At 40.4% G+C, this 576,716-nt stretch overlaps 4 protein-coding genes across 23 annotated transcripts; 2 read left to right on the top strand and 2 right to left on the bottom strand.

The window, feature by feature from the left end:
- Nucleotides 1-260,050: 260,050 nt before the first annotated feature.
- On the bottom strand, nucleotides 260,051-292,624 carry PDCD6IP (programmed cell death 6 interacting protein). Of its 3 annotated transcripts, XM_068405267.1 has the most exons (19): nucleotides 292,294-292,624; nucleotides 285,855-285,909; nucleotides 284,025-284,094; nucleotides 280,707-280,834; nucleotides 279,960-280,113; nucleotides 276,696-276,796; nucleotides 274,079-274,210; nucleotides 271,444-271,666; nucleotides 270,563-270,686; nucleotides 269,709-269,886; nucleotides 269,216-269,327; nucleotides 268,263-268,432; nucleotides 267,268-267,516; nucleotides 266,228-266,362; nucleotides 265,226-265,320; nucleotides 264,000-264,132; nucleotides 263,422-263,630; nucleotides 262,458-262,651; nucleotides 260,051-261,286 (listed from the first exon to the last, which is right to left on the bottom strand). In XM_068405267.1, the coding sequence occupies exons 1-18, from the start codon at nucleotides 292,497-292,499 to the stop codon at nucleotides 262,483-262,485; spliced, it is 2,643 nt and encodes an 880-aa protein (XP_068261368.1). In that variant the 5' UTR covers nucleotides 292,500-292,624; the 3' UTR covers nucleotides 260,051-261,286; nucleotides 262,458-262,482. The 3 variants fall into 3 exon arrangements, with proteins under 3 accessions (XP_068261368.1, XP_068261367.1, XP_068261369.1); XM_068405266.1 differs by lacking the exon at nucleotides 260,051-261,286 and having other exon boundaries at nucleotides 261,989-262,651; XM_068405268.1 differs by lacking the exon at nucleotides 260,051-261,286 and having other exon boundaries at nucleotides 261,989-262,651; nucleotides 274,079-274,195.
- A 23,137-nt stretch (nucleotides 292,625-315,761) lies between these two features.
- Nucleotides 315,762-461,530, top strand: CLASP2 (cytoplasmic linker associated protein 2). Of its 15 annotated transcripts, none has more exons than XM_068404619.1 (39): nucleotides 315,762-316,823; nucleotides 329,846-329,924; nucleotides 340,471-340,574; nucleotides 344,559-344,650; nucleotides 344,978-345,053; nucleotides 346,572-346,669; nucleotides 354,117-354,187; nucleotides 373,874-374,020; nucleotides 390,953-391,032; nucleotides 396,337-396,429; nucleotides 397,072-397,217; nucleotides 398,507-398,642; nucleotides 401,827-401,897; nucleotides 403,248-403,307; nucleotides 404,460-404,537; nucleotides 405,141-405,308; nucleotides 407,977-408,032; nucleotides 409,159-409,329; nucleotides 412,337-412,360; nucleotides 414,863-414,880; nucleotides 416,816-416,917; nucleotides 421,939-422,109; nucleotides 423,022-423,129; nucleotides 428,047-428,153; nucleotides 431,140-431,381; nucleotides 432,050-432,113; nucleotides 436,683-436,846; nucleotides 437,430-437,508; nucleotides 437,667-437,717; nucleotides 442,861-443,004; nucleotides 446,970-447,113; nucleotides 447,550-447,656; nucleotides 448,471-448,624; nucleotides 449,323-449,551; nucleotides 453,930-454,123; nucleotides 454,951-455,079; nucleotides 456,789-456,995; nucleotides 458,112-458,228; nucleotides 459,307-461,530. In XM_068404619.1, exons 1-39 carry the CDS (start codon nucleotides 316,629-316,631, stop codon nucleotides 459,391-459,393), a joined length of 4,563 nt encoding a protein of 1,520 aa, XP_068260720.1. In that variant the 5' UTR covers nucleotides 315,762-316,628; the 3' UTR covers nucleotides 459,394-461,530. The 15 variants fall into 15 exon arrangements, with proteins under 15 accessions (XP_068260720.1, XP_068260719.1, XP_068260722.1 ...); XM_068404618.1 differs by having other exon boundaries at nucleotides 431,137-431,381; XM_068404621.1 differs by lacking the exon at nucleotides 412,337-412,360 and having other exon boundaries at nucleotides 431,137-431,381.
- Nucleotides 461,531-477,998: 16,468 nt separating this feature from the next.
- On the top strand, nucleotides 477,999-517,408 carry UBP1 (upstream binding protein 1). Of its 4 annotated transcripts, none has more exons than XM_068404750.1 (16): nucleotides 477,999-478,573; nucleotides 488,022-488,173; nucleotides 495,557-495,633; nucleotides 497,961-498,066; nucleotides 498,680-498,786; nucleotides 500,487-500,639; nucleotides 500,793-500,903; nucleotides 501,462-501,569; nucleotides 508,160-508,263; nucleotides 509,102-509,156; nucleotides 509,332-509,422; nucleotides 511,569-511,659; nucleotides 512,354-512,463; nucleotides 513,721-513,863; nucleotides 514,421-514,472; nucleotides 515,529-517,408. In XM_068404750.1, the coding sequence occupies exons 1-16, from the start codon at nucleotides 478,461-478,463 to the stop codon at nucleotides 515,564-515,566; spliced, it is 1,611 nt and encodes a 536-aa protein (XP_068260851.1). In that variant the 5' UTR covers nucleotides 477,999-478,460; the 3' UTR covers nucleotides 515,567-517,408. The 4 variants fall into 4 exon arrangements, with proteins under 4 accessions (XP_068260851.1, XP_068260850.1, XP_068260852.1 ...); XM_068404749.1 differs by having other exon boundaries at nucleotides 509,329-509,422; XM_068404751.1 differs by lacking the exon at nucleotides 501,462-501,569 and having other exon boundaries at nucleotides 509,329-509,422.
- A 1,983-nt stretch (nucleotides 517,409-519,391) lies between these two features.
- Nucleotides 519,392-570,772, bottom strand: FBXL2 (F-box and leucine rich repeat protein 2). Its single transcript, XM_068404806.1, has 15 exons — nucleotides 570,702-570,772; nucleotides 556,538-556,599; nucleotides 541,482-541,536; nucleotides 539,933-540,007; nucleotides 536,353-536,447; nucleotides 533,124-533,192; nucleotides 532,942-533,037; nucleotides 532,512-532,638; nucleotides 532,242-532,316; nucleotides 528,889-529,019; nucleotides 526,249-526,309; nucleotides 524,835-524,879; nucleotides 524,479-524,535; nucleotides 520,480-520,692; nucleotides 519,392-519,567 (listed from the first exon to the last, which is right to left on the bottom strand). The coding sequence occupies exons 1-15, from the start codon at nucleotides 570,702-570,704 to the stop codon at nucleotides 519,460-519,462; spliced, it is 1,272 nt and encodes a 423-aa protein (XP_068260907.1). The 5' UTR covers nucleotides 570,705-570,772; the 3' UTR covers nucleotides 519,392-519,459.
- Nucleotides 570,773-576,716: the final 5,944 nt, after the last annotated feature.

Here is a 576,716-nt window from a genome sequence, read left to right as displayed (position 1 = left end):
ATAAAACAAGCGTTTTAGATCAGTTAGATGCTGTCCTGGATATCCTGCTTATCTATTACCCTCTAAATACCAAAGGCTTTGGGAAGGGGATGACGGAAGTTCACGGCAGGGGCTTATCTCCAAAGTCAGTTTCAGATGCCAGTTCAAGGTCTTGACTTTAATCTTCAAAGCAATTAACAGATGAGCCTCTGCTACACTGGAGACCAAATTGCTATCTATAAATTTCCTAAACAGTTGTGCTTCTTTGGGACAATGCTGATCACAAAGCCCACACCAAGCTGCATGAGAGCTGGGGCAAAGCATTTTCTGTCATAGGAATCTGCCTACAAAACAAGTCTCCATAGGAGAATTCAGAGCTTCGCTCTCTTTTGAACTGCTTTAAGCTTCTTCCTTAAAGAAAAAAAAAAGGAAAGAAAAAGCCTCCCACCTAAGCAGTGGCACAAGAACCAGCAGCCCTCCCCAGTCACATCAAAATATTTTCCCTATGCTATCCCCAATTTAATTAGCAAAAAAAAACCCACAGAAAGTGTTTTTATTCATAAGGGAGATGAGCAGAGAATGGTTAAGACATTCAGGAGAGTTTTATGCTGTTGTTACAAAAAAGGTACAGGCAATTCCAGCTAGTCAGGATCGTCCGTTATGCTCTAACACGAGCAATTGTCTTTGTATCAGCCTTGCAGCCGCAGTTTGGAAAGCACTGTGCCAATAACCACATTCATGTAACCAACACACTGCAACTAAATTTCCTCTTCAAAACAGAGCCAGCCTACCTCGGCAGAAGGAATACACGCTACGCTGGCACTCGATCTCCACCTCAAAAACATCTTCTGTCCTATGCAAAACCCACGTATGTCATCGAAATTATTAAACATTAAGAAATACGCCTTTAAAACATGATGTTCTGTTCCTTTTGGTGCCTAGGCCAAGGATGGAATCGCATCCCACATGGCACACGGGGAGAGTGAGACACCTGCAGTCACTGCAAAACCAGCTAAAATGGTGAACACGAACAGGTGGCAGATAACTGTAAGTGCATGAGTGAATCCCCAAAACTGAACTCCTGAACTCTCAAGCAGAAGCCCGCTGTTGCTAGCTGCAACCAGTTTGGGCTGCTTGGAAATTTGATAACACCTGAATTAAACAGAAGTGGCACATCTTGAATGCTCCAACTAACAAAGAGACATGAGATGGGCCCACCAATGAGGAGGCTGATCACCTGCTGTGCTTCCACACATGCACTATTTAGACTGGAGAAGCTGGGAGCTTGGTTCCAGAAGAAAGAGCTGGTGCCAAGAGACGGGTCGCTGAAAGGAAGAAGTGGTCTCGGAAAGAAGAATGGGAACCAGAAAGAAGGTGAAGATACCGGCCCAGGGAGAGGTCTGGTGAAATAAGGGAAGATCCTGGAGATGAGGGATACATGTAGAGACCAGTGTCAGAGGATGCCCATGGACCTTGGGCAGTGGCACCTGAGATGGGTAAATGCAAGCAGCATCACAGCAGGAACTGACACCACTTTCTGCCCAACCTTCCCAGGCCAGCAGTGACCTCCCTGCAGGGAAGGGAAGTCAGACCCCAGGAATGAAACACTAGGGCTGTAACAGCCACAGAGAATAAATACAGCATAAATTCAAAATTCCCACTGAAGTTTTTGCAGAGGTGATATTCCCTACTTTTCCAAGGACTCTGGAAGAACCTTAGAGAAAGAGCTATGGGATGGAGAAGGAAGCAGGGAGGGAGAACTGCTGCTGTTAATTTGGCATTCATTTGAAGGAGCTGAACGGGAGCCAGAGGTAGTACAGATGGCATCTCAATTCCCCCTTCTTCAGAAGAAAATGTATTTTTAATACAGTAACTTTTTGTTTCCATTAAGACATTTTTAGCTGTGAAATAAGGATGGTTAAAAGCAGTAGTCAAAGCCTCAGCTTTTAGATGACAGTTCTGAAAGCAGTTTATTTCCAAAGTGATGGCTAGCAATACACACATGCAGTTTCTTCAAAGCCATAACAAGGTGCTGGGTAGTAAGGATGTAGTAAGGTTGTTGGCAGGCATCCTAGGGAGGAACGGTGAGCAACACAAGAGACCACACTGTTGCCTTTGCATGGGGCAGAGGGGAGTGTGGAATTTATATTAAATTATATATTCTAGTTTGTTCTTTGCAATGAACATGAGCTCTAAGCCTCCCCTGCTACACAACATTCCAGGCAGCTGCCTGGTTTTCAGACACCTGATTAAAAGCCTATCTCACAGCCATCAAAGCTGCAAATCTGAAATTTTGACTGCATTTCAAACACTGACTCATCTCATGCAATATGTAGCACAAGAACCTGAACGGGACATACATGGAAAAAAAAAACCATTGTGGCAGTTTTGGAGTTTCTTACTTTGAGTAGAAATGCAGGCTGTGTGTAAGGGCAAGATTTTGTTCTGACTAGGGAAGTCAGTCGACATCACAAGCAAGGATTTGCAAGAAGGACTAGCACAAGAAACTGGGCAAGAAGCATTATCCCCAACTCTGCTGCAGTCTACAGCAGGGGCAAATCAACAGCAGCATTAACTGATGGAACCCAAAGTTCAGAACACCAGCTTGATGATACCTCCTAACACAACTGCATTAGTTATCTGCTAGCACAGAGATTTAAATTTCTAGCTGCCTTCTCCATGAGGAAGAAGCCTCCAATGAGCAATGAAGCCCTTAAAAAAAAAACCCAAAAGGCTGAAACACAAACAACTCATTGAATAGTTTGTTTTCCTGAACGCCTCATGTCCTTACACAGTTCATGTTGACAGAGTTATCATCACCCTATGGTTGTTACAATACCATAGGAAACAACCATCTCAACCCCTCTCTTACCCGCAGTGGGGTGGCAGGAGTGACAATGACAACGCATACCCATCACCAATATGATTGACACGTTGGTGGACGACAAGATCAGTAAAATATTTTGGACAGTACTCTGTCATCACAGGGTGTGCCAGATTCATCTGAGCTTTCTCACACTCATCAACTCCCCTCAGTACTTTATTTTAACGGCAAGTAGCACCTCATAAACAAGGTCTGCAATACCATAAGTTGCCATACCATAAGTTTATTATCAATATTATCAAGATCAATAACTCATATTACCAATCCATATGTGAAATTATTACAGTTGTTCATATTATGCTGGTTTTCAATACCTTTGGCTAACGATTGGGGTACAGGGCCTTGGGCTTAGGGAAGGGGGTATTTTTAAACTCCACAATGGTTCCTTTTATTTGAGCATTCAAGGTATTTTACTTGGCCAAGCTTACAGAGCTGCTGGCATCATAAATACCTGTAGTTAAAAGCCAGCCAGAACATACAAGCTAGGAGAAATGGGTACAACAGCCTCTACAGAGAATCTATAAGGTAGACAGCTAAAAAGCATGGGACCTGTGGGAGACGTGGATTGTAACATTCCTTGATTCTCTGCAGGATTTAGTAAATCCTTATCTTTATTTTATTACTTATTTATACTCCAGGTGCAGTTCCTGGATTCTCTCGGGCAGTCACACCCCAGTATCTCTCTCCTATTTTTAAACACAGTTGTGAAGAACACCCGAGTCAGCCTAAACTCTACAGACAAAAACAAAAGGGAATGAACACCCTACCATACAGTCAGGAGAATTTCCACGCTGCTTGGTAGCCATATATACAGCTGGAATAAGAGCTCCTTCAAATCCTTTATTACGTTACCTAGCCAGAAGTCTAGTATTCCAAACGTAATAATACACAATAGCTTTCCTGTTCTAGAAAAGGCTGTTTCAACTATCCGAGTATGAAAGCTGACCAAAATTCTGAATTTCTGCTTTGTGGGAAATTTCAAAACAAACAAAAAAACAGTTTTCATTCCTGTGAATGCATAAAATAGCAGTTCTGAACAGAAAACCATGCTGAACTTTCAGAAGTGCTACATCAGAACCTCCAATTATTTCTTCCACATTTGGCAGGGATTTTCATTATTTCACAACAAATAAGTAGTGCTGTATAATTATGTATTACTATTATTGATGCCAGTATATGGATATTCCATTATTTTCAATGTCCTCTAGGGCAATTTCTAATTAGTACTGTTTGGAGAATCTCAATTTTTATTTTTTTTTTTTTCTGTTAAATGGTTTGACGCAAAAGCATGTAAAATAAGATGTTTCCATATCTGTAGCAGCAAAGATGACAATATATTAAAAATAAAAAATAAAAATGAACTTGTTTCAGAAGTTTGCCAATTTTTGTTTGGGAAGTTTCACACATTTCATTTAATTTTTTTCTTTAATTCCTTATTAACACGGGTAAAATTTTGTCAGAAAAATTAGTTCCAACAAAATAAACTTTTTATGATCACATCTGCTCAGCCAAGGCTAATACATAAATAAATCTGACAGCTGTATACACCAGCCAGCAAGCAAAGCTGAGACACAAGCACGCCAAACGCACGTGAGCCAGCTCAGCAGATGCTCATCACCGCTGGGCAGAAGGAATTCTCAGGCACCTCAAGCCAAGGAGAAGGACACCAGCTCCACACATGTCTGCATGTTTCCAGACCTCCCCTCCTTCCAGCGACTGCTTGTGCAGCCAGACTCTTCTCCGATATACTAGAAGACGATAGACCCCAAACTACCTGCCACTAAATGCATTCCTAGTTATGCACAAGCTACCACCCACTAAACTTGTTTATAAACACATTTATGGGAACAGTGTAGTACACAGGACCAGGAAAATGACCAGCAGTGCTCAGGTACAGCCTCCAGGCTCATTAAAAGTTTAAGCAGTGAAGGGGAAAAAGCCCAGAACACAGTTAGCCAAAGTGTCCACTTGCTTTGTACAGCACTGGCTCAGCACGAACCAACGTCCCGCCTCTCCCTGGCCCCTGCTCAGCAAATGAGGCACAGAAAACAGAGGTGGTTAATGAATATGCTGCACTTCTTTTGCCCAGAATCAGCACAACGTTGCTTGGCACAGGTGCGCTGTAACAACGCTGAATCTGGAGAGTTCACATTGATTAATTACTCTCAGATTTTCAGGTTCACCATCTCACACACATAGAAGGCAGATCAAGCTGTTGGAAGTATTTCTCCCTCCACCTCCTTGATATTTTGTGCTGCAAAAGAAAACAAACAATAAAACCCTGTTTCTCAGCATCTATTTTTAGCCGTAACATTTTGGGGCTTAAAAGCAGAATTGGATTATCTTAAAACATAGCTCTAAGGAAGGCAAAGAAGGATTTAGGAAAGCTTCTGAAACAGTAAAGTAGCTGTTGAAAGACAGACACTTCCTTATCTATGGAGGATGCACCACCCACCCATCTTCATAATATCTAGGCATTTTCTACCTGATAGACACGATTATTGCCAACATCCTTAATACTCTTCACAGAAGTAGAGACTTTTCAGGTCTCAGGCCAATGGCATGAGTAGGAGGTGGCAGATATTCCAGCATATATGCTTTCTCAGAAGCAAAAGGCATAAAAGGAGTCCTTAAATGGCTCAGATTCAAGTGAACTCCACATCGGATCTGATCTACCACTAGTTCCCCAGACCCATTGGCTAAGGGATGTCAAACAAGTTCAAAATCGTAGCACATTCTATCAGAGTTTCCACAAAATAAGGCTCTCAGGACTTAAGCAAATAATTTTGAAACTGCTGTCATGACTTAGACCTGCAAACCCAGAGTCCACATAAAACAGATGAGTCTGAAAAATCAGACCTTTAGATTCAACTGTTACTAAATTCAAGGTCATCTATACCCAGGTCTGAGGTGACGCTGTCATCTATATAATGAAGAAACATTTCCCTCCTGCGTAGAACAAAATGTGACAACGATGGCTCCTCAGTTGCCACTCTCAAGTTCAAACCAATCCATCCACCAGAGTAAAGACAAATGTGACTTTAAATATAAATAAAAACACAGAAGGAAAGCACACTTACTTGCTTAACATTGCAAGCCTCAACTAAGTATCCTTAATTAAATAAATGTGGTTTTTCACATCCTTTGTGTCACCTAATCCAAGCCAATAGCCATTAATTCAGCCACAGGAAGCTGATGAATCTGACAGTACCATTTTCATTAGCAAAGTTACCTCGCTACCAGTATCAGAGCATCCTTGTTGTTGCATCACACCAGGTCCAACTAGACATTTTGGAGGGGGACATACTTTGATTTCAGCACCACCACTACCGAAAGGGAAATTGAGTTAGACACAACTACATGATTTCACAAAATTGCAGGAAGGAAATGAATAATACATATGAGAACACAGAGTGTTGTCCAGACTCTGTGTTCTTCACTCTAATTATCTGCTTTGGAGCAAATTGCTTTCAATAAGCTCAAGAAAATTGAGCTTGATTCGCTGAAGACAATCTGGGTTCAGCTGTTAACCTTTCAGCCTTTAAACAAGGAAGCTTCTTGAAAAGGTACAGCATTAACAAGTACACTTGTCAATAAAAATCAGGGTAGCATCAAGATATGGTATTTATTTATTTGTTTTCAAGTACCAAAACAACTCAAAAGAGGAAGACAGCGAGATATTTTGTCACTGATTGACAAAGTGAGTTAGAATCTACCTGAATGAGACTGGAGCAGAGATACCAAGTGTTAATGTGCTGCAACAGTTCCTAAACTTGCATAGAATCGACAATACTATTAAACAAGTGCAGATTTATTGCCAGGCCCCAGGGATGTTGCTGGCCAGCACTTGGTGGGGAAGGGAGGTAAGAAAGACAGGCATCCCATCCCCGTGCCAGCTGATGTGATTAGGGCTGCTCAGCCTGCCCGTTCCTGCAGAGGCTGCATCTGTCCCTGAGAGCAGTTGCATTAACACAGTCATATTCCTGCTTACCAACTCGAAGCTCCTTTCTAGTCGAGGTGAGCCAAGTCCTGATAATTCTCAAGCATCTCCTGTTGCCTCAAATGACATTAGAAATGGGGAAAATAAGCCTGTCCCAGAGGTCAGAGGACTGAGAAAATCAGGTAGAACCATATACCAATTTAATAAATTGTTCTAACAGTTTCAGAATTCTCTATTTTCCTTTTGAGTCAACTTTTCCATTATAACACAGAAAAAAAGCAAATGGTAAACCAAAAAGTTCTGCTGCCTCAGATGCAGTTAGGTGGTTTTAAATTTCCCTTTGGGAAACTCATCTTCTTCCTTAGTATCAGTTCAAAACAAAGGTATCAAAAGAATCAAAACATCTTCAAAATAAAATTTTAATCTTAATGAAGAGAAGTGTATAAAAGATAAGTTTAAGCTACATCAAGAAAACAACAAGTACCTGACGCTGCTAAGATTGATTTTGTTCTATACTTTGCAGTTTTCATCCAATACAATTAAATTGACTTGTATTTTTCTTTTCTATGCTCAGACCTTAGCCTTTTTAGTCTCCCAGGGTCCACACAGAGTATAATAGACTATTAAAATCAATGTTACAGTCATCTATTAGTTAGCTAATAACAGGCACCAGCAATTATCCAAGGTAAGGTATGTCACTCATAAAAGGGAAAGTAAAATCCTGCCTCTGATTAGATGGTAACAAGCTGCAAAAGTATTATTTTACAGATACTGAAAAAAGAGCGCGTCACTATGAAAAAAATATTGAGTATCTTAGTGTTGCTCATAGAAGAGAACCCATTATCTGGGTTACATATGGAGATGAAAGAAATCTGGAAGGAGGATGCTGCTACTACTTTTCCTATTGGACAATTATTCACAATTCTAGTGTTTTTACAACTGTGTGGTGAAATAATTCACCTCATTAATCCAGCAGGAAACTAACCCAACAAATGCAATGACCGTCTTTCTTCTAGGGTAGTGAGTTCAATTAGTTCATGGCAAGGTCATAAAAGACTTAGAGCTGATGGAAGAGGTACTGAAGACCACACAGTCCAGAGCAGGGCCCAAGGGAGGGGAAGGGTGGAAGAGGGGAACAGAAGGAACAGTCTGCCCCACTTTAGTGGCCCCAACCCACTGCATCATCTCAGCTATACTGTCTAACCACCCCTGCAATTTCATGCTCAGCAAGCACAAGGGAAAAAGGATGGTTTCATCTGCAAAAGACTTAATGCCTAGGAGAACTGAAAATATTCTGCAGTCCAACAACCAGCTCAGACACTGTAAGGACCAGAAAACAATATTTGACAAGAGAATCACTGCTGAAGGTCCCATTGTGAAGATCAAGACAGCCCTGTAATTCCTGTCAATAGTTGTCCTCTGGCTCCGATACAACTGCATGATAACTCAGGAGAAGAGAATTAAGGAAATTTTTTCAACTTGGTAGATGAGCTATTTGTCTAATGGAAATTCATACATATCCTATAATAAAGTTTCAACTGTTGCTTATGATAAGTGCCTTGTTTTCCTCATCCTTTTGGGGATTACGTGAGCCCATTCTTTAGGCATAAGGAAATAGCTCACCTTGACATATGAGTAGGAAGGTATCACACAACAGTTGAGAGAAAATGAAGGCAAGTCATTTACAAGTTATTTAAATGGATTAGGAGCACTAGACTACTACTCTCATGTAATCACCAAAACAGACCTCTCAATCAAGACCTGTGACATGAGTCACTTAATCAGCACATAATCTGAAAAGCAAGGAGAGGGGTTTGCAGCAAAACAGTCCTTCCAAGCAGCAGTCATCTAGCCAGCTCTGGAAGGGGTGCAGATGTGCAGCTTCAAGCAGCAAAGGAGAATGTAGTTAGTCTTGTTTCTATACTGGAATTCTTTTCAATCCTTTTAGTACATTATCTTGATCATTTTTCCAAATATACTGGTGAGGGGAAGGGGAGAGAAGGCTCCTGATACTTTACAGTTAGCAAGCTGTCAGTTAATAGGCAGTAACAGGTACTAAACATAAAAAATTATTTGGGAAGCAGTAGGGTGGGTTTTGGGGGGGGTTTGGTTTGGGGTTTTTCTTATTTCATTTTTTATATCCAGTTTTGATGTTTTTAAGAACGTCTGCTTCCTTCAGACAGCAGTTTGACTACTAGAAGCACCATCTCCGTATTCCAGCCTGATTTGTCAAGCAGAAAGCATCCACATTTCAATAAACATAAGAAGGTAGATCCAAAGCACAAATTAAGAAAAGAAGCCTTCAAGTCCCCTTTAAAAGCAGAAAGTTTTAGCTACACAGAAATAAGGAAATAAAAATTAAGGCCTCATTAACTCAGTCTTTGACATTAACTATTGTATTTGGCACATCTTGTGCATGCCTACATACAACAGCTGTTTTCCCAGTAATCTAGAAAAATTCCATAAGTAAGCAAATTCGTATTACAATAAGATAGTTAATTTTCTCTCCTGACTTCTACACATTTAAGGTATTAAACTTTCATTCTGCATTAATGTGAGCTTTCAGTTTAGCAATGTCCAAGAAGATTGCCGTGAATGAAATGCTATCACCTCAGAGCAGATGTCAAAGACCTTGATCCAGCCCTAGGCAGAGCACACTCTCAAACAAGTGGAGCTTTAAATACATAAAAAGTGTTTAGGTCTTTGATACACACTTGTCTACAGCAGTGAAAGATGCTAGCAACAGTCAGCTACCACCACAGGGAAAGGTTGCCACCCTGCCTGCATAGTCAGCAGGAGTGAATGTATTCTCACTTCTCCCACTTCAGTGCAAAATCTGACGGCTTGCTTTACACTTCTGACGGGTTGGAGCAAGGCTGCCAGACTCGGTGTTGAACAGCCTGAGGCTCACAGACACATTCTGTCTCTCTGACTCTCCTCCTGGGAAGGATGGACACCTGGGAGAGGTAACTTCAACTGCTGCGGCTCATCTGTCAACACCTTGGTGGAAGACACCCGCACTTATTTTACCTTGAAGTGGGGATGGGTTAAGAGGATACGACTGCAACTTTGGCTGGAAAGGAATGATTTTTTTAAACTATTCAACTTGATCATTACTATACCTAAACCAAAAATTAAATTACATAAAACAATGTTCTACTTCGAGACAGAGTCAAGAATGATTTATGGGGGGAAAAGCAGGGTTTTGAGTAGCTTACAACTAGACCACAGATTATAGAAAACATCCTGGAGCAGAATTTAGCCTGCCTTTGAAAAAAATTAATAACATTTATTTTCAAAAAATGTCCTTCCAGATTTAAGTGAGATTGTCATGTTGGGTCTACAGGCAGCTTGAGAACAATAGTGACCCAGTCCTCTTCACCCCAGGGGGCTTGTAAACTCTCAACCTTGACAAAAACTTCATTTAAACTCTGGTCTACAACAGAAAGTTACGTGGCCATCTATGCAGGCTAGCTAATGGCGAACATCATTGTATACCAATTGTGATGACTCATAAAAAAATGCACTTAGAAGATTAGCATGAAATAAGTTTGAACACAACGGAAGTGGAAATACACCTCTTTATCAAGCACGAGAATGCACATTACCAGAAATGCAAACTTCCTCCTCCTCCTAAAGGGACAACTGTTTGGCAACCCTCAGGATCCCTATGCTTACTTCCAAAACCCAGGATATCATTTTCCAGCACAGACTGACAGTTTGGAGCAGTAATCTGAAGTATCAGTAATTTCTATTGATTTATTTTTCATTTGTCACAAAAGCTACTCCTGCACGGACATTATGATGCTTTAGACCACACTTACATCCAGGAAAAGCCCATGCCTGTAGGTAACTTAACTGCAAATCAAAGTTCTCAGACTGCAGTATATAGAGTTAAACATGAAATACCTCACCAGAAGTTAACATGGGATTTTGAGCTATTCCTCCCACTCCGACAGTACTGTAGGAACCAGAGGCAGAATTTGGTGGAAAACTGATGGAACAAGGAAGGTGATTGATGGAGTGCACATGCACGCCAGGATCCCTCCTTCCAGTGGGAGTTACCATGTGGTGTGGTGACACAGGTTTACAGAGCTCTTCTCCAGCACCTGAGCACTGCTTTGGCAATAAAGCAGTGCTACTACCCTGGTATGTGATGTTGTTTCTTCAGGGAGTGGTGTGCAAGCAGAAGAAAGTCTCCTTCCCACTTTAATTTCCCCAGCAGGGATCAACTTTGGAAGTAAAGTTTTTCATTAAAATCCTGTGGCTCCATTTCCTGCAGTATCTATGTACACTTTGACCTTATTTCTAAGACAACAGTGAAAATCTGATTCAGGCTTTTCTCTTTCATTTAGACTCAAACACTAAATAAAACTAGTGAAAACCATCATTTAGGATGAGCACGATAACCAAGCGTCAGTGAACTGCCTGGCTGCCGTATGCAAGATTCAGGCTTGATCCAGGAATGGAGCAGCTATTCATTGAACCAAATGAAATTAAACATATTGTTGGGTGATGCTCCCAGTTTTTCAAGAGCAATTCATTGACCTGCTCTAATGCTGGGGGCTTCATTGCCCAACCTATTAAGGAAGATCCAGAAACAAGCTCATGATTATTGCTGACCCCGAAATTTCTGGCAGGCAGCAAGTGACAGAATATGGGGTGATTAATTCTGGCAGAAGTAGGAAGATGGAGGTTTCTGTATGTAAAAAAGTTCTGAGACAAAAAAAACCTGCTAACCCAAATATATGATCTTTCAAGATGGCATCCAAGAACTACCTGAGGACTAAAAACCTTCGCAAACTGCAGTAGATTAGATCATGCATAACACATTTAACGATGAATAAGCATCTCCTTCCAAATGCAAACAGGATTCTTTCCTTCAAGGACAAACACCAAACAGAAAATAAACATGTCTGCGTAAGAGTTGGACTCATCTTCCAAACCATCCCCTTTGACTTCTGTCATAGGAAAAAACTTCCAGTTATTTTAGTGGCAGCAATCAATACTGCCTGTTTCAATTAATCTGAAGCTAAATCAAATTGGAAACAGTGTCACTGCTGCGATGACTGACAAATGATGACTTTTGTGTTCCTCTGATGCTCCGTAGTGGAAACTAGATACAAAAAAGCCAAAGTTTCCTTTATGCTTGTGTGGTGTTTTTACCTCTATTGTACAGAAACTTTCTCTAAAATTAATTCTTTGAATAGAATTATATTAATTACCTAAGAATAATTATTTAAATGTCATTCACAAGAACCAGAATAACGTCACACAGAACTAGACAAAATGAAAGCATCATTTGAAATCCAAACACATCAGGGAAGTCATTAAGGAAAAACATTTCCTAGCAAAATCTTGATTTTTATTAAAGGCATAGAGAGGTACATGGCATTGAATATTGTATCTTCACCAGGTCATTTATCATGTAGGACTTCAAATGAGAAGATAAATGACAAATTATATTTAAGGAGCAATACCTTGAAGAAGCAGGTGTGTCCTTAAAAGTTTATCCTGTCTTGTAAGAGTATATCTCTAATGGGACGCAGGATGGTAAGAATAGAGGGTATCTCCAAAAATTTTTTGAAGCAGAAGATTTTTAAGTGCATTTTTATAATCAATATTTGTGTTCAAGCATACCTCTGTTTACTTCCTGACTTAACCAGAGAGTATTCATGCCATTCAATTAAATACAAATTATTTTGGCTCTTAAAAGGAGATCAATACTGAGCATCTGCTTCATTAACATCTGAGACTTTCTAAAAAGAAAGAAAAAACCCTAAAGAATAAGAATGACTTTATTATCTTCCCACCTTATTACTATGGGTGCAGCTCCATTTGGAGTTGAACAAAGCAAATTAAGGATGACAGTTTAAATTTATTTGGAATATCGTTAAAAATGAAATTATTTCCGTTTAATACAGTATTCATTTATCTTTTAGATAAATTTTTGGTGAAATAAGGTAAATAGTTTATACATGTTTGAGATGCATGCTGTAGAAAAAAGAAATACAACCCCTGGAAAGAGATACACACTTTTCAGTAAAGCCCCTTTAGGAATCCCTGCTGGAGTCATTTCCCCATTCCTCTCCCACCTCTCAAACAGAAAATCTATTTATTGTGACATATTGAATTTAATAAAAGAAAAAGCCATCAGGAAAACCGAAGCGATGGGTTCCTGTCCATGTGTTGGGGAAGTTGCCAATTTCAGACAAGAGGCTTCCAGGCTGGTAGCCATGGACTATGGCTGGCTTGAGGGCAGATACACATATTCAACACCAACAGAGCAGACAGCCAAGGCATTTAGCCTCCGAGACAACTGAGCCTCCATTTTTTTTCCTTGCTTTTGCCTGTTGAGAGGAAATATTGACAAGGTCATTCTCCAAACAGGCAACCAACAAACCAAAACATTTAGGGTTCTTTTGAAACTGAGTTCATGAAGCATTCAGTTTTGTCACAAAAGATTCCAGGTTTTACTTTTGACCTAGAAAAATACTGTGGAAAAAATTAGGGAAGAGTCATGAAAATTATTTTTAAAATTATTTGACCTACTGAAAAAAAAAAAAGTCTATTTAACTGAGAAGAGTAACTTCATGATGACTTCTAACTATCTGCAAAACACCACAGAAACCTACAGTGGAAGGATCTCAATCCAACAGACAAGTATATAGCAAGATCCAAAAGCCAGAAACAGAGCCAAAACAATTTCAGACAAGGAATAAAGCTCCAGTGTTAAGTGAGGATCATTTGCCATTGGGAAGGTTTTACTAAAGTTTATGAACACTTTAAACTGAAAAATCCTGGAAATTTTTAAGCCACACATTACTGCTAGCCTTTAAATCTCCCTCAGTCCATGTGGCATATAATTCCCGTGCTTTATAGGAATCACTGCTGATTATCTCATCCTTCTCTCTTGCCTGTGAAACTGTGGCATGTAGTGTGTAGACAGAGAGACTTGAGGACATCTTGAACCTAGTAGAGGCTTTTTTTTATCACAATAAATAAAGTTACACTAAACAAAGCATCATCATAAGGGCCTAACTAAATAAATCTTTGGATAAAGAATACATTTGTACGTGTATGTGTCTCTAAGTAAGTATTATTTTTGAACAAATTGTCTGTTGTAAAAGGCTACAGTGTTCCTCCAAACTCTGACTGGACATTTATACCTACACACATCATCACGATCGTTGACACAAGGGTCCACCCACACATTTCAGATTACAATAGCAGGGCTTCTGGTTTTGTCTAAGCTCACCATGACTGTACATCACTCCTCCTTTTGGCACTGGGTTACTGTGTTTTGATTGTTGTGTATTTCTATACCCACTGCTGTCTGCTACTACCTTTCCCTCCCCCTGCTTCTGGTAAAGGACTGAGACAATATACATTCACTGACAAAGAACTGAAAATTATCTGACTTCAAAACAGTATTCATGGCATTTTTCTCTGGCATAGTGCAATGCCAAAGAAAAGCACACTGTTCTGATAAATACAGAAGGAAAGGATATTTTAACAGCTGCTTTTTTTTTTTCCCAGTTTTGAATCTTCACCTCAAGCAGTGCTCTGGTATTTGGCATTTAGCATCAGGCACCAGCAATTAACCTCAATGACGATACCTTCCCTCTGGTAGCAGAGAAGGCAAGAATCCCTTCACATCAGTGGAACAAAACATTTGGTGAACAGCTTTTAATCAAGATCGATACCTATAATGAGAAAAGGGCTTAAAAACTAGCAAAGCAATAATGCACATATTAGCTTTTTGATTGAACATGCTGATAACCTCAGAAAAAACAATTACACCAGTCAACCTGTAACAAACATAATGGGACTGCCACCCTCACAGGGGGTTTGATTCAATCAGTCCCAAATCTTCACAAAGGCACACACCAAAATACTTGCATACCCCCAGCTACATCACTGCTTTTTTATCCGGTGCATTTCAGCAGAGGCTTAGTCTCAAAGACATTGCTAAAGATTTTTCCTCCTCCTATTTTAAGGTGTAATTGACTTCTCTAAACAATATACTGTTATGCTAACCATTTATTTTTGTAGGCAAGAGAATAACTACTGTGTTTTCATTTTTAATGTATAATTCCAGCCCAATAATCCTACTGGGAAGGTTTTTAATAAGACATGAAATTTCAGAGGAAGAGAAAGCAGTAGCATGAATGGCCTGTTCCTATTCCTACTACAGTACTTGTATTCACTATCTGAGGTAGAAGGCATTTAATGCCCTTTGGGTTTTATAATTTATTTTACAATTTCCTACTAATGAGTATCAAGGAATGTAGCTGTGTCAGGATATTGTGCTAATTAACAGGGCTACTTAAACAGCCAAAGTTGTTCTGGTTCTCAACTCAGTTCTCTCCCAAGACATAATTCGGGTCTCAAACTTGTGACATCTCTGTACTTTTGCAGAAGACCCCAATTTTTTCCCCTTGATTCCTTGGTCACATAAAATTTCTACAGTTTGAAATCTCTCTTGGCTCAAACTGCAGAGAAAGGAAGCTGCACAATTTTTCATGGCTAGTCTATCCTTCTGAGTTTTATGCCATGAAAACATGCAACGGGAATCATGGAATCATAGAATGGTTTGGGTTGGAAGGGACCTTAAAGATCATCCAGTTCCAACCCCTCTGCCATATGCAAGGACACCTTTCCACTAGACCAGGTTGCTCAAAGCCCCTTCCAACCAGAAACAAGGTGTTCCAACAATCTGCTGACAAAAAATTTTCCACAAAATAGTAATTTCACAGGAGATGTTTTGATTTTCTGAAGGGAAAACACTCAGCTGTAAAATCTCTAACTAGCTGTACCAAATACCATGAAAACCATTACAGTTTTGTTAATTTGTCACGGCAGTTTGCTAATCAGCACCAAAGACACATACTCTGGGTGACTCGGCGCTGACAATGAACCACAACAGTGTGAAATCAGCCATTCACATAGTGACGGAAGGATTTAAGATAGGGCGTAGATCACAACTGGGGGAGCAGATTGATTGCTGAGAAGAAAGGGGGGCTTGAATTGCATTCTTGTCTGCTTCAACTCCTCCCTCTCCCTCCCACATTTCACTTCCCCACAGCCAGCATGGAGTACTTCCATTTCTGTGTTTAAACTGGACTTTCCCCTCCATGCACATGCACTGTATATGAGCAGTTGCTTCTCAGAGCTGAACTATAACTCTCTTGGTATGTTTGTCACATGAAGCACTCGGGCTAACATTCAGATGAGCAAAAGGCATGTACAGGGAAGCCTTACACACCAATACAGTCATTATCTAGCTCAAAACCAATCTGTTTGCAGTCAAGCAAGAAGTTTTCAAGAAGTAAATGTTTCACCCTGAGCAACAACCTTGTAATACATCTCATTTTCACCATTTTCACAAGACCTTTGGAAGTTTAGTTAAGGAAGCTTAAGGATGCAATGAGGGCAGAGAAGAAATTCATCTGGGAAGCCCAGCTCAGTTGAGCTCTGTGCAGGCAGCAGATGTCCCAACAGCTCCCACATCCTCAAAACCCTCAAGACAGGCAGCAGTAGCAGCTCTACATATTCAGATTTCATGGGGAACAGCCATTAGAGGGATCTAACTCAGACTATTCAGTTCCAGAACAGAGTCATGAAAGACTGTCCTCAGCACCATGCTGGTCAGCACCGCTTGATTCAATATCTGCATAGTGATCAAGGGGTTTAAGCTGGGTTTTGATGCCGTGAAAGGTCCCTTTCCTGCCACCTTGGTCAGCAGCGTGACTGGACACTGAAATCAATGACATACAAAAGCAGTACTTTCTCGGGTTCCTTCCACTGTTCCACAGTTCTTACTCAGAAGCTGCAAAATAGATGAGTATAGCAGGAAAAGTCATGGGAGATCAATGATCTGAACAGATACCAGCATTTTCTTTTAGAAATATGCTTGTAATCATTTAGATTTTAGAGAAGTACATGCTTGCACAGGATGTTTCATGATTGTCTGGTGAACCAGCCATCTAAGGAACCTTATTAGAAGTCATGTAATACACTTAAATTAATACACAATTCAACTGGTTAGCAGTATAGCAAAACTACCTTCGGTCTTACAAGAAATACCTACCAAAAGTCAAAAATATCTAATATTCTCTAGCTCTTTTGAAGAAGTGGGGGAGTTTGCTTGCAGCCAGAGGTCTAAACAGTTTATCAAGATTATTACTATAAACTGTACAACAGCAGTTATATAACAAGTTTAATTTTTCACCTCAAGCTCCGTATGAATTTCACTGAAATGGGCAAAGAAATGGCATAAGTTCAAAAATAGAGACGCAGTTGGGTTCTGTTGACTTCTTGGTATTTATTGCATGCAGAGGTAAATATTGACAAAGATTAAAGACAGATTAGAAGAAGGTTAGCAAGTCAATATGTGCCTTGAAGGAAGAGAACAGGAAGGTATTTATTAAAGTCAGGGTAAATTATCCAGAGAAGGTTTTCCTTTGCATTTTGTGAGGCAGAGTGCTGGCTTACAAAAAGACAATTCGTTGCTATCTAGCAGCATATTTACCTTTAACCAGTGTTTTTCCATGCTTTTAAAAAAGCCAAATATTCTCCCTCCAGATGCTTATAGAACATTAGCTCCTTCTTGCCTCTGAGCCAAACAGCATGTGTTCCTGGGTCTGTATTTCTACTGGCGCTGTTGCTATCACAGATACTGAGGAATTTCTCTTAGTATTTAAGCACATATAAAGGCCCATCCGTAACTAACAAAGCATGTTGGCACACATCTACATTCGTAACGTTTTTATTCTTTGCTGAAAATGGATTTATTATTTATCATTCAAACCTAGGAGACAAATCAATAGTGAGAATGATGGTATTGTGGAAAAAACCATGTTTCTCTCCATTTCCTTCAACCAAGGTCTTCCAAGCACTAGGTTCACCTTCAGGCCTAAGTTTATTAGCAATATCAAGACTTCAGTTTGAAACCACTTTTTTCATCCTTTAACAATTAAAAGCTAGTTTTATGAAGTTAGATCAATGTGAATTACCAGTAATGACCCAAACAAGACCCAAAAGTATGGATTTTATATAAGTTTTACATTTGGTTTCCAGTTTTAACACCCCACTGCAAATATGAATAAATACTGGAAAGCAGAATTTATGAACATTTGCATATTTGAAGACAGTTTCTTTCTCTACAGTTTTAGTGATTTTCACATATATTTGAGGTAACTAAAAAGAAGGTGGCTAGTTACATAGTGGATACTCAAAGATTTCATGATGTCTTGTCATCAAGATACTGCTACATGAAGCAAATGAGTCTGATTAACAGAGATAAGGGTCAGATCAGCATGTATGAAACCTAAGTCGTACTTTAAAATTACGTCCCTGGTGTTCAAATGGAAATCAAAGGAAGATAACACCAATGTTTGACCTACCTTTTGTTTCTGCTCAACGTTGTCTATGGATTTTGGCCAAGAACAGCATTCATTGTGGGGTGAGAGCAGCAGGTCCCAGAAAGGATTCTTGAGCCATTCCCGAGGAACGTCACAGTAATAATAAAATGCTGTAAAATGGAAAGATGAGTTTCTAGTAAAGAAAAAGTTATAGCCTCAAGTTTCAACAGCTTATTATCATAAGCAAAGAGCAATAAATCTGTATCTATTTAAAAATAATATAAGCAAAATGTAACAACAAAGTCTTTCTCCAACTAGGAGAAGTTTAACTGCAAAAAAGATACAAGCAATCTTCCTGTACTGCCAAATATTGTTTTGGGCACAAAAGACAGATCTGCTGTCCCAGAATGGAATGGCTAACTTCTTGTGTCAGTGTTGGGTTTTTGTTTTGGTTTATGATAACAGATTGTTAACCTGGCCTTTAGCTTCTAACCAGGTGTCTGCTTTTCCCTAGCTCTTCTACTGTCTGGTTTGGCCTGGGTTTCTCAGTGACAGAGAACTGAAAACAAGAGTGCCCTCATCAAGCATCTGCTATACATAGATGGAATCATATGACACCCTGAAGATGCAGTAAAGCTAGCAAACACTGTAAAATACAGTTTCTTGTAAATGTGTAATTGTACACAACCCTAAGTTGCTTATTCCTTTGGGAATAATGTTTGAGCAAATACTGATACTTCCAAAACAAAACATCACACTTCTCAGACTCACAATATATCTTTTTAAGTTCCTCTCCCCAAGCTGTAGGGCCCAAGGAGGACTTCTAGGACAGCATTTCAAGTTTACATTTCAAAAGTGATTTAACTACAGGTCAACAGAACCCTGTGTTCAGGGCTATATAACAAATTATCACAAACTGTGCATATATTTTCAATACTATATTCCCAAAGTATCTTCTAGTAAGAATGTACTGTATATGTTCCTATACCTGTGATGGTTACCTAAACAATTTCAATCTGCTTTTGAGTTTCTTTGAAACTATTCATCCTGTGAAGTAACATGGCTCCTTTACTGATAAGTATATGGAAGAACTGTCACTTAAAATAGTCACTTGCCATTAAAAAAAAAGCTTTTACTGCAGTTAATCAAACTCCTAATTGTATCCTTGAAGTTGTCCACAAAATACTGCTCAAGAACAAAACGAAGAGCTCACAAGCAAGCATCCGAGATGAAAATTTCAGCATATGTTCCAAAAGCAGCAAATGAAGCAAGTGCTGCCTGAAGAAGTTTTTTTCAGAAGCATGTATTCAGACTGCTCAGTGAGTTTGCTCTTACAGTGGTCACATCACATTTGAAGTTATTAAAACAGCTCTACAAAACCATCACGCATGTTGAAACAAAACAAGAGCTCACTGAAGCTGCAGAAGTTCAGCTAATGAAGAGTGGGTATAATTCTTACAAGGTCTGCTGGAATCAGCAGACGTCTATCTGTAATAACTCACCTTGTCCATCATCCCAGCAGTGATCTGCATTTCTTTCTTCCTTTATAGACACCACGGACCCATCCACACCACCCCAACATTTTATCCTCCATGCAACAACAGTCCTCCTTGCTTGTACCGTTCTGCTTTGGCAATCTTCCTACCTACCTCAGGCAACACAACTGCCAGTTCCCAGTTTCTCTGGTCTCAGTTCAGCCACCAAACCACAGGCCAAGCTGTAAGGCCTGAGCTGCTTCCAACAGATTTCCTTTTCCTTGTTGCTCTCTGCCTGAGCCGTGCATATTGAAGAGGCAGCTAACAGCTAGCCATCAGCAATCAGCTGCACACCACCTGTTCTTCTAATCTCCTGACCATCTTCCCTGGATTAAGAAGAAATTTGATGCACCCATAACCAAGTCAGAGATGGAAAGGCTGCTGGAGACATCACACAGGCATAAAGCAGACCACCGCAGTTCATGCACGCAGACAATTAAGCCTGGTAAAACTGTCAAGCTTCCCCTTCAGATAACTGCCCACCCCATGCCAGAGACTCCCTGAAACTTCAAGCAAAATGTGCAGAATGAGCTGGGACTTCAACATCCCAGAAGGCTGTAGATTTACCAGCTGAGTTCACAGTTCGCTAAAATAGGATACAGCCATATTCAGCAACAGGGTTTAATTCCGTTAAGTAATTATTTCACCTGTGGTCTAGGGTATTAATTCTGATAGAGTCTTATAAAACCAAGTCATTACTGATGCCTTAGAGGTGAATGTCTACAAAGTGAATGGCAGCTATAAATCCATCAGTATCTAATTGTTGCAGTCTACATGCCAGGGTATTTTTTGCCCTGTCTTCTCCTTCTGTCAGGTTTACTTCTTTTCCTCAGTCAAAGATTTACTTTTTGCAATAATTAAATTAGATAAATTTGAGCCTAACTGAAACTAATTTTGTATAATATCCCAAACCATTTGCATAACGCTTCTAAAGTCTCCAAGCTATTTCTCTAGGCAGTGGGGTAGCTAATTATCTCCCTCTCCAAGCAGCCTTCAAGGCATCACAGATCATACATTCAGAAGACGGAACAATTTCATTCCTTTGCAAAAACAAGTGCCCATTACGGTCCTAATGTATCATGAAAATTCCATGTTTCCACAGAGATTAAATAATTTACCCTCCATGGAATATAGCTGATCATATAATAACAGGCAGACATGATCATTATGCCCTGAATATCATCATTTAGGAAATCAATTCCTAAACTTTTGGGATATGCAAATCCAATTGATTCTTGAACTGTGGAGCTCTCAAAATGAACTGAGACTTTTGTTAGCATACAAATAGTCACCGTCCCTTTAGGCTCGGCTGGGCCAATTTATCTAGCATCCTCTCACACGTACAACTGATTCCACCTCAACCCAGTAAAATACCTTGTTCCACTACCAGTTGGTTTACAAAAGCTAAACTCCATTACAGAAGTATTCTAATTATGACCATTGTTCAGAAAGAGCAAAGGATTAGAAACAAACAAGTTAAATATGAAATTGTTATTCACAGGTAGCGTCTCTCTGAGCATTCGTAGAATACAGAGCTAGCTGTTCAACAAAAATCAGTCCCTCACCAACACAGTGAACATCTGACTGGGGCTGACTCACAACCGGTTGTTTCAGACTGCGAGTGGGCTGAGCTCTTGTCTGACTATATATATAAGCATCCTGGTAGCACTCACCAAGATCCAAAGCATCCAGATCCCTCACGACTCTTCCACAGTGGCGAATTTCAACTCAACAACAACAGAATTCAAGTGGTGTGTTACTAAAGACAAATACACACATAACAGCAAGTCCTGTACTTGTACAGATTTTTTCCAAGCATCCAAATATAAACATATTCATACCCCAGTCTAAGACTACAGTTCTTCTTTTACTTGAAAATTAAGTTTTCTTTAACCTCCAGGTGATAATTTTGTTCCTGGAATCTACATTCAAGCAAAACTCCTTTTAAAATTAATATGTTCTTAGTACAAAGAAAGAACTTTCATTCCACAGATGGCCAAGGGTTGTGGGCTGAGGTTCATACCTGAGGAGACAACCTGGCATCTGATGTAAGGGAGACTATTACACTTTAGAATACACCAGTTGATCAGGATTAACCCAAATGCACCTGCTAACATGTTTTAAAACAATGCCCATCTTGAAGAGAAGAAAAGCATTCACCCCTAACATTAATACAAGGGAAATTTCAGAGTCATTTTCATCAGTTTTACCCTTCCCTTCAGCACCAAAGACACCCCAAGACAAAGAGCTCAGCAGAAACTTATTCATAACACAAGACACATGAGGGATTCACATCATGAAGTCACAGTGCCAATTTCTGTCCCAGCCTATCTTTAGGAAGAGCTTAAACCCATAAATGATTCACCAAGGAACATCTACCACATTACACTTACAACCAGAACAGAAACACTTTTAGTTCCCTGGAGGGCTCAGTTATAACCCCTCAATTAAGTTACAATCCCAGTCTCATGTCCCATCCGTCTAAATGACTTATTGGGGCTGGCACAAGTCAACAGCAAACTCTCCGGTGCTATACCGAACTCTCTTCCCTTGATGTTCCATTAGCCACAGCATCTGAAGTACAAATCTTAAGAGTAATGACTTACAGAGACCCAAACATAGTCTATTGCAGTGGGAAAGAACAGGATAAATTATTTTTCTGAAGTTCTGAAACCCTCAAGTGCCTTTGCACCCAAGTGCACCAAATCCTTTGCACCCTTGAGTGCATACACAGAGAAAGGAGGAACTGATGTTCCTGGAATACACCTCACCCACTTTACAGCTAGAACCTAAATCTATTATTTCTTACACAAAGAGAGGCAAAGCTCTTGCTGTTGTTTTTAAGCAAATAATCTTTATTTTTAGAGGATGGAGAAGTATTTCTTCATGTTCAGCTGCCTTCGTTACAGTACTTTCCCCTCTATTACCTGCAGACCCACCGAGGCTGTGAGTAATCTGGAATACCAGGGAAGAGAATCCCCTTCCCCATCCTGCATTTTCACGGAGCTAAAGAAAAACTACACAGCCAGCATCAGCTCCAAGAACACAGATCAGCTAAATCACATTATCAAGGTGCTGATAGGAAGAAGATAGGATGCATTTAGGATGCAGACAGTGAACAGAAAGACGAGTCAGTATAAGGCTAGAACCTGCGAGATCTGTTCTGCCAAGGAGTAAATTGAGTAAAAAAATAAGACATGAAGAAAATTATAGTAATATTATGCACCTGTGTCTTTATGAGTATAATGAAAACAATAGGCTGAAATATCAGTTTGATTGACAGAGGAAAACTGGAATATGAGAGTGATCATTAAAGATACATCTTACATCAGGAAATAAGGAAACATTTAGAATATCAGATTTCAGGTAGTAAGCTGCCAAGTAGAAAGCTTATTTAGAAACAGTAGAATAAAGGTAGTAATTAAAATAACACTTGAAAGTATATTTTCTGAACTGTTGCAGTTAAAAAAAATTGCATAATTTACTTGCACTGAATGTTTTTTGCAATGCAGATGTCAGATTCGTGCCACACTGAATTTATTCACTATCTGTTTTTTTTAACTTGGACTTATCCATTTTCCATGAAGATAAGTTATTTAAATGCCATCCCAAGATGCAAAGTTGGCTCTGTGACTGCAAAGGTTTGGGTTTTTTTTTTAAAGGAGTGTGAAATAATTCATTAACATATTCATGAGGGAGTAAAATAACTGCAGACTTCAGGTGAAACACTAGCATAAGTATCACCAGAGCCAAGCTGCAACAAAAAGTGCTAAATCCTGTGAATGTGATTGCTATAGCACCACTGAAACTTGTACCAAAACAGGCAAGTGCTCATATAAGCCCCCAGGAGATTTAAAACAAAGAGAAAAAAATCATTTTTTAGTAAGGACACTGGCCTGAAGAAGCCACCATAAGGGCAAAGAACTGAGGAAAAAAATGAGGAAAAAAAAAAAAGCAAGGGGGGAGTTTCCAGTGAGGGAATAATGTTCTGGGAAATGAGAGGAAAAAGTTTGTTTGCAAACTGCATAGAAACTTATTGATTCGCAGCTATTTCCTCCAATTCTACCTTTTAAAATAGATTATGAAATTCATGCACCATAGATACCTGTGACCAAGCACTGTAGATGCTAGCTGGAAAGACAGGGTGGGCTGTACAGCGTTTGCCACAGTGGAGACATGGCTCCCAGATTAAGTGTGGGAAAGGAGAGGGGGAGCAAGCGTTACATTAGGACCCGTCTGATCTACCCTTATTCCTTTACCTGGTTTTTCCCACATTTAGAAAACAATCATTGCAGCTACAGTCTGTCAGTCTTTCTACTGTCTAATGTCCTGGCTCGTGAGCAGAAAAACCTTGGAGTAGAGCAATTTTGTTGGTTTGGAACAGCGAATAGGATTAAGTGATTATTCTCTTTTCTTTGCAAATACTTCCTCAGTTTTGGTGTTAACGTTGCTCTCTATTCATGACTGTACATGTGCCTTGTCTTTAATGGAGTCTTGCTGGCTTGCCTGTAGTTTCTTTATGTTCTATTAAAAAGTCTATTCGCTGAAATGCAATAGTACCAACTTCATAACAGTAACACAACAATTTCACTACAATTAAATAAGAAATATTTTTTAAATAATCTGATTGCAGTTTCCAGGGAGCACAGACTAAGAGCAGCTACTTAAGAGGTGCTTCCATCATCATCCTCAGGACTGCTTTGATTCAAGACAACTGAATTTCCTGATCATTGTTTTTGTTTTGTATGTTATTTCTTTTTCTTAAGCTAACTACCTCAAAACCACATGTGCCCTGAATAAAACAGCAGCTCTGCACACACCTCATGCATCTCCCCTCCCTATGCGACATCCACTCTCTTGTACTCTGTCCATCTAAACATGGTGCAACTGAAGACAGACAGATCCACCCAAGGTAACAGCCTCCAAATCACGAGAGTCAGGCTTGCTTCCAACTCTTCCACATCAATTTGCACATCATCTGACATTTACTTGTGTTTGTTCTCGTTGGTCCTTGTCTCCCTCCAGTGGCAGGAGGATCAGACCTCCCTACACTTTAAACAAGACACACAGCCACCCTCTGACTGAAGTATACAGCTGAGCCTTCCTCAAATTTTTTTTTCCCCCAATAAATTAAGAATCCCAGGAATACTCGTTATTTTTTCCCCAAGCATGGAACTTCACACGATTTTAATACGAATTCCTTTCTATCTCCAATTCATCGCTATTCAATCGAGGTCAGTCCTGGAGGATGGTCTCCTCTTGTGTAGTTCCAACTTCAAGCCATTAGCAAATTTCATTAGCACATTCTTGTTTATAACCTACTTTTTGGCAATTAGTGAAAATAATAAATAAGATCAATGTCAAAAGCAGTCCTTGAGGAACTCCAATAATAACCTCCCTCCAGCCTTATCGCTTTTTTCAAGAGTTTCTTGTCTCCTTCAGTCACTCCCAACGAGGCATTTGTACTAACCACCCTCTCCTCCAGCTTAGATAGTACTTTTCCCACGTAGTACCATATGGAGTGCTCTGCTGAGGCTGGGGAGACTCAAGCTTTCCTTTGCTCACAAGGCGAACAACATGGCTAAGAAAGAGACAGAGGCCACATCGCAAGAGGTGTTGTCAGGGAGAAAATTAAAAAGCCATCATACTTGGCCCTGGTGGGACCTTATCTGGATGGTTATGTACAGCTTTTCCATTTAACCAAAAAAAAAAAAACCCTGAAGAACAATTTAAAAGCCACTCATGAAAACCAACTAGAAAAACTTGCTTTTATAGCTTAGCAAAACAAAGTCATCTCAACAGTAAATGCCGGAGCTTCGGGAGGGAGAAAACTGTTTTAAGCAAAAGATCAATCATGAGAAATGCCCATGGACACATTCTGTGTGGAATTCAGAAAAGCTTCAGATCATGAGAGGAATAACATTTGTGAATAGACTTGTAGATAGGAGGAGGGAATCTAGAAATATTTTGTTTTAAAGTTTCATTTATGAGATGCACAACATAGTTACCGGCACTATCTGAAAGTAGTAGGCTTGCTAACCCAGTAAGTTCCTTCCACTACTTTCATTTTTTCTTTCCAAAGATCCTCATTGCTGACTTCATCGTCTCCAGTGCAAGTCAGGAGAACAAGAGAGACATCGACCTTCATCATTTTTCAAAACCATCACTCTCAAAGCCAGGCCCTAAAGATAACGTGCGACTTGGTTCCCATTCAAGCCAACAAGGATTGACGATACCGGGGATTTTACCTGCGTAAACATTCCTAGATCATTGCTACCTTTAGCTCTTCACTTACATCTCTGTCTGTAGAGCTTCTCAGATTAGCTGAAGCGCCTCCTTGTCCAACCAGGACATGCTCAGAATTTACTTACAATAGCCTCAAAAATGTACTAAAGCTCAGGCTGATCTTGAGTTCAAATTGGTGCTGGAATAAAGAGTGCCAGAGCTACTTCGTTCATTTTATTACCTATCTGCACACAAGTCTCAAGAGGAATTTTAAGCCACAGGGGATGGCAAGACATAGCGGTTTGGTATTTTACTGCAGATAAGGCAATGAAGGAGTGGGAAAGAAGAGAGGGAGGAGGCTGAAGTGGGGTGTGAGGGGATATTTTGGGATGTCAAAGTCTGTTATATTGTCATTTGCATGAATGGTTTATTTAAAGCTAAAAGATCTCAACTACTGTGAAGAACCAGCTGGCTTAAAATCAGTATTATCTCTGGCATTTATGAGCACTCTTGACAGGTGCAGTGCTCAGCTTTTGGAGGTTTTTTTGTTTGGCTATTTTTTTGTTTTTTTTTTTTTATAATCATTTTGGGAAGATGGCTCTTTATAATACATCTCTTTAATCCCCCCCCCCCAAACTTATTCTGTTTAGTAGACTACAGTATCAATTCAATCACTCAAAAATAACATCATAAAATTATTTACTTAACCCCACTATAAATACTCTATTGTTATTGGTTCTACTGACTTTTAGCCCCTCTTCTTTGTCCCAATAATGACATATTAAAAAGGGAGAAAGGGTGAGGTTTAGTTTATGTCAGTATGCTCAGCTGTGACCCCCTTCTGCACATCAATATCTGTACTAACACGCAGGTACAGCTATCATCAGCATAACAAAGTTGGTCTGCCCTAGAATGGAAACGTGCAGCACTTCAACAAGGATACTCCTACACACACTTCACAAGCCCCTCTGCTCGAATTAAAGTGAAATAACAGACCTGGCAACAAAACAAGTTTTCCATCCTGCAGATAAAAAGTCCCATTGCTCAGGATTCAGATGTGTCTTCGTTTAGCCCACAGCCAGGGCTAAACAATAACAGCTTTTCTCTCACCCAATGTCCCTTCCCCAACCGAGGAAGGGAAGTGGGAAAAAGAGGGAGACTCCTGGGTTAAAATTGAACAGATTTAATAAAATCAAGAAACCAATATCAATGATAATATAAAACACACAAAAGTGTACTTAGCTAGAGTTGCAGCAGGTTGTTCCAGGAACTCCAGTCATTGAGAATGAGGAAAAGGGAGGCTAGAAGAGAAGAGAGCAAAACCAGCCCCACCTCTCCCCAAGCCCTCCCTTTTATAGTGAGCTTGATGATATCGAACACACCTGTGGGCCAGCCTGGGGCAGCTGCCCTGCATTTACCTGCTAATGGCCCTGATCACCATGGCTGGCCACAAGCTGAAACAAAATCCCAGTGAAACCAGGACAATATGAAATCAAGACTATCAAAAAAAAAGTTTTTTGTTAAAACAAACAAATAATAGAGGGGAAAAAAGTACAACAGCCCACTCTTCCTTTTGGAACAGCTGACTTGACCTGCTCACTGGTTAGCACACTCGGTCAGGATGTGAGCCAGCCACGCTGAAATCCCTGCTTTGCCTGGCCAGGCAGGAGCTTGGTGTTCAAGGAAGCGTCCTAACTATCAGGCAACAGGCTGATAGAGAACAACTCAGGGAATATTTAGTTCTTCACATGAAGTGTAAAGCAGACTCACAACTGAACAGCCAACAAGAGCATCCATCTCAGGTGTGGGTGATATCAGTTCAAATGGGTGCCCTAGTTAAGGCTAGAAGAGTGTGCTAAATAATTGGGCTATTGAATACATTGCCTCTTCCTTATTGTCACTTTGGCTGAAAAACAATTTCCTGGCATGAATTTCATTAGAATACCTCTAAAATCACCATTTTCCAATGGAAGTCACAATTCACACCACTGTTGCAGACCAAATCCATTCATCTACGCAGGAAAAAAAGCTACAATGCTGAAGTAAACCTGCCATTTAAATCTTGGCAACAGACTATTGTTTTAATAGTAGTGAGTGCCTAAAACTATCTTGGAGACTGCAGAAATAAGTTGGAGCACGTGGACATTACTCACAACACTTTTTAGTCTGTATATGACTGAGGACAAGACACAGTTCTGCTTTAAATTGGGAGCCCAGCCTTGAACCTGATAGCATTACTCTAAATATAACAAATTCATCACAAACCACATGAGAAAGTCCACCAGTAGCTAATTCACAGACGCAGAGACCTAAAATAAAGTAGCATTTGATAGGTGAGCCTCATTCAAGAAACCACTTGAGATTAACAGCACTTGTCAGAAAGTGAGAGACATGAAGAGTTCTGGAGTTACCTCTCACATAACATAAGCTTTCCAACACGGCCTAATTTTTCCTCAAGAAGCAAAACGAAAGCATCTAGGCAATATACATATAATTGCCATGGTATCGTTGAACACTTTCATAAGTAAACGATGGCATCTGGGTTACTGTGAAAGAGCAGCTCCCTGCCTTGGAAGCACCGAAGCAACACCACACGTGTAAGCTGCTTGGTATGAGCGAGCAACAATTCCTAGTAAAGGATCATTTATTTGTTTTCTTCTCACAAGTGAAGAATATCTGAGCACAAAACAACCACTGTCTTCTCCACAGCCAAATCAGATTATCTAGAGGGACAGAGCTACACAAATGTCAATACTTGTGTTCTCTTTAAAAACACAAAGAGACAAGCCAGGGAGCTCACTTCACTACACAAGAGGGACCACATCAGTTTAACTACTCAATCTCTATTTGTATTAACACTGGTAAAATACTTCCTCTCCTGTATTAGAAGGCTGAGTGAATTGCCCAGGATCACTATACAAAGCCCTGCTGTTCATTAATAAGGATGCTTATGAAAGAATTAAGTACGCTACTGCTGTGTGGAAGCCAAGTAGTTCAACCACATTTGTCCTTAATTTATGGCATTCTTGGAAGAGTAACAGTTTATTCCCCCCATCTTTCTAGCACAGTTAATCAGCCTTACATAAAGTCTGGAAAAAAAAAATTAGTACTTACCCTGCTTTTTCCTCTCTCTGGAAAGAAATGATTGATTGGGAAGGAACACAAACGAGAAACGCTACTGAGATGCCAGATTCTAATTTCTAACAAAATATTATTAAAAATGTTATTTTAGTCTATGCATTTGTCACTCACTGCAACATGTTCATGAGTAAAGCTTACAAAACAGAGCATAAGAAAAACTTGCAACAACTTTCATGAGAAATGGATTGATGAAGTTCTATTGGTCTCCTCTCCAAGTCAAATTTCATTGGTGGTGGTGGTGGCATGGAATAAAATGAAGTTCATGGCTGAAAAAAGCGCTCTGCTTGGGAGCAGGCTAGATGCTAGAGCAGATCTTGACTCAGTTCAAGGTCATTTCTCTTTCCACTTGTACACTTTCCGATGTATCATGCAAGAAATCAATTTGTTGGTAGTGGGGGAGCAAGGCAAAACAGAAAAGGCTTGTTGGGTCCCATGTGCCACTGTTTCATATTCCCAGAGCTTATAAAATGAGGATAATTAAATACATGAATCTCCCAAGAGCATTGTGAATATTAATTAGCCAACAAATTTGGAGTACCTCGAGAATGAAGACTACTCTGTGTCAGTATTTACTGCTACCTTCACACATACTGAAAAAAACTAAAAGATTATTTTTTTTAGATTCAGAGGAGAAAATGCATTAAGATGTTGGATTCCAAAGCAGTGAGTCTTTCTCCTAAGGCAACTTTTCAGAATTATTTCAAGAAACCAAGATTGTAGACTGTTAGTGCAGGCATTATAGAAGACAGGCAGTCTTGAGCTCAGAAATTAAGTACAGGAGCTGTTAAAAATAGTGAGAGAAGGCAAATTAATTCTGGAATAATAATTGGAAAACTTTTCTGCATTTGTGCAGAAAAGTGAGTTTATCAGTTTTCTAACCAGGATAGCACACATGATACAAGAGAAATATAATTCAGCATATTCAATTCTGAAGTGAACAAATTAAGCTATAACAAATACTGTTCACTGACTTAAGATCATTCTGTGTGTGCGGAATGGCCATGAGCAGATCAGTTCCTTCAACTGTTTCACTGTTGGTCTGCCTGCTAATTCTGACCTGTAAGCTCTTGGGTGGCTCACCATCCACACCAAGGCAGTCTCCTCACTGCCCTGGTCTGTCCTTCCTAAAGTGCCTGTATCCGTCCATGGCAACACATCAGTTGTGTGAGATATCTATCACGACCCTGTTCTTTCCCAGAACGTGACCCTTGACTTGAGAAACCTGAAGCTTCAAATTTAATGGTTAAATGGTTTCTTCAACATTTATGGGAAGTAAATTCAGGAAATCCAGGTACCTAAACAGCTGGAGAAAACTTATATATAAATACATGCAAAAGCTACATATTTTCTTTAATACACTCTGCTTTTGGACTATTCATTCCACAAAGTACCTCAGAATAAATATTCTGATGTAATATTTCAAACCCATCCCAGAGATCTGTAATTGTACTTATTTTCAGAGATGAGCTATGCAGTCTTATCGATTTTCAATAAAATTTAGACTCTTAAATAATTCTCAAAAATGGGCCTAAGATACTTTTGCAAGTCTTGTCTTTTAATATTAGAATGGGCCAAGAACTTGAGTCATTCAGCAGTCATAATTTAACTGAGAATATAGTATTAAGATAATTTCACAACAAGCAAGTTTGGACCCTGAAATTAACAGGCCAAAGCTGGACAGTGACCAAACCACCAACCTAGAATTACAATTTACCAGTCCCTTACTCCCACGGCCAAGAAAACCCCTAATTCTGTATTTCAGTGAATATCCATTTGACTCCCTTGTCTTACTTCAAGACTCTTCCTCATCACACTTGTCCCTCAACGGTATCGCACCTGCACACCAAGATCCATTTTTGCAAATGCCAAGCCAATTAATTTCTTTTTCTAGGATTGCCTTTCATAAATCAGGAGTCATTAGAATTACACACATAACAAAAGGGATGGGGGGAGGGAAGTCCCTTAGCAAGCAATTTCCCAGCCAAAGATTTAATAAGAGTTGAGTTGAACAGCCAGTCCCAATTTAAAGACACTATGCTCTTAAGCTGCTCAGCACTGAGTAAAATAGTATATAACCTGAACCAGTAACCAATTTGCCACTACCAGCATTCCTGTACAGAAATCCAGACCACTACATGCCTTTGAAAAGAAATCACTTGACAAGAATTTTATGATTCACAACATTCAAGGCCTTATTAAGGTCCATAAATAGTGCAAGTAATTTTTTTTAAAAAATCTTCCTCTCTTGCAGCAAGAAAAATATGTCATTATGAACTTTAGTAATGTCAGAAAAGTGTTGTGTGCTGAATAGAAGCCTGATTGGAGAATGTCCTAAGAAGAAAACGAGGTTGATGTAATCTTTCTATGCCAGGTGTTGGATTTTTTCAGCACAATATACACAGTGGGTAATGGACACAATGAAATCTCCAGCTTCAAGGAGTTCAATACATTTCAAGTTGACTTTGTGTCAAAGGGCTGCAGTTATACAAGCTGTGTTGGCTAGAAATTGTGAAGTCAGAATTGTATTTTGAGCCCACTGGAAATTTCTAAATGGATTTCTTTTTAATTGAATGACACTTCATTGCAATGGGATAGTCAAAGCTTCATTAAGTTGTGTGCTTTTTCCCCCTGCATCTGCTATAGTTTGCTCCTATAAATAATATTTTAACCTGTGTATCTGTCTTAAGAACGTTAATTGGGTAGGGTTGTTTGTCTGGAAATTTTTATGCATCATATAAATTTAGAGAGCCCTCTAGCTCCTACCAGCACCAATCTCCACTGCACTAAGCACCGTGCAAACCACTCAGTCCTCAAGTTGCACAGCTTACATTTCAAGCCCACAGTAATAACCATGGGTGGGAAAGAGGGAAAGGGACAGAGAAGTAAAAAAATTTGGTTTGTTTAGACAACCCGCAAGGGTCAGAACCAAAGCCATACTTCATACTTCCTAGTCAACATTCCCCTCTCCTAGACCAGGGGAGGCCAATGTCCCAAGGGCTACTTTTGCCTGCATTTCTTAGCTTAAGTGATAAAAAGAAAAATTACTAAGCCTGGTTAGTCACAGGTTTCTTCCTCCCTCCTTCACTTTTTGCTAAGAGGTACTTCACATATTGCCAGATTTATCTTGTGTCAAATAACCACAGTAGCTCTGTCATGTTACACGGGAGAGAAAAAAGCTTGAGAGTTGCAAAAACAAAGCTGTACTGTCCAACCACGCCCAAGACAAAACCAGGAAGAGATCTATGCATAGGATTTCCTGAAAATAAATAATCAAACATGCCGGATAACACACGTGCAGTGCAGTACAACGCATTAGATGTAACAGAAATCCTGCAGATGCAAATACAGATTATTTGCGCATCTGGCAATCCACCACAGACGTCCATGACGCTCAGATTATCCACCACTTCCAGTTGGAAAAGGTAGAATACCCAGAAATATGATAACCCTAAATAAGGTTATAGATCACACTATTTTTCTGACAGCTAGTCTTTAATTTTATGGGATGAATTTGCCTGAAAAATTATACCCACAGCAGAACTCTACAGAGACCTCGTAGAGTAGAAGGATACTGTAGATTACTAGTTTATTAATGCTAACAATATACTTTGGTGTTTTCCTTCTTATGGCCTTCTAAACAGATGTTCCTCAAACAACTTTTGTTGTTAAAATAGCAAAAATATTGCACAAGGAACATATACTTTCAATTCTTTCTTAACATTTAATTTCTGCTTAACAGTGCAGAAATGCTCAACATAATTAGGTGACAATTAGAAACTGTACCTTGTCTGAAGTGGCTTCAGGACAGGCTATCCATTTGTTCCACAAAACACTATCAGAAAATTGCTATGACCAAAGGCCCAAGAGCTAGTTAACTCACACCCCAATGTCTTGGAGAAAAATCATGTTTTGTGATAATTTGTTTTCAGTGAGCTTTGTCTCTGGAACTGTTTCCTAACAGTTGTGAAACTTTTCCTTCTTTCAAACAAAAGCTGAGTTTTCCAGGACGTGGCAATGATGAAACACTGAAGCCATGTGTAAAAAGCAAAATTTAGATTTTTCCATTTGTCATAGGAATGAAAACAGGACATCGGTTTGCCCATCAAAAAAAAAAAACCTGTCTCAACTAATTTTTGAAGAGGTGGACTCCATTGTTTCATCCCGCATTTTACAACTTGAAATTTAACCAGCTGGTGATTCTGATTCATTACTGAACTGTGTTCAAGGAAAAGCTTCTTTTCAGGTCCTATTGTGGTCTTTTACCTGCCCTCCTTTCCTCTTGCACAGATCATGTTCTAGCACAGCTGGAGGATGGCGTGCTTTCAACAGAAAACTCTCAGTTTGCTAAGAAAGAAAATGTCCACCTGCTTCCCTGAAAAATATAATCTGCTTTGTTGTTGGTTTTGTCAGTATGGGAGAGATGACAAATCCATGTGAGAATGGATTAGGTCATTTTCTGGGTCATAGAATAAAGTTACTTCCAGTGCTCCTCAAGACATTCAAGACATCTCAGATGGACGTTCAGAAATTGACTTCAACAGATCAGCATTAAAAAAAAATGTTTGCAAACTCAGCAAATCTGGGGGGGAAATGCCAAGAATATGCTGCTTTGGGTTTTGTTTTGCCATGAGGTGGTTTTTGGGGTTTGTTTTTGTTTTATACTCCCCTTTAAGTACACATATGCAGCAATTCCTGAAAACTTTGTATCAAGATAAAGAACAGAAGCCCAAGAGAACTTAAGTTAGAATACCCAGGGGACCCTGGAGCTATGAAAACCTTGAACAGCTATGCAAAGGTACATAACTACTGACCAAAAAAACCCCACAATTATAGTAGAATGACTTACAAAAATGTAGAGCTTTTACAGGAACCCAGCAATCTTCTCACTAAAAATTAAGCTATTTATCTTCACACAATTCCATAATACAAACATTTTTTTTTTAGCATAAAATGTGATGATAGGAAGAGACATTATTTTTGCTGCTAGTTTCGTTTTATTTTAGGGAGGACTTCCTATAAAGGAAGCTTCAGTGTGTTATGTTTTGTTTCCAGGCCACTTGTTGCAAACTAGCTGATTAAATAAGAAACCATCACTGACAGATTTAGAAAGTGTTCAAATAGAATTTAGGTATGCAGATGTAGATTACCAATGCTTTAAAGAGGCATATGAACAGTGACATTTACTTTGAAATACTCCCCTTTTAAAGAATAGAAATTAAAAGATAATATTACATTAAAAATTAATACACAACATTTTTAGCCTGTGGAGTCGGCACAGTTATGGTTACCCCTATTCCCATACATGCAGCAAGTCACAAGCATCCACACTTATGTGCACAAACACACTCAGACACACTGCTGCACAAGCACAGGGTACCACAGGTTAAGCCCAAGAGGGATGGCGTACCTTCACCGACTACGTCTGCCAGAGAACCCGCAGTAAATCACGAATAGATTTGTCTGCTTTCCAAGACAGCGAGGAGCTACATGTCTGTGGGCAATATAGCATGAAACTCAAACTAATAAGACCTAATGAGTAAAAGGTACGTTGCCATGGATTGCTTCTCAGGCAGAGATAAACTTGTAGGTTTTGCCTGTTCATCCAAAGAGCAGATTGTTCCCAAGTCAGATGCAAGCAAGATCAAAATCCAGATATGACAAATTTTCTAACTGATCTTTATTCTGTCTGCAATAAAACTGCAATTTGTCAAATGCTACCATTTCACAAAAACACTTCTCTCTGACAGAACACAGGCAAGGCTGGAAATCTGCCTGGTTGTAACCGTTTATTTACCTGGCTCCTCAGCCGTACCAAGCTGGATGCAAGGACTTGCAGGTTTCAGAGCCACCTGAGCTCCCAGCTGCCTGACTATAGCCTGCAACTCCCAGGCCAGCCTCCCACTCACCAGGGAACCCCAGGAGCCCACGAAGCTGCTGAATAAAACTGATATAATCCTTTTAGTTTCACTAGCAACCCCCACTGATTAACAGCAGCAAAACTGTCAACCCCCGTCAGCTTCACACAGCAGCAGTCAGGGATCCTGGGGAGCACACCGAGTTTCGTAGCAACAATATTGTGATATTGCAGTTGCATGTTCTGGGGGAGGGGGCCAGTTTTTTATCCCAGTTTAGTATTGGCACTGTTTTGAGATGAAAACTGGTGAATGAAAATTTGGTTTCATGGGCAGCTCTGCCAGAACCAAGTGAATCGCTCCTGTTCGGATACCTCATGATTTCTGGCACACTACAGGGCTGATTCCCTGTACTAGTCTGAATCAAGAGACTTATGCCAGCGCAGGAGCAAGCTATAATCCTTTCTCTGTGAGTGTGTCCTTCCTACCAAGAAAGAGGAACTAGCTATGAGCTATAAATCCATACCCATATTCAGGGTTTCACCAATATAAATATTTCAACCAGAGGAGGAAGCCTCATTCAGTAAACAAACTTTTCACAGATACAATGTGATAAAGTCTACAAAGTATTTATCAAACAGAATTCAGTGCCTGTGGTGCTGGATGAGCCTAGGGGACCCAGCTGTAGCTCCTTACAGAGTCATTCCCATACACTGCAGAAGAATGCATGCTCTGTGGCAGCAGGACAACATCTTACTGCATCTTTGTCCAACAGCTAACCCTACACAGCCTTGATCTTGACTGGATTTTCCAGTACAAACAGATATGATAGTCTTAAGAAAAGCCCCAAATCATAGTAATTCAGTTTACCAGACACATGCGGGAGGAAAGTTTGCATCATTTTTATAAACTTAAGGCTTTTGCAGGACTGGAAAAATATATTATGGAACCATTATGAGAGAGAAGAATTAAAATTTGATTTTTACCATAGTTGTCTCTGTGTATGAGTAACATCTCCTATGTCTTTCAAGAAACACAGCTTGATTTGAGACTTCTCTGAAGCAGCGTATTAACGTGGTGTGTTGGCCTGCTCACTGGTACATTCAGTATCTGACTTAACCCAAGAGGCACTCGGGGGAAAAACAGGAAAAAAAGAAAAGACTAGTTTAACACTGGCTATCCCACAGCTAATACAGGTGTGGCTAAGGGGCTGTTCTTTCACACGGTGCCCAGACTTGACTGTCATGGTCAAAGGCCTGGAGTGCTCTTGTATTTAACTGAGGACAAAGACAGCAAGGTCTGTTCCCTGCAGCTGGAACAAATTGCAACCTCAGCTGAGTTAATCGTGGATTAAAAGCTACTCCATCTCATGCCTGCTGTGGCTCCTCTGCAAAGTAATCTCAACTATCTCAACTCTCCAGCTCTCACTCCCCCAGCTTCCTCTGGTGGAGGAAGACCTACAAACCCCCAGGGATCATCTTCCAGAGACCTCTAAGTTGCCCAGTATGACACCTTAAGTGCATGTAAGACACTCAGTTATAGGAAACATCAGCATGAGACATCTAAGCATTGAATCTTTTCTGTTCCTGACACATGAGATCCTGAACTCTACCATCTCATGGTCACTACAACCAAGGCTGCCCTCAACCTTCACCACTTCAACCAGACCCTCGTTAGCGAGAACAAGATCCAGCAACACTCCTCTCCTAGTTGGCTCATCCACCATTTGCATCAGAAATCTTTGCCAATTTTCTTTAAACCAACTTACATTATATGCAAGTTGTCCGCAGAAAGGCACAATAGTTTGAGGTAACATGCACAAGGAGTTGCACATTTTGCTCCTCAGAACTTGGCAGTGATGCCAACAAGCTGCTGCTTTCAAGGGTCCAAGCCACAGCTGAGCCTGTTTCGGAGCAGTGTCTCCCCTATGGTGTGGCAAAGCCCAGCAGCCACTGCTAGTCCTGGCTCTGTGGTAACATGATTCCCATCCATTTTGACAACACGGAGTATCTGCTGGCATTGCCAATACTGAACATAGCATAGGCAACTTGTTTTTTCTTAAATTAACTGTAAACAAACGTAAATGTTTTGTGCCAGCTGGCTTGGGAAGCTAGCTTAGCTGCTGCAAAGGTAAAGTTCTACCTTCCCACCTTCAAAATTATCTCCTCTACAGAAAAATCATGTTTCAATGCAGTATCTCAGCAAGACACCAAAGAAACATCTTCCAGAAAGATGATTTTTCTCCACTGTTGAATGAGCTGTTATAAGTGACCCACAAAGAATTTTAATACCTTTGGTCATAACCCTTACTAGTGTCCTTTCTCAAATAAAGGATGAAAGACATACTTTAGCCACCTGTCCTTAAGGTTTAGGGCTGTGTGAGTTTCTTCCCCTCTCCCTTCTCCTTCCTTGTTTTCTCTCACTTTGAAAAAATAAAGATAACACCAACTACACCTGTTTGCTGCACTGGCAAGTCTCACAATTTAAGTAAAAAGTGATGCCTATCTATGGCAAATAGCATCTTGTAACACATTTCAACGCTAATGTTTAACAGGGTTTAACAAACACAAGTCAAAGATCAAGTGGTTAAAGGGGAAATGATAAATAATTTGTAACCTCATTTCACTCTTAGCCACTTTTACCTACCCTTTCAAGTCATGCATGGCACACTGATGGCTCCTTAAAGGAATAAAAGCATAATGCTACCCTTTCCCTTCAGTCTATTACAAGATAAACACACTTGCACAAACAGTTCTTATCCCTGAGGTTTCCAGAAAAAAACCTGACCAAAACTCCTCACAAATAAAACATGCACAACCCGGGGGGGGAACAGGAATCTAACAACTGCAAAAGTTTCCAAGGTTTTTCATCGGGGCAGGGGAGTGGGGAGATGGCTGAAAGGCTTTCCTTTTTACAGTTTTTTTTTTTAATATATATATTTTATCCCCCAAATTACATGTAGTTTAATCTATCTGCTGCCACAGGGAATTAGTCCTTTTACAGGAAAATGTAAAGAACATGTGTTTTAATTACAGGAGGGTTTCATTCCAGATTTCTCCAGAACATGGCTGTTACCATGGGAGCCTGCTCATAATATGGAATATTATGTATAACAACAATATAAACATGATAGAACACATAACAACATATAACATCATATGTTGTTACGACTGGAACTTTAGCTCTACTTAGATCCCAGGCCACTTCATACTATCAGACATGGATGGTTTTATAGTTCACACAGTTACTGAACACTAACAAAACTAGATCTTCCAGGCTACATTCAAAGGGAATTCAGGATTGCTGGCAACTTTTACAGAAAAGAAAATATTGGAATGACAAACCACCAAAGTTTTCTAACCCAACATGGAAAAAACTAACAGATACATTCAGACAGATATAATTCTGTCCAAGACATTAGAAAATAGGTGCCTACTGATACGTTTCTACATCCATATTTAGGAACCTACTTAGTAGCACCACTGTCAGAAAAATTAAATGCTCTGCAATACAGTTGAAATCAAAGCCTTTAGTGCTGCAATAGCATCCCCCCAAACTCAGGCCAGACCACTGAAAGACTCGGGTCTGGATTTAGTAGTCTAATTTTAGGCTCCCAGAACGAAGAACAGAACAGTGACAATCACTGAATGACTGCCAGCCGAAACTGCTTCACTTAATGAGTCTGTCAATTAATACTGTAGTTTTCTTCACAGATAAAAAACTAAGTCTAGTTTTTTCTCCTGGGTTGTACAAGAATCAGCAGTATTCCAAATAAAAAAAAAGTGTGTTCTGAATTTCTAGCAGCAATGAGCAATCACTGAAAGGTTCAAACTTACTGTTTTCCAAATACCATTTGCTTCTGCTTGGATTGCAAAAACACTGAGAACAAACAAAACAAGATCAAAGACAGAGTCCACATTACAAAAAAATCTTGAAATAGCAACAGAAACCTCAGAAACAAGAAACAAAACAATAGAAAGCAACAAGGACGTAACTGGGAACAAATCTACAAATGAGGCTTTTTGTATATCAGCAAACGTCTGTTTTTTCCCCCCAGTAACATTATTCCAGCCCATGCTGAAACTAGCCTGGATTCAGAGCAGCTCCCACCAGGTGTGTCAAAAAATCCAGAGGAGAGGGGAAAAAAAAAAAAGAAAATTGTTTTGATGGCATTGTCTTCGGGAGTCTTATAGCTATAAACATACCACTTTGTTCATTTTTATATGAGAAGTTAATTCAGTTGTTACCATTCAGGAGAAAACACTGAAATTAACCCCCTTCCCTTCTCCCTACCCCCGTTTTACTAGTGATCTCTGTGGGCCCACAGCACAAGCAGGTTGCCTCAAAGTTTTGCAGAGAATTAGAAAGGCAGCTCAGTTACCGTTCAGCCGGCAGGTTTCCAAAGGAGAGCCACGAAACGAGACGTGTGTTGAGGTATCAGGGCTGAGGGTGGACAACCTCCGCCTGCGCTGCGTGGAGGGAGCCCCTGCTCCCACAGACGTGGCTGGCAGGTCACTGCACCCTGGCACTCCCCCACCTCTTTCAGGCAAGAGCTTAAAGCCACCTGTTAGAATTCTAAATCAGGCCAATTAATTTAGACCCAGGTGAACAAGGGTGTATTTACACCAGCCACAGCCTGAGCATTAGAAATAGGAACTGATGGGAGATGGGAACTAACAAAGCAGCTCAGCATCAGTAAAATCCATCTCTAGCCTTGTACGTGTGGGGCAAACCTCTTACCTAGGGGAAAAAGGGCCAAAGTAGTTGTAAACCCAGGACTCAGAGAGAGGCCCTGGGCATACGTTAGTCAGTCACTAAAATTAAGTTACAGGTGACTCCAGCAAAGCAATTCCAGGTCTCTGCAGTGCTCAGTGCTGGAACACACTCGCTGAGCCCAAGCCCATTATAAGGTCCTCAGAAGGAAGGCTTTCTCTGCAGCACTTGTGAACACGAACATGCTTTGCAGTCCAAACGCTCTTCAGATCCCATAGCCCAGCATCAGAGGAGCTGGGCTGAACAAAAGAAGAGGGAGAACACACAGATTTCATTTCAGCTATGAAAGAAAATAGTGGTAGTGACTCACAGAGATCCTTTTCGCTTTGAGGGAATACTGTAAAGGATAAGCAGCAGCTCAGCAGCTAGAGCCATGGGTCTGCTGATTAAAGCTGCGAGTTTTTGTCAGTGCCCTGAAGCCTCATCAGCTCTTGTCTGTGCTGATCAGGTTACAGAAAGAGAGCGCTGGGAACCTGTACTGCACTTGTGTGGGAAATGGTTGGCAACACAGCAAGCAAAGGGTTAAACACACAGGGAAAGTGCACAGAAATTTAAATACTTTGTCCCAGGAGGCCGACACACACCCCCTAGAAACCTTCAGACTGTTCTGCAGCCAAATTTCAAATGGTCACCTTTGGCTTTCTTTTTTTAGGCAGAGATGACAGACAATTGACAGACAAAGGGATGTCTTCAAAGCTCTATTTAATTTTCTAGGTCTGAACAGTTTCATGGCCCACTTTTTAATTGCTGCATCTAATGGAGGTGGGACGGTAGATGAAAAATGCTAAGCTTTGAGACAGCGAAGTCTGTTCAGTTCCTATTGTTTTGCTATTTATTTCCACAGTGGAAGACCATAATTTGTGGCACTCCACCCTGCCATGTGCATTCAGAATAATTTTCTTTAATATAGCACTCTTAAGAGAACAGGCTCATCTTGCATTTTAAAATACTTCATTCGCTGTTGTTTCATTAGGTACCCTTAGGAAGGCTGGAAACCTGAAATGTAGCCACAGCTGGTGCCTAATCCTGCCCCACGGAACAATATGACAAACCACTGGAAATTGCTTAAATCAGGGAGAACCTGGCCACTGATCTTTTGTATGGTCTATTACAGAATACAGCTAACAATTTGATTTTGCAGGGGCCAATGCAAAGACATTACAAGCAGGAGGAAAAGAAGAAATTAATATTTTAAGAGAATGACTAACCATCGTCTTTCACAAAACAAAATGTAAATTTAGGTGCCTGAAAAAGGATGCACAGAACAAGGTTCCCCTAAGGACAGGGATGATCTAGGAACACAAATTCCACAACTCAGCTTTTAATCTAATGTGCACAGGGACTGCCAACCACGTAGACATGTTGAACTAGCTTTAAAGTAGATAACATGGTCCCCAAAGCACGTCTAGGTATGGCAGCAATTTCAGTGGCCACTTTTTCCACAGGTGATGACCACAGGCACTTTCTGCTGACTTGTGTTTTACTATTTCACAGCAGGATAAATAGTGGTCCTTTTCTTTCCCTTTTGTCTTCCCCAAGAGATGGATTTTTCCTCCAAGCTAGCTGGGTTCATCTATGTGTAGAAAATTCTGTGTAGACCTCAGCATCCCAAACTGCTTTTTCACAGCCTCCAGGAATGAGGAAGAAGTATTCTCCCCATTCAAGAGACTGAAAAGCCAGCTTTTTAATTTTTACATGTAAAACTACACGTATATGCAAGTTTCTTATCAAATGTATCTCATTCTAGTCTAGAAAAAAATATCTGGGGCCAGGCTCAGAATAGGATTTATGGTTCTAAAGCAAGACTTAGGTGGAGAACTGGTATGTTCCATTAAAATTGCAGCTCTGAATAAACAAAGGAACCTGCTCAGCTCTCCCTTGATTACCTGCACTCTACCATGAAATGTCAACCTTGCATTTTATACAGACTAATCATAAGATAAAATAGTTAATCTTTTGAGGGAGCAGAATAGCATATTTTCTAGGCAAATATCCTGTTAGGACATAGGGTACCCTCCTCCCTTTGTTCTATTTGGTCTCATGGATCTTTTCTCATTGAAATACCTCCCTAAAAAAAAAAAAAAAACAAACAAAAGAACCCCAAAGGGTTGAAAGGAAAGAACTGGAGAGTGCCATTCTCAGCAAGACAGGTAGCTTTCAGCTTTCTCAGGGAAAAAAAAACAAATTAACATCTTTCACACCCTGACAAAATACTCCAATTCTACGTACAGGCAACAACACCAGCACCTACCCCACGTTTGTCACAGTTTAAAAGAAAGAGGTGCCTCCCTACGTGCATTTTCCTACTGTCTTCCTCTCAAGCAGCTCTTCATCCAGCATACTGGTTTTATACAGGGGGGCTGAGCTGTGGTAATTTGGGTGCCATTTTGGCACACTGCAAAATAAGTCTGTACACGCCTCACGCATAGTTGTGCATCCTCTGTGCCTATTACCTACAAGGCAAACTCCGCCATAAGCAACAGCCTTTAACATCCTAATTTACCTCTCCTTTCTACAACCTTGCATTTTCAGTCTCCTCTCAGAGCTGAAGAAAGGACCCACATTCCTGTATTTCTCTTTCAAAGGTTAACTGCGAGGTAAAGTATAGCTGCGGTTCCACAGCACTGCGGGGGGAACAACAGGAATAAATGAAAATAAGAACTGGGAGTAAGAGGAAATCCCTTAATCTAGTTTAGCTTGTTTCATCTCTTCTCCTGCTGCCCATGAAGAAAGCGATCACCCTCGGGGGGAAAAAAATAATAGTTCAATAATCCCAGTTTATTCCTGGGACAGAGAATGAGTCCCTAAGCTATTTCTTGTCAACTGGATGCCAGCAGACCATTGCCAGCCAACCTGTGACTAATTTAAGGGAACACAGGTGCAGCAATCATCAGCCAGCAGGCACCAAGGCAAGATGGGCTCCCTGCTCCAGAAAAACCCCGCAGAAAAAACCATGCATCATTTCAGGCAGCAAGGTGGTGCAAAGAAACAGACTGCAAAAAGTTGAGACACCTTTCTCATACCTGGCAAGGTCCCGATCTCTAGGGGGACTGTGCTCTCCCCTTCCTGTCATCTTTATTTCAAGAGCCTGAATGTTTACTTGAACTGAAGTTATGGTATAGAGACTATACTCTGGTCATTCATCTTAATCCCTGACCCTGGGGCTTGGGGATTTTATGTGCATGTCACTCATTAAAAGCCAAGCTGAAAATAACGATTCTTAAGAGTACAAGAGCCTCTCTTTCTACAAAAGAAAGCTGTGAAATCAATCCAAGTCTTCTTTCTTGAAGTATTTAGACATACGTATACAAGCCACTGAGATCTTGCTTTAGCACTAGTGAACTATTATGATAATATAGGGAAGACTCTTGATTTACAGGTTTTAGGTAACAAGTTTCACCTACTGATGTTTGCAGTATAGTTTCTCCCAGGACCTTTAATGTTGTTGCTGTTCTCTCACACCTTGATAGATGTTGCTCACCCTGACACAACCTCTTACAAAATATCTATTGCTTACTCTGGATCAGAAGCATATCCCTGGAAAGTATTTCCAGTGCCGATTCCAGTATTAGCCTTAAGAATCATATTCTTCTACCACACAACAATAGGGTTCTTTTCATCCATCTCCTGATTCTTTAACTCATTGGCATTTGCACTATTGGAGTTTCTTCTACAGCTTTCAGGGTAGCATCTCTTTCGGTAGTGTTCTTAAAGCTGAGGTTGTCACAATTACACATCTCCAGGATCTGGGGTTTAAGAAAAATGTTACTGGGGTACGAAGAGACTCAGGATAAAAACTGCCTCCATCTTCTATGTGTTTCCTGCAGTGTCACCAATGTGGTTTTGGTATTTGTAGTTAACTCACAGCCCTGGTCTTGGACTCTCCTTTCCAACTTGAAGAAAAACAACAAAATCGTGAGGAAACAGCCACCAATGCGATGCAGAAGGTCCGATTGTCTTGACAATAACAAATTTAAGAAAGAACAAAGTTTTATGATAATCTGTACCTATTGTAACAACCTTACATTCAATTACATTATATTCCCTGGGCAGTGGTAGGGACCCCTCAGCATTATGTAAGCATCATTATTTTAGCATTTCAATTGTTTGATTTCTCAAGTACATCCACATGCAGAAAGTCTGCATGTAGAGAAAGCCATATATATATACATAGGTATGTATACACACATACATCCACACTAGTTTTTCAAACATCAATGTTAGAAAACTTCTTAAAAGCACAGCAGAAGCCTGTCAGTCAAATAGCTGAAAAAGAATTTCCCCCTCACTAACTATGAATACATTACTTTGAGACAAAAATAATAATGCCTTTCTTGGTTCATGTTTTATGCAAAAATCAGCTTTGGTAGATGAGAGAGTTTTTATCTAAGAAGTAGATTTAGTGAAATAACTAAATTCTCTTCCTAGCTTCTAGACTTAAATAACCTTGTGCAAATCACTTAACCTCTCTATATCTCCCTTAAAATACCAGAAGAGAAAAAACAGTATCCACCTTTAGAAGACATTCAGAAAGCCTCAGGTAGAAAGAGTAAATATATATTTATTTGAGGTTCAGTTTGATGTCACTGATATTAACAGGGCATAGTCATGTGTGGACTTTGGAAACAGCAGATGTGCCTATTTATTAGTTGGCTACTTCCATTACAGCTGTGCCTCAGTAATTAATCACGATTGCCCCTCATATGCCATCCAGCAATGTTTTAAATCAAGCCAGAGGACTTTGCACTGAAGTGGATTAGGAGAGGCCATGTCACACAGCAGCTCTGCTTCAGGGACAATAGCAAGTGGGCGACAATCACAACAGCCATTATTCAGGTTCTCATGGGGTTGTGCCCTTTGATCAGGTACAAAATATAATACACTAGCTAGCAAGCAAGCAAGCATTTTTCTTTTTTCAATGTCAGTGTTCATGAACACTTAGCAGGAAAGACTACACATCTCTTTTTACACCATTAAGCAAGAATTAATTTTTTTACACATATTCATTTCCACTGGGAAAAAACCCCACAAAAATTTCTCTTCCATTAACATGAGCTTTTTCAGTATGTTTTCACACCATTTGGGGATTTTTTTTTTCCAAAAGCACTCTGACTTTATAGCTGGCTTGCCTGAAATAAACCCTTGCTGTGAGCTTTTTAACATAAGAAGTCGAATATTTCTGAATTCTTTCTATCCTGTGCCCTTTACACCCACATGTGAGGAAAATGCAATTGCTACAGTACACCAGAATCCTCCCCCCTGCCACCCTGCTGTTGACCCCTGCAGATATGACCAAGCTTCTCTGCTCATTAAAAAAGAAGCTGAACCTCTGCTGCCAGTCCTCTTCCCCAGCTGACTTCTTGTCAGACCACTGATGGTACGTGCTCAGGACTGAATCTGATGATTCACTTCCATGGGAGCTCGATCCCACTCTCCATTTTGTCGAGTTACTAGTAGAAGGAGAAAATGGTGCAGTATGCAAGTAGTAGAAATATAGAAAGGTATCCAGAGCAGGGAACATCTTTTAGTTTTAAGACCGTACAGTATTTTGCAGAGTAGGGTTGGGAACACCATAAAAGTGCACCCTAGTAATATCTGAAACAAAGCAGCTTTACAGGTAACAGCAAGACAAAGAATAAGCTTTCATGTCTTTTGCTTCTCTGTCAGCATATACAAGTTACAATAGAAAACATCAGCCTGAGCTTTTAAAAGGGATAACTGGTTTAATTACACTGATATTTTTTAAATCTTTCTGAAGAACAATATACACCATTACTTCCATGACTACAAAACACAATATCACTTCTCTCCCTTACTACAATACATCAGTCAAGAACAGCGTAAGACGAAAGTTCAACTTTCCTTAACCCTCTTGTTTTAGAGCTTCTAAAACATATTGTTAACAAGTCCTGATGTTGACATTTTGGTACCAAATGAACATACAGAGAAAAAAAACATGTAAAAATTTGACTTTGGTACTCTGCTCATTTTTCTCCTTCATGGTTTCCTGTTGGAGTAAAAAGCAGTTGCTACCTCCTTCAAAAAATGGGATAATGACTTTCTGTGTCAACTCTTGTCCCTTCTCTTAATGTTTTACACTGTTAGAGTGAAAAAAAAATGCTCAACATGCCAGCCATGTGGTAGTTCTCCGAGGCAAGTGCTGCCCGGGTTCTGTACCTGGTACAGGTACCAGCCTTTTCAGGTGGCTTTCCATTCCAGATGATTCTGGTTCTAAATAACTCGGTCCTGATTTACCCTCATGGCAAACAAGTGGAAATCTACCCAAACTCAGTCACTGTGCTCACTGTCCTTGAAAAAAATCAGATAATCTCCTGCCAAGGTCACACACAACCCACAGTAGCAGAAATTAAAATGAGAGGGCATTCTCTTTGCCTTTTTTTTTTTTTTAAGAACCTCCCCACTTTTGCAAAAAGATTTCATCTAAGTATTTTTTTTAAAACTTTAGAGGCTTAAAATCTGTATTCTCTTCCCCTCTACAGTCAGACGAATAAAAACAGTATCTTCTGCTCACCAAGATTTCTCAAAACTACCTGCTAAACCTTCTTTCATGTTTAGCCTTACTTGAGAAACAGCCAGTAAAAGAGCTTGAGAGTTTTAATGCAAGAGTCCTGAATTTTCCTGCAGTGAAGGAAGAGGATGAAGTCACAGTATTCAACAGAGCTTGTGTCCTGCTAGGTAACAGTGACAGAAGGCAGCACTGCCTGAGCCAGTAGCAGGCCACTATATCCTCCACAGGAGCAGCAGCACAGTAGACATCACAGAGTATGGCTGAGCAAGAACTGATTTGGCCAAATGGAAAATGTGCAGAAAAAAATATTGTTTCAGTTTGAATTTGTATGATCTGTAGGAGTGTACAATAAGGCAGCAGAAAGGATATTGAGTGAAATGGAAAACATCCATTTGCAGTCAAAGTGAAAAGTTACAATAGATGTGAAAGGTTTGTTTTGTTTGGGGGTTACGTGACCATTTTGTTTATTGCATTTCGCCACATTTCACCTCAGTCAAGTTCTTTAAAAAGTTAAAAGCTATTTTGAAACAAAAAGTTTAAAAGGACTTTAAAAAAAACCACTAACAGGGAAATTAAGTAATTGAGCTTTACAAAATGAATAATTTTAACATTTCTACTATGTGCATCTTTTCTCATCACCAAAACCATTTGCTGTTTTTGACCTGATTTTGCACATGATGTTTGAACGTCTCCCCACAATTCCAGTACTGAGTGCATTTACCCTTTGTCAGACTAATTTTGCTTGGCCATTACCTGGAGGTGAGGATGCCTACACACCCCAAGGACCTTTATCTTAGCTTGATAAAGAGCAGTTTCTATGGAAATAGAGACAAGGTCCCAGCCCAGCCGGTCTGAGCAGCACCACAGGTCCCCAGCCCTGTCCAGACTCCAGCAGGTCCTGGTGCCAACTGGGAAGACATGCTTTCCGTGTTCCCAGGCAGCTTTCTTGGGCCAGGATTATCAATAGCTAGGGAGCTTTGCAAAGTTCAAAACTCAGACAGTGAATTTAAGGTCAAGCCTAAAAAAAGTCACCACCACACATATGCATATCTTAAACTCAAGAGCAGCAGCTGGAAAGTCTCAAAAGAACAGGCACACGCAGAGGTGACCCAGAGCATTCCTTAGTCTGCACAAATGTTCAAGAGGTATTGCTAAGCTTAGAGGAAGCACTTTGGGTTGGTTTTTTTGTTGTTGTTGTTTGACTTTTAGTGGGTTTCTGTCTGTTTGTGGATTTATTGTTTGGTTTTGTTTTTTTTTCAAAACACACTAGCACTTTATCTGCTTTTCGTCCTCCATAGGAGCTAATGGAGTCCACTCTGGCACACAACTGGGCTTTCTGCTTTGAACCAAAAGCTTTTCTTTTGCCTCTGCCATGAGTTTTTCTCAATGCCATGGTCAACCTCTGTCCAGATCCTCTGATGTATCCTTGGCAAAATGCTCAGCTCTGCAGGAGCCATGCCTGTCTGTGTGGCCTCTCCTGCACAGCAGCGGTGGGCAAACGCACTAGATCCTACTCGTTTCTGGTTTTGCCAAAGGTTTACAGAGTCCGAAGCAAGAAAGAGACTGGATCAAAGTGGAAACAGTGAAAGGTGTCATGCCAGGTGTAGCTTAAGCAATAACTGAGACAGACAGAAAACAGAGCTTCAGCCATTTGCTTCAGATGTGAAATACACCTCATCCCTAGTCTCTCTAGAGCTAAAAAACAGGGGTGAGAGGGAGAAAGGTGTTGAAAATTATGTGTCTCATCAGATCCAATTACTTTCACAAACCCAGGGCCAAAAAACCTGAGATCATTTTAATTGGCCACTAAACCCACAGAACTGTGACAGTTTGCACCCATCACAAATTTGGTCGCAGGTTGTTTCTGGTTTGCTGTACCTTTGCCTGCAGAGCAGCCTCTGCTATGGTGTGTGTGATGAATGCATATCATTGCAGGATGGGCAGAAATCCAGTCACTCGGCACTGGACAAGGCAGGGAGAAAAAGAACATTTTAATTCCTTTTATGCTTGTTGGCTTTGAAAATATTTGTATTGAAATAATTACTGTTTTATTTAATAACAGCTTCATAATTACAACTTTTTAAACAATGCATTTATTCTCCAGAGAATCAGAAAAATGTGCATGTGAATCAAACTACATTTATAGAATACCCAGACACATTTCTGAAAAGGCAAGCAGAGAGAGATATTTGTGGATTTCTTTCTTAAATGCTTTGCACAGAGGCAGCAGAAAATCACTTATGTACTTTGTGTAACAATAATAATTAGCTTTTATGTAATCCAGCATAGAAACCCTGCATGGATACTGCAAATTAATCAGAGGTCCTTGTGGTCTAGACGAGCTAAAGAAAGCTCCAGTCATGCAAAGACTGCGGCCAGCTCAGAAATCCCTCTATGACTACATCTACAAAGCGGGATTCAGCTCCCGGCGTGCAGCTGGTGGGAATGCCCTACCTTGCTCTGATCATGTACCGAGATAAAAGTCAAAAGGTTTGTGTCATTCTCCTTCCTAGCAGGTAGGAAAGGAATCCAGGCATGCGAACCTGGGGATATCTCCCATGTCATTCATCACCCCCTGGAGGGGACCAAGCCTGCAGAAGACACCACACACCCGCTGCACAAGTTTGCACCTGCTGTTGAAGGCAGACTGAGAAAGGTACAGTGGAAACCCTTTACAGCAGGACTACTTGAATGCCAACCAGCTTTTGCCTGACAGCGCAGACATCACAGCTATGTGAGGTCCCCCAGATTCCTTCCAGAAAAGGTATTTCTACCTTTACAGAGTGCTCTCTTCCTTTAAACTGAGAACGACCACTTCTCAACAGCGCTATGCAATGCCCTTACGCGATACCCAGGACAAAGATGGGCCTAAGACCACAAGCCCCTCTCATACCACAGAGCCTGTGCTAACTAACCTTGTGGGTACCACTCACTCCCACACTTCTAGAACTGAAGGAGGTCCACAAAAGACTTTGCTCCCATTCAGCTAAAATCCAGCAACATTTACAATCCAAAATGCCTCCCTCAGAGCAAGTGTCTTTGCACCTCAGTCTATATTTCTTTGGGCACATTTGACCCAGTGCTGTAACAAATGGCTAATAGCATTTTTTTCCCCCTCCAGCACTAAGCCCAAAACTTAGGGCACCAAGGAGCACCAGACAGAGGTGGCGTGAAGTTACCAGGGCCATCCCTGAATCAGAGCTAATAAGCCCAGATGGACCCAGATTGTCTCTCTATGTAAGTACACAGAGAATGCTAACATACTTGGATTGTCTCAGATTTTTCTGCTACTTAGATGATCCCAGTCCCTTGTTATTCCAGATGATGGAGCACTCTCTGCCTAGTCAAAGCCTTATATCAATTTAAGCTAGCCAAGCAATCACTAGCCCCAGAACTGGACCCAGTCTGGAGCCCTATCAATGCTGAACACTACAGAAGAACTCCTTCATGCACCTTACAGGTGATGCTCCCCTGTCCATTTCATCTTGTAACACATTTCTTTGCATGTCCTCTGTTCCCTTTCTTACAGCCACACTGTGTTTCCTGCTCATTAGTTGAAACCATATCATCCATATAACATCAGCAACGCTCCGCTTTTGGAGAAAGTGTTAACTGATTTGGTGCTTGGTTGGTAAGTCTACATAATCTTTAGATCAAAATAATTCCTATTTTAAGACAGAAAAAAATTCTTCATACACTGCAGAGAATATTGGACATTCCTTCTCTCTGATCCAGCTGAGCTCTCCTTTTGCCAGAAGCAACAAAGAGGGATCCATAGAATGCAGATATTTTTTCTCTCCTCCTTTCTTTTCCCATTTATACCTATAGAGATATTTCTCTCTTGTGCTCATTTTTAAAAATAATAAAGCATTTTTTCCATTCTCAGCCATGCTAATGCTGGCGATAAAAGCACGTACTAGTGCACCCCTGCCTGCTCCCATCCTCTTCCTGATCAAAAGGCAGTATTTACCAGAAAATTCACGAACTTTCGACAACATGCTCTTATAGAACTGGAGACTGCTGGAACCATCAGAGCATGGGGACTCTGGCTCACTGATTCGAAGTTAATCTTTGCACTTCATCAATCCCAGCTAGCTGAGCAGTGTTGGAGTGTTCAGACCAGCCTGGCTCTCTCCAAGCTCGTGGTAGAAAACAAAAGCCACACCGCTCTATTTCCATCTGTATAATAGTAGCAGAGATCTTTTCACATGCCAATTTGGATTTTATGACTCCTTAGTTCAGCACCTGTGCCTACGCATCAGCCCAAAACTCAAAAGAAAAGTGTGTCTGTGTGCCTACAGTTATTTAGTCTATCACTGAACCACCAAACAACTGCTAGCTTACTTTTGTGCATCATGGCGTGGTAAGCTTGCCATTTGAAAGCAATTTGGGTACTCAGTGAACCACAGTACACCGTCTGCCAGCTCATGCATAGCACAGGTATGTGTCAAATTATACATTACAACTACCCATGGTACCTCTCATTTGTAACATCACATCACATTATGTCAGGTTACACTGTGTCAAGCCACATCATTTTCTCTAAAGGAAACTCATGTCAGACAGAATTGCAATGATAGCTTCCATCCTTTTTTATTTCATTTAATACGAATGGCCCTTCTGTAATAATACCAGTGACCTCCTCCTTCCTCTTCCACCTCTGAGTACCTCTCAGAGATTGTTATTTCCTTTATACAAATGCTAGAATAAAATATGTAATTTCTTGTTTCAAAATGCATGCTACCAGTTTAATAAGGGCCCTGTCACCCAGTCCCTCAGGAACTGTAAGTCTAGAAGAGCAGAAATGCAAAAAGATACTTTATTACTTCAAATCAATAATATTAGTATTTCTGTTCTACAGTGCATCCACATCTCATCCACGTGGCTTACAGCACTTTGCAAACACTAGCTTTTCAAGACACCAGCCTGAAACAAAGGTTGGCTTGCAAATGTGTTGGGGCAGCTGCCCTACTTGCTTGTTCACTTCATTTGCTCTGGAGGAATGTGGAATACAGACATACTGCCTGAAGCCACTAGAAGTGGGGATTTGGTGGGAGATCTGAGAACTCGTTCACACCCCCCTGCATACTGCAGTTTTCCATGTTTAGTTGCCTGTTATTCTTTTCCCAGCACCCTTGGTTAGATTGCCAGGACATTGGATAAGGGACGAGTTTTATAGTGGGCATCTGGCACAACAAGGTGTAATCTGGGTACCTGACACACTGTAATGCACTAACTTTGTATTGCTGGAGGTACAAGACCATGAACATGTGTGTATAGACACATGTCTTGATTGAAGCAGGCATCTGCCCCAAATTAACCATGCACATAAACCACTTCTTCCTCCATCTTTGTTATAGATGGTCACACCTGCAGCCAGGCTGTAGCTATCCTTAAACTAAAGGCCTCCGAGTCGTGAAGCAGTAGAAGAGGAAGCGCGACTCCAATACAGCTTTCTCCACAAGGCCTGTCTCATCTTGAAATTCTATGATAAGCTTCTTAATATGATGCAACTGCTGACTCCAAAAAGATATGGGAGACCTGTGCAAAAAGCAGTTGTCTTCACCAGTGAAGGGGAACTCCAAAGGTGTAATGAGGGCTCAACAGCTGGCATCCCCTCTCCTCCATGTGGCACACCAGTCATGCTAGCCTGAGCACCTGGGCATTGTGCTAGCAAGTGTGTGGCAGAAATCCATGAGAAAATGAGAGTGAATGGAATCAACTATAGTTAAGCTAACTATCACCTTAATCTTCAATAAGGTCTTGCACTGAGTTCTCCTACATTAATTTCATACATAATTGCCAAAAGCATCAGACTTTATGCTCGGTATGCTTATTGTACTGTCAACTCAGTAAGTTTCCTACTTGTAATATTTTCCAGTAATACATAAATTTTATCCCTTATGAAAACATACTGTGAAGAAACAGAGGTTACCACTGTTTTTATCTAACTGTAATAGGACGCAGCATTCAAGTGAAAAATACAGTTTATTACCGCTCAGATATTAAATAGTTTTGGTGTTCAAAAGGAATATATTTTCTGTATGAATTTTATTCTACCAAAATCCATTCTTTAATTAAGGCCCTGTTGCTTGTTCATCCAGCCAATATAATGGTTTATCTTAGAATACTCAAAAAAAAAAAGAAGTATTCCTACTGAACAGGAAAAAAAGTTAGCTAAAAAAACCCAAGAAATAGGCAAGTTTTGCTCAAATAATTCAATAAGGATGTATGTGGTACCAGTTTTTACTACCTATCACTTGAGGGTAGTAGATTAAATGCCATTCTCTCTTCATAGAAATCACTTCTCATCTAAGAAAGAGTTCCAGAGCCAGAAGAAGAAGAAAAATTAAAACTTATTTTTTACAGCTCTAACCAGTGAATATTTGGGCCCAAAAGCTACATTCATGTTTTACAAAGGATGAAATATACCTTCCATTATATATATATGTGCAGTGACCCCACTGCAATCAAGTGCACAGGATATAAATCATTTGGAGAACTTCACTGTAAAGTGCAAATTTGAAATTACAGTACACCAAAACAAGAGCAATGCATCTGGATGCCTTTCAGAAAGATTAGATGTGAAAGATTAAAGTGAAGACTAGAACTGTGCCTTTCTTTATTCATCTAAAAGTTTTTTTCTCCACAACCACAGTAAGGACAGGCTTATAAACAGCATGCTTACAGAACAACAAGAGATGAATTGTTCCCCAACTTAAGAAGGCTTTAAGTAAAGAAATAAATAAGAGGACAAAAACTTTGGACAAAAGACTCTCAAAAGGAAACACGCACCCAACATTTGGAGGTGCTTGCTATACCAAGTCTCAACAGGTGTCTTTTCAGGAAACCACAGACCCATAAAAACTGAACTCACCTATCCAGAGGACTGGACGATGTTTGCGCCTGCTTTCACATGCCAAATCTTTTCTGTGTGATGCTGGGCACATTGCTCAAAGAGGTCACTAACGGTCAGTATTTGTATGAAGACTGTATTCTGGGTACCTGTTTTAAGATACATAGCACTGGATTTGCAGAACCCTTAATCACCCAGAACTGATATTATAATAATAATAAGCAGCTTAATACATTTTTATAAAGCACACTAACCAAAACCTCAAGTCTAGCGTTTCAGGCTTGATATCCCACCTTAGCACATAACTTGAAAAGACATAATTTTTTAAGTATAAAATGTTGCATTAACCTAGCCTCTGCTTTCAGGCCTCCATCCTCCAGCATTAAGGTGGAGGCACTACCTCACCTCTCTAGGCCTTCCCAAGCACTAACCAATTAATACTCAGGAGCGTTTAGACACAACCCTGAAAACCCCTGACAGGCCCCTGGGGAGAAGAAGCCATTACCCACGGGGAGCAGGGTTTGGGTGGGGTGCCCTGAACACAGGCCCACAGCCGCACAGGGGCCTGGTGGAAAGGGAATATTAAACAAGTAGCTATGCAACAAACAAAGCCTGGGGAAAAGGATTACTAGCCAAACAATTAATAGTCACAGAGGCTGAGAACAGCATCTCAAAGCTCTTGAGGGCTTAACCTTGCAGCCTTAACTTTTTTTTAACCTGTGCCTGCTTTGCTATTTAATGAAGTTTCCTTCACAGCAGCATCTTCCCGCCCCCCGCCGCCATTTCAGAGGGGGGAAGAAAACACGGCACCCACTGTTGTGACCCTCAGAGCCCATAACCCGGGGTACGCAGCCCCACCATACCTGAGCAGTACCTGGCTGGCGAGGGGCTCCCTCGGCAGCCCCAGGCACAGTGAGGGTGTGAGCCAGGCCCCGGAGCAGGAGACGAGGCTGTGGGCACAGGCCGGAGCCCCCAGCCAGCAGGCCAGGCCAAGCACAGGCCTGCCCACCACACACCCTCAGGGAGGGAAGCAACAGCCCCAGCTGAGCTGAAATGGAACCCCTGGGCCACAGGCAGGGGCGGGGAGGCCCCAGGTGGGACCACTCAGGGCTGTTTAGGCTTATTTGTCTCATCAGAGATTTTGATTTTTTTTAAATCAAAATGCTGGGGAGAAGGGGGAGGCTGTTTCATTTTCTAACAGGGGCAAACAATATGTTTCCTCCAAATTGCATTCTGAGAAATGGCTGACTCACCGTCACCTGCAGCTTTCCTCACAAAAACATTAAGCCTGAGACAGAGAGCCAGCATGGAGAATTTCAGCCTGAAGGGTTAAAATCATAAGCAGTGGACAGGAGAGTCTGAAAATAGGAAGTCTTTACCCAAGTACCACAAACAGCTTCTCCTGTGGCATTAAAAAACAAAAGGAATAGATTCATTTCTGTGAGAAGGGTTATGCAAAATATCATCTTTCACAGCATCACACTGCTAAAAGAACCTTGTTTCAATGCTGCTTACAACAGCATGGCTTTGATGTAATGTCGCTGCTCCTGATTTATTCCAGTTCAAGGGGAAAATGAATCCACCCGTGTGTGTCTGGGCCTTTTTGTTATTGAACTCTATCAGAAAATACATGAAAACATCAGGACCGTATCAGCCTGTCAGCTTTGCTACTCAAAGCCAGAGCGGTGCATAAACTCGGAAAAGAGCTTACAGCCCAACAAAACTCTTTCTTTTTCTTCAGAGCTTGGTTCTTCTCTGATCCCCTCAGCAGCGTGCGCGGCGCACCCGCTTTGTGCACGCTTGCTGTTTGTACCAATAAAACAAGCCGTAAAACTGGAGTCCCCCGGCGCCGCGTTTGGAAGACGCAGCAATGGAAACAGGCAGCAGAAATGTTTGGCTGCTGTCGCTCACATCTCCCACCGCTGCTTCCCTCAGCCAGTCCGGCAGAAATGATCGTGGGCACCTTGAAGCCCTTCTGGCAAAAGCCGGATCATTTCTCACTCAGCCAAGTCAAAAGGCAAGGGATGTGTTTATCACAAAATAGCTCTGCAACAGCTACACCCTTGCTGCTGAGCACCATCAAACCTCCAGCACAGCTCCCTTCTTTGCAGAAAGGAGATGACCTAAATATTTACTTTTTATAGCTTCCCACCTAGAATTTAAATTTTAGTTTGAGATGAGATGTCTGGAGAGAAAAGCTAGCAAGGAAAAATCTGGACTGGGTCTGGAACAGGGCAAGAACGCAGTTACGAATATATGCCTAAGAGCTTGTAGATCGATAGTATATTCTTTTTTTTTTTTTAATCCTCAGACACATTAAATTTTTATGATGTCTCTTGTAAAAGTGTAATTAAAAATAAAATTGTAATAAAAAGACATATAGCTATGTTTTCTTCCTAATAATATATTGTATTTATTCTGCAACAACATATAAATTTCTAGCTCCCCAAACACCATGTCATCTTTAAAGGTCATTTTGACTTTAATACTTGAAAATAAAGGAAAAAGTTGATATTATCTACTAATCCTTTTCTTCTGTGATCTTAAATTTCAACCTTTTCTTGCTATGATCTATAAATGGGTGCAGGTTTCTATATAATGAGATGGAATCTCAGCAAATTTTAAATAGGTGCGCTCCACTGAGTTGTACTGAGCTGTGCCAATTTATGCCTACTGAAGTTCTGGCCTGCCATTCATAACCCTTTCGATAATTTCTAACTAGCTTGATACATTCTTTCTCTGTTAATCCCCATTTCTGTAATGAGCAGCATACCAGAAAGAGTTGAAACTCCATTCAACTGTACCACACATTCCCTAAAATTCTTAGCAACATGAAATAATAGCACGAACCCAGGACATCCTCACTTTACCTTATGGTCTAATAGCTTGTGCTATGTGGTTACCTATAATGTGGCACTTACTGAAAGGCTACAGCCAACATCTGACACTATCTTTGCCTTTCAGCCTGGTCACGCTATAAGAATTTGCACAACCTGGTGGGATATTTTGTATGTAATTGGCAGGCTCGTGCTTTGCACTGGGAGAGGTAAGCTGGAGAATTGCTTCAAAGTCTTTGCTCTAAAGAACTACTTTTATGTCACTAAAACTTGATGTTTTGATATGCTTATCTCCCTGAGTCAGTATTTTACTAGCCTTACCACAAGAGTATTTGAGCCTATACTTTGTTTTATTGCTTGTTTATTTTTTGGCATGGACCAAACTTTGTAATACCCATCCATTTCAGCCTAGCCACGTGGTATCTTAAACACCATACAAAACAGAACAAGTTATCTCAGATCTGGATATACTTGCCAGAGTTGATATATTCACTCATATTGTTAGGTCAACATTTATAATAATTCTTATTATATTGCATATCTATTATTATAAGATTATGATCTAGCAGTGCCTGGAGGTCTCAGAAGAGGCTGGCTCATCATGCACATAGTGAGAGACAGTTTTATACTCCTGGAGAAACCATCCAAAATTAATCTGGGTTATTTAAGCAGCTGCAACGTACCTTCTAATTTCAGCCTCTGGACTGCACCAGACGTCATTTGGAGATGCAGAGTGTGAGATGGCAGAAGATCATTTCCCAACAGTGATATTAGCTCATGTTTCTAAAGCAATTCTTAGTGCCTCCCAGACTAAATGTCTTTAATGGCTGTCCCAGGAAAACAAATGGACCATAAGCAGAAATAAGACAGGTTTCAACTGAACAAGGAAATTGTATGTGAGTTTGAAGTCATTTGAGACCCAGATGGAACTGAGGGTTTAGGAATATGTCTCTGATCCATGTTTGTAGTTGGGTAATTGAAACTGTAATTCTGCTGAGTTTCAGCACTCTGTCATCATCTACATTTAATTTTACCCTCCAGGGTGCTCACTATAGTGCTAAAAATCCACACTAATAGGAGACTTTACAGACAATGTACTATAGCTGAATGAGAGACCCCAGAGCTGAAACCACAGAGAACTTTCGGAGAAGGAAAGAGAACAATGGAGAAGCCTGTGATACAGCTAAATCACTCACTGACTTCTGCAAAAGATGTGGTCTGCCTTAACTATGCTTTTTTTTTCCAAACTGAGCAGATGCTGCCCTGCTCTGAATATTTATTCCATGGATATTGCAATGCATCTGTCAGAATCAGACACACAACTGCAAGAGAGCAGTGTTCTAATATGTCATCTTTAACACTGCTAAACATTTGCAACAGCAACAAAAACATGAAACCCTTTCTCCTTTTGCCTCTGATGCTAGAGCATAAGAATAGTCTAATATTAGGATTATATAGGGATAAGGATAATATTAGGATTCTATATACATATCATAATTATATAAGAATAGGCTAATACTAGAGAATAAGAATAGGCTAGCACATATTTCTACATGGAAGGTCGTCCAGATTATACCAGGGGCCATTTTCATGCTACACAACAGCTGCTGTTCCTGTTGCCTACACACATAGTGCCCACCAGGGTAAATGGCTTCTTGTCCCACCCTTTCCACAATAGTTCAGGGCCACAGACATGACCAAAAAGAATGTCCCTTCTCTCCCTGACATCAGCCTGGTTTTCTGCTCAGCCCTTGACCTCTGCTGACAGCCTCCTGCCTCATTTACTGGAAAACATCCACAGCATGAGTAGCACACTGGCAAAAATAATGGTCTGTGTATGCACTCCATACTATGTATGAAAATATTTTTCCACTATGGAAGGAATAGGCAGGCCAGCCTGGAGACAGTAACATGGGAAAAAGACAACCATCCACTGAAAAAAATCCAGCAAGGGCTGATGAACTTCATGTAAGAAGTGGTTGCACTCAATAAAGGTGTTTGCATGCTGAAAGCAAGCTTTGTGCTAATGCGGGAGTGAATCTAAACAGCTGATCTTTTCTAAAGGGTCTTCCCATTAGTAATGTCTCAACAGAAATCCACAGAGGTGTTAGGAATCTGTAACATAAACCTGTACTTAAAATGAAAACTTTCATCATCTTGTGTAAGGCTTTCCTTAATTTCAGCCGTGGCAGAGAACAACACTACCTTCCACAGCTGCTGTTTCTCTCTTAGACCCTTAACAAGACCTCAATCAAATCTAATCCACATCTCACTTGCTCAAGGCACTCAAAACAGACATTCTTTGGAGTCACAAAAAAGCTTTGGCAATGATATTGCTGAGTTGAAAGCAGATTGGTAGGTTCAGTAAGTGTAAGAAATTTATGTGTGTGTCTGAAATGTTTGAAAGAAAGCTAACAGATGCCAGACCTGTTCTTACAATCTAAGTATCTCACGTGCAGGTAGAAAGCTAGCATAAGAACATGATTTTGCCCTTACAAGCTTTATATTTGCACTGCTACCTACTCAGTCATTCACATGCTCAGTGTGCACACACATTTTCAGAGTCGTTCCTCAGTCTAGTCTTAATTATGTCTTGTTTTGCATTTAAAAGCTTAAAAACATTTTAGGGGCCATTCAGCAATTCCAGGAACTGGAAGGAGAAATTAAAGCCCTGCTGAAGCCAAAGGGAGTTTGCCATGGAGTTCTGTATCTCAGCCCAGGCGCTCCCTGTGAGCTAAACTGAGGCTGCAGTGATTGCTCTGGCAATTTGTAACTACAGAAAGGGAAGTTAGTGGCTAAAATGGAGCAGCAAGTGCCAAAAGCCACAATTTCAGTTGTTCCTCAACTATGTTATAACCCTGTCTAAATACCCTTCTAAGAGACACTGCATTAGCAAGTCATTTTATTTCCATTATATCCACATTTTCGTCCAGAAATAGAGGAGAAACGTAATCAGATCTCTTGCTCACCTACACACACTGAGTGTTATTGCGGTTGTTTTTTTTTTTCCTTTGGTTGCTTTCTTAATGCTAGACAAAACACTCTGGCACTTATTAAGGGCATACTAAACCCACATCAGTTGTACATACACAGAAATACAAACCTAACCCTGTCTTATACTAAACTTCCTCCTCTGCTTTCAAAAATACATGGGGGAAAATAGAGTCGCAGTACAGATCTCTGGATCAAGTAGTCCATTTGCCTGCTTATGCTGTGTTAAGAAAACACTCTTGGCACACCAAAACAATCACCAATACTAGACCTGCTGGCCAAACTAGCTCACAGTGATGAGAAATTAGAGCGTTTACCCAAGGCCAGCTTCCGAAAGGAGAAAGTGGTTAAGTTACACAGGTTGCTGAACAAATTTGCTGTCCTGGGGCCAATGCAGCCTGGTGTCAGCTTGTGCAGTCTGCAGGGTCTACCCAGCTGCAGCTGAGACTTTAAATCAAGGGTCACTTTGCATGTACTGATAAATCAATATGACTCTTAAACAATATTTTCACATTGTTTCATTTTATTTATTCATTTTGGCATACGACTTGACTTCAGCCCCATTAACATCCTCTTGGCTACATAACGTGGCTGGCAGAATTTAAACTTAGCATCCCTCAGGGCAGAGGTATAAAGTATCTGCTGCATGAATAATTCCCTGAAAGTGCTCAGTGTCTGCTCAGTGCGTTATGAACCACCAAGTTCAAAACACAAACAAATCAGGGTGGAGCCACTCTAAGCACTGGTCACCTCAGGCATATTTTGCTCCTTCTCTTGATCAAACAGATTCAGACTGTCACAGCTCAAAGGCGGAGGTGGCTTAGCCTAATTAAAAACCTTCCTGAGTATCACATGAATGCCAAATAGAGCCTTATACATAGTAAGGTAAAAGACATGTAATTAATTAACTCAATGCTTGATTGACGGGCACTACCACACCAACACAGAGGATCACTCATATAAACACAAAGGAAACATGGATGTTCAAGAGCACAAAGGTTAGTTAAATGAGTAGCTTCATCTGATGACAGAAATTAGATACTTGTTTCTTCTTTATGCCTTCGCAAATCTCCCTTTTAAGTCCAAAACTAAGTAAATCCACAGTATCTGTGAGGTATGACCACTCACCTGAAGAAAATTCCACCAACAACTATGGAAAGCATCATTTATTGAACTTAGAGCTGCTCACACTTCAGAACTGTTCTAAAAAAGAGGATTTGGGTAGGTATTTTTTAAATGAGTACAGTTTGCTTTCTGTGGGAGCACGCTGTTGCTGAAAAACAACACAACTGGAAACACACCAGTTTGTAGGAGAAACAAGGTTCTCATCCCCAGTTCCAGTACGGGCCCTGTGGGGGACAGAGCTTGGCACCTTACGCCCCCATCCTCCTCTGTGTGCTGCACCATGAGAATGCATCTTGCTAACGAAACATGTGCCTTACAAGCTCAGACATTTCTCCTCTTCTCTACACATTTTATATAGCCTACACGTCCCTTTCTAATGGTTTCAACTATTGCTTGAGGAAGCAAGTTGCAACTGAGCTGTAGTCAAATAGAGGTTAGTGTGTTTCTGTTAGGAAGGAATACCAACAGAGAAGTATGAAAAGTCTGTCCTTAGAAGTAGACAGATCTAAGTCTGTTACTCTGTCAGGGCTCCTTTCCCAGTAGGAATGTGAATGAGGAATATGTAGTAAATCAAAAAGTCACATGGGAAGTTGCCATGATCTACTAAATGGCTCTAACAGTGTCAGCACACAAGCTAGTTAACATGGAGCAAACCAAGCTATGCATTTTTAATGTCAGCTAAAATAATAACTGCCCTATATGTGCACCTTTACAATCCACATAATAAAATGCTGCAATAAGTGATGTTATCTACACTGTGGAGCTGAGTTTCTGGCCAGATCCCAGCTTTAGAAGTCTGCCAGGGTCACTTCCAGACTAAGATGAGACCCTGTCCCTCTTTGCCTAGTTTCCATGGGGGCGAAGCTGGGCATATGGGTTGGAGCAAGTCCAGCATGCTCCAGCCTGGCCTCTGAGCTCCCTTGGTTTGGAAACCAGCAGGTCGCTGTTGGATATAGCCTGTAGAGCCAGACTCTGATACTCTTATTCTTTCCCTGCTTACGTGCACCGAGTAACTCCACTGGGTTCAGACTTTCCTCCTATGTACGAGTCTTTTCCTTTGTGTAGTAAAACCTGTCTCGAGATTATGGTAGTATCCCAGGTCCTGAGGCAGCTCCAGAGGAGCTCTTTTGCACTGTATGATTTCATTAAAATTTCCAGGATCACAGCACTAGAAATAAAAATAGATGCAAATTGTCAAAGAGATTAACCTTTAACTACTTTTTTTTACTGCTGCCTTTCATAGGAGGTTGGCTAGATTGTGTTTTCCCGATTTCCCACTAGAAACCCAGCAGGAGCCACAAGTAAGCAAGATGCTGCTGATCAGCTGATTTGTATTGTCTTGTATCAGTGTAAGGCTGGGCATCCACAAATTCCCAACAGCCAATAAGTCTTCCCCCTCAAAAAAAGCCAATTAGTGTCGCCTCTCACGGATACCTGTCTACAGATTTTGTGGACTTAGTTCCCAGCACTTCATTGGTCTTGCTGATTGTCATCAAAAATTTGTCTGCTTTCTGCCACCTTTCATGGATTGCTGACCCCACTGCAACGTGTTTGTAGGGTGCTCTGGCTCACTGTATTAGTGAACACTAACATTGCAGATTCCATCTGTAATTTTCTACCCTTGCTGCCTTCACAGTCATGGGATAGCACACGCATTTACTAACCATGCAACAGGAGGTTGTTTAATAAGACGTTCCCAAAAAGCCGGGAACTACAAGGATGAAAATCATTGCAAGCTCAGTCTGAACCAGCTGGACACCCTGGATTTGAGTCACACGTAACGTGGATACAAAACTTCTGGGACTGCTTTTGCTCTCAATCTGTCATTCTTTTAAAATCATTATTTTTTTTTAAAACTGTTCAGTGCAGAATACTCAGGGGATGCTGAATTCTAATTCATTACCAAGGCATCTAGCGTTGGACTGACAGTGATGCAGGCATACCTAAATAAAGGAGATACTTGGAAGACAGAAAAGCAGAAGACATTTTCCTCACTGCTTTTTTTACACTCCACATGCAGACCTGTTACGCTCAGTGGTACAGATAAAAGTAGAACAGTCAGTGGTTAGGCTTGCTGCAGCAGAAAAATGTTGTAAGAAGTCTTTTGGGGTAACCAGACACTGGAGTGGCCGTTTCTAACTTGTTATTAATGATCACAGCACTGACCCAAAAGACAACTACAGGCAATTGAAAGACTCTGACTGACTAATGGGATTTGGAACAGCCCGGAATACAGTCATCCACACAAAGATTTCTGTTGGGAAATCAGGGTGAGTGTAAATGGGAGTAGGCAGGCAGCTCAGAGCCACTGTGATGAGCGAAGTCCTGCAGCTAAGGAGTTACTTACACTTTTACTGAAGGACAAATTTGGAGGTAAAGATAAAATGCTAGGTTCTTTTCATTCATCTTCTGGATGGGGAATGTTTTTAATCATGCTTTTAGGCTTTTTACGCCCCCCCCACCCCCAACTTTTTTCTTTCCGATGCAATCTGAGATTCTTCTATCACAGCACCAAGAATTAGTGGAAAACAGCACATATTGTAAGATTTATGGTAAAAGGTAAGAGTTGACAGAAGTGCAGTCATCACTGAGGAATCCTTACGGACATTCTTCACCTTCCTCATTTGCATGCAGCAGTTACCAATGGCATAATATTCTTAACGTGTAAGACTTTACTGCATGTGATTCCTCTTGAATAACTTCCATTTGTCTCTTTCAGGCAGCTGGTACAACATAAATCCATGGAGTTCAAGATATTGCTCGTTCAGATTTCCTTATTTAGCAGCTCATGCCTCTGCCATTTCTTCTGGCACATCTTATTTTTGAAAGGAGTCCTAATGACTCTCAGTGGTTTAGTTTAACAGAGAATAAAGTAGACATCAAAAGTCCATACCTGAGTTACTTCTAACCCCTGTCACCGTAATTCCCTGGTCAAGCTTCTAATCTGAATTATGTACATGTTTTCTAGAGCCCTAGTTCTGCTGGGCTTTTTTGGCAGAACAAAGAAGTCACTAAACAAGTGAATATTATATTTCAGTATCATATTCAGTGCATGGTTATAAGCTTAGCTCCTTTAAAAGCATTGGCAGTTGCAAATCTTCTGTGACACTTCACAACATTATTTCTCCCCAAATTACTTTAATTCTGGATTTACAGCTGCAGGCACAAAGATGGGAACGTTTTGTGATGATTTCTTCTGTCCTCAGTTAATTAGCGTGTAGAAAGACTGTCATCCCTGGAGCATGGATGGCTGGTGTCTGGAAGGCAATCAGATTTTCTAAACAAGTCCAGCTGCAGATGGGCCAGATTAATTTTTCTCTGAGTTCAAATAGGGAAAAAAAATACTTGAGTCATGGAGCTGCTGTATTTACAGATGGTCCAAATGTGAAAGTCTACAGTGCTCCCAATAAGGTTGATACAGAACATACAGCTCATTCAGGGGTGACAGCATCTTAACGCCTTTGAACTGTGTCAATACCTACCAGCAGTGTTATTGACAGGCATTCATCCATTAATTCTGTGAAAATACTACCAGGCAAGAGCAGAGTGCAAATGTTACAGAATCACTTTTCTAGACAGAGGCAAGTCTAGAAACAATAGTGCCCAAGGAAGGTGCCTAACACCACCCCTGCTCTCAGGTTAGAAATTCCTATACTTCAGCACAAACCAGAAGGAAAGACACAACACGGCAAATCTTTCTTCCCATGAATGTCAATATCTGAAATGGAAGAAAAGTCTCCCTGGAGAAGGGCTATCTGGTAAGGGACTTCTTGCTGGAAAACCTGTCTCTGTAGACCCAGACTTCTGTAGGCCACAGAGATTGATTTCGACTTGTCCGTGATCCATTTAAGGTTCCTGCAGCGATGGCTCCTACCCCTACTACTGCCATCTCATCAACCTTAGCACTTGAGAGCCTAAAGAGCTTACAGATGGGAAACTAATGCTGCTCAGAGAAACAACAACTTACATCTTGCTGGGAGTCATGCGCCTCGTCTCTCTCCGAGGTGAATGCTTCCAATGCACCATCAGCACCGTGTCCCGGAGACTATCACGCACTCCACGCTCCCCATGTTGGAGGCCAAGAATGAGCCCAAATGAACCTATTTGAAACCATGTGTGCAGAACTGCATGTACAAACAACAAGGCCAGCCTTGGAATTTGCAGATTCCCCAACACAGCTGTTCTCAGGCACTCTGGTGTATGCACTGGAATGAGCTTTTCCAGGCAAGGGGGAAGCCACAGGACCCTGGCAGATACGTGGTGTTGATGGTGCACTTGTCCAAGCCCAGGCTCTGTACACCACCAGATCACACCCTTGCTGTGCCAGAGTTGTGTCCAAGCCAGCTCAGCCTCCTGATAGTACGGCTGGACCTAGAGGGAGTCTTGGGTCCTGAACATCTCTATCAGAACATCTCTGTCTCAGCTGCCCACTGAGGTCCCCACCTGGGCAAGCACTGGAAGTGGTTTGTTGCAGGAGGTGGCCAGAGACTTGTAGAGCTGTGGGTGCCCTGAGCAAGGGTCAAATGCCCTGTTACAAATACACACGCCTGGCATAAAAGCAGCTCAGTTTCATTTGTTTCCACTCCTTCGGCTCTCCCTTCCCACAGAGAGCCAAACTCTGATCAATTCAACACAACAGCAACAGACCACCGCTGGATGTCACAGACATATGCTGTTTATTGGGATGCCCAGTTGGATCTTTGCCTACTGACTAGATCTGACAGACACATACTGGTATAAGCAAACCGGCTAATGGAGCGCTGCCTTCTTGGCACCAGCTGCACCTCCCTTATGCTCACAGGCATTGTCCAGTAAGGTGGGAGCAGGAGAGACAGGAGATCTGCTCCTACCCTGCCTTGGATCTGCCTGTGACGCCAGACAAGTCACTTTGCTCAAATGCTTCTAGTTTCTCCTCTTACCTTTTTTTTTTCCACATTCAGACATAAACCCTGCTGCGAAGGATACATCTGTACTATGAATTTGAGCCGTGCTCAAGTCCGACACCAAAGACTTTAGCAGCAATTAACAAAAATCCTAAAAAATTGTAACAGTCCACCCAGGATTTTGAACTTGGCCACAACAGACATGCTGTGGCTTATGTGCATAATTCAATAATTTTTTCCACTTAGTTAAAAAACTACCAAAAAAAAAAAGAAAGAGCCTCTAACACTGTAGCACTGGCTCTCCTCTCAGTTACAGCAGTTCTACAATTCATTATGTTCAGCAGCGCCGTTTCTGACTTACATCATTTAAGTGAAAAAGACTCAGACCCTGTGTCTCTAGAAGCAATCCAGCAACGGTACTGGATAATCGCCTGAAATTTCTATGGCAACGAGAAGGAAATTGTTCAGCCTACTGTCTGGGTATTTTCACTCTGTGTGTATGAGAGTGTTATGTCAGAGACAGGGAGAGAGAGAATATTTAACACATAATCAATTAAATTTCACCTTTGATCCAGTCAGTTGTTTAGAAACATTATCTTGGCATCAGTGAATGATTTTTCTTATGGGCTGACAAGGTGCCTGTTTATTTTCTATAAGGAATAATTGAGTTAGACATCCCTATTCTTCCTGTGAATGAATGATGAAAAATGGATTCGGTATTGATTGGCCCATTTAGTAATGCTCCTGGATCTCTGTGTCTCTGCTCTTCATTAAACCTTAGCCCTGGAGAGCATCATCCTCATGCCTGACCTAGAAAAATCTTTCTGTCAGGTACAACATCACATTTTGCTTGGCCCCCATGTGAGCACTTAAGGAGTAGCAGGAGGGGGCACCGAGGCTTTCACAACCTTTAACAGCTTGCATGTGGGAAGAAACACACTCCCTGCTCTCCCTGCTGCAGGGGCGCCAGTCCTGTCTCATCTCGTCTCCCCTCAGCATCTCAGTAGAGTCAGCAAACCACTACAGATATGCAGCAGATAAACTATTAACCCAGATGCCACTTCTTGACACACACTGAGGAAGCAGCAAACAAATTCCTCCAAGTGTAATGTTACCAATTGCCCATTCTGAGATAACGCAGGCCCATGGCACGGTCAGACCTACGCCTTAGCCCTACGCCTTAGCCAGACCTGCGCCTTAACTGGGAAGCCCAGTTAAGCAGAGTGGATTCATACTAAGACCACTGATGTGGATCAAAAAGCTCCCACTGAATTCTGCGGGGTTTGTATCAGGCTCCCCATATCGATTAGGGATCCAACACATCATGAATTTAAGGGCTGACTGAAACCAATGTGGGCTGCTGGGTGGCTCAAGATCTAAGCTAAACCTAAGCGTGTTCTGAATTTACATACAACATACAAAACTACATCCTCCTACTGGACAAATAGGGAGTTTCACAGCATATGGAATTGAAATCAAATCTCGTCTGTGTAGACAGAAAAAAGATTTGGTAATATCCAGATCTTCTTTTCACAGTTCACTAAATGGAATGATTCAAGATCAAGCCCAGAATCTTGATGGCGCGACGGCATATTATTGCATTTCTTTAAAGGGAAAACACAGTGTTATGGTAAGAAGCAACCAATAAATATGGTTAAATATGGCTGCATTTGGCAATATTGTCTTTCAAAACTGCATACAGGTAAAAGCAAAGTCAGTAGTTTACACATAGGTGCTTTCCAAAACCATTTGTACGCAAACACAGCATGGTTTAGGCAAAACATGAGATTCAGCATCTTGTGGCATGTCACTTGCATCTTATTTTGCTGGATAGTATCATCTAGATTGTGCAGGATCACACTAATTTTAAGGCATAGTCTAGAATTCATAACCAGTCAGACCCAGAAACGTGTGTAACAAATTTCTCATTTTGTTGCCATGCAATTAACAGTGACAGAAAATGCTCTAATCCCCCTAGAATAGCATTGCAATGTAATACAATCAAGTACTTAGCACTACTAGCATCTATCCTTCCGTATATGGCTTTAGACATTCTAATTATCTGACATAAATTACCTCTGTGTAAGCTTGCAATGCTTTACAAAAGATTTTCAATAAATACTAATAATGCTGCTGAGAATATTGATAGCCTGCTGTTGAGATAGAGCAAACTTCTCCTAGCCCTAGTTTTTATCCTAATAATGATGCAGCAACATATACTTTCCCAATTATATATTACTACCTGCCAAACAAGCTCTGTTTCTGTTAGCCCAGAACGTCCACTGGTCTAAATCAGAGGATCGACTGCTATGAAATGGCACCTGCGCAAGAGCTGTAGCAATTCACCCATCCCCAGGTTCAGGATTTCTCCAAATTATAAATCTCCTGTCCACCAGCAATGCCCTGGAGTGGAGGAGCTGTGAGATGAATAAAGTGAATAAATAAAGTGAACAAGACAGCATACGTTTCACTCTAAATAATAATCAGGCAGCAGGGTCTGATGAACTGAGCTGAATATGTGCCTGGGAGTCAGAAATGCCCATGGTTTAATTGCAGTCTCCTTGGACAGCTTCATTTACCTTTCTTTGCCCAGTGTCAGCCCCTGCACAAGCACGGAAGTTGGTGCTGGCTGGCGACAGAGGAGGCAGCTTGATGTTATCGGGATTTTTCCTAGCTCATACAATGAAAACAGAGAAAGCAGAGTTCTGCTCTAAAACTCACAAATACCCTTCTTGGAGAGCCCCTGAACAATACTAGCCAGGAATGCTGAGGGAAAGAAGGCTGCTTACTGCTTGCTGCTCTTTTCCTTACCTGCTGTACAGAAACGATTAGATCTAAACAGACTCAGAGTGCAGGCTCTAACTCAGCCACTTGGTTGGCAGCCTTCACGAAGAGAACCTGCTGACTGTGAAGCTGTAACAAACACAAGATTTGGACAAGTCGAGATCTGGTGCTGAGTGGGTAGGATACACAAAAGTGTTATATACACTAACTATATTTTCTTGATTCATTCCAGGACAGATCTCGGGTCAAGATTTTCAAAATCACCCCCTGAAACAGAGTTCCCTTGGCCATACTTCAGCACCTATTTGAGCAATTTCATTTTCAAAATTGTCAAGTATTCAGTACCTCTGACTGATCTCAAGAAATAGGAAAGATATATGGATACCCAGTAGCTCTGAAAGAATCATAATATTTACTATGGATTAGACAGAATGTGAGTTTAGATAACCAATTTGCAAATATTAAACATAATTTTGCAATGTCACAGAAGCGAGCACATTTAAGGCGCTTCTATTTCAGCTAGTTATTGCTATTCCACATGAAACCCAACAGCATGATCTTTAATTGCAAAGTGATATACATTTCCTCAACCATAGGACAAGAGAAAGATCTTTGAAGAATATCGTTATTGTGCTGCACCTGGGATGCCTTTCTGAACACCTGAGCATAACAGGAGCTCAGACATAAAGGTGTACTAATAGGTAAATTTTGTAAGGCTTTGAAAAGCCTTCTGCCTTTATTTTAGTTAGTACAGATTTATTAAAATAAATGAAAGAGTGAGAGAGATCTCACCCCGTCACTTTGTTGTTGTTTAGCAGCTGAACAAACCCCATGCAAGTGAGCTTAGCATAGTCCACACTGCTTGTGTGTCTGTGTCTTCTGCTGACAACGTTCCAACTGGTTTGCTCATGCGGTTGCTTGGAATTTACTTGCATTTCAGATTGCTTTTGGACAAACAAAACCCTGGAGCAAGAAGAGATTCTCTGGTATATGGCTCCTCATTCACAGTTTGATACAACAAAAGACAGAGCGCACTGAGGCTGAGCCTGCAAAGCGCCTGACATAAAAAATGTGGTTTCCTTGGCACGTCAGAGGACTAAGGCCCATTCGCAGCCACCTTCTGTGGCAGTGCCAAGTGCTAGCTCTTACCTACTTTGCAAAAGAGCATTTTCCACGGAAACCGATGCTAGTTCCACTCCCTCCACAGGTATCAGAAGTGGGAGGTCAAGATCTATGAACAGCACAGACAGCAGCATCCCCCTGAGGGCTGAGAATTTCAAATTAGTCGTAGCCTTAATATTTGGTCTACAAGCAAAGAACCTGACCCCAGGAGCATGATCACACAAGCAGTCCTATTCACCGTAAATGAGCTTCTCCCTAATTCAGTATCACCAAGCCAGCCCTAAACCGCCAGCAGAAACACAAAGGGGTCGTACAGCTTTTCTTTCCCATTTGTGGGAAAGATTATTACAGCACCTGGTACACACTTACTTGAAGGGACAATTGTCCTCTACAGTCCAGTCCAGATTTTAATAAGTGCTGTGACTAGTTTTTTATTAGTTACTTTTTTATTATAGTCACCATCTAACAAGCCTTGTCTTCTTTATATTCAGATATATTTTCCTTTGGTTGGTAGCATGCTGTGGCCCTATACTGAGGACCAGAACATGGGGTAACTCCTCCTAAAAAGAAAGGAGCTCACAATCTGCATTTTGAACAAAACCAGTGCATTGATTTGCCATGTACCCTGCATACTAGTTTTCTAGAGTAATTTCTCAATCCTATTGTCATAAGAACAACTCCAAAAGCTTTAATCCAGCTGCCAGAAATTAAACCTAAACGACTGACTTTCAGTCCTGTATTTTTTCATCTGTGTAAAGCACGATTCTTAGGAGCCAATGCTAATACACATTCACACATTTGCATGGGTCAAGATTTCATCATCAGTATCGCTATATTTCTCACATCATAAAAAAAGCTGACTGCCCAAATTATAAAACATTCCTTTATGTCCTAGCATTAATTTGCCAATTCTACTGAGCAATGTAATTATCCAACATCAAAAACTGTTTTGCTTCCTTTGAAAACTGAGTGGGGTGAGAAGTTATTGGAAAACATTTAAGTAGTAAGGAGTAACTCAAGGCACACAGTACAGGCAAAACGAGATTGTCTACTCGCAGCATAAACAATTATTTCATAGCTCTGTTAGTATACTTGGAAATAATAAAATATCCCTGACCTGGCTTTTGCCTCTCACTGGTACAGCAGGTTATTGAAACATTAGATGTCTTGACAGCTCCCTGTGAAGTGGAGCCTTTAACCTTTAAAGTATTCTTTCTTATGTCTAGTCTTGACCTCACACAGTAAACCAGAACTAAGTCAATCTCTATTCCTTCTAAAAATATTTCATAGAATTAAATGTATAGATCTCTTGTTATCCATCCACTTCAAGAATCAATGAATAATTCCTCAAGCAGTTATTTATTTGTAGCTTCTGTACTATTTTCACAGAGCATGACTACAAAAGCCACAAATGGTAACAAACTTACCTAAGTAATAGATGAGGCACAAGAAAGTTAATGAGATTCCTGTGCTCATTCAAAACAAAAAAGTCATGGAGAATTGAAAATGCATATAGGCTGTTTGAGGGCTGTTCAAAGTCTACAAGTTCTTAATTTCTCCACATTATTTTAAGAATGGAAGGTATAAAATCTTCATTTCAGTCTGTATTGCTTATCTGAAACTATAATTGTGGAACGTAAATGTCATTCCCAGAAGCTGTAAAAGGTGGGAAAAGGCCAGACAGATTACAAGTACAAAACAACAAAATTAGTTGAATTCCTCAAAATTCTGGATTTCATTGAAGAAAAAAAAAAACTTTTTTTTTTTCTTTTTTTTTTTTTAATTTTATTTCAATTGCTTGTTGCATGTTACAGTTTTTCAAAAGTTTTCAGCCTCTGGGGAAAAAAAAAATCAACATTTAAAATGGAACACACAATTTTCCTTCTTGTCCAAACCGTCTTTGCTCTTTTTTTCCAAACCATTTAGTTAAATTATCATGAGTTCCTGTTCAAGCCAGGGTGGAGAACGGTGTCTTCCTAGTGAGCCAAACCGAATGCCCACCTGAAACATAATTCCACCACAAGCCATGGGTTTTGCTACGGCTGCTGCTAACCAGTTCTCTAGCACCCGATACCGATGTCGTGGTCGTGAACGTGGACGTGGCTGCTGCGAGCCCATGATGCTGAGCCACGTTTCAAGAATGTGCCTTTCTGCAAGACTCACTTTGTAACACAAACGCTCTGCTTCGGCTGACTCAGCCTCCTCTCAGGGGTTTAAAACCTAGTGCGTGGTCAACAGCTGGGCTCACCTGCCTGAAGCAATCAGACAAAAATCAAGGGAAAAACAGAGTAAGGTGAACCAGACAGGGCCCTTGTGGGGAGCAGAAGGGGCAGCCCCAGCGGCCCACTTTTTGTTTGATTTTCGTTAGTGCTTCATTTGCTGATCGTATTTGCAGAGAAAAAGGCACTGAATTCACAGTCCTCAGGCTCAGTCTTCTGAGATGTGCCCTTTGGCCCACGAAGAGAAACTGGGAGGATGAAATAGTTCGGGGGAAATTGTTGTGTCTTCTTAGGGAAAGGGAACCAGAACTGCTTTTATAATTAATTTAGGAGATTTTTCCCCCCCCTCCTCTTCCTCTTCTCCCCAGCAGTAGTTAGTTACTATTTTCACCACCTCCTAATTACTCAGTACTGGTTTGTGGGAGGATTCGGCTTCACATCCCACACAGGTTGTCATTTTGTCAAGAATTCCTTCATTAACAAGCTGTCAATACCCTGCCAACAGCCACCATTTGGTTTGTTAAGGGAATGGGGGCTCTGGAGTGAAGAGTTGGCTCTGTACCCTTTCCTTTTTTTTTAAAAAAGAAATAAATAAATAAGGCAAGAGGCAGATGTCTGCCAGTCTGTTCCTTTGTGACACATTGCAGCCTTTCCCTTTTTTTTCCCCTTTTTTTTTTTCCTTGCTGAAAGAGCAAGGCAGAAGGAGGGAGAGGAAAATCACACAGACTGCGTAGGTTGTAGCTCAAGCTACTCTCTCCCTACCACACTGCTTCCTCGTGAAGCCAGGTTGCCTGAGCGCTCTTTGCCCCACGCTACCTCCCAGCCCCACGTGCCCTCTGACATGCCCCAACTTCAGCATAGCAGTACGGGAAAGCTCTAAAGCAACGCAGGCACAACCTTTAAAGCAATCATGCTAATGAAATATGAAGAGAGTTTGCCCGTCACATAGGTGCTTCCAGAGGAGTTTGTCCTTTCCTGCTAATTAACTGGATTAACAAGATGCTGACAGGCTTTGCCAGGTCCTCCTATCACTGCTCTGTTGAGGTGCTGATGATTAAGAACGGCTTTGTGCATCTCCCCTCTTGAAAGCCGTATTTGCACAGTCATCTTTTTTTCTCCTATTAGCTCCCAAGATCAAATCCCAGCTTGATTTCACTGATTAGCTTTTGATTGCACTGTGCCTGCCAGGTAGGGTTTCAAGGTTAGCACAGATGCTGAGAGAATTGGGGCATTTGTCCATCGTCTGGGGCATTTCTGAGAACCTGCTGCTGCAACTGAGTTTCAGAGACGTCAAGGAGGAATTTAGCTGGGTTGGCACTGATGACTGCCACATGAAAAGGCAGGCAGTGGGACAGAGAGCAGAGAGGGACAGAAATCTATGTTGTATGCAGAAACCACAAAAAAAAAAAGGATTGTTCAGATTGACAGGGGATGAAGTGATGTCTCTGGAGGCCTCGCTGGCATGGTTTTGGTTCTTAGACACCAGTGAGGCTACCGTTATGTCCAGAAGACACTCAAAGGAACTCAGGGGAATCAAAGAAATATTTTTTTTCCTCTTTTTGTTCCTGTCTAATCATTATCACTTAAATGTCAGGCAGACCCTCCTTTCAGCTGGAAAATCATGTATGTAAGGGTCATATCTGAACACAGAACACCAATACCTATTTGCCAACACTTACGGACATGTAGCTACCCACAAACATAGCTTTACAATGAACCCAGCTACACATTTCAGCTTATGTTAAAAATTCGGTTCCAGCCTTTATTTTGAAGAAGCACAAAGGTGTTTATGCCCCTATAATTCTCAGATACAGACAAAAGGATCTCTGCTACATAATTACGAGGAGGTACCTAATTGTTATGTACTGTTATCTAATTTTTGCTCTAGCACACAGACAACTTTTGCACAAGAGCAGCTGCCTGAATCATGAAGGAGGCAGCAAAGACAACTTGAGATCCCAGTCTGAAAAGCAGGTTCCAGCTACGTCAGATGCAGCTCTGAAGTTGCTTTAAAATATTCAAGTGCGAAGTAAACTCTTCTATCTGGATGTAAAAACCTCTTCCCTTATCAGCTGCAAATATGTCCCAAACCTAATTGCCATGGCGCCCACATGAGTGGAGTCAAGGAATAAAGAGCAATAAGGAAAAATGGGCCGGATGCAGTATGTGCCAGTCATCCTCTCTGGTTATATGCTGTCTCTTATCCTTTCCTCCCATCTTCTTATCTTTCTCGTGTTCTTTGCTTATTTAAAGCTTTTCCTGTTGGTTCATGCAATGCTGGACAGCATAAAAGTAGGAGAAGCAGAACCAGCAGGGAGATGCTTTGGTAGCCAGAGAGTATGCACCTTGCAAGGCACAAGTATACACGTATGTGTGGCTTCACCTCTGCACATTTTCCATCCTCTTTGGGCTCCTTCAAGCTGCCACCACCACTTGCTCACCCCAAAGCTGGGCACTGGCGATCCCACTGCCCTCCCTGGCAGCAGCAGCCAGCCACGCTCAGCCAGGGACCTCCACGTGGGGACTGCCACACTGACCTCCCAGGGAAGGTGTTGCAGGGGCCTCCCTGAAGCTCTGCAAACCTGCCAGAAGTATTCACAATGTATTTTAACTTATCACAACCCAGGTCTTCCATTTTCCATGGGAACCTCATTTATGCTTGTTCCCACGTTAGAGATATTAGGCAGAGGAGCACCTCCTGTCATAACCATGTCTGAAGGGCCTTTGTCCTTGTCCCTCACATTAGCCTTTCTAAAAGTTGGTTAGTAATTCTGAAGGAAAAGCTTTAAATAACACGTTGTAGTCAGAGGAGCCAGGGGGAAACCAGGAGGCTTGCATTTCAGAAGACTTCTCAGCATGCAAATGAGAAAGATTCCTCTGTTGGTAAATATTTACCTGCCTCGGCTCTTCAAGGGGAGTGTAAATGAATCCAAGACATCTAACAAATAATGTTTAGAACAGAGCCAGGCTCCGTGTTGACAGTGCCCCAAATGGCACATTGTTAGAAGAACTTCTGCAGAAGACTTGTCCCCACAGTCGCTAGTGGGAAAACTAAAGCGGTGGGAAGCAGGCTGTGACCCAGAATCCAGCCTCCAGGATGACTCTTTATCTACAGCAATTTCCATGAGTTAAGTGCAGAAAAGAAAAACCTGAGAGAAGTTCAAAAAGAGGAGCACTGAGTAGCACTTTCAAAATCTTGTGCTGTTACAAAGAGAATCACCTACATTTTTTAAGTGGTACTTGGGGATCTGGCCATATGGCTCCCATATACCTTAATGGGACTCAGACAGCCAAATCCCTTATGCAGCACTTCAACAACACTGACAAGTATGCCAGGTTCTGCACCCACCATTGTTATTTGCTGCAGAGCATTGAAAAAAATCAGCCGGATTTAAAATGTTCCTATTATAAAAATATCTCCTTAAACAAAAGAGAAAAGAGGGACCGAGACAGAGACGTTATTAGCAGGAGTGACACCCTGATAGACCACAATGCTGCTGCACAGCAAATATTATCATCACCATTACTTCAACACTAATGTTATTTAAGCGTGGGCAGGACTGGAGATAACAAAGTAAAACCAGTTCTTAGCTTTCAGTATAGTATTAAGAAAGAGCAATGAGTTGATTCTTCTGATACTGGAAGATGTAGCATTATTCCTTCTCTTTTTTTAACCAGGAAAAAAAAAAAGAAAATAAAATGTTTGTCATTACATCCCGGATTATTTCAGAGCCTCAAACATAATGATTTTCATACAGGATTTCTTGAGTTGGTTGTTTGTGTCTCAGAACAGGCATGCTTCTAAAATGTCTGTGTGGACACTGAATGACAACATGTTAAAAATGTTTAGAGCATCTTCCCAAAACAGTTTCTTTGGACTGCATTGAGCATCCAGTGCCCGTTAATGCCTCTGGTTTTTGGTGAAGAAAAAATCCCCAAGCATTAGCATAGACTCCCGAATTGGGTAACTGTTTACTTCTCTTGCAGGTACTCAGGTTCACCCAGAACCAAAACTCCAGGCTTTCTGACTAGGATGTTGACCACGTTGAATCACATTCTCAAAACAAGACAAGAGCAAACTCATCTACTAAGGCAAACCTGCCCCCATGAGCTTTAATAAAGCAATGCCAGTTTACATTGATTTTAATTGTGGGCTCAAGAGTCTTATTTCATTCATATTTGTATTTGTAGAACATCAGTCTAAACAGCAATACAACCAAATCCTCATAGGAAACTTAGCCCAGGACAAAGAAACTGAATTTTCTTTGAAGTTTAAACATTTACTGCATTTAAAATGTTTTTAAAATAAATGATAGATAGGAAACATCTCAAGAGTCAGCCTAGTTTCTGGGAAGAGCAGTTAAACAATGACTCTGGTGAGGTTTGAAGCTTAAATAATTTGCATACATGAACCTGGAGTTAATTTTTATGTATCACAATGTTTCTGTAGAGGGCTTCATTTTTTATTGGTTAGCTGTGACGTTTTAGCTGCACTCTTTTCTTGTCCACACGATAATAAAACATACTGTATCTATGAAAATAAATTGATGTAAGGTTCTGTCATGGCATAGGTTCTGAAGGAGTTCTGCTGTCACAGCACCAGTTGTATTGCTCTCCAGATCCGTTCCATTTTAGCACTACTTGCTAACATAGGTATGACCATAGTCAAAGAGTATCTTGACTCAAGAACCCAAAATCTTTCCTGGATCTCTCAAGTTAGACGTAGCCTGTGTTCCTGTGTAAGCACTTGCCAAGTCACCCTCTTTCTAGGTTCCTACTATGGATTTGAAGAACCAGTTCAGGTATTCTCATATGTTTTATCCCAGGGCAAAAAAAAAACCAAACCTATAGGGACCAATAATAAAATTACAGACAAAGATTGCAGTGATATTGGTCTATGCTTGCAGTTTCCTCTTTGGCCGTCTAAAGGTTCACTGTTCTGCCTGTTGTTATGTAGAAACACAGAAAAATCCATTATGTGTATTTGAAGTCAAGATGGTAAACATAAGTCAATGTTGCTAATGATAAAATGACATTCTAGAGACTGTTACAACCCAGGCAAACCAATAACAACTGCAAAATGCTAGTGTTTTTGCTATGCAGTCTGGCCTAGAAGTGTACCAATTTAAGAATTTAATGTAAGTAAGTCTGTATTACATGTACAGTTATCAAAGCAAACATGGGCTGAGAGAAGCCATGATGGTAAGTCTTGGATGTAGTTACACATGTAGCATTTCTTAAACTAAAAGAGCACATTTTCTACAGGAACAACTCAGGCTAAAAATATTGATTTTTACCTAAATAATACTGCCAGGATATTTCCTCATGAGCTCTTGGAGTATTTCTTATAGTATCTTATAGTATCTTAAAGATAATCCACAAAGGACAGAGGAAGCTATTTGTGCTCCCTCTAGTTTTATAAAGACACCTTGAAAAGTTTTATATTTACTGCTAATAAATATTTCCCTCCATTAGTGTTCTTAATATTCAGATGAAAGTCTTGGGTACAAGCCAAACCATCCACTGTACAAACCCTCAGAGGTATGTGGGCACTCACATAGGGGTTTGAATTAGATAATCAAAACACACAAGAACTAAAATGCCTTAAGAGTCTCAGAAAGGTATTTGCAAGACCAGCTTCAGCCTGGGGAAGTGAGTCAGATACCAGGTTTCTTACACTTGAAACAATTTAAAGTGAAGTAAGAGCTTAATTAAGTTATGAATTAGAAGTTTAGGTAACTAGCTTTGCAATTCTAGAACAAATCCCACTAATGACTAATCTGTCTTTACTTACGTAAATACTTTTAAATACTGCTCCTCATCCAAAAAAAGAGCCTACAGCAAAAAAAAGTCAGTGTGTGATATTTTGACTTCAGTATGTGGAAAGCATTATCTAAAGAGGGAATCCAGAGAGAGGGGAAATACTTTTTAGCCTGTTTTAAATACAGATGTTTGTTGAATTTGGGTTTTTCATACTGGTATTTCTGCTAGCATCTATTTTAACAGCTGTAGGAAATCCAAATGCTAAAAATTCAGTCCTCAAGCAGTGCTTCACCAACTAAACTGAGGGGACAAGACCTGAGATTCCAGATTTTTCCTTAGAACTAACAGAAAGAAAAGACAACTTAAAACTGATCTGGCACCTAGGTCTTGTTGTGACATTAGCCTGCTTTTGCAACAAGAATTTCAGAGAGGAATAGAGCTTAATCACAATTTATTTTGGCTGCCTGGGCATTGGCATAAATACACCTGATATTTTATGAACACGCATGTGGATACACTTGTACACACACACGTGCACCTAGAGGCTTGCAAGCCATCAGGTAACATTTTCAGTGGTCCCTAAGGCTACAGACACACAAAGGGAAGGGGAAGAGCAGTTCACACGGTGGCAGCTACCCACAGGCAAACAGACTGCGCTGACAGGCTGAGAGAAGAGACGGTGGCAACACACAGGAGAGCAGGAGTCTGAAACGTGAGAAATTCAGCCCCAGTTCAGTGGCAGGGAAGCTCTCAGATTTCAGCGCACGGCCACCGCACTGGCAGAAGCTGCATCATTGATCTGCCACTCTCTGAAGCCAGGCAGCTTGGCTTATGAAAGAAATCCACGGCATGTGTGATTTAGATGCCTTTGGGCTCCTCAAGATGTAATGGGGAAAGACTCCCCAAACAGCAACTTTTGAATTCCCATGCTTTGTATTGGAAACCTGATCATGACTGTGGGGCTGCAAATTGCACTGAATTTAGCTGCCACATGCTGAGCCAAAGCCTGTGCTCGTAAGTCTACAGCTTAGACAGCTTTCATCTCAAGGTTAGTTTTTCTTTCACGATGAAAACATTTCCCCAGCATTAGCAAATGGATCCCATCCCCTCAGTTGCCAAATTGACAGTGCCTTCCTGTTTAGATACCATTATTGCAGATTAATTATTTAATCCAATCTGATTGTCATGCCCATTGACTGTTTACTGGCAAAGGCTGCTTTCATTTCTCGCTTTGGATGGTATAATACTGCCTGAGAAGCTGCAGTTTGCAGGTACTGATGTATGTATGTGGCAATACATGATTTTGAAACAGAACAGACTCCTCTCAGCTCCCCGTTGAATATCGTTAACTGTGAGCACAATGCTGCTGTGGGGTTTGACTGTGACCTTCTTGTACGCTGCATTGCTGTGTCACACAAATTTGTAGTCAGGTAAACTCAGCAAAAATATATGTAAATTGTTGATAATACAGAATTTTGCAACCATTTACACTGGCTGGTAGTATTTTCTACTCACCCTCCATATTTGCAAATGACTACAGAAGACTTGAGAATCAAGATATTTATCATGATGATTGTTGTCAATGAAAAAGAAATTATATTTTAGTCATCGGCTAAAAAACTGTTCACCCTCGGTAAGTAGGTGAATGTATTCTTTCAAGGCTACCCCTAGGAAAAGAACAATAGTTTAAAGCTTCCCTGCTCCAATTGTTCTGTCATTCCTACAGCTAGTAACTGTTGCGGTTGAAAACTGTCAGCTGGAATTTTTTCCTATAAAAAAAGAGATTGTGTCAAGAATAAAATTTGGCTAAAAAACGCTATTTTAGCTTCTTTTTTTTGGATGGGCTATCTTATATAAAATTAAATAAGCATTCTGGTTTCAGTGGGTTTCAAGGTTTTCAAGACTTTTCATTTTACTTTCTTCTGTTGTAACTACAAGCATTTGAGTGAAAAGAACTGATTTTTTTTTCCCATCTGAATCATCAGAGAGTTCAGTAAGAATGAAAAAACAGAGTAACAAGAGGAGAAAGAAATTCTAAAAACCCAGGCAACAATTTAAGTTATAAAAAGTTGAGTCCCATAGCTGAAAAGAGTAAACACTTAAAAAAGAAAAAAGTGATAAAACGTAAAAAAACCTTAGATGATACTCATGTTGTTAGTCTCAGTAACAGAAAACGGGGGGGGGGGGGGGGGAATTAATATAAAAATTTCCTGAATAATATGCTCTAATATAAAGTTTTTAAAAAAAGGAAGCAAGCATTCTATTTTAAAACCTGAATATAAGACACTTAATAAGCATATAATATTTATTTAAATTTAGTTTCTCCATCAACTCTAACGTTTAACTGCAGAATTAAGACTTGTCCCTACCTCCCTCACAGTCATATTGTTTAACAATATTCAGATTTGTAACACTGCAATAAAATAAGGAATTATGGTTTCCTGCCTATTATCACGGGAAACATGATGACAGTAACAGCTTTGTGTGAATTAGGACTGCAGAATATGCCTTAAAATTAGAAAAGGAATTTATTTCAACTCAGTATTCAAAAGGACTGATTATTAATATGTTTCCTCCTTAGAGAACTATTTACGCCTAGGATTTCTTCAGACAATTTGGCACATCGATACAATTCTATTGATAGCTATTTCTTCGTAAACAAGGATAGATAAACACATGCCCAAGCACCTCATTATACGCCTTGTACTCTCAATTCCCTTCACAAACTGTGACTCACCACTGTACCTTCAGTGATATTTTATGACACTAAGTAGAGCAAATTCTATTTATTTCTGTGATTATAGTCTCCAGTTCTGATAGGTATTGGCCATATCAGATGTTATCACCTTGTTCCTGGTAATGTCAATGACACAAGGAAGTGGTTTTACGTGATGGAAACAGCTCTTATCAGTAATCATTTATGAAAACGGTGCAATTCAACTATTGGCTGTATGACTGTAGGCTGTTGGAAAACAAGACTTCCTCAACGTACAACGGAAAACTCTGTCTCAGAGAATCTCCTGAGGATCTCACTGCATTTATCATGGACAGCCAATCTCATCTAGGAAGCTAAAAGTTAACGGGTTTTGGGTAAAATTTAGATTGATAAAGTTACCTTTGTGAAGAGAAGAGTGTCTGTGGCGGATTCACAGAGAAAGGCCTGATGGAGAGCAAGCAGGACGACCTCGCTGGTGGTCTGAAGAAGGCAGTCTTTGCCTCTGCCTCTTTTCCCAGAGTGAATGGTCTCAAGTAAAGAGGATCTTGGTGAAGCCTTTCTCTTGCCTTACAACTCCATTTTCTTAAATGAAGGTTTGATAAGGTTTGCTTCAGTTTAGCTAGGAAATCTGTCTTGTCACCACTGACAAACACCACTGGCTTCTCCTGGGAAGGAGGTGGGATCAGCCCCCACTGGTGAGGCTGTGACTGAAGCCAGGGTGCACTAACTGGCCTCCAGTCTGATGCTGGGAGGATATAGGAGAAGAAACGTGAGATCTGAGGGAAGAAACAATAGAACAAAAATACGGAGTAGGGATCACCCTGCCCTGCAGCCACATAGCCATGATAGCAGCAACTGCCTGAAACCAAGGGAGAAGCTTTTGCTCATCTGTGTTCTAGTCAAAACCAGAAACAAAATCAAAAAAGAAAAAAAATCCCCCATCCATCTCCTGTTAGGGGGTTGGGGGTCTTATCCCAGCTAAAATTTGAAATAAATATGCACTGGGCTACTCTAAGATTGACATGAGATATAAATGAGACATTTATTTAACAGACATAAGAGAGACACCGGCCTTAGCCTCTTGTGACCTGCAGCACTGTAAGTGCAGCCGCTGACCATTAGTACTGGTCACTTATCACCTCCTTTTCAGCAGGAATTACTGTAGATTTAAGGACAGTGAACTGTTTCTCCTTGCCTTGACATTTTTGCTATGTTAGTGTTTCATATCCGTTTTTTCCCAAGAGATAAAAACTTTTAGCTAGAAAAGCTTTTCTCTTGGATTAGATGCAGTTGGCAATGCCAAAACTAATAATAAGACTTTTAGATTAGCAATATTTTTCAAAGAGCGAATCAGATGACTGATATCTTCATTTAATAACCTCTGTTAGCTGCTCCTGCTTATGAGGGGACATAATTCCCCTCGCTTTCATTTTATTTTTGGGAAGTTGAGCAGTGCAAGGATGCTCCCTTAGGACCACAAAGCAAACTTGGAAGATAGAGACACAGAAGTATTTGTTACAAGGTATATAATTGTAAGTGCCAGTTTTTCTATAAAAAGGAAGCCGAGAAGCTTGCTATGAATGTTCATTTGCAAAGTCTCAAGCTGTGACTGCGTAGCTGCGAATCTCATTCCACTATTGTCAAAGCACCGCGCTGGTAATTGGCAGAATGGATGGCTGGCCACACGCGAAGTAACAAAAGTTACGAGATCAGCAGCAGCTAAATATACTTGCTGCTTCTACAAAGTCTATAATGGACTTCTATTCTTCCTCCTCTGAGAGCTGCGTGATAGATGCTGAAGTACGAAGCTGAGGAACAAAGTGAAAGTGCAATCCTCATGACTTAAAGCCAGGATCCGAGCCCTCCGCCGTGACCTTCTCGCTGCTCCTCAGCAGACCGAGGGGCCGCAGCAGCAGCCAGCTCGTCCCCCAGCGTGTCACTCGGCGAACCCTCCAGGGACGGCCAGGTGCTCAGATGTGTTAAATCACACAGTTCCAGCTGCAACCCATGCTCCCCAGGGGAAAAGCATCACCAGCTGGGAGAGGGAACGTGGAAGGGAGCTCTTAGTAATATCATGTGGCATGAGACAACGTAACGTGACATGACATGCAACATGATGGACTAGAACTTGGTACAACAGCAGCTGTCTAGGGGGTAGGAATTTCACCTCAGTATCAACCCAGATTGCAAAATGTCTGCTATAAATTCCTGTAATGTAGGAAAGAAGCTGCGACTAAAAAGATTATACCTTTTTTTTGCAACGGCTGTGAATCATTTGACATTTAGGCAATAGTGTAATAAAAATAATAATAATTTAGCCAGAGCCTGTTGGATCCTTTAATAGGTGCAACACTTGAGCTGTGGTGTCTCTCGAGCATTTCTGAAATGTTATCAGAAAACACAGGTAAAAGAAGATCCCAGTGGTAGCTCTGAATGTCCTCTAATGATTCCCCATTCAGATAATTTGCTTAGACTCATCACCTTTACTATCATAAATCAAACCTTGATGTGATTTTAAGTCCCTTAGCTACCCACACAGAAAAGATATTAGATTGTTTTCTGTTGCATTTTATCCCTTCCTATTCCAATAAGTTTGGTAGAAACCAAAGCAAGTTTTGAAATTACAGGGAATTTGAAAGTGGTTTTTTTTTCCAGATGTTGAAACGGTTCAGTCCAGTCCTTTATTTTGGTGGTGTCTGAAGGAAAATCTTTCTGATTTGAGGGGGGGGAGGAGGACCTGGTTTTTCAGTGTCTGAAAACTGAGGGAGTTGGGTGGACGTTCAAGATATACAAAGATGGTTTCTCTGTTACAAAATGGGAAAACTTTGAATTTAATTTGTGGTTGTTTTATGCAGAATGAACTTTCTAAGACATGGGTTGTGCCACTCCAGCTATGGCTGTGGAACAGTAAACCGGGCATGGACTGAAAAGGAGGAAACCACGGGTGGTAGCACCATGACTTGGTGAGAAGAAAGGCACCACAAAAAAGTATGAAGAAGCACACCTAGGAATCCTCCGACCTAAAAAGTGTTCTTCTAGAAGAAGTAGGAAGTAGGAGTACCCAGACTGCAAAGGAAGAGTCATTAGGCAACAAAATGTAGATACTTCAAACCTTGTTTCATTTTGAACATGCCAAAACCAAAACTGGATTAAGCCATCAATGACTGAAAATTACATATCCATGCACAAAAACCTGATTTGGGGTCAAAACTGAAAGTCTGCATCTTGATTTCAGCCCTTCTAAACTTTCTGATCTCACACACAAGTGTAGCGCGAAACCCAAAAACACTGTTTTCAACCCAGTGCTTTTCTTTCCGATGGTCCCAAACTGAAATTCCAGTGCAAATGGCTCAAGTTCTGAAGGGTTCCCATTTTAACATCACAACCGCTTCTGCCATGCCCAAGCCCTTGTGACTAGCAGTACTGGTGTGGCGATATGGAGGGTGATATGGAAGGAACGGGGACTCCTACTCAGGAAAGGGGCCAAGAGGTGTTTTAAGATGGATTGCAGGGAACGAGAAGAGACGTAGGGAGCTGTGCAAAGGACTAAGGAGGCACTGATGAAAAGGACTATCACGGGGAAAAGACTAGAAGAGATTGCTGTAGGCAGATTGGGAGGGATGTGAAAGAGAAGCAGCAGATGGAAAAACCTGGGAAAGGTGCTGGGTTTAAAGAACAAAGGTACAGCATGATCCTGACAGGGGAATATTTGCCACAAAGAGAACTGTCAAGATCAAAACAATTAATTACTAGTGAGGTCTTAAAACTCCATTTTCTCAAGTGTAGTGAATGTCAGAATATTTTGAAAGACACTCCTTTTCAAGGTGTGTGACACAACAGCCTGCATTTTGTTCATAAGGGGAATATGTTAAACTCTTGCCTGAATTTGAAAGACAAAGGGACCTGTGGAAAAGAAGGGGATATTTGCCTTCAATCATCTGATATGGAGGTAAATGACCCATCTGGAGCCAAGCAGAGGACACTGAGGAACAGCATCTTTTAAGAAAGAGTAGAAGCAACGTCCTCTCTGAGCATCGCTTTCCACCAGGGACTCCTGCCCTGGCCAGAGCAGTGAGGATGGCAGCAGTGCAGCAGAGATATGATGGGTAAGGGGGAGTGAGAGAGATGCTGATAAATGTTTTCGAGGTCTGAGAAAGAAAGCCTGAGCAGATGTGCTGTTCTCCGCTCAACAAGGATGTGGCAGGGGCAGAGACCCAGCCCAAGCGATGCGCTCGCCCAGTTGACCAAGAGATGCTGGTTTGGTTTAGAAAGACTGTCTTGCTTTGCCAAAATGGCTGCCAGCTGTCTCCACTCCCCTTGAAGAGTTAAGTCCTCATGTACTGGGGGATTTCACTGAAACTCTTTGCTTATTATTCCTGTGCATTTGTGTGTGCTGTCTAACTGCTGTTGGAGCTCCGTTTTTGGGACTGCATAGAGCAAGACAAGGCAGAGGAGGTGACAAACACGCCAGCAGGCTGGCACACTGCGCAGCAGTAACGCACCCTTTCTACCAACAGCCGGTTCCCCTGGACCAGCCGCTTTTTTCAGCGTAGCCCCACAGTGATGCTTCACTGTGCACTTCATACAGGATAATCTGGTTAGGTCGGCTTCCCTCAGATACCCACCTCCATCAAAGCCCGTGGCAAAACTACCACACATCTTCCCCCGTGTCACCCTGTGAGTGATATCAAAGTGCAAGGAGGCCAATCCATCCCTTTAACCCAATTTCCCCTTCCTTTCCCTTTAGTAAGTAAACATGCATGCTGTTAATAATGTTTCCTTGGTCATCTTTCTGTTCCTTCTCTTCATATTTTTCTACCAGGACTTTGTCTTTTTTTTTCTTTAAGGCAGGAAAAAATGATATTATTGGAGTTGATTTTATTTCCCTTTCAGAAAAGTGAAGCATACTGCAGAGAATATATGCAGTTGGACTTGTGTGGCTGCAACTCCCACACACACAGACCACTTCTCCTGGGAACTGAAACACTTTTACCATGTGTTGGGTGACAAAACACATTTGTATATCCCTTATATAGAAACGCCTTATACCACTGTGTTTTAAGCATAATTGGGAAGGAACATTGTAATACAAGCTCTAGAAAGTTGGACTCAGATGAGTGAGCGTTAATCGTTCCCAAGGAAAGGACTGAGATGAGATTTGGCTTCTACGTTATGTTCTAGTAGAGATGTAGCAGTCAGCTTTTATTTGCTTTGGGAAGTTTGGCATGTTCCATTCGATTGCAACTGACTTGATAGAAATACACACGTACCCTGCATAAACATCAAGAAATCTGTATTTAATGAAAGCAAGGCTGCATATGCACATACACAGAAAAGAAAGGATGAAAAAAGAGGCAGGGCTGCAACTGTACTTAAAATGAGGCAGCAGGTGAACCCTGAGACAGATCACCTGCTCACCAGAAGCCTTCTTCATCCCCTAAATTCACATGTCAAGATCCCCTAACCTAATGGCATAACAGAAATGTTTCCTGTCTTATAGGGCAGTGGATGCACATGCCACTTGACAAGCAGATGCCTCATGGCCCCATACATACTCCACAGAGCAACCACATTCTTCTACAGCTCAGAGGTAGAAGACTCGGAGGCAGATTTTTGTTGTTCTTTTGTTTTTTTCTTTTTTCACCTTTGGATCAGCCTTTGAAAGAATAAACAGCTTCATTCCAGGTACCTCTAATTGCAATGATAAGCTAAGAACATCAGGCCCCTGGGTCCAATCCTGCAAATGGCTCTTAGAGAGCAGCCCACCTTATCTGCAGAGAGCCTTGCTCAAAGCCAGGATAACAGCATTACCACCACGGGGAGCTGGGCTCTGAGCAGGGGAGTGGATCCAGGAAACGACTTGAGCCAGGAACCCAGCATTCATAAAGCTTGACCTGCCCCAGCACAGTGTCCTGCGTGAAATGATGCAGCTTGTGAAGGCTGTTAAATCCCTCTTCAAGGAACAGCACTAATGTCAGTCCTTCCAGCTCTGCAATAATCAGACGTGAAAGACTTAGTAGCCTAATAGCTTGCTCATGAGTCAGCCTGGGCTCCTGTGCCCCGCACACATGGCCTCAAGCTACAGTCCTGCAAGGACAAAAACCATTCTTCAGTTTTCTTTTCCTACCCATCACAGCAGCTTCTGGAGAGGAGTCAAAAAATACAGCAGCAGGAGCAACGAGCAGAACAATTTTCAGACTCGCCTTTCTAGAAATGCCTCTGCCCGCTGCCCTCACTCATGCTTTGACAGCAAAACTGCTCTGGAACCACTGAGGTATTCTTGCCTTTTGCGAGGTGTCTGGGAGACCTGGGCACAAAATCCAGGGCACGGCTGTGCATTAAGCAGTACCATTTTCACCTCTCTCTAGCTCTCTGTGGTGCAGCAGCTTCTTTCTTCTCCGTTGCTATAAGTGCAAGGAGAAACTCCTTAGCTATTTCTCTTGACATTTGGGTTTTAAAGATTTTTTTTTTAAAAACATCTATGGCTACATATGCTTCACTTTTTTGTTTTCTTCCCTTTCTCCCAATTATTTTGAAAAGAATTGCCATGGCCACATTCACTTAGAATTTCTGGTATTTTGGGATTCCAGACTTTAAAATATGTCTCAAATATCAGCATGAGCTTCAGACAATGAAATGATTAGAGAAAGAGCTCAAGCTGTCCCTCAGCAGTGATGTTTGCTACATGACAGAACGCATACACCTAGGTACACAGGAAAGAAAAGATTTTTTTTTGGAATGCAGAAAATTACCACAATGACATTTATTAAAAAGTTAAGAAAAGGAATAAAGAAACCGTACTCATTGGAGCATTCTGAGTACAGTGATGGGCCAGGGAAGTATTTTCAGTGCTCTGATCCAGAACACTGTAATGTGGTCAGGGTGTAAATGTATCCCAGCTCGGGGCATATTAGCCCAAGAAAGCATTTGGCTTGGAGATACTATTTCTGAATGACTGGTTGGTGTTATAATTGCTTCAAACTTCTAATTATTTTATATCTTTAGTGAAATTACTTCTCCAGAGGAAAATATTGATTTCTTTCACATCTACACCATGGTATAATTTAAGAACAGGTAAAATTAGGCTCCAAATAAAAGTTTAACACAATTACTCTGTATTTTGCTAAATACGTTCTCCTGAATTGAATATTTCCTGCAATGAACACTCGTAGCTCTTGCCCTCTCAATGGGACTAGAGCACTTAGGGATGGTTCAGCTTTTTTTACAACAGAATTGGACTGAATCCATGTCTCCGCTCTTCTTCCTATTACACTTTAAGGTCCTGATCCACAGCAGTATTCAAACCTAACTTTGAATATCCAAGTAATTTCATTGTCTCCATCGGCAGCGCTGTCTAGACTGGGTTCTTCATGCTACCTACAGCCACACACTGCCAGTCCACATCGAAATAGACGATTAATATCATATTATGAAAAAAAGGAAGGCGCTTTATTTTTATGCAACTAAAATATATAAATCTGAAATAATAAAAATACTCCTGACTTTTCTCTGGATATGAATCTACACACAACTGCTATGGCATATGAGAGCATCTCTGTGTTGCTACAGCAGAGAACTATAGGAGTAATTCTTGACCTTCTTGTCGAAGGCTAGAGACAACTGTCATTACCTCATCCTCCTTCATTTCACCCACCGTTATAATTCTTCTTCAGGAGAAGCAGCAGGGAGGGCTGACATACCTGTTGCTCAGCACTGACATGTCTCTGCTATTATTACAAGCTTAACCATCATTCAGTTGCTCGCAGTATGTTCCTGTGTTTTATGCTGCATCTAATGAAGCTGCAGATACATTGAAAGAAAGCAGGAAAAAATATCAACTCTGTTTTGCAGATTGGTTAGCGTCAATAAATATCCAGATTTTTTTGATATGTCTGAGCAAACTTAATTCAGGTGTTTATAAATACCAGAAGCAGAGAACATTCTGAGGGCACAGTACTGCAAGCTGGAAAAAAAGGCACCTGGTGACACGGCTGTATGGCCAGTTTCCTCACGCCGCTCGTTATTAGCCCTGTGCTCCTTGTGACCTTTCCTGGCCCTCTCCTGAGCAGAGATGAGACTACAACAGGGGGTCGGGTGCTTCCTCATCACTCTCAGCCTCCACTCGCTCGCTCATTTTCGGCTGCAGAGTGAGTCAGTTTGGGAGGGTTGTTTCTTTATGTCAGAAAGCAATCATTAAGGAAAAATTAGGTAGGTTACACAGCTGTGTAGAGTATAACGATCTGGATGAACACGGTAAGGTCTCTTGGCAGCTGAGATGGTGAAGTTGCTTTTAAGGCTTGCCTGCTGCAGATTTAAAGCTGCAGTTACAAAGGCTCTGGCATGGGGGAGCAGAGGATCCCCCCTAGGGAGCGAACGATGTTTTGAGAAACATGCCGAGGGGATGCAGCCCCCTTTAAAATACATTTTTTCAACATATGGTCACATCTCGTTTGCCACAACCCCACTATTTTGGGCACAACTGTGCAAGATAGAAACCTGTGCTGTATAGTCATACACAGAGACGTATAAACAGGGCAGGTGGGCTCTGGCTGGCTCGGAGCACTGCCCTCCTTCCTGAACAGTAACGTCTCTTACTGCCTGGTACAGCCAGCCCTGCCCACCACTGCTCTGCCGTGCCTGCAATGTGAAGCCCTCCGTGGAAGGGACTCTCTCCTTCTTGCTCTTCTGCACAGCAGCCAGCCCTTTGCCAGGGAGGAAGGTGATGCAAAGCCCTCTCCATATCCGATGGGAACGGATCCACAGCCGTGGTGCAACCACACGCAGGTCGGACTTGCTGAAATGCTGAATTATGGATGAATTGTTTCAAGTCGAGAGGAGAAGACATTGGATGGGAGGGAGGGATGAAGCCACTGGATTTGTAAACTGCACAGGGTCCACAGGCTGGAGGTTATATCCTCCTGACACTAGGCATTCATGTAGAGAGCTTGAAAACAATGCAGTAAAAGCAGTGAATGACATCATCAAATAACTCTTAAGATTTTTCTAAAGCATTTTGTCATTTTGAGAAGAAAAAGAAGAGATTTGTGCATTAATAACCAAAGTGGGTGAAACTATTGCTACAGTCCTGCCCTTCCCTTTTCTTCCTGCATTCGTCTCTTATATCTTTGTTCATCTTTTATTTAAAGAAGTCCATGACCACCTCTTCTTGTCAAATAAGATTGCAATTGCCAGTGAACTTAGGAGGCGCTTAGAAAGGACTTTGAAGCAAGAAGCAAGATTGAGATTTTGAAAAAATCTTAAACATATTTAAGCTGGCACATTACTCCAACTGTTCTCCACTGAGAAATGGTCACCTTCCCATAGTCCTTCTTGTACCATTCAAGGCAATTCAGGGGAAGGATAAATGCTAAATTCGTCTTGAACTTGTAGAGCTTAACTATGTGTCTTGGTACTACTCCTCCCTAAAAGTCTATATGATGCTTTATAGTGATTATTAAAAGTAAAAGTCACTTAAGGCAAACTGGATAGGGAGCAGCAGAATAAAATACGCGTGTATGGCTTAGCTGCATTTGTTACCATGATCATCTCTTGTTGCTATGGAGAAATAACTTTCATACACATGCCAGCACAATCTGGAAATTCAGTGCCAAGCTACCAACTACTGCAGAGATTGCAAAGATGAGCGTCAGAACTTTCTCTCCTAAATAGGGGGTTTTGAGGGACAGAGGACATTCATCTCCATTTGTCAGTTTAAGGTTTGCTCAGTCATTTGAAATCACTAGATCTTCAGCACACCTAACATCATTAACTCTGCCTGGAGTAATTATAATGAAGTCAACACAACACAGAATTCTCCAGTTTATGACATAATGCAGCTATTGTGGTGCTGATTTTTTTAATTTGATAATATATTCCAGCAGATGCCACATATTAGAGCTCTTCTCTCTCTTGGCATTGTTTAACAAAACAAGAAAAAAGGCAACACGGAAAACTGCCAGGAAAAGAAGAGAAAAGCAGTAAAAGATTACTTGAGAAAAGTCAATAATGCACTGCCACAGTAGATGCAGAGTATTCAGAAGCCCCTGATCACATGCTCTGACCTCATGAAGTTTTATGTGGTATTTCTTAAAACGGATTTTTCAGCTTTAAGGTTCATATTTTCAACTTCAAGGTTCATATTTTCAACTTCCTTCACACCTTTAGAATAGAAGAGGTCATTTCTGAAAAAAAAAAATCTTCTTCAAAGTGATACTGCAATGCAGATTATTTCTAAAAAAGAAAGACCTTAGTGCTACCAGCCCCCCACAAGTTATGGGAACTGGCAACCCTGCAACAATGGCTGTTGAAGATGAAGCACCTGGCAAGCACCATCGTGTGCAAACAAAATGTGGTGTTAATGCAGATCCAGGGTCGAGTATTCCCTGGATTTCAGGAGGCTGGCAAGAAGTGGACTGAGGTGCACAGGAGCTTGTGGAGAAAACTTTATCGATGCACTTCTGATTTGGGATCAGGGAGGAAAATGCCTTTAACAAAGGGCACAAGGAATGTCGTTCAGCATTTCAGCAAGCAGCACAGTGGTCTAATCTCCTGCCAGAGTGCTGCTCCCACAAAACCAACATGGTCATTACCTTCTGTCTTCCAACACTGCATCTTGTGATCCTGTCTGCTATCATCCTGAGCCATGCCATAGCTTGCTAAATCAATACTTATGCTGGCGAGTGAACATACCTAAAGCTGTATACAATGCAGAGGAGATCCAACCAAGAGTGTAACACTAGTGTGTTAAGCACAAGGAGTTCAGTTACCTGCATCCCACCCACTGGGGCTCCACCGAGCCCTTTGGAGGGCTGAGTGGCTGGGGCGAAGCGACTGCTGTAGCAGCAGGGCAGTTGGAATATTCACAGCAGTTACTTGCTTCTCAAAACTAAAATTCTTTTTTTTTTCCTCTATATTTTTGCCAGTGACTTAATCTCACTCCTCTGCTCATTTTCTCCGCAGCAAACACCCCTCCCAGGGAAGAACTGCATCCCTAGAAGAAAGCAGGGAGCAGCTGATAACAAAGGGCCCTGCGCTGACTCCTGCTTTCCAGGAAAGATGGCAATCACCGTTTTGGATAATACCAAGGCTGAACCAGGACATCCAAAGATAAAAGCTTGATTTGGAACAACGACAGAAATAAAACCAGACCTGGAAGTCCAATGTATGCTACTGACAGCAATCAGATTAAAGAGGTATATTTTCTTTATCAGTTTATCCAGCTGACTACTGAGTTAAACATACCTCTTGTTTTCTGACATTTGTGTGTGAGCTGTCATCTCAGGCATGTATTTCAGCAGAATTACTAGTTCAATATCCAGAGCTGCTTTACTATAGCGTGCATCTGAATGCATACTTGAATTCTAAATAGGCAAACATTTAATTAAAGAAATCTCCACTATAAGAAGCAGAATGACAGTAAACAGAAAACACGAATCAAACCCCAGAGCTGTCCTCATAAATCCCCTCCAACTATAATAACCTGGTGGGCGATCGGTGGTTACGTGACGTACGTTTGACAGCTTAATCCAGTTCCCGCTGGACCAGACTGTTCCCAGTAGATTTCCACACCCTCTGAAACTTTGGCTCCCAATCTCTGCTTACTGCAGCAGCAACTCCTGAGTTCCCAGCACTGCACTGGAGCGTCCCTCCAGCTCCCTGCATCACAGCCCAGAGGTCAGCAGTTCTCTGACCCCCGGGGAGCTGCTTCCCACCCTCAGCCCCACAGCACTATCAGATGATGTGACTCCCTGAGGGGAGGAGAAGAGGGCATTGCAGCCTCCCTTCACTGCAGGTGCATCCATAGCACACGAGACAATCCCACAGTGGGAAATAAAGCACTAATGCATGACATACAGAAAACATTGTCTAGCTCAGACAGAAGTTGCAGGCTTGATGCAGGAATTAGTGGGTGAAATCCTGTGTCTTGTGTTATGTAGGAGCTCAGACAAGATAAATGGTTCCTTCTGCCCTTTAAAACCATGAATCCATAATTAGGCACTTTGCTGGTGGTACAGCACACTCCTGTACAAAGATGTCTCACTGAAAGAAGATCTCAAGATCTTCTCTTGAGAGAACATCTCTTCTGAAGAGAAGTCCTGTGCAAGCAAGTCCAGTGTGAGAGCAAAGACATCCTAGGATTACCAGAGGATACATTTTCCTAGGTAAAGAAAAGATTCTAAATCAAGATTAGTAAAATGCTTGATGGTTCCCATGGGAATTCCTCCTTCCCATTCCTTACTCCCGCCAAGTTTATCCAAGAAATAATTCAAGGAAGTGATACATATATAATTAAATCAGTATCTCTTTGGGAACTGAATGGCTTGGGAGATCATTTCTGGTGGTGGGAAGTGGAGACTTACCTTGCTTTTATTTATCCCAGACATGCATCATAAGTTGCTTTCATGAGAGAGTCTGTGAGTGATCTCAAGCACTGATATCCAACTATTTGAATGTGCCGTTCATGTCACCTATCACCCCTCCCCTAACTCTTTTTTTCCCAGATCCCTTTGACCTTCTGCCTTATCATAAAGGATTTCTCGTGTATCACTGTAGGACTGACAGATCCTACCACATAATGAGCACGTATCTGGTCATGTGGCTGTTGGTACAAGCAGTGCCTACTCACACAAAGGGCACAAAGTGAGTAACAAAGGCATTTTAGTCACATGACAGTATTTCTTTATGTGGCAGGAGAAGAAATACAGGATCCCAGGAAAGAGAGGCAGTTGTATATAAAGGTGGCAAGACTTGCTTCCAGCCCACCAAAAAGCTATTCGCCTTGCACCCTGCCTAACAGATTTCCAGCCTTTACTTCTCAGGGCTGGATGCCCTGCTACATGGCCAGCATTTGGGTCAGAGCATGGAAGATTTTTTGGAAATCCAACCTGGTTGCTTCAAATGAGCCCCCCCGGGTTGCAAAGTACACACAACATGCTCCACCATGCCACAACAAACGCAACATGCTCAGTTAGTTTTACACCTCGCTTCTCCGACACAAAGATCTGCTGATTACTCAGGGTGAGAACAGTGGCTGTATCGCAGCCGAGGTCCTCACCTGCAGTCCTGATTACCACCTCAACAACACGTAAACCAGTTTTACTACTGCTCTGTGAGCAAGTCGGAAGCATGGCCTCATCTCTCTTGTTGGCCTTGGCTCCCTCCTGGCCACCACGTTCACAGGACACTGAGAGACGTTGCTGAAGGAAGAGAGCGGCAGCACCGTAATGAGGAAGAGGAGCCAGCTGCAATTCCCCACCATCAGGAACACAGTGCAGGTGTGGAGCTCTGGAAAGGACCTTTGATCTGCCCCACTCCCAAATACTTTTTGAGACATGACTGGGTTAAACTCCTGTGGAAGACATGTCCTGAAACCAGGCCACATAAAGAAGGAATTACAGTTATTGGGAGCATGAAAAGAAGGGGAAAGGAAGACATTGTTTGACATGTTAGAGTGTATATCTTTCTCTCAGACACACAACTACTATCATAAAATTCACTATGAATAATATTTACATACACCATGTAATCTTGACTAATGCTTTGTCAGAAAACCGAGAAATCATTTTTGCCCCTATGGAGCTCTCAAGACCTCTGATCTTACCCACGGTCAAACTGCTTGACCTTCTCTACACACGAGAAATCACAGCTTTGCAAGACTACACTGAGATCAGGACCAGCCTGGAGCTTACTGAAACAAGATCTTTATGCAAGATGTGCTTAAAAAATACTAGTTGCCGCAGGTGACAAAAAATACAGGAATATTTACGTAATTTTCTGTGATATCACTTGACTTGGGCACTTGCACTTCTATCCTCCGTGGAAGTTCAGCACGTTGCCGCTGAAGCAATGCCACTGCTCCCAAGGGTGGGTCAGGTCACCACTTAAAAAAATCACCACTCCATTGCCAGGAGTGCAGTCAGGACAAAAGCTGTGTCCGAAGTTATAACAGAAAGAGCAACTTGGCCCGGTAGAAAGCACTCAGGAACAGCTCAGAAACCTCCATTGTCATTCAGGTGCATTTCAGAGTATGAATTAATTAGCAGAAGGCTTTCAGAAAAGAACTGAATCCTTTATTGGCAGTTCTCAATGTGAAAGCCCTGTCACCAGGGCCGAGAAAGTGACTCAGAAATGACAGAGAGAAAGAGACAGAGAACTGCCACAATATCCAACTCCCCCTCCAACACCAACCCATCAAGCCAGTCAGCCAGCAAATTCTGCTTTTAAATGTTATTGGTCACATACCATTATGTAACTAATATCGTGTCATATTACTCCAAACTGCACCCTGTTGTACACCTAAGAGACAGAGCATCTCTTAATGTAATTCAGAGTGGAACAAATACTGACTTACGGATTGCATGCCTGCTACCAATTTATGGAGTGATTATCCAAACTGATTCCTATTTTTATTTTTAATACAATTATATTTCCCACTACCTTCGCCCTCCTCCACATTCTTCCCTACAGCTCAGATGCTTTTTTTTAATTCACCAAACAGATGCAAAAGCTGATATTTCTTTGCTCACATTTCTCTAGCGAAACCCCTGCAACCTTGCGCTTAATGAGGAAGAGTTTTAATAGAAGGATAGAGAGGTTACATTGGCTAAGAGGGAAAAAAAAGAACTGGGTAAGAAAAAGATCAAGTTTCCATGGAAACAGAGCCACATCCTATAATACTCTTGACTTTATGCATTTATTTATTTATTTCAGCTATATCCGTTTCTAAGCAATAGGTTAGAAAAATGTCCAGGAAATCAGAATGGAGAAAACTCTGGTTTTTAAATAGGGGTCCAGACCTTCAGCTGCTATAAATCAGCACAGCTTTGCTGAAGTCAGCATGGCTAATGACATCGTCACGATTTACACCGATTTACTTCATTTTCCATCCTAGCCCTAAAATATCTTTGAAGAAGAAGATGTTCTTATGATTTTAAAGATATGTTGATGGAACTGACATTCAGTTATCCATTAATCAGTCATACATATTTCTCCTTATGAGTGCCATGGTGTGATGTGGTGTTCCACGAGGAGCAACGTATTTCAGCTTTACCTGGCAGTCGGTGCAGCATTGCACAGGGCAGGTGCACTCAGAAGAGACTTTAGAAACTGCAGCTACAGGCCGATGAATTCAGCAGGGGTTTAAATTTCTTTCAGCAGAACTAAACTAAAAACAACATCCAGTTTTGCTAGAATCAAACATGGCCAAAATCTGACACCAAAAGTGCTTCCCACCGCCCACATTTGAGACTGCGAAATGGATCTCACACCCCATGTGGAGTTTTTGCAGCTGAACTTTATTTTCCCAATGAGCTCAAACTTAAGCCCAGATCCTCTGAGAAAGTGGATTTTTGGAGCGTTCAAAACTTCGCTCCAGATCTAAATTGTCTGGCTCTGGCCAGTCTCCTGTGTTTGTGTGAACTATTTGACCACCTAAAGGTAGAAGGGAGTGATGTAGTGTAAGGGGCACTGACCTTTAAGATGCACGATGAGCAGGAATCTTTCTCTTCACATCCACACTTGTCTTTTTTTTTCTGTGCATGCAGAGCATAACAAGATCAGGAGCCTTATTTAGTCTTTTTTCACCTCAACTCATCTCGCAGAACTTGGAGAGTTAGTTTGATCTGAAAAAAAAGAATATAAAAGACTTTTGACTTATCTCCTCACAAAGGAGGAAAAGTGATTTCTTAGAGCTCCATAAAACAGAAACACACCACCAGGGAAGGACAGATATCCCTGTGCTGTCACTTCAGGGCTGTTTTCTCAAGCACCGCGACTCACCTTACTACAGTGATGGCCGTGTGTCAAGGGCACTAGTGTCACTGCAGAAAAGACCCCAGGACAGTATTTGGTGTAAAACTGCAATCGTAAAGCAGCAGGCAGAGCTCGGCCTGTCAGTCCTGGCTGGCTGACACAGTTTGCTGAGCCCGGCGAGGACGGGAGCCCAGCAGAGCCCCCAAGGGCTGCCTGCTCCGGCTCCTCCGGCGTGACCCAGCCGCGCTCCCCTCGCTGCCCGGCAGGCCAGTTATCAGCACCCTTCCTTTAAACAAGCCCCTCTACAGATCTGGCACATTCATTTTAGTGCTTCCCTCTGACAAGAAGATGAAGCAACAACAAAGGTGGTGCCTGGGGGGGAGGCCGGAGGAGCCAGGCAGAAGGAGGCACCACGGGGAGACCCCTCACTCTGGAAATCAAAGGGCTTGTAGGAACATTGCAAACCACCACCTCAGTCAAAGCAGGGAGGACTCAACTTTTTTTCTGGCCACTTTCTCCCTGTGATCAAAGGTGACAAAGAATTCCCTTTAGCAGAAGAGGCGTGTGAAGGGTTTCCTATCCGCTGGCTGCCCCAGCTACTGTCTCCTGTTCTGCGTTTCATCACTTCAGGGGGGGGAGAGGGAGACAAAGAGAGAGAGACAATCCTGAGGAAACTCTGCCCATATCATTCTCTCATTAAAGCTTTGGATTTTCATTCTAAAACTGCATTTTCTTTTTCAAAAAACTAACAACATTTAAGAACAGGAGCGAAAAATTTGACAAAATAATAGTATTATTAAAAAAAAATAATAAAATGTTTCGTCCCAAGTCACACAAAATGATTCTGCACAAAGCAGTATTTTTTCTTTGCTCAAGTTCTTACCAAATTTCTATTTTTGTTCAACTCTAGCCAGTAATTACTTTCTACTTTACTAAAAATTTCATCCAGCTCTAAGCTATAACAGTCTACCATTAATGTCTCACAATAAGCCATGAGAACTTGCTAGATCATCCCAAGTTCTCTTCAAAGTCAAGCAACCATGGAAAGAAATATGTTATTGGTGTCACCTGAGATTTTTTTTCCTTGATTTTATTCTTCAGATCTCTCTGTCCATAGGCTCCTATTAATTATAATAATCTTTGCTCACCAGCAACTTAGCAGATGTGATTATATACTTAATAGAAGGAACCTCCTAAATTCTGACAAATATATTTTTTATTATGACATTTTTAATACGTATTATTAAACCAAGATTCCTACAGCAATTAAAGAACTAGAAGCAAAAATGATTTTTCAAATGTTAGGAAAGTAAGTACATTCTTTTCTTTAAGGAAAGCACATTAGATTTGCTGTAAGCCTCTTCAAAGAAACTACTGTTTCTAAAATTTCTAATATAATTCTCTTCAGAATCTCTGCTGCAATGATACTGTACATCATTCTCCTCCTTACAATCAATTTTTGGTTGATTCCGATTTGTTGTTTGCCTGTCTCTGGGCACTTGAGTCCACTCCTCATGCATGTGCAGTCACTGATTTGGAAGGAAACAGACATGGTGAAACTCCAGACGCCTGGACAGCTTGGCATTATGGCAACACAGACATCTATCAACTGCCCAAACTCCTCTTGGCATCAGTTATCCACCCATGACTTCATGGATCCAGAACAGGAGGAGGGAGTGCAGAGAGCAGGGTTTATCCCCAAATTTCCTCTTGACAGTTTGCACAAACATGACAGAACAAGGGGATTTCCATGGCACAAGCTGGGTGGGCTATTTCACTCCTTTTGGACTAGGATCTAAATGTTAGGGCTACTTGCTTTCAAGTGCTTCAAGTACAGCACTTCCAAGAGAACACACTACTTTATACAGTTCACTATATTACATTAACTGTGTCCTAATTAGGCCTGTGCTTCAGCTTTCTGAGATACTGAGCAAGACATGGTATTGCTGCATGTAGCAAGAGCTCAAGCATATCTGTGTGGGTTATGACTGATTTGCAGCTATCACCTGAGTCACTAAACACATGTGAAATAATACACAAATCTTCTTCCTTCTGAGATAATTTGAGTTCAGTTTCCACACAGTGATCTTTGGTCAGCATGTTGTATAGGAACTCTGGTACAGCATCAACAAGTTTTCTCTGTGATGTCCTTATTTTTCCCTTATTCTTTGTTCAAGGATCTATTTAGGCTTGACTTTGTTGACCTGCTGAAAAAAAAAAGTGTTCTTTGGTGTGGGACTTGCTGCTATGTTCTTGAAAAGACTGTTTGCCTTGGATCTACTTTGCATCTCTCAGCAGGTTTTATTGATATCTCCTGGTAAACTTTAAAAGCTACATCGGTTCTGCAGGATGTTCCTCATCTTCACACAGGCACAGTCCATAAGCTCTGAAAATGCTCTGTTACTACTATTTATCCTCTGGAGCAGGCTCATCCTAACCAGATGGCAAGAGGACATTTTCAGCAGCACCTGCAGCCTGTGCTATGCCTTATTGCCTTGTGTGGTTTTCATCTGGACTCACTGACCCACACTGGTGCCCAAAGGACAGATCTTACCGAGCACATTACTTTGCTCATGTCCATCTTCAGACAACAACTAACATGGTTACCAAAAACATTGCAATGTTCTGTGTATAAGTTCATTTCCTGAGATCTACATCACCTATTTCTGCCATCACAGTGGCCATCTGGTCATATTTCAATGGGAGAAGGTCAGTTTCAAAAGCATCACTCTGTTCTTGAAATCACCATGCATTCGCTTCCTCATCTTTGGTGCTGTCAGTAGGTCATCAGCATCACCCCCCAGGACTTGCTCGCCAGCAGACAGGTGGCTTCCATCTATTCAGCTCTTACCAGGTCTATCCAACTCTTCTCAAGCGGTTCCAATGAAAATTCAAAACCTGGTTGGTATTTCTGAATCCTAGAGAGCTACGGATTTGCTGGAATTAGAAATTATTCATTTTGCCATGTCTGTTGTGTTATACAATGCTTCACTGCTCAACAGCTAAATAGCACCTACTAAGAATACCAGTTCAAGAATAACTCCCTTTGCAGGACCTAAAAGCGTCTCTATCTGGCCTTTCACCGGTTATTAATCTTTTTTTACCAAGAACACTTCTGTTCAAACAGAATGCCTCCCATTTTTATGATGCATGTGGACATTTGGGAAGCTTTCTAGTGAAGATACGGTTTCCTTACGGTACAGAAGTTCATTTTATCACTTGTAAAAAGGACTCACAGAACAAAATTCTGTCTCATCCCTCTGCTTAAATGTCCAAAATAATTCTGTCATAACGTGGACTATAACAATGTCATAAATACAAAATTCTGGCAGGTTCCACTACCAGCGTTTTCCAGGTAACCAAGCTTTTAGGTGACAGAGATACACTCCAAGGACATTCATGATTTGTGAAAATCAGTCATTATAGAAAACTCCCTTGAAATGCACTTGGCATGTATCACCACAAGCCTTGTAGATATATTTAAGTGCTTCTCTTCCAAATGGACCACTTCCAAAACTGGAAGGCAAAAATGGCTCTGAGCAGGTTTCAGAAGGGCATTCTGCACATTCATGCTCTGCAGTGGCAGTGCATTGGCACGTGGATCTTCTGAAGTTGTGTAAATCGTTCACGTCTTCCTTGCTGATTTGGAAGAATGTCCACTGGCTCCCTCTTCTTCTCTGCTTATCTCCATAGATGTGACATTTATTCACCAAACCTCCACTAAAAACACTATCTGTATTGTAAGCTGCACCACAATTCAGCAGCTCAAGTAAATAAAAACAGTAGTAGCAGATGTACAAATGAAACGGCATCCAATTTCATTTCATCAACCATCTTGGAAAAGCAACTCATGCAGAAAGGTTATTGCACACAAAAAGACTGAGTTATATAGATAAATCTGTTTGACTCAGAATTAGCAATAGTTATGGAGCTGGCTAAGCACTACCAGATAAACACAACTGGTCAAGTGCTGGGAGCTGCCACTTTTCCCACCGTGTGCGGTGGGACCAAGCCAGAGAAGAGAAATGGAAAATCGATAGACCTTATTGCACTTACAGGGTCCTGAAAGGGGCCAGGAGTCAGGGTTGCTGCTCTCTGGCTCCATCTACAGAGTAAAACAAATGAACTAAACCCAACTACAGATTTACAGTAAGATGGGGCGAGGCTACACAGGTGGGTGTTGGGACAATTCACATCCCATCTCCTTCTCAGGCAGGTAGGACAGGAGCAAGCAGGTTCTACCCACATACCACTACTACCAGAGAGCTCACAGATTCCTATGTGGGAAACATGACACAAACACTTCCAAAAAGACATTTTTTCTCAAGCAGAGCTTACAGTCTTAGGAGACAGAGGAAGGAGAAGAAAAGCACGGGGAGTGAAGTGACCTTCCAAGGATACGCAGCAAGCCAGAGCAAACCCAGGAGAGGCAGCTCTACCCCTAAGCCATGTAGAGCCATTTTTGCTGCCTACCCTGACCAGAACCCAATCAAATACTAGAGGAATTAGGCTAATCACTTGTTCTTCTAAAAACAACACTTCAACTTGAAAAACAAAGATTTCTGTTGTTGCCACCCAAACCTCCTGTCAGTCAGCCAGAGCCAAGCTCTGCTCTCGTGCCCTGCTACACAGAAGATTGCCCAGCATGAACCAAAACCACAGACTTGGAAAATCAATGGAAGCTTTGCCTACAGCCAACAGGACTGAGGCTAGCACACCTGGTTAAGAAATACACTTATAAATATTTGAGATGTTATTTTCTTTTCGTGTTCTTTTTTATTCTTTTTCACCCCCACTCTTCTCTCATCCTCACCCCATCCTCCCCCACCCCAGTATACTTAGCAAAACACCTGTGCCAAGCAACTTTGAGCAGAGCTGTAGCAAAAATTCACAACGTGCAGGAGCCAAGAAAACATCTCTGTTCCAAGCTGTGTGCACGTGTAGGCGGACCCGAGGTGTCATATGGGGCTGTCGAATAACGTATGAGCGCACAATTGTGAATCAAAAGCTTTTAAATGGATCGTTTTGTTTTCACTCGCTGCCTGGTAGGTGCACCTGTGCTCCTTCTCAGCTCCAGATGATGTACATCTTTGTTTTCCTATTGAATATTCAGCACATGAGACACACACATAGAAAAATAAAAATGAAAAGAGGAAAAGCAGGAAGAGAAAATAGATTTTTTTTTAAGTCACTTCAGAATTAAATCTTAAGGGTAGGGTCACGCACACAGGAGCCTGGAAAGACTGGGCAATTATCAGTAAGGTTTGCATAATAAATGAAAATAGTGGGTAGGAGAGGGGAACACCGAATATTGGGGGAAAGGGGCTGCATCTCACGCACTGCCAGTGGGAGCACGGGTGTCCATAGCATGAGCAGGTGCAAAGGTGATTCTTTGAGTCTAACAGGGAAAAGGGTCTGCCTGGTGTCTCTCGTGACTATAATGCATTTCTCCCAAGGTACAGCTGAAATATATTGTACCTTCTGTTGTCCTGAAGCAGGTGAACGTGCATAAAAGACCACAAAAGTAGTCAGCTATCCCACAGGCATCTTGGTAAAACAAGATGCCATCACACAGAGCGAAAGCAATAAAAACTGGAGAGGGAAGGATTTCTGCAAGCACAGGCTCCCTCATAACCAGCGAAGCCTTTTTTTCCTGTTATTCTGCCAGCATGCAGTGTCAGGAATCAAACCGAACCGTCCTTTTGGCAGCAGCTCCTGCTAGATGCAAGCACTGAACTTGCACTGCCCTCCGAGATAAAAGTTTAAAAAACTGAAATGGAAGCTGCTCCTAAGAGCACCAGCTGTTAGAGCAAACCAAACTGGAGCTGCTGTGTTTGCTTTTCCTTTTAAGACATCGCTACAGTATTTTGCATATCCTGAGGCCCTTGAACATCGGAGGGAGGGATGCTAATTTTTTTTCTACTGACTTCAGCAAAGCCCTTCTTTGAATAAAATCTAGGAGTTAGTTGGCTTCCTGATAGGTCAGTAAACTATTTTCAGTATTGTTAGTATTTAGCTGAAAGTAAGATCCCATAAAAAGAAGAGCAAGGTTTTTAGGCTTCAATTCCCTCTAGCACCATACTGACAGCCCAAGTCTAACAGGACAAGTGTAGGTGACAATGGCACATGTGAGAAATCTGTCCTGGGACCAAGGAAAAAAATTGACTACAGTTAGAAGTCTTTGTTTTGATACACACTAAGATTCAAGTTAATTAGTCCTGACATATCCCAGTCCTATATATCACACCAAATTGCTGCTGCCAACGTGTTTTTTTTGTGGGACCCTGAATGAGTACCCACCCCCATCTCCCCCAGCATCTTATGCCTTTCCACGTGCTCCCATTTCAAGCAAAGGACCGGGTGAAAGCCACCAAACCAGCTAAACTAACTGCGGAGGGCAAAGGAAAAGTGGCTGAGCCATACTCCACGGTAACAGCAGGTACTGTTTGAGATGGTATAAAGGCACCATGATTTAGAAGGGACAGAGTTATCAGTGTTCATTGAGGGATGAACTGCACCTCAAGCTGTGCCATTCAGCAATGTGCTGTGTTGAAATGGAAATTGCTAATTATAAAGCTGCTTTATGGGCTAATAGAGTAGAAGTTACCAGCACCCTTATTGCATTCAGATGGTAAGCAGGCTGGTATCGCCCACTTGGTGATAGTTGACCCTTATGTTCTTGTCCAATAACAAAGGGAGTCTTTCGTCAGGGAAGGGCATTCAGCCTTTGGGAAGCTGTCTGCCATAGATACATCATGATCTCCCCACAAAAAGCTGGCATTAGAGCTAGTGGTGGCCCAAAAAAAGATTACAGTACAGTAACAAAATATGGGGTCAGAGATGAGAGAGTGCATAGCAAGGATTTTCTTAGTAACGAAATGAAAGCTTCAATATTTCACTTCAGAGAGCAGGGGCCAACAGAAGTACATCCTCTCTTTATCACTTCAGTAGGCAGAGGCATTATTAAGGTCACTGAGGTGTAAGGCTGGGAAGCTGGAGGCCTGAAACTGTGCCTCTGTGTACTTAAAAACATAGGCTTTTAAGGGAGTATCAGCTGTTTTAAATTATATATATAAAATATAAAAAAGGCAGGACTGAGAAGCGATTATTTAAAGAGACACATAAGATGAGCCCAAAACAGGAAAGACCCTTCCACCTTGGAGCAATATGTGAAGATGCATTTCAAGTGCCCCCAAGTCCGTTCACGCCATTACGTGATAATTTGTAAGGGAATCTGGAAATAATTGCTTTGGCTTTGGTGGTGACAGAGCATCTGGTACCGTCCAGCTGAAATTGCCTCCTTACTTTCTTCTTCCGTGCCGTCTCTGGCAATGTGGTTCACTTGTTTCCATACTTGTCCTATGATGCCTGTATTTTTGACTCTCACACTATTAACAGGAACACATGCAACACTTGATAAAAAAAAATCTTCAAATCCTGTTGAGAGGCCTTCATTAAAATTCTATTAATATCTGTTTGTCTCACACTGTGAATAAATTGTTAACACTTCCATGTTCTTCTAAACAAAGCCAAAAATAAAACAATATCTTTCTGAAAAACGCTTGACACATACAAGAACAGCCAAGATCTTGATGGAGCATGCCACATTTTCGCTAAGGGGTCTACTATTGAATATTCTGGCAGCTTAAGCTATTCATCTAAACAGTAAGTCCTGTGATAATGGATGTGACATTTCACAATCTAGTTGGGGATCTGCCCACATGAGAAGCAGATACTGAGAAAAGGAGGACAGATGGGAAAAACAAAATAGTTCTTCAGGCCCCTGACTTTGACCAGCTCCTGAGTATCTCCATAACCCTTGGAGTGAGATCATGAAGTTCCAGATAGGTTGAAAAAGAATCCAAATTTCGTAAAACTTACATGTATTTAAAAGCTTTCTCCTTTCTCCACCATCCCTCATAGGCAGCACAACATCTGCCCCTGGATTAGGGTAGAGTACAAAGGGAACCCAAGTGGAATTTTCTAGCAGCGCTGCCATGTGCCTTCACTATTTTGCAGAAGAACAGGGAAACATTCGCAAATCAAGTACACAGTAGTTTCTTTGAAAAGGCTAATCTAAGCAGGAGAAACTGAATACTGCCCAGGTGACTCAGAGGTCAGGAGTCTTCTGGTTCACATCAGACATAAAGCTCTTCACAGAAATCCATAGGTAACATAAGAGAGTCTTACTGCAGTTCTAGCAGCTCAAGAAGCAATACATCTTTCCAATGCAAAAGTCCATGCAAAAAATTTCATTATTCCAGAGAAGTGTTGCTCTGCTAGGACAAAATCAGAATTACTTGGCCTTACTAAGCAACACAGACTTCTCCAGCTGTTTTAGATCTATCTCCAATGCTTCTTCATTTGTCCTGTTATCCACTTAGGAGAAGCTCTCTTCCATATTTTTCCCCTTATCACTCTTTTCTCCCCTCTCTTACCCTGCTCTGTGGAAGTTGCTAGTTTAGCGTGTGTGGCATTGTCAGCTTAGCCTGTGGCAGAGGCGTGGTGGTCCGAGACTGCTCTAGGAGGCCTCATTTGTTTTCTCAGCAAATCTGACCGGGTCTCAAGTCTGATTATTTTTAGAGCTCAGAAGCTCTGAGTATGGACAGTTCCTGTGCAAACCATACTTCACCATGCTCCAGGCACCTGGTGCAGTGGTCTGGCAGACTTGAGATCAGCACTGCAAACTACAGAGATAAATCCAAGAAACTTTTTGCCACAGTTCAACACAAATCCTTCGAGGATACTTACTCTTGACCTTTACACTAACCTGAAGAATATACTCAGTGAAGTTCTTTCATGACATTGAGCTTTCCAATTTAGATCACCAGTAGGACCTTGCTGCCAAGCCAGCAAAAATGTTACCTAACTGCTTGCCTGATTTACATTGACCTGAAACAACTTCAAATTATATGATTTGTCGTGAGTGTGTGAATAGACTGACACGATGGAAGGAAAGCAAAAGATCTCACCATGTACGGTCTGACACACCACTGACTCAGGTGAGACTTAAATTCCTATGAATATTAGAAAGATGTAAAACCTCAGAAGATATCAAGAGGCCTGTATCATGAGTTCTATTTATTTCCAGGTGCTCTGCCCTTCATTACAAAGATGATCCTATGCCATGTTTGGCACCAGCAGGACCATTTGCCTGCTAAAATACGCTTCCCACTAGCTCTCTTGATTTATCGCCAGGCACTGCTTTGTACATGCAGTCAGGTTACAAAAGTCTGCAGAGGACTTAGTGCACTGGCCATCAACAGAGCGTTTGGTTCACACAGATGACCAAAACACATATAAAGATGTCAGCAATGTCAGCCTACCAGCCTGCATGCATGTATCAGGACTCCAGAACTTAACAAATCTAGTCTCTGTGAATTAAGTAGAGAAGAGTTGTATTTTTTTCACCTCTTTTCAGCCCACAAAATACTCCAAATCCCATTAGTACTTTCCGAGATGGTCGAATTTCTCACTGTAAAACTAGACACTGCACCTACTTCCTCAGGTCTGGCAGGATTCACTGTAAACATTTCCAGTCCATCCACACACAGTAATTTGGCCTTGGAGAAATCTTCCTCATCAACAAACATGCAGCCCAAACCCTGGCCCACACAACTGAAACATACCCCAAATCTGCTTTGAACTGTGTAAATCCATGTATGCAAGTGTCTGTGTAGCACGGGCCAGATACCTCACAGCCTGGCCCTGAGAGCTGCAGAAACAACAGGCACATAAAACCAGAAAAAAGTAAAAGTGTCATTGCACAGAGAGAGAAGAGCATTAACACTATTGCTAGGTGCATCTTTGAACGATGGAACAAATCGAACAATTCTCTCCATCTCATTAATCCTGAGCACAGAGAGAGGGATCCCGTGAATCACTCCAAGCACCTTCAGTGGTGTCTGAGGGCACACAGCACCATACAGAACTGAGCCAGAAAGCCAGCCATTAGAAGAAACCTACTCATTAAGTTTTCTTGCTCACATAATGATTTAACCCCAGAGCCTTGTAACACAAGCATTCAGCACTTTATAGTCTCACACGTCTCCAGCAGGTCCTGCACATTCCCTCTCATCATTCTTGCAATCATTAAAAGGGGAACACAACCAATATTTTATACTTTCCAGTTTGTTTATTCTTAATGTTTGTGATTCCTCTTATAAAGCTTGGAAATAGCATTTCTTCCTCAACAGATTTTGTCTTTTTCCACTTGGCCAATAATATTTCTGCTGTCACATGGTGGGAGCCAAGACAGCTTTGTTTTGTTTGCTGCTTTGTTTATGCGCTGGCATCCCTGATCTGCCTTTCTTGCAGTTACCAAATGAACTGAGAACCATTAGCACCTCTACTGCAGGACACTGAGAAGATTGACCTCAGCCTGCATTGCCTCTTCTCGGGAAAACATGAGAATTTTCTCCCTTATCCTAATGTCTTCCTTCTATTAGCAGACAAAGGAGAGGGATTCATCTCACCTAACCTTGGTACCCACACACGCACCTTAGACTTCTTATGTGAGGTTAAGTCCAGCCAAGGCATCCTGATCCCATAACAAACACAGAGCACTAGAAGAAAAACAAGGGTAACCCTGTGAAGAAAACTAGTGTTTTCAGTCTGTATCTTCTGAAACATTAGCAAGATGACAAATGTAGATGGCACTTTGTAAGCTTTACATTTCCACTCTACTTTCAACACTAGGACTCAGGTGATGAAAGAACAGAAGTAGGTGAATTTGTACAACTATATTCTTGGGCTTTCACTGTCCTCTCTTACACAGCTATTTACACCATAAAATGGTTCAAAAATTAAAACAAAAATAATCATACTGAGACAGAAAGGTAGGATTTTGCATTTCTCTATTCTGGTGTAAAATATAAGGCAGCAAGGAGCCAGGCTCTGCAGTTAAAATCTCTGCAGTTCTCCAGAATGGATCTGAACCAGGACCTGGGATTCTGTGCTGGTTTTGGCTGGAAGAGAGTTCACTTCCTTCACAGTAGCTGGTACGGGGCAATGTTCTGGATTTGTGCTGCAAACAGCGTTGATAATGCAGAGATGTTTTTGGTGTTGCTGAGCAGTGCCGAGCAGCAGCATCAAGGCCTTTTCTGCCTCGGCCCCTCGGCCCCACTCTTACAGTTGTCTGCTGCAAACTCAGCCAAGGATGGGGCAGCACAGAAGCACGTATTTCTTTTCACCTTCTTTTTTTTGTGTTATTCAGTTTGAGTCAATTCAAGGTTAGTCAATTTTCCTGTTTATTCACCTTGATTATATTCTGTTCGGTGCAGGAGGAATCACTCTGGGTTCAGATAACTCATGTAAATGCATAGCTTACATTTTTATTTTCAGCGTGGACAGCTTACATCTCTGTAAAATACCAATGACTGCCGCACGCTGGAGGATGCTGGCATTTCGTAGTAACTTGCTGCAGAGAAATAGATTCATTTCCAGTTTAGTGAATTGAAAGGATCAGGCTGTGTGGGTGCAATGCAAGGAGAGAGAAGGGGGTTGGTGACCTCATTTCAGCAGAACTGCATCTATGCTGTTCCATAAAACAGCACAAATGTAAATGAGGTGTGAACTGCTTTCACATCTCATTTAGGTAACAGATGAGGTATGAAGTGCATTTCACAGGCACACGTACCAGAGCAGTATGTTAAGGCTTGTGACAATGAAGAACTCCTTTTTTCCACACACAAGCACCCCTCCTCGGAGCACCGGATTAGCTCTGAAAGTAAGTGCAAAGAGGAGAAATATGATCAAGAAATGGCATATTGGCTGCTTTTATTAGCTCTCAAAATACTATGGATAGTTATCAAAGTTCCTGGGGTCCTCTGTCATTGCAAAGATTGATTCTTTTTTTTCTTTTCCCACAAAATAAGTCACCTCCAGATGGTACCAAACAATGAAAATAAATAAGTAAGTAAACATAAAGTCTGTGCTCCTAGAAATAACCTTCTGAGACAGAAAGCAGATTCACTTCTCCCGAAGGACAAGAATATAAAGTGTCGGGGAAAATAAGTCCTCAATCGTTTTTCCAAAAATACAGGTTGCAAGGATGTCCTTGCCAATCACACAGCAGATGTAACATCAGGGGGCTTTTTTAATTTCTAAAACACGTACAGATAAGGTACAGGACACTTAACTCAGGTTTAGGGTAGGTGAACATCGCTACAAAAGAAGTTGGAACAATGAGGAAAAAAGCCAACGTCTTCATTTAAAAAAAGTTAAAAGTAACAAGGTGTTCTAAATTAGAGAGACTCTGGGATGAACTATACAGCCCGTGGAGAGATATTCAACCCCTCGGTATCACGTGAGCATAGAAGGATATTTGCCAGCAGAGAGTCAGAGGAAAATCTGAAATGTATTTCGATGCCAGTGGCACAGTTGAAAAGTTCAGCAAAGGACACAGGCATGAAGAGAACTTCACGTGCTAAGGGCAGCAGAAATGCAGACATCCAAGAAGAAAGCAAAGCAAAGCAAAGTAAAACTTCTTTCGCATCACAATGATAAAGCAGTTCAAAAAATGTTCTTGTTTTTTTTAAACCCCTGTCAAAAGTCACTTCAGATGTCTTCAGCATTTGTACCTTTTATCACAGAAAAAGTCTGAATGTACGTGTTCACAATTTGAAGTACTTCTTTTTCAATTTTGTGTCAGCTGGGAAACTACTAAAAAAACTAAAATAAATACCATTTCACTAAATTAAGCACAATTCTGTTCACTGAAATTTCAGTACTTTTATAAACATTAGAAATTCATTTTAAATTAATCATACTTTTTTCACCACCAGAAGGTATTTCTCAGAGAGCACTGCGCATTGGCAGTGCTCAAAGCCCCACAAGAAGCAGACCTTTCTCTCCTGCTCTATAGGCTTTGGCTTACAGTTTCTTACAGAGTGTCCTTTTTTAATTCATGTAAGGCACAAGTCAGGTACAAACACAAATGGACTACTGATTAATAATGGCTTTACCATACTTGAAATAATAGCTTGAAGAACCAAATAATTTAGCCATTACTCAGGCAAAACCCCCGCTAATTTGAGACTGAACGGGAAATTTACCTGAATAAAACCTGCATGATCAAGCCATAAATTGCTAAGAAATGAAAAGGAAAAGACTGAATAAGGAAACAAGTAAAGGACGGTGCAGAAATGACCTGGAGGAACATTGCTAATGATTCAGATAAGTCATTGCAAACATTTTTCCTCTTGTGCATCTCCCTCTCATTTAGAGTGAATTTGAGCGCTTTTCCTAAATATAAACACTCCCTCCTTCGCTCTGTTCTATCTAATTGGTAAATGTCAGCCCTCCCGGCCCACCTCATTCCCTCAATTAAGTGATTATGAATCTCTTGGCTGGCTCTCATTTTCTAGGCTGCAGACAGCAGCCTTTCCTGCGGCCTGCATGCTAAGTTGGCCCTGCTCCCACCTCCCTCAACCTAAACGGACAACTCCCAGATTTCTCTTGCTCCATTCCTTCCACTCCCTGCCTGCTGTTTCTTGCCAGCTAGTCTGCATCTTCTCCTTCCATCCTTTTCCTACCCTTTCTTTAGGTTCCCCGCCTCACCCCGTCCTTCTCTCTGAACATCATTCCCCACCTTTACCTGAGGTGGGCCTGTTCTGCAGGCTCACCTGTGTCCCACAGCACCCACACGCCGCCAAGGGCTGCCTACACATGCCCACAGCCTGTTGCCCACACACTCCCGATTCATGCTGCAGCCAGGAAGATCCCCTCAAAATAGGTCTGCTGCCAATTAATCTCACTTTCAAGAGTGACTGTCATGACACGGCATGTCAGCAGTCCTCTGGCATTCACCCTCTTTTGATCTCCACATAGAAATGGATTCACAGGAACACGGTCCTTATCTGCCCTTTGCAGTCACTTTTCTCTCGATCCATTTAGTGCTTCACTCAGCACATGAGCAGCCCATGGACAGCAGGGACCCGGGGCTTTACATTAGAGCTTCAAACCACACAGCAGAAACGTCAATCTTTGTACTCTGTCTCTCCTCTTCCTGTAAATGAGTTCATCTGTCTAGATAAAGAGCAGCCATTGCCTCACTGCCTCAGAGATAAAAGGTACAGTAAATGAGTTGTTTGGAGATAACCATTGTCTCAATTCATCATTTGACTGACTCTTCGCCTACTGCCCATTAAACTTCCTTGTTAACATGCTGGAAAGACCAGAGGGTCCTTTAAGTCTTTCTGTGGAGTACTCAAGGCACTTCAAAATGTCATTTCTCTCAACAATTTTTTTTCTTTTGCCACTTTTGCTACCAGCATTGCTTTTTTTGTTGCATCTTCTGCAAAGGCATCACCTGGGAAGTGTGAATTGGCTGGCCTGTCGAGCAGAAGCAATTAAGCCAAAATCACAGGGTCTATCTGAAGGGTCAGCACCAGCCCAGACACGAGCACTGCAAAAGCAAACATCAGCTTCCAAATTCAAGAGAGTAACCACTAAAAAATGCACAAAAGACGTATCTTCTAGATTAGGGAGAACAAAACAGAGCAACACAGGCGATGGAATATGATGGAGATTCCTTGAGATTCACCCAATTTTTCTGTTACCTCTTTTGCAGTGTTTCGGAGGAGGCACCAATCAGAGGTGCAGAGAAGCAGATGATGGCAGTCCATCCCTCACGCTCCTCTCAGTAATACCTGATTACTTCTCCCTTGTATGACCTGCACGTATTGCTGACCTGATCGATTTGCCAATATTATTTCAGAGATCAGACAAAGATCAGGACTGTATTGCCGTCCTTTCTCTCTCCCTTCAGTGATCAAACCAACCCTGCTGCAATTCTCTCAGCACCTGCAACCCCTGAGCAGTTAGGCTTGTGTTTTAATCTGACACAGGGACGTCAGGATGGCATCTTGTTGCCAGTGGAATGTGGGGCTGAATGCCTTTTAATTAGATATTCAAAGCCATTCAAAGTTTCACTTTTTTTAATGGTCTAGAAATTATGCTTATTAGCATATAAGACTGCAGAATTAATGTCTGAGGACTACATTATTGTCACATCTTCGTGCACTGGCAAGATAGATCACCCTTCTGGAACACTTAACAGACAAATATCACTGCAAAAGAGAGCCACTTATCCTCTCTTACAGTAAGAGCAAAGATGCTGTGATAATGCCCTGTTATTTGTATTTTATCAAATGATAGCACAGACAATCATTCTATTTAATAAATTTATTGGTGCAGTAGAGTGCAAGTTTGTCAATGAACCGTTACTTACCTGCTGCTTTTTGGTCATTCAAGGTACATATTGTGTGAGGTGCTGATTCAGGGAGTCGATGAGCTTCAACAGCTCCTAGCATACCTCTAAGTAATGTGATCTTAGCAGGTGCCCCTGCTCTGTGTTTCAGTCAATCAGAGACCACTTTATCCATAACAAAGACAGCTGAGAAACATGAAGTATTGTACTTCTGCAAACATCTTTTCAGAAAGCCTGATTTGCATTGTAAAATATTATCTGTGAACGCCGGTCAGGAATCCTGCCATTGGATGGCTGGCTGATCTTCTCAGTATTAAAAATAAAACTAACAAACCATCAGTAAAGGCAGATTCTTTTGATCCTAAAGACTAGACAGCTCTTAATTCTTTAATTCATGATCAAACACAAAACTTAAATGAGAAACACTCATGCTAATCTTGTTTTATGATCTGTCCATGATATATAATTTTCGGGTTTGTCTTTCATCCCTTCTTCCTCCCCTGCATAACTTTTTTTTTTCTTTCCCTACTTTTCTCCCCTGAATCTCTGAGGTCCTATTTCACCTTTAAAACCAATAAAACTCCTTAATCATCAAGCTGATAATTCAAATATTTCCTTTTCACCAGTGTGGAGAATGAAGATTTTCTTCTCTTTCCTGTAACGGATTTGCAACATCCACTAATCAAGATAAACAGAAAAGAAATCACAAACTACCTGAGGCCAAGTGTTTCATACTTAGGTGCTTAATGACAAGCACATAAATCCATACAGTGAGTAACCTAATAAACAACCCAATTTAAAAAAATACAGAACTTCCAGCAATTCCTGTTGATTTCCCTAGTCACTTTGTTTTCTCCATTGCTTGTGAAAAATTGAGTACTTATACAATGCCTAACTCTAGGTATTCACAGTTTAAAATATTCACTTTAGAAACACTATTCTGAGAAACTTCTGTCCCAATATAAGAAATGAAAAATATCAAAATTGGGCCTTGGGTTGACAACTGTAACTTACAGGATTAAGAAGATAACTTCTTATATCTCGTATAATGTCAAATATACAGGTACATGGTGCCACTGAGTTATGCATGTTGACCTGAGGGACTCGCTGTAACTAGCAAATAAAATTGTTCCTAATGACTGGTAAATCAAGGCACACAATCCTGCAAAGTCTAAGATAGCCACTGCATGATTTCACGTTTACTTTTGTAGCAGGCAAACTGTTACTATATTAAAACTCTTAACTTTGTCTCAGGCTAGGGAGTCCTCAGAATGCCATCTATCCATGGGCCTGACCCGACAATCCCTATTCAACTGATCCCACACGAGGGAAATTTTTACATTCAGGCTCCCTGGATTTTTCTAGGGAGCTGGTTCGTGTTGTTTCAAATGCTAAACTCCAAGGAAAACAAAATCTGGGGATGGTCCAGGGAGTATGGTAAGACCTAGAAAGTATACGAGAGTGATGGTTTGCATTCACCCACATCCGTGCTCCTGTCTATCTGAAGTCAAGTTCACTGATACCACAGCAAAGCTGCCAGTGATTTCCATAACGTAAAAACACGCCCCGCTAGGAAAGCACTGAGAAGAATTCGTACCTCCAGAGCTTAAAAACAAAGCCTACACCTCAAAAAAAATAAAATAAAAACATACCGAAGAACGACCAGTTGCCAAGTGGTTTGGCTAATGCTAGACTGCCAGGACTTCCATTTTACTTCAGACATTTCCCAGGTGGCTACAGAATCTTCCAGCTTACACCTGTGTGCAACTGTGGCAGTACTGACACGTAGCACAAGTAATGGTACCCGACCAGGCTTTGTGGGGCTGCGAGTACAAGGCGCTGTTTCCTCAGGAGTGTTATTAGCCACAGGGTCTCTGAGCTCCAGTTGTTAGGAAACATTAATTATCAGAATCTCGTAAGAAAATAGCGAGAAGGTAGCAAATATGATGAGGCAATGTTCTCAGTTTTTATTATGCAACTGCCTCTCGGGACTTATTAGAGTTGCTTTTGTAATTCACAAGCTATAAATTCCTTCAGACGCTTTTGGAAACACTGTGTGATCTCCTCGGTGAGACTCTGCCTTGTGCTGACACAGCAAGTCAGCTAAACTTCCCAAAGCCCGGAACAATCTGTCTGATGAACCGAGAGAGGAAAGCTGCGCCGTCACTGAGTAACGGCAACCGCTTTGTTAATTTGCCGTTTCCCTTCCTCACTCACTTCAGGTTAATTGTACGTCGTGCACAAGTCTGTGCTCCATTCTCCTGCTGGACTTTTTTAATTAGCTTAATAACACCACCTTACTTAATGACTGACCATAGCTAAGAGCCGGAACTAACTACGCCTGGATTGCAAAAAGAGCAACTCAAAGCGGTAAGACGGGATATTGAAATGCAGGTTAAGATTGGACACCAAAACGCAGATGTTCTCTCCTTCTGAGGGAAGCAAAGGGAGCACAGCCACAGACTGAAGTCCCACTTGCAGGCAGGACCCACCATCAGGCACATTAATTGTGCACAGATATCTCCTGGTGATAGACACAGCAGGATCCAACCTCCTTACGGTCACCCCTAGGGGCGAGGGCAGGCCAGCAGCATGGGCACAGGCAAATGTGGTGTGTCAGTCTAGAGAACCAACAGGACTTGTCATTCTTCTCCTGGCGCGTCTCCTGCCCATAGGTTAGAGACAAAACACAAGGAAGGCAGTGGATAAGCAGACCACCAACAGAAAAAGGTGTTTTTTGCTGAGGCTGACACCGGGGAAAGGGAAGAGGACGGTAATTGTGGGAAAAGCAAGACAGGGCAGAGAGGGGGCAGCAGCAGCAGGAAGGGGGTGGTTGCTCTATCCATGGCCACCCATGGCCAAAATCCAGCTGTGGAAGTAAGGAGGAGGCTCTGAAGGAAGACGACCAGATCTAGGCGTATGTATGTAATGGAAAAGGCTGAGGGACATGAGAATCTGCACAAACAGTATCTTAGCAGACAGATATCACAAACAGATTTATTAGAGAAGACTCATACTGCTGCAAAAAACCAAGCAAGGTCTCATACATGCTGCTGCTCATTTTTTTTCCAATTATACCAGTTGACCTAATAAAAGATATTATCATTCCTTCCAAAGCATGACTCTCTCACATCCTGAGAGAATCACAAGCACAATAACTTTTTACTATCACGCAGATTTTAAAATACCATGTTTAGGCTTTTCTGTAAAAATATCTGGAATATGTGGGGAGTTTATGGCTATTAAAGTTGTGTTCTTATGCCAACAGTCTCCTTGCTAAATATTATTGAAAATAGAACTAATCAGACTGGGATTACTTTTTTTTAAATCAGCCCCTTTGGTTGTAAAGGCTTTCTATTTTGTTTAAAAAATAAAAATACAATATTGAGTAGGAAGAAGTAATATAAATGGATAATGAAAGCAAATTATTATCAAAATTATTCCCTCTTCACTGCTACAATAAAAACAAATTGTATTATGCTAACAAAGCCAAATTGTCAAATACAGAACTACAATTTGGTTTAATATACCATTGCATCCTGCATATTCAAAATGTCCCAAAGTGTCTTGTAATAGTAAAAACTCAGCCTTATTACCATGTGTGTCTGATTTTGTTACCAACCAAGCACTAAACTGAACAATTAACCATCTAATATATTTATCGAAGCTTTCTGGGTTTTCTTCCTCCTTCAGCTGTACACAGGGCTGTAATCCTGAATTTTTGGGGGGGAGGCGGGGGGGTGGTTAGACCATAATTTGGGGTACTAAAGTGCAAGACCTGATCTGACCCTCCAGTACACTAAAATACAACTTCAAGTGAAACAATAGAGAATTCAGCTGAGACTAACTGTAACGTATACATTATCTAACCAAGTTTCATCTGAATTATTTAAAACCTGTTTCACTCTGTGCAAAATGGAGTTCAGAAATCTCCCAGATAAAGGCTCTCAAGCTTGTCTCATTTCTGATGCATCTAACTTTCTTAGCTGCCTGATCACAGTCCTTGCCAAAGTGTTCTCCCAGTTCAAATTTGGGCATGAAATGGATTTTTTTTCACTTCAGTCATCAAACCAAACTCCCGGGCAAAGAAAGAAAGAAACAAATAGTTTGAGTCACACTGAATTTTTAAAAGAAAGGTTTTAGAGTGGTAAACTCTAATCCAACTGATGAAGTTAACTCCTAATCCCACTGAAACCCACATTCACGCCTTTAAACTAAATCCTGTTCTGCACCCACAGCTAACCCCACATCATATTCTCCTCTGCTTACTGTTTGAGCTCTGTCCACATCTGCAGCATGGATCTTTCAACTGCCTGCTGTATCACACCCCGCGCAGCACTTCTGTGGGTCACCAGCATCTTCCTGATCAAAATGCAGAGGCTAATACCGGTATGCTAACTTTCCTCTTCCACATAGCTACCTCTAGTACTCAGGAAGTTACTTCCAGCTGCTGGTACCTTCCATCAGTAATGTCTTTTCCAGGTATCATTTTATCTTCATTTCAACATACTGACTTCTTGGCAACACACACTACAGATGCTTGATCGCGTTCAGCTATGGAACTTTTGTTGTATTGGGCTAGCTTGGCAAGATACTCTGCTGCTTTTCTTGCCATCAGCTTGCATATGCTACTAGCCTCTGAATGGTTTCCTTCCACAGCAGTAGCATCTACTCACCAACTCTACATCAGCCACCTGCTAGCACTGCAAAGGTAGATAATCTGCTTCTGAAGTGAACTTCAGTCAAGAAAACTCCACGCAGCCGCTCATGCTTCAGCCCCTACCAAGAAATAACACAATCCAAAGCTTTCTTACCAACCGTGCTATAAAATTCATCCAGAGTTTTTACCTGAGCACACATTAGCATCTAAACAACCCTTATACAAGGGAAGTTTCAACTTGAGCACAGCTTCAGGGCCACACTCAGATTGTCATCAATCCTTTCTACGCTCTGCTGCTTTCTTTTTCCTGGGATAGTAGTAGCCACAGCTCATAAAGCTGTCCCATTTCCCACTTTATGGACTCCTGGGTGGTGGCCAAGCCTTACTCATTCCATCAATTTCCCTAGCACCCACACTCAACAGCAAGACATCTACACTCTCAGATTGTCTGTCTCTGTCTTGCTACCATTAAACTTTTATCTCAAGCCCTTGCACTTGTTTGTCGCTACTTGCTTGACTCGTTTGAACCTTTTTTCCCTGGACAGCCGAGTTCCTCTTGTTATTTGCCTGCCTTTCTCTAATGCTAAATATGGTTTTCAATAATCTCTCCTGTAAACTGATGTCAGTGGTCATACAAATGATTTTCCTTGGCTCTAATTAGTCAATCTATTGTGTTTCCAGACTTACATAACGAGGGCAGGGATCTCAGCTCGGTGACGTACACATCTATTCACTCTGGGAATGTGGGATGAGGCGAGTGAGTCTGGTCCATCAGGGACAGAACTCTAAATCTTAAACAATGTGTCAAATAATTCCTTTCATAAACATATCAAACTTCTTCTTAAAAACTTGGGGAGCGGGTTCCCCACATTGTCCTGATGGTTGAAAACCTTATTCTAATTTCTATCTTTTGCTTATTAACAGCCAGCTTAGACTTTTTGTTCACTTGCCATCATTGCTCTTTGTCTTAATGTGTTTTTTATCCCTCTGTAGTGTTTACTCTCCCCATGTGTGTGTAGACAGCAATCATCCCTGCTCAGCCTTAATACTGCTAATCTAAAGACAGCGTGCCCCTTTAATCTCTATTTATAAGATAAGGCTCTCCGTTCTCTCAGCTACTCTAGTAGCCTTTTCTGCATCTTTTCCAATTTGAATTTATCTGTCTTGAGTATGGCTGATCAGAAGAGCACACAGACTTCCACATCCCTTGCAGAGAAGCATTAATGCTTCCCCTTCTGTACTGGAAATTTCTCTCCCAGCTCAATCCAGAATCACGGTGCCCTTCTCCAGGCAGGACCCCTGGTGTCTCACTGCCATTCTGTAGGGAACAGCACACTTAGATGCTGCTTCTCCTTGGTCAAGGACTTTTTCTGTTTCTGGGTTTCTAGTATGAAGCTTGTTAGGGTCCTGTTATCTGGGGTTACTGGTGTTGAATAAGTCCTATCAGGAACGGCTGAGGGAGCTGGGGTTGTTTAGCCTGGAGAAGAGGAGGCTCAGAGGTGACCTTAGTGCAGTCTACAACTACCTGAAGGGAGGTTGTAGTGAAGTGGGAGTTGGCCTCTTCTCCCGGGCAACTAGCGACAGGACAAGAGGACACAGCCTCAAGCTTCGCCAGGGGAGGTTCAGGTTGGACATCAGGAAGAATTTTTTTTCAGAAAGGGTTATTAGACATTGGAATGGGCTGCCCAGGGAGGTGGTGGAGTCACCATCTCTGGATGTGTTTAAGAAAAGCCTGGACATGGCACTTAGTGCCATGGTCTAGTTGACAGGGTGGTGTCAGGGCAACGGTTGGACTCGATGATCCCTGAGGTCTCTTCCAACCTGGTTGATTCTGTGATTCTGTGATTCTCTTTCTCTGTTTCTCAGTGTTATTCCAAGCGAGAGTCTCAACTTGGTTTTCATCTTTTTTACCAGCAGTAAGATGAAAACAATATTCCAGCTTCCCTCTTTTCACTCCCACCTCCTTTGTCAAGTCAGTATGAACGCTTGGTCCTTGCTTCTTCCACTTCCCTATGGTTGTCAGGAAATGAAGTATCTTCACAGACCTGAAATCTTAAATGCTGCCGGATGATTTGCTTCTGTTTTGCCTACCTACTAAGTGTCCTCTCACTAGACTGGCCACTGGCAACAGGCTTCTCTTTCAGACCTCTAGCAGTGGCCCAGCGCCAAAAGATCAAGCCTTAGCTATCCTTTCCTAACTCTTAATTCTTTCATCTGTGATCCCCCCCTCCAAATCCCTTGCTCACACCTACAAAGGAAGGCCACCGTCCTGGCTCACAAAGGCACACAGCAACATGGAACAACTCATCCAAAATGTTCTGATGCACATATAAAGCCACTTTTGCTTTTCAAGCCTCAACCTGCACTTTAGGAGACCAGGGCAAGTTCCTTTACGGTAACCGTTGTTTGCAGCAGACTCTCCCCAGCACACTCCAGCCCTGAAGGACAGAATTTTTCCCCAGTATTTTCACTCCTACTGCCTTCAACAACTTCCAAACCAATCATTATGGCATACATCAAAAAGCTTTTCATCTGAAGTTCTGACAGATTTCTGCAGAAAGGTTGGGGGTTTATTCATTTAATAGACACCAGGGAAGACCAACTCCAGTTTTAAAAATCTCTGAGTGGCCTAAATGAAGTTATTTTTTCCCTGCTTTAGCCTTAAAACCAAAATAGTGTTATTTTCTTAATAGCTTACCCCAGCTTGTTTTCTTTCAGAAGCAGCAGCACTTTAAGTAGAGAGCCCACACTGTAATAATTTACTTGGGGAGAACAGATGGAAGTGGAGAGAGGATCAAGGCTGAGTTGTACGCTTTGGCTTTTTGTGTGCATTCATCTGTGCTATTTTTTTCATTTTTGACAATGCAACGCTAAGACTATGGGTATTTTTTCAGATAGGAAAGTATAAAGTTAAAAAGGTAACACAGTACTTAGCAAACAGATGGGTTGTAAACTAAATTGTTCTACACTGCGCTTTCTTCTTGGAGTTAGAGGGTCAAATTCTTAGTTACATTTAAGGACTTCAGAGAGCAATTCGTGAGGAAAAATTGGGAGAAAATAATTTACACAATTTTGCCCATGCCTCTGCTTTGAAAAGTGCCTCAGTTAGTCCTCTAGCATATATAGAGTTGTCTGAAGACTGCTCTTCTTCCAACAGCTCCGAGGAGCCACAGCACAGAAAGGGAAAGGAGAGCACAGTGGGATCCCAGCCACGCCAGCAGGTAAATAATGCAGTTCATCCAGTGATGATCCTAGTTAATATTCTCCACTGGCTTTTCAGAAGGATCATATTGAAAGGAAAGCAGGTATTTTGGTACAGAAACAACTAAGACACATTTCTTCCTCTGTTCTCGCTTCATTTCTATATTAGTTGTGGAGATGAAGAAAGGTACGTGTGTGCATAACGTTGGATGTCTCTCAAATACATGTTGAAACTGTGAATCTTTTTAAGTCTATATAAACCTGGTGTGCATCTGTGAGGGTATTTGTCTATGTTATCCAGCCTTTTGGAACAGGCTGCCCAGGGAAGTGGTGGAGTCACCATCCCTGGAGGGATTTAAAAGATGTGTAGATGTGGTGCCGAGGGACATGGTTTAGTGGTGGACTTGGCAGTGCTGGGTTAATAATTGGACTTAATGATCTTAAAGGTTCTTGCCAAATTAAATGATTCTATGATTCTAAAAGAAAGAGGAAGACTAGCATAACAGCATGGTTCTCGGATTGAAAAGGTGTACTTGGTTGTTATAGTAACTTGACTTTTGCAAAGCTCTCTTTGTGACAAAATAGAGGGCTTTTGCATTAGCAGAGAATCTTTTGAGAAAAGACATAAAATTATATGTGCAAGATATATAATTTGAGACGTTACAAAAGATCTTCCCTTTGTCTTTCTAATCAAATTAAGGCAGAAGAAACTTTCTGAGTCAGTGACAAAAGCAACAAAGCACATTAGCCTAAAACTTTTTTAAGCTCCCCATAGATACAAAAGGAGAGACTTCTGCTGGCTCCTCAGCACCAGAAGTAGTTCAGCTGGTGGGGGTGTTACAATCTCACACACATCCAGATTCGATATTCTGCCAAGTTCACTGTCATGTTGACTTTTTCTTAGTAGACAGGGAGACGGGGGGGGGATTAAGCATTGTATCAAAAAGACTGATAACAAGGTCTCTTTGGTTGACTTCCAAACGTCCTTTTTAAAGGATCACATGTTTCTTTCCCCAATCCATAATTTCTTTCTGAAAAAGGGAGATTTAATATACCTAGGGAGACATGAGCATGTGTGAAAGTCTTGTCAACTGCTAACAAAGTGTCTTGATGCAGACATTAATTTGTACAGTGTACTTGCTTTTTGGGGAAGATCAGAGTTTCACACATGTCCTGCTTATTTTTCTTTGACCTTTGAGGGCTAATTCAACATGTATACTTGATTAATTTCATTATCCTATCCAATCTGCACAAAGTGCTCTGTTTGAACATCTGTAATTAGCCATCTTTTCATTGCTCTATTCCTATAGTCTGTCCATAATGAGATACATAATGTTTTGCTAATGTGATAGAAAATTTGTGGGGTTTTTTAACTGTCAGTTTGATTTGCTGTTACCGTATGTTCTTTTTCAAATTGATCCATTCTCTGTCTCTCAACATCCAAGAAATTAAACCTTTCAAAGAAGCATCCTTCTCATCCACATCTAGCTAATAAGTAAAATTTATATCTAGCACCACCGTAGAACACATATTCACAAACACACACACAACATATGTCTAATAAACAATTTCCTCCCAGGATGCTTCCCTGATGCCATATTTGAGTGTTAAATTCAAGTAAAAATCCACAGGCCAAACATTATTCTCCAATTCAGATTTGCATACTTACAGTCAGCAGTGGGCAGTCAACACCCAGTTTCCCACCCTATCCATACAAACTTCCTTAAGCCTTTCAGAAAAAAATGACATGGATATCACCATTACTGCAGCTATATTGTGATTAAGGAATCTGCACAACAAGCCTTAAGCTCATCGTATGACAATCCCCTCACCAACATAATGAGCACTTATGCAAATAAAAGGCCAATTTATTTTTTTCAAACCTTCTCTAGCAAAAGCCTCTTCCTTCCACAGATCTGCCTCCTCACAAAAGCCAGACAGATATAACAATCTTTAGCAACATGATTTGCCCAAGACTCTACAGAGACTCTAAGACAAGACTAGGAATAAGAAATGGGACCTCCTGATTCACAGGCACATGCTCCAGTCCATAGATCATGTAAGCAAATATATTTTGCATATGCTTGGGAAGAGATATTAGTTCATGCAGAAAGTTATTGTGACCTTCTGAAAAATGTCATGATTTGTGGCAAGGACAGTAAAGAGGCTTAATGAAAGAGACTGTAAATAAATCTCCATTCCTCTGAAATAATGACCAAACAATCACAAGATTGATTTTACAGTTTAATGTTTAAACAAAATGACTCATGCTCAAAAAATAAATTCTTTGTCTAATTCTTATCAGCTCTAAGCAAGATGAACCATGCTGTACAAGCTTTCTTGCATCAAACTATTCTGCATTTACATCACAAATGCTCTAGCCTTCCTCAGGATTAAAACAGGTATTGTATCATTATCGAAGACTGCATATCTACAGCACTGACTGTCTATGGTCTCCAAGGAGTGAAAGCTTTGCTTCAGCTTAGCCACCTGTAAGATGGTCACAACGATACTGATTTATTCATATCTCTCAAAGGGCTGGGATTAGCTGCCCAGGGATACTCAATGCTGGACTGTTTCCCTACAAGGAATCCAGCAGTAAGTTTGCAAATTTTTGCTTTAGAGAAATCCACGTTTAACTACCTCTCATTTTGCTAGTAGAACTTTTCAGGAGAACTGGGTGCAATTTCTCTCTTTCTACTTTTAATGTAATAAACTTTTACAAGAAAGAGTTCCTTTAAATGAGCAGTATGGACTAATGGTTCATACACTTCTGCTGGCAGTGAGAACTTACACATAGATTACACATACATATAACCATGCATCGAGTCATAGGATCTTGTGAAGGTGCTTGGCTATTCTGATAATTCATCATATATATAAACAGCATGTTTCTCATTGATGCTGCTCAGAAACTAGATAACGCAGAGTGGTTCTTTCAGGCAAGAAAGGAAGGAAGGAACTGGGAGGAGGGAACAAAAAGACTGGACCCTGAAGGAGAAGATGTTAATCATCACAAATCACATAGATAGATAGAAACCAGGGTTTATGTTTGTAACTACCTGCCCACCATACAAATTTATTACTTACATTACAAAAATAGGCCAACCCACAGAGCCTGGAGATAAGAATTTAGGAAATGCCCATTATTTCTGTTCTGTTTTAAAATATTTTATCTGTTCTGGTTTTACTTTTTCTATATGGCATGCATCTCTCTCTGGTTTTTCCTTGTGCTTCTCTGTCTTTCTAGTCTGGTAACGTGTTCTTCACGCTCCCCAGTCTCTGCTTTAGTTTTTACTCAGTTCCTTTTCTTGCATTCTTTTCTCTCGCCCTGCACCTACGCTCCTTTTCCCATGAAGTTTCCAAAATGCAATGCAAATCTTCATCCTCAGATTGTATTTGAAAGAGGGCAAAATAAGTTGCTCATCTCTGTCACTGCTTGAGATCTTTGAGAGAGCTGAAGGCAGCGTTTCAGAAAATAGCACAGCTCCAGTTCACCCATAGCACCCTTTTGGCGAGTCTACATAAATATCTCCATCTCTAAGCAGAGATTATGCTTCACTTTCAGGTCTGAATATCCCCCTCATGTTGTTTGTCACTCCAAGGCAGCATTAGTGCTGGTTTACATTTGTGCAGGAGGAGAATCAGTGCCCCTCTGTGACATCTGGAACACCTGCTCCCACCGCGTGATGCTCTCGCTTTTCTGGTGCTGCTGTCTGCAGAGGAGGAACCTACGCCAGCTCCCATCTCGACCAGACTCTTAGCTAAGCTTAAGACCTGAATGTTCTCCTTCCCTAATCTGATCCCACTCCTTCACCAAAATGCTGTGTCTTTTGGATTTAAGCACGTTGGCTGTGTCACAGTTCCAGTCTGTTTTGTGTGTGACAGAAAATCTGCTTTCACGATTTGCTTGGTTCTCCCTTTTTTTTCCTCTGGGCTGTAAATAAGCAGTGCAACCAGCACATCTTTCTGACCTGTTTCTACGTGTCCCGTGCAAGGGACAGGAGGAAAAGGGTGGGAGGAAGTAGAGGGAATCCATCCACAAGGTAAGGCAGGACAACTGAGAAACCTGATATAGAGGATGGCACGTTTTTGTGCAGCTGGTGTCTTCAGGAACTAGATAAGGACAGATGTTTTCTTTTGTCAACCCCTGCAAATTGTGATTTCACTGTCAGAAGCGAGCTGTTCTCTTCGGCACACTAAGAACTGACAAACAGGAGAAACACCAGCAGAGGGTAGAGCACCCAGGAAGGGGGGAGGAGAACATTAGCTCAGCTCTTTGCTACACGACGTATCATTAAGACAGACCAAAGAAGAGATTGTTATTCCCATCTCACAAGTGAAACCCATTTGTGATCTTCACGTGAGAAACACATTCAGAAGTTTTTTTAAGAAGTAGTGCAACTCAGTTGTGACTGGGCATACAGTGTGACTTCCCAGAGGCTAAAATTTCTGCTACCAATCTGATACTAGAGCATACATCTCGCAAAAATACTTTTCAAACCTGTTCTTCAAGGCTGGTTTGAATACCTCTCCTTGTTGCATTACATCAGCACTGGGCAGCTGTCCTTGAATGCCTCCCTTCCCTTAAAACCAAATTCTACATTGGTTGGACACATTGCCCACCTGTTTTAAAAAAAAAATTGGAAAACAAGAAGGGACAGCCAATGTCCCTTTGGCAAATTTTGGGAATGTTCTTCTTAGCACCGAAGAAAATAATCAGCCAGACCTGGTGGTTAGAAACAACAGTGGCCAGGTCATCGTCCATGAGGAAAAGATATCTTCTTCTTAGCTGGAGGTCACCAAACATTTTTATTTGCATACGCAAGATCAGCAAGCATTAAGCCAGTTCATCTCGTATTACGCACTAGAGGTCTAAGTGTTTTGCATAGTGGCTCTGATTTTCTGTTTGTGCTGATAGCCAAGAGGCGATGAGCTGAAAAATCGATGTGCACCATGTCAGTTGTCACTGTATCCCGTAACGCAGGTGTTATGCAAGATGAGTTTCAGACACAAATTCTATAAACATTCCCTGTTGTAGCTTAGGGCACTTAGCTAACACTTAGGGAGTTAGCACTGAAGTTAGAGTAATTGTAGAAGTTGAGAGTAAAGGAGGGAGGCCCCTCCAGTAAATCCTTTCAATCTCCAGATTCTGCTAACTGATCCATGACAAGCTAGAAAGGCTTTAGAGTTATTATCATTCTCCTTCATTCATAAAAACACTGCTGAAGGTGGTATATATTACCCTAAAATGCATGAGAGTTTATGAAGTATGCCCATACTTACAACAAAGCTTCCAACTAGGAAATATATTGGTCTTTTCCTCCCTGTGGCACACCAATTTCTCAGGCCTATCAACGGCTCAGCAGTTCCGTAAGGCAAATAAATGTCTGCTGTTGGGGACTCAGGTCCGCTCATCTTTTTCATTTGTGAGCTAAGGCAGATTTGAGGCCTGAGTTTAGCTTGATTTCCCTGATGGATGATGCAATGTCCATGCCCCAAAACAATTTTCAGAAAATTCTATATTGGGCTCAGCAAATCGGTACTTCCTATATTGAAACATCAGCATTTCAAGCCGTGCAGCAAAATGAAGGTTGTATGTGGAAAAAAGAACAAAACTGCCTCCTAATATCTGTAAAATGAGGAGAAAAGCTAGTATGTCTGTAGCAGTTTTACTCATTTCTTGACGGACTGCTATTTGTTGTTAAAGAGCAATGCACAGAGGATTAGCCAGAGCAATCATGCAGGCAACCTGCATTAATAGACTGGAGTGCTGCTCTCCATTAATGGACTAGCAGAACACGAACACCAGAACCACACACCACTGACTGCTATACACAAAGCAAGACTGACTTCCACACTTAGGAGGAGTACTGATCAGAAACAGGAGGAAATGATCAACTATTATTCAGACTTTTGCTAGTTAAAGGGATGCCAAGATATTATCTCTTATCACACTAGCTAAGATAAGCCATGTTCACACAAACCGTAAGAGATTGTGCTCCAGGACATGAACTAGCTGCTGATGAGATTCAGAAAAAAATTCCTACAGAGGGGCTCATCCTTAATTGACTGTGAAAAAATTTCTTGCACCTTTCACACAAGCATCTATCTCCGTGCACCCTAAGAGGACCTTAAGTCTCTCTCAGTATAGCAAATACAAGCTACCAATAAATTATTATTTTTCTTATTCCAAGCGATTCAGCGAGATTGTAGCCTGAAAATATCAAAAGTGTCTTTGTGTGCTTTCTTGCCAATCCGTCAGTCTGACGGGTCAGTACCCATCCGTCTGTGCCCTGCGTTATTTTCTGACAGCTGAATCTTTTCTCCTGACAACTGACAGATCGTACACCGGACCACACAGAAGTGCTTGGAGAACCACGCCGGACCAAGAAAACGCCAGTCTCACGTGACATTCGTTTGCAGTTGTTAAGTCAGTTCTAAAAAGCTCTGCCAAGTTTTGCAATTAAGGTCTAGAAAAACAAGATGCCCTTGCTGAAGACATAACCCACTCACAACACGAAGGAGAGGGGTGATAGGGATGTTGAGTAAATCTCCCCGTAACAGACTTCCAAGCAGATATGCCTACCATGGCAAACCTATTTATCTGCTGAAAATAAACAATGACATTTGTCTACAAAAATTGTATGTGCTCTCCAGATAAGCAAAAGGTATTTTATTTGTCAGGCCTACAGAAGTTGACAGCGGAAAACCTGTTGCCTCCTCCTAATCCCATCTCGTGTCCTCTTTCCTCATCCTCTCTCCAGCACAAGCTTTCTCAGAACCAGTTCTCTCTTACGCTGTGTAGGAAAAAGTGAAAATCTGCCTCTGAATAACCTCCATCCCTCTTTCTTATATATCTTTTCTTCACTTCAAATTTTTCTCCTTTTCCCCTTGGTGCCCCTTCATCTCTTTCAGCCCTTACTGGTCTTACTCTTTCTTACCCCACCTCTAATCATTCCACACCTCTACATTGCTCAGACATTATTTTCCAACTCCCAAATTCCCAAACACCGGACTCTAACTCTTCTTCACTCTCCCATGAACCTCCTTCCCCATCCATCATTTTTCTGGCAAAGGAGGTTGTGTTTCCTTCTTGGGGATTTGCTGCATTTGTTCCTGTTTTCCAGTTCCTGTGCTGCATACCCATTTCTGTGGTTAATTCCAGAGTTGGGGAAACCCAAGAGGAGGAGAAGGGTGGATAACAGCCTGAGGAGAAGAGGCTGACTGCAGGCCTGTCTTCAATGCACACAATAAGCACCTAAGAAATTAGTCACTGACAGAGCAGGTATGGAGATATTTCACAAGCCAGACAAAAGGCTTAAGAGTGTTTAATCCTCAGCTGAAATGTCAGGCAGGTTTACTTCCCAGTTGTATCAAGCAGGTACCAGCCTGAAAGCTCGTGTAGCCAATGAAAACTCTCTCTTCTAAGAAGTGCAAGAAGCCTTGTTTTAGACAGGGACACCTTTGCAAAATCAAAGCAGCACTTCACATTGAAACGCCCCAAAACCTCCATAAACAAACGTGAGTTTTGTGGGACAAAAAAAGTCACCTGAAGGTTGTCTAGAAGAGAACATGGCACAAGGGAGAAATGGTTATCACAGATATCTGCAGGAAACAGGCATCACACCTGCAGCTACTTGACAGAAGCTCAGTATTAGACATATGCTCCTAGCTCCATTTCATACTAGCTGAGATCAGATGGGTTTTTAAAGGATTCAGCCTTAATACCACTAGTAGTTAAGACCATGAAACGGAGAAGCCAAACCAGGACTTTAGCCAAAGGCTCTATTTTTTTCTCTCCCTGCTATCAGATTTTTTAAATTTCCATTGGATATTCAGCTTAAGTTCTTATGCAAACAAAGAATAAACCGATCATTTGTTGTATCTTGATATTTCCCCTTAGCACAAGGTCATAGCTTTATCTATCCTGAGCACAGAAAACGCTGCAGAAAATGCAAATGCTACATTGCAAATAAATGTTACATATACAGAACTGAATGACTTTTGTCATTCATCCAGATGACACAGAGCCACATTCCAGTGCCTTTACTCTGATTTAATGACACCTTATTTCACAAGAACTCCCATTGGCTTTAACAGGATTATTCAATTATAGCCTGACTCCAAATACGCTGAAATCACAGCCAATGGTTGCGTTGACTTCACATTTTTAATCAGCCTGTAGTAAAATAGTGTCCAGTATGAGGAGGAGTATCAGAATTTGGCCAGTAATGAGGGAGTTATGGAAAGCCAGCCCCCGTACTAGCCTCACATTGTTCGCTGTGCCTGGCTGATGTACAGGATGAAACCGATACATCAGCCTCAGATGTTGGTGAAACCAATCATTAAATTAAGGACAGGAAGGGATGTTCCCTTCCTGGGTTGTATTGGCAAGAAACCAAGAGGGGGTGGAGAATTCCTTGGCTTTGCTCTGTATTATGAGCTACTGTCCACCTTTAGGGAGTACACCTAATGCCACTGCAGGGATCTGCGACACTGATGACACTCACTGCTTTGCTTCTTCCTTTCCTGTGGTACATGGCAGTTTTGAGGTCCTGTTTTAATTTTGGCCTCGAGTGAGTCTTGTGGCTAAATGGATGAATTCTGGAGGTCATCAAGTACTGTCACGTGTAGAGGGAACATTCCTGATCATTTCAGAACTGTAAAAGCGAGGAATCAGACCTAGGCACAATCAGTTTTTCTTGGTCCTGTTATACCTATGTCCACTCTACGCAACACTGCAGAACAGAGTGGAGTAGTTTGGATGCTGTAATTTTAAGTAGTTTTGAAGTCTGTGTTTTGCTGGGTTTTACCAGAAGACCCTGTTTCCCATTGTATTTGCTCTAACTGACAAAATGAAGCCATGGTTAAAAAATAAATCAGCTCCAGCCATCAGGAGCATTGTTATGCACACTCACATCTTGACAGTTTTTCACAGCTTTCCAGTGTAGGAGGAGAGTGCTTGCCACTAGAGCTGTAAATATAGCTTTTAGAGAAGGTTCCTGCTGCTTTTTGCCCTATGTGCACTTGAGAAACAAAACAGAGTATGCACATATTGAATTTATGAACAGGACACTGTACAAATATGAGACAATAAGGAAATTAGAGCTTGGGAAACAGAGAAAATTAGAACTCAATCTAAGCAAAGGAAAAAAGGGTAGAAGAGGCAGAGATATTCAATAGAGAGAGATGTTTAAAGCAAGGATAATGGCTTTGCAAGGAAGTTTTAATTCAAAAGGATAATGAAAAAGAAAACAAAGAGGTAATAATCATCCATCCCTCTGAGCACAAATAGCTGGTTTGTACTGTGTGTGAAGATTTCAGCTCTGACATCATCTGCCAAACATATTATATTCCTACTATTAATATGCATTTGCTTGAAACAAGGAATAAGACCTGAAGTATAAGTTAGAATGTAATTAAAAAAAACCCAGACAACTTCTACTTGAGTCTGCAAGACCAGCAACAAAATTCCAATGAGCTACTTACGAAACGGAGAGCAAGAGGTCACAGAAATGTCAAATGCAGCATCTTTTACGTGAGCTGCTCCAGGCTGCCAATCCAAGCCTGAGCAGAGGGGAATGATGCAAACCACATCACGCCTATTTCAGTGACACGCACCAGTGTTGTCTTGAAAGGGAACAGTCTTGGCACCCCTCAAATCCTTAACAATTTTGTTAGCAATAACAGTTAAGATGGAAGAGTGGAGGCACCTTTCGCAACGCTGGCTTCAGGAAAATAAAGATGTTGAAAATTCAATGAGATTACTGACGCGTTCTTCAACGCTCATTAAACAGCTCTTTGCTGCGGTTGGCAATATTCTCATCAGAGGCCAAATGCCCTGCAGCACACCAGTTGTACCCAACCCAATTCTGCCAAAACAAGTAAATAACCTTCACTCACATTCTGTATTACATACACGTTACCCCTCAAGAAGACTTCTGTGACCTAATGTGTATGTGTGACCTAATGTTATTCATGTTAACGTTTCGGAGGAAAAAAAAAAAACACAAAACCAAACCCCTACTGAAATCTGAGGTCCAAGTTCAACAAATCCTCAGTTCTGCTGTTAAAATGCAGCTCCTCTTTTGTGCCAGGGAAGTTCCTCACTGTAGGTTCCTCTATTAGTCTTCATTTAAATCTTGACAGCCAAGCAGTCTTAAAAAAAAAGTAATGTTGTAGACATCATGACAGTGTCATTCTCTTCAATTATGCTATATCTTCTTAACAAAATGACACTGAGAATCACGAGAGCCATGTGTGTTCTGATAGTAGTGAAAATCCCTCTCCTTGATTCTACCCCAAAAGGTATCAAAGAAAATTGTCTACTGCATATTGTGGGCAGAATCTGTTATTACTTTTACAGTGACACTGAAGTATTCTGCAGTGGAAATGTTAAACACAACAGTGTTGCTATGACAAGCTCTAGAGCTGTGGATGCTTACTGCTTATTTCTTAGGGTTCTTGAAACGTCACATAAAAATACACGGATGGCTCTTTAGGGTCACCTCAAAGGTTCACCTGATCCGTGGCCTGCTCTCAGATGGCTGCCTGAAGAATATGATTAGAGAAATAGAGCTGTAAAACGCAGTAAGCAGCAGGGTGATCCTTCTCTTGGCACATCCTCCCACCTCCTAGTTTTTCCAAGTGAAGATAGATCTTGAATGGGTGTTTAAAACAGCCAGATTTCACAGTTGTGAAATCCCACGTGTGCTGTTTTGACAACTCAGTTTGCAGCCTCCGGTCTAACCCCTGCGTGGGTAAGAAATACGACACAGTGATTTAACACTGCACATTTTCTCAGTGAATCAGCACACACATCTAGGACAGGAATTTCTTGCTCCTCAAAGCTATAATACTATGAGCAGGATATTTAGCACCCACATGTAATTCATTGCCCATTCTTGGCTCATTTATCTTTCAGTCTTCGCATAAGACAGTATCTTTTTACACTTCCATATATTAACTCTATGTTGAAAGGGCGGATTTATGGTATTTGTGTTTATCACTGAGGGAAGAAAATGAGCCAAGCAAGCCTTCCTCATTGCCTTCAGTAGGATTGCTCTCACAGATCTCTATGTGGGTCTGCTACTTACTAAGAGAAAAAAACAACATTCTCCAGATGACAGGGCCTCAAAGGCAGTGTGGGCCAGTGGGAAGTAGATGAAATCAGAGCTCAGGATACCTGTGTCTTCATCCCGGCACTGCTGTTTGCCTCCTGGGTGACCAAAGTTGAATCGTTTTTCCATATCTTAATTACCCTATCTATAACACAGGAAAAGGGGACACAGATCCTTCTTGTGAAGTCTTTAATGCTTTATGCATTCAATAGCAAAGGGTTTTGCTGTCACACTCTCCTACTTTTTATGCCAAGGCTTGTCAAGACCACTAAGATATACAGTGGGACCAGATGAGAAATGTAAGAAGACCACGAAGGGATACAGACCATCTGCCAAGTAATTATCATCTGGATTCTGATGTTGCAGAGGTGCCAATCCAGATGAGTAGTGGTGCACATGATGAAAAATTAATACGATAAGAAGAAACCTGGAAAGGCAGAGTAAGGAGATGAACTTACCACGCTCAGCATAGCTGCACCATGTTTATTGATATAAAGATCTGGGGGCCTTTTAATGAACATATCATATTTGCTCATTTGCTCATTTTAGTTGCAGTATTTTTTTATTGGTTCAAACATATAAACTGAAAAACTAATCTGGAATAAATTTAATCATTTAAACAAACCACCACGATGATTTTACGTCATTCAAAATTCCTGTCTCCAATGCCAAGACTTCAAAAGATTATTTCTTGCCTTTGGTTACAGTGCATTAATAGATGTCCAGTTAATGCAAGCAGGGGGGAAGAAGGCAATACATGCACACAAAATGATGGGAGATTAAATGTTTACACAAATTGTGCTGGACCAGCAAATTACTGTATACATTCTGTGAAAATTTGGGATATCAATGTGAACTGGAATAAACCCTAGAATTATGTATTTAGCCAGCCTGGAGAAAAGGAAGCATTTTGAAAAATAGGCTGGGAGACACTCACATCTCTTACAGTTTCACAATACGTAACTGAACCTACCATAACAGTCAAAATACGGTGGCTCCGCTAATTAGCTGCCCTTCAGTAGCGTGCTGTTTAATCAGGACCCAGCCTTAGAAGTCTCTCCCAGCCTCATAGCAAAGACGCTTCAGAAAAAGCTGTACTGAGATTTGCTATTAAATGTGCCTTTCTTCATTCATCTCGTTAAAGTTATAAATGGAAGAGATAACTAGTTCACCATCTACTCTTCCCTGTCTTATGTTCCCCTTTCTGGTCCATGCGTTCTCCGGGGAACCATTCTGGCTTAATTTAATTGTACATGGGAGGGATAAAGAACTAGGGCTTCAGTGAGACCTCAGGTGGTGACAAGTAACAGCAGCAGCTCAGGCTAAGCCTAGAGCAGAGACGTCAGGAAGAGCCACAGAGTCCGTCCATCTCAAGGAAGCTCAGCAAAGCCTGCTTAGCTTACTCCCCTCTAGTGCGAGGGACAGCAGCGTCAGGAAGACAGCAGCAAATAAACCTGAAAAACAACGTCAGGCAGGACCAGCAGAAAAGTTGCCAGGAAAGAAAGAAAAAAAGAAAAAAAGAATTCAAATCCTTCAGCTTCGGGCAGCTGCATGCTTCCTTGTGCTCTGAAAGGGCGACGCAGCCCCACAGACTGTGTCCCAGCACCGCTGCTTCAAAGCCCCACGGCAGAAACGTGAGTCAGAGCTGTCCTGAAAACGAGAGCAGGCTGGGCACTGTCCAGAGTCTGGCACCATGAAATATGTTTCTCTCTTCTCTTCTGTACTACGAGAGCCGACAGCTGCTGCGGACTGAGGCACAGCACGGCCTGACAGAGAACCGCGCTGGTTATAGTGCAACGAGGCAGGTAACACAGTAAAATTTTATACTTTTGAAGCCGGCTATATTACTGCCAGCTCTAAGTAGAGCGCAGAAGCTTTGCTAACAGGGATGTTTAGAGCTGGGTTTTTTGGAAATGACTCTGCTTTGACTCATGTTGTACACACCAGATTTGCTTTTATGCTATTCTGAATATCCCCCTCAAGTACAAAAACTCCACAGATTATCTCTTGCCCTGGGATGTGGCGTATGATTGGTGTACCAATTAACACAGGTAGTGGAAAAGAGAAGATCCAAATCCACAAAGCGGAATAATTACTAGAAAAAGATAACTGAGGATCCCAAAAGGCTTTGGGAAGAGTTGTGGGAAGCAGAAAACTTGACCACCATGCATGATGGTATGAACAGCCTGTGGGAAATAATCCCTTCAGTAAGTCAGCATTTCCAGTTCTCTCTCATTATACGGCATCTGGCGTGACTTCCTACTCCGAGTGTCTCTGAAACAGAAAACCCCAGATATGAACAAGGATTAGCTGAAATATGCTGCCAGAAACCCAACACGCTTTAGTCTGTGTCGAGCTCTGGAGAGCTGTAGCTGTTATTATACCCACACAGTGAGCAAGGCTGAGGCTTCACGCTGCGGGGAGAATGGAAAAGGAGGGAGGCAGCGAGGAAGGAAGAGGCTGACAGCAATGCCACAGCATTTGAGCAGAAGTACCTGGCAGCATTGCTCCTCCACAGGGCCTCACCGTGGGCTGCATGGACAGCAGCTCGTGGTAAGCATCCCTCTGATGATCTCTCACCTCAGGAGGATCTGAGGAGGAGGATGATGTAATCTCTGGGGAGATCCCAAAGCAGCAAAGCTCCTTTTTCTCCCCTGCAGACAGGGTCTGCAAGTTAAAGTGCTAGTGCCGGTAATTATAAGTGCTGGTAAAGCTTCTAGTTGGAGCAAAGTGAAACGTGGCTTGGAAAAAACATGCCACTTAAAGAGCTGCAGTTTCCGCCAGCTATTTGATGAAAGTCAGCACACTGTCTTAACATCTAGAGACTTAAACTCATGACCCCCTCCTCCTGAGCAGTGTTTCTCTGTTCTCTCCTTTTTAGCCTTCTCTCTGGTGAAAGGATGACACCAGCTTAGCCCAGCTCTGCCACAAGCAGGCAGCCCATCCTCTATCCTCTACCCCTCCTGACACCCTCCATCAGCCCTCTGGGATCCTTTGGTCCCCTCTGCCTCCAGTGATGCTCAGTCTCCTCGATGCCTCCTGCACGCCCAAGCCTGCGCTGCAGCAAGCCGCATGCTTCATGACACAGGAGCAACTGTGACACGAAGTAAACATAAGCAAGGAGCCACAGATTTCACAAGAAAGAACAGAAAAATAAAAAAGAGGGGCAGCTTTTGGAAGGAGTTAGTTCTAACGCCAAAATGCAGGTGTGGAGCCTGGTTTGGTAGCTGAAGGTAGGAAAGCGAGGCATTCTCAGAAGTTACCCTGCAAACTCAGGCTCCAAGCCACTAATACTTTTCACTGCACAGTCTCTCCAGCTGAAAAGGTTATTTTCCTTAGTCTAGGTGCTATTTCACTTAGCCCATCATGTGAGAGATGCTACATGCAGACGTGGAGATTATTACCAAGATAACCCCTCTGTCAGTCATTGTAGGTTGCTCCTCTGATCTAGTCCAAAAATAAGATTACCCAGAGGCTTTAATGAACTATACTTAATTGATGTCTGGTATTAACTGCACTCTCGTAAGAGAGATAATATCTTTTCCCCAGACACGTATCATTCATATCCTCACATAAATCTAGTGTTTGTTGAGTGGGCCCATTTATATAATCTTACAAAATGTCAGACAGATCAGTTCTTGCTCCAGTTTCTAATTTCCTGATATAATGGATATGTACATCCACCGTTGCCAGGCAGCAGATCTCATGCTGTAGCCTCCACGGCATTCTTCTTCACGATTTCCACATTAATTATTGACAGATTAAAATATATTCATTAGGAACAGCCAGAAACAGTGTACCTCGTTGCCAAACACTGGGATTACCTGGCATAGCAAAAGAAGGCAAATAATCTTCAGGGTGAAACCTGAAGAATTGACTGAAACAGAAATGTACAGAGGAACTTCTCAGAGGCAGGAGGTAGCAGCACCTGAAAGGACCACAGCCCTTACAGCTAAGTAAACTGCAGAGCAACCCTTGGGGCTGGTGATGAGATTCCCCCTGGGGGTCACAATTCTCAGCTCTTTGTAGAAGAAGGTGCCTGGTCAAGCACACACTGTGCTGGTAGCTACACAACCTGGACCTTTGGAAAAAGAGCATTAAAGCCAAGTAATATCAGGTCCAGCATCTGCTACTGATAAACACTTGTAACCAGTCCCGAGAACTTTACTCCATCAAAATGCAAAAAAAAAAGTATCTGATTTCTCACCCTATTTGCTGAATACAAAGTGGAAGGAGCAAAAAATTCTCCCAGTATCAATACTAAAAAGAACGACTCATAAATGTACAAAGAGCAAGAGCAGTGCATTTCTTCGCTGATACTATTTCAAAGAGCTGCCATCCAGCTGCATGAACACTCATTTGCACACACGTAAAGATCAAAGGGCTCTAGCAACAGTTGGCAATTTTTGAAACGTCTGCCTACCCCACAATCCTACTCCTGAGAGGGTGCCATAACTATTGCCATGAAAATTGCTCAGTTATCATATATTTCCAACAGGTAAGATCAAAGGGAATCATGTTAGAAAAACTGAGATGTCTCCATCTATCCGTTCACACAATGTGATTTAATACTTTGTCATCGTGCATCTGGAGGCTGGAGCACAGGCACATGCTTTCCTATTTGTGACCCCTGAAGTTAAACCTCTCCTATACAGTACTGAAAGTCATCAGTTCCCATTTATACCAGCAAGAGTCTGACGACACTGAGTGCTCAAGAGAGGTTGCTGGTACCTTCCTGGAAATGATCCTGAAAGGACAAAGACAGACACAAATTTGGCACTGGGGGATCAAATCACAGAATCAATCAGGTTGGAAGAGCCCTCTGGGATCATCGAGTCCAACCATTGCCCTGACACCACCCTGACAACTAGATCATGGCACTAAGTGCCATGTCCAGGCTTTTCTTAAACACCTCCAGAGATGGTGACTCCACCACCTCCCTGGGCAGCCCCTTCCAATGGCTAATGACCCTTGCTGAGAAGAAATGCTTCCTAATGTCCAACCTGACCCTCCCCTGGCGAAGCTTGAGGCTGTGCCCTCTTGTCCTATCACTAGTTGCCCGGGAGAAGAGGCCGACTCCCACTTCACTACAACCTCCCTTCAGGTAGTTGTAGACTGCAATAAGGTCACCTCTGAGCCTCCTCTTCTCCAGGCTAAACAACCCCAACTCCCTCAGCCGTTCCTCATAGGTCAGACCCTCCAGATCCTTCACCAGCTTGGTCGCCCTCCTCTGGACTTGCTCCAACACCTCAACATCTTTCTTGAAGTGCGGGGCCCAGAACTGGACACAGGATTCAAGGTGCGGCCTCACCAGTGCCCAGTACAGAGGGACGATCACTTCCCCAGACCGGCTGGCTACACTATTCCTAATAGAGGCCAGGATGCCATTGGCCTTCTTGGCCACCTGGGCACACTGCTGGCTCATGTGTAGCCGGCTGTCGATCAGCACCCCCAGGTCTCTTTCTAACCACTCTTCCCCCAGCCTGTAGCGCTGCAGGGGGTTGTTGTGGCCCAAGTGTAAGACCCGGCACTTGTTCTTGTTGAACCTCATGCCGTTGGTCCCGGCCCATCTATCCAGCCTGTCCAGATCCCTCTGCAGACCCTTCCTACCCTCCAGCAGATCGACACTCCCACCCAGCTTGGTGTCATCTGCCCATTCACTGAGGGTGCACTCCATCCCTACGTCTAGATCATCTACAAAGATATTGAACGCACCGGCCCCAGCACTGAGCCCTGGGGAACACCGCTAGTGACCGGCTGCCAGTTGGTCGGTTTTTCATGTGTTGCCCATTTCTCATTTCATTTCAAACCACACACAATTTTTTCCAGATTAAAGTGTCTTCATCTGCAGTCAAATAAAAACATTTTGATATTCAACACTTTTTTAGATTCATATCCTTGAAGACTGAAGAGGTCCATTCAAAAGTGTGACGTATCCTCATCATTAAACATGGCTCTACAGATGAGCATAGGTCTTCTCAGGAAAACTGCTATCATACAAGCATCATATTAGGGTAAAAAACAGATTAAAACCCTTTTAGTCAGAAGCTTATCTAGGCTTGAATTAACAACGTGCGCATCCAACTACCCGTTCGCCCTTGCTGCAAATGTTCCACATCTCACGCTGCTTCTGTAATTGTCTCGAAAAAGGCCATCAGATTCAGAGCACTGTTTCCCATATTTCTGAATTACATTTATAGACTAAGGCACTCCAGGGTACGGTGTACGCTTATCTTTCTGCACTTTAAAACATGGCAGGGGTACTGCAGTCCTGGACTAGAGATGCATTAGCAGAGTCATGCGGTGATAAATTCCGTAACACCTGCTTTCACTAGGCTTAGCTCTAGTCTGCTATTAGTCCCTCGCTTTCATGAACAATGTATTTTACATGCAAAAGAATAAAATAAAACTCGCTCAAGGTGGAGTTGTAAATAAATGCCAGCTGAAAAATCTTTAGAGAATGTCACTGTCGACAACCAGGAAGGCCAAAAAGCTGGAAAGCACAAGTTTACACACACGAGACCGGTGATACCTCAAGCCCTGGTCTCTGTCCGTTCACGCGCTGCCACGGGGCAGAGTCTTGCATCTATCACAAGCATCAAGTTGCTCATCCACAAAGTTCAAACCCCATCCGTTGGCAGCACAGTTCACACAGTCAAACCAGGCAGGGGCTCAGAGCTGAAAAAGAGCCTTAAAAAGGAGCCAAAAGTCCAAAATAAAAAATCAGGACTGATAGAAGGAAAAAGAAGAGAGGCAGAACTGGATAAAAGGAGTTAGTGAATAGGGTTTTTTTTAAAAAAAAGTGAAATAAATATAAAAAATAAAAATACTTTCTTTAAAAAAAATTGCACAGAAAAAAAAAGGACACATAGAAAGGTAGAAAAGAGAGTGGCAAGATACAAAATTTTAATTAGTGAATGGCCACTGTGGCAGTAGATGACATAAAAGACAAAGGGAAAGTCCCATGAGAAACAAACCTATTACCAGACCAAAGAGTTCCAGGGCTCATGGAAAATACACTGAATAAAGCAGCGGTGTGCGTCAAAACGGTTTTATATTATTATTAGATCTGAAGGTCTAGAGAAATACAACAGAAAGAAAATGGAAAAAAGGGGAGAGTAAGGGATAAATATTTAAATAGCAAGAGGAAAGGTAATGATGATAAGAAAGGCTGACTACAAAATAGTCCACGCTGAAGCACACATCTAGCCCCAGAGCCAGAAAGGAGGCTTGTGGTGTTGCTTGGAATTTATAACATCAAAAAAACCATCCAAATAAGCACATCTGGTTTTGTTCAGCACAGAATACAACTGATATTTTCCCTGCACAAATGTGACACGCGTAGGTATACAGTTTCCATGCTTCTGAGTCACGGGAAATAAGGCTGTACTACAAGCTGGTGTGGCGTATGTGCCAGTGCTAACAGGAGGCTGGGGCAGCTGAGTTAAGTGATATAGAGCAAGCAGGGCCATCACTGTACTCCGAGGCTTGTGCACAACAAGATACCCCAATATTGCTTAAAAATCTGCTCTCTTAAACCATCTGCAAACCTTAATTAACCACAAGATCCCTGCTGCATTGCTGCTGTTCCCTCGACACGACTGGCGAAGCGGGGTCTCCTCCAGAGGTGGTGCCGGCTCTGGCGGATGAGGTGTGGGACAATCCCAGGAAAGCAAAAGGCCGTTCCTGACTCGTACACAGACTCATTTTACAGCAATACACACACTTTCCAAGCGCTTCATCTTCCCTTTTCCCCAGCTATAAGACGTTGGTAATGGTACTGACAAACCTCCTGTACCTACCAGAAGGGCTGGGAGGCACAATTCAGGTCGGTAAAGCATCCTGGGATCTTCCAACAAAAGATGCTACAAACAGAGTTACAGATCTGAAAGCAGGGAGGACAGGCACCTCCTCCCCGCTCTGCCCTGCCCGTGGAGCTCCCCTGCACAGACCAGTTTGGGAGGTGTGCTGCTGGTTTCGGTAAGGCTATTACACAAGGAGCGAGAAATAACTTTGAGTTCAAGGCAATGGCCTGGAACCCAGAGAACTGACTTTTAGCTCTGAGTCTGCTGCAGATTTCTTACTGGCTGCGACTTAGCCGTTTAATCTTCCTGCACTTCAGTTATCCCGTTAGGAGAATCAGGAGATAACCCTTTTAACTCACACGGGTGTTGTAGGTACATTCAAGTTGCTGAAGAGCTTTGATACTAAGATGATTTACGCTATAAAAGTACATAAGAGTATTAGGAATTCTGTAGCTAGCTGATTCCTGTTTCATAACACCCACTAAAACTGGCATATGGAGTTCTTAATCCATAGATAAATTCATTTTAAACCCCAAATCTAGTCAACGGTGCTGGTTTCCTTCAAGAACAACACACACACACAAAAAATCTGTCTCAAGCCATCTGGATATTACTGGGTTAAGAGAAGGCAGAAAAGGGGGAAATGAAATAAAAACAATTAATAAATAAAACCACTTAATTTTAATCATTCATAATTCATCAGTGCTTCAGACGATGTATTTAAACTTTTCACAAGTAGATCCTTGCATAAATTGCCACGTGCAAAATGTCAGTCATGCTAATTTAGTTTTGTAATTCAGAGGCCAGGGCAGTTAGTTTCAAGCTGAACTATGAACAGAAAATATCTCTTGAATAAACTAATGGTATTGGTTTTTTTACTGTAGCAGATCACAGCTTAACCAAAGCAGCAAGGACACTGAGGAATGCATACTCCAGAGCAAAGGGGATATAAATTACAATGGCAAGAATATAACTAGTGAAAACAGAAAAGTGAAGAAACCACGTCTTGTTCAGTGTGAAGTGTCCTGTCATAGATCAAACTTCAGCCTGACTACAGTGAACTTACTGAAATAAGTGTATCACTCTGTAGTATGACTAATACAATCATCTCACTCATGTGACCCGACAAGAGCTTTCTGTACGTGAGATTTAAGGCGAGAATTTAATAACATCGTTGAGCTAGAGCTAATGTCATCTGGCACTTTAAATCTCTCAGATGAAAAGTTATCAGCAGATAAAAACCTTTTGTTGAGTTCAGTTAGTGATTCTGAGAGGTAAATTTGCTGAAATGGCACGACTGAAACGAACGGTAGCGTTAACATTCATTCTTTTGCACTAAAGAATGAATTGAGGAGCTCAGGAAGGCTGGTGCGTAGAGCCCTAGATAATGCCAAGCATAGCCTGGGCAGATGCTGTTTCAAACTTACGCTTTTACCTCCACATTTCACTTTAAACCTTATCAGGAGACAAAATAAAAATAATTAAAAACTTGGCTATTTCATAACTTGGTATCTTTTAACTAGATAATCAGCTAATGCCCTTCTAGCTGCCTGTGGCATTTTAATGCAAATATGCATGTAGAAAACAATAAAACATACTTCATCTGGAATAAATAAGCCTTAAACTTTGAAGAATGAGAGAACTGGGCTCTTCTTTCCTAAAACATTATTTCTGCTCTGAAGGGTCATGATATCTACTCCTCCTGCAACCTGGATTTGACGGCAAACCTTCATCAGACTGTAAGAGGAAAGAAATCGGCTTTTTAAAGGGGGTGAAAAGACACCACCATTAGTATTTTTAAAATTACTGCGGGATTTTTGAAATGAGTGATTGAGTTGCCTTGCCAGGAGCCATTTAGGCCTGTATATAGTGCCAACAGCAGCAGCAAACAAAGAAAATAGAGCCCATGGAACAGTTAGCGACTGGGGGCATGGTTTGAACGACAATACAAAATAAACTTACCGCTTTTCTTTGATAGGTGATTTTCTAGATGAAAGAAACACAAGGCCTTCATCGAGCTTGACATGAAAAAGCACTCGATGAAATGCCACATGGGAAAGTATTTATTAAGCAGAAGATGGGGATTAGTGCAAGGAATGTAGTGATCTGAGTTTAAAAAATAAGTTCTTGGGCAAAACGGAGCTGACTGCGGTTGTAGCTTAAAAATCAGTGGGAACCAGTCACATCTCGTATTTTCATATAACAACAACAGCTAAAACCAGGACTGAGCTACGACACCTGCTGGGGGATGTCACTGGTAAAGATGAGCACCGGGATATTTTGTAGGAAGAACCTGAGACGTTCAAGAACAGGAGCAGTGGAAATGGAATCAAATTGCATAGTACAAAAGTGGCATCACCTTGCACTTAGAGACTAGGAGCAAGAGGTTTTTCTCTAAGCTGAGAACTCATCAGTCAGTGACGACAGAAGGGGAAAAGGCCTGGGGGAATCCATGGCGGACAGGATGGCTGAGCCGTGATGGGAAGTGTAAATACAGTCCTCGGTTATTATCAGCTAAAATGTTTCTGGTAGAAACAAGGAAATATCAGTGCCATTGTATAGCTCGTAGATGCCATAGAGATGGCTTCTGCAGTACACTTCTAGGCAGTCATATTTAAACAGAGAAAAAAAAATTAGAATCTGGAGCAGGTGATTAGGATAATCAAGGAAATGAACAGTTTCATCTTCCAAAAGGATGTGAACAGAAGTGAAACAAAGGCTTCAGGAGATATGAATGCTGTCCACTCAGCAGAGAATAAACACCTACTAGAGAAAATGGTAACTTATGCTAAAGGACAGTGTGGGCACATAAAAGCATCAATTTGTCATGATCACTTATTAAGATGGAGATCAGAAAGAGGACACAGGCAGAAGAGCCATCTTCTTAAGGGAAGTGGTAACAAGAACCCCAAAAGGAACAAGAACTTTGAGTTTTAGGGTGCACTGTGATCCCCTTCCTGTAATGATTACATGACACAAGTACTTCCAAAACAGTGGACTTGCCTCAGCCCAGGTAATCCCTCCCAGTCCCATTTCTCTGCACATTGCTTGCTCTTTAAAATAAAATACTTCTTCCCTCTCCTTCCCCCATTTGCAGTCCCAACTCAAACACTGGTCGTTGGACCTAGCTGGTTTTCTGAAAGCTATGGATGTTTAAGAGCTCAAAGGGATTTTGCTTTTCCTTTGCACGTAGCTTTTTCAGCCCTTCTCTCTGAACCAGCTGAATTATAAATGCTGACACGAGTACCTGGTAAAGTCCTGGTATAAATCAAACAGTTGAAACTGAGACTTCAATCCAGCTAAACATATGCCCGTTACCAGAAAATAAAACACCACAGCAGGAATGGATGGACTTTTGCTTTCAGAGGCTTTTAAAAAAAAAAAAAAAGGCTTGTTACAATATCAAATTAATCTATCCACAAAGGAGCAACATATCAGCTGCTTCTATCAATACTACAAAGATTTATCTTACATCATCTCCTGTGATGCTACGTGCACTGAATCTTCTCATGTATTAGTATTAATCTAAGTGGATAATTGCTAAGGAGCTACTTATGAACGGCGTGGAAGATACTGTGAGAAGAGCTTTATGGTTTTGAAAACCTTTTGATGAAGGGGGATTCAGTCTCATAATATTATTGCTTTTAATGACTACATAGTTTTCTTCACCCAGCACTACTGCATAAGGCTTTATTTTCAGTCAGACTTAGGGCCAGAAAGGCATTTGATACTATGGATCGCCCTGGGAGTACTTGCTTTCATTTTCTTTTACATTTCAAGAGCAAGAAAGAATTTCTCAAATTTTTCAGTATATTTTGACATCAAGAATACTCTACCTTACAGTGGGGCCAGTGAGAGCTGGTTACATCCTGGCTGGCCACCTCTGCCATCAGTGCTCAACAAAGCTTAGACCTTTCTTCTCAAGCAAGGAACTTGCGCTGGTCATGAACCCACTAGTTCTCAGATGGGAACGGTGAACTTTAGTTTACCTTTCACTCTGGAAAATAGAAGTGGGGACTTGCAATAGCCCAGAAACATGTTCTAAGGACTCTTAACGTCTTTTCAGCATTGCTCCATCCATCTTGTCCAATTTTGATTCCTCTTTGGTTTATACCTAGCTGAATTTTTCACTCTTGGTTCATTATGATTCTGTCCAGTTAAGGTTGTTTTTTTTCCTATGCAGAAGTCACTGCAGACAATCATGGAATCATAGAACAGTTTGGGTTGGAAGGGACCTTTAAAGGTCATCTAGTCCAACCAGAGGGTTATCAGCAACAGGATATAAGGAAGCTCAAGGCCAAAGAGATGTGTTTAACTTGCACCCTCAGAGAGATGTAACAAGAAATTGTGAAATTGCATGAACAAGGAGCAAGAGGATGGTATTTTAAGGGACCTTGTGAAATCTTTCTTTCAGACTCTAGCCCTGCAGGTATAAAATACTCAGCCAATGATGCAAACCATGCATTTGCTTTGTGTTTTCATCACTTTGAATCTCCCACTTAAATGCAGAACGGCAGATTCCTGAGTTCATCCAGAACTTCAGCTAGGTCCTAGCACCCCAGGTAAGCAGAGGTTTGTACCAGACCATGTCTCTTTATAGAAGCAAGGCTTAATGACCTTTTTTAAACCTAAACCTGCCGAGCAGACTACAGTACCACCTACCACAGCTACGGTCGTGAGGAGTCCACTTCTGACATGATTCAAAGGGTGGCCTGTCCACTCCAAGAGGAACAGTGCAAAGGAACCTGGTACACCAGAAGAAACTAGTTGAAAAAAAAATAATGGTCATCTACTGCTGGATTCCTGGAGTACTAACAGAGGCTTTGCTGAGGGGCAATTAGCCTGAAACCCTTCTCCTACCTCACCAAAAAGATAAAGCCATGATGAACGCTTCCCTTAGAGCACGTTCAGTTTATGTGCCAAGCCCAGGCTCATCGGAGGAGCGCTCTGCTCATTCTAAAGCAATCTCTGCCTCTCCCCAGCCTCCCTGTTCCTCTGCACACGCATTTTGCTCCAGTTGGAATGGAAGAGCCCAAGAGGTACAGAACAAGGCAGGGAAAACAAAGACAGAAAACATTTGTCAGGTTAATTTGCTAATATACTTGATAACGTATTTCTTTTTAAAAGTAAAAATGCACACTCTATGGACGCAGCTTCCAGCAGCTGGCCTTTCTTTTGAGTTGTCAACCCACTGAGAAGGCAGGTATTTAAGTCTTTAACCACCTTTCTCTGGAACTATACTGAACCCTTAATCAATTCAACTTTTAATAGCTGTTTAATATCCCAACAGGAGTGATTTTACAGGCTAGTTTCCAACTTTCTCTGCTGACTACTGAATCAACGAATACGAGATAGGACAAGAGGGCACAGCCTCAAGCTTCGCCAGGGGAGGTTCAGGTTGGACATCAGGAAGAATTTCTTTACAGAAAGGGTTATTAGACATTGGAATGGGCTGCCCAGGGAGGTGGTGGAGTCACCATCTCTGGAGGGGTTTAAGAAAAGACTGGACATGGCACTTAGTGCCATGGTCTAGTTGACAGGGTGGTGTAGGGGCAGCGGTTGGACTCAATGATCCCAGAGGGCTCTTCCAACCTGGTTGATTCTGTGATCGTGTTTGCAGCCATGTGTGTAAAGCAACTATAAAGGAGTCCTTATTCCACAAATGCAATCCTGTAATACACTGGGTACTTCTGTTCTGATCCAGCAACGCATATATGAATGTCTTCCATTTCAAGGATGCTTCCCTCCATTGAGTAACGCTCTTTAAAAAAGGGGGATAATTAATGTGCTTAAAGTTATGTGCGTTCTTCAGCTCTCTGTCACAACAGGTGCTCTGCTCAGGTGCACTTGGACGGGATCCAGATACTTGGAGCTACTAGACTGGAAGTGCACCAGACAGTTAAAAACCTCCTTTTTCTGTGAATCATAGAAGTGTCTGATTGGGGTCCAAATCACTGCAGCTATTTAATGATCTTATCAACAGAACCCATATTTTAAAGATGCCTTTCTCATTTGTGAGGCACCCAGAACTGGAAATCAGACTCCTGTTATTTATTCTTTCCAGTGATCTTTTCATACAATCTTTACACAGAATTTTGTAAGCTCTTCTAACTAGACCAGAAGCACTTCAAGCCGTGCAATGTGTTGCTACGTTGCTGCAGTAGATGTAGAAAGAAATGGCTATCTGGGCTCAAAAGGTATGTGGCTACTGCTGTCTTAAACAGGAATGATGGTTTTGGTGAGGTCTTAAGCCAGAAATCTGATTTTCTATCTGCTTTTATAACACAGCAAAATGAGCAGTCATGAAGCAAGCCCGTGACAGGTTAGAAATGAGAAATTTTAAGGGCTATTAAACTTTCTAAAAATGTTCCCAGTGGATCAGCATAAACTTACTTAGTGCCTCGATTTCTGTAATTGTGATATAGTGGGAGCATTCGCAGCGTTCAGTGGTTTATGCACTAACTCTTAGTTTGGTAGTAACCTTGGCTGACACAAAAGCAAGGGGGGATATCACAGCAACTGCACACCTGAAACAGGGTTTCAGCTTATTTTGCACCTGTTACATTTTTCATGACTCTTATTTTGCAGAGTCTTGGTTTGCTTTCAGTTTCTTTGTTGTTCACTGTCGGTGGTTATTCTTTTTTTAAGAAAGGGCTGTTTGCATTTAAATTAATTACAAAAAAACACCCAGACTTTGAAAGAGAGGCTAGTAACTTTTTACCCAATCTATGGGTAAAAGCAGAGCCATCCTAAGCAGTGTTAATTTGCCCAACACACCACGAAGTGAATGCAGCCAGGTGAAGAAATAAAATGCAAAAGGTCAGAGTTATTGAGGGACAGTCTGCTCAAATCCAAGACAACGCATGGAAACAAGAACAGCCAGGTCATATTTTGCACTCGTAGGCGAGTTTGGGTTTGCACCACAAAATGAGAATATGAATCCAAAGGAAAGGAATGAGTCCATGCCAAAAGTTAAGAAGGTGGGAAATATCTGTACCGGGCAGTACGAGACACCTTCTAATCATCAGAGCTTTGAATCAACTTTCGGGCAGGACCTGCATCCATAACTTATGCCCTGAATGGCATGTATAATTGCTGTTGACAATATAAAATTTATTCTAGATTTATATTAGGGTTCCTAAGAGCAGAGGCCAGTCTTTTAATGTGAAATAGGTCCCCTGAGAGACATTACTGGGTAGCAGAGAGTGACAATTTGCATCATAAGAGCCGTGATGACACTGACATCAGTAAGTGTCCTGTCAGCACTCTGAGAGAAAAGCAGGCACGGAAGTATTCAGATTTTGATTTAACGTCTGAAGTACTTGGCACTGGAGAAAAAGTTTGGATCCAGGCATCAAGGAAACCATACAGGTCTTTGCCTTTCTGCCCCAGGTCCTGCCCCACCACCACCACCCAGTACAAAGATCTGTATAACTCCACATCTGACCAACACCTTTTACAAGGAACACTGATGCAAATCGTATCTGAGCACTCTAATACACCCTTCACAGATGGTCCAAGCTTCTTGAAGGAAACCTGGAGAAGTTTCTCAGCCACATACCTCTGTAGAGGGTGCAAAATGTGGAACTAACTTGACAGCCTCCTTGAGTTCAAGCAAGGATGGAAATGGGTAGAAAGAATTAGCTGTGCCCTTACAAGTAGTAGCCATCTTCTGCTTTATTTCAGCACAGAACTTGGCTCTAATGTATACCTCTGCAGTAGCACAAAGGGGCCATAAAGCCACGCTGTCTGACAAGCCAGAGATCCCCCTTGCATGGAGAATTCAGGCACCGCAAAGCCAGAAACACCAACTCCACGTCATCCTTCCTCCCTGCGGAGGTGATGTAGGCAAATATCAGCAGCAGCTCATGACCGCGATTCTGCAGCTGCTGGAGCAGCTGCTTGGGGCTAGTGTCAACCTGGAAAATATCAGAATGATCTTAAGGCTGGTTTGAATCGTTCCAAGAGCTGAACCAGCTGGTTTAATTTTGCACAGGAGACCACACTTGCCCCTCTCAGACCCACTGTCAGGATTTCCTTGTCCACAACTCAAATCCTTCCTCACACAGAAAGAAAACCATAGGTGCAGGTTATCTTCTCGAGAAGACAGAGCTACAAGGCTGCTGAGTATGTCCAATACTGGATTTGAGGGGGAGTGAGAGGGAAGACTACCCAGGTGCTGCTACCAGCATACTTTCTTGTTCCATGAGCAGATCTTTAGTAAGTGACTGACAGTGCTTCAGGCACTTTAACCAACTGCTGCCCTCATTTAATGCCAAGTCTGCCCAAATCCTTTGCTTCTGCCAATCAAAACTCAAGTGTGCCTTCCAAAGTTTGTCTTGGAGTACAATCCGTCTTTTTTGCCACACCGGCTCAGAAAGACATCCAACAGAGCTCTCCTGATCAGCAGGAGGGGAACAAGATATTTCCTGAAATAAAGCTCTTCATTAAAGGACTTTCCCTACCAGGGAAGGACAGTGTGGTTGTTACAGCATGTAATTAGAAGTCAAAGGACTAAAGCTTAAATAAAATAGCTGTGTGACTGAATTATTAACTTCCTTAGCTATTCATTTGCAATATGTACCAACTCATTTCCATCTCAGGGATGTTGAGAGGCTTAATCAGTGAATATACCTGAAGCACTATAAAATGCTGAAAAGCTGAATACTTGGTTTTGTGGAGGTGACCATTTTAGTAAACACTTATAACTCAACCAGGGAGCTGGCAGATTTTGAGCTAAAAAAAAAATAAAATGCACCTGTGGTAGGACTTAACACTTTCCTCTCTGCGGACTTGGAGTAAGTTAGCTGGGAGCACAGGCAAGAGTAAGCTGCACTCTATTACTGAACAATACTGCTGTTTGAATTAATTTTTTAATAGTCCTAATAGTGTATCTGGCTATCATCGGACAAAATTTATGAGCATTTGGGCCCAGGATTCTTCCCCTAGAGCAGAGAAAATAATTTTCAGCTTCTACTGAAAACCTTCCCTTACTTGTCAAAAAAAAAAATAAAGAGGGAAAAGACAGTCCTCAGAAAAGGGATGAAATTTACAGAAGAGACCAAAAAAGCACATTCAGGAGACTGAGCCGTTTGCTTGGTAGGGTATTACACTCATTGGAAGCAGCACAGACTTCCATTTTCCCTTTACAAAAGCCCAGTTCGACTTAATAAGCCATTTAAGGACAACTTAAAGTCAACACAAACAACAGAATCACAGCACGGTTGAGGTGCTAAGAGACCTCTGGACATGGTCTAGTCCAATCCCCCTGTTCAAGCAAGGTCAGCTAGAGCAGGATGCCCAGGACCATGTCCAGTCTGGTTTTGAACACCTCCAGAGTTGGAGACTCCACAACCTCTCTGGGCAACCTGTGCCAGTGCTCACAGAGAAAAAGTTATGCTTAGGTGGAATTTCTTGTAACTCAATCTGTGGCTGTTGCCTCTTGTCTTGACACAGGGCACCACTGAGAGCGCCTGGCTCCCCCTTCCTTACTCCCATCAGGTATTTATGCGCACTGAAGAGATCCCCCTAAGCCTTGTCTTCCAAGAATGAACAACCCCAGCTCTCTCAGCCTCTCCATGTATGAGAGATGCCCCAATTCCTTCGTCATCGCTGCGATCCTTCACTGGCCTCATTCTAGTATGTCCACGTCTCTCTCGCACTGGGGAACCCAGGAGTGGACACTCTCCTGGGTAAGGAGATTCACATGTCCGTTTAAGGCACCGATTTGATAGTGCATTTTAGGCAGACTGTGTATTTATCATTCTCCTAAACAAACAGTGAGCTTAACCATGTATTGCTGAAGTAGGAACCCAACCGATACTACAGCCCTCTGTGCCATGTGCTACACAAACATGCGTGCACACTGGCCTCAAAGAGCTTGCAAACCAAACAGAACAAAAGGAAGCAGTGTTTTGCAGGTCAGATGATTAGCTGTTTCCATCCAAACACTTCAACAAAGATTCAAATGTTCCAAAGTGCCTGAACTACTCCTGTGTCCACATACTAAAATCTATACCCCGCTGACCCTTCTTTAAGACTTGGCCTTTAAGAACTCTGGAACACCAAGATACCACAGAATGCTACACTGCAAGTAAAAAAAGAATCCAAGACTCAAGTCCTGAGAAAAATTATCATCTAATAATCATACAATGTCAAAACATCTAATGCCAAACTCATGGGTGAGAAAAGATATTTTTCTCCTGACATAACAAATTACCTTAACTCCCAATTTTGCGTCTAGAAGTTTTCCAAAGCTGTACTTCCCTCTGACATTGATCTGTTTGCCTTTACCTTTTGCTGCGATGCTTTTCAGGTCTTCCTTGCTGTTCAGAACAGATTCTAACGAGAGAGAGAATGTTTTTTGAGAAAGAAGATAGATCTGTAAGAAAGAGGGAACTATGCATGAGATGTTCATGGCTACGGGAGCAGTGCAAAATGCTAAAGGTTATGAAGAAAGAACAGAAGATCATCTTGTCATCACAAGCATGAGGAACCAGCACATTTATGATGGAATTCCTGAAAATGCTGAGCAAAATCAGAAGTAAACAATGCCAGGAGCTCGGGGACAGGGTAACAATAATGAAATTATTCATAGCGATTTATAGTGAATACCATCAGGTTACAACTCCATAACAGCACAGGAGGGACAGCATAAAACAGACACAGAACAACAAATATAGGAAAGGCTGCATCTGTCACAACATAGTTGGGGGTAGCTGATGGAGTCCCTTAGCTGTGGAAAAGCCTCTCCTATTCTGTGGCTTTGCATGGCATTGTGCACGCCCTTCAGGGCAAGAGCTGATGTAAGCACTGGAAAATAATTTGGCCTGTGGAGGGACTTAACGTGAGATAAACTGCATGGCATGGAAATGCATCTAGCATGCTTGCAAAGGAATCGGTACTTGAGGGCTTTATGGCACGTTTATAGAGACTCGGCCACTCAGACAAAGGTCATCTTGTCTTTTGGACTGTAAGACTCCTCCAGACAATATAACTTTCTCTAAACAGTAAACAAACAGTAGGACACAATGAAGTCCTGGCTTTGACTGGCTTCAAGATCCTGAAGGGAGGAGAGCAGGGGGAGAGGGGCTGAACAGGTTATTGAATAAAGTTTGAATCTTGCAGAAATAGTACAAGGTTTCAGAAGCAACCGGTGTGGACTAGAGAAAATGGCCTGCAAATCAATCAGCAAATACTTGACTTCAAAATGCATGTCACTGGCAAATGGGAATTAAGGTCTAATTATGGCACTGACATGTTTCAAAATTTAAAAAAAATACATTTTCTGCAACTGTCACAGTGTCAAAACAAATATCTGCATGTTAGAGCAGATGTCAGATATTGTAGAGGCGTGTATGTACTTGCAACTTTAAACAGAAGATTTTCTAAAATTGGAGGCATAATCTGTTGCCCTAATTACAACATACACATAAATCTTTGTTGGAGGGAAAAGTGCTGATTTCATCTTTCTCTTTTTGCACACACAGAACCTGACTTCCGAGTACAAATAAACTTAAACAAAAGAATCAGTAGCATTTTTTAATAGATCCAGGCCCATCTCTGGGTGTTATTATTTCTTCTTTTCATCCTAATACTGTTATTTGCAAACATACAAAGAGTGTTGTATAAATTATTGCATTTGTATTGCAGCTAGGGATAATAATAGTATCCTTTGCTGAGACTACATGATGTCTCACTCCTAAAGATATGGACTATTTTTCCACAGAAAAAGATTTGTGGGAAGAGCCCATCATTAACATTTATTTAAATACTCCATAGAAACTATGGCTTATTGCTGTTATGGTCAAATACATGAGGGGAAAAAAAAGATTGCTAACTGTAAAGAACTAGTGATAGGCTCTGAACTAGCTATTACCACTCCAGACAGAGATGGTGGAGTTGTAACAGGTAACACTGTGACCATGCCAGCTTGGTGCTCAGCAGTTGTCAAAAAACCAACTAGAACGTTAGGAATTATTAGGAAAGAACTAGAGAACAAAATCAAAAACCATCATTATGCCCGCATCTCGATTACTGTGTTCAGTTCAGCTCCCCTCATCTCCGAAAGAATATAAGTTGAGCTAGAAGAGACACAAAGAAACATCATAAAGATGATCAAAGGTTTGGCACAGCTTCCAAATAACTAATGCATTGCGATTCCTCAATCTGAAAAAGAAAGATATAATGGAGATGATGGAGAATAAGAGGGGTTGGCAAAATCATGAAGGGCATAGAGAGAACAGGAAACAATTGCTCATTTTCTTTTCTAGTACAAGAACTAGTAGGCATCAAACAAAGTTTTCAGAATATACCTTCAAAACAAAGGCGGCACAGCTCGACCGCAGAAGTTGTTTCCCAACTGGTGGAATGCTAAAAAACTGCAAAAACTGATTAGAAAAAATTCATAGAGGGAAAAACAAACAAACAAATAAATAGATAGATAAATAAATAAATAGATAGATAGATAAATAAATAGATAAATAAATAAATCTATCTAAGGCTTTTAAACATGAAGACAGCCTACCAGGCTGAGGACCTCAAACTACTGGAGGCTGGAAGAGTTTGCTAGCAAGGCAGACTAAACGCTTGCCCTGTACTTATGTACTTGACGTATCCTGTACGGCTGTCCCGTGTAAGATACTATGCCCCATGGACCAACACAGCCATTTCAATGCTCTGCTCAACTTCTTTCAAAAAGAGGCCACGAGAGGGAAGCGGGGATTTCTTGCAGACCCAAAGGTTCCTGAGCCAGGAGGGCGCTTAACTGCGTGCTTAATTTTAAGCTCATGCTTAAGTCTTATTAAATTTAATAGAACTAAGAGACAGGCATAAATGCTTTCTTAAGCTGAGGTGTTCTCTGGGATTGGAGGTCTTGTCACTACTATTCATATCAATGTCTTTGCACAATTGTCTTCACCGACTGTTATCATTCTCCCAGGTTAAAAAAAGCAAAATGTGCACAGCGCTGCAACAATTCATTAAGGGCAGTCTGAGCGCACACTTCTGTGATTTAATTACATCAAAGCTCTGTTGATCATTACTACTGCAGAGGAGTTTGTCAACCAAAGAGTTTTATCACCTATGAGGAACAAAATAACTTTATCCACAGTTCTTAATATTCACTAATAATATAATATTTTTATTTTGCTGTCACACTCTAATAGAGCAGATGCAAACCTCCCAAGGGATTTTCTTTAAAAAATAAATTAATTATAACTAAGTGTTAGCGAGTTTAAGGTATATTTTTATTTTAAAAGTTCACTCGTTATGTTCCATTCAGAAGATACAGAGCAAGAAAAAATAAGAACCTAAGGGAATTTGTGTATTCAGAGACGCTAATGACTAAGACTTGGGTCATGTTTTCTAGATGTAATAATATATCCTATAGCCTTTTGGACTAATCAAATGAAAGCAGGGGATTTATGTTCCAGTGTGCTTTAAGAAGAGGGCTTAGAAGACTCCCAAAGTAATTTCATTTGACATTCAAAGCTATTTGATTGCAGTTTCTGAACATTTCTACCACATTTGTATTCAGCATGTGGCAATCTGAATTTTGTGATGTTTTGAAGCTGACTAATACATGGTATTGGTCTTTTCCTCCTTTTCTTCCTGTTCTGCTGCGCTGATTTCTTTCATATCACTAAGGCAAAAACATTGTGAGTGCATTCAAAATTGCTAACATTAGAAAAATCCCGGAGTCACCGGCATATTGGGGACTATTATGTAGTATTTGGGGATCTGAAATTTAAGGGGAAGAAATGGAAGCCTTATTGTATACTAATGGTAAGCAATTTTCCACCACTGTGAATTCTGCTAGGGCAGTGCAAAAGCTGCTGCTAATATATTTTCAGAAGACAAAATGCTGATGTAAATAAATTTGTGAGATTGGATTATCCTGATGATTTTATTTTTACTAATAGGATACGGCGCGGCTGACGTAAAGGCAGCTTTAAACCTCTTCATGCTCATCTTCTTCCTGCTCTTCCACCTCACTTTTCAATCGTAACACAAGTTACATTCTGCTTTATTATTTGTCTGCAGAGAAAACTAGTATCTTCAGCACCTTCTGATGGCTGAAGGACTGGACACTTCTACAGCATGGTGACAGAGTCAGGCCACCAGCTGCTGCCTGACTCGATGACGTGACAAATCCAAGAGACAGTGCAGATATTCAAAAATCATGAACCCACCACCATGGATCACCTCAAATTTCCAGTCATCACAGCAATTTTGACAGGGCAGGGACTTTTTAGCTCTCTGGGAAAAGCACCATTTGTAGTTAAGTGGATGCTCCAGTTCACACGCCAGCTATTTTTGCACTCAGGATTTCCAGCCTACCTTTGTTCCGGCACTGCCCTAAAAGTGGTTCAGGCAATAAAAGCCGTTTTGCTCCAAATCTGTACAGATATTTCATGATAAATGCTCTCATCTTCTCACTACAACTGCTGCTAGCCCTTATCGTAACGGGAACTAAACTAGGACCTCTGCAAGTGCAGGGCACAGTGCCGGATTTGTCCTTGAATGTGTAACACAGTTCCTGCGAGTGAGAACCATCCAGCCCTGACTGACTTTGCAGACACAAAAAACTTAAGAAGTCAGTCCTCCTCATCCTGCTGGTTGGGAGGAAGGTAAGTGAAAGCTAAAAAAAAAAAAGGTAATAAATGCTGGATCCTGCCGATTCACTGGTACAGGCTCTGCAGTGGTGAGCGCTGGTGGCTCAGTGGGACGGGGGAGTGGGACCAGTGTGGCTTACTAAACCCAGCTCGCAGAGTTCAGGGAGCTGGAGATGAAGTGCCTGGTGATTCCGTGCTCTGGAGGCCTCAGAACAAACGTGTTCGTACACCTCGCAGTTTCTCTGCTGTCTGTCCCTCACCCTCCATCTAAAATCCAGCAGCACACGGGTTGCTGAGCAATGCTCCCATCAAGGTCCCCACATCCACCAGCAGAACCACTGCCTGAGGGTGCTCTGTCACGCAGTAAACCAACAAAACAGCTTTTAATAAATGGGGTAAGTCAACGCCTTTGTTGCTACTCCTGTACATAACTATTGTCCTGAACCAAAAGCAATTAAAACAGGGATTATACTTCAACAGCTGCCTTCGTGGTGATACATACGCATAGTAGAACTCAGCCACGCTTTCTGAAGCTGATCCATTTTTTAACACCTTGTTATAATTAGAACCACACGATTTACAATGAATTATTTATTTGATTAATTTCATCCTTTTTTCTTTTCTATCAATGAATTGTCCACAGACAGCATGTTGAATTCTTGAATTCATTTTTAATTTAAATAATATCTTTGATGATTAACTGCGGGTCTGTAAGTTATTCATCATTTGCTAATATTCACAACTCAAAATTTGTCCAGTGGCACGCTATTTCATGAGGCTCAGAAGACATATGGACTCTTTCCTCCTCCCTCTTCACAATAATATGCGTAGTTTAGTATTATGTATATTTTGTAAACTTTACTATTACATATACCGTCTAATATTGTCTTATAGTTAAAATCTGAATTAAAAAAAAAAAAAACAAACTCCTGATGCTAAGCTTTACAATTTGAACCAATGTGATTTTGAAAGAAACTCAAAAATAAAAAATCAGGACAGAAAAAAAATGTTTCCAGATATTTAGAAAATAAATTCTGGTAAGTTGAGACAAAATATTGTAACAGGCTAGAGAATCATTTGAAGAAGTCCAGTGCTCGATACTTTTATACAATTTTTCAACCCAGATGTTTTCAGTGATTTGTTTCCTAAGAATGCATCATCCAGTCCCATCATTTAGTTGGCACAATAGAAAATTCCTAACCTGCTTCTGGAAACACAGACAAAAGCAGCTGCCAGCACAGAAATTCATCTTAGTCATGGAGGATGTATGATGTTACAATATATGTCACCCCATGGCAAAATACCTTCTTTGTCTCATCTCGTACAACCTAAAGCGCCGCTCCACAAAAATCTGCCATCCGAAGAACGTTTATCCCGAGGTAAAAATTTATTCATAATTTGAATAATGTATTTGATGACAATTTCCTGGTCTGCAGCGACTCATTACTTGCAAATAGCAAATATTCACAAGTTGCCACGGCGCAATATGGCACACTGTGTCATGTACAGGCCCCCCAGCCTTCCCCCCCAGCTCTCACATGCAGCACGTCAGTTACGGAGCTCCGACACTCCCGTTTACATGACTGTTAGTACAAAACTCTGTTTGTCTTACCAGGTGAAGAAGTTTTTAAGCCTTAGGCTATTTTTAATCTTCTGGATGTTTTTAAGTCTTGAGGAAAGGATGCTCTGTTAACTTTCCATTTTAGTCAGCGGGAGAGAAGGCAGACGATATAATAAGCACACAGCCGACTGCACATGCGATGACTTGTAAACTTGTCTGTAAATTCTACCACAAATTATTAACAAGCAGCTGCAATGTTCTTCCTGAGAAAAAAAAACTACTTACATAATAGTTCATCACGGTAGACGCTGAGTATTCATATAGATGTATTTTTAGCCAGTTCCTATGGAAACGTGACTTATGTGATCCCACTCTATGCATGTTCCTCAGTAAGTTTTGAACCCATTGGCTAATTTCAGCTACCTCTGACAGAATGGTGAAGGGCTTGGCGTTAAGTCCTCCAGTTTGTGCAAGGCAGTTGGGTATCAAAGTTGCCCTCATTAGAAGGCGGCTGCTGGATGAGCTCAGCCTGTATCTGCCACCAGAGAGTCTACTGGTTGAGGCATGAAATAAGGTAAGGCAAGAAGATAGCTATACCCCAGCCATGGGAAAGATGTCATTCGGAGCTTATAAGCCACCACGAAACACAAACCCATGGGAAACAAGACTTCATTGGTCCAGATGCTTATAGAAGTTCTTGTCTGGAAAGAACAAGATGTTCCACTGCCCCAGAACTAGTTTAAATCCTGAAAAGGAAAGATGACCATAACACTGTGCTATCAGTTAAGGCATAAAATCAGGAAAGCTCAAGTCTGTTCTCGCCTTTGATGTATTAAACTGCTGAGCATGCCTGACCCTTGAATCTGCAAGTGCAAATGCAGAGGCTTTTCTTTAAAGCATGTAAGAATGTCCTGTTTAAGCAGGTTGCGACAGACCTGGTGCTTACAATCTCCTAAAGGACCGTTGCCTATATCACTTAGAATCTATCCTCGGCCTGGATGGTCTGTAAGTCTCCCTCACTGAGCCCATCAACTTCAGTTGCTCTTTCCCTGCACAGTCCTTATTTTTCCAATCTCATGAGGGCAAACAGCCCAGAAAGCAGTTCAAGCAGTCACACTTAGGAGAAGGTGCAGCTTGGGCAAAGTTTCCCTCATCTTCTTTTAAGGGAGAACCAAGGGACAGCAGCGGCCCAAAGGAGTCTCTCACAGTAACCCTTTCCCACCTCCTGGCCAGGCACCAGAGCCAGAAAGGTGGCCAACTCAGGAAAAACAAAAATTAAGACCCAGATGAATGCTGTCCCCTCCAGTGGGTCACTCCAAGCAAGTCCCACCAGGAAACCCACGAAGAGCAAACTTCCACTCATTCCTTTCTCCTACCCCAATTTTCCCAGCAGATCAGCAGAGAAGATATGTGATGACAACAGAGTCTTCCTTCCAACTGCTTGTTCTTCCACAGCTTCAAAGTGAATCCCAGTCACAGCCCCGAAAGGTGGCTCCCAGTACTCCCCTGCGTGAGGATGGGCCGACTCCTGAAGGGCTGGAGCAACCGCCTGGGTCCAGCTTCCCATGTGCCACGCCAGATCCAAAGCCCCTCCTCCTCCAAGGTGGCCAATATTCAATTGCACCAGGTCTTAAATCACTTTCAAAACAAAAGTCAGTCCCAGGCCCCCAGTTCCTCAGCGACATCCACACCCCAAATGAAACTGTTCCTCACCTAGTGCCGATTTTAGCTTTTCACCCTGCTTATCCTCATCGTGGCTGTGCCCATGAGCCACCGCTCTCCCCTCCATCCCACGGAAGGACACATCCTTAGCACCAGGCTGATGGTCGAGTTGCACTGCACGTCACATCTCCCAGCAACCACGCGGGGAATACACACGCCTAACTTGAGCCTTCTGGATCAGCCTCCAGACTCACCCCCTTTCCCCACCGCCTACGCAGAACACAATCAGGTGCTCTGATGGCAACCAAACGGAACGCCTGCAGCAGCCCGAGGAAGGCTGGTAACACCATCTACTTCAGCTACCACTCTCTGCTAGTCACAACCCTTTTAAACCCTGCAGGATTTTGAAACAACCTACAAGTAAGAGCAGCAACTCAGCTAAAACTGGAAACCCCTGGAAGTTTCAGCAAACTGCAAGTGACTTTCACTTTCAGCAGCTTTTATAATATATGTGTTATTATTCCAGTGCATCTCAGCAAAATCAAGTGGGTTTTTTTAATATTGTCACACTAATAAGAGAGACATTAAGATTCTACACACATGGACAGGAGCAGTAATAATGAGGGCATTTTCTCCAGCACTGCATTTAATTTAAAAGTGCCAAGATTAGTATGTAAGCTCTTCTGGACACTCTAGGAGATGATATCTTGCTCCGTGGGTGTGTACACACGTCTGTCGTCTTCCGTGTGGCTCTCACACCTGCAGCTGATAATCATATGCAGTTTCAAATGAGTTGAGAAAACGAAAATTACCTTCAAAAGGAAGGAAAATGCATTTGACATACCTCTTGTTCCAGCACTTGCGAGACTCGCTATAATTACCACCGTGAGCTCGCAGGCAGATGGCAAACGCGGCAGCACCTCGCGTTCAGTCAGCAGGACGCTGCAGAAATGCTCTCGCTAACATTTTGTTCAAGATGTTTCAACACACAAATCTAAAAACTGGCAACCCAGACAGAACCACCGCGATTATTAGTGAGCCTTAAATAACGAGCACGTTACATCTCCACCAGCCTTCCACACCTCTCTGCACCCACAGAGTGCCTTCCATGCTGTACCCTGCCCAGCTGTATGTGTTCAGCCCCAATTCATGTTATTACAGACGCCGAGAGAGAAGGAAGAATCAGCGTTAACAGAAGAGATTGAAAAGGGCCAGATTCTGCTCCGAGGGAAAAAAATAATCTTGCTCATGTCAGGTGAATAATTTTGAGGCTCAGAGGCTTGGGCAGCAGCAGCACGCAAGCAACCTGGAGGCTGCCAGCTGCCCGAGTCACACTGAGCTCTTCATATGGCACAGGGGGGAAGGGAAGGGGGAAAGGAGAGCTTTGGGAAGATAAGGCTTTTAAAAAAAAAAAAGAAATAACAGGCTAAATATCCAGCTGCCTTAAGGCAGAGGGGTTATCTCTGTTCATTTTTTTAATCCACCTGGCTCCTTGGCTAGGGCATTTGGGAGTATCTCTTTGCACAAGAAATCTCCTTCCGTGGAACTGTGGAATAATTTGAGAGGTTGTAAAGGAAAGGGTGCTTGTATGCCTGAACAGCGTTGTGAAATTGATACCAGAGTCCTACTGCAATGACAGAAGCAGACAGAAGAGGGTTAGCTATGTTCTCTTGCTCCCATTTCAAAAGAAATGTCATTTAGGTTAGTGGGGTTTTTTTGTTTGCTACACAGGATGTGTTTTTACAGACCTGGAGCCCCTCTCTGTGCAGTTACAGTGTTGGAAAAGCAAACGGTGGCTCTTCAGCTGCCGTTGCGGAGCAGCCAGCTCCCACGCTGCCCATTTACACTGCCACAGGAACGAGCATTTTACAATACTTCCACAGCCAAGTCCTATTGCTGTACGTAAGGATGAAGGGATTCGAGCAGCTGTCCCTAAGCACAATGAATTCTCCTTCCTCAAATCACTTTAGCCCATGCTATTTGCACCCCAAATTGTCTGCATAACTTAAAGAAATGGCTAGTTTATACTGCAAAGGTAAAACAATTCCTGCTGTTTGCTAGCTGGTTATGCTCATACACCATTGGGGTTTATTTTAACCCACAAAAGGAGGGATTTTTAGTGATCTAATACATAAAAGTAAGTTTACGATTAATAAAGCAGATGACACTTTCTAAAGTGTGTTTCTCTCATGCCCTTTGCTCAGAAGGACACTGGTGTGAGAGCAGAATGAGCGTCAGCATCCCTACCAGCACGATTTAAGGGTACAGACAGAACACCTATTGTTTGCCACACGGGATGTCTCCGCTGCAGCAGAAGACAGCAAACGCAGTATGTGGCAGATAAAGTGTAGATAAAAGTTCAGCTTTTAGTCTTGGTCTGAGATGCCCAGAAAATTAGAAATTGCACTTCTTGTATATTTAGCAAATAAGAGCAAACATGGAGCTTTTGATGCCAGCTCTACTATTGAGTGCTCCCACTACCTTGACCTCGTGTCTGCAAAGGCCACGGGGGATAGAGCAGCAATTCCTCTTTGACTGACAAGCCATGCCACATGACCGACCACAAAACGCCTTATCACTGCTGCCAATACTGGGTTTTGATCAATCTTGGCAACACATTTTACATGTAAATGCATCTTTTGTTGCAAATATGTGCCGTAAGTAATCAACACCTGCTTTCATGCCACCTAGATCTCAAGGCTATTGCCACTGATGTTTTATTGCAGATAAATTAGACGAGGTCCGTGCTGTCCCTTATCTCATTAAATTGATCTTAGGGTAAAACTAAGGTATCTTATGCTTTTTTCACTATCATGAAAGTGTGACACATACTTTGGGGTTAAAAACATGATTTTATTAATGTTAGCAATATTTAGCACATTAGAAAAGAGACCTGGGGCTTGGCCTCAAATAGCATGCAATGACTCGTGTGGCAATCACTTCTGCTCCTTAGAAGTGGGTTTGAATCTCCTCCAAGAAAAATTACCTTTTTCTTGGGTAAGAAAAAAAGCCAGTCACTCCCACTTGCCCAGTGACATACCTTGGCTACCTCCACTGGCATCACCTGCTTTTGAAGGAAACAATGAAGTGGTGTTTTGTAGCGAGTATGGCCCTGTGGGTGTGTATACAGGCTGCACAGATACCAGGATTAAGAACTTTGGTGTTTCAATGTGAGTGTTAAAATCTGCCAGCAGTAAGCAGCTGTTTCTAGGTTGGGTCGATCTGACTTATACTGAGGTGCTGAAAAAACAGAAAAGTAACAAAACAAAGAGGATGTATTTGCTGAAAATATCTTTTCATAACCTAGATAGCAAGTTAGAGCATCCTATCTCTGATATAAACAAGAGGAAATTAGTATATGAGGTATACAGAGGCTATGCCTCAGCCAGAGGTCACAAAAATAAAACAGGAAAAATAATCCAGGGGCAGGGGTAAGCGTCAGCATTTTAACAAGCTTTGCATAATACACTGACAAGAACTACAGCAAACAAACCACACAGATCAAGAACCCAGAGTGGCGCACACGGCGTCCGGATCAGAGCAAGGGTGTTCAGCGGGCACAGAAGCTGCTGATCAAAGCCCAACATCCTCCCCATCACGGAGCAGCATCGCTCCGTCGCTACAGCCCTTTAATACAACAGAGAGGAAACACGCCCTGCGAGCAGGAGCGAACGTCGAAGAAGGCAGACGCATAAAAAAGCACCGTGTATTGGAGCAATTAATATCGAGGAACAACTTTCATCTCCTGCTCATCCTTTCATGACGTCAAATAGGCAACCCACAGAGGAGGAAGGAAAAAATAGGATGAAGGAAAAAATACTGTGAAAGGTAAGGATTGAAAACAGCCCACAAAGCAGGAACAAACTAACATTTTTATGTAACATAGATCCAGGTCTACTGCAAATCAGTCCCAACTGCTGACACACTCCTCACCGCTCTTACATTAGAGTACGTCACTGCTGGCAACAGACGTTTTCCCTGCCTCGAGCTGGTACGAGGGTAGCCCAGAATGAAGCCATTTCCACTCCCCATGCTGCAAACACCTTCACACACAGATAACACACCTTCTCATTTCCAGTTAATGTAATATTCTTTCAGACTTCGCCAATGAATTTTTTAGCATTACCAGTTTTGAACCCTTGTTAACGACAAAAGCGACATCTATAGCACTTCAGATTTTCAGAGTGCTTTCAGTTAATTAGTTAATAAATGAATTGCTTCTTAACAATATAAGTAGGTTGCTATTCAGACAACCATTTTTTGAGTGGGTAACCCAAGGCAGGCAGAGGTTAAGGACCTTGTTTATGATAGTACAGCAGAGGAAATAACAGAGTCAAGATTAAACTAAAATTAAGTGCTGATTATTAAAAGATTCAAGTATACCAACAAATGAGGTGGAGGCTATTCCTTTTAGGGGAGCTAAACTTCCATGTGTTAGGGGGAAAAAACAACACAAAGATATCTTCATATCCAATTTACAGCAGTGAATTAAGGTCAGACTGAACTTGACTTAAATAATGTAGGCAGAAATCTTCACTGCATACCACGCCAACTCACCAAAGAAATACTGAAAAGTCGGTCAGGGTTGATTTATTCTACAACTTCTTAAAACATGATTTAAAACATCGACAGACAGTTATATTCCTTTATGAGACAGAGAGACAAGGTAAGTTTGCTTTAGCTTATTTAGAAGCTCTTAGAAAAATAAAAAACTGAAGCTTTGCAAGTCTCTGTGTTGAAATAAAACTTGCAGAAATACGTGCAAATCAGTAAATTTCCCAGAAAATTATTTTAATCTGCAGGCCACAACGATTTCGAGTAGCAGACAGTTACACTGTTATAAGATACAATGTTTCCTCCCATGGAAATAATCCCATGGCACATCAAAAGACATACAGAAAAGTATTGCTGTATCAATCCAGCAACAGATTTCCATGTGGAAACTGATTAAGACACCTCTTCCATTCCATTGCTTTCCAGTAAGAAATGGAGCAATTCCTTATTCACTCTGATGGAAATGAGGAAAAAAACCTCATTTTTTACTAAAAATAAAAAATGCAGGATCCCAGGCACAGTGGGAAACTGCATGATCAGAAACTGCAGAGCACTGCCTGCCAGGGAGCTACCAGGCGCTCCTCATCCCTGCTTACCAGCGGCTAATTCTGCCCTTGCGCAGGTTTCCTAAAGTCAACTCATTATCAGATTGTATATTTAAATCTCAAGTAAAGTGTTTTGTGGACTTATACAAGCACCTGTTTGAGTTCATCCAGAACTAATGAGAATTACTGCAGGTGAGCAATGCTGGGCTCTGGCAATGTAAACTGGGGAAGTTTCCGTGTCGTGTATTTTCACTCCGTGTGCTCCAGCAGACACCATAACTCCTGAGTCTCTGTGGTTTAGGCTCTACAGTCACTTGGATGCTTTGCATAGAGAAGCAATTAAAAGTAAAAGTTGTCATCTATTTCACCTCGCATTCCTTAGGAAAGTAATATTTTTATTTTCAGGCTCGGTTCAGTAGTTGTATGGAATATTTTCAAGGTCCGATAAGCAGGTAATTTATAGACACAAGAAAAAATGGGAAATAAAAAAATATGGAGAAAGTACTAAAAACTGAGTTGTCTTTGGAAATATGTTTTCACAAGTGACAGAACTGTAACGTTTCTGGAAAAGTGTGAGTAACAGAATAGGAGACGACCTTACCTACTGGTTGTAGCAACAGGATTAGGGCGGGTCAAGCTCCTATTCAGGCTGAGTTACCCCCCTAATGGGAAACCTCAGTAAAACCAGTTGACGTTAACCTGCCTGAACAATTAAACTATAATAAAAAGTTAAGATGAGGAACTGAATTGGAACCAAATTCTCTGCAGGAAAGCTGGTTCAAATGTTTACAAATAGAATATTATGTTTGAACAATTACTTCCATTTTGGTACCATAAATCAGGAGAACTTAACAGAGGCATTTCACTGCCTTTCCACCTTTGGATACTCCAGTTTTGAAAATTATAATTCTAGGCAGAGGAGAGACATGGTTAAGAAGATAAATCAGCACATTCTTTCATAGCATTTAAACTACAGAAGTCAAATTGCAGTGAAGTTCATGGCTTCTAAAGCAGTTGCTACGCAAAGAGGTTCCCTCTTCTTGCATGGTTTTCATAGTAAAAAGAAAAAGAAAGAAAAAAGAAAGTTCAGTAATTCTATAAAAAGCAATAGGAGTTTTACCTGTGCAGTGATAAAACTTGGTTCAGCATCTCATTTTGCTACACCTTATTTATGAATTCTCTCCAGTCAGTTGCTGTAGTGGGACATGATGGAGAGTTGGGTACCCTGCTTAGCATATTTCCCATTGCCATCTGAGGTAAGAGGTCAGTGATGCACAGGAATTTTAGATTCTAGTTAGACATTCATCTAACCACATATGAGTCATTCTTGTTACTATGCAAATGTCGTCCTTTACCTGAAGGCAAGTTCCTGCTTCTTAATATTTAAATCCCATCTAGTTTTCATCGATTTCTAAACACCACCACATCTTTGAAATTTCCTTAAGAATACATTGAGGGACAAAAAGTTTCACTCTGGAATTTTTTACTATTTGGAATTTTTTACTTATTTTACTACAGCAAAATGTTCTTCTTGATTGAGACAGTAAGGAAATCTCAGTTTAGCTGTTAGAGAAAATATAAAGTCGGTTAAAACAATTTCCCTCCTTGGGCAAAGAAGGTGACACTGAAGACAGAACTGAAGATGGCCACCACCATACCTCACCTTCAGAGACCACACCCCTCGTTACAGGTCTCTCTAGTACATGGTGCATTTGATGCATGGTAGCAAAGTCTAATGCACATTAAACTGGCGTACCAAGGGACCACCTCAAATTGGCACCCCCTGCCCTTTGCTAACTAATGTAGACACAGTAAGGACAGGGTGTTTCTTACATCTGCATTTTCCTCCAACGACTTCTTCACAGCTACAAGAGCTGCCTCCGTCTGCTTGGATTCACAGCTCAAAACCTCCTCTTTAAGACTGGCACCCGTTCTCTCTCAGAGAAATGAGACAAGCAGTTTTTATGAGGTTTTTTTTGAAGCATTGGCAAGAAATACAACTTCCATGATGACCTTCTTGGAAGAGTACCAACTCGGGAAGTTGTTTCAGTCCCTTGCCTGGGCAGTTTGCTTTTGAGTCAGGATAAGGGAGAGGGAGGAATGAGCTGAATTCCACAGAAATAATCCAGATACCTACATTTGTCCACAGCAGCTCTGTTCTTGTTCTGGCACTGTTATAAACAAACAATAACACCACCACAGAAGCCTACGAGCACAAGCACATCTGAGTAAGACTATGATCAGACCCCCTGAATCTTTCACTGCAGTCACTGAAGGCTGAAATGAGGTGATATTGCTACAGGCAGGGATGCAGCTATCAGCTGCGAAGTTAACTTTAACGTGGTCATTGTTCGTGAAACATTCTCTCTCCAAACAACGGAAGAAAAGGGAACAAAGACCCATTTCCTCCAAATCAGCAAAGTTATTGCTTATATCAAGCTTGAATCATGGTACAAATCTGCTTTCATAGCCACGCATATAGTCCATTGGCCTTTGAACCACACTGGTCCGGTTTCTAAAGCAGAGCCTAAGTTTGCAGTGGAGATGCAGTGTTTATAGCCAATCTCCAGTGTGGAAACGCAGTGAAGGTCCAAAGGCTTTTGGCCCAGAAAGCCTTTTACTCAATACTGGGTACAACAAATGAAAACCCACCCAGTGGACGTAACAACAAACCTTTGGACCCCTGTGAGATGTTTGGAGAATACTGAAACCAGGCAATGAAAAAAAAGTTTGGGCCATCTACATGCATTCCTTGCTGTCTATAGATTCACCCAGGTGCTTGAAGCAGAACAAGAAACACCAGGATGATGCACCTTTCTCCTTCGGTGATAACTGTCTGCTCATCCCCTCCCTGCCCTGGAGGATAATAGAGCAATCAATCATCCATTGAGAGAGTGTGGCAAAGAAACCACTCTAACTGTAAATGCTTTTGCAAGGCCACATCACCTGTCTCAAAAACCCTGGGCCACAATCTGCTAATTACAGGCAGGCTGAAGAGAGCTTTACAACACCTTAATGGAAATGACCCTGGCAAACCCAAGACCCAGGCCAACAGACTGACAGGAAAAAGGCAGGAACTCTGCTCCCTTCACCACAGAGGCACTGACAAGGAGAAAGGGGTTAAGATGTTTGTAGCCCAGCCATTAGCACCAGGAGTTAGCTTCTTCTCTTTCTTTTTTTCATTAGCTCCTCCTTCCCTGGGGGCTGGCCCTTGGAGCAGGCAGTGGGGCTGGCGGAGGTGCTGCAGCCTGTGCAAAGCCAGCCTGAGCTGTGTGAACCATTCCCAGGCTACTTTCCCATGTTGCTTCAAGTCCCACTCAGGAGATCATCTGAACTGGTAAATGCCTTCCAGGTCATGGTCCCAGTAGCAGCAACACAGCTATGCAGCCTTTACTTTTATGATTCAGCAGCATCCAACTCTGTCTTAATTCAATTTACAAGCCAGCTTTCCACGTAGCACCTGTGGAATTTCTGAAGTGCATTTACATATGATTATTGGCTTTAACTTCAGGCAAGAGAAGTAAATGAAAAGTGCAAGTCACTGAAATGACTCAGAGGTACAGGAAAGAAGAATTTGAGCCTTAGCTTAATCACCTGAAAGATCCAAGAATGACTAAACAAACTAATATCATAGACTCTGGGAAACATGAATCCTTCCTCCCAAAATGATTTACTAAACAGTAGACAATGATAAAGAAGAATATTTACTTTGGCATTCTACACAGTTTGTTTTATTTATGATTTTTAAAGAAAATTGCTGGCAAAACTAGCTGTGATGCACAGATAACTCTACAAACAGAATTTGTTCTCAACAGTTAGAATAAATGTCTCACCTGGATGTGAGAAAATAATGTTTGTTTTCCTGTTGCTTCTGACTAAAATGCCAAGGCAAAATACAGAAAATAAGGAAGGCTTCTTGGGTTTCTTTTTCTTCAGAGACTTCTGCATTTAGTGGTCTTATGTGCTTTGCTTAAAGACCAGGAAAAACTCATGTTGGTCAAGCGAGAACATGTAATCATTTAGCTGCTCTATTTTTTTACCAGCTGCTATGCTCCTTCTGCGTCAGAGACATCAGAGCTGCAGGGCAGCTGGAGAAAGGAACAAAACAGGGGGACAAAAACAGCTGGGTGAGAACTGGGTGCTAGAAGAAGCCAGGGACACAAATACATCGAGAAAAAAATGTGAAGTTTAAAAAGAGAGAAAATATTAACCAGGCCCCAAAAGGCTGGGAAGGAGTAGCTTATTCCTTAGTATAAGAATCAGAACAATTCACCAAGCTCTCCTGACACAGTATTATGATACTTGTGTCTCAGGTGCAAGGAAAAGAGGAATATATTTAAAATACGCCGAATAATTCACAGACATATTAAGTTAGCCCCTCTGGAAACGGGACATAGATGTCTGGGACTTGGCTCAAGATCAGATTTAGAGAAAGTATTTCATATTTTGATAGGCTGTTCAAAAGCAAACATCTTAAAGCTGACCCCAGATGCTTCATCTATTTGAACCAAGCGGTTATTAAATCTCCCCGTTCTAAATATGTTTTTGTTTTCCAAAGGCAAACACAGATGGTGCAAAGCAGCACAGTGCAAGAGATACCCAGGCAAAGTAAGGATAAGAGGCAGCGTGTAGGTAGTACAGGGCTGTCCCACGCAGAGCCATAGCTTGGGTACGGCCAGTAGTAAGACTTGTGCTCGTGCAGCACTGCATTTGCTAATAAGCTGAGTACCCTGTTGACACACTCACGTGGCTTCAAGGTACTGAGCTTGCTTGGCTTTTTTTCTCAGAGTAGGCCAATAAAGACCCAACAGTCGCAAGCTGCAGCAGGAAAAATTCTGGTGAGATATAAGGAAAAATATATATTCTTCACAGTGGACCAGCACTGAAACTGGGGCCCAGAAAGGTTGTGCAATATCCATCCTTGGAGTTTTTTAAGACTTGATTAGACAAGAAACCGAGTAACTTGGTTTAGCTTTGAAGTTGGTGCTCCTTTGAGCAGGGGTTTGGACCAGAGGACCTAGAGGTCCCTTCCAACCTACATTATTCAATAATACTAAATGGACTGATCATATCCTCACAGCACTGGGAAAAAATAGGCAAATGGGATTTGCAAAATCTGTCAATCTCTTGATATCAAGCTTACTCTTGCAGGCCAAACCACCATATATATATTAAATATATATTATATCAGCCTTCCCCACCAACAGCAATATCACAGGTATCCCACTGACTCCCTTTTCCCCAAGCACTTTGCTCCACGTCCTCCAACTCATGCATAGCATGCTCCCTATGACAGCACCCCCACAAACCTGAAACCCCTTCCCCTTTATGCTTGCCCCACTCTTTCCCCCCATACCTCCAGGAACTTTGCAAGCCTTCCTCACTGCTGAATTTCTACATTTCCACTGCATTCACCTTAGCTCCAAACACCTGACAAGAAGTGTAGAAGCATCCAGCAGTCATGACAGGTGTTAAAATCCTGCACATCATTTTTATCTGGTGTAACAGGCAACCATAAGGCATTATGCAACTGACCCAATTTGAGGCAGTTAAAATAACAGAGTTTAACAAAACGTGTCTGTGGTAATCTACTGAGGACCAATCCTGTCCCCACTGAGAATCAATAACCATATTACTGGAGGCAGAACCAGACCCTACACGTCCGCAGCACCCATCCATATTCTAAATCAGTTGTACAAGGAAACATATTAGTTTCTAATCTTGGTTCTTTGGCGCCTAAATGAGCCTCATCACCATGGCAACAGATGGCTTCACAATCTTTAATGCCTTTATTTTCACAAGTCCTCTGAGAAACAGAGGAGGACAGCTGTCCCCATTTTACAAGTGAATAACTGCGATGCGGAGAGGCAAAGCGATCTGCCCCAAATCCTGCGAGAAATCTACGGAGAGCGGGATGTCAGGGCACCAGGTCTCCCAAGCATCCTACCCGTGCCCCAACCTCCTACCGCATCCTTGCTTCTAAAAGTACCTGCGATGTCTATGGCTACATGAACACGGCCTCTAAAACCAGCCTTTCACATACAGAGGTTCAGCCCTCCCGAAAGCCTAGACTATCACTTCATAGACTGAGCTGCATTTTTTTTTTCAGAGTTCTCTGCACAGGGGGTTGAACTACAGAGGAAGTCCAAAGGGAATTGGAAAATGGATTTGGCCAATTCAGTAAACCAGAAAGTCACGATAGCACTGTGTGAATCCCACCAGTTTCTTAACATTTTAAAACATTGCAAAGGGACCTAATTCCTTTCTGTAGTATTTGACAAGAATCTGACTTTTGCACTGCTTACCGCATGCACTGCAGGGAACATAAACATTAAGGTAGTTGGCAAAACTAATACCTGTCCAGTTGGTCTTCCCTGTGAAGTAGTTACCTAAAAAAGATAAAGTTCATAACCTGGAAAGAGCAGACGTGTGCCCCACACCTGTGCTTTTGTATGTGTTTTGCTGCCCATCTCTCTGAGGGGGATGAACACAGAGGATCCCTTCCTGCTGCCCCTGGGCTGCGTCAGACGACAGCAGGTTATCCCAGGCAGGCATGAGCTATGCAAAAAGTCGTATCTGCCCTTTCTGTATAATCTAAACCTGGAATTTTTTAGGGTCTCTTCTCCTTTTCAGGCATAAAATTCCAGTTTCTGATCTGGGCTTCTGTGTTAGGCTGTTTCAGAAAAATTTCTTACCAGGTCAGGACTGGTTTCCAACTCCATTTTACATTGCTCTGTCTCCACTCAAATTTCAGGTATTAGCTCATTTCTCCTTTATTTATAATGGCTTATAGGTAAAACAACTTTAGTTCATGCAATTTCTGTCTTTATTTTATGAGTAAAAACAAATGCAAGGCAAGATTCATTTATCAATATAATCTTTTTAGTTTACAATTAGCATCAGAGTTGTATATAAAACATCTCAACCTTAAAATGTCTCTACTTATCACAGCAGTCTGCATTGTTTATATTTATGAGGCAATTTGCACAAATGCCTTTAGATTGATGCAATGATCATTTTTATTTCATTTTTCTACTTCTGGTATGTTGTGTTCCTCTTCCCTTTATTCTGGCTTTTTTGCAGGAAACTGCTTCATTCATTTCTCAGGGAGAACTGCTTTAAGAGAGGCAGATGGGAGCACCTACAAAGTGAAATATGGAAACTGTCTCTATATCCTTAAGTGTCCCCCTGGGTACTAGTGGATATACTTTTTAAAAGGCATGTTTTACTTTGGAAATAGGAGCAATTACTTTTAATTGTGGTTCTCAGCATGAAAAACTTAGAAGCAGCGTGTTTTTCTCCTCCTCAAAGTCAGACCTGTATATTAAAAACAGAAACACTCCAATACACACTAAAAAACAGGCCATAGTTGTCCTGGGAATATAGAGCAGCACTGCTAAGCATGACTGCGTAAAGAAGATACGTTAAGTATGAAGTTGCCTTAGGTTTATCTTGGCTGTCTTAACTCTGATGAGATTAGAGTTGCAGAATGAAATACAAATACAATCCCCCTTCACTGCAATAAACCTTGGCGCTTTAAACCACCAAAACATGTCAATGCTTCACTGCATCAGCTGCTTTTGAGCATTAGCACTTTTTTCCTTAGTTATACAGGAAAGGTTAAAAGCCAGGACAGATGCTTTAACCTAAAGATGAATCACAGAGCTACGCCACCAGAGAGATCTGATGCTATGCAGAGCGCTCAGCTCAGGCTACGTGATCAACCTCTTGAATCCAACTTACTTTGGTGGACCCTACGAGCCGCGTTCAGTCTGGCAACCGCTGAAAAACGAGTGTCAAGACAGCACTGAGTTGATCATATTTTTTGAGGACTGTGTAGCTGCCTCCCTTTAGAGGCAACGACAACTTCTGCGGGACGCCTGAGGTAATCCGCAGTAGCGGGGCCGGCATTGTTGGAGCCATCACCAATACGTATGACCCAGCAGAAGGCGGCAGGACCCAGAGATTCCTCAAGGATGTAAAGCAGGGGAGGACTTGTGCCCAAACCTGGTGTCCAAATGAACAAAACAAGCCTGCCATAGTGAAAACAGACACGGGAAACCAAAGGATTTAAAGAGATGTGGTGACTGCAGGCATGTATTCAACAGCCTTTGCCTGCAGTGGGACAAAACTTGGGTTTCACGTGTCAGTCAGCATTTACAAAAATGTCTCTAATGACACAAGGTGTCCACTTTCATGACTATCAGCAAGGCTTAGCTCACACAGGTAGTAACGTGCAGAGCACAGCATGGCTGGAAAGGCACATTTCCAACCTTTGCTCATCCTGCATAGAAAAATAAACTTCCCTTGGGGTGCTGCTTGCACTTCTTTGACGAAGTCTCACTAGAAAATAGCACAAGTAAACTAACAATTGCTTTTATCAAATCTATTTTTCTTGCATATTCTACCTGCCCAGAGATACGTCCAAGACTGGGCTAGAATTTAATGGACATGAATTTAAACAGTGCCTAGTGAGAAGCAACCAATAATCTTCATTATCCTTAATTTAAAGAGGTATTGGGAAATGATATAAAGTGCTTATCTGAAAGACCTTGGAATCAGCTGCCTATCCCTATTTAGTAGTATTTAATTAAGGAACAATACCGTTGAAGTCTGTGTTTTCACCCTCTGACATTTTGTTCAACAGAAAATTGAAAACCAGAATGCCTGCCTGCACTGTTAAAGCCCAACGCCAAACACAGTCGAGATTTGCAGATGTGTAACGCAACAGATGAAGATAAACAAAAATAAAGCAACACAATCTGAAGCCCTGGGAACTGCCCTACTTCATGAAAATAGCACTGTGCATCTCCGTGAAGAGAAACAATGGCTGTAAATAGCAATACTGTCTCAAGAGGTTGCCCTCAATTATAGGAGGCTGCTATTGCGGATAGATATATTTTATGAAGGAACAGGCAACAGATTCACAAAAACACCTGAAGAAGAGATACAGGGCATGAACCTGCCCTCTCTTGCCTGAAAGGGCAACCTCCCCCCTGTGAGGGTGAACACAACTCGAGCAGGTTGAGACTGTGATCAGGGCACATTCATGACAGATGGGTTTCTCATTTCCTGATAGACAAAATGCTGTTGAGCGAGGAGGTCTCACGTGGTGGAAGGAACAGTGCAGGGCATCTCATAGTTTAACCTGCTCTGGCTGTCAGAAAGTTCCTTCTCTCTGCTGCTTTCCTCGTGAAGCCAGCAATGGGGCACCTCAGCAAACGCTCAGCCACCAGAGATTTTAAGAATTCTGCAAACATCTACAAAGATTACAAGCATATCAAAGACAGGCTGGGAAGGTACTACAGAGGAGAAACTTCATTACTAGTTTAGTAGTTGGGATGAAGTAGGTAAAATATCCCTAACAATGTAACCTGCTTTCTTGGTATTGTGTAGGCACTGCCGTAACTGACTTTAGAGATGAGCTGAAAGATTCACGTACCTGAGCACACTTACAGTAAAATTAATACATATATTTCAGCCTTATTACAGCTGCTGCTTAGCAATTGGGGAGGTAAAAATCCCTGCTTCTGCAGCTCCAGAGTGACTCCATGTGCTGAACTGCCTTCAGTCCCGGCTAGCAGAATGCAGTGTTTAGTGTTTGTCAGTAAAAACAGAGTTCAAAGACAAGCAAGACAAACGAGATGAACAGACTCAGCTATAAAGAAGAATTAAAAGAGCCAAGTGTCCACAACCTGTTCAAGCCATGAGGAAAGGCAGATATCAACAGCTGGAAATGCCCAACAGATGATAACAACACACACAGAGGGGACATATTTAATGCTCCAGGGGAATGACTGGAACGAACAGTATGAAATTGTGGCTCCTGTGACAAGTTTTGGGAGCAGCCCATTTTCACCAGCGTTGATTAACTATCAGTCACTGTCCTCTGGTTAATCAGAATGTGTCACAAGTGAGGACTAATTTGCAGAAGTATTGTGCGGAATTAATTTAAGGTGAAATGAATCCAGCAGTGATGTAGTAAACTTTTCTCCTCTGGTGAGAACCTCTCTGCAAACTCCAACAGCCCAAAGCTCAGCCTGAGCTGCTCTGTGTTGAAGGATCAGCCCCAGCTCAGTGCAGAACGACTGTCCTTGCACTGCTGCAGCAGAGCTCTTGGAAACAGTACGCTCGAGATCTCAAGTATTTCTCGATAGTGATTCCTATTAGGCAATGGAACAGCCTCCTGACAAAAAGATAAGGCAGCCTAATTGTTGAGGCAACAACACTAGAGACTGTACTCCAGAGAATAAAACCTGTTAATAGCCTTGATGAGTGAATAAGGCATTGCCATCTTTAATATTTACAGGTGATGCACATGCCCTTACGAAAGCTGAAAGGATTCATATCCCAAAAACAAATCCCAATATTGTTTCATATTTTGAAAAACAATTTCTTCTTGTTATCCTGAAGGACAAAACGAGGTCTACCTGAGGTAACTCTGCTAGCACTACTCTTATGGACTGCATTCTAACCAGGTCTGCTGTACTGCTTTAATGCAAAATATGCACAGACTCACAGAATGTTGAATGTTTCTTAACTAAAACCTGCCATATTTTTCATTTCTTCATTCACATTTTTCCTTCTCTTCTTTTCCACTCTAAATACTGGACTCAAGGAAATAGTGCTATATTACCTAAATTCCCAGTCCAGTTTACAGAAGTTATTCCTCTCAAGAATTGCTGAGTTCTGAATAATAAGATCTTAGTGAGCATTCAGCAAGAAATCAGAGAACAAGTTGCCCATCTAAAGCAATATCAGAAGAGATTTCCTTACATTTGTCAGAAATGACTGGAAAGAAAGGTTTATGAAGCACAGCGCTGTCAGTCACAATCAGTCACACTCCAACATGAAAGACTGGAAGAAAGAAGTCACGGATCTAGGACCCAAGGGACTTCCTGACATTTACTTTTCACAAAAGATCCAGCTGTTCTAGAATTCAGGCTGACCAGATCTTGGAGAAAGAAACAGGCAAAGACTGTTAAAAACTGTGCCCAACCCAATATTCAGAAATAAAGAATGAACAGATGCCAAGAACCCCATCTGCCCTTCTCAGGAAATGAGCCAAACATTGTTCTCTACTTTTCTGAATTCACACTTGGATGATATCTCATTTTTTTTAAGGGTAAAGGGATAGTTTAAAGCAAGTGCACAGCAAGTGCAAGGAAGAGGTTTAAAGAAAACTACTGCTCAGAAAAATTAGGAATATTTCACTTTCTCCTGTGGAAAAACATCATGAACAATTCAAATAACTCGCAGAGCATTTACCTTCAGCTAAGATGTCCATGAAGAATAAAATAATAGAAATAAAATAAAATCATATAAACAGATGGTGGTTTTACACCGGGGCTGGGCCCTCCATCTCCATCCACCAAAGGCAGGGTTAGAAGAGACCAAAGAACGCAGATCACACCCAGATCCCTACAAATGTGAAGTAACTGTGGACTTCACCATATGGTTCCCTTTCTTTGATCATTTACCAACTTCTGACAAAAAAAAAAGGCAAGAATGTTTAAAGCATGGGAATGGATGAGCACGTTAGCTTGACCTCTCTCTTCCCAGATAAATTGACTCCTACCAGCGCAGGACATTCCCCATGAACTTAATCTGGGTTAGCCAAATTGGCATCTGAATGGCAACAGGTTTTCCTAAAGCCACAGATAAATTAGACTAGATAAAACTGGCATTAAACAGAGCCAGAATCTGTTTAACACTCCCTTGATAAGAAACTTGATGGGCAAAAGCTGATTTAGGACAAAGGCTACACCTGTTTGTCTCTTCCAGATTTGTACAAGAAAGATCTTCCCCAAGACCATCAATGGTTTGACATTAGCTCCTCATGTTCCTCTCCTTAGCTGGTTTTGGGTGTTTTTGTAAGCTCTGCCCACTCACTTATAATAATAATGAGAAATTTACTAAAAAGAAAATTAAAATAAACATGAGTCTGCCTTGATATTGGCACGTCAAATGATGTTTAACAGTTGCTTAGCACCATGGATTTCCATAGAGCGTTTCCTCATCCCCGTCAGCGTAAGTTAGAGAAGAAATAGCAACACAATGAAACATTTGGAGAACCTTCTAAGTGGCTGACTTCATCTAAATGCTACACTGCTTCACTATAATAGGAATGATTATATCTGAATTTAGCTCAATTAAGCATCACCTTGGTAATGCTCTCTCTTTTGTTATCCAAACATCATTGCAAAAGTTCATTAGGATAACTGAAGTTTACCCAGGAAACCAAGTCCATTTTCTAGCTTTATATTTATGTGAGCCAAGTTTAAAGAAATAATTTTAAAGCCTGAAACTAACTACTGTCCATTCACACCTGTTACTTCACATGTACATGGCTCAATTGCTCACATACTGGCTACAAACATATATTGGCTGTATCACTTGACAAATGCCTTCCAACTTTTTTCTGAACCTTATCCACAAAATTATATGTATTATGTTGAATATTTGAAAAATGTTACCACATCTCTACCCTGTCACCTGTCCTCTATGCTAAGAAGCTGCTGCTCATTCAGTTGTGTCTTTGAATCTCTGATCCTCCCCTTTTGCTCTTCTGTGAACTCTGTACAGTTGGCCCACATCTTCCTTGATGTACAGTACCCAAACAGGGCAAACCATTCTGGGTGAATGGATTGGCAATATCTGAGTAACAAATTACTTCGCATTTATGCATCCTAGAATCATCTTTTTCTTTTGTTTTGTGACTCTACCATGTTCCCCTTCACTCATTTTCCACAGGACTTAACCATCCTGGATTTGCATGATTTATTACTCGTATCTACCTGTAGTATCTTGTCACTATTGCGTAGATTCTTATTTTTTTCAGATAGTAGCTTCAATCTGTCCTTTAGAATTCATGTCTTCCCTTAAAATACTCCGGCAGTCCCTCCTGGACTACTGTCATCTGTGCATGTAACAAGTATGCTCTTTACCCCATCTTCTAGGTGACTGACAAAAGCATTGAGTCTAAGACATTGGGTCTAAGACAGCCCCAGTATTTTGACTACTGGTACCTTGCTGTGGCATTTCAGCAGTGCTTTAGCCTTGGATGATGTTTCTCAGGCCAGTTTTATTTAAAGATATCAAATTAGTTAAGAAGTCTCCATTTTCTTCTTCCCTGTTAAACACTGAGATCTTACCCTAAGTGTGTCTGACACTAATTCAGTGAAGGCTGACAGAGTATTAGTAATTTCTCAACATAATCTGTTGCTCAGATGTCCTGTTCCCAGAAGCAGATCAAGTCTTCCCTTGGCCACCCTATTACTGTTTTCTGTTGCTGTTTCTGTGCCTTGACAGTTTTGATATTGTCCCTTCACACGCCTGCTATAAATTTATTCCATCCTTAACGGTCAAGACTTGATGTGCTGTTTGAATGGTGGGAGACTGCTGTGACCTGACAACACAAATGATGTTTACACCACAAGCAAGGACAACCATACATTTTCCACTCCTGCAAACACCGTCTTGTACCCAGCTAGCACAACAGAGGCGTGTTTGGCTCAGTGTGAGCCCAATAGAAATACGCCCATTTTAATTCCGTTAGAACAGTATTATGCTACATCTCAATACATTATATTACATTTCAATGCATTTTCTCTTTGCTTTAAAGTAGTTTCTTGAAAACACACCATTGCTACTGGTCTCTCTTTTCCAGAATGCTCTGAAGTCCATTTGCACAGGACAGCAACTGCAAAAGCAAGCAGTTGTAATGAGGTTTTTTCCTACATTCTCTTAAAACTTTGAGACATTTGACTATAAAACTACCTGATCTTTTGAGTAATTTTGTTGTGTTCTCATTATGCACATACACTGTTTCATAACTCTTCTGTTTTCACCAGACAATATGTGGATCATTTCAGATTGTCCCACAGATTGCAGCTGACCTATCCCACTTGCAACAAAAGAACCTGCCTACATATGCATACATCCATATTTATGTGTGCACACACACGCACACTTACACATTCACATGTGAATGTGTACGCACACAAAGAGAGGGTTTTATGTATGTGCATACAGACACCCACACTTACACATTGCGCACGCATACCTATTCCATATTTTACCTCCAGGGCTAGGTGTTTGCTTACAAAACAGTGACTTAATTTAATGTCTCTCTGTACATTAATGAAGAAAAAGACCTTTCAAGTACTCACTGACAAAAAAAAGAACACAGAGGGGACCCTGTATACTTTGGGCACTTCTCTACAGCATAGGGCAAGAGATGCAGGGCTGTTCTGCCTGGCTAGGAGAGGGGGTGGATGCTTGCTCTCTCTCTAAGTATATCCTCACAGCCAGAGAGAACAAGGTCTTTTTCTTGGTTCCTCCCTGCTCCCAAAAGGAACCACAAAGCCGTTTCGGTTTTGACAAAAACAAACTGCCAAAATCTTTCAAGCAGCTCTATCTACATGTTTCCTTCAGTGACGCATGAAGGAAGACTCATCTCCTTCACTGGACTTTGAATTAGGCTCATATAAGCAGGAATAAAAGAGGAAACCACAGTCAGGTGAGATCTAAAATACTTGGCCTCTTGGTCTCTGCAACGACAGGTCCCGTCTATCAAAAGCAGCCATTTATATTACCCAGAACAAACTTGGGTCAGTGAGAATATTTGTGGGCTTGCATCCATGCAGCAACAAAGAGACTAAAATACTTCAGTGGAGTAGCTATAAGACCTTCAACAACTTTGATTTCCCTGACCTTTTCTCAGAAAGTTTCTGAGATGCAACTCTCTGAAACATAAACTCAGGAATATAAACTGCAGGTTCATACAGGCACCATCTGAATATTATCTGCAGAAGGTAGAAAGGGAAATGAGTAATCTTTAAGTGTTAAAAAACAATGTTATGGTTAATTAAACAGAAAAAAAATCCTTGCCATCCTCAATATAACTTTGACATTTAATTTTATTTTATTTTAATGTGAAATAGGCCTTCCCCACAGGAGACCAAGGATTGCCAATTATAAAGAGAAAAAGAATGTTTTAACATTTTATGTTCTCATAAATTAGAAAGTTTGGCAGCGGTGTCAAACTCCTATGAATCACCAAGGTTTCAGGCTGAGCAGAGCATTCAAGAGCCTCAGACTTACCTCAAATTAGACCATAAACCCATTCATGCACCATTTGTATGGAAAATTTCCTCACCTAAACCAAATGATCGGAATAACCCCCCATTCTGCCATCACAAGCTCGGCACTTTTAAAATGAAAATCGAACAGAGCCATTCGCAGGCAAAGCCAGGAAGCCTGGTTTCCAGAAAGCTCTGACACAAGGCTTCCCACATCTATGTGGTCTCCACAGATTTTCCAAAGCTTTTCCCATCACGGGGCATGCACAGGGCCCTCGCCTGCTCTGACCAGCCACCTACTCTCATGAAACTAATGGGAACTCATTCTTTTTGAAACTTCTACCTCTTCATCAAATGACCTTAAAATTAACCAAGTCACAAGTTAATTGGCAGGGAGAGGAAAGAAAAGCATAGTGGCAGATGCAGCACTATCACACAACTTTCAGTTAGTTTTCAGTGAGGTTTTAGGGAACCAGAAGAATAATTACAAGCACTGTCCTTATTTAACCAAACCACGGAAAACTGAGGGACTACAATCTGAGCTAACATCGTACATTCAGTTCACCAGGTTTGCTTAAGAAACCCGAGTCTCAAAGAAGTCTCCTGATCACAGTCTCACACTGCAAGCAGTAAATAGCTGAGCCCACACAATTACATTTGTTCCTCCCTTGCCTTTCAGATCAACCACAGAATATTATTTCCCATTCCCGTACCACCGGATCGGTTCTGCTTACAGCTTTGTGCAGCATCAGTAGCAGCTCTAGCAGACAAAGGAAAAGAGTCCTTGTTAGCAGCGCAGGACCAAGGCAAACCTTGGGTTTCATCTGTATAAAATCAGAGATCAATCTGGAATAAATCTGTATAAATCTGTATAAATCTGAGATCCGCTCCGCAAAGCAGAGACAGGGAAATCTCCGGGTGCTGGCAGTAGCTGCCTAGCCCCAAGCCGTTGGGGCTGTCACCAAGGTAAAACAAGCCCTTTTCCAATTCACGGGATCTGGCTAGATACCTGGAATATTTATTTACTAATATTGCTGATCCTGTACCTGCCCCTTTTACCCTTTCACCTCTACTGACTTTCAGAAAAGGATTTCAGCCTGAAAGGAAATCCACAGTTCATGAGTCTCAACATGCTCCTGAGGTAGGACCGTAGTCACAACACTCAATACAACAATTTTCCCCACTTGTCCTTGCTGCTTCTCTTACTTTTTCTTTTCCCACACTAAGTTCAATGTGTCTGCTTTAAAGGGCAGTGATTTGAAACAATTTGTGTGATGTCCTGCTTATTAGTGCCCTTCAAGTCACACAGCATGCACAGTGAACTTAATTATGAGACAATGCCGGGAAATTAAAAGTTTCTAAAAAGCAGTAAATGTTAAAAGTTAAAATGGGACGTTTAATTGGCAAATTGAATTTAAAAAATGTAAGTTATTAACTGAAGAAGTCACTCAGCTTATAATAGTCCTGAGGATAATGGCTCTATTATTTTTTAAAAATCCATATATTGTTAGCCTTGTATCAGCTAATAAATTAAAATAAACAGCAAGATTATCATAACCACTAGCAACCTTTCCTAACAAGGAAAGAGGAGCTGCAAAAATAAAATGTACAAATCAGGAATATTAACATTAGTGTAATGGAACATGCACTTGGAGCAGACAGCCACTGCTTCAAAGAAACTCTGAACTGTCTGAACATCCATGATGTTCTCGCCTCAGAAAGTCTGCCAGGCCAACATACCTCAACAGGAAAATAGACAATAAATAAGATGTGAAGAGGACCTGAGCGACAGAGCAGGATGAGAGATCCTCACGCAAAGAAGAGCAGTGTCGGTGCTCTGTGGGTCACTCACGGAGGACAAAAGAACTTCTGTATTAACCAAAAAAAGTGTTGTTGGGTTTGGGGTTTGGGGTTTTTTTCAGGAAAAATGATTGAGTAGTCTTTGTTTTCAGAGCTGCACATCTTGGCTTCCTTCCCTGAGCTCCATAAGAAAATAATTACTTATTACGAGGACGCCTTTACAGGGGCAGTCACAAACTCATTACAAGAAGCACGTAAGAAATATCTCCCTCACATCACTGTCTGTAAACTAACGGTAGAAGATGCCACTTACGTTGGAAAAAAAAAAAAAGACAAACCAAGAAAACACTGAAAGAGCTTCAAAAAGGAACAGAAATCCAGTCAGGCCTCCATGCAACAGAAATTCCTCCAAGTTTGATAAGGCACTAAAAATGTCTTTTGTGAGAACAGAACAGTCAGAAGCGTGACAAAATTTCTGATGCACCTCGCCCACTGTCAGGGTGCCTTGAGGGACGGGCAGAACTACAGCTCTGCTCATGTCAAGACACCACAGTGTACAGATCATTGATCACAATTAAAGTATATAATCTGTATTTGGTTACTGATGTCAGTCAGAATCCCTCCTTAACAAAAAGGAAATGCAGCTGGTTACAACACACCGTCATCGTGGTTTATTAAAATAAAGAGAAGAGAAAATACTCCTCACAATAATGTTATTTGTAACCTCTTCAAATAGTAATAACACAGTTCTAGGAAATATCTTCCCCTCTGATAAAACCAACATAGATCTTATTGCTTACCTTGTTCTTAATAAAGAAAAGTTGGTAAATGTCTCAGCGTCATCAAACACGTGTCAGACATGCAGTTCTGTCCAAGATTATCTAGAATTTCTCAGGGGAAAGCACTGGAAGTGTCTGCACCAATACTGGCAGAGTCTGATTTTAATAAATGAAATGTTTCTCCTTTGTGTGTGCTCACACTCTAATAAAACACATATGAAAAACGGTTAAAATATTCAAAGAAACAAAATTTCCTTTGGTGATGATTCATTGAAAGCAAAATCAAATCCGTTATTAGCCATCAGACTGTAAATGGTGTGATGAATGCCTGGGATTTACATGGCACTTTGCATCTTCAGAGTACTGTAATTAATTAGTCTTGTGCTGTGTGGCATAATTTTCACACAAGGCTCTTTTAATGTCCAACCAGACACTAATTCGAATGGCTCCCTTCCCCAGCTGGCATAACATGGCGAAACTCTGGTCATGTACCTAACATACATGAAGAACAGATTGGTACTGAATGCTGCAATGACAGCAATAATACCTGTATTTCATTTGTTTGCGTGATGCTTTTGAGTAAAACCTTCAAAAGTACTTTAAGGTTTGTTTTTTTTAATAAGATAAAGCTCCAGAGGGAGCCCACGCACAAAGAATATATATATAAAATATCTTCCAGACTAATAGTAAAACTGCATGCAGAAATTTCTTCAAATTGATGTTTCAAACCTATCGTTATTAGGGAACTATAAGTTTCAGCTATATGCAATAATCCTCCAGAGAATTATTACATAACAGGGCTTACTATGTTTTATTTAGTGTATGTATGTCAATAAATACAAAGCCTGTTGTAATGGAAGCAGTCTCTATTTGATACCAAAGATACTATAACTTTGCCTCAAATTCAGAAGAGTTCAAGATAGCCTGTGGTTACTTATTCATAGGAGACAGGAGACACCCAAAGGAAATATTAAAATAACAGTAAGATCATAGAATCATAGAATCATTTATGTTAGAAAAGATCTTTAAGATCATCCAGTCCAACCATTAACTCAGCACTGCCAAGCCCACCACTAAACCGTGTCCCTCAGCACCACATCTACAGATCTTTTAAGTACCTCCAGGGACGGTGACTCTACCACTTCCCTGGGCAGCCTGTTCCACTGCTTGACAACCCTTTCAGTAAAGGCATTTTTCCTAATACCTGATCTAAACCTCCCCAGCACAACTTGAGGCCGTCTCCTCTCATCCTATCATTTGTTGCTAATGTATTTATAGAAACATTTTTTATTGTCCTTTATGGCAGTAGCCACATTAATTTCTAGTTGGGCTTTGGCCCTTCTAATTTTCTCCCTGCATAACCTCATGACATCCTTGTAGTCCTCCTGAGTTGCCTGCCCCTTCTTCCAAAGATCATAAACTCTCTTTTTTCTCCTGAGTTCCACCCAAAGCTCTCTGTTCAGCCAGGCTGGTCTGCCCCACCAGCTCGTCTCTCAGCACATGGGCACTGCCTGCTCCTGTGCCTTTAAGATTTCTTTCTTGAAGAGTGTCCAGCCTTCCTGGACTCCTTCGCCCTTCAGGACTGCCCCCCAAGGTATTCTGTCAACCAGGCTCCTAAACAAGCCAAAGTCTGCCCTCCAGAAGTCCAAGGTGGCAGTTCTGCTGCACTCCTTACTTCTCTGAGAATAGAAACCTCCTATCATTTCATGATCGCTATGCCCAAGAGAGCCTCCAACCACCATATCACCCACAAGTCCTTCTCTGTTCACAAAGAACAGGTCCAGTGGGGCACCTTCCCTAGCTGGCTCACTCACCAGCTGTGTCAGGAACCACTCCAGGAACCTCCGAGACTGTTTCCTCTCTGCTGTATTGTGTTTCCAGCAGACATCTGGTAAGTTGAAGGCCCCCATGAGAACAAGGGCTAGAGATCGTGAGACTTCTCCCAGCTGCTTGTAGGATATTTCATCTGTCTCTTCATCCTGGTTGGGTGGTCCATAACAGACTCCCACTGTTATATCTGCCTTGTTGGCCTTCCCCATGATTCTTACCCATAAACACTTGACCCTTTCATCACCATCCTCAAGCTCTAGACAGTCAAAACACTCCCTAACATACAGGGCTACTCCATGCCTCTCCTTCCTTGCTTATCCTTTCTGAAAAGTTTATAGGCATCCATGCATAACTCCAGTTGTGCCAGTCATCCCACCATGTTTCTGTGATTGTAACTATATCATCGTTTTCCAACTGAGCAATGGCTTCCAGCTCCTCCTTTTTGTTGCCCGTGCTGTGTGCATTGGTGTAGATGCACTCCAGCTGGGCTGTTGATTCCACCACATTTTTAGGGGGAGAAGCCCTCATTCCAATGTGACCATTCTCAGGAGCTTCTGTGGTTTCTAACACATCAATAATCCTTGTGTCTTTGCTGCCATGTGGATCTCCATCTCCTAACTCCACTGAGGTAGCACACCAAAGGACCTCACTAGCACACTGTCCCAGAAACGTTGGCATGCCACCCCCAGGCTTATCTCTAGCGTCCCTGGTTTTCTCCCTTTCCCCCTTCAAATCTAGTTTAAAGCTCTTTCAATGAGCCCTGCCAACTCCTCCACAACTATCAGATGTTCCATTTCTCGTCTGTAGAGAATTTTTCCATGAAATACACTTTACATCCTGTTCTTATTGTATTTATATCTCTGTGACTCAGCTGTTTTCACTGGAGTTCCTCTTATTTCTCTTGCTCTAACACTGCAGATCAGTCCCTCTCCATAAAGCTCTTCCACTCCAGCTGTTTTCCCTCATGTGGAATTAAAGAACCAGCGCCTCTACTGGGATTTCACTTCAATCCTTCCCCTTCACAGCAGATGGAGAATTTAAACCACTTCTGTCACTTAATACAAAGGTTAACCCAAAGGGGAAAGAGCAAGAATAGTGAAACAGTGAAAGTAGCTGGAGATTTCAGGTAGACAATGCCAAAATTACATTCCCCTAAGAGGCAGAGGTCAGGAGGAGTTTGAGGTAGGCAGAGTGTACAGTGGCACACGTGATCTCCCATCGGAGCTGTATTTTCCTTCTGATTGGCACTGGGAGTTTGAGCCCTGGCAAAACAGATGTCCAGATCTCTCTTGTTGTCAGCTGCTTACCTTTTTAGGTTTATTATTTTACAACTTTTTTAATACACTATTTGCAGACCACTTTCAGAGTCCTCCAGGACAGCAAAGCCTTAGGCATGTTCTACAGCCTACGAAAGCTCCTCTCATCTTCTTTATACAGACTATTTGTCTCTTGCGTTTGGGGTTTTTTTTAATTGTGAAACATCACTGCCTTCCCTGACCCGCTCACTCACAAATTTCCATTAAAGCCCCTGGTGGGATCCCACTGCCACAAGTGTGGTTTGTTCCCACAGAGGTTAAGGTTTGGTGGTTTTCCTTCCCTGTCCAGGACAGAAGCCTGCTACTACTGTGGTCCCTGAAACCCAGGAAACTGCAGAGCATTGTGGTTATTATTTGAGAATATCCTCCACTGACACATTTCACAACCTTCTCTTCCCCACTTTATCCTTCCCCAGCATTCATCCTCTGTCCACATGAGCTCAGTTTACCTTGTTGTACACTGACAAAAGAAACAAACATACCATAAAACCTGAAGAAGCATATCAGCCCTATGGAGGGCAGGCTACTAATATAAACTCTTACATGAGTCATTTTTCAGAAAAAATGCTAAAAGATGAACCTGCTTTATATTCATTCTAAATCTGGGAGAGAAAAAAACCAACACAACACTTCCCCCACAACCAAAACAAAACACCAACACCTCACCATTTGCATTAGCATAATGTTCCTCCTCTTAATCATTGCAAGCATTATCACCTTCAGTAAAACCCAAACTAGAGACAGAGTGAATGACTTGCCCCAGACTAAAATGTACCTCAGGGAGAGGATCAAGAGGAGAATGTGAGTTGCTGCCTCCAGACCCCAACCTGAGCTCTGCTGATCCTACTGAGATTTCTGACTCTTCTGCTCAACATTACCACTGTTGTTTTGATTTGGCTAGAAACTGCAAACCTTTCCAGCAACTGGATTGAAAAAATACAATTTTCTGTACAGGTTCTGTTCTCACTATTAAATGTTCTTCCAACCTTAAACACTCCAGTGGACTTCAGTTTTACAGGCATTGGGGAATATCAGCCAGTTAGGGTAATAGTTCCCCAAAAAAACACGGATTTTTAAGCGCCATGCTTTCAGTGAAGAGCAAAGACACAAAAACATACAGATGAACTGAAATAATTCTATTGCTGTGTTTCATTTCCGAGAGCCATGGGGAAAAAGAAAAAGCCACCTGAGTGAAGAATGGAAATATTTGCTATGTTTGACAGAGGAAGCATGATTAAAATGCACTGAAGCTGAAATAACGACTAAACTCTGCCAAGAATAACTCTCACCAACTCATACCACGAGTGTTGCATTTGTAATGCAGGTAGGAGTATATAAAACCCATCTCGTCTCAAGGCACATCTTATAATGTGTGGCCATTACCATTAAAAAGATATCCCCTAGAACACCTCACAAGGCAAGAGGAGGCAGAAGAGCATATCAATGTGTCTCCAGCAACCAGAAGGCATTTAGCCCTGCCAGCAGTGCTCCAACATAACCATCATTTCTCTGCTCGCTTGCACAGAAACTCTCCCTACACCTGCTCAGAATTTTTTTCACCCACAAAAGTTTTCCATGGGAAGTTACTGGCTAAAAAATGAGCTGGTGATGGGACTGAGGCAATTGCAGATAATTCCAGGCAAATTCCTCCTTGACCTCCAGCACAGCAGCAGCGAGGGTTACTTGGGTTCCCTGGATTTTTGGCTGACCAGCAGAGTGACTGCTCTGAAATCAAGGAGTCAGATCTGTGGGCTCGTACGAAAAGCAATTCTGCCAGGGCACTGTCTCAGAGGCAGTGATCCCAGTTCCTCAGGTGCCCCGGGGACAGTGAGAAAACAACTCTATACTCCAAAGGACAAAACATCATCACACATCTGAATCGAGGGACACATCAGTCAGGAAGGATGTTTCCCTTACTCCAAGAATAGCAATCATTTAAAAAAAAAAATTAAAGTTAACATGGAAAGATAAGACAACTAAAATGAAAAAAAAACAATTTAAACATTAAATTCTTTAAAATAATATCAAACTTGAAATATTTTGTTTTGATTTGAAGTGGTTGGTTTTTTTTTTCCCCAGAACTCCTCATTTCAGAAGAAATTTTTACATCTCAATGCTTTACGTTGATTTATAATGGAATGTTATATTTTCCTGGAGAGTTTCCCGCAGGATGAGTATTCATCCAGTTGTATTTTTCCGAATCCCAAAATGCCAGCTTACTTCAGAACTCACTACATTGTTTTAAAAATGAACATGGCAATGGTAATTAGCACTGGTAATTGCAAAATGGCAGTAGTCATTAAACCAATGAACGTGTAGGCTGCATATCAGGAAATATTTTTCAACAAGGAAGTCTATTATATTTTGAAATATGTCTCCCAAGACAAGTAACGAAAGCCCCACCACTTGAATCTGTTAAGTGAGACAATCTTAACTGATTGGGGGGACAACCATGCGCCAGCCAAGCAGATGGACAAGATGATCTTTTAGGTTCTTTACATCTCTCACATCTGGGGAACAAACCAGCCCTGCCACGGGGAGCGGGGATGCCAACAGGCACACCCTGCCTTTCAGGACCCCCGTTAGCCAAGAGAGGAACCCTGCGAGCAGGACCAGGGTTACGCCCGCCGCACAGCAGCAACTGAGGCTCCTACAGATGTCCAGGGTAGCTCTCAACCAGCTCACTCGCTTGGGACCGGCTAACAGAGCAAGTGTTGCAACCCAAACCAGGCTGCAAAACGCTCCCCAAAGCTGGGAAAGATTCACCCAACAGCTACGCTGTCCCTAACGACCAGGGCAGCTACTTCAGTAATAGAGGCTGTAGTGGAAATATTCCTTAAAGAGTTCTGCAACCAGGGAGCGAGCGCATGCTGGGTCTCACCCTTGTGCCCATCCAACAGCAGACAAGAGCATCACCCCGGGATTTTAAGCTTGAAGGGGTGCAAAAGGCAGGTTTCAAAGCCTTGACCTGCAAGTCCCTGCGGCAAGTGATAGAGGAGGCAAGTTCAGGCCTCCTGGGGTGGTTTCAGCTTTCTGTATTTCAGTGCAGCACCTACCACATCATGGGAGCACCTCTCCAGGTGCCGGTGTCAACATCAAACAGATCCCACACAACTTTTGATGAAACTTTCAGGCTAGAGTCAGTTAAGCTTCTCACAGCAACAGACTGCCTTCATGAGTTTGCATAAAGGAGAAGAAATGCTCTGCAATTTTATATTCCCCCAATCAATGTCATTTACATGTCTTTATTCACAGACTACCTCTTCTTCTGATTTTTTTTTACAGCCTATACCAATATCCATAAAAACCCTAGCTCAACGCTGGGCTTCATTTGTCTTCCTTCCATTCTTCCAAAAGCTAGAGGAAATTTCTCAGTCAAAAGATAACCTGTTTCTCCTTTTTTTTAAAAAAAATTTCTACATGGTTTCTGAACACCTGCTCTTTATGCCGTACTGCAAACCACTAGGCAATTAAGAACTTGGAGAACAAGGAAAAAACAAAGCTTGTCTGCGTACGGCGAATTATACATTAGACAGTAATAGCTACACTTGCAGTCATGGGTAAGCCGTTAATTTATGTGTGTATTCAGTGTTAAACCACAAAAGCCAAAAATTACTGGGATTTTATGTTTAGACTTTAAATTCAAAAATTAAGAAATTCCAAAGCAAAGTACCCATGGCAACCTTAATTCTATTCATCTTGCCCTCTGATGCAGTGCTTGTTCAGTGATTACACGTTCCTAGTAAACCTACATCTCTCGGATGAAGTAAACCAAGGTTAAAGAATTCTTAAAATTAATAAAGTCCTTCAGTATACTTGTAAGATTTACAGCTAGAGGCACTGAAACACACATTTTGAAAAAAAATTAACTGCCTTGAATTTTGGAAGGAAATAAATGTTAACTGCCATCAAAGTATTTTCAACTCATCTATTACTTTTTTACTTTTAACATATCCCTTTCCACATTCATCTCAGTCTCTCAATGTGAGAAATGAGTAGCGTATTACTCATTTTACCTTTTGGTGTTTAGTTTCTGTTTCTCTACTCATGCTCCAACAAGTGTTGAAAAATGAAGTTTACCACAATTATTTGGGATTTTTTTCCTTATTTTACCTCTGGAAAACATTCCATTGGAATGTTTTTATACTGATTTGTAAAGACTAGTATAATATTGTATGATGACATTCAAGATAAGGAGAGTAACGCTGTAAATTTCCAGGCATTTTACCATTTGTTTGTAACCTAACCTTCTAATACTAGGATGCTTATACATTCACGCTGTTTGTCCAGTAAACGTGTAAATTTGCACGTCCTCCCTCATCTTTTGAACTCAATGGCTAATTTCACCCAAATTTGAAAGAGGACGATATAAGCATCCAATATAATGCAGCTCCTACAAGTTTAATGGAAAAATGGGCAGGCTAGAGAAGACAGGCACGAATTAACGTGGCAGTAACACCCCAGCAGAAAGGCAAGTAGAGCAGAGGCATTTCCCATTCTGCTTTACAGCAGCCAGGTGGCATTAACACACTGGCTACGCAAAGCACCAGGCGAGCCAGGGGGTTGTTGCAGTGGTGGGGAGAGGAGGGACAAATCGTGGTATACTTTTCTCACTGGCAGCGTTACTCTAATGCTCTCGACAAACAAGGTTTGCCAGCCAGATCTCAACACCGTTTCCTCCTAAAACCGCAGCACCTCTGAGGACTGAGAGCTGTGGCCTGGAAACATCCCACCTACGGGGTGTCATACATGGTAGAAAGATTAAAGTAGTCTTCTAACTAAGGGCAGCAGTAACGAGACTTTTAACAGTGGCCAGTTAATGTACTTAGAAAAGGGGCTGCAGGGGAGCGTATGGCAGAGATGCTGCGGCATTCAGCCCGGCTGACACACATGGCAATGGAAGGAGAACCGCTGCTTGGAGCACTTTCTGCTCATGCTTCTGCATGAAAGAGCTATGCTACGCAAAGAAAATGCGTTACCTTTTGTGGTGACTCTCTTCTTTACACCATAAAGAAGATGTAGCAGGACCTCGTGAATACGGTGGAGCCCAGCTGGTTTTGGTGAGCTACGTAGGGCACTGGAAACCTTCTCAGCTTTGTCCACGCTGCCCCAAAGGCACCAGGTGAGCTCCAAACCCCAGAGAGTCCAAGTCATCTCTTACAGGCAGCCTATCCCAGCACCCTTCATAGCAGCACTTGAGATACTTCTTTTGCTTCATGCTGTCACAGCAAGAGCGTTAATAGTTTCTGAGGCAAGAAGAAACAGCCATTCTTCCTCAAGCCCAGGAAAAATGAGAAGAACCTGCTCAAAATCACACCCAGAATTTCTGGAATCACAGCGCACTTCCTCTGGCTGCTCTGCACAGGCAACACGCAAGCACTGATACCAAATCCTAACATAAAATAATGGAGAATCATCACCAAATGCCATTCACTCTCTTTCTTACCCTCTCTCAAAACCAAACAAACAAAACCCCACAAAACAAAAACCATCAACAACAAAAAGCACTATCTCCTCCTACGTATCACACATTAGACTGGATGAGAAACAGAATAACAGCATTCTCCTTTCTCTCCTCTTACTGCAAAACAAAATAATACAGCGTTAACTTTGGTAACAATGAAATGAATTGAAGGTAAATAAAATACTCCTCTCGCTAACTTTAGTTACAATCTAGGAAACTGCAACTGAAAAGTATTCCTTGACCACCTGACGTTCCACAAGGCTCCATCACAGTTTGGGGTCCCTGGCAGCATTGCCCTGGAGTCTCAAGGAGCGCTTAGATGGACCAGTCCCTTGAGAAAGACCATCTGATACTGAAAAGGTTCTGGGTGAGACCTTACACAGGTAAATACATTTCAGTTCTGCTCCGTATCTAGACAGATCTCACCTGAGTTTACATTCTGCCACTTCTGTCCTCTCTGGTTTGAGCTAAAAGGCCTTTCTGTGCTGCAGAAAGGTGCTACTATGAATACACCTCACCATGTATCAGATAGTAAAGGAGACCACGGAGTACACAGAGAGAAACGCATCCCCCTTCCTTTAGCTCAATATCACCCAGTGATTCTGAGTTTATATAAAGCTGTGGCATCTTCCAAGAGGACTACAGGTAGAAAGCAATGTAAATTAAATTCTGTGTTCCCAGACACATCTCCCTCTCTTAATAGCAAATACTTGGGACCAAGAATGCCTTCCTCATCTCTCTTGGAGCGCTAGGTGATGCATAAGGAACAGCTGGTTGCTCACTTTATCCACCAGATGTTCACTCCAGTGGTCCTACGTATAGGTGACAAACAGGCTCAAGATTTAAGGCTTCCACCCCACATATGCTGCTTTTTCCCTCTACCTTGTTCTCCTCCCTGGAACATTTCCCTGTCCCACAACTTCTCTTGCACTTCAAAGGTGAAAGGATGCACGGGCTTTAAACCAGTTCTTCACAGAGGCACTTTATTCTCCTGACTAAATGCTGAGTTCAAGCCTGCAACAGCTTCATTCTGTGCTGTTCAAAGGAGGTAAGAAACCACTCCCCAACAGGGGCAGAAGGAGGTGAGAGCAGAACAGCCCTAATCCTAATGCTGGGCTCCCACCTCATGGGACCAGGCTGCACTAACCTAAGCACTGGTGCAGCCCCCTTCCACCCTAAACGGCTGGGGAAGGGGTGTCCCTCCCAACTGAGAGGGGCATTTTGTTCCCTCCTGAGTCTTCCCTCTGCTCCTACCTTTCCTTCAGCAGCTGTTAAACGCTGCTGTTTGGCCCTAGGTCAGAAAGGACCTGCTGGGGGTCTGCTGATGGGGTAGGAGACCGCTCAAGTCTCATTACTGCAATGGTGGGACGGAGGGACACTCCTGCCTTTGAAAGCCACATACAGGCTTGAGACCATGGCCTAAAAAGATAGAGGGTCATGTGGGATGTGTCACTAGAGCAATCAAAGAGACTGGAGGAGACCTGGTGCTGGATAGTAAAACAAGAAGTACAGGGACCCTGTTGAAGGTAAGAAGGGAAGCATCCACCTGAAGTCTTTCAGCTGGGCAGTCTGCTGGGACAGTGTGTGGCAGAGAAGGGTGAAAGGCAGCACCAAGGAGAAATTCAAAGGTCAAAACCAGGATAGGATGCAGAGTACTAAGCTAAACAGAGTTTCAGATTGAAACCCTCACATGCCTTTGTGGTTTCCTGAGCCATGGCCAGGGATTGTCCATCAGCTGCGCACTGTCTCAGGAAGGGGAATGTAAGAGCTCTCTGGGTATGCAAGGAAACATGCTTCTCCCACAGAAGACAGAGCCTATGGTTCTCCACCAAACGCATAACACTCAGCAGATGCCTGCTCAGCTCTGTTAGGAGATTTATTAGATTCCGCTCTCACAGCAGCAGCACCATTCACACAAGCAGCAAGTGACAATCTTCTGAGATGTTTTCGCTCCCATTTGGAAAGGGCGACGCGGCTGGCAGCTCTTACTGGAGCAAGACACAGAGCTCTGCGTGCATCGCGCCCACGTTCTCGTTGGAGAAGCGGCACTTTCCCAAAACAGTCTGAGAGGGGGAAGCTCATGCATCTTCTCCACTAACCATATAGCTGGCCCATAAAGCGGAGCCGCAGCTGTTAGTGTAGCTGCAGCCCATTCCTCTAGAGTTCCAATAAGGGAAGCATTGCTTGTGGAGAGAGATGTCCTGCAGATGAGGCAGCGCTGAAGGGGGCCGCCTTGATTAAACTAGGTTGTTCTGCTGAGAAGTCCTCAATGCACTCTCTTGGTTATGGCTGTTAGAGCTGCAGCAGGGTGACATGAATTGCCTTTTATCTAATTGGAAAACACCCACAGAGTTTAGAAGTACTCATTTAGACAGGCAAATCAATAAAGGAAATGGTAAGCATGAGAATACAGTGTGACTATAGAGCCTGTGTGGGTCCTATACGCTTTTGCTTAATAAAGATTAACTCTTGCCAGTTTGCCGCAATGCCTGAACTGGGATAACTGCAGAACTGGTACATTTTACCCTGTAATACCAAGGAGTAGCTTGCCCTTATGTGTACATCTCGAGGCAAGAGAATAAGCCTTCTGTTAAAGGGACTAGAAATTTAGAAGACTTGGAAATTTAGAAGATATTGCAGAGAAGGTAGAAGGGAGGAAAAATTCGTCTTAATTGTAATGGTTCTGAAGCTGGCAACTAGATCAAAAGTTACATTTCTATTAAAAGGAAAAAGGATCAAAAGTTGTTTTTGCAAAACAGCAAGAGCAACAGCTGTATTTCCACAGAGGTCTGCTGTTATAAGGTAAATTGCAACGAAGGAAATCAGTAGAGAAGTTATTCCAGCTTTCCCACTTTCAACTTTCCTTGTCCTTTTACCTCCACCCTCATCAGTGGCTGCGCAAATCCCCACCTACAGAGCCACTCCAAAAATTCAGGACTATTAAGAACAGTTATTTAGTTGTTAAAAAAAACCTCCAGGTTTTGAGAAAAAAAAAAACAGCAAAAACCCCACAATTCTTACAGTTGCTGAGTTTAGAATTAGTTTTGTTTTTCTTCTTTCTCTTTGGCATTCCTTCCCCTAAATCTCCAATCACTTTCACAACAGGCTTATGCGGAATAGCTTCAGGCAGCTGAGAAAAAAAATCCTGTTTAGCAGTGTAAGTATCTCTTCTCCCACTGTTGCTAATAGGAGTTCTGTGCATAAATCACAGCATGCACCGAAGGGAAAACAGATCCTGAAGTCTTTACCCACTGCTTGATTCTCTTCTCATTTACACCAATATATTGGCCTCAAGGGGAGCACTTCTGACATGCCTCAGTGTAAGTCAGAAGAGAATCAGGCCCATGGGATGAGAACAGAGAATCTGACATCTTGGTCTGCTGGCAAAAGTCAGAAAGAGGGTTCAGAGTAACACAGGTTGACTCCTGATGGCTCCTCAGAAGCCGACAGTATGGGACAGGTTGGGACTCGTGCCAAACGCAGCCATCCTGACCTCACCATCCCTTGTGTCTGCCACAGGCTAGCCAGCCATACCGTCAGCCCTTCCACATGCACTTCACAGAAGAACAGATAACCTGGTATTTCCTTGCCGGGGTGACAACTGAACAAGGTCTTGGAGGAATTAGACAGGACTGACAATTCCAAAAGAGTTCCAAAAGAGTCTCTCTGTCCCTTCTGTATGAGTGACTGCATGACAGAAGACGAGTTGGCCAACCTCTTGTTGCATCAAGGGCATCTTTTGCAGTATAGGACTACCAAACCCGAGTATCCTTCGCCTCTGTCTTGCTCCTATTCGGAAAGATCTAGAAAGTGCTCATGCAGTGTCATCTGCAAGCTAGCCCCAGTTCTAGGGAAGGGGAACACACAGAACAAAGGTAACACTGACAGAGTTTTTATTTAAATTTGTTTGATGCCTCTGGGCTGCCAATAGCAGATGGGCTTCTTTTAACATCACCTGGCCTTCACGTTGCCCTCCAAAATATCTATTGGATTCAGGGTATTCCAAAGTAGGGCAGGAGGTGGTCTCCTCTGCTAAGCACATGCAAAGGTTTGCAGAACAGGTCTCTAGGGCTGCGATTTCTTTTTCCCTGGTGTGAGTTACTGGAGGCAGAACAATTGTTAGGGTTGTTGCAAGGTTTTAAGAGAGAAATGTCATGACTAGGGGAGCCTAAGGGAGCACAGTTACAGCGGGCGTTGATCAGGAAGTTCCTAAGGGGCCTACAAACAAATGCATAAAGGTAATCTTTCCTGGAGATGGTCTGCCAAACAATCTTTCATGGTCATTGCTCTGTATAGGTCTATTGATACTAGAAAGCACTCCTCTGTTTCAAAAACAAATCACCATCAGGATTTTAAGTAAGTTTTTATATCTATTATGGCTGCAGTTCTTTATGTTTCTTTTCAAGCCAACGTTTTATTGATCAACATAAAGTAAAAAACAAACAGCTCCTTAAAATAAATACTTTTCATTTGCATTTATGCTCAGTTGGAGAAGGAAACGCATAATAAAATTAATGGTGTTTTTAACGAGTTCCTTTTCTTCTTATTGACAAAGCGTATTTTAACAAGGACTTTATCTCCTTTTGCTCGATTCCACACTAAAGTTGTGATCCCATACTTTGGACATCAGTCTGTTGCCACGGAAATGATCATACTATCACAAAAAATGCAATATTATGACTTCATTGCAGGATCAAGGAGAGAGAAAAAGACAGGCTGTAAGGGATCAAGTCCTTAAGCGGTAGTAGCCTTAGTTATTAACACAAAGAAAGGTTCTAATTATGAAAAATACATCCAAGGCAAGTTCACTTACGTTTCGCAATGTTCAAAGAGTATTTTCCCTAGAAGGCAAATGCTTTTTGAAGCATTAATTTCAAAGAGATCCTAAATGCCCAGTTTCTGTTCTTCCAATCTGCAATCCCACTCTCCATTCGAAATATGCCCTTTCTGTGAATGAATCCTGGTCATTTTTCATTCCATCCCTTCCCAAAGCCCACTCAGGACCTCCTTGGCGAGTTTGTAGTCCCGTGTTATTAGTGAAAGGATTGACACTTAATTCAAAGATATTGTTGCAAGTGTAAACAGTCATTTAGTTCAGGTGGTGTGGGTGGTGGGACAAGGTGACAGGCACCAGATCTTACCCTGAAATAGAAATAGCACACAGCTAGCACAACATGCAGATCTGACAAGCTTTCGCTAAGCCTAGAAGTATGTACTTGCAGACACTGAGTATCCCCAAGACTGTATTTTACCTATAAAGAGGTAAAGTGAACTTTCCTGTTCATTTTCACCCTCTGCTACAGCACTTCCCTATGCTGGTTGAGAACAATTTTAATTACCACCTAAGATGAAGCCAAGGACTTCAGAGATCCTGCCAGAGAAGGTTTCCTTAAGAGATGGCCAGGCCAGTTTCAAAAGTTACACACAAATTCAAAGACGCAAACTCTGAGCCCTTCATTTACATCAAGCATTTGGATAAACCTGAAACTTCATCAAGGACTCTCCACATCCCAGCATGGCTGTGTGAATGAATTAAAGCCTAGGGAAAAAAAAAAAACAACACTAATACTTTGAAAACTTAAATAGCTCAATGGGACCTGTAAGATGGTGGGTGCTACTGTATCCTGCTGATGTAATTCCTGACAGGAGCAGCAACCTTACAAGAGTAACAGCAACAGACACACTTTGAAACACTCTAGAAGAGAGCGTGACCTTAATAATTTGCTTTCAGGCCATATTTGTTCTCATGAGCTCTGTTCCAGTGACCGTTTCGGGGGGCTGCCTAAAGGTGGAGAAGAGGCACTGCTGCAGAATGCAACTTTAGACTTGGAGCTGTAACGAGCACGACTTTCTCCCCAAATCTGCCAGCCTTGGCAGCTCTCTGAGAGCTCCTTTCCACATATCCCACATCAAAGTTTCCCCCTGCAACCCTGTCTCAGGAAGAAAATAGGATTTCCAGTGGTCACAGACAATACAGTAGGTGCTGGAAGAAAGATTAGGGAAAAAGAAAAGAAAGAACAGCTGAGATAAGAGTGTTCCTTCACTGTTTCTCTCATTTTCTTTCGCATTAAAAACTCACCTTTCTTCTGAACTCCAACATGCACACACCATAAACTTGGGGTTTCTTACAAATTTACATGTACACAACTCGGGTTTCTCCGCATTACTAAATCTTCCAAGTGAGAAAGCCTGGAGCATCTGTGCTACATACCAAAAGACTATTCATTCCCATTAAGAATTCACTGATTTTTTGCCTCCAGATGTGTTTTAAGCTGCTGGGAAGCCTCAGAATTCAGCAGATTAATGCGCACTAAATGTCATTTGATAAAGGGCACTGCTGCCAATGGTTCATTCACACTGCACAGATTTAATTACCTAAATGAAGTACCCTCCAAGAAATGCATGTTGGCTTTGGCTGGGTTTTTTTTTCTTGTGATTATGGTTTTAGGTTTGGTGTTTGTTTTTTTTTAATAAAACTCCATTTCAGTTTGTACTTTTTCCTTTCTTATTGAAATTAATTTCCCTTGCTGTTTTATTTTAGAAAACACCTGGAACAGGGCTATTATATCAAAGAGGTAATTATGAAATTAGAAAGACAACTATGATACTTATTTCTTTAATTACAGATATAAATAGGGACTATAGTGCAGAAATTGCTTACAGACACCTTCCTGGATTGTGCTGGAAGAAAACTGCAGAATCTGCTGCTTGTCTAATTCCAAGGAGACACAAACCAAGATAAAATGAAGAAGTTGCTAAATTTACTACTGAGTTTGTCCGAAACTTTGACTAGGCCCTTCTCTGCCATAGCCCTATTTGTGTAACCAGAGCAAAAATTTTGAGGTATTTTTGGGGTTTGGGTTTGGTTTTTTTTAAAAAAATTCTTCCTCAGGATTTAGTACATCACTGAAATCAAGCAACAAAATCTGCAGAAAGCAGGACTTCTCTGATCCTGGAAGAAGCACAGCACGATAAAAGCACAAACGCAGCCCATATCCTTTGCCAGAAGTCTTAGCCACTTGCCTTTTTGAGCTGGAAACGTTAATCCTGTGTTGAAATGTCTACAGATAAAACAGTGGCAGCACCAGTTGCTACACAAAGGTGAGCGTATTAAAGGAAGGTGACACCGGGGGTTTTTAAGAGCAGGGAGGATAAGCCCATCTCAGGAATAAAATGGCCACAGCCGATCTCACGTGGGACTAGAGGGTCTCTCAGGGCCTCTCCCAACCCTATGGCATTAGGAAAAGACAGCCTGCAGCTTCAGGGACCCAGGCCAGCACAGCCCAGTGCAAGGCAGAGAGATGGCAGCAACACCACCAACCACCAGAATAAAATGCAGTTATTCACCATCCCTGTTCAAAGCCCTCTGTTATTTTAGCTGGCCACAATGACAGCTATAATTAGGCACTCTCAACACAGCACGATGCTTTCCAGAAGCCAAGGCACTCCCCCTCGCTACCCCCCGCCCCAAGAGTCATGCCAAGGGCCAACTTCCACAACTGCTGCCTGCTGACCCCTTTCTGACACGACTTGATCATTCTCCGTTATTGATCTCAGCCCTTTTTCCCATCCGTGACTCCCAAGCCACCTGCCAGGTAATAAAAATCTGCATCAAAATGCACAGCACACAGGGTGCTGCAAGCCAGAAGCGACATTTGTCTTACAGACCTGGAAACCTGACAGTGCCGAAAGGGGCCAGTTATCACAGCATTGTTTGATCTTTCAGCTGAGGTTGTAAATAACTTCCATGGGCAGCCGAATACGGAGAGAAGGAGAGACTCTGTCGCATTAACTATAAAAGCAAGGTGCTGCTGTGACAGGGGCAGAGGACATTGTTAAGCAACATAAGCAGCCCCTGCTGTCTACAAACCTCTAAAGACTCCCCGAGTTTCAAAGGGAAGGTTTAGGATGCTGCTTTTTTCTTGCACCATCATTAATTATGTCTTTTTCTTTTAGTGCATCGCTGTCCATCAAGATCTGTGTTCAGATGCACACCCAACACACGCATCTCAAAATGGGTTAATGGAGCCCTGTAAGAATATGTGACATTTCAAGCCCAGTCTCACTCCGATCGGAAAATTCTGCACCCCTTTGCTCTCCAAAGCACCTCCAAGAGGTGCCAGCAGAAGCAAATGTACCCACTGAGTGTGGTTAACAGTGGTTTTGGGCAGTGGAGATGCGCCTCTTTTCTCACTCCCTCCCTCCCCCACAAGATAAAGTCCAGAACATGCCTTGCGTGGCTACATAAGTTATATCCGAATTACACACTGCTTTCTAAAAGCCTGTTGTGCCAAGTTTACACTGAAAAGTCAGTGCAGTAACCTAGTACACTACTGAAATGGAAGTAATGAAGGCCTAGAACTAATGCCATGTGCTTTGCCAATGAGATGAAGCTTGCAAATCCGATTCTGGCTCGCTGCTTTTCCATTCCCATTCCAGCTCTCCAGCCCTGAATGAGGAGGAGTTAAAGCAAGCCACAAGAGCAGAAAGACTGGAGACAAGTTAGGCAAGAAAAGGAAAGGGAGCAAGGGGAATACAGACAAACTGACAACAGCTGTTCTCCAGTGTGGCACACAGACTTCAGCAGGTCTCACATGGAAATTCAAACAAAAAACAACAAAAAAATAATCCATGCTTCCAGAAGAAACTTATTCTGTTGGGCTCGTGTGGCACCAACTGGACCAAGCAGCTTCTGAGCAAAACCCGAACTCCAAACGCATTATGCTAATCCTCAAACCCTTAAAGATATTTCCTGCAATTGTACCTGCCTCATCACTTAGTGTTTATTAAACATTGTTCACTGAGCAACCTCTTTGCTGTGAGGATGACATTTTCTGGATTTACTGAAGTTTTTGGAATTTACAAAAAGTACGAACTCAGTTGCTGTTGTTATCACAGACTAGAAGATACATCGGGATATCTTTGGTCCCATTTTCCTACCTGGGAAGGTTTCAGCACCATCCGCTGATCAGCTGTAAGTTCAAAGGTAGAAGAATTTTCTTATAGTCTCTTCATTTTCAGCAAAACAAGTTGAAATAAAGCCTAGAGTATGATCCTATTTTTCCAGCAAGTATATTGGCTGTCTTGGTGAAGTGAAAATGCATATATCAGGCTTTCATTTCACCTCAAAATGACTAGTATTGATAATGATTAAAGTCTGCCATGGTGCAAGAGGTTTTTGAAGGCACATATGAAATGAATCAGTACTTTCCACTCTAGTTTTTGGATGATAGTGGTCCTTTTCCCATACCACCAAACTGAGGTATGAGGGGTGGAGGGGAAAGCAAACTCATTTCATTTCCATGGGGGATGATCCCTCAAAAATTACCATTAAAGTACCAGTAATGCTGCAGACAGGGAAATTCGCCCGAGCTATGAGCTTTTTCCTTATTAATTAATTCAAACCTACAGTATTTTTTCCTGCTGTCACAATCCAGTCCCTTCCACAAACACTACAAGCATCTGCTTTAAAATAATCCGTTTCCATACAGTTGTTCAAGGCTTTCTATCAGGAGACTTTTTATTCCTCTTCTTCTCTCAGATATGTATGTGGTGCATACATAAATAGATAGTAGTATATTTAAGGAAGATTTATATGCATTTTTCACTTTGTTTTCAATAGACAGGACAAAATGGATAGTTTTTTATTTTTTGAAAAAATGGAAGCAGACACACAGAAAAATCTAGCCTGCTGTTTCACTAGATCACAGAATAATTTGACATACGCTAAGAAATTTTTCTAACTGCTCATCTGTGTCATCCTTCAGTCTTAATGCAGTACAAAGATTGCCTTCTAAACTTGTCCTCACACGATTTAAGCTTTTCTGACTGAATTTTTCCCTTCACCTCTAAATTATTACTGTACAGGTATAAATGGATTTGCAGCACTAGAGCTAAGGACCTAGTTCTTCTCTCCTTTACACAAAAATAAACCGAGTGATAACTCCAATGAGAACACGTCTCTAAAATTGACTAAATTGTACCAAACACATTCCTAGTCTCGAGGCAACAGTTTTCTCTTGGAAAAACAATAAGAACCCCAAACTTATCTAACAATTTCAAATGGGTAGTTTACGAGATGTGGCACTTCTGGGGCCAGAGGAAATATTATTTTAATGAATTGAATTTATGGAAGCACTTAGGTTGGATCATTACTCTCAGAGCTATAATGCTTGACTTGAAATAGTGACTTGAAGCTAGATTTGCTCCTAAAAGCAGGATTTTCTGTTGAATGTAGGTGCCTCCTTGCAAAGCTACAACCCAAACCATTTTACTCAATTGCAGTCTTTCCCTGGAAGCAGTTAAACTCCTTTAAGCACTTTCCTTTCTCACTGAAAGTTTTCACATGCCTTAAGTTGTTCTTCCAAGCCTGCCCAGGACAGTCACAGGCACCCAGCTCCGGCCTGATGCAAAGCCAGGTTGGATCAAGCACAGCAATGAGAGGCTGCACCCGTGGCTTTCCTTTCTGGAGTCCCTCTTTAGAGTGAAGGGATTCAAAACTGCTTTTCCAAAATGAATGAGTGCTCTGTCCACCTATTTTGGGAGAAACCATGTACTGCTTTGACTATTGAGGCCGTGACACAATGCAGGAATGAGTTCAAGGAGGAGGAAGAAGAGAGGCAGACATCGCACAGCTCTGAAACCTAGAGGGGAGAACACTCCTCTGGTTAAGAGACCCAGAGCTGAAGCCTCTGCCTTGTCCTTGCACAGAAGCAGCTATGGGAGGTGTCTTTTCCACATCCTGTGATAACAGTTTCCAAAGCTGTGCTTGTGCTCATGAAGTGTCCTCCCTCCATCCGACAGCAGATACAGCACAGGTGGAAGCCTCTCCGTCCAGTACCAAGGATCAGCAGAAGTGAAGAACCACCCTCACCTTCTCTTCTGGACTTGTTGCTCACATATAGGAAAGGAGTTTTCTCCAGTCCATATTCTAGTGCAGCACTCAGCCGTGCAACAAGCTTCTACATTAATAAAATCCTAGGCATCAGTGAGGATTTCAGTACGTGGACTAAAATACTGTGGAAATTAACTAAAGCCGTTTGTGATTTTCATTCAATTTTTCCTCACAATCTGCCTAATACAGAAGATTACCATGATCTTCTGAAACAAGTTAAATAAAGTAGCATAGCCCAGTCCAGTATCATCCAAGAACTATAGCTTGTCTGTTGTATGAGGTCTACAAATTCTTCAAACCTAGACTGATTTCAGTAGCTGCACCTTCAAAAGCCAAGACAATACACATACTACACCCCATCGCATTACTGTTTTACCAGAAGTCCTTTAGCTTTACTATCCATTGTATTTGCAACTATTTCCTGTCATTACTAATGCCAAAGAACATAGATTTTAACTTGAAAATTTCAGGTTTCATCACCTTTTCCTTTCGAGCTGTTTTGATGGCTCATATTATCAAAGTTTATTATCAACACAGTAATATAATGCTACATTGACACTCGCATTCAAACTGGACCCCTAAAGAATTCAAAGTTATTGCTTCACATACAGCTACAGTCTAAGACAACTCCTGTACTGCAGTCGCTCCCCTAATATTGTATCACATCCAGCTGAGACACACGTCCAAGACAATATTAGCAGAGGATTCACTCACTTAGTCACTTACTTGCACACGGCCACACACACACAGAGCTCTTCCAACTTTTTTTAAAACCAACTTTTCAATTTCAGGCATTTTAGAAAACCATGAATCCCTTTTCTTTAAAGGGGTATTTCTGACACCAGCTGACAACAAGGAAGAAAAATCGAAGGATAAACCAACAGCTTTAACTTTATCTGCTGCACTGTGATTAGGATGATGCACTGGCTGGATAACTGCATCTGTAGGATTGCTGTGTGTCTTGCAGGTTTAGGCAAAAAGCAATGAGCTCTAGGCACAAGGGCTTACAAAACAGCAGTTTGGGAATATATAAGTTACTACCCTTCTCCCATCTATTTCAGAGAATTAATTTTTGTTATGTTGGTATGGTCAGAAGAAGGGCCAAAAGGTATAGCTGTGCATCACTGCCACACTCCCAGACTGATGGCCTAGTGCAGACTATGAAATTTCTTACGTTGTAACAAAGCATCCAAGTTAATGACACAAGTATTTTTTTTTGGTCTGTGTTCATTTCTCAAAGCCCATCCTAACAGTGTTTTATAATGACAACCAAGGGGACAAAGCTTTCTGTCTTTTGTATAATTTGCTTCCCTTAGATTTGCTAATTCTGCTGAATTCTTCCAGTAACTGCCTTGCTATTTACCACGCAGCAGAGGTCTGATACCTTCCCTACAGAGACAAGCAGCTTTGCCTTCTCCTTTGGTCTCCTCGTACTCCTCCAAATTATTCTGATTGATATAGACCTCGATCCATGCTAATTACGCAGAGCTTCTCTTATAAAGTGAAGTTCCCATGGCAACAGCATCGGGCGAACAGGTGCATGGAAAGCTGGGATATATTAAACGGCAGCTACCCTCTGCCTCTGCGACACAGATTGCCATTCGCAGGGTTTATTTATAGCAGGTAGTAATTAATCCGTGTGAATCTCATTTCATTGAGAAGGAAAAAAAATGAAAACGCACAGAATGATTAGCAAGAGTCTTAATTATCCCCATACCTTTGATTCTGAAAATTCTGTCACCATCAGATAACTCGAACACAGAATTGTTCAATTATCATTTGTGTGGAGATGTCATTACGAGACACGCTAAGCCGTCGCCTGACAAACCATTCGGACGCTCACCGCTGCAGCGCTCAAACTTGCGTTAGTGTTGCTGCAGCAGAGGTGGAGCAACAAAATATAGATATCGGACTGTTAAAAAAGTAGATATAGGCTTTAGTTGGCTTTTCTTGGGGGCCCATAATGCCGAGTCGAGTGGGAATCAAATGTACGGCACAGGGCTTCAAACCCTTTGACAGGAATGACAGAAATCAGATTTCAGCCCTGGTATCAGCTCCCTCTGCGGCCTGAAGCAAGTCCCTCAATCTCTCTTTCTGAGAGACGACTTCCATAATGCCTCTTTTCCTGTGAGTAAAAGCAAACGGTCTGAAAACACTTCAAAGATGAAAAATGAGTTATTACGCTGCACAGGGAGGTAGGCTTTGCATTCTAAAAAGCCACATGTAGTAGATTCATCTGGACTGCTCTCTGTCTAGCTCAGCCTTCTGTTTTGGAGCTCCTTGAGTAACACAGGGAAGCTTGGGAAGCCAAAACTAAACTACAGCATTTTTGTGGCTGGTGAGAATAGTGATTCATATTGCGATGCAATACTAGTACTAGACAGAGTTCTTGGATCCTGGCTATGTCTCGGCTTTCATTCTTTATTTTTTTTTTTTTGTGACTATGTGAATGATCCAAAAAGGATCCAAAAAGGTTCCAAAAAAAAAAAAATACAAATAGACAATGATAGAAAATGAACACACAATCAACATAGCCTTCCCCCCCCCCAAAATCAATATATGTCTTAGATGAAAGTGTATAGTTTGGAGCATAAGGTTGAGAAGGTAAAGAAAAGATCCCCAGTTGCTGTTATGGATACCACTAGAAATATTTTTACAAGCAAATGTTACAATCACAATTACTGTGAAATGTACATATTTTTCCACTGCTCTGCTTTTTTTAAAAAAGTAACTCAGAAAAGTTAAACAACCTGTAGATGTGGGCCAGATCGTTCCCAGGCAGTATAGTCTGAGCTACTTCTTAGTCTCTGGGCCTTCTGAAGACATCAGATAACCAGGACTAGAGATGACCACAATTAGCAGGTGGAAGGCACTGAAAATGCTTTCCTCAGCCCTCCAACCCTAAGTGAAAACTTCGGGAGTACAACAGCCTGGAAGGTTTGAGCCTGGAGAGTCTTCCCCTCGTAAATATGTGCTCCAGAAAGCCGATAGCCCAGGGCCAGTGACTGCACAGCCCTTGCAGCAGGACTTGCCAGTGCTGCTTCATCCTTCAGGACGGTTTGCCAGAACAGCACAGCATTACTGGGGCCACGGGGCCTGAATTTGTCAGAGTTTAGAAGACTCTTTGCTGACTTGAAAGAAGTCACCACCTCCTGTCCTTTGAAGTTAAGCAGCTGCAGCGTTGGAGACATTGCAGATTATTCCAGGAATTATGCAAAAGGATCTAAGTCAAGATTCAACTTCACCTATAGTCCAAGGCAGCGCTTTGTTCTTATTTTATCAGGTTCAGGTTAGAACTTCACAGGCAACAGCTAAACTTGTAATTCTAAGAGAAAGCAAAAACCACGACGGCATAGCAATTATTCACCTCCTGAACAGACCCAGTTAAATCAGAGTATGAAAAATGAAGGCTGCAGAGGTACGTGCCTAACCTGCTGGGAAATCCTCCCATGATAAAATTCTTCTTGGGAATATAAATATTTCTCAGAAATGGGTTACACATGGTTTGAACCCTGATATAAATCACTGTCTACTCAGACCCAGACCTAGTTCTGGGTCCAAGCACTACACAGTCCACCCTTCCAGAAGGCCCTACCAAGCTTAGTTAGGAGGTGATATTGGCTAATATGGGGCAGTAGAGAGGATATAATTTTGACTTTTGAGACACTTAATCCCTTTTTTCTGAATCTCATATTAAATCTGCCCATATTAGACCCCCATTCTAGCAGCTCTGACGTACACTTGCTGAAATTAATTAGCTACATTTCCATTTTGTTCTAGAAAATGTTGTCTCAGAACAATGCAGCTAAACAAATTATTCTTGCAAGCCAGACTAATTTTTACAGCCAGGTCTGCTTGTTATGGTTTTCCGACTGCCCAGGGACATCTGCATCATTCTCTAACAGATACCACTCCACAAGACCAGGCACAGTGCAGATACCATTTGTACATGAGTTGCACCAGTTAAAATTCTGCTAAACTGGAAAATCTCTGCTCGAAAATCCAAGCAGCCTTCAGCCCTATTTTACCATCTGAGCAGGAGAGAGAGGCTCGAGCATCTCACCAGCTAAAGTTTTATGTTAACGTCAAACCTGTGCCTCTCAGATCTTCTGGTTGTTCAAAACCCCAATTCAGACCAATTTTTTTAAGTGTTCTCTGCCTCCTTCAAGAGCCCAACCCATGTCCTACGTCTGAACTCCTAATGCTTTCCCAAACCTCCTTTTTTTGTTTTTTTTTTCTTAGATGGACTAGGAGAGGTAAAAAAAAGGAGACAAATCCTTGTATGCCTGGGAGTTTGCCTACTTTTCCCAGCTTTATCAGTTAGTTTAATAAAAGACAGTACTCGCTTTGCCTAATAATTATGTCTAATGTCAAGAGAGTTAAGGTCTCAGTTAAACTCTATTTACGCAGGATTTTAAATTAAAGCATGCAAACTTAGCACTCTTTACAGCGAGAGATCCCTTGTGTGTGTGTAAAAGAAGAGGGTGGACTGCATGGGTCACCACCAGAACTCATTTAGAAATAGCCACCGGATTTTTCTCCTCCACTAGCAAAGCTGGAAATATTAAAATGCCATGCACGGCTTCCACTAAGTCATCCTCTTTTTACATCAAGCATATCAAGTTCTCCATTTTTTAATGCCTTTCCAGGGTCTCCACTCTAAGGAAACATCAAGTTGTTCTAACCTAAGGACCCTATAACCACCCTCTTCGGCAAATTCACAGTCTGCTCATGATTCTTGTTGCCTTTTTGTAGGTATTGTCATGTTTCTTCATCCAGAGGATGACAGGAAATCTCTGTTTTCTGCTTATGCTGGTTCCAAAGGTCTGCTTGCTCTGAGAAACACTCTCTCAAAAATAATGTCGGATGAAAAATTATCACAGACTGATTAATATACTGATAGGAAAATAGATAGTACAGAAAAATAGGGAACCACTACAACAAACCAAAGTCTAGATGCCAGTGCACGGCTGTAAAAAAATTCAGCTAGAATAGAGTTCAAACTCAACTCTTGGATCTCCCTGTCTGCGGAAAATTTGTAATAACCATCCAGCAAACCTCGGGAGAGGTAAGGGAAAATTAGGAGTCTTATCAACAGCATTAACATCGCACGGGAAACTGTCCTTATGAAAAAATTCAGTCTAGCTATACGATTGCCTACACAATTCATTCTCTAGCTTACTTCATGCTAACTTTGTCATTCAGCCAAGCCTGTAAAGAGTTTCTCTCCACCTCTCCCCAGTGCATAACATTTACAAGAAAGGTTCACTTCATTTCTGTCCTTCTCCCAATCCCAGAAAGAAACTTCTCCTTTCTTCAGTGAACTTACTCCCATTTACATTGCTCTGGTAATTCCCACTTCATGGCCTTTGTCAAAACTCTCATTTTTCTTCTGAGGAAAACGGTACCAGGATGTATCTGGGGCATGGCATCAGTGATGCTTCGGTGACCGTGGAGTTTGCTGTCAAATGAGACCAGTCTGTTGACCCTCAGATTAAGTCTGGTACCACAGCAGTGCTCTGCTAGAGCTTCAAAGCAAACACCACCACAACAGAACCTTTGGTGAGGGTATCACCAAACAACACAGACTTTGAATATATGCAGAAACGACAGGAAAGCTGCCCATTTCAAATGCTTTCTAGGTTTACAGGTTTATTTCCTCATGAGCCTCATCTTTCTTCTTCCTTCCAGATCACTGCAAAGCATCGCTGCTGTTGCTCCAGGGCTCCTGGGGTGTGGAGGCAGCTCTTGTTGAAAAGGATGGATGTTCCTCACAAGTATCTTCACCCCATTTGGAAATTCTCAGCCAAATAGCATCTATGTGCCATACACCCTGAACTACCTAATCTATACTAGTTTAGACAAAGAAAGAGGAAAGAAAAGATAACTAATTCAAATTTCAACAAAATACTTGCAACCACTAAGGCCTGCTGGTCCCACGGGTACTGAGCCTGAAAGAAACAACTAGTAGAAAAACTAAGGGCACAAATATCTCAGGAGATATAATTATTACAAGGTGGAAGACTAAAGTATCCTAAAAATTTATGAAGTGAGAGACTGTATTTTTTTTTATGTTGACATACCAGATACTTCAAGAGAAGAGCTGAGAATTCTTGTGCGATTGAGGCCCATCATGTTAATTATAACTGGTCTGCCAAAGATTTAAAAATGCCTAAGTGATAGGTTTTAAAATGACATCAACAGCAGGGCACTGTTTAGTTCTGCAAAGCTGAGAAAATAGGCTCTAATAAAAGGGAACCTGTTTACTCCATGAAACCAGTTCCAGTCCCTGGAGCTCTCGCTTGACCTCAGCACTGTGTGCGAGAGTGGGAAGCAATAGGACTGACTGAACAGTATTTCCAGTTTATCCAGCATTTTCCCCACCAATTGTCAGAAAACGTAGGGGTACCTTCCCTCCAATATTCAAACAATATTTTACCAAAGAGGAGGCTTCTTTAAACATGCACACAATTTCAAGTGCATTCAAACTCCAGCACTATCTCTTCCATTCTATATTTTAGATCAAACCTATATTAATCTGGAATTATAGCAGTACAGTGAAGGCAAAAACATTATAGTAATATTGTAATTATCCCTCAAACAAGAATCGTAAAGCTAAAGAAATTCCAATTTAAGTTTAAATTGAAAAGAAAATTCAAGTAAAATGTGATGCATGGAAATGCATTATTAAGTCACACAATTCAGTTTTTTCCTCTTTGAAAGGTGTAATGATACCATTCAGAATGCTGCATAAGAATATTTATGGTCCCACTAATTTTCAAAAACACCTGAGACCTGAAGGGATTGTTTGTTGTGGAGAATTTTAGGTGGTTTGTTTCCTGTTTTTTTTATTCCTTACACTACTAGTTGAAGCTAAAGCTTCACAAATTTCCTAGCTCTGTATTTCCAGGCTTTTGAGTAGTTAGGTGTGTTTTGCATTTGCCTGCTTCTGGACTTGCTGCATTTTGAGTGCTTGGTTCTGGATGTTACAGTCTCCTAAACTCAGTTTAGGAGAACTTTAAATCATTGAAGAACTTTAAGTCATTGAATCGGCATTCAGCACCAACATTAGCTGCTGGTTTACCCGATTTATAAAATAGGCTTTCTTGTACAATTTCCCTTCCCCACCACAAATGAGAGCAGCCTGCGCTTTCCCTCCCTCTCCAGAAGAGCATGAGACGACACCTTTCTGCGCAAGAGCCGTGCTTCCCACAGCCCAGGGCAGCAATGCACAGTTAGCCAAAGTCCAGCAACAACCACACGCCCAACGGAGAGCGACAGTCCCAGCAGCGCTCAAACCGCCGCGCTCAAGCCCAGCAGACTGCAGCAGGGGACTCCTCATCCCCCTGCCACAACAGCAACTCATACAGCGTGTGTTTGTGTGTGTAAGGGCGAATAGGAGCACAGGACACCAACAAAGGAGTTTGGATCCCTTGCTTGCATTACTCCTGTTTTGCCAGCATCACCCACCACGCAGATGAGAGCCCGCAGAGCGCACAGAATCGCTGGGATCACTTGAGGTAAAGCCATCAGCTGCCGTGGGGTGCTGACTTTCCACAGGGACCCACTTGGCATTCATTTTAGCTCATGATTTATTCCTGCGCTCCCTGGAAACCCAATTCTGCGCTCAGCCAGCATTTTGGGGAGGATCTGTTGCATCTTTCATATGCAGCAAGCGGTAGTTCAAAACTCAGCCTTAACAGCAGTCACGACTAGCTGCTGCCTCTCCTCGCTGCAGAGAAAAATCCGTCCAAGCACCTTCCAAACCCAACGTTCTCTAGCTTGCATTCATGACCTGTTCCCCCTGAGTTTTGACCTCACCCAAAATAGCTCCACTTGCCCACAGCACATTCACTTTTCACTTTATCTCTTTATCCTTTTTCAGCTGGATGTACTTTACATGCTGCTGCTCCTCAGTCTCATCTTCCATCACCACCCATCACCCCTCCTCCCTCTTTTTTTCTTTAAAGTCACTGGCATGTTGCCAGCATTAAGGAAGCATTTTGGATATTAAATAAATTCATACGTTGGCCTGTGCTAACACAGACCTTTTCAAGATGAAGCTACCAGAACTGCTGTACTGGGGGGAAATCAGGTTCCTTAATCCCTATTTCTTCATCAGTTCTTCCTCAGGAAACACTCCTGCAGGGAACAGCCCCCAGTGAGGACAGGAGAATAACTGGCTCAAATATTGGCCCCAACTCCACGGGACTTTCACTCGCTAAGAAATACAGTAAACCTGAAATAACCAACAGGGGGAAACCTGTTATCATTTGCCCTTCTCTATTTTTGGGTCCTCTGTTCAAAGAGCCCAGAACCATACGTACAAATTCTTTTCAGGAGTGTGCAGATCTCCATTAAATCTACTTAGAAGCTTTTCCGGATAAATCTTCCATAGAGAATGAACTTGGAGAACAAGCATTTCCATTTCTTTCCTCACCTCATTAACTAATGTGGGAGCGTTGGCTGACTCCCACATACAGATCTGCTGCTGAGCCAGTTTCTCAGGGCCGTTCTGCATATCAAGGCTACTGTCACACATTACCAGATGCTTCCCACTTGTCTGGGTTTTCTTCTGATCACTGACAGAGGGAGAAAAGTATCCTAAATCGGCCTTTTCCCTAATTGGACACAGTCACTCACCTAAGTAGCCCACCCCTACACAGGCCAAGAAGATGCACCCCTATCACAGCGCAGCAAAAAGGAAGGTTCGCATCCTCCTCCCTCCGCATACAAATTGTTCTCCCTGAATTCAGTCCTTGAATCAACTTTTACCCCAGCCTGCCTACAATCTGTAAAGCATCACTAGTACCCTCAAACAGGAATATTTTCTAGCAGGAAAGTTGATCTCTCATATTTCTCCATCCTGGAGTCTCAGTCCTGTGTCTCAGGCACAGCAACCTTGTTTATCCAATGGCTGGATAGTAAGAAAGAAAGACTCTCTCTCCTTTCCCTAAAAACATTCCTCATCCTCCTCCTTGTCCTATGATTCCTCCTTCTCATGTTCTCACAGGTGTAGCAGACAAAAAAAATTAAGAGCCAGTAGTAAGTTTTCCTAAAAAGGCATCTTCAATTATCTCGGAATTATTTCTACATTTAAAAACTTTAATGTTTTTGTAGTACCATTCCATTTTCTCCAATAGTCAAGGCAACTGCCCAAGGTGTGGGAATCTAAGTTTGAGTCTCTCTCCTGACCTTGGGGATTTTAACCCACGTCTTTCACAGTCCCCAGCTGCACCCCGTCACAGTGCCTGATCGTGCTGGGCCAGTCGAACCCAGTAAGTGTGAGCACAAGTCACCAAGGCAGACAGCTATTCCCCTGCTCTGTCAATTGATTTTCAAGTATTCTGCATGAATAGGGTTGGTATCACCAGGGAGAAGAATCCCTCACTCCAGGGCAGCCACAGGACACACTCAAATCATGCTTCGCCCAGAAATGTGCTGTTGTATGTCGAGCTATGATGTTAAACAGGTCACTCAAATAGTCCAAGAAATAAGTTGGGGGACAAGATTCATCATTTTAACTCAAGTCTTTTCAACAGTTAACTTCCCAGCACGGACCTGCGAACTGTAGCACCAGGGAGTTGAACCCTTAGACCAGCTTCACGCCTGAGGAAACATGCTGTAGAGCCAAACTGTCAAGAAAGACCAGCTAAACTAGTCAGAGGAAAGTAGAAGAGAGACTACTCCAACAACTGACACTAGAAATCCACAAAACTTTGGGATTTCAGGATGACCAGTTATAGTTTGTTGTGTTTTTTTTTTTCTTTTTTTTTTTTTATAGGATATTTAGTGTTCTTAGAATTAAAGAGTTAAAATCATTCAGGTCACGTTAGAATGAAATTGGAACATTTTCGATGGAAACAATCCCATACTAATAAGTGTAATCCCATATTCCTAATAAGCAGAATTATCAGTTTAGGCTATTGTTCCCTCTCACACCATAACGGAGAGCATTACACCAGCAATGGACCATCTGGAACAATACACAGCCAGAGCCTTAGAGGACATCTGTTTGCAGACTTCACATAGTTTTGGGGGAGTGAGATTTTAATAACAGTGCACAAGCATCCATCTTCCCAGATACTTGATCTGATTTGAACCATGACTTTGATATTGGTACCTCCTGTTTTACTAGAGCCAAGTGAGCCTAAACAATGTCTATTCAGTTACTACTAAAGCGAAATAAGCAAATTAACAAGCCTATTTTCAATAAACTTCAGAACTGGAAAAAGAATCGGCTTATGTTACATAAATCTCCAGCTAGAAATTAAAATATCTGGACTTGGTTTAATTACATTTTGAATGTGATCCCCAATAAGACTCAGTAACCTTTCGGGTTTAATATCCTCAGCTCATTTAACGTCCTTTCATTGCATTAGTGTAACAACCCAAGAGCAAGGTTTGAAAACTAAAACTGCGTGCTTCCTCCTGGGCTTTCCCATATGTTCACCATCTTTAGCTCAGACTCCCAGGATACTCATGCCAAGTCTTATAAAACGTTCCTAGCAGAACAGAAAAATATCTTCTTCCACTCTAATTTATGTATTTATTCTTTGTAGAGGATGGGAAAAAAAATTTAGTACTGCAAAGCAATACTCTGGGTACCTACAAAGATCCAGCCTCATCTCAGGGAGAAAAGCTAATCAGACCTCCTCACCTGGCCTCAGCAGCAGGTCAGAAAATGTGACAGGGTCCACACCTGAGACCGCACGTTGTTTTGTGATCTGGATAGCTGTCTAAACACAGACTGATTCCATATCTGGTACTAAATAATCATGCAGTAGAAAGGCTTTTTGGCAGAAGAATCACAGAATAAACTACTCTGGAAGAGGCCTTTGGAGGTCACATAATCCCACCTCTGCTCAAAACAGCACTAACTTGCTCTAGGTTTACAGCAAAAGGACCATTTGACAAAAAACTCCTGCAGCACCTCCACTCCCTTCCTATACGTTATGGAAATCCAAATGTTTTAATTCTAGCATGTCACTTTTAGCACAAGTACAGCATTCTAAAACATGTGGGGACTCCACGTTCATACCGATGAACTCTGACATGAGGGTTTGCAGAAAAGCCCAGCCCTTAGAAGGGCAGAGCTGTAGCCTCATAAGTGGGAGCACCCCACTCTAGGAACCACTCTCCATTGACACAACGGGTGGGACGCACATCACCAAACTTCAGTGTCTACAGGGTTGATGACTGTAACACAGCCACCTACTCCCCCTCTAAAACCAGTGGAAAGAAATAAGCTTCTCAGGCATGGTTTATCTGACCCATTTAAGTGCTGCTTTAGAATAGCAGGAATTGCACTCCAGTATCTATTGACTGTCCTGATTTGATCTCCACCGACTGTAAATGAAACTCAGTTGTAGGCAGATAAATCCTACCCTGTGACTGCTTTTACTCACAGCACACTTTAAACTAGAAATAATGTGCATATTGAGAACAAAGCAAGGCCAGACTGTACCTTTCAAAGCAAATACTACCAAAGGGAGGTTGTAAAGGCATGGGGACAGCTATAGCATTTTTTTACAGAGAATATATAGAGGCCTGTCCAAAAGACTATCTAAAGAAGAAAATATTTCTCAGAGATTCTTCCAAGTGCAATTTCTGCATCCCCAAGCATCTGTCCCCCTTCACCCAGAAGTGTGAACACAGATTGGGATTCCACTGATTCTGCTCCCCTTGGTGGCTCCCTTTAGCCCGCACCCAGGGCTAAACAATAACCAGTTGTTCTATCATCCAGTCTCCCCTCCCCAACCAAGAAAGGGAATTGGGAAAAGGAGGGAGACTCGTGGGTTGAAATTTAAACAGATTTAATAAAATAAGAAAAACAATATCGATGCTAATACAAAAGACACAAAATTATACTTAGCTCATAGAGTGGTGGCAAGTCCCTCCGGGGATCACAGTTGTTGGGAAGAGAGGAGAAGGAGAAAGAGGGAGAAGAGAGCAGAGCAAAGCGCCCCATCCCCATCCAGTTTTACCCTTTTATAGTGCCCCTGAGTTCATGTTACAGCACACACCTGTGGGCCAGCCTGGGGCAGCTGCCCTGGCTCTCACTGCTGATGGCCTTGATCACCAGCCCACAGCTGGCCACAGACTGAAACAAAATGGAACAGAAAAGTGACTCAATAAATTTTAGCCCTGCAAAATCAGGACACTTGGGAATGAACAAATCCCTGTGCTTTTACCTTACTGGATACTTTGAGGAAAAAACGCAGAAATGAGAAGTGCTCCTTAATTGATTTCCTAAAATGTGTTAAAAGTAACTGAATTGTTAGGGACCAGAAACAGCGTGGACAGGAAGACCTCCCCTCCACAGATTAACATCACTCAGTCCAGGGCTCTAAGTCGTAGTGTGGTCATGCTCACACAGATGTGCAGCCTTTTTCTTCACATCCCACTGTGGAAGGATCATGATATCATTTCTAGACTGTACTAAATCCTGAACTGCTAGAAACGAAACAGACCAAGATTCTTCTGACTCCCATCTACCAGACACTGAAAAACACTGCAAAATTAGTGAAACAGCCCAGAAAGTTAATTTAATGCACTGAGGGCTAATGCACAGCTACTGTGGGGTGATGGTGGCTTTTTTCCTGATCTTCTTATTTGTTCCTGCAAAAGCAACCACAAGGAAATGGACCTCTTCAAAGTCCAATGCCTGAAAAAAACATTAGAGTGACCAACTTCTCCACTAGGAAATCAGAAATGCATGCAAGATATTTTTGTCCTGTTGGGAACCTCAGCGGTAAGAGGAGGTTCGCTGAGAAAGGCGCGGAGGGTATTCCCTAGGCAAAAGCTTTTGATACACAGGAGCTGTTGCTATGCCTGACAAGGCTGTGAACAAAGAAAACTCTTAAGCCCAGGTATTACCCACATACAGAGCGCTTATACTCAGCTACATAACACAGCCACTGGTGCAATCACTTTGTTTAAGACCAAAAAGGCAAGGTTACAAAAAAAGTCTAGGGCCGAACACCCCTCAAACATTAAGGATCAAAGTTAGGGTTTTTAAGACTGATCCCTACTCTTCAATAAAATGAAAGTGAAAAACTCAAGGTCCAGACACCTCTGATCTGCTATAGGTTTAATTAAGACCAGAATTTAACATCTCAGACCTATGTTTAATTTAACAAAATCATAGGCGAAACACACATATTTGTGAATCTACCAAAGGAAGTTTTGACTTGAAATTACCTTGCCCCATGCCACAGGCCAAATAAGACAAAGCTTTAATGATGGAAAGCCCCAGATGAGGAACAAACATTTTTGGATGCTATTGAAGTCATTTATGTATACAAACCTGGTCAAATACACTGCTGAATTATTACCAGATCTTGAAAGAAAGGAATTCCTCAGCTGTGCAAAAATGAACTACCACTTGGGCTAACAAATGAACATTTACATGTGCAGCAATAACATCTGATTTATGTCACTGTCAAGTTCTCTTTAATTTAGCAGAATCTGATAACCTCATCAGATATTGCTGCTGTAAGAAGAATCCTTATTCTTAATCCAAATGGCACCTCTTAGGGGGAAAAAAAGTAGAAACACCATTCCTCGAAAATGTAGTTTATATATTCCCTACCAGACATAATTTCAAGTAGTCTGAAGTTTAAAGAGGAGCTGTTTTGTGTTTCATTTAAGAAACAATTTGAGTCAAATGATCAGTAAACTTGCTCCTGAGGAATTATGTTCTCAGCACACATTTTTATGCATCGACAAACTGCATTTTGAGCACTCTGCTAGGCTGTTGTGCATCTATAGCGGGTAGCTGCATGCCAAGCTGCCCTGTGGGCAACTGCCAACACCATCTCTGTGCACCACGCTCGGGAGCAACGCACGCAGGCAAATGCCCCTACAAAGCACGTGGATGGTTATACACCAGTCTGCCATAACTCCTCATTACATCACCTCACAGTTTTTCATTCCAATCTCTTTCCCTCCCCTATTTGCTCATACTGAAAAACATAACAGTCCTTGCAATACTGTTTTAAAGTAGATAATAAAAGAATCAGTTTAGGACTCCCTACAGGTCCTTTTTTGCACCCAAGCTGTTAAGAGCAGTAAATACCCTCTCAACTTTGCTAAAAGAGCAGACTGGTACAAGGGTGAGAACAGGGATAACAGCCGAGTATGACGAGTCACACATCAAGTACATTACAACATCATTTACGCTTAGGCCTCTCTCTTAATGGCTCTGCAAGTAAACAAACAGAAGCCACATAGGATTTAAAAGTTACATCAGCCTTTAAAAAGCCTGTCTAAAACAGTTTTCTTAATTTCTGTGACATATGTAAGAGTATTTAAAATGAAAGACGCATATGACTCTACACATACGTATACAATGCCTTAATTCAATACAAGGCAGGCCAGGTAACCGTCATTACTGAGGTGGCAAGAGCAATTAACCTTATAGGACAGTGACATTTTAAGTGTCTATAAACTGATAATAAAGATGTTTCAACATCAAGTGCCCATATAAGACTTCACTAGAGTTTTATTTTCTGAAGGTACTTTATGTTTAGCCACACTCATTTCTAGCGATAACAGCACAAGTGAAAAACAGATTAAGATGCATAATTTAAGATGATGAAGAAATGTCCAAGTTTTCATTAAAAATAATTACTGTTCTGAAAAAGTGATCTTTGCTATCTGTTGTTCACCTTGCTCCTACTAAGATAAAGTCTACAACAAGCCGCTAGGGGATTCTTAATACAACAATAATACAGATTACAAGTTGTCTTAGTGCCACATGCAAGCATACAGTATTTCCTTTATTAACTTTCTCAACATTTGGATTGATTTTAATAAAAATAGACCAAGTTATCTTTATCTGTAACTGTAGCTAATAAGCACACGTGACTGCAGGTGATGTGCTGAGGAGACCCCAGCCTCAGGTTTCTTGCCTGTACAGCAAGAACAACACTTCCTTACATTTTGAAACACTCAAAAGTCCCAACAGAAGAGAAAATTAACATGAAGTACTGTGCCACAGCTCCTGAAAGAAATCTTGAGAGTGCAAAACGTCTGACCCAAAGCCCAGATGCAGCCACATGAGGCATAAAAAAACCTTTACATTCAGAAGCGAGCATAAAGAGACAGCTTCAGCTTCACAAGAATCAAATAGGCCACCATGTTCAGAAGGGGGAATGACTGCAGTGGCCTTCATGCTTGGATCTACCAAAATGTCACACAGCTGTCCAGGGAGCACAGATGGTCAAAATAATGAAGGACACAGAACTACCCAGCTCAGTACCTAGTGTCTAGCCTAGCCAGAGATTCAGCGTCACTAGTACAGAGTTATCTTCCAGGTGACCTCCGTAACTACCAACCCCAGTAAACTGAGCTGTTCTTCTACAGTGAAATTCCAAGGAAGAGCAATCATGCCAACACCTTTCAGCCTCCAGTGGGCCTTCCCCACCTTACTCTGCAAGAAGCAGGTATATCCTGAACCTGATACCAAAACATGGGTCACCTACCAGCCTTTGAGACTCTCCAGGATATCGAAAACAGCCACATGGCAGACTTGGAGCAACAGCTGGAGGTTGGGTAGGATATCTCAGGTCATTTCAAATGAGGTCACTTGTGAATGTATACGCAAGTGAATCAAGCCATAGCTCTCCGTGATGAGAATTTGGATACCTTATAGACACCCAAACATATCCAATCCCAACCCTGAATATATAAGCCTGGTCTGTACTAGCTTCCAGAAATCTTCATTCTGGTGTTTAGGGCGGACCCCAAGCATGGATTTCTTTACTACAACTGTACAAGGATCCTTACAAATCCTTCAAATCTTTCAGCCTGAAATGAATCTCTCTTAATCAAATGTTGGTGGTTCTAGGTGAAGTTTCTGTGGCTCCTATCTCCACCCCCAAAGCATCTTGCTCATGCCCATTCAGACACAAAGGGCTGGTGCAAGGAACAAGGCCACAGCACCTATACAAAGCAGATTCCTCCTCTGTTGTCCATCACCCAGACACACTGAGTCAGTTTCAAGTCCTGGCAACAGCCAGATGCTCTGTGGGGCTTACCAGGATGCCATGAATTCTGAAGACTTCATTAAAGACCAAAACATTCAAAAGGCAGCTCATAAGTGGAGAAACATGTACCTTCAAAATTTCCCAACAGCTCAGAATAGCTTTGCATGTCCTGAGCACTAAGGATCAGTATTTTCTATTTCCCGCTGACCTCCTTATCTTGCAATTTTATTAGGACAATTTAAACTGCCATCAACAAAATGAGCTAAGAGGCTTGTGGCTTTACTGGGTATCTAGAGCATCCCTCTCAGGTGACTGGGCATTTTGCTGATGTTGGTTAAATTAGACCCATGAAAAGGAGCTTAGCAGGACATACTTTGCTCTGTTATATCTATGCAGATTCACAAATCTTTTTCACTTGAGGAATTAAAAAGCCTGAGGCTAAGTGGGACTTTACACCATTTTCTTTAGATTCTGCCCATACTTCATCATAGGGAAATTACCAGGGCATTGATGAAGAGCTCTGCTGCTTTCCAGTGACGACTGCAGTGATCCAGGTCTCTCCCTACTTCCTCTCTTCACGGCAGCATTGTCAAGTTTAATTTAATTCACATTACAACTACAAGTACAGCACTTTCTTTTAGCAAAGCATAACAAGGGTGTCCCTTTCAAGAACCACATTAGGCATCATAGTTCAATCTTCAATGAGAGATTAAAAGATAAATGCTGAAGATTAACCAGAGCAAACCTTTTCATTGTAAGTGGCCACATGTAATTCTAAGCAGTTTTGGAAGCAAATTATTAACTTGTCTGGAAATACACATACAACAATTACTACTGCTTGGTCAAATGAAAGAGCCTATTAAGAACATTTATCCCGATTCCACATCAATCTCCTCTTCTCTAAAGAATTTTTCTGCATTACACTAAGGCTAATCAAGGCTGCTCCGTGGTCGACAGTACTAAGTTGTTCAGCAATAATAAGTTGTAAAGCACAAATAGCATTTTCCTCACATCATTCGCAGTTGAAGAACTGTATTTTTCGGACTGTAAAGGTTGCATCTCTTTGGATAGGTCTGAATGATAATACACTACATTCTACACAATCAGAAAAGTTCAATGAATAGGGAAGAAAAGAAAATGGAAAGAGGAAAAAAAACCCACCACTCTTCTGCAATACAGCCAAGTTAGTCACTCATAACAAATAGTCCAGACAGGAATATGGAAACTGATTTCCTGTCACCTATCCAGATCATGCATCCAAGGCAGGGAACACCTGCTGTGGGCATTGTACAGCCCAACAAACTTTTGCTTTGATGCAATCTTACTTTCTGTGGCTTCCTTTATCCTGCATCAGGACTTCCACAAATAAACACTGTCATTATCAGCTGAGCAACAAACAGAGCTGAGGAAGGTGTGTGCACACACAGAGGAGAAACGCAGTCCTTAGCCAGCTAGAAAGTTTCAAGAATTTGGCCACTAAATTTAGAACTCACGTAGTCCAGCACTGAAATTCCCTGTGCAGCACAATGACTGGGACTACAAGGGGGTTCCCTGGGGCTAGCACACCAAGAAGAGACGGGATATCTGCATCAGTCAAGAACACACTTTTAAAAGGAGAATACAGCTGAAATGTTTTAAATTTAAGTGCCTCAAAGTCATAAGTACCTAAGAAATCAACAGCCCAAAACAACAAGCAGCCCCCTCTTTCCTGAAGATGGTGGAGACCATGTAGGTAATGAAACAATACCTTTGCATTGCACACCTCCCCAGGAAGTGGTGAATCCGGCTGGATACAGTGACCTTGGTTTGCCAACACTCACAACCGCTTCTCCCATCTTCCATAATGTTTTTAAATAACGTCTGTGAGTAGCCTCCAGGGCTACCTCGGGCTAAGAGCACAGTGTAGGTCATTCTGTATTCATTGGGACTGAAACGGAGACCAACCTGTCACTCACTGCACCTTGTAAAATACTTTTCAAATTCACTTTGTGGAATTTCAGTGTGTTTCCCACCACAGAAGACTAACCTTCTTACACAAGTCCCATTTTTCACAGGCTATTAGCTTCACCATATTATACGCCTCACCCAAACAGAGGATGAGTTCTAGTTCAAGCTCTTTTTGATTCAAGTTTAATTAGCATCCTATCCCAGGAAAATCACCCTGTGTAAGTGCTGATATGTCAATATGCCACATACTTCTTGATCATCCTTTGAGAAAGAAAGAAGAAAAGCCATTTTTGTGGTATTTCAAAGGAAGAGTACCACATGCACATGGAAAAACTACACACTCAACTGTAAAATGCAAAAGATCTCCACATTTGACAATGAAGCAGCACCTGCGCATTCAGTATTTTCAGTGGCTACTAATGTTTGCTTTCCTACATAAACATAAGCTTCTACTAGTTATCTGCAAGTTTGTTTAGCATCATTTTGATTTGGAAAAAAGTTAAGATAGTTTGGTTGGGCAGTGAAATTAGATTAAATACATCATTATTTTCAAAGGAAAACTAATCACGCCCTAAGTTCATATTTGATCTTTGAAGCTATTTACCAGGAAAAATAAAGGCTTTCTCAGCATGACTCATTTTATTATCACAGAGTAAAGACTATTCCAATTCCTCTCTGTCACCCTTATACTCAAGTTTTCATAGCAACCTGAAGTACAACCAAACCTCTGCATGCAGTTTTCCTGTTTTGCCTCTTATGTGACCATTTACACTTGGTGCTTACTCGCTGCAGAGTTAGTCACAGTGTACTCCACCTGCTTTGCCCTAGTGCTAATGATTACATGGATGTTCAGGACTCATCTTTCTAATGACTGAAGTTTTAAAAGCTGGTTTGGGTTTGAGGTTTTTAGTTATAGCAACTGCCTGTCCTTTACTAACTGGCCATCTAATACTAGTGGCATGTAAGGCACCATCCAAAGCTGTGACCGTGTTATGAAGGGATTACCTAGTAAGTGTCCCTGGGCTTTACTTAGGACATTTATTGCTGTATTACCTGACTGCAAATTTGATTTGAAGATAATGCAGTAGGAAAATCTTTAATCACAAACTATCCAAGCATATCTGGGTCTTTTTGTTTTGTTTTCGCAATGGATGTATCTCTCAGCACCTGTATCACATCACCTTCTGGAAGTAAGCAAGCGAGAGTATAAAGTGAGATCAGATTTTGTCACTTATAAGTTCGACACAAACATGCACAGAGCACGCTCTTGTACAGAAACATCTACAAACAAATAAGCAAAGGGCAAAGACCACAGTTTTCAATAGCAAAGTTTATGTGACTCATGTGTCCTCTCTACGAACTCTGTGCAGCAGTGGGTGTGCATGTGTGTGTTTTCCAGAGCACGGGATGGGATGCGTCAGTCATAAAAAGGTCACAGGCCTGAACGCTGACAGCCGCATGGCATGTAGAGCATACAGCCCAAACACTGTGATTGGGACTCTCCCTCAGGCGTAAACGACCCAGCAATCTTCGTGCCAGCAAGTACCGGGGTCCTGTCAAAATGAAATTACCCAGCATAGGCACAGCCTTGAAAACAGATCAAGTATTGACATCTGTGCTCAGAACATCATCCAGAAATGTCTTTCCGTATAAAGAGCACGTTACCCACCTTCCACATGTCATCACTCTCCTTTTCAGAGGAGAACCTGGGCTATTCAAATCTCCATTCCTGTTTGTCGTTCTTCAGCACTGATTTCATTTCATTAGTTAATGAAGGCTTCCTGATGCTAAATACTTATTAAATTCACAGAATCACAGAATGTCAGGGATTGGAAGGGACCTCGAAAGATCATCTAGTCCAATCCCCCTGCCGGAGCAGGATTGCCTAGACCATATCACACAAATTCTGCCACTGTCTATCTACCTGTTGTACCAGAGTCCACAACAGATCTTCCTCAGGGCTTCAAAGGTCAGAATCTGCCTCTGAACAGAAGCAATACATCTTATGAAAAAGGAGGTGCTGTTCTTTGTACGTTACACCTCTGAACTGTATCCTCTGGGAACGGTCACGAGGCTGACCTGCTCCCTTTAGAAGCACAATCTTATTAAAAAAAACAAAACAAAACAGGAAAAGGCTGAAATTTGTAATGTTCTGTCAGCCTCTGCTTAGTGGGAAGAAAGGGGCTGCATTCAATTAGTATGGATTCCCACTGAATGGTTAAATGAACTAAGACCTACCCTCAGGGAGTCAGGAGGTCTCTGCTCATCCAAAAGCTGTGGCGTTCTCCACCTCACTAGCAAGTACCAACAGTGAGCTCTCCTCTCTCAGGTCTTTAAGTTATGTTATGCTATTACACACACACCAGCTTCAAGCCTCTTTTTGTACCTGGTAAAGCAGCAGACCCTTACAGGTCACCTTCAGCTGTTCTCCTGTAGTCTTGATTAAAGCAAGTGGGTGCTGCCTACCTGTAAAATCTTCCAGACTTGAGGCTTCTACTTCTTTTCCTATTTTAGAGATGCCGATGCACACATTTTTGTACTCCCAAACTGCCTACGCTCACCAGCAATCCTCACTCACCTGTTTAAGTTTGTACAGAGCGCAGCAGTTAGGGCTCCAACACTGCAATGACTCAGTCACACGGGGTGGCTGTGAACTGCTTGCTCAAGTTCTCCGCAGTGCCAATACACGATCTGCCTCTTCGCTAACTTTTAAGTGCTGCTGTTCATTACAGATTCCACATCTATGCCACACGCTCTGGGAGAAGGCACAAAGCTGTAGGAACTGTTGTACTGTGAAACACTGAAATGGAGCCTTGCTTGTGGACTTGCACAGAGATTTCACCCCCAGGAAAAACAAGGACGTAACTACTCTAAAGCTTTGCAAACTCCTGCTAAATGGAAGGAAGCTGCTTGATTCAAAATGTGGACAACCTCAGTTGTCCCAGTGCATAGCGAGGGCAGTCTGGTAACACAGCTCTTCCATCAGCAAACCCAAATGGGCTCGCTTTAAGGGAACTGCTTCTAGACATCTTCATGCCCAGAGTGTAGGATTAAGTGCCAGAAATTTGTCATTTCCCTCACTTTCTTTGCTTGAATGCAAATTCCCGGCTTCTGCTTTAAATATTTCTAGCTTAGATGTAACCCACTGCTGATCAGTTTATTTTTGGTTCTTATCTCCTGATTTGCTCCATAGAAGATGCAAGTCTTTCTAGTTACAGCTGAGCTTTTTCAGCTCCAGATGTACGTTTGGATGTGTTTGGCTGGGGGAAGCTCTAAATCATTCCCAGATGCCAACTAAGATAACAGGTCCTCAAGGAAAAGGTTTGTCTGTGCCCCCTGCTTTCTGACCAGAGACCACTGGATTGCTTTGGCACAGGCAGTATTTTATGGCTGAAGCAGCATAACAAATACTAGCTTTACATCCCTCTACACAGGCTTCAGTAATGCCACAGAGCAGAAATGCAAATCATCATATTCTGTATTCGGCACAGATCGGCGCCTCAGGACAGATAACTAGCAGTACTGTTAGGGGAAGGACAGACATGAAATAGCAGGACAGAAGATGCTCACTTGACAACATACCAAGATAAATCTAGTCTTTGCACCAAGCCTGTGCGCTGTATGCCTCTGAGGCATAACAATTCCAGTTTAGATTTATGTGGAAAGCATACTCTATGGTTACAGACCTTGCATTTCTACACAGACCTGGCCTTAAATATTGCTTTAACTCGTGTTGTTGGTCCTTTCTTGATTATTAAATTCATTTCTGAGTTAAAAAGTGTGAGTGAAAGGCAGCTTCTGAAAAACAGAACTTGATAACCATATGGAAAATAGGTTTCTGGCTCTTACTAATGCACCCTTCAGTCTTTAATAAAACTGATAGGTTCTCTTCCTTCTTCAGAAAAGTTAGACACAGATATCATCCACAGTCTACAAAATGGGGCTTCAAGGAATCCATTTTGCAAAATAATAGAAAAAGTGATGCTGACTGATGGATGGGAATCAGTTAAACTGATTTCTGGGACACGTTATGCATTAATAAAGCTGAGGCTGTGTTCATTGAAACAAGTGTAGGAGGCATGTTAAAAGCTTTTAAGGGAATAAGAAAAAAAAATTATATTTCAAAGCAACCTACAGGAGGATTAGCACTGAGATCTTTTTATGAACACTAATACTGAGCACTTACATGAAGATCAAGAAAATAGACATCTCCACAGGAACTCCTGCAAGTTATTTTTTGTTTTAGAAGACACTGCTGCTTTTCACTGCACTTAACAACAACCCTGTGCTATGTCTGAAGCTCTCTTGCCCAGCCCACAGCAAAGGTATTAGTTCCAACACTGATCACAAATTATAACACTACCAAAAAAAAAAATCATCCTGTTTAGCAAGAACACAGTCCCAGAAACTGAGAGAACTTCTGCACTGAAAGTGAAATCAAATACAAGGGTCTGAGAGGTGCACACTTCAACATGAGCAAAAATACAGGTTTGAAGTTCTGAGGACTCGAGCTTCCGAATCACCTCAGTGCTATCTCCACCCTCCCAAGTGGTTGGCTGGACAAATTCAGTTTAAAAAGTCAGGGGAAAAAAAGCCTCTCAACCTGAAACAAATTTGAGCCCTTGCAGCTCTCAGGAACAGGGGACTTGTGTAGGCACACGAACTTAACCGGGCTGCTCTTCCTCAGTGTCTTGACAGCAGACATAGGAATCTAGGAAAAGGCTCCCTTATTTAAAAAACTCACCACCCTTTGGGGTTTGCTGCATTCAGGCAAAACCTATTTATGCTGCAGAAGTGTTTCCTCAGACTCATTTACAGAGTGACCCTGCTGGTACTAACACATTAAAGGCACTGTTAGAGGTTAGAATGCAAAATGATTAAGACAGCCAGAGACCAGCTATATGCTGGGGAAGCAACGTTTCGGTTGATAATACAAGACTGAGCTGAAGTCTGTCAACACTTAACACGCTGTTCTGTCAATAAACCCTTACCCTCTTTCCCTTCTTTGTTCCAGCTCAATTACGAACTCTCAGAATGGATGTACCATGGCAGAGCAAGCTTACATATCAGTAAGTTAAGGTAATCAAGTTCAGGTTCAGCCATGAAAACCCCCATGATTTCAGTAAATTGGAAAAAGTATAAGTGAAGACAGAATGTGTCCTGCATTTTCTGTCGTTGTAATGTAGCTGAGTCACAAAGCAATCCTCGTTTAGGCAGCTCCAGATGCCAGGTTACTTGCAGCAGTGGACAGGTTACAGCACAAAGAAACACATATTAATTGAAAGTATTCCCATTTCAAAAGCATAACATTGCTATGGTCTATGCAGTTTGTGTTGTACATTCATCCTACAGCTCATAGAAGACGCATTTTCTAGGAAGTGAGAAGTTAGGCAGCATTCTGAAGATGAAGGGCATGCTATTATATGAATACATATTCATATAAAACCATGATCTGGGACAACTAAACAAGAAATTAAGAAATAACTTGTAAGGCTTATAAATAACTGAAAAGAGAACGTTCCAAAGTTTTGATGTGTTATAAAAGCTAAGTTTAGAAGATGAAGAAATTATTTCAATTAAACGGAATAAATGTCAGCAATGAAAGCCTAAGCATTTTAATGAATTCATCTGTAATACTGTGGTGCATGCTGAGGCACTGAGCCAGTGGGGGTACACACATACAGACAAGTTATTTGTGAATATAATTTGAACTGTACAAGAAACACCTACTCAGACTGGGGAAGAGTTCCTTGAAACAGAATCTGCAAGAGCTCCAGAAATCTCTCTAATACCAAAGCCTGATTGCAGAATTATGATACACAAAGATGAAGCAGCAAATGGGTCCAAAACCAGGGAACCAGTTTGGTCCAAGCAGCCGAAAAAATTCCTTTAACTTGATTCCCAATGGATATAAAGCAGTTGTGCAATAGAGCAGTTCTACTGACTGAAATGGCAGCACTTCCCACCCTGTAAAGGAGACAAGAACTAAGCTTCCCTCCTGCAAAATGTCATATTAGAAAAGCTCCCAGTCAGCTGAAAGACAACACTCTCTTCTATCAGGAAAGTGAAAAAGACAAAAGAGCTACACACACAACAAACACAACGGGTAAATAGAGCTGGTACTCAAATTGTTTCTTCTCCAGAAAAAGTGACTGGAAAAAAACTAGGAGGCAGTAAGTTCTAAATTAACAAAAACAAGCTGCTGCCTGTTCATAGCAGTATCTGCACTTTGAAGATTATCACTGCTAGGACCCCCAAATCACTGTCAGCACTCCAGAATACAACTGATCACCCACTGGCTGTTTTATTGTCCTTGAAGCCGTTTCTTACCCTCTCTCTTTCAACAAGCCTGATTCTCTTGACCTATCACACGATTCAATACTGGATTTATCATCATATTTGGTAAGCAGCAACCACACACGACATTACTGGTGATTAAACAACCTGCGATGGTGTCCAACTCTCCAGCACTCTAAATCCAAAGAGCCCAAGCTGTGAGCTATATCATGTGCATGCTATCAGTATGCTGCATACTGTACTGCACACTTATTGATGATCATCTATGATACATTTTCTATTTGTTTAATTATTTTCCCCATAGGAAAAGCATGCTCACAAGCTCCAGGGATTAGCAGCACCACAGACTCAGCTCACATTATGAGCTGTTACCTACAGAGGTCACACTCTTATTTTTCCCAGCTATATGTTCTCCTTGTACAGAACCATACAGGTCTTCCACAGCCCATGCTTAGTCATTTGACAGATTACTGACATCCTGCTCCTTAACCCTTTATTTCACTATCAGGCCCTCTCTAAAGATCTCCGGTACCTCAGTTGCACAGCTATAATAATTAGATTTTGTATTTTTGAAACCTTCGATTATAATCTACAAATAAAGCCTTCATCAGTGCATAGCTGTGCTGTGAAAAGCATTTCCATGGTGGTTTTAGGTCAAGATTAACAGAAAGGACAATGTAAGCACACACACTAACCATTTAGAAGTGTTAGAGATGTGATCTCCTCATGTCTCAGCACGTGAATCAAACCAGCAGTACTTCACAACCAGCTTACAGGCAACTTCGTGTTCTTGCACATAATCTTGAAGAGAGAGTCGATGAGATGGTCCATACATCTGGCAGTTTATGGCAATTCCTGAACTCCTAGGAGCATTTAGATGGATTTTGAGTTAGGACAATCAAACTGACAAAAAGATTTCTATAAGCTTGAAGCACTTAAAAATAACATTTAACTTGGCATTTAGCATCAGTATTTAGCCTTTCCCAATATTTTCCAGGCATTTTGTCAAACCAAAATTAGAGCTTCCAGATCACGAAGATAAAGCCTGACTCTCTTGCTCTACAAAGAATTAAACCAGACCATGAAGACATATTTTTTATAGAATTCACTCCTCCTGTACTCAGAAACAGACTTTTGCATGACTACTACCTGCTGTTAAACTACCTTCACAGGCTCATGAGAAAGCTCAGTTGTCTTCCTCTGTCCTTCAGACACAGCAAGAGAAATATCTGCAAATAACAGCTTTCTATTAAATTGTTTGAGCAAGTGAGCAATCTAGCCAGGTACCCCCCTCATGAAGGAGCAGGAAAAAAGTTCCCCCCTAGGAGACTGTCAGGTGAGAGGTAACTCATGAAGTCATGGAAACAGATATTCAGTAGGCAAGATCAGGCCTGTTGGAGGCTTCATATGGGACAACTGGAATATCAAAGGCTTGTAGAAGTGAGAAAACTAAACTCTGAACAGAGAGCAGACTCCAGTAACGGCAAATAGGGAATGGTGGAAGCTCCTAGGAAATCAGCACAAACAGAAAGCAAGCAAAACACCATGCAGTTATTCAGCAATTTGTAAGAAATAGCAACTTCTTACAAAAAATGTGAGCAATGCGGATAAAGAATTATTATGTATCTGACAAACTGATTTCCAAGATTCAAGCAGTGAAGAAGTCAGTCAAATCTTTGGAAAAGAAACTAGGAGAATGTTTTATCATTGCACGGATAGAGGAATAAATTGTGATACTTAAAAACATAGAGCCATGAGAAGCATAGAAAACCAAGGCCAAAGAAAGAAGAGAAACCTTTCAACAATGACAGACAAGTCCAAAGAATAAGGAAGCCAAAACAAATAAAATACTTGGAAAACAGTTATTACAGACACACAGCTAGCACAGGGCTGGCTTAAATCTTCCTTTACCTTTCATTGTAATTTACATCTACGCTGTCCTGGTTTGGACTAGGACTTTTTAGTTCAGTTTCTCCTCAGTGACTACTCTTCTGAAGCGGCCCACACGGCCTGCCGTCACAGGAGCCAGCGGCCCGGCTGGGCCTCCCTGTCCCACCGAGGAAGGGGCTGTCGAGTGCCGCACCCGCGGGGAGGGCCGGTGACCCGCGCTGACCCACGGGGGTTTCCATCCCACCCACGGCACCCTCAGTAGAAAGCTGAGGGGCAAGGAAGGTCGCGCTCTCCTCCCCTGTGGCCGCCATCTCGGGGGGGCCCTTCCCGCGCTCCTGCACCCTCTTCCCGCCCGCTGCCGCGCGTGCAGGCCGTCAGCGGGGGGAGCGCTGTAGCGGCTCTGTATGCAGTTCATTACTTACTATACGCTTTCCTTTCCTTATTATTAAAACTGTTTTAACTTTCTAACCCGTAACCCTCCCTTTTCTCTATTCCTTTCCCCCCCCCGGGGAAGGAGGAGGTTAGCCGCCCGCCCAGCCTTAGAGTGATTGGCGCCCAACATGGCGCCTGAGGGGGCAGCCCCGGCCGCTCCCTGAATAATTTACATTTCGGCTCCGGGTGCGGCCAGCTCAGCCCAGGGAGCAGCGGCCTCTGACGTCTCTGTCAGCTCTCCACCAAACGAAGATATTTGCAGGAGGAAGATGAAGATACAAGTCATATCTGGGCAATAAGATTTTCTACAGCCAAATGAAGCACTGAAGTAGAGAAAAGCCAGTTTCTTTGTCATCCTGAGCACTGGAAACGAGAGCAATTTGTAGCACATAGCGTGGAAAGACACAGCTCAAGTTGGAGTTGAGATCAACAAGTCATATTCAGCTCCTGGTTGAGGACCAGAAGGATTCGCAGTAAGCATTCCAGCAAAGACAATGTATTAGCTGAAAATAACACTGCAGGTAGCCTTTAAAAAAAAAAAATTAATTTTAATGAGCATAGAAAGATACAGGTTAGAAGGGACATCTGCAGGCCATCTAGGCCCATCCCCTGCTCAAAGCAGGGCCAGCTTCAAAGTTAGACCAGGTTGCTCAGAGATTCAGCCCATCAAGATTTGAAAGTCTTGGGGATTTAAATTTTAACAAGACAGAGGAAAGAACATCTATAAAGGACTTGACTAAGCTGAGTGACACTGTTCTAATTACAGTGGATAATCTTGAAGCAAAGAAGTTTTTCCATATCATGCCTTTAAAGGATTTTAAGAAAAAAAGGAAGCCACAAATTACCTTAATAACTGAATCACTCTGAAGATTACTGATATTTAGACAGAAAAGACTTCAAAGACACAAAGCATCCTTCCAAAATCCCATTCACCCAGCCACCCAGAAACAAGAAGGTTGGTTCTGCTGAACAACTGGCAAGCAGGATACAGATTTCTATGTTTATGGCAGTCAAACAAGAAGCTGAAGCCAAGAGATTTCCACAGCAATTCTGCAGGGCTGACTAATCCCAAGGAAACAAGTGAACTGGCATCTGAGCTCCAGAAGGAAAAACAAAGGGGTATTCTAAGGGTAATTTTTAAGAACTCTGAGTTCATACTCCTTCGCCAACATCATGCTGCAGGTCAAGGAGGTTTTTGGGGGTTTTTTTGCCTAATCCAGATCACCAGGAGGCTGCTCTTCCCCTCAGACCCCAGGAACCAACTGCTGAGCCAGCCCATGCAGCTGGGCTGAGATGCACCTGGTTGCTCTGGATCTTCTGGAGGATCGGCTCAAGATGCTGGGTCTCACAAAAGCAGTTCAATTCCCTTTTTTAAGGATGAGAAAACCCATGGGAACAGCACCAAAGCTTTGGTAGTTGTCAGTTACCTTGACACCACCCATAATACAAGCCAAGTAAAAAGCAAAGAAATAACTGACTTACAGAAATCTAAACAACTGCCCTGTTTCTAATGTTGTGAAGGATGAGGGAACAGAAACAGAAGTGTGATTTTTCTCTTTTATCCCATCATCCCAGGATCAGATCTAAGAGGCTTCTCACTCTTTGTTACACAGTTTTAGGTGAGACAACTGTGAACAAGCCTTCGATCCTCACATTTTCCTCACAGCAAGGAATATAGGCCGAGTACCACCCCATCTCTCCTGTGTGACCTCCAGCTAGATTCAGATCTTGCTCCCTTTCTTACCCTTTAGACTACTGCATTTAGCTTTACTAAGGATGCAATTTCAGTAGGCTTCCCCCACCACCACCCTTCTCCTCTCTTCTATTGACCATCCTCACTTCTTTGGAAATACTTAAAGTACAGATTGATGATGTCCCTGTGAGAAAGCTATAAAAAGGAAAACAAATAATATTATTTCCACCGGCAGGTTACAGACTGAAGAAGTTAGGGCTGGATTAAAAGTACCTTTGACTTCTTAAATCTGTTTCACAGCCCACACCGAGCATCCTGCTGCTCTGAGCCAGCCAACCAGAAGATAAATTGAGGAGGAAAGAAAAATAAAGATACAGTGTAATCACTAAACAGAAGAAAACTGTAAATACAGCCAGAGTACCTCTCCAACAATGTAGTTTCATGCAGATAAATTCATTTCCTTTGCACAATGGAGATCAATAACAATACCTCGAGATAAATACTGCAAATGATACACCACTGCGGGATTAAAACAGTAGGTTAGAAACTGAAAGGATTATTTATGTAAAAGAGCTCCATTGTTTATTATTATTTAGTTTGTACAGCAGGTTCCTGAAGGCCTCTGAGGAATGATAAACTCTGCACATTTAAGGGCTGCTCATTTCTTATACCACTGAAAGGCAGCCACCCTGGGACTGCTTCGTTGCCTCCCCTAGCAATTTTTTCAGGCATTTTTACAGTATGTGGCATTTTCCTTAAAGTTATGGATGCAGTTTTCGTATCATATGAAGAAAAGTTTCTGTCCTTCACAGAGTAAGGAAAAAACTTGAAACCATGGATGCTTTCAAAAGAAAAAAATCCAAAACCAAAAGACCTACCACACCACACACTTATTCCAGCTGCAGGAGTGCAACAGCATAGTGACATTGACAACTAGCAACCTCCTCTTCAGCGGCTCCACCAAGGACCACGCTGTACCACGTACTGACTTATAGTCTTGGTACAGGCAGGGACATCCAGAACTGGTTCGTGTAATATCGAGTATTTCCACAGGACATAAGGTATGTTCAAACTGAGTTTTAAGAAAGGCCTCTGATAGAAGAGCTACTTCAGCAGGGTCCCTAAAGCAGTTTTCCAGTAGTGGAAAACAATTTTTATTTAACAGAAACCCACCAGACTCAAAAATTAAAACCACACACACACAAAATGCCAATGTTTCTTATGAAAGGGGCTAAGGTTTTTCAACACTGTAAGGAATGCTGTTTTATAGGATCCTGGTTTTAATTCAGTTATCTCAGACTCTGCTGGATATTAGAGAAATGTTATTTTGACACAAAAGCTCTGACTTCGTGCAGTACACAAGACTAGAGATTATAATATTGGGCCTTTAGAGAGCTAAAGTTGCAAAATTCAATGAAAAATAGTACAGATCTTCCATTTTGATAGGCACAAGGATTATCTTCCGTCCCTAGAAAAAGCTATAAAGTGATATTCTGTGAGAATAACTTGAACTGATATTTCAAAGGGTTTCTTTTGAAAGAATGATTTATAGATCACAAAGACCAATGGGTCTTTTATCAAAGAAAATGGATTCCTTTTCTGAACCACAAAGAAAAGATTGATGATATCCTAGACCCTATCTCCATTTTTGAGTTTTGTAGTGACAAAAGACAACAGTTACAGTCAGTCAGTACTTACAATACCACAAATAACTCACATACTAATTACAGATTAAGTTCTCATGGTGTTTTATGGAGGCCAGAAAGCCAAATTATAGCACAGGGAAATTCATGACATGATTTATCTTCTCCCCTCAGTACGTATTAAGGACAACAAGGAGTTTTTTAAATAATAAGTCCACATGACAAAATAGCAAAATGGTTACAAATGCATCGTTGTGCTGTTTTATTTTCTTACCAGGACTAAGAAGGAGCATATATGTAAAAGTATGCTCCATGTATGAATGTTGAGATACTTCCAGCTTGATTATATCCCTTCCTCAGCTCAGTAAGGAAATTCCTACCAACTCTTTACTTGGAGCACAGCCTGCATGGACAGGCTTTCCAAAATCATTATGCAGCCAAGGGAAAAACATGCAAATTGTATTACCTTCTGGGTTTTTAGAAAAAAAAAAAAAAGATACCTTTCTTTTTAAACTGGCTCCATCATTACTGATTTTTCAAAGCAATGCTTTCCCAGACAGCCAGCACTTAATATGTTAAATGACAGATAACATTTATTCAGCCTCAACAAAATATTGAATACATGTGTTTTTACACATGCAGAGGAGAGGTAAATGCGAGAGCATGGAAGAAAGTGGGCAATCCACACTGGCATTTACTATTACAGTGGCATATGCTGTCCTCAGAAGACACAACATATCTGTGGAGACCAGAAGCAAACAGCTTCCCAACTGGATGGGACTTGCTGAGGGCTGCACATTTCTTGCCCATCTGTTAAAGCCTTACACATCATCAGAGGTGTGAGATTCCACCACTAGTTTCTTGCAGAGATTTCCTCCATCCCTCAAATCTCCAACCTTTTTCTGTCATGAGCTCCTTGTGAGCTCGTGACCAAGGCTCAGTCATAACCCTTGGTACTGAAAAGCCAAGCAAGGTTAGACTTAGCAAGCAAGAAACAATAGCACATTATAATAAAATAATGCAACCCTACCAGACAGAGGTTTTTTGTTAGCTTAATCAGCTAGACATCATAATAAAGAAGATAAAATTAAGAGTAGATCTTTTTCCAAAGTCCCTTAGATCCCCAGAAGACTCAAGGACAATGCTATTTCAGTAGTGCCTATTCCTCTAGTGCTGTGCTGCTCATTGTGCAAGGGGTAGACGTAGAGGTGATGAGAAACCTGCTTCTCTACGGTTTCTTTTTTCCTTTTTTACTGTTGTTGTTGTCATCATCTCTATGCTTTGTTCTTTCGGGTTAATGTGGCATGTCTCCAACATGGCCTAGAAAAATAACTATAATGTGATTTGGATTTAGTGCCATTAAACCAGATTAGCAAGGAGTGCTCATGAAAATCCATAATTACCTCACAAAACAAAAAAAAAGACTTTTTTTGCCAGGGAACTACAAAGAACTTTACTTCTATTTAACTATTTGGAGTACTTGAGAAAAGTTATTGTCACATTGTTTTTCCTCTGCACTTTTCTGTGCCTTGTAAATATCATAAAATATCAAGATCTGCTGAAAATATCAGTCTTCTCTCAAAGCTGATTTCTAATATGAAACCAAATATACAGTCTTTATTTAAAGAAAACAAAATAAAAAGCCCTAGAGAGCATGATGCATTTTGATGGATGTGCTAGTGCTTTGGGTACAAGGCTGGACTTTGTGACTAAATCTATAATATGAAAAAAAAGTTCCATCTGGCCAACAGCACAGTGTGGCTGACATCCACATAGCTAAACTGTTCAACCTCTCAAAACAGTGGTGTTGCAGAGAACACTGCCCAGTATTTGTGGGTCCCCTCCCACTACCCCAGCACTTCACCATTTGTCTCTCTGTGTTTGTTGTTTCTGGGGAAGGGGAGGATAAGGCTGTAAACTTTGTGAGTAGAGGCACAAGAAACTTTAGTCTAAGGCTACACCAATACACATTCTTCAAAGCCCTCATATTCATGTAACATTTAGTAGAGGACAATCTCTGCCTGTAGGTTTTTTGGTCTGTTTTCAGTTGCAAATTGAGCCAAGATCAGCCTTTGTATCAATTGCTACTCAGAAGTAGAGGAAAAAAAAGCCTTTCTCCCCCCCAGCATCAGTAAAAGGGTCTGGGGCAGCTCCACTGCTGCACTCCATGGGCAAGCATTCCCACAAACCTGTCCCCGAGCTTTGCCGAGTCCAACAGCATTCTTGTTTGATTTTTCCAGTAATACTATCCTCAGAGAACAAGCTTGCCTGTAGTTGGCATAAGCAAAACACAGCTTTCCTTTGCACTATTATTTTAAGAGGTTCCCAACCTCTGTAGTTGTGTTTAATTAGAGCCTTGCATGGCCACAGCCCTGGTTTTAAGCTAGTGGGTGTTCTTGAGCTACGAGTGCCTTAGACTTCTTCCCACACAGCTCTCACACCTGTCTCCAGGGCTGTTCACCACAGGGTAAATATTTAGAATCATAGAATTTCCCCGTCTTCTACAGCGGGACAAAACATCAATGCCTGTGCAATGGTTGCATGTCGTGTACACAACTGTTGTGCTGAACTCCATTCAGACACTTGATTAAATGTCCTCTGTACCTGAATGACAGTTGGGTCTGTAGTCTGGAAAGCTGCCCTTGAAGTGCTCTAACATGTAAATTTGGAGATGGGGGTGGAAACACTTGCTGTAAAATAATATTTGAGGAAATTTCCAGCTCTAGGCAGTGAAGGTAAAAAACATTGACAGTCTCAGTGGCAAAATGAGAAATGTAGGCAGTGGACAAAAATATCACCTTCATGGAAGAAGCAAGTAAACTCTGTGTTGCTCATGTTAGAAGCAGGTAAAATTCCACTCACACATTTGCCCTCTACATGCAGTATGATCATGATATCTAAATATAAACAAAAAACAAGCTTACTTTAGAAGGTCTCAGGCTTGCCTCTACTGCATAGATTTATGGGTACACACAAGTACAACTGATAAAATATCTAGTTAAAACTCTCTGCTCTTTCTCCTCCATTCCAGTTTTGATTAACTCAGTAGGAACTCAAATCTATATATTCCTACTCTGGCCATTTCTTTTTTCACTCCACCGTATCAGAAGCTTAAAAACTGGGAGCCAGGTTACAGCTTAGTATCTTAGAATATCCTGAGTTGGAAGGGACCCATGGGGATCATTGAGTTCAACTCCCAAGTCCACACAGGGCAGCCTAAAGTTAAACTATATATTTAAGAGCATTGTCTAAATGATTCATGAACACTGGCAGGCTTGGGGCCATGACCACTTCCCTGGGGAGCTTGTTCCTGTGCTTGACCATCCTCTCAGTAAGGAACTTCTTCCTCATATCCAGTCTGAACTCCCCCTGACACAGCTTTAAGCCATTCCCTCTCATCCTATCACCGGACACCAGAAAGGAGATGAGCACCTCCCTCTCTGCTCTCCCTCATGAGGAAGCTGTAGGCAGCAATGAGGTCATCCCTCAATCTCCTCTTTTCTAAGCTGAACAAACCTAGTATCCTCAGCCACTCCTGATAAGTCACGCCCTCTGGTCCTTCCACCATCTTCATTGCCTGCCTTTGGACACATTCTAATATTTTTATATCCTTCTTATATTGTGGAGCCCAAAACTGTACACAGTACTTGAAGTGAGGCTACACCAATGCTGAGTATAGGGGGACAATCACTTATTTCAACTGGTTAGCTATATTGTGCTTAATGAACCCAGGAAAGAGTTGGTCCTTTGGGCTACCAGGGCACATTGTTGACTCATATTGAGCTTGCCATCAACCAAAACCCCTAGATCCCTTTCTGAAGGGCTTTGCTCCAGCCTCTTGTCCCCCAGTCTAACATACATCCAGAACTACTCTGTTCCAGGTGCAGAATCCAGCATTTGTTCTTGTTAAATTTCATAGTTTGGTGATTGCCTAGCACTAATCTATTGAGATCTCTCTGTAGGGCCTCTCTACCCTTGAAGGAATCAACAGCTCCTTCTAATTTAGTATTATCAGCAAACTTACTAGGTACTCAACTCTTGTGTCCAGATCATTTATAAAAACATTAAAGAGAACTGTCCCTAAAACTGAGTCCTGGGGAACACCACTAGTGACTGGCTGCCAGCCAGATGTTACCCCATTTACTACAACTCTCTGAGTCCAACTCTTCAGCCAATTGTTCACCCATTGCACTGTGTACATGTCTAGCTGTATGCTGGACATTTTGTACAGAAAGGTATTGTGAGAGACAGTATCAAAACCTTTGCTAAAAATTAAAATTAAAAAAAAAAATCACATCCAGTGCTTTCCCTTCATCCACTAGGTGTGTAACCCTGTCATAAAAGGATATTAAGTCAGTAAAGCATGGCTTTCCCTTCATGAACCCATGCTGGCTTTGACCGATGACTCTATTGTCTTTCAAGCAGTGTTTTCAATAACTCCCAGAATAATCTTCTCCATAATTTTACCGGGCACCAAAGTGAGACTGACAGGCCTATAATTACCAGGGTATTCTTTCTTACCCTTCTTGAAAATTGGAATAACATTTGCTAGTTTCCAGTCGACTAGGACCTCTCCAGATTCCCAAGACCATTGATAAATAACAGAGAGGTCTCACAATAACGTCAGCCAGCTCTTTCAGTACCATGGGATGAATCCCATCGGGCACCGTAGATTTATGTGCATTCAGTTGCAGCAGCCAATCCTGTACAAGCTCAGAGTCAACTGGGAGCCTACCACTCCCCCAGTCACAGTCCTCCAAGCCAGGGCTCTGTGGGTCCCAGAGCCTATCATTGCTGTTAAAGACCAAGACAAAGGTGGCATTAAATGTCTCTACTTTATCTTCTATCCCTATTTGTGAGGTGAACAACCTTATCAAATAACAGACCAGTGCTTTCTTTAGTCTTTCTTTTGCTGTTAACATACTTTAAAAAGACTTTTTTGTTACCCACCATAGTACTGGCCAGCTTTAACTCCAATTAAGTTTTGGCCATACAAATTTTCTCCCTACAGTGGTGAACAGCATCTCCCTAGTTCTGTGTAGTCTCATCTTTCTTCTGAAGTCCATACATTTTTACTTTCTGCCTAAGCTCCAGAAGGAGATCCCTGTTCAGCCAAGTCTGCCTTCTGCCTTGCTTGCTTCAATTCCAGCACGTTGGAATTTATCTTAAAAGATAGCTCTTAAAAAGCAACCAACATTTAAGGACCCCAATACTCCCAAAAGCAGATTCCCAAGGGACCTTACTAACGACTTTCTTGAGCAGCCCAAAGTCTGCTCATCCAAAATCCAGGGTGGAAGCTTTGCTGACAGTTTTTCTCATATCAAAGATTTTAAACTTAACCATTTTATGATCACTGTGGCCAAGACAGCCACCAATCATTACTTCACCCATAAGACCTTCTCTATTTACAAACAACAGATGTAGGAGACTACCTTTCCTAGTTGGCTCCCTTAGTACCTCTATCAAAAATTATCCTCAACATGCTTCAGGAATTTCCTGGACTTGTTCATATCTGCTGTATGATAGTCCCAGTTAGTATCTGGGAAACTGAAGTCTCCTGTAAGGACAAGGGCAACTGATCTAGAGATTTCTCTTAATTCCGTATAGAATAATACATTGATGTCATCATTCTGGCTGGGTGATCTATAGTAGGCTCCCACAACTGCATCCACTTTATTAGCCTTTCCCCTAATCCTTACCCAGAGGCCCTTAACCATGATGCTGTGTGCATTAACGAACAAACATTTCAAATGTGCTCCAGTGTACTTAGTACATTGAGCAGCAGAGTGAAAGCCCTCACTAGCATACCGTCCCTCAAACATTGCCGTGCCATCCCATAGCTTATCACTAGGAAGCCTGATCTTAGCCCTTTCCCTCCTTCAAACCTAATTTAAAGCTCTCTCAGTCAGTCCCACTAACTTTTTCCCCACTGAGAAAGGTGAATCCGGTCAGGTCCCAGCAGGTCTGGTGTCACATACACCATCCCATGATCGAAAAACTCCAAATTCTGCCAGTGACGCCAGCCTTGGAGGCAGGTGTTGATAAGCTGGGTCTGCCTGTTTCTTTCTATGCCATTCCCTACAACTGGGAGGGAAGAGGAGAATATCAGCTATGCTCCCAATCCCTTTACCAATCTCCCCAAGGCCCTGAAGTCTCTTTTGATCTCTCTCAGACTTCTCATCACAACTTCATTGGTATCCACATGAAAAAGCAATAGCAAATAGTAATCTGAGGGACATACCAGGCTAGGAAGTTTCCTGGCAACGTCTTTAACCAGAGCCCCAGTGAGGCAGCAAACTTCCTCAAAAGGCAGGTCTGGTTGGCAGATTGGGCCCTCTGTTCCCCTCAGAAAGGAGCTACCTATGACAATAACCAGCCTTTTTTTTCCTCATGGAGGTGGTCATGAAATGAGGGATAGGCTGACCTGATCTCAGTGACTTCTCTAGTATAGAAGCATCATCATCCACTTCATCATGTCCCTGCCCTTCCAGTTCCAGACTCTTATCTGTTGTATAAGGGCACCTGGGAAAGCAAGGTAGACAAGGAGGAGGTTCTCCTATTGCCCCAAGCAGAGACTTGTATCCATGCACCTCTATCCCTCAAGTCACTACCTCTGCGTGGTAGGGAGAGGGTGCAGGATCCCCCTTGCCATGTGTTCTGCCTGGTTGATATTTCTGTTCCAGAGAGGCCAGAGTATAGTTCCACCAGTCAATCTCCTTCTTATACTCCTGGGTGCTCCTCAGCCCATCCAGTTCCTCCTGAAGCTCAGCCACCAACCTGGGCAGTTCTACCGAGCAGTTCTTCACCTCCCACAGGCATTGTCACTACTGCTCTCAGACACCAATAGAAACCCCTGTCACACCCTGCAAGCTGGAGACCTGGAAGGCTGCATGTTCCCTTGGCACCTCCGTCTGGGTAGCTGCATCGGTCCCAGTGGGTGCTAATGCCACAGGGGATGCAGAAGACATAGCTTTCTGTTGGGTGCTCACTGTTGCCTGAACTCCCTGTGGGTGGATTATGACTGGTGGCAGGGGCCTGAGGGTGGGCAGTCTGGCTGGTGAAGCTGCAGTCCCCCAGCATCTTGGTCTTCTCCAGCAGCTGGTAGTACTTGCTGCCGCCTGGTCCCTCCACAAACACAGCCCAAGGGCTTTGGGTGCACAGAAACCTCCTCAGACACCCCCTGGGTACCTCACAAGCCTTACACTCCTCTCAGCATGCAGCTGCTAGCACCAGCTTTCAGCTTCACAGAGCTGAAAACTCTACCAACAACTAACCCTGAAATTGAGCAAGCCAGGCAAAGAGTGTTTGTGTGTTTATCAACCACTGAACAGCTCCAGGCCCAGGAGAGAAGGTGTTAAAGACACATAGGAAGCTGTATGGAGCCTCCATCTACTTTCCAGTGAAACCAGTAGAAAGATTCCAAAGTGGAAGCTGAATCAGGCACTACTTTGCAATACTAAGGTGAATATTACAAACCTGTATAGCTTTATCACACAAACCGAGTTGATAGAAGCATCCTTTACACTTGCCACTTCCCTGTCATCTAATAGTATTTAAAACAAATTAAAAACCCACCTACTGGTTTAATGATGAACACAGACAAAGGACAGTTTCTTAATTTAGTAGCAATGGAAAGTTTAAAACAACCTTCAAGCATCATCAGCAAAGGCAGTGCAGAAATTCTCCCTCTTCCGTGACACAGTTCTGTCAATTAGCTGAAAACAGCAATTACCAGTCCTTTTCTTTATTATTTGTGAAGAATCCAAACTTTGTGAGGATGATAAATGGCTCCTCGGAAAATGCAACGCTCAGTTCTGCTAAATTTGCACTTTTCTGTTGGTGGTTTGTTTTGTGGGTATTTTTTTTTTAACCATTCTTTCACACAGCCTACGAAGAGAAAGTAGTAGTAGCTGCTGGGGGAAAGAGAAGAAACAGGACACACATCATGGAAGGAAAATGCCAAGGAAGGGTGTAAAGGGGAATACAGAGCTCTCCTCATTTAGCTCACTGACCAGGGCAAAGACGTGCTCCTACACGTTCATTAATTAAACAGGACAGTTAACACTGTTAGCAGCATTAGAAACAAAAACTCATTTAAATTGTTCTGAAACAAAACAGAAAAAAAAGCCAATGGATTCAGAGCATGACCTTTGAGAATTCTGGCTTCATTAATATTTCAAACAGCACAGCAAAACATTAACACAGGCAATAGACATGCAATGCTATTTGACTGCAGAAATATATATGTGGCAGGGGGGTTGGAACTAGATGATCTTTAAGCTCCCTCCCAACCGAAACCATTCTATGATATCGTTAACGTGCCCATAATTAACAGGATACCAATGTTTGTCCCATTGTCTCTGTTAGTAATGGTGTAACATGCAAATGGGATTTCTACTAGCAAAAATTGAAGGGGATATTTAAGTTTATTCCACTTCTTAAGCATACTGAGCAAAGACAAACGAGCCCCTTTTCTGCCCTTTGAAAGGGATGCCCTCCATGCCTGCCTGCCCTCCCAGGCTCACACAAAACAATTGCAGAAGGTAGATACAGGCTGCACTTAGAACAGAGTCCGGTCATCCTTTCCCATCTCACAGCAGCAAGCTAACTGGGGAGCTACCAGTGACCCACACAGGTGTTACAGAAAGCAGTTCAGATGCTCATATCACCCCTTCCACATGACACCGTGGTGGTAACTGATCCTGTTCCTCTGGAGGGGATCATTTTTCCCAAGACATGACAGCAAAACTCTGCCCACTCCTAGTTATTCGAAATGCTGAGCTCCCGTGCCTTTTCTTGGTGCCTGCCACGTGCCAGCCAGAGATGGCCACGCTGAGCACAATGCTTCTGCCACTGCCCCACTCCTATGGGGCAGGTAACTGAGCATGCTCTTTTAAGTCCTTTGGGATCTTGGAGTAGAAGGAAAAATAAGCCATCTAAAACAAGGCTTAATCGGGAAAGGCAATAGGATCCCCTCTGTCAGGGCAGACCACCACTCCGGACTTGGTTTGCTATGAGAGAACTTCATTGCAACAGACTGAAATCAGGCTGAACTGAGGTGCCACCAGCAGTGCCACAGGTGGATCAGGGTCAGCGCAAGGCCTGGCAAACCAACAGGTTACCAAATTGCTTCTTGGGTTCCCATGAACTTCAGCCTCCTCTTGGATAAGCTAGTGGTAACACTCACCTTTGTGAAATAGGCTTAGGCCCTTCCTTAGGCTGCAATCAATTAGCTAACAGGTTGCACAACTTCTCATCTCTTTTACGTCAGATCAGCTTGAAAATCTCCTAAGTGCCAGCCCTGCCTTATGATAGAGAGGTGAGATGCAGTAAGAAGTTCTTGACAGGGTCCTGTCTCTTCCCAGGGCACAACAAAGGGCTGGGCATGACAAACTCTTGAAGTGTCCCTGCCAGCCCTACAGTTCTGTGATAGTAAAGTTACACATTTTCAATCTATTCCCCTATTATCCCTTTTCTATGCAGTCCAAGAGGCTGAAGTAACAGGGAATGCAGCTTACTCTCTTGTAAGGGACTAGGGGGATTATCTAACCTCCCTCTCTTTGTATTAAGACATCATTTAGATTATGAGTTTGCTTACAAAGTCACAGCAGATTCAGACACTTAGCTGGCTGATTGTTCTGGTCATATAACAAGCATGGACAAAGAAGTCCCACAATCCAGCTGTTATACAATTACTGCTGTGCCACAGATTATGTCACCACCCTACTAAGGGTTAAGGAAATAATTATTGTGGGGCTGAGAGACTTAGTAAACAGCAGAAGTTCAAGGATGAACCAGATTTGTTGATCCCAGCAGAGAACTACTATTAAGACATAATATTTCTTCAAGTTTCCCACACACCCTGGCCCCCCTTACTGTTTATCAGTATTAAAAAGAAAATTTATACTTTGCAGTTCTCTAGATCGGCCGGTGTATTTCACAGCAGGCAGGTGAGATTAAACTGTCCATCACAAGTTGTCCTTTCCCTGTTCTTATATTATCAAAGCCTATTGAGATTAAAGCCATAGGAACTGGAGGAAATGCATTCATTTGCTTCAAGTTCACGGGTTTATGAAGTTAGATTCCTACACACCTGTGGTCATCTTTAATAGAAAAAGCAAAATCCCAGAAGTTCCCTCAATGGTAGAGAAAGAGTTTGAGAAACATTATATGCACTCATGAACATCATAAAATATCTTCCCAGGATGCCCTAAAACCAGCAGTCAGAAAAGAAACATTTCTGGGGCTGGTCTGTTTAAAGAGGAAAACTACTTACCCCACTTGGTAAGATGGGGAGAAAAAGGCTTTGAGCAGCTTCCCCTTCCACAGGACTCTTACCCAACCCCTTCCACACATACCAGTCAGCAGAGTGGTGTGAAGGCAGGGGACATTTCAAAATGCTTCACTGCTCCACACACCAGCACCCAAAACCCCCACTTTTGACTAAGAGTCAGTACTACAGGTTTACACTATCATTTATAGCATGATCAGTCATACTGATCTCAATAGTACATGTGCAAGGTACTTCTAGATTTATTATTGGTAAGCTCCTTCCTAGGTCTGAAAACCAGGAAAAGTCCCTGTATTACTCAGCCCCCTTGTGTTTGTTCTCCAGTCTAATATTCTTATTCTCCATTCACTTCATTAACACTCTTTAAACTGTACCTATCATGCCAGCTGTAAATCCTCTGGGATCAGAACACCTACTCCCGTGACATAGCACTCCTTGTCAATCTGTTGAGCTGATTTATTTGGAAAAAAGTCTTTGTGCTTTCCTTGGGGTTGAACAGAGACTATAAAGCCAGAGATGACCATACTAAAACTGGAAAAAACCAAAACAAACCAGTATTGTCAGCTAGCTCAACACAGCTATCACCTTTGCACTCCAAAGGTGGTTGTATCCGTCCAGAAAAACACACCTTTGTGACTTCGTTCCAAGTGGTGTTGAACACGTGGGGTAGATCACAAACACCTCTGCCCCAGAGCCTTCAGGTAAGTTAGTCAGCATGAGATAACTCAAGTTGCAAAACTCCCTGGGGCATCCCAACACGATGATATTGGGAACAACCTAAGGGACAAAGGAAAGAATAAGTGGCTGCGCAGAGAAAGCTGCTGCTGGGAGTTCTCCCCGGGGCTCTGTGTCGGAGCCCAGGTACACCCCACAGTTTTATTTGTAGTGTAAAGAAGATCTCTCTCTTTCTTTCTGGAACTGTGCTCAAAAGCAGAGAAGTGACCCCTCCAAGCTCAGAGCAACACAGGGAAAGGAGGTCCTCTAGGATGGCCACCTCTTTTTGTGCTGCCTCCACAGACCAAACTCTACCTGCAGATGCTCACTGACACAACGCCCTATTAACACACAACTGAAGGAATTCAGGGGAGCGTTTTTTCTTAGAAACCTTTACTAGATACACCTCATCATTCCTAGTCAAAAACACCTTTCTTCTACTCAGTAAAGCCTCCTGCTACTTAAAAAGCAGAACTGCCTCAGGACAGATGTGTCCCTGCAAAGAAACCACAGAACACAAACTTCGTGTCCATGCCTTCCCTGATGAGCCACATCCTCAGGGGTGACAGTGAAATGCAGAGAAACTAAAAGCTTTCAGAGCTCAGGGAACAGAGTGAAAAGGGAAAGAAGTGAAAGAGTGAAGGGCTGAAAATATTTGCTCCTCAAAATGACTGATTTTTAAATTCTCCGCTTCGCCCATATTAAGCAGCAGCGTGAGATCTTGTATATTCAGATGTGGGTTTCAGTCAAGAGGAACAGGCTCAATAAATCCAGGAACCAGGAAACTGCTGAGGACAAGTAGGCATAATTATTTCTCCAGCTCCAGTCTGCTAACTGATAAAGTATACGACTGCTTGTGGTTCGTTTTTCTCCCCCTTTTAACAAGGGTAACACTAGCTACACGTCCTTATGAAACTCCTCAGCAGCTTTAGACTGCAGGAGCTGGGGACTGAGGGAAGCCAAGCCTTCCAGTTTCATAAACTAATTGGAGCTGGGTGAGAATCTAATCCTGTACGCTATGGTGGCTGTTATTTTTTCAGGGTAAGGCCTCTAGACAGGATCTAAATCTAGATGCTTCTCTTTCAGAAACAGCAAAAATGCACGTCCTTTTACTGTACCCATCTCCCCTCAGCAACTTCCCTCCCACCCTTAGGGCTGGCAGTCCACGCTGTAGGCTCTGTTTGAGGACCTCTTCGGTGGGAACAAGCAGATCTTGTAGCCAGCATATTCAAGCTGGTTGCTGCTGTTGTGCTTAAGCACAACGTTGGCCTGAGGTGCCGAATGCCATGCCACCACCCTCCACACAATAAGCATTCACTGCCTTACGCAGGATTCCCAGCTCTAGATTCCACTGTCCGTGTGGCAGCGGCTTTCCTTTGAAGCTGTGCCCACTTAAACAAGAGCACATCCCACTGGTGATTCATTAGCAGCAACACAGCAGACCAAAGGTACCAAAAGGGATTCCTCGGTCCTAAGCCACATTTTCTAAAAGGAGCACTTCCAAAACATGTGTGCCCTTCTCAGGGCGAGACTAGCTTTCAGTGCTGGTACAGCAAGATGTACTGGTGAAGAACATTTCCAGCAAAGGATTCATTTCCCAGAACAGGCAAGGACTGATAACATAGAAGCCAGCTTACACTACAAATAAAAAAAAAATATTAAAAAAACCCCACACTACAACTATGAAGAATAGGAGACTTTTCTTGGCAGGATTCAGCAAATGATATGTTATGCACTGCAATACATATAAGTGCTCACGCCAAGCACAAACAGGAACAAGGAGACAAAGCCGAGAAAAGACTCTAGTATAAGTTCGTGGGGAGCTTTTACACAGCAGGGGGACATGTGTGAGATTAACAGAGAGGCTGATTAACAGTAAACCACCTCCCTAAATTCACAGCAATGTCAAATCTCATGAGCAGAGGCAATGCCATAGCAGCAATCCACATCAAATCACAATAGCCAGCGCACAGGATCCCAGGAAAGACCCCAGACCTCAAGGGACACGTGCTAAGGTACACTGAAACTTAGCACTAATCCTACCTGCCCAGCCAACATTTTTCAGCAGCAATCACCACAGTAGTCAATCTACCTGTTAAAGTACACAAACAGCAGAAGAACAAAAAAAAAAAGTTTCCTGGAAGATATATTCCTTAAAGAAACCCAGCAGTAAAAAAAAAAGAAAAAAGAAAAAAATCCCCATCAGCCCTGTAGAGAACCAGTCTCCCTGCACAGATGTTAATGGGCAATAATCAAGAATTTTAATTCCCACAGATTTCAGGTGTCCAACCCTAATCAAATATACTTACAGCAACATAAGGAATGAGAAAGAAAAACAAAACCTGTGTTGTGACAGACATCCATAGCACTTTCCTGGTCAGATTAACAGCTGGACAACCAGCAAAGAAACCAGCTGGGAGGTAGCCAGGCTTGTTATCCTGCAGGAAAGCTGCTGTAACATAGCACGCATGGAGAGAAATGAGCAAGATTTATTTGAGACACCTGAGAGACCACAGATATTTTGTGACAAAGGAGGAAAAAAAATCCTGATTTCTCAGGTGATGAATAGAAGGAGTAGGGGAGTGGTGCAAACACCTGCAGACATCAGCAGCTCTGCAGTTACCAGCCCTTCATACCTTTTGTGGGAGCCACAATTAATCCACAAGGAACCCGTATGCAGGAGCAGTGGACCCAGCCTGAGCTCTCTAGCTCTGAAATGAACTGTAAATGACTCATTAAAGGCCAAATAGTATTATAATTACTCACATTGCCCAGTACCTTACACCATGAGCGGTCCCTTTGGTTTCAGTTAGTTGCTATCCTGATGGGTGCTGATAAATGCCCAGTCTTAGCAAATTCCAAAATACTGCCTTACCAGGTGAGTTTTCCTACCCAATGCCTGGTTGCTTTGCAGCTAGTTACCACACTCGAGGTGAGCAACCCAGAGCTTTGGAAGCTCTCAGCACCACCCTTCTTGTTTGTTCTCAAAAGAAAAAGCAGATTACTTTGGAGACGAATGCTGTGAGCTGCATGAGTCCCGGCAGGACCTGGCAGAGCAGCTGGCTCAGGTGTACACTCAACAGAGGGGCTGCAAAATTCACGCAGTGCCTTCCCTCACCTCCTGACAAGGGGCATTTTTTACAAGCCCACACTGCTGACAAACAGCGGCGTTCGGACTGTGACCCGGGGGGACGCGCTGCAGAAATCATTTTTTATGTTTCAATTTTAAGAGAGGCGGGATGGATGCTGTAATGCCAATTATGCCGCAGCGCAGAGCCTGCTCAGAAGCCTCCCCAATGTTCCAAAGAGGCATTTTAGAGCTACTCATCTTATATATACCCTCTGCACTGGGCTGTGCGACCGTCAAACACAGTTCAGAACAAAAATACCTAAGATATTTATAAACCCCCAGGAAAGAAAATTCATAAGAATCAGCTGTTACTTTTAATTTCACAGCTTTTTGAGTGACTTCAGTAAAAGAGGAAAGAAATCTTATTTTTTATGGCTTCTTGTAGCACATTAAACATAGACTGGGTGCTTTGTATTTATTGTGCAGCTATTCCAGCTTGCACAGGAATAAGACATTGGTTTGCATTCAGTATTTTTCCCCAACATCTGTATTTATATGGCACTGATCTTGCTCCATAGCAAGACCAGACTGACCTGATGTTCTAGAAAACTTAATGTCTTTCAATTTCAGAAAAAAAAAGACCAATTTCTTTTTAGTTTCTCCTCCTCAATAGAGAGGTTTTTCTATGACCCCAGTGAGCACAGGCCAACAGAGGGTTATCAGGAGTGCAAGTCTGGGGGCAGCAGCATTACAGGAAAAGTTGAATTATTTGATGAGAAGTTCCCATTTTCATCTATAACTTTAAGCTATATAATTGCTCAAGCCACTTTCGTCACCTCAGGTGACTTTGCTGAGCAGGGTGGACTTCTTTGGCACCAGCATGCCCAGGATGACCCCAAAGGTCCCCATAAAGCTCCAGGCAATGCCTATAAGGCAGGAGAGGGCCAAGCACGCTCCCAGGAGCTCCACAAAGACCCCGTGGTCACATACAGCTCGTTTCCAGCTTCGCTGCTGGGCTTATTTGACAGTCGGGTAAGAGGATTTGTCTCCCCTGTGGTAAGTAGGGAAGCTACACAGGAGCTCAGCTTACAGAAGTTTTAAATACCTCATGAGCTTTTTTCCAGCTTGAGCCTTAGCTGGTTGTCAGACAAGCAGCAGGTACCTTTGCTGGCAAGATATGGGGAAAAGAGGGAAAGCACCCAAGTGAAATAAGAGGAAAACAGGCTTGGCTTACCCTCAACACCTTCCTTCCTCAGATCTTCCCTGGTTGCAGGCTCACCATCAGAGGCCAGACTGGCTATAAACTGGGGACAGCAGAAGTGCTAACTGGCCCCACCTTGAAGCCAGATTTTTTTTTTTTTTTTTTTTTAATATGACCAAGCCAGCAGCCAAGAAATGTGTCAGGGAAGATCTAGAGGTCACATTAGTGACACCACCTGGGGTAAGGGAGCACAGCTGATAGAAACGTGAAGTACGGGTAGGTACATCTGCAAGAAATCATCAGAAGCTGAGGGCATGAAGAAGGGGAAAAACACAAGTTATTCAAAGCATGAACCAGGCCCTTCCTAAGCAGTCAGTCATGGAAATAAACGGACCCAGTTCGACTTTCAGCCATTTATAATCATGGAGAAGAATGAAAGTCTTGTTACTTTTGAAGCCTGTAGCCATTTAATCACACCAAACCTCATCATTCTTCAAAAAAAAAAAACCCGAGCAAACTGGCTCCTTTCCTCAGCTAATCTCTCCCAAAACCCTGAACCTTGGTCTGTGCATGCACAGCTCAGTTCAGAGCAGTAAGAACAGCCCCAGCAACGACAGAGCATCCTCCTTATGCACAGAGGACTTTGGATGACCCAGGAAAGCTCATAAAACAAGACTAACATAGCGAAGATTTTACTAATTAAATGGAGACCATCAAAAGTAATTTAAGTTTTCAAAGAAATGTTACAGTGTTTATAAAGGGAAGCTGACGCTGTTCAAATGGCTCCTGAGAGGACCATAGGAACAGCAAGTCTGCAGCATCTAGAGTATGTTTGTCTACCAGATACTTAGTAATATATCTATGCACACTTATTAAAAGTGAAAACATAACACAAACCTTGGCAGTCTAGACACCCACCACGGATTTAACACATACTGTTCCTAAGTCTATTTATTTTCTCACATGCCTAGAGCACCCCCAGTAAAGCCCAGAAGGCTTCAAGCAAAACCTTGTAGGGTGCAATACCACTGCCACAGGCTGAGGTAGAAAATAAATGACTTCAGGTGCTTTGGGAACATTAGTGATGCTGCAGGCAGAGAAGTAGGCAGTGGAAAATAAATACAGCTAAACAGCAGGAAATAGATTACTTTTGCTCCTTCAGGCTTTCCACTGGGGAAGTGGATGGCAAATACAAGGCTGGAAAGGGCTCCCAAAGTTACCAGCACCCCTAAATGAGGAAACTATCCCCTTACCTTTTAAATTCTTCAGCTCACCCTGCTAACATTGGGAAAAACAAACAGCAAGCTACGGTGAAATCCTGCACTGCTGCCACAGCCAGCACCTGGGCTGCCTGGGAACAACCAGCTCCAGGGCCAAGACAACTTGGTCAACAAAGAAAAGTAAGGCATCAAGTTAACATTTCCTTGAATTACAAAGCAAATGCAAAGGGGACTGGAGTCTTACAGACCCTCTGTAAACAGCCAGCCCTACAGGCACTGTCATTCTGTAGGTGGCAGAGAGACAGCACCCATTCCCATCTCTCCTGCAGGGACCTCTGGACCCTTCTCAGAGAGGAATCTCATTTACCCTGTTACACTTCATCCATAGAGACCTCCTTGAGAGGGCTTGTGAACTCAGCTAGTCTTGACTGCTGGCAGCACAACGCTTGCTGTTTCAGCCTGAGCAGCAGATGGTTTTCAGAGGGGCAGGCAGCTCCTCTGTACACAGGCACACCCAGGCTAGGTGTAACAGATCGAGCAGGCTAGCACCAGCCGTGTAGTCAGAGCAGTGCAAACCCCAGCAAAAGCCTCCAATTACCACATACCTGGTCAGGTTTTGCCCCCCATGTTGGGACTAGCCCTAGCAGAGACCCAGGCACCCAGTGAGACAGCACGCACACACATACCTGCATGACCCACAGCAGCAAAAACCAGCTACTCCCAGACAGCAACCCAGGCTGGGCTGAAATGGGGCTCCTGGGCCATGCTCAGGGGTGGGGAAAGACCCCAGATGAGGCCAGCTGGGTCCACTAAGGGGCTGAGAGGCTGGTGTGGTCCTGGAGGGAGGCATTGCCTCCACCTGGCGCTTCTTGTTTGCTGCCCACAGTCTCCTGCCAGAAGGATCCCAAACAAAGTGGGCTTCATTGCTTTTTAGAGTTGGGCATCAGGAAAAAGGCCACCTCCCTGGTCTGTCCACCTGAGCCACTGGCCATGAGCCTGCCCTTGTGACATGGCTGCAGAAGGGGGTCCTGCATTTGCCATGAGTGCTGATTGGGAACCACCTTATTCAGCTGGTTGCAGCTCCGTCCCTCCAACCTGCTTTCTTCAAGGATTAAAATTCAAGTCCCCAAAACTGGCCTGGTACTTCTATCTGTTCTGGTGTTCAGGAGTGGCAAATGCTGTTTGCCAAGCCTTTTGTACTTCTCTATAATCAAACGTGTCTTAACGATACTAAGAATGTTTTCCTTTCTTCCATATGCACTTTGCCAACTAAGATTTTCCAGCTCAGCGAACATACTGCACCTAAGAACTGTTAAACAGCTCTACGTCAATGTTAGTCTGCCAAACTGCCCCATATCAAAGGCTCTATGAGTCCATGAAGTACCACTAAATGAAAACCAGCTTTTGAGCAGGGCTAGGAGTAGGAAAACTCATGAAGAGAAATCTTTGTGCACCGATAGCCATCCTACCTACCTATCTGAGCAGTCAACATCATGCCAGGGCTTGACTGTTCCCAAATATTGAGACTGCTGCCTCTTCAGGTTTTTGACTTCAGGTAATTCCATAGGAAATTTAACCACAGTTTAGAAAGAAAGAGAGAAAACATCCAGCCTCCCAGGCCCTGGAAAATATTCCCACATAAACCTCGAAACTCAAAGCAGAGGATGAGAGGTTTAAACCTCATGCTAGGAGAGCATTTGGAGATGGCAGCACACTCACAAGCCATGGGCAGAGAAGCCCCACTGAGTGTTGCAGTGTGTTGTAGTGGTGTCACAAGCAACAGGAAGACAAAAGGAAATATGTGACCTTTCCTCGATTTCTTCCCATGCTTCTAAGGTCTTTGGGTGAATCATTGACCCAATGCACACCAGCAGCTTCTCCATTAAAATCATAAGCAACTTTAAAAGTTATGAGATGTATTTGATTTTTAACCTTCTTCATGGAGAGATTTTTGAAATAGCACCGTAAAAACACAGCAAGGAATTTTATAAAGTAGCAGTTTGCATTATTAACATGAATGAATTTTAAAAATCCAGATTTACTTTTAACTTCTTTGCTTTTCCATTATTAACTTTACTGTGTGCTGTACTCGGCGTAGCCCCACGTAGAAATATGCCGAAGTAATTTAATATGCAGATGGAAAAGGCTTGGATAGTTAGGGCAAGTTCACATCCATCTGTAGTAAAAATGGTCTTGCAGTCTTTTTGACAACTAGAAATGAAAGAATGTCCCTACATCTATTCTTATCTGGAGATTTCGGAGCAACTGAGTATCTAGCAAGGTTCAGGAGGGGCTGTCAGCTAGGGCAGAGGAGTGCAGAGCAGTACAGTCCTTCCTCCCAGGAGCAGCCAGACCCACCTTTACTCAGAGTAAGGTACATCACCCTGTGCAGCAGGATGGCCTTGAAAAATGGGTGTCTGCAAAGGAAAAATGTTAGATACGAAAAGCACTGTGTCTGGGGTTACTGCTCCTCTGGGAGCACTCAGCGGTCGCCTGTCCTCGCTCCCAAACTGGCTCTGACTCCAGCTGCCCCAGGCTGGCATCCTCCAAAGCCTGAAGGGTCATGACAGTGTGGTGGCACAAGCCATGGGGCGAATCAACCTGGGCATCGCGCTACTGGCACCTACCGCTTCCAGTTCAAAAGCTGCCCCCAGCTCTGGAGCAAGGTCAGCTGCGGGAAGGTTGGGGCTTCCCACATGCAGCATCACAGCACGGAGCAGGCAGGCGTGGAGAGAGAGCGGGTGGACACCCAGCAGGGTGCAAGTTGAGAAGACCTTCTGTAACTCAGAAAAATAAGGTTTCGTTGCACCACGCTGCTAATGCTCAGTAGCAGTGAGGCTGGAATGAGCTGTATGTGTTCAGGGATGAAAGGGGGGTTTATTTTGTTATGAAAAATGGAGGAAATACTCAATTCATTAAAATTTTACTTCTAAAACTGCCTCTCATCTAGAAGTGGAATATTTAGCAAGCCAAGAGGTAGCTGTATTGAAACAACGTGGCCCAGAGCAAGCTGAATTCCTCTGCAGCAGCCAGAAATTGCTAATTTTCTGGATAAGAGAAGGTTAAAAAAACCTTCCTGTGGAAGTGGGAAGACTTTATGGCGTTTACAGAACGAGCACAGAGGAGAAATCTATAGTTCAGGGTATTTCCAGGATGGACTGCAGCAGAACTGCAGGGGAAAAGAAAAAAAAGAAAAAACAAAAGCATTAAAAATGTATATAGTTAAGCTACCTTAACAATGAAACACCAAAACTTGGATGGTGTAAAACTCTCCACACTGCAACGGTTTAAATAAAAACAATTAAAAAGAAATTTTATACTGGGTACTATGCCAAAATGGAGCAAACATTAATTAGCGGCTATTCAAGAAGGGTACTCTGAAAATGTTAATTAAAAAGGGCTTTCCATTAACAGAACACAATTTGTAGGGAGATGCCTAGGAAAAAGGTTAAACCTTTGCTTTTGAGTTTATCAAGACAGTCACGAGGTCTAGTCTGGAAGCTGCAATCAGACCATACTGCTCACCCTGACCTGCTGGAGCTCCTTGGGGGAAAAGGCAATCCAAGCCTTCCAACACTGGAGAGCTGCTGAAGATCCCTGTTACCAGGAATAAGACACTACTGAGCTGAACTTGCAGCCCCAGGTGAGTCACAGAAGGGGGAGATCAGCATTTTCTGGTCTGAGCATTTGATCTGAAGCAGAAGTGTCATTTGCTTCACAAGGGGCTGACTCCGATCCGAAATACACCCCTGCCATCCTGCAAAACACATTCAGTCCTGACCCGGCTACAACCTGGTCACATTCAGGTACCACGAGACTTCATTTAAAGCGAGTCCATTTGCAGAGGAGATGTCATTTGAGAAGCTGCGTTCTGCTCTCTGCAACGCGTTAGAGAAAAATACGTGTCAGAGCTAAGTTCAGGCACTGTGAGCAGGTTGTAGCTCTAATATGAGGGAAAACAGGGCAGAGGAAGACAGCATCTCCTCTGGAGGGAAGAGCAGTCTCACTGATGAATAAGACGATTAATAGCTAAAGGAGAGCAGATCAAAGGCTGAAAACTAAAATCAAAGTATAAATACAAGCTGTCCGGGCAGGTGCCAAAAGCACAGAGCATGGTACACAGAAAGAAGCTTGAAGACTTCTGTGGAAGGGCAGAAAGTTAGATTTCAAAGCTGTCAACAGAACTTGCATCAGAGGGCTTGAAGCACAAATATCCTTTAAACAATAATGCTGACATGCACTGGACTGTTAATAACAAATAGATACCAGAAATAGAAAACACACGTCTCCTCAATGCTGCTGGGGGAAAAGGCTCTATGAATGCCATCAGATGCAATGACGCAGGTTACAATGATGTGTGCACCTCAGCAAAGACAAAGTACAGCAGTATCTTCAAAGGAGAAAAAAAATCACGTGTGAAGCATAAAACTCACACAGGTCTTGGTACTGTAGTGTAACAGTTCTGTTTGAGCCAGGAGCAGCTGCTCGTTGGCCTTGAGTTTTGTACACAAGAGGCACAAAAGCTAGAGAATTGTCTTGCCAGGTAAGCAGCCCTGCTAAGTAACCCTGATTAATCCATCAAATTATGACAGTGTTCTGAAAGGATGAGCAATGCTGTGAACTTCACGGTTCAAGGCTTCGCAGTTGAAAGAAATCATCTCTTGTCAGCTTTCCGCAGGCTCAGTCAGCTCCACAGATACTGTATCACATCGGTTGAAATCCCCTTTCGGTTAACAAATGCCCTTGTTGTCTGGGTCTAGAAGAGCGCCTGGGAAGATTTATGAATGAGGCATTGCGTGCTGAATGATGCCCTCATGCATGGCAGTGCCTTTGAGGGATGCACAGAGAAGGCAAGAAAAATATTCTAACCTTTGGAGAAACAGGAGGTGAAGCTGAAAGGTCTTAAATGTGGTCTAAGTCAGAAGGGTGCGACATGGGAAGCAAAATTGTCTGCCCAAGGGGATTAGAGAACACAACAACATGGCACGTGGGATGTGCTCGCAGAGAAACCACTGAGTGTCACCGCAGTCTTTCCTGGTTGCTGGATTTCTCAACACCGCCAGTACAGCCCCAAGCAGCAGATCTGCCACGTGAGTTGGTGACTTGGGGCTGGGACTGGATACCCACTGCTGGATACCCAGAGCAGATCTAGAAAAAGAAGAAAGCCAGCAGGGAAAGTTCATTTTAAAAACTATTAAAAAAATCTTACAAAAACAGATGAGGGATCTGAAAAGTTACAGTACTGTACCAAGATGTCTATGAAAAAAATGGGATATCAAGGAACAGAGTATGTAAGCTCACTGAAGGTTTGTTTTCTTATCACACATGAGCTTCGCATGTTTTGACAGCAGAGCCTGTACCCACATCCAAGCACAAAGCAAACCCTCCCAAATCATCTGCAGTGCCACTAGGTAACTTCATCACCTGAGCTTGGGTTAGAAGATGCAGGGTGTCTTTTGATCTGTGTGTCCTCCTTTGTGTCCGTTCACAGTGGGCTGTAAGGAGACACGCAGCGTGGAGCAAACCAACTAGCTCACCCTCGGACTGGAAGGAGACGGGGATTCAGACTCCAGAGACCGACACAGCATGAGTAAAAGGTGCCTTGGCCTTTAGCTGCTGGCACCCTGATGCTCTCTGTAGCACAAAAACTTTGAACCAAAAAGCATTTTTATCTGCATTTCAAGACTGCCTGTGCTATTGATCTGCCCAGCTTGCAAAGCGCCAAGTAGACTCCATCAGGTATCCATGCCAGCTCCTGAAAGGCACGTTTGCCAAAACGATAAGGCAGAATCTAAAACTGGTGATGCTTCAGAGGAGAGAGAACAGCAACAACCCACCGACACTAAAAGGCCATCTGGAGAGAGGAAGAGGTGCTCCAAACCCACCAACCCTCAGCTGTCACAGGGTACTTACACAATGGTCACACCCAATGACTGCATCAGGCTCAGAAACCTCTTCCTTTCTTCTTCTCATATTTTTTCCTTTTTTCTTTCTTTTTTCCTTTCTTCCATCTTTTTTCTTTTTTTTCCCCCCCCTTTTCCCCTTCTTTCCTCCCCTTTATTTCCCCCCTCTTCCCCCCCCCCTTTTTTTTTCTTTTTTAAATCTGGGACAGTAACAAGCATATGAAAGTAATTTCCAACTATGCTGCACAGCCTAACTTCACCTGCCTAACCTTCGCCAACTTGTCAGCCCCACCGGGCCGCACAGGCAGTGGTAACCAAACCATCACCCTCCACTCTCCATCAGCAACCTGTTTCCTGGACTTGTGTGCACCTGGACGGTCTTCCTGGGAGACATGTTGCTTGTGAGCTACAACCAACAAACCACACGACCACCTCTGTCCTGAACCCAAACTCCTGCCTGACACGCTGTTGGCTGAAATATGTAGTACTGGTTAGTACAGATAGCAACTGTTATCACGTATTTGGGAAGGATGAGGAAAATCAGAAATTAAGATTCTTGTACAGAAGGGTCATTTTGCCTCTGAGGCCGGGTGGTAAACAGTCCCAGTTAGCAGAACTTAAAAGACCTTCGAAAATATGCAGGTGACTGAAAAAAATCCAATTATCTCCTTGTGCAAGCGAGCTGCTGTACAGGCGATGCGACAGGTAACTCGGCAGCAGACCGAGCACTGCCTGAACCTGCTCTGCTGAGGAGAGAGTTTCAGCTGCTTGTCTGCATATTAACTCTGCCTTCAGCTTTCCGCAAAACGATGCCCTAAATCCTGGTAAAGCTGCTCTAACTAAGCGAAGAAGAAACTTCAGGTTTTTTTTGCTCACCCCCTAATTCTCCAAACTGGCCGCAGAAGAAAAGCTGCAGTGGGGCTCCCAGAGGAGGAGGGCTGGCTGCGGCGTTCACCGGGCACCCCATGCCACCCAAGCCCCACCGGGCACCCCTAAAAGCCTCCTCCCTTTGGTTAGATCTCTTACAACAGTGCTGTAGAGGAAAGAAAGACCTTGTCCAAAATGAACTTTTTTTTTTAAGACTAAGCTAACCGCTTCCATCAAGAAATATCGAACATTTTTGATAGTCAATAACAAAGGCATTTGAAATCTCATTGCTGCTTCAAGTTTTTTTAGCGCCTTGAAGGTTAGCTCAGATGTATTCCTCCAAAGGTTTGCTGGTGAGGAATTAACCAGAACATGCATCATTTCTTTTCCGGGCAGCATCGTTTCTGATACCTTCAGAGATAACCGCACGGATCAGGAGGATTATTGTGGCATTAACTGCTCTGATTACATTCCCTACAGTTTAATAACAAGAGCACTGAGACTGTAGGTGTCTCAACAGAGTTTTGGATTTGTGAGCAAAGAAAGTTGGGGGTTATTAGCAGAATGTGAGAAAAGAAAAGGTCACACACTCAAATGTGCCTCTCAGGATACGGCTGACATATTCTGTGGGGCAAGAAAAGTGATTTCTCAATATAGCATTATGAGTTTTCTGATAAGAAGCAATAGAGACTTTGTTAGGAAAGCTGTAGATCCATCTTGTCACATCCAGAGCGCTTTGGCTGTGAACTCAACCCATAAAAAATAAGGCAACCGCGTTTTGCAATATCTGCCTTTTAAAAATATTAGCTACGGTGTGCGCACGGTTTATGTTCCTATTTATCTGTCGGTGTCTACAGTGATAACTACACTACCTCCTGGATTTCTTTTTAATCAATAAGAAGAAACTTACTTTCATTGGAAATAAAAAGCTAGAAAATGGGGTCTCGGCAAAATGGTGGATGTCAGCTGCCTGTTGTTCCTTCTGTCTAATGTTTTCCCCAAGGAAGTATCCTGCCCTCTCCATGGAAAGTTTTTGGTTGGTGCTTCATAGAGGGAAGCAGAGAGGTAGCTGAAGAACCTTACAGCTGAAATTACAAGCTACCAATGAGATTAACCATATTTTTCCCAGGCACATTTACTGAAGATAATAGAGAACAAGTTTACAATTCTATTGTTCCAGCCCCCTGTGCCTGTTAAAGTGCAAAAGACAACCTGTAGTTGCTTATTTTGTATCTAAGCAACTGTCAGACTCTATATCTCCTAATAAGAAAGGATATAATTATATGCTGCTACTTTAATTAGCAGCAGATGCCTATGTTTACGAAATGAAACGTAAGACTTTCTGAAGCGCAGAGTCTTGCTTATATGCAAATTGCAAGAGCACTTTTGTAGGCTCCTAAAGGCTTTGCTTGGCCATGGCAGCTCGTCTGGGGCAAGGCACGGGGCACGCACAGCCACAGCCCGCTGCTGGTGCGCGTCAGACCGCGGGCTCAGAGCCCAGCTGTCCTGAACGCCCGTTTGGGAGAGCTGCAGGGCAAGGAGAGATCAGGGTCTAACGTGCCTTTTTGGCACTCCCAGTGCTGACATGAAGCAGGTTCTTGCCCCTGATTCAAAGACCGAGAGCCGCCAGTGCACGGCCTGCTTCAGGCCATCTATTTCAGTGCCCCAGGGGCTGCTTTCTGCGGGACACGGGGGAAGAATCCTTAACACTAATTTCTGATCTCATCGAAGTGCTTCAGCAGCACATAGTGATGCAATGCAGCATTTTTCTTCAGCAGGAATAACAACAGGGGCTATTGCTGCGGGTTCTTATTTGTGTATAAGAGGAAGAGAGTACCAACAAAACAAAATAAAATCCACAGTCCTTCAGAAACCCACGAAGACACATGCAGACAGAGCAAATAGATGAGAATAACCTTGTCTCGGATAGAAAATACTTGTTATTGAGTCTCTAATTTCCATTATTCAGTATTTTTAGCCTTGTTTCCATGGAAACAGCACTTGTGTGATGATGCTGTCCTGCAAGGGAGTGAGTGGATGCACACATGTGTATGTACATCTGTGTATTCTTTTCCTGGCCTCCAGCAACTTCGAACAAATTTGCCAGCAAAGTTGAGGTTCCAAGAATAATCAGATGCAAAGAGTTTTGTGAAAGCATCCACGTAAGGGAGAAGTCATCTTGTAAGCAAGTTCTCCAGCCAAAGAAATCTCATTAGACAGTAGAGAACCTGCACGAGAGGAGAACAAGAGAGGCAACCCCTGTAACTGCTGCATCTCCAGAAGGTGCTTCAGTAGGAAAGCTCATGCTTGCTTGGACAACCACTGTGATACACTGCCTGGCGCAAGGCAGAGATCCGTGGGAAACTTGTTCTTGGGTTTGGAAGTCAAGGCTCCTGTTTAGAAACTATCAAAACACAAGACATCCTGTCTGAAGGTCTGGGATGCCAACAGAATAACTCACATCTGTCTTGCCTGTTTGTCCATCTTTTGGGGTGCCTTGCCCTGCCACCTGCACTCTTCAGAAAAAGAAAATGAAGTAGTCATTAGTCATAACTAAGTTACACAAGACTGCACCCTAGTAGGCTGCAAGAGCATACAAGCGTATAACCCGTACCTTTGTCTTCTTTTACTACACTTCCTAATCTCTAATCTGCTCTCTGCAAGAACTGGCAGCCATTTCTCTGCTCACTCAGTAGAGGCTGTCAGCAGAGACACAGACCAGATGCTTTCCCACAGAGCCCGATTCTGCTCTCGCCCTTGCTTTGTGCCTCTCACTCAGAATTCAAGGTCATTCCAAGCACAAATTTCTCTTTGGATTTGGTCTTCCCCTCGCACAGCGCTAATGCACAGTATGCAAAGCCACGCTTCCACAACAGGTAGCGCTCAGAGAACGTATGGAGGCAGAAGGATCTGGTTGAACGAGGCACCTGCTAGCTGGAGCATTTGCATTTATTCAACAGCTCTAGGGGCTAGTTATCGTGTAGGATATTTGTGGCAAAGCCCCGTCAGCCTCAGCCTGAATACGCTTCAAGAAATCATCTATGCTTAAGGTTAGCTGCATAAAACCACTGTGACCTGTATTAATCGATGCTCTAGAAGAGAAAAACTCTATTTACACCTATGGTCATTTTCAGAGTGACCTGTTTGACTGTTGAGCAGTATTTCAGGATTATCCTCTTCGCAGCAGGGGCTTTGTACCTCCTGCTACACACACAGACAGTTTTCATAACCTGTGTGTAGGTAACATTCAGTAATAGGTACAAATCTACTGAGTGTGCTCCAGAGGCCAGCATGTTTTCTGTGCCATGTGTTACGGGTGTTATTGCAGCTGTGCAGGGAACAGATCTCCTCACACCACCCCAAAAGACAGCGAGCGCAGCTCCAGGGAATAGTACACCAAGGCACAAGAAGTTCATTCTTATATGACCCTGAATTTCCAGCTCACCTCCTCACTCCTCTCCACCGTGGATGAGAGGCCACATGAAATGCAGCCACCACGAAGCCATAGGAGGTAAAAAAATTAGCCCAGGTAAGTTCACCCTGGGCACATGCTCTTCCCCTGCCACAACCAGCCTGCTACAGCACACACAATATTCAGGGTCCTGCTGTCAGCTCGACATCACAGCACAAACCAGTAAGTCTTCAATAGCACAATCACCTTCAGGACACTTTGCTTCTGCTCCCCAACAGCACAAGTGGTAGCCCTTGTCCAGAGGGGAGAAACGGAGAAAGGAAAAGACTCCCATGTCCACCACTACCTCCTTTTCAGAGAGCAGGAGAAATATTTTATACTAGCAAGGTTATTAATCAATGATGTAAGTCATTGCTATCAGTATTTCACACAACCTACTGCCCTTCTGCCCCTTAATTAACAATAATGGGCATGAGGGGTTATTTCATGGAAAATTGGGGTGGGGTTGGAGGGGCTCCATTGTCAAGCCCCACTGACAACCCTGTGGTGAAATACTACATGCTTAACATAGCTAAAGGTGGGGAAAAAACCTCTAAATCCAGAAAACTCTCTTCTAGAGACTTTTCTATTTCCCCAATATCCTCACAACAGCCTCCTTTCGTAGCACAGCAAAACTTTTTCTTCCATCAGCTCGTATCATTTCATCTTGACCCTTAACAATGCTGTTCAAAATTTTCCACACAAAGCTGCTGATGCCGTTGAGATGCAGGGATTTAACAGCAGTGCAGTAGGTGTTGGATGATTTGGGTTTATGTTATGTCTTTCCATATAATGCCACCTAACGTTAAGAAACTGCCAGACACTCCTGGTTAGTTATTTCTTCTTTACATTTGGGGGTTGGAAGTGAATGGCAAAGTTTTGTTTACTTCAAAGCAACAAGTGTTTCAAGGTGGCCATATGACAACACCAGAAAACAGCAACACACCAGGCAGGTTTTTTTCACTGGCTCTACGTCTGTTTCTGTGCTAGATCACATATTCCTTTCCTGCTTATGGAAATGAATACTTGCTGGAAACCACTGACTGATGAAAAATTTACTAATAGAATATGGAATGCTCCCTCACTAATGAATTATAACTAGTGGCAGCAAGAGGCTGGACAGAGAAGAAAGTCAGCTTTCTTATTTTAAATAAAAAACTCCATTTGCTTTCAGATACTCCTATCTACCACCAGCTCTTGGACTCTTGCATCTCGACCTGCTGTCTCTCCTTTCCTTCACAGGCTGCGGGATTCACGTCGCCCCTTTTTGTCTCCAATACTGGACACTTGCATGTAAGCACCTGCCTCGATTCCTCTACTCAGACTGGTCCCTCCATGGATGATACTCCTCATTTCTAAGACCTCACTCCCTGTTACAGCCAGCCTGTGCCAATGTTGTCAAATCCACCTGATCTGCTGCATCTTCCCTCTTCCCTTCTAAAGACCCTCTTTACCCATCACCAATCCCTAGCTTTCACCCAGCTCTCCAGACCCACAGGAAATCACCTTCTTCATTAACTCCTTTCCTTACCATTACATTTCTCCCCTCACCCAAGGAGGATGAGAAAAAATTCATTTATTTCAACTTTAAATTCCTTTTCTGAACTCTCCCTCCCTGCCTGTACAGCTAAAGCTCCATCTCTTTTCCCTTCCCTTTACTACCATTGCTGTTTCTTCTGTTTCAGGTAATTCTTAAGCCCTTTCAACTCGAATTCTGTCTTCCTTACACCACCCAAAATGTTACGATTTATGACTTCGTGCTGTCGAAATCCTAGGGCCTTTCTTCCATGTCCCTCCTCTTCCTAAACTCATTTGACAAGCACCCTGTTTCCTCAACCATCAGCTATCCCTCAGCTTTCCTTCCACCTTCCCCTGGCTCTTTCTCCTCTCTGACCACTTTGACACCTTCCCTCTCTGAGTGTTTTTCATCCCCCTGGTGCAACATCTGTTATCGTTGTAGCTGCCCCACGGTGACAGAGCTGTTACTACTGACGCGCTTTTCTCCTGCCAGCAACACGTGCTCCTTTTTTCTACTCCCAGTCTCAGAATGGGTCATGGTAACACCCACCATCCACTTTGCTTCACCACAGTTTAAGCCTGATCAGGTAACTTTGCACTGCACCGAGTAAGGAGCCATCTTACGATGTCAAATGAGGGGGGTAAGTTTAAACGACACTGGGGAGATTCAGAGACTGTCCAGATATGCAGATTAAAGGTAGAAAATACCCAAAAGCTACATAACCCTTACAGAGCAATAAAGCAGTTTAGGATGACCGTGAAGCCTTACCTATCCTTTCACCTTGGCAGCACGGCGCTCCGAGTCCAGTTTGCAGCTGGTCAGGATGGCCGACGTGGGCAGCTGATGCAGTTGTCCCTGGGCTTGGCTGGTGCTACAATTCAGGCGCCAGGTCACCAACCAAGGAGTTTTCGTGATACCTACATGCACTTAAAATTGGTAATGCTTAATTAAAAGCGATTTGCCTGTCCTTCCACCAATGTTAACTCAAAATCTTTTTGCGTACCGTCACACCAAAAAGATCTGTTGACTACGTCGAGTATTTCCCAGTTCGGCGATTTCAGCCTGCCCTCTGCTGCAGGTTCAGCACACAGCACCGTCTTGCCGTTTATTTTCTGAGAACACTAACAGCACGGGCTGGCCCTACCTGGCATGAAGAAACGATTTAGAGAAGTTTAGTTTAAACCAGCAAAAATTAAGAGGCCCAACAAGGTGTGACAACGAGAAGACTAAAAAATCCTTAGTAGGAGATACAAAGCGGAGAAACAAGGATTGTGTGGGCACATCTTCACGCAGACAGCGCTGCCGTCAGCTCTCCAGTGGTAAGGACACCGCGGTATCTACGTATGCTCTCTGTCACACCTGGAAAAGCAGGCAGGCTGACAGCAAACCCCAGCTGAACGCAATAACCGGTAAACACTGTACCGGCCAAAAGAGTGGTCTTCTGTTTCAAGCCACCGCTCTGTTCCAGTGGAAGTCAGCGTCAGCAAAGCCCAGGTGACTTAACTCACACCACGAGCTCTCCTCTCCTCCGCCTTGGCCCCGGGGTTCTCTCTCCACAGAGGAACCGGCCCCCAGGCTGAAGGCAGAGGCTCCCCCACCGCCAGCAGCGTGCCCCAGGGCAGGCAGGAGACACCAGAGCTCGGCCATGGCGCAGGAAGCCATCTGCCCTGCTCATAAGACAGCCCCGCGCTCTTACCGCCCGGGTCATGCAACGCTGCTGCTCCCTAACAACCTCAGAGGCCAATTTCCAGAGCGAGACCAGTCCGGGCTGTGTCATGGGACAAAGGGGACTTGAGAGCAAAGGGGAGTTGAGGTCAGAGGTCAAAGGTTAGTCAAAGTCAGAGGTCCACAGTTACTTGAGGTGAGAGGACAGAGGTTATTCTAGCTCAAAGGTTACTTAAGGGCAGAGGTTAGTCAAGGTGAACAGTTCTTTGAGTCACAGGACCAAGGTTAATCTATGTCAAAGGTTACTCAAGGTCACAGGACAAAGGTTATTCGAGGTCAAAGGTTACCTGAGGTCACAGGACAGCAGTTCCTCAAAGTCAGAGGTTACTGGAGGTCAATGGACAGACGTTTCTCAATGTCAAAGGTTACTTGAGGTCAATGGACAGAAGTTTCTCAATGTCAAAGGTTCCTTGAGGTCAGAGGACAGAAGTTACTCTAGGATAAAGGTTACTTCGGGTCACAGGACAGAGGTTACCGTAGGTGAAAGGTTACTCTACGTCAAAGGTTACTTGAGGTCAAATCTAGTTTTGGTGCAAATCTCACCAGTGCCCACGCTGGAAGCCAGAACCAAGTCTCGAAGGTGTTTTTGACACCCAGATGCTATCAGCCATCGAAGTGCACAAACACATGCCCCCAAGCACGGGCTGAGGCCAGCTGGCTTGGAGGGCCCGTACCCCCACATGAGTTCACCACCTCAGCCTCCAACCAGGGAGGCTGCGTGCAGGCTGCCTGCTGGGAACAGCCCTTCGCCTGCCCAACCACACCCCGCACTTGGCTGGCAAAGGCACAGCTTGGAAGGGGCTACCTTCACCCCAGCGAACGCCCCAGCAGCTTACTGGCACGGAGAATGGCACTCCAGTGCCCAGGAGTTCTTTAACTTCAAAGTGCAGATGGAGTCAGACATCGCCATGCAGAACCGCTGAATGGATTTAAGGAAAAGAGGTGAAGGAACGGGTAGTAGAATTTGTGATGCAGACTTGGTGCTGATTTTGCAATGGCAGTCGTCTCTTCCCTTTCATGCTCGCTAGCATAAAGTTTTTCTTCACACCTAGTTAAAATCAGTGGGCAACTTCTCCCCAAGATTAAGAAACATCATTCCATTTTATCAAAAAAAGGAAAAAAAAAAAAAGAGAGCTACAACAGAGATACAGTTGTTACCATCAGGGACTATTACACTCAATTAAGGGAATTAGATGCAAGACTAAAGTCATCATTCAGGATTAACAATAACTGTATGCTTGCCAGTAAAAGTCACTATAGTTCCAAATTTGAGTCCAAACCAGAAAAATCTCAACCTTAGTGTTTGGATATTTGTCAGAACTTAAGAGTACTTAGAACAGTTAAAAAAAAAGTCAAAATTATTTTTTTTAATCTAGCAGTATTTAACTATCGTGACAAACAGGATGTCAACTTTTTTAAAATAATAAAGACTGACCATTTGAAATATAACTTTCAAAAGTCATAATAAATCTAAAAAGCTAGCAGGTGGCTAATGCTAGTCAAAAGTGACAACCAAAAAAAAGCCCCAAATCCTCCCCATAAACAAAAAAAAGCAATTTTGAGTGTTGCTCTGCTGTAATAGCTCATCTTTTCAAGAGCTAGAACTTTCAAAATAGTTTCTTTTAAACTAAACATAGTGAAGTATTGAAAATTCAGATAGCTTCATCCAGTAGTATCCAACCAAAACTTAAAACCACCATCATTCAGTTTAGAGTATTTTAATGTTCTGTCAGGATAAATACACATGCCAGAAAACACGTTCTGAGATGCAAGTCACTTCAGAACCGAACACGTTTTGGTAACAAACAAGTACATCTCTCAGCTAACACAAAAAAAAAATAAAATTGCTTTCCAAAGAATTTTCTTGCCATTTTCAGCTACCTGGCAACAGATAATGTCATTTCAGAACGTCAAGGTCCAAATACTGCCTCAAGGTACTTTGAAATAGCAAAAAGACTACTTCCAGTGTAATTCAGACTAGATCCCACAGACCAGCCCTAAAAGCACTCAAAATAATCCTACATCCTATTTGGGACGATAGTGAAAGAACCTTCATTAGCTGGCAATGTCAAATTAGTGGTCAGGAAAGATAACACTTTTTCATATGGGCTGAAACCACATTAAAAAGAAAAAAAAAAATTGAGGAAAGACCTACTAACCCTGCAGTAGTTTGGTATTTCACTGATGATCTGTAATTAGTTTGCTTCATAAGACTTGCTTTACTCATTAATTGCACTGAAAGCTTTTATGCAAGACAAAATAAATGCTTGACTTCAAAGTCTCCAAAAGGATGCGATTGTAAACTTCTGTCTCCACACAGCAACTGCAATAAGTATGGTATTATACAGTCGTCTTCTGAAAAAAAAAAAAAAAGGAAGATAATTTTTTAAAAAAATCAGCTTCTTGGAGTGCTGCTGGGAAAATTTAACTGCCCTTACGAGCCTTTAATCGCTTTGCCCAGCGTACCCATGCTGCTGTGAGCCACGTGAAACCCAGCCTAACGTAAGTTCATGGAAACAAACTTTGAATCAAAGTTTCTGAAGGCAGAAGGAGCTTACCATTTGCTCATATAATCAAAGGGAAATACCCTCCATCCGCTTTGGAAATAAACACACCTACCAGGATTTAAACACAGCTGTTATGAGAGCAGCAGCTGTACCATAAAGCACCTGGCCAGACACAGGCTACCATTTCACACGGTAGCTGATACACCGAGCACCTTCACCACAGCACAGGCTTACTTGGGGGCCCACAACTTATTTCCATCCTTTCCAAAACAACACTTGTCTGAAGCCAAAGAACTCAAGAGAAAAGCCACGAAATCAGGTTTTCTAACCCATTTTTTTTTTAATAAACTATAGAAGAACAAGACAACATTCCAACCAAAGTCATGACAGTTGCATGCTTAAAAGCAGATACATACACGTCTCTGGATTTTTCTGTTCTCTTTAGGAAAAGAAAAAAGGAGAAAAAAAATGGTCATGTGAAAGCTGAACGTAACACATAGATTTCTATACATATTCAAATAACAGCAGACTAAAGCAAGCAGTAACACAACTGGAAATCGTGTTGACAGCGATTCCAGATCCGCGAAACGTTAAAAAGGAAATTTCAGCTCTAGGAATCTTTACGCTGAACAAGTGACATTTTTGTACAGCATTAAAATAAAGTTTTATAAATTGAGGCACTAGAAACAAACTTAACACAATAGCTCAAACGCATCTAATGTGCGACCTGCGACATCTACAGGCCGCAGCGTACTAGAAATTTAGAACTGAAAAGGTTGCATTAGACTTGTACTTGCTCACGTTGACACAGTGAAATTAGTGGAAAACTGTTTTTCCAGTTACGAGTAAAATCAGGTTCTGATTGTTGGTTCCAAACCGTTACCTTCCTAGCTTCTTCTCATCGTCCTCACTTGCCTCTCATGTATTCTCATCAGAGGAAAAAAACTGGAGAGGTTCCTGTGCCACCCCATTCAGTAATGTTTATAAAGAAATGCAAAGCCCCTGGTCCTGGAGCACGGTTGTATCTACGGTGCTGTATTCCCTTACTTCAGCCTGTTCCCCCACACCACTGAGCTTCTACAGGGTTAATAAATTGTTTAGAAACAGATACTCATGTTCTACGAGGGATGCTTACTTTTACCTTTTGATCCGCATTTTCTGTGGGGGTCAGGGAGTATTACAGACAAGTGGTCTTCCAAAGTAATTGGAGTGATCACACAGCAAGAACTTGAGACAGAAAGAAAGGAGCTCACATGGATACGTATGCTGCTTCCTTTATGAGGAAGAGCATTCAAGATCCAGTGAGGTTTCCACCCAGATGCTACAATAACCGGCACCCTCTAAACCTCTACATTAAAATATACCTCAATATTTTAATCAGGCACTTAAATAGAAAAACAAAGCAGTAATACTTAACATAGGTATTGTGACAGCTGTTCTGTAAGGCCAGAACATTTTGTATGAAGCACTCAGGAAATTAACTGTCCCACAAAATGAAGTTACTCATGTCAAGGGCTGAAGGAATGGAGAGTCCCTCACTAGACAAGCATGCTTAAAAAAAAAAAAAAAAAAAGACTGATTAGCAAATATTTGGTAGAAGCCATTAACTACAAACTTACATTCTTAGCTATCTAATGCAAAATGTAGTGCAAGGTTATTAATCCCTTGAGAAAATGGATCCAAAAGTAAACATTCAATGTGCTTTAATTTACAAGATAATTTCCCCCCCCACCAAAAAGAAAAGCTTCTCTGCTGATAACAAGCTCCCTGAGGGAATACATTAATTTTTTCAAGGGAAAAAAGCAATCATTTAAAAACATGATCTGAAAAGCTCCAATAATCATTAGTTACCCTATTTTGAGCCATAACATATTTCTGATCAACATTTCTTTGGAAAACATGGGTTAAACCAACCAGTTACTGGTCCTGTACGAGGGACCCTGATCTCCCTTCCTATAGGTAGTATTCTGGAGACGAGAGTAACCATTCTTTTACAATGGTAGTGAACATACTTTAGTCCAATACACTTCAAAAGTTGTAGCAAAATTCTACCTGCAAGACTTAATCTACCAACATTTAAATAGTTAATTATAGATTCTGTCATAAAAATACAGAATCAAAGAAAAGGGGTGGAAATTCAGTTGTAAGGCTGAACGCTTGAGAAGTTATCTTTTTGTTATGCAAGTCAAGGGACAAATGAAAGAATCTACAGACACACAAAACACGTTTTTACGGTAACAAAAATGCCAAGTGTTTAAACCATTCTTAAGGAATTTATTTTTTTACTGATGATTTACAAGGCCTTGATTATTAGACAAAATAGCATATTTTAACTAAACTCAAAAAATACAAACCAATAGAGTATAGAAGGAAATGCTATACGATTCCGTAGAATATATCACACCCAGGGCACGCACTGCTTCATTTTCTCATCTGAACCCACTTGTTACTCACAGGATTTTTGCAAAGAAATATTTTGGTCTAGCCAACATGTAGTGTGCAGTTTCAGACCACTGAATTAGGCTCTAGTTCTGGCATTAGTCTACAGTCTAAACCACTGCAGCAGATCTTTCAGAGTGTTTAGTGTAATCAAAAACTGATCTAGACATTTTTGAGCACTTAACAATAAACAGGAGTTATAGACTGCAAACGGTTTAGTATGGTACATTAACTGAAGCTAAAAGTTTTAGTATGCTTATTGCCAATTTCTCCCAAATTTTACCAAGCAGAACTTCTTTGCAGATACATTATTGCTGAGGGTAATAAGGCTGCTGAGGAAAAGGGTATCCAGGTTGTTGAGGTGGCGGATATGGTGCTTGTCCAGGGTTTTGATACACAGGCGAGGGTGCATATGGCAGATTATACTGACCATACATGTATGGATTATAGCCCATTGGCATTGGCATCTGGCAATACCTGTGTGGTGGGGGGGAAAAGCGCATACTTTAGTTGCAAAACACTGATGATGTTAATTTGCAAATAACTCATTAATAGATACAAAAAGGCGTGCAGTCGCTGCAAATGCTTTCCTCTCATTTTCCTTTTTGTGCAGCAGGAAGTGTGGTAACTTTCAAGGATCAAACATGAAAAAAAATTATAATGCGTGGAACAGAAATGCAGACAGAAGGTGGAGTAAAGGCAACCTGCTGGAACTAGAACTGATCTAAATTGGTTCTCTTATGTTTAATATCATTGTACATATTTTAACATTTGCTGAGCCTGCTACTGAAGCAGAGAGCAGCTGCCTTCAATTCCTCGTGACGACTCCAGAAAGATGGAAAAAAGCATCAGAAGAAAGCACACTACTCCACTGGAATTTTTTTTCTGTGTTTTTCATCATCTTTAGCAAGATACCAAGATTTGAAAAATGAGATATGCCAACACTTCTGAGATAACCACCACCAACTGACTATGCAACCAACCACAGTTAAGGAACTGCAGTCCTGTCTCCCTTCTCCTTTAAAAAAGCACAACTACAAAAACCTAAAATGAACCCTCCCATTAATAGTACCAGCAAATTATTCCAACAAGAATTACATAATTAAAACTAAAAAAATCAGCTTGCCTCGAACACTAAACAAATCTTCAATTATAACAATAATTGATTTTAAAATGTCACATGCAACAAACAAGTGCTTTTGGATAACAGAATAACAAAGAACTGCTTAAGTACTCCCATAGCTTACCCTGGGTAACCTGGATAGGTTGGGTAAGGCGGTCCCTGTGCCTGTGAAGGTGCAGTGCTTGCTGCAGGTGCACTGGCTCCTGGAGTAGGAGCAGGAGCAGGAGCAGCAGGGGCTGCAGCTGTTCCAGAGGGTGCTGATGCAGAAGAGGAACTGCTTGCTGCAGAAATCACTGGTGGTGGTGGCCGTGCTGGTGGCTGTGGTTTAGTCCCCTAACAAGAGAAAGTGAATTAAGCTGAAGGTTCTTTCTGGAAGTCTTGGAATCAAAAGTTGTGGTAATATAATTGATTGATTTTTATTTTCATTTAAAGTGGACATTCTATATTTACTCTAAACAGATAATAATGTGAAGCATCTGAAAAGCAATAAGCTTTCCATTTCAAATCTACAAATTATGAACACCAAAACCACATAATACATCTCTGTGCAAAATCTTTAGACTTTGCCCTCTATTTCACTTCAACACATTTCCAAATACACCAACACGTTAAGCAGTGATACACACAAATTACAGATCAGTTTGGTGTTCCAAAGTATGGACCTTCTATTTTCAACCCACTACTTCCATAGCATATATTTACCACCATGGTCCTGGGTGCTGGAGTAGGAGTCGGTGATGCAGCAGGCTTAGTTCCTCCAGCTGACGTGGCCTGGTATGTAGGCAGAGGAATCGAGGGAGCACTGGGCTCCCTAGCAATGCTTTGCTGCAAATCTCTATTAAAAACAAAAAGCAAAGATACAGCTTAGTTTAAGAATTGTTTGTTATACACTTCAGCAAGCTAAGCTAAAAAGATGCAACAGACTAAATTAGTATTTAAAGCGTGATCACTGAGCTAGCTCAAACTGAATTTGGAGTCCAAATCACTTCCACAGAAACAATCCTCTAGCCAATCCTCTGATTAACTGTTACATTTATTTTCTAAGAATGTCTTTATGTTCCAACTCAATACCGGTATAGATCACTGAATTAGCCAAAAGCTTCAGGATCAGAAATTCTAGAATAGTCAGGACATTTAGCTCCTTGGAAGCTTTTCTGAAAACCTAAGGAAACCTCAAGGCTATGGAAAAGGATAAAAGTAAATTTCAGTAATTTTGACGTATGGAGATATGCTCAAATACTGAAGAAAGGCAATGCCATATTGCTCGTAGATTGCCCTAAATTAAATAATACTGCATGCAAATACCATACATCTAACAGAACTGTTTAAAAAAAAAAAAAAGAGTCTGCTAGATAGTCTGCAATATAATTTATGTCTGGGTAAGCATAGCTGTCAAAAACCCTGGCAAAAATCTGAATGGCTCAGCCCATGAGCTTTCAAGTTTTCTGTTCTGTTACCTCTACTGTTGGAATTAGTCTTGGTAAGATACTTTGGTAAGATACAAGAAGGCTTGAGTGTCATATTGTACGACAAGCTGCCATTAAACAGCATAATTTTACAGTCAGCTTGTTAAGAAAACTCCAAGGAAAACAGTTCTAAGTTACATATTCAGAGGAATGCAGGGCACTTCTCAATGCAAAGATTCAATATTTGTGACTCGGCAGGTTCTTCACAGAGACTTTAGGAAGCATTTAGAATTTCAGACAATTTTGCATAAAAACAATAGGTGAGCAATATGTAACAGCTAGAACTTGATACCTGGCATTCTGAAACAGAAGACAGGGGAGACTGACAAAGGTACACAGTCTAGTTAGCAATAAACTACAGGGCTCCTATTACACAGCATGCAAAGGCGAGCTCCAAAGAAGAACAAAACTTCTGATAAATACTTAACCATTTCTACAAAGCTTAAAAGATTGAAAACTTACTTGAGCAGTTCATCTCTTTCAGTCTTGCGAGCAAAGACAATGTCACTGCATTTATTTTGGAATTTCAGCAGGATTTCTGTCAGCTCATTGTAAAACTAGTGAAGAAAAAAAAACCCAACATGCTCAGTCAATACTTTCAGACTCCATGCTAGCATATTTCTACACATTGCTCCAGTTATAGGTGTTATATTATTACAGTGCCCAGAACCTACCATACCAGAAAAGTTTGCTACTGCATTTTATTCTGCTTTTCAAAAACAAATATTAGTCAGCTGTTGTCCAACCCTGTAATACCATACGATTTTGTTGTGTTTTTTTTTAATATATAATGTGTGTGTGTGTGTATAAATAGTTTAAGACAACTAGAAAATGTATTACAACCAGAACAAAACTACAACACTTCCAGTGATTAACTATTTATTTTATAAAGGATATTTTTCTTTTAATTTTACTGCCTTCAGTCAGTTCCATGCATTTCATTTCTATAGACATTTCAGAGTTTTATTTTCTTTTTTCCTCTAGTGAGCTACCAATAAACCAGCAAAAAGTAGTTAATACAGAAGCAGTAAGACACCTTCCAGAAGCTCAGATCAAAAAAAGAGCAAGCTAAATAAAGCCCTCCTCATGTATGCAGTAGCAGTATATAAAACACAAATTTGATAAGGTGATTAAACACCAGGGGAGAACAGATGAAAGAATTCCTCAGATAAAATGGCTCATCTGGGTATTTCAGCATCAGTTCAGCTGTAATTAACACCTTTTCCTATATTAATATAAAGCAATGCTCAAAAAAAGCTTATTTTTCAGATAGGAACAAAGAAACCTTTTTCACAGCTGTCAAAACAATCAAAATTTGAGCAACTTGCTGTCCTCAGTTCAGTAGTAAAATCCTAAAAAATGTACCTCTCATCTAGCATGTCTCCAAAGCTTACTATGTTTTTTGATTCATGTCTCATTGTGTAAATCAAAAAAACACTCCGTTCTTCCAATCCCTTAACATACCTTTGTGCCTTCTTTTAAATTGCCTAAAAGTTCCACGAAGTTGTCATTTGCTACAGCTAAGTTCTTCAAAACTTCTTCTCTTAAATTAGATTCATTGTTTGATTGTTTCATCTTGGAAAAATCCTGATGCGCATTCTTAAAAGAAGGGAAAAAAAATAAGCAGTGAAAACAATGCAAGCTAGTTCCATGGAAGATTCTGCATCTTTTGGGTTTTTTCCTCTTATTCATTGCTTCTACCTCCTTTTCCGATCCCAACCTTTCCTCACCTTCCATTCACACGTTGTACTACCTGATACTTGCTGTCTGCCAAGTGCAGAGGCTATTTCAGAACTATACACATATTAACTCATTGGCAGGAGGTATCAGCTAATTATCTGTTCTGTTGTGGGTTGCCTTCAGCTAACTCTCCAGTTCATACTGCAGACTGTCTTTCAGAGGCTATAGTAATTAGGCTCTCTCCTGTACTACCCCCCTCCACTGATATTCATAAAATCATACTGAAAGTTAGTATTTTTAAGAAACGTTACCTCAAATTTGGTTGACGTTGGCAAGCTATTAGAAGGACAGGGACGTGGAAAACTTGGAGAAAGAACACCTGCATCTCCTTTCTTTTTGGAAAATAAACACGTGAACTCAAAAAGACTACTTCAGCTGCCAGAAGCAGCCAAACTTGAACTCCAGGTCACTCAAACAGCAAAGTAACATCCATCAAGATTTTTAAAGTATATTACGTTAAAGAACATCTGAATATAAAATCCTTTATAAACACGGGCCATATGGTCATTTAGAAACAATTTTTTCCCTTTTAGAAAAGTCTCTTATTCTTGCAATCCAAGTTGCACTCAGAAGTTGCAAGTAATTTTGTGCACAAATAGGCCCCATCGTTACTCAAGCCACTATAGTCACTTGTCCAAGCACTAAGACTTCCTCTTTCACCAGATGCTTCAGGTACCTGTCTCTACTGCTAAAAAAGCACTGAAGAGGTAAAGGAATCATTCCTCCTTAATTTAAGAGGAAGACAGACATACAAGGTGTTGTACCTGAATGTTTTTGAGAAGTTCTTCCTGCTTTTTTAGGGAGTCTTGCACTTTCTGTGTGTAACTTCCATAAATTCTTTCCAACTCAGCCACAGAGATAGCCTCCTCATTTATAGCACCGTCCTGTGCAAGTGCAGTCAGGAATTTGCTTGTCATGTCAAAATTTACAGATTTCAGGTCATTTTCCAGTTGTTCTCTCTCCTTCTTAACTTCATCCAGATTGGTCAGCAAAGTTCTTAAGACATTAACGACCTAGGCAATAAAAAATGTCCGTAGTTAGCATGTTTAGAGGCATTATTGCAGAAGTATACTCTAGCACTTGTTTCCATCGTGCATGCCTCACTGATGCTGGCAACACTACTACTTAAGTATTTGTTTATAAATGTGTTTAAGATGACAAACCAGGACAAAAATGCAACGAAGCAAAGATCTTCAAGCATTTCTCAAGCTATATTCTCCTCTAAAGGTTTGCTTCCACTAATAACACTGAACTACTCAAAGATTTTTAAATTTATTTTTTTACAGATACCTTCTGATAGGATATTCTAAAAATGGCAGTCAAAAACTGACTTCAAATCACTCCTATGAGAAAAATAATCATATTTCTGTAGATGAGCCATGACTTTCTTGGAAAGCAAGTTGGTGTAATTGCCTAATACTTTAAAATACCAGGCCATGTCTTTCACATTGTCTAATTACCCCAAGAACCTGAGTACTACACCCCACCACCCTACATAACAAAAATATTCATCAAGGATTGTTGTTTTTATAATAATCAACCAGTCTTGCTGTCCATGGCAATTGAACTTGCCCACACCAAGTGTAACAAAAAATATTCAAGCAGATTTTAAACAAAAAGACAACTTCTTTTCCAAATGTTAGATACCTCCTGTACCAACTGTGAAAGAAACAAGCAGCTAAGGATCAGCTTCAACAATTCCTGTAAGTTCCCTTTGTTAGATGAATAGACAAAATAGAGACACATTTCAATGCTTTACCTCACTTCCTTGCAATGTTTTTGCTGGGTTGGCAGAAGGAATGGCTGCATTGAGCTCTGACTCTGGCTTACACAGCAGTGCAATCGTATCCCGGTGAGACTGATAGCGCTCTTTAACCTGGCCATCCGCTTGCACAGCTTTATTCAGAATGTTGTGGTAATTGGCTCCCTCTGATGGTGGGAGGAAAAAAGGGTGTTTATAGCATTTCTAACTTGTTTTATCAGTCTTGAACCAGAGCAGTTTTCATGCTTTTCAGTAAATCTTCATACATTTTTATGAGCCTGCACATTATGAAGTTATTAAGACTTACAAATAAAATCTAAGCTACTAAGTTATGTTTTAAACAGTGCATAAACTAAACACCTATATTAATTCTCCAGGGAAGCATAAAAAAAGTGTACAAATGAACACTGGTTTGAGCTACTCCCCAGATTTAACACCCTGTAACTCAGCCAAACTAAGGCAGTGGTCCCCGGTTAGCTTCAAAACAACACATATTAAGCGCACTGAAAACACGCCGTAGTGATGGCCCTAAGTAGTCTAACTGCTGGGGAAAAACAAAATAAAACACCAAATCAAAAAGAAAATAACACCTTGATGAGAAACACAAAACAAAGATGTTAATATACAAAGAAAAATACACTAAAGTATTTAAGAGGTAATTGCAACCAGATTCTTAGGAGGGCAGTCACTTCTCATTACATATACTTTCTGAAACTTTAGCATGCACATGCACTCCAGGGGTACAAAAGCAGCAAAATTCTCTGCTATCACATCATCTTTCAACTCCAAATAACAGTGCAGATTCCAATAAGGGTATTTTGGCATAACCTCTGCTAAAATGAAATTTGTATCTTTAAAGATAATATCAGAGCATTGAAAACTACTTTAATCTACACAGTGAGAATGGATATTTTTAGAGCATCCCCAGAATCCAAAGCATGAAACTTTACCTGCCCTTAAAGGCTTATAGAGTTCATTGGATGCCGTTCTCTGCCAGCGTTCTTTGAATTTTGTTCTCAAGTCATTGTCTGTAGTTTCTTCTTCATCTAATAATCTTAGTGACTACAAGAATAAAATGTTACATGCATTATAAGCTATTCTAAACATGAACTAGCTACAAAATACACAGCTGGTGTAGAAAGTATAAAGAATGCTTATCTTTATAAATTTAATTTGGAAAATAAAATCGGGCATGAAAGGCACAAAGCACTCAAATTTCTTTAGAATGCTTCTCCCCCCAACAATTTTAAGAACAAAATACTTGTAAGAGGACATCCACATGTAACTGCACAGTTTTTGTATGGACTAAACATTTAAATGGCATATTTTAAAAGCACTATTATTTTGGATAATTGTGCACTTTTTCTATTGTCGTCTAAGGAGAACAAGTTGAGTGGCAGTGTTTTTTAAGAATGTTTTCATGTTAGCAGTTGCTGAGCTTACTTCATCTAAAATTTCTTTGTTCCTTTGTAGCAGTTCAGGCAGATCTTTGATCAGCTGATCAACAGTCTGGATTCCTCCCTGTTCAATCACAGACTTAGACTTGTTCAAAATAGACTGAGGAACAGTATCCCCAGACACATCTTCGATAGCAGCAGGAAGATTGAGGGAAGCCAACACACTGAAAAAGTAAACATGTTAAAGAGCAACTTGTTTGTAGTATTAGATGGTTTTATCCTGTAAATAACACTGTTATGCAAACCATCACACAGACAATTATAATGGAAACAGAGTACAATGTACTCCTGGAAAGAAATTTCAAGCTGAAAACTCTAAACGAACTCATAGTGTATACCTCACCAAAAATCAGTTTCAAAGCCTAGTCTTTTAGCACTTACAAAATATGGCAAACATTTTCAATAGTAACTATCTGGTAGATAAAGAAACAACTGCCTTGAGCTACATTCCTATCTTTCAGCTTGACATAAATTTTTTATTATAATTTATTTTAAATTTAGGGGAAAAAATATCATATATTGAGTCACTGGTGCAATCATGTGAATGTGAAAATCCTCTTAGATTAATGGAACTGGAACTTTTTCCAAGTAAGTGTCAGACTCTTAAAAATGAGAAAAGATTGAAGAGAATTAAATATTATTTGTTCTTAATATGCTTTCGGTCTTAACAACTGCAGAAAAGTAGTTTTAAATCCCCCTGTTATGGCTTAAGTTTGCCAGCCTACCATATAGTAATGAAAAACTGCTGCTGTAATCTGGGTGCCTGCAGGCTGCAAGGCAACCAGTGTTCATAGGCTGTTCCATAACTCCTCTGGATAAATTTAACAAGAAGCCACTTACCCATTTGCCAGATTTGTGGCTTCTCTCATCTGGGCTATTAACCTGTTTACCATATCTGCCTTTCTCTGGTTATAAACACTCACAGATTGCTGAACTTGCAATGGAACCATCTTCTCAAACAGGTCTGCAATTAAAGTAATATACATTACTCAAGTTGCACTGTGAAGCTAAAAGGACACAGATATCTTCACGAGCTCTTTCATACAGGTTGTACTACAGAGACTGATCTAAATAGTTTAAGATACTCTCTCCCACTCCCCAAGATGCCTTAAACCAAAAAAACCTATCTATTTCTACAGGTCTTTAGATTAGATTTCAGTTTTTAAGACTGAAATTGATTTAGAAATAATTTAAAGGCATTATATTTAAAACAATTGTAGGATTATAAATTAGATTTTCCTTATGGCTTACTTTCTAATTCTGCCTTTTTAAAGGAAGAAATGAGAAAGAAGAGAGGATCATTTGTCAGAACTCCCCTGTACAGCCAACAAACTGAAATTTTTCACCTTCATGGAAGGCCAGCAACTAGGTTAGTTAAAACTGTACAATTTGATACTTTTCCCTTCTATTAGTGTTCCTTCTGAAATTGAAAAGATTAGTTTAATATAGAAAATAGAGTTGCTGAGAAAATCTGATAAAATCTTTACGAGAAGGGTGCATTGCAGATAATGACTTTCAACCTGTGGTTTATTCTTCCAGTACTTTTTATCATCAAGTAGTAGAACAAACTGGAAAAGACAAACAGCACTTTCAAAAACACTGCTGCATACTTAATAGAATTCGAAAGTAAACGTTTACTTTTTCCTGGTACAAATGAACTTTGGTGGCCACATGTCTCACAAGGTAACAATTACCTTGTGCACGCCACACACTTGGCTTACCAGTGAATTTCTGACTGAGGGGAACAACAACTGGAGTAGCCTTCACAAGACTGGCTTTTCCAATGGACTCCAAATCTTTCAGGTCAGGAACCCGGTCATGGTAAATGAAGTCATTGTCTTTTTTGGCAGCTGTAAGTGCGCGGTTGATTTTGTCAACCAGATCTTTAACGTTTATATATTCATCATAACGAGATGCCACTGTTTTCACCAAGTCTGCTGCATGCTAAAAAAAATTTAAAATACAGTTAAAGTTAAAATAATAACTTTTCTTTCTCCTTTTTATATATACTTAGGAAAACAGATGAGCTTCCCAGTTAGCCAAGTAACTACTGACAATGTATATGGTCAATATTATTATTTCCTTAAGAAAATATTCTCCCCTTTTATATATAAAAAAGGAAAAAGGAGATTTTACTTGTTAAAATAGTTCATTACAAAAAAAAACCCCAATAAACAGTAACCAAGTTAATATCTCACAACAGCTTCACTATGACTGCAAAATCCAAAAGAAGTGGTCATGAGTTAGAGGCAAACACTCATTCAAAAAGAAAAAAAAAAAACACAAAACACCCAAAAAAAGGCAAAAAGCAGCCACCATGTCATTTTCATGTTTCATGAAACCCACAGCTTGCTTTTGCAGGTACTACACATTGTTTCTCTAACCTTGCTCACATCCACAAAGGCAGAGGCCAGAGCCCTGCTTTCACACCTGCCACTAACACCCATCTAACCTTGTGCAACGATGCTGGAATCCTACTGCAAATTAAAACAACATACAAGGTCTACTGTCTCTTCACTTCCCTCTGCTCAGCCTAGATGCAGTCCTGAGGTATCTGGTTTTCCTACACCCAATTTACTGCAGGAGAGATGCAAGACAAAACCTTGTCCTTTGATTGTATCTGTTCAATCCGGATCACGTTTGTGTTGTGAATGTGTAAAAACCAAATACTAAGAAGCAATGTCAGTCGAGGTTTACACACAGCAAATTCAAAAACTCAAACTTCTTGGGATTGTGAAGTAGAACCTGAGCTACAGTAAAAGTATATTTGAAATTTGCTGAGTTTTTTGCCACTTTCGATTGGGCCATAAATCACACAACAGTAGTTTTGGTTTGATACAATACTACAGTCTAACTAGCATTTGCCAGAAACAAAATGAGAGAAGAAACAAGGGTGTGTGTACATACTTTAATTTGGAACAATTACATTAATCTTTCCCCCATCCCCCCCAATTTAATCCATCTTTCTTCCAGCTTTTATAAAGGGAAATAAAGAGAATTACTTTATAGCAACTGCGTTTTTCAAAAACTCATAAAAAAGGATACTAAACCCCTAATTTAGAATAATTATGGAAGCAGTATTTTAATAACTGTGGAGAACAGGATTTAAGTTTCATCTTACTAATTGTATACAGGATTTTAACTTCAGACTACATGCTGTTCATGAAGCAGTGACAAAGTAACAATGGAGTATTTCCCCTCAGGCTTCACAAAAAAAACCCAAAAAAACCAAAACAAACCACAAAAAAATAAACCAAAAAAACCCCCCAAAAACGCCAAAAAAACCACCACAACAAAAAAAACCCACCAAAACTTTAACTACTCAGCATGAAGGAACACTTCCTGTAACACAACATGAAGAAAAATCATGGACACGAGATAATTTACTATACAATTTAACAGTGACAGTAAATTTGATACAGCCACACCTGCCAAGGGTGAGCACTAAAACCAGACATTAATATTCTCTTACAGTAGAGTCCTAGAAAAAGCAGTCTGCTAGGCAGTTTTGAAACTCAAGAATAAACAACTGATACACCTTCATCTATCACCTAGTAATGTAGTCATGATATAACTTGCTATTAGAAGCTCATACAGGCACTTCATTGTCATTCAAGCTCCATCCTGCACCAAGCCAATAAATGCATAATGGTAACTTTCAAAATGTTAATGTGACAGTCTTACATGCAAGTCTCTCAGCTCTCCTGCCTATCAATATCTAGATACTGCACAAGGATCCTAAAAAGTCAGTCAAAGTGGCACTTCATTCCCCTCCTCAAAGGATCAGGGGACTTGAAGAAAGTAGTTATTTTTAGCCATTTTTTTCCCTACTGTACTTAAAACATGAGAAGACCTTACTCATTACAACATCTATATCTGCGTTCCTCTAGAAACCAGATAGAGGCAAAATCTACAAAGACTAAAAATACACCCGTGTGTACGTTTTTCAAAAATTATTCAGACTTACATCTGGATTGCAGGAAAGGAGTCAGGTATAGAACAGGCAGAACTGTAATGTTTTGGGGATTTTTTAACAAAATTATTTAGGAAAATTTATAAACAAATCTATTATATTAGCTATACTGAGATAAGAAGCCAATGCAAAAGTAAAGATACAGACTTAACACGGCAAGCAGTATCAAACTGCCCAAAAATCATTACAATACATCTTTATAAAAGCTACAGAGAGACCTCTCATCTCCGCAGCTGCTAATAATTTGATTCATGTGATAAACATGCTCTGCAATTTTTGAATATCTTCAATTCTTAGCTATTTGAATTGTAGAATTCTGAGCTAGCTTTTCATGGTTTAAAGTTTTTCCACATTTTTCAGAGAAGAAAAAAAAAGTTACCCACCTGTAACCTCCCAATTTCTTCACCAAATTTCTTCTGCTGTTTCGCCAGGATAGACTGATGATATTCTGCATTGGCCTGCATAATGCAGTGCTTTGCAGCCAGAACAGGAAACACCTCCTGGAAATAAAAATACTGACCAGGGGAAAGTCCAACCACATTAACCACCACAGACAACATGGGAGGCAGGAAGAAAAAGGAAGAAGAAAAGGAAATTAGAATCAATCAATTAATGGTTTAGATAGGTTAAAACATTAGAAGTAAATGTCAGAGACCACGTGACTTTGCATAGATTGAATCCAGTCTTTATCTGCTGTTGCAAAATTCTTAGTTTCCATTATTTTAGATGAGCTACAATTTAAATTCAAGCCATGAAGTCACAACATTTACTCCAAACATTAGAAATGCATGCATATATTAGAAAGGATAGTTGCAAGAACACCCCCAAATGCCCCCAAGACAAAGCCAAGACAAAGTGTTCTTAAAAGAAGAGGAGAGGGGGAAGACAGGCCTTTTTTTTTTAATTTAACAAAGCAATTACACTTAAAACAGCAGCAGACCTATCAAGAAAGTAACTCTAAAATTATGAAAGCAAAGAACAAACAAAGAGGACCAATAACTATTGACATGGAAAGCAATTTAAAAGTCATTTTTAGACTTTCATGTAAATGCACTTATCTTCACAGGAGTACCAACCAAGACGTGAATAAAACATTACGCTGCAGCCCACAGTACGGGCATGGTCTTTGATCAAGGATTTGGCTTTACTGTTTTATTTCTTAAATCAAGGAGCACTGGAAAACCAGAGTGATGTTTTAAAGACCTCAGTATATAAAGACCTGCTTCTTCACATCTGTGCAAACTTGCTGTCCCCAGAGATGAAAAAAATAAAAAAAAGAGGGTAAATTTGGAAGCAAAAGCTGTCTGGGAGGCCCTGCAACCAGAGTCTGATGCATCAACTCAACCCCTATTTCACACTCCTAAGCAGGTAACTGTTCTCAGAGCTGGTGTTAACTCATGAAACCAGCAAACCTTATTATGTTCTTTCAAAGAATCAATTGACAGATTACTGTGCAACTGCAATAAGGAGCAGATCCATGGCTTAGAAAGGTCCACAACAACAAAAGACAAAGCAATGGCTTTATTATACCTCATTGCCTCTCGCAAATCAATCATAAACATAACACCTAAGGGAGAAATTGGCCCAATCTGCAAAACGCCACAGAATGTGTGAGAGGAAATGTGCATCTATAAAAGATTCTATCAAGCTGCAACCAAAAAAGATATCAATTCAACTTTTAAAAAGATTTTTTTTCAAAAATATACATAAAAAGTCACTGACTGGCCTACAAAGGCATTTGTGTAATTTATTTCTTAAGAATAAAAATGCATACTTTTACTTCAGTACAGCAGCCCTTACCCATACAGTTCCTGTCATTATCAAGATTCTATTCCACATTAGAAACCAGGGAAGGGGGGGGGAAGGAATAACACACCTAATTTTTTTGCCCAGAGGGAATAAAAGTGCCTTTAGCAAATACTTTGCCAATGATTTGACTAAGATTGCATATTAAGTTATAGGACCAGATATCAACCACTTCCATTTATCACTGGTAAAAATATTTTTAGTAAGTTTTCTAGTGTGTTTTTAGTAAATCTAGTATATCTCACATTTTATTTGTAACAAGAGAGACCACTGCAAGCTGAAATAGTTACTTTAGAGTTTTGAAACTATTAATGAATTAAAAATACCTGCAAATTAGCAACAAGGGATGCTTCCCAGGGACATTCACAAAAAGCACTATGGAAGACAACCTCCTACTTAGCTAGATATAAATTTCAAGAGTCCAACAGTATCAGAAGTAAATCTTATCCACCTTTTACATTTGCAACACTGCACAAAACATTTCCTACTATTTTATGATTTGAACATAATTGATACGTTTGATACATTGAAAACCTGCTCATTTTTAAAGTACTTGTTATAAAGCATATAAAGTGAAAAAAAATCATTCTGCATCTTCCAAAACCAACAGCACTCAAATGAACAGTCAAGACTAAATTGAGATAATTTACAAGTATCAAGAGTCTTTTGGGGTGGAGGAAGAGGAGGAGGGGGACAAAGGACACACAGCGACTTCCCGTCATGTTTTTCATTAACAGTTAAGTGAACAGTACCACTGTATTCATGCTGTCAACACGACAGCGAATTTCACATGAGAACATCGAGACTAGAAGCCAATTAAACCCCATTAGAAAGTGTTAGTTTGAAAAACAGATTTAGTAAGGCATTAAGTACTAAGAAGGCACCCCTAAATGCTATCATAAACATTTCAAGTTCACTTTAAATTAAATTTATTGCAAGTAAACACACTTCATGTAATAAGATTTCACTTATTTTTTAAAAAAAAAAAAAATCGCACTTTTTTCTCTTAAGGTTCTCCGCTGTTTTTCAGATTACAGGTTCATTTCCCTGAAACGCAGCAATATGTCAGCTTTTCTTGAGAAGACATTTTAAGTGTATTTCATCAAGTACACTGTAAACAATAACAGCTATTCACAATAACAGCAGACCCACAATAACAGCAGATCCCAGATTATTTCCATGAGCGTTACTAACCTTGGGCAAAGTATCTTTATATTGGCATTGTTTGTAAGCATCACCATAGTAATCTGCAGCTTGATTAGCTAGTTTAGCTATGATACCATCTTTCATTTTATCTGGGGGAAAGGGGAGAAAAAACAAAGAACAATTATGATTATCATCAGTTTTTACAAGTGAACAGGTAAATTACTTCATCTTCAAACAGCAACAACTGCATTCTAAGAGTACAGCATTACATTACAGCTCAATCGTGGGATCCCAGTCTTCCCTCTTGACATTCAGCTGCAGTTTCCAGATTTTCTACTTCAATCATGATGCTGAAGGTTCAGTCAGTTGTACAAGAAATCTTTTGGCAGCTGCTGGCATTTAAGCAGGATTAAGAGTGATGCTTTTACCTCGGACCAAGGGCAACCTGCCAATAAAAGCCGCAGTCCCACTCTAACCCTGGCAGCTTGTTCCCAGCCTTTCCCTTATGCCAGCACACGCATTTGTGCAGCCACAGTCAAAGAATTTAGCTGAAATCTAGTTAGCAAAAAACCAGTTAATTTTCAGCAGGATCTGTTCTCTAAACCAACTCCATGTCGGACTCTCAAAAATTTGCAGAAGTGCAACAGCAGAGCAGGCACTGCTCCTTTCCATGGCAGTCCACACCACCGTTAGCTTACAGTGAGTATAGAAACACCATTCCTAGACATAAATAACCACAGTTCCTCCAAGTGGTAGCCACTACTTCATACCAGAGCCGCATGTGCCTAGCAGCAGCAGTATGTCCTGCCTCACGTCCTCACCCTGTTCCTGAAGCCAAAACTGTTAAAAATAGGAGCATGCTGCATCTATCTTTATCTCCTTTTATAATCACCTCTGGCCTGCACTAGCAATTCAGCCTTCTAAGACAAGGCAGGCAATCAAAGCAAACATTGGCTATCCACTCTAAATAGCTGCCCTTACAAACGAGTACCCTCTGATTCAGGTGATTTTCATGCACTGCCAGACTGATAGCATGAGTGGGGGGTACGCAGAGATTAGGAGGTCTGCAGAGTATGCTTGATTGCCAAAATTAAATCAAAAGAATTCCCAAGCAGGCTGCTCATTCTAGCATACTCACACATCCATCTACAACACTTCAAGCATGAGCTATGACATATTTACCTTCTATGAGTAAATGCATTTAAGGTATGCCAGAAAGATCTTTTCACTGTGGAACGGGATTTAGACAACAAACAGAGGGAAAGCAGCTTGAGTTCTAGCAACTTACTACTTTGACACAATGTTTCTGTCCAGTGCACTAAATATTTAATGAAACCAAAACAAGGAGTATCTAAATAGACTGTCCTCCCAGCCCCACCTAGTGTGTGATAGCTGCACCTTCCTTCATAGAGCCTCAGCTCTAAGAAAAGAAGAAAATATTGGCATATTAGCTACATTTCCATTAACAAAGGAGTGTTAAGAGGAGACTCATCTGTCCATGCAGACAGCTCAGAATAGAACTTTCACTATCAGAAGCTTTAGTTTTCACTCGCGTATCTTTAAAATACAATGCAAGCCTTGGGATGGAACAGCAAACACACACAGACTTAAAGACACTTAAAGAAAACATTAAGAAAGGCTGAGAAATTAAAGAGCTGATCTGTAGTTATGCAGTGGAGTTACATTTGGCCGAGCAATTTGGGTTTTGCAAAACACCTCCGCTTTCTTTCAACTTGTGAATAAACTCAGTTCTATTAGAAATAACATTATCAGCTGGTAACCTGCTAAATGGACTGTCTCACATGAGAGAACAACCAGAAAATTGCAAGTAAGGTAAATAGTCAATGCAGCAAGAAGCTAAATTTGAGTTTAGAGATCAAACTTTGAAGCATTTCCACTTGAAAAACAGGTTTCTGAAGTTAATCATGTTGTCAGACATGATTCTTCACAACATGCCTTTCCTGCCAGGGAAAAGAACATCTACATCTGGCAAAATCTACAGCCTCCATAGTCTGATGATGATTAACCTTACTGTCCTTCTAACATGGGCAGACTTGTGGTCTTGGGAGCAGTCACAAAAGTCTTCAGTTCACTGGGCAGACGTGGGTTTTAGATCAGCCTTGCTTTGTCTTTTTCACATTTTAGGTAAGAAATCGAGGTGACAGAAAGATCTGTTTCCCATGCAAAATGAGGTAAGCGTCTGCTCCTGCTCTGAAGAAAAGTTTCAAGCATTTGTTATAGAAATTTATTTCAAAGCAATGTCCAAATAGCCAGAGACTAAAATACTGCTACCAGCATGATAAAGAACATAAACATAATTTATCAGTTGGCTGAAGGACAGTGGTGTCTCATTGAGATTCTCCTAAAAGCAGTAAGGCTACAAGAATTTTCAGGGATCTTCCCTGTGTAGAGAAGAAACATTCCAGTTAAGATAACTCCTGTCTTCCTCCACTGTATTCCAAACAATCGGGGGAGAGAGAGCAGTTAGTGGACAGTCACATGGACCTAAGTCTTTAGTTCTACTTTTAGATGTCTGTCATTTCTAGATGCACAACTTCTTGTAAATACAGAGAGAAGAGCAGTATAGCAAACAGTAAGGGATCTTGTATTGAAGATAGTACTGCTCCGCAGGAAAATTCTTTGAAGTGTATGTACTTTAATAGTTGTATTAAAATATGCAGCCTCTGAATCAGTATTTCACAATCAGCCTTTAACAGGGACATGATTTTTTTGTTCTACCTGGAGAATTTCACTTTCCAAGATAAACTGGGCATTCTCAAAGTTAGACTTGTTCAAAGAGTTCCTCTGTTAAAATTAGGAGCAAACAAACAGAATTTGTTTCCCCTAAACTCTTGGGAAATTTCCTTTGTTTCCTAGCACAGGCATTTCTTCCTGAATTCTCACGAAATCATTCCCCAGACAGAGGAAGAGGGGAGCAGTGGCAAAACCCCTATGCACCATTTCTAGTACTCTCAGTTCTTTTAGAGAATGTCTTTTGTTCTCAAGAGGGAAAAGGAAAAAATATAAACGAACAAAATCCTTTGTAAAGAGGAATACTAATGGTTTTAGACAAAAAAAGAAAGGGAAGGCAAATGGGACAACTGCATTGTCAGGTGAACCTCGGACAAATCCTTAAGCACTAACTGTAGTTTGTGTTTAATGACCTGCAAGGGGTGGGCGGGGATTCAGCAAAGGCAAAAATAAAAGCTTCTGGAAGGTCCTTTATAAGCTCTTAATAACTGAAAACACTTGTAAGTTTTTGTGGAAGTTCTAATGACCACATAAATATACAAGCCAAAAAAGACAATATACCTCTTGTAGCTTTCAAAAAAAAGACTTCTTGGGCTTGAGCCAACATAATAAGACTGAGAGTTCCAACTGTGTCTGGAGAGATGTCCACTGTAGGTTCTCGATTCAAGGCTGACAGAACAGTGTCTTTAATGTGCTGGAAAGCACCACTTGCAAACTACGCAAAACAAAATCATATATTATCATTCATGCATCCAAACAGATTTTTTCTCTAACAAATATCATACAAACAACAATTTCAAAAAAAACCCTTGAGCTTTTTTGGTATATCGTCTCCCATTTATTGTTTAGCCACTAAAAACAATTCCTTTTGACTTGCTCTTGAAGCCACTTATACCGAGACATTTATCAAGACAGACTGTAAGTAAAGGTATATTGGCTACACCTAACGGCATAAGAACAGGGAAATTTTAATGCATTCCACAAAGAAGAAAGAAAGAGATTATTACTTGTTAAAAGTAAAATTCATACTAGCTAAAACTATTAAATCTTAAGCTGAAGGTTACTAGTTACCAACACACTTGAGGGAAAGGGTACAGGGAACTGTGTGGAATTAAATCCTTCAAAGCTGGTAAATAAATATGAGCCAAGACCAGGTACTTAGCCAACCCACCTCTGCAATCAAGAGAGGGAAAATATGTATATATATTTATGTACATATATATATAGCCTTAATACTGAAAGATACTGATTTGATGTTCTAAGATTAATAATTCTGAATTCCTAAGCATAAGCAGGGAGCCTCTGTACCTGATAATGCTTAGCTGCAGCCTTCAGTCCTTCATCGTTATCTAGATTCTGTTCTGCTGCAATCTGGCTTGCCAATGCTCCACAGTTGAACAAAACACAGGTCTTCTCATACCCCAAACTTGCCAAAGCTGCAATCAAAACAGACAGTTAGCCATACTGTTAAGAAAATAAACTTCAGTACTCTAGCATCCTACAGATGAGGCCAACGCTGCTAATACATGTATTTAAAGATACCAACAGTTTCAAGCCAAAAAAACCAACACAATCATGCTGAACTTTTAAAAGTCAAAGTCATCTTCATTCTGAAGGCTTCACATAGTCTAATTTAGTACTTCCACAAACGTTTCAACATGAGGAACTACAGAGAGTGGCATAAAGTATAAAAGCAGTAGCATGAAAATCTACACAATACACAAAATAATTTCAAAGTCTTTCTAAGTAGAGCACAGCTTTTTGGCTCCTGAAGATAAACACACGCATTACTGAAGGATAATCTGAAATATGAACATCTGTGCATTAATAATTTTGCAATAACTGCCCAATTACATGCTCTTACGGTACCTTGGATGCAAGATTAACTACCTTTCTCTCACTGAAGCCATCCTCTATCTTACTACCTATTGAAATGCAGGGAATTTTTCACCTCTCAAAGCTATTGTTTCAGACTGAAAATACTGACAAATATCTTGGTTATCCACGTACCAAAATAGCTAAGGATTTACTTAATTAAAACTTGTGCTCACTAGACAGCAGTGTGGGCCTCTCCAGACTCAACTCCTGTAGTACTTACCAGCCCCAGAGGATGGAGCCCACACTTTTAGAAACAGTAATACCCAAACAGGAACCATTTTGAATCTATTAATTGCTTTCAAAAGGTTATTGGCCACATGCAAGTGCTGGGAAATCTAAAGACAGCCGATATTAGTTTCCTACTACTGTTAAAAAGTGTCTAGACACTGCTCTTGGAGAATACAGAAAACTCAACTAGCGAATTTTCAACTTCACAATCCCAGATACAACTTCTAAGTTATCCTCAAACCATGAAGGTACTAAAGAGGCACATTTGTTTCGTTTCACTAACATCCAGCCTCCTTATACAGCTACATATTTACCCAAGATATCTCTGAAGTTTCAATGTTAGCACTTCCTGACCTGCACTAAATTTTCAGAGAAGCAGACACAAACGTGACATGCCATTTTTTCCATTTTTGCTTCCCTGAGTGAAAAGTGACAGTCACTGTATTTCATCAAGATAATAGTCATTTATCTAGATCATCTCTCTTCTGTAGTTTATTTTCCAGAATTTTTCTAAAAAGAACATCTTATACAACTTACACATCATTCAACAGACTGAAACAAACACAGGAAGGAAAGAAAATATGGCTTTAAAGTTTCTGAAGGGCAAAATTACTTTACATGCAGAATTACTTTATACTCTGGACTGCATCTCAAGTGTGGATTTACTACAGTGACAACAGCTGCTTAGCAATATAGCTCTTCCTCAGACTCATCTGTTTATAGTTCTACCTATTAGTTAAGCCAACATATTTCAGATTACATGCCGTGCTGTGAACTGGGTCACTTTTCAAGCAGCCACACTATCTGTCAGCTACCCCTGTGATATAGACGTGGGATTCAGGGCAAGATGGGAAGAAAACAGTTCGTCACCACAGTGAGAACCAGAACTCTCAAGTTACATCCCTGCATTTTGGCCCCATGGAAGTCAAAGGAGTTTTACATTGAATTTCTATCTGGAGACAGGATCACCTCCTCTTTAGAAGTCAACAGAAATTTTGCTCCCTCAGTAACTGAAACTTTGCTTTACACTGAGAAAACCCACTGCTAATTCTGATCTGAAATAGAGATACACACATGCTATAGTTAATCTGGAGAGCAGCATCTGGATAATCTGCAACACAGCACTGTAAAAATATATATTAAACGACTCCTTTTGTTAATTTCTTTCCACTAAGATCTGCTTTGAAGTTTCAAAATAAAATTTATTCCATTGCTTGTTAACTGAGCATCACTCACATCTCAGTTAAGAATTTCTTTGATATTTCACATGGACTGTTGCATAAATCTCTAGCCATCTGCCTCACAGATCATTTAGACTAGTATATAATTAACCTGCAGACAGGCAAGCTTTCTCAAGCTGCTGAAACATCACATTTATTCAGATTCTCAGGGTAATCATCACCACTATGATTACTGATTCTTTTTCTCACAATTATTATAAATCTCTGACAATTTACAGACTATGCTTAAGTCATAATCAAATATTTTGAACTTTACTATGAAACAGGTTCAATCATCATGAACCAAAGAAAACAGAACCAACCAAATTCTGAGCAAAAAAAACACAGCATCTTCAGGAAGGTCTCCAATTATCCCAAAGGACTTCTAAGAACAGTCAGAAAATAAGGCAAGGAAAGGTGTGCAACACCTGCTTACGCATAGGAACGCGGTGTATTGTTACACATATAGTTCACACAAGCACAACTTTAGCAGGTGTATTCAGAACATGGAAAACTGCAAAGACTTTCAGTAGTTGCTAACAGAGAACTATATGAAGGACACAAAAACAATAGCTCCTCGCTTAACTCAAAAGAATTGAGTCTTAGTTTCTCTACTGGCAAGTGTTCTGAATCCATTTAATGATCCTGAATTTGCAATGCAGAATTGTCCCTTTATGACTACAACAAATCATAGACTCAAACTCCTTATGTCTGCAGGAAACAAACACAATTTTTTTTATTTCCAAGTGTTCAAATCTGTATGAAAATATTTTAAAAAGAAGTGATAGGAGAATCATTTCACAGCATGGGCAGATCCTTCTATCCTCTTGAACAAAATGTGACATCAGACTAGGTTACTGAAGCCAGCGGCCATCAATCCCCTTCTGGAGGGGACTCACTCACAAGCACATCCCAAGAGGATGTTATTCATTTAGAACAGTAAGAGCTGGCTTACCAAAAACCTACTACTGAAACTTAATGTTAACTTGAACAATTTTGATTAATGTCAGTTGGGCTTGCTCCCAGAAAAGGTCTGAGGAGCAGACAGCACAACTATTATCAGACTGCACATCTGTTTGTGCCTCTGGAAAACTAATTTTAAATCTCAATTTTAGAGAAATTCTTTGCATGGTGCACATTTATTCATTACCAATGTTGAAGTGATTCATCTGTTACCAATATAGTTGAACTCATTTGAAAGCTACATTGAGAATACTAGAAAGACTACTACCAATTCAGCTATATAAAAACATTCTCAAAATTCATGATCAATAGTTGCACTTTTGGTACATTCACATACCCAATTTGGCAGATCCTCCAAAAAGTGATCCTTTATCAAAAGCATCTTTCCATGTAAATGTTACACAGACCTGGAAGTTGTGAAAAAGAAAGATCTTTATCTCTAAATTACATATGAAATCTTCAGAAAACATCCCAAATTCACATATTTATCCTTTTATATTCTAATTGCATAAAACATTTAATCTACATGTAACATTATGAACATCCTGGAAGTTTCAGGAAATCATCGAGTTATTTAAAAAAAATTTATTCTACCTTTTTTCCTTCCTGTTAGTTTGCTCAAAACATTTCAAGCAGACAAGACAGAAATTCTCAAAATAATCTTTCAACTCTGCTCGTATTCTGAGTGATAGATAAATTTATTTCCAAAACAAGATATTCCCCTCCCAAGAAATCTGACAGTTTGGTACAGTCACAGTTAAAGGAATCCACCCAACCAGACAGTTTCCACTGTTTAAATTACTAGCGTATTTGGAACTGTTTTGCAATACCAAAAATCACTCATTTTTATGAGTTAATTCAATAGCAGCATTATCAGGAAATACACTCAGGAAAGAGAGAGCAGGTAAAAACAGTGTGTTTTATATTACACTTCCAGCATGTACTTCATAGACAATGCAAATACTTCATAGAATCTGCTCTGAAGTTCCACAATTTGATTCCTTATTCAGCTGATCAAACTAGCTGTAGGCAACTGGTATCAGACCAGAAAAGAGAGCAAAATTCCTCGTTTTAAAGTTGTTGGGGACAATAACTTCAGAAAGAGTACAGTACTGTTTGATAATGTATTTTCCTCTCGCAGCAATACTAGCTCATGCAGTTCTGGTCCCCAGCTGTTTACTGCTGATTCCACTGCTTCTTCCCTTTGATGGAACAGTTTACAGATCTGCAGAACTTGCTCTTAAAGTTTTCCAGTTTTCCATGTCTCAGGGTTTGCAGATCACTATATCAAAACATTTGCACACTAAAAACCAAAGTGTAGTTCCTGGCTACAAGTGAATGCAGCTACATGCAAAACTCAAATCAGTTTGAACTGTGTTAAAACTATTCCCTTACTTGTAACTTGTAAGTCTGAAATAAGTATTTTCTTTTAATCATTACATTACCATTTAAATATGATTTGATCAGGAAAGAAATGGAAATTCTGTCCTATTTGTAAACACATCCAAAGAAAACCTACATCTTTTTCCACCAAAATACAGAAGCCTAAAGATCTATTCCAGTCTCCACCTGAGTAAGACTTCAATAAGCTGAATTTCTCCATAGAGTCAGAATTCTAAAGAAATATGGTAGAAAAAAAAACTTAATGAACACCATATCTATACAAAAATTATGAAGTTTGTAGATGCAGAAGTAGGAATAAAGTGGTAAGCTCTAAAGTAGGCTAATTCTGTTAGCTGTTGTGAATGAAACATCTGCTATATTTAAAAACCAAAGATCATATTCCATCCATTACTAAAGGTTTTCCCACAGAAATTATGCTTTTAAAAGCCTTTATAACATAGCATGAAACAGACTTCTTGGAAAAAAGCGAGTGGAAATCAGCACAGCACAACTCTTTCTGACCTAGACCACAGTGACCACTAGTCAAAGTCAAAACATTTCTGAATGTGTAAAATGAAGGCAGTTATGGCCACGAGAGGTGAAGTTTCAGTATAGGCTATATGTGAGCACCGACTAGAAAATAAACAGAGATCAGGAAAATAAGGCTCAAGGAAATTAAATGCCTTGCCTGAGAGCAGTACTGTTTAGTGGATTAGGTACAGGCTTAGAAGTCATACATCTTAGGTGCCATGATTCAGTGTAATGGTTTGCTAAGTCTTCTTACCTGATTTTCAGAGAATGGAAACTTTGGTTCAATTGAACACAGCTGATCATAGTATCTACATAAAAAAAAAGAATAAACAGCTATTAGATAAATTGAATTAAGAGTTTTGTTTCTTACATCGGCACATTAGAAAAAGGGTGCAAAAATCCCCCACACAAATAAGTTGTGAAGCTCGTTCATAACTATGGAGGATTTGCAGGAGACAGAAATTCTGCCTAAAGGGATTTTTTCAGTAGAGGAACAAGTTCAACTGGAGGTAGTCGTCCAGAGATAGTGTGGAAACCCTGTCTCAGTCAGAAGGAGAAGAGTATCACAGATGAAGCTGACCCACTTGATGGAGGGTGGATTAGAAAAGAATGTCAGGCAAAGGAGTCCCTGTACACATACAGGAAGACAAAGAGCACATTAGACATTAAGTCATGCTGCAGAAGTAAATGAAGCATTTAACATCATATTAACGAGCTACGCTGCACTCTCTTGATCTGAACATTACATCCCACTTGCCTATAATTTCTGACTCATCTGTTTAAACTTAAACTTCTTTGAAATAGATGCCATTTGCCTTGCACAGTATCAACTGGAAAGCCTAATCCTTGATAAAATTCTTTAGTTGTAAGCTTAGTTTTCATTAGAGTATACTGTAGCAGTCACAGTGAATTAAAACCAAAAGTTTCTCTGTGCCAATATTTTGTCTACTCGCAGTGGAAGATGTTTAGGAAAGAATGCCAGGAAGATAATATAGCAAGTGTAGCACAGTCCCTCACATAATCTATCCAGGTAACAGTTAGTAATTCAAAGTCTTCCTGAGTTGGACCCTGCACCTGCACCACTTGTTAAACATGACAGGCTGGATGCAGAACAGAAAACCTTTAAACTGCCAACTGCTGAGAACACTTAACATGTGAAGCCTGTTTCCTATACTCTTCCTGTAGCACTTGCCACATGGGCATACACCCAACATTATACTGGTCAAATTCTTTTTTTTTAACAATTTATATTCCCGATATACAAAACACCTTGTAGTAATGAGTTTCACAGTCTGAAATAAGGTTAACATTGTTCCTGTTTTCTTACATTACATTATTAAATATTAATCACTATTGATCTAGACATAAAGCAGATGTACAATGTCTATGTTTGTTTAAAAATTCAAGAAGCATTTTTAAAAGTCATATACAACAATAAAATGTTAGTGTTAGCATACTCTTCAGTGAATTGTATCTGCCAACGTATATAATACTACAGGTTTCTGACTTCAACTGAACCAGTGCAATTTAAGACACAATATACTAAGCTGTATAAAAAGCTATAATAATGTGCAACAGTAACCCAGCAGGACTTCCACTAATAACCGAGTTGAAAGAAATTGCTCCTAAGGAAAAAAAAAAAAAAAGTCTGCAGATGTTTACTGTGACAGCAGTTGAATCAAGATTAATTTTTACTTTTAACAACTTACCAAGTATGTGAAAGGCACAGCTAAAAAAAGAAAAACACACATACACAAAAACCAAATCTTAATGTGAGTTCTAAAGCTAATGGTAATTTTTCTCACTGTCTATGCAAATCTATGAAGCTGTATTCTACCTTGCCATACTTCAGCATTAAGGTTGCTAGTACAAGAGCAGCCATTACAAAGTCAGATTTCAAATACACCTCCACTGAGAGACTTAACTTTACAGATCAAAGGTGTTTTTCAGAAAGAACTAAAATATTGGCAATAACAAGAGTCTGATCATTTTAAGCTATGTGATAGTACAGTAATTAATTTCTTCCAACGTTTATGAAGCTGGCACATGAAAGGTACTGGCTTTAAAAGAAAGTATATTTATTTTTTGTAAAAGATTTTCATTTGTCCGTTTTCTTCATCTTTCATTAGATGGTCACACCTTGAAAGCACATACCACTTGAAACAAAGCAATAGTTTAAAAAAATTGTAACTAAATTATATTTAAGTGACCTTACATCCACGGCTTGTTCTATAAAAATCACATACAACAAGCATCCCTTTTGTAGTTAGAGAAACGCAGCTTTGCATGTTGATGCTCTCTCATCCATTTAGGTTTGGTCTGATTTATCACACCATCACACTTTTTTTTTTTCCCCACTTCCTAATCGGTTTCACTGATACAGGTTAACACAAGCAGTACAAAAATGGTTCAACACTAGCACTGAAGATCACTTCAACTGATATATTTAAATATACTTCCTTCACTGCCGTAGGCTGCTCTCAACAGAGTTGTTTTCACGTAGTATCACAAAGAAACTACGTGAATACTTCCACGCTGCCTCCTCCTGCCTCAATTTAATCCGTTAACCGAAAGCCACCAATAAAGCCGAGTTGTCTTCCCACATTCCACGATTACCCTGTCCTCATCTGCCATGAGGGCAGTCAAGAAGCACAGCTTGTTAAATGGCCTTGTGAAGTCCAGCGCTGGCTGTTTGCAAACAGACTATTCTTTGTATGTCAACAGAACCCCAAAGAAAAAAGAAAATAAGCCAAGGAGGTGTATGTTCCTCCCAGATATGCACACTGCTGCATTTAACATCAATGAATACCGACAGCACAGTTTGGTTAGTTTTAAACAAGCTCAGAACTTCTGTTACTACTTCCTTTACTATTTTAAGCGTGTAGTATCATTCACTTTTAGTAAAGAACTTGAAATTCTACTCAAGATTTAAGACCTCTTTAAAACTCTCCAGACCAAAAAAAACAACCCAAACCATGTAAAATCATTTAGGTTTTTTAGAAGTAGCTAAACAGATATTAATATAAAGGTATATATAAACTAAACATATATAAATAAAACAGTAAATGGAGATGTTAACCACAGAACAGCGTGAAACTAGCAGTACAAAGGCAGAAACTAAATATGGAAGGAATGGCCACATCTGATGTACAAGTCAGTTACACACTGAAGGATGAGGGTAATCATAAGGGTGTTATTTAAAACAAAATTTACAGTGATCCAACTATCAAGACACGAAGAACAGAAGTTGCCACGCAACACAGATGAGCGTTGCGTGTGTGTGGTGTGTTTGGCTGTGCCAGAGCGATGAACTACAGAAAATCATGCAAACATATCAACTGCCTGAGTTCTAATTACAGTAATGAAAGGGAGGGCAAATGTCAGCAACACAGATCTAGTTCTTGAAGTACAGCAATCTTTCACCAAAACAAGCATTACACGCTCCTAGATGCTAGTAAAAATGAGTTACAGCTGTCAAATGAGTTGGAAGTCAAGGTTTAAATTAGAATTTAATTAAAATATATGCATTGCATTAAGATCCTCAAATCCTGTTCCTCCTTCAAATAATCATAAAGAAAAATCTCCTTCAAAAGCACATAAAAGAGACCAAGATCTGCCTTCGCTCTTCTAGGTAAGAACTGGAGTCCTGAACTCACAGCTGGAAACCAGGACTGCAACTTTCAGCCCCCAGAGAATTTGACCATTCAAAATAAAACCATGCACCTCCCCTTTCCCCCCCTCCATTTTGCTTTTTTTTAAAAGAACTGCAAGAGTTGTTAGCAAAATTAAACTAATTAAATTTGCACCACCACCCCACCCCTCCAGAAAATGGAAATTAAGTCCAGGCTATCTTTAATATTGAGAGGAAACAAGGAACTCCTTGAAGTTATAATTATACTCAGACGGAAAAAAAAAAAAAAGAAAGAAAAGAAAAACCCAAACCACTAAATCAAATCTGCTATGACAGAATTTAAGGGGAAACATCTGTACCAAGCTCACCTACGTCACCTTCAGAGCACTCAGATTCTCACAAAACAAAGAAAGCTCAGAAGCAGGCTGAGGTCGTTCTCAGTTACACCGCGCCCCTTTTCACTGGGTACCTCAGATACTTCTCCAAGAGAAGCACTTGGGTTCATCAGTCGAACAACAGCACACCATGTACCTTCAAAGCTTTACTGGTCATGTTTGCCTAGGAAATGGGGCTGCAACTGAGTTCATTTTTTTCCATAAAAGAAAAAAATTGTGCAGCAACTGCTCAGCAAAACAATGTTTCTGAAGATTACAAAACCGTGGGCAAATCCTAGATTAATTAGCAGATGATTAAGCCCTCATTTCTTAACAGTTAAATGGTCTGCAGTGCTCTACTGGGTATTATGGCCTACAAAAAGCCGCAAAGTAGTAAATGTATGCAAAGGGTATCCACGCTGTAATTAGCGCTTCCAACCGTACTTCACTAACAAACCAGTTATAAACATCAACTTTAAGGAAAATCTTGCTGAAGTTGTTAAACAAAAGACGGAGCACAACAATACAATTTAAAATGCAGGTGTTTTATGATAGGAGCTTCTGTGTGGCTGGAACTTCTTGTTCACACATAAGGTGGCACCGATGGAGAGCCACATTCAACACCTCCCCACTACTGCAGCAGCACCCGGGCCAACTGAAGTCATCTGCTGATCACTGACCAACAGCAGAGAGAACAGATGGCTACATATGGAACTGACTGCAAAGGAAAACTGGTAATTATGCAATTGCAAGTGGTTTCCCTTCATTATTCAGAGAGAAAAACCTGAGGTGAAGTTACATACGATGGCTTGAATTAATTTAATGACCTACTGGCACTAAAAGAGGGAGGTCCCGCTCAGGCCCTTGGCTTTCAGCAACACTACTTCTATCCTCTTCTGTGCCAGCTCTGATGTTCATCTGACCTTCCACTGAACTCATTCAAGTTGCTCACCTGTCAGAAAGCCACGTACACCTTTAGCCTTCCAGAAATGGCGCAAGAGAAGCACCAGAACTGAAGAGACAGCTTTCTCCTCTTGGCAGTGTACAGCTGTTAGATAGGGTGAAGTCATATGATGTGGCTGGGCCGAACAGGGATTTCAGATAGAAACTAATCACAAACCTGATTGGCACCATCACAAAAGGAAGATCAGTTCCAGCGTTCAAGGGAAGATAATAATATGCCTTTCAATCTGGCTAGCAGGGTCCCTCTTTCAGTTCATAGCTGCTCATTACTTCCCTGACCTTCAAAAGGCACACACAGTAGTACCTTCAACAGCATACCCAGTCATAAACAGGAAACTGCAAAGATACTGTAAAACTTGATCAGTACACTCATAGCTTTTATAGCCCAAACACCCCGTGAAGGGCTGATAAGCTCAAAAAACATCAGTAACTCATTTTACAAATCTTGCCTTCTTTTTAATAAGTCACTTTTTTCTTTTCCTCTTCATTTTCTTTAAGTTCATAAATAAGATATTCTAGTGAACATCAAATGTATTTCTACTTGTTCATGATACTACAAAAATGTGTCATGTCTGCAAGTATCATTTCTCCCTACAGTAGAAAATTCCCCTATCATTTTTCCTTCTTTAAAAAAAACAATAAAGTTGCTGCCACTATGTAAAAACTCAGATTCTGGTACTGCAAATCTTTCATCCCAGCTTTGCAAACAGAAGGGTGTACTTAGTATTAAACTAGCAAATGAATCACAATGACCTCAGTGAGCAGATGAGGCTCAAAACGTTTCCAACATAGAGAAACACAACAACAGGATTACCACAGTAAGTCAATACTGCAATCCCTAAATGTTCTAGAGAGACAGGAAAGAGCGAGTGCTGTTGTAGATGATGGAGCAGTTAGTCCTGAAGCAGGCTTTATGCAGTTTATGGGGCACAGGTTAATCTTCTGCTCCTCTAACCTATGATAATTCCAGCACAACAGACGCACCACTAAACTTCCTCATAGCAAACTAAGCGTGTTAAGCAGAAAATAAGGATGTGACTGCAAATACATTAAGAAGCTGCTAAACACAGAAAACAGAAGGAAAACATGACAATAAAAAAAACAAAACTGAAGAGAAACTGTTGTCAGCTGTAACAGCAAAACATAACACTGAAACAAAAGACACACTGGCAAATACTCTGTAATTCCTACCTAGAGCCAGCCGTGACTGGCACGTTACAAACGCTCGGAAGGGGAAGTTGATCGGACAAGGCCTCTCTACGCCGGCCGGGCCCTGCCCTGCCACCACATGACACCCCACGACGCCCAGCCCCGGAGCCGCGCGGTGAGGCTGGGGGACCCCAGGATGCTGCAAGACACCCGGGCGCCTGTCCCCAACACAGGCCCGCGGCGGGGAGGCGGGCACACACAACACAGGCCGCCGGAGCCGGCCCGGCAGCCCCGGCCGCTTCCTCCCGGCGGACCGTCCGCCCCGCCCCGCGCGGGCCGCCCACACCTGCGCCCGCCCGCACCTGGTTCCGGCTGCGCCGCGCCCAGGGCCTGGGCCCGGAGCTGCCGCCGGGGCCCCTCAGTGGCGCAGGGCACCTGGGGAGCGGGAGGTGCGCGCCCGCCCCGCCGGAAGCGGAGGGAGAGAGGAGGGAGAGGGGAGGGATGGCGGGGGGGGGGGATGCCCGGCGGCGCGGGCCGCTGAGGGGCCTGGTCCGGCCCGGCCCTCCCGCCCCTACCTGAGGAGGGTCTCGAGCGCGCTCTCGTGCTTGTCGAGCGGGCGGCCGAGCGCGCTCTTGCGCAGCTTGCTGAGCTCCTCGGCGGCGCGGCAGTGCTCGGCCTGGGCGTCGCCGCCCGGGTAGCTCTGCTGAATGAACTTGCACAGCGGCTTGGCCAAGTCCACCTCCGAGGCCTTCTTCAGCTGCACCGAGATGAAGTTCGTCATGGCCGCCGCCGCCGCACCGCGCGGGACGGGGCGGGCAGCCGCCGCCGATCCCCGCAGCTCCGCGCTCCCCTTTCCCCGCCGAGCGGCCCCGGGCCGCCGCTCGCTGCCTGCCCACCCCGCGGCCCTCGCCCCGCGCTTCCGGGATCGGCGCGCGCGCTCCCAACGCGGCGCCGTCACGCGCCCCCGCCCCGCGCGGTGTTCCCGCCCTCCCGCTTCCCTCGCGCAGGCGCAGCGCGGCCGTTGCCGCCTGAGGGGAGCGCCGAGCCCCGCCGCGGCGCCCCGGGCCGGCTGCCTGAGGGGAGGCGGGCGGCGGGGCCTGCGCTGCTCGCAGAACCGCTCCCGGGTGACGGAGGGTCGGCACAGCCGGCGGGAGACGCGTGTTTTCACCGAGGGGAGCGGGCCCGGCGGCGGGGGCGCGGGGGGACACACGTTTGGAGGCCAGGGCAGGCAGAGAGCTCGAGTGCTGCCTGTGGAGAGGCGCCGTTCGGCGAGAGACGCGGCAGCGGAGCTCGGCTGCCGTGAGGGAAACTTCGCCAGCCGGTACCGTGAGCTGCGACACGCCGGTACAAGTAGTGGCTGCTGGAAAGTCAGTGAGATGTCAGGTTTGTAACGCCTTAGGGGGAGTAAAGGGTCCTGTACTCAACCCACCCTAAGAATCGGTATTTTAGGTAAAGGAAAACGTCACTTGTCTGGAGCAAACGTTGAAATGTCTCTGTTGGCCGTAAAAAGCGCATGTTCACGTGTTGCTGTAATTGCGGGGCTGTCATCCACATCACGCCTGCTTCCTGCTGACTCAGCCCGGCACAGCTCCGACAGGCAAAGGCTGGCTGCTCTGCAGAGCGAAAACAGATACTCAGCCCGTGTTCTCATTTCCCACTTTCTTCTGCCGCTTGTTCCACACAGCCAAGGCTGTCAGCCTGCTATTTTCTTATTACATAAGCCCCGAGGTGATGATACCATTAAAAGGAGTGGTAAAAGTGCTTTTAAAATTACGAAAAAGGGTTTGGTCTCATGTTGTAGCAGACCACGAGTTTTGCTGTACAGTAAAGCCCATGATCCCTTCCTACTGAAAGCGTACTATACTAGGTAGAGCTGTCTTCTTTGTCGTCTGATGAACGTGGTGGCATAAGAGGAAAAGGGTAGGGCCTGGGAAATCGGACTTAACTGCTGCTGTGGCCGCTGGGAGGGGCAGCTCCTCCAGGATTAACCGTCCCCGTGTACAACCCAGAGATGCTGTGGCAACAGCAGCCAGGCCCTCCCAGGCATATGCACAGGGAAGGAGGCGATGGAGTTGTCCTCATTCTGCTGCTTCCCGTCACCTTGGGTAGGGCCCAGGTGGTTAGCCTTCAGAGCCTTGCGGGTTTGCTTCTGTTACAAACCTTTGCTATATCCACAAAAAAGTGAATATACATGTTAACAGTTCCTAGGTGCACTCCTGCCTCCCTGCACTGAGTAAACACCCCGCTCAATTTCTCGTAGCTCATTCAAAACTAAATAGAAGTTGACTTAATTTTACATTTTTTTAAAGAAAGGATTTTTATCGTACAATGAATGCAGAAAGTAAGCTGTCTTGCCTTACTCATATCTGCATATGGGAGTTCCTCACTGCTTTTTTTTTCCCCAGGTTTTATTGCCCATGTAGACTTGTAAGCATTTGGTCTCTTAGCCTGAGTCAGCCTTGCACTGACTGCACTTCCCTGTCCCAGGGAAAACCTCCACCCTCACAAGCTTAGATTCTGATCAGCCTTAAGATACAGTCAGCTGGGCAGTTGCCTGCCTTTGTTTCCAACTTCAAGACCTTATGGGGGATAGTTAGCCTACACATTGCCAGATACATGGCTGTCTATATATGGAAGATGGAAGCCATCACTACCTTACAGCGTAACAGTCATAAACACGGAAAGGGTGTGAACAGGGAAGGGCAAAGACTGCAGCTATGAGATCATGGTTCTACTTTGGAACCATGGTGACCTTTAGGTGGCTGTTGCTTAACAAATGCAACGACTGATACTTTGCATTCCTAAACCCTCGACCGACACAGCACAGAAATTTCACTTTGTCTTAGAACAAGTTACCAGAACTTCAAAGGTAAAGGTGATTTGCTTCTTTCCCCCAGATTTCTTAATAAATCAGTGCTCCTCTGAAGGCTTTGTTCTGATTATAACAATTATAATATTATAAGCAGTAATGACTTGTCTCCTTGTTACCTCTGACTAGTTAAGTACTATTTCCCAATTTAGAGATGAGGAAGCCACATAGTCAGTAGTTATCAGTGCAGGGGGCATAATCTACGTCTTCTGACTCAGAGTCCTGTGCTTTAAACAACATACCATCCTTCCTTCTTCAACAAACTTATGATAGTATCTAAGGAAACCACTTTAAAACAGGTTTCCCCTAAAATGTTTGAAGTAATGCAGCATAAACAAGTTGTAGCCCTATTTAAGCATTACCAAGGTCACTAATATATTTTAGTATAGACAAATCATTAGATGTCCCCAGTTTTCCTCCTTCTCCTAAACAACCATTATGTATATGTAGAACACCGCAGTTTTGCAAAAACATTTCTAAAAGTCAGGTTTGCTTGCAGTATGCAAACTGGCTTTTCTGCATGCTTCATGGTTTTTGTCTACAATTTTTAGACAGAAAACTTTTCACTGAACTCTGATGTTCTGTTTTATGCTTGCTCTCCGTTCACAAATTCTACGTACAGATATTTCAGTGACGCAAGATTTTATTCTGCGTTTGCTGTATTGTATTGTGTAGATTTTGATCACGCTGCTTTATCCATAGTGTAAGAGTTGCCCTGTAGCAATAGCACTAATTAGCAAACAGACGCTATACTAAACAAATCAAAAATCAGCGAAAGGAAGTGATAAGTGACCTAATTGTTCATTTCATTAGATCTGTTGGTCCTCTTCCTTAAACTTCATTTAATCACTCAGATCCAACCCCATTTTCATACTCCTAACATAATCCTTTGGTGACATATTTGTCACCATTATCTTTTGACCATGAGTTTCAGGAGTGATTATCATAAGTTACAAAAATGAGGGGACGCAGAAAACAAGTCGTGTGTCAGAAGAAGCTCTGATGGGATCCAAATAACCCATCTAGAAGAAAATGTGAAATTCTCATGACCTATGAATGAAATTTCTCCCTAACAGCCCATAATCAAAAGTACAAGGAAGAATTCCTACCAATTCCTTCAAATTTTACGCTCCTTTACCTTTTGTTTCAAAATTTAGAGGAACTATTAATCCTATTTTCCTCAATTTTCATTTCTATTTGTTAGAGTTTTATATTTCTCATAGGTGAGGAGGGACCTGAACCAGAAGATACACTGATAGCAAACTCAGCTGGGCAGGGGTCATGCTTATCTTTGTGCTTGTAGAGCCACGTTCACAAGAATGCTCGATATACCATCCTCCCACTGTTCCAATGCTAAGTAAGAAAAACACATCTTCAGTCTAAGTTCCAGGTGTGATACAGGTCAGGATGAAGAAATGAGAGTCTGGAGAAGGGGGAAAACAGGTCTAAATCAATACAGTCGGTACACTTAGGGTAGACACGCGTATAGTGGTAGTTAGAACAAAGTTGCCTTTCAACCAGGAGCTAAATAAGAGCAGTGACTATGTCTGATTTTTGCTTGAGGAGAGGGTGCTGGCAGAATGGTCTAGAATAAGAAGGGCATCACATGCCTAGCTAGTGGCACAGAAAAGAACCTTGTAGGTGAAATAAATGGCAAGCAGGAGCAGAAGTGGAGATCAGAGGAGGCTAAAGAGAAGAGAGAGGTGAAGTAATATGAACTTAGATGAGATATGAGAGAGATTATGCAAGGCCTGGAAATTGTTGATGTAGGTAAATATTTTTACCTGCTGCATTGTAGATTGACTAGAGCAGAGCAAAGAGGGAATCCAACCTGCAATATTTTCAATAAATGCTTACAAGAATATTAGCTATTAGGCCAATTACAGTGCAGCCTAGAATTTTCCTCAAGTCCCAGCAGGCTTCAGGAATATGCCATATTGCTGAGCACATAATGATAGTGCCTGTGCTTGTTACTCAAATACACCACACAAACAGCAACAGCTCTTCACCGTCCCACATCATGGTTTGTAGAAGTGGGTCTTCATAATAAGCACCAAAAGCATTGCTAAACTTTTTTCGTATAACCTGTTAAAAATCTGTGGTAAAATTATGTCCCACTCAAAAGAATATATAAGATTTTTAAAAATTTTATTATTTTTACTGCCTATACTATTCATATCACTGTGGTTGTAGTAGAGAATATCATTGTCATTTAATCCTGAGCAGACTGTACAGCTATTAACTGAATCCAACCTTGCATATAAGTTTCTGAAAAATCCAAAGTCATGCATGAGTATTTGACTTAGATTTTGGCATGAAGACTCTGTAATCAACACATCTTGGTGCAATGTTTATGGTGTGCAGTTTGAACAAAGTTCAGAGCCTTCTTCTGAAAGTTTGTTGGAAGAAAGAAAAGGTTTGTTCTACCTTTGTTCAGTGCTGAACCATTGATGTTACTTAGTAAATCATTAACTCTACTTTACATATATAAATTATGGAGTTTTAAATAATTTTTACCCTTAGGAATGGAAAACAAAGTACCCGTCACATTGCACTAAAAGCAGATGAAAAATCAAACGTCTGCTTTTTGGGATAATGGACTAAATTTTGCCTTACACTGCACTTATTCTTGCTGTGAACATTTCCTTGAACTGTCATAGGATTTCAGAAGCCCAGCAGGAGATGAGTAGCGTTCTAATGTTATCACATCTTTAATTAAAAGGTAAAAGAAGAAAGGATTAATGACCTTGAAACACAAGTGTTTTGCAATATATCCTTTCCCTAACTATGCTGTGGTTTTACTGCTTCTGATTTTAAAATAATAAACAACTGAAACTTAAGTATGTGATTCTTTACTCGTGCTAGAAGAGAGATGATGTTTTCATTTTACAAATTGCTCTTACAAGCTTGGCTAATTAAGCTACCCCTTAAGATTTGAAAGTCAGAAAGTTTTCACTTAAATTCTATATTACTAAGTAAAGCAAATACATCAATAATGGAAAGTAACAAAATAGATGAAAGATAACTGGGTAACTTTGAATCTCTTAATTATTGCGATATGGGATATACCTAAAGAAACAGCTGTATTTTATTCACTGTAAAACATTGCTTTCTTTATTTAAAGCAGTAGTATTTCACATTTTATGAAGAATTTTGTCCAAATAGGTCATCAATTCAATCCAAATATTTTTTGCACCAAAGGACTGAGTAGCCTTCAAAGAAGCAGAAATTAATGTGTGTCCTTTGTTGGTATTTTACAATATGTAGTTAAATTTTATATTGGATTTGCCCATATATTCAATGCAAGAAAAATGCCTTTTCCTGTTTATTACATTACAATTAGAAGGCTTGACTAGAAAACTCCATGTATAATTTGAAGACTGCTAGGTTTATTACATTGAAGAGATGAAAGAAATTAAATCTGGTTAATTGAGGAAGATCCTTTACAAGTCATCATTGATTTAGCATTTATTTCAATAGTATTTTCTATTTGGAGTATTTCATATCCTGAAATATAAAATATTCAAAAAGAAATAATTTTACGTAGCTTGAAATAGGTCTGGATGGAAGGAGGGAATTAAGTAATTGGTCATTATACAGCATAATGCTTGCTAGTATAGAGAGATCACTTCTTGCTACATGGAGCAAGCAGGATGGTATATAAGATCCCGACAGAGAACCTTCACTTGGTAAAGTTCACTAAAAACACTGCTGAAATCCAGTTCTGTCCTTCTAGGGACTTTCTTGGCGAGTGAGAGGTTTACACCACGAAGCAATCCTCTCTGTTGACAGTGACGTATTTTACTTTCAGCATTTCAGGTGGAGAACAGCCTGTAGTGAAGTTGCAGTTCCAACGTCTAGAACTCCTTCACTGCACTGAGCAGTCTCATTTTTTGAGAAGACAGTAATAAACTCTGTCCCTCTTGCGGGCTGCGTACACATGCCCCAACAGACACAAGCTTGTTGCTCATGTGTGAGGCAGGAGGCGTTGTCCTTTGGCTGGGCTGGGGGCATGTGCCTCTACTCGTGTGCCTGTAGCAGTGGCTGCCCAAATGTGCGGCGCAGCTCTTCGCTCCTTGCTGGGTTATTTGCCGCCTACTCACTGATTCAGATAAACAATGAGACACTGTGCTCTACCTACTCAGTAAAGTGACGTTGAGGGGTTTTGGACCAAAATCGAAAGCCAGACATACTTTTGAGCATGCTTGTATGGGGCAACCCTCCGGATCACCATCTGTGCATCATTGCCATCTACAGTGTAGATGGAATCTATTGCATAAAAGCATCTTACAGTCAGGGGAAAGAATTTGCCATTGCATGCTGGACAGAGCAGAATCACACTGCTGGAGCAGTGTTAGGACACAGCAGCAGGGGCCAAGGCCTAATTTTAGGTCCAAGGGGAGTGACAAGCATGTAAGGAGGAAAGCAAGGACCTGATTTAAAAGCTGTAAATTCAAGGTCTCTTCTTCTAATATGGGAATTGAATGAATCGTTCCCTAGGACCGCAGAGCAGGAAGAACAGCTGTGGTCCTCATTCTCTGGAAACAACCTACTCCAATGAACGACAGTCTGAGACCTTACAAGAAATGGAAAGATCAAACGAGACAGAAGACACTGAGATCAGGGTGGTTTCATGTTCCATGCAGGGAGGGGTTTAGGACTTTTCCCAGTTCAAAATATCTCCTGAACACAGGCACTGACGGGATTACAAAGAGCCACCTCTAATAACACTATAGGGAATCCACTTCTGAAAGCAGTGAAGATCCTCATGTCCTGCTGTTAAACTTGTCCATAATGTGAGGTTTTTATCTTACACATTCCAAACATAATGACTCAGAACAAAGTTTCTCTGTTACATAATGTAACAAACACCAGTACAGGCAGCTCTTTTGCAAAGTTTGGTCTGACCACAAAAATTTGGGGGTAAAGAAATGGCAACAGGAGTGCTGACAACACTGCCAGAGAATTCCTCCTAAAAATGCTTGCTTTGCAATGTTCAAAGGAGAAATGATAGACAAACTTGCACTGGCGCAGCCTACAAAAAGTGAGATGCAAAAAATGTGGTTTAATCTCTTTCATCATACTACTGTCTCTACATGGCTGTATGTGGTGCAAGCAGACAACAAACTCCAGCATTAGCAGCGTGGTTTTGCACAAAAAAGAGAAGGGGAGGATGATTTGATCAAACGCATTGTTACAATACCTGCCTTTTTCTTTTTTTTTTTTTCATCAAAGGAGATAACTGTGGCTCAAGTTGCTTCTAATTGTGGTAGGACATCCACAGGACATCACAGAGTCTGACTCAGACATTAAAGGGGAGAGTCTGAGAGGCACTGGATGAGCCAGTTTGTGTTATGAGACTGCACTTCAGTCGACAGCTTTGCAAAAGTTACATAAATTAGGGCAGATTTCAGTGCACTATTTGTTGTATGTGATTCATCCTGGCATGAAGTATCTGGACATGGCTTGACAAATGCTAGTACCTAAAATGTTACTGTAAGGAATTTAGCATGCAAATTACGTTCTGCAAGCTCAGGACATTATCCCTAATACTTACTTCACGAATTCTCAGCTTGCTCTGCCTGACGTTCCCTCTGAAGTTCCAGGAAGTTCTTACTGTCGTATACACAGACTGAAATTTTTGTAGTGAGTCACTTTTAGGGGGAAAAAACTCAATTTTCTTAACTGATATTTTCTTCTGTGGACTCAGACATTCAGCTGATTTGTATACGCAACATTTCTTCCATTCACACTGACTGGTATCAACTGTAATGTCACGTTCCTTCCAAACTAGTGTGCCGAGCAACTTAACACTGTTTCCTCTCCTTTCAGATACAGAGATGTTGACATACACAAATAAGATATTTCAAGGAACATGAGATAGTATATTCATGTTTCAAGTATTATGTTTAAATGAATGCTTAATTACTATCCATTCTCCGTGCAAGCATTGACAGGCTTATCAGTGGTCACCTTTGCCATCAGCTGGCACTACCTACAAACTACTTCGCTAGGAGTTTGACGCTGACTAGGCATAACTGACATTAAATTGTCCTTGGAATCACTCTAGGACAGCAAGCGAATTTCACAAAATAAAAAGCAAAGACTAATTGCTTCTTTACCAATAGAATCCTTCATGCTTATGGGACTCTGATACCACCAGATGTGCATGTGTCTGTCCACCTTCAGGCTCGTGTTTTTGTGTATCCTTTCTGTACCCCTATGTGTACATTTGTTTCTAGCATCTGCTTCCTCCACTTTTCACAGGGTTCAAAGAACATGGTTTGGATTGGTGAGCTAGATGTGAGTCATCATAGCGGGTCAATTCATTTTCCCATGGCATGTTTTGTTCCACCTCATGACTGCCATTTTTTCCATTTTGATCTTACCAGTATTACCTGCTCAGCATGGCGGTTTATCAGTGACTAATGAGGAACCTATTTTCAGGGATGAAGCAGCTAAAGAATTTTTTCTTTACTATGTAGATGATTCAGTATGACTTTTCATTCAATGTGCCTAGTGTTTATATGCTAATTATTTAAATGTTCTGCTTTATTGGCCAGAAATGCATGCAGTGATTCAACGGTAACCATCTCCGTTTGTATAAAACTCATATAAGGTCTAAATGCATGCACATCAAAATACCTGCCCAAAAACCAGCTCAGTGAGAGACAGGAAATTTTACTTGTGATGTATTATTTGTTAAGAGCAAAGATAAAAATTAAAGATGAAAACTTAAGGCTTACCAGAAATCTTTTTCAGAAGTGCTATAGTTGTACCCAGTAATTTGCACTCCTGGGCTGTGACAGCATGCCGACTCCGTATCTCATCACTGACAAACAAAAAGTTTGCTCCGACACATTTTCTCCCCTGTTTTCAAACATACTCACAGAGAATAATAAACCATGTTTGAGAATGGCACATTAGCCAGATTACACATAGGGAAACAGGTGAATTAAGAATGGTGACTCTTGAGGAAATGGAAAAGGAAATGCTGTGAAGAATGGAGCACTATGTGGGCGACTATTGCAAACTGAGGTGGTAACTCAGAATACTTGTGAAAAAGCATCAAGTTCAGGGGGTCCTGATTAAGTCGAGTGCAAAATTTTAGGGCTTTTACATCTTCAATGAGGAACATAGGGAGTGTGGTTTTATTTGCCATAATAGGTAGTAAATAGGTGCATGCAGGGGTCTTTGCAAAGATTTAGGAACACTTTGTAAGTGTTAATTAAGTTAGTCGATAATTGAAGCAATTATATATTAATAGGCCCATCTTAAATATAGCAGAGAAGCTCTGTCAGAACTCCCATGCCAGGCCGAGGAGAAGATCATGGGATTTCTGTTTTAGTAGAATTCACTAACATATTGTGGCCATTAGCTGTCCCTGTCTGTCCCCTTTTACTCCTCTCCACTTTCCCAAGAACACCTGTACCAGAAGAGGTCTTCCCAAAAAATAAAGAAATTCACTAGACTGGTAATATTTGCTAAAGATCTTTCCGTGTGCGAGCCAGCATGAAAGCAGTCTGAGGTGTGGCCGAGATGTTCTTCAGGACTTGTCATGCATAGTGCTGAAAAGTCCTGTGGGAAACATAGCAATTATGGTACAAGTTAGGGCAACTCTTAGGGGAGCTGGAATTTTTCCAGGGACCAAACTGGCCTGTGGCAACTTCAGAATGGAGATAAATACGTATTTCTTGCATTTGCTTTTTGCTCTGTACTACACCTGAAAGGAACTATATACAAGGTTAGTTATCTAACGCAGGGTGCAGAGATTCCTGATGGAGCCCTACCAGAACTATTTCTCAAAGGAGAAGCCCCTAGAGTGCAGAGGGAGCTGTCACGCCATACTGTACAACCCACAACATTGTTACCATCAAGGAACAAAATGCGCTTTTCCCCTCCTATCTTAAAAATTCGCTTCTAGAAGGGAATGAAAACACTTCTCAAAACAGTTACCATGTAAATGACGTTTCCACCCTTACCTTCAGCACTGCCTAAATAAATAGGGGATACTGATAGAAGTGATAGGGAGCTCATTTTTTCTAGCCACAAGATAAAGCTAAAAGTAATAATATTCATGCCATGCTTTTGACTTATTTCCTGGGAGGAGGAGTGTATCTCTTGAATCTTCTAACAACTGCAAACGCCATGCTGACAAAATTCATCTCTCAGTGTCAAAAGATTACACTGTACAAAGCTATTATGTATTAATTTAATATTGGATTTTCTCTTTGTCGCAGGATCAGCTCTCTACTTTATGACTGCTGACATGTGAAATAAAACACAGTGACCAGAACACATTTGAAATTAAGTCAGATTTTATTGTACAATGGACTTTTATCAGAGTGGGAACAAAAGAGGGCTCATAAAACCAACTGCTAGTTAGTGGTTATGGAAAGAAAGTCAACTGCAATTAAACAAAAATGGTGGTACATTAGATAGGAGGGAGTAATGGTAGCTAAACTTAATTAAAGCTGGAAATATTTAAAATATCAGTAACAGTTTTATACTGAAACCATATGATAAGTTTTGGCTTGATTACTCAGGCGGCTGCTGCTGTACAACCCTTGAGGCAAAACACCTGCTGAGACCTATATGCTTATACAGAGATAACAGACCCATTTTAAAGCTGATAAAGACTGTCTGCATTCAGGCAATGGTTACATAGCCACTGCCCAGCTCTGTGAGATACAGTTTGCATTATCTTTTGATGGGGTGTACCTCTTTGTGGAAAAATATCGGTTGGATTAAATATTCATTTACATTGACTGCTGGACGCAATTATGGCTCAGGAAAACTTCTTGTGATAACTGTGTTCTTGGATTTTCATGTAATGATCATGTCGTGGCATGGAAGGTACAGAGTATACTTGAAACTGGATTTTGTGAGACAGGTTCTGGGATCTCAGCTGTATCGCCTTATCAGACTGTACACTGCCTGAAGCCAGAAACCCTGACTGTCCCCTGTCAATTATTCATGCACACTCTGAGGCACTGAGAGAGTAACCTAGTTAAACTAGCAGAGGATCCTCCTCACGTGTCCACCAGTACGTGCAATGCGGAGGTCTGGGCTGATCTGCTCTCGAGCACTGCTGCTGGGACAGCGTATACCCTACAGGGCCACACCACAGCCTGCACCACCAGCGCTTACCTCCACCTGGAATGTGCTTCTTCAGATATTCTACAGCACAGGTGGGATATTCAGCCATCTCATTTGCTAGGGTGACTGCACCATCACACCAACAAGGCACAAGAGAGGACATCACACTATGCTCCAGCTCCACAAGGGCTAAGTGTTTGGTGACTGTTGGAGCCAGAGTCTGCCTTGCACCTACAAATGACATGCGAAAAGCAATGTAGGTAGTAGACAAGCGCAGCCACAGCAGCTATACCTACTTTTTCACTTTGGCTTTCACCTGCAGCTTCAGACCTTCCTCCAGTGATGCCAGCTGAACAACAAACCTGGGATGCCAAGCACTGCCTAGCAACACACTCTGGAGCTGACAGTGACAGATTCTGTTTGGCTACAACTTACTCTAAAAAGGACAGCAAAAGTATTTTGTCTCGAATAATACTCCTTGAATAAAATTCCTGGCCTGGCCAGGAGTATGGTCACATAACCATACTAATACCGTGCTTCCTGAAATGGTGCCTTGGAGGCAGCTTTTGGTTTGCACAAACCCACATCTTTAATCACATAAGGTTGCACAAATATGCACTCAAAAATGCTTTCAAAGCCAAAAGGTTTGATTTCTTTTTCTGCCATAGCTATAGTGTATCCCTGTGTATGGATATCCCTGTAATAGCCTGGAAGCACCCTGCGGTCTGCAGGGTGAACGTGGATAGAGTCACCTCAAATGCAGTGTAGACATAGCCAGCATATCTGCTTCATTCTCTAAGCTCAAGTCAGCATTTCTTGAAGCAGCATCGAGATATCAATTACATTGCCTCAAAGAGGGAAAATGTTGCCGGTCTCATCTGTCCCAGTGAAACCCAGAGAGCACAGTCCTCGTGAAACTTCCAGGATCCCAGGGAAAAGAAAGTAGTGCTACACAATGCCAGGAATGTTGCAACTTCTCTAGAAATCTTCTCAGTTAGCAAAATCTGATTGATTAAGTGTTTGCTTGAAGAAATAAAATGGATGATCGGGAAGCACTTTCATTTCATCATACATACTTCGGGCAAATGAGATTGGGAGAATAATACATTCTTATCCTCTGTTGAAGTATGTCTCAATTTTTTTTTCCAAAAATATATATAACTGGATGCTAGTTTTGAAAATGTCATCATGCCCCGGGATTGCTTTCATAAATATGAGGAATTGTAGCCATTGCCAAGACATGCTTCATTCCTATTTTTGGGCATACTTCGGAAGTTCATACTTAAGCAACACTCACTGCACTCAGGCGAAGTTGTGCTTAGGTAAGGACTGACAGCCTCATCATAACAGGATTTTCTGGATTTCTGAATCGCAGCCCGAGTCTACAGCTCAAGTTTTGAAACTAGTCCTTAGACTTATAATGGTCCACAGCAAAACCACAGAGATGAATAAAAGTGAACTGTGGGTGGAAAATCAAACTCTATGTTGAAATTGTAGATGTTGTCATTCAGGTCCATCTCAAATTTAAATCTGTAGCTCAGATGGACTGGTTCTACTGCTCTTACTCCTCCTCTACCACGTCGGTTTGTCGCAGAAGTGGGATACAAGTTCTACATTCAGTACCAGATGTTTAAAGCATTTAAGACAAAAGAACACTGCCATTCTCATACACGTAAAGCAGCATGTATTTTTACACTTCAGAAAATGAGAGAGTATATATGGAGGTAAGAACTTAGTTTACTTTAATTGCAACCAACAATTCAGAGACCACAAATAACGCCATTAAATCCACAGTATGAGGACCCTGGGTGCAGTCCCCCCCCAGAGGTCCAACTGCCTGTGCTGGAGGCCAGCACTGATGTGGTGTAGCTATGTAACCTCAGATCAGATGGCTGTGGAAAACTGGTGGGTGAGAAAGAGGTGCGGGAAGCCTCGCTGGAGGCCTTCTTCCTTCGCTTGGGAGCTGCATTTAAGCTCCAGCTCTCGCCCTGGGCCCCTGCCTGAGGTCCACTGTGGCTGTGCCTGAGCCCAAGCCACGTACCTCACTGAGTCAGACACCTGGCTTGACCTGGGACCTGCCTGGTGACTGCAGACCTGTCTGGCAGCCCCCGGGCTGCTGGCTGACCCTGACACTGCTGGGGACAGCTCTGCGTGCCTTGCTCCAGCATGGGGTACAGTGAGGCCCCTGACCCGCCTTGCCTTGTCACCCTCGGCCAGTGGCTTGCCTCCCCTTACGGAGCAGCCTGCTCCGGCTGCGGTCCTCGCTGCAGTGATCCCTGTGCGGTTCATAGGACCTGATGTGAACCTAGAAGAACATCTGCTTATTACCAGGATCCTTGAATAAAAGTTACATTGTTGAGACTTAAGAATGAAGAACGCTGTTTTATTAAACAAAACAAGCTACTGGTCACTGAATTGATATTATTTTAGCTGAGGTTGTACAGTCTATTCCTTCCCAAAGGGTCAGGCTATAGAATCATAGAATTACAGAATGGTTTGGGTTGGAAGGGACCTTAAAGATCATCCAGTTCCAACCCCCCTGCCACAGGCAGGGACACCTTCCACTAGACCAGGTTGCTCCCAGCCCCATCCAACCTGGCCTTGAACACTGCCAGGGAGGGGGCAGCCACAGCTTCTCTGGGCAACCTGGGCCAGTGTCCCACCACACTCACAGTAAAGAATTTCTTCCTAATATCTAATCTCAATCTCCCCTCTTTCAGTTTAAAACCGTTCCCCCTCATCCTGTCACTCCTTGCCCTTGTAACAAGCCCCTCTCCTGCTTTCCTGTAGGCCCACTTCAGGCACTGGAAGGTGCTAGAAGGTCTCCCCAGAGCCTTCTCTTCTCCAGGCTGAACAGCCCCAGCTCTCTCAGCCTGTCCTCGTAGGAGAGGTGCTCCATATTTATACAGGTTGGCATTTAAACTAGTTTAAAATCAGCCAACATGTTTAACATAAGCAGGTACCTAAACTGAACGAACTTAAACTCTGGTCATAGATGATGTCTGGCTAACCACCCTCACTTTTATGTACTCTCAATTTCCTATGAGTGTCTGGCGTGACAGCCGTTAGAGCGAACGCAGGGGGAGGTTCAGACATCCACTGCAAAGACGGCCGCGTACCGTGCTGGGGGTAGGGCTCTGCATCTCTCGTCACTCTGAGCGCTGACCCCCTTGCTCCCTTACGCATGGGCATACGTTCTGGAAAATCCATAGCACAGGATGCGTTTGTACGCAGAAATACCCCTATGCAGAAAATTTTATTTCAATAGGGGTTTACTTCTAAATAAGCCATTTATTGTCTTTAAATGCTGGCAATGAATACGAGAATGTTTCTGCTATGAGTCATACAATATTAAAAAAAAAGGGGAATTCATAATTAAGGCATCACAGACACTATGGTTACTCAGTTAAAAACAGATTAAAAAAAACTCCACTTCTGCTGCCACAAATTTGCATGACATTACTTGGGATTTTATAGAAAAAAGTTACATTGTTGCCTATATTATGACATATTTTCTTGATTACTTTATAGTGAAATAGTCCCCCAGACCTGCAATGAGGATAAATGAGTTCTCTCAGTGGAAAGATAGAGGCTCCAACAGAGGAACAAAACCCCTATTCATAATCTGACTCTAAGAAATTTTGTCTAAGTGCCTATGTATCAAATCTGTACGTTCACTTCTCTATAAACATTTCCATTCTAGAATGTAGATATGGTGAAGTACCTCAAATTTTTATTAAAATACTGCTAAATTGGTATCTAAACGTTGTTTTATGAAACTCCTAACTGCAAATTTATAGATTAGGGTAAATGAATATCAAATTCTTTATATACATGCATCAAAAGGTGTCTGCAAACTTCGAATAAATTACTGGCCATAGAATTTGTTGGGAAGTAAACTGAAGATCTACATGGCTTCAATAAATACCAAAGAAAAGTTCATTGTTGTTCTGAATAATTATTTGAAACAGGTTGGGGTTTTAATTAAATTTGTGCATATATGTTTATATAGCAATTTATCACTTAAGGTCTGACAATTATATTACATTTTAATTACAAGAAACTTTTACTCATTTTTAGTACTTCAATTAATTATCATTTCCACATGCTTTCTTTAAAAGATCCCATCAGTACACATCACATCAGTACCTCAACCTCTTCCTGCAAATAAAAAAAAGCAAAACAGCAAGCCCAATCCCCGACACTGGTCAGAGTCATAGGATCTGAATCCAACCTTAGTTTTCAAAAATTGCCTGAATTTGAGTTGCTGGGATTCATGTGGGTTTGTTACTTGTTTCCCAGTTAGATGGTAACTATATGTGACTAAATGCTTTATTTTCGTGACAGAATGAGCTATCTGATGATCATTAAAACACGATGAATTCAGCTATATTTAATGTAAACAGGCCACTTCAGAACCCACAAGATACACATGCACAAAACCAACCTTACTGTCTTCCCCCATAATCTACCTTACTTTTCCCACTATTTTTCTTGATTTTCTTATTTTCAGAGCTGTATTTATGGCTATTATCTAATTTCAATTTTCATTCTAAAATGGTATAAGTCACTCTAGCTTGGAAGATCTGGACAGGCCATCACTTTAACCGTAGGAAAACAGAGAGAATCGGTGCACACTCTATTTTTAGAAGCAACCTTCACACTCCCTGGTATCTGCTGGTGCAGAGGTACCAAAAAGCCTGACTCAGCCTCTCCCAGGAGACGCAAAGAGCCAGCTTCAATGACTCCATCACTGCGCAAGAGGTTTGCAGCATTTGTGGCTGCTGCTTTAGTCCCTGACGCTGCAGATCCACATCTTTTCCCAGGTGAGGCACAGGAGGTCAAGGCTTGGGGCAGAGGGGGAGGAGAGTGTCTGAACCTCTTTTTCCAGACCCGTGGTACTCCTCTTGTGCAGAGTGGGCGGCAGTGCTGAACTGCAAAGCAGTTTAGTGAAAAAACACCCCTGTATGGCATAGACCTGTAACAGTATTTGGTCAAAGCTGCCCATGGCTGTAGTAAGTACAGTCTGCTTTAAACAGCACGTTCAGCAGCACCAACGCAGGTACAAGAGATTCTAAACTATTCTAGACAAGGACAGTAATTTATTCTCTTCAGGGTAAAAACTCATCCACAACTTGTTTTTTTTTTCCTAGAACGCAGATGAATACTTAACATTCTTTTCATATGCATTTTCATTTACAGAAATTCCCCCGAAATACCAATTAATATTTGCATCCATACCAAACCAGTAGGTTTCTATGTGAGAAGGGTGGACAGCCGAGCAAAAAATATGATCTGCAACAACTGCTAGCTTGGCTTCTTTCTTTTTCTGCACCGCGTTATCAGTAATAGATAGGGTAGGTAAAGTTTCAACCACATGCCTTAGGACGGGAATGCTTGCGAAGATCGTCCAGGAAAATTTACCACGAGAGGGAGCTCTCAAGCAGCCAACTTTTTTCCAAACTACAGGGGAAAAGCATGTCAGAATTAGGCAACAGCCAAAAAATTCAGTCATTTAATCCCAAAATGTAAATACATACAATTCCTTATGAAAAAAAGCGTTTTAAACTATATGTCTGTAACTTTAGGTATGCATTAAACTATATGTAGGTAAGGAAAACTTTCTCCTTTTCTTTGAGGAAGGACCCTGCAGCTGCTTCTTACCTGAGAAAACCTTTCTTGATCAATGCTGGTGACGTAGGAGTCACTCAAGTAATAACTGCCTGCTGGATCTGGTCCTGTTTATAGCAGGGTTTGCATTATAAAAAAAAAAAAAAGCAAGCCAAACCAGAGACCAAGAAATCGGATCAGACATGTTTTCCCCTTTCCCTAATTCCCACGCGGTGAGAAGCAGGTTGCTTTGTGTAAATGTGGGCAGAGCCTGCCACTGCACGAGTGTTACTAGGATGAATATCAACACACTGCCTGGTTTGGAAAGGTGTTTCTATATAACGAGATGGATACTATTCTGCATGGCTCTTCACATTCTCCAGCGCGTTCACTGCCTTGCAAGCTTCCTCCAGATAATAAAAAAGCCGTGACTTGTTTTGCAAGAACAGAGATTTTGCCAGTCCAAGGCCAAAACAACCCAGCTATTTGTCCCTTGATACTGCTGTGCAGTACACTGCGTGCTCACTAGTTTTCACTTTTCAGGTCAGATGAATCAAGTATTTTGGATCCTTTTCTAGTTCTTTCGTACTGCTATTACAAACAGTAGCATGGCAATACAAAGGTAATTGCATCTATATTGAAATAGTTCTCATAGGTGTTTTAACTAGAAGTTTAATTAATTTCTTAACGATTTAGAAAATTCTCTATTGGTGGACTATTACGTTGAGCTATTGCATCCCAAATTTTTCCAGCATGACACAAAATAATTATACAGCAACGTTATACAAAGGTTTTACACAGAACACTGGCATATCATATTCCATCACAGGAATTTAAAGACAGAAAAGCATTGTCCTGGTTTTGAGGGGATAAAATTTATAGAATCACTTTTCTGTTGCATTTTGTTTCAGTTTGTGGCCAGCTGTGGTGTGGTGATCAAGGCCATCAGCAGTGAGAGCCAGGGCAGCTGCCCCAGGCTGGCCCACAGGTGTGTGCTGTAACATTAACTCAGGGGCACTATAAATGGGAAAGCTGGATGGGGCTCTCTTCTCCTTCTTTCTCCTTCTTTCTCCTTCTTTCTCCTTCTTTCTCCTTCTTTCTCCTTCCTCTCCAACAGTTGTGATTCCCCGGAGGGACTTGCCACCACTCTATGAGCTAAGTATAATTTTCTGTCTTTTGTATTAGCATCGATATTGTTTTCCTTATTTTATTAAATCTGTTTAAATTTCAACCCACGAGTCTCCCTCCTTTTCCCAATTCCTTTTCTCAGTTGGGGAGGGGAGACTGGGTGATGGAACAACTGGTTATTGTTTAGCCCTGGGTGCAGGCTAAAGGGAGATGGGCATAATCGATCAAGGTCTAGCAAACTAACCTGCTGCACAAAACAGATGCAATCATTCTCTTGACAAACCACAGTTAAATACTTGTACCACTAGAGATAAACATTTCTGCCACGGTACAAAAATGACATAAAGGATATTAAGTCACGTAGCAGTGCTTTGAGTAATTATAGAAGACATGATAAACTAACATGATAAAAGAGAAGTGGCCACTTACATGTTAATTCTGACACTATTTTCTTGATCTGTTATTACTATTTTTTATTACCTGTAGTTTTTCATTTGTTCTTCCTTCTCTGTATCACATGTATCAAGAAAACTAGCAAAGGAATCATAAAAGGTTTATCAGGATGAATTATTTAATTGCAGTATCTATATGTTAAAGCATATTTGACAACAAGGAACAAACTAATGCCTTGTAGTAATCCAGTAATTGGGCATTGGTCTGACCCCCCTCACACCCCATTTCTGTAATCAAATGGACTTAGTATGTACGAGAAAAATACCAGACCACTAGTTTAAACTTCATACTGTTTTATAAATAAGCATATGAAAGCAATCTGTATTAAATATGTAACTTCAAGAACATCCATGGCACAAGCCAAAATGTATCAGAGTTCACTGAGTACGTGTTTAATACAGTTACATCTAATTTCATCTTTAAGGACTTGTGAGAAAAATGGGCAATACATCAACTAGCTTGGTGTGTATATTGCAACATCATCATCAGAACTTTCCTTGGTGAATTAATTGATTTATATTCAGAAGATATTTATTACTTCATTATTCTGATATTATTAATCTCAGAGGGAGGAATTCAAATGATTCTTAAAAGATATCAACAGTGATAAATTCACCTTGAAAAGATACACATCATCCTTTTACAATTATTGTTCTTAATGTAAGAATTATTAGTCTTCATCTAAGAAAACACGTAAAATAAATACCTATACAACATGGATAACAAAAAATGTCACATTTCTGCTTAAAAGAGCACAATATGACAGTATTTTACCTCCTGACAGTATTAAGAAAAACCTTGATGTACTGACCTCCAACCTGTAAACCAATAAAAGCCCATGGTTATTCCAGAATACATTAAAAGGAGGTGGTGTATGATTGAAGGACGCCCCATCCAAGCAGCAATCAGAACATTTGCTTCAAGCCACCCAGATGTAGTGGGTACATGATGCAGAAGTGCCGTCCCGGCTGCTGAGGAATCCATCAGGAATGTAAGGACAACTTTCTCATAGATTCCTTCAGTGTCAGTTCAGGCTATGTCAAGTGTAATTTACAGGAACTTTCTGAGTGACTCACGTTTAAATTTACTCTATTTTTATTATTATGGATGGCGCTTGCTATTTGTGATAGAGAGACCTTTTAATCAGAGGGGTTTTACGGGATTTTTATGGTTCTTTCAGTGATGGGATTACATCTGTATAGGAAGGATTTTTCAGAAGGGGAAGTCAGTCTGTGGAAGTAGCTTTTCTGCTGGAATGACTGACGGGCCTGCTACAGAAGATCAATAACTGGGTTGCACGAGGTCCCTGCAACACAGTATGCGCTTTCTTATCAGCCAAAGGAATGAAGAGCACTGCATTCTCCCTCCCCAGCCCGTTTCTCTGTATGATTCTCGCCTTTTTCAGAGCAGGACGTTACACACGGTAATTGTGCAGCCCATTTGTATGGGATGGGGGCGTAGAAACAGGTTTGGTGTGCAGTTCAGGTTGGAAATGTGCCTCGCTGGATTAGTGTCGTTTACCTCAGCGCCTGCTGTAATCACTCTGGTTGATAGCAAGTCGTATTGAGAAGACTGAAGGAAATCTTGATTCTGCATTCAATTATGGGGCTTAATTGCTCTACAAAATATTAGGCGTTGTACAAATACACAGGAGTAGTGGATTTAGGCTCACATGCTCGCATATCAGAAAGAAGATTGCATTCCAGAGTAAGCAATCTCCTTAACTGAGAGTAAGAGGCTTTAAAAGATCCTTGGCTTGAATGAAAACGCCTTCTTTTTGGAGCCTAGCCCACATCCCTAGGTATAAAGTCCACTAGGACTTTGTGAGAACATTTAACAAAAAACCTGTGTCCTTTGTCCGAGCTGGAGGACTGCTCTAGATTCAACGTTAGAGTGCTACTCCTGCCTTGCTAAAGAAAGAAATGAGTATCCAAAAGCTCTATTTGCTAAATCAAAATGCTATTTGTTTGCAGGGGGAGAAATGAACCGACATTTATTGATCCCACAAAACAGATAATTCTGTTCAGTGCTAGGATGTCAAAGCAAATTGCCTTGATCTTATCAGAACACCTCAGCGACAAAAAGGCTACCAATTTTCTAGTGTTTTATCAGTGTCCGTACAGTATAAAGGCACTAGTGCTGGCTGGTACTAACAGGATTAAATACAGTAGTTTAATCCTCTGATTTTACAGTGAGGTGATCACTTTCTCCTGTGTTTTCTAAGAAAACACTTATTACGTGAAATGGGGAAAAAAAAATAAAAGCCACATATCCCAGCATGGCTTTTTGCCCTTAACATAGCTTTGTGATGTTGTCCTTGGGTTGGCAAAATAGTTTCAACATTTCAAGTGTGTATCTTGGTATGCTTTACCCTTCTTCTCAGCTTCAATGCTATTCACAGCAATTAGATTACCTCATCAGTATATGTGCTTTGAATCAAGAGACATTCAGAACAGCCAGTGCCACGAGCTTTCCTCCCTCTCTTTGCTTAGGATTTTCTGTCTTAAGACATTGACATTAACTTGGACTATACTGAAAGGTGAATTTTAAATTACTTGGGTTTTTTTCAGAAAGTTTGGTGGACTGTAACTGTTTTACAGTTCTTGATATTCTAAGAGTTCAGTATCATCTACTCAGTTCTTTCCTATTTAGACAATCTTATTAGATCAACAGTTTTAAAACTTGTGCAGCAAGAAATTTACTTTTTAAAGTTACTACACCAGTAAATCAGATTCTAGTGCACTGAAAAAACATAATGATGTAGTTTTATTTTTCTGATATGAGTCCCATTAGTAGTTCCATACCAAGTTCTCATAATCTATCTTTGTAAATGGCATTGCACACACAGGACAAGAACTATTCAGCTCCATCCAAAATTATGGTTCTTTATAGGTGCACAGGGAAATCCACTCCACTGGGAAAACACGATGAGCAGTTCACAATTTTTTTTTAAAATTATAATAAGCTTGAAGTACAACACATACATTTCTGTTTTAAAGGCATCTATAATCTTTTTAATTATTTTCATTATTGTCATGCCTAGGGACCGATCAAGCATGGGATCCTGAATTTGTCACATCACACCAAAATCAACAAAAGGCTGCTTGTGGTCTTGCCTTCTGCTATGCCTGTGGATGTAGATCTCTTTTTTTTTTTTGCCAGATCAGTTCCCTGAACTAGCCCTCTGCAAGGTCACACAGATGTCCGTGCCCGAGGCAGAAAGGAAGTGCAGAATTCCTGAAAATGGGATTTGTGAGAAGCAGGCAAGTGGGACCACTGTAGCACCAATTTAGTTTGGTTTACACTGCTGTGAAACTGGAACTTGCAGGTGTGGTTCCTCAGTCAGTTTATACCTAACTCCTGCAGCCGAATGAAGAGCGTACCTCACTTTCCTGCAGTCTCACTCTTCCCCAGGGTTAGGACTAATGAGGCAAGCAATACAGCCAGGCTGTGCTGTCTTGAAACTGAGTAGAGCTTTTGTAACACAACGGCTGTCGGAAGAGGTCCCACCAGCCCTCACCTGCCCCCATCTAGCTTCTGTCTGTCTGTTCCTACTTTCCCTGAGCCAATTTTGGCACGCACTTAACCCCAGAGTGAGGGAATTTAGGAATCTGAATCAGCAAAAAGCTAATTCTGTGGAGGGAAAATAAACGGAGAATAAAAAAATTTATCTCCCTGAATTTTTTACATGAGTCAAATAAACACCAGCTCTGGTGTAAGAAAGGGAAGGATTGTATATGTGACAGCGGGGGAAGAAAAGGACTGCCTGTATCAACAGCAGCTTGCAGTTCAGTGTAATGTGAATCCTCCCAGTCTCAGAGGGACAGCAGGCCACCATCGCTGTGCACTGCCATTGATGTTACACTTCCCATCTCCTGCTTCTGCCCTTAGGACCTGAGCGCCAGCTCATTGATACCAACTCTGTCATTTAGCCTGTTAAATCGACAAGACCAGGGGGACAAGACCAGGCCCAAGCGAGCACCTTAGGTGTGAAGAGGGGGAAAGCGACCTCCTCTCCTCTCTTCTCCTTTCCTTTCCCTGCATGTGAAAACCACCATCGTACTTTCAGAGGCCTGGGAGGCCTCGCGAACACAGTGCTAGGACAAGGGTGAGGGAGGGAGTGGGACATGACCACCTTTCCCCTTTCTAACACCAAGGGGATTTGGACCAGTTTAAACTGACCCTGAAACACCTCCTCAGGTCACAGCCCCTGCACTAAAGGGTCTCTGTTTTAGAGTCAATTCCCGGCAGTCTGCGTGTGGGTTAGCTACGCTGCAGAGCTAACGCACCCTGCGTACCGAGCTGGCTCCCCGGGGGTCCCTCCACTCTAAGGCAGGGCAGAGGGCAGGGCCAGGGAGGCTGCAGGGCACCCCTGGACAAAGCCAAGGCAGCCCTGGAAAGGCGGCAGCTTCACCGCCCTCCCCGCGGCGGGGCTACCCGCGCTTCACCCTCCCACAGAGCTCCACTCTCCGCGCGCCCAGAGACCGGGAGGGCGCCCCAGCACCCTTCGCACCGCTCCCTCCCTGTTTCTCAACAGTCCTTCTTCCTCCTCCTCTTCCTCCTCGGCCGCCGCCTGCCCCCAGGGCGCGGGCTGGCACGGCGGGGACGGGCCGCGCACCGCCCTCCCCTCAGCGGTGCGGCGGCCGCCATCCCGGGGCGCGGGGCGCAGTGCGCATGCGCCTGCCTCCCACAGGGGAAGGGGCCCGTCGGGAGCGCGCCCGCCGCAGCGAGGGGCGGGGCCGCACGCGCGCGCGCCCGGCGCTGGCAGAGGCGGGAAGCTGGGGACGGGGCGGGGCCGCCGCGCGCCACGCCCGGTCTCGCTGGCGCCCGGCGGGGCGGCCCGCGGCGCGGGGGGGGGGGACGGGACTTACACGGGACGGAGGCGGGCGCGGCGCGGGCGGCTCCGTGGGGGGCTCGCCGGACCCGGCTCGCGGCGGGGCTGCCGGGGAAGGGGAGCGACCGAGCGGCGCTGAGACCCGCCGGAGCGAAGTTTGGAAGCTGACCCGCGGGCGAGCAGGAGGGACCGGAGGCCGCGGCGTCGGGAGCATGAGGGGTCCGCCCCGGCCTCGCCGCTGCTGCGTCCGTGGGAGGGCGGGCCGGTGCCCGCGGCGGTGAGAGGCGGCCCGGGGAGCGCTCCTCGGCGCCTGCGGGCGGGAGGAAAGAACGAGAGGCGGCGGCGGCGGCAGCTCCCGTGGGGACCCCATCAGCCTGCGGCCGCCCGCCCTCCGCTGAGGGGCCTGCGCGCCCCCTCCGCCCCGCAGGGCGAGTTTAACGCGTGTTCCTGCTCTCACTTTCCCTTTCCCCGGCGGGGGAAGAGGAGGGGCGGCGGCAAAGAGCCCTCCCGGGATCCCCGCCGACGACGCGGAGGCGCCTGGAAAGCCCCGAGCACGAGGAGGCGGCTCCCGCCGACCCCTCCGCCGGGCCGCCGCAGCCTCCCAGCCTGGGCGTGCGCCCGCCGGCTTCTCTTCCTACTTCGGGCTTCACCTTGCGGGCGGGCTCGGGGAGGGCGCCGGGGGAAGGCGCCCCTGCCCCTGGCGGCGGCGGCGGACGGTGCGTGCGCGCATGGAGGCGCCGGGCGCGGAGCCGGGGCGGAGAGGGCGAGGAGAGGCTTCATGAGCGCCGCGGCCCTGCCGGGGATCGCCGCCTCGCCGGGCGTTTCCCTCCCGCTGCCGCCCGCCCTGCCCTGGCCGCGCTTCCGAGCCTGAAGCCGGTCGGCTCGTCTCCGAAAAAACTTTTCCGCAGCGGGCGAGGATGGAGGCTGCCGGCATGGATTATTTCTGCGACCAGGTGCAGCAGAAGGACGTGGGCCGCAGGATGCAGGTCGGCCAGGAGCTGCTGGAGTACCTGAGCGACCCGGCCAGGTCCCCCGATGTGGAGCAGGACCAGCAACGCCTTGACAAAGTGATCGACGAATTAACAGCGTGGGTCAACTCTAGTAATTTTAAGGTAAGGCTGGTCGGCGAGGCTGGGTGCAGGAAGACCATGATTCATCATGGTAGGGAGGTACAGAGCTCCGCATTACTTTTTAATCAGATGCGGGCAGACATGAAACTACATTTATATCGGTTTTTATCCCTCCCTCCACAAAGGGAAATTCAGAAATTTTGGGAGGGATTGCTTAACATTTTCTTGTTTCTATTCCTCTGTCCTAAAAGAAGCAGCAGTGGGTTTTTTGGTTTTGCTTTTATCGTTGGTGAAACGTTTTTGCACATAATATTAAAAAATGTACGCAACTATTTTACATGCTCAGGTTGTGTTTCTTATTCTGAAATAAGATAGGTGGTGATTTTTTTTCTTTTTTTTTTTTTTTACTACCACTTCCATTCCGTGTTCTCTTTACTTGGGTGTAATATTCTGTGGGACTGCCATTATTTTCTGTAGGCCGTAGAGAGTGCTGTTTCACCGGGTTTGTATCACACCGTGTGTGTTTTACACGATTTAACGAATAATTTGCTGCTTGGGGTTCGCATTGTAAGTTTAAAGTTGTTTGTATCGTCTTTAGGTGACTTTCCTGTACGTGGGAAGTTATATAGTATCTTCATAGCAGCCCAATGATGACTCACGTCTCGCTTTTTTTTTTTCCTCATGCGTTTTAGGCTGAGCTACAGGAAAACAGTGATTACTCCTGCACACGTCTGTTGTCATATTTGTAAATTTTTCTGGCCTTGGTCAACCGATAACACCGTTGACAACGTAATTTTACTACCAAGGACAGTCGTATTCGCATTAGCGATTTTTTTAAATATTTTTTTTCACCCGCGTGCGGCTGGGCCAGCGCTGCGCTGCCGTCGGGGGGCGGCGGTGTCGGGCCGCGGTGCTGCTTCCCTCCCCGCTTACCCCTTCCTTATCTTGCTGAGTTGCCTCGCGGGTTGACTGACTTGCCCTTCGGGCCTTTGAACTTAGTGTACTGAGGTGGTTGTGATTTTTTTTCTGTTTGCTTAGACTCAGGAGGCAGATGGAGGAGTCACTTGTCAGGGCGGTATGTCGGAGGAGGCTCCGGGGAGACCTTACAGCAGCCTTGCAGTACCTGAAGGGGCTACAGGAAAGCTGGAGAGGGGCTTTTTACACGGGCATGGAGTGATAGGACGAGGGGGAACGGTTTTAAACTGAGAGAGGGGAGATTGAGATGAGATATTAGAAGAAATTCTTTACTGACAGACCCTGGCCCAGGTTGCCCAGGGCAGCTGTGGCTGCCCCCTCCCTGGCAGTGTTCAAGGCCAGGTTGGATGAGGCTTGGAGCAACCTGGTCTAGTGGAAGGTGTCCCTGCCTGTGGCAGGGGCTTGGAACTGGATGATCTTTAAGGTCCCTTCCAACCCAAACCATTCTATGATTGAATGCACTTCTATCTTTCTGAGCAGCATGCTAGTATATGAATTTAAGGGGACTGTCAGGAAAGCCTGACATTTTATTATCAAGTCAGATAAATTTCCACACTTCTATGTCTTCATAAATGTAGCTTAAGATATTTTTTGGACTCACTGACTGATTATGTAAATAGAGTCATTTTAATGGTCCTTCAAATAAGCAATAGGTAAGGGTTTATTTCTATGAGATATTTATATTCCTTCCCCAGATGCTGTTGATTTTCTACTAGTTTGCATGGAATTGATGCTCTGTTTGTGTTTGTCAGCCCCAAATAGCCAGAGAACAAGGGTTAGAGTGTATTTTTCTTAAAAGAAATACCTTTAATAAAAGCACAGATTTTCAGAAAAAAATTATGATTGTGTATGCTCGTGAGATATTTAATAAAAGAACACTGAAAACTACCTCTGAGAGATGGTTAATGCAAGCCCTAAGGCTTGTTTCTATGTGTTAAAACATAGTAATTCTATGTTCATTAAATGGGTATTTTTTTTTTCTGTTGACTTTACAGTGCTGCATACTTGCCAGTGTTTGCACATAGCACTTCTAAGTTTGAGGTCTGAAAATAATAAGGCTTAAATCTATTTGTGCGTATGATTTATATTTTTTGGAAGCATATTTGTCATTAAAGGTCAGGTTAGCTTGAGGAAATAATGTACGTTGGACAAGTATAATTTATTTGCTTTTAAATTCCTCATCTGAGGGCAGTTGTTGGTGATAATTGATTACTGTGAAACCTAGTCAAGCCTTTAAATACCCTTTTGTATTTTGACTTAACAGGGTAATGTAGAAGTTTTTTCCTGCACTTTTAAATTGACAAAATTGGGAGTTAATATTTGAAATCTGCTTTTCAAGATGTATTTTTCATAATGCAACGCATTCTGCTTGCTGTTGGTTTTAGGTGACGGAACTCCTTGGCTGTTAGGACTGTAGGACAAATGAGGAATATGCGTTACTCCAGATCACAAGCCTCAGTCATACAAGATGAGGTTAAGAGTATTACAAATTCTAAGAGTTTTAAAAATAGCTTGCATAATAATTACAATTTTTTTTAAACTCTTCTCTATGTCTACTTACTGGTGGCTCTTTATACATACAACATTCTATTTCAAAGCAAGTTATATATGTTATATTAACTGCAACAGCACAAGCTCTTGGATTTTTTTGTGCATCATCAGTTCCAGTGTCCCTGGCTGTGGTGGTGACTGCCAGCATCTGCCGCTTCAAAAGGAAAATTAAAAGTGTTCTGGAAAACTATGGTTTGCATCTTACTTGCGTATTTTGTCTTATGCAAGCATAGATGGTACATGTTTAAATGTTAGATCTGAGTTTGATATTAAACTCGGCCTGAATGATGCCATAAAATAATGAGTACCACAGGCTTACATGTATTCTCAAGAAAAATATTAATGTTTCTTTTTGATTACTGTATTTTTTATGACTTGTTGGTTAGCCTTTCCTCCGCTGAGGAATGGATATGTAGAGCGCTTAGACAATTCTGCTTATGATCTCTTTCTTCTTGTATCTTGCTAAAGATCTTGCAGGTCTTCAAAGTCCCGAAATAATTGATCCCTCCCTGTTGACGTGGCTGTTTAATTGAGCAGTGATAATGGCTGGCGACTGGCTTATTTATCAGAACTGCTGAGACAGATGAATTGGAGTGACAAGTGAGGAGTATTGGAGGAAGTTTTGAGGGGCAGCATTATTTCCATTATTTTGGCCAATTAAATAGTGCTTTAGCTTTTCTGAAGTTTCAAGGTATTTATAGTGGTTTAATAAACAATCTGGCAGTTCCAAACTAAGAAAGCAGATAGGAAAATTTCTGAGTTCGTCTAGCTCATTGAAGTGGAAAACACAATTACCAGTTTGAGTTACTGATAAATCAAAAAGGTGGGATTAAGAATGTGTTGAGTCATCTGCAAATGGTGTGGAGTTCTAGTGAAAGTTGGATGCAGAACACAGGGGAGTGACCTAGAGAGATGAGTCATCTTTAAAGGCTGACCTTAATGGTATATTATGGGGACTTCAGTGATGATGTCTATGCAGTCAGTGATAAATTAGCTTCCAAAGACTGTTGAAAACTTTGCAGCACCAGGGAGTACACAGACAATGTGTATAATTCAGTCTTTTATTTTGGATCTCATTAGAATGAAAGAGTTGCTCGCTGAACTGAAAATTGTTTGCTTGGTGTCCTGGTACCACGATCTGGTTCGTTTCATATTGGTTGGGACTGACCTCTCTCTTCCTACAATATAGAGTTTTGGTTTTGGTGGGGTTTGTTTTTTTGTTTTCCCCAAAGTGGCTGTTTTCCCAAGACTCTAAGGAATAGGAGTCTCTAAGGAATTCTCTAAGCAATTAGAGTCTTTCCCAAGACTCTAAGGAGGAAAAAAAAATAAGGGCAGTGAATGCTGAAGTCTTTTTAAGGAGCAGATAAGTTGGGTGCAAAGTATTAAGAATTGGGTGGTGGTATTGATCTGCTCATATTTGTTCTCCTCAAACTTTGAAATATTTGGCAGTCTCAGAAAATTGGAACAGTGCTAATGTTTGAGTTCAGACTCTGGAGTGAACTCAAGCAGTACATTAATTCCCCATTCTGAGGGTGTCACTACCGATAGATATTTGCTGGCTTTACTGGGTTAACCTGAATGTTCATCTATGTATACATGAGTTTTAATTAACACATCTCCTACGTCTCTCTTGTACTTGATAGTCACTTGAAATAATTACAGCATTATCTAACTGTGTACAGTCTGGTGGCTCAAACTGTTCTGTGTGTGACTCAAATAAGTAATCTGGAAATCTGCTTTGAACTTCTGCTAAAGAGATGTGGGGTGGAGAAGTACTACTTTTCAAGCAGAGCTTTGCAAGTCTACTCTTGCCTGTTAGCATGTTGTGGTTTTTTTTTAAAGCCTACCAAAACAGAATTGTTACCCTCTTAAAAGTTATGTTTTGAGCAATAAAGCCGCTTTTTGGTTCTTTATGCAAATCACACCTGATCAGGAGTAATAAAAACCTATGACTAAAATTCTAGTGGTTTCTCAAGGTAATTTCATGTGAGAAGGGTAATCAGTAACATTTGTGACTGAGTCATCTTTGCATTTCTTACCTTTGTAGTTGATATTTTAGCTTGTTCTATTCCTCAACTGCAGTAGGAAAATAATCAATAATCGCTGGTTTTATGGCAGAGCAGCAGATTGTTTGGTATGCAAAGAAAAAAATGGATTTCACACTGTTTCTGATAGTGTGGATAATCTGTTTCTTTTAGGCAAATCCTTGGAGTTATCTTGTATTCTGTGCTTCCTCTAGAGGGAGATTTTTCTTAGCTTTGTTTGTCTCAACACCAAATACTGAAAGATACTAAAATACCAGTAATGTTATTGTTGCATTTTTGCATTTCCTTGGTTTGGCAAGTATTTATTTTGGTTTGTCTTTAGTTCAACAGAAGGCCAGCAGGAGGAGCTTTCAGTTTCCAGAAAGAAGGGGAAAATTTGAACTGTAATTTTGCAAATAGTTAAGACAAGTGGTCAGGACGTTTTCTGAAGTCCTTGCAAAGGGATAGCAGCAGTTGTAACTTCGTTGACTGCATGTGAGTGTGTGAGGTTGAACCTAGAATTTAAAATTGTTTGAACAAAATGGAGATCCTGAGATCTGGGAAAAAAAAAGAGGACTTCACGTTTTTTATTTCTGAACTTCCCTTCATTTCAGTAAGAATAACTGAATGCACAAATGCAGGATGTGGGGCATGCGACTGAGTAGCAGTCCTTGGGAAGAAAACGTGTGGGTTATTTCAGATCTGAAGTTGAATGCAAGCCAACATATGCTACACAAAAGGCAAATGCTGTAGTGAGTTGTAGGACTGTAACCTGCAGGACAGAAAAATGGAATAAAAGAGGACCCACCTCAACCTTTATTTTTCAGATACTGTAGAGATCCTGGTATTTCCTTAGTCTTCGTTAGTGAATAGTGATAATTTAAATGTCTTTGTTGAAGGGGAAATGTTTGACTTTGAGCTCTGCTGAATTTCATTATTCTTCAAGTTGTTTGTTTCATCTTGGCTATGTGGGAGCTACTTCTCTTATTTCTGTGTAATAAGAATGTGGTTCCACCTGTCCATGTGTGAATCCAGTTTTAGTTTTCAAGCTCAATGATTCAATTCTTGAGTAATAATTATTACTTTTTATGTTCTGTTCATAGAATGTTAAATAAACTATTCAATGTTAACCAAATAATCAAGCAGATCTCCAGAAGTCAAGGGAAACTTGCAAGAAGTTTTAATTATTTTAAGTTTAATAAAAACTAATTTTGTCCAGCCTTTAATTAAGAATGTGGAATATATAGTCTCAAACTCTCAGGCATCTCCTCCAGAGGTGGAATTGACAGTTCCTCCAATGTTTTGCAGCTTCAGGTTGTGTAATCCAGCCTAACTGTAGTCCCCGTTGAAACAGCAGCTCTGCTTCTCCTGTGGCCAGGCATTCTCACTGTCGTTCTTGAGGCAATTAACTTTCTGTTGACGTTGAATTTATTTGCCAGTGTTTCAACAAGCTGATTTGGCTGATGCTACAGGAGATGTAAGTGCACCAGATCAAATATGCCTGCAAGTCAAGAGGGAGAACAGGGTTCTCTTTTAGCTTGCAGTTTGATCTGGGTGTGAACAGAGCCCCTTGCCAAGCTCCGTGCAGCGTGCAGGAGAGGTGCATCCTTCAGAACGGAATTCACCGCAGTCGACACGCGTGAGCCACACGTAGCTCAACGTCTGCTTTTAGCAGCGTTGCTGATCGAAGCAGTTTCTTTCCCTGGCTGCTGGATGTGGCAGTGCGTCGTGCCTTCGTCGCTCTGGTGCGAGCGCTTGGGAGGCGGCATGGTAAACACGCTCAGGGAGGAGATCTGGCGGAGAAAATGCTTTCTCTTGTTGGGCTGGTTTCCCAAAGCGGGTTACTGTTCAGCTGCAGGAATACTCATCTCCTCACAGTAGAGGAGCTGGTGCAGGAGTAGGAGTAAGCAGCAGAGAACGGGAATCACTGTGCGTTTAATACGATTTAAATAAGAGGAAATGGGAAAGAAAATAGGAGACCTTGGGCACAAAAAGAATGATATTGTTTCGGAAGTACCAAATCCTAAAATGAAGTGTTTCTTTGTTTAGCTCCACCAACGTGCTTAGAAAGGCTTTCAAGTGCAATTTTCTTGGGGGGAAAAAAGCCTTTTTTTTTTTTTTTTTTGAATTATATATTCCAAAGAGAAATACCATACATCTCATTGTCTTCCCACTGAGCCCTGCTTCTAAAGAGGTTCTGTCTTCAAACTTCTCCCACTGCAGCACATAAAGTTTAAGCCAGACAATCTCAAAAAGAAAATGGCTTAAAATGTCACGTCTTGCTGTATCTTATACTTTTGTTTTACGCTTATTGCCTTTGGAACAATGTCTATGAAAAAATTATGGCAATGGTCAAGGGAGGAACATTTAATGTCCATATGAAGCAAACTGTAGATACCCCTGTAATGGATCAAGCTGGAGGCAATGCACGGCACATTTTAGAGTACTGATCACTGTATTTTCCACAGAATACAGAACAATTTGGAGATCACACTTTCAGTCTGAACTCAAGTCAGTTTGAAGATCACGAGAGATTTTAAATAATAAAAGGTTGTAAACATTTCTCCAGTAACCATTTTGAGTGTTAGACTAATGTGTTCTTCAAAGTTGCGTAAATGTGTCTTTAATTAATGTGAGGGGGAGGAATGTTACAGTTCCCATCATGGGGAAAGGGCAGTAAAACAGATTTTTTTATTTTTTTTAAATAAGCTTTAAAATTTTTATGACAGCACTGTCCTTGCTTGTTCTGGCTGCTATACAGGAGAGGTCAAAATAACAAGGACCTCCCAGATCTATGCGTGTCGAGAAGGAGCTCTGAAGAAACCAAGCCTTTTCAGTGCTGAACTACACTCATCAGTCTCTGGATAAATACGGGTGATTCATTCAGTAATCCTCTGGTACTGTGGTTACTTGCACTGTGACGCTGAAATGATTTGTGGTTGGCCATCACAGAAGGATTATGAAAGGAAGATTATCATGAGAACTTTGGTAGTCTATACCTCTTTTTGAGACAGTGAGGGTTGCAGCTGATAAGTAGTTTTAACAGGAGCAAAGAGTTGATACTCTCAGGAGAATCTTAGCTTGTAGTCCAAATTACAGTTACACAACATTGCTTCCAAGTCAGTAAACTTACATTTTTAGGTAGAGGAGGATCTGCATTTGCGAAAGATCTTGCAACTCAAATTGTTGAGTTTGAAGACTATGTTAGATTACCAGCAACCCCTCTCTCTCCTTGCAGTGTGATGTGATAGATATTAAAAAAAAATTTACACATCTTTGGAAGTGTCATTTATACCCTTGAAGATGAAAGAAGCAAGAGAATGGAAATAATGCTTTCTTGTCAGCTAAAATATCTAAAGTATAGGTGACACGTGTGGTGGCTTCAGCAGCTGGGACTGCAGTTTTGGCTGCTGTCAGCAGAGGCAGCTGCTCAACTGATGCTGCGTGGGAGGATTGCAGCAATGTGTTTTCTTGTACAAGGGAGAAGGGAGTCTGAAGATGATCTGGCTGGAACTGAAGAGCCACCTGGGTTGAAGAAGTAACACAGGAAAATGAGAACTTCTTTCTGCCCATGAAGCCAGAGGCAGGTTTTGGTATCTGTGCAAGCTTTTGGGTTAAGGGAGAGAATGGAATATGGGTAGATCTCAGCAAAGTAGGCGATGTGGAGAGCATTGGCGTGGGAAACAGTAAAGGGAGCAAAAAGTGTTTGAGTATCCTGTGAACTAGGAGAGAAGTGGCATATTCAGGGAGATGAGTAAAGAGAAGTAGGAATAAGAAACTTCAAGAAGTGAAGCAGAAGAGACTGCACATACATACGCATTTTTGTTTCATGTTTAGCTGCTTGCAAGGTGCTTGAGATTCTTTGAGAACTGAGAAGGTACACCTTTGGGTTTGGCTGACAGGACTTACACAAGAACATCACGAGATTTTTTTTTTTTTATGTCTTGTTTCCAGTATTGCAGTGCTAGAACAATGCTTGTTCTTCCATGGCGTAGTTTGGCATGCTGCATTGTGTTTGTGAGTTGATTGTTAGTGATACTACAGCTGTCCCCGTGGTGACAGGAAGTCCAATTCCTCAATCTCATTCTCTCAGAGTTCCAGATAGTGACCTCCATAATTCCCCCATTAGATTTTCATGACTAGTTCACAGATTGAGATCTGCAGAATCTGTATTTCCATATACAGTTCAGAGATCCTATGACCAAATCCAAGGACGTTCGTATTGGAGCTGTTTGGCTATTTATGTAACTAGAGATGGTTTCCTGGCAGTGTCCTGCCCCCAGGTGTCCCCCACAGGGATGGGAAATTACAGAATCACAGAGAAAATGCTAGTAAGCATGCATGGTTAACCAGGTATGGTTTGAAGAACAGTATTTCTTTTCCTAGCAAAGGCTTAGGTGCCTGGAAGTTGCCCACAGAAGAGCAGTGGCAGGGCTGGAAAGAGTATGTAGAAGGAGAGCTGGAAAAGGAACACACTGCAGAGCAAGAAATAGGCTCAATTCCTAATCACTGGCTCAATTAATAATCACATTTTGGTTGGAACATCTTGATTTCACTAAAGAGTCTGGTCCTTTCCAGAACAGGAAAATTATTTCTCAGTTGGGTTGGCAATTTTGTTGTGATCTGAGAAGTCAAGGACGGTCCTGAACACTGGCTTATTAAAGAGGAGCTCAACAACTAACCAACTGCAGTTCAAATAAGCCTAAATTTCTTTTCCACTGTGAACCTCAAAAGCAGTGTTTAAATGCATCAAACAATAGTGAGCTGATGAATTGGTCTCAGCATACAAAGGCTCTTTCTGGGCAGCAGGCAAAAGGCTTAATGAATGCAGAGTAAGAAACAGATCCAATGATGTTAATCCCAGAAGAAATACATCCCTCATTGAAGCTTGTGGGGAAAGAGACGTGATGCTGGTGAGGGGTTTTTCTGTTGATCGTGGAGAGCCTGTGTCGGTGCATGGTCCCACACAGTGTCTGAGAGCTTGGAACCTTTTTCTTGCAGATCTGTTCTGCCTTGACTTGTGATATTTTTTTATTTTTGAATGCTGCTCATGTGACCCCATATCAATTGTTAAGGACTCCTTCCAAAGGGCTGCTTGAACACCACACAGATGCTACCTACCAGGAGATGCTGAAACTCAGAACGTTGTGTATCAAAGCAGAGAAACGTTAAGACCAATTTACAAACACAGTAAGAGGTAGTTTATTTGGTATACTCTGTAGTGGTATGCTTCAGCTGACTTGTTCTGAAATGTGGAATGAGAGCCAATTTTGTAGCTAGAGCAGTTTCCCATTACGTCCAGCCTGAGGTCACATCATACTTTCTCACTCTGCAGGTATAATGACATTTCATACCTGTTACCTTTTCAAAGTTGCAGACCACAGAGGACTTCGTATGAGCTAAAGAATGACCATTCTGTTGTAGGTAGAGGATTGCTCCTTGAAGACCGCAGTAACCTGTTCCCTTCCCTCTTATCTGTAAAGGTTCTTGTTTAGTAGCTGTTCAAAAGATGAGAATTTCACAGCAGTGTTTGCTACTTTTGCATTTCTGAAGGCCAGGGTTAGTCTCCTATCTTACTCTGACTTAGAAAGGTAACTTTTGAAGGCTTTATTTCATTCCATGCAGTCCGAACTGTGTATTTTCATACAGTAAGGACATCATGAGACAAAACTACTCATCACGATATTTAAGTTGATAGTGTTTACTGAAGTGGCTTTTGTACACTAACTATTAAAGTAGAACCCCTACTGCATTCATTAAGCAAATCTTTGATAGACAGTTACAAAGAGCCAACACCATATTGACAGCTACTTGAGTGGTTAATCAAGATAAATGTGACTTGCATCATAAAAGATGATTAAACTTTATCCATTCACAGGGAGGGACAGAAAAATACGGAATATGCAGGTATTATCTCAGTGGGTGCTCTTGATCAAAATAAAATACTCTTACACAAATGAGATGCAAGTGATCAGATTCTTTGGCAATAACAGTCATGGTAGGATGAATAGCCATTTCTGTGGTAGTTATCAAGCCTCTGACCCTTAGGTATATGGAGGTTCAAATGTTCCATATGGCCACTGGTTTTACCCAGGTGAGACTTTAAAAACAAACAATCCTGCCCCCCCACCCCCCCTAAAACAATCAACCAAAAAAAAGGCAAAAAAATCCCACAAAAAACCTCTCCAAACCCTCGAGGCTAAGCACTGGAAGAATTAATCAAGAAATACTCCCCATCTTACTCAGAACTCTTCTTTGGGATTACTAAAGAGTAGATCTGTAATAAAAACCCAGCCAGGCGTGCTTTACTTTTTTAAATCTCTGAGCTGCTGTTGTTCAGAATGGTAGAAGTCTTCAGGAGAGATTTTAGAAAGACAATCAAATGTGCAGAGAAGAGAGAGACTCTCTGTAAGTACCTTTACAGAAGGAAAGGCTGCGGTTTGTGCATTAATAGGCCCCAAAATACTTGCACGGGAAAGGTATCTTAAAAGTTGCCACTGGAAGACAAGTCTAAGGTGGGGCTTGTGGTCAGGAAACAGCAGCACAGGAAAACAATGTAGATCCAGAATGAATTTCTTATTTCTTTCGGGCATCACTTTTTAGATTAAGATTTTGTCTCAGGCCTCATATAGTTTGACAATCTGGAAAAGAACATTAAAGGAATGAGCTTTTGGGAAGCCTTGATGTTACCCTAAAAGCTGACATATTTTTTTGTCTAAGTAAGTTGTCAGTTAGAGTATTCCATTTTCTCATCCTAAGCCGTAGATGCAGTCACTTGTTGGCAATATATTAATTTAAGCCAGTGATGCCATCGACTTACATTTGTTATTCTGTTTTAGTGTGTAACAAAATTGTGTAAGTTGTACTAACTTGGAACTTACTTTTGTACCTCCCATTTAAAAGATCTATTGTACTAATACTGAATTTATTAAAATCTGCTTATTTGTGCGGTTGCTTCAGATCCTAGATTTTACAGGGACCTTATTTGTCTAGTTTTCCGTGGAAACAAGGCTCACGTGATCCTTTATGCGTGGGCCATGTGTATTCACATTGATCTCCAGTCAAATTATTTTGGCCTGTTGTCTAGTGTGGACGATTGTGACAGATAAGGATCTTAAGGAAACAGAGTTGTCCAAGAAAATGTGGTTCCAAGTTTTAGGAAAATAAATAGCTAATAGAGGGGAGTAATTCTGCTCATGTCTTCGTAGGGAAAAAAAATTGCAGTACCTGTCTTACTAGAAAATAAAGAGGAGGAAAACCTGTTATGAATGCCCAAGCTTCAGGAGGTTCTTCCTTTGGCACTTGCACCTTCGTGGGCAGCAAACTGAGTTAACTACAAGATGTGAAAATGCAGGTTCGGGTGTTCATAATGAACTATTATAGGAAATTAAGAATGAATTATTGGAACTGTGCAGGATAGTTAAGGGCGAACAAAAGTATCCTGACTTGTTAAAATAGTTTAGTTTAACTGATCGTTTTTGTTTCTATATTAGTGGGTATTGTCCTCTCATCTAGTTTCTGTTCATAGATGGGAATTTCCTCAGAATCCCAGTAGTGTTTTGAACTTCCTTTGTTTTTTTCTGATTTTTTTTTTTTTTTTTTGTTAACAAGATCAGATGAAGAAGAATAAAACTTCCCTAGCTTAACAAGCAGGTGGGCAAACGGGGTGGTCTGACTGCTGGGGAAGCCAGTATTATCTTCTTTCAGTTGTTTTCTTTTGGGAGTTTGGAAGAGGATGTAATGACCTTTGTGGATGAGCTCAGTAGCCAGACTGAAGTAAGCTTTTAGCATCTGGGAAACCGTTTAAACCATGTGGGTTTTTTTCCAGTCTGTATGTTTGGGGGCTTAGGTAGTTTTGCGTTTTGAGCTGTTTGCTTGTTCTGACTCTGGTAACTGTACACCCCCACACCCCCTGCCCTTTTTTTTGTGTGTGTTTTTTTGTTGTAGTTAAGGCATTCTGTTTTGTTTCTTTCAGCAGCTTAGAACTGATAGAGGAGGGAGGTGAGGCCTAAAGCCTTACTGGTACCTGTTTCAAAGGAATTTTGATTTTCAGTTAATATTAGGTTAGACCTCTAAAATCATCTTTTAAAGAAAGTGAAGGATGGAACTAATACATGATCCTAATACATGATCCAGAGAGAAAAAAAAGAGCTGCTTCTAACTCCTTAGTCCTCATAATTATTAATTTGAATTTTAATAATTTGTAGTTGAAAATACTAAAACATTGGGTTTCTAATATTTATTTTCTTTCTATTTTAAGACAAGTACTGAAAAATCTGAACTGCTCTGGTATATGTAAATATACTTGATCCATTCCAAACATATTCTGATAATTTTGTCTTAATGAAAGCTTTACAAGGAATTATCAGCTCTCTGTTTAGAACTGTAATTTATCTCTAGGTTAAGATACAGTCTTTCAGCATGCTTGCATATATATGTCTAATTTCTTTAAAATATATTCTAGAGAATTATTTAGTGATCTGTTTTGTATATCTAATGCTTTTGTTTCAACAGGTAGCATTACTGGGATTAGACGTTTTAGGTGCCTTTGTCGACAGACTATCAGGACGCTTTAAACCCTACATAGGAACTGGTAAGTGAAATACAACTTTCTTTTTCTTACCACCAAAAAGTAAAAGATGCTTTTCCTCCCCAGCAGCTGAAGTGGAACATGTTGAAAGCTTTCTGAGCTAATTATAATATTTTAGTAGGCATCTCGTTACTGTTGTTAGAATTTAAATAATTTTATATTAACTTGTAAATATTCACTTGTCATGCAATCATTGATTTCTAAGTGGTGGTTGGGATTTTTTTAAAGGTTCCAGGAATATCTTTTCAGTAATTAGTTTCATGCTATATAGTTGCTTACCACTCCCCAAGACAGTAATCTAAAAATTACATTGGAACATAAGTGTTACCTTTAACTTGTGTTAAAGATTGAAGGTTTTATTTGCAGATCACTTTAATTAGAGCCTTATGTCTGCTGAAGCCTGTGGTCTCAGAGGACTACGTGATCCACCTCCTGTTAGATAACTGGACTGTAGCTTTTAGTAGTCTAAACTTTTTATGGGATGAAAAAAAGTACTGTTATTCTTGTGTGAAATGTTTACTCGAATGAATTTCAAATTAATAGATCTACGCGTGCCTGAGCATGAAACAATCGTTCTGGGAGGTACGAGCAAACTACACTGCTCAACTCATTTTGCTGCTGTCCTTGAAAAGAGATAGTGATACTGGGGCATTAACAGTGGTGTTATATCACTGGCTATTTTTAACAGAAGCTTCTACCTTAACGTCCTTTTCAAAACTTTGTGTGAATTAGCTTGCATCTTGTTCCTACATCCCCAGCTATCTCAAATTGTCTGTCAAAGTGTTAAGCTTCCTCTTCTTTGCGTGTCTACTTTTGTATTTAAGAGTTAAGAAATTAGCAAAATTTGAAAGTTTAGGAATACAAAGTATATTTTATGACAAGTTACTAACTAAATTCCTTGGAAGCATATTTCAGAACTGCAGTAAAGTGGTGCAGAATTTAAATCTATTTTGTTGCAGAGGGTTTTTCTTTGGCTGGTTAGTTTTGTATTGGAGCAGTGTAAGGGAACTGGAGGCGTATTGTGCTATGCAGAATATTGATTTCTGAATAGTCTCCGTTTGTAGCTACAAGCAGTGCTAGGCGTCAGTGTTACTCTGTTTTGATTTATATCTTAGTGGTGTGTAGAACTTAAAATTACAGCAACTTTATTAAAGGCTGAAAAACCTTTTTCATTTTTTAAGTGTGAACTATTTGAGAATAGTTTGAAAACACTATTTTTTTGTCCCAGTATTTGAGTAGTTTGAGATTATGAGCAAATTAAAGATGTAAATTTCAGTACTCAGTAGCATTTATGCTTAAAAAAAAAAAGAAGAGTACTTGCACTGGGTGACCATCAAACATGTGTAACATCAAACGTGTAAAATCATCCAGTCCAACCGTTAACCTACCACTGCCAAGTCCACCAGTAAACTGTGTCCCTAAGCACCACAGATTGGATATTAGGAAAATTTTCTTCACTGAAAGTGTTGTCAAGCATTGGAACAGGCTGCCCAAGGAAATGGTTGGGTCACCAACCCTGGAGGTATTTAAAAGACATTGTTTGATATGAGCATAGTTAACGAGGTAGGTAATCATGTGTTGCAAATTCACAATTCATACAGGTGATATGAGGAGAAAATAAAGACCATGGTATCAAGCCTGAAAATGTTGCGAAATCTGGAAGGAAAATACTTCAACTAAGTAATGAGGTTGTTATAGCTGCACAGGAAGTCTTAGTAGTATTTTATATGGTAGGCATTTACTTTCTTCTGATTTGGTCAAACAAATGTGAGTATATTATTTTTTGCAGACAAGCATAATAGAACTTTTCCAGGCAATTTCATTATTACTTTGAAATATTAAAAATATAGTTAACTTTCTCATGTATTGCAGTAAGTTATTGTAGATACTTGCATTCTCACTGAAGATCAGGATTGCATCATGAATATAGCGAAGGAAGATGTATATGTAAAATACCTACCTACTCTGTTTTCTGCTTTTTTTAAAATACAATGAATCCTATTTCCTAGGTGAAGTTTCACTTTTATAGCTGTATTTTGTAATAAAATACCTGGAACCTTAAATGTATTTTTGTCTTAATAAGGAGTGTTATATTTTGGTGGCTCTGAGATATTTTTATTCATGATTCAGAACTCAGTACATGATGGAAGTATAATAGCATATTACCCAGCTATAACATGGCAAAACATTTTTTTTTCCTCTGTTTAATTTCCTGTTCAGTTATGATGGGGATAGATTTATTTAAGTGCAGAGAAAAATAAGTAATGGGACTGAATATTCACACCCATAAGCATGACAGGCTTTTTGCTAAGAAGTAAAAAACACAAATGCTTTATTACTATTTCCACCTTTACAGCCTACACATATGCCATAAATTAGATTTGGGCAAAATCAATACAATGCCTGTAGGACAGATGCTTTCCAATATTCTGAAGAGCATGTTAGTGATTTTTGTATTGAAGTATAATGCCTGATAAGAGACTTAATTCAGTTTCCTAGGCAACAATCTAATGTTGCTGTAACTTTATTCCAAGGGGTTGTCCTTTTATGATTAACCACATTGCACGCTCTCTGCAGCTGGCATCAGTGTTCTGGGAACTTGGACACTCAAATTTGGGATCTCTTTTTTAGTATTTCCTGTGAAGATGCTTGAAAATACTTTGCAAGCAAAAAATATCAGGGGTATGTGTTAGTTCATAAGACTACGTGGCTATATTCTGGGAAAAAACAAAGCAGATTAAGGAGTGTTTGAGTGTTACATCTTTCAGTATTTAAAACTACTGCTTGTTCTGTGATTAAAAGATTACATAAGAGTACATAATTACCATGTCACAGTATCTTTTCCCAGGTGATGGCATTAATTATTAAAATATATATCAGAAATAAAAGATAATATTAGAATTATGGGCAAATGTGACTGGATGATAGTGTCTCTGGGAAGAGTTTCTACTCATACATGTAGTTTCGTTTTCTAAAAGGAGTGAATGTTATTTTGCCCTCTTGTTATTGTCAAAGGAATGGGAAAAGAAAAAGTATAACAAAGGTATATGGAATCTGTTTCAGTTTTAATGTGGTCTTATATCATTACATATTTTTCTGCGTGTATTGAACTGTCCATTAGTCTATGATATAATTATATTCTCATTCACTTTTGCATACAACTTTACAACCTGTTGCAAAACGTTATGTGCAAATTAAAGATATTTGACACTTAAAAAAGGCCACAGATACACATGTTACATTTATATATGTGTATATATGTATAAGTCTGAATAAACATACACATTTTACACACAAAACCCACATATATAAATGTGTGTAATAGCGGCTTCAAATTCTTCTTACTGTAAAAAGAAGCCAGTGTGCAAAAATAATTTTGGAAGATAGTTGTAGTGGTGTATACTAAGATGTGAAACCAATTTGAAGTGTTTAAATTCTTTCCCAGGTGGCTTCTGGAAGTGATGGAAGAACCTTTAAATTAGACTCTTCAGAATAACTTAAATGCTTTTTCAAATTTGTTGTTATAATTAAGCATGCAAGTATGTTGTCTGATTTCTTTTAAAGCAGTTATAAGGACTTGCAATGTGCATTAATTTTTTGAGTGAATTTGGATTAAAAGCATTTGGTACAAGAATTAGGAAATATTTGTTTGAGTAAGACTGCATTTAGATAAGTGACACCCAAGTTCTTAATTTTTGCTTTTTCTCCTGCTTAATGATTGAAATTTTTGCATGGAAAAGACTTAAATGTGAAGTTCAATATGGGGCTCTTCAGTAAGTGGTTTTAATGATGTATGGAGAAATGCTTTCCATGCTTTTCATTTTTTTCCATGAAAGCATTTCACCATGAAAACCAAGAACTGTTTCAGCATGAGCTGCCATGATATATAGCATGTAGAAAAATATTCGATCTTCAGGTTTTAGGGACTGACTGATTTTTATTCTTATTTTTTGCTTTTATTAATCTCATTTAAATGTTGAGACTAATGGCACAATCTACTGTAGGATTTCAAATTACAAATGCTTGCAGAACACCTAAACATAAAACCTGGAATAATTTGGACGGGACCTTCAAGATCATCTGGCCTGTGTCTTTGCTTAAAGTACGGCCAACCTCAGACATTAGAGAAAACTTTGAAATGAAATCAAATAATTCAAGAAATTTAATTGCTTAGATAATGTAAAGCGAGCTTTTGTATTTTTGTGAGAGAAGTTGTGTCTCAAAGATAACCTTGTTGCATCTGAATGCAAGTCAGGTGTTTTTTCTGACATTGCCTTCATTTTACTGCTTATTGACCTCAGGAAAAGCTATGCTAGATTTCTGTTGTAGGATTTTCTTAAACGATAACATGCTGAATATTTCAGACATTTTTTTTAGTAAAGGCTTTTAGAAGAGAGTCCATTATTTGTATTTTTTTCTCCAGTATAGATGTTTTGAATTGCTTCTATATTTTAAAATTTAACAAAAATATGATCTCCCTGCAACATCTCAGAAAATTCTTAAATTTTCTTTTGTTTCCTCTATAGTTTATGATCATAGCTAATTGTCATAGCTGATATAACCTGCAACTTTTTTCATCTTGGTGACAGATTCCCTAAAGCTTTAGGAAAAAAATAAATAAAAATCTGTGCAGCCCTTTAAAGCTCCTTATGTCCTGGCTGGCTAGCACTGGAATTTATTAGTAGTGGGAATGAATGTTACCTGAAGTGATCCATGCTTGAGTGGTAGGCTGTGATTTAGAGTACCATCTGTTTGCTGTCTGTGGACACTTCACTATGACACCTAGAAATGCAGTGCCATTAAATAAGAGTAGAGAAATCCTGGCCTTCCTTGGTTTCTGTTTCGTTCTAATTAATACTAGCTCTCTAAAAACCTAGCCTAGAGCTAAAAAGTTTCAGAAGATGACGTGAACATTTGTTCTCTACCTTCTAGTTTTCTTGCTGGTCTAATAGACGTCTTGAAACTCTTTGGACTTGCAGGCTCTTTTCTCCTGTCCCTGAGACCAAGACCCTGATAGATTCATGGATGCATCATATAAAAAAAAGCGTTTGTTTTTTTCTGTCCACTACTGGTGATGAAGAGTATATCTCATTAATCCCATTAATGCTTTTCTTAATTGGCTCCTGGAGAGACCCAAAGCAGCACATTAATGTCTGATGTGGCTTTTGATTAAACTTACTGTGGACTGGACTTTATGTTGAGGAGGGAAGAGAGGAGTATCAGGAGGGGAGCAGTGAGGCCCTCTCTGAGAGCCTGCTGATGATTCTTTGCTTAGAAGTAGCCTGTGGCCATGTGGGTCTGTCACTGCAGCCCTGATTCCTTTCTCTCCCACGCATCTTACCCGAAGAACAGAGACTGCTCTAATTGCAGAGGCAGCTTTTTCCCTCCCTCCTTTCTAATGGCAGCTGTTTAATGCTGTTGCCTGAGCTGGCAAGGTTTCTGAGAGAACTAGGAAGGTATTGCTGCCTAGGTTTAATCTGCTTCTCTCCTCAAAGCCTTTTCTTTTAATGTCTAAGACAAGAAGTTAAGATTTTTAGTAATAGAATTTTTGCCAACACTGATGATATTTCTTTTTTTGAATGATGATTCTTATTTGCTTCATGCTTTTTTTGTGAGTCTTTGCAGTAGAGCAGGCACGGGCTATCTAAAGTTGGTTCACAGAAATGGGTAGGCGTGAGAGGATATATGTAAAATGGGCACTTAAAAAGAGCAGTATAAGTGGTCAAGAGAGAAGGAATAGAGAGGGAGCTGTGAGTGATAATACAAACCGAAAAGCTCCATATTTGTGTCATAACAGAAGGAACTCTTGTTAAAGTTTAACAAAAAGAAATTGTTTGTGCTCCCATGGCATTCTTTGCCGCAAGGGGTCAACAGTTAAGCTGCTCAGGATTTTTAAAAACACATTGGGTGCCATTCTAGGCACTGACTTCTGTGATTTACTTGTTTATCATCATCAGTCCCTGCAGAGGTAATAAATATTTAATTTCTCACGGCTGTAGTCTGGCGCTGCAGGCTGATTTTGGCTGCAACTCTTGCATCTACTGTCCAACTAGTGGTGGTAAAATCATGTGAATTTATATAAATGAAAATTTTTTAGGTTTACTGAGCCAAGAGAAGGAAGACAAATAATGGAAAGGAACTGATGGGATAATAAGCTCGGTTAGCGATATAATAGAAAGATAACTATTCTGCAATTGGAAAGGAAAAAGGCATAAATAGCAGCTCAGATGTAAATAGCAGGTCAGTTTGAGGTAGATCTGGTAGAATTAATGTGTGCTGTAGAATATTTTTGCTAACACTTCTAGGTTTTCATCAGTAATCAAAACGTGTAAATCATGGTATAACAGTGTAGAAATCGTAACAGGAAAAACGCAGGAGTGGCTGATAGTGATAGGAAACTTTGACAATATGCTAAAATGTGGCAAAAAGGCAAATTGAATGGGATATACAACTTCTTGGCTTTGCAAAAAATAACCAGCAACTGCAAAGGGAATCAGTGTCTCCTAAATTTAGTGTAATGCTTCTCTGCATATCAGGAGAAAAAAATAAAAGGAAGAAAGTTGTCATATGTTACTAGGTTTTCCAAAACCCCTTTGAAATAATTACAGAAACTAGGCAACAGAAGATGGATAAGGTTAATATAAAACAGTAGGAATGCATGAATCCGTACTGAATGTGACAAATTATATACTTCACTGGGTAACTTGTCAGGAGACTACCACTTTGAATACTGCCTTCATGCATGGTCCCACTGTTCCTTCCTCACCGTTCTTTTAACTCCAACATCTATTTGCGATTGTTTAGTTTGTAGACTGATGCTGCAAACGACCAAATGCGTATATTTGCACTGTAGCATAAAGAAGGATGCTAATTTGATAAGCCTGGTGAGAAAGCATATAAAAGTTAAAGGAAAAGTATCAGCCAAAATGATTGTTCAGTTGTATTTGGAGTGAAGTTGGGGGGGGAAAAAAACATTTTTCTTAGTGATGTATTTTCTGGTCCTCCATTCTTTGGGAAGTAGTACTGCTCTAATCTTCCAAAGCAGAGACTTGATTTTTGGTAAAGGCTGCCCTTGTACTGCAATTATGACTTCAGCTGTTCCTGGTGGGGATAGAAACCTGCCTAAAGCTGGCCAAGGTAAAAATCTTTTTATAAAATCTTTGTGCACAAACACCCAGGAGATACTTCCTAAGGTGCCAAGGCCTCCACAGGCTGTTCCTGTTGGCTCAGTTGCAGCACACCTCTTGGCTCATGCCTTTGAGTGACATGTGTGTATCATCTTGAATGTCTGAGTATGTCCTCAGTTCACCGTGTAAACAGATGAATACTGGTACAAGAGGTGGTATGGGCTGTGAGGGGGAAGCAGTAGTTGGCATAGTGAGTGGGCAAAGCTGCTGCTTTCTAATGACAGCACTGGCTTATCCTGATGTAGGGCAAAAGCCTGTTTTGTACCGTGATCTCTGATGCTCAGCTGTAGTTGCTGCTTTGGGCTTAGGTGAGGTTTCTTACGAGAACTCACGAAGTTTCTTGTGCTCTGTGATTTTGGCTAGGCAGGATTGGAAAGGAGCAAGGAGAGGCCAGGAGGCTTGGAGTAGGGGCGGGGGGGGAAAGGTGATCAGAAAAACAGGATGCTGGGATGGACCTGAGTGTCTCAAATGTTGTCAGAATTTTTAGGTAGGGAGATGTGTTTCCCAGTCATTCATAGAAAGGACAGCTAACCCAGTTCAGCTATTTTTCACTTATAGCTCTCCCCAGACGTATCTAACATTTGGAGAAAAAGTGATGAAAGCATTAGGAATTAAAATTGAAATATGTTTGGTGGAGATCCCCTTCTGGTTGAACGTTCTGAAACTTCAGCAATAGGCAACTAACTTCAAATAATTTCCTGTTGGAACTTATTCTGACAGAAAAGATGAACTACCAAACTGAAAACCAGCTGTTGCCAGCGTTCAACAGCCTAATTTCATTTGTCTTCTGCAAACAGAATATATCATGCATTATATGGGGTCTTAACACAGACTTGAGATTTAGGGGAATGAAAGTCAAGCCTGAAGACATTTGGGCCCTTTAACAGCTCCCACAGCAGGCTGTCCCTCTGTCAGGGCTCCGCGGGTGACAAAGGCTGGTGTGTTCAGTAGCTGAACTCTGAAGTCTGCAGGCTGTGTCATAGCTGAGTTTAACTCGATGACCTCAGCTCTGTTCAGCAGCTTCTAGTAGCTGTTCTCTGTGCTTGCCTTGGTGATTTGAGCGGAGCCCTGGTATCTGCAGCTCCGTCAACAGACTCGGCGTGCTAATTAGTCACAAAGGAGCCGTGTTCCCGCAGGACTGGCACTCGCTGTGTTTCGCTCCGCTGGAACAGCTTCTCAGTGGCTGTGTTTGTTGCCCTCCATGGAAAGCAAGAGTTGCCTTCAGCTGCCCAACAGTCAGGTTAACGTAGCAGACCTCACCAGCAACGGAAGGTCAGTTTAGAAGTGCTGAAAATAGTAATGAAAAACACTGTTGGGAAGAAAAATATAATCAGTAAGTATACGAGTGATTGGAAATTTAGGGGAGAGGTCAGCTGCATACTCCCAAAATTCACTTCTGAGTTCTGGATGTTTCTTCTGTTTTCACAAAATGGAAAAAAAAATCCACAAAACAAAAAAACCCCAACCAAAACAAAACAAAAAACCCACCCCACACCAACAAAACAACAACAAAAAAACCAAACCAGGACAAAAAAAAAAAACCCCAAACCCTTCTCTTCAAACTGTGAAATGAAGGTAGCTGTAATAATTTATTCAGAGGAGAAGGGGAAGAGAAGATAGATGAAAAAGGCAAAAACTTGATAATGATAGCTAAAGATGTCAGTGGAATATCCAGAGCCAGTAGAATTAAATTTTCAGATTAGGACAATCAGAAAGTGTTCAGATACAGCAGGAGGGGAAATTCAAACTTCAGCAGTGTGTTTGTCCAGTAATAATCACGGTACAGAAATGGCTGCTGGTTTTATTGTAGGAACAGAGGACTGAGGAAACCTCCTGAGTTACTGATCCTGTTCCCTTTCTTTTGCTGTCAACACTATTGTTTAGTTATTACTGTAAAATCATTAAGTGTTGTTAAATTTCTTTCAGATCTCCCTTTTAAAAAATAGGACGATACAGTTATTTCTTCTGTGAGTAGAATAGGGAAATTAATTTTATAGCAGTCAGCAGCTGAGAGAGATCAGGCAGCAACTGTACAATACTCTCAGGTGATCAGAGTTGTAACACCAAACACAGCAAAAGCTGATTTTAGCTGTTACTGTATCTTTTTTTTTTGTTGGAACATGAGCAAGTCTCCAGAAGACTCAAGGTAAACATCATGCTAGTTTTAGAAGTTTGGAATAAATGGCATGGTAATTGCAAACTTAGCCCCAGCTTAACTGGAGGGCAGGAGCAGAAGGATGGGCTGGGTGGGTGTGGTGGTCTGTGTTGAGTAAGTGCCACCTGGGTTACGTGACTGATACTTAGAGCTCTTAGAAAACTGTGGATTAGATCAGGAACAAAAGTTAATGCAGAAGGTTGAGCTGTTGACAGGTAGATGTTACTGTTAGCGTGTGACACTGCTTTTGCTAGGTGATGTTTTGCGTGCTTATACTAACTTTAAAAGCACTGTCCCGTGGGAGATGACATCTCCACCAATTCCATGTCAGTTGTACTTCCAAAGGAAGGTGGCATGGTCGGTGTCGTCACCCCTCGTTTTGAAGAACTGGTACCGAAAGCACTGGGGGGGAAGAGTCACAAAGCCTGTGTGTAGGCCTCAGATGGAGGCCTGGGAACCAGTAAAGCAGGGTGTCTTGCCCACTGCTGACCTAAGCATCCGTTCAGGTGACTTTCCTGAATATAGTAACGTTCATTTGTTTATCAGATGTAATTATAAACTTCTGTCTGCATAAGCAAGCAAAAAGAATTGGCAAGTCCTTTCATTTTGAGTGAGTTCTGATTTTTAGGATGTGAAATCATCAGCTATCGTGCATTTTTAGTTAAATATTATTTGAGTACGCTTGCTTTAAAATAGTAACTTTTACCAATACTTCTACTGAAGTAAGGCTGAGTTTCCAGAAGATGCACTGTGTGAATAGGAGGATTTAAAACTTCTAAAATTTTTGTAATTAAAGAGCAAAATCCCACTGATTTTAAAGTAGTCCTTTTTTTCCTATCTCCATTCTTTCCCACTGACGAGGCCTAGCATTATTTTTCAGAAAAGCCAGACATTCAGAAGCTACTGGTATACTTTTTGAAGATTAAATTGAAGTCATTCACACAGTTTTTAAGATGGGAAGCTTTCTTTCTTTTTAGCCTGTTGGCAGATATTTTCTTCAATTTCAGTTCAGTGTATTTGTTGTTAGTCTTGTAACACACTCAGAAATACATTTGAGACTGTAAAATATTTTGACCAACTGAAAATCAGCTTTTTTTTTTTTTTTTTAATGAGATGTATCTTAAATCTGTTTCAGGAAATATCCTTAGGTATTAGAAAAATCTTCATTGAGCGTTTAATCTTTTTTTTTTCTTTATTTTTCCTGTAGTTCTCCTGCCTTTGATAGATCGTATGGGAGATGCCAAAGACCAAGTTCGAGAGCAAGCACAGAATCTTATATTGAAGTTGATGGACGAAGCAGCACCACCCATGGTATGATTACTTAATGTAGATTCAAATTCAGGCCTCCAGTGAGCTTATGACTTATGCATGATCTTGACTTTGAATATGTCATAAAGTTACAGGGACTGTTAATGGTGTAAACGTTAAACATATTCTTAATGGTCTGACACTGATGCATTGTTCAGCTAAAGATAAAAATCTGGCACAGTGCAATTCTGCAGTTTTTGCATATCGTAGCTAAATTCTGAGTAGACGTTTTCATGTCATGTGGCAGGACTTTGTTAATTAAAGCATGTTTGAAACATCCTCCTGGGTTTGAGTTTGCATAATGGGAATAAATAAGTATATTTAATATAAGTATATAATATATTTAAAATAAGTATGTTTATCTCTGAATTTATTTTAAAATTAGCTTTGTACTTGAACACGTAGGAGTAGTCCTGCAGTTGAGATGGTGCGTTCTAACTTAGAAAATCTGACTTTCTAGATATATGACAAACTGAGGTGGGGATAAGTTGCCCTCTGACTTGTTGTCTTAGGTTGAAGTTCGAGTTAAGCAAACCTTTTTACAGTTCTTAGCATTACGTGTCTTCCAAGTGCTAAATCTTATATTTCTACTCTGTGAGTCTGAAAAATGTAGGATTATATATATATTATATATATTGACCCCACCTGGAGTACTGCATCCAGCCCTAGGGCCCCCAACATCAGAAGGACATGGAACTGTTGGAACGAGTCCAGAGGAGGCCACGAAGATGCTCAGAGGGCTGGAGCACCTCTCCTGTGAAGACAGGCTGAGAGAGTTGGGGCTGTTCAGCCTGGAGAAGAGAAGGCTCTGGGGAGACCTTCTAGCACCTTCCAGTACCTGAAGGGGCTACAGGAAAGCGGGAGAGGGGCTTTTTACAAGGGCAAGTAGTGATAGGACAAGGGGGAATGGTTTTAAACTGAAAGAGGGGAGATTTAGATGAGATATTAGGACGAAATTCTTGACTGTGAGGGTGGTGAGACACTGGAACAGGTTGCCCAGAGGAGCTGTGAATGCCCCCTCCCTGGCAGTGTTCAAGGCCAGGTTGGATGGGGCTTTAAGCAACGTGGTCTAGTGGAAGGTGTCCCTGCCCGTGGCACGGGGGTTGGAACTAGATGATCTTTAAGGTCCCTTCCAACCCAAACCATTCTGTGATTCTGTGATGTTGTTTGAGTAATGATATTTGGAACTCTGGGGACCCTGGTTATCAGTAGGGACTTACTATTTGAGTTTTTAATTTCTGAAGAAAATCTTTCTAAGTGCAGAAGTTAATAGGGAACATCTTATTTTTTGTGAATGAAAATGAGGTTCTTTGACATACTAATTCCTGGCTTTGTTTATTCATAGATACGGGTTTGAGTGTTAGTGCACAGGGAATAAAATTTTGCAGACTTGATCTGCAGTGAGAAAATTGTTCTCAATTGCTTTGTTTGACTGATAGGAAAAATAGGTAGCATGTTAGGCAACTCTAGCAATAGATTTATCTCCCTTCCAACATGAGGCATTTTCTCACATGATTTGGTCACAGATCTGACTGGTGTTTAGGCATCAAAGTCTAGTAGTGTCATCCACAAAGACATGCCTTTATCTTTTCATGAGATCTAGTTTTGATCGTATTCATTAACAAAGAGACATTGCAGCATTTTTTCATCCTTAAGTGCAAGTAGTTCATGAATGCCGTGTTCCTGTGCCCAAGATGCTCCCAAGTACCTGGCACGTAGACCTGAAAGTACACCTACCTCTGCAGTAATGGCATTTGGATAAGTGCACAGCAGAGCGTCTTGGAGACACCTTCATTTGAACAATTGCTGATAAAGAATATGGGGATAGTTGCTTCGTGCTAGGCCCTCATCATGAAAGAGTTTTAGATGACTGGTCCATCTTTCAGTTACTGATGAGTTGTTAGGCTGTACACTGAGGTGATGGAAGGAAGCTTCCATCTCCTTTGAAGCTTACTCGCAGTGTCAGAAAGAATGCAAGGTTCATGGGGTCCAAGGAACAGTGTGTGTAAGTAAGAGAAAGTATGGCTCTCCTGGTAACTCCTCTAGAGTGGGAGAAACCTGGCTTCAGTTGTCTGCTCTCAGAACAGCTTATGTATCATTAAAAATTTGGATGAAAAGCATCAATCATCCTTGCAGCAGGGACCAAATCAGAGAAGTCCTTCCTGTGCCTCCAACACTGAAATACAGAGTTTTAGGCTCCCTTTCCTACAGAGAAACATCCCTTTGGAAGAGCTGGGTGGAATAATTTTTTGGGGATAAGTCCTGTAAGTTTCTTTCCAATCGACTCATTTTGTTTGTTCAGTGTGTTGTTGAATAATATTTAATTTGTCCTATTGTCAATTCCCTTTTCTTGTTTTAAATGTGTTTGAGGGGTTTTTTTTGTTTTTTGTTTGTTTGTTTTTAATGAATGAGAACTAGATGTAGCTGGTTATGGGCAGGAAAGCATAAAAATAAGAACATATAAATGCATGAATGGGACAAAGGGTGGTTGACACCAACTGTTGCTAGCAAGTCACGAGAGCTGAAATTTCTAAGCAACCATTTTAATTTCTCTGTTTAGAAGAATTCAGTTCTTAAAGTAGGGTTAATTTAGTCAAAGACTAAATTTCTCTTCAGTCTGCTTTGTTTGTTTCAGTACTCTACATTTACCTTTCTACCTGTATTTTTGTGCACCTAGCAAGGAGATTTCCTTTTTTTTTTTTTCCACGTTTGTCCAGCACAATGGGTTAATTGGAAGGATGTTTCCTCCTGTAAAATCCTGTTCTTTGTTGTTAAGCTGTGCAGTTTTGGCAAGCCACATCCTGCTTGTTTAAGGTTTGTTTTTTTCTGAATGTAATGAAGTATAAAACAAACAAACAAGAAACCACAGATGGGACAAAATGATCAAGCAAGGCTCTAATTGGAAAATTTTATGTCTGCTGTGAAGCGTGCCACCTCATTAATAAAGAGGATGCAGTATTCCCTGCTCTGTTGGATCAGTAGCTGTGTGTGAGGGTAGGGTTTTTGGTTGGTTTTTTTTTTTTTTGGACACATTTTAGCTGATTTGTATGGAATCTTTATACCTTACAATTGCACTGCTTCGAGGGTGGGCATGAGGGTGGTGCCCAGGCTGCAAAATGTGCTCCTGGCAGTGTGCAGCATCACTAGGCAACGCTCCCGCGGGTGCTGGCTGGGGGGCTGTCATGGCAGCGCTGCAGCTGGGCGAGTTCCCCTTGGAGCCCGGGCATCTGCTGCGGAACACCCCGGAGGATCCCAAGGCTCGTCGGCTCCGTCTTTAGGCTTTTTACACCGTAACGTACAGCTAGAGAACGGCAAGGAGATGGAAAGGTAAAAAGATAAAGTGAGGAGGGGAAGGCTAAAGGCAGGCAATGAAAAACGAGTGCGCAAGAAGGTGAGTGAGGGTTTAGTGAGCCGGGGAATCGTACTACAGGAAGCGGCGCCAGCACAAAAGGAGAAACGAAAGCAGCACAAAAATGGAAGCAAAGGAATTAGAATGAATGGGCAAGAAATAATTGAAAAATGAAGGAATAAATTTAAAGCAAAAGCAGGAGAGAAGTGGACAGCAGGGGTATGGATAATGTCGAGCTAAAATGGGTGAGAGGAAATTTTGGCAGGGAAGCAGAATACGAAGCAAAAAGAATATAGCAACTTCTGCTTGAGTCAGTAGTTGTAATGTTAATGTTTGGTGTGTGTGCGTTAACTGTAACAATTCTGTATGTTGTTAAGAGCTGTTTCTCAATAAAAATACTCAGCTAGACTTCTGAAGGATGTTTTTTAGAAACTGTTTTTGGCATAGGAATAATATGTGTTCTGTTCCATACTGTGCATTTCATAACTTAATTTTATCAGAGAAGTGCCTTTACTTTTCCAGTGGACCTCTTGTCTGTTGTTTTTTTGCAAATGTTATGAATGTAATTATAAAACATGGATAGAATTACATTGTATTGTGCTCCTGGTAATCAAAGACAATTATTTCTCTTTTTATAGTACATTTGGGAACGCCTTGCTGTTGGTTTTAAACACAAGAATTACCGATCCCGAGAAGGAGTATGTTTGTGTCTTATTGCTACCTTAAACATGTAAGCTTTTTGTTTCTATGGAGACATAATGGTTCTGTCCTTCTTCTGAGTGTCATTTTTCTCTGAAACTAATACTTTAGGAAGTCTGATTCGATTAAATTAATAAATGGGAAAAATCAAACAACTTAACTTGTGAGCTTTCTGAAAGAAAAGACTAAAGGTATAGTATTTTTGTCTTATTTAAAAGTAGACAAAGGACTAGTAAGAGGGAGAGAGCTTGTTTGATGTAAGTTTGTATTTTATCAATGCTAAGCTAAAAGTTCACTTCTGCATAAAGTATTTTCTGTTTTTTCTGGGGAAAAAAAATAACTTTTTTTTTTTTTTTAGTTATGGTGCACAACCATTAATCCTCAGCAAGTTGGTACCACATCTGTGTACAGCATTTGGTGACTCAAATAGTCAGGTAAGGATTTAACTACTTACTGGTGCTTCAACAACTATACTTTGACAGAGGAATAAAAGCAAAATAAATGTAGGCATTTAAGAAAAGCCGACAGGCTTGCTTGTGTACAACAGATCATTATTTTCTACCATGAGAAACAATAAACCAGTTTTCTTCTGAATCAGTCCATCCATTGGAAGATGAAGTTGCAAAGGTAGCAGTGTTGTGATATACTGACCCCTTTAGTTTTGTCTTCAGAGGTTGAACCTAGTCACTACTGAACGTAGTTGTTTCTTATAGAGCACGTTGAAAGAAAAGGAAAAAAAATATATATATTGACAGGAAGAATTGCCCTCAGAAGGAGCTCCTACATGAGACCTGTAACAGTCTGCCAAATTTACTAAAGATAATGTTGTCATGTGCAGTACAGGTAATAATTTCCTAAATGGAACCCAAATGGCATTTGATCACATGCAAGGACTGTAGTTAAAATCAGTTAATTAAGCAAAAATATCTGCAGTGAAAATCAAGATGTTGTTCATAATGGCGACATCTGAACTTCAGAAAACCTTAAAATGGAAATGGGTAAGATCTCTCTTGATTTATCTAAAGATGTGTCCGAGAGAAAAGACTAAGAATACAGTAAGGAAGAAGGTAGCGTTGGTAGAAGATGGGCAAATAAACAGGATGGGTGTTTATGCTTATTTTCTGGGTGCAGCCAATTCCCTGTCTCCTCTGTATAGCGTAGCATTGTTCTATTCTAGAGAAAATCTGTGAGGAATTTGTCTTGTTTGTTGATGATTCGTAAAGATGTAGTTCATATCTTGATAGAGCAATTGTGGGTTTAGTTTGAACTGTTACAAAGAACAATACTAAAGTCATTCCAGTAATTCTTTATAGAGAATAATGGCATTTACTAATATGCATTTTTGGCAGTTTTTATTGTGATGACTATGGTTTAAATTTTTTAAAGACGCACTCCATCGCCTTCCTTCAACTGTTCTTTCCCCTTCCCCTGTCTTCTCTTACTCCCTTTCTTGTGCTTATGTGATGCCACATAATTCCTGTGGAAGGAAATAAAGAAATTGCTGATCCCGTTGGCCCGTTCTTGTGGGCAGTCAGGTCCTTAGTTTTCCAGAAGGGCCTCGCTCCATGTAGAAACAGATGAAAGCAAGATGAAGTGTCAAGACTGAGTGCAGGGACTAACTTTTGGAAGCATTGCCTACTGTGACAGAGTCCTAAATAAACCACATTTTTTCCACAAATATTATTCTTATGTCAATCCCAGAAATTCCCTCTAGAGCTGTTATTTCTAGGATTTTTCATTTACCATCTGGAGATTCTCTACCTTGGAACAAATACCATCTTGAACTAACAGTTGTATTTCCTTTCCCTTCCATCCTCACTGTTTCTTTCAACGGTTCTGTGAAATGAGCTGGCATGCAGGTCAATAGAAACGCGAAGATTAGTGGGTTGTCAGCAAACGTTGTCTTGGTTTCTGTAACCCTGAAATTAACAACTTAAACTCTGTGTTCACAGGTGAGAGATGCTGCCATACTAGCCATTGTAGAGGTTTATAGACATGTGGGAGAGAAAGTACGAATAGATCTTACGAAGAGAGGGATTCCTCCTGGAAGGTGAGTTACCTGTTTCGATTTTGTGATCCTGAGCCGTTCTGTGTTACTGTTCTTTATCAGAACTTTAAACTCGCTAAAACCTTTGTTTTAAAATTATTACAATTTTTATTTTATCTTCTAGTTAGTTTTGTTTCCATCGTGATATTACTAGTGTTCCTGACTTTCTTTTGCTGTTGTCTTTTGTGCTTGGAAGAGGCATACAGGTGTCTGATGAAAAGCAGCCTTAAATTCATGAGTTAAAATCCCCTGACTACAAGAGAAGCTGAGAGCTGGACAGTAGTAGAAAAATATTTCAAAATTAATCAAATATATACTGAGTGCAGCAGGAAAATAATTAGAAAATACTTGAATATATACATATTTTTCCTTATTCTAGAGTTGCTATTTAGCCTCAATGTAGAAGAGTCTCAACTGAAACACTTAATACTTTTCATATATTGTGCACGTGTGAGAGAGAACAAGTGTGTGTACATGTGTGTGTGTGCAATGAAAGCATGGCAAATCAACAAGCTACTACCTTCCTGAAGATAGTTATAATGGAAAAATTACTCTTCCTTGCGTCTTGCTAATTACATCAGATCAATCCTTTCCACCCTAGATGTTTGCTTATGGCCTACAGTTATATGAGAGAGAGGTGCTTTTCGAAATAAACGCTTCCCAGTTCTGAAGTTGCAGTTTTGGGGTTCAATGACAAAGGAGTGTTCATTGGTGTAACTGTTAGACATGCCATCACAGGACACTGGATATTTCTTGCAAAAGGTGCAAGGAAGTTTTGAAAATGCAGACTTAGTCAGCCTTTCTCTTTCTGAAAAGCAATTCCAATTTTTAAAAGCTGGTCTGTGTTGTACATAGATTAGTTTATACGAAATAAAACTAGCCATTGTGTTGTTGCTACCTTGGTAAGGATTTGTTTAATTAAGAAAGCTAGACAGAGCTTGAAATTGTACTTAGTGGGAAAGACTGTTTATACAATAAAATCTTTCAAATTCCTTATTAAAACAATTTACACTTTTTAAAATGTGTTAACCCCTCATCAATGAACATACCACTTTACTCTGAGTCTTCATCTCACTTCTTGATTTTGATAAAGCCAAATATATCTACTACATGGTGTCAGCGAGAATATCAGAGTGGATACTGTGCCTCATCAGATCCTTCTAAAAAACTGGGAGCCCTAGTTTTTAATGATGATTTCTAGGTATCAACATCTCATAGGAGGATGGTGTTGAATTTATTGTTTCATATTCCCCGCAGAGGTCAGCCTGTTCGGACAAAAGCTTACCCTGCCTGTGGGAAGGGAAGTTGTACACATTCTATTTAATGACTGTTCTAGTTTTAGACTATGAAGAGATTGTATGGTTACCACAGAAGTTTAAGCCGTATTATTAGTACCATTCCAAAAATTGAGTTCCATAGCAGATAATTGGAACATACCAGAGAAGATCCTTCTTGCAGTAAGGGTAGGGTCTTGGACATCTTTTTGGAACAGAGAATAAGAGCAAAAGAGTGCAGGCAACAACAGCCTTTGTTTGTACTATGAATGTTGGTCTGACCATAAGTTTAGGTTCAGCACTCACCCTGTTCCCTTTTCCATGGGATACAAACTGAGTAAATCTTGGGATCCAAATAGGATTAAACCCCACAGGAGCTTTGTATCCTCAGGGCAATCAACAGCTGCTGATTTAGTTGCTGTAGGTGCCAAATTGTTATTTCTACTGTCTGAGTCAGTTGAATACAAAATTCCTCCTGATCTGAAAGCAAGCGTAGTTGTACCATTTGCATTTACATAAAGAAGCAAGGTTCTACTTGGTGCATGTTAAATGGGTTGTTGCCACTGATTCTCAGCAATTTTGCATCTGACAGTCAAAGCTAGTGTAAAATAATACATGAACTGAGTCTCAGTGCTGTGTCCTCTGCAAATGTTTTCAGGTTGGGATGAAGTGGGGAGTTACGATTTACTTGAGTTAAGCATGAGGCTTCTTGTCTCTGTCCCATCCATCACTGACAGAAAGCAGAGTTCCTATAGTCTCTTCTTACTCCTTCACTCAAGTAGTAAGGCGGTTGACAAAGCTCAGGAAAGACAGATTAGCTCTATGGTAGCTCAGACTGTTGTTCTTTCGGAGGCAGACCTAATTTAAGACATTTCTTCCCCAGAAGAAATTCTTGCCTGTCAGAAGTTTCCCCCTCACTTAGATGCATTAAAATTTTCATGTGGTTATGCAGGAGCTATGATCTGTGGAAAAAACCCTTTGATGTAGAGTATCATACCATTGTTTTGAGCGGAATCTGTGTTCATATTTGTGTGTCTGGGTAGGTTTTAAGGGGTTTAAGTATTATGGATAATCTGTAGTTCAGACACAGCTGCTTTCAGTTGTTGAGTTGAGCCTTATAGAACTGCACTGTGACTCCTTCACTGTATGACAGTGCATTAAAAATTGTGTTGAAACATAAATATTAGCAGAAAACCCCATTACTTCAGTATTTGGCACACACGTGATTTAATAGAATGTAGGCTTGTTTAGTTTACATGACAAATTTCACATTAGAGATCTGTGTGTTGCTGCTTGAATGCACTCTGCCCTAAAGCACTGAAAATAAGAGCTCATGTCTGCTGAAAGGAAGGCAGGAAAGTTAATCAAGCATTGTTTTGAGAAATTGTTCAACCTCCTTAAATATTCAAATGGTATATACATGTTGTGTCTATATAAGGGCAAACGTAGTTAGTAATTTAATAATAGTAGGCTTAAAAGGTTTTGTAATCTGTACCTGGTAGGTTTGCCTTTGTGGAAAATACTGGATTTTCTGGAGAAGGTTATTGGACCTGTTGGAGTCTAGGTAGTCAATAAAAGAAGATGGGATCTTACTTCTGTAGTTCAGCTCTACTTGCTACTACTGTATTTTTCTTTGGTGTATTTTTATTCTTTACAGAGATTAATTTGTGAGTTTGTTTATAAATAAAATCAGTGAGCTCCTCTTTCTATTTATTATTTTCCAACTTACAAATCTTAGAATAATCTTGTGCTTTTTGCCTGAAGCGCATTCCTTTTTCAGAAAAAACAGTACCCAGTCTGTGGTTGGAAATTTGGATGTTGTTTTCCCTTTTGTTAAAGTTGCTGCCAAAGAGGTCTGATAGTCTTTGGTATCGGGCCTGTAAGTATTAGCGTTAATACATTTGTGAATACTGAAAGTGGATGTTATATTTCTTGTTCTGTGAGCCAAGAATAGTGAACAGGTTTTGTTATATATGGGCCAAATTTAATTTATTACAGTATGAAATCCATGTGGCTGATCTTCCCTGAATGGAAATAGTTCATGTGGCTCTGGGTAGCAGTTGCTTAGTCTGAGTGTTAAAAGCTTTTTAAGATCTTTCAGGAAGTCATCTGACAACTTTTCCCACTGTTACTTGAGAAACATAAATGTATAAAGCCAGTTATTTGTTTAGTTCTTATGTCTAGGGCCACAACTTAATATCCTGAAATGTTGAAGCGTTTTGCAATATGCATTTCTGAATACCACATTTGATGTGGTATGCGCATTCTACTTATCTGTCTAGTTCATGTTGTAGATGAGGTCCATCTGTGTGTCCAGATGTGGACATATGTCTGAGCAAGATCCTTTATTTGGAAGGGGGAAAGTAAGGGGAAATAAGTGCAAGGATTTATACGGGCCATTTCCTGCTTTAGACTCACTTTGGACGTGAAGAACAGACTAGTTATCACCCTTTCTTCTTCTTTATCCTCCTGCTATTGACAGGGGAGTGGTGCTTTTTTGCCGCTTCATCACAAGGTCCAAACTTCTACGTATCTCCCTCTGCTTGTCATGCAAGCAGTTGAACTCCATCAAGCGTGGTCATAAATAACGGCTTTTCAGTCTAGAAGCGTAGTGCATGTTCCTTGCTAGCATCTGCATTTCCGTGTGCGTGCATGTCAGCTCAAGCTGTGTCTTAGAAGGGTACGTATTCCTCTCGTTGAACGTAATCACTGTAATATGTTAATCCTTTGGTAGAGACCTGCCACCTGCCGTAGGAGAGGGTTTAGCAGGTTGCCAGGAGCCCCCATTTGAAGTGCTATAACCTCATACATTCATTCAGTGAGACAGCAACAATCCTCCAGCCCGTGCAGAAGTGGCTTCTTGTCCTGAACACGTGGTTTTTGTCAACGGGGATTTTTCCTTCCATGTGTGAAGTTGCAGAAGACTGTCTGTGCCTTTTCGGAGAAAGAAAATACTACTTCTGTTCACTGGTGACATGGTATTTCTATTGACTGATGACTTTACTGATTGATTATGCATGTCATATCCAGACTTGGGCTTGCAGATACGAGATAAGAGTAATAATGCTGCTCCTCTCAAAGAGTGTTCCTCATTGGTGATGATGGTGAAGCCAGTCTTCTTCCAACCCTGTAAACTTTCTCGGATTCCTCTTGGCCAGGCTCTCTTTTGCCAGGAGCTGAACTCCTGTAAACGTCCTTAAACTGATGGTGGTTGCAATAATTTTAGAGACCTTAGCCCATACTGCCTTGCTGCCTGTGGCTGTGTGAAGAACTATGAGAAGACGGTAGCATGAAGAGCTGGGTGGGAGGAGAGGGAAGAATAAACTTGTTGGGAGACTCTTTGCAAAGTAGTAGTTACAGTTGCTGTAAGCTGCTCTAAAGAGAGGGTTGGATCTGCAGTAGTGCTTGACCATTTTGTCAGCTGTGTTTTACTATTTGTTTTTTTGTTTAATTATGACAGAATATATTATAGAGTGTGCCTCTGGTCATAAAGACATGCTTTGAAACCTTCAGGAGCAGCAGTACTGTGTTGTTCTCCAGTGTGCACCACTGACTACATAGCATCCAGTGCTGACAAACACAGTTTTTAATGTTCTTAGTAATTTATCAGATATTCTGCTCAGAGCGAGAGGCAATGTGTGTATTACTATAATGTATTTATAAGGAAGCATTTTGTTTTGCTCTTCTGTTTAAAACACTCAGGAAAGCATTTTTGAAAACTAAGTTCAAAAGAGCAGGAAATATATTTTTTTTTTCTTTTGAATTGTCTAAAATATGTGTGCCAAATGCATACCATCAGCCTAACAGGATATAAGAATTAAAGTGAAATTTGAAAGGTTATCTGTTAATCTCTCTAGTCTTCATGTTCAGTTTTTCTCACGATAACACTTTCAGCCTTTCAGATGAGTAGTGTTAAGTCCTCCTCATTAACTAGGTGGACTGGTAGTGCAGTGTTTAGTACGGAATCCAGCCGTGTTGAGGGGAACTTGCAGTCACTGATAAGCAGTAAAAATGCTTCCTATGGTGCATATGAAGCAAATGCATTAACTTCGTTTTATGAAAGCGAGATGGCATAGTGCGTTACTACGTGTATTGATTCTTGGGTGAACTTTTCACTTGGCACGTTTGAATGCACATAGCATGTTAATGGTATTCCGTGTGTCATGAGTAAATGCTGGTACCCGGAACGTATTTCATGTAATAACTGTAGTTCTACTTTTTCAAGTCTAAATGCAAAAAAAAAAAATAAATTTCTATTTAAATTGCTTTTGGTCGACGAAGTGTCCTTTTCAGTAAAGGACTGAGGTGTAACGTTAAAGCAGTGTAGTCTGACACTTGTGAATTGCTGCCATTTCAGACGTTTTGCTGTGGGTGCAGTGGCTGTAAACGAGGTGGTGGCACAAAAGGGAGAGGGTAATAGGCTCCACAGAGAAGGCTGACACATACGTTAGAGGAAGATTCTGCAAACTACTGCTGAGTTAGTTACAGTTTTGAGATGAGATGGTAGAATAACTACTGGTTTGTGTGATGGGTTATTGATTTACACGATGAAGGGGGTTTTTGGGTTTGACTTTTTTAGATGCTTGCAGTAGGGTAGGCCTTTTTTTGTGGAATTCTCAGCTAAATCTGGGTAGTTCTTGTTGTGGGACCTGTTAAGTATAGGACAAATTTGCTCTGTCGCAGATTGCTTTGAAGTATTTCGACAGTAAAAATAACACATTTTGAGAGTACCGAAATATTGGAAAGTGTGGGGAAAAGCTCAAGCGTTTTTTACTGTTGTCTGGCTTCGTTTCATGATTTTATCACATTCTTCATTATTAGCTAAATGAGGTAGCAGTGACTGAAGGCGGTATGCCGTGCGTCAGAGAAGGCAGGCTGCGCACAGCGAGAGCGCCCAGCCTCTCTACACGGATCACTGAGTAAAGCTGGTGTGTGCATAAGGAAAAGCTGACGTTAAATCTTGGTGTGCCCTTGACTTTGCTCCTTTATGTATTGTGAGAATTTTCATACCCAAGCACACTGTTCTTATAACTTTTTCTTGGTTTGTCTTAAAATAGTTTGGATTGTGAGTTGTAAACGGAGCCTTTCAGTAGTTGCTCTTTTAGCAAATTTTGAGTTGGGTAATATAGTCTCTGGTACTGGTAATGCAGCTGAACTCTACCTGTTTGGAAAGTTGCAGACTTACCATGTGATCTGTAGTTCATAACTGTGCATTTAAGGGCAGGATTCAGTCCTGCTAGTCTGGTAGCTAAAAATTCACAGGCATGTTAGATATTACTGTATTCCAAGTAGTCTAAAACGCAGAAAAGTCTTTGGAGAAACGTAAGAAAATGTCCTCAATTGTTTGCGGCTGAACAGTGGATTATGTCAGTACAAAGCTATTGCCAGTGTGTGGGTCACACGTTTTCTGTGAGATATTTCCCCTGCTTTTATTGAGTTTTCTGCAGAAGTGATGAGAAATGGCTGTTTAAGTGTGTCAGCTTTCTTACTTGAACAGTGTTTTCTACCTTGTGGAACTAGATTGCAAGTCTAGAGTTTTTTGGGTTGTTTTGTTTTTTTTTTTGCTATTTACATGTAGCTAAGCACTTGCTGTGTGTTTTCTGTTGTGAGTTTAAATCAGTGGTGTGCATGCTGAACATAACTAAAGTGTTTCATGTACCTTAAGTTTAGAAAAAAGTATTTTCTTTTTTTTTTTTTCCCCTGTGGAAGTGCTAACTGCTTCAAAAGTATTTTCATAGCAAAACTGAGGAAATTTTGAGGAACAAAACCATAATTGTCTCAGAACAAATTAAACAGTAATCCCTATTTTTTTCCCCACATTTATACATGTGTATAAATATACACATTATACATGTGTATAAATAGAGTAATATCAGTAATCTAAACCCAATATATACTATTGCTGAACCTGAACTTTAGCATTTTAGTTATTTTTAATGATGCTAATAATGATGCTCAGGTTTGGTTTGTTTTTGCTAAGTTGACTTAGTTTTCTGTGCATTTGTGGGAAGATGCTCAACTAAAGAGGAGTTCTTTAGGAATTGTTTCTAGATACTGTTAATCCCTTGTACCTTCTGTATTACTACTTTATGTAGGATAACAAACTGATTTTTGTTTTTACCAGTAACCTGGGGTAGTTCAGAAATGTAAAAATATTTTGTTGTTGTTCTTTACAGGTTGCAAACAATCTTTGCAAAATTTGATGAAGTGAGAAACTCTGGAAATATGATTCTAAGTAGCATCAGTGGTGAGTATGAAAGATCATATATTTATAATCAGCTTTAGAGTAACACAAGATAAATATTTAAATACTAGCATTATCAATGTGAGATGGATGACTAGAACCATATGTAAATACTAAGAAAATGAGACAGGGAAACAAACTTATACTGTATTACTGGAAGTATTTGCTGGACTGCAGTCAGAATACAGTTGGAAAAGGTGTTGAAACTGCATGGGAAGAAGCAGTGATCTTTAACAAGTTCTGCCTGTGTTCAGTAGAGGATCCAAGAATGCTGCAAAGTATTCATGTATGGGGAAAAAGATCCGACGAACCTTTATCCTATCTTACAGTGTGTTTCTAAAACAAAATGGTAATTTAGTGATGGGTGTGTTTGATTTCTTCTCAGTTAAAATGATGAATAATGATAATGGAGTTACGGAGTTTTAAATTATAGAAATAGGTGACTGCAGCATTCAAAGACACTGAAATGTTGAAGTTAAGACTTTACTGAGTTTGAGCTCTTTATTTTTGGTGTGTTTCATGAAAGGAAAACCTGTTGTGCAGAGAATCCTTGTTGCTCCTACTGCATTCTTGAGGTAGTATTTTTTTAGTATGAAAGAGCAAAATCATAATTCTTCCTTAAAACTCACCTGTTACATAATAGCACAACAAGGGAGGTGGTGTGGCAGTGGCTTTAATATAGTTGGTTTTGAAAGCTTCATTGTCTTTTGCAAGGAATCAGTAGGTCTTGTTTTATAGGGGAGTGTTTTCTGATGTTCATTTTCCTTTCAAAGCAACCATGCTGACTGAAAAGAAGGCTCTGCTAGATCTAAAAAGTGTAACTATACAAGAGCAGAAATATTTTGAGGAATACATAGGATTTGTTAATTTACTCAACTATACCTTTTTATTTTAGATATTCTCACCCTTTTCTTGTTAGTATGAAAACGGAAGAGACTGCAGGTTCATAGGAGTGTGTTTTTACAACCTTGTCTTTGAGGTAGTATGAGTTTCTGTGCAGCATTCTGCTTTGAAATGAAACATTGCTATTCTTCAACACTTAAAAAATAGAAAAATAGATTTCTAAAGATTAATAAAAAAACCCCACAAAACCAAAAGAAAACATACTATTTGGGGAAAAATGTTTTACATAAATGTTCTGTTAGATTGTAAATTTACTCGTTGTGGAAGGGTAAACCATTATCCTTTGCATTTAAGGTTAATACTGCTGCATAGGTTTGAGAAGTTCAAAGATGCATTTTACATGTATTTTTTTTCTGTTGGTAGTTCTCAGGAGAATGGAGAAAGTTACATGAGGGAATATAAATGCATGGAAATAATTTAAATATATATGAAAATATAAATGCAACATTGCTGGACTAGCTTGCATAGCACTTCTGAGATTTTTGTCTCTATTTTGAGAGTTGATTAAGTTTCTTTTTAAGCCATTTTCATCTCATCTGTAAAATGCAGATACTAATGCTGATCTGCAGCAGTATAAACCATTTATTTTGTCTTGTAGGTTGCAATTTCTATGCAAAAGTTATTGCCATTCTGGTTTGGTACCATAGAGACAGAATCCCCCTAATACGTCGGTTTCAATATTTTTGCTTGAACATAGTTTATCTGTTGCATCCATCTAGACAATTTTTTAATGTTATTGAAAATATACTTTTTCATTGTTAGTGCTTTATCTTGGCTTTGTCCATCTTTATTCTCTTAAGGACAAGTTGTATTTACTGCTTGCACATGTAGACTGAAAGTTACTGTTGAATTCCTGTAGCCTTGTTACCAACTTTTCTTCTAGGAGCTTTACCAAACATCTCTGAATAAAGGCCAGATTTTAATGTCTAAATACATCTGTTATAGTGTTGAGGATTTTTTTTAGAGCTTTGAATATTTTGGAGTAGGATTTGGGAAGGTAGGGGGGGAATAGGGTTACATTTCCAAAGGGGGTGGGGAGGGGGCAAAAAACTGTTCAACAGGCTTTAATATGATTAGACTGGCGTGGCTCTGTAGCGGACAGAAAAATACCAGAAAAAGGGATATTTTTTTTTTCCAGATTAAGTTACTTTCCCAAATAAGTTAACCGTACTGATGAGGGTTCTCTTCAGTGTGTGATAGATGGGGAAGGGCTTGCTGATACAACTGGGGAAGATGTCTGCTTCTTCATAGTCCTGAGTGACACTGCTGTGGTAGTACATCTTTGTTGTGTTGGCTTAGTTTCTGAGAATCCAGAGATGTGACTTAGGATTCTTTTATCAAATAATACTAATGTCAGTTGTTCAGCCTCTTTATTCAGCATGTACTTAGGAGGGGGGAAAAAAAAGAATAAAAACCTCAAAACTCGCAGCTTTAAACAGTCTGAATACAAGAATGTTTTCCATAGTATTTTAATAATCAAAACGAATGTATATTTTTTTAAAAAAAGTTTGTCCTAACATGATTAAATGCATGGCAGGTTTTAAAAACGTTGTATTGGTGTGCTTAGGGATGTGGAAGGAATACAGGGAGGAGAAGATACAGTACCTGCAGTCTTACGCACAGTGGTACGTGTAATATCTTGTTATCCCTGTGACTGTGTTAGAGTGGACCTCGTGTGAGTAGTCCCTTTAGTCTCGTGTTACCATCTTCCCTTGTTAAATCTGATCCGTGATGAAGCTGTGAAGAGGAGGAGGGCAACGAATTACTGTTAGAGACTGACAGATCCTTTTGGAGGGTAGATGAGGTGAAAAGCATATTGAAACAAGTATGGACGGAATAATTGGGGCAGGATGTAGCCAGGAGTTTCAAAAGCCAGCAGATGAGAAGCCTGTGTGTCTAACAAGGGAACTGGGCAAGAGCCTTAGTGCTTTCCCGTGATAAGGGTGACTTACAGGCTTAAATAATACCACACTGCTAACTTGCCTCTCCAACTGACCTTTGACTTCTTTTCTTTTTTTTTTTTTAAATTATTTTCCCCTTTCCCCATCTTACCTTGCCCTCAGATGTGAACAGTAAAAACAGACATCATTTCTTCTATGTGAATTATGTGAATGATTTAGCTGCTATGAAAACCTCGGGGTTTGTTTACGTTCATCCTGATGTTTGCCTGTTAAGCAAAATCTTATGAGTGCTTGTAGTTTTGCCGTTTTGCTCCACCAGAAATACATGTATCCCTGCAAACTGGAGAAGGTTCTTTAAAAGCACCTCCCCGTTTTTCAGCAAATGAATGCTCATTTCTATGGAAACAGAACTGGCAGCCAATCTTAAAGCTGCAAAAGCACTTGTTTCTGCTGCCTGAGATTTGTAAATACTGTTTTCTCTAAGCGAATTTAAACAGACTCCTCTATTGGGTAGCAGTGTAAATTTTGAGACAGGGAATTAAAAGAAAAGTAGGGAAAATAATAATATTGAGCTCTCTCCTTTGCCTCATTCAGCTGACAGAATGATTTGAGCTGAATAGAAATTGTACATCTTTATTCAACCTGTGCAATTTCCCCATCTTAGTGGCACGCCTCACAGCGTTAACTTTGCAAACGTAAAATGTGACAGGTAGGATATAGTGGTGTTAGTATCACGGTTGTAGGGGAACTGTGTTACGGGTGATGAAGATGCATTTGAGGTATACGTTCTCCTGAAAAAAAAGGGGGGGGGCAAATAAAAATCCATAGCACAAATGTGTATCTGTTTTTCCACATTCCGCTCTTGTTTTTTATTTCCCTTTGCTGTTTTCTTTTTGGAAATGTAGTTACTATGGAGACAATGACGACATACTCTGACAGAGCTCACCGGTGTGGCACAGCACATAGTTTGTGAAATACGGGAACTGGTGATAGCTGCCATGATTGTTTTATAGGCTTTTGAGCTCCGTGTATTTCTTTTGCTTACTCAATGTGAATGGTCAGAATGTAGCCACATTATTTTAAATTTCAGCTGTTATTCTTGATGGTTTATAATTTAAATAGGAAAATTTACGGACCACTGAAGCCTAACGGCAGGTTTAAGCCCATTTGGATGTGAAGGGCCTCAGCAGCCTGATGCTTCCACTGGGTTTTAAGGAACTTGTGAGTTTTTGAATGATTACTACAGGGAACTGTGCCCCCGCTCCTGCAAATGCGTGGTTTACAGGCGCTGCGTGGCTCAGGGAGTGTTACCCTTGTGTGTCCATCTGCATTTTAAACTTAGGTAAGAGGAAGCAAATTGGAAGTTTAGGGGGTTTTTGGTCACTTTATGGGATTGCACTCTTTCTACCTTCACGTAGGTGTGTCACCCAAAGCATTGATTGGGAATAAACTGTAAACAGGAGTTCAGGTTTTGGGTAGGTTTTCATTATAATTTTCAGACCACTTCAAAATGCTCTCCAGCATCTGGGGTGTGCACGCCTTAAAAGGCTGTTTCTCTTAAAAGTTTTGAGGGGATTTCTGAAAAGTCTTGTCAAAGAGCACTTTTCTTCAACGAGCTGTCTTCCGCTTCCTGTGTTTTGTTTTATTTTATTTATTTTATTTTATATTTTGTTTTAATTTTATTATTTTTGATCGGTTTCTTCTCGTGGAACGCCTGCCCTCATCGAGGCAGCTGCGCAGACAGCAGTAAAGCTCCTGCGTGGTTTTCCGCGGGGGAAAAGTGTCACCGTCGGGGTGAAATGTCGCCTCAGGGGCGTTCCGGGTCGCCGGCTCCGAGACAGCGCGGCGGCCGCTGCCCAGCGGCGGGGCGGAAGGGCCGGGCAGGAGCGGGACCCCTCGGGGCACGTGACCGCGCGGGGGGGAGGAGCGCAGTAAAAGTCCCCGGTGGGACGGGGGCCGGGCCAGGCGCGGTGGCGGGGCGGCGCGGAGGGGGTTCCCGCGCGAGGCGGGACTGCTATTTTGAAGTGGGGCGGCGGCGGCTGCTGTTGCGGCCGGGAGCCGTCAGCCGCCGCACCGCCGCGGCATGATGGCTGTGGGGGACGGTGAGTGCGCGCCTCCGGCGGCCCGCGCCGCCCCGTCCGGCGGCTGAGGGGGGGCCTGGGGAGAGGGGGGTGTGCGGGGCGGGGGTTGTTGGCCACCCTGCGGGGGCGCGGGGCTGCCCGGGTAGCGGGGCCGTATCGCTAGCGAGGCGCGCAGGGCGGTCGGTGGCCGGAGGGGCCCGCCGGGGCCGGGCGATGCCCTTCGGTGCGGGGGAAGGCGGGTCGCCGGCGCTGCCGGGCCCCGCTGCTCTTCCGCCTCCCAGAGCAGGGCTTGACTGTATTAAGGGTGTGGAGTCTCCTGTCTGGCAGGGTGACATCTTGCCCTCACGCAGTCGGCTTCCGCCGGAGTCCGCCGCTCACGGGCGGTAGGTGCGGCCGGAGGGTACCCCGGGCGCTGAGCGTGGCACCTCTGGTCCTCTTCTTAAATTTTAACCACGCCTGGGTTTCTGGGACGGTCCGTGATCTTAATTATTAACGAGGCAGGCAGTTTCCACTCTGTATTTTTATGCTGGCATTCTGTTTACCCCCTCGCCTCAGCGTTCCTTGTGTTAGCCCGCTCTGCAAGAGGACACTGGATTTACTGTACCGCTTTGTAAACATGCGTATGTCAGTCTGTGCTGCTCTGTGAATAGATGTGTAGTAATTCAGTGTCGCCATAGAAGAAGTGCCTTGCTTCTAGGGCGAGGAATATATATTTACTAAAGACATGGGGTGTTGCTACGTTTCCTTCACTGCACAGTGTATTGTTACACAAACCAATGGAAAGTAGGTCAGTAAAGCAATACAGGCTGTATTGTTGTGTTTTGGTTAAAAACTGGACGTATGTTTTATCACGTCTCGGGGTTTTGTGTGACAGCTAGGTTCTTTGAGCTTAATAACTTGATAACTTTCTATATACGCATTATTATTTTCAGAGAAACTTGAGAAGTGTTCATTTAACTTGCAGCAAGTTAGTAGTAGGAGGGCTGTGCTTTTACAAATGATTATATATAGAGTCTTAAATAACATCAAGGAAGGTGGTCATATAGAGATCATGTACTTAGATTAATGTGAATCTTTCGTCTGAATTTACTAAAACATCAGTAGTAAGAGTCCTGAGAGAAACCTTTTCTTAAGGCATCCTGAAGTGTATGTTTTTCACTTAGTTCTTTGATACGTTAGGGGCTGAAAGAGATAATCAAGTGTGACCAGAGCAGTGAAATTAAGGCTGGACTGCATAGTTCAAAAAAATTTGGGCAGTTCTCTGATGTTTGTGGTTTTGTTTGTCATCTGCAAGATGCAAGGGAAGTCATGATCTTTGTAGAACTGAACATGTAGTGAGCTCTTGTTGAGATTTTTTCTAGGAATGTTTTTCTTCGTCTTTTGTTTCCTTCCTGTGAAGCAACACGGTTCTCCATGGCGTAAACATGGATTGTGGTAACTTGCAGATTAAGGATGCAGGTTGTAGCTTGTTAAGGAATAACTGTATTTCGTAGGCAAAACCGGAGGATTTTTGTGGTTCTCTAATGGTTGAGGTTTATAAAGCGAGGGTGGTTGTGGAGCTCTCTTCTGTATAATTTAATTCATCATTAACAAAGGCACTAAGAACAAAGTACTGTTCAGGCAGTCAGCTGACGTTCTGTGTAGGAGCTTTGAGCAATAATGCCAGCTACAATTAACAGTGTGTAGGATGATTATGTAGCTGTTGGTCTCTTAAAACTACTGCTTACCACATTTGCAAGGAATTCAGTCTTCTGACGCTGTGTTATGAAACTGCTAGGGAAAACAAAGCCGTAGTTACTATTAAGGAAACTTTTTGATCTTTTTTTTTTCTGAATTTAAATGTAGGTTTTGCCATGGTCTTTTGTTTTGCAAATATCTTGTATGTTCTCTTAATGTATGCAACATAGAAGAAACAATCTGTTTTAAGGTTTGTGCTTCTGTAGCCTTTGAGAAAATGTCTTGTCTTGACAAAATGGCACTTTGTTGTGGCCAGTATGTATGTTTAACTTATTATTTGTGAGGCTGTGCTGGTTTTCTGGAAGGTGGTGTGCAGGTACTTCAGAGAACATACTTTTTTATTTATTTTATTTGGTTTGCTCACTTAATCAGCCTAGATGTGTTACAAAATCTCACAGAGTATGTTTGGAAACACTATATGGAGGTGGTAACCTCAACATTTCATCCTGAACGCAAGGGGCTGGCTTATTGTAACCTGTTGGAATTTTGTTCAGTTTTCTTGAGCACAAGCAGAAGTGTAAATAAAATGTGGTGCTTAATGGTTGAATCTTCATCTGATTTCTCAAGTAAAGATTAAAGGGAAGAGCCAGATTTTCTCTTTGCCCCCAAGTTAACTGTCTCAAGCTCTGCAGTCTTTTGTTGGAAGAATGTAGAGGAAAAGAAATAGTATTGTGTTTGTGGCCCAGCAACCAGTTGTACTGTTACTTGTGCTGTGCTGAACGCGTGCCAGTGGGAAAGCATGCACTGTCTCAGTCTAAAAGGCATTTCACAGCCTTGCATGCACGTAGGTCTGTGTTTGACCTGCAAGTTGTGTTCTGAGGCTGCTGAGGAAAACCAGTCAGGAACCGTTCCTCGCTCTGCATTTCTCGTTCCTTGGAGAGGATAATGCATTTCTGCCCTTATCCGATGATAACCAGCTTAGGGTGTTGAGGAGGTCACTGACAGAGTTGCAGTGTGGCACATCGCGTTGTTCGTTCTCTCTATAGTTTGTAATTCAGCGGCTTCCATCACTGCTTTCTCACCCTGTTTGTCAGTGCGATGCTACTTCAGTATTCATAGCTAAGGGACTAGGTTGCTCCAGCTGAACAAGGTAATTAGCATACAGGCAAAATTATCCATCTGAAACTGTGAGGGGCCATGGAGGGAAGATTAGACACAGGTTTTCTTAAGATGTCCTAGACATATTGCAGTACGAGGCATACGGTATTTGAGGGCTGTCTAAAAGCGTATAATCAGCTTTGTAAGAGGACATATTCGGTGCACACATTTGTTGCACTAGTATATGCTAAGTATGCTATTTTGAAGTGTATAATGAATGAGATAAATCTGCTTTATTAGTGGATTTTTATTTAAATGGCATACAGTGTAATGGTGTTTCATAACTTCAAGCACTCGTGAGATTTCAGGTGATAAAGCATATGTAACTGGCTTATGACTAGGAATTATCCTTTTATCTTACTACATATGCATATCAAATTATGGGTTTTGTCTTCTTTCAAAATATTTCATTAACATATGCATGGTCATAGAGCACGAGAAAAATTATCTTCCGTTCCCTGATGTTCTTCTGAGGGAAGGCTGTCTTCCTAAGTCTTTAATTGATTAGTAGTGGGTGCTGTACAGCTTTAATATTTTACTTATGACTGAAAAAAAGATTGGACATGTTAAAGGTACAGAGGCTATAGTGATGTTTCAGACGTTAGCTTGGTTTAAAATATATATATATATATATATACACGCAGTTGTAGGGCATATGTGTTTCTGATGTGTATTTCTGATTTTCCTTTCCTCTGGTAGGAGGGGGGGAGACTTCTTAAACCAACAGTCTCCTGTGAATGATAGTAATAAAGCAATTACTACACTGGCCTAGGAATCGGGCAGGATGTAACTGTGGTGCTTTGTACCCTCCACAGCCATTTCCTGGGGAAAAAAAAAATACAGATAGTAGCAGAGGTTTCTTCTGGGGAATAGAAATGCATGGCTTGTTCCCTTTCGGTTCTTCTTTGGGCTTGTTTTTTTAACGCGCTGACTGTGCCCGCACTGTCTCCTTCCCCTGTAACTGCTCTGCACCCATCCTCTTCCGTTGTTAGTGGCTGGTGGGCGCCTTGGTTTGGGAAATGGCTTTACTCACTGTGCCTGAGAAAGGGAGGACAAATACTGGGAGCTGGAATTCGATTGCTGTTCTGAACCAAACCAGTGCAAAGCTGCTTTTCACGGTAAGGTCATATGCTAGTCCCAGTGATTAACATAGGTTCTGAGTAGAGTTTTGTCTATAAAGTGCACATACCGTTGCTAATAGCAGTAAAAGAACAGTGGGACAGTGAAACAACTGAGTGGGAGAGGGAGGGAATGTGTAAACAAGCCAGGGGCTATGTGAAAAGACTGTTTCTACTCAGAGAATGGATGATAAAGCGAGGTTCAACACTGATGTGAATTAAAAAAAAATAATTCAAGGAAGAAATATGCAACTTGGAGCATTTCTTACTTAGAAAACAAAGCTGCAAACAGATGACAAACACCCAGTTATTTTCTCAAAACCAGCGTGGATTCTGGAGTGATAACTGCACTTGTTTTTTTATATTCTAGAATAGTAACTACAAGTAAGTTTTGTCTAACATTTTTGAAGTGTCAAGGAATTTTTGGTGTTCGCTTCTGGGGAACTTGTGGGTGGTGGTTGTTTTCCTTAAATGGGATCAACAGTTCACTAAAACGATTTCCAGGTATGTTTAATGTGGCATCCAAAAGTGCTGGTTGCTCTTGGAGTCTGTTTCCATTTGTTTTTAAGAAAAAAAAATTTAAAAAAATCCTTCCGTGTTTCAGTTGATACCCTTATTTGTTTTGAAACATCTTTGATTATTCCAGACTATTGCTAATATTACAGGTTTTTTCTTTTTTTTTTTTAAAAAAAGGTGCATTTTGGAATAAGCATTAGAATTGCCACCAGCCCAAGGAGAAATTTAAAGTCTAGTAAGGATTTTCTTTGACAGATGTTGCAAGACTCTTTCACATGACTAATTGGATATTTACCTTGAAGGTTTAATTTTCTTCTTTGTTATCTATTAAATATGAGGAGTTTTTCCTTACTGTTATATGTTTTTTTAATAAAGTCTTGCTGTAGTAAATACTAATGAGCAAGTAAGCTATAACTGGATCATTTCAGGTGTCTGAAATACCTTCAGAAGTGCAGGTTCTGCTGTAGTATTCACCTGGATCAGAAATTCTGCTCTGTATTTATAGAAGCACCTTAGTTTTAAAGAATTGTGTTTTGGGTTTTGTGCATTCTTTCCTTTCCCAGCTCCTTCATCAAAGTAGCTTTTGTAGCAACAGCAGGAAAGAGCAGTGCTTAACTTGAAAGAGCCTTTTGAAAACCAGCTATGCCTGTAGATTCTTGGAAAACCTAACTACAATTTAAAACTCAAAGGAGTTTCACAGCTATGTGGAATGGAGGCAACAAGACTTTCATGGTTACTGGTTTAAAATTTCTCTGGTAAAGCTTCGTATGTACTTAATTGATGTGAAAATTCTTCTTTTTCAACTGAGAAACACTTAAAAGCCCTCAAAATTATGGATAGTTGAGGCATGAGGAAAGGTGAGGAGAAGGGATGAAGACGTAGAGCAAAGCTCTTAACAACCTGCAGAAGGACTGTACTTCAAATTAGGTAGTTTTGCTTTCATCAAATGTCAAGAGCTCCATGATGTTCCATAGTCACCTAAACAATTAACACAGGTAGATTTATATTTGCTGAAATATCCTTTTATTATTACAGATTTTGTGTGTTGACCTGTTAAAGTCCCTTGGTCAATCAATTTATGCAATACAAGGCTTGCTATTGAATTTAAGGTCAAAAGCATTCCTCTGTAGATTGTTTTTGTCTAAAATCTCTTTGCAGTGTTCAGTTGATTTTTGCAAACTATTTAGAAACACTGAGGAAAGCAGACAGTATGTATTATTTTGGGATTGGATAATATTCTCACAAAAGAAAAGGAGAAATGGCAGCTACTGAAACTGCCTAGCAAATATACCAGACATATTTGCCATAACTTAATCTTCACTTCTGAATATGTGAGGTAAAGAACAGGTTGGTCAGTAAGCTCAAAGACCATTAACAACCCTTTTATTCTGTGCTGTGGTGTGCACGTTTTTGTATTCAGAAATGAATACTCTCTTCGAATTCCTGAACTAGAGGGATTTAAAGTAAATTTGGAAAAATAAATATCTCTACATCTTACCTGCTGTGTGTTCCTGTTAGAGTTACACTTTCTGCTTCTAGGACCTGACCTATCTTTTATTTGTGAATCTGCCTTGCTGTTCTACATTTTCAATGTACAAATTGAGTTTAACACACAAACTGGCCACACTAAACTGTAATGCGAGCGTTTGCTAATTTCTCTGATGATAGAAGTAAATTGTCGCTGTCAGCCCCTAATAGTAAATCACAATTTAAGGTCACAGTTTGTAAACCTTCTTATTGATTTTATATGATATATATCACATGGCCCTTTGCTATCACATATGCATGTGATATATGTTGAAGGTGAATGAATGTCGTCCTTATGTCTGCCTCTCATCTTTGCTGTGATGTAATGGATAGTTTGAAAAATTAAATCATTAAACTCTTCAGTGTTTCTGTGTGAATAAATTAAGTATTGGAAATGCCACGAAAGGTTTCTTCTTCAGTGGATATCAGTCGTTTGATTGACTTAGCTGCAGATACTAAAATGATGGTCCTTTTTTCTCACGTTTCTGAACTTAAATATATCGATAATGCTAGTCATGTTATTGTAATTTATGGATAGTGGATTCTAAATGTAATATGTTTTTATATTAAATATATTGGTTTTAAAATAGGTCATTAGATTCACTGAAGAAAATACTGATACTATCGAGAGTAGATACTTGATGCACAAGCAAAGGGAATTTGTGAAGAAAGAAATAAAATTACTTCTGGAGCCTAGGTAATGAAGACAGTGAGTAATGAAACCAGGCCTACTGACCAAAACTAGCTGTTGAGTTACAGAATATTGCAAAGATAAATAGCAGGGTTTGTACTGCAAGAATGTATTTGAAGTAGTAGCTTTTTTAGAGGACAACTTAAGCAACAGTGAAGTGTTAGGCCAAAAATGAGGTCTGAATTCAGACAGGCTTCAACAGTTAAACCATAACTTTTGATACAAATGATGAGTCTCCTTTGTGGCTCACAGATTGACCAGGCATCAAGTAAAAATTCTCTTCAAGCCTTTAATTTCTTTTTTGGTTATTACTATTTTAAATGAAGTACCTAATTTCATTTTAATCACTGTCTAGATAGGGAGACTTTCTGTGGGAGTACTCACATTCATTTACCAGAGGTCTTGATTGCTTCAGAAGTTACTGCCCTTCTCAGCTTTACTCCTGACATTTTATAGGAGAGCAAAACACCTGTGCTGTGGTGGACGTATTTTACTTTGTGCTAAAACAGTGGAGTATTCCCATCAATCTGTGTTACTGCTACTGAGTCAACCTATGATGTGTTTAAACTGTCAGAAATTATCAGTCTTTAATTTCTTCTGCAAAGCGTGTCTGTGTTTGTCCTATGTGTTTTTCCTTCCCTCTGCCCAAAAGACACATTACTTGTTAACATTTTGGTGCTGGGCATAGTGCAGTGTGGCCTAAAGCAATAACGTAGTACAAATGTTGAAGAACAATAACAGTAGGTATGTACTTTTTTTTTTAATCTTTCTATTTAGTCTTGGGTCCTATTTTAGGTGTTGCTTTGGCCTGAATTCTGGAGACCCCGGTTATCTGTCTCTTCCCACCTTTACTGATCAAATTGTGTTTTGGTTACTAATAGGTTATAGACTATTAAGTGTTGATTCAGAAGGCTATTGAACATGCCTGAGGAAAGCTGTAAATAAAGTGAAATTGATGGTTTCTAAAGTACAGCAATATTGACTGTGTCTCCAGTTTTCAGTAAGTTGCTCTGAGTAGCATTTGGGAAATGTAAAACAAAGGAAAAGTCCAATTGTGAGAATTTAAAACCGACTAAAGGAAGTATTTATTTATTTTAACAAACTTAACTGGACTCTGGAAATCCTTTTACAGATGCTGCAAAGGTAAAAAATATAGCAGGATTTGCAGAAACTGTCTTCAGCAGGTAAAAATGAGAAAATAACTTCCTTAGGTTTAAAGGAGATATTCCAGAACTAGAAACTGGGATGAAGCTTTACTTGGGAGAGAAATTAGCTCAGTTGCTTATTCTGGCTTGTTGCAGCTTTGTTTGAAACCTGTATTTAAATCTTGTCTTTCAGCCAGACAATATAGTAAGATGAACTGTAAGACTAACTTTTCTTTGGGGTCAGGAAAATACTACTAGAATATGCAATATTTTTTTCAGAATTAAATCTTTTCTGAACATAGTAATTCATGAAACTGTTGAGAGAAATGGATAAATAATTAGTATTGTTAGAATAGACCTGTAAAAAGTGTGCATAATTATTGTGGCAAGTGCCATTGCCACACCTAAATATTTCAGTTCTAAATGTCTCTATCAGGTCTAGTCTCTTCTTTCCAGTTCTCCCTTCTTCTCTTTTGCCCTATTCATTTAGATTCATGTTAAAAAAAAAAAAAAGGCATATCTGGCGTGAGCCTCTTTCAGTGTGCTGGAGCTGATGGCTGTACTCAGCTCTGTGTTGAGAAGTTAGGGGAACTTTATCAGAATTTGAGATTAGATCAACAGCATAAATTTAACTGATAAATATTTGCCTCATTCCTGTTACTGACTTGCTGCCTGTGCTTGCTGCCTTTTTTATGCTTTTTTTTTAAAGACACTAGTCCACTGGAGCTGCCTGAAAAACTAGCATGTGAAGGAATATGTTTGGCTTCACAATTGGCTTTGGTTCATTGGGGTTTTTTTTGAACCAAGTTGTATTATTTAGCTACTTTTGTCTTTGGTATTTTTTATTCCCCCTGCCCTGCATGGTGATGATACAGTGGAAAAAGGCGTCTCTTTTGGTAAAGAGTTTGAGATTTTGCTGATGAGCATCAGAACGTGTTGCACAGGAGATCACAGAATCACAGAATGTCAGGGATTGGAAGGGACCTCGAAAGATCATCTAGTCCAATCCCCCTGCCGGGGCAGGATTGCCTAGACCATATCACACAGGAACGCGTCCAGGCGGGTTTTGAATGTCTCCAGAGAAGAGAATGGTTTGTCAGCACTGAATCATAGGTACAGTCGCCTCCTTCGGGAATGCAAAGAGAAACAGAGGAGGTACCATGAAGTAAAATTAAATCCATCAGTACGTGACCTCATGTTACTTCTGTCACTACGCTCTTCTGAAGAACCATACTCCATCATTGTGGGAAGCACATTTTTGGTTTTGAATGAGGATTTGTGTCCTAATGGTTCCAGATCCCTCTACCTGCTGTGGCACAGGGAGAATGCCCAGGAATTGTGTCTTTATGGTAGTTCTAAAGCATCTTAGCCGCGGTTCGGCTGCCCAGACTTAGGTTTCTGGTGCCACTTGAGACGCCTTGCAGTGTCCACACTAGCCACGTGGAGCAGACAAGTGTGATAGGAGTCCCACAAGAGATCTGTGCCCTTCTGGAATGTCAGCTGGCTGCCAGACGGGATACCCAGGACTGTCTAAACTGGTTTTAGATGACTGTGCTTAGGCAAATGAATCCTGTCCTTTGTGTCAGGACAAACAGATTCGGGCTGTGTGGAATGCCTGATGTGTAAGGGATAAAGTGCTCACTAAATGATGTGGGACATTGGCTTGAAGTGTGGATTAGAAGGATCAACGAACCTGATGCATCTGTAGTGCTTGCGGCTTCATTTTCATGCTGGACAGAAGTTGTCGTAGGCTGCACCAGTTCATCTGGAATTGAGCTAACGATCCAGTCCCAGATGTTCCAAGTCATTGATGCAGCCTGTGTTTGTGGATCACTGAAGGGAGACCGGCAGGCGGTGTCTTGGTGGGCGCAGGATGTGGGAGTGACTTGGGACATGTAAGGAGTTCATCTACTTGTCATTGTTTTGCTTGGGCATGATTTTGCAATCGTGTCATTATAAACAGTTTGTGGTGTGAAAGAGGAACTGTTTGCAGTAGTTCAAAAACATTTAGTATGTGTTAGCAATACTTGAAAACAGATATAGGGAGGGCATGGTTTTAAGCCAACGTTTAAAAGCAGTTTTATTAAAGATGCTGTGTTCTCTGGTGTGACTGTTGTCAGTCTACTGTAAAATACTGCCAGTTGGTGTTTACAACCCTAGGGGTGTTAGATATGTAAGATGTCGATACTGATGCAGTATCGAGGTTTGCCTTTATGGCCAGCTTTAGTTCAGTGTTACTGCAGGGGGTCCAGCTTTTTTCCCCCTGTGGTGTTACTTGGGGATCTGCTTTAAGATCGATTCATTTCTGACAGGCTGCTTCCCAGTAGCGTGAGTAGAATATAGATCTGTTTCTACAGCCATGTAGATTATACTATATTTCTTTCTTCTGTTATTGACTGTGACTTATAAAATGTTAGATATTAAGTGTCACATTAATGCTATGAATCTTAAGACCAGCTAAGGTAAAGGCTTGAGTTGCAGTAACAATAAATATATTTAAATGTAATTTTCTTTAAAAAATATTTTTATCTCATAAAAAGTTTTAGATTCTCCTTTCTCTCTGGATACATCTGTAATTACCCTTATTGCTCTATATTATATATATATTACATATATTGCTCTAACCAAATCACAGTATATACACAGTTGTTTAGAAGTGTTTAGCATTGGGAGTACTAGAACGTTCTTTGAGTATCAGGTTTGATTGTAAATGCTTATCCTTTGATATCTCTGAATATTTTTAAAAACAGATACTATGTATTTGTAGTCTGGCCCCCAAGAGTAATGCTACAAGGCACAAAGATGTCTTGTATCTTTTAGTTATTTTTAGTTTAAATTGCATAGTTCCTTAAGGACTGTAGTATTTAAACCTTTGCGACGGTTCAGAGTTTTGGTCTGTGTTTCTAATTGAACAGGTGTGTCTGGATTTAATCTTAGACTAACTTTGGTGCACAGTACCTGCAGAAGACTCCTCTGTGGTACAGTTCACTGTCCTCTACTGAAGAGAAAACTTCTAATGCTTGGAAGTTGAATCTTGTGTCTCTAGTGTTTTCAATACAAGAACAACCTTTTCTTCAATTTTCTTTTTTTTCCCCTGCTTTGAAGTTGTTCATCTGGACGAGAACCTGAACCAGAGTGAGAACATTTGCTACTCATCAGGTTTCTTCAGGAGCTTTTGGCAATAGTAGATTCCAAGCTCTTCTCTGTGGGGTGTGCTTACCTCCAAAACTCTTCTTGCCCATTGTGACTTAAAATGAAAATACTGGGTACAAGAGCAGTCCTGTGAGATTTAACTGAGGTTCTGTGTTTTTCATTAATTGTGTTTTTTATTTAAGATATTCTGTACACTGCTAGCAATTCATACAGCTTTTTATTCCTGTTTTTAGTAGCTTAGAGCTTTCGTGTAAAATACTGTTTGGATAATGCTTTCTCAGCTGTCAGGTGTATTTGCATATATATTTTATACGCTGAAAATTAACTTTAAAATTAACTGGAATGAAAATTATCTAGCCATTTTAGAATGAAAAAGTGTTTGCATCCTTCACATAGATTTGTTTTGCAATATCAATGATATTTAAGCTTTTATGACTTCTGTTGTAGAAATTAATTTTGTGGACCACACAAAACTAACCTGACAGTCACAGCTGGCTGCTGACAGCACCCGTGGCACGTGGGCAGGCAGGAGCTCCAGCCCTGGCCCATTGGCTGCGTGAAGGCACGTGGTAACCAAGTTTGGCTCAGGTGGTTGGAGCAGGACCGCACCTTGATTGTACCCTGTGGAGTAACGGTTCTACCTCGAGCTGGGTTCTGTGTGCTGAAGTAGATGGAAGTGCTTTTGGAAGAGAGAGACAAGCGTATTGCTGCGCATGAGTGAGAGCACGTGGGAAGCAGATCATACATCATATAACGCTTGTGTTTCATAACGGCTGTAAATACAGACTTCAGGGTTCAGATCTTCACCAATACTGTTAAGCATCTTTCTGAAAATGGAATGTCCCTGAAGATCACTTGGAGTTATGTTGTTGTTAAAGCCTAGGGAAATAAAAGTGTCAAGGCCCAAAAGGGTGTGGAAAACCTCTGGTTTCTGTAAAAAAAGACAGTACAAAATTTTCCTGCTCATGTTAATTTAAAAACAAACCCACAACAAAAGAGTCTCAGCTGTGTAGATAGAATTAATAGGATTAAACCAGATCCTGTTTACCCTTTAATTTTATACCATTATGGTACTGTGCTATAACTTTGGAACACCTTTAGTGACTGTACTTTAATTTTAAATTTATTTTAACACAAATAATGAAAAGTCCAGTTAAGAGCACCCATGTATCGCTGGTTAAGATCAGTTCTGTGTCTCAAAAATACTTACGGATTTGAAAAAAAAGAAGAATTTATTTTAGAAGCTAGGTTTTATGTAGGCTAAGAAATTATATGAAACTATTTCGTAGTGTAGGTTTTTAATCCAGTGTTAACGATGTTTTAAATGTATGAAAAAAATATTATTTACCTAGGCAAAGTAATTTGACAGTATTACCAAGACCATTGTTTGATATATCTTATAATTTACGTAACATCAGTAGCTGGGAATGTTTGCTTTGGCATTTTCCTGAAATTCTAGTTGTGCATTGGGGTTGAGCAGTAACTTCTACAATTCTCCATCTTCAAAACACCTTGGTAATGAAGAGCTTGGTAACAATAACATTAATTCTCCTGAGCCTTTGGTTCCCAAAGCACGCTGTTGTTTGGGGTTGTTTACGTTTGCTTTGATTAGGAGGTTGTGCATAAATGAGCAAGCGCTCATGTACTATTTTTAAGATTGTACTACAAATAACTTTATTTTTTCAAAGGCTTCTTGTGCAGTATTTGCATATCAGTGCTGCGTTGTGGTGCTGTTGGATGGTAACATGGAAGTCTAGCCTGTTTCGTTACCAAACTTAAAAATGCAGCAACAAACCCATTTTTACTTGAAAAGCATGTTTTCACTTTCAGTCAGTTTTTATGACAGCGTGTTCATGTGTCAGTGTTGATCTGTTCATGCTGTTTAAAAATCTACAAGATATTTCTTAACGCTATTTTAAAATTACCTGTAACGTTACAGGTATCCGAGATATTAACCATTCCTATTTACACTTCCATTGTAGCCTTTAGTTCATTGCACTGAATCGGGCATTTGGATTAGTGGTTTTCCCTGTTCAGAAAATCTTGCTGCCTGGTTCTATTTAAGATCCTGAGAGCAGAAGCAGCAGGAATCAAGATGAATTCTGCCTGAGCCCCTGCGCCGAGCCGGAGTGCTGTTTCCATGGTGACCCACAGGATAGCGGCGGGGAGGCTGATGCTTCTTCCCCAATTCGGAGAGTTTGCGTATCCAAGCACGATTATTCTTGGCCAGATTCTCTTAAAAACCAGTGTTAGTAGGTGAGGGGGAAATAACGCTTGTGAAAATTGTCCGTGTACATCGAGGTGTTGCTTCTGGTGGTTTGTTTCTTCTTTAATGGTGACGATTTGTTAGTGCAACGCGCAGCTTTTCGCTGATGCTGGAAGCACGTACCAACGATGGCAGCGGTGATCTCGGCCGTGTTAAATGCGGGCTGTTGTAACGTGTGATGGTGCTGCAAATCCTGATGGGCAAAACCTTGCTGTGCCCTTTTAATGAAAGCTGCCTTCCTTTGGGAGGCTGCGTTATTAAACATAGTGCCATTTCACTGGGAGCAGGTTCTGAATAAGCAAAGGGTAAATAGTCACCATCCCAGAGATAGCAAGGCTTTGCAATTAATTTTATTTTTATTTTTAGAAATGGCAGGTTTTAGAGCAGGTAATATGCTAAATGGGTCTTTCATTACTGTAGTGCAGCTGCGTCTCAGCCTCGCCCATTTTATTTATTATGGGAACCACAGGCTGATATATTTCCGTGCTCAAGCTTACAGATAAATCCTTCTTCCCTAACTGGACTTAGAAACCATTACGTTCTACTGCTGGAATATGTTGGAGGTTTTTTTTTTTTTGAGGGCTGAATATTTTGTATTGAGGCTTTTATTTCGTCACTAGAGATTAATTTCTTTCTTGATTAAAAATACACAAACCTGAAATTAGAGGAGAGAGGAGTGCAAACCCCGGAGTATTGTCTGCCTGTCTAATTTTTTTAACGAAGGATTGGAATAGTGGCAGATACGGTGTGTGGGAATGAATTTATTTGCATGGAGAATTTTCACCTTTTCCTCTGGCGGTGGCTCCCAGAAGATGATGTCACCTTGCAGCTCATTGGTTGTGCGGCACCTAGTGCGGGGAAGGGAGAGAAAGATGCCGGCACAAATCTCAGTGGTGGATCTGGGGTGTTTGCGAGCAGTTTTGGATAGAACCTTTGATTAGTGTTGAGAATTTACGGCGTGTGGCCATGTGAGGTGCTGGGTCTGTCCTAGGGCGAGGGGATCGAAGAGCTGTCAGAGGGATGAGGCGGCTGATCTGCAAGAGGATCTGTGATTGTGAGTTGAAAAATCTGGGTGGAAGGAAAGAGACAGGGAGTGCTGGTTAGACACATTGTGGGAGGATGTGTAGCAGAAAATGCATGCATGAGTAAAAAGAAAAGGGAGAAGCGTTTGTCTTTGCTAGACTGGAATGATAAAAATTATATTAAGGGCTTTCCTTTGGGGAAAACGTTCAGAAAAGGGCAAAAATAATCTCTGCAAAGATATTTTCCCTTTGTGGGAATGAATGTGTAGGATTCATTTTTATGTTCAGTTTTATGGTGGTTAATTACGAAGGCAAAATAATATTGTATAAAAACTTAACGTGTAGAAAATGCTGTTTATTTCTCATTGTCATTTTATTCCTAGGTCAGAGAGAGAAGACAAAGTGATAAATATTTGGTTTTATTTATATATTTTGTGAATTTCTATGAAATGTGAAGCAGAATAGTTGCTTAGGAAATAAATATACATCCATTCTAATAGTAGTATTTTTATTTAATGTATCCTTTTCTAGACAAAAGCTTTGATGATGAAGAGTCAGTGGATGGAAATAGGCCATCATCAGCTGCTTCAGCCTTCAAGGTTCCAGCACCTAAAAAGCCAGGAAATCCTTCAAACAGTTCACGAAAGCCAGGATCAGCTGGTGGGCCTAAGGTTGGAGGTAATGTAAAGCTATTCAGATTCTAACCGGTGTTCCCAGAAACCTTGCTAGAGCAGGCACAAAACAGAGAACTTTGGAAGGTGATGTTTAATTCATGACTGCAGTGTTTTTGCAGAGCTGAAAACAGCAAGGGACCCTGTTTTATGTAATTATTCATACGTAAAGGTGTGTGCATGTCTGTCTGTTTTCGTGAATGTACATTTATCTTATACAAGCCTTTCATGTTATAAACAAAATTAACATCTGGAGACAGCAATTGTGTTGGTAAAATGATTACATGGGTGCCTCTTTGATGGAATTCACACATCACTTAACGTATATATAAATATATGGTGAAATTCTGTAGTAGGTCTGTGTGGATGAAATTTTTACTGTAGGTCTGCAGTGTTTCACGTGGCTAGAAAGGACTAGCCATCAACCTGAATGACTTTTATTATTATTCCTTTCACTGCCAGAGTATTGTGAAATTGGTTGTGAAAGATAAAAAACGAGGGCCAAAACCCTTGCCAGGATTTTTTTGCATGGTGGAATTCAAAGCAGTATAACGATGATGCTTACTAATTATGATCTGTGAACATGGACATCCGCATTTTTTTAGGGCGGGGGTAATCTAATAAAAGCAACTGTTTACTGCTTAAGAAGTGACAGCTTTTTTGGTGGTTCATGCACACATTCAGAAAAACAAGTAACTAAGTGGAAATATACCATGCTTCAGGTATGGCTTTTTTATGAATAATTGATTCTTTCAGTAAGGAATTTTTGTAAGAGTAATTTTTTCATGTTGATGTAACATTCCTTCATGTGAACTGCAAAGCAAAGATAAAATTTGAAAGAAGATACACATGCCAAACAAGCTGCCTTAAGTGTTTTCATGTTAATAAGATATAGCTAATGTCTTTTATTGTTTTTCTGATGTGATCTTCAGAATTCCTAATAAATTGAAAAGATTCCCATAGGGGCGGGATCAACACTGCCATAGTGTAACTCAAAATTGATAGCAGTATGAATCAGAAAGTACCACCTGAAAGACTTCCTAAAGGAAGTTACCTCCTGAAATTAACTCTTAGTGTTTATTATTATTACACAAATAAGTAATAGTAATATCTCCTTTAATCTGAAGCGTGGTGTTTCTGGCGTGCAAGACTAACATATATAGTATCAGAACTGAATGCTCAGGATTCCTGTTTCTTTCAGTATGTGCTTCTTTTAATAATGTTTCATTAAATATAGATGTTTTTTAATGTAAAATTGTTTTTACCTGTAGACTTACACTTTACATGCTCTGCAGTAAAAGATGAAGATAGGAGAGCAGGGGACAGGAAATAAGAACAGAATAACCACTTGACTGATTTTTCAGTTTATCTAAAAATTCACTAGTAAAGGACATAAAAAAACAAAAATTATTGCATCGTTTTTCTTCCTTTCCCTATATTGCCAAACTTCAAAAAATTAAAATGAAAAAATACCTGGAATAAGGACAAAATCTAAGAATGCCAAAACCAGAGCACTTTGGTCATTACTTGGTTTATTCTGCCTCCTTTCAACTCTGGAAAATACTGAGGAATGTTCACGTGTGCCATCTGTTCCCACTCTTTTTTCTATTGTGTCAGTATGTCTGCAGTCAGAACTTTGAAAATTTAGGATTAAACGTTTGTCCTTTATAGTGTTGATTAAATTGTTCTTTGAATGCTTGTCTGTAGCTGCATCTGTGCTGTTGTTGTGCAGGCTGCTCAGGTGCTTGACCATGGAGAATTTTTGCCTTAATATTTTGTAGGAAATGTGTTATGCCTTGTATTCTTCACCAAATGGCTGGAAGGTGGAAACTTGTCTTCCAGTCTTCAGTTGTTCTTGACTACCTCTACTTCTTTATCTTGCTGTCTTCCAGGGAGAAACCTTTACAGGTCTAGTAATCTGATTGTGCACACATTTCTTTGATTACATGCAACTATATGCTTCCTAGTTTAATTCTTCTTTGGTGTTTTTTTCCCTTCAAGTTTTCCTTGAGTTGACCCTCAGTCTTTGTAGCATTTTCCATATGTCACCATTGATCAGCAAGACTATTATTGCTGTTTTAATTTTTAGCAGCTGGTATTTATCTTCATTTTACTCCTGCTCATTATTTGTATCTTTCAATGTTTTTCTCTATCTCTGTACTTTTTTTTGAGGTTACCGGTATTTAAACTAGTTCTGTCTGGTGACAAGCTTGCTAGCAGATACAAATGTTAAATGTCTGCGCTAAGAGAGCCTTACCCTTCTGCATAGTATTTACAAATCCTGCATCTCCTAGCCTAATAAGAACATTAATGTAGATGCCAAATGTATTTCTTAATCAAGTCATAGTCTGTTCCAGAAGTGAGGAGTTTCCCATAACATTATTCATATGAACAATGATACTAGGTCAGACAAGAGATCTATATAGTCCACTGTCCCATCTGACAGTAGTCAGAAATGGCTACTAGAGAAATGGAAGTGAACAGGGCAAGTGTCTAGAAGCACACTGTAATTACAGGACGAAATGCTGGGTTTAGAGAGCTTTATTCCACAGAGAGCCACGGTCTTTGGAGAGTCCAGTTAGGGCAACCTGTTCTGCTTATTCTGAGACTTCATGGATCTTTATGGCTACAAACAAACCATGATCCTCTTGCTCATCCACTTTCTGTAGGGTCTGCTTTGCAGGTGCCTAAAGGACACCTGGTATTTTTCTCCAGACTCAAAATTGCCATCTTCGTGGAGCAAATCTATGGTTCTGGAAGTTGTCTGCTCTTGCTGATTTATTAAGGGTCTGCCATATCCTGCAGTCCGAAATCCTTCTGCTCACCACTGCATTCCAAGCCTGTAACCAGTGGGAAGGTCATTTCTCACCTTTCCCTCATAAGCACTGGCTACACATATTTCAGGCTCATAACAGCTCACCTCATGGTCCTGCCACCTTTTGGTCCTTCTTGCCCTAGTTTTCCCTGACTCTTTCATATATACATGTATACATACTAAGAAGTTGCAGTTCAGCCTTGGAGGAAGAAGTGGCAGCAGCTCCATTAACTGTGTTGTTCTTTCTTTCCTTTTCACAAAAATCTTCAAAGTCGTGTCAGTGACCCACAGCTGAAGCAGCCCTTCGCTGCAGATTCTTCTCTTCAGGCTTCTATGACCAGGCAGAATTGCTAGTGCAGGTAGAAATTGTGTTGAGCATAGGCTGAGATTACTGCAAGTTCCATTCATTTAAACTGCCTTTTACATTCCAGAGATCCTTTTCCTAGGATATTGCTTTAGAAAGATGTCTTTTCCTGTCAGCTGTAGATGACAATAAAGGAGGTACAGCTTTTTCCTGGTTCCGAAAGGGAGTGGAGGCTATGCTGTCTTGAGACTAAGAAAATTAAACCTCTTAGCCATGCTGCTCGCTTTCTTTTATGCTGATATCTGATGAATTATACCTCAGATGCATATGCTTGGCTTTTCATTATGTACTCCATGGAGATGTTTCTTATTGAAGAAATGGGTAACTCTACTATTGACCAGATACTCTGTTCAAGTGAAAGGACCCATCCAATATGCAAAAAGAGATTTTTTTTATTTTTTTTTTTTCTTCTGTTGGGCACTTTCCATTTAATGTAGGAAATGCACTTTGGTGGCACTGGAAATGCAAAATCGTTGTCCAGGAAGGCAGGTGAAACAGCTATGTACATTAGAAATAGCAGTGTCCTACTCGGGCTGGAATTCTCTCTCCTTGTGCTGGGAATGACTGTGCAAGATCTTTTCCTGTCAGCTGTAGGGTTGGGAGAGCTTGTAGAACTTGTGCATTTGCTGACAGGTGTGATTAAGTCTGGAGAAGACAGCTTGACAGAGAAGTATCAGAGCAGGCAGCCTCAGCGGGGCACTGCCCTGAGAGTAAGAAATCCAGCAGTCTCTTTCTCATCTGACTTTACTGCTGGGAGGTGTTCAGACACTGACCTTCTTGCTTGTGATGAATGAGAAGTGATGGGTCTTCAACTTAATGGGGCAGTGCTTTGTTTGGCATATTTCTTATTCCATGGTCAATACACTTTCAGGAGTTAGTCCTTTGCCAGGAACTGCACAGCTGATGTACTTCTGACACAGTTGCTTGCAGCTCTTCACTCGAGGGGCAGAGCCTCTGGAAATAGCCCTTTGCTCTAAGGCCTTCTGACTGAGAATGTGCACTCTGTGTGTTCTGCCCTTCCAGAAGTGGATACTCAGGGGCTCACTCTTGGCAGTATGGCAGGCAGCTTTTCAGTTGTAAGGGACACCATAATTCAGAGTGGAAGAAGACTTCAGTCGAGTATGTTAGCCAAATGAGCTGTATTCTTGTCCCTGCGCTGTTCAGGATTTCTTACAGGGCTTTGGCAGGTTCTCTTGCAAATGTGAGCTCCCTGTTCCAAGTCTTCTAGGGAATTGTTTGCTTGTATACTATTCAGAAGCTTTATGTAGCCTGGATGTTAGTAGGAAACCTCAGTATGTACCTCAACAAGAGGACTGGCCTCTTCTTTTCCCAAGATGCCAGTTTAAGTTGGTAGTCTCTAAAATGGATTAAATGTAGGAATAGTGGTACTTCAGTAGAGCCATGTGGTGTTTGGAAGGAGAGCTTGCTGATGAAACCCAATTGTGACAAAAGTTTGTGTTAACTTTGTGTTGTACGTTTTATGAGCAGCTGTGTAGGGCTGGAACATCATTCTTAATGTTGTAATTTGAAACAAGGTGGACTTTCTACTTCTTGCAGTTGTCTTCAGTGAGAAGATACTGCATCATGGATTTTTACCTATGGTTTGTTGGCTTTTTTTCATCTCTAGTGTATTGGCCTGCTAGCATTGTCACACCTTGCTTACTGTTTAACACTGATAACGTTGTTACACTTTTTGGAACAACCTGTGTTGCTTTAGGATGAATCATCCAGTGACAGAACAGCAATGGGAATGTTATAAATTCAAATGTTCATTATTGTAACTGCTGTTTAAAAAGGTATTTTGGAGTAGGAATGTTGATGCCAAGTGTGAAGGCTATGAAGTGAAACCCCAAGGACATAGAGTTGTATTTTTTTTCTGGTAAAAAAAATACGTGTGTGTGCAAAAAGCATTTTTTTCTAACATAAAAATTGTGATGCTGCCACCTTTTCTTAAACTGTTCAAAGGATCTGATCCTCAGTGAAGACTGCAGCTGTGCCAATCTGAGGGTTGATGCTGGCATTATTTGAAATAACCTTTAGTTTTAGGATGGTCTTAATTCTTAAAAAAAAGCCGCCTCAAGTTTGGTGATTACTCAAAAAACATTAAAAATATCTTCTTTTAGGTAGAACTCAAGTAACTGGAAAACTTGGGTGAACGAGGTGAACAGTTTTGGCAAAAGAAGGCTGTGAGAACTATAATAACACCACGTGTTTTTTAACTGCAGGAACACACTCTTAACTGTAGGAAGCTGCTCCCAACTTTAGGAAATCTAAGTTTAGTTTGTGTATGTCTATGGTGTGTTCTGTCAGCATCATAGTGCTTTCTTTTTTTCCTTCTCAATAACAGCAATACAGCTCTTTGCTGAGAAGTATTAAATGATACTGATTTGCTGCTTTTGGCTCAGTTTCCTAGCAGAAGACATTTTGAAGTGTTTAGAGGCTTTAGCAGGGAACAGTTTAAATGGAAAGGCTCTGCGTAAAACAAATGTACTAAAAAATGGATATTTGTCTTCTCAAATCTTAGCCAGGGGAAGTTAACCTCATTAAAACTGCATAGTGTAGTTAAGAAACATTTTTGTTAAAAAGGCTTCAATAATTGTGGAACTGTAAATACAAATTGTTAGTGAATGGACTTGAAACAGGGTAAACTCATGCTTGCTGTATCGATTGTCTTCAGACTCATGAAGACAGTTCTGTGTTTGCTTGCACCAAAAAAAGCTTCATAGTGATCAATGCCCAAGGGGTTTTTTTAGCTTTTGAGTTCTGCACAAAATAAGTTCAGGAGTCTTTCCTCATTTATTTAGCCCTCACTAAGTGATTTCCAAAGTGTCTGTATTTGTCACGTAAAATAAACTAGGATTTTTTTTGTCATTGTTTTGTATTGGCCCTTTGTATGACACAAACTGCTCTGAGATAACCTTGGTCAGCAAAGCATCCCTGACATTCGGTGGCACTTGCTTTCCTTTTTGGTTTCCAGGTGGTTGTGAAATTCAAGGATTTTTCTGCAAGATCCCATCTGAAATCAGCCTTTTTGTCTTTCTGAGCAGCCTTTGAGGTCAGCCTTGGCTATCAGTCTGAATCAGAGGATTTCTTACAGAATGCCTTTTTGCTTCCTCGTCCCCACAGTGAATGGCAATTAACTTCCTTCCTGAGAGTTCCTTACCCTTGGGTTGTTGGGTTGCAATCCTGCAGTCATGAACTGCTGCTATTTTAACCTAACCCAGAATTCACATAAGGAGGAGGACTTCCAACTTTCCAGGTTCTCTGAGAGTTGTTGGTGGTTGTTGTTGTTGTTGTTTACTCCCCTGAACAGCACTTCAGGAGAGGGTTTCCTTGCACGTGATCAGTGATCTGTCCTCCTTGGCCATTATAAATGCTTGTCCAGTCACTGGGGTTTCCATTCCTCTTAACAGGTACTTTCCTTTGCAGCTAGCCTCAGCAAGTGGTTTGGAAAATCAACCTTAATGAGGAATCTGAATGAGAATAAATAAACATGATAAATTATAAATTTATATATGTACACACACCTATACATATACCTTCAGAGAATTTATACGTGTTCATAATTACTGTTTATTAGTCTCCATGTTTTCTATGCGCCACCCAAGGACAGGTGCCAGATAGTTCATACTACTACAGTTTATTTTGCACTAATTTCTAGAAGCTTCAATTGGATTGCAGGATTATTATGTTCGTGTAAGCATGATAGTGTATCTGATAGTCTTCTCTCAAAAGGCTCATAGCCTAGAAAGCAGATGACAAATGGATAAAATAGGAAGAGACTAACAGTGGAGCAGAAATTAAGAGATCTGGAGATACGAGCTGACCACACTATGTAACCTTCTTTTGACATCTCTACCCTGTGTTGTAGTCCCAAAAGTCCTACTAGCAATCGTGGTGGTACCAGGCAGCGATAAGAATAAGGAAGACCACCTACCCCTTGTTTAGTTTGCTAACATTGAATACTGATTTTTTTCAAGCAGTAAGAAGGGGAAGCAGTTTGTTTATATCTTCTTATGGGTGAATCCAGAAGGAAAAAGAGGAAGGAGGGAGGAGGAAGCTGGACTGCAATCAGCTGACCCTACCACTTTGAGTCCTTAGGGACGGTGGCTGTGTTACGGAGTAAGCAAAGACAACCATTCCAAAACATCCCTGCATTGCTGCTTTGCAAAGTAGCATCTCTATTTGAGAAGCAGGGAATGTAGAAGCATAAGATGCAAATTATTTTTATAATTTGAGTAGAGAATTTTCACCAAAGGTGAAAATATTACTTGCAACAAATAAATGTTCTTAAAAATATGAGTGAAAAACAATACTTTAAAATCAAATCAGTTTGACCTTCTTTCACTAGTGAACTTGTAGAAGTAAAAGATAAAAATGTGTTGTCTAAAACATGTAAAAACTGTAGTTGTGTAGATTGCAGTGACAGGCAATGTTAGTTCTGATTGTTCTTAATACAGTGTCTGTTTAAATTTTTTCAGAAAAGAATGCACAGTTGAAGAGAACTGACAACAGTAATGAAAATACTATTGTCAGTTCTGAAACTGTTACACCACAACTCCAGAAATTCACAGTATCCCAGACCAGTCTGTTTTGCCACACAAATTATGGATGATACAAATGAACTGTTTGTGTTCCTGGTTGCTCTTGGTAATTTCTGTAATGTAAAATAATTAGTGCAATTTTCCCTATTCAGGTGTAAAACTAGGAACAAATCACAGTGAAATGTAAATATTAGGTTATTAGAAAGCTATATTAAAAACTGAAAATAAGACTAATGCTTATAAAATTAGCATAACTTTAAAGCTCACCTGTTGGAACTGGCTGAATGAGCCAGGGTCTCAAATGTGCGTTATTTTAAGTATTTGTGAAAAATGAGTGCCAACAGAGAAAGGAAATACATGAGTGCTTTGAAAGATTGCTGTGTGAGCATGAGCATTGTGCATGAGCTGAAAGATGACTGTATGAGCTTCCAGTTGAGTAGAAACAGACATTAATCCATGGTGAGATAAGCCTAAAAAAAATCAGGTATCTGTATTCTTGCTGCTTATGGAACTGCTTGTTTTTTTCCACACCCAGGGTTTGGTCTTACCTAAGTATGCTGTCCAAACCTCACACTGAGTAAAACGCTATTAATGTCTTTGTTGTATAGTTGTCATATTTTCTGCGTGCTTCACAAATGCTTGTGAAGTGAATTTGATAGCGTGCCTGTGAAAATAAGAGGTGGTATTATTCATCTTTTATACCTGTGAAACTGCTACATAGGAATTGAGGCTAAAGTTGTCGAAACTGTGCATTCAGGGTTAGGAATCAGCTTCAAATACTACTGACTAAATTTTGTAGAGAATGTAATATTCAGTACACAATTCCAAAGGAGTTTTAATGCTCAAGAGCATCTCCAGATTTTAAGGTATGCATGCTGGTGCAGTGACGTTCAGTCTCTTCAGTCCACGTAAGAATTATTTTGTGCTTCCTCTTGGTACGAGTCCTGTATTTGCTCCTTACTAAGTGGCACACCTCAAGGACAGAGATGTGCTAGCCTAGTGGTTGAACACCTTGCACCGCCTTCTTCCTTGTAAGCACGTGTTTAATTGTATGGAGAGATCTGCTTGGCATCTCAGTCCTCAGAGACAGCACGCTCACTTGCTGGGTGGAAACTTCTGTTCGTGTGCAGTGTCCCTGGCACGTAGGAGGAATGTTTTAATGAAGCAGGCGTGATACAGGTGGGATCTTCAGAGAAGTTCTCTAACCCTATCCACTGGCTTTCTAATGTAGGCAGGTAAGGTAAGGAATAGAAGCCGTTATGAAGGTATTTGAAAGTATTTTGCCATTTTGTTCAGTTTGTGCAGCTGTTTCAGCTTGAAAGCCTTTCTTGGTGCTTCATGGACAATGACTTTTGGCCTTGGAGGAGCTGAGGTGGACAAGTCAGTTCAGAATGCATGTCAGTCACGGGGGCTGCACATGACAGAACTCATCTGTCAGTTCTCTTAAAGTGAGCTTTCTAGCAATGGTTTTTCTACTCTGCTAAGTCACTTGGTTATAACTGGAATTGTCTTTCAAGCTTGTTTAAAGTAATGTCAAGGCTTTGTCAGTTAAGGTTCTGCCAAAAAAAAAAGGATTGTTTGGGTTTAGTGTTGTTATCTGATGATTTAAAAATTTATTTTATTTCTGAAACTTATTTCAAAAACTCCGGTGACTTGTGTTGGAACAACTGAATAGGTTTACTGATCCTGATTGTCTGCCCAGTGTCTTTGTCAAAGGCAGTTCAGCTTAAGTCAAAAGCATTTTAGCTTCAGTTAATAAATCATGAACTGCAGGGGCTTAAGAGAGCGGTACATGTTCCTTCTGCTGTTTCTCTCCCTCCTCCTCTGTGCAGGTAATAACTACCATCGGACAGATGTGTTGAGCAACCCAATAAGGTGATTTCCCAATGGTTTCCTCAGGTTTATTTGTGAGGTTTCTCTGGTAGGCAAGGCGTGTGCTTATTTCCACATGGAGTTGTGTTTTTCTCAGAAGACAGACACAAGTCAGCTGGAATTCTGCTCATTAAAATTTTTGTCTAAACTGAGATCACTACAGCTTTTCATGGTTTGGTCTTCCCCTGAGTTTTACTGGCAGAGCTGTGGCAGTTAGGAGCGTGATCTGTTTCTTAACTTGTATAGCAAAGCCAGTAAGTGACGCTAACAGTTACACCAGAATAATTACGCGTTGATTGGTACAATTTATGCTGAGAGTAGAATTTGGTACAAGTTATTGCACTAACGTCACTTTATTTAAATTAGTCTAATTATATCCATCCTAGAGGATTTACCAGTGTAACTATCTAAAAGTAAATCTGCCTCGTTTACGACAAACCACCTTTTCTAATGTTGATCAAAGTGTTTTTGACTGGAACAAGTGCTGCTTCTTTGTTACTCTCAAATGCTTTCCTAACTTAAGCAGGGTCCCTGAAGGCATCTATACTAAGTGACTCCTAGTCACCTGATGAAAGAACACCTTTGTGCTTTATCCGGATACTTGAGACCAAAGAATGGTTCTTTGCTTGTCTTATGGGAGGTTTTTATTCAAGTTTTTCGATAAAAATCCAAAGATCAGTCTTTCAAACATGGAAATAAAAACATTTAGAACATTGATAGAATTCAAGACTGCCAGTGCTTCCTGTATTCTGTTAATATGTCAAGGTGTGTGTATGCAGTATATCAGATTGCTTTAGATGACTCACTAATTTAAAACATGAAGGGAATTTTCAGAGATTTACAATCTTCAGCTACTTTTCCAAACATTTGGTTCATGTTTTACAGAAGCAGAATTGTGAAAAGTGCATGAGAAAAGATGTTATTCTGGGCTGTTTTATTAACTGTAGCAGTAATCTTACGATACCTGGAAAGATAAAGAGGATTTCTTACCGATCTACTGAAATTCAGTCTACATACAGGGCTTTATCAAAATCATAGTCTTAAAATTCACCCTTGCCGTCTGAGAGGTGGTAATTCAGATCATGAAGACCGGTAACTTCCTTTCCCCCACCCCCAACAGATACCTCTTTAAAAGTAAGCTGTCGGTTTTATCAAATAGTAGTAAGGGCTGACCCAAGGATAAATAAGTAGATTTTGCACAGACTTATGAGAGCTACAGGAGATTCAGGAAAAATTCTGATTTCAGAGACTAACAGCAGAACGTGTGTTCAAAGAAAGAACTAAATACGACCTTTGCTACATCTGTCCACTAGGCCTGGGAACAGGATTTGACCGTTGAGCACTGTCTCTGTCCATCGCAAGTGCCGTGCTAAAGAGCGCTGTTCACAAACAGTTGGGTTTTGTGTCGTTGTGTTTGAAAGGGATTCCAAAAATTGTTTGCTGTAATCCATAAGAAGCATCATCCCATTTCTATAACTTACTTGTAGCTCATGGGAGTGCATTTGCTTTTTGTTTGTATCACTACTTCAGATTTTTTTTTTCCCCTCTTGTGTTTAGTGGGATAGGCTGTCCGTTCCACTAGGTTGCCTTTGCACTTGTACTTGCTTGAGTTCATTTTGTTTGAGTGTTGCTCTACTCCCTTCAGCCTATACTTAGGTTTTCAGCAGCTGTACTCTTTAAGCTGCCTGGAGTAACTTTCTTCTCTACCTCCACTAACTTATTTGTATCCCAAGACCTCCATTGCGTTGTGGTAGCACAGTGTTAATATGGCCCTGCGGTGAAGCAGACCAGGGAACTTGCCTCATTGAAACCATTCTTTTTGGCCAGTTTATTTTATTCTTAATTTAGCCACTCCCTGTTGTGGTTTACTATGCAGCTGTACTAGTGCTGGAATGAGGGAGGTCAGTAGATGTGAGTGGGAGTTGCTGGTCAACCTATTATATGAAAAGCTGAATAAGTACTTGAGCTTATACTGTCCCCTTACCCTATGCTGAGCTGAAGCTGCTGTTGCTTCCTAATTTACAGCTGATTGTTTATTGTACTGCAAAACCAAAAGGATAACAGTACTTATTATCTTCCCTTTTTTTTTTTTTTTTTAAAACTCTGGAATGATCTACATCTTCTACTTCTGCTTCAGTGTCTGGTAGATAAGAAGTGAAACTTCTGAGTTAGTTGAGATGTGGATATAACTTTAGGGGATTTTTCTGTTTGTTTCAGAAAAAAACTATAATCCACATCACCTTACTCTAGATGTGTTGCTCAGTAAGGTATTGTTACCTCGTGCAAATAGAGAATTCAGAGGGATAAAAGACATTTGTGTAATGGTACCATTTTCAAAGTTTACTTACCCTTAACTTGTGATGCGCATTGTATCAGAAAATAGTGTTGAGAAAAACTTTTAAGAACAAAAAGTGAAACAAAGTTTTAGCGTTTGTGTTACTCCTGAGTTTCTGTACCAGTCTTGAAATTCCTTTTTTTCACAGGGAAATTTTTGTCCTGAAATGTTCATCAAAAGACCCACAGAAGCAGAAAACACTAAATTTGACTAGTAAAGAGTGGCTACCAAATACAAGTTGAGCTATTTTTATTTTTAGACCAGTGCTTGTGTGTTTTATTAAACAGTTAAGCGTGCTTTGCTTAAACAGTTCTTTGTTTCAAAGCAAAAATGCCAGTCCAGTATCACTCTCATGACGTCTTTCTTCTCCTGTATAGTGTTGTCCCGTTGTTTTGTCATCCCATCATGCACAGCTTTGTAGATATTAGTGGGGAGAGCATGAAGGTGGTAGAGCAAGTGAGCAGTCCACAGTCGTCGTGATATGATGGAAAGATTTCAAATGTTTCTGTCAGAAGAGGGGAAGAATGCAACTGCAGGAATTAATTCCCGGGTGAGAAAACTGATTCTGCAGAAGACTGGGTAGTTGCTTGCATACAGGACTGTTTCTGGTGTTGAGCTATTCACAATGCTGAACTCAAAGCCTTGTGACTGAAAAAAACTTTCTTCGAAAAAAGACTCCTAGGGCCTCACAAAATGTTAGAAATCCTTAAATTTATCTTATGAAGATGTCATTTCTCTTAGTAGCCTGCAGGAAGTGAGGGGTTTGTTTCCGTTGCATCCATCCTCAGCCTCATTGAATTTAAGTTTTAAAAAAAACACCCCACAAAAAAAATCCCACCCACAAGTCCACCATAAAACTCAGAGGTGCTTCAGCTGCTGTAATTTACTTCTGTATCAAGTCTATTTGTTATGTTCAGTAGATTCTCACCAGCTTCCTGAATTGGAACCTGGGCTTGCGGGTCTCTTTGTGAGTCTGTCTAACCAGAGTGCTTGAAGGATAAGAATAAGTCAAGGTTATGAACGAAAACTAACAAATAATGTAGATAAGTGTTTTGTGTGGATTGTTCTCCCTGTCCTAAAGATGCTTTTCTCTTCTGGGTCTCAGCTGAGGGAGGCCCAGCTGGATTCAGTGGGCTGAGTCCAAAGGTAGGGTAATGTAAATTACAGTCATTTAAGAAAAAGCCAGTTGATGAGGCTCTGGATTTTAGTTATCTGCTGAACACTTAAAGATATTAAATGCAGTGAGGTTATAGCCCCTTAGAATTGTTTTATAGTGTTCTTGCCATTAGGAATGCAGTAGTTGAACTTGTCTGTGCTTGGTCAAAGGATTGTGTTCTGTGGGTAAGGTTAAGAACATGCAGTATTCAGTGGAAGGCATTAACACTTGAGAGAGAGATTTCTAAGAAATTTATAATCACAGCTTGGTCTGAGAAGGTAAGCAACAACAAAACAGCTTATCAAAATACGTGTGCTCTGTCAGATATGTCAGTTTTGAGTCTGTAGGCAGTACTGTCTGAAATGGGGATTTTGTAGAGCTCTGCCGTTGCTTTTGCGGAGGAGAGTCAAGCCTTACGAAAGCATGAGAAGTTCTTTGAAGGCGTCTGCATGTGACTATTATGTATCTTGTTAGCATAGTAAAAGACTTTCTCCTGAGTTGGGAAACAGTGGGTTGAGTTCTGTCATTTTTTTGGTTAGTCCCTACAGAAACAGTTACTTGGTAAACAGAGTTGTTAAACATACCTACAAAGAGATCGGGAAGGGAGAGATGGAACAATATTTTTCCATCTTGTGCAGTATCGACTTTGACTTGTATACAATATAAAAAGAAGTCAGTTACTTCACACTTTGTTTTGCTATGCATATGTGATCATGCAGTAGAGGAGGAGAAAGTTTAGTGAAATATTAGTGAATGTGCTTTTGGAGAGACCTTTTCTGAAGTGTCACCTGCCAAAAAACACATAACCTTTTCTGTTACCAGGCAAAGAGGCAAACAAACCATTTTCTGGGAATATTAGTTTTAACAGAAAAGTGATCTGTAGAAGTGAAGTAGTTGTTGAGACTATGGAAGGTGGGAGATGCCGTGTCCCTGGGCTATGTCAAATGGCTTTAAATAGTAGTCAGTCCCTCCTCTTCCTCTCTTTAAAGTCAGAAATTGTTATTCCCTAGGTAAAGGATGTTCTCTTATTGAGTGATATTAAGGTGCTAGAAAATTTCTTAGCTAGTCCATGCAATTTCCTGATTTTAAGTGTGATATTTTAAGGTAGGACTAAAGAAAACAACATCTACTTATTTAGCAAAAGCAACTTCATTCCCTTTTAATATTTATTTTTATAGTGTACAGGAGTGCACTAAGAATACTTAAAATCCAGACATTTTCTATGTTTTTATGTTCATGGCCTATATGTGTCAATTTTTGGTATTTGACTTCTGTGAGTTTATTCCGTTGGCAGAAAATTGGTGAGTGATGGATGGGAATGCAAAGTACTATTTTTCCCTGCTTTAACGGTGCTGTTTAGATATTTATGTAACTGAATAATAATACAGGACTCGTATAAACTGTTAATTGCGGGAGGGGGGTTGCCTCATGTCACAGGATCTCTTCAGTCTTAATGTTTTATCAGGTTGCAAAGAAACATGTAGTATGAGCTTTGTAGAGGTTTACTGTGTTGTGACTAACGCAGTGGGTTAGGTTTGACTAAAACAATTATGATAAGAACAGAAACCTTTTATGAACTGTTGTTTATATAATTGTAAATGTTTTAAAAATTAAGTTCTTTGACCATATGAAAACTCTGTTGTAACCTTTAAAAATTAGGTTTTCTGGTAACCTTTTGGCTACTTAAGTTTTCTTTTCCATTTGCTTTTCCTGAGTATGTGCTACATATTGACTGTGATTATTTTGGTACTATGAGGCTTTCTTAAATGTCAAAGCATTTTGGGAGGAACAAATGAGGTTATGAATTGAGCATCCAGGTGCCTGTTTGTACCACCTAGTTTAGCGTGGTACCCCTGTGCCAAATTATTTCTTTTCAAGGTTTCTCTCCACAAAATTCTGCTCTGACCAGGGCATCCCTCCTGTACACGTTTGTGTGGCAGAAGGGGGTGTCCTGGCTGTAAATGGGATCTTTCCCTCTTCCTTTTCTTGGAAGGTCAGGTACTCATTCACTTTGTGGAAGGGTTTGTTCCCTCTGCTGTCTGGCCAGAGAAGAAATAGGAAGTTACAATTTCTTCTTTCCCTTCTGGCTGCCATTGGCAGTTATGACAGATGGTGTTAAAGATACACATGTAGAAGTGCGTTACGTACAGCATCTCTTTACAACATCCTTGAGCTAAGGCTGTCAAAATCTGTTAGATGTTCCTATATCATACTACAAGCACGATGTCCAAATTTTGCTAGATATCACTTCACTGTTTTTACACCAAGCAGCCACAAAAGCATGCAAGAGGTTCTGCACAGAGAAGCTGAGATCTAAGAAGTTTGCTATCAAATTTGTAGTGGTAGTGGACCCTCATGTTTCCAAACTGCACGAGTATACGAACACAGCAGACATAATTCCCTGCACTGTAAGTAGGAGATCAGGGACTGTAAACCATGAAACGTTTTTTAAGAGTGCAGCCACCAAGATGTTGATTTGTCAAGAAGTCCTAGCTTTTTGTTTGAGTTGGCCACTCAGCCTTAACTGCTTTTTCCTTATGGTTTTTATTTGTTCTGTAGTTAGTAAAATACATGTCTTCTCTGCCTGATACCTCCATTTCAGCTGTGCTCTGCAAGTTAGGGAGGACATTCTGCCATCTGTCCTGTTGGCCTCTGTCTGAAAGAGTTGAGACAAGATCCTTGTTCGTGAATGCTCATTCGCTGTAAGAGGTTTTTTTTTTTCCCCTCTCAAGTAGGAAATGTTCTACTGGGCTGATTATCTCCATGCAGTTAACCTGTCTTGTCATATTATCTGCCCGATTCGATTCTTGAAGATACTCAAGGATTCTGCCAAGCTTCACCTTGTACTTGGAGTTTTAGGCTTGTGGCACAGCCAGGATCTGATGACCTTGTTCTTTAATTTGATAGCAAATTGAGTTCATTCCTTCAAAAAAAGGGCTTTCTTGGTAACCCTAGTATTTGCAAGAAAGTGAAATCCAGGCACTGTTTTCAAATTATTTTCTTTTTTAGAGTTGCCTTAGTTTCTACCCAAGATTTTCATGAAATTTGGCAATCATATGCCAGTGTGAAACCAGCAGTTTACCTGTTAGTATTCTTCCCTGATCCTTCTGCTTGGGATTTGGGGCATCTTTGCCTGTTGCGTGCGAATAGTTCCATCATTTACCTCACACAGAAGTAACTGCCCCACTACTTGCATGGCTGTCACGGAAGCTTTTGGAGAGAAAACATTTTTGGTGTGATAGTTTTTTAGTAACTGTCTGTAAGGTTCTTGGGAGCTTCCTCCAGGTGAGAATACTGGGAAGCATAAGGTAAATGAATCATGTAGGGCTACTATGCAAGATCTGAAAAAAAAACAAACCAAAAACCCTAAAATTCCAGGGCTGATTGCTCGTGGCACATGTGTTAAGGTGAAAATTTATCCTGAGAAGTTCCATTTAATGACAAATAACTCTTGCTTTGGTAAATAATTTGAAACTCTATGCTTTATTTAGGAACATTTCTATTATCAGGATGCAAGTCTCAGAATTCTATGCAAACAGCTACTAGAGGATTGTTATACTAAACATGTTTCCAATTAAACACAAAAATAAAAATAATAAAATGAAAACATTAACTTTGTCAAATTGGAAACAGCTCAGAATTGTTCATCTTTGGAAAAAAAATAGTTCAACTTTTTTCTTATTCATGGTGAAATCAGAGTTCAAGGTCTTACAGTTTTACACATGATGAATGTTCAGGATTCTTCTAAGTTATATTAAATGTTTGAAAATAGGTGTTGTGAAAGATGCTCGTGGCAGTTTGGAAACCCTGATGTACATTACATACTGTTTATCAGGATTTTTCATTTGTTTAGGTTCCTCTAAAGAAGGAGGAGCTGGAGCTGTGGATGAGGATGATTTTATTAAAGCATTTACAGATGTTCCTACTGTACAGGTAAGATATTGTGTATACTCGTGTTTGTTTTCAGAAATAACGCTATTTGCAATACTATGTGTCAGCCTGCTTTTAAAATTCTGTGTTTTTACAGTCTTCTAAGCAAGTGTCATTACTTTTCCTTCTTTGTGCATTTACAATCTCCATGGAAAGCTCTTTACTTTTTCCAGTTAGTTACCAAAAAAACACCTTTCCTACTGTCCTGCTAATTATTATCACATTGTGTTTCAGTTAAAATCCATTATTGCTTTTCTTAATCTTTCCCAGGGAGCTACTGAAAATAATTGTATGTTTTAATTTTAATAAGAAAGATGTCCATAATGTTTGGAAAATTTAGGACTGCATTTTCAAGGGATAATCAAGTAATAATAATAATGCAGGCAAATAACTTAAAAAGCAAGAATTGTCTTTTCAAATGTGCCTGAATTGCAATTGCATGTCTGGCATACATGTCCTCTTCTCTAGCAACACTTCAAAAAAAGGAATCTAGTGCCTTGTTTGAATACTAATGAACCTGTTGGGTTCTGAGTTCTTACTTGAAAGATCAGATTTTAATTTCTGTTCTTTAAGCGTGGGAATTGCACATATTTGGTACTTTCACACAGGTGAGTCTTTTAACATGCTTGTATCTTGCTAGACCTATTTTGAATTAAGTTTTCCTTGAGCAGCTGAGGTGTGGAAGGCAACCAAACATTCAGTAAGCCATGGTTCCCAAACACCAGAAGGATTTTGTATGACTCCCTTTTCTTGATACGTACTTTTGTTCTATTTTTATTTCCCAAGATGATAGTGTAGTTATTTTTTAGATCTCCTTCTGTAGGCAGAAGTACTGTCTGCTTCTATGAAGGAACACTCTATCTCCATGATCCTTGTCACATCAAGGAAGTCTTTGTCTTAACGCTGTAAGAGCTTTATGTTTCTTTGCCTCTCCAAACTGTGTTAAGAATTCTTTGGAGAGCAAAAGCATGGAGCTCCTAATATTATTTATTTCCATTATGTTGAACAGAGCCGTATTCCACAGCACAGAAAATGTGCTGCTTGTAGTTCAGTGCCTTAGTATTTGCAGTCCCAAGCAGAGTTCTCTAATCACTCAAGTTGGTTAATAACATTGCAAGAAGAAAAGTGGGGCAACTGTATGTCGTTGACCAGCACAAGTGATTTTCTGTCTGACTGCTGGGTGACCTAGGAAGGTAGGTCGTTCCTAAACTGCAAGAGGTGGAGGAGAAAGACACGCTTGTCTTCACTAATCGCACCCAAGTTGAGGTGAGGAGGCAGGGGAGAAATGTGTAACTGGCCCCAAAATAACCTGTTTATTTCATGGGTGAGAATGGAAGAAAGACCTGCTGACCAGGGGGAAAAAAAGGGGTTTTTTTTTAGTATCCTGCTGTCCAACTTCATACTTCTGGCTGTGAACAGTCTCTGATCTTTCCAAAAAAAGGCACCATGTTAATTACTAAGGAAGAGAGAAGTTTCTGTACTAGACCTTCTGAAGAAAGAATGTTTTTGACCTGTAACTTGCCAAGTTGTTCTAAAAGCAAAGGAAACTTGTTAGACAGAATGGGGAGGGGGAGTTGTTTGTACATTATTGGGCCCATTCCTGTGTCTTTCTATTTTCATTACATTTGTGGGTTTCAGTAGCGGCTTCGTTGAAAGGAAGGAAGGGAACTATGTTATGGAAAACCAGATCCAATTCTCAATCAAGATTAAGTACATCTGGATTAATCAAATAAATTGAGATTACTTACGGTGTGTGTATGTTTAACTCATTCCTAAAAGCCTCCAGTGGTGAATCTGCCTTGCCAGTAACCTGTTCCAATGACTGCTCATGGTTAATTTTTTTTAGGAATATCATATTGTTTACTCATCCAGTCTGTAATCCCCATATTGGAAATACTTTCCATCTGTATAGATATTACTCTTATTTGTGTTTGAGCTTTTAATTTTTCTGTCTTCGATGTTGCACTTACCTTTAATGATGTGTGTGTGTGTTGCCCTCTAATGGATAACAGCAGTTTATGAGGAAGATGGGTGATTTTGGGATGTGGTCTGATGGATCTGTGTGCCAAAAAGAGAAGGACTGTGGTGAGAGGATTGTGCTTTCATATTTAAGATTACAACCATAATGTTTTTAGACTCTGTTTATTTGCGTTTGCTTAAATTGAAGAAAATTCTGTGTTCAGGTTTTTAGGAGTAACTCCCATTAATAGCTAAAATTTGTTTCCAAACAAATGTGTTTGTTTTATAAAAGTCTGATGTGGGAACTTATGAACAAAAAAATGTGTTATGTCATTGACTGAATACAGAATTTCATCTTGGCCTTCTAAAAGCGTAATGAATCAAGGGCAGGGAGAAAAGAAATGATTAAAATATTACCTTTTATTCCTCTGAAACTAGCGTAGGTATGGATAACCTTGACAACTTGGGTCTTTTCAGTGGAATTACAGTTTTAAATTCATGAGAAGATAAAATTAAGCCATTTATTAAACTCCTCATTACAATGCTAATTCAAATAGTAGAAATTGCATAGATCCAATTCTGTTTGTGCCAGGTAATTAACGAAAAAATTGAATTCTTTGCCTAGGCATGCAAGTAGGGTGGACATAAACCCGTTGTACATGTTACGTCTGTTGTCTAGCATGTTTTAATCCTGTAGCAGTAACTGCAGCACATGGTCTCTGATAACACAGAGGCTGACAACAAAAAATGTCCTGTTTTTCAGGATCTACTCAATGAGACAGCTTATAAAAGGTATTTGTACCTTGACCAGAACATCAGACTACATTTCAAGTGTGCACTAAGCAGATCTCAGCTGCCACCAAAAGGCGTGATCCTGCTTCCCTTGTTGTTCCACGTCTTTGTGATGATAAGTTGGCATAGGCTGCTGAGTTGGCAGATCAGTTTTTGCCTTTCCTCTTGTAGGGTTAGCTTTTTGTATGTTAAAGCCCTGAACTGGGAAGGAGACAGGGCAAGGTGGGTGATGGTAAAGAGGGAGCCTCAGGAGGTTGAATCGTGTCACGAATTCTGATGGCATTAGGGTCACCGTAATATGAAATTGCATCTTTAGTTAACCAGTGACTACTCCCTTCCACATTTAGAAGGAAAGTAAGAATTTTCTTTGATAATGGAAATTTAATTTGATAAAAATGCTTGCTGAGACACACGTAATATTTGTTCTTAATACAATGGTACCTATAGAATTAGAGTACATTAGCGTGGTGTAACAAGTAGTATATGCTACAAGTATATTAAACTCACATTCAGTTTTGTGGGCAGTGGAGTAGAAAGTCTGTTATGCTTGGACCCACTGTTTTCATTAAATCATTACTCTTTTAAAATAAGTTGTGCATCAGATGCTTATTGACTCCTAATGAAGAAGAAAACAGTAATCATGAGGAATAGCTTTTTGGTTTTTATGGATGCAGTCATGTCCGCTGTGTAGAACTGCAAAGCTGCTTCCACAGCGTAGCCTGGAAAAGCTTACACAGCTCTGTGGTAATAAAAATCTCAGTTTTGTTGGTAAAGCATATTCAGAAATTGTTTTCTGCATGATAGTGAAGCTGACCTAGGTGTACTAATTTGCCTGTTTCTGGAGTGATTCCTACCCTGTTTATCCTACAAACTAGATATGCAGATGTTTTAAGATGGATGTTTTCCACCTCCTCCATATTGCAGCATGAAATATAGAGGCTTCCATAATCATGTTCTGTTAAAGCATTGGAACAAAAGTAGATTTCAATAGAGTCAAGGTCCCATATCTACTGTAAGTTAAATTCATTTTATATGCTCAGGAAATTGGGAAACTAGACTGTGTTTGGAATAACTCTTGTAGTAATTTCAAGTTGCCCAGGAAAAGAAGATATTTTGTAGAAAATATGTGGTCAGCTTAATTGTAGAACAGAAGAAAGATGTTCCTAAATCTTTTTACATAAAGTAAAAGATACATATATACATGCAGAACAGTGTGTTCAAGAGACCAGTGTCAGAGCTCTTGAGCAGTTCATGCAAAGCAAGGTGTCCTGCCCACTGGTCCTCGTTTCCTCTACATGCTCTGTGCTCTTGCACATACAACAATTATGTCTTGGACTTAAATAAATAATGAGGGAGCACCAGGCACTACTATTTAGGGGCTATGTAAGTTGTCAGTCAGCTTTCACTCTAGAAGGGTACGAGTTTCCTTGAAGTCCTGAATCATATCTGCCAGCCCCATGTGGATGTCTTGGACGTGTCTCAGATGGCACCAGGTGCCTGTGTATGGGCAACTGTGTTTTGCCCAATGTGTTCATGTAAACAAATTTTGATCCAAAAAATTGGAAATCTTAGTTAAAAATATGTGTTTGAAAAAGCTGTAGCCAGATCAAGTTTCTAGTTAGTAACTTGCTTCGTATCCTCTTCAACTTGTTCTCAGTCTGGGGGAAAAAAAAACCCCAACCTTAAATTCTGCATATGCAGTGGAAGCAGAAAGGAGCATCCTGTGGCTTACATCCAGGAGAATAGAAGGGAAGTCAGTTTATTTCTGCTGTTAATAATATATTTTCATAACTAGGGTTTTTAAATTTTCTTCTTTAGAAATCCACTGTTGTATGTGTACAGTGCATTAATTCATGTATTGCCAAATAGTGACTGATGCATGACTAGATTGATCAGGCTTCAGCTTCACTGGAGTTAGCGTGTAGCGAGAACTGTGACTGGAGGCAGCTCCTTACATTTATTGACTGACTGCATGAGTTAATAAATGATAGGCTTGTAGTAGTAATACATATAGAAGCTATTGAAGCTTTTAATTTATTTTTTCAGACAAATTTTTATGTCAGTGTTGACTAGCAGGGCAGTTAGGTCCTCACAGAACCACACACTCTTGTAATGCAGAAGAAAGTCCCTGCCCCAAAAGAGTTGAGTCAGCTTAAAATCTGTTGGTTGAGTTTCATTGTAATAGTGAGTATGAAAATGAAATTGAATTGCAATGATATTGCAGCAGATTATCCAAAACCTCTGCTCCTGTTTTATTTTTTTAAAGGAGTTAATGAAATTCTGGATATGATTAGCTGTTCACAAAGGTGAAAGGTGAAATCTTGAGGAAAATGTTGATTCTTCAGCTTTTCTTTTAATGTATATTCGCAACTCGGTGATATCCTCCAAGATTTGCCTTAAAATACTCGTTTATACCTCTCATATGGTTCTCTGGAACTTTTGGGGCAAGATTTTCAGAATTATAATTGTATTTTCAGTCTTCTCAAGCTATTTTCCTTCATCAGATTACCTGAGATATTAACAATATAAATTTTCTGGTTTTTTTTAATGCTTCAGATCTACTCTAGTCGAGAACTTGAAGAAACGTTGAACAAAATCAGGGAAATTCTCTCAGATGACAAACATGATTGGGATCAACGAACTAATGCGGTAAACTTTTTATCTGGTTTCAGTTTTGGGTGGGTGTATTTCATAAAGCACGGGCAGCTAGATATTTTGAAATGTATTTTCTTCAGGTAATTAGACTCCAGATAATGAAAGAAATTTTCATTTTAGTTTTTAAATCTTTAATTTTTGTATACCAAATAAATTTAAGCAAGTATTTTAGAAAGGGCCAAAATACATTTTTGACGACATTTAAGTGGAAGCTTTTCTAAAAGCCATCGTATATGTTTCAGTTGGCACTTACGCAAAATTACATATTTTGCAGGTAAACTGCTAGCATTAGTACCTCTTATGTGTGACTATAAGTCTCACTTGCAGGATTAAAATGTTTGTGTGTATATAGCATTTATATTTTTTTATCAGGTTTATGGCATCTTAGTGTTTGGAAACAGGTATGTGAACAGAATTCTGTATTTGTATGTTTGCAGACTGGGATCTGAGACTTTTTAGCTCTAGAATTTACGTAGTAGAGTTTTTTTTACAATTTTTTAAATTACTGCCATATATTTCAAGATGATGCTTTGCTTTAAAGACATGCCTACGTACATTTTTGCAATGAAGTTGTTACTTTTTTATTTTGAAATGCGTATTGGTAGTGTCCTAAACTAAATGCCTTAAACTTTTTAGCTGAAGAAAGTTCGGTCGTTGCTCATTGCTGGAGCTGCACAGTATGATGGATTTTTCCAGCATTTACGGCTGTTGGATGGTGCTTTCAAGCTGTCGGCCAAGGATCTCCGATCCCAGGTGGTTAGAGAAGCGTGCATTACTGTAGCGTAAGTACAGCTTCTGTGCACTTGTGTATGTTGCTAGATTTTAGTGTGAATTTGACTTAAAGATGCTTTATCAGTGTTGCAGGAAAGATGATCTTGCTGGACTGCTGTCCACTGTAACTGATAGAGAGTCAAGTCACGATATGAAGCCATAGAGAAAAAGAAACATTTGAAGGAATTTGTTCTTTTAGGTGATATATGTAGTTGATAATCCTGTGACAGATTGTATGTGAAGAAGAGGTTACCATCATTACACTGAGTACTTGGTGTAAGTTAATACAAACTGCTGTACGTACTTCTGTAGTATTGGGGGCTGGTCTTAGGAGCACTCATGCTTGGGTGATTGGCACAGGAGTTTACTGTGACTACTTGTAATAACAAAGCGAGCTGCCCTGTGGTGTTTTGAGCCCTTCTGCTTGGCTGTTGAATTGTCTGAGATGCAATTTATAAAGATAAAACTCAAGTGAAAGCTTCAGTAAAACATTTTTGTACATTTTGATGTATGGAAACAAAATCGTACATTTTGAGGTAATATCTTTCATGTCCATGATAATTTTAGAAGCTGTGACTAAACAGAAATAAGATCTCCATCCTCATCATCTTGGGGACTTTGATTAAATTCAAGGTGGAGGCAAAACCCCTTATTTTACACCAGAGCAGTCTTTCCCACTTCTATGTTTTCCATGGCTTTTTTTTTCCTCTGTAAAAGCGTTAATGTAACCACTGATTTTCAGCGGCCATGTGGAACAGATACACCCCAAGAATTCAGCCTTGCTGTTCTGCTCTCCTGATTGAACCGACCATGGGGACCTGTTGGAGCATCCAACTGTCCTTGCCAGGGAAATTCAGGCTTTCAGAAAAGAATGCTAACCTTCCCTAACGTGAAGTCGGGAGTAGTGTAAAAGTGCTGTGTAAATGTCCTCATCCTGCATTCAAAGGAAAAGTCTTGAACAATAAATCTAAAATCTCATGGAAATTATATACTCTCCAAGTGTGTTAAAAAGCAGAAATACTGTGACATTTTATGGGGATGTGAGAATTTTAGCCTTTCAAATTGTGGTATTTGTTTTTCATTATGAAATCAAGTTATTAGTGTTCAACCTCTTAATGTCTCTGCTAAGTAAATGTTCCACAAATCCTGCATTTCTAATGAGGCAAGGACTTGGAAATAATGAAATTAAGAAATTCTGTTGTTTGGAAAGATAAATCTTTAAAATGTACAATGAACTTCGTTATTTTAAGGCTAAGAAATTAATTTTTGTTAACAAGTTTTATTTCTTTTTCCTAAATAGCCATCTTTCAACTGTTTTGGGAAACAAGTTTGACCATGGCGCTGAAGCTATTGTGCCTACTCTTTTTAATCTGGTTCCCAACAGCGCCAAAGTGATGGCAACTTCTGGGTGCGCAGCCATTAGGTTCATTATTCGGGTAGGTGTTCCTCTCTTACTTTGCTTGCTAGGAATATTCAGGTAGTGGCTTTTACCACTATATTCTGAAATACAGGATTATAAATCATTCTTTCATGGAGAAGTAATTTTTCTCAGAGATGAACAAATATTATTTATCGTTGAAACCGATCAGCAGCGTTACCATCATAAAGATGGAGGAATAGGTATGAAAAGCAAGTCTGTTTTCATGATTTTTTCATAATGTGTTAATTCTAAAAAGTCAAGTGTGTTTCAAAGGTTAAGTTCATTTAACTGCCTTTTTGGAGAAGACAAAGTTAAGCTAGTATTTAAGAAGCTAGTAAGAATTTTTCAAAAACAAAACAAAACTATTTCTTTTCACACAAAAAATACATATTAAAAAAAATTGGTACTGTGGAGTTAATGGTAAAACGTTGAAGAGGCTGGACATAGGTGGATCAGTTCAGAAAGCACAAGTTCATGGGAAAAAAGTCCAATAGAGATTTTAATCCTTGGGTTTAAGAACTTTCTAAGCCAAGTCCTTAAAACTACAGTATACAGAAGAGGGGAATGCTGTATACTAGCTGTTTTTTTTATTGTCTGTTCCTTAAGCATCTGCTACTAACTAGTGTCCGAGGCAAGACACTTAGCTAGGTTTTTGGGACTTGTACTGATACTTCTGTGTTTCAAACAGAAGTGGGAGGTTGCCTGTAGTTTCTACATTAAAAGCAGCGGTGTTCTTAATGGTAGGCACTTACTGCTATTCACTGTGATCTCATCCGTGGTTTTAATTTTGTGAGTTGTTGGAAACCTAAGTGGTTTAGTCACTCACACCTTTTATTGCCATCCTCAGTTTGTTTTGGAATCTGTACTTATTCTGTCTAACCATGCATCTGAGAATGTGCTCTGAGACTCAGCACTTAGGCTAAGAACCGTTGGCATTTTTTCCCCAGACTCTTACAATGTACTGTGAGATGCCTAATGGCACAGAGTTGAGAGTGGAGGAAAGAATACACCTTACACAGGATGATTGAAGTTGTAAGAGAAGAATGCCATTTGCAGTAGTATTAGACGAGCTCAGGCATGTAAGAAACTAACCCTGTCGTGTTGTTTACAGGAGCCAAATCAAGCATCAGAAAAGCAGCGTGGAATAGAAATTCACAGATTGTATTAAGTTGGCTTTATTGGTTCAGTTCAGTTGGAGACAAGCCTACACATCGGCAATAGCTGCCCTGATTTTGTTTAAATTTCTGTTATTCTTAGCTGTAATTTAACATACTAGATTGGAGGCATGGAAAATCCTATGAGAAAATCCTATCCGTAGTGTTCAGATACCCAAACAATAAATGGCTCATGCAAGGTGTTCTGACAGAAAATTCAGGTTTCAGTGAAAAAAGAAATAAATATCAAACAAAGTGCAGCCCCACACTCCTTTGGACTTCTATCCTTTGGACTAAATGAGAGTTGGTCAGTGAGTGTGTGATCAGTTGAATATTTAGAGCCTGAGCCATTACAGCTTTTGGAGTCAGTGTTTTGCTCAAAAACTCCTGCCAGAATCCACTGACAGCCAGTTCAGATCCTGGTGCTTTAGTATCTAATTGCTGTGAGAGTAAGTCTACATAAAAAGAATAAGGCTGTATTATATCAGTGATCTTGAAGAGCTACATCTCGCCATGTCTCTTTCTTGGATTTCATATTTCTTCTCCAGGTAGTTCTTATACTGTTGTCTGATTTCCTTCTTGACTTTTAGTAAATCAGAAAATTAAAAAAAAAATGAGGAGGGTGTGTCATCATGAGATGGCATGATGGCAGAAAATCTTTTCCAGAGGGAGGCAGGATTCAGGCTGAGCAGTTGAGCTGCAAGGTGGATTGGGAGGAAGGAAACAAGTATCATTACAGCTTCAAAGGGGTAGCAGATGAAATGTGGCTCTTAAAGCCGAATGAAAACAAGCCTGAGGCTTTGATTCCTTTGCAAAGCACTTTCTCGAAATTACAATGTCAATAGCTCCAAAGACTTGGAACATACAGGTTTTTGAATCTGTAAAAACGTTTTATGCTTTCCCCTGATATTGTTTATTGTTCCCTTTCTGGCAGTCAAGTGCCACTTTTCAATTTGAAAACTATGCAAAACACAAACAAAACCCCTAAAACCCTGTTCAAAAGTATATCAGTATGAACAAATGCAACTGTAAGGCTCTTCCAGATTTTTGGATTAATTCCCTCCCAGTTCTGAAGTTGGCAGTGCTCTGAGAGCTGATAATTATCTCTCTGCTGTTTTGGTGATTTGTCTGTTTATATCCTGCAACAATAACCTAAGGATAAAGTATGACACTTGAGATACTAAGAATTGTTCAGTACTGTACTTTTGAAGCAGTTTTTTTATAGGCTACAGTTTCACACTGTGTTGGGGACTGTTTTAGAAGTTATTTGTTTAATCAAGAAAGGAATAAAGAAATGAACTGAAAATGGGTTTGTTGTAGCATATTACTCTTATTTGGAATTAAAATGTTAATACTTTGTGCCTACAATTAGTTAAGATAAGCTGAAGTGAGACTGCTTTAATTCTGAATTAAAGTATTGCACTTGGATTTAATGTAGTTTATCTTATCCAGTTTAAATGGCAGGTCAAGGGTTTTCTTCTCCCATGAGGATGTTAGGTGTTTCCATATGGATTATATACATAAGCCTGCTTATATTACATGTCATACTTTTATTATTTTATTGACATATTTTGCATTAAAAGGAATTTGATCATAGTAGCACTAATCTTATTGACTGATCCCTAAAAGAGTGCCCATAGTTTCAGATTGATCTGCTTTTTGCTTCATAACTCTGATTTTTAAGACTACTGTATCTATTGCTTTTTTTTCTGTGGCAAAGCTAAAATAACATCAGCTTACAACTCCTTTGGGGAGACACATTTGAACCTTCATATATGACTTCTGACAGCTAAATACAGCATGTCGTTTTGTGATTGTTGATGGCATTGGAAGTGCTTTTTGCTTGACATTTTGGAAAAAAATAGGTTTAATCAATTGCCATGCCAGCAGCAGTCCCTTATTTAATAGTATTCTACATTTAACTTCAGTAAGCGTTTTATATGATTGTGATTTTTATTATGTTGCTAATTCTGTTTGACTTAATTAGTACAGTACAAATTCAAGAATGCTTTTGTGATTAACTGCTTTGTCTTTTTTTTTCTTCAGCATACCCATGTGCCACGACTCATACCTTTAATAACAAGCAACTGTACCTCAAAATCAGTTGCAGTTAGAAGGTGAGTACGTTATAAACAGCAAATTATTAAAGCTGTTGCTTTTTAAAATATGATGATCATATGTTGAAAATAAAGAGATTTGAAGATTTATGGCAGGAGGACTTAGTAACTTTTGTGTAATGCAGTTTGAATGTGTGGAGCTAGGCTGTCTGATGCTGTGCCCAAAATAAGTAACCTACCACGCTGGGGGCTGTGGGATTGAGACAGTGGCTGCTGCCTTAGGACGTGGTGGATCAATGTGTTGTCGTGTTTAACAACTGAGGTGCATCTTCAGCATGTATTATCTCAACCCAGATTATACTGACTTATCACAACTTCTGGTTTGACTGCAAACCAATTCACAGGGCTTCAGTGCCTCCACGTACCACGGCTTTGCTGAGGAACATTAGACTGTAGGTGACTTTGGTACTGCAGTTTACAATCCAGTGAGCGTCAGTGAAGGTGTCCAAAATTGCATTGTTTTCATACTGACTTCATTCCTTTGGAAAGACAAAGGAAAACGAGAACAGTTATAATAGTGAAAAGCCTTTTAGGGTTTCTTGCTCTGTCTTGTAGGATTTGGGCAGAATAAAAATGAAATCTGCCCCTCCAGAACAGGTCAAAGATGCAAAATAACCAGAAAAAGTAATAGACAGTAGAGTCCACTACCTTTCTGAAGATTTATCTACACCTTCCTAGTCCGTGTCGCTTTGCTTTGTTCACCAAGATCTAGCTGCAGATATATTTTGAAGTATGGCTTTTGCTAATGGCTGTCTGCTAAATTGTCAAGAATTCTGAATTAATAATGAATAAGGTTACATAACTAACTTTGTCCAGTGCCAGCAAATCTTTAGGAGTGCTTTCTGTATGCAGAGCCCTGTACTAATGGTCTCATGTTTTCCTTTATGCTACATACTCAGCAATGACAGGTGAAAGGATGGGAGTAGTGTTTGGGACAGAAGTACTCTGCCGTAGAAACATTACGTTGTGACTTAATAGCTGAATTTTTAAATTATTGTTTGTTTTTTTAAATATTAGGTTTTTATAGTTTGTACAATTTTTAAACTTTATTGATTTTTATCTATTATTTTGGGGCTAATAAAACTAACGTAGCATATGTGTAATAACATGACATAGTTACTTGAACCACATCTATTTTTTTGAAGTTTAGGATTAGTTAGCCTGCATGTTTGCTTTCTATACAGAATAACTTAATTTTGCAATAAGGCGACCAATGTCCTTATTTGACTGATAAATGTACTTCTATTTTATGTATTTGTTTCCCTTGGGGAAAGAATAAAGCTAATGTTTATTCTGCAAGCACATTAGAGAAATGAGTATTAATTATAACTCTTTGTTCTGTCTTTTTAGGCGCTCCTTTGAATTTTTAGACCTGTTGTTACAAGAGTGGCAAACACATTCATTGGAAAGGTATGGGCCAGTGTACTTTTTCCCCAAGAATAAAATGCTAATGAATTTTAAGACAGAAACCTTTTCATTTAATCCTTTAATTGGATTATGTTGTTCAGTGTTGGCCAACCTTTCTAGCACAGCAGATCACATGGCTCATTCAAGGGCCAGGGAGAAGGAGAGCTGTATGTTCCAGCCTTGACTTCGTGTTGCCTCCTCTCCATACCCTCTGCCTCTTCTCCTATACCACATCTGAGCAATGCATACCATGCTTTCTCAGAGTTTCACTTATATCATGTATCCTGTGCAGCAAAGATGCTCAGGTGAGCGTGTCTTTTATCCTGAAGGGAGGAAATTTGTGTGTTCACCATAAAAGAGAGCAAGTGGGATTAGGCTGGAAGACTTTTTCTGGTAATGGTTAAGAGCATGCTGTAGCTTCTCCGGGTGGATAGGAAAATAGTACATGCATCAGCTCTGCAGAATGTATACTGTAAGCACAGAGTAAGAGCAAAGGGACTACAGGGTCTCCAGAGAGGGCTCTGAAAAGCTCATCCAGCTCTATAGTCACCTTTCAACCCCTCAAGGTGCTCCTGAGAAAGGGAGCAACGAGGAGATCACTTGATCTATGTCAGAGTGTGTATGTGTGTATTTAAAAATAAAAAAACAAAGCAACGCCCCAGCTGCCTCCTCAAAAAAAGAAAAACCAAACCCCCAACATACCTTGAATTAAAATCTGTTTATCATCACAATTTTTCGTTGTTCTGATGGGCACTTTGCTATTCTTCAAGCATGTGTTGAAGTTCAGAACTCGCACACCAGAAGCTTTCAGAAGTGAATTCCAGGAAAGCAAACTTACTAATCTTAACTTTTTCCTTTTTCTTACCATTAATATAGATGGGGAAATAGTTTTGCCATTTCAGGAAAGTAGGTGTCTTTAAAAAGGTATTTTTAAATAACTTTTTAAGTGTGATAGGTGGATGTATGTCTGAAAAGTAGATTATAATTCTTTTAGATAGAAGGAGGAATCTTAAGCATTTGTTTACTTCATATCTTAGAAAGAACTACTATCTCAGCTGTTTTTTACTTAGAGAAATGTTAATTAAAGTGTAAAACTTCACTACTTAAAACAGAATTTGGAGTAGCAAAATAGCATGAAGAATGTCTTTCTTCTAGGCATGCAGCTGTCTTGGTTGAAACAATCAAGAAGGGCATTCATGATGCTGATGCAGAAGCAAGAGTGGAGGCAAGAAAGTGAGTTTTGACTGCATTTTGCTCTGAAAAATTGTATGTTTTACATGAATGATAGAACGCTCTAATCGGAGGTGAGCAGCTAACTGTAGCTGAAGGAGAGGACACAAGTTAGGTTGAAAATAGATGTTTCTGTTCTTTAAGTCCTGAATTAATATCTAGTTTCTTTTGCAAAAGACATTTTGAAAGTTGAGGCAATTAATACTGTTGTGCAGCATTTGAGGATTCTACTGAAACAGGGACCACAAAGGTTGATATTGCTGCATAATCATTCTCTTTTTTCCCTGATTAAGTCACTAAACAAGTGCAGCACTTTGACTAGTGAGTAGTCCAGAAAAGAATTTCTCTTGCTTCCCCACAGAGTCGGTAAGTGAATGTGAGAATTTCAGAGGACAGACTAAGTTATTTTGAAAAGATTAATTCAGTAACGTAGCTGGTTTCTTTTACGCTTTGATGAGCAATATTGTATGCATTACATATTTTCAGTCTGAGTTCCTTTCCCTCCCATCCCTGATTCATTCTGTAATCTTTACTTCTTGACTCCACACGTTGAAGAAAATACAGAGCAATTACAAGTGGTAATGTGGTTATTCTCTTATTTTGCAGGGCTTATCTGGGTCTTAGAAATCACTTTCCTAGTGAAGCCGAGACTCTCTACAATTCTCTTGAGCCACCCTATCAAAGAAGCCTCCAGACCTACTTGAAGAATTCTGGCAGTATAACATCTCTCCCTCAGTCAGACAGGTCATCCTCCAGCTCACAGGAGAGCCTCAAGTAAGGGTCACTTAACTGTTTCTCCAAATGGGCCAGACTTCAGTGGTGTACAAAAAAGCTGCAATTAGATTTTGTCGCTTTTAATTTTTTTTTTAATAAGAAATCTTTTCTCTTGTTTTGCTATATGACAGTATTACCCTAGCAAGGTGAAAAGTCAGGACAGTCAGTAACTGGATTTTAGCTGGCTATTCTTATTCATATATTTTTTCCTTAGCAGCCCTTGTTACACCAAAATATCTTCAAGGTTCACATCTTGATGTCTAGCACTCTGGTGAATAAGTCTAGAAAAGAAATTATGGTGTTACCCCCTTTTTATCCCTTTTCACGGGGAAGTATGAGAAAGAGACATTGACAGTGAGATTCATTCAGATCAGAGATAATTATTTTTCCTGTCTTCACAGTATTGAATATGTATTAGCAGTATTTTGCAGCTATGCTAATTACTAGAGAGTGAGTCTGTGCTGCAGGCAGTGGTGTATTAAAATGTATAGACAGTCTTGAGCTGAATAGATTAAAGTTTGCTTAGGTACCAATAGCAAAAGAAATCTACTGCCTTTTTAGTAGAAATGTAAAATAGTATTAGTAGCATGTTGTGGTTTTTTCCTTTAAATTCTAGACAGCTTCCTCAAAGTATTTAAACCTGTTAAGATTTCAATTCAGATGCTTCATTTCCAAAGCCAGAGAACTTGTCTGCTCACCTCTGACTTGAAAACAAAGACTACTTCCAGCATATTGGAAGTTATTTTTTTTCTCTTTTTTTGGCTGCTGCCTTAAATACCAGAGGCTTTCCCTCTTCTATGTCAAATCTTATCTTTCCCATGATACTTTTATTTAAAAATTTTTTTTTATAATTACTTGTCTATAATGTAGCCTATTGCTAACACTTCATTTTCCACAAACATTTATTCAAAGATTAATTACTCATTTAAATTAATCTGTATTCCTTATCTGAAAATCAGAGTGCTCTTAATGCATTACTAGCAAGAAAATGTTAAAAACTAAATTACAGAGAAATTAGAATCTTAAAATACTTTTAAATGTTCAAGTAAGTGACACTTCCTCTATTGCAAGATGTGTAAGTACTACAGTACAGAAAGGGAGGAGTAAAATAAGGGAGGGATGAAGAGAAGAGATCATGATATTGGAAATTAATTAATCTTCAATTGATATTTCACTAATTTTGCATTTAGATGCATGTTGTTTTCTCTGTGTTACCCAAAATGATATTTCTGGCTTCTAATATAGATGCTGAGTTCTCCCTGTGTAGACTAACTTAGTAAATATGGGTATGGTTTTCCTAAAAGTCTGATCCTCCATGATTTTTGACCCTCTGAACGTATAGCTCTTACAGATCATTGATCAAAAATGGTTTTAAGAAGGATGGTGGAATGAGAGAACTGGGGTGACTTGTGCCTACCTATATGGAACTGTTGAAATGTCAGTCTCAATGTATAGTGCAAGTGCTGAACTTGTAATAGTTCTCTTGGCCTTCTGTTTGGAGCAACTTGTAAGGCCAGGATGCACCCAGGAGCTCTGCCTGGGCCTCCTCGACTGACTTACAGCAAAATGCCTCCAAAACACTAGTTAGTAACATCAGAAAAGTAGGTATTATTCATAATCAGCTGCAAATACATCATCTTCTGTGAGGAGTTAGGTAGCAATGTTGACCTCTAGATTGTCATTCAGCACCTGAGCTAACAACTCAGATGAATACACAATATTATGCATCTCTTTTTGCTCTGCGTTTTGGTTTAAAATTAGAAAGGGATTATTTTAACTAAAGCTGAGACTCTAGACTCAGGTTGTAATTTGACTGTTAATGAAATAGTCAACTATTTCGGCAAATACCAGCCTTCCCAGATGGATGAACATTTAGGTGGCTAGGTATGAATCAATGAATAAAGTATCATGCTGCCTTCTACTAGTCTTCTCTTTTCCCTGCTCCCTCTGGCTGCATTTTGCCCTCCTGAACCAGTCAGGAGGAAAGGCTCACAGTTAAACTTGAGTAGACAGAAAGGTTTTGCTTCAGCAACTACTCATTTTTGCAGCAAGAGCAAAGGGAAATGTAGAGAAAGCATAGAGGAAAAGACACGGGTTTTTTCTCCTTTCATAAATTGTGGGATCCTCTAACATTCGAACAGGGGAAATTCAGTATAACTGCTTGGAAGTTCCAGCATTTTCCTTTTTAATTTGTAACTCAGTTCTTGGGAGATGTAGGACTCGAGGAGGCTTATGAATTGTACACCTGTTTTCCTTGTTACTGCAGACACCATGTCATATAATTTCTTTCATAAATCAAGCTTTGTGTGTAGCTCCCACTATTATTGTTTGATGGCTGATGTACGAGATCAGCTGTGTGGTTAAAACCTTGTACTGACAACCTTAAATGTTCCTGTGCCCAAGTCTGGAGTGCCTGATCTTTGTGTGTAGCGAAGTGTGCCTGTTGGTAACCACAGGATTAATGCTTTGTGATGAAGATGTAATTTTATAAAATACAAAAGGTAAGATGATCATGTTTTCTTCACCATCCTGTATTTAATGAGTTTATCTAAAATATGCTGAGAAAGTTGCAGAGGAGAGAACAACAGATTTTTTTTTTCTCTCTTTCTGTTACTGTTGCCTTTTGGATCTGATACATGAGACTTACTGGGCTGACTTCTTTTTTCAGTCGGCCTCTGTCTTCTAAATGGTCTGCAGCCAGCCCAGCAAGCCTTGCAGGCAGAGGTAAGGTGTTTGCTATGTAGTGCAGTGCACAATAATTGTTCTTTATGTTCTTTGAATTAAAAGTTTTAAATGCAGCTTAAAAATCTTACTGTCTTAAGTATTTACCCTGTTTCTAAGTTGAATAATGGTATGTGTCACTACAGACTGCACCTGGAGCTAAGATTGCCTCATACTTGCTTCACATTTCATGTATTTTCAGTTATTGCAAGTATAAGACATAATTTGCTATGTATTGGTACTATTAATTGATCATCTGTCTTGGAGTTTTGTCATGGAACAGTCACTCTCCAAGAAGCAAAACATTATTCTAAGGTCTGTTCATTATTATTAGGCTTACGGCAATTGGAAATTAAGGACTCATACCTTTCATCTATTCCCATGTGGCTGCTGCTCTTTATAAAAAAAAAAAACCACCCACAGATTTTAATTCAAAGAGTTTAATTTTGTCTTGAGTGTTCAGAATTTAATATCTTCTGTTTTCATATAGTGTGTTTGTAACTCCTTTTTACAGTTGGACAGTAATTGAGAGTGCTTGTGTTCTGGGTATTGAAACTGAAGGGGGGTCAAGTTTTGAAGACAAAAACCAATGGCTAAAACTAACTGAAGCAAATAGTTAATAGTAAATAATAGAAGGTGAATATAAAAATACTTTACAGAAGATTAGACCCTAAAGCAATTCAACGTTTGCGTTCAGCTTGCCTGTGGCTTTATCCTAGCTTAAGTGTAGGAATATTATCTTCATTCAGGACCGCTGGGGATGCTGTGAATTTCCTTACATTTGTGAAGCATTCAGTAATGTAATAAATCACATAAAGGTTCAGAATTATCTGTAGTAGGGTGGGAGCACATAGTTTGTATTAAGAATGGTAAAATTTCATGTTGAATGAAGCTAAATACTACTGTAAAATAAAATATTCTCTATCTGAATTTGATGGCAACACCAAGCCTGGTTTGCTTCTTAACCTCAAGAATACTTTGTTTAATATTAACTGGACTTGCACTGTGTTACATCGTTCTCTGTACTTTTTGCAGGTATGCTGCAGTAGAAGAAAATGCTGACCTTTTAAATATAGTTAATTTTATTAATTACCAACTAATTTCCTAGTTTGTTTTTTTTTACCACTAGTTTCAGGCAGCAGCAAGAGTGCTCCAAGCCCAGGAACTCTGCAAAGGTCTCGCAGCGACATAGATGTGAACGCTGCCGCGGGGGCCAAGGCCCGCCACGCTGCTGGGCAGACAGCTGGAGCTGGGCGCTTGTCAGCGGCGGGTCTGCCTCCAGGGTCTTACGCCTCACTAGGTAAGGGAGACAGCTTTACAATACTGTGAAATATTGAGGTTTTTGATCAAAAAGTGACAGGAAAATACTATTACCTACTATATACATTTGAAAAATTGTCATCATTTTTAGTAGTATTGGAGTATTGCAAAAGAGCAGGTGTTCTGAAGTTACCAGCTTCGCTAGATGTTTTATTTTTCTTGTGCTGGAAGAATGCCAGTGCAAAGAATGTATACATACTATGCTCTTTAAATGTGTTATTTTGGAATGAATATTAAATATTGGAAGGAGCTGTACCTTTACTTAACAGCAGGTGGTGATTATGGCTTTTTGTTTCTAGAAGTAATAGGGAAGTGAGTGTTAGGACTCTTGATTTTTTGTTTTTCTCAGCTCTTTAGCTGACTATTTTACAACAATGCTAAAGAGACAGCGTGGCAGTAAGTGGTGGCTTCTTCATGTAATACAGAAGTGTTTTACACAATAATATACAACGTTCATTTCATAGATTTCTTCCTAAGCATGTTGATGGAACTATGTGTGTTTATCTAGATGACAGTCTTCATAGATACGAATACTTGCTGTTAGGCATAGAAAGGGCTACAAATGATAAGAGTGCAGAAAAGTATTTGATGGTGGTGGTAGATGCTAGAACCTCCACTAAGTGGGGAGGCTAAAGGAATGTGGGCATGTTTTTGTTCTTCTTAGGTTATCCGTACTGTAGAGGGTAGTAATGGGGGAAGTGAGGTCCAGTATTCACAAAACTGTTAGTTTTTTCTCCTCAGCTAGATCACCAAGGAGGCATGTCCTAATGTCAGTATTGCCAAAGATGATCACAGCAGAGGCAGAGAAACTACATAGTTGTTCTGATTTACCTTGCGTTTGGGGAGATGGTGGCGTACACTTAGGCTATGGTTTCCAAAGTTTTTGGTTGTGATTTTTTTAAATTAAAATTTAAGTTAAAAACTATTTTAAATTAGTTGATTCTTTCGTCATCAGGGCCTACTTGAAATGGTTTCAACACCACTGATTTGGGGATTAAGTTTCTGAGCATGAGCAATGCTGACTAAAAGGACTTGCTACTGGAAATGGTCATGTTGGGTGTGGGCACCCTCTAGTGCCCACAGAGGGGGGAAATCAGGGAACCTGGTGGGTGGCAGGCGGACACCAAAGTTAGGCTGCTCAGTTTGCTTGGTGGAGGAGATAGGCTTGTGGTTATGGCTTGAGGAATTCTCAGTCCCTCCTAACTTAAAAGCCTGAGATAAGTGGGATGATTATTCTCCAAGATCCAAGTATTGTGTGGTCTGTTTTGGTGTGATTCTGAATCTCAGACAAAGCCGGACTTCAGCTATTGTCAGCAATAAGTGACACAGAGCGTGGTGGTAGAAGGATAAAAATGCCACATGGAAAACAGAGAGAGAACTCTCTCTCTGTTGATCTTCTTCATGCTGCTGAAATGAAGGGGCTCCTTTGGTCTTAAGAGTTTCACAGAACATTAGCTCTTGGTTGGAGTATTGGTTTGCTTTCAGAACGTTTTAAGCCATATGTGGTTCATGCCCGGGATTTTGTAAGCAAGGGTTGAGAAGGGCACAGAGGCTTTCAGGGAAGCAAATAGTGGTGGTTTTGTGCAGGAAAATAACAGAAATAATTATAATAATATACCTATTATGGATGGTATAAGGGCAGTGATAGTCAAGGAGACCAAGGTTTGTTTACAGTCACACAAAAGCAGTACTGCTTGATTGATCTTGGCTCATTCTCCTGACAGTTTAATCGTGGTAAGGTAATTTAAATGACATATGCCTGTCCCCTCCTACATACGTAGAGTGTGACTCTTGTGTGTTTGGCTATGGATTAACCATGGAATCCACCTCAAAATATTGTTTGCTCTTAGTTTTCAAAAGGTAACCTTGTAATGAATGGAGCGTGAATCCAAGCACGTGCCATGTTTCAGAAAATGGGCTAATTTGTAAACTTCTCCCCTCTGTTCGTTTTAAGGGGATTGTTCATACTAAATCCAAATAGGGTGACTTAAATGACAGAATTATCAAGATAATGCTGACCATGGTACTGCGATACCTAGAAAATGTTACTGTATGTCCATAATGCTTTCCACATCTCAGGTGTTGCAGTCAGTATCAAAATAAATAACATTGTCTCCTGGAGCTTGAATCTATTTTCACCCTTACTTAGAGAGAAACATCCCCCTTTTGCTTAAATAGCTGCCAGATGTAGAGCCTCAGAGGACCACAAGCTCAGGAGCGTAGTAATCTATAATTGTCTCCACCCATCTCTTCCATTTTTCTTATTAATAGAAGAACTCCTGCTTGCTTATTTATGATTTTTTTAAAAGACTGTTCTAGAAGCAGGAGGACATAGCCAACATTTAGAACAACTGAAGTAGAGTATCTTTGACATTATTAAGTATTAATGTCCTTTTTCAGGAGACTTGAGCTGTAATTATATATGTCTCGTGCTAAATATTTTAATTTTGATTGTTACTGTCAGAATATGTATGCACTACCTTCAAGCTGAGCTGGTAAACCTTTAATGTTTTTAAACCAGAGTGGAACTTCTCCCGTTTGTCCTCTGTCTTTACTGTGATGTCTTGTTCCCTCCTGTCCCTTACACCAGGTGGGGCTTCATGCTCAGTAGTAAATTTCATAAGAAATAGAAATATTGTGGTTCAGTAATGATATAAATATGTACTGATGCTTCAGTAGCTGTTGACACTAAGCATGAAACAGTTTATAAATATTTTACTGTAAAGGTTTGCTCAAATCCGGGTAATACAGAGAGATTCAGCATCTCTGTGCAGGGTACTTGTACCCTGTTCTGTAACTTTGTACCTCGGACTGAGAGAAACCAGTTTTATTTAAGGTAGTTTATACTTGCATGAGTTAGATAAACATGTCTGCTGTATTTAATATTAATGTATTTTCCTTAATTAATGTTTTATGACTCTGCTGTGAACACCTTTATTCTAACACACTAAGTTTTCCATGTTTCTTTGCCTGCTTTTTCAACAAAGAGGATACTTCTGACAAGATGGATGGTAAGAACTTTAGTCTGTCCTCTAATTCTATTAAATATTTAATAAAGTCTTATGTAAAATTATTGATGTTTAATATATTTGTCTGTTCATTAACAAAATACTATGCTGTTTTCTTTAACCCCTGTGTAATCTTGATGTCTTAATATGTGTTGTGTTATTGCTGTATCTGTCAGTGTTTTTGATGATTGGTCTGTATCAGCAACAGAAACTTCATCAGAAATTGAATGTTACTCCTGTGTTTTTTACAAAAGCTGTATTAATCACAGAAATTCTGTAATCAATACATGCTTTTTTTAACTAGCTCTAGTTCCATCTTGTTTCATAGTTTTACCTATAAAGTCAAATTTTTTGACTTTGGCAGAACAGCAATGGGAGAGCAGAAGATGCTTGACCACATTATTAAGGATCTAAAAAAAAAAAAAACAATCTTCTTTTTCAAAAGTGCTCTATCAAAATCTAGTCTAGCTACATCATTTTAAGTGCCTGTAAATTCTGTAATACAATGTAATTCTATTAAAGAACAGTTTGGAAGACCTACCTGTTAAAATAGCTGACCAAGTATTCTAGCTAAGTTTTAGTGCTTACTGTTTCTTAATTAACTGTATTAAACACACGGAGGGAGCAGTCATACACTTTCATCCTAACTGCAAAGCAGTTGAGAATCGGGCTTCTCGGAGCAGTTGTTTCAGGTGTAAGTAAAGCTTCCCATATAATGAAGTGGCAGAGTCCCAGCTTGAAGCCTGGTAATTCTAGTTATAATTTATTGCTGGGGAACACTTAACAAGTCAATTATGTTTGCTACTTATTTAATAATTCTTGGCATGTGTTTTTTAACAGTACATGTTTCCAAGAATGAGTAGTTTACAGGAAGCAAAGCAGGTGATATTTTTGATAGAAATGAAAACAGTATTAAAGGTAGATCTCTAAAACCCAGAATCCTGCGTCATTTTAAAGCACAGATAATCAGTTTCACGAGAGATACTTTTTGGAAGTATTTGAGCCGTTTTTGAGTATTGCAGATTTATTAAAGACAACTTTAATAAAATGAGGGGGGTTTGTTCAGAATAGTAGTGTCTGTCTCACTTATTTCCTTATGTGGCATATAATAGGATTTATTTATAATTATCTGTGCTAAACACTTAATCTTGAGGTTTTGCACATTGTCACCAGCAGTAAAGGTTCTTAGGGCCATGCGTACAGGCTTTTTCTTTATTCAGATCAGTAGTCACAACTAATAGCATTTTGTTATTTAGCTTTTGGAGTTGACAGTGAGCCTTTAGCTGTCCAAACCAGGTGGTAGCACAAGGGTGGAGAGGAAGGAGAAGCAGAACCACCCCTTTTAGGAGCAGCTAGCTCTTAGCCTGGCTTAGGTGTTGCATAGAACCTGCCTTCCAAAATCCAGCTCTGGAAGAATGTTGGATGTAGGAGGGTAGTTTAGGGTTTGGGGTTTTTTACACGGGCTGGCAAATGTGATCGGGAAAACTCTGAGGCACTCCTACATGCATATTACTGCATTGGATTTTTGTGAAGAAGCGTTGAAATTGACACTGAATTAATTTTTAGAGGGAGTTTTTAAAAATAGTACCTTGAATATAGTATAATATGAGAAAGCCATAGCCGGATTTGTTGTGGAGGTTAAGTTCAGGCTAGCCAAAGACACTAACAGACATTTTAATCATTGTAGTTCTCGTACAAGGCAGAAATGAGATAGGGTGAAAACAAAAATGGAAGAAATACCCTTTGATTTTTTTGAGGCATTTAACATTTTTATCACTACTAATATATATTTTATTCCATAATTAGATTTGTTTCAAAGGAACTTAGAGAGAGGAAGGACTGCTGCTTAGATAGCTTCCCATGAATTCCTAGGTACTGATGTCAGTAAAAAGATTTGTCCGACTCTCCTTTGGTCATAATCAAGTCTTGTTAAGCTTGGCATACTTGTTCAAGTGTGATCTGGTTTCAGCAAGCTCATATTACTTCCACTTCTCTGAGCAAAACTTGATCTTGTGCATGTAGATCTTCGGAGTAATCATGGACTTAATTCAGATAAATCCTCCTTGCTGGCAGTTCCTATCAAATTATTACTGTCCAGCATGGGAAGCACTGTCCTTGTGTTTTTCTCTGAGACAATTTATAATAGTATGTCTTATATTTTCAGAAGAGCTTGCACTAAAATATTTTTAATGTCTGTTTTGATTTGTACATGTCATTTTGTTGGCTTATCTCATAGATTTTTTTTTTTTTCCCATTGATTATTTTTTTGGTGGTTTTGTAGCAAATTTGGAGGCACTGCTGTATATTGTGTTCTTTTAAATCGCTAACAGTGTAGTATGGATGTCTCTTGATAATTTTGCTTCAGGTCAGTAATGGAATTTCAACACAAAAGCTTTAGACCTCTTGATAAAATTTGTCAACATTCATAAGATTAATCTCAAAAAGGAATTGGAGAGACACAGTATTGTTTGGAATATCATGTATTTTATTATTTTTTCTGTTTAGGAACAGCTTCTGAAGATGGTAAGAAAATATTTTGTTAGAATAGCTAATTTTTCAGCTTCATATTTTCATTGATAGAAATTAAGCTTTAAAAGTAGAATATAGTCTATCTGGGGCTTTGTGGAGGTTCATAACTCCAGATAGCTTATGCATCTAATACTTGGTTGTCATGTAGTATTTTTTAAATTGTTTTGCTTTTATTTTAATTCTCAAATACTCATCTGCAGTAGAAGTGTCATTGCTTAACATTTCTAGCGTGCAAACACAGGAGCTTTATAATTTTGCATTTGTTTTTTAAAGCGGATCTTGTCACAGAATATTTCATCAAACGTGTTCATGCTTTGGGAAGCAGGTGCTACTATTACTCATCTCCCTGAGACTTGGGAATTCATTTTCAATACACTACTAACATTTAAATTTATCATTAGTGAATGGATGTAGAGACTCCAAGTGAGTTAACTCATTTGCCTCACAACTGCAAACTGTTTTTTTACTTTGATGAAATGGAACCAGGTTCCAAGTGATAATTTAACGTATTACTGCAATAGTGGCACTCTGTATTCCTCGGTTTTTGGGCCAAATTCTGAACGCAGTTACGTGCCTTGCAGTCTCACAGCACTCAGTGGGAAAACATTGCCATTGCACGGGGATAACTAGTAGAGTTTGTACTAGTTCATCTAACCATTCTTGCTAGCATATTGTTTTCTGATAGTTTAGTGAATAACCTCCTTTATCCTGATTCTCTTCTTATAGACTCTCATCTATGGCTATTCCCTGTACTTGGATGAATAATATTAACTTGGTTGGTCTCCAAATTCGGCTGTGGAAAGCCTAAAGGGGCTAGAACTAAATAACAGTCTGTGTACCTAATTCTTCTGGGTCAAATATTGACTCTACATGTCTAGAAAAATATTTTAATTATGCTGTTTTGAAAAGTGGATTACTCGTTGAGCTGGATCCACCCTGTACAAGCTTTTTGGGTTTTGTTCTTGCAACTTATAAGAATTATGGTTAGCATGGCTTTGTTTTTTGTTTCATTTTACTGTTGTTTGAGAGGTTGGCTTAGGAAATGCAGTACACAACTCTACTATTTTCTTTTATGAATAATCTTTCAGTTACTTATAATTCATCCAACTGGGGTCTTCCTTTCTTTGGTAATTTCATTGTATACTCTGGATGTTGTGAGGAACATGGCTAATAATGCAGAAAGGTTTAACCCAAGATGGTTTTGGCATTTGAGACAGAAGTGACTCTATTGTCTTAGTTGTAGATACTCAGTTTAATCTGTCTCTTCCTCAGTTCTATCTGAGAAGAGTAGTATTTCCTTATATCATGTTGTTACTGAGAAGTACTTAAGTGTACTTAGTCTTTGCAAAATGCTGTTAAAAGCTTGGGAAATCCTGTAGAAGACTATATAACTGTGGCTGGGAAAACAGTAGAATCTTCAGTAGTAGGAGAGCTAGTATTTGGATTTTTAAAAAGAGGAGTGAAGTTCGGAAGAAACCTCAGAACCCTGTTCAAAAAATACTCAACATAATTTTTGTACTTTTATGACAGCAAGAGTAGAATTACAACAAGTAATCATGAGAAGAGCGTACCTGATACAGCAACATTAGCATATGCATTGCCTATTATATTTAATAAACTTCCTTTTTTTAAATATAATCAACCTATTTCTGTAGGAAGCAAAAACTACCTAGCTAGTTCAGAGTGTTTAAATGATAATGTGTAAATTGTTTACTGAAACGTGTAGCATCAGAGGAAAAGTATTTTGATTCCTCAACTCAGTCCTTCAAGGTGTTCAAATTTCTACTAATTATCCCAAGCAAATTTTCACCAATTGAGTTACGTTATGCTGCTTTATCTACAGTAACTTAAAATGTTAGTAAATGCTACTGATGCTTTACTTTCTACATTACTGTGAAAAACTGATTTAAGGCCATCTTTCTGTTATAGGTCGTGTACGAACAAAGCTTTCAACACCTTCTGTTGGTATTGGAAATTCCAAAACAGATTCCAGAGGACGGAGTAGAACCAAAGTGGTGTCACAGTCTCAGCGTATGTATTTTGTGTTTGTCAGTTATACCTGATAAAGAGGCCAAATGCTTAAGCATATATTCATTCACCAATGGCTACAGTCAAAGTTAATTTTAAGAAAAAGCTGCATACTGAGTTGTTGTTCTGTGCCTTAGGTTCATCATCGCCAGACAAAAATGAAGGTATTTTTTTCAGTGTTTTGGGTCAGTGGTATTTGCATGCTTTTCTGATTCATGTTGTTTTTCTCTGGACAAAACACTAGGTTAGGTCTTAGTTTGCCAATTGAATTAGATAATGTAACAGGAGATGAAATCTACCCTTAAGTTCTGTCTTCAGTTATAACTTCTCAACATTCTTTTTCCCCCCTTTCTGACCTCCCCAACATGAAACACCAGTAAACTGTGTCAGTTATATGTGACACACGGACGAGTAATAGAGAAGAATGGGTAGGCTGAGTGGTGTCCTCACTGTTACCTGCAAAACCCAGTCTTTCATTTTTCAAAAAGTCTTCTTTTTCAGCCAGAAATACCTATTTTCATTTTAAGCTAGACAGTACTCTAGCTCTTGGATATATGCTCCTTTTTCTGTGTTACAGCTGTTACCTTTACTTAACTCTTCTTTGGAGTAAAAACACTAAACCATAACTTTATAATCAGTTACTTTTAGCTTATATTGAATCAAAAGGTTAAAACAAGCAATTTACTGTGTGTCACAGTAATTTTCTATGTGTGTTTAGAAACCAAAGCAAATACAAAATTTCCAATCTAGCTGAGCACTCTGTCATTAATTAAAAAGACCTGATTACCTCACATTCTTTGGCACTGGCTGACCTACAGCAATTTGTTCACACATCTGATGTCTCCAACAGACGTCTTCTGGCTAAGCTCTGTAGTGTTTTCAGATTCTCATCTTTGTCTAATTAAGTGAAATGCAACAAAATTAATGAAAGGAAGACAAATTAACAATAAAATTAAAATAAACTAACCAGTCCTATAGTTTGCCAGGTCTAATGTTATAAACCCAGTAAATTACACAGGTTTTGAATTTTCCAGTACAATTATTTTGCTATCAGTAACCATATCCACTTTCTTTTAATAAAAATCCTTAATTCTGTGTTTAATGGCAGAAACATTTATCTTCATAGCAATGACTGCATTTATCATAAATAGAATGATTTTAGAAGTAAAAAAGCAGGTAGAATAGTGTTGGTGTTTTTTTTTTTCCTGTTAAGAGTACTTCCCACTCAGTTTTGCATTACTTCATTTTCCAGCAAATACAGTTGGATCAAACCTGATCCAATGCTTGCAGGTTTTGTGAAATAAAAGTTTCAAAAAATCTGAACAGATAAATATGAAATAATAAAATCCAATAACAGAAGTTCTCTCTAGTAATTTTTTGCTTTGACAGTGCTCTAATCCCACAAGTGTTTGTGGGAGGCAAAAATAAAGTCTAGTTATTGGCTGTGACATAGGTTGTGCAAAACTTGGTTTATGTTTTCAGTGTTAAGATGACTACGCTGTATCATAAGCAAAGAATATTTGGATTAATAATTTAAGGGGGGGATATCAGTCCTGTCAAATCACTTTTTCCCTTCATGAAAAGCTGTAAGCAGTATCTGTAACACACTCTGCATTACTATTAGGAAGGTTCTGAAATAAGCTTTTTGAAAACACCTTTGTACTTTGAATAGACTTGGTAAATTCTTAAAAATTGTTAAGGTGTTTGATAAACTGTTTGGGGGTGGTTAAATTTAGGTAGCAATAATAAGACTTTTGGGGTGATCATTGTCATATAATATTAAGTAAACTGTATTCAGAGAAACAAACTGGAGCTTTTTCAGTTTCTTTTTACTAACAATGACCATTTTTTTTTCCAAGATAATTAATTTTTGCACAGTATTAATGTCTAAAGAGATAAGTTGAATTGATACTGAGATAACTAGATTTGTCTACATGTGATGATGTGTGAAAATTAAATGCATGAATGCATCTTTATAGCCTTTTATTACTACTTCTGTTCAGAACTGATGGCTTCAGATAGCTCCTATAACCTGTCAGTGGGGGAGAACAAGAATTCTGAGATGTTTTAAGGAAGATAAACAGGGCAAATACAAATGGGCAGGCGAAGGAGAATTGCCAGGCACTCTATGCCAGCTGTTTCAGTGATGATGCTTTACGTGACTGAAAATTTTCACAGCACTGTGGGGAGTGAGATGCTTGACGTTTCCATACAGGGGATTGTTTTAGTTCCCCAGCTTAGAGTGGGAGAACAGCTTCATATTAGATTTAAGCTTTTACTTTTTAAAAAACACTGTAGCACAGATGCTTTTGTAAATTTAGGGTTACAACTATTTAGCATTTTTGTTCGAAGATCATTTTATGAAAGACTTGCAAATTTGAATGCTTTTCCAAAAGATACTTTCTAAGGGTTTTTGAAGCCCTCTATTCTTCCTTTTGTATTTTTAAATTGTAACATAAAATAAATGCCTATGCAATCTATAGCTCATTATTTTATTCTTATCTATGGAAAAAAATAGTTCAATTTTTTTTCCTCTCCCTTCCTGTTTGGTTGTCAGGTAATTCAGCAGGGTGTGCTAAAATTACATTACAATCTTCATTCAGAGAAAATTCGATTCCTGAATGGAAACAAATTCTTACTTTTATAATTCAGATTAATTTTAAAGTGTAAAACCTGAAATTCTATGCAAGTCTTTTCAGTTATGCCATTGTGAGTTGTTTGTTTTTTTGTCATCCACCGCACCTGCAGCTCAGTTCCTTTACTGTCTGTCTCAAAAAAAAAAAAAAAAAAAAAATAATGTTTTGGCCTTGTGTGTAGTTTTTGTTCAGCTGTTGAACTTCTTGAACCTTTTTGGCAACGTAATATTCTTTTCTAGTAATGCAAAGGCAACAGTTTCATGTTTAATTGAAATGTAATTCTTCAGTATTATTCAGTTGTTGATTAGAAAGCTGAAGAATTGTAATTTGCTTGTGCAGCTTTGCTTCATCTGCTTTGTACATAGCATCTGAGTTTAATTCTTCTACTGTGGAAGCTACTTATAAGCACTGCTTTAGCATAACCCCCTGTGGCTTTTTTTCCTGTGTGAAATGACTAAAGCTTTCTTATTTCCATTTGCCATCCATTTTTTAATCTGCTCTGCTCCCTCCCTCTTCATGGATTATAAACCCCTACCCTAATCCTGCCTTTACACTTGTTCAGGATCACAGTCTGCTAATCCCATTGGTGGTAAGAGTCTACAGAATTTGTGTATACATCATTGTTTGATCACCTGTTTGACATATCTCATCGAAGGACCCTATTCAGCAGAAATTCTGGCTCGCTTTTTTCCATGTGCTGCACTTACCTAATTGGGTGTAATCCTTATTTAGAAGGCAGTAGAGATGGGAGGTTTGTGTCATTTTGGAATCCTGTTTTAGTAACCCTTCTTTCATCATTCAGTTTGCTTAGATCTACTACTGGTGGTCGTACTGACAACAGTATGCTAATGCTGTTGTTAGCATGATATTTTCAGGATATTAAGCTTCATTTGGTTTATTTACACCATAGTGGTACACTTTGCAGGTCAGACAATAGAAAGATAAATAAAGTGTTAGAATGGGAGGCTGCATTTCTTCTGTATATTCTGAGAAGAGTAAGTTTTTCAGGTTTCTGACTTAGTGAAGAAAATCTTTTAAAACTCTCTGGCACAGCTAAAACTTTGACGATATTTTAATTTTTTTAAAGAGATATAAAATACTGGAGGCTAGGAAGAAGGCATAGTAATATCAGGTCCCAGTTGAAATGCCCTGATATGAAGAAACTGCCAAACCCTTAATTTTTGCAGACCACAGCAATTTTATAGATTTTTCACTATAGAAGTTATGCTTGTTTTTTCCAGGCTGTGTAATATTTTATTTATCATTTCTGCTGAATAGGTCCATAGTTTGGAAAAGGGATTTTGCTAAATAATCATTTCAAGTTTGAATTCAAACAATGAATCTGAAAGTATATGCATGGTACATTGTTTTAGTTTTCTCCCTTTCACTCAGCGTATGTTTTATTTTGTTTGGGATTTTGTTTCTTTTCTCATACGGTTAAGCTTTAATCAACTTTTAAATGTGCTTCATAAGAAGTAACCCATGAAACTCACTTGAGATGTTGCATGTTAAGTCTATAGATCTGATAGCATAGCTGTGGTCATACGTTACCTGATTATTTTTAAAAGATTAATGAAAGGTTTGTATCTGTGTGTAATTAACCTTTGGTTGAAGTTATGTTTTGCTTTTTATTTGGTCAGACTTCTTGAATTCTGCAGCTGGAAACAATATATCAACTGGTGGTATAAATTGGTTATAACTAGAGAAGAATGGATTCATTGTTAGGGCTTAGAATTTACATTTTCTATAACTGAGATATCAAAATTAGGGATCAGTGAGGAGTTTCTAATAGCGGGTACAATGGGTTGAACAGTTATAGCACTTTGTAATGGGAAGTGCTGATCAGTAAAAATAAAGGGCGCTTAAATATGTCCTGATCAATTTTTTAGCTTGTTCAAAACTAATTGAAGATTTTCTTTGAATTTACAGGGTAGCCTCCACAGAAATGAACATGAATATTTTAGTTGTCTTCAGTGACATTTTACTTAACTTCGCAGAGAGTAGTGCTTTGAGACCCAATGCTTTTAAAAGCAAGGGAGAAGAGATTAAAAGTTAGGAAAATGATGTTATTTTATTATGACACACCGATGTTCATGTTAGGGATGCTGGAACTGTTGATGAAGACTAGAAATGTTATTTATGCTTTCTTGAGCGTATCTAGTGCTAAATACCATGCCAAGTGCTTCCTTGCATTGATAATTTTATCTACTTTGTATGTGCTATAAGAACTTGCACCAGGGTTTTCTATTTCCCATTTTTACCCTGTAAGTTTTCCCAGACCATTTCAATCTACCACCACTTTCCTGCTAACTTTAAGCATTTTTTTCTTTTTAACCATGGTTGTTTATCTCCTATGCTGTTACTTATATTCATTCATTTTGCCTTCAGCTGGCAGTAGATCTGGGTCTCCTGGAAGAGTTTTGACAACAACCACCCTTTCCACTGTGAACACAGGAGTTCAGAGAGTGTTAGTGAATCCTGCAACTGCACAGAAACGAAGCAAAATCCCACGAAGTCAGGGATGCAGTAGAGAAGCTAGTCCTTCTAGATTGTCAGTAGGTAAGAATCACTGAATAACTCTTGGTTTCTTTATAGCCCTTCTTTAAGTGCTGGATATCTACCGCTTTGTTTAGATATAAGTGGATGAAAAAATTAGAATACATATCGATAAAAATCTAAAATGTGCCTGTTTTCTGAGGCTAGTCTTTGATATATAAGACAGTTTTAAATTTAAGCTGAAACTTGAATTTTTTGCTGTCAGGATGCAGTAGTTGTTCTTTTCTTCACCTCCCTTTCTTACTTCTCTTTCACATTGAATGAAAGTGCGATACCATTTTGCAAATATTTTCTTCATTACTTTTGTGTGTCTTCTGCATATATGTGCGTGCATGTGTGTACTTCTATGATACAAAAATTAATGTCATAGCTCTTAAACCTCGTGGTATAACCTGATTACACTTTATTACAAACAATATTATTGAAAACTGTCTGTTGATTTTAATGGCATTGCTGCTGTTCTTCATTTTGTATTTTGATTTTAACCTGAGCTGTATGAGCTTTACATTTTCCTTCTTTAGAAAGCTGTGGGTGTTTTTTCGTTTGGGTTAGTGTTGATTAACTTGATCTTGAGCACAAATTCTGAATCAATACTCTCTTCATATTTTTCATTGTTTGTTTCCTCTCCATCCTTTTCAAGAGGTTTTTCACCCATTCTGAAAAGAGTTGGTAAATCCCCATTTTTAGCTGTGTGAGGAAATAATTTCGTTGAACTGGCTACACTTAGTGTAATCCAGCACAATCGAGAAAGCGTGTGGAAACGGTTATGACTTACAGTACGACATAATCGTCAGTGTCTTTTCTTAGAAATACATCTTTGATCTTACGGCAAAAAAGAATTGCATTAAAACTACGACTTTTCTTCTGTCTTCTCCCTTCTGTGCTGCTGTTTCTCTGTACCCTGAATCATACTAGCGCGAGGCAGCCGCATTCCTCGGCCTAGTGTGAGTCAGGGGTGCAGTCGGGAGGCCAGCCGTGAAAGTAGCAGGGACACAAGCCCTGTCCGCTCTTTTCCACCCCTTGGTAAGTACTCCGAGCCCCTTGTTGTGCATGGCTGTCTTTGCCCTTCATTACTCGCACCTAACGAATCCGTGCCTCCTTCATTTAGCTTGTAGCCAGCCACCGTTATTTTCTCTTCCTTTGGCTCACTCACCACTTACTTCGATGGAGAATTGACCAATGTGTGAATGGGTTGCACAGCTGAAAAATAAATGCTTTGCTAGTGTTAGTCTTATCTTAAATACCAAGTCTGGAAAGGTGTCTGATACGTGGCGCCTAGATACTTTTTTTGAAAGGGGAATTCTGCTTTTGGAAAGTTTTTTGCGATTATGCGTTTCTCTTTTTATTACAGCAGGCATTGCTGGGGGGCAGTTAGATAATCCATTTCTCACTGAGCAGCTAGAGCAAAGAATACAGTGTGGCTGTCATCTTCTGCCTTTCCCTGCATTAACAGCTAGGGTCTGCTAGTAGTCAAAATTACTCCCTAGTCAAGGAACCATTTTGGTGTATAAGAGGAAAATATACTTCATTTTATGTCTCCTTCGCTATACTGTCATCACTGTATTATGTGAAAAAATAGTAAAAATCTTTACCTTTTTGCTGTTAAAGCAAGTAAATATCATGTGGATAAGGGACCAATCTACTGAAGCAGAACTGTATTCTAAGGCTGCTTTCCATTTTCTAAAAATGAACAAGGCAAGTAGCAAAGTCCTTATCCAAGTAGGTGAACTAAAGTACAGGTCTGGAGTTTACTTTTAATCTGCATAGAACAGGTGATAAGTAGTTGTAGCAGCTGCTGTTACATAGGGAGCAAGAGAGGAATTGAAAGCTTTAACATTCACACATGCATGGCCACATTCAGTCCTCATTCCTAGAGCTGCTATAAGCAAAAGTTTTGTTTCCACTTAGTATTCCAGCTTATTGGCCTGACACCTCAAAGATTTTGCAATATTGTCAAGCTGTTGCCTGTTTTTGAAACATCAGTAAGGCCTAGGAACATTAGCTTGTAATTAACATGTTGTTGGTTAAAGATTAGGGAAGCTTCACATCTCCATGTATCCTTGTCAAGGTTACTATGAAGTTGGTACTAGATGTTGATAAAAGTCTCTTTACATGTTGGGGTTTTTTTTGATTGTTTGATAATATGAAACTGTCTCTGTAAGTTTGTACCCGAAACTGATCTCTTTTGGTGTTATCTTTGAGTTAGTCTTCAGCATGTATCCCCCTTCTTTTGTTTGTTCGAGTGTAGCTTAGAGTTAAGGACTTTGTAATGCTAGGAGTTAAACTGAAAATAGTAAATCTCGGTTAGTCTGAAAATGGTAAATCCCTGGTTTCTGTCTCAAATTGAGGCACCCAACTGCACTCCTGATGAGCACAGGAGGTCTGCTGTGGCCTGTTAAGGCAGTGTGCTTCCTGCCAGCCATGGTTTTACTGGGGAAGTACGGATTAATGGAAGGAAAGCTGTTTCAATAACTAATGCTAGTTTGCCCGGATGCTATTTAATTGGGAAAATAAATTAGGAGTAGACATTATGCAGGATCCTTTAGTAAACTTGTGTCTTTTAGTAGAACACATCTGGCAGACTGTTGTAGTACACACCCTTATTTTTAAAAGAAAAGAAGGTATTTTCCAGATGTTTTTGTGCTGCTTTTGCTACCATACAGCTTGACTTCCATTGCATGCCTGTGAGATCAAATCTACATTTTATATTTGGTCAAATGCTTGTTATCTTAAGAAATCTCTATTAAACTAATACCATAAGATGGGTCATTGGGACAGATGCTACTTGAGGTTTTATTTTTATTGATGGAGTTTAATTTTTGTATTCAGATATCAAAACAAGTACCTATGGAAATACAATAAGTTGAATTGTCTGATAGCACAGAGCATGCAAAGTAGCATGTACAGGAGTCCAGTGTTTTTTTAAAAAAAAAAAGCAGCTATACCTGGAATAAATGAGGATTCCTAGTATGACTTCTTCTTTGAATGATTTCGCATGTTACTCAGTGTTTTGTTGGACCAGCTGTATCTTATGGCATGCTATAACATCTATCAAAAATATTAAATGTCATGTTTTCAAGTGGAAGATGAAATAAGGCAAATTCAGCTCTGTGTTTGTAGCTAGAGACAGTTTTACACGGAGAAGGGAATGTAATTTGTATTGCATCCGATTCTCAGCACAGAAATTTTTGCTTAAAAATACTAAGCCCTTGGGGGCATGAAGTGACCCAAATGCTACATAATTGCTTCTCTGCATACATTGGTATGAACAGTTTATGTGATCTCACATCTCAGTGTAAGATTAAAAATTGGGAGATAAGAGCCACTCTGAGAAGCAAGTGATTTGTAACTTATATGGAAGTGCCTATTTTTCTGTTACATATGTTAATATTAAATATCAGACTAGTATAATTTCTGTATTTTAGCCAAGAAATTATGTTGAGTCCATTTAAAATAATTCTTATTTTGAGTCATCTTTTTAAAAAATGAAACCACAAAGGTAAATACTTGCACAATTTATGCAATTGGGGGCTACAGAGAATATTCTTGAAAATACGCTTTGGAATGAGGGATGTTTGATCCAATACAGAGCTTCCTTTTGCCGTCTTAAAAACTCATCCAGCATATTTCAAATGCACATGGGGACAGGATCGTCTTGAATTATCTGCCTAAAGTTTGAAGTTTTAATTGTACCTTTAATTTTAAGGACTTGTTGATGGAAAGCAATAGAAGGGTTTATCCTGTTACTACTTGTACTTAAAGCCCTACCAGCCTTGATGCCCGTGTTTTGACATCCTCTGTCCTGTCTCCTTGTCCATGCTCAGACATACTTTCTGAAGAACTAAGTATTCCACAAAGTGTTGTTTGCAAAATAAAATTCCCTAGCTAAACAACTTAATGCAGGTTTAGTCTGAAATAAAATACATTGCTGTACCTGGTGTAAGGAGTAGAGAACTTCACGTAGAAAAACCACAGTGTTGTTTCTGGGACCTTTACAGGACTTAGGATCATTTTGGACTTCACTCAGGTTGAGAGGTGTGCTTCCCCAAGTGTGATTTGGTCCATGTCAGGGTTATTTGATTCAAATCAGACTCTTAAATTGTCTGTGTTTTTCAGAGTAAAGGATGATTCATTTGATTATTGGTTTCTATTTACACTACTTTATGTATCCAAAAGGTGTAAAAATATTTGCATTTACAGTTATTTATTAAATTATAAGATTATATCTGGGGTTTATGTCACTGTGGTTGGACATTTGAATTCAAGTTAAAATTGTCAAAACCAGTTTCGTTTACGTGCCTATAAAAGTCTAACTTAAGTGAGCTGAAGAAAGAAGATGAATTGTTTAAAAACACATTGAATTTAAAATGACTTGGTTTAAGAAAGAAAATATTAGCAATGGGGAGACAACTTCTTCAGAATCTCTAAAATACTAGTTTTATGCAAGTGCCAGAAGGAGGAGGGTGCTCAGTTGTAGTCAAAAGTCCTTAAGGATCTTTGGTTCCCACTTCCCATAAATTTAAATCTTAATGAGCTATAGTAACTAACATAAATGTTTCAATTTCCCATTTTATTTATTTAAAGAAAACAATACAAATGTGAAATAGTCATTGCATTAAATTATTTTAAACTTTTCATTAAAATTGAATAATTTTAACTTTCATCTGCATAGTGTTGAGTTTTAACTGAGGTTGACTTATCTGCACAGAGGCAAGAACTCAAGTTTATACAGATTGCTGCTACCACAGTTTGTGCAGCAGTCACTTCTTGCAGGTAACGTTTGGTACGTGAGCTCTGGCTCTAGTACCAATTCTCTAGTGCGTAGAATTGAGTTGGCTACAATGGAAGACCAGTATCAGTGGAACTTGGTAGATGTTCCTGAGTATTCTGTTTGTGCGTGTGCGCATGTGTGTCTACGCATTTTTTCTTCTTTGAACTTAAACATACTTGCTTTTAATCTGCTCTTAATCTTTTAAATTAAAAATAATCATGCATGAAATGTCCAGTGTACATAAACCTATATAATTGTATTCTGTATAGTCAAAGAACTTCTTTGAAGCTTTTTCCTTCTGTGTAATACTCAGTTTCTTGTGCTAAAGCTGGATCTTTTTGATAAATATTCTCTTGTTCATCTAAGCAACTGCTGAGCACTTTGATTCCATGGTAATAGATAGGGTTTATATGATCCTGTTATTGCAGCTTCCAGACATCACTCCAGATCCACTGGTGCCCTCTACACTCCTGATGTTTATGGGGCTACAGGTGAAGGATGAGTACACTTTGCTGTCATCTGTGCAGTCATCCTGGACTTTTTTTTTTCCCCACCCACTTGATTATTCTCATAGTTGAGTTTTAAAAAGCATTATTTATATTAATTTGAGTTTTGTGGTTTTAATAATCCAAATAGATGTGTTTATGTTGCTAGATTTCGTCTCCACCCCACCTTCCAATGTTCATCCTTTTCTTCCTTAACAACATTTTATTTTTACTCGCCGAAGAACTTTTGTAGTTTTCCATTTTTCAGTATTTGTAGAGCATTCTTTATGCATGTAGTTTTCTAATCAGCACTCTTAATAGCCTTCCCATTGTATTTGCTTTCTTTTTAAACGAGAACAAAAACCCAAAATGAAGAATATTAATTTTTAAAAAAAGGAAAGGTTCTTTCATTTAAAACCGTTGTTTTGTGTTTTTTTTTTCCTGTGGTATTGGAATAGAATGTTGTATATGACTCTGCTTTTTTACTTCATTTCTTACTTTTCGCTGCACCACTAAAAACTTCAGAAGAAAATAACCAGTATTTTAGCCACTACATAATTTATTAGAAATGTTAAGCAAATGCTTTTCTTCTGCTTGGGTTTTTTAAAGTGAGTGTGGTATTAATGTCCCACGTTGGTATTCTGACTGAATTCTTTATATTCGTTTTTGTTGTTGTTATAACAGGTACCGGCTTTGGAATTAGTCAGTCGAGTAGATTGTCGTCATCAGTTAGTGCTATGAGAGTGCTGAACACAGGTTCTGACGTGGAAGAGGCAGTAGCAGATGCTTTGGTAAGAATCTTGCACTTATCTTGTGTAGGACACAGACTCTTAAAATGTTTGGTATCTATACATTAAAGCATGCAAAAAGACTTGTCATTCATTATTATATTGGCTTTTAGGTGGGGAAAAAAAGAGAAACCGAATTGCTAGAGCTGCAAAGTATTGGAATTTTTGTTCCCTACAGAAGTCTTAACTTTTGAGGAGTGTATGTTTCTCTTTCTTAACCTTTACTGTTCTTTGAAAGGGGGGGTTTGGTCATCTACCTCCCTGCCCCAGTTAGCCAAACTGAACTCATCATGTGTTTTGCTATTCTGACATTTACATCAATGCAAGCTGAAATCTTCAATTAATTTAAAATACTGATGCTATGAGTCAGATACATTTTTATCAGGTATTGTATACTAGTTGCATATCATTACGTATTTATAGGTACCTGTTATGTAGTTATCAGGATGCTTTAAGGAATTTGTTATTACTCTGTTTTAACAAAAATTTTATTTGGAGCATTAGTAAAAAACTACAAATTAGACGCTAAAAAATTTAATCATAGCCAGATATGACTGGACAGAGAGAAACAAAATTTCAGAGGAAAAAATCTGAAGAACTCTGTCGTGCTCTTAGTCTGGCAATTTATTGATTTCTTGGTTAATCTGTCTTCTTGGCACATTAGTTTAAAATTTATGTGCCTTCAGTGGCATAGAGATCAGGTATCTGTGAAATCTTACCTAAGAGCTCATGGTGAGATTGAGTGGTTTTTCCTCTTTCTGATATTGTAAACTTGCAGAAAGTTTTCAACATTAGTGGGGAATGCTAGTTAGTAAACTGGAAGTCAGTCTGGATTTTGGAGTAGGGATCAATAGAAAAACAGTCTGTGGAACATCAAAAGTTTCTGCTGTAATTTGAAAGGCAGTGCTATGGATTTATCCACACTGGTGCTACATGAAAAGTATCTTTAGTACTTTTAGCAGCTTCGTAGCTTATTCAAATTTAGCTGGGCAAAGTATGTAGTAAAGAATATAAACTGAGGAGAAACTCATGCTTCCAGTGACTGCTTTTGAGGCTCGAATGTGTCCTGCTTTGTTGAAGTAATAGAGTTTGTTCATAGAAACTGGTTTGTATTACCTGATTCCAAAATAGCATGATGCTTCTATAAGTGTTAGAGGAAAATTTGTATATTTTAGCTAGAATCTGCCCTTAAAAAGAAGGATGAAGAACAGCAACATTTTATTATTGTAGTGTTTGCGTGCTTGGTTGCCTGCCATGCTCTAAATGTACAGGTTGTCCTGTACAAATGACTCCATTTAGATGGAAATCTGGTTGTGAACACCCTTCTTGTTTTATCAGTAAACTGAAGCCCCCCCCCCACCTTAGAACAGTGTTTTTAAACGGTAGAATGTGGAGTCCTGACAGATGTAATATAAAAATCAAAAATATTCTGGATTGTGTTACTGTTTTTATGGTATGAAAAATACTCGGGCAGTTATAATACTGCTTAAGCCAAAGGGGTGTCAGCCTTCTGGCTGAGGGGTGGTTTGAATATAAGACACGTGCAGTGCAGCAATATGGTGATCTTTACATATTTTTATACCTTTTACTTTAGCACAGTCCTTGACATTTCAGATTCTATGTCTTTAAATTTTTTTTTTTTTCACTTATGGTGACCCTTTTAAAAAATGCTGAAGTCTTTGTTTTTCCCTTTATTCTCTTACACTTGTATGTGTGCTTGTTCTGTTGACAGTAAGCTCGCTTGTCAGGTGATGTGTTGACTAGTTTGCATTGCGATATCCTTTAAGTTATTCCTCAGTCAAAAACGAGTACCCTGTGCAAATGGCAATGGTAATTAAGGGGAAAACAATCACTGCAATCACAAACGATACACTACTGCTTCTCTGAGTACATAATGAAACCCATTTTTTAACTACTAGCTTCAACTCCAAAATTTGAATGGTGGAGTTATTTTGCAGAGGTGTGTGTTTTTCCTTTAAGAATAAATAGCATTTTTTTTTCTTCTGGCCTTTGGCACGTTGTGTTTTGTTATGTTGGCTTGTTTTTGTTTTTAGGGTATTTGGGATTTTGCATCATGTAATTAATTTTTTTTGTAGGACATTGCTGTAGTAATTGTTGCAATGACAAAATTTAGATATTGAAATGAAGTTACACAACGAGATGGAGAAGTTGGGGGGACAATAAAGTTTAAATGAAGATCTCACACTTAAATAGAAATTGACTGCATGTCTTAAGTGTTCAGGCTCAAATATCACTGCATAAGACAAAGATTTTGACAGAGAAGTCTTTGTGACCAACCAGCAGATTTTATGTAATATTTCCCTGGAAAGGGAAGCTTAGCAAGCTAGTTCTGGCAATGCACGATATGCTAATCAGATACAGAGAGCTAAGAACAAAATTTACAATAAGACTGTATGTTTTCCAGTGGCAGGGAGTTTAGTAGTCACAATGCTGCTATGCCTTACCTTCCTGTTCTCAATTTCTGTTTCTTTTCAATAATTTACTGCTAACAGCTCTTAGGAGACATACGGACTAAGGTATAGAACTGTTTTCCTTCTTCAATAGTTTAATATTTTGCTATTAACATGCTTGATACAAAGTAAGGTAAAATGACAGAATATGTGGATTTAGACCTGATTCTTATATTCTGTAACATATATAAAGTTATTAAGTGAAATAACTAACTTTCAGTACAGTCTTTATGTCACCCTATAATGCAATTTTATGTAGTTTTACAAGTAAAACACTTAAACGTATGTCTTCTCTGCATTTGCTTTGCTTTTATATTTGGAATACTACGCAAGCCATACTTCTTTAGAATATTTTTATTAACTCAGTTTGACCTGTTGAACGTTTGGAGCCATTTGTCAGTGCAGAGAGTAGGATTTCACACGATTATTTGAACGGTTGGCCTTTCTGCTGATCATGGGTATGTATGCTGTCTCTTTGAAAATCAGTACTAATGTGAGGTGTTTCTGTGCAATAGAAGAAGCCTGTGCGAAGGAGGTACGAGTCCTACGGGATGTACTCGGATGATGATGCCAACAGTGATGCATCAAGTGCCTGTTCAGAAAGGTCCTATAGCTCTAGGAATGGAAGCATACCGACGTATATGAGACAGACAGAAGACGTGGCTGAAGTCCTAAATCGCTGTGCCAGCTCCAACTGGTCAGAGAGAAAAGAAGGCCTTCTAGGCCTGCAAAACTTACTAAAGAACCAGAGAACTTTAAGGTAAGAAGACTTGTTAACAGAAAAACATCTTATTTCAGAGTTGAAGTGAGGCAAGGGAAGTAGGAAAAGAGGCTAATGATGTAAAGAATATGGAACGTTGGGGAGGGGGAAAGCAGGGTGTGTGTCTGTGAGAGTAAGATGGGGGAAGGAATGAGGAAGCTGTTGTCACTACTGGCCACTGGAGTATAGGATCTGTTCAAAAAGTTCAGTTTAAGAAATTAAATTTAAAATCAAGAGAATTCTTGCAATACAAATGATTACTACAATGCTTGCATCTAGTATTGATGGAAGGCCTTTATTTCTACTTTCTCTTGGTGTTTTTTTGTTTTGTTTTTTTTTTTTAATTGGGTATTTATTCAGAATAATAAAAAACTGTTTACTACTAGCTACTAAGAATACCTTTTTCATTATCTGCTCTGTTAAAATAGTTGGGAAAGGTTTAATATATGAATTAGTTTAAAGAGACATTTCAAGGTTGAAAGTCTTACTTTAGACAAAATCCATTACATTTTTAAGACATTACATGTCTTACACAAAATGCTTTTTCCTACTTTGTTTACTAGATTGTTTGATTCAATATTTACAGCTGATTTTGCTGATTGCTATGCATTAGTGTTCCAATAGTACTAGGAGAGGAGTTGACTAATATATTGTTGTCACTTTGACAGTCGTGTTGAGTTGAAAAGGTTGTGTGAAATCTTCACAAGAATGTTTGCTGATCCTCACAGTAAGGTATGTTTAGGTTTTTGTTACTTGCAGTAAATGTTTGAAAACATACATTAATAGCCAGTCGTGGTAAAAAGTGGTATTTGCACATGTAAAAATTTCACAAACTGTATTCTGTAAGCAGTTAATGGTATCAGCTTTCAATCCATGTAGTTTGCAGTCTTGAACAAGATAATTTTCCACCTTTTTCACAAGATAACTGAAACAGAGTAAAGGTTAGTTTAAAATGCATTGAAGTAGTTCAACAGTTTGTGCTCAGAATTTGTAAGTATTTTTAAGAAGTCAAGTTGCTTCTAGAGGCCACTTCAACATGAGTAATTGTTTTCTCTCAATTAGAAACAAAAGGCTCTGGTGCAGTAATTTAAATTCTAAAGAAAGTGGTCTGACTGAATAGTACATGATGAGTCTGATGAACTATAACAAATGTATACTTACTTATTTTCCAGGGTATTTTTTATTATCATAGCTTATGGTGTCTTCCTCAAATTTCATAGACAGGGCTGGCAGCTGAGACTGTTGAATAATTTTTATGTCATTGTAGTATTCAATAAATAAGGTGGAGATTATACTTCCGTATAAAAGAAAATGCAATGTTTTATTCGCTTTTACCTAGGTGAAGACCCAGTATGGATGATATAGCAAGGAGAATAATCCTTCTGTTTTCTAAGACAGTTAAAATATTTTTAATTGAGTTACTTAATAGTATTTTTACCATTTTTGTGGGAGCTGGGTCACTAGTACAGCTTCATATATGCAGTAATTTACCATAGCAAAAGAACTGTAGGTAAATAAGGAGCTGAATAAAGTTATAATGGTATCATATGGAAAACATATAACTTCATATTTTGTTTGAATTATAGACTTGTTTGGAAGAAACCGTATCTTTTACGTTGAGTATAACTTGTGCCACTTCGTGTCTATATTTCAGAACTGATCAAATTATAATCTAAAAAAATTCAGAGCAAAGTAGTTATTTCAGAACTATTGGCTTTTCCCAGTAGAATTCTGAAAAACTACTTTGATTATGCAATACATTTGACATATTTTTAAGTCTTCCTTATAGCTGCAACGGAAAATTAAATTCAGAGTGATGAGAAGTCTTGATAGGTTAACTTCGTGTTGATCTGTCCTCTTTATTTTTCCTGCTGGAAAAATATACTTAGCTGCTGTGACACTATGTATTTGGAAGAAACTTGCATTGCACACAGCAACGTTGTATTAAAGTTGCTCACATACTGCAGAAATCCAGCAGAAAAGACTAAAGCCAAGCAGTTAAAGAGAAACTGGAGAAAACATTCCAAAAAAAAGAACAGTTAACTCAGAGGAGAGGAAAGAAGATTGCATGGTGAAATATTAGTGGTTTCTAAATGAAGTAATGACAGAATTGTGAACAGCAGCTTGGTGTAATTTTGGTTGTTCTTGTGTTAATATTGAGCTATGCATATATCAGAACTACCCTGGAGATTTTTTTGTAGTGGGGGAGCCAGGGAAGGATAATGAAAATGGTCCAAAATTTAGCTGTATGTGTCAGAAGAGCATTTTACCTTTTCATTAAGCCTTTAGGAATGTTACATTGAATTATTCTAGTTGATTGTTTTGCTTTGTTTACTGGGCATTCTGACATAAAATGATGTTACTTTGATTTTGAAAATGTGGCCTGTGTTATGGCCCATGGGGGCCACCTGTTCCGGTCACTGAAACCTTGCCTGCTTTTTGCTGTTGCAAAACTATTAGTAGTTATCAATATGTTATCAGGAGGATCCTTTAAAAGTTCATGAATTGTGAATTTTTTATCACCCACATATGGCTACACAAATCTCATCTTGTAGGAATTATTCTGTCATCACTCTTGTGGTTTTTTTTTTGGTTTTTTGTTATTTTTTTTTTTTAAAGTTTACTTTAACATGATAGCTGGATGTAGGGAATTGCTTAGAAAAAGAGAGTAATATCATTTGGAGGAGAAAATGGGAGAATGATCTAAAGGTTATGCCAAGTGCTTACTTTTAAAATACATTGGACATCCCAATAAAATTACAAAATTTATCATAAAAGTTTTGAAATACTTTTTTTTTTGTTTTATTTTGTTTTATATTCCATACAGGAACTTTGTATTGATGGCCACTAATTTGTGTGTTTTTATCTTTTTCCCTTTTTGTTGTTTTTTTTGTTTTGTTTTGGTTTTTTTTTTGTTTCATTTTGCATGCTGTCCCCTGTGTTGGAACTCTCTTTAGAGAGTAAGTTGGTTCAGTATTTGTTGGAAGCCTAACCTTACTTGCATGAATGTGCAATTAACCCTTTTTCTCTATTTTTCTTCCCCAAAGAGTTCATGCAGTGTCAAGCCTTTTGCAATCATAAAATGCTATATACAATTATGTAAACTGTGTGGTAAAGTTCCAAGATGTGCTTTATCTACTAATTAACTGACATTGTTTGGTTACGCATTCCTGCTTTATATTGTGGTGGTTGGCACATCTGAAATAATTCACTTTAAAGGTAGATCGCTTATAATTATGTTCATACCTGTTTATTTTTCCCACTATCAAATTATTAAAAACTTCAACTTTAGATGCTTGATTTCAGAATTTTAATTTACATCATAAAAATGGAAACTACAAAAATCACAGTAGCTGCATACCTTGCTTAATGTGGTTGAGTTCCATTTTCCATTCCAAATTCATCCTTTGCCTTAAATGCTCTTACAGCCTTCTTAAATTCTTCATGCTTTGGCCTAAAACAAAATGGTATGATTCATATTTTTTTTTAAATACAACAAAATCACTCACCTTATTTTTCTCCAGACATTCACTGTGGTAAACCTAAAATCAAAGTTTGAAAACAAAATTGAGTCCTCAGTTACGTGTATTTTTAACAGCTAAAACATTGGCACAGGATCTTTAGAGTGCTTTTGCCATAGTGATTTATAATTCACTTCATAATGATTTCAATTTAAACCACTTTACATGATTAAAGTGTCATAAGAAGTCCACATTACTCCATCAAATAAGAGATTGTAACCAGTTTGTTCAGCTTGTACATTTTAATTAAAAAGATGTCTGTCGGTGTCTGCAAACTCAAAGAAACAGGTACAGTTTTAAAATTTTGCTGAGCTGAATAGTTTAATTTGAAGGGTTTTAAATACAGTTGTAAGACCCCTAGTGTCATCTCTATAGCACCAGAATATTTTTTGTTGTTTGCCTAAGTCCAATATATTTTTTCCCCTTATTTCAGGGCTGTGAAATCCAGACTGTCGTATTACAATACAGGAAGGACTTTTTGGTTTGGTTTTGCCTAAGTCTTACAATTGTGCCCACTATTTGTGCATCCACAAAGTGGTATATTGTTTCAGTTCAGCTAAATACAGAAGACATCTCCAATCCCAAGCATAATATTTCTTCCCACTCCTGGGAGGGTAATTTTTAAAACTCAGACTTGAATAAAAACCTAGGCAGGTGGCAGAGGAGTCAGCAGTTTTTATTTTGATTTTTGTACAATTTTCAATGTAGTTTGCCCCAAAAGGGAAGTTAAAGTAGCTCATCCTGATGGGCTTTGTGTTGGGTAGGGTTTGTATTGTTTTCTTTCTAACACAGCTTTTCAGTATTTAAGATATCTATTAAAAGATTCTCCCTGGTCTTTATTAGATCCTGAAAGAATCTGAATTTATTTTTTATTTCTACTGTAAATTTTGAGGCACTTCTTTTAAAGATACCTGTATGGAGTTTTTCACTTTATGGTGTGAATTTGCTTACCCTGGCTTGATTACCCTTCCCTTCAAAAAGCCCTTCTTCCTGATTGAGTGCTGAGGTTACTGTAAATGCAATAATACCATGTCTTGGTTTTTTACTCAGTGCAGTCTTTTCAACATTATTTTTATTTATTGTAATCAACATAATTTGTTGAAAGGAACACAATGGATAACATGTTTTTGAAAAGACAAAAGTACTTCTGTGTTTTAAACACCTACCAATCTGAAATGTATTGTGGCTTTTTTCCCTACTCTGGTGGATAATTTTGTGTTTGGATACCTGCAATAGCAGGAGAACCTTGTTATGTTCCACAAATATTTTATGTAAAGGACCTGGCCAGCTTTCATGATTTTGCAGTATTTAGTAACGTAGATGTTTACAGTTAATATTTTGCTAAAGAATTGGAGCAGCTTTTTTGGTTTTAGAGAGAAAGTGGGTTTTGTAGTCTTCGAGGAATATGTCAAATCAACTCAATGATAAAACTTGAAAGGGTAAAAAATTAACTTTTACTGAAAAAATTGAGGTTGCGCCAGCCATCACAGTAAGCATTTCTTTTCTTGACAAAACTGCATGGAATACCTAATTGTCAAAATTCTACAGAAGTCGGCTAACATTTCCAGTGTACTCTTGTATCAAAATCCAATGAGAAAGCAAGACAGATTTCCTTCTTTTTTTTTCTTTTTTTTTTTTTCCTGCTTGGCTGCAAAACACTGCCTTTCTCTGCCTCTGATTCCCTTACTGCTTTCTTCTTTGTTTGTAAGTTCAGCATACGTCAGTGTCGTTTCCTCTTTCGCCCCATCCTACCCTCTTTCCATCTTCTTCTGCCTTTTAGGTGTTCAGTATGTTTTTGGAGACACTGGTGGACTTCATCCAGGTCCATAAAGAAGATCTGCAGGACTGGCTGTTTGTACTGCTGACCCAGCTGTTGAAAAAAATGGGTGCTGATTTGCTTGGGTCTGTCCAAGCAAAAGTTCAGAAGGCACTTGATGTCACAAGGTAATGAGTTCTTAAAACAATAATTTTTAAAAAAACACATGCTAAAAAAAAATCCTCATGCTACTTCCAAGTTTTTTTTGCTGCTGCAGTAGAGCCCTTGAGGGTCATACCCGGAGTGTGGCGTGTGGGAGAGCAGAGACAGCCAGAGCAGAACAGGATGGTTCAGAGGAGTGTGCAGGAGGGATGTGGTGTACACCTTTAGTATACTACTAAAGTACTACTATAGTACTACTATACTTCAGTATAGTACTACTGCGTGTTAACATGAGGATTGTATAGATTTAGAATCAGAATGCTACCATACCATTATTATATCATTCCTTATTACTTGTGTTATCTGTTCTGGCTATAACTGCTTCAAAGGTCAAATTTCTTAAACTTTGTCCTTTGCATGCTAGGTGAGTGTTTCTGAAATTCAGATACAATAGCAACAAAACTGGTAGAAATTTTTTTCTTTTGGAAAAAGCGGCTTTTTACAAGCTTTTCTTTACTGAAAAGAATGAGGGCTTATTTAGTGCCTCTCAACAGGTATTAAAAGAAAATTTAACGTAACTTAGCACGACTTAATTTGTTTGTTTTACAGGGAATCTTTTCCAAATGACCTCCAGTTCAGTATTTTAATGAGATTTACTGTTGACCAGACCCAAACACCTAGCCTGAAGGTAAGAATTTTCAGACTTGCGTTGCAAACAAAAATCTTCATTGATAGACATTTGCTTATCTTAATATTTGAATGTGGATTGCTATTTTTGTTTTGTTTAAAAAAAACCCCAACCAAACAGGTTTTCAATTAGTGGATTTTGTTTTTGTAAACTTTCAGACAGTCAAGCCAGCACTACAGGACCAGCTTCGCTCTTTTTGGAGCTCAAAGGTTTTTGTCTGAATTATTGTCTTTATTCTTAACCCTATGTCAAACTCTTACAGTGTTTCCAATAATTTTTATTTGAATGCATTTATACGCTGCTACTAACCTTTGCAAGAAACTTTAAGCATGCAGATGTTCGATTTTAAACATTAAACTAGTATGAAGATGTTTGCTGCAAGAGAGATCTAATAAAACCACGGTACAGTAAAAATGAGCAACAAAAATGTGGCCGCCTAACATCAAGCTGGTTATGCAAACTCACTCTATCAAGTCTTTTCTAATTTTATGTTTGTGATTTCCCAGTCATGTTTTCCTAGTTCATATATATTTTTTTTTCCTGTGTTCAGCCTGATAGGTCTTGAATTAAATTAATTTAATATTAATATGAACTTGAGTTACTATATTAAAAATCAGCTCCCTTTGAGGTACACTTACTTTTTTGAAAGCAGTGTGTAGCTTTGTAATTACAACACATTTTTACATAAGAATCTGCAATCCATAGACCTGCCAGTATAACTGAAAAGTAAAAATGTATTCTGTAGTACACTTAACAGTTCCAAAGAGAGTTGATTTTAGGATAAATGCTAAGAAGATTTACAAGTGATGTAAATGGGGAAATAACAAGCATGTGATAACTGGCGTTTTCTTCTCTATCCTGCACGAAATATTTTTACATAGTTTGATACTGCACAAGAATATGACTTTTCCCAAGTTCTGTTGAACCTAAAGTCACATGAATATGCCTTTTTTGTCTACAATACAGTAAAACTTACCTTTTTAAGCTTTTGAGGACAGGTGATACGTTGACCACTGTTGCTTCGTAGAGCTGTGTTAAAAAGGGACTGCTGTCAGTTATTGAAGACAGCAAATGAGGTAGTAAAAATCAGTTTGTTGTTTAAGTAAATCCTTGGAACAAATTGGGCTTGGTTTTGTTTTGCTTGGTTTTCCTCTCCGGGAAGGTGAATTTGATGGTTGAGAATTTCTTTTTCTCCATACAGTACTATAGCAGGTAAAAGTGTACTGATCATGTTTCAAAGTTGAGAGTGTAAATTTGGAACAATACATGGACTCCTACTAGGCTAAGTACAAGAATATTCACTGTGTGACCTAGAAGGAACTAAAAAATCTGAAAAACTTAATGGGAAGACATTCTGCAAATAATTTCCAGTATTTGAGAGAGACTTCTGAAATCAAGATGTTGGTAAAAACTACCTCGATAGAAGAACACCTGTTAGTTTGAAATAAAATCAAGAGTATTTAAGATGAATTTTTGGGACAGGAAAGTATGTAACTGTTTAAGAGAAGGTAAGCTTTTTTTTCAGAAGAAAGTGGTATCTACCCCTTACTTCCATCTTTATGAGGTAACTACAACTTCAGGATCCAGACAGTAAAGTTATTGAACATAAATTGCAGAAGTAGCTATTTAATATCCACATTCTTTAATATTTTGTCTAAATCCCATCCTCGGTGCACCCAGATGTCTAACAGATGAAGTGATAATCCTAGGGCACTACTCCATTTCTTGAAATCTTCAGCTTTTGTTCTTACTCTGATAAATGATTATTTTGTTGCAGAGTGTGCCTTTGGGCCAGACATACTGAGAAACAAACTGTGACAGGAAAAATCCGAGAAAGGATTTTCAGCATCCTTAGAGATGATCAGATGTAAGAAGGGATGATAGATCAGAAAGTTGCTTTGTGCCAGGATTCCCTTCTGCAAATGACTTTTCCCTCTGGTTTTCATGTGGTAGTAGTAAATAATCATGATCCTTTAGAGTAAACTGTCATTGTCGTTCTTACTCTTACAAACACAGCTAAGTCTTGGACAATAAAAGTCAAGCATTTAGAGTGGCCACAGAGGTGGGTTTGGATAGCTAGCAGGTAACAAACACAGAGAAGGTGGAATTCTACTGACCTGATCCATGGAGGATGCAGCACAGTGTATTGTGCTGTATCTGTCGTACTTTCTTTTGCTGTGATTTTACACGTAGGTGTGGTGAACTGCTGAAACGCTGTTTAGAGGTGCCAAATGCATGTATCTATTTTGGTCAAATTTATGGATGGGCATAGGAGTCAAATTTTCTAGATGGGAAATAATCTATTAAGCTTATTTTCGCAGGTGCAGAACATAGGCTCTCCAAAGGATGGGTGTTGTCCTGAAATACACTTCAAATCATGACTTTCATTTTTCTCAGGTTGAATATCAAATGGCTCACACTCAGTGAGGAATTGATTTAAGCATTGTGACCAAAGTTCATTACAAGTTTCTGAAAGCTTTAATTTGAAAATACTGATCGGTTGACAAAGATTTTTGCCAGAGTTGATCAGAAGATTTATTTTTCCTAAGTCCGTATTAAAATTTCTGGATGAAAAAAAGCCAACCAGCCAATGACACAGATTCACATAGATGAGAGCGCCCTTCAAAATTCATCTTTAGTGTATATTTTAGTCATTTGGTTAAATAATGGCAGAGGCAGTCACTCCTAAGTATCCAGTAACTTGGGGACAGACACCTGGGCTGTGGCAATCTGAAAGTCACTTTGCATGATGCTTGTTTTCAGCCTGAGTAAGGCAGAGTAGCCTCTCGCATCCCAGGAAAGCACTGTAAGAGATGGACTTGATTCTGGTTTGTAAAAGCAGCTTCTCTACGTTCCTCTGTCCTTTTTTCTTTTTTCCTGTTATGTGAAATATTTATTTTGTTTTACCCTGATGCAGCAAATGAAACTGTGTAAATCTCAGATTTTTCACAGGACAGGAAAACAATTTGCCTTCTGCCACTGACTGTGTAGCATCCTTACAGTATTTCCTGAATCTCTGGAGGTAGTTGCACATATTTTCATGCCAGAATTTGTCATTTCATTATCTGTGAAAGATATTTGTGAAGCACTTTAGTTCCATTTATGTCTAATATTCTTTTTGTGAGTAATAGTGCTAATTGTGGTGTGATCTATATTTCAGCTCACTTAGTACAGCAGTCCTATCCTTAAAGAAAATGTCTGTGTTATGTGCTGTACAGGAAAAATGTCTCAGTGTTTATAGTCTGGCAAAAGTACAATAAATTCAACCTAGAAGAGTACAAAGAAAGTCAAGACAGTATTAAACAACTTCAGAGACAGTGGTTTCAGCTTAACGGCAAATATTCATTGTAAGAATTTGTGGAGCAGCTTTCATTGCAGTCAGAAATCATTTATCTCCTCTCTCAGAGATTAAATGGGTTGTTCAAGAGGACTATGTTAGACCTTTTATTTCTGAATCTCAACTCTGTACATCCTTACTGGAAATAGTGACAAAAATACATCATAGGTAGATTTGCTGCTGTTATGAAGTTTAGTTCAGGGTGGGTTTTTTTTTATCCGTAATAATACTGTCTCATTATATTTTGAGCATAGAAAGGTACCTCTTCCAGAATTTCTTCTCTCAAAAGCAATTCGTGAAAAACACTGTCTTTCAGAATAGCTGTCAAACTTAGCTCTGGCTGGCGGTCTCACTGCGAAAAGCTTTATTAGTGCAAACTCTCTCCATTCATCTTCTGTCTCCTGAGACCCTTCCTCTTTCCAGAAGTTTACTCTGTGGGAGCAGTTTAAACACTGAATAATACTCCTCTCTCAGACATAGTAGTCCAGAACCTTTTCAATGGGGGAAATGCCTCTGGATGTTCTAACTGTTACAGTTCTTAACAGTAAATTTTTTTGAAGGTGTGATGTTGTATATATTTAAATCGTGAACAGTGAAACGTAGTGCTGTCATGATGGATTCTCTTGGTAATCTAGAAATTTTAACTATGGCTTCATATTAGGAAAACCGTGTAGCCTAAGGCTTTTTGCTGCGATGTTTGTGGGTTTTTTTTCCCTTGGGAAGAATCTGGCAAATAGTGTGGGGTTTACTGCATTTTTTGATATTGATCTGCATAAGAGAAAGCCTCCAGCTCTTGCTTGTTATAGAACTTTAGAGAAGTTGAGCTTTAACAGCTGCTGTGAAAATGAAGTATTTATCTACATGTATCAGCTATCACTAATGTGTGCGTCACTTAGTGTGTCTTGAGGTTTTAACAGCCTGCAAGTTTTCACGACCAAGGGAAATTTCTAAATAGCTTTGCTTGGAACAGTTGTACTACAAACCACGAACAATTAAAAATACACCCAGAACTTTTTTTTTCTTTCTGGTTATGAAGGACATAGGTGTCTCCCTCCTGGTAGGTATTTCTGGTTCACTGTAGTTATTAGTGGAAATAAAAGCAGCTAAGTCAAATAGGTGGCCTAAATAAATATTCACCACTTTGGGTTGTGTGACAAATCTCTGGGGCAGCAGGAGTCGAGGAGATAAATATTTAAGGGCGATACTGGCATACTAGACCTTTGTCCAAAGCTGTGCAGTGGTGCAATTTTGGAGAAACTAGAGAGAGATGCTGCAGTCTGGGATGTATAAAACAGAGATTCTGCATGAGGAGCAGAGGGAGCTAGGGGAGTAGGAGGACGATGCTCAGATAAATGGGGGAATAAAGCAGCTTTTCTGTTCTCCTGGTAAATCCGTGTGTCTGTCTTTGAAATATCTTCAAAGGAAAAGTATGCATGTGACCCCTTCTAAGTCTTTTGTAGAAATCCTATTCCATACCTTTTTAGTATTTAATGGGAAGATTCATGTGGCTTATAACCAAAAATAGTGACTGCTCAACTCTGGTGTTTTATAAAAGAATGCTGAGTGTTACCTGCATAGTAGGAACTAATAGGAACTGTTTATTGGTTCATCAGATTATGTTCATTTTTCATTTTAGTACTTGAAAAAAGTTCTTCATAATTCTGAATAATTCTTTAAAATCCTGATTATTCTTAAATATTCTCAGTACTTTTCTTTTTGTTAAATATAAGCTTCTGCATATGCAATGATTTGTGTATCTTTTAGTTTCTATCAGTGAAATCTAAGATTTCTCTTAATATTTGAATTTCTGTGGAATAACTCCCTTCTTGAAATGTTACATCCATTTGTAAATTGATTTATTATATAGAGTTTTATACCAATGGTGAAAAGATGTTTTGTTTAATTGGGAAAAAAAAAAAAATCTTTATTTTAGGGAATGAACACTACTCTGTGAGCACACTTGTTCTTTCAGCCCACTATTTTTATTGTCCACCTGACCCTATTTCTCTTTGCAGGTCAAAGTTGCAATCCTTAAATACATAGAGACTCTTGCGCAACAGATGGATCCAGGGGATTTTGTAAATTCAAGTGAAACTAGGTTAGCAGTGTCTCGGATCATCACCTGGACCACAGAACCTAAAAGCTCAGACGTTAGGAAGGTACGTTTGTTAATGTGTGCTTAGAATTGCAGGACATTCCAAGTGTCTTGGCAGTTAGAGAAGCTGATACTTCTTGCCTGAACAACAATAAAAAATTCTTTAAAAACAAACTTATTCTTTCATAGAGAAGGGGAACTTTTATATCCTGCTCAGCAAACGCACCTAATTTTTCTGTATAAAATATCAGAAGTGACAAAGTAAAACTTGGCCAAAAACTATGTTTAAGAATATTTAAGTAAAAATTCAAAATTATCACCTCTTAAAACTCTCTGTTAAGGTTGTATTTTTATGTATGTTAGTATGTTGAGATTAACTTTCCTAATACAAGGAATAACTTTGTTTCAAGCACTCTCTGGTATTAAAATCTCTTCAGTGGGCATTTACTATAAAGTTTTAATATTACTTCAGAGACCATCCTCTGTGATACCATTCCTGTTATGAATGTGCTGCTAGTAAGTTTGGTAGCAAACTTGGTTGAATCTCTGTTGGATTTTCTCGAATCCTTTGTGTTTAACAAAATACAGGCAAATAACTATTGACCCTTTGACAAAAGAAAGTTTGTGCTGTAATAATATAGTGTCAAAGGTTTGTTCTTGTAACGCTGCAGTGGCAGTGCAACACTCCCTTTGCCACATAACTGTTGTGAAGTGAAAATTCATATTTGTGAGCTACGTGGGTATACCAGGGATATAGAATAACCATGAGAAATGTACTAATGCAGTCGTTGGAAAGGGCTTCTAAATAGTCCTTCCACTATAGAAACCAAAAACCTTCCAATTTTGTTTGCAGCTTGATGGAATAGGGTTTTGTTGTTGTTCTGATTGTCACCAGCCATTCTGTCTTAGCTGCCATTATCAGCCTGCTAATGCTTTTTGAATGCTAAATAAACATATTTACTTTATGGCTCATATTGACTTAGAGAAGTAACTCTTCTGTTTCTTTTTCTCTGTTTATTTATGCAGTTTGAAGGGTTGCAGCAATTCAGTTGTTTAGATTTCCGTTGCTATTTTCAATTAAATTTGAATTTTGGCAACTTCATAATTTCTAGAAACAGTACCAAAACTTCCTTGCTCTAGGAGGGATGTTTGGTGGGAGAAAGTAGAGAGAAAATAGTGGGAGCTGTCTCACAAAGTGTGTAATGTGAAGAGAACAAAAATTAAAATAACTTCCACAACTTCTTGATATCTGGAATGTTTGTAATATGTAATAAAAAAACATAGGAGAGTTTATATTGGAGATAATATTTCTATAATAAATAATATATATTTCTTATATAACTTCATGAGTATGAGAAGGTGGTAATAGATTATATTCAATGGACTTGTCTGGCCTAGTACCATGTTCTAGTGACACATACAAGACCATAAAACAGGAGGAGAATTGAAGCAGCACTATCTTCTAAATCAGTAAAGTTTTAGTACTAAGACACGTGGCAAGCTGTCTTATCTGATGGTTCATATCTCTAATAAGCATTTTTATGTCAATAAGTAACTGAATCGTGGAAAGAATTGCCAGTGAGTTTAATCATCTGGAACACCTTAATTACATAAAGTTCTCTCATTTTATTTTTTCTTTCCATAACAGAGCTGTTAGAGGCAACTAACTGCCAAAAGTCTTTAATAGCTCTTGAAAATAAAATTTCATCACAAAGTAGTCAAAAGTGTTATTCTGATGGTATAAAAAGTTTCGTTCTCTCAGCAGGCTTCACAGCCTTGTTCATTTTATTTATTTTAATAAGCTTATAGCATTTAGTATGATTTCTTTAAATTATAAGTTTTTGTCAAGTGTATTTCTGTGTAGTTGATGGGTTAGGTATTTTTTTTCAGTAAAACCATTTCCAGTACTAAGTATTGTGAAAAATCCTTTTTTGTTTTATTAGTCTGAAGTTGGGCTCTTTTAGTGCAGGTCAGTGACATGGGACTTCTTTCTGGAAGGTAAAAATGTATGTTTCAGAACTTAGATTTCTTCTAAGATTGGAATTCTTCTGGAAAGAACTAGAATCTTCTTAAGGAGTTCTAAGAACAAAGCAAAACCAAAGAAGTATTCCTCATCCTTATTGCAGACTTTCAAAGATGTTATCTGTATGACTGGACTTAAATCTCAAGAGAGAGAGCTTACGCTGAGGAGAAGAAAAACCTCCAAATACTCTTAAATGTGCTTTTTTTTTGTCAAGGAAGAGAGAGAAAATAGGTAATTGCATAGTTGAAAACTTTCTGTGAGTCAGTATCAATTTTGATACTTTAGATGGAGCTCCATTTTGCGCAGATCTGATGGTATCAGTTTCTTTCCTGATACGACCCTGGACTGTCTGTTGTGTTATTTTATTGGCAGCTTAAATAGACACAGTGTTAGTGAGGGGAGACGTGGATAACGGACAGCAAAAGGGAAGTGGTAATTCCCAAGCCTTTGCTCAGTTGCTGCATTTGTTTTGGTTTTGCTTTGTATCAATTTCTGCTGAAAGACTGACCATAAGAAATAACAAGGGAAAGCGAAACATTGAAGACAGGTTGTAGAGGGCATTCAGGGTGTTCACTTGAAGGGAAGGCTATCAGAGGGAGAAGGGAATAAAAGTTAAAGAAAACAGCCAGTCACGAGCGTGCAAAGATAATTTGTGGCAATCGAACAGGCTAGTATTTTTGTCATTAAACTTAATACCGAGATGTGTGTTGGTATGTGTGCTCATACCTTGGCTTTCCACTTTTAATTAAAAAATGCTACAGTTCATTGCTCTGGAAGCAAAAGGAAGGAAATAAATGTCTAAAAGAATTTTCTAAACTACTTGCTTGAAGTATATTGCTGCTTAAGCAAGCTGCCTATCATTCTGTCTAGCATGAAGCACTGGTTCTCTCCAGTGCACGGCAGACTTTGATGGTGAGCTGTATAAACTAGACATAGTTGGTTAATCTTAGAATCAGAGTTTTGTACTACAAAGAAACTATTAAACAACTCTGGAGAACTTCGTCTCTAGCCCTTCATTGCACGTGTTAGGTTAGTTACTGTGTTGACAGGTTTGTTAGACTATCCAGGGAATATTCATCAAACTGTACAAACATTATGAAGTCATGCAGTCAACATTCCTTTACTGTAGGGAACCCAACCAGTGTGTAACTTACAGTGTTGCTTTGTCAGTAAAGAGCTCTGATATTTCTTTCAGATAAAAAATATATATATAGTAAAACATGCTGTAGGATGAGGATGATGTTAAAGATGAACTATTAAAATTGAGGGTGTGGGAGGTGACATCCAGTAGACTACAAACTCCTATAGTTAACAGTTTTCATCGTTAGAGTATGCAGTCAGCTAAATTATTCCTCATGATGTTTGCTTATCTTTTAAGAAGATAAAGAGGGGGGGAAGGTTAACTAACTAGTTTGGCTGTAGGATAAGTTATAAAGACTATCAAGTGCTGTGATCACAACTCCAAATCAAGACTGTCTCATTCCAAATTAGGGTATCTGTGTGGGTTTTTTTAATTTCTAAAGCAATAACTGTTCCTTTTCAAGTAGTGTTTTGATTATCCATCATCTGTAATTACCACTTGCAGAACTTGGGAGAAGGAATTGCAGGCTTGTTCCTGCCTGGTGTCTTCCATTCCTCTCTTTAAATTTGTTCAACTTGGCAAACCCTTTAAAAGCCATTTTGTGAATTCCTTCAGTACATTTTTCACTAAGCGGGGATCTGCAGTTGGGAGGCTTGAGGAGCATATTTCTGAAAGGCTACTTGTTAAAATGATTGTGCAAAGTGGAAGCTCTTTGCTGTGTGCCTGGATTTATCAATATCTGAACTTTCAGCTTACCAGCAAACATAAAGAGCTTTTGTTCACATCTGTTAACATCTTTATTCAAGCTTGATCAAGACTTAAGTCACGTTTTGTGATTACCACTCATTATAGCATCTTTTGCTGGTAAAATTACTTTAGAAACTCAAATTAATTAATGTCTCCAATCTGTATTTGCTTTTTCTAGGCTGCACAGTCAGTGCTGATTTCCCTTTTTGAACTCAACACTCCAGAGTTTACAATGCTGCTGGGTGCTTTACCAAAAACATTTCAGGATGGAGCCACAAAGCTTCTCCATAATCATCTCCGGAATACAGGCAACAGTGGTCAGGTATCTACACCTCTTATTATTCTTCCTGACGTTACTGGTGTTTTGAACATAAGTCCATTTCAGTGGGGTTATTTTTGAGAGCAAGAAGGTTGGTAGAGGAGGGCAGGCAACCCAAATCCTGTGTAGAAGTCTGTCTTAGTAGCAGATACCACTCTTTATGGAATGCCTTTTCTTTTTCCTCCAGAGAATGATACTTTCTGTGCTGCTTCCAAGTGACTTAATAACTTTCAATGTGCTTTTTAAGAGTAGTTTATCTTTTACTTTACTCATTTCAAAGTTACACTTGATTGAAGTTACTAGTAATTGGTTAGCCAATCCAATAAATGAAATAGAAGCTCTTTAAATGTTTCTGGGCGCTAGAAAATAAATACAATAATAAGTTAAAAGGGAAGCTGAAGTCCTACTGGAGTATCTCTTCTCACCTCTCTTCTTGCAGGGAACAATGGGAAGTCCTTTAACAAGACCTACTCCACGCTCCCCAGCAAGTTGGTCAAGCCCTCTCACTTCCCCAACCAATACATCACAGAACACTTTGTCACCAAGGTAATGTAGGCTGGTGTTGCTACAGTTCTGCATCTAAGGCTTCATTACGTGTTGTCCAAAATAGTAACCCCAAGAGTGAAAGTGTGGAGCAAATTTTGCATGAAGTGACCGACGCTGAAAAATAATCCCCCTCCCTCAGTGGAATGGCAGTGCAGTGAAATGCTTCGTCTCCCTGAAGGGTCTGATAAGTGCCAGGGCTGGCCTGAGGTGGGAAGGGCTGTGCACCTTGGACTGCAAATGGATCAGCAAGAGAAGGAACGGAAGCGTTTAGCAAATGTTCGAATAGGTCAGCTAGGTCATCAAACCAGACTTAATACTGGGGAGACTAAAAAAGAGTTAGTTCATAAATGTTGTGGTCTTTAATTTTGTGGTACCAATGTCGCCAGTGAAGTGGACTATTTAATTTTGCTTTTAGCAGTCAACTTACTGTGAAAACTGTTGAGTTCTATCAGTCCTCCTTACTTTGGAACTCTTTTCAGAAGGAGAGAATGGTGTAAAAATCCCAGTTGCTTCATATTAGTGAAACAGAGCAAAGTTTGTTTCTTCAGGCAGATGCTGCTACCTAATGTAGCCCTCCCCTTAGCCAGCTACTCCCAGTGCTTTCTCTGTCGGTGGCAGTACACTTACCAAGATGTACCATAATAAAGTTTTGTTACGTGGAGAGACAGCTTTCTTCCTCAATGTATTTCAAGAAAAAAAAATAATTTTATTAATATTTCTTGAGTCTCTGTAGTTCCTTGCTAATGTTATTTTAAAATATGGGGTCACAAAATAAATTCATCTTAATTCCTATGTCCTTCTCCATGGCTCACAGTGCATTTGACTATGACACTGAAAATATGAATTCTGAAGATATATACAGCTCTCTTCGTGGGGTCACTGAAGCCATTCAGAATTTCAGTTTTCGTAGTCAGGAAGATATGAATGAGCCTGTAAAACGAGATTCAAAAAAAGAGGATGGCGATTCGGTGAGTATTTAAACTCGGTGCATCTTTGTATCAGCAAACCAAGCCAATGACTGATTTATCACAGATAATAAAGCATCTTTTTCAGTAGGTTTGTATGTTATGACTGCTGAAATGGGATGTTTCTCCTAAATTATTTCAGAGCTTTAGAAAAATACGTTCCTAGTCTTGAACCACATTTTGGAAGTGTAAATGCTGATTCTAAGTAGTGCTAGCTGTTTGTTTATTTAAAATGCAAATTTAAAATTCTTGCAAAACAGCTGGAGCTCCGTTTTTCAGAGGTCTGCACCTTAATATATATTTTAACAAAGTTTTAGTTTATTCCGTACAGAACCTGTGGCTTTTTCACTGCGGTGCTACGTGCAGTGTTTTAAACTTCCGCCCCTGTGGAACTTTGGCTTTCACATTTGTTGAGCTTGCCAAATATGTATATGTTTCAACATGTTTTTAATTACTTAGCATCAAACTTCTGAGATAAAATACTGACAGCTGCTTCTAGTTCATGAGGTTTTTTTGGACTATCTTTCTTTTTTTTGAAAGAAAGCAAAGTTTAGGGAACTGTTTATAAGATTCTTATTTGAAGGCTAGTTTGAAATTTTTGAAATTTGTAAGTTTGTGCTCTATAGATGAATTAGTAATGTAGTTAATTGAAAAGTGTAAGTGTTATTTCATGTGCTTGTATGATACTTCTTGTCCTGCAGATTTGCAGTGCTTCTGGCCTAGTAGACCTACGAGCAGGCAGTGGTGTGAGCGACACAGGCCGCACAGCTCTTGATAACAAAACATCATTACTCAACACGATGCCTCCCCACTCTTCGCCACGTTCACGAGATTATAACCCATACAATTATTCTGATGGTATCGGTTCATTTAATAAATCTGCTTTGAAAGAAGCCATGTTTGATGATGATGCAGAGCAATTCCCTGATGGTAAGCTTCAGATTGCATTCTGTGCTAGAAGAAAAATGGTGAGATTTTCCATCTTTGCATTCAGTTTCTGAATTTATTAGCTATATGTGTATCACAAGTGCCACTTCTTTGAGAGATTTTTGCAAATACTGTATTTCAAATTAGTTTCTTTGTTAATAGCCCTTTAGAGTGACATTGTTGATAATCCAACAATTGGTATTTGTAGAGATTAAGATTATTATCTCATATAAATACTGAACTATATTGTATACTTCTGGTAGCACATCCTGTGGCAGTATTGTCAATATAAATTTACTTATCAGATTGCTTTATGATTGAAATTTAAATGGAAAAAAAAAGATTTACAGCAAGGAAGTAAAACCTGGATCAAACCAGTTTGGGAATTAGGTGAAAGACTAAGTATTTTGTTAGTAATATATTTGTATTTGAAACATGACATTGGTGTTTTCTATTGACTAAACATTCTTTGGGGGGAAAAAAAAAAACCAACCACCTTTTACCAGCAAGGTGGTTCATTTAGCCCATGTAAATCTAGGAACTTGGGCTGTTGTTTTGTAGGCTTCTAGAGCTTCTTTTTGATATTTCTCAGTGTATCTTTGGGTAATTTTTTATATCTAAATGTGGGGAAGGTTCCAAAGTATCACTACTATCATTATTTAAAAAGTAGTAGGTGGTTTTCATAATCTGGTATTCATTATTATTAATATTTCATATTCAGTTATAGATTAAAATCAGATTTTAAGTAAACAAATTTCTTAATAGTGAGGGACAAATTAATTTTCCCCCTTCTGACTGTTTTGCTTCTGTCATCCAGCAAAGATGTGTTACAGAAACTGTTGAAGAACAAAGCTGTTTTTCTGACATGGTGTTTTTTCAACTATTCTATAAGTTGACTTTAAGTTTACATTAAATTAAAACCAAATCCAAGTAAGGTGCGTTTCTCTCTGTTTTCTCCTCTGTTTAGTGAAGAGGCATATTGCCAATTATTATCTTCTGAAAAGGACTGAAGGGAAAGCAAATTTTTACAAATCATGTCATGTAAATATCAATAATTAAATCCCTTTGTCATCTACATACAGAACCAGTTTATGATGGAGATTCTGCGTTACAGGGATCCCATCATTACATGGGATAAGCCTCTTTATACCTTCTGACAACATATTTCTGGATATTGCAGTAAACCAAACGCAATCTGTGCTGTGCCAGCATGTTCTGGTTTTGTAAGAAGTCCTGACTGGCCGGAGCGGAGCACCCCATCCAGTATTAGTGTGTCCTGGCTGCAGGAGTAGTGCAATGCATTATTTAGGTCTGCTCTTTAATGGATCTTAATAAAGTACTTGCATTCAATCCTGTGTTCACGCTTAGTTTTTAGTTATACCGTGTGCGTTCTGTCACTTGTGTGTTACTTTTAGAGTTTCATCTAAGATTACTTTGAAAAAGTCTGCATGAAAAAAAGGTACACTCCGCAAAATACTTCGTGCCTGCAGTCCCTCAGTTAGGAGCTGCATGCTTTTCCCATAAACCTGAAGCGCTCGTCAAATGTTAGATTTTAATTTTGAGAAACTCCACAGAATTGCTGCCTGGTAGTGACACAAAGTCCTGTTTTTACTGGACTCCCAGCTATCCTCTTGTGTTACTGGGAGAAAGATACGGAAATACAGAGCTCATATAGTCCTGTCCACAGCACCGAGGCATGAACACGTATCCTGCAGACGGTCTAACAGTTGAAAATTTCTGGTGGAGGAGATGCCACAGTGTACCCCACGTGGCCCTTTGAGTATTTTGCCTCTCTTACAGTAAAAAGGTTTTCAGAGTAACAGCCTAAATCTTCCAGCAACTAGAACTTCTTGTTTCCCAAAGGAGATGCTCTTTATTCAAAGCGTAGGGAAACCTGGCTTTCTAAGGCACTTCCAGACTCCTTAATAGCACTCCACAGTCTCTGGTTGAAAACCAGTGTTCATCTTCAAAGCAGCTTCCTTATTTCAGTTTACTTCCATGGATTGTGTTTTCCAAACATCTTCCTTTTTACTTGCCACTTTATATATGGACTTAAGATTTCTGCTTCTGTGTCTTCCCTTACACTTACCACCTTTTTTCTTTCAGACCATTCCTTCATGATAATTTTCAATTTTTATCCTCTTCTCCAGAATGTTTGCAACTGCTCTTAAAGTGATGTCATCTGCAGATTTCATAATAAATGGTCTCCATATTCCTTCGATATCATTAACAAAAGCATCAGACAGAACCAGGCTCTGCACAGACCTGAGCAGGGACATCACTCGTATCCTCGTAGGTTAATAAAAAGCCATTTATAGTCCAGTCACCCTGCAAGTGATTCGTCAAGTTTTGCACCCACTGTGTTGGCTTTTTTGGCCACTATGTTTGCATAGCTTCTGTATTAAGATGCTGTGGGTGACAGTAGGAAAATCGTTACTAAATTCAAGACATACCTACATGTTCACTTTTCACCCCTACACTGTCTTGTCAAAAGGATATTATTTGATTGGTTTGAGAAGAGTTGTTCTTAATCAAATATTTGTTTCTCTGATGTGTATTGTAATTCATTCAAATGAAGGAGTTGCATCTGCTCCTCCTCATTTGTGTTTTGTTTTCTTTCTGAAAAAGAAATTTTGAGAGTAGACTTTGAATATGACTTCTTTTACAACTCTCCACTGTGATCTGGAGAATGTTTGGAAATGAAACACTGGGTGCTAAGTCATACAGAGGAACGGAAAATACAGGTTTTGAAGGCACATCCCTCTTGGTTGTCTTCATGTTTTTCAGGAATTCCAGCCATTTCCTCCACTAACGGAGCTTCTTTCCTTCCATTATTCCTGCACGGACATGGCTGCTACCTTCTCTCTTTACCCCTTCCCTCCATATGTTCAAGTTGCCACTTCTTCGCTTCTGATACTTCCACAGTGAAAATGACTTTATTCAGACATATATGGGTAGTTTTGCTAATGATGTATCAATATGCATTTCCCAAAATAGGATTAACTACAGTGTAGTCCTCGCAGTTTGGTAGAACAAGTGTCATAGTTCTGGTAATAAAAGCCATGATCTTGCTTTTGTAAAAGTGATTGTCCATCCTGCTCATCTGTACTAATTAATAACTTGCCTATTGCAATTTCAGTCTGTCCTTTAGGCAAACATTAATGATCCACTTGAAGAGGCTGCAAAGCATGCATTAAGGTAGAGGCAGAAGTGCTTGCAGAAGAAAGTGTCTGCTTTCAGGTGCTTGTGCTCCTGATTATTCATGCAAAACAGAATGCAAATAGGAATGCTGGGTACAAAAACAGTGTGGGGGTTTTTTTTAAGGTAACTGATGCGTGATTTTAAGGTATTTGATACGTGGTATTCAGCTTTCACTTATTTCTTTGTATAGGTGCTTTGTACAGCATTTATAAGTTACAATATTGAATACAGTAATGTAAGATGTTCAAGGGCTGTGGTTGCTCAGTATACGACCTCATAAATTTGGTTTGGAGAATGTATTACCTGTGTTAGTAAAAGGAATAATTTTAGGAAAGCTGCAATGCAGGAACACTTGCATTTCATGCCAATACTTTTAACCTTCTTCCAGAAAACAAAGTGTGGTTTTGTTAATTTATCCAAAAGTCTCAGTGCAGAGATGGAAGGTATATGCTTTTCTTTGTTAAAGGCTAAACGGGTCTTGGCGATGGAATAAAGGCAACAACTTGATATTTCATTTTCATTAAGACCATTTTTAAGTTTCTTGACTGTTTGCAGATCTCTCCGTTTGCAGTCTCCAGTGGGTTGTGTTACTGATGCGTTTTTCCATCATCATGGAATCCTCTCTAATCAAAACTAAAATCCAGAGCCATCTTGTGATGACTGGCCTTGGTTTGCTTCTAGTTCAGCTATTTTGTACCATTCTTGTGCATTTTTTTCCCCATTTCTGTTAACAGCCTAGCTATTGCTGTGGAACCATGGCTTACAAAAGTCTAAGCAATTCCGTAATACTCTCAGAGAAAAGATGAATTTATCATCTTGGATGGAAGGGTCATATGGGAAAAGCAGCACTTTGTATATAGATCAGATTTAAAAGGTTGCAGAGCACTTACCACTTTGGGTATTGCAAGCACAAAAACTCTTGCAGTAAACTAGCTTACAGGGGTTTTTTGTAGTGTCATTGTAGGATTTTTTTGGTGATTGTAAGCTTGTTCAGCAGTGTTGGCTGCACTGAAAATGTAGCAGCCAAATTGCAATTTTGCAGACAAATTTGGGGAAAAAAAATAAAAGCATGCTAGAAAGCTAGCAAACCATCCTAGAAAATATCCTTCAGTTGTACAGCAGGTACTAATATTTATTTGCAATGATCTGAGAACTGTGTTTCTGAATTACTTTTTGACAGAGCCTCCCATGGACCATTCTGATCTGGTTGCAGAGTTACTGAAAGAGTTATCAAACCATAACGAGAGAGTTGAGGAAAGAAAGGCTGCCCTGTACGAGCTCATGAAGTTAACTCAAGAAGAGTCTTTTGGTGTTTGGGATGAGCACTTCAAAACAATACTGCTTTTGCTGCTTGAAACACTTGGAGATAAAGAGGTAAATTCAGATTAATCCAGTTAAGAATGATAACAAAGCACATGGTTTACTTTCAGTGTCTTTGAAATTTGTATGGGTTGTAGGAAGGGCACAAATTCAAGTTAGTCTTGAAGAACAAAAAACTGTGGAAATACAAAAATGTCATGAAATCTCAATGCCCTGATGGTGAAAAGGGCATCAGTAATACTTATCTTCTAAGGAACTCTTTATTTGTTGATCCTCACATGATAGATTAAATGAAACATTTTTCCCTGTGATTCAGAGCTTATCTGTTAGTAGCCCCTGGTGGAATCTAGAATATGAAAACATCATGTGTGGCAAAGCATTTAAAAATATATTTCTAAAATACAGTAATGCTCATTGTGAAAAGACTGAGTTCTGTGTAATTGTTCTCTACAAGGGCCACGTTTTTGAAATTACTGAGGTTCAAAAAGACACTAATACTTGCTTTTGATTTTAAAAAAAATAATTTGTAAAAAAAATTTCAGAAATGTGTGTGCGTTATGTGATGCTAAAGGTTTTATCAGCACTTGTGAAGAGTAAAGTTGTTTGCAGCTTAACTTCTGGGTAGTGTAGATAGCTCAATTAGGTTAGCAACATGTTTGTGATATGCCACCAGAACTATCTGCAAAAAGAGAGATCACAAAGAGGCAGAAACTGAAGATTTTTTTCTAGCTTTGTTAACAGTAGGTTCATACTGTGTATACGTGTAGAGCATAATCTGATATTTTTCCATTACCAAAGACTCTTCCAGCTGCTGAACAAATGTTAAAACATATGTCTGTTTAAAGATACGTAACTCATTTATTTTAATATTGTATCTTTAGCATGCAATTAGAGCTTTGGCATTGAAAGTTCTAAGAGAAATTCTAAGAAACCAGCCAGCAAGGTTCAAGAATTACGCAGAGCTCACAATCATGAAGACGTTAGAAGCACATAAGGATCCTCATAAGGAGGTTAGTAATCAGTTATTCTATTTGTTTGTGGTTGACAAATTACTATGAAATGAAACAGCTGTCCAAAAAATGTTTGAGAAATTAGTCAGATCTTACTGAGGAAGTAATTTGTTTAATAGTCAAGCATTCAGCTGTTATTAGTTAACATGGGTATGCAAGAAAAAAACTGCAGTTTTATAAGCTGTCAAATGCTTAATATCAGCCCTAATAACAGTTGCCTTGGGTGCTGTCCAAGAGGACATAGTAACCAACAATGTGTCATTATAGCTCTTCAAGGAGTAACTGAAGGGAGTTTATTCCTTGTGTGACATCTTAAGCCAGATAGAGGTGTCCTGGAGCTCTACAACAAGCTTTTGGATTTCATTAAGGTTCGTGGTTGAGAGACGGGATGGAACATGGCAAGGAATTGTCAACCCTTCCCATTTTTAGCCAGCTCTGCAGCATTCGAGAGCATGGCTTTGGATGTTGCTAGGGGAGAACGCACAGGCACGTATCAAAGAGGAGCTGGTTGTGGCCGAGAACAGTGAGGGGATTCAGAAGTAGAAGGATAACTATGATCTTACTCAGAAGTATTTGTGATGCACGCATACACAATAAAGGATAATGCATGTAGATACAAGAAACACAAATACAGTAACCACAGTATTAAACAGTTCATTCGGTGTCACTGATGCTGTGGAAAGAATCTAGGCTGGTTATTAAATGAGTACATCTTCTCCCTGCCCTCCCCGTGCAAGGGCACTTACTCTGTATGGAGCTTCCTGCGGAGTTCCAATTCTGAATTTTGACTGCAGTTCCTCCCATACCGATTACTTTTGTCACTCATCTGATACTCATTTCTCTTTTCCCTGCATCCTCTTGATTTGTTTCATATACTGTATTTATTACAGTGTCTTGTCCCCATCTTTCCTTCTCTGTTAACTGTGCTTTTTCTCTCTCTTGGTTTTGTGTATATAAGTGAGAGAGTAAAGGGGACGAGGATGTAGAGAAATAGTTACAGAGGTTTTTGTACATCATTGATGTACAAACCCACTGATTTTGTACATGGTTTGTCTTGTTCGATGGCAGATGCCACAGCTGCACTAGTGTGAAGATCAGATGTGAATTTTCTCTGTTGTGCACATGTTGTCCTGAGCTGCTCTGCCTGTTGACTTCCTACCTAATCGGTTTTGTTCTGCTTGTCCTGCATATTCTTCAGGCACTCTTAAAGCACTCTCTTGTCATAGTCAGACTTAGAGGGGAGGAAAAACAGCTGGATTGACTTCTGGAAGTAGCAATCTAGGCATGTCGTTAAATATGTTTTTGAGATGAATGTGAAAACATGTCTTGTCAATGATCACTGACCTAACAAGCAATAACAAATGACAACGTAAGAAATTACAGATTTACAAAGGCGGTGATATTTCAATGTGTAGTTGGAGGGTATCGCAGAATAGAGAAATTTCAGATCCGATTAAACGAGCAGGTTTGAAAAACTGATATGCATATTGCCGAGGACACAGATTAGCCACAGAATACTGGGAAGAGTCTTGTTTTCAGGAAATGATGTCCAACAGTTGAGAATCTTGTAAACAGATTTTCAAAGGGCACTTCATTCACATATTTCTACAATATCGTAGAGCTCTTGGTAGGAAATTTTTGTGCTCAAGACCATAGTAACAGTTTCTTATAAATCATTTTTCCCTGTCTTTTACTTATTCTTTCAACAGGTGGTGAGATCTGCTGAAGAAGCTGCTTCCATGCTAGCCACTTCCATTAGCCCAGATCAGTGCATCAAAGTTCTTTGTCCCATTATCCAAACTGCAGATTACCCCATTAATCTGGCTGCAATCAAAATGCAGACGAAAGTCATAGAAAGAGTATCTAAAGAAACCCTTACTCAGCTTTTACCAGAGATTGTGCCAGGACTAATACAGGTAAGGAGAGAAGAAAGAAAAAACAAAAAAAGAAAGAGTATATATAAGAATTGCAAAGACTTTTAAATAATATCACTTGGCTCTCATGAAGGATTTTATTTGCCTGATAGCTGATGGCTGCTTTGACCCCAAAATAACTCAGATAGTGGGAACAAACTCTTTGATTGGCAGGTAGCTAAATTATAACTGTGGCTAGGACTCAAAGGAAATCTCGGTAGGATATAAAGTACTGGTTATAGTTAATTAAGCTTGGTAGGTACTTCTAATTATAAGATAGTTTTTTGTTGTTTGTGTCTTTTTCCAAGTTGTAATCATTTGGACTGAAATTGTCCATGTTGTATTTGTGTGTAATTGTAGAGCTTTATCACTTGTGGTTTGGGGGAGGCAAGAGGAAAGCAGCAGTTGATTGGGGAAAGTGTAATAAAACGAGAAGGATATCAGAGGTTTCTCTTCCTTTGTCTTTAAAACTAAGTTCTTTCCCACCTTATCAAGAGCCAAGATAGATTAATTTGTACGTGATGGATAAAGACTTTTCAGAGTTTGACAGCTGCATTCTGCAGATTTCTGTCGTTAATTGGTGTCATCCAGTCATACATCTGCAGAAAGCTGGAGGCAGAGAAGGGGGTGTGAGTGAGACAGCCAGGCATGGGGTGCTAGCAAAGTGGCAAAAGAAGCAAAAATCTGTAAGGAACGAGGTGGGAGTTAACAAAAGAATCTTTGGCTGTTAGGAGAATACTGCTTTCAGACTAAGGAAGCTTAAACTGAGTGGTCTTCTGCTTTAAGTAAATATCTGTATAATCTAGAGCAGTTTCTCTTACGTACTCCCCGATTGCACAACAGCAGCTCTGTTTTCAGTGTAACTTATGAACAGGTTTGTGTGGGTTTTAATTTCAGTCTGGAAAATGATTATCAATGGTGATTAATAAGCAGCCTGCTTTTTAAGTGCATGCTCTGTATTTGCGTGTTTGTCTTTTTGTTGGAACGCTTCATTGGGCTACACTAGCATTCATTTAGTGTAGGCTTCAATGTATTTATTATAGTAAATAAGTAAATAGCTTTCTGAGGCTTTTAATCATTAACTGATAAGGTATTAATGTTAATTTTATTGCTTTCTAGGGTTATGATAATTCAGAGAGCAGCGTTCGTAAGGCATGTGTTTTCTGCCTTGTAGCCATTCATGCAGTAATTGGTGATGAACTAAAACCACATCTCAGTCAACTCACTGGCAGTAAAGTAAGTAAAAGATACCATTTAAAGAAATCGTTGTTCATAATTGCATGGATGCATTTGCATTTTGGTTGCAATTGCCAGAAAGTTTCATAAAAGTATATACTTGAATGAGAATATCGGGGCTTCTGAAACCCTCTGAGGAATAGTAGAATTTCATCATAAAATGTTCAAAGCTGAAAATCCATAGATCTTTATTTGTGCGAGTGTACAAACTTTAGCATTAAGATAAATACTAAATTATGTTTCTTACTGCTGTTTAATGGATTTAGTTACCGGTTTTATCACCAGTAGTAGTGATAATGGCTATACTCAGCGTGACTTCTCCTATCGGTATTGCTTGTCTTGTTTTTCATGCAAGTTCTGATTGAAAAGCAATAAATGTAATATGTAGAAGTTACATAAAGCAGTTTTATTTATTCTCCCTCCTTGTTATTTTGCTTTCATCAGTCCTTTCAGTACCTCTCATTTGAAATAATAATGATAGTAATCAGTCTGTGGTCCCTTTTGGTTCAGGATATTTATGATTTTATTGACATCTCTTACATACAGTTTTTTGCATGCAAACAGCTGTGTGTTAATTGTGAATCTCTTTGTCCTTGGGAATAAAGCAGGACAATTAATTTTGTATACCTTTGAATAAGGCAGTTATATCTTAAAAATACTCTCTGGCAGTGATCGTGTTGAATGTGATTCTAGACAGTATTGGAAGCTTTAGTAAGTACCAGAATCAACAACTCTACTTAGAGGCTTAAAACCTCAACATTAACTTAAAAAAAAAACCACCTACCTTATTTAGAACAGCATTGTAATTTGAGGAAAATATTCCACCTCTCTTAATCTAGCTACCTTAGATCGTTCTCTCCTTTATATCCTTAAAGAAGCTTGAGCAGTTTCCTTGTGACAAATCTTTCTGTGTTCGATGTTTTCATGGGCAAGTATGTTACCTTTGAATCAACTGTGTAAAATATAATTTGCTTTTGGGGAAAAGAAAATGATTTAATGTCTCCTTTGTTGTACCATTCCTGTAGTCTGTACAGTTTGCATATACTAAACAAAGTGAATTTCTGGCTTAAATTTGCAGATGAAATTATTGAACCTTTACATCAAACGTGCACAGACAGGCTCTGGACCAGGGGACACAACAGCAGATATGTCTGGACAAAGCTAATGAAGCTGACGAGAGTTAACCAGGTCTCCTAAAAGCAAGGGCAAGGCCCTCTTCAGTGAAAGGAAAATTATTAAATACAACTTTTGGAACTCTTTTCTTGGTTGTTTTTTTTTTCCCCCCTTTCTTTTGGGTTTTTTTTGGTTGTTTTTTTTTTTCTTTAACCAACGGCTGTCCTCAGCCTGCATGTGACTGTTGCAATAGAATTATTCCAAATCCAAGGAAAAACAGTATTAACATCAGTTGATCAAAGCAGAATAAAATTTAAAAATAATCTAATCCATTAGTTATCCTGTTCACAATCCTCTGTGTCTTCCCATTAACTTTTGCCAGTGTTATTGTATTAAAAAAAAAAAGATTTTTTTAATGCTAATTAAAAAGGTATGCTTTAAGCTTCAGAAGTTAAAATATAAATTCTGTTGCTTTTACTCAGCTGCAGATAACATTACTTTTTTATTGCTGTTTTGTTTGAGTATCATGTCCTTCGCTAGAAACACGAAGCGATGTGAAACCAGGCTGAACTAGTCTGAACTGCAGTGAGACTCGTTCACCGTGTTGGTGGTTCATCATCTTACTTACAGCTTGTTTGGGATATTCTGGAGATTGAGAAATATGCCTATAAAAAAAAGCTGGATTGATCCAGTTCTGTAAAAGTGATATTGTTCATTGGTTGTATGTTTGTTGCATAAATAAGAATTTAGTGTGTGCAGCAGAGGACTGGTACAACCAGTACCTCTTCGTGTGGAAGACAGCCCTTTGGGGTGGCATTGCTGACCTGGTGAGAGTGTGGCAGTCTGCTCTTTAGCAGCAGAGTTAATGGTCACTTGATGGACGTGAACCATCCTTGTCACCTTTCGTTCTTCAAGCAGGATGCTTCAGAATGGAGTGCTCTGCCCAAGCATGCTCAGTATGTATTTATCTTTATCACTAGAATGTTTCCTCTCAACCTAATTGCTGGAACAAGTAGTCTTGTATTGTAACTCACATGGGATTTTATGACAACAGTGCAGAAAACTATTTATTCGTTACCTTCCTGAAAGCACCAAGATTTTCTGCATTGAATTTAAAGGCGGGGGGGGAGAATAGTCACAAATGCTATGGATCTTGCCACCTTTTAATTAAAAAAAAATATATATATTTTGGATGAGTTGGGAAAGCTGCACCAAATTATTTGCATGGTTTTCTTGAATAGCATCCTCAAGACCCATCTGGATTAAGGTGTGGAAATGTTTCCAGGGTTTGTTTTTCCATTTTTGAAAAAGAGTTAGTTTATTGTGAATAATGGTTCTTTGTATTTATGAACTTGATAAAGGAAAGAGAACAAAGATCAAGTAAATGTGTCCCTAAATGTTGTGGTTTTATTTTTCCTTTTTTTTTATTCTTTTTTTTTTTTGGTCTTGGATACAAGCAGTAAGCTAATTAACAGAGAACTGGGATGAAACAGTGCCCTTCCCAGGAATGGTGGAACTTTTTTTTTCCTGCCTTTTTTTTCCCTTTGACTGTGATGTTACCTAGTTGTAGGAAGTGTATCCTGGTAAGAGAGAAAATAGTGGTGCCAAGGATGATGATCTATGCTAGGCTGCAATTCTCTCTACCTCTTCAGGGTGACTAACTTTTGACTGAGCTGCTGCATATAGCACCCGGTGGAAGAACTATCTACAGGAAATCTTCTTTATTTTTTTTTCCAAATTATCACTTAATGTGTATTCAAAACTCTATTCTTCAACATTCAGCCAAATATCATAAGAAACTATGCTTACACACTTTACTTGTTAGGAACCCTGAAAAGCAAAACTGAATAAAAATTTAAGTCAGATGCTTGTAGTTACATGAAAGGTTGTTTTCACTTTCGTTTGAAGTGAAGATGTGGTTGTTAAAGAAGCAATGCTGTTGCAGAGATTTATTTGGAAGAAAAGTTGTAGAAATATATGTAAAGACTTAAACCCAAGGCTGTCATAACTCGTCACTAGCCCTTTCTAGCAGCTACATCAAGAAAATAGTATCTCCTCTTTCTTTCCTTTGTTATGTGTAGCATCCTTGTTGTTTTCTACTGTTTAATTACATTGTGTATTTATAGTTCTATGCTTACCATTGTGCATATACTGGCAATAAAATGTACATAACATTACTTAAAAAATTAGCAATGTATACATTCTGGTTTTCTGTTTTATTTGATCACATGCTATAAGAAAAATTATAAATGTGATCGATACAACATTGGTTAAAAAAAATTTATCTTAATCTCCATGTTTTGTGTGTCCAAATGATGTTTCTTTATATACTCTTGTTACTAAATCTGACTGGGCATTTGAGAACATGCTGTGAATAGAGGTATGCTAGACAAAAATTGTTTTTGGAAATTGAATAGAATCTTTATGAGCACCCAGTTTCCTTCATTAGGTAGGTTTCTTGTTTACTGTTTCATTTATTTGTACACTATACATTGTTTGCATTTTATTTTTTTTAATATTTTGAAAATATTTTTAAGTCTACAGTCTTGTAGTTTACTTTTTGATTATACAAAAGGTCACTTAAAAAATGCACACAGTCTAAGCTTAATAGGCCCATGTTATTCCTGCTTTTTCTACAGGTAATATTTATTTTCAGAGGAGGATTTCAAGGTGACTGCTGTTTGTCATCTTTTTGAAGATGCTATTTCATACTGAAAAAATAAGTTATTGAAACATACAGTATATATTCAGGATGAACTTAATTTTTTATGTGTAAACAAAAGTTGGTAAGAAAGAGATGTTTTTATCCCCTATAGGACTGAAAATTTTTGCTCCAGGTAGGGGGGGAGGAAGATATTTACGCAAAGTTTGTCTCAGTTTTGCTTCTAAGCTATCTTTAAATGTTCTAAGTGTGGATATCCCGTGTATTAAAAATCTAAATGCAACACATTTAAATGAATATTTTACTTCTGATATGACTAGTTGTGTTTCCAACAAAGATGGAGCTGCTATAGTGGATACAATCTGTTTATATTACATGGAGCCATCAGAATGTAAAACTTTGCAACAAAATGATTTCCACTGCAGCCAGTTACCAAATTCACTGCATTGCTTTTTGCCTTCATTTCCTATATTATTAACAGACATTAGCTCAGTTAAATTCGAGCAGTGATTAGTCATGCCCTATGCTCCTGCTGGAGGTGGTTTCACTAATGGATTAGCATAAAGATCTCGGAAAAAATAGGACAATTGTAAGTTGCTGTTCTTTCAGAAGGGGTTTCTTTATGTTCTTTCTAATGGTCTGTAAAGATAGGTCATTGCAATCATTTGAATACTGAAATGTAATTCTTAAAGATTGGGTTTGGGCTTAAAGAAGAGGAAGAAGGAGAGCAAGCTATATGCAGAATCAGGATAGGAAATGCATGTCGTGGATGTCCCTGACTTGGATGTCATTTGCTTTAAAGAACTTTGAGTACCAGATGATGTTCAGCTCAAGTTTTAGCAAGGAAGTTGGGGTAGTAAATGTAAATTGAAAGGAGAGCTGATCATGTAAATTTTCCTGAGTTTGTTTGCTTGGTTGTTTTGGAAGATAAAGGTTGGAACACATTGAGTTGGGTTTGTTATTTGTGGTCTGAGTCCCAGAGCAAAAAGAACAAACACTGGTATCCTGAAACACTTACATATTCTTAGTAGTTTCTATGAATGTTTAAATGTTCGAGTAGATACACAAACGTACCCATGTAAAAAGCCTACAGAGAATGCAGGCCCGAGCTGCTGACAGTTTAATTTTCAGCAAAAGAACTCAAATTCTGAATATGACACTGTCCCTTTGAAAACAACCATAAAAGAGAAAATAATCTTGAGGAATAAATGTATTGAGTTACATGCTACAGTACTCCCTGTGATAGGGTAGTGAGAATGGTTCAGCTAGTTGTGGTAACGTTCACTGTTTCAGGTTGGGACTTAGGAAACACAAACATACAACAATAATCAATATGATGGGGATAAACGGACATTTTGGGAACTGGAGGATTATCTGCAGAAAGAAAACGTATGTTTTCTCCCAGTTAAAACAGGAAACTGATCAGTTCTGCAGTTGCAGTCTACTTCCAGGTAAGATGAAAGTCAGTATTTATATTACTCTCTAAAGAAAACTTCCTATATTTCCCCCTAAATACAAAATTACATTTTGTAATTAAGTCTTCCAACTCTTCAGAAGCATATACTTTAAAGATTTGCTTCAAATATTATAAATGTTTTCTTAGATAAATTTTTTTCTTTCTTTTTTGTTGAAACACAGAAGATTTTCAGTACTGTGGGAAGTCTGAGAAACTAATTTTGCTAGTCTGGCAAGTGAAAAAATCAAACTTAATTTCCTTTTTTTTTTTTCTATATTGTGTATATGTTTTTATATATAAGTATATTTTAAGACCTCAGGGTTACCAAGCTGTGCAGCTTGGATTATCCCAGTTAAAGAAGTTTCTTCATTTGCCGATAGGATTTTAGGATAATTATCACGTTTACTGAGAAGTTCCCTACTGAGGAAATGTTGCTAATAGGTGATTTCTGCTCAGCAAGAATTGTAACTATGTTTGTAAATTGCTGTTAAACAGTAACTCTTGGAAACTTTGAAATGGTATTTTGCAAGCAGTTTTGAATACTGTATGATTTCTATCAAATCTAAAAATTCTGTAACTTGATGTATTTTAGGTAGATAGAAGTGATCGTAAAGAAGCGTATTTTGAGGGAGTAAGATTGGAAATAATGCTGGATAGCGAAACATGGAAAATATCTTCACTGGAAAAAATAACATACCTGTATATAACTGTGATATCCAGACGTGTTACCATTGGCAGGAGGTAGAAAGGTAACTAAACTTTATCTTGGGCATCAAAGTTTTACAAGTATTCCATTTTTTCTTGTGCTTCCTGTCCTAGATCATGCTGTTGTCCACCGATGCAAATCTTTGGACCTCTATAAACTCATACTGAAATCAGGACTGGTGTCGGTTCTGTTAACTATATGTCAGGCTAGATTCAAAGGTAGTGCCTGTCTGTCCAAGGAAGATTTATATCAGTAAAAACAAACATGGAGATTTAAGTTAGGCAGCAGACTGGTGAGTTATTCCCTCCCCATCTATTCATCTCTACCCATGGCAGAGCCAGCTGAGTACCTTGTGGAAGCTCCCTTAATCTATTCTAGGCAGATCACATTGGGGAACAACCTCAGACTGGTCCTCCAGCAGTGCTCTGGGATCAGAAACTTCTGCCAGAGATGCTGGCAAAAGTGAACATCTGTCCTGGGCTTTGAGAGTCTGCCTGTATGAGGGGGGAAAAATACAAAACCCCATTTCTTAGCACAGTTTGTTTAGCCTGAGCGTAGGTAGTTCATGTTGGAATACCAGGGAAGACAAGGAAACTGACTTCAACTTGGTTTAAACAGCTGAAGTGCAAGCCTGTGGGGGGAACTGGATGTGTCTGTTTCTATTAGAATTGCAGATGAGCATCTTTTAAAACGCTTCATTAATCTATCTGCTAATCTGAAATAATACACCTGAAATGTAACTGTAATGGTATACAAGTGCAAAAAGCCTCTAATCTGGTAAAATAGTAATTTCTGGCCTGTTCTTTTTTTGTCCTTTCAGCACAACTTAAACTGATGTGGATAAAACATTTTTACACCGTGCTAAACGTTATTATAGATGCTTGTATTTTATGTAGAGAAATTCTGAGGTGTTTGATATGGTTTTTGATCTCTCAGATGACAGCTGTGGCCATGTTGGCCAACTAGTCAGTTGGAACGATTTTACCCAGACGAAGTTACTTTTTTGCCTAAGGAGTTTTCATGCATCACTGTTTATGCAGCCTGTATTGGCTTAAGAAGATAAATCTTAATTGGATGTTACCTGATTGTTCAGAAATTGTCAGATACAACTTTTTAAAACCTTACTCTGAAGTAACTGCTGGTATCATCAGAGGCTGCCCTTTCTCAGAAGTCTGTTAATGAGCCATTGCTTCTTAAACCTTGTTAGAAAGGAGATTTTTGCCCTGTTAGGAAGTGGAAAACAGCAGGGTTGTTGCAGAATATGAGGAGAGAGACATGGTGTATATATACTTAATTTAACCCCCTGTAAGTTGTAGCTCTTGTTCTTAAAAACCTTAAAAATCCCGTGTGGTTTGTAATGCTTTTAGGAAGGGGATTTTCCTGGAATACAGAATGTCTTGCTTTCTGCATTGGAAATTAAGAGAAAAATGCTGATATTGGAGGATTTTGTCCACAAAGCCAAGACACCACGATGCTAGAAAATGTAAGACCTGGCAGAGTACCAAAGCTGCCTCAGAGCCTCGGGGAAAAGGGGCTTTGTCCATTAGGAATGAGAAGGAACTGAACTGCCTTCTCTGTGTCTGACCATGCAGGAGGCCTGGATTGCCACAGCAGTTTGCTAGTCCAAATCCTGATTGTTTTTTCAGACTACCAAATAGGCGCAGAGCAAGCACAGATAGCAGAATAACAAACACTTGAATTTGTCCAACTTTACAGACTTGTGACTCTTCTACAAAAACCCTCACTCCATCCTTTGCCACAGCCATAAAAACCTGCTGACTTAAGTTTTGATTCACGTATGATGTGATGGGTTAAATAAAAATTTTCTCTGGGCAATGTTGCTGTCTAAATCTCTTTATGCCTACAAATGATCTCGTATGATAGGTTCCTTGGCAGGCCTTAAAGTCTTCCTAAGAGGCAGCAGAAGAAAGCAAAGGTAATACCTACCATGCCTCCATCTCATAAGATGTGAAGCCAGTAAGACATTTATTCCTCAGTTCATACCTCAGCACCTTAGTCGCATCCTCTTCAGTTCAGAAGTAGGTTACATGAGGAATACGACTACGGAGGAATAAATTACAGAGCAGTAACACCCTGCAATGGAGACTTTCAGACTTTTTTTTAAAAGGGGATAGATCCCATGAGTGAAGGAGCATACTCTGTGTTCTTCCAAAAAAGCCAGACTTTTGTTTTTTGTAAATTGACACTCGAGGCATTGGAAGCAATCCATATTTCTCCTTTACATATGAAGTTAGTTCTCCGAGTGCCTCGTATCAAGGAGACACTGAAGCAAGTCCAAGCCCAGGGTCTGCTACATACCTAACGTAGCTTATCAAAGCGAGCAGAAGGAGCTGTTGAAGTATTTAGTGTGCTCAGCGCCGCTAAGCATGCCATTCTGGTCAGATACGCCGTGATGTGTTGCCTTGTCTCTGTGCTCTTAGTGTCCTAAGATCTCTTCTGGAATTAGGTCTACCAAAAATGTTCTTTATGTTTTTTTCCCATTTCCCCTTTCTTTTTGTTGGCACCCCTGCTTCTCAAGAGTTCTTTTGTGTTACAGAGGGAAGGACTGGTAAATGCAGCAGTCCTTACAGTGCTTCAGTGCTAAGCAGGCCCAGATTAGGATGTCTAAAACCATCCAACAATCCAGAATAAAGGTGGTAGGTGGACATGGAGGGTATGCGGGCATTGCTGCTTATCCTTTACTGCACTAAACAGACACAGGGGACCGCTGTTTGCAGCCTGTTAGCAGTGATTGCATACTTACTGCCACCCTCAGATGGCCAGACATAGCGGTAGGGCTGGGCTGGGTCCGCTCTTAATGCGTCAGGAGGTGTGTGGTGAGAACTGCAAGTCACTGCAGTGATGGATCATATGCAGAAGTTTTTCTTGCTTCTGATTGTTACCTGTCAGTGTTTAAATTCATTATAGTAGTGGCAATGAATACAGTCCCGCTGCCAATGTATATAGGATGCAGGTTGTGTATTCAAAAGTGCATACAAGGAAGGTCTAGAAATATGTTTCAGCACCTTTCATATACCTGTATGATGGATTCACAGCCCATCCAAGCAGGGAGTATCATCTAGACGTGAATACCTCACTGTTGTGTAGTGATTTAGGTGAACAGGGTCACTGATGTCTGGTTTTCATACCAAAGTTACCCTGCATTTGGCAGCAACTGTTACACAACCAAAAAGAGTCCAAAGACCAAACAGGGACGCATCAAAAAAGCCCTACTTTCTCCTCTATACTCTTTCAGGGCTGAAGTATGTAGGGATTGCTCCAGCATACATATAAACCTGTCTTCTGATTTTAAACTGACCTAGCATTTTAAGCACAACTAAAAATCATCACTGGACAGCAAAAACTTCCTTTAAATATTTTTTTCAGAATATACACTGAATTTACAATGTCTTACATGGTACCTGATTGAGTTTTTCCGTGTGGTGTTGTCTGTAGAATAATTTTTACTTGCTAAAAACAAAGAGCAAAGATGACATTCTGTGTATATAACCAGTTATAATACCAATATTTAATGTCATTTGCTGTCGTTCTCAGAAGGGCAGTCAGAAAATCAAGTGAGGAGTCTGATCGCTATAAAAAGATTAGCAAATTGAATGATGCTTTAGGAGACCTCATCGTCTTGGATGCTGCTCATGGAAAGTTTTCAGGCAGCATATGCTAAAGTACTTAACTCCAGTGCAGATCCACCCGTTAGCAAAACATTAGCCTCCCCACCTTAAATTTCAGGTTGGACTTTGCATGCCGTACACAAGCCTTAAAGCAAGAGATGTTTTAAATAAATAATGTCTTGTTGTTTGTGTATACAATGCTCCTTTGCGAGATCTGTTTTAGTACTTACTGGGCAGATTATAAAGCAAGAAACAAAAATAGCCCCTTAACAATAAACAGTACAAGGTAAAAAACTCACCTTATTTGTCCCCAAACTTGCAAGACCGTGTAACCACATACTTTTATGTCTAGAGGTGAGTCAAGGGCAGTGGGTGTGGGGAATACACAGTGCTTCACCAGGCGAAACACCAGAATTAAATATAACCTGGGAAGTTTATCCTGATTTTAAAAAACTAAGCTATACTGTACTTGGAAGTTTTACCCATACACTGTTTGCAACAAAGATCAGTCAAAACACAAGACTCTGAAGAGAAGAAAGAAGAGAAATACTGGGGTTGGGTTTGGGTTTTTTCATAGTGTTTAATTTCAGTTTGAATAATAACATCTTTCCTACATGTTCTGTCTAGTACTGTCCATACAAGGAACTCAAAGCTTCTATGAGTGTTAAGTCAAGCATCTTGTCAACCCTTGGAGAGAAAAAAAGAGAGGCAAATTTTCCTCTTCCACAGTGCTTTTGCGTGGAAGTCCACAAGGTTTGGTTCTGCTTTGCTTCTCTACACCGTCAGGAGCAGTGGTCGCAGGGGGATACGATGGTTCATAGTGGCAGCTTTAAAGGCTCTCTCAAGTTTGAAAAAGTTTGCATGCCGTGAGGGGTAGCTGTAAGACAGGTCTTGAACTGCCTTTTATAAGAAGCAGGTACTTAGAAACTGAGATCAGAATAGCCTTCATCATTTCACCCTCCTCTACTAACAAACACCCCATCTCCTCGAGGCAGTAGCTTTTTGGATATAATCAATGACTCGGTTATTTTCAGTCTGCATAAGCATAATAGTTGAAAAATCAAATGAAGGTAAGAGACTGAATGGGCACATGTGCTGTGATGCTCCTGTGTTTTATTATGGCCTACTTGTGTGGTCGTTAGAGTCAAAGCTTTGTTAACAGTTGGGCAAGCTAATGACAGGACTGCAGCCAGAGAACTGAAGTACCTAGGAAATATATATGTAGATTTAAGTGTGTGTGTATATATATATATATATAAAAAAAAATAGGCTACTGATTAGTCTGGGAATCTCAATTGCTTTTGCTCACAAGTTCTCTCCTGGACCTCACAAAAAAAAGACTGATCAAAACTGTGGTGTTCTACCCACATTTTCACAAACCAGCATCTGTCAAAAGCAACAGGCTACTTTGAGGGGGGGAAAGTGCCTGATAATTTAAAGCCACGTGAGCTCTGTGGGACACACATAGAGCTGGGAGCCATTCTGTGCTGGGGACTGAAAACTCTTCAAGTTAAGAGAGGGATCTGTGGTTTTACTCTTTCCAGTTAACAGAAAATACAAATCACAGAACAAAACAAATGCCTACCCTCTGTGTGGGAAGCGCATGTCAGCCCCAAGGGAGGACTGTGAAAGTGGTTTGAGGGATGTGTAGTCCTTTGATTGAGAGTAATCAGTGCAAAGGGAAATGGGGCTTGTACACATTTGACACCTTTGCCTAAATCTAGGGCTGGAGACAGTGATTTTATTTTACAGCTTGCCAGTAGATGGAGCAAACTGGATAGCAGGATACATATTCTTTTCCTACAGTCACTGAAATCAAATTAATTATTTAAAAAATGCAGCAGTGACGACTGGAACTCATGCAACCCTTTACATCTGTTAGGAGGGTGCTTATTAAGAGTATGCAGTTACATATAGGCATGTAAGTGGAAAAACTAACCTTGAAGAGACTCCTCCAGCTCTCACCCTTGCTGGAGCAAAGATCAATTCACGTACACAAGCAGGTCTGTGTTATGACAGCCCTCCTTGGGGTACCGAGGTGCCTCTTGGAAGAGAACAATCTCTTAGAATCACTAAGCCAGCAGTCTGCTTATCTGCTTTTCTGGACAGCATCACATTGGGGGTGTTTCTTCCCATATTTACAGTTCCTCTGGTATTATTATTCTGGCCTTTGCTTTTTGTTTGATGCTGATTAAGGGTGGTAAGTTAAAGGAGATCTTGATGATCTTAAAGGTCCTTTCCAACCAAAACGATTCTATGATTCTAACTGCCTCACACTATGAAAAAAAACAACAATGTTGTTTATTTGAATTTTTTTTGACTGCTGCCTGTTACTATCACTGTAATAAGAATTAAGTTCTTTTTGTTTTCCAGAACCTTGCTCTTTGATATTCTGATTTTCATAGCCTGAGTGTTGTCACAATATTGCAATACCTTTTAAAAGTATCTTTTTATAGAATGAACTGTGAGGAACAAGCAGTGTGTGTTTGTGTGCGGGTGGTATTTAAAAACAAACAAACAAACCCCAAAACAAAAACCAGCTGAATTACTCTGTCAGTAGTCCTTCCTATTTCAAGCAGAATGGGTGCCCTCTGCAGGTAACTATTTTCAGATGAGGTTTTTGGATGTGTGACCCCTTTTATTTCTGAGTGTCAAGGTCTTAGCAGGATCGACCAGTACTATTTTGTGTGTTTTAAAGTAGATATTAGAATCCTGGCTGCAAACCCAGGCAAGCAAATGGCACGGAGGCACGAGTGCACCAAGCAGCTGGTTTGCATCCAAATATGATTTTTTCCCCTTAAGTGTGTGTGTGGGGGTGGGTGGGTGTTGGAGTAAATATTTTCCCTGCAGTTTGACAGTGTTTTCATTAGGTTTTTTAAAATGTTTTGTAATGGCAATGAGGTAACTATGAAGTTGGACCCTGTAGCAGCCTGCCACTTGAACTTGTACAGAGTGAACAGGCAAAAAGGGACACAGCCTGAGCACCACTGCGAAGGCATCTTGCTTGTGTTAGAGGCCATCGTGTATTCCACCTTTTTTCTTTTCAGTCAGTCACGTCTATGCAGGTTGTAGCGCTCAAGTACTCTGAGTGGACTGCGTAAAGAGGGAGCTGTATGCCTCTCTGAGGCAGAAGTGCTGTGAAATTGCTCTTTCTCCTGGCTCTGTAACACACAGTTCTGCTCAGTGATGCTCTGACAGTCGGAGGGAGGGGAGGAGATCAACGGGGATGCTGCTGAGGTCTGAGCTGCACTTGATGTCACATCAGCTTGTAAAAAAGCCTTGCAGCTGGGCAGCAGCTAACAGCAGCAAGGGTGGGGAGCAGGGGAGTAGGTGGGGAGCAGTCAAGGCTTCAGCTACCTGCCTCTTCTGGAGAGAGTGACACCACTGGCAGCGGCTAAAAATAAAGGTGTGAGAGGAACCCAACTGCAACTTTAATCTGAATGTATTTGTTTTCTCTTTCCTCTCTCCCATCCCTGCAGTGACCATCTCTTAGCTGAGCACAACGCTTCATCTCATCCCAAAATGCTTTTCTGGCACAGCCAGCCTGAACATTATCACCATCACCAGTATGCCACCAGTAACAGCAGCTACCTGCGGTAAGAAAAGAACGGGGGTGATTTTAAATAATAATAATTATAATGCTGTAACACACAAGAATGCAGAGTGCAGGGCTTTTGCTAATTCACAAGTTCAAGCTTTCAAACAGAGCTGGTGATCGTAGACCCTTTGAGAATAGTTTGAGCAGTATAGACAACATAGTGGAGATTTGCTTTATTGCAGCTTCACGATCTTCACAAACCGTGCCACCGTACGTGTGTGCTCCTAACAGTGATTGGAATGTTTTACTGCTTAATATGATATTCACAGATGTGTTAATTTTTTGTTTATTTTTCAAATTACATTCGCAGCCTGTAGATAAAACTGTTTATATGAAGTAATACAGACTTATACCTTGATATTTCACATCTACTTTGATTATCTGCTGAAGCTCAGCTGACGTGCAGGATCAGGGCTATGGGCTGCTTATCGTATCAGTCCAGGCACACTGGCAAAACGCTTTGCATTGAAATTCTGATGCAATATATAGCTTATTGCATCAGCACATTCCTGTGAGCTGTGAACTTACTTTACCTCTTCATGACTAAAACATTATTTGTGTACGGTATTTAGATTTCTCTTATAATTAAAAATTATTTTGCTTTGACAAGAGCTAAGCTCATAGATTCCAGATAATCTTGATGTTAATTGAGTTTCAATTGAGTTTCACTCTGTGTATTAAGCTTCAGCTTATTTTTGGCTAAGTACAATGTATATAAACATGATAGTGTTTAATTATCTACCTTGATACGGCTTTTTGTATGTTGGTAGTCTCACACCTCGTACTGTATCACAACATTACTTCTGCTCTTGTAGAGTTGTTGAGTAGCATGTTTTTATTAGAAATGTGTTAAGTCTGAGGTTTAAAAAAGCAAAGGAATTGAGGCTATATTTGGGTTCTGAAGTGTGGAACTAATGAAACTGCAGTAGAGTTTGATAAAATGAATCCATTTCAATACAAAGGTCAGGGTGATTTGAAATCTAGATTGGCTAACGGAGGTATGTAGCAAACACAGCGCTGCTTCTACTGACTCAAGCAGTAAACCAGAAATGAAGAACAGGTGCTGGAGCTCCCTGATGCAAAGGATTTGTTCACAAGTGATGTGCACAGTTCCCAGTGCAAAAGGAACCAAACAGCAAGGGAAAGTGAGGATGGCCACTCGCACCTCCGGTCCCCCCTTCTTCAGCCTCCATTCAGCCTGCAGGAGGTTTGTCCCCTCCTAGCTTTCCTCAGGACCGTGCTCTCTCACGGCCTGTTTTCGCCATGTCCTTGTCTGTCTTCATTCCTTCCCTGTATTTGCTTCTGTTTCCCCACCCTTATGCAAGAGTCCCTCTGAAGCTGCTCTTCCCACGCACTTTTGAGCACCTGCCTTTAGGTTTGGATGGCAGCACACATCTGTGTTTTGGTATCGAAATACAACAGAGGGGGGACACTTCCATAAATTAAGGGTTGTGTACAGGAGCTAACAAGATTGGCCACTGAGGCAGAGTACCATAAGCAGAAAGGATACAAACCAGTTCAGGGACTAGGCTTCAGTTTGGTCATAATCATGAAGGTGCTTGGCTCTGTCCTTCACCCTTAGTGAAGCACCACACTTCAGTCCCACATCTGGACATCAGTAAGGCTTATACAGAAACAGAAAGAGACTTCAGGGGCGGATGCCAGCCAGCGTTAGTGAAGAGAAGAGGGAGAAAGGAGTGTCCCAGGATCCCTTCTCCCGCATCCCAGTAAAACTGTACTTCGAACACATTTATGCAGATACATTTGCAAAATGAGGCTCCCACTGCATGCACTTGCTCTCTGTTATATCGAGTCTCCAGGTCCAGTCGGTGGGTCTGGTGACAGGGGTATGCAGAAATGGAATGGCAGGGCCACAGGGAATGTCATCTCTGACAAGTTAGGCTTGTGGATTTGACCTGCTCAGAGGGTTGGAGAAGCAATCTGGGATCTCAAAATGCTTAACTCCCATTTTAGACAATTCCACCAGGCAGATAGAAATTTTGAATGCTTTTCATGTAGGCAGTGCTTGGGAGCGGGCCAGGAGGAAAGTAGTATCATTCTGTAACGTGTACAGAGTCTTCTCTGTCCCATAGCCTCTGCTCTCAGCCTTACTGATAAGCAAAGATTTACTATTTAGGCACAAATTCTGCAATCTCATCCTCAAAACAGGCTCATGTACGTAACTTGTGGGACTCTTCATGGGGCTTATATTGTCTGTGTTGCAGGATAGGAATTTTATTAGGAAAAGAGCATTAAAAATGTACCATATGTGCATAGTATGTGGATTTTCAGTGGTTCCTATTTAGTTAAACCCACTCTAGTTTTCTGTAGAATACGGACAGCATCAAAAGTGTGACAATTTTTCCAGTCAAGACTGTTCATTGCTCATAAAGAATAAGAACAACTTTACTTTTGTAATAGAAATCGGTATTCTTTATTTGCTTAGTCTTTAAAATAGCCTGAACTTGACTCTACTCACCCTGAGTATAAGACAAATCATCCTGAAAGTTAAATTATGGAAAGATTTAACAGAAAAAGTAGGATTAAAAATAAAAAAAGCTATGGGAGCAGCTACCATTCATACTACGATATGCAGAACGTCAACTGTAGGCATTAAAAAAAATCACAAGGCCTAGTTTAAAAACTGAAAAATAGAATAGAAAAAATCTTTGTTTTCAAGGTTTCAGTTTGCAATCACTACCCGCCTAAAGATATTTTAAAACTCTTTTGGCAAAAGTAGAGAACAGGGCATCACAGTCACAAAAACTAGAGATTTAATTTGAGTACTTGAGCTGATTTGCACTGACGCTACCACTCCACACACTGGAGTTGGCTGGATCTGGTTGGAAAGTGGTGTTTGTGTGCACTGCTGATCCTCAGCAGATGATCTGAGTACAGGACTGATCAAGGAACCTGCCCCAAAGAAAGCAAACACATCACAGGCCTGTACTTTAAAAACAATAAAAACCGAACGCATGCCCCAGACCTCTACAGAAAACTTGTAAATTAGCCAGCGATACAAATAATGCTGAAGAAAAATATATGCACTGTAATATTCATATTTTAACAGCAAAAGGACACTTTGTGTCCTCAAATAGCTAAGATAACATCTTTAGAAATGCTAACAGTCAGTTTGCTTGTCATGAACAAGCTTTACCCAACTTGTAAAGACTGAACTGCAAGAGGATTGGTCTTACTGTATGCACTCAAGGTACCCTCAGCAGAGGTTGGAATTTATGTCAGAAAACAATTCCCAGTACAAAAATCGTCTGTTTATGACCTTGTAACTGCTATGTAGCTATGTTAATGTAAGTATAGTAAGCAGATAAACCAGTTTTGCTATGCATAAATCAAACTATCTGGCTTCTCTGGTCTTGGATCCTGTCTTAACTTATCTCTGTCAGAAAGTGCACTACTTTTAGTTTTCCACAAACTTTATCACTTAGAAAAGTGGTTTTTAGTGTTATTTATGATACCTTACTTTTAGAAAGTCCACTTTATGTCTACAAATGTCTGCTTAGGGTTAAGTTTTGACTTCTCAATTAAAACTCTAATTCTTCAATGATAGGAGTTTAAACTAACTTTGTAACCACATCTGCTGTATGCTGAATAATGCCTGCTAATTTATTAACTGGACCATAAACACCCCGTAACAGCCACTGAAATTAATTAATGACACCATTTGGGTTGTTATCCATCTTCGGAAGTGCTAACAAGTATTTCTGTCATAATAATAAATTAATGAATTCAGGGTATTGTCATCTTGTCAGGCTTAAAAGAGGTGTTTTGCCTGTGGTAATTTCAATTCTTCTCAGTAAAAGCTGTAACTTGGTAGCTAGTGCCTATGCTAGTGACTTGTCCAGAAGCCCACGCCCTCTTCATAAATTTCCCTTTTTTAAGCTTCCTCTTACATGCAGATGAATTGTTCATCTGTCCACAGACAGGCAGAGAACTCTTACAGCAGTTACTGCAGCAAAAATACCAGTTACCATTTTCCGGAGAAAATCTTAACTTAAAAACTGCCTTTAAAAATCATAAATCATGATCTGTGTGCTTATCTTTATCCTTTGAGGATGCCATCTGTACATTGAAAAACAGCTAGTGTTTTGTTAATCATTAATGAAGTGAGGGCCTTCCTGACTTGTATCTTTTGAAAAACTTATGCAATTGTACTTAAAGCACATAACTATATGATCAAAATACATTTTACAGCCTCGATACTTTTCTGTAGTTTGCTCGCTGGGTGCATCATTTTAATGAAACCTCTCATAAAATTATTTAACAATCCTCTGAACAATTAACATTTGAGGTTTTTTTGAGAACCCTTCTTTACATGAAGTCATGGGTTGCTTACCCTATTTGCACTCCCTCACTGGACTAAGTATTTTATGACCAGAGGGGACAGGATTAAAATTTAAACCTCTGGCAGTTCCAGTTCTTCCTTGCATCCCTCCTAGGCTTCTCCAACTGCCAGGCCACCAGCTGCCATCAGTAAGAATTATTTATTGAAAGCTTAGCTGCCTCTTGGTTCCTTTCCTTGGAATATAAAATAATCAATTGGAATAACAGTATAAAATCAAGATACTTGAGTAATTTTTCCTAAATTCATATCCCAGAAAGACTAATTTGATGCTACTTGAATACACCTGGATTTAACTTGATTTGGCCTGTTAAAGGAGAGAAAGGCAGTCTTAATGCATCTGAAAACCTATACAAAATGGTCTTAAGGTGCTATAAAATGGGCCAAGAAACAAGTCAAAAGCCAGATAGAAACAGAGGAAATTAATTCTAAGCAAAGAAAATTCTTTACAGGTACTGCACTTTTCACCTTACCACAGGTGGATGCAGTTTAAGCTGAAGATGACATTAGGTGTATCTGCTTGCCATATGTCCAGTTACAGCAGCTTCCTCTAGCAATTAGGTGATCAAAGGGCTCTGACCTGAGAGCATGTTCCTCTGAGCTCGTGTCATTTCTGAGTTAGTCCTGCCTGCAGGTGCCATGTGAGCCTTCACCTTGGTGAATGATTTTGTTTCAACAAGCTGGATACCTTGAATCCAGGATGCAGAGGTGTTCAGATTTTGTTCCTTACATTAAGTAGTGTATTTATAGTGTATGGTAGGTACTATACTAGACATAAAATGTCAGTATTTTTCTGCCTTGCAGGTGCTGCTTTGTCTTTTTCTTTTATCTAGCTTCTCATAGTATTGAAGATTCTTCGGGGCAACGAAGCTGGTGAAGGGTCTAGAGCAAAAGTCTTATGAGGAGCGACTGAGGAAACTGGGGTTGTTTAGCCCTGAGAAAAGGAGGCTCAGGGGAGACCTTATTGCTCTCTACAACTACCTGAAAGGAGGGTGTAGACCTGTAACCTGCAGGTGTTAAGTCTCTTCTCCCAGGTAACAAGTGATAAGACAACAGCAAACAGCCTCAAGTTGCACCAAGGGAGGTTTAGGCCGGGTATCAGGAAAAACTTCTTCACTGAAAGGGTTGTCAAGCAGTGGAACAGGCTGCCTAGGGAGGTGGTGGAGTCACCATCCCTGGAGGTATGTAAAAGACAAGTAGATGTGGTGCTTAGGGACATGGTTTAGTGATGGACTTGGCAGTGCTGGGTTAATGGTTGGACTCGATGATCTTAAAGGTCCTTTCCAACCAAAGCGATTCGAGGATTCTTTTAGGTCCTTTAGGATTCTGTTAGGTCTTTTAGACTGCGACAGGGTTTGCGTTGTTTAGGGCAGGCTCCTCGCTGTTCTTTGGAAAACGTAGGTCAACACAAGGCAGACAACGCGAGCCACTTTCCTTTCTATTACCTTTACTCTCTTGCAAAAGCAAGAATCTGACTTACTGCGATGTAAAACATTTGCCTTATGTGAGCTTTACCGACTGCAGGGGGCCCAGGGCTGTAGGAGAGAGGCTAAGGCTGGGCGCTGCCCCTTGCCGCCAGCCGCTGCCTTGGCCTCCCTCACTGCCGCCCGCCCGGCTAACGCCCCCTGCCTCCGAACCTGGGCCCGGGAGCTTGTGACAAAGCTCCGGCTTCCCTGACTGCTCTCCAGGAGGCGGGCAGCGCTGGGGCAACTGCCCCGCAGGCGGGGGAAGAAACAGGGCCCCGGCCCGGCCTGGGGCGGAGGAGCGGCCGCCCCCCCCGCGCCGGCGGGGCCCTGACGCCACTTCCCGCGCGCCTCCCGCTTCCGGGGAGGGCGCTCCCAGCATGCCGCGCGGCCGCGGGGGCGGGAAGGAGGCGCGCAGCAGCAGTGCACGACGGGCCCTCCGGCCCTGAGGCGGGGCTCCGTGGCCTCTCCCACGGTGACGTCGGCTGGCGTGAGAAAGTGCTCACTCATGGGCTGGGCTTCTCCCTCACTCCTCCCTGCCCTCCTCTGATTGGGCTCTTCAGCAGAGACCAGCCAATCGGCAGCCCCGGACGCGGGAAGGCCCTACCCCGGTAGCTACTCGGGGGTGGAAGTAGCCGCCATGTTGGCGTGAGCGGCGGCGCTGCGCGCGCGAGGGGGCACGCCGGAGAGGCGCGCGGCTCCCGCGGCGGCCCCTCAGGGGCGGTGTTACAGCCGCGCGAGGCGGGCGGCGGCTCCCCTCGCGGCGGGGCTGCAGCTGGCGGCGGGTGCCCGCGCTGCTGCTGCTGCCGCCGCCGCCGCCTCCCCGCCGGTGAATGATGCGGCGGGACGTGCCGCTGGGCTGGGTCGGAGCTCGGGCGGTGGCAGAAGCAGCGGCCCTGGGCAGCGTCCGGTCGGAGGCGGCGGGGAAGGGCGCGGCGCAGGAGGAGGAGGAGGCGGCGGCCGCCCGGTCCCCAGCCCTCCGCGGCGGCCGGGCGAGCGCAGGATGCTGAGAGCGACCCCGCGCCCTGGTCGCGCCGCGGGGAAAGGGCCCCCCCGGGGCTGAACTCGGATTTCCCCCCCTACCCCGCACCCCTGCACTCTTACCCCCTCCCTCGCCTCCTTCAGCTCCTCACACTCTCCCGACGCCGCCTCCCGGCGGAGCAGCGGCGGCGGCTCCGGGGCTGAGCGGCTCCTCCCCGTCCGGCTCCTCCCGCGGCGGCGCGGGAGCGCGGGAGGCGGTGGAAGATGGCGTGGGTGCTGAAGATGGATGAAGTGATCGAGTCTGGGTTGGTGCACGACTTCGACGCCAGCCTCTCCGGCATCGGGCAGGAGCTGGGAGCCGGTGCTTACAGCATGAGGTAACGCAGCGCCCGGGGGGGAGCGGGGCGGGGGGGCCGCGGGAGGGAGCTGGGGCTTCTTCCCTCTATTTATTCCGGAGGCTCTTCCCGAGGAGCGGGCGCGGTGTCTCCTGAGAGCTGCCGCCGCCGCCGCCTCTCCCCCGGTACCGGCTGCCCTGTGCCCCGTGTGGCGTGAAGGGGCCGCCCCGGCGGGTCTCCCACCGTGTCCCCTCCCCTCCTGCGGGCAGATGGCCTGGAAGGGCGGGCTGCTGCCTGGGCTGCGGTGCCTTTGCCCTGTTGTGTGTGATTCTGCCGTAAACGTGACATCTCTGCCTCTCTCGGATGTGTAACGACCTCGTGTTTCACTAGATGATCATCATCTACTGGGCGAATATAATTTTGCTTCATAATAAACAATAGCTGTTTTCTCTAACGTTTAAAAAACGTTCTTTCTCATTCGAGTAAGTGCTGCTGTAGTTAATAGGGTAGTAGTATGGTTGTACTTTAATTAGTCTGTTTATTCTTTAATATTTCTGCGTAGTATGTGTCTTTAGTGACGCTTTCTTCCCCCCCCTCGCCCCCGCCCCCTTTTCCTGCCATGTAGCTCTTTCTGTTCTTAATCAACTTGGCAGTTTCTTTACCTTTTGATTGTTTTCCACGTTTTACAGTAAAAGTGTGTAAATAGCGTTTGGGTGTGCTTTTTCAAAGTTAAGATAAAATTGCTATTTGTTTGAAATAAGTACGTTTTATCTTGGTTACGGGCAGAACGTGTGGATTCCTGAGTGGCTTATTAGCACAAAAAAGGGAAACTGCTTTGGAGACACTGGGAGACATTTTAGTGTGAGGTTTTCGGCAGGATTAGTTACTGTTTTGAGAGTCTGGAGAAGTAAAACACTGGCATTTGATGGTTTTGATGGCCTAGCCTGTATGGAAGATGCACTCTCGCTCAGGGTTGCCTGAAACTTGGAGGCCACCACAAGTTCCAGCTATTATATATATTTTAAGGCACTACTTCCCAGGTGATGAAGTGTTGGGACTGCAGTATCTCTGTTCAAAATTATAGAAGGATTTCAGCTGAGTAGAAATGAGGACCCTTTTGCTAATATTTGGTATTGTGAGCTCAGCAGGTTTACGATGGGATATGCATTTGATGGGGTTTTTGTTTTGTGTGGGGTTTTAATTTATTTATTTTTTTAATTAAAAATAACTTTGAGAACTTGGCGGTTCAGAGAACAAGGTGATTCACCTCTCTTCACAAGAATGCTCCTGATTTTATATTCAGCTTGTCTGGATTTTATTCCACTTCTGTCCCATTTCTGTCTGTGTCAAGCGAATGTTCATCCCATAAAGTGGTGTGCCAGTTTTTGTGGGCAACCCTCTGGCAGTTGCCTGGATGGCTTCTCAGGATTCCGTTTCTGGTTATCTTTTCCTCGTGCAGACCCCGATGGATAATGCATGCGCTCCTGTTCAGGAACTGTTCTTCCTTCTCTATCATGGTCCAGTTCTTTCTAGAATTTCATGTGATTAGAAGTCTGGAGTTTTGACTGGGATGGCTTTGTAAAGATTTCCCTTTCTTTTTGTAGACCTCATTTCTCATCCCAGCAATGCAGACTGTTTAGTTTCTTTAAGCTTTAAGAAGTTTAATCTTTACTGTTGTCGTGTAGATTGTTTCTTCCATTTGTATCATCTTTCTGTTGTGGGCAGCAATCCTAAGTGGTTTTTTAGTTACATATACCTGCCTATTAGGATATTTTGGATTACCACAAAAAGAGTGGTAGCAGTTAAAAACAGCTCTTAAAAAGTAATATTGTGTGAGCTAAGCTATACGTTAGTCTTAAATTTTGTTGCACACTTCATGTTTGTGATGAGATGCAAGTATTTTTGGAATACACGCTAATATTGTTTGTAACTTTCATCTCTGAACACGTAGTTAAAGGGATCATCTAATTGCAATTAGCATTCGCTGGATTCAGAGTGATTTCAGCAAGTATGTTAGTTATTTTATGTATTGCTTAGATTTCTACTTTAGGGAAATGGTGGCCTGTTAAGTGATGTGAGAGGTGAAAACTAAGAGAAATGGCGTAGTGTGAAGAGTTAAGATATTACTCTGTCACTGTTCTGCGTGCCAGTAGAAGCTGATTACTTGTCACTTCCTTACAAAAAAAGGTGATAGAAGGAAAAGAAATATTGTCTAGAGGAGAATGCTGGGAGAGCTCCCCAAGCTATTTTGTTAGGAAGACCTGCACATAACCCTTTTACCTGTTAGGGTTCTGTATAATGTAGCTGATGCTTCCTCGAGTGGATGATCAGAAGTAGAATACATGGCATCGCACCTGTGTTTATTCTTACTAAGAAAACTGCTCATGTCGATTGACCAGTTACTGTAGTTTTTTTAAAAGGAAGCTAACTACACAAAATGTCTCTGTAGATTCCCATGGTTTTGAATAGTTCTCAAAATTTCCTTAAAATCACGAAACCCAGTTTTTCTGATTGCTGTTCTAATGTCTGCTCATGCAATAAGAAACTGTCTGTAAACACAAAATTTAATTCAGCTGAGAGTAATTATTGTCAGGTGTGTCAAATACAGCTGCCTCCCCCCCCCAACCCTATATAACAGCATGGTACCTTTCCTGATAGTGAGTTTTGAGTATTGCTGTTAACTTCAGTTGGTGATGATACCGTTGTATATATTTAAGACTCTCATAGTGATTTCTTACATATCTGCCATAATATCCATCGTGACACAGTGAGAATTGTTTAATTTTTGGGACTATTGATCGTTGTTATGAACTGTTAGAAAATGGAGGCTATTTCATTGAAAAGATGTTTCAGGAACTGCCTGCCATTTCTCTAGCAGAATTCCATTTTTCATCTAATGAATTATTTGATTAATGAGTTGATTTAAGTTAAGTTAAATGAGGACTAGCACCCTAATGACTGGATTTTTATGTGAATTTGGAAGCTTAGTATATGGATTTATTCACATGCTTGCAATGCCAAGGGTATTTGTAGTGCTAAAATTGAAGCCTGTCATTGGGGAACTTGATGATTATTTCAGGAGCAGCTGTCTTGGTATGTATTTCTAGATGAAAACCTGAGGTTTATTAAACTTGGTTCTGAAGTGGGAAAGTCTGTACAAAAGACTATGAAAATACATCCAGATGATCCTCCATTTGTGGAGAATCAAGTCAGTTTGACTCTCTCTGCTGCATCTCCCACACGCTTTGGAGAATGGAGCTGGCTGCTGCCTTGGTTGAAAAGAACAGAAACCCACTGCAGTCAGTCTTGTTTCCTTACTGTGCTGTGGAGAGCCTTGGATGGGGAGGGAACTTTGTGTATCAGCTCTCCTCCAGAGCTTAGGCTAAAGTATCCATTGAGGTGGTCTGTTAGGATTTGGGGGACCATTGTCTTACAACTTAGAGCTTTTATTTTTTTCAGGTGGAGAAGAGAGGGAGGGTGTTGTCTTCTGACAGCTTTCGGGTCCCTGACTTCCTTTTTTGGCTTCTGATGAACACGATTGGGTCATGACAGTTACTGTCTTAACTTCATGGTCGCTGTGCAAAAATAAAGAAATGGAGTTATCTCGTTCAGGCTTTGTTTTCCTTGTGGCTGCTGTTACTTTCTGACAGATGAAATCACTGTTTATGCTTCCCCTAACGCCTCCCACTCTTGAGACTCTGCTGCTGGTTATGTTGGGTTTTTTTAAGGGGAGTGCTTATTTAAGGTATCCTGAAATGTTTTCTTTTTCTTTTTTTTTTTTTTTTTTTTTTTAAGACGTACACACTGTTTTCTGCAGAGTACGTTAAAAAGCTTCTGTTGCAGTGGTCTGTTCTATTTTTTATGTATTGTGCTGTAGAAAAAACAATTCTCACTGACATCTAGACTCTGTAAAAGAAAATTTTATGTACTGGTTAGAATTGGAGCTTGATTCTTTGTGCAGGCACACAAGTATGTAAATACCTGTCAGGAAGTAGACATTTAAGGGAAAATAAAATCCACAAACCTAAACGTCCTCACTTTGTTACCACAGATAAAACACACTGAGAGATAAACCTGCTCTAGATCCCTGACATTGGTTTGAGGTTTTTTTTTATATCTTCCCAGTTGAATGTGTGAATATGTTTCAAAAGGTCAAGGAAACCAGTTTAATTCTTAAGGAAAAGACTCTTCATGTTGCATAACTGTCTTCTCTGTGCCCCTGTCACCTCTCATGGTGGATGGACATGCGGGATTGAGAACAGGGCAGCAGGTTACCCTCATTTATGCTTAATGTGTTGTTCCTGCTTAGGAGCAATCTGTATTATAGCTGCTGCAAATTAGAGCAGCTCCTGACCTCTTTGTGTCCACAGAGTGGATGGAGAACCAGGGATTTGTAATTGTGAACAAATAGTATTCTTACAGCTTTTCCTTGGTACCTTCAAGAGCTCGGGAAGACCCAGGTTTTGATGGTGGGATTTTTGTTCTTTCTTTGGTTGTTTTTTTGCATTTTGTGCCAGACTCCCTGTAAGTTGAGGCCTTTAACCAGCTGAGTTTCCCTGTGATGGGTTGTAGGAGTCCCAGGAACAGCATTACATTTGCACCTGTTTTCTCATTCATGTTGCACGTCTTGACAACTGCTTCAGAGAAAGTTGTTTCCCAGTGACTAGTTCCAAGGGTCTTGTCTCACATCAGACTTGCCTTTGTGAACACAGGGAAGGTGTTAGGAAGTACCAGCTCTCCCATTCCCTTACATTTTCCTGTGGCTTGTTCAGATCTCTTAACAGTGCAGAGCGTGGCTTTCAGATCATAACTAATTCAAATACCGCTTGAGAAACATTTTTCTTCAGGTATTTGTCCTTGTAAATAGTGCTTTAAAGTTTCAGAAGACCTGCATGTTCTTGGATGCTTTAGGACTCACGCCCAGAAGTATACAATGCAGAAGACAGATAAGGCAGGTGATTGATGGAATGTCACTTTGAATTTTGATGACATACTAGTTCCTGTTCTTGTAAGGACAGGAGGTTCTTCATTTATTTTGTGATCATATTATTATTAGGCAGTTGGGGTTTTTTTAATGCTTCAGGAGAAGTGTTGGAAAGAGGGTTTTCAATGTGGAAGGGAGGTGATTTTGTTGCTGACAAACACATTTCAAAAGCATGGGAGAAGGGTCTTGGATTTTTCTTGGGTCTTTTTGTACTGTGCTCATGTAGGCTATGTAACACAGGATAGCTTATCACACATGATCCATCCTACTGGATGCTTTGCTTCAAGTGTTAACATCTACCTTGTTGCTTCTTCTAAGCCTTCCTACTTTTCCATGGTGAAGTTTCATTTATGCACTTCTTCTGTAGCATAGCTAGCTAAGATTGGGTGTTGGAGATGTGTTTACTGCCTGCTTTTGGTGTGTAATGAACAGTTTCTGTTTGCTTTTCTGGGAAAATGTGCTCCTCCCTCTGGGAAGAAAATGCTTTCGGTTGAATGCTTGAGATAACAAATTGTGAGGGACCGAGATAGAACTTTTCTTACTGGAGCTAGTAGTTTCAAAAATTTGTCTCAGAGTTCCTTCCATCAGGAGAGTAAACCTCGATAGATCTACTTTTCCAAATGATATCAAGAAGTCTAACGAAAGATGCTGCTTCTCCTTCAAAACATTGCTATTTGTTTATACTTCAGCTTGCTTGTAATAGTCCAAAGTTCACATAGATGAGACAAGTGAAGGACATTAGTCTTTTATTTCACCAGATCAAAAGTTATCAGTGGCAAAAAAAAGAACAGAATCAGTCTCTTAAAGCTCTTTTCTCCTGTAGCCTGAAATAATTTCAACAGCAGCTATTTTGGAAAACGTTTTTCCTCCATCTGGGCAACTCTGCCAGTGGATGCTTCAGTTTAGGTAGGAGGTACTTTGCCGTGTTCAATAACCTGAGCAAAGCTGGCAGTGAAAGTGCCTGTCACTAATCTTCATTGGGCCAGCACAAACCAGATGTCACCAGGTGAGCAGGAAAATGACTGAAGGATGCTGAAGCATACATAAACATGGAGGCTGCCAGTGGTTTACTGGGGGCAGATAGTTCACGCTGCCCGGCCCTTGGCTCATTATAAATGCAGAAATTGTATCTGGGGTCTGAGGAAGAAAAGTGAGAACTGAGAAGACTGACCTGCTCTCCTGTTTTTTTTTTTTTGTTGGGTCTTATAATAGAATCAGTATAAAATTAGAGGTGGTAAAAAGACTCTCATTTAGGATCTGCATATATTATATGCAGTTTATGACTTACAAGATACTCTACTTCAGTATAAGTAGAGAGTACTATTAAAAATACTAAATTCCCATTCCCTGTTGGTTTCCTACTCTGAAGTGTGAGTACACCTGGCATCTTTTCTTCAGCTGTGAAGTGTGAGCAATGAATTTTATTTTGTAGGAAATGCTTGTCACTGTGAAGTTTAGATGGTCCATGTTTGAACTAATCTAAGGATAAACAATGGGGGAGTTTGGCCTCAGAGAACTGGGAGGAATGCTCTTTGTGTTCTTGTGTTTCTCAAAGCTGCGTGTTCCTACTCATTTCCTAGGTAAATGCAGACATGAGCAATTTCTTCCCTGATTCCTATATCCCTGTTAACTGCCAATGATGAGGAGGGAAATGGGCTTAACTCATTACTCCTGCCCTCAAGTTACGTTTGGTAGGATGGGGGGGGGGGGGTTCTCTACAGTAAGATTTTTATCACCTGCTTTTACCACCCTCAGTTGTGTAGCTGTGTGTTGGGCTGTGCTGTGACCTGATAGAGATCACAACATAGCCCAGAACAATATTCTGTAGAGGGGAAGGGTAGGGAGGGAGCAGCTCACGTGGCAGAAATTCTTTGTGCCAGTACTGCCCAGAAGACCTTTGTGTTGCTGAACTGTAGGCTCACGGGTGTCAGATAAAGCTGGTCATCCTCTGTTGGTGTGCAGCAGTGACTGAAAGATAGACCTGTCGCTTCCTAGCAGCTTCCTTGTTGAGAGCCAGAAAAGATACATCACTTTTTTAAGAGGAATTAATAATTGCTTCTGAATCAGTTAACATTTTTTATCACTGACGCTTTAAAATCTTAATAGGAATACTTTATTCATACCTTATTGACTCTAATTGCCTGCAGCTTTTATCTGTTTTTAGATGGGAACAAGTGTATGTTTAAATCTGAAAACACTGATATTTCATTCTTTATGAGTGAACAAATCAAAATGTTATTTAAATGGTATTTGTTTAAAGATGGTCCAGGAAGAAGTTTTAAATTGCATTGGCTTCTGTTTTCCTTTGGAATGTGCTAGTACCCGGAAGACTTTCTTTTATAAGAAAAATGTATGTTTCTATCTGGGTAAAATTAATGAAGATTCATACATTTGCCTCGTGCCGTTTGCTGGAGCATTTTTTTTGGAATAGTGGCATTTTGCTCTCTTTACAACTAAATTGTAGGTTTGAGGAGTTGGATGTCTTTTTTTTTTTTTTCTTTCGCAGTAGCAGTTACTCATTCCCACTTTGTAAGTATTAGCAAAAGTGGGTTTAAAGCTGGCTAAATTTGTCTTCCTTTTGTATTTGTTGCCTTCCAATGCCTTGTCTGTTAATTTAGCTAGTTCATTAACCACAGCACACGTTCTTAAGCCAAACCAGATGCATTTTTAGCTTCACATTGTGGGTGGAAAATGAAGGCTTGAAAGATATTTTTCATAAATACACAAAACACTTCTCTCTTTAACTTTGTGTGTTATGAGAAAGCAAGTGCTGCAGAACTTAGTCAAGAATTACAGGTTATTTATTTGGTGAGATACTTTGCATGCCTCCTTTGTTGTGCTTCAACTCTTATGTGTGTATTTTAAACATCGTTATCGTTTTCGTGTTCTTTCCATTTTAAAGTTCCTCTTCATAAAAACGCTAACGAGTGTTTTGTGTGCCCCAGTGTGTGAGGAGCACGGGTTCCTGGTGTGGAAGTCCTGTCTTGGGATGGTGCTTCTCTCCTCTTGTCGCAGCGCTCCCTCTTGCGTTGGGCTGCCCTTGGCACCTTGCCCACCTGTGGGGGTGTCTTTTTTTGGTCTTTTTTTTTTAATTCTAGTTGTTCTTTTGGGGAGGGATTGTACAGTCTCTACAAGGTACAGACAGTGCAATGTGATGTGGGTGGCCTTTACCATACTGTATGTGGCACGTGCTCTGGAAAAAAAGTTAGGGTGCCCGAGCTGCACTCCTCATACCTAATACTTACATAGACCAAGTCTATACTGTGACCTTCTGTGACACAAAAATATTGGCTGTAATTTCACTTTATAAGTTGATTATGATACTGATACTTTTTGATTCTCTGGATGTGAGCTGGAATTCAAGAGGAATTACAGAGTTCTCTTTAAGTAAAGCAGGCTTTCACAGAAATGAGGAAGAGCAAAAAACAATTTTACTTCAAAAAAATTTAGGGTACAAAGTCTAAATAATAGTACAATGCAGAGAAGACATCGTTCTTTTACAAAATATATTAAATCTATCATTGTGATCAGTGCAAGAGAAATAAGATGCATGTAGGTTAAAAACTGAATCAACAGATGAGGTGGTGTGAGAAATGTTGGTTCAGTTTAGAAACTAGTTTTCAAAGAAAATTTCATGGATTTGCAGATAGGAATTTCATCATGGACAAAAATTCAGTGCTAGAAAAACACTATCTTTGAACAGAACTCACTAATCTCTTTGAAGTTTTATTTATGAAGGATTACTGTATACAAGGAAAACAAATCTATGGCTAATACAGAGTATTTAATTCTGTAGAAAGCAGAAGATGTGTGTGCTGGTTGGGGTGAAGCTGTTTGTTTTACCACCCTGTGGACAGCACGGATTGCTCTTTACTTTTCAGAAACTTCCAAAGATTTTCTGGTGCCCTTATGTCTACAAGTGAATTGAATCTTGGCATATACTTCCTATAATTTATGTTTTGTGAATCTGCTGCTTAATCATTTTTGTGCTATTCGGCGTGCTAAAGGCTAAAAAAAGTCAAGATTGAAAAATCTTCAATGTCAACAGAATTAATAGGTTAGATATAATTATACTAAATGGGGAGAAAGATTTTCACAGTGTAAGTAGTTTATTTTGGGGAATATATATTTCAAAGAAGAAAGCAAATGCGTTGTTCTCAGCCGCATGTGTATTAAGCAAGCTTGTCTGTGTTGATAGGTGAATAGTTAAGAGTAAACTGATTTTTTTTTCAGTGGAGACAAGAACTGAAGATTAAATTTTCAGAGGATCAGCACAACTTCATTTATTGTCTGCTTAGATCCGAGAGCATGGTTTGTGTATCCTAGCCTAAAATTTTGGTGGAAAATGTTTTGGATGCTGCTCACGTTGGTTTTGCTAATAAACTGAGTGATACAATTCTGCATGTATTCCGCTGTGGTTTTTTAAGTCACAAATAACTTTTTTTTCTTCAACTTCAGGCAGAACAGGCCAACAGTCTCACAAAGTCATTTGTTTTTTCTTTTCAGTGATGTTTTGGCACTGCCTATCTTCAAACAGGAAGATTCCAGCCTTCCACAAGAAAATGAGACCAAACATCCACCCTTCCAGTATGTTATGTGTGCTGCAACATCTCCAGCAGTAAAATTATATGATGAAACTCTGACATACTTGAATCAAGGTTGGTATTCATACGTTGCAGGCATAACTGTAGTGAATGCAGGTTGTGGTGCAAGTCTAAAGCTGGAATTGTGTTTCATGTTTTGGTACATGCGGGTACATCCGAAATAAATGCATGTCAAAAATGAGGTTGGATACCTTATTAGGAGTATTATTTTGTACAACTTGCACACTCATAGCTATAGTCTGTTATTACTTCCCCTTCAGAGTCTGGGCTCGTTTTTTTTTCTTTGTTCCCCCCCTCCTTGCTCTGTGCATTAGCCCTCTCCATCCCCCACCTCCCTCAGTAAAATCAAGCTGACAGAGCTGTTAGGAGACAAACTTCAGTTAGTAATAGCTTAAAATACAAGACGAATTTTACATTCGTGTTTAAATTGGATTGATAATAGCAAGTTAATTGGTTGATATTTGCATAAAGTACACACAAACACCCCCAAAGAGTCATAATAAATGTTAAAATGTCAATCCCTAAACAAAAAAGTGTTGCACAACAGAGGACACTGTAATGGCTCTCAAATTAGCTATGCATATCTGCCCAGAACAGTGTTATGTTTGAAATATAAACACAATTGCAGCTACCTTTGTAGTTACCTTTGGAGTTTGTGTGTGTTTCCCTATTGTCTGTCAACATTTACGAGGAATTAACTAGATGACTATTTCAGGTGAGTCTTGCTGTTTTTTCCTCATAGCCTGTGGTTGATTTGCATAAGAATTCATTTTTCCTTCTACAGAGGGCACTGTCTGCTGTGTAAAATAATTTGAATGTGGTCATTGCCATGTGATAAAACCTCCCTCACCTCTGGAAGTGACATCGGTGTCCTAAGTTCAGTCAGCTAGTATTCTGAACTCAAGTAAAACCATTTATCATTTGTTTTGCACCATATCAATGGCTTTGTACGTTCCCCGCCCCCCCGGCTCTAATGCTCTAGGATCATCGAGTTCCTAGATTTAGTTTTGCTTTTTCTTTTCTTTGTGGGATTTGACCCAAAATCTCACAATAGATAGCACTGTAATTAGAAGACACAGTCCCGCAGCACAGTTTATATGAAAAATAAAAACAATATTAAAAAATTACGTTCACCATTTCTTTTCTATATCCTACCGTGTTTTGGTACAATTAACCTTCTTAGCTCGTGTGCTTCTCTAAGCAGTGTACTACTTCAGTGTGTAGTTAAGAGACACAGGTTAAAATATGTATTGGTGAATTTTCCTTGGTCTTTGTGAGCTATTTAACTTATTAATTGCTTTACTAGGTTGTAGAATTTGTATATTTTACCTGTGTGTTTTCTTGATAGGATATCCTTTCTGCTCAAGTTGAAATGCTTCTAGTAGTGTGAACTTCTGGTGATGCATTTCGTACCTGGAAATGTTTAACTGTGTACTGAGGCCCTAAAATCTGTGAGAGCAGATTGTACCTAATTTGATACTGACGTGATGACAAAGCATCATTTTCAGCTTTCCCTGTGAATAAAGTTGCCAAATGCTTCATCTTGCAGTACCTAGTCTGTCTAAATATGCTTTACACATTACTTGACTCTTCTACTAATGAGAATAATGGAAGTTCTTTAAGTGATTTGTAGTTTCTTACAAAAATGTGAGGGCATAGTTCGGCCATTTGCTTAGTCAGGTTTACTTTATTTTTTACCACTTTTTGTACCTCGGGTGCTCTCTCCAGGAGAAAACAGTACAATTGCAGCAGGACGCTGGATCAGCAAGATGCTTTGCGCTGGTTAAAAAACTTTGAAGTTTTATAAACTTTAAACTCTAGAAATACACTTTGTTTTCTTCGGTGCCAGGTTCCAGCCTCCCTGGCCAAACGTGAAGCTTGAAGGTCGGCTCAGTGTGCTGGGGAGCCAGCACAAGGTGGCAAGCTGAAGGAAGAAAGCATTTGCTATCTCTCCCCTGAGAAGAGCTTGCCATTTATGTGACAGTGTCTGAAGTGACTGTAATTGTTTCATCTTTCCTTGAAAATATCTTTTAATATAAAGATTTCTATTGCAGAGAAGTTTTGCTGTTATTCAGTGTCCTGCTTTTCCTGATGTTGAAAGATGAAGGCATTGGTATACCCTTTTTCTAAATAAATGTGGAAAAAAAGCAGTTGGCCAATTTCACTTCTGTGTTAAAACTTTAGACAGAAAGGCTGAAGTGCTTTGCTGCCTAGATAAGACTTTTTCCTAAACAATTCTCTATTAGCTGTTAGTACAAACCATTATATGCTAAAAAAAAAATCTTGGGATAGTTTTGAGCAATGACATCTTTCATACTGAAGCCAGCTTAAAAGAGGGATCAAAATAGTTATGCTCGTTTGTGTTGCAGTTTGCAACACTGAGTTGTACTGATAGACATGTCTGTGTAACGAAGATGGGTTAAATTCTCTAGAAAAAGAGCAATTTTACTCTTGGTCACTTCAGTTATGTGGTTTCTAGTTCGGCCCTATTACCAGGCAATGTCTTGCCTTAAATAATTTTCAAAAGGTTGTGAGTAGGGAGTACCATAGAGAGCTTATACTCTCTTTAGTTTCATCAGCAGTTGTCTTAATTTACTGGATTGGGAATGCTAGAAGCAACAGGAACGTTTGCCCTGTCTGTTAAGCTATGGTGACATTGCCTAAGGCAATACTTAAGCAAGCCCTGACTTTACCCTCTGTCAGTAAGTATTTTAATTGGAATAGCTAAGAGCATCGTTCAGAGTTCAAGGAGTATCTGAATGATGCTCTTAGTAATATGATTTCGTTTTAGATAGTCCTGTGATGAGCAGGGAGTTGGACTCCATCCTTATGGGACCCTTCCAACTTGAGATATTCTGTGATTCTATGAGCTAATGAGCTAATGGAATATTTAAAGTGATTAGGTTTTCAGCTGAAGCTTATTCTAGAAGTTCAAATCTTGGAGTGATGATGGGTCGTTGTTCAGGGATTTGCAGGGTTCTTATTAACTGTAAAATCTGCTAAATGAGTCAATTGAGAAGGCATATCAGAGCTGTAGGACAGTGGTTTGAGTTGGCTGCTGTTCAGCTAGATGTATATCAAATAGCAGAAGTGGATGGAAGAGAATTACTTTTAAAGGGGAAGCATTCAGAATCACAGAATCACAGAATCAACCAGGTTGGAAGAGACCTCAGGGATCATTGAGTCCGACCATTGCCCTGACACCACCATGGCAACTAGACCAGGGCTCTAAGTGCCATGTCCAGTCTTTTCTTAAACACATCCAGAGATGGTGACTCCACCACCTCCCTGGGCAGCCCCGTCCAATGTCTAATGACCCTTGCTGAGAAGAAATGCTTCCTGATGTCCAACCTGAACCTCCCCTGGCCAAGCTTGAGGCTGTGTCCTCTTGTCCTATCGCTAGTTGCCTGGGAGAAGAGGCCGACTCCCACAGCGCTACAACCTCCCTTCAGGCAGTTGTAGACTGCACTAAGGTCACCTCTGAGCCTCCTCTTCTCCAGGCTAAACACCCCCAGCTCCCTCAGCCGTTCCTCATAGGTCAGACCCTCCAGACCCTTCACCAGCTTGGTCACCCTCCTCTGCACTCGCTCCAACACCTCAACATCTCTCTTGAAGTGCGGGGCCCAGAACTGGACACAGGATTCAAGATGCGGCCTCACCAGTGCCGAGCACAGAGGGACGATCCCTTCCCCAGACCGGCTGACTACACTATTCCTAATAGAGGCCAGGATGCCATTGGCCTTCTTGGCCACCTGGGCACACTGCTGGCTCATGTTTAGCCGGCTGTCGAGCAGCACCCACAGGGCTCTTTCCCCCGGGCCGCTCTCTAACCACTCTTCCCCCAGCCTGTAGCGCTGCAGGGGGTTGGTGTGGCCCAAGTGTAAGACCCGGCACTTGTTCTTGTTGAACCTCATGCCGTTGGTCTCGGCCCATCTATCCAGCCTGTCCAGATCCCTCTGTAGGGCCTTCCTACCCTCCAGCAGATCGACACTCCCACCCAGCTTGGTGTCATCTGCAAATTCGCTGAGGGTGCACTCAATCCCTACGTCTAGATCATCTATAAAGATATTGAACAGCACCAGCCCCAGAACTGAGCCCTGGGGAACACCGCTAGTGACCGGCCGCCAGCTGGACTTTGCCCCATTCACCACCACTCTCTGGGCTCGGCCAGCCAGCCAGTTTTTAACCCATTGAAGAGTCCACCCATCCAAGCCCCGAGCAGCCAGTTTGTCTAGGAATTCGTTAGGTTGGTTTACACAGTGCAGCTAAGCTTGTAGTTTTGTGAATGCAAAGAGCTGCTTGGGAGAGATGGGATCCACCTCAGTAAGGGGCAAGGGGGCAAAGGTACCTTTGGTGGCAGGTTGGCTGACCTGGTAAGGAGGGCTTTGAAGCAGGAATGAAGGGGGTGGGAGAGCACTGTGAGGGAGTGATGGACATGGTTGATGAGCAAAGGGCCTGGAGTGATGTGCCTGAAAGGGAACACAAAATCAAGAACAGGAGGCTTAAGCAGGGTCACCTCTGGCATTTGGATGTAAGCAAGGAAGTACTTATAAAGCACAATTATGAGAACTCCAAATCTTTCTGGGAAGTCAGCATGGTGGGGTGCCGCTCTGAAGTGCACGTACATTAATGCAAGCAGTAGTAAACACAAGGAATTAGACATCTGCGTGCAGTTGTAGGGCTATGATCTTGGGATCACGGAGACATGATGGGATGGCTTGCATAAGTGCAATGTTGCAATGAAGGGATACTGGCTTTTTAGGAAAGGTAGGGCGAGAAGATAACGAAGGGGGAGGTTGCCCTTTATGTGGGAGAACAGCTGGAATGCCTGGAGCTCTGCTTAGGGATGGGTGATGAGCCAACTGAGAGCTTATGGGTAAGGTTTAAAGAGCAGAACAATATGGGTGACATTGTAGTGGGTGTCTGCTATAGGCCACCTGACCAGGAAGAACAAGTAGATGAGGCTTTCTACAAAGAGCTAGAAGTAGCCTCATGTTCACAGGCCGTGGTCCTCATAGGAGGACTTCAGCCACCCTGATGTCTGCTGGAGGGACAACGCAGCAGGGCATGAGCAATCCAGGAGGTTCCTGGAGAGCGCTGATGACAACTTCCTGACCAAAGTAATAGAGGAGCCAATGAGGAGAGGTGGAAGAGGAACATGTCAGGGAATATTTAAGCATACTGGACATACATAAATCCATGGGTCCTGATGGGATGCACCCACGAGTGCTGAGGGAGCTGGCAAATGTCATTGTGAGGCCGCTCTCGGTAGTCTTTGAATGATAATGGTGAGTAGGAGAGGTGCCTGAGGACTATAGGAAAGCAAATGTTGCTCTGATCTTCAAAAAGGAGGACCTAGGGAACTACAGGCTGCTCAGCCTCACATCCATCCCTGGGAAGGTGATGGGAGTAACTGATTCTGGGAACCATTTCCAGGCATATGAAGGACAAGAAGGTCATCAGGAGTAGTCAGCAGGGATTCACTAATGGGAAGTCATGCTTGACCAACTTCATGAACTTCTATGGTGAAATGGCTGGCTTGGTAGACAAGGGGAGAGCAGTGGATATTGTTTACAAGTCACTGTCTTCAGTAAAGCTTTTGCTATTCTCTCCTGTTAAGATCCTCACAGAGAAGCTAATGAAGCAGGGGCTGGATGAGCATGCTTGATACTCAGAAGCAGCCTAGACTTGGTCCTAGGCGACTGGCTCTAGGTGGCCCTGCTTGAGCCGGAGGGTTGGACAGGATGGGCTCCAGAGGTCTCTTCCAGCCTCAACCATTCTGTCATTTTTGTGGTGGTGGATACTATAGTTCTGGCGTTGAGCAGCAGGCAGTTAAAGTTCCTGGCACCTTGTGTTGCCTTGCTCCTGTGGCTGCTCTCCAGGACACAGCAGAGAAAGCAGCATGTATGGCTCCCCTGTAGAGGTGACTACAGTCAGTGCTGTGGTGCTTTTTACGCTTTCAGAGCAGCTACATGTCCAGAAATCTAGAATGAAACTTATCTGTCCTTTTGTTTTGAAAACTCCCCGTGCTATTTTTGTATTTTTAATCCTGGCATTTCTTGATTTTTACTTTCATCACATCTTTCGTCATAGTATTTTGTACCTGTAAAAGGTTAGCAATGCTTGATGAGCAATAAATCAAAATGTTTTTTTCTCCCCCCTCACCTTTCAAAATAATGGTGAAAGACAACAGAGAAATATTTGCAAAAGTTTTATTAATACTGCTAGATTAAAAAAAACACGATGCTGTCTGTAAACACAGATGGACTTATATGTGTTATAGCTCCATGTGAAATAATAACACTGGTAATTGAACAAATCTCATTAACAGGAAAAAAATTCCCTCCTGTTAAATATAGGAGGAGAGGTGATCTGTTGCTTTACTCAGCTGCAATAGGTACATTTAATTTTTATATAGATTTTATGTCATCAGTGATCAACTGCTGCTGGGGTAAAGAAAGCCTGGACACACGTAGAGTATATACATACATGTGCTAACTGTGTTACAGCAAAAAAATGCCAAACAGTCCTTAGCTGGTGGTAACATCAGTCTATGGAGCAGCGAAAGGAGCTGAAGAAATCATTTGCTTACTCACAGCGGTGTGAGAGCTGAGCCTTCACCTTGTAGGGCAAGCCAGTAAATGGCTTTTAAATGTAGTGAACACCTGAGCGTAAAGGTAGTTTGGAGGGTAACGTAGAAGGTAATGAATTTACTGCACTTAATATTAGTGAACGTCTTGAAATCTATTTTGTCCTAGATTTTAAAAATTCATTTTTGCAAATGAAAACATGCTGCTCACTTTGGAAGAAGAAAATCCCTGTAGTTCAAATAAATTAGTTCTAGATTTCTCTGTTTTGAAGCATAATAGTTCCATCAAATTCATTAGAAAGATAGGTTCACTCATACCTGCTTGAACAAACCAGTAACTAGCTCTTTTAAAGGCTTATTTCTGAAATCATACAAAGCCTGCAAATCATACAAAGGCAACAGGTACATGGGCAAAATTAAACATGGGAGAGGAGTAGGTGTGTTGTATGAAGAGTATAAAAACACTTTGCAAGAGTGTGTTTCAGAAGACCAGTCTGTGTTTCTCGGTATGTTGCCTTTCATCAGTTTGAAAAATAAAGGAATTCAGCTTTGAAAAGTTTTTCTGCAGGAAAAAAAATAGAGAAACAAGTACTTACACTTCATGTAAAATGAAATACTTAAACTTTTTGAAAGAATCTCTAATTTTAAAGGGACCAAAAAGTTTCATTTTGTTCCATTAATTGCTGTGCTGTGAAGTGAACCTTGGTACAGAAATCTCCTGAACAGAAGTTTCAGGTATTGATTCTTGTCTACTGTGTATGAACCAAAACCTAATTCAGGTGCATTAAACACAAAATAGCTTTGTGCTCTGACTCTTCTACTGATATAAACTTCTTTTCTCCTTAAAGGTCAGTCCTATGAAATACGGATGCTAGATAATCGGAAAGCTGGAGACATACCAGAGATCAATGGAAAACTGGTGAAGGTGAGCTGGAGTTCTCTAGACAGTGTTACTAACAAACCTCTGCTGGTTGGATATGAAAACAGTAGTTTTTAACCTTTTATTGTACCCTGATTCACGGAGGGAAGTGGACCAGCTGATCTGACCAATAAAGAAAATAGGGACAGTGGAACCTAATGCCTAATTTTGTTTTATTTCAGGTTTACTACAAATTAAAAGAATATACATGTATGCATTTCCTCATTTATGAATGGGTTGATTTCATGTAATTTTAGATAACCAAAGGTGAGCTAATTACTTCATGTACCCTTCACGAGGTCTGCAGTCTGAGCTATTTTAAGATGAGATGTATCTCCACTAAATGTGCCCATGTCTTTCTGCTGAATAAAAGGGAGCTGTGGTAACAGTGATCTCAAAGTTAGGTATCTGAAGTTAGGTGAGAGAAATCCAATCTAGAGACTGTATTTTATGGATTTTTTTTTTCAGCTGTCACCAGATACTTGTTCAAAATGACTGTTGACCGGTGATATTTTTTAAAAAAAGTATGAATATGAAGAATGTGAATACTCACTGCATAGAGTCCTTGTGTGTAGAGAAGACTGAATTATTTTATGCAAAGCTTAAGATACCTAGTTGTCTATAGATTTGTATCCAGCGTCTTCTGAGCCATTTCGTTTTCCATTTCAAGTTATTAGGAGATGTGGAAGGAAGCTAGAGATCATTTAGAAAGAAGTGGAGATATTATGAGCATGTTCCTTAATAGGTGTTACGGAAGACACATGGAGCCAACCTATGGTTTTCACAACAGTGGGATATTGGCACATGGGAGATATATCTATAGGAAAACAGATCTCTGATTTTGCTGCTTCTCGAACAGTTTGTTCCATAGCTGAGCTCCTGTTGCTAATTCCAGATTTGTCTGCTTATGCCTTAATGTTAGCAGAAGGTCCTGTGGATCTGAGGTATTGCACGAAGTACAAGAATGAGGTAGACTGAAAAATGTCCAATTCATAGTACGGATTATTAAAAGAACTGCTGGAGGGTGAGGAGGTGGACTTTTCTTATAAGCATCTGACAGGTTTACTAAATTTTCTGAAAAATCTTAATCGTGTGTTGGGGAAGAAGGAAAAAAATAGAGTCACTTTGACAGTGGTACTGGTAAGTACACCAGAACAGTGAGCCTGGGGGAGGCTGAGTCTTTACCTGTCGACTTTGGGCTATGTAATTTGTGAACTTTGGCTGGCTTGTACAGTCCTGTGCCTTGTTCTTGTTTGTCTGTGGGGTGCTCCTTCAGAAATAATTTCAAGAAGTGTTAAGCACAAGTCTAAAACTGAGATTTGTGAATTCTGTAATTAAACCTTTTACAGCCTGGCACGTTGACTATTTTGCCTCCTTAGGTGCTATTTCCTTGTAGCTTTGGGGAATCTCTGCTGTAATGTTACAGGTTCGTATGTTGGTGATGAGCCCTTTGGTAGGTAAAATGGGACAAAGCAGTGTAAAGGTTTAAAAAAGTGAATTTTGTCATAGCAAGGCATTGTAATGAAGCATCAACAAATGTTCCATTTTGGACACTTTGTCTGCGTTTTGTTTGTTCAGTAGCAATTCACATGTACAGTTTTTTCCCCTCTGTATAACAAATTGCTTTGTCTGTACATTCATGTAGCAGGATAGAAACCTTTCTTTAATATGACTAAGAGCACAGTCGTAGCAGAACTGGTCACAAAAATAGGTGTTGTTGGCCAATTGCTTCTAGCTGAACAAAGTTAATCATATCGTAGTATTTTTAGATTAATATTTCAGCTAGAACAGTTGGAATAGTTTGGAAGTTGTTTATTACTTTTTACTAGAATTAAAATCACACGTTTGTTGTTAAATATGTTTATAAATACTAGGAAGGGTTTTTCTCTTAATTTTATTTCTTAAAATTTTCTACAAAAATTCACAAAATTCCCAATGAAAAAAATAGTCAAACTATATTCACCGCTTTTCAAATAAATGAAGTATTTTGTGTTTGTTTTCTGAAATAATTTGTGTTGCCTACACAGTGTTGATACTATGCTGTCAGTGTTGCTCAGTTCACTGCATGTAATTCATAGTGACCTTTAGAATATGCAATCAGATGTAATTCTCTTTTGCATTTTTACCACATTTTCAAGTATCTCCTGCTGCTCAGTTCTGTTTCTGTGTTCTGGAATATTTTGGGAGACTGATGGTTGCCAGATTTTGTGCTGTAAATACGTGTTTATCAACGCTGTGGCTATTCTGGAATGTTCTAGTGCTTTATCTTCAGGCTGTTTCTAAGCATACAGTAACTTTGTGGCTCATCAGATGCTTGTTTTCTTCTTTGTTAGAGTATTATAAGAGTTGTGTTCCATGACAGAAGGTTGCAATATACAGAACACCAGCAGCTAGAAGGTTGGAAGTGGAACCGCCCTGGAGACAGACTTCTCGACTTAGGTATAGCTGTTTCTATCTGTTGCCACTGTATGAAATTCAATTTCCAAATTTAAATGGATCATGGTCACATCAATGCTAGGGCTGGTGAAAAAACACAGACCAATTTTCTGTGTGCTGCTTTGTCATAGTGTGCGTTTTGAATTTAAATGTTCTTTCACGTTCCTTTAAAAGCTTTTAAGTGCTGTAGAAGCAAGATAGCAACTCTGCAACCTTACACATTCAGTTATCATTCTGATTACTAAGTGTTGCAGTAATTAGGAGAACACAGACAGAAGAAACTTTCTTTAGTAGATTGTGGAAATGACACCAACGTGGTTTATTTATTTTGTGTAACTTTATAATTTTTGTTGCATAAGCTGGGGGGGGTGGGGAGGGCAGGGAGGAGGAGAGGAATCAAAAAACACCCCAGACCCTGAGCACTTTGTATTGAAGTCTACTGAGTTTCTTCAGGTTAGTCCTGAGAAACTGTTCCTGGGCTTATGGTCAAGCCACCAAAGCCCACCTTTTTTCACCCTACCCATGTTTGCTGATGGTAACCTTATGTGAAAATTTATTTCTAGTGTTTTCTTGGAATATTATTATTTTAAAATATATGCTACTTATTTTAATGTAGATATTCCAATGTCTGTTGGAGTCATTGATATCAAGACAAATCCAAGCCAGCTCAATGCAGTTGAATTTTTGTGGGATCCAACAAAATGTACATCTGCTTTTATTCAGGTTTGAAACTTTACTTGACTGGTTGTTTGTGTTTGGTGCCTTTCAGGTCACAAACAGTAATATATTTGCACTACGAACCTTCTTGGTTTCTTATTTGTGGGACAGCCATTAAATACCAGCTTTGTAAAAAACACAGGTCCATAGCAGCTGTTAGTTCTGTAACGTTTCCTAGTTAGGTTTTTCAACTTGATTTGCGTTTATAAAAGCATCTTTTAAAAACAATTTAAATAAGAGACTTTCAAAAAGCTCTTTGCAGAAAGCTGCCGTGGTTAAAATATTTAGTTATGTGGAATATTAGAATTCATTTCTATCCCTCTAAATAACTGTCACTACTATTTTTTTTTGAGTTGAGAGGCCCACTCTCCTAGGGGTGAGCTTTAGCAGAGGCTTGGCTTGAGGGTACAAAATGAATATTAATGTGCTACAAAGAGAGTTTTAAATCAGACATTCAAAGATGTTTCTTACTATGTCAGCAGGCTTCCTTGTAGTAGGATTTTTATTATTTATGTATTTGATATTCAGGGCAATTAAACATGCTTTCTCTGGAAATTATTTAGATAGAATGTTCAGTTTTGCACTGGGATTTTTAGCTTACTTTTGTCTCAGATCTGTTTTTATTAGGAGAAAAGGTGTAAATCTTGAGGTAGCAATGTTTCTTACTGAGGCAGCCAAAATAGGTTAAATTCCACATTGTCAGTAAATTAACTTTGATGCAATTGACATTTTTTCTAGTAAGAATTACACAAGTACCAAGATGTAGTCTCCTTGAGGAAGTGTGAGATAAACTACTGAATATTGTTGTTTATGCACTTCCTTAGAAGAAGTGATAACAGACTGAGCGAAAACGCCACTGATTCTTACTATGCAAGTGTAGTTCACTCACACTGAAGGCTAGAGAACACAGTGTAGCGGCACTGATTACACTTAAAGCTTCAGTTTCCACTCTATGGTTCTCTGTTGTTGATGGCCATAGGAAATAAGAAGTACTGTAGTCATTGGGAGTGTGAGGTATGCTGTTGTCCAAGATGCTTGGCTTGCTTAAAATTCTGAAAGGAAGCGAAAAAAATTCAGAGCATTGTCCAGTGAGATTCATCATAACTCTTTCTGTTACGCTGATTTTCTCCTTAAATATCTTTTAGGGGTTTTTCTAGCTTATAAACCCAGTCTTCAGGCTGATGTGGCTCTTGAGGCAATTGCACACTGATTAAAAGGTCTGCTGACTTTTACAGGAAGTTGGGCATATTTGAAAATACGCTGATTTCACACGAGATTAAAAACTCTTCCAGTCAGTGACCTTCTGTAGCTTTGGTAATACTTATTACAAGAAACTCCCAAGTATATTCTAGCTATAATGCATTGGACAGTAGTATCCTGAAAAAGTTTTTGCTGTGTTCATGATCGATATAGTTGTCATCCACATAGATTTTTCCAACAAGTTCTCATTTAATAAGAATCTATAATAACTTCTGCTTTTTGGAGATATTTTGGTGACAACTGTCAGCTCAAATACAATGGTTTTGGCTTCATTTGCATGTGGGCATGAAAAGGAATGAAAGGTTAGTTATGCAGCTTGGTCCTCAGATAGGCTGGCTGATTTGTTACTTGTCCTTATAAAATGTATATGATGTTGGTAACACAGTAACATTCATACCTAGAATACTTCTGAGGGTCCTTTTTGTTTGGTGGTTGGTTTTTTTCAGGTACATTGTATCAGCACTGAATTTACCCCTCGTAAACATGGAGGAGAGAAAGGGGTTCCTTTTAGGATTCAGGTTGACACTTTTAAACAGACTGAAAATGGAGAATATACAGATCATCTGCATTCAGCCAGTTGTCAAATCAAAGTTTTTAAGGTAACAGTAGAAAACAGATCCTTCATAAGTCTCTCAGAAGCTCTCATAAAGATGGGGGACATCTTTACATCACTGCTTGACTTCTGAGATCAGATTTCAATTATAAAACTGTTTTCCACCTGCTTTCTTGTTCACGTAACTGTTCATTTTTAGCCAAAAGGAGCAGACAGGAAACAGAAAACAGACAGAGAAAAGATGGAAAAGCGAACTGCACACGAAAAAGAAAAGTATCAGCCTTCATATGACACCACAGTTCTTACAGAGGTAACAAAATAGACCTGCATCTGCTTACTGAGAAGGAAATACATAGATACAGCGTATAACTTAGCTGCAGTCTTGGAAGGGTTGGGGAAGGATTAGTTCTACACAAAGATAAGCTTTTTATTTGCCAAACTTGTCAGTGAACAGCAACACTGAATTTTAAGATTTTGTTTAGTAAACTTTCATTTCAATACTCGATAGATGCTTGTATTAAAACACACTAAGATTGAACACTATTTGACTGCCTGTACTGAACCCTAGGGCAAGTCTTTTGGTACAGATTTAAAAACCTTGCAGCTGAAAGGCAAAAAAAAAAAAAAGGAGGAGGAGGGGGGAATCTAGGATTTAACTATCTGCCAAATTTGAGCTTGAAAGTGTATTTTTTGGAGATTACTGAATTTAAGGCCAGAGCCTCAATAGGTTTTTGCGTTTTCTTTTTTATTTAAGCATCAGTGAGTTCTATGCAGTTTTCTAAAGATTTCAGAAATTTTTAAAAGGTTTTAGATCTTTCCTCGCTGTATAATGAAAAGAAATTGATCCACATCTTTGGTGTTTGTCCAGATGAGGCTTGAGCCTATAATTGAAGATGCAGTTGAACATGAGCAGAAAAAGTCCAGCAAGCGGACTTTGCCAGCAGACTACGGTGATTCTCTGGCAAAGCGAGGCAGTGTAAGGGACTTCTGCTTACCTTTTCATTGTGCAAGATACCTTGTGCAGTGTTAGATATAGGAGAAACTTCCATTATATAAAGTAAAAATATTTTGATTGCTGTGTCTTAATTTTACTCGCTTTTATGTACACCAATTACTCCATGTTTGTTTTCAGCAAAGGAATCCTTCCTAAATCTAACACGTTAACTGTTGGAGAGGGACTGTGTAACTTTTAAAAGTCAAGAGCTTTCAGTTTATGTGACTTTAAATGAAATAGCTTTTTGCTTTCCTATATGTGTGTAATTAGTGGAAGTAAGAACAGCGAAATACAGTGTTTTGTTCCGTATTTGTACTTACATTCAATATAAGTTTCCATGTACATCAGTATTTTTAAAATGCCGTGTAGTGTTGCAGATGGGTGATCGTTAGTTACTGATTTTTCCTTTAACCATCTACGTGTTGTGCTCCAAGCAGGTTTAATGCAGTTCAGAAGAGTCAGCACATCTTGGTGACGTGTGTACGCTAACCCTGTATGTGCCCCCCCAAACGAATCTAACCTATGTCCTGTGCGCTCTTCCTATCAAGGGTTAGCATTTGAGATTTCTTAAATGCTGTTTCTTAAGGCGAATATCATGGAGACCTTACACTTTTCAGATGAGAAACAATCCTGCATCTTCCATTTGGCAAGTTCAAATGTCAGTTAATGAGCGTGGAAGACAGTTGTTTGAGTGTTCTTTGAACAGGCATGTTGTGCTGACAGCTCTTCCCCAGCAGCACTCAGGCAATGACTGTCTCACTGTTGTCCCTCAGACATTATTTACTTTGTATTTATGATTTGTGAAAGTGATGTATAAGGTTTAGGTTACAAAATACTTCAGTGTATGCCTCTTGTTGTTCATAAACCGTGTAACTGGGTGGGAGGGAGCAAGCAATATTAAGTAAGGTGGGTTCTTCAGAGGATTTTCTTTTTGCCCCCTGAAACTGTTGTAAGCACTGAGCTGTCTAAATTTACCTTCTGCTTTTCTTTGTGGTGGTGTGTTTTGTTTTTTGTTTTTTTCTTTCTTTTAAGATGCACCTTTAGCATTCTTTGGCAATGCAGAGAGTCTTTTATTTGTTCCAAATGGCCCTGCGGCAGGGAGGTATAGACAGGAGAAAACAGGATTTTATCATATTCACTTATAAAGCACGTCTGAAGCATCTTTTTAAGCTGGTCCTTGGAGGCATTTCTAATTTTTTTCCCCCCATGCTCTCTTTTCTTTCTGTTGTTATAAATAGTTCATTGAATGGTTATTGCTTATAGCCAGAATAATAGAAGAAGGTATTTTTAAAATATATGACAAATCCCTTGTCCAGAATAGGACAAACTGTAGCCAAATGATACCTGAAAGTTGTCTAACGTGTTCTTAACTTAATCTCGTGGAATACTAGGCTTCTGTGGGTGGGAGCATTACCTTAATTGTAGTGAAAAAACCTAAGATAGGACAGATACTACTGGACTTCTAATGCCTCTCCCAAAGGACACAAAAGAGAGCGTGTGTGTGTTTATTTCTTGGCTTCTTGCTTGGGACGAAGGATGAGCCACAAACTATTTTGGAATAACAGCTATGTGCAGCTTTCCAGTTCTCACAGTTGTGCAGCTGACTATTCCTGCTTTGCATTTGCCCTTAATGCAATTCCATCTTGAGATCATTTGGTCAGTTTGTTGAGACCATTTTGAACTTTATTTCTGTAGGATGAAATGCTTTCAGCCTTGCTAACTTGGTATCATTAGCAGATTGAACACATAACCTGTTCCATCAGGACAATGATTTTTAATTAGCAAAATTACTAGAAATCACCAAGCCCATAAAAAATACCATGAAACGCTATTTTTGCTGTATTCATAGTGAAACTTCAGTAATCACTATGCACCCATTAAGTACTAAGTTGAGTGTACAACTTGTTTGCTTGATCTAGAAAAGGAACGTCTGATCTGCAGCGTGAAGGCCACCTCATCAGCCTTTTCCTCTTTTCACCAGATAGGCTTATTCTTGTGGGCCTTGTAAAACTGGCCAGGGGATGATGCATGTTTCTACTTAGAGCACTTCTGTCCGTGCAGATCTGTCTTCCCAAACGTAGCCATCAGCAGGTTTGCCCGTTACCAGACTTACTCATGTGTGCAGATCAAATGTAGTGTATGTGCAGTACAGCCGTCACAGAGGGGCTTAGACACAAAAACTAAACACCTTCTTTTAAGTAGGAGAATTGACACTGTTTTACATGTTATGTCTTTACATATGATGGAACATGTACTTCACGTGTCCTAGGAACTGTGGCTCCATTACAGAGGGAAAACAGGATTGTTTGGAGTATATTTTTCTTGATGAAGTTGAGTGTTGGCTGTTACTTAGCCAGTGCTGCTTCCTGGGTGCCTGGAAATAGTTTTTTGTTATATTTTCTTGAATTCCAGAATTTTAGGTTGATCCAGGCTGATCCAATCTATAGTTCTCTTCCTTTTTAAAGCTGAGTATTGTTATCTCCCTCCTACACCTGACCTATTATATAGGCTGTCTTTTTTGTTCCTTGCTTTTTGCATCTCATTTCATATGTTGGCTTTTTTATTTTGCCCCTCCAAGATTCTGGTGTTCCATTTGCTGGATATTTCTAATTTTGTTTCTTTTTTTTTTTTTTCCTGCATGGTTTCTTTCAGCTGAACCACAATCTAATTTGGACAGATTGGTTTCTTACTGTGCTTCCTTCAGGAAACATTGAATCTAGTATCTTTTCTTTCCAATATAATTCGTATGGGATTCTAACACAATACAAAGTGTTTGGTGAAGCTCCCTTTCTGAATGGTCGTTCTGCTCTGCTCTTCTCCTGTCCTAAGAACCAGAGATTTTTTTCTAATTACCATCACCCATATTTTCCTTCTCGTTCATTTTCATACGAATGCCATCTAGATGTGCTTTTCCATGACTCCTTTTTATTCATCTGATGTTTCAAAATTCGGAGCATGCAGTGCACTTTCTGCAGTATTTATCTCAGTATTTTCCAAAGAGACAGTAGTTGCATAGTTAACTACTTGTTAAGACTCTCTCTCATGCTATGGAGCGTTGATTTTTTTTCTGTAGAGATAAAAGGCTACGAACTTAACGCTGCCTTCTGGACCTCAGTGCGTGTTTATGTACAGGTGACCTTCTCCAGGGGCTATTTTATGAAGGAGGCACTTTTTTTCCTCTCTTCCAAATATATGGAAGTTAGAGCTTATTTAAGGAAGAAGAGAAAAAAACCCCACCAGATTCTTTCCCCAGCTTTGAATTTAAAAAAGCAGGCAAATTTGTATTGTGATATTAGGTCTTTACACTTTTTTCTCTCTACAATGTCTTGGTTGATTTTTATATTAGTATATATTGTGTTACATGTCACAAGCTAGAACATATAAAGCTACAATTTGATTAAACTTGGTCAAATGGTCATTTTTTGCAGACAGAGCTGATTATAGGGCACATGGAAGTTAGAAGACTTCCAGGCACAGACCTTGAACTAAATTGGAACATTAAATTTTGGACATGAAAGATGGGTGCAGAAGTTAAATATTCTCTGTAAGTGACTTAAATTTAGAATATAAAACCTGCTAGACACTATGAGAGTCAGAAAGTAGAGGTGGAGCAAAACTAATTTAATAACATAAGCATATAGCATTTCTTCAAATTGTTTCTCCTTCATACAGCAGTATCAGCAGCGTACAGGGTACGTAGTGTGGGTGACTGCACAGTTTGGGAATAACTTCTTCACTTCTGCGTTCAGAATATTAAGGCTGTATGAGCACAAGTTTTTTGCTTTTGCCAACAACAAGTGCGGTTGGTTGGGGCAAGAGCCCTGTATTTTATAGGTTCCTTGAAAAAGCTCTGTCCCATGTACAGTAAAATTACTGCCCCGTTCTCTGAAGATGATGCTGTGTGCCCAAGTATAATAAGCCTAATTTGGAGAAGAAAGGTTCTGTTTTCATGTTGATTTGGTATTTGAATAAAGTATGGAGTTCTTTGCCAAAGTTCAGTTTTACTCTCTTGTAAAGCATGAAGAATTTGGGCAGATTCAGGTAGATGGAAGTAGGAAGGGAAATGACATTAAACAGTCGCTTAGAATAACTTGAGTTTTTGCAATTCTTCAGACGTTAGGAACATTCAGAGTTTAAATGCTGCATATCCTGACTCTGAAAAGTCATGCTTGGGAAGATTTCCTGTCTTCCTTTTTAACTCTTTGAAACCATTGGTCAACACTTCATAACTTCATTCATGCCCTGGACAGAAGAATATTAAAGATCTGAAACCAAAATAATTTTCTCCTTTTCAAGAATTAATCAGTGTTTGGAAATAAAGGTGTAATTTCAGGAGTACAGTTGCATCAGTAGTATTGTATCGGTGTACTAGTAATGGAGGGCACTTAGTCTTGAGACCTCAAAAACAACTTCTGTGAAAATTTAACCAGAATATATACTATAGCCTTTTTTTTTTAATGCTACACTTCGTTTCTTAAACCTTTCAGAATTAAGTATCTCAGTGCCCAGATACTAATTTTTCCCTCCACAATGTACAAGACAGGAGAACTGAGCCAATAGGCATGTTACAGTACTATTATAATTAGTACTACTACTACTTTTACCTTTTTTTTTTTTGACCTACAGATTTAGTCTTAGTGGATAGTAACAGTTTTGCTGGAAGAGGAGACAAGGTAGGAAAGTGTTATAGGAGAAGAAAGGCTACTTGCCTTGGGTTGGGATTTTCTTTTTCTAAATATTTTGAATCTGCATCTTCCTGCATTTAAACTCAGAGTCTTCTTGTGAACAACTTCAGCAGGGTTTGAAGGACAGAAACATTAACTGCCTTGGGAATGGCTCACAAGCTGTTCTGACACCAGTGCACTCTTCCCTGCCCCTGAATTTAAATATCTGTTGAACAGCATCTTGTAATGGAATAGTGGCTACGGATGTACAGCTTGCATCTGTGTGGCCAGATAAATATCTTGCATTAAAATTCAGGGAGAGAATGTCAGAAAATTAAAGAAAATTATGCTTTCAAAATACTCCAGAAGATCAAAGTTAACAGTATTATGTTGAGCTTTTATTTTAAAATTATGGCTTTGGACCACATAATTAGGGAATGAATTTTAACTACCTGTTGTAATAGAACATTCTTGAAATGAATGTCAAAATGAGCTTGAGAAACAACAGATGGGAATATACAGAACAGGAGGAAGGGTGGGTAATGCCAGAAGGTCGTAGAAGAGCCTGCTCTGTGTGGATGGCACTGTTTTAGGCTAAGGGGTGGCTTTGACTCTGTAATCAAAAGCAGTGTCTGCGCAGTGGCTAGCAAAAATATTGCTTTGAATCAGATCTCAGATGAAGAATTTCCTGATTTTGAAGCTATTGGCATGCAAGATTTGTTTTTAAATTGTGTGTGCCACGCTGGGGAACTTGCCGTCTTACTCTGAGGAGTGAAGCCTGGAGCCCAGCACAGAGATGTTGTAACTCTTTTACAGAAGGTCGCAGCTGGTGTTATGCCAATTTACTGTTTCCCCCAGACAGTGAAAGGGTCTTTCAACACAACATTGTTGAAATGTGTTTCCATTAATCTTAGGTTATACTTGTTCCCCTCCCTCCTCCTCGCCCCCTGCAAGGCTAGGATATAACTGTGGAAGTTTCCCTACAGGGTATTTAGCTGGTGCATGATAAGTACATCACAATTCTTTGTTGTTTTAACAGGCATGGTCTTAGCTTACTTTATCTCGGGCAACTTGCTTGTTTTAATCCTGTCCGTTTGTCTTTGAACATACCAAAATCTGTTTTGTTTTGTTTTGTTTTGTTTTTATTTTTCTTTAAAATACTGAATTTGCAATGGTATTAGAAACACTAAAAGCTAGTCTCATTTTGAAGGGCTTTTATCATGGTGGTTTAAAAAATACCCAAAAAAGACTGACTGAATTGGACAGCTGGCTCATAATATACTTGTGATGCCTTAAAATTTGTGTATCAAAATTGCAGTTTACCAAGCAGTTTAGAGAAAGCAGTACACGTAAGCATCATTTCAGTCCTGCAGTTAAATTAATAAAATGTTCTATTCACAGAATTTCTACTGAAAAATCTATTTGTATTTAATTGCTGTCAGGGCAGATATGTAAAATTTATCCACGAGGTGAAATCTAGCTTCATAGTTTTACTTACTGTTGCTGAACACCTATTGTCAAGTCATGATACCTGCAGTTTAAGCAGCCCCTTCATCCCTTTTAGGATGAAAGAAGTTTTTTTTCATCAGCAGATGGCTTGGGGTTGGTTGGTCGGTTTGTTTTAAACTGGGTAGTCTGCACAGGTCTTCTGTCAGTTCCACGACTAATACCTTCACGTTGTTAACAGAAGACAGTATAAATAGGAGTCGTCTTGAAAGAACAAGATAAAAACCAATTTTTACCTGGTGTATCTGCATGTAATGTGTGGGATGGAGGGAATCTTTATTTGGAATTACAAATCAAAATTCTCTGTGGAAAAAAACCCTGGCTTTAAATGAAAGAAGTGTGCATCGGAGTAAAAAAAATGAATTGTCAAGAGAAACTTAAGTTGTAATTCTTTATCTTCAGTGCTCTCCGTGGCCTGATACCCCTACGACGTTTGTAAACAACAGTCCTACGCCTGCTCCAACTTTTACCTCTGCTCAACATAATAGCTACAGTGTCCCGGACAGGTAGGCTTCTTTTCTGTATCCTAATTAAAGATAACATCTTAAAATCAGGCTTGTTCAAAAGTGTTATCTGAGTAAATCTAGGGGCTTGCAGCTGTTTTCTGGCCCAACTGGGGAGTGAGAGATTGTTTTGACCTATATATTTATTTTAGAGTTTGACACTTCCATCGTGTGATTCAATTATAACGTAATTACTTCTGCTTCAGCTTTTTTCTTTCTCACTATACGTTGTTGGACACTTTTCTTCTTGTCCTTTGCCGTATAGCAAACAGAATACTGTAACTACTGTAATTTAGTCCTTGTCTACGGAAATAATTTAGCTTTTTTCAGTAAGAACAGTCTTTGTTCCCCTCATACACAGTTAGTACAATTTGCAGGAAAAAAACCCCTATGATCGTTACAAGCTTTTCAACAGAAATTGTATTGGTAAAAACATTTTGTACTCAGGCGTTAATTAAACTCCTGTAATTAAACGTGGGTGATCAAGGAATGATTTACAGCGGTATTGTCTGGTCTATGTACTTCTGTTTTCTCTGCCTTGTATTTTACTACCCCTTCCTGGGTCACCCTTTCAGACAGGTGAGTGGCCGTAGAGCCTCCCGTGAGTGTTGGTAAAGCTGCTTCTCCAGTTGATAAAGAACACACAGAACCAGGCAATTTGCATATGGAAGTGTGATGATCTTTCTCTTGAGTTTAACTGCAGTTGCACTGTATGCAGCGTTTGTCTTTCAACGGTGACATTTATTGTTTCAGGAATTTCAAGTTACTTTTCAGCAACACTTGAATATTTTGCATAATAAAATTCTAGTAATACTTTTTTTTTTTTTCTTTTAATCTGTAGCAATTCTTCCTCCCCAAATCATCAAGGAGATGGAACCTCTCAAGGGTCTGGAGATGTGAGTGTTTGCTTTCTGGTACTGATCATGGCTATACTTGTGTCAGAACATTTTATTTATACATACCTTGATATTAATAGGTACTGAGGAAGTGTTTAACTGAGGGAGGTTTTTTAATGGTTTGGGGTTTTTTTAATATCCAAATTACCATATCCAATCTTGTTTCTTGCAGCAGCTTCATCCTTCAGCCACAATCCAGGAAACTCAGCAATGGTTGCTCAAGCATAGGTTCTCTACCTATACAAGGCTCTTCTCAAATTTCTCAGGTATCTGTAGTTTACTTCTTTTCTTTAGAGTCTTTGTTTGTGTTAGCGAGCAAGTTTTGTGTGGGAAAACAATTCTCTACAAACAAGGTGGCATCAATATTTATTGTAATTTACTAATTTGCTTATTAAATGTTCGGTTTGCATTAGAAGGCTTTTTTTTCTAGTTGCATTTTGCACAAATTCACCCTAAAACCCAAAAGTGAAGCTAGGTTCCTTTTTCCTGATGATAGTTCCTAACATCATTTTATCCTTGATGAGTCCTTTGGGAAAATTAATGAGTTGGTGAGTCAGAGCAGCAGGCCGTCCGTTTTGCTGTGCTGTTTCCTAACGGCAGCCAAGATGCAATGATCTCAAAGATTAAGTGCAAGAAATTGCTAACACCTGCCCCCTGTTAGATCTTTTCTTGGGAGTCAGATTTAATTGTAGTATATGAAGCTTTCATCCTTCCAAACTCTGAAGCTGTTAATAGTCTTCTTATTCACAGAAATGGCAAATTCTTTTTTGTGTCGACCTCTGCTTCAATGCCATGCAACAGAATACCTTTACCTACATATATTTGTCTGTTTTTTTTCATTTCAGCAGAATGTCTGATTGTTCTTCCTTAAATGTGTCAGTGTAGTTCCCACTGTATGCGTGGCAGCAGGAAATGACAACTATCTGGGGCTGTGTTTTGCTGTTTGCTTCTTTAATCCTCCATGTAATTGTGCCAAGAGTGGGATGACGCTGTACACACCACGAGTAAAATTCATTCTTAGTTTTCTTTGGTGACACGTGGTGGGGAGGATCTGACGAATAACTCCTGCTGTCTGCCTCTTAGCTTAGCTCATGCCTCTGCCAGGATTCCCTTTGTACCAGGCATCTTCCCCAGGCAAGACCAAAAGGACAGATTCTCTGATGTGGCATCCTTGAAATCTGCAAGACTTGAATTCTCTTTGCTGCTGCCTAGTGTTTTCTGCCTAAAATTCAGCCTGTTTTCTGCTAGGATAGACAGGTGCTGAGAAATAAACTCACATGTAGCCTTTCTGAACAAAATGTGCAGGTGTCATCTAACCCCGAGAAAGGAAGTTCTGCAATCTCCCTAAGGACTGAGCCAGTATTTTGCAGTACCTTCCTTAGCAAACCGCATGGAAACACGGTGTTGATAAAATCTATTTATGTATAGTTCTGGTGACATCAACGTGGGCAGCAATAACTAAAATTTTGTAAGCTACTGCTACCAGTAGTATAGTTCTGTAATAAAAATAACTAACATTTTGAGACCCCAGGGTGCATGATGTTTTCCTATGCACAGGCAGTGTGACTTCTCCAAATAAAAATTGACCAGACCTCGAGATGGTGGTGAGCCCTCTGGAAAAACTGCAGCGTTTGGCACATAAGAACATGATTTCTTTGAGGGGAAAAAAAACAAATTAATGTATATAATGTGTAAGAACCACATGGCACTACTAGCTACCTCAGCAATAAATCAGTGCTGTCCTGGGTTTCCCTCCTCAGTACAACTTCAGTAGAAAAAAAACCTCAGTAAAAAAAAAAACTCGGTAAAAAAAAAACTCAGTAAAAAAAAAACCACAAACCTGCTTTTGGCTGGAAGTGTCCCACAACCTGGACTCACCCCATAGGCTGCTGATCTGACAACACTGATTTAGTTACGCCAGCCTTTAGTGGTATCTTCTATAAATGAGTGCATCGAAATAACTTCAGTGCAGAGAGGATATGATGTGTTAGTTGAATGCTTGGGATGATTCATTGAGTGAGAAACCATCAAATATCTTTGCTCTGTATTTTGCACACGTTTAAAATACACGAACCTGGGGGTCAGTTAAAACTTTGAGTCTTTTGAGTCATTGTCTGGATATAGAACAGTCACCTGTCCCTACAGAAACTGTGTGCCTTGCAGACTTTGTACTTTCTCAAAGATGTGAACGCTATCAAGGGAAACTAATCACCTTTGGAAAAAATCAGTTGTTCTTTTCTTAGTGCTAGCTAGTGCCTATGGTAACTTTTACTTGCTTGTTCCTGTTTGCAGGATTCCATTTTTATAATGGTGGGGTTTGTTATTCTTTGTTTAAATGAACATACAATTTATTTGTAAAAGTATAGCTGTTCTGAGATCATCTTTATATAAAACCCTCCTGTGTTTCTCCAGGTGCTGATTTATTAAAGCTGACAAGAGAAGATCTGGTACAAATCTGTGGTCCGGCCGATGGAATTCGGCTATATAATGCACTGAAATCCAGGTAGTGTGTTGAACGTGAGGCTGAGTGGGTTTTGTTCTGTCGTTTACTAGAATCCCCTGTCCTTAGAACTGGGAGATCTGGGAAGTCAGTGTCAGGGTGGGCCTTGATGCCTGTCAGAGCTGTCTCAGGAACTGGCAGCAGTGTGTTTAAGACAAGCCTCCTGTGCATGTCTTCAGGGCAGACCCCGGGTGAGATGCAGGCCCAGAGGAGTTCCAAGGCAGCTGTAGGGCTGGTACCGGTGCCATTGGGCACTGCAATTCCTTGGAAACAAGACAGATTTGTTGCCAAGACACAAAACTTCTCATTTAGGGGATCTAAGAACAGCTTGAGGCCTTTTGAGGTGACAAGTGTTGCACGCTGACACAGACAGCATCCCAGCTGAGGTATCTGATTCTCACTGGAATGGGTATTTGTTACCATTGACCTTTAGAAGAATTGTTGTTACTCGGTAGTTACGTGCCAGGATTCCAACAAGGTGCGTCTTGATGAACTCTGAATCGATTGGAATTCTGTTCAAATGCAGTTAGCATCTGAGAGACCACTTACCATTGTATTAATTTTTTTTTTTGGTCAGTGAAAGAAAACATTTCAGGTATCCTGTTAGGCACAACAGGTGAACAGTTGTGGCATATCACTTTCTGTATTTCCAGGGCAAGTAACCTTTTCTCTGATACGTGGTTTGTTTGGATTGCAGGTCTGTTCGGCCCCGGTTAACAATCTACGTCTGTCAGGAGCCGTTAAGGAGCATACAACTGGAAAGACAAGATGCAGGCAACGGTGACAGCAGCAATGGTGCAATATACGGTAAGGTGCCTAGCAGTTCTCCTAGCATGCCATGTCTGTGTCTTAAAAAGACTGAAACGAGAGATGGGAAGGAAAAAAGAATAGTGAAGAGGCTGAATTTCTGTTTCTGGTGTACAGAGAAACCGTAGGAAGTTGTATTCAGAACAACATTGCTGTTTTAACACTGCACGGGATGAACAGAACCTTAAAACCTCTCAAGGTTAGAGCATTGATTTTTTTGCTGTCATTTTTTGTGCAACTGAACTCAAACTGGTAGAGCTTGGGCAAGGGAAAACAGCCAAGCAGTGCACAGGCTTATGATTTTAGTAGTATTTTCCCGAGAGACAGCTATTGTTTCAGCACAGATGGGAACTTCATATTTAATTGTAAATTCGTGTCAATCTTAAAATTAAGAGAGTGGAGCTGTTTGAAATGATTCTTTTCTTGCTCTTGGCTTTGCATGAAGAGACCTCCCTCCCCAGCCAACTGACACCTGTATAGACTGCTGCTGTAATAGGAGTTGTGTATTTTCCATCCAAGAATTGAGGTGGAGGAGGATCTGTAAATAGGATACTGTCCCTGTCAAATACGTATTTTCCCTCTGGATATCTTCAGTCTTTGGTTTGGGACAGAAGAACATGCAAACATGGAGCTGCCAAAGGCTTCTGCCACTATTAAAGCTATAGAGCTGTAAATATATATATATTTATAAATATATAAATATATATTCAAACTGAACAGCTACTTTGTCTTACTGTTCTGTTCGTTTGCAGTGTTGTGTTTCCCCCCTGCAACCCTTCAGCTCTGAGATGATCTGTAGGAAATTTATTCAGAGAGTTGGAAAAGGCTTTGCTTTACCAAAAAAATCTACATCTCTATTTGAAGCAACAGCGTTGTAGTAGAAGTGAGATGTATTACCCTCTGCTTTTGAGACGGCCCAGAAGTACTTCAAAGTCATCTTTAGGTGACTCTGAAGATCCAAGTCTGACATGACTCTGCCTTTTTGTGCAGGATACAGGAAAAAATGTGCAAGTTGCTTTCAGTATCAGAGCAAACAGAAGCCTCCCCCTTGTCAGAGAGGTGTGCTTAGGACTTCACCTTGAAAGAAAAGTCTTGGCAGTTCATGCTTCTTAGTGAGAACAAGAGGAGAGTAAAGTAAAGGTTTCGAGCTTTTTATTTTTTTTAAAGCCAGGGTATAAATAAATTCAGGGTTTTTTCATAAGGTTACTTGTTACCACTTAGTACCATGCTTATATACATAAATATTTTTCCTTGTAGTTTATCATGCAATCTACTTAGAAGAAATGGCAGCCTCAGAAGTCACGCGCAAGCTTGCTTTGGCATTTAATATTCCTCTGCATCAGATCAACCAGGTTTACAGACAGGGTCCCACAGGTATCCACATCCTTGTTAGTGATCAGGTAAGAGAAATTTTATTTTCTTGACAAAATGTATTTATGAATTGAATAGAGTGGAGGATGTTGTTAGGCTTGCTTCTTTATTACTGTGTTTTCTGTTTGTATTGTCTGACATTTCTTTTTTTCCTTTGCATTAAAATGAGCAGAAGGATCCTTTAAATGTCATTCTTCCTCTACCTGAATAACCTCAAATTATGAGAAGAGAAAGGCAACTGGTCTGTATAGTTCTGAGATGCTGCACTAATTACTTAGTATGTATTTATTTCGAATATGCCCAAAGGCAGGAAGCATTTAAATACTGTTGAACTCTGATTATTCAAGCATCTGCTACACATATTGAGAGTTCCAAAACCACACAGACAGTAACAGGCTCCCAACTTGTTCTCACAAGATTAACAAGCAGTATTTGCACAGTAATGCATTTTAGTTTAATTTGGTATATGCTTGTCACACGTGTATTTTTGGTTTTATTCAGCAAGCGCTTATAAAAAGCCGTGTTTAATATCTGATGTATTTATTTTTTGCATTCCTCATGCTCAAAACTTTTTTCTTTTTTGTAGATGGTTCAAAACTTTCAAGATGAGAGTTGTTTCTTATTCACCACAATAAAAGGTACAGTGTCTTTTCTGACAGTCTAAACCATAATTGTTTATTCTACCAAGGAGCTGCCTTTAAAGCAGAATACTATTCCAGTAAAAGTTCCCCAAGCAAAGAGTAACAGCAGAGCTTGGAAAAAAAAAACCCTGCATACAGTAGTGGCAGAAAATACCCCCGAGTTCCTCCTCTCCGAGCCAGACCTTTCAGCCTCTGCGTAGCACCTCAGTCTTTTCTCCAAGGTTTCAGTTCAGAACCTGTGCAGCACTCGGTAACAAACCTCATTTCAAACTCAGCCATCACCAGACTGTGCTTGCTGTTAACACTTCCTTAGGAGTGCAGTTTATTTCAGGTAAAAGGTGCCAGGAAATTGCTACAATCAGCAGCCAAGTTTGTGCAAATTTTACCTCCAGACACCGTCCCACCTTTGAAGATCCAATTACAGATTGTTCATTGTAACCTTTTTTTGTTCAGCACAAGTAGGAACTGTTTAAAAGCGATGTGAGGAGCTGTATTTTTAGTCTGCTTCACTTTATCAGCATCTGAACTAATTGTTCTATATGGAGTATAAAATCTATGCAAGTGCACAGAGCACTAACCCCAGCATGTGGTTAGAGACCTGTTTGTCTCTGTTATTAAGCCTTTTGGTAAAATCCACAGGGTTTTGGGTTTTTTTTTTTTAAACACTGTATCCATTTGGCTTTCTAAGTTTAAGGCTGAGCCTCACAAAATAATAGAGGATTAAAAACATCCGCTAAGGGTTTATATTGGTCTTGCAGAACTAACTTCTTTCTGTGATATTAACTGTCACTGTCATATGAGGTGGGCTTAATGCATAGGAGGAAAAGCTCAGAAATAGCTGCAAACCAAAGAGATTTTACAAAGTTATTCTTCAAGCATTTAGGCTGACTGGGTTACTGATATTTCATGTTTCAAGTTCACTGTTTCATAGGAGTAATGAACCACTTACTGCTACACAGTAAAGCCCAAGGTCATCCTTTGATGTTTCGGTGCACTGGCTGGTACAGTTATGGTTCTGTTTATGAAAGGCTGACACTTTTTTTGCTTTTTCAGCTGAAAATGGTGAAGGCTTCCATATAATTTTGAAATGATGTCACACAATTGCCAGCCTGATACTCCAGTGCAGAACGACGTCCTGCCTAAAGATTATGAAGATCATCCAAAACCCTTAGGATCTAACTTCACCGTATAAGATGTTTCATATTGAAAACACAAAATGACCTTTCTAATGAGCTGTTTGATAGGTGAACTTTCTTATCACTGCCATAGCTAAGTGTCCTCATGAGAGGTATAATAATGCCATGACAGCTTACGTACAGGCGTGGAAGACAATGTAAGCAAAGGTGCTTGCCCTTTACTGAAATAAGGCAACTTACGGCCAGTAGATACAGTTTCTAGAAGCACCGTTGCTTTTCTATTACCTGTATCCAGTTGGAGATGAATGTAAACTTATTTTGGGGCATTTACCTTTCTGTGCCAGTTTGTCTATTACTTGCTTGTACCTTATGCTGGTTTTATTTTTTGATGTTAGCAGAGCACATATTAATCTGTGTGGAGATGAGTAGCTAAGCTGATCGTGATCAGGTTGTGGGTCTTTCGAGAGTAAAGCTGTCGAAACAGCTTCCCCTGTAAATTGTGTATAAGAGTGTATGTAAGAAGTGTAAATGCCAGAACGGGGCTTTGCAGAAGCCCCAGACAGATGCAATATATGCATGCAGCAAACTGCATTATCAATAGTACCTTGTTGGAGGGATTAATATAAATCCTATGGGGTACCAAGTAATTGTGTTTTGCTTTAACAAATTTAATGGAAAAGAATTGCCTATGCATCCTTTATGTTTAGTTTCCTAGGTTCTCTGCGGAGCACTGCTGCAGTTTAACTCTTTGCTTGTAAAATTGTGGGTTTAAAAATACGAGCAGCGAGAGGTGGATTTTTTATGACTTAGTGGAATTATGCTGACGAGGGAAGATGACCCACCGGCACCCCGGGGCTGTCATAGCTTTCAGCAAATAAATTGCTTAAGAAACACTAAATATACACCATTCAAGTCTCCTTCCCAGCAGGTAAATGCCTTGCTGTAGTTGCTATTATGGACAAGTATCTTTCTTACCTTTTCTGTTGCCCTTTCTTCACCCTCCACTCTGTACTGTACAGCTGTTACAGTGCCTCTTCCATCTGACCAAATATTTGCTTTTCTTTGAAACAGGCAAGTGCTTTCTCAGTATTTTGGATATTTCTTGTAAAGACACAGCACAGCATTTCCTAGGTTAACAGTAAGTTTCACCTGGTTTAGGTACTTAGAGGGGGAATATTTCAAAAGGTAGTGACAGTTTCGTAGCGGTCATTTTGTGCCTTTGAAAAGTTCCACCTTGATCTCTGGCTTAAAAGCTTGGGAATAACAGTTTGCTTTTTATGCTGCAGTGTTCAATGTAAACAACTACTACAGCATGTAAAAAAAGCAACTTGGATTTTTTTTTATTCCCTCTTTCATAACTGGCTCAAGTGCTTAGCAGAAAAGCTTCTTAAAGCTGTAGCATTTTGAAAATTTAAATTCATCCAAGCTAGAGAGTTTCTTTCTTTCCTATTTTTAGTTTTTCTGCACTGAAAGTAAAATTTTATGTACTTAAACATTTCTGCCTATAAGTTGTTCATCTTTGGGTATTGTTTGGTCCTAGTATTTTCTTGAACTGACACTTGTGTCTTTTCAGCTCACACCGTATTCAAATCCAAATGTTTTATAAAAGTGGAAAAATCCTTGATTGGAAAGTATCCAAATATCTAATTTTAAAGAATATTGAAAGTTGTACAGTAGTTTGTCCAGCTCACTTGAAATTGGAATTAAATTATGGCACCAGCAAATTGCTTTTGTTTTTTAATAAGATGTACACATTTCAATTTAAGTATAATAAATGTTTTTCAATAATTTTGTAAATGTGCTTTTCTTTCTGTTTACTTTCTTTTTTTCCCCCCACACATTAGAGATGTTTCTGTTGTTAAGATTCCGATGAACTGCAAGAGCTACCCTAGCAGTAACGGTAGGTAAAGGTAAATAATCATGGAAGCAAACCAGCTCTGTAGCTTACCCTGCACCCACCGCACACACCCAGATCTTCTGCTTCTAATGGAAAACTTAGTTAAATTTGAAATAATTAAACAAATTCCCATTTGACATCAGCTGACTGTTTATTTAAGTGTCCTATATCAGAGTAGATTCCATTTGGTTCTGTACATCTTTAATGCAATAAACTCACAAGGTTCATTATGGTCTTAGAAAAAAAAATGAGCCAACAAAAGGCAACACACCTTGACAGACTGGTACCGATGGCTTTCCTCGTACAGCTGAGAATAAAATCTGTTTAAACTCTGCGTTACAGCAGTATCTCCGTGGAACTCTAACTGTGATTGTAACAACACTCCTCCACTACTGTGCAAAACCAGCCCTGATCAGCTTATTTTGTAGCAGTAAAGAAATCCATGTACTGCACCGTAATCTGTAATTTATCCTCCAAGTTGAGATCTTAATTTATCATCCCCCTGTCTGTGCCTGTGTGAAGCGTAAGCATGACACAGCCGCTGTTGTCCGTAACAGTCTCTTAATGCTCACACTCCTTTTTAAAAAGTAGCTTAAAATTTTGGGGGCAAATTGCAGTACTAGCCAATAGTAGCTCGTCCAACTGCTTTTTAGGCCAGTATTTCTATTAATTTTCAGTAAACACACAGGTCCTGAACTCTTAAAACACACACACTCTTACACAAAAAAGCTTTCTGAACTGTTATCTTGGATAATTAAGTTGCTTAATATATAAAATTTATCTAACCCTCTAGCACTGAAAAACTAAGGATGAAAGCATGGCCTTAAGAGTTAATACACAGGTTTTATTATTCTTATCCTTCAGAAGTTGACAGCTTCTTACATAACCCAAATGTGAACAGTTTGGCTTTCTACTTTTGAAAATGGTTTGGTTTTTCAAACCTGAAAACAGGTTTGGTTCGGTTCAACTCCTGCCTACAGATTTATTTGCCCATCTGCTTGCTGTGTCCCTAACACGGGTGGGACAACCAGCTTGACGGGAATTCCTCGCTTCATCAGTGTTCCTGTAACTGAACCTGGTTTCCTTCCTCATCTGAGGAAGATGACTAACGCACCCCTCGTCCTCGAGCCGCTGCTGCCTGCCCTTACAAGCGGAGGAGGTGACTGCGGGCACAGGAGTGGCGCTGCAGTAAGCGCCCTGTAGAGCACACAAGCTCCACCCCAGGGGATTCCTGACCCCGTTTAAAGGCCGATGGTGCTGGGCATACACCGTGCCTCTGACAGGCGAGCTTTATACTAACAGCTCAACTGAACCAAGTTCAAAAACTTGGAAAGTGTTTCTATTTATACTGTTATCTTGAGGTACTGTCTTACCTCTTGACATTGCCTATTATGTCCCATTACGTAATTAAATATGAAGCTGAATCATGAAAAAATATATGCTGTTTTGCTTAAGAGCTCATGAGTACCTTGCATTTTTTTGGTCAACATCTGCTAAAGCTGATTTGTCCTTAAACTGATATTTAATCTGTCATGTATATCACAGACCAGCAGGTTCAGTTCCTTGGCGTGACCGACCTGAGCCCCAGGTTAGGTTAGAACGTCTCACCAAGGAGTGCTTACAAATGCAAATTACCTTCCAAGTTAAATGAACTTTCACCAAGTAGCTGCTGTGCTGAAATACCCCCACATTTTACACGGTACTTCAGTTCTCATGCCAACAAAAGGAAGTAGTTACTAATACAAACCGAAGCATCACCAACTTAATCCACAGCTGCACATTAACGTTAAGATTTTTTACCTGGAAAAAAAAATGCTTTTCTTGTCACAAAACTGCATGACCAAACACCACCGTTAGGACTGTCAGGAAACCGACTCCTCCTGCTGACGCAGTCCCATGCTCTTCTTCAACAACAACAACAAGAAACTTTTCTGTGTGGTTGCACTTACTGTCAAAGAATAATACAGCATCTGCAGAGGCGCTGTCCGCTCCCTCCCACTGAAGGAGGGGGTGTTACTGGAGCAAAGTAAGCATGAACCTTCACATGAGGTAGATGAGCCTGTGGATGAAAAGTCTGCATTATAATGGGAGAAAAAATAAGAATAACTAGTAAAAAGAAGCAGTAAACCTCAATTACTGCCAACAAGTGGGCTCTCATTGAGGTTGGTGAGCTTAAAAGAAATCATCTATACACTTGGTACTATCCCAACTGTCTTCTCTCGTGTAATTCTCCTGTCCCATCCAGCTAAGGCTCATGTCAGAGAGCCCCTCCACCAAGACAGGCATGTGTTCTGCTGCAGGGGAGAGACGGACCCCTGGCTACTGAAGACAGACTTGTCTGTGTCTTGGCTCCCATGTTACCCACATCTCTCATCCTAGAAAGCAGCATGGAACAGAACAGGGCGTCTGTCCTCTGTAGTCGCTATCGGGGAGGAGCTTTCCCCTTGCAGAAGTGTTTGGACGCAAATCTGGGCTAGGAAGCTGCAGACAAGTTTAGCAGTAAGGCTAAACGCTGCCCCCCAAGGCAGGCGGTCCCTGACCTAAGGGGGGAAGTACGTGAAAAGTTCGTGGCTGGATTCCAGGGTCTAACTGCCCCACAACCCATTAACTGAAATCTCCACGCAGCTCTTTCCCCATTGGCTCTGTATATTAACATATATTTTAGGAGAGTTAAAGATGCCAGTACACAATCCTAAAACCACAGAAGCCTGTATTTGAAAAAATACAGAAAGCAGAAGGTAAGCGCTCATCATTCCAACAGCACAAGTGTAATGAGTTACAAAGAGAATTAGGCAATTATTATTGCTTATATAGAAAAGCTACGTTTAGTCCCTAGAGATGGCAACCTAACAATGATATTCAAACTCTGGTTTTCCATCCTCCCTTGCCTGGGACATCTGCAGGATTCACAAGATCTCAGGCAGTATCAACGGCTCGGGCATTCCCACCGGAACAGTCAGCAAACACGTACCCTGATCCGTTTGATTCCAGCCCGCGTGACCTGCTGACAGTCATACAGCTCAATTCTCTCCAAGTTGTGGCAGTTCTCCAGGTGTTCCAGAGTCACGTCCGTGATGAGAAGACAGTTATCAAGCTCCAGTACCTGCAGCCTCTCGTGACCACACGTACTGTTGCTCAGATGAAGAATCCCATCATCAGTGATCAATTCACAGTGAGATAAGCTCTAAAACAGAGAGGCAAACAGTTAACAACATCACTCAGTCCTAAGTTACTCTAAACATCTTTCATGCTAGTGGTTAAACAGTTGCCAAGAGCATACAGCTGAAATCCAGAAGAGTAACAAAAGAAACAGCTCCACTTACAAAAGGGCTGTACTTTATTTTTAACTTTGCTTCAAAACGAGTCAAGTCCCAAAACAAGCGTCACCAGCAAACTCCTCGCGCCCCTTCGCTCTCTATGAATGTGGAAATTCTGTTTCAATTGTCACCCACCTCCGTTACCAGTGGGTGCAAACAGCACATGTGCGGGGCCAGAAACAGGAAACAACTTTGAAGGATGATCACGAACATACAGGAACAGATGAGGATCTACTGACAAGAGTTACTGTTTCACAGCTACCGTGTTTTCACACATACCACCAGGACCAAGCCTGGGCAAGTCCACACAGATAGAGAACAATCAGACTGGACTGATTTGCCAAATGATGACTTCAGGAAAACCACAAGCACTTATTACCCCGGGCTGTACACACAAGGAGTAATAAACATCTTGTACAGCTGCAGGAGCAGGTCTTTTCTGCAACAGTCAGCATAATAAACTAAAAAATTCTGCTCCTCTTCAGCATATATTTTTTACTCCCTTGAGTTTCAAGAGCATGGAAGAAGTTGCAGCATGTCAGGCAGCAGCATCACATAAAGCAGTTTCCTGGTTGCTTTAGGGAATTCATGACTTTTGGGGAAGCAATGATGATACGACGACAGGAAACACTTTCCTTGGAGGAGCCTTAAAAACCACTCTTTATCACCAGTGAAACAAACACTCTCAGGTTTTCTGCACCAGAAACATGCAGGATCTATGAACGCTACTCCTCTCGCCCTGGGCTCTGAGGTAGCTCCTCGCTTTCTGCTCATCCTGGGTCTTGTCCGTACTCGTATCTCACTCTAATGGTGACTGGTCCTGAAGCAGCAGCTCCTTGCCACAAGTATTTTTCAGACAGCACCCGATGAAGAACGATTTGCAGCAATCCAAAAGCGCTTTTAACTCGGCGCAAGCTAACAGTAGTGCTCAAAAGTACCTCCTGCCAATCCTCTGGATCAGAACTAACCCTTCCCTTCTCCGGGTACAACGCATCTGTCTTTTATTATTACAAGGAAGCCTGAGGACTACCAACCATGGCTTACCCTTATTTTACCTCAGCTGGAGTCATGAGCATTTCTTGCCTGCTACCAGACACACAGGGTCTGTCCTGCCCTTTAGAACAACTTGCCCCTCAACTCGCCAGGCCTCAGGTCTGATGGGGAGCCACCCCCGCACCTTCCCTTCAGCTCCAGCTGGTCCGATTTCCCTCACTCACCGAGCGCCAGCAGCTGGCAGTGACTCCAAGCAACACCACAACTAGTGCACACTGTCTCCAACAGGCAACAGAAATGAAGCGCTTGCCCCTATCAACAGCGGTTTATCTTATGTTTACATTCCGTGAGTTTATCAACTCTTTAAATATTTGCATTCTCTCCTATACCTACTTTACGTACGTGTTCTGAGCATTTGATCTGGCTCCCAGCCTGGAAACAATCAGCAGTTGCAGGGTTAAAGGACGTTTATACTAGACCTGCTGTTTCAAGGAAGGACAGGAGGTTATTCTGCTGCCTAATTAAGAGTTTTCCGTCCCAGGAAGTAAGCAGCTTATAAAATTCAGCTTTCCTGAGACACAGTATTTGGTACTGAAAGGACAATACAGGATGTACAGCTGAGTTCGTAGAACTTTGTAAAACAAATATGCCAAATGGTACATACTTTGTATTAAACTACATGATTTTTCTGACTTCATACACCTGTTAGAAAGTGTTAATAATGTGGAATTTGACGAAGACAACTGCTTGAAATCTTTAGAACAAAGAGATATTGTCAAATTCTTTTTTTCTGTTAATACATACTAAATGCTGTGTATAAATCAAATATGGCATGATATACTGTGACAGTAGGAAACAGTATGATCCACTTAACTGAAGAATTCAATTGTCTTCTCATCTCCAGGAACATCACAAGTATTTCACAGTTTCTCTAATAACTTGAATGTTCAATTATTAAACACTTTCACCAGAAATTAATTCTTAAGTCTTCAGTAAGTAATAAAGCATTTGAGCACTCTGATAATGATGAAGATGTAATAGTTGGTTATAATTGGTCTAACAGTGCTTTTGCTTATTTCCACCATCTACTGAGTCTCCAAACACCAAGAAACAAATTCAAAGTTGATTTCTGCAACTCCAAAATATTTGTTTAAACTGCAAATATACCTAAACACGTGCTAAAGCACAGCTACACAGGAGTTTACAGAACCATCAACAGCACGGGATTTCACATTTGAAGTACCAAGATTAGTCCACGTTGGGTATTTGGCACCTGCTACTCTGGTCTGTCTGTCCCTGTAATTCTCAGCCATCGCTGTTCACTCACAGTCTGAGAACGTATCCTTCCTACACACAGGATATACACACCAACAAAAAAATACTTTTTTTGTGGTTCCCTTAGAAAAGGTATGTTATTTTACCAACGCCACACCTCCCCATCTGGGGGCTAACACAGAGGCCAGCAAACAGGAGCAAGTTGAGAAAAATACTTGAAAGTTATGAGGTTTTCTGATCTCTCTGGTGAAGCACTGCCAGAACTGCTACAAAAGACCTCTTGCAAGTACTGGTTACGGTTGGGATTACAATACAAAACCACATCTGTCGTATGAGAACAGAAAGTGCCCCATAAAAATGGCTCCACATCTCCTGATGGCTCTTGTTTGGCTTACGGTATAGACATGACGTCAGACAATCAATGAGCAAAAATAAAAAACAATAACAATAAAAACCAGTGAACACGCTCCTTTTTAAAAGCCACCTCTCCTCATGTTGCTACCTTAGGAACACTGATTAACACTAACCCATCATAAGACAATTTAATTAATGAAGCAGCAAATCTTCCCTTAATCCCCATCTAAGAACAGATTATAAAGATACTTGTCCTCTCAGGTACATTTGACACAGTATATAACAAATCGACACTTATGGGACAGTTGGCTCTAAATACAGGAGCCTCTATTGTAAGGACAGTCTAGTAATTCTGGAGTACCTTGACTGAAGAACAGCCAAATTTATGTCGCCTGAAATTGTTTTTGATGTTCTGAAAGATCTAATCAACCCCTTCCTAAAAACCAGTTCTTTGAAATACAGTAAGCAGGGCACCTCACTGAAGGCATACGAATCCTCTCCAACTACGTTCAAGAGTCCAGGTCAAAAAACCTTCCAGAATTTACTATGTTAATGTAGCCCTTGGGAAGAACCGCTTGCATGCAAAACTGGTTACAGACTGACTACATTTATCTTCACTGGGTGGTTTTCTTTATTCAATATTTGACTTAAAATGTCATACTCCCTAAGAAAACCATTAGTGAACACTTAAGAGTATCTATAAAGGTCTGAATGCTGCAAGTTGCCTATGAAAAGTTCTATTTCAACTAACTAATCAAATATGAAGGATGTTAACCATAAAATACAAGTTTTCTGGTTATTACTGATTTGATAATATCTTTTTTATCACACAATGCATGTAAATATTTTAGGAGTAACCCACTTCTTTTAGAATACTTATGAAACTTGCACCTATTTTGCACAGTACCATACTACACCAGGAACGTTTTCTAGATCCAGAGTAAACAGCCTATTTTTATATTGAAGGAGTTGTGTATGTGTGTGGTTTTGGAGGTATGTATTAAAGTTCACAAACAAAGGGTTAAACTTACCAATGCTTGTAGCTTAGGACAGTGTATAGAAAGTTGTATCAATGTGCTGTCAGTTATCTAGAAATAAAAGAAACCAAACAACCATAAGCAACAGACAGTAGGAAGGCCAACCCTGAAATAGGATCTCTCTTTCTCTACCAGATGAAGGGTCTGTTATTTCTGGAAAACACCCAATCACCTGTTGCTCTTCAAATATTTCCCTGTATAGAATTTCCCAATAATTATTTTTATTTACTATCATAAACACCACACTATTAATGAAAAACAAAGCACATTTAACTGAAAGTGCTAATGTTCTTATTGGCTCTGCATTCTGACACTGGATGCTCAATATTCCTTTTCATATTAAATCTCACCAAAACACATTCTTCCAAGTCCATCTTCTCCAGCTCGTGGCAATTCTAAAATAAACAAAACCCAAACAGATAAACAGAAGATGAAAGAAAACAACATACAGACATAAAATCATGCACAGGGCTAGCAATATGGGAAAGCACAGCCTCCAAGAGGAAACTGTGAGCTAAATCCCTTCAGGTATTTGATCACCACCAAAGGACTAAAACTGGTAGGAAAAAAATCCACAAGCAGCACACCACCTCCTCCCCAAACCTCCACATTTTCAGCCTTTCTAAGTGAAGTTTCTCCTCCTTGCCCTGTAAGGTTTGGAACAGTATCTGTGTGATCAGTACTCACTCACCCCTGCTTCCCTTCCCCTTCTTGGGGTCGATTTCATTCAAACCCACGGTATTTACAGCCTGTGCGCTGTAGCTAACTAATGTGCACACAGATGAATCCACCTTCTGCGTACATCAGCCTGCACCAAAGTAAGCTGAAACACACTTAAGCCTGTGAAATGTCTCTCTTCACCATCACACTTTAGAAAGAAGCCTTAAAAACAATTGGCTTTGCTAACGAATGCTGAAAATATTAAAACAGGGTTTGCTTTAAGGCTGGGAGAAAGCTGCACTTCACATTTACACAAGCAATTTTCCCAATACTCTGAGAGATCCCTAGAAAGCTTTTAGAAGTGCTTTCAACATCTGATCATGACATTTCAAGAAAATGATGTAACTTTGTGACCTGGCAGCAGACCACACGGTGCCACCACGGCTCAGCCCAAACCCCAACCCATTTTTACAGGCATGGGAAGAAATGGTTTAACCACTGTGGCTAGAAAAAAACCCTTTCATTGACACTAAATATCAGCAGCATAAATGAATCCCATTTACAGAGTATTATTTTTGTGGTCAGATTTCCTAAACCAGCAAGCATACATGTCTAACGAAGCATTTGAAACCATCAATATGCTTACTTTACATATTCCCAGCATGAATCAGGGCACAAGTGCTTATAGTTTATAATACATAATGTAAGCATTTTTGTAACTTAAAGGTATGCTCAGAATAATCTATTATATGGTGGGTTTTGGGTGTAAGTATCACAAGGGTACGTGTCATCTTTATCGGGGAAATTTGGCTAGAATACATAGCACAAGTTTAGAATTATGTTAGGCATAATAAATTCAATTGAAACATACTAAAAGAAGAGTGAAAAAAGGGAAAAATGCAATGATAGATGGCAAAATAGATCAAGTAGCAGCTCTAAGTAAAATCCAGAAATAAAATCACGTTTTAGTCCCCTCCTCCACTGGGTTCTTTCTACTTTATTTTTCTTCTTCTCCTATTCCTTCCCGGCAGGACTACACCAATTCACAGCTGCTCAGCAGCAACGAAAACAAGGCGAGCTCTAAACTTCTGCAATGACCCTTACCCGTGCCAAAAGAGTAAAACCAGCATCTGTAAGATGGGAACATCTTGCAGCTTCCAAAATCCTGGAAAAGTTTTAAATGTTAAAGAAAGCATTAACATAGAGAAAAGCAAATGCATTTGAGATACAGATCTGTCTTCTGCAACTTAAAGCTCTCAATAACAAATGTATATATATGCCTATTTTTCACATTGATTTGCAATTAAAAAGCACTAGACAGACTTTTGATCCAGCTTATCAGAAGATTCTAACAGTCACCAAACAGATTAAGTTCAATCCTCAAATCTTCTCAACATTTAGTGGAAAAAAATTATACATAATTATAGGCATTTTAACCTCTAGTTTCAGGAAGACAGCATAATGCTCATGTTTTCTCATGTGTTGAGGAAAGATATGGGAGAATAAACCCCGAGTAAAGGAAAACACAGACAAAGCCTGCATCTAAAACCTGTTACCTAAACACAGGACGCTGGGAAGCCACAAAACTGAGAAACTGCTTACTAGAAATTCACTCAGAGCCTCTGCATGAAGCACAGTGACGCAAGTTACCAGAAAGCAAAGAGCTTAAAACCTCTAAGCCCGCAGTAAAAACAATAAGCTACACCAACAGAACCTTAAAGAAAATAACAGTGTTTTGGAGAGATAAACCTAACACTCTTTCAAGAGGCCTTTGGAAGCAGTACTAACAAAAAAAAGGTCAACTGCCCCAAACAGCACCACTAGGATGCAGAACAGGCCTTCATCCCAGGGTCATGGGTGCTTTTCTCAATAAGCCTCACCAAAACACCTAATAAAAAGTGCTAAAACAGAAAAACAGAGAAGGTATCAAGCACTTAAATGAGCAGATATAAAAAGGGATGAGGAGACAGCTATATCTTGATGTAGGGGAAAATAACAGCTGAAGGGAGTTGGTCAAGCTTAGGGGTTTTTTTCAAGGAGGTGTCATTCGTGTGTGGTAACAGCTGCAGAACACAGCGGTATCACGGCAAGCAGCACAGTAGGACATCCGAGACCCTGAAGTGAAGTGAGAGTAGCACAGCACAGAAAATACTCAAAAGCTTCCTAACAGGGCCAGCACATCCAACAGGGGCAGGAGAGTTTTCTTTCATACTCAACTCTGAAATATTCAGAAGGTACGAACAAGTGTGGAATTACATTTCCCTTTGATTTCCAACATAATTTTTATCAAGTACTTCCCATACATGATCCCAAAAGTCTAGATGTAACCAGCTGTATCCCCTGGCCTTCCATCACGCACTCTTCTGCAGTCATCACTGCAAAGGGTCATTTTTTTCCTTATGCTGTTCCTCATTAAAGGAGAAGAGCGGCAGACGCCTTCCCCCTCGTGGCACAGACAGGGGCTAACAGTTTACCTACCAAAGTCAAAACAATTCCTGCTACAGTTGTACTGCCCTTGGAAAGGACTGCACAGCTAACAGCAGCTTAGACCTCGTTTTATTTCCAATCTGAGCTGTGAATTGAGAGAACGAGAGAAATCGTGGAAAAAGACCAGTGATAAGGGCACAACTTTCTAAGACACACAATTAAGTGTGTCAGAACACTCCTAAGCCCCAAACATAGGCACATGTAAGCTCTTGTAAGTTTGAATGGTTACATGAAGGGGACTGTCATTCTGGAATTGTCTTAAGGATGGGTTTTCTACAGTAACAAAAGCTCTTTTTCACTCAATCAGCTAAAGGAAGACTGCGTGACAGCATATTGCACACTGGCACTTGAACGTAGCTTCCCCTAATTTCTACAGTCTACATTTCCTCCATTTATCTGTGACTGAAGTATAACAAGCTGTGACTCCTGCACGTTCCCGTCATAAATGGCAATTTAGTGTAATCCAAAAATCTTTTGTTTTGATCCAATTTACATTAAAATTAGACCTGACAAAAAGTATTCCGTGTCTCTACAACCAGAGAGCTGCTGCATGACTGAGCTTCGTTATTAAAGCTGAAGCTGTCCCCACTTCTGAGACTACCACCATAACACATAAGTTAGCGCCAATTACACCAGTGTAAAAGTTTATATTATTTTTAACTGATGAGCTCCTATCATTCAAAACATATCCCATAAATATCAGTCCTCAGTGTTTGCAGAGGCATCAGAGTTTAAGAATGTCAGGACGCATTACAGAGCATATTAAAAACACATTTATAATAAAATCTGTCAATATAATACTCAGGTATGATTTAGCTATTTTTTGCAAGACAAACGACTGCATAAAACCACATCAGAGCACAAACACCACAAGACACAACACAACTACAGATATTTTTACCTTTTTAAAAAAATAATGGGCTTTATATCTTCTTTTCTTCTGGCTTGTAATTAGTACCTAAAATATTTACCTAGAAGCACAGAATTGAACTGCTAGGTTCAACGTGTTTTATTTGTCATATATTAATTCTTGTTTTACCAATATACAGTGGACTACATTCATATGATAGCTACAGAGGACCAGCCTCGAGTTTATATTCAGCTGGTACTTCTAACTTAATGTTTTGATTGCAAAGGTAACACAAACAACACAAAGCTAAATCAAACCTGTGGATATCAGCTAATTATCTTCAGAAGTGAATTTCTTAGATCAGGCCAGTAACAACGTGACATATGATACGCTCATGACATACTCACTTCAGCCTTGGACAGTTTAGACCAAGTGCTGTGAGAGAAGCATCTGTAAGGTTGCTACAGCCTGAAACACAGAGCGACTGAAGTCTATGACATCCTCTGCAGATTTTTACAATGCCTTCGTCTGAAATTTGCTGCAACACAGAAGAAAGTTGTTATCATGTCATCAGCTAAGAACAAAACTCAAGTCATATTCTGAACTGTTACTGTCACACTGTATATAACCATGGCAACCTGTGGACTTCCAACCAAAAAATACTATCATGAAACCATGTTCATTGATAACACTGAAGACAATCAACACACACAACTCCTACTTATCTATGTATCTTTCCACAGATCTCAAGTACTGCTCAAAGGCAGTCTGAAGCACAGCGGGAGAGTTGTTAGGTGCTGTCTTCCTCTTTCACTTTGCTTTTGCTTTATAATTTTAACATTTTTTTTTAACTGTAGTTGTCACTGTGTGAAGTAGTTTGCTTCCTGTATGTTTGTAGAGTTCAGGTCTTTTGCCCCAGTGTACGTTCAGAAACAGTGCAAAAGAGAGCCTAAAGCCTGACAGCAGGAGAGCGAACTACCTATTTTGCACTGGAGCAGTAGAACCCAAGGGTAAAAATCCTTCACCTCCAGACAACTTTCAGAGCAAGAGTTACAGGTAAACAATTATATATAATCCGTTCTTTACAGAAGATAAATGTAAAAGCCAGGTTTGCCCTACCCTATGCACTTGTCTTTAGTTGAAAGATTTAACTCAAAGGAGGATTTTTCATTACTTAAATTTGTTTTGTACTAGACACTCTGAAAAAACTAACTCTAAATTTGGAATACAAAAAGTTTTCTCTCTGAAACAGGAACTATAAGAAATAGCCCCAATGTCGCTGCACACAAAATAGCAACAGGAACTAGGTTATTGGGTGTGTGTGCAAATATTATTTTGTTTACAGGTCTTCTATTCTGGAAAAAGTATTCTCTCCTCCTCCCACTCCTAACTCCAAGAATTTAATTTTCCTGCTGAACGACTAATCCTTCATGGTGAAACAGGTTATTTTATTTCCTGGCCTAATATTACTCTTCCAATGATAACAAATGGCTCTACTGTATTTTGAATTGAAAATACACATGCCTTTTATAAGCCACTCATCTAGGTACACTAATACTACTATAGCATATTTCTGAGGCTATTACCACAAACTTTACCTTTCATAGATGAAACAGGATGAGAAATAGCAGTAGCTCAGCACAAAGGGAGACCACCTTATGCCCCTCCCCCAAACCAGCACTTTTTAATATCAATGGTTTAAATTTGCAGATTGTTCTGTCAAATAAAAATTATTCCAGACAGAAAACTAGAAGTCTTGTCTTCTTCCTGTGAATCCAGAAGGATTTGCATCATCTACAGAAAAGATGATATTTTCTGGAACTGTTTTGTTCCCTTTGAGAGATACTCATGACACTATTATTGAGAAAAGGAACTATTTTGGAGGTAAGGGCTAGGTAAATCCTATGCTGCTGCTGGAGATGGACAAAAGCCTCAAGTTATATACGAAAATTTTCCATTTTGAAATTGCTTGTGATTTCAATGCCTACATCCCTCTCAGGAAAGAAAAGTGCTCAAAAAAATGCCTGCAAGTCCCCAGTTTCTACACTCTACAGATGGTACCTTTCAGATGTGCAGTTTCCAGATTTAATATCAGTTCATTCCATAGCTGCTGGAGCTGGCCTGGCATTTTACAAGGTCCATAAAACAGAGCCACTAGAATTAAAGTGTCGATCATATCAAGCACAAAGAGACCTGCTGCGTAAAAATCAGTGCTAGTCCTTTGATCTTAAGAGTCTGGCTGCTCCTGGAAGCATGCTTCTAAGCCATAGCAAGCAGGACACATCTCCAATGAAATAAAGCTTTAAAGCACACATAACTAGGTAGGATACACAGACTACCAACTCAAAAAATTCAAAGGGAAAAATACTTTCACTCATGAGAGTTTTTTGTTGGTATTTAATATCTGTCTGACAACAAACATACCGGCCAAGGGAAAACTCTGGTACTCTCCCATGCCAAAGCCCCTTTTAAACGGGAGAGATCATAACTGTTTATCATCAGAAAAGGCTGGCCTTGACATATCTCATTAGTCTTAGGTAAAATACAACAGAAAAAGAACTTTGGAGGAGGAGGACAGCAAAAGGAAGACTGAAAGGGCAGGAAATTAAGTCCTGACTTTATTTGTTTCTGACCCAAAGAACAACTTTCTTTCATTTCCATTATCTTTAGGTGTCAAACTTCAGTGAGCACTTAAATTCAGATTGAAAAATCTGAAAATTCTCTTTCACTAAACATCTGGCTCATGGAAGCTCAAGCTTTGTATTCATATTGTTCTTAATTTCTGCAATTTTTACTGTAACTTTTAATAATCCCTAACACTCCAAAACGTTCACCACTTTAAAGAAATCTATTCATTTTCATCCAATCTTAATAAAAAATGGTCCCATGCCACATTCATTCAGCAATAATGTGTAAAACAGATTCGAAAGTTTTAGCCCTAGCAGATTTTATGATAACATCTAGCAATAAAACTGTAAAAACATTCCAAAAGAAAAAAAAAATCTAGCTTCATTATTCAAATTTGCATGACTGAAACAATGAAATTCTAATTTATTTCAATATTTTCTAGGGCTTATTCACAAAGCATGACTTAAAGACATTTAAAGTCTAAAAGGAGATCTTTCCAATTCCTAAAAAGTCACATCAGAAACAACAAAAAAAGGCAATATAAAATACAGCAAATCTAATTTTTGTGTACTCTCTAAGTAGAATTAAAAGTACATTAATGATTCCCAGTCATTTCATTACAAATGAATACGTTCTTCCATTCCTCTTGAAAAAGCATGCCCTTTTCCTGCTACCTATATAGTTCTGAATCATCTTCAATGATGCCATTACATTTTACTCTCAATTATGTAGCCCAGAATATGGCTTCTGCTCAATTAGAAACCTTAAAATTATGAATAGACCAAAATGTTTCACCTGAACGGATGGGAGAACAAGAACTACATCTGTAAAACTGCATGGTTAAGAGCATACACAGTTCATGAGATTTGAATGAATGCAGTTAATTATTACTCTGGAGCTTGCTACAGTTAAAAGATGTAATGAGGGGCAAAAAAAATCCCCCAACACTCCAAATCCACACTCAGCTGGAGAAACAGCCAGCTCATTTAAGACCTCTATTCCACACAAACTTTTGTAAACTGCCGATGGACTATTTGAATTACTTAAGTGTGCAGCAGCTCAATTCATTAGCATTCAAAAATGGGTTATGATTCTTAAGAGAATGTATTTTTTTGAAGCTTCAAATACTTACTGTACAGGATTGCAAGTTCAGGATTACAAGTTCATGACAATGATTTTGAATGTGTTTCAATGCTTCATCTTCTAACTGTATGAACAATTAAATTGGACATAGGAAAAGAAACAAGAAATTAAAAGCACAGCAAAGCAGCCCAAGGAATGTACACATCTTGTAATATTGAACAAAAGACTATAACAAAAACGGTATTTTTTAAATCATGGAGATTTCAAAAACCCAAAATAAAAATTTTATTCCTAAAGGATCACCCAAGCAGTTATGTACCTGTGTGCAACCTCTAAGAAATAGAGCTTTTAGTCCACTACACCCTTTCACCAGTGCTTCAATACCATCCTTCGTAATCTGATCACACCAGGAAAGATTCAAATGTTCCAGATTTCTGCAACCCTCACTGGGAGAATTAAAAAAATACATAAAGTTAAATCCAGCCTTCAAATAGTCATAACAGTGGGAAACCCAAATTAAACACACTGTTAGAAATTAACGATAGCCAGTGGACTGTGCCAGGCCTCCAAAGAAACGTCATGAGAAAAGACCACACACAAACATCACAGTCTACACCCAAGAAGTGCTAGATATCGGGTATAGTCAGTGCTGGTATCAAGGTTCAGCACTGATTTTTTTAACTTTATTAAATGCTGAACAACAGCTCTTTAAACGCTTTTCTTTAACACAAAACACTGAATCTTCTTACCTCAAGCCTTTCAGAGAGCTGTTTGTGATGGCTACGCAAGATGTCAGATCCAGATGTTTCAGCTTGGAACAGAATCTGCTAAGACTGTAACACGTGCTGCAAAACAGCAGACACACTAAAAATACCTTCAGCTACTTCTTTTTCCAAATTCCCCCATCAAACAAAAAACCCCTTTGACTTACCTGTCAGTGATTTTTGTGCACCCGTTTAGATTTAAGTGTTCGATGTTTCTACAGTTCTGTGCAAAGGTCCTAAAACAGCAACAAAAAGCTGGAGAATTAATATAATGTCACAAGTTGTAATACAGTCACTAGAGTGCGCTCTGTCCCCTACTGCCTTCCACCTCAGTCAAAAAGCTTAATCTTCAAATCACTAAGTAATTACAAAGTACATCTCAAATACTTCTCTCTCAGTGGTCCCTTTTTCCTTTTGCTATTGCAAGTTTCTGTCTCAGGCAACTCCTGAAATGGAGTATTGTTCCTCTCTCAAATACCACTTGAGCAAGGTGTTTATTTCTGTCATACACAAGCCAGAACTGACTTGCTTCAAATGCCTTAACTAAAAACTTTAAGGGCATAAACAGAAAGGTTTAAATATCACTTCAGTTAAATATTAAACTGCTGGGGAGAGTTTTCGCACATCTCATTACTGAAGTCTTTGTAGGTCTCATTAAGGAGCTCGCTCCCATGTCAAATGAAAAGGAATGTACCCTGTGCAAGACAGAAGTGGGTCCTAAGCCTATCCGACTACCAGTGGAAAGCCCTGTGGGTTGCAAATCAGTTATTTATGATTTTAAAAATTAAAATGCATCTGTGTGCACTGCTGGGTATGAACTCTACGGATGATTGGAGCTATTATACTGCTAAAAGCCTGCATGTATCATTATACTAATTACCCAGAAGAAATACATACACTTTCTTTTCATCTCTGCAGAGTAATATTTACAGCTGCACTGCATTTCGGAACACTGTTTTTATGCCCATGTTTCCTCCAAGTGCATGGATTTTATTGGCAGGGGTGGAGGAAACGCACAAAAACAGTTTTGTCTGGAGGCTTGCCGTGGTTAACAGATCCGACTACACACTCAGCTGGTAACAACTTCCTGGCTCTCCAGCGTGGACTGAAAACAATGGAAAAAAACCCAGCAAGCAGTTATACTGGTGAGAGTTTCCACTTGAATTCTCAAAACAGCTATTCCAAAATTCATGTAGTGGAGGGAGATTTACAATCGAGACACTCTTCAAACCACTTGGAAAGACGCTACGCTCTGGAATAACTTGCAGGAACTGCAAACTTTGCCTCTCAGATTCAAGCATCGGGCATGTCCTGACAGAGCTGCCACAAACATGCAGTGCTTACATAGCCAATACCTACTTGAGTAACTGGCTATTTTTAAACAACGTTTAAACAATGTAGAAGAAGGATAAATAGAGAAATTAACATCACCCACAAAACTAATGGATCTGGAAACAACTCAACACAAAAAGCCTGATAGGAAAAGTCGCTTTCAGAGCAAGTATCTGAAAATTAATGCCACCTTTCTCATGCTAATGTTTTGAAAGTCTTAAAGCTCATGCATTTATCATTCATTTGTTAATTTCAATATCACCTGCCTGTATTCCAGGGGTGAACCATCTTCTTTCCTCAAGTGTCTTAGACATCACCGTCTGCACCAGTTAGTTGTTATGGATGCACGTGTGAACACTGGTAACATGCCAGCAGCCGGTCTCAGCTAAGCCTGTCCTATTCCTGCTAGCATGACGAGCTGTATCATCCCTAACATGTACACATGCTACACACTGAACTGCAGTAACACATTCTAAGTAAGTATCTGTTTACTAAATACATCACTATTTAAAAATATGCCATCTCCAGCCCTTGCTCTCTCTTCTTACATGCCCCTAATACTTGAACCCACTTAGGATTTTTGGTCCTACTCACAACCCTCACTGCAGTTCCCCAGCCTTAGTGTCCTGAAAAGCACAGCTGGGAGCCTACACCAAATGTGCAAATGGAGTTACTGAGGGGAAAACTGTTACCTACTGTCCTGACTCTTTCTTCATACTCCCTTATCATCACCTTCCCCACTACCTCCTCCCCGTGGTAGTTGCTCCCTCTCTTGAAGACTGCCTTCCCTCCCTCCTCCACTTCTGCCGTTGCCTTCCCTACTGAGGACACGGGGACCGTCTGTGTGAATGCCCTGGGAACTTGGAGGAGCACTGCAGAAGGTTAACTCTGGTTGGGGCTACCTCTTTTTTGACAGCAGTTGCCAGTAATCTGGGAGATGGCAATAATACGCACTTTCCCCTGAGGAGGCAAGACTGCCTGAAGGTGGAGACACACCATGAAGCAGTTAGGGAGATGTCCTAGAGGCAAGGACAGCTCTGGGGAAATCTTCAGATCTGAAGCTAGGATGCCCATTTGTGTTACTAAAGCAACCTATTGCTTAACGAGTTGCAGGATTAATTTACAGACAAAAATCAGTGAATTAGACTTACTTATAAATTTTAGCAAAAAGCTAAAGGTCACAGGACACTAACTTAACGCCCACTGCTTAACAAAAATCTTTGTGCTTGTATTTTCCACCTAAGAATGGCCACAGACTGAACACCATCCAGCCCAGCCTCCTGTGACAGCAGAGGAAAGCATAACTGCAAAAAGCCACCCCGAGGCTTCCTCCAAATATTCTTTCAGCCCTGAACTACTTGTAGCTTAGGGACCCTTCAGCTGGAGGTAGGACCTTTGGGTTTAAATACTCAGAGAAATAGACAGAGAGGAATGTGGCTGAACAGTTTGCATACAGAAAAAGCTTATATGGATTCAAACTATCTTCTGGGAACAAATTGCACAGTTCCATTTATATACTGTGTAAAGAAGGGTCTCTGTCTCTATTGAAAGACTCCCAAGATGCTCCTCTTGCCTGCCCGTTCCTGTATTAGAGCAAGAGGAGAATCCCAGGCCCTTCCCAATTTTGTAGGCACTCAATTGTATCAGTCTTTATTCTTCCTCCCATTGCTAGGGTCACCTCTTGGCCAGACTAGAAGATAAACTATAAACTGACTGACTACTAATCTTCATGAAATTAATATTGTAGGATGCCAGAGTATAGGTCTGAAAACATTTTAACTGCTTGAAAATGGAGACATATTAACATAATACTAATGAAAGAAAAAGATACATTTCTGGAAAGCACAGTTCCAATTTCTTAATCCATTTCCAGAAAATTACAATAGCTATACTTTGATCTCAAACTGACACCTCATTTAGCCATTATTAAGGTACTTAGTACTTACTTAAGTATTCCATTTTGGTCATGAGTCAGTACTTAGAAATCCAAACAAATGTAACAATAATTACTGTTGGTCCAGACATTAGGAAATAAGCGATATCTCAGTCCAGGACTTTACTTACTTTAAAGAGGAGTCTCCAACACCAAGACATCCTCTCAGACTAAGTTGTCTCAGGAACCCACCACACCTTTTCGATATATTTTCCACAACACGACCCTTAAACCAAATAAAAGGAAGAGCTTGTTGAGTTTGATTCTGACATCACATTCTAACCAAATTAAAACTGAGTGAAGCCCAGCCCCAGCTATACCCCACCTGAACTACACCTCTTTGAATTTCTTTTGCTACTTTAAGAAAAAACAGTTACCTGTGGAGAATCTCCACTTGCACGGAAGGGCTATTCAAGTCAACCTTTAGTTTCCTCCTCCTTTTTCTCACTCTATTGCACATGGCTCAATTTTTTGTCTCAGCCAAACCTACCCATTAAGACTGCTAAAACGGTATTCAAGTTTTGTCAGATGTGTAGGGAACCTGAAGAGCTGCCCCAGAGGTGGAACGTTGTTGTATGATGGACACATCATACACACGCCCAGCAGGCATGCCCGCTCCTCAAGAATCACAGTTACTACTACAGCACGTAAGTTTAAATTGTCCACAAAGACGTGCTTAGGCTAGTATGTCACTCTGAACTACAGCCTCGATAAGTCCCGTTTTACAGTCCCTGCTATAGGGACGGTTACCTCTGCAACTGAAAGGTGCTCAACACCTTGGTGGGAGCACCCACTCCAGTCACCTCCAGAAGATTTGCTGGAGCCCACCTGCCAGGCTTCAAGGTCATATATACTTGGGTGTCTGTGCTTAACACTTGGGAATGCCAAAAAACTTTTCACACTGTGAAGCTGACAGACTTTATACTTCATTATTTGTCAAAAGCTGCAGCACAGCTTACAAACAAAACTTCCTACTTGATCCCACATTTGCTACAAAATGCTTTTTATTTACCTCCTAAAAGCACGTTTGCTATACATTAGGACTTCTAATAGTCAATCTGAAAGTAGCATTATGGAAAAATGTTATTTAAACTACAATAATTTTTTTTTTTACTTTTTTTTGGGGAAAGGAAAAGAAGATAAGATCACAAAAAGCAGGTGGCCACTGCAAAAACTGTCTAGACATCGCATTGTGTCTAATTATAGGGAGGTAAAAGAAATCAACATTGATCATTTAACAAACAGGACTTATACCTAACAGAACCTTCTATTTTCTTCTCTCTCTCTCTCCCCCCCTTTTTTAAAAGAGGAATACTTATAACATTACAGGTCAGTGGATTCTGCCCCGGCCCTCTTTGGGATTGTAACAATTTGATTGAAACAGTAAAATGTTTCTTACATTTTGTTCACCTCTAATACCCAAGTCCTGGCTAGCACTATGCGAAAATATTTTCTTATCAGAGTTTATTTCTTAGTCCACAAGTAACACTGTTTATCTTATCTCTTAGAAGAATTTACGCCAAAACAAACAAGCTGAAAATCATTATACAAACAAAATGATGTATTTTTTAAAGCTCTCCAATTAGTCGGAATTATTTCTCAGTAGAGGCCAAATACCTTTACTGTAAGGAGAAAGTCTTCAATGAATAACATATAATGCAAGTTCAATCTCCACTGCACAGAAAAGCCAAACCCTAATGCATTATTCGCAGCAAATAGAAACAAATGAGGCAAGTTTTCCCAAACCCATTTATTTCTTTAAGCATGTAAAAAAAACCCCAACAAACAGCGTATTCAAAGAGACAACTTAAGTGCATTCAAATGCATTTAGCTGTTTGAATAATCCAATGTCACTCAAAAAACTAGTTCTTCAAATTACTCCAGCTTACATTTGGTTTCACATACCAAGAAATTGTAAGGCACATTTAACTTCAAGATCTTCATGTATCTTGGTGATAGAAAAGAAACATTTTTTTCTTTCTATTTTTTTCCTCACTTTATTCTCTACCACATGAGGTCTTAAATATGGAAAATATCACAACAAAACCTAATTTTTCATTATTTAATAGTCTCAGATCAAGTACTGCTTGATGCTGTGTGAAACATCACCAAACAGTACAATGTCCAACTGAGCAAAAAGTTGTCAAATACAATTAACAGCTTTTACCTGTCCTAAATCTATAGGCAAAAAAATGTTACTAAAACAGCTGAAGAAAAAACAAGAGTTCTTAGACACCAAATGTGAAAGTGTATCTCATTCAAAACTACTTTATGTAATAATTGCTGGTTTAACATACTCTCATGAATAAATTTAAGGGGTTTAAATTACAAATGCACTTAAATATAATATACTGAAGTAACTGAATTGCTCCAAACCACAACAGCTTCTTATAGCAAAAGAGAATCATAACTTAATTTCATTCCTTCTCCTGAATCCCACGCTACAAACATAGCATCTCAAAGGGCAGCACCACTAGGTACAACGTAAGACAAACATATCGAAAACATAAAAATCCAATACTGTGTTTCTAAACAGCAGAAAGGTTTCAGACACAGAAAAGGCTAACCAACAGGACCACAGACCTACGGGGTTTTCTTTATTATTTCTTAGCAAATGAGAAACACAAGCTTTTTTAAAGGCAACTGAACAGATTACATTAAAGCTCCAAGTCTTCTCAGACACAGTTAAATACAGATAGATGCCAAAAATCTTTCTCCTACCTCTGTAAGATCCTCATGTTTAATATCAGTATAGCAGAGGAGTTGGCAATAAAAATTTAAGAGTGGTGAAAAAAATTTACCCTATATATTACTGCAAAGCTTTAGGAACAGTTTGAACCACGGTTAGCAAAATAGACCAAATGAAACCCATCTGGATTTTATTCATGCAACTAAGAAGCTAAAACATAAAATCCAGAAGCAAATTCATGATTGTATTCTAAATGCAATTTTATCATCAAACAACAAATAATAAACCAGTTCAGATTCAATTAAGGAACTGTATTTCGCCACAGATTTTTGCCTTTATTTTAAGATGTTATATTTCATTGTTATGCACATCTATGATAGCATTAATGCAGACATGTCTTTCTTACAGAAGACAAGGCCGCCCTAATCCTTTCATTACATGCTGAAAAGGACTTTAATCCACATGTACCTGCATTTCAGGTGAGGTTCAAACCTTGTAAAACAAATGTTCATAAAATGGTAATCAGACACACAGCAAAGCAATTCCAGGCAAGTCAGCAGTAAGAAAAGTTGTTCAGCATTTTATTGTTTCAGTCTCCAAGTCCTATAGCCAAGTGTCCAGAGAGCTTTCAGCACTAGATGGCACCCTCACAGAGAGACTCGGGACCACCAACAAAATTATCCTCTAGGTCCTGAAAGTGATTCAGAGGATCTCATTCCATCCAGAGGCACCACTTGTACCTTTACTTTCTGGAAATGAGCAGCTTTGAATATCTAGAGCTCTGTATGTATCTGATATATGTAAATCATCTGATACATAGCTGGCAACCAAAATTGAAATACTCCTCCAGTGTAAAAGAAGTCAAATACAGAGTTCTTTTTCCATTTGCTCCTTCACAGTATTATTATCTTGAACTTTAGCCTTTAAAACGTGTGAATGCAAGCACAGTTGTATGGCATACTCAAAATGGGCTACACTCTTAAACATCATCATATGAATGAAAAAAACCCAAAGACACTAACCTCTATGTCCGTTTGAAAGTTAAAGAGGTCTATTCTTTGCCAGTTGCTTCCATCCAGAGCTAAAACATTCCATGCCTACAGAAAGCATACACAGTTTATTTATTACCTCCACTGCCTGCTCCCTTCATTTGCCTCTCAGCAATTCAAATATAACAAACTCAAATATAACAAAACATGCAATTTCAGATGGCATTTTTAAAAAGAAATATAACTGTAGACATTAGTAGTCATACAGTATCAATTAGTTAAAAACACAATTTCTGGAAATGAATCTCAAATCTCCTAGATGGATCACACTTCAAAGACTAACTTATGCCCATAAAACATGCAGGAAAGCAAGAAATTAAATGTAAAGTACATACGTGGACACTGCAAGATTTATCCCACCAGTTTTTAAAAAAGCTTTTGTAAATTTGTCTAGTAAGTTACTTTCGCTAGATCTATATGGAGAAAAGTAACTGCAGATGAGATTCCTTCCAATAAACCCACAGTTACTCAGCCTCACTAGTTACTATTCTGAGAGGAACAGGAACCTTTCAGAAAACTGCTGACTTTCCACTGTTAGGATCAGGCCTTTCCTTTACACGTTGAGAATTTGTCCTTCACTGCCGAAGCAACAGTTGTTCAAAGTAAAACAAAATAAAAAAGCCAAAGAAACACAAATATACTCAGAGAAACAGAAACAAGAATATTGCGTCCAACTGACAAAGTTCTGAGAGAACACCACAACTTATTCAATCCCCTCGGTTTTCTTCCACTGTGTTCTAAGCTTTAGCTGAAGGTTCTAAGAATCATAAAACTTACTGAAGTTGCAAGCCACGGTGATAAGGGTGTAGGAGTGAAATTGTTACACACTTAATTACACATTAAATCAATCAAACAAACAAAAAATCCAACCAAAAAACCCCACCAAAACCCAATCCTCATTAGAAGGAAAAAAAAAAAAATGAAATAAGAAAGTTCATCCGTGTAGTAGAAGAATACGCTTCATTTACACACCTGATGTAGGAAGAGAGTATTTTTCATTTTAATTCAAGAAAAAAAAATGAAAAGCTAAACATAAAAGCTTACTTAGCATGCTTTCTCTATTATCTTCTGTGTACCTTTTTCCCCTACTAGTAGTCCATCTATTTAACACCTTTTGTACTTGGCAACGATGGATGTAATTCTTAGACACATGGTGCACATTAACCGAACTACATGGAATTTTAAGCAGAAAATGCGTCTGAAAAATAGTTATACAGCCACATGTTTTATAAAAAGCAAATGCCATTATGCCAAACTGGGCTTAATCCTTTCTCCAGATATAGAGCATACACTACTGGATATCTTTTCCATAGGCTTTAAACAGAAATCCAGTACATAGCAACTAATTCCCCATCTGAATGCAAAACTGGGCCCACCATTTATTCATTTTAATAAACAAAGAGGCTGAGAGAACTATTTGATTTTTTTTTGACAAGAAGCAGATTGTCCTAAAGCCCATGATTTGCAAGTAATTAAGAAAATAGCTTCCCAAAGAACAACAAACTCCAACAGAAAGACATACCTTGGAAACTTGTGCACATCGACACAAAGTAACTATGTCCAAGAAAGAAAATATTCTAGGAAGAAAGGAAAAGAATAACAATTAAAGTGTTTTAGTATAAATTCAGACTAATCCATGGATTCACAGTTTCTTAGTTCTATGGAAAGACACCCGTTACACAAGAAGCAAGTTAAATGCAACATGAATGTTATACTGAATTATTTTACTTATTGAGACTTAAGGAATAGCTATCATCGAAAGACAGTCAACACCAACATATTAGAACTAGCAGGTGCTTTTTCTGAAAATCTGTTTTCTGTTTCCCCCTCCTCACTACCCAAACATGTATGAATGATGACACATTTTTTTTCTTCTTTTTAATTCATAGAAACTAGCTTATATACCTTTAACTGTGCTACAATTAAAGAAATAACTTGCACAAATACAGGTGAAGATTTCAGAGGCTGGTGAAGAGTAAGAGATGGAAAACAGCACATAGATAAATCCAAGTTCAAGCATCTAAGTACTAACACAAAGAACGATGACCTAAATTTCTAAAGGGGTTTCACAGTGATTACCAAGGCTAATACAGTCAGTATCTTTTTTTTATCTACCCTGCAAGAAACAACTATAATTCAAAATTTAGCATTGCTATTCTGATCACAGAACCAATTCCTCAAGGCTGCCAACTCTTAATAGCTTTCTGAAATAAATTTTTCACTGTCAAAATGAATTTTGCTAAATATCATTTCCAAACAACAATGAAACTGGTTCAAAGGCTGTTCTCAGCAAAAAAAAAAAAATCATTAGCTTAAGGATAAAATATAGATCCTATTCCAAAATCATTTTCTATTACAGAAAATGAAAGATACGAAATATATGAAAGATGTTACTGTAATTCACTTATAAACTGTCACCTGCTTGCCAATGAACTTTTTCAGTCATCAAAACAACGAACAGTAATAATAACAATTTCATCTTATAGTGAGATGTTAACACTGAGGAGCAAACACAACTGGTAAAAAAGCCTGAATTTAATAATGTAAAATTCTGATTACTATTTTCCAAGTGGAAACCTGAAGCTGGAGCTTGAAATGGATGCCTACATCTTAAGGGCTGTGATTTTTAGCTGTGGTAAGAGTCACAAAATGTAATGGAAGTTAATGGAAGTACTTCTTAAACATAACAGCCTTCTGGACATTTATTACAATCGCTTCAGATGACAGTTTTCCAATATTTCATTAACACATGAAAACACTTTCTCTTTTTCACCATACAGTAATACATTTTCTCAAGAAACTATTAGCCATGCAAACAGGAGGACAGTCATTCTCAGAAGCTGCGAAACCATTTATAAAGCCCTATAACATTTACTTTGGTAGCATCTATTTTGCTATTTGAACATCCATTCTGAGGTCTGCCCACTTTAAGCGGCTTAGCAGCGTTTCGTACACAAAGTACACACTTCATACGCTCAGCGAGATTGCTGGACTGTTCAGATGAACACTGAAAGCGTTCTCTCTCTGATAGAATGACCCACCATGAACCTTCTTCTGAAGTCACCTTTGCCCCCACCATGAGGCAAGCGACAAAAGATGAGAGTGTGGAGATTATGCTAGAGAGCTGCAAAAGCCTCTTGGCTTGTAGAAACTTCCTTATAGTAGGAGTGTATGAGTGGAATCAGAAGGTTATCTTAGATTTACAGAAGCTGAAGGACAAGAGAAAGATTTCCACGTTATTTGTAACTAAGAAAGGAAGGGTTGTGACAAACCATTTCACGACATAATACTCTTGTCTAAATGAAGAACGTGACATGCTTTAGAAGAGATGTATCAAGTTCTGCTGCAATCAGAAATAACACAAGGAATTGCAAGATGTTGAAGAAAGTGTATTTTATACACCCCCACTACTCTGAGTTGTCTGGCAGTCTGTCTTCATGTTGGTTGTTTATTGCTGTTAAGAGATTAATGTTGATGTGTGATTTCTGCTAAAAAAGTAAATTAAAATCAAATGCAGAACAGATGTATTTATTTTTGCTCCATTCTGTCTGAAGCACCCTCAGTAAATTCACAGACGCAACCAAGTTAGGCTGGAGTGTTGATCTGCTTTAGGGTAGGAAGGCTCTGCAGAGGGATCTGGACAGGCTGGATCAATGGCCCAAGGCCAACTGTATGAGGTTCAACAAGGCCAGGTCCTGCACTTGGGTCACAACAACCCCCTGCAATGCTACAGGCTTGGGGAAGAGTGGCTGGAAAGCTGCCTGGAGGAAAAGGACCTGGGGGTGTTGATCGATGGCCGGCTGAATATGAACCAGCAGAGTGGCCAGGTGGCCAAGAAGGCCAACAGCATCCTGGCTTGTATCAGAAATAGTGTGTCCAGCAGGACTAGGGAAGCAATCGTCCCCCTGTACTTGGCACTGGTGAGGCTGCACCTTGAATACTGTGTTCAGTTTTGGGCCCCTCACTACTAGACAGACATTGAGGTGCTGGAGAGAGTCCAAAGAAGGGCAACAAAGCTGGTGAAGGGTCTGGAGCACAAGTGTGATGAGGAGCGGCTGAGGGAACTGGTGCTGTTTAGTCTGGAACAACTACCTGAAAAGGGAAAAGGCCTCAGTTGCATCAGGAGAGGTTTAGATTGGACATCAGGAAAAATTTCTTCACCAAAAGTGTTGTCAAGCATGGAACATGCTGCCCAGGGAAGTGGTGGAGTCACCGTCCCTGGAGCTATTTAAGAGCCATGTACATGTGGTGCTTAGGGACATGGTTGAGTGGTGGACTTGGCAGTGCCAGGTTAATGGTTGGACTCAATGATCTTAAAGGCCTTTTCCAACCAAAATGATTCTATGATTTTAAGTGACTTTTTAAAAAAGTGGTCATTCTGTGTTACAAGGAGAAATATTTTAGTAAGTGTAAACATTCATGATGCTTTTAGGTTTTTATTTTTGTTATAAAGAAGAAAGTTTTTTGCAAGGCGGCCCAAGCTGTCCCCGTCAAAATAGGTAACATAAGGATGCAGTATAAGCCAGCAAAATCAGAATGATTATTATTCAATTAAATACTACAATAGGCAAGAGATACCAGTAAATTCTTTTACAATTCCTAACAGTTGTTTTACCAAGTTGCTTGAAAACACTTTTTCCACACTTTTCTATTTCTTTACTCTCTATAGTACAGTCTTACATGCAAAACACTAATGCACACTTGCTTCTCTACTTGCAGTCCCACAGAACTACTAGCAAACTCTTACTAGTCAGGGAAACTAGCCAACAAGACACAAGACTCTAAGGTTTAAAGTCATTTAAAGTCTTTTAAAGACTTTAAAGTCTTTAAACGCAACCACAAACTGAAATGGAGATGGCAACACTGACACTGTCAGTCATCTGTCAGTGTCAGAAACTGCGATTGGCTGGAGCTGAGGGTGAAGGACTATGCCAGCAGGCATTTGTGATTTTTAAAAGTGGAAAAAACTACCAAGTAGGGCAGCTGATGGTTGTATAGCACTTCTGCCTTCTATGACCATAGCTACGTAGATGGAAGCCAATGCAGCCAGCAGCAGGACTAATTTCCACTTAAGTCTTTGGCAGGGATTAGTACAGGGAAACTGGAAATTAAGTTCATAGATCCACAGTAAAGTTTAGGATCATCTATTCTGACTTCCTGTATCCCAGGCTATTAAATTTTCCACAGTTATCCTGTATCAAGCTCAAGAAGGAGAATCCGCTTACCAATAATCGGAGCTCTTCAAGACTTCTCATCCCTAGGCACATACCACTGTGGACACATGCCTCATGAATTTGGCCTTGGAGATCTTTCGATGTTAACAGTACCTGCAGCATGCATGAGCTTCATGCCAAAGGCACAAAGGGTTGTACAAGCTCACAGTTCCTCAGCTCCTTTATGGTAAACTTGTATTTGGCTAAAGCCTAACTTCCAGAAAAGGATCTATTCTTGATTTGAAAGCTTTCAAGAGATGGAAAATCACCACCTTCTCTGGTAGTTTGTTCCACTGGTTAATCACTCTGTTAAAATGTGTGCCTTATTTCCAAGGTGAATGTCTGACTTTCAGCTTTATGCTTTTTTCTACTTTTCTTCACCAAATTAAAGAGTGCTTTAGCAGTTAGTACTTTCTCCTCATTGAGTTTTAAAGCCACTTACGTCAGCTTTAATTCTTCTTTTAAACAATCTTTTTACTTTAGTTCTTTAAATCTCATCTTCTCTGCACATTCTTCATTTTCCCAATACGTTTCTTCAAGCGTAGACACGAGAAGCATGTGCAGCGTTAAAAACTTTATTAGTATCAACAAAGCTGTACACAAAGGATGATTTCACTGCTCCCATTTTCAGAGCCACTTCAGGCCACTGTAACAGCCTTTTTGACACAGCATCAGGAAAGAAACTTACAGTATCTTATCCATTTCACCCTCACATCCTCTTCTGGGACTACACACTCCAGGCATTGCCTCTGTAACGTTCCTTAGTCCTGTATATCTATCCACAAAAAATTAATCGTAGAATCACAGAACAGTTTGGGTTGGAAAGGACTGTAAATATAATCTTGTTTGAACACACCCCAATTTATCATGTTATTTGGACTTCCTTTGGAGAATGCCTTGTTTTCACACAGTAGTTTACCATTACAGTTTTTTTTGTGTCATCTGTAACTTTTATCTCCAGTGACTTCTGAAGCAGTGATTTCCAAAACGTTAAATTAAAAAAAGAAATAAAAAAAATTGGGTCTACCTGTTGATTGCTGCAACACTGTTAACCAACCCCGAATCCCTTTAGCATGCACTGACATACTGTACAGTGCTACTTTTTAAATGAAAAGGTAAAATGTCAAAGTCAAATGCCTGAGTAGTTATATGTAATTTTGGTAGGTAAAGCAAAACAATTGTTTAATCTCCAGGAATGATACTGTCCAACCACTTACTTTCCACAAAACCACAACTGTCAGTTATATTCCTCTCCCCCAATTTTCTATCAAACAAATCTAAGGTGAGTTTTTTTCCACCTCACACTGAATATGAGGCTGAGATTTCTAGTCATCTCTCCCTTGTCTATACAAAAAGTGTTGCAGTCAGGACTGACATCCTTCTAGTCTTCTGGAATTTTCTTGATACCAAAGACTCACCGCATAACTCAGCATAAGAGGGCCATAGATCTCCTAAGTCACCTTTCTAAGGCATTTTCACTGCAGTTTATATGGTCCTACCAGCTACAAGAAGTGATGATCTACAACCTCAATCATCTTCCCGTGTATTTCCACACATGCTTCATTATTCCCATGTGCTATAAACAGGCTGTCCTGTGTCTTTCCAAACACAGAAACGGCTGATATCGCTACTACTATTTTCTTTCTCTCCCTGTGGAGCCACAGAAGAAAACAGCTATTTCTCAAAACCCCAACACTGGGCAGCGTACCGCCTACAGAGTGAGAAATCAAACTGGGCAAGACTCAAACTGTTTCTCTCTCGCCTTTGTAAGGCCCTTCCCAATTCAATCACATAAGGCAGAAGCTTTTGCAGTAATGGACTGGCAATTACTCATTTTAAGTATTTTGACACAATACTATACGGATCGATAAAAAGTGGACAGCAAAATGCATACACTAAGTACCGCACAAACATACTGTGACTTCCTGGAATTTCTGGCCCAAGCCCCAAAGTTTGTATCTTTCCAGTATATCAGAAATGCCCGATAATTTCTAAAAAGCTTCAGCAATAACCTGTTAGGGTTTTTTTAATAACTGACTTGAGAATGGAACTCTGTTTCAGAACTTCTGTTTTTCACATCTTTTATAGCGGTTTTACACACAAAGAACGGTGACAAACTGTATCAAAATGAAAATCAAAATAATAAGGATGAGAAATGCCTGACTGAAGACAGCACAGCATGTAGATAATCTGCTCAGAAGATCCTTTCAGCTTTATCACACCATCCAGTTGTGACAAATTTGTCATATGCTTGTTTGTAACATCTTCTCCATTTTAGACTATATGAACTTGCTTAAGGAAGGGACTTCGTTATTTATTTGCGCAATTCCTTGCATACCAGATCCGCTCTCATGAAAGTCCTTTACATGCTATTTGAATGCAAATGCAATATGAAAGAGTAAAGCCTACACACGTGAAGAAGTATCAGAGAGATAGAAAGTACAGCTTTTACAGATTTGATTTTCCTTTTTCAGCAGGTTTTTCTCAGAATTTTCTGGAAGAATGACCAAGCGTACTCTGTCAATGAGCGACAGGGGAAAAGAGCATCAGCCACTCTCACTTCACCACTAATCATGTTTGAACACACACAAAGTCTCGCAACCACCATAGAATCTGTCTTGTCTTTCTCCTAAAATGACATATTCGATAAATACCAAACATTATTACAATTCTTTGTATGTATATACATGATTACAATGCTTTATGTAACATATATATGTTTCTCTCCTTTCTTCCCTCATTTTACTAAACACCCTACTGAGGTATGAGGCATGTCACCAGTAACCATAGTCCAGCAGTACATACAAACACTACAATACAAATGTGCAGGCTAGAAAACACACACATAATCTGTACAGTTTATAGCCATAACCAGTAAAAGTAGAATTTTGCATGCATGAATTTATATCTATATGATTAAATTAACAATGCTAGCACTGGTGATGCTCTAACCTTCACCAACTCTGCAGATAGGAACCTGCTCCATTGGTAAATTCCAGTAATATCTTATGCAGTAAAACCCCATAATAATACTTGTCTTGGAAATGCAAATGGTAAGGCATATTAAAAGCTTGAGGAGTCTAACCATTTTCTATTTAAAAAAAGTATCCTTTAGCTCATTTCTGTCAGGCTTGTTTTCAGTAGTATGTCATAAAAGGCGGACAAATACCAGTTTCTACACGAAGCACACATGCACTGACCTTTCAGGTCAATTATTAAACCAAATCCCTTTTTACTAAGGATGTGCTACTTGGTGAAGTAAAGCACTTAAACTAGAACCTGTGTGATAAACGCCAAAACTTTCCAGTAACTTTTACCCCCGCAATTTCCACTTATAAACTCCTCAGGCTAAGATGCCTTTCTCAGCAATCTACACAGCAGCAAGTCTTTCAATAACAAATGGGGCACCAAAAAACCACTTCTTTACAAGCCAAACCTTTTATTTTGCCAAGATGATTACTGCTACACAATCCTTACATAAGTATTAGCAATTGCGAAAGAACAGGCTGTCTACAGGATGCCGAACATCTATTTTCAGTTGAAACAGAAGTTGCCTTTTTCTACAAAAAATCAGCTCTGCTGGATTCATTTTATAGTTACAGGACGGCATCTAACCTTTTATGGCCTATACATCATTTGCAAGACAAGTGGATCATATTACTCTCTCCTTAAAAAACATAAATAAATTTTACTTGTTCATAAAGTATGACCACATGTAACACAACTGCAACACTGGTTGACGAGAAGCTCACCATGAGCCGGCAATGTGCACTTGCAGCCCAGAAGGCCAATGGTATCCTGGGCTGCATCAAAAGCAGCGTGGCCAGCAGGGCGAGGGAGGTGATTCTGTCCCTCTGCTCCACTCTTGTGAGACCCCACCTGGAGTATTGTGTCCAGCTCTGGGGCCCCCAACATCAGAAGGACACGGAGCTGTTGGAGCAAGTCCAGAGGAGGCCATGAAGGTGATCAAAGGGCTGGAGCACCTCTGCTATGAAGACAGGCTGAGAGAGTCAGGGCTCTTCAGCCTGGAGAAGAGAAGGCTCCGGGGAGACCTTATTAGCAGCCTTCCAGTACCTGAAGGGGCTACAGGAAAGCTGGAGAGGGGCTTTTTACAAGGGCAAGTAGTGACAGGACGAAGGGGAATGGTTTTAAACTGAAAGAGGGGAGATTGAGATTAGATATTAGGACAAAATTCTTTGCTGTGAGGGTGGAGAGATCCTGGCCCAGGTTGCCCAGAGAAGCTGTGGCTGCCCCCTCCCTGGCAGTGCTTACAGCCAGGTTGGATGAGGCTTTGAGCAACCTGATCTACAGGAAAGGTGTCCCTGCCCGTGGCAGGGGGTTGGAACTAGATGATCTTTAAGGTCCCTTCCAACCCAAACCATTCGATGATTCTATGATTTTCAGTACATAATTCTCTGAGTATCTGAAAGAAAAATGCCCAATGCTAAATTCATGAAAGGCCAGTTCTGTTTAATTTACCATCAAATATACAGAAAACAGCAACTTCATTACATGGTAATTTCTTTTGCAGGGTCAATCATGTGGCTAATAGATTAAACTACATTATGCAAATCACAGAGTAACTTTAGTCTGAAAATGAAATACAGAAGATAGCACATGAATGCATTCCTGTTGCACCTTTGATTTATATTTACTTGGATGTTACAGATGAGTAATGCAACTTAAAAGGTCGTATTTTTGTAACCTTTTAGAAGTCAAGGACTCAAACACAAAACTTACATACAATAAGTGTCCAAGAAAAGCTCAACCCATGAAACAGATTTTATCTAACGTTTCACAAAAGGTCAGATATATGCTAGAATCAGTTTCAACACCCTTGCTTCCCTCTGTTTCTCTCAAGATAGATGTTGACTTAACAATTTTGAGCAACTGCCTCATCGCTCTGGTTATCCTGATTCATATAATAGCAAGACACAAGAATCTTGAGCAGAAAAACTGTAACAACTGTTATTAGAAAATAATCTTAATATTTAACATCATTAAGTCTTTAGTAATACTGGTTAGGAATCTCACTGCGGTGCTTCCAAAAGCAAAGCTGAAGTAGAAAGTTTCAGAATCCTTTCTTTGCTATGAGTTTTGGTTTTTTTTTTTTTTAATAAAAATAATCTTTCTCCCTTCCCAAGACAATATTAAAGACCAAATACCATCTTTCAAACAAAAGGACATGGCAATTCATGTGCTTTACCTAGAAATGAAGTGGTAACAAGCTAAGAACACCCCCACACTCAACCTTCATGCACATCAACATCTCCACAACACCCTTCATGCCTTCCTAAAATTGGAATATTTGTAGAGGGGGATGATCCAGATTTCTAACTTTAAAAGCCCCATGGGTTGTCCAGTTTAATTATTTCTTTAAGTGCTGCATGAGCTACAATGCTCTGTAATTTCTAGAACCCTGCATGTTGAAGCTCATATGACTCTCCAGCTTCATTAGCAGGATTTTTATCAAAGTTTTAGCTATAGATGATCTTATCTAGAGCATAGGCTTTTTTTTTGAATTTTTTTTTTGAGGCATCAACCAGCAGGCAGAATTCTGTAAAGAAAAATGGGGCTCATCTGAAGCTTTCTAATTTACAGAAAAGCATTTGATAAATAAGAAAGGAACTACTACTTATGGGCAGACAGGAATCTATAGAAAGAGACACAGCCTGGGGAGGATACCTCATGCACCCATACAGGCTGGGGGCCGCCTGATCTTACCAGTGTGTACAAATATCTGACAGGAGGGAGTAAAGATGACAGACTCTTCTCAGTAGTGCCCAGTGACAGAAAAGAGGCAACGGACACAAACTGAAATACAAGAAATCCCACTTAAGCAAAAGAAAAGCTGTTTTTTTTTTTTTCAGGGAGTGTTGTCAAACACCAGACCAGGTTAACCAGAGATTTTATCAAGTCTCTATACTTTGAGATATTCAAAACTCGACTGGACAATGCCAAGAACAACTCTGCTCCAGCTGACCCTGCTTTCAGCAGGGGAGTTGGACTAGATGATCTCCAGAGCTTGCTTCCAACCTCAACTATTCTATAATTTGTTTCTAATATAAATTTTATTTTTATGAAGTGATTTTATGAAGTACAAATTTGGCAACTATAATACACTTTACTACATAAAAGCAGTTAGCCTAATAATTAGTTCAGAGTGGTTTAACTTGCAGCCCACAGTCCCAATCCAACCTACTGACCATTCCAACTATCCTACGGTCTATCTTTTCCCACAAGTGAAGGGATTATACAGTTTGGGCACCAAATAGCCAAAAATCAACCATACCCACCCCCACGCTAGTGGCTACGTAGAGATGTGGAAAAATAACATGATGCCCTGGTGATATACAGCCTAGGGATGCTCCATAAACCATGATCGCTACAGCCATAAAGGTTATGGAAACTTTGGTTAGTCGCTGGACTAGGATTTGGTAGACTTGATCCAACCTGTAGCTCTGCTCCTGGCCTGAAGGATGACCTTGAACAAAAGATTTCTCTTCCTGATGCCTGTGTCTGCATCAGGAAGACGCAGAGAAGAAAGCTCACCTCTTCTGTAAATATTTCAAGAGTCACAGACAAAAAAAATTATGAGTATTTGGTATTGTTATTTAAACTGTCTAGCATCAATATTTAACAAAATGATACTTTTTTTGTAGGGAGTTAGAGGATCTTTTGAACTGCCTTTATGTTTTGATGGCACTTTTAGCACGGAAATGAAGAACAATATTTCCCCCTCTGCCTCCCAAAGCTCCATAACTTCTTTATATCACTGATACTTCTTAACATTTGGCTTTTATAATTTGTTAATCAAGAGACTGAGTTTAAATAAGACTTCACTTTCAAGGTAAATAAGGCTCTAAATGGAATTAAGTCTTGATTTGTTAAAGAATAGATTCTAAAGGGAAGCTTAATAGCAAATACAAGAAAAACAAAATGAAACACAATAAATGGTAACGTATGATTCCAGGAGCTGTGTAAGTCGCTGCTATATCCTCTTTAGCTGTTACTCCTACTTCAAATGCCTGTTATTTACTGTTTGTTCCAGCGTGACTAATACTTTGTCACAAACATGTTCTTACTGAGAGATGTCTGTACTTGAACCAGGTAATGCTGAAGCACTCCATGTGTAAGAAAGTCACAATTGTTCAAGCAGAAACATTAAAGAAAGTATTTCCTTTTCACAATTCACAAATCTTACTCAGCACCTTGACAAAATAGCACCATACACCTCTTCCATTCCCAGCTCTCCTCTTCTGCATTAACACAGTACACGAGCACTAGTGTGCAATTTTCTGCTTCTGTTCTTAGAGCTTCTCACTCACTTTTTTAAAGGAATTCCATCTGAAACATCTCTGCCCAAAACATTCAGTCTTCAGCTTACTCTTGCATTTGTTTGTGAACAAAAACAAATCACTTAAACATATTAAAGAGAGGATGGCAGCTACCTACTCCAATTTCAAAAGACCAAACTTAATTGATCATATAATCAATGCCCTGAATTTGAGGTAAATCACTGGAAAGTTTTAAAACCCATTCCAACTTCAGAATAATTGGAAAATTTTCTAACAAAAGCTGATTAATCAGAAAATTGCAACCCGTTGCTTTCTCAATGTATATTTGAGGTTAGATACACTACCTTGAAGGCTGAAGGTACAGAGAAAGTAAACGACTATCCATCTTAACATTTGGGAAATCATGTTAAAACTAATAAAAATAGTATTGGTAGTGTGATATTATTTATCAATTGCTGCTAAAGCACATAAGAACTCTGAAAACACCCACTAAGTCTTAAATAGTCCTAAGGAATTACAATTCTGTTGTTTCCCTGGCTAAAGATCAAAATATTTAATCACTCTCCAGAAGCTTTATCTTGTCCACGATCTGTGCCTATGGTTCATTCTGATCACATTTGTGGAGGTAAGGTCCACTGGAAATGAGTATATGACTCCACAGGAGTGAGTCTGGATTTGATATTATGCTGTTATCGGTCCCATTGTTCTTGCTTGCTTTCTGTCAATGATAGTCTCCATATTTCTAGTTAACAAATATGTTTCCCTCACCCTTATCTAAAGGAGTTTCCTGTATTGAGTATTTAGTGCGAGACGGGAACGTTGTAGCTGCTCTGCACTAATTCCTTGGACAGATATACTTCAGGCATGCTAAATCAAAAGACTTACTTTACTTAATGAAAGTTACTTGTACAAGGCCTTTGCTAATTAGGGTGAAATATTGCCCTATTTAATTATACAAATCCTTGGAGTGGGGAAAATTAATCATGTTTGAGACGATAGATTCCCCCCCCACTTCAACATACATACATTGTTTGCTTACAAAATTCTTACCAACAAAGAACAGTTCCAGATTAAAGATTATATTTTTCAGTTCTTGGACTCACCAGTTGGTACTTCGTACGTTAAGATACAGCAGCCAAATTTTACAGCAATTGTGGGCCATTTAAGCACCTACAGTACCTAGCTGTGAAATACCAATGGCATTATGACAATTTCTTCTTGTAACCTTTGCTATATTTCTTTTCTATTTCCTTCACAGTTTAGCACACAGCTAGTAAAGCATCACTTCAAATATACCAAATGCTATGTTTGACTTCACTAATTTTAAGCTTCTGATTATTTTTCTTCTCTACAATAATGAAAACACTAAAAGCTGAGCAAAAAGCAGTGTGCAGTAATAAAAAAAAGACTAGAAACATGAAAACATATATATGGCAGACAGTTCCAAAACATGTTGTAGCATGAGCATAAACTGTGTTAGATGTTGAAAGACATTCACGTTCAGTTTGATGAAAGCATTTATGTGCAGGAATATAAAACAAATTCCCCACTGATAATCCCTTAGACAGCCAGGTTTGTGCCCCTAAATTTCACTAGGTATCTACAGCCTGCAGGGATTAGAACTCAGACCCACATCCCATCATAACACACCTTCTAACACACTCTGCCTCTGGCCTCGTGTGTTTGTCTCTGCAGCAATACAATTTCAAAAGGAGGTTTACAGAGCATCTCTCCCACCCGCCCCCTTCCCCTCCATTCCAAAGCCCTGATGGTCAACACAATGTTGTGGGTGTTATGAAACGTGGACTTTATTTCTCTCTGGCTATGGGCAGACCATCACCCGAGTCCCAGCATTCAGCATGAGATCATCATGATCTTTACTGAGAAAGTTGACTGTCCCAATTAAATTTCTCAGGTCATCAACTCTTCTGGCTACAGCTGCAATGCTATGTTGGTAGATCACTTCCAAATTGCAAAGAGGACATATGTGCACAAGATCTAGATGGTTGCCTGAATCAGTTCTTGGCCTGGGCTATTTTATTTTGTCGTTCCAGTCCCAGGAAGCCTTTCAACCCTGCAAAAGGCTTCTTTAGATGCTGCCACAACAGTATAGTGGCAGTGCCTAGCTGCACCACTTCCTCAGTTGGTAAACTCCAAGGTGAGCCTATATATCCTCCAAGTTACTCTGCAAGAAGTTATCTTCAATACAAGAGCTAACAGCTAAGCCACTGGTACTGTCCAACTACTTGCACATGGGATTTTTCCTGTTGAGTTCTTCATAATATCCTGTATAGTAAGATATATGTTGGAATAAACACACTGCTCAATGAAACAAACAAGCTACTCTCTAGATAACATTTTAAAGAACTTACCACATTTGGTGTTGGAATACCCAATTCAAGAAACTGAATCAAGAAGTTAGATGCAGGAATGCTCACAATAAACCTCAACACATTAATTTTATAGATGCTACTTATGTAATTAGCACAGACACAATAATTTAGGAATTTAATATCTATATAGCTGCACAGATTATTTTCTTTTTACCCTACAATGAAAACTGAGGCATACTACATAATCAGTAAGTTCTTTTAAAATAAGATGTCTTTACTTTCTCAGTGCACAACACTTTTCACTGCCTAAACCACAACAACAAATGCTGTTGAATTACATAAGTGGGATACTTAGCACCTGTAACAGTGAAAAGGACAGTCATTTCCACAGATATTTGGAGAGTCCTGCAGCTAGAAAAGAAGTGCTTGTAGATTATGACTCTTTTCTAAGGAGGCAGCATATTACACTGACTTTTATCTCGTGGTTTATGTGTGGCACTGAGTGCAACAAAGTTATTAGAATTCCTGTTCAGGGTATCATTCAGTGATGCCACCTCTTTAATCATGTTTTCTAAACAGTTCTACAAGTCTAATTTACAACACTGTCACCATATGGAATGAGTATTTCTCAAAAAAAATGAAAAGCCTTGTAAAATTCAATTCCTTTAACAACAGACTGCTTCTTTTAATACCACCAAGAGAGCATTGTGATAGTACAGACGCTAAAAGAAGTCATAATGTTTTAAGAGCATTTTCTTCAGACACAAGACGCAAAATACCATTGAGACATTCTCCCACTTCAAATCAACCAGGAAGCAATGACATACACACAAGCTAACCCAAATATCTCTATAGTGTATTAAGAAGAAATCATCAGCTCAATTTTAGTAACACCATCTCTAAAAACTGTAATTGCACCATTATAAGGAAACCCCTTTTTTTTTTTCCTCAAAGAGCAGGCTGTAACGAAACCTACACGCAGGTAACAGAAGACACTGCTCAGCTGGTTCAGTTTCAGCTCCGAAGCGGTCACATCCCGTCGAGCAGTACCTCCATGTTTGGCAGTTTTCACTTTGCTTGAAATCAACTTTCAACAAGATGAGAGCATGAAGACATCCATCAGTGTCTCAGACATGGGCTGAACTTCCTGATCTTGGTGTTGTAGCCAACTCAGGCAAAGGTGATCTACTCACACACAGGCAAGTTCATGAAATTTATTACTAGCTGAATGACTACAGTAAGAAAAATCCTCCTGTTGGTTCTACCTCATGTAACAGAGACTGGCAGTAATGGTAACAGGCAGCGCTTTTCACTGCAGTGACTTCTTGAAAGCTTTGAAGTTGAATTTATATTTATTTGTTATAACAAAGTTCATGACACAGAGAGTGGGAACTACATTAGTGAAAGGATTATAGGCTCTTCAGACAGATAAAATACCATGCAGTGTGGAAGAGCTGACTACTCTATACACCAAAGCTTTTTGGCTTTTTGGACATTTTATTTCACTTCTTTTTCTGATATGCAATGAAAAGATCACTATTAAATGACATCTAAAACAAATCAAGACTAACCAAAAGACAAGAAGTTCAAGAATTCCAAGAATTAAATCAGATATGTTGCTATTTATTTCAAAACAGATTTAAGAAAGAATGAATAGCACTTCATAGCCTGTAAGCCACATTAGCAATATACAATCCTTAGTTTTCTACTCTTTAATGCATTATGTAGAATTACCTTAACAGAAGCTCTTTGGGTAGTTTTTTGTTAATAAGGGCTTCATCATTACTTGAGAAAACCTGGAAACAGAAAGAAAAAACATGATTTAAAAAGACCAGCAAGAAAAACAGCTTTTAGAGAGCCTTTTTACCTTCTACTTAGGTGCTTAATTCTTTTAAATTACTGTTAATGTCAAGTTTTCAACATGTTAGTTGGTAACACTATAAAACTATTTCAATATACACAACAGGGCCACACCCACGCATACACCTGCTCTTCCCTAGTGCTAAGATTTAACTGCACAGAAATTGTGGAGCAACATAATAACCGTTAAACAAGCAATCAGAAGCCACACTTACACCTCATAAAGAACTACTTTAGGCAGCAGTAAAACTAGCAATAGCGAGACACATACAAACACACACTCATTGCACAGTTCTAAAACTGTCCCATTACAGAAAACAGAAACTGGACATTTTATACGTAATCAGGTCTGTCCCTTCACTGTCTACAGAGTAAATTCTTTAGCCCAGGTATGTGAGGATGGATAAACTATAAAAATCTAAAGATTTAAAGAATTTACTGCCACAGATATGACAGTGGTACGGCAGCAATTGCTATACAAGCAAGAGAAGCACCTCAAGAAATGCTACAAGAACAGAAAATGCCTCTCCCCCAGAGCTTCATATTACTAACATATCTCTAAGAATAAGAAAGTGGAGAGACTGAAAGAAAATGCCCAAGGGAAAAGGCAGGCAATACTAAGACTACACATGAAAAAGTTTCTGCAAGAGAAGAAAGGATCAGTCAACAGAACTACTAAACAAAGAAGATATTGACCAGACTCACAACTTATTGTAAATATTTAGGTTTGAGAAATTTTGCCAGAGGAACACAGCAATAAACAAAACAGAAGGTGAACCAGAATTTAAGGAACCATGGCACAGACTGGAGGAAATCAAAGTCACAATCACTCACTTCCCCCGTAGAGAGAAGACCTTTTTTTGTGGAGTCCATTTGCTGCCCACATTACCAGAAACAAAAGCTAGAAAGAGGGATCCAAAAGAGCTGAGAGTTTTCTGAATGCTAAAAGGTAAATATGAAAACTACACAAAACAGAAACATGAAAAACTGGAAGAAATGCTTTCCCTGTCCTTCACTAAGAATATGCTGTTCCTCACTCACGCATCAGAGTATTACCCCTTGTCCATCCTACCATCAATACATATCACATACTTGGTAACTAGTTGCTTTCCTTCTTGGTTGGTGGGGAAAAAAAAAAAAGAAGAAAAAAAAAGAAGAAAAAAAAAGAAGAAAAAAAAGAAGAAAAAAAAAGGAAGCTTGGAAAGTGGTGGTTCTGAAAAAAAAAGTTGAATATAAGCTTGGCTCTGTCTTCATAAAAGAAAAGGCAGACAGCAGAAGGTACACATCTGGGAATTCGGAAAATATCTCCCCCAAAAATACTGTAAGATTAGAAAACTTAAATTTCCTTGTGGGTGTCATCAAGAATCTTTTTTCTCTTCACTACATCCTAGGCTGATTTCAGGTCTAACTGCATACTACTGTGTCTCAATTTTTAAACAACAGCAAAAGCCCAAAAGAGAACAGTCAAAACATACACCTAATTGTATTTATTGCAGCACTCATTCAGAAAAAGGAGACACATATGCCATCCTCATAGAACTTAAGATCACCAAAGAGCAAAGTGGGGAAATATTCTTGTGCATTACAGGTTAAAAAAAAATAAGTTTCAAAAAAGGAAGTTACCTCTGTGACAGCACACAAGGTCTGTGGTAAAACAGACATGTGACCTCACATCTCATTAATTCTCATCCAGAATCTGAACATTCAGTATCACAGACCACTAAAAATCTTCTTTCGACTTAATTATTAGTGGCAGATAATTCCTCAAAAGTTACATCATCTAGCATACACTTCCCACTTATGTGCATAAGTATATATCTTTAAATAAAGGTACTTTGCAGACTGCTACTAGTTTACATGTGTGCCATCACTTTGCCAGTAAAAAAGCTGTTATTAACCATTTTTTCTTTACACCATAGATCCCCAGATATACAGCAACATGTATATATGCTCACTGTGTGAATGTGGCACAGCATTTAAGTCAGTAAGGTATGAGCAAGTTACTATTTAATACAAACAGCCATAATGCATGCTCAAGACTTTTGAGCATTTCCAACTACTCGTCAACTCCTGCATTAAAAAGCTAAATCACCACAAATCATAGCTTTTGGGAATAGTAAGTATTTTTCTACTGAGGCCAAGTTGAAAATCTAAACCTAAAACCAAACTGGCAACTCTTATGGGAAAAAAGCTTATAATCTCGATGTGTTTATGCGAGATATCTTTATACTTCTAAGTTAAAGTTGGACAGACAAACTATTTTGAATACATGATGGCAGATACGACCACTAGGGTTGCATGTAGGAACCCCAGTTAAAACTGAAAAAAATGCAGCTTTTACTACTGAGAGGCATGCGACTTGCCCAGCCACACAAAGTACCATGCCTGCTACGCAAGCCACAGGTGAGGCCATGAAGAGACTCGAAGCTGGTTTCCCCTCAAACAGTAAGTTTTATGTGTTCTTGTATGCATTAGCCTTCATATCATAAAGTATCACTCTTATGGAATAAGAGTATTTAGAAAAATGAAAGCATCTCTTTAAAGCACTCTTTTACTCTGGAAAAAGTGTATCAGCCTCTTGAGTTATATTGCATTTGCATCTCAGAAGAAGAGAGGGACTTCTTTAAAGGCTCTTCAATGCTAGTTTTCCCCAAAATGAAGAACAGGCGTGAGATGACTGGGGTAGTCATCTTCTAGATGAACATTTGTAACGTGATTTTGAATGTGTGCAAGCGGAGAGAAAAGAGAGAAGGTGCAAACAGGATAATGTATTTATTCTTCGAACATTTCCAGATAATCTAAAACTTCCATTAATGAAATACATAATTAAACAGTGCCATCCTTTTAATTTTTTACTTGATTTTTATCACAAAACTTCCAGTTTTCTGTTTCTATTTATTAAAAAGGAAGTGTTCAATTACTGTAAAATATATTCTAATAATCTTGTCAAATAGGATTTATTTTTCTTCAGTTACAGATAGTGCTGACAAGACATGCCCTCAAAATACCTGTACGCAATGCTACAAAATAACAATGAAGAATATCGTAGATGTAGAAAGAATATTTTTTCTTTCTTTGCTTTTGCATTTTGTAGCAAGTTTGACTGTGTCAATGACAGGTTGTCTCCAACTCAAGTGTTTTTAACTGTATAAAAACCTGAAATACAACAGACAAATCTGCACACAAGGAAAGAGGATAGGTGAGATTGAACATATGTAATAAATGTTACTCTAAAACCAGCTCTAAGTTTCCTGTAAACATAAAAAGAGATACAGAAAATCTCTACATTCTTAAAGGAATTGTGAGAACAAACAAAACCTACGAGAGAAAACTGTAATTGCCTTTTACTTGAACCTTGAGCCATTTCTTACATTTGTTAACTGACCTCTCTTGGTGGTATCTTCACTGTACTTTTGAAGGGATGGTTATAATGAGTTAAAAAGGGAGTATTTCCTTAAAAAAATGACCTGATACTTGCTTACACTAAATTTCTTCAGCAACTACCACTTAACTTTTTTTGTATCTCTTTGTTGTATAAATAAAGTATCCATTGTGTAGATCTGTCAAAACTGAAAACAACAATCTCCCCTTTTTGCTCCCCCTTCCATATTATTAAACATACTAATTGCCACTAGTCCTAGAATGTAACTTCTTGGTACACCACAGTTAGCTTGTCACCATTAAAAGCACCACATATTATTCTCTTCTGGTCTAACAGTGATAAAGCTCTCCTGTTTTCACCAGAATTACTGAGTTGAAAAAATCTCTTCTGATGGAGTTGTGTATTTGTGGTTTTGTACCCAGTCTGGCAAAGAACTGTAAAATGTTCAAAAAAGTTCATTTTTTGCTACAAAGAAACAAAGGAATATTCATCCTGGATTATCACGCTTATCTAAAACATTTAGAAATTCCCTTCAGCTAGTATTTCAAGATCAAAATAAGGTTATACCACTAATTTTGTTCGTAGGGTTTTTTTAATGATGCAATTTCAGTTGTTCAGTCCTCCTCTGAAGAGGACTATTGTCTTTACAGATGAAACAGTTTTGTTAGCAGCTCGGCCACGATGGCTCAGTTCCACAGAGATATTTATGCATCTAATTTCCACTGAAATCAGAGTAGATAAAGACTTCCAATCTGACAACTTTTCAAATTAAAAGTTATTAAAAACCAGACTCTCAAAAATAGCCTTGCTTAGTAGTGTGCTAAAGCGAGTAATTACGGGTAAATGTAGATTTGGGAAAGAGGGAAGATGAAGTCTGAGAGACCCCAAAGAACATCAGCAAAAAGAGAGGACACATGTATACTGAAAACAAGGCTGAAGTATTTATAAAGTCAGGAATAAAACCCAACATTGGGTCATTGTCACCAAAGGAGACGGTAGTTTAGAATCAAATTCATACATTTCCCTTCTCCTACAGCTGACAGAGCAAACATCTTAGTTAAATTGTAAATATTGCCATATGTAAAAAGCATCAAGTCTTTCAGGTTTTCACTGGCAAGGACAGTATTTATTTAGTATTATTTATGCAGTAATAGGCATCGTAAGAACAAGATGTTTTAAAGGAAAATCCTGACAAAATAAAATTAAAGTTTTATTTATTCCCCTGATGTGCAGATTTTTGTCACCAAACACAAAACGCACCAGCGTGCTGCACATCTCCTCAGTGGAGGCATCGAATTGTTGCCTGTGCAATTTCCCCTTCACCATGTTACTGCAATTACCTCTTGCTATAGCAGCAGGAAAGCCAGCAGATCAGCTTTGCTACCCAGAGCAGCTCATGAGCACAGTAAAGTAATGAATGGCACCCTAAAAATCTCTGTATTTAAATACAGCAGTAAAATGGAGGAGGAAGAAGAAAAGGGAAAACAATCTCCCTTTACTATAAATTTTGGATTATCTCACGTTACGCTACATAGTGCTCTCTAACGGTCAGAGAATTGCTGCTAGCTGGCATTTCCTCCAGAAAACGTACAATTAACGCATTAGACTTAGGCAGACAATCATTTAACACCATGCAAGTAGCAGAATGTAACCGTATCTAGGCAACAAAAGCAGTGTTAAGCAAATGGATATGCATTGCCAACAGAACCGAAATAAGTGATATCAAAGACAGCAGCTGATGGCACAGGGCTGGTGTTAAATTAGAACCCATGATAAAGCTTTCTGTAAGACTGATAAAATTATGACACACGAAAGTGAACCTCGAAAGGCGATGCCCTCCCAAACCAAGCTTGTCTACAGCAAAGACAGACTGGCAAAGTCTTATTTCAACACACAGACACTATCTGCCCTCCAGGCTCTCATTCCTGTGCTCCAGCTGCTCACCGTGCTCGTCTCAGGCTTTGACTTTGTGAACTTTAAAATCCCACCCATCCTGCTCTGTCGTGGTCGCTAGCCTCTTTTTTCCTTGGACACCCTCTACCAGAGCCCAGGGCATTGTCTTCAGTATGCTTGTAGCTTCCTCCTACTGCCAAATACCCACTGGATCTTTTGCACTGGTCTTTCCTCAGGATCTTTTCTCTTCCAACACTGTAACAAACTGACTGATCGAAAGCAACTAACACCTCACATGAAAGCCTTTTGTTCTTACTGCGTTGGTCATCTTAAACAGTTAATGTTCACCTCCAGAGAACAAGATTGAATACACCTGGGAACGTATCCCTCTCTTTCCATACTGCCTTCCACTGACCTAGGGCTGCCTATAAGGGCCATAATGCTTTTAAAGTTTCCCCACAGTGAGTGCTGTCCAACATAATAAAACCTGCCAGGCAGAAGCACCTGGCCACGCTGCCCACTTTGCTGCTTGGTTTTCTCCCAGAAGAGCTACCGTTCTTGTTTTGCAGCACTGGTATTCACACCACATCATTCCCATTTTACTGGAGGGCATCAGTCTGGCTCTGCAGGGCCCTGTTCTCACCGGGTGACAGATCAAGGTCACTTATGAACTTCAGAGCTGACGTCTGTAGCTGCACAACTCTATCTCAAGGCCTTTGGCCGTTCCAACTCAACTGCCTCTCAGCGTGGAGGAGGAGGTGCTTGGAGGTTATCTTGCCTGCTGTCTCAAGCACGCCAGCTCATTCTCAGTTGACCAAATAGCTCACATCACCCTTTCCTGTGTGTTTTCCAAAAGGGCAGTCACCTACTGCCAACAACATATTTGGAAATCACCAATCAAGCCTTTTCATGAGTATGGCTTAATTACCACAAGCAGCCAAGGTATTAAGGCCTAACAGGTTAGCCTGACCTCTTAGCTGAGCTGACCACCCTTTAATGCAAGACTTAACCTTGTCTCCTACAAAGACACCAAAGAAACAGCAATCCTCTGAACCAGCCCCACATATTAAGCATACTTTCACATACTGCTGTCTTACCAACTGTCTGCCTTTAGCCTGTACCCAGGGCTAAACAATAAGCAGTTGTTCCATCACCCAGTCTCCCCTCCCTAACCGAGAAAGGGAATTGTGAAAAGGAGGGAGACTCGTGGGTTGAAATTTAAACAGATTTAATAAAATATGAAAACCAATATCAATACTAATACAAAAGACAAAATTATACTTAGCTCACAGAGTGGTGGTAAGTCCCTCCAGGGATAGTAACCGTTGAGAATAGGAGAGAGGAGAACAGACCAAAAAGCCCCTCCTCCCCATCCAGCTTTACCCTTTTATAGTGCCCCTGAGTTAATGTCACAGCACACACCTGTGGGCCAGCCTGGGGCAGCTGCCCTGGCTCTCACTGCTGATGGCCTTGATCACCAGCCCACAGCTGGCCACAGACTGAAACAAAATGCAACAGAAACTTGATTCTATAAATTTTATCCCCATGAAACCAGGACGCCAGCACTGTTATTTAAGGTGCTGTGACACGGATTTATTTAAACATTTAATTCATTGTAAATTCTGATACAAACCAAAGAGGCACAGAACAAACTCAAAGTTGCATAAATTTTTCTGTACCATGTCAACATTTCAGACTGAATTGAGTGTGATAGGTCCTACTTTAACTTGCTAAAAATGAAGAGGGGGAAATCCAATGGTTTGCAGAATTAGTGATTGACCTAATTACTTGCAGGCCTAAAATTCAGTTGAAAGATAGCATTTTATCAATATTCACCATCATGTAACTGATGCTTGGTAGCCTGCATGACAGAAAACATTAGGTTCAATCCAATACCTAAGTAAAAGAAACAGGCATTACACTAGTATTTGCAAATAAGGTTTGCAAGTTCTGCTGCCCCCATGTTGCTCTGAGATAGGAGCTACATGGAAGACTAACCCTCCATTCAGGTTATGATCCACCTAGTTCACATGTTGTCTTTCAAAGCATCTTGTTCTAACCACTAACAGAGGTGGCAAAACAAACCTGAAACACATGGAAAAATAATCTACCCCTTACCTCATCTTTCATGACTAGAGACTGGTTCAGCTCAGGGGCGGGGAGGGGGGGGAAATCCAACAACTACTGTTTAAACACCAAGAAGTTTGGAAAAAGCTGTTAATTGTATCCCTGTATATTCTGTAAACATGCATAAAGAGACAGCTGAAAAAACAGGTTTGACAAAGTTTTATCCTCATCATCTGTTAGTCATATACTGATTGGTAAATCTTTTCTTCAGTTTGTTTTCTTTAAAAAAAAAATTGTAATGACTATTTCCTTCTTCAGATATTTATCCATTATTCCTCTTTAAGGTTATTCACTTCCAAATAAACACAGTACATGATGAAGCATTTAGATATTATTCCAAAAAAAACCAAAATAAAGCATTCAATTAACTAATCTACAAATCACTTTAAAGTGGAACATGGGGAAACGTGTATCATCTACTTTACAGGCCTGGAGATCAACAGACCTGTGGCAGAAAATTAAAATCAAATGGAAGAAGCAGTTGTTGACCCATCACAAGTGTAGATTATGCATTGTACAGATTCTGTGCTTTCTTTTTCTTGAGCAGGTAAACAACAAATCCCTCCTTAAGCATCAAGCAGAGACTCAAATGCAATTTACAAAAGCCTAAGTTCAAAACACTGGAGAAATATACTTTCTTTGACCACTCAAGGAAGAAACTCTAAGGCAGCTTCCACCACACCACCATTCACAGGGACTGTGTGCTCAAATTACAATTTGTTTCATCACAAAAATAATGCATTTGGTTTCATGCAGTCTTGTAGAATCATGCTATATAACACACAGACATTCAGAACATGATACGTTTCTGAAAAAAATCAGGCTGAGAGAAAAGCTGGTGTCTGTTTGTTTTAATATTACAATATTTGGTTAGGGATAGTCATTCAGTCTCAGCCATCCAAATCTAATCCACATCACAGATTCATCAGAGCCCTTCAGAGTTCACCTTTCAAAACGCCTCCTCTGAATCATCACTTCTGCATACAGTTGTTTCTACTGCCATACATACAACTAAGTTTTATTCCAGTCTCCAATATTAGCATACAAATGAACACACTGATGGCCTGACAATGAAGACCTGAAATCCTCCCAGAGTGTGCACACAGAGATTCTCCTGCAGGTCTATTTCCCCAGGAGTTGGCACCACTCTAATTTGGACTGACACAGTCCTCCCTCCAGCCACACAATCCCACACCCAAGAAGGCAATCCTTTGTCTTACTGTACTTAGCTCAAACTGTAAATGAAATTACAGCTTAAGCCCTGACTGCATGGTTGAAGCAGAATCCCTTCTTCTAAGCACCTGTGAAACAAAAATTCTGAGTGCTAGTATTTCCCCCCCAACATCACTGCTCTTCAAAAATATTTTTGAGACTTAAAAGGTATAGTTCATTATAGAAATGACTCTATAGCTTCTACAAAGTCATTTCAAAGCAGTGCTTGATCCGCACCATAAACACTGTGTCAGAACTGATGTTTTTCCTAGCACTGAGAGTGTGAAATCTTTATTACGAAGAGCAAATCTTCTCTGTAAGGCAATCTTTCTAGAGTATGAACCTGAAAAAAAGGATGACAAAATCTGTGTTGCGGCTGCACACAGTGTATGTAGTGTATAATTAATAAAAGCTTTCAGTTACAAGAGACAAAATTAGGTACCTCTTCATGATTACAAGCAGCAATTATAACTGACTTCAATGGAAACAGCATGATAGTAGCATTTCCAAAACATCTTTTTCAAACCATTCCAAGGGAAGAGGTTGAGATTTAGAGGAGAAACTGGACACTCACTTAATTGTTAGTGTTTGCCAAAATTTATGGTTCTTGAATTTCTGCAGAAATAAAATAACCTGGATACTTTTGCTTAAGAAGTAGATTATAGACCATTTTGGGAACTACAAGCACACTCAGACATTTTATCCCTTAATATTCAGATAACTACTGCATAACATCAAGTCATGATACAGAAACGCCTTTCCTCTGTGAAGCTCTGAACTCAGTTTCAACCTCTGAAGACAGACAAACTCGACATACTGGTAGAGTTTCACATTTATGCAGATTTGGTGATGTCTTGTCTCCTTATTTATTTAAATTTACAGAACATACTGGTTAACCAGTTGAGCAGCAATCAAATCCAATAAAAACAGAGTTTACTATTTCAGCCTGAAGGAGAACACAGGAAAACACTGGGATAGAAAAAGAAAGTATACCATGAAGTATGGCCAATATTTTAAGGGTAGCAGCTTGATACCAAATTCTAAGTACTTTCTTGTGGGCTACACAGCAGCAGCTTGTGGTTCCATATAGTCATAAATGCGCAAGCCCAGAAAAGAACACATTTCCAGTTGCAGTTCTCCTCTAGCACGAGTGCAGTGGTTCCTCCAAGGCAAAGATAACAACCCAGAGGGAATAATTCAAGAGATTGGCTGCAGCTGATCGTATCAGCTGAGGTGCCCTTGTATTTTAAACAATGCAACTATTGTTGATTTCCATTACCTCTCTGTACCCATCATAAATTATTTTAGTCCATTTAAAGGCTTAAATTCACACTGTAGTTTTGCGTGGGGTGTTGTTTTTTGTGGGGAGGGAAGGGGACGGAGATAGGAGGGAGGTCATTTGAGTCAGTAAAAATTATGCATTTTACAGATTCTGTGCTTTCTTTTTTCTTGAGCAAGTAAATAAAACATCGCTCCTTAGGCGTTTGACGCTCAAATGAGATTTGCAAAAGCCTAAGTTCAAAACACCTGAGAAAGGTACTTCCCTTGACCATTCAAGTAACTTTGAGACTCTATGCAGAAATATTGAAATAGAATCTAAGGCAGCTTCCACCACAACACCATTCACAGGGAATGTGCTCAAAATTAATCTCATCACAAAAATAATCCATTTGATTTCACACAGTCTTGTAGAATCACACTATATACACAGATTTTCAGACATTCATAGCACTGAACATTTTCTTAAAAATTAGAGAAAAGTTTGATCTTCACAAACTACCAGTAAAAAAACATCTTCAAGCTCAAGAACAACTACTTTAAACTTTGATAAAGTCATACATGTAATTTCTTGATCCTGAAAAATAAACATGGAATTGACAGAGGAGATACCAGTATGCTGTGGATTTTAAGTCCATCATTATACTCCTTCAATGCCTTATGTGTACCTTTTTCTGTTGTAACAATTTTCTGTCCTACATTTTTAAGAATGCAAATCTGATTTTCACCATTTAGAAGTTACTCTGTGTTTACGATCTTCCTTCTCAGAAGCTTTACAAACAATTAAAATAACCCACCCCGTGTTAAAAGTTCAAGTGGGAAAGCTGTTTTGTAAAAGCTCAGACAGACAGCTGGGCTCCAGCCCTATCACATTCAAATCAAGTCACCCAAAATATACAGCTCAAGTACGATCAGAAATTGTAACTGTTTTTGCGTTGTGCTAAAACATAAAGAGGAAAAAAAAAAAAGAAAAGAACTATGGAGTATATGGATCACCTTCCTAAAACGGTTATTAGAAAGAATGCAAGTGAATGTTGTGGCTATTGTCTAAACTAGCTCCAGGCTACTGTCTGAACTGTGAGGGAGAACCCTTTGGTCTCACAATTTCATCTGGTTTTGTCCGACTTAGCATATCGCATTCATGTGTATTTCTGATTCAGTAGAAACACTACCAGAACTATTACACAAGTTGGTAACAATTTATATGAAATTAGTGCAGTTATTCTGATTTCTAACTGATAAAACAGATGAAGTACTGTTAATGTGTAGCCTTCTGCTGGCATTCAGATCGATATTGTCATGGTGCCAAGATTAGTACTATTTTTCTACACTAACCTAAAAATAGTTGCCATGCTTCAGTGAAAATCTGACTTTTTTTTTTTTAAACTTTCCACATCTGCTATCCCCATGCTATCCTTAATTTTAACCAAAATGAGTAAATATTCCAGTAAATAAGCTAATGGTCCTTCTCATTTGTAGGAACACTGATATTCCCTATACTAAAAGGTCAGGTGTCAATTGGTCACAATTATTTCCTTCCTCACCTTTCTTCAATTTTAAACTATGCAGCTATGAAGAATTAAGAGGGAAAGAACAAGGCAAACAGGACTAACCCTATAACAGAGAGCAATTCAAGTATAAGCATTCATTGAATAAACTACCTGAAAAATATGAAAATAATTTAAAAATTACACTATTTCATCCTTTTCTTACCAGCTGTCAAGCGCAACTAAGGATCTGCCCAATATAAGAATCTGCACAGCAGTAAAGCTTATCCGGTATAACATCCGAGATTTTACCTGTGCAGTTACAGCAACAATTCAGTGCTGCTTTGCAGATTCTACATCTGCTGAGTTTAGACTGCTAAAGGTATCTAATCAGGAATGTCAAAATGGACCATGAAGGAAAACTCCATACTTGGAGTTTGGTAAATAGAAAACATTTATTTATATTGTGAAAGAGTTTATAAAATATTTTGTTCACTGTTTTTCAGTCTGTAATTTTTCCTAAGTTTAGAACATGAGATAAATCCATTTTATTCTACTTACTTTTAAGCTACTACATATCAGAGAAGATACAGTAACATGTGTGATGGAATACTAAAGTGAAGTAGAACATGTCATTAAGTCGCATCATAATCACTTCACCAATACTACACCATCCGCAGCCTCGTTCACTGATGTTTACTCCGCCTTTTAGCAACAGATACAGCCTAAAACCTTTGCAAGCCAAATCCAACGTGATTCTACATAGAAGCATACTGCAATCCCACACAGTGTATCCATATTTTTATTCCACCTCACGTTTTAGTTTTCAAGGTTGTTTTGTCTAGGTTCAAAACATACAGGCTAGAGTTAGGCAGGAACAGAAGGCAAAGTGCAGGAAAAGAAAGAGAAGGAGCATGAACAAGCCTTCAGGCAAAGGAAGAAGAGAAAGAAAAATTACATCTCAGAGATATATGTTCCTTCCCTTTGTAAGGCTGAGCGCTTCCTCTCCCTCCCCAGAACTTGCTACAGGAAACCTGCTATCATTACACACACATAAATATACACATCAAGTGATTTTCTGCCTTAAAACATCGTGCATTTCCCCACGCATGGAAGGCTAGCAACTGTGCCTTCTTCCTGTACAAAACGGTCACTGCAAAGCAATAAGGCATCAGACACTTAAGTTGTAATTGAAAACAGGGATCGTACCAATATCCTTTCCAAACATGCCGTGCCTGTCCCTACTCACTCCCCCTTACACGCCTTGTCATCTTCCTTTCACAAACACAACGATGCACCTCTCCCCTGCCACTAGCTGCGTACACCCACTGTATCACATCCCTACATACTCTCCCCACCGAGCAAACCTCAACACACGTACACTCCATGACACACCATCTCTACACACAGATGCAACAAACCTCAAGCCCACCACATACATACCACAAATCTATCACATCTATAAATCATCTGTGCACACACACAAACCATCACAGCTATGCATACTTACACATATAAGCAACTGCTACTCTGTACACACAAAATACCATACCCTGTATCTGCTACATATAGAAGTACAGATAATCCTTGCCACACCCATAGCATACATGCCTATAAAAATACCCACATATTATGCCACACCCAGTGTTCACTATATGTACAGACACAGGCCCATACCAGACAGAAATACACAGACACAACTACATACATACAATGCCATGTCACATCCCTGCACGTAACGTCACATCTCTGCTACAACACAAATGCATATTTATCCAAAGCCCAAATCATCGCAGATACACACACTGACACAGAGGTGTAATATTACCCTCATGTCCTACCGTACATCTGCTATACACCCCAGGCCACACCCTGGCTTACTGCACACACATAAGCATACAGCCCAGCACCCCAAGATCCACGCTGTAACACCCCATATGTGCTCCGTGCACTGACACACACCTTAGCTTCACCCCTACTTTACACAGGGGGATGACACACCTCTATCGCACCCCAGTCGCTTTACGCACCCATATACACACATTATCTCTGCTGTGTTATACAGGGGGACAACACACCCCTGCCACACCTGACCCGCTCTACACAGAGGCGGAATCCAACCATGGCTGCTCCGGCGTTACACAGGGAGGCAGGACACCCGCCACACCTCACCCACAGGCACGCAGCATACCCACTGCCTGCCTGGGCTATAGCGAGGGACAACGCAGCCCCACCGCCCCTCACCTGCTCTGGACGAACAGACAGACACACTCTCTCTCCCCCACCGTCACAGCGGGGGACGGCACAGCCCGCCACAGCCCCCCGCAGGCACATCCCCGCGCCGCGCAGGGCCGCACGCCCAGCACCACACCCGCACCGCCACGGTGCACGCACGCCCCTACCCTGCAACCCCCCCCGCCCGCCAACGCAGGCGTTACGCCCGCCCCGGCCGCCACCCTCCCCTCAGGGTGAGGGGCCCGCCCGGCCCCGCGGCCGCTCCACACGGGCCGGCCAGCGCCTGCTCCCGGCGGCGCCGCCCGCCCCGCCACCTGCCCGCCCCGCCTCGCCGCCGCTCCCCGCCCTGGGCCCCAAGCGGCCGGGCCAGCCCCCTAACGCCCGGTGGCGGGGCGAGCCGAGCCGGGCCGGGCCGCAGGCTCACCATGGCAGAGGCGCCGCGGCGAGGCCGGTCGTCCTGGCGACGAGGAGCCCCGAGGAGGGCGCCAGGTGCAACGCCTGCGCGCGCGCCGCCGCCGCTGCCAGAGCTGGGGCGGGGCGGGGCCCGCTGCCGCCGGCCCACGTGACCGGCACCGCCCCTGCGCGGTGGGGCCGGGCCGCCCCGCCCCCGCGGCTGACGGCGGCTCCTTCCCGCCTCAGGTGGCGCCGTGAGGGGGGCGCGCGGGCGGCGGGAAGGGGAGCCCGCCTCGCGCCTGGTGGCTCGCGAGCCCCAGCGTGCTGAGGGCGGGCTGTCGCCCTGGCCCGGGCTCCCCCGCGGCCGCCTTGCCGCCCTCACCGCTCGGCCCTGGCTGTGCTCATGGGCGAGGAAGGGCTGGTGCGGCTGCCGGGCAGCACCTATCACAGCTGCGTGCTGTCCCAAAGGTATGCTGGGTGTTTGCTAGTGCAGGTGTAGCTGCCCCCCGCTCCTCCGGTCTGCAGCGTGGCACGTCAGGCAAAATGACCGCTGGCGACATGTTTAATCCGAGATACTGCCTTGGAAAGTGGAGGGGCTGCGACCAGAGCGTGCAGTCGCTCCTGTTGGAACCGCGAGTGTGGCTAACTGGGGACGGTAACATCCTGAATTGCTGCGGAAAAATCCACAAAAGCTTGTCTGTCAGAGAGCCAAGCACTTTAAAGCGATGCGTGCTGTCAGTAAGAGCACGGCTTGCTTCTGCGAACGCTCTCTGCGTAAAACCGCTGTCAAGGCCAAATACAATATTGTTAATAGCACACTTACAGGTTACATCTGTTCAGCAGTCACAATACCACATGCAAAACCAAGGAGATGGGAAAAACTGAGGAGAAAAAATTATCCCTGCAGGTATTGTTTTCTGTTGATTCAGTCCTTCAGATTTCTGAGAAACATAAGCGACCATTGTAGAATAACAGGAGTTTGCTTCTTGGAATGGGCTGCGTTCATTCCTTTAAGGAATGAAACATTCTGGTTTGATTAACATTAAAAAATAGTTTCTTACGAAAGTCTCCTTTCTCAGAACCCACACGGAAATAGCTGGTACAAGCACATACCATTTGTTGGCACATCTCTGAATCTACTGTCTTATACTCTCCAGATTTCAGAGAATGACCCAGTTCATACAGTTGATCTGGTTTGTATAGTAGGGAAGAAAGCCTCAGAAATTTGAAATATGTATAAACAATTTAGACATGTTCAGCTGAGTTACAGAAGGCCCAGACTAGCAATTTCTAGATTCTATTAGTTCACATTAAAAAAAAAAAAAGATTATTATCACATGATATTTTTTTTTTTAGTTCAGTGCAAGTCTCTGGACTGTATTATAAAGATAGTGACAGATTTTCCTGTCGCTACAGTGAAAAGAAAAAAATTTAGGGAGCTAGAATCAGTTTGAGTTGCAGGAACCTGAAGAAAAAGAAAAAAAAAGTCTGATTTTGCAAAAAGAAGAGACATTGCAAAATAATAACTGTGTTCGATGAAGAGTTCAGGATAATGAGCCCAATTGGAATCTGTTTGTGGAAGGGAGGCAAGACAGGAGGCAAATGTGCAAGCAGACTCTCTGTGGCCTAACATCAGCTCTCATTTGATTGAAAACTGTCAGAAGGAGTGGAACAGTACGGAACAGATTTGAGTTAATATTTTATAAATACAAGGACTATAGCAAAGAAAGCTCCTTGTTTCATCCCCCAAGAAAGAGAAGACAGCCATATATTTGCCACCTGTGCATTTGTTTAGGATGTGAGGGACTGAAATCCGTATCTTTGGATCTGGACCAGCTAATGATGTTACAGCACTGCACCACCGACTTTCTGGACTCCGCTTTTGTCTGTGTTGTGGTAAGTCATCTTACTCAAAAAAATCCCTCTAAATTGGCTTGAGTTCTGTCAAATAAGCAATTAGTTGTGGAAAAGAGACTTCAGAAATGTATGTACAGAAGCGTATACGTCCTGGTCTGTCTTCTCCATTTCTTGTCTGTGGAATGTCAGTGAATACATCTGAAGTGTTAAGACAATATATCCATGTTTAGTGTCCTGTTTTCAACCAGTCCACAGCAGTATTGTGTGATGAAAATTTTTTCATCCAAAAATCCCAGCTAGCTCTAATTTTAGCATTCTCGTAAAATAATTACGTTTTTAGATAATGCCTTTGCACTGGTCGTTTTAGAACGACCTATTAAGTTATTACTGATGTCTTTTTATATTTTGTAAGCTGCAGAGCTATGTTCAACAGCTTGACCTTTTAACTTGACTGTCTGAAGTTCCTCCTAATTGTTTTAGACTCCTGTTGAACTCTGACCCAGTTCCCTTCTTACTTACCTTTTTACCAAACTTAAATGAAAAATAGTTTAAATACTTGTCAGAGAAAATGAACAAGTGCCACCCATGAGAGGGTGGGTTAGTAGTATGATTCTGGAGGTCTTTGCTCTTGCTAACCAGCAAGACAATCAGACAATCAGACAGTATTTTCTGTCAGAGAAAGATGATGTGCGGCAGCTTTGTGTTTAAGACAAAACACAGTTGTATAGCACCAGTTTTTCCTAGATTTGAGAGGCCAAGGTTGGTCCTTCCTTTAAGTTCCCATTATTTCAGAAAAATTTGAAGAGGTGCTTTTAAATTCTATTCCATGTTCGTGAATCTTTGCTGCAGAGAATTACTGTACACAAACAGAACAAAGATTCAACCAGATAAAGTCTTTGCACTTCACCACAGTCACTCAAATAATGATGAGTTGGCAATGTCTGATGATTGTTATCTGTGTGTGAGACTTGATAAGCCATGGCACCAGTCCTGTAAGTGCATATGTGATTGGTTATCCTCACCTGCTGAAGTAGTTCAGTAAGCACAAAACCAGAGACCTGCTATAGAAGTTCCTCCATATCCAGCTCCAGAATTTTCCCTATAGATACTTCTTCTAACATGGTACATTTAAAGTGTGTTTCAGAGCACACTTTCATTCACCGTGCAGAAGGATCTCTGCTCAAGTGTTTTTAATTTAATTTCTAGTTTAAGTCAGAAGTGTTGAAATTTTTAGTTTAAGTAAGAAGTGTTGAAATTTCTATCACATTTGCCCTTAGAAGATATTTGTTTGGGAAAACTGGTTTGATAGAAGTTTGGAAAGTTGACTTATGCTCCTGACGAGGACATAGTACACATGTTTAACTGCTGTTGCACGTTATCTATCAACAATACACAGCTATGGACTAACTTTCCATGCGGTACAGACTTGTGGTAGCAGTTTGACCACGTATGGCTTCCCCAGTAGCCTCGTATGTTTGGCTTAGAGCTATGTTCAAAAACTGAAGTAAAAATTAGAGGAATAAAAAGTCACTATAGTAAGATTTGTGTGGTTGCGAATAAAAATAAAACTTAGGTTCAGAAGTGGAGTGGTATTTTATTGCATGTCCTAATCTTCTGTCTGTGTCAAAATAAATGTCAATAAAACTTACTGTTTAATACTTCTTTGAATTAGTTCCCATTTGTTGCATTCATGTGAAACATATTAGGATGACAGAAGCAGTGATGGAATAGGATACCCTTTACGAAGTGCAGTAAAATCCTTTGCTCGTACGCTGTGCTGCTGTGCTTTTTGCTTTTTTCTTTTTAATTTAAAGACATTTGTAAGCCACTCACTAAAAGATACAAATGTGAACTCTTAAAGATATGTTGCAAAGATTCTTGCTTGAGCTTTGTGTTTTGGGGGAAATGTATACATACTTGTTTGCATAAAAGTACCAGAAAAAAAATTTTGGATTGTTGCACTCAAATTACTGGTAAAGTTTAGTAGACCAAATTTGAGTTTAGATTAAGAGTGTGGTAGCATCCAACAATTCTGCAGTTTGAAAATGATTTTTGATAAACCCATTCTATGTTGTACATTGTACCTTGGAATTTTCTAATAATGTTAGTTTGCAACTGTGAAATAAAAGCCTTTTAATGCAGTTAGTTGTGGGTCAGGTAAACTAAAAATCATTGCAACTGTGTTGTCTTAGCAGGTAGAAACCTGAATGGAGTTTTATTGGATAAAAGCAAAAGAGAAGATAAATACTAGAATTTTAAATGGAGAATGAAAATGATTGTGGTCAAATGCCTTGGCAGCACGTCTGCTTCCTCTAAACTTGGAATACTTGCTGTTGCTTTAACAGAACAGATATTTCATGCCTCTGCCATTTCCATTATCATATATTTCTTATTTGTGATTTCTTAAATGTAAAAAATGTGCTTGATTCTTTGAAAAAAGGAAATATTGTGAAATACTCGGCTTTGGATTAGACTTAAATGCAGAGAGGTCCTTCTCATCTGGCTCACCAACAAAAGGTTGGAGCACAGCAGGGAACTTAGATGAAGAGATAGCACAGATATCTATTTTATAGAGTCTTCTGGGTGGTTTAGAGTCATTGCTCCTTTCAGTGATGATTCCTTCCCAAATTACCACTTTGAACTGGATGCCTGAGGCTTTTGTTTTGTTTTGTTTGTATTCAGTTTTTTCAGTGCACAGTTTTGGACACGACTGAGTGTTAGGTATCTAAATTAGCTGCTTAAATTAGAAGAACAAATTCCCTTTAACCTGTGAGAAGTTAAGAAACCACCTACTCCCTGTTGACTACATAGGGAACCTGAAATTAGATGCCTCAAGATGTAAACACAGTTATATGGACAAAGGGAAGGATAAATATTAATGTTATCAGGATGTTCTTCTTTAGTGTTTAGTGTAATGGGCCCCTAAGTGTGACCACTAGATACTGCTGCTACAGAAACACTAAGTGGGAGTTACAGATGTGGTGTCCACACAGAAATAAAGAGTAGGGTAGGATCTTTTTGAAAATTTTGCCTTTCATGGACTCTTCAGATGGGTGCATTTCCACTGAAGACCTCAGTGTACTTCTGTCACTGGCACAGTTGGTTCTCAAGTTACCTAATGAAGCACCCAAATGCCATGGGACTGGTTTTGGTTGTATTCTAAATCCAGCTCAGCTGAAGCATGGAGACAGTATGGCCTGTGTTCAAGTAGATACAGCTGGTCAGAAGCAGTGTTAGAAATAGTAAGCAGGAGTTGCAGAACGTGATATACACTTCTAGAGCGAAACATGGGTTGCCTGAACATCCTCCCAAAATTAATGAACATTTGCAATCTAAGCACCAATCCTCCAGACTCCCATTATTGGGTAGAGTACTTGCTACTGGGATTTCACAAGGACTATTAATGGTAGCAAGCACTGCTTTGGCTAGCAAGTGTTTGCAGAGGGATCCCTAAATTGCCTTCTATGGAATAAAAATGAGAACAAGAATTTTGAGGGAGGTTGAAACAACTGCTAAACCTATTAGTAATGGCTGATTGGAAATACTGTAGCATATCCAAAAAAGTGTGCAATAACATAGAAAAACATGCAAAAACAAGGCCAAGACCATCTTTCTAAAGCATTTCCATAATCTCTGCATTTTTATGCAGGAAATCTATTTTAAATATTGAATACATGAGATCTAAAAATAACTTTCAGTTTTTGGTTTACATCAAGTGGTGACAAAATCCTAATGGCAACCCTTCAACTATCTGTTGTAATAAGCACATTAGTGAAGAGAATAATAAATTATGAAGGGTGAATCATCCTTCTTTCAGATTGGGTATGTTATTAAGACAATATATGGATCCATACAGAATATATTTTTGTGTCCTTTCATTACCAGAAAAATAAAGGCGCACCAAAAAGCAAACCCATAACTTTACTTCAACAGCTTCTTTCCTTGACAGTTGCAGAACTAAATTAATCTCCACTGTAATTCTACTGACATCAATGAAATTAGTTCAAGAACTCATACAGTGAATTTCATTTATAGTTTTTTTCTTTTAATTATATTTTATACGGAAAATAAAACCAGCCAAGCAATCCCAAGGGTTTTCTAGAAATTATCAGTGAAACACCATCTGCTTTCATAGAGGTTATCCATTGCAATACATACTTCTTTGGTACATGTATTATGATGCTGGTTT

This window comes from Nyctibius grandis, chromosome 7 (assembly GCF_013368605.1).
Source record: "Nyctibius grandis isolate bNycGra1 chromosome 7, bNycGra1.pri, whole genome shotgun sequence".
NCBI classification, from domain to species: domain Eukaryota; kingdom Metazoa; phylum Chordata; class Aves; order Nyctibiiformes; family Nyctibiidae; genus Nyctibius; species Nyctibius grandis.
Note: the sequence above shows the minus strand (reverse complement) of the source record. Positions and strands in the feature narration are given on the sequence as shown.

Bases quoted from the DNA above. Each gene is read 5' to 3' on its own strand.
- PDCD6IP (XM_068405267.1), bottom strand. From the start codon at position 292,499: ATGACGAACTTCATCTCGGTGCAGCTGAAGAAGGCCTCGGAGGTGGAC. The intron at 280,114-280,706 runs GTACAGAGGCTC...TGTTTTGCGTAG, and splicing joins CTGCAGCTAAGCATTATCAG to TTTGCAAGTGGTGCTTTCCA. The intron at 268,433-269,215 runs GTAAAGTTTCAT...TCCCACCATCAG, and splicing joins CTATAAGCCTTTAAGGGCAG to AGGGAGCCAATTACCACAAC.
- CLASP2 (XM_068404618.1), top strand. From the start codon at position 316,629: ATGGAGGCTGCCGGCATGGATTATTTCTGCGACCAGGTGCAGCAGAAG. The intron at 408,033-409,158 runs GTAAGGTGTTTG...TTTTACCACTAG, and splicing joins AGCAAGCCTTGCAGGCAGAG to TTTCAGGCAGCAGCAAGAGT. The intron at 447,657-448,470 runs GTAATGTAGGCT...CATGGCTCACAG, and splicing joins CAGAACACTTTGTCACCAAG to TGCATTTGACTATGACACTG.
- UBP1 (XM_068404749.1), top strand. From the start codon at position 478,461: ATGGCGTGGGTGCTGAAGATGGATGAAGTGATCGAGTCTGGGTTGGTG. The intron at 509,157-509,328 runs GTGAGTGTTTGC...TGTTTCTTGCAG, and splicing joins CCTCTCAAGGGTCTGGAGAT to CAGCTTCATCCTTCAGCCAC. The intron at 512,464-513,720 runs GTAAGGTGCCTA...TTTTCCTTGTAG, and splicing joins CAGCAATGGTGCAATATACG to TTTATCATGCAATCTACTTA.
- FBXL2 (XM_068404806.1), bottom strand. The intron at 520,693-524,478 runs GTAAGTTTAACC...TCTCTGTTTTAG, and splicing joins GTCCTAAGCTACAAGCATTG to AGCTTATCTCACTGTGAATT. The intron at 519,568-520,479 runs GTACGTGTTTGC...TTTCATCCACAG, and splicing joins CTGGAATCAAACGGATCAGG to GCTCATCTACCTCATGTGAA.